Source organism: Annulohypoxylon maeteangense (genome assembly GCF_022496945.1).
Source record: "Annulohypoxylon maeteangense strain CBS 123835 unplaced genomic scaffold GGS22scaffold_1, whole genome shotgun sequence".
Lineage (NCBI taxonomy): Eukaryota > Fungi > Ascomycota > Sordariomycetes > Xylariales > Hypoxylaceae > Annulohypoxylon > Annulohypoxylon maeteangense.
The window spans coordinates 301127-842813 of NW_025953248.1; the positions used below are offsets into that span (position 1 = coordinate 301127).

General features: G+C 40.6%; 136 protein-coding genes and 1 non-coding gene across 137 annotated transcripts in view; 71 read left to right on the plus strand and 66 right to left on the minus strand.

Moving 5' to 3' along the window:
• Positions 1–899: 899 nt before the first annotated feature.
• On the minus strand, positions 900–2492 carry GGS22DRAFT_182911 (uncharacterized protein; the record flags this gene model as incomplete). The annotated part of the gene is made up of 3 exons (XM_047964023.1): positions 900–1501; positions 1560–2293; positions 2356–2492. 3 exons carry the CDS (start codon positions 2490–2492, stop codon positions 900–902), a joined length of 1473 nt encoding a protein of 490 aa, XP_047823402.1.
• Positions 2493–28437: 25945 nt separating this feature from the next.
• Positions 28438–30408, minus strand: GGS22DRAFT_194012 (uncharacterized protein; the record flags this gene model as incomplete). The annotated part of the gene is made up of 5 exons (XM_047965439.1): positions 28438–29339; positions 29400–29483; positions 29536–29621; positions 29676–29843; positions 29899–30408. 5 exons carry the CDS (start codon positions 30406–30408, stop codon positions 28475–28477), a joined length of 1713 nt encoding a protein of 570 aa, XP_047823403.1. The 3' UTR covers positions 28438–28474.
• A 1730-nt stretch (positions 30409–32138) lies between these two features.
• On the minus strand, positions 32139–36553 carry GGS22DRAFT_148622 (glycosyltransferase family 2 protein). Its single transcript, XM_047959017.1, has 3 exons — positions 36091–36553; positions 33959–35646; positions 32139–33904 (listed from the first exon to the last, which is right to left on the minus strand). Exons 1-3 carry the CDS (start codon positions 36252–36254, stop codon positions 32733–32735), a joined length of 3024 nt encoding a protein of 1007 aa, XP_047823404.1. The 5' UTR covers positions 36255–36553; the 3' UTR covers positions 32139–32732.
• Positions 36554–36635: 82 nt separating this feature from the next.
• GGS22DRAFT_148625 (P-loop containing nucleoside triphosphate hydrolase protein) lies at positions 36636–39089 on the minus strand. The gene has a single exon (XM_047959018.1). It carries the CDS (start codon positions 38962–38964, stop codon positions 36991–36993), a length of 1974 nt encoding a protein of 657 aa, XP_047823405.1. The 5' UTR covers positions 38965–39089; the 3' UTR covers positions 36636–36990.
• A 93-nt stretch (positions 39090–39182) lies between these two features.
• Positions 39183–40193, plus strand: GGS22DRAFT_1360 (proteasome maturation factor UMP1). The gene is made up of 2 exons (XM_047958589.1): positions 39183–39455; positions 39533–40193. Exons 1-2 carry the CDS (start codon positions 39453–39455, stop codon positions 39992–39994), a joined length of 465 nt encoding a protein of 154 aa, XP_047823406.1. The 5' UTR covers positions 39183–39452; the 3' UTR covers positions 39995–40193.
• Positions 40194–40555: 362 nt separating this feature from the next.
• GGS22DRAFT_1374 (uncharacterized protein) lies at positions 40556–41925 on the minus strand. The gene is made up of 2 exons (XM_047958627.1): positions 40965–41925; positions 40556–40893 (listed from the first exon to the last, which is right to left on the minus strand). Exons 1-2 carry the CDS (start codon positions 41563–41565, stop codon positions 40754–40756), a joined length of 741 nt encoding a protein of 246 aa, XP_047823407.1. The 5' UTR covers positions 41566–41925; the 3' UTR covers positions 40556–40753.
• Positions 41926–44805: 2880 nt separating this feature from the next.
• Positions 44806–47146, plus strand: GGS22DRAFT_148631 (major facilitator superfamily-domain-containing protein). The gene is made up of 4 exons (XM_047959019.1): positions 44806–45603; positions 45674–45699; positions 45756–46690; positions 46810–47146. The coding sequence occupies exons 1-4, from the start codon at positions 44897–44899 to the stop codon at positions 46924–46926; spliced, it is 1785 nt and encodes a 594-aa protein (XP_047823408.1). The 5' UTR covers positions 44806–44896; the 3' UTR covers positions 46927–47146.
• A 421-nt stretch (positions 47147–47567) lies between these two features.
• GGS22DRAFT_194015 (uncharacterized protein) lies at positions 47568–48817 on the plus strand (the record flags this gene model as incomplete). The annotated part of the gene is made up of 1 exon (XM_047965440.1): positions 47568–48817. The coding sequence occupies one exon, from the start codon at positions 47568–47570 to the stop codon at positions 48756–48758; it is 1191 nt and encodes a 396-aa protein (XP_047823409.1). The 3' UTR covers positions 48759–48817.
• Positions 48818–49208: 391 nt separating this feature from the next.
• Positions 49209–52434, minus strand: GGS22DRAFT_148635 (Adaptor protein complex beta subunit). The gene is made up of 5 exons (XM_047959020.1): positions 52203–52434; positions 51688–51872; positions 51546–51621; positions 51126–51490; positions 49209–51074 (listed from the first exon to the last, which is right to left on the minus strand). The coding sequence occupies exons 1-5, from the start codon at positions 52245–52247 to the stop codon at positions 49583–49585; spliced, it is 2163 nt and encodes a 720-aa protein (XP_047823410.1). The 5' UTR covers positions 52248–52434; the 3' UTR covers positions 49209–49582.
• Positions 52435–52904: 470 nt separating this feature from the next.
• Positions 52905–53824, plus strand: GGS22DRAFT_1422 (uncharacterized protein). The gene is made up of 3 exons (XM_047958759.1): positions 52905–53190; positions 53251–53606; positions 53655–53824. The coding sequence occupies exons 1-3, from the start codon at positions 53071–53073 to the stop codon at positions 53725–53727; spliced, it is 549 nt and encodes a 182-aa protein (XP_047823411.1). The 5' UTR covers positions 52905–53070; the 3' UTR covers positions 53728–53824.
• GGS22DRAFT_1438 (uncharacterized protein) lies at positions 53659–54741 on the minus strand. The gene is made up of 2 exons (XM_047958809.1): positions 54246–54741; positions 53659–54193 (listed from the first exon to the last, which is right to left on the minus strand). The coding sequence occupies exons 1-2, from the start codon at positions 54270–54272 to the stop codon at positions 53810–53812; spliced, it is 411 nt and encodes a 136-aa protein (XP_047823412.1). The 5' UTR covers positions 54273–54741; the 3' UTR covers positions 53659–53809.
• Positions 54742–57158: 2417 nt separating this feature from the next.
• GGS22DRAFT_1452 (SacI homology domain-containing protein) lies at positions 57159–60507 on the plus strand. The gene has a single exon (XM_047958859.1). The coding sequence runs from the start codon at positions 57280–57282 to the stop codon at positions 60244–60246; it is 2967 nt and encodes a 988-aa protein (XP_047823413.1). The 5' UTR covers positions 57159–57279; the 3' UTR covers positions 60247–60507.
• Positions 60329–62350, minus strand: GGS22DRAFT_182924 (uncharacterized protein; the record flags this gene model as incomplete). The annotated part of the gene is made up of 6 exons (XM_047964024.1): positions 60329–60691; positions 60793–61293; positions 61388–61830; positions 61887–62067; positions 62141–62205; positions 62266–62350. The coding sequence occupies 6 exons, from the start codon at positions 62348–62350 to the stop codon at positions 60329–60331; spliced, it is 1638 nt and encodes a 545-aa protein (XP_047823414.1).
• A 265-nt stretch (positions 62351–62615) lies between these two features.
• On the plus strand, positions 62616–65434 carry GGS22DRAFT_148645 (alpha/beta-hydrolase). The gene is made up of 6 exons (XM_047959021.1): positions 62616–63527; positions 63640–63756; positions 63812–63895; positions 63956–64000; positions 64066–64159; positions 64218–65434. Exons 1-6 carry the CDS (start codon positions 63038–63040, stop codon positions 65278–65280), a joined length of 1893 nt encoding a protein of 630 aa, XP_047823415.1. The 5' UTR covers positions 62616–63037; the 3' UTR covers positions 65281–65434.
• Positions 65435–65450: 16 nt separating this feature from the next.
• Positions 65451–67308, minus strand: GGS22DRAFT_148648 (uncharacterized protein). The gene is made up of 5 exons (XM_047959022.1): positions 66667–67308; positions 66509–66604; positions 66402–66442; positions 66220–66356; positions 65451–66169 (listed from the first exon to the last, which is right to left on the minus strand). Exons 1-5 carry the CDS (start codon positions 67220–67222, stop codon positions 65836–65838), a joined length of 1164 nt encoding a protein of 387 aa, XP_047823416.1. The 5' UTR covers positions 67223–67308; the 3' UTR covers positions 65451–65835.
• GGS22DRAFT_1477 (uncharacterized protein) lies at positions 66748–69602 on the minus strand. Its single transcript, XM_047958958.1, has 3 exons — positions 68861–69602; positions 67597–68770; positions 66748–67539 (listed from the first exon to the last, which is right to left on the minus strand). Exons 1-3 carry the CDS (start codon positions 69475–69477, stop codon positions 67282–67284), a joined length of 2049 nt encoding a protein of 682 aa, XP_047823417.1. The 5' UTR covers positions 69478–69602; the 3' UTR covers positions 66748–67281.
• Positions 69603–70068: 466 nt separating this feature from the next.
• On the minus strand, positions 70069–71641 carry GGS22DRAFT_148652 (uncharacterized protein). The gene is made up of 4 exons (XM_047959023.1): positions 71375–71641; positions 70948–71315; positions 70367–70865; positions 70069–70318 (listed from the first exon to the last, which is right to left on the minus strand). Exons 1-4 carry the CDS (start codon positions 71452–71454, stop codon positions 70276–70278), a joined length of 990 nt encoding a protein of 329 aa, XP_047823418.1. The 5' UTR covers positions 71455–71641; the 3' UTR covers positions 70069–70275.
• A 22-nt stretch (positions 71642–71663) lies between these two features.
• On the plus strand, positions 71664–72399 carry GGS22DRAFT_148656 (uncharacterized protein). Its single transcript, XM_047959024.1, has 2 exons — positions 71664–71839; positions 71907–72399. Exon 2 carries the CDS (start codon positions 71918–71920, stop codon positions 72188–72190), a length of 273 nt encoding a protein of 90 aa, XP_047823419.1. The 5' UTR covers positions 71664–71839; positions 71907–71917; the 3' UTR covers positions 72191–72399.
• A 1335-nt stretch (positions 72400–73734) lies between these two features.
• Positions 73735–76725, minus strand: GGS22DRAFT_1508 (TRP-domain-containing protein). Its single transcript, XM_047959370.1, has 5 exons — positions 75644–76725; positions 75148–75561; positions 74817–75071; positions 73965–74727; positions 73735–73905 (listed from the first exon to the last, which is right to left on the minus strand). Exons 1-5 carry the CDS (start codon positions 76386–76388, stop codon positions 73872–73874), a joined length of 2211 nt encoding a protein of 736 aa, XP_047823420.1. The 5' UTR covers positions 76389–76725; the 3' UTR covers positions 73735–73871.
• Positions 76726–77931: 1206 nt separating this feature from the next.
• On the minus strand, positions 77932–79601 carry GGS22DRAFT_148661 (uncharacterized protein). Its single transcript, XM_047959025.1, has one exon. It carries the CDS (start codon positions 79452–79454, stop codon positions 78372–78374), a length of 1083 nt encoding a protein of 360 aa, XP_047823421.1. The 5' UTR covers positions 79455–79601; the 3' UTR covers positions 77932–78371.
• A 95-nt stretch (positions 79602–79696) lies between these two features.
• On the minus strand, positions 79697–80715 carry GGS22DRAFT_1532 (uncharacterized protein). The gene is made up of 2 exons (XM_047959811.1): positions 80386–80715; positions 79697–80335 (listed from the first exon to the last, which is right to left on the minus strand). Exons 1-2 carry the CDS (start codon positions 80667–80669, stop codon positions 79981–79983), a joined length of 639 nt encoding a protein of 212 aa, XP_047823422.1. The 5' UTR covers positions 80670–80715; the 3' UTR covers positions 79697–79980.
• Positions 80716–81683: 968 nt separating this feature from the next.
• Positions 81684–83934, minus strand: GGS22DRAFT_1537 (BcABA1, cytochrome P450 monooxygenase). The gene is made up of 6 exons (XM_047959901.1): positions 83442–83934; positions 82850–83316; positions 82728–82791; positions 82422–82655; positions 82045–82365; positions 81684–81973 (listed from the first exon to the last, which is right to left on the minus strand). Exons 1-6 carry the CDS (start codon positions 83754–83756, stop codon positions 81854–81856), a joined length of 1521 nt encoding a protein of 506 aa, XP_047823423.1. The 5' UTR covers positions 83757–83934; the 3' UTR covers positions 81684–81853.
• Positions 83935–84773: 839 nt separating this feature from the next.
• Positions 84774–87104, minus strand: GGS22DRAFT_148668 (uncharacterized protein). Its single transcript, XM_047959026.1, has 3 exons — positions 85984–87104; positions 85381–85932; positions 84774–85322 (listed from the first exon to the last, which is right to left on the minus strand). The coding sequence occupies exons 1-3, from the start codon at positions 86900–86902 to the stop codon at positions 85057–85059; spliced, it is 1737 nt and encodes a 578-aa protein (XP_047823424.1). The 5' UTR covers positions 86903–87104; the 3' UTR covers positions 84774–85056.
• Positions 87105–88188: 1084 nt separating this feature from the next.
• On the plus strand, positions 88189–89453 carry GGS22DRAFT_1570 (uncharacterized protein). Its single transcript, XM_047960443.1, has 3 exons — positions 88189–88536; positions 88599–89090; positions 89151–89453. Exons 1-3 carry the CDS (start codon positions 88428–88430, stop codon positions 89243–89245), a joined length of 696 nt encoding a protein of 231 aa, XP_047823425.1. The 5' UTR covers positions 88189–88427; the 3' UTR covers positions 89246–89453.
• Positions 89454–89472: 19 nt separating this feature from the next.
• GGS22DRAFT_148671 (major facilitator superfamily domain-containing protein) lies at positions 89473–91373 on the plus strand. The gene has a single exon (XM_047959027.1). It carries the CDS (start codon positions 90098–90100, stop codon positions 91124–91126), a length of 1029 nt encoding a protein of 342 aa, XP_047823426.1. The 5' UTR covers positions 89473–90097; the 3' UTR covers positions 91127–91373.
• Positions 91374–92535: 1162 nt separating this feature from the next.
• On the plus strand, positions 92536–94166 carry GGS22DRAFT_148674 (uncharacterized protein). Its single transcript, XM_047959028.1, has 4 exons — positions 92536–92933; positions 93020–93204; positions 93262–93395; positions 93579–94166. The coding sequence occupies exons 2-4, from the start codon at positions 93090–93092 to the stop codon at positions 93681–93683; spliced, it is 354 nt and encodes a 117-aa protein (XP_047823427.1). The 5' UTR covers positions 92536–92933; positions 93020–93089; the 3' UTR covers positions 93684–94166.
• Positions 94167–94982: 816 nt separating this feature from the next.
• On the minus strand, positions 94983–97641 carry GGS22DRAFT_182937 (TPR-like protein; the record flags this gene model as incomplete). The annotated part of the gene is made up of 3 exons (XM_047964025.1): positions 94983–97244; positions 97321–97491; positions 97579–97641. 3 exons carry the CDS (start codon positions 97639–97641, stop codon positions 94983–94985), a joined length of 2496 nt encoding a protein of 831 aa, XP_047823428.1.
• Positions 97642–98082: 441 nt separating this feature from the next.
• GGS22DRAFT_1626 (vacuolar ATP synthase subunit D) lies at positions 98083–99563 on the plus strand. The gene is made up of 6 exons (XM_047961241.1): positions 98083–98299; positions 98368–98480; positions 98539–98924; positions 98982–98991; positions 99051–99091; positions 99152–99563. The coding sequence occupies exons 1-6, from the start codon at positions 98285–98287 to the stop codon at positions 99367–99369; spliced, it is 783 nt and encodes a 260-aa protein (XP_047823429.1). The 5' UTR covers positions 98083–98284; the 3' UTR covers positions 99370–99563.
• A 7-nt stretch (positions 99564–99570) lies between these two features.
• On the minus strand, positions 99571–100741 carry GGS22DRAFT_148680 (RNA-binding domain-containing protein). The gene is made up of 3 exons (XM_047959029.1): positions 100621–100741; positions 100200–100513; positions 99571–100128 (listed from the first exon to the last, which is right to left on the minus strand). Exons 1-3 carry the CDS (start codon positions 100644–100646, stop codon positions 99728–99730), a joined length of 741 nt encoding a protein of 246 aa, XP_047823430.1. The 5' UTR covers positions 100647–100741; the 3' UTR covers positions 99571–99727.
• A 136-nt stretch (positions 100742–100877) lies between these two features.
• GGS22DRAFT_148681 (uncharacterized protein) lies at positions 100878–106572 on the minus strand. The gene is made up of 7 exons (XM_047959030.1): positions 105793–106572; positions 103220–105735; positions 102884–103170; positions 102489–102834; positions 101944–102436; positions 101511–101893; positions 100878–101455 (listed from the first exon to the last, which is right to left on the minus strand). The coding sequence occupies exons 1-7, from the start codon at positions 106268–106270 to the stop codon at positions 101177–101179; spliced, it is 4782 nt and encodes a 1593-aa protein (XP_047823431.1). The 5' UTR covers positions 106271–106572; the 3' UTR covers positions 100878–101176.
• Positions 106573–107193: 621 nt separating this feature from the next.
• On the minus strand, positions 107194–109084 carry GGS22DRAFT_1646 (glycosyltransferase family 62 protein). The gene is made up of 5 exons (XM_047961555.1): positions 108876–109084; positions 108090–108772; positions 107714–108033; positions 107566–107661; positions 107194–107510 (listed from the first exon to the last, which is right to left on the minus strand). Exons 1-5 carry the CDS (start codon positions 108986–108988, stop codon positions 107235–107237), a joined length of 1488 nt encoding a protein of 495 aa, XP_047823432.1. The 5' UTR covers positions 108989–109084; the 3' UTR covers positions 107194–107234.
• A 968-nt stretch (positions 109085–110052) lies between these two features.
• Positions 110053–111952, minus strand: GGS22DRAFT_176880 (major facilitator superfamily transporter; the record flags this gene model as incomplete). Its single annotated transcript, XM_047963469.1, has 5 exons — positions 110053–110435; positions 110490–111196; positions 111249–111417; positions 111466–111761; positions 111816–111952. The coding sequence occupies 5 exons, from the start codon at positions 111950–111952 to the stop codon at positions 110053–110055; spliced, it is 1692 nt and encodes a 563-aa protein (XP_047823433.1).
• Positions 111953–114427: 2475 nt separating this feature from the next.
• Positions 114428–117073, plus strand: GGS22DRAFT_1678 (uncharacterized protein). The gene is made up of 5 exons (XM_047962034.1): positions 114428–114827; positions 114881–115050; positions 115105–115677; positions 115731–116037; positions 116096–117073. The coding sequence occupies exons 1-5, from the start codon at positions 114635–114637 to the stop codon at positions 116467–116469; spliced, it is 1617 nt and encodes a 538-aa protein (XP_047823434.1). The 5' UTR covers positions 114428–114634; the 3' UTR covers positions 116470–117073.
• Positions 117074–121270: 4197 nt separating this feature from the next.
• GGS22DRAFT_1685 (fungal-specific transcription factor domain-containing protein) lies at positions 121271–123960 on the plus strand. Its single transcript, XM_047962162.1, has 3 exons — positions 121271–121413; positions 121469–121592; positions 121650–123960. Exons 1-3 carry the CDS (start codon positions 121365–121367, stop codon positions 123805–123807), a joined length of 2331 nt encoding a protein of 776 aa, XP_047823435.1. The 5' UTR covers positions 121271–121364; the 3' UTR covers positions 123808–123960.
• An 8451-nt stretch (positions 123961–132411) lies between these two features.
• Positions 132412–133728, plus strand: GGS22DRAFT_176883 (uncharacterized protein; the record flags this gene model as incomplete). The annotated part of the gene is made up of 4 exons (XM_047963470.1): positions 132412–132728; positions 132820–132945; positions 133001–133359; positions 133421–133728. The coding sequence occupies 4 exons, from the start codon at positions 132412–132414 to the stop codon at positions 133726–133728; spliced, it is 1110 nt and encodes a 369-aa protein (XP_047823436.1).
• Positions 133729–134303: 575 nt separating this feature from the next.
• On the plus strand, positions 134304–135545 carry GGS22DRAFT_182946 (uncharacterized protein; the record flags this gene model as incomplete). The annotated part of the gene is made up of 1 exon (XM_047964026.1): positions 134304–135545. One exon carries the CDS (start codon positions 134304–134306, stop codon positions 135543–135545), a length of 1242 nt encoding a protein of 413 aa, XP_047823437.1.
• Positions 135546–136499: 954 nt separating this feature from the next.
• On the minus strand, positions 136500–138049 carry GGS22DRAFT_1745 (uncharacterized protein). The gene is made up of 2 exons (XM_047963099.1): positions 137364–138049; positions 136500–137301 (listed from the first exon to the last, which is right to left on the minus strand). The coding sequence occupies exons 1-2, from the start codon at positions 137850–137852 to the stop codon at positions 136642–136644; spliced, it is 1149 nt and encodes a 382-aa protein (XP_047823438.1). The 5' UTR covers positions 137853–138049; the 3' UTR covers positions 136500–136641.
• A 7457-nt stretch (positions 138050–145506) lies between these two features.
• On the plus strand, positions 145507–147392 carry GGS22DRAFT_148710 (NAD(P)-binding protein). The gene has a single exon (XM_047959031.1). It carries the CDS (start codon positions 145852–145854, stop codon positions 147259–147261), a length of 1410 nt encoding a protein of 469 aa, XP_047823439.1. The 5' UTR covers positions 145507–145851; the 3' UTR covers positions 147262–147392.
• A 626-nt stretch (positions 147393–148018) lies between these two features.
• Positions 148019–149761, plus strand: GGS22DRAFT_148712 (uncharacterized protein). Its single transcript, XM_047959032.1, has one exon. It carries the CDS (start codon positions 148093–148095, stop codon positions 149560–149562), a length of 1470 nt encoding a protein of 489 aa, XP_047823440.1. The 5' UTR covers positions 148019–148092; the 3' UTR covers positions 149563–149761.
• Positions 149762–150724: 963 nt separating this feature from the next.
• GGS22DRAFT_148716 (uncharacterized protein) lies at positions 150725–151948 on the plus strand. The gene is made up of 2 exons (XM_047959033.1): positions 150725–151849; positions 151911–151948. The coding sequence occupies exon 1, from the start codon at positions 151079–151081 to the stop codon at positions 151646–151648; it is 570 nt and encodes a 189-aa protein (XP_047823441.1). The 5' UTR covers positions 150725–151078; the 3' UTR covers positions 151649–151849; positions 151911–151948.
• Positions 151949–152129: 181 nt separating this feature from the next.
• GGS22DRAFT_148717 (ankyrin repeat-containing domain protein) lies at positions 152130–154434 on the plus strand. The gene has a single exon (XM_047959034.1). The coding sequence runs from the start codon at positions 152163–152165 to the stop codon at positions 154170–154172; it is 2010 nt and encodes a 669-aa protein (XP_047823442.1). The 5' UTR covers positions 152130–152162; the 3' UTR covers positions 154173–154434.
• A 212-nt stretch (positions 154435–154646) lies between these two features.
• GGS22DRAFT_1773 (dipeptidyl peptidase IV N-terminal region-domain-containing protein) lies at positions 154647–157820 on the plus strand. Its single transcript, XM_047963505.1, has 3 exons — positions 154647–154778; positions 154840–157407; positions 157504–157820. Exons 1-3 carry the CDS (start codon positions 154775–154777, stop codon positions 157665–157667), a joined length of 2736 nt encoding a protein of 911 aa, XP_047823443.1. The 5' UTR covers positions 154647–154774; the 3' UTR covers positions 157668–157820.
• Positions 157821–158309: 489 nt separating this feature from the next.
• Positions 158310–158802, minus strand: GGS22DRAFT_182953 (DUF74-domain-containing protein; the record flags this gene model as incomplete). The annotated part of the gene is made up of 2 exons (XM_047964027.1): positions 158310–158504; positions 158566–158802. 2 exons carry the CDS (start codon positions 158800–158802, stop codon positions 158310–158312), a joined length of 432 nt encoding a protein of 143 aa, XP_047823444.1.
• Positions 158803–159628: 826 nt separating this feature from the next.
• GGS22DRAFT_148721 (alpha/beta-hydrolase) lies at positions 159629–161670 on the plus strand. Its single transcript, XM_047959035.1, has one exon. It carries the CDS (start codon positions 159856–159858, stop codon positions 161581–161583), a length of 1728 nt encoding a protein of 575 aa, XP_047823445.1. The 5' UTR covers positions 159629–159855; the 3' UTR covers positions 161584–161670.
• Positions 161671–161708: 38 nt separating this feature from the next.
• GGS22DRAFT_1778 (uncharacterized protein) lies at positions 161709–162868 on the minus strand. The gene is made up of 2 exons (XM_047963540.1): positions 162533–162868; positions 161709–162473 (listed from the first exon to the last, which is right to left on the minus strand). Exons 1-2 carry the CDS (start codon positions 162800–162802, stop codon positions 161853–161855), a joined length of 891 nt encoding a protein of 296 aa, XP_047823446.1. The 5' UTR covers positions 162803–162868; the 3' UTR covers positions 161709–161852.
• Positions 162869–163776: 908 nt separating this feature from the next.
• On the minus strand, positions 163777–172717 carry GGS22DRAFT_182956 (polyketide synthase; the record flags this gene model as incomplete). The annotated part of the gene is made up of 5 exons (XM_047964028.1): positions 163777–165895; positions 165956–168427; positions 168476–171862; positions 171952–172439; positions 172496–172717. 5 exons carry the CDS (start codon positions 172715–172717, stop codon positions 163777–163779), a joined length of 8688 nt encoding a protein of 2895 aa, XP_047823447.1.
• Positions 172718–174138: 1421 nt separating this feature from the next.
• On the plus strand, positions 174139–175305 carry GGS22DRAFT_182957 (GroES-like protein; the record flags this gene model as incomplete). Its single annotated transcript, XM_047964029.1, has 2 exons — positions 174139–174692; positions 174768–175305. The coding sequence occupies 2 exons, from the start codon at positions 174139–174141 to the stop codon at positions 175303–175305; spliced, it is 1092 nt and encodes a 363-aa protein (XP_047823448.1).
• Positions 175306–178513: 3208 nt separating this feature from the next.
• On the plus strand, positions 178514–180605 carry GGS22DRAFT_182958 (uncharacterized protein; the record flags this gene model as incomplete). Its single annotated transcript, XM_047964030.1, has 4 exons — positions 178514–178744; positions 178798–179116; positions 179201–180140; positions 180233–180605. 4 exons carry the CDS (start codon positions 178514–178516, stop codon positions 180603–180605), a joined length of 1863 nt encoding a protein of 620 aa, XP_047823449.1.
• Positions 180606–181113: 508 nt separating this feature from the next.
• GGS22DRAFT_194025 (uncharacterized protein) lies at positions 181114–182280 on the plus strand (the record flags this gene model as incomplete). The annotated part of the gene is made up of 3 exons (XM_047965441.1): positions 181114–181704; positions 181796–181986; positions 182051–182280. Exons 1-3 carry the CDS (start codon positions 181267–181269, stop codon positions 182277–182279), a joined length of 858 nt encoding a protein of 285 aa, XP_047823450.1. The 5' UTR covers positions 181114–181266.
• A 193-nt stretch (positions 182281–182473) lies between these two features.
• On the minus strand, positions 182474–184553 carry GGS22DRAFT_194027 (uncharacterized protein; the record flags this gene model as incomplete). The annotated part of the gene is made up of 1 exon (XM_047965442.1): positions 182474–184553. One exon carries the CDS (start codon positions 184551–184553, stop codon positions 182619–182621), a length of 1935 nt encoding a protein of 644 aa, XP_047823451.1. The 3' UTR covers positions 182474–182618.
• A 924-nt stretch (positions 184554–185477) lies between these two features.
• GGS22DRAFT_148737 (putative cullulin 3) lies at positions 185478–189097 on the minus strand. Its single transcript, XM_047959036.1, has 3 exons — positions 188706–189097; positions 186109–188402; positions 185478–186051 (listed from the first exon to the last, which is right to left on the minus strand). The coding sequence occupies exons 1-3, from the start codon at positions 188763–188765 to the stop codon at positions 185874–185876; spliced, it is 2532 nt and encodes an 843-aa protein (XP_047823452.1). The 5' UTR covers positions 188766–189097; the 3' UTR covers positions 185478–185873.
• Positions 189098–189300: 203 nt separating this feature from the next.
• Positions 189301–191080, plus strand: GGS22DRAFT_148739 (DNL zinc finger-domain-containing protein). Its single transcript, XM_047959037.1, has 2 exons — positions 189301–190277; positions 190339–191080. The coding sequence occupies exons 1-2, from the start codon at positions 189348–189350 to the stop codon at positions 190357–190359; spliced, it is 951 nt and encodes a 316-aa protein (XP_047823453.1). The 5' UTR covers positions 189301–189347; the 3' UTR covers positions 190360–191080.
• A 166-nt stretch (positions 191081–191246) lies between these two features.
• On the minus strand, positions 191247–199469 carry GGS22DRAFT_194031 (armadillo-type protein). The gene is made up of 2 exons (XM_047965443.1): positions 198017–199469; positions 191247–197965 (listed from the first exon to the last, which is right to left on the minus strand). Exons 1-2 carry the CDS (start codon positions 199384–199386, stop codon positions 191359–191361), a joined length of 7977 nt encoding a protein of 2658 aa, XP_047823454.1. The 5' UTR covers positions 199387–199469; the 3' UTR covers positions 191247–191358.
• A 190-nt stretch (positions 199470–199659) lies between these two features.
• Positions 199660–201863, plus strand: GGS22DRAFT_148746 (CwfJ C-terminus 2-domain-containing protein-like protein). The gene is made up of 3 exons (XM_047959038.1): positions 199660–199763; positions 199822–200065; positions 200128–201863. Exons 1-3 carry the CDS (start codon positions 199750–199752, stop codon positions 201478–201480), a joined length of 1611 nt encoding a protein of 536 aa, XP_047823455.1. The 5' UTR covers positions 199660–199749; the 3' UTR covers positions 201481–201863.
• Positions 201786–204254, minus strand: GGS22DRAFT_1858 (uncharacterized protein). Its single transcript, XM_047964374.1, has 3 exons — positions 203085–204254; positions 202986–203017; positions 201786–202845 (listed from the first exon to the last, which is right to left on the minus strand). The coding sequence occupies exons 1-3, from the start codon at positions 204157–204159 to the stop codon at positions 201904–201906; spliced, it is 2049 nt and encodes a 682-aa protein (XP_047823456.1). The 5' UTR covers positions 204160–204254; the 3' UTR covers positions 201786–201903.
• A 3327-nt stretch (positions 204255–207581) lies between these two features.
• GGS22DRAFT_1875 (DNA polymerase phi-domain-containing protein) lies at positions 207582–211057 on the minus strand. The gene is made up of 3 exons (XM_047964598.1): positions 210007–211057; positions 209561–209957; positions 207582–209498 (listed from the first exon to the last, which is right to left on the minus strand). The coding sequence occupies exons 1-3, from the start codon at positions 211031–211033 to the stop codon at positions 207806–207808; spliced, it is 3117 nt and encodes a 1038-aa protein (XP_047823457.1). The 5' UTR covers positions 211034–211057; the 3' UTR covers positions 207582–207805.
• Positions 211058–223026: 11969 nt separating this feature from the next.
• On the plus strand, positions 223027–225512 carry GGS22DRAFT_1913 (Rhodanese-like protein). Its single transcript, XM_047965098.1, has 4 exons — positions 223027–223565; positions 223618–223685; positions 223745–223973; positions 224025–225512. Exons 1-4 carry the CDS (start codon positions 223327–223329, stop codon positions 225172–225174), a joined length of 1686 nt encoding a protein of 561 aa, XP_047823458.1. The 5' UTR covers positions 223027–223326; the 3' UTR covers positions 225175–225512.
• A 3820-nt stretch (positions 225513–229332) lies between these two features.
• Positions 229333–230474, plus strand: GGS22DRAFT_194035 (uncharacterized protein). Its single transcript, XM_047965444.1, has one exon. The coding sequence runs from the start codon at positions 229403–229405 to the stop codon at positions 230261–230263; it is 861 nt and encodes a 286-aa protein (XP_047823459.1). The 5' UTR covers positions 229333–229402; the 3' UTR covers positions 230264–230474.
• Positions 230475–230644: 170 nt separating this feature from the next.
• GGS22DRAFT_148764 (nucleophile aminohydrolase) lies at positions 230645–232124 on the minus strand. The gene is made up of 3 exons (XM_047959039.1): positions 231942–232124; positions 231660–231884; positions 230645–231553 (listed from the first exon to the last, which is right to left on the minus strand). Exons 1-3 carry the CDS (start codon positions 231942–231944, stop codon positions 230909–230911), a joined length of 873 nt encoding a protein of 290 aa, XP_047823460.1. The 5' UTR covers positions 231945–232124; the 3' UTR covers positions 230645–230908.
• A 3305-nt stretch (positions 232125–235429) lies between these two features.
• On the plus strand, positions 235430–237678 carry GGS22DRAFT_1954 (cyclopentanone 1,2-monooxygenase). Its single transcript, XM_047965661.1, has 3 exons — positions 235430–236729; positions 236795–237147; positions 237220–237678. Exons 1-3 carry the CDS (start codon positions 235589–235591, stop codon positions 237358–237360), a joined length of 1635 nt encoding a protein of 544 aa, XP_047823461.1. The 5' UTR covers positions 235430–235588; the 3' UTR covers positions 237361–237678.
• A 925-nt stretch (positions 237679–238603) lies between these two features.
• On the minus strand, positions 238604–241751 carry GGS22DRAFT_182973 (uncharacterized protein; the record flags this gene model as incomplete). Its single annotated transcript, XM_047964031.1, has 8 exons — positions 238604–238773; positions 238842–238991; positions 239050–239665; positions 239724–240075; positions 240138–240250; positions 240392–240817; positions 240872–241337; positions 241393–241751. The coding sequence occupies 8 exons, from the start codon at positions 241749–241751 to the stop codon at positions 238604–238606; spliced, it is 2652 nt and encodes an 883-aa protein (XP_047823462.1).
• Positions 241752–243245: 1494 nt separating this feature from the next.
• Positions 243246–244857, plus strand: GGS22DRAFT_1979 (carbohydrate-binding module family 1 protein). The gene is made up of 2 exons (XM_047966055.1): positions 243246–244547; positions 244607–244857. The coding sequence occupies exons 1-2, from the start codon at positions 243482–243484 to the stop codon at positions 244759–244761; spliced, it is 1221 nt and encodes a 406-aa protein (XP_047823463.1). The 5' UTR covers positions 243246–243481; the 3' UTR covers positions 244762–244857.
• A 1472-nt stretch (positions 244858–246329) lies between these two features.
• On the plus strand, positions 246330–246716 carry GGS22DRAFT_182975 (uncharacterized protein; the record flags this gene model as incomplete). Its single annotated transcript, XM_047964032.1, has 1 exon — positions 246330–246716. The coding sequence occupies one exon, from the start codon at positions 246330–246332 to the stop codon at positions 246714–246716; it is 387 nt and encodes a 128-aa protein (XP_047823464.1).
• A 2660-nt stretch (positions 246717–249376) lies between these two features.
• Positions 249377–250877, minus strand: GGS22DRAFT_2003 (dihydrodipicolinate synthetase family protein). The gene has a single exon (XM_047966416.1). It carries the CDS (start codon positions 250446–250448, stop codon positions 249510–249512), a length of 939 nt encoding a protein of 312 aa, XP_047823465.1. The 5' UTR covers positions 250449–250877; the 3' UTR covers positions 249377–249509.
• Positions 250878–255768: 4891 nt separating this feature from the next.
• GGS22DRAFT_2020 (uncharacterized protein) lies at positions 255769–258801 on the plus strand. The gene has a single exon (XM_047966459.1). The coding sequence runs from the start codon at positions 255885–255887 to the stop codon at positions 258534–258536; it is 2652 nt and encodes an 883-aa protein (XP_047823466.1). The 5' UTR covers positions 255769–255884; the 3' UTR covers positions 258537–258801.
• Positions 258802–259099: 298 nt separating this feature from the next.
• Positions 259100–262104, minus strand: GGS22DRAFT_148783 (uncharacterized protein). Its single transcript, XM_047959040.1, has one exon. The coding sequence runs from the start codon at positions 261822–261824 to the stop codon at positions 259740–259742; it is 2085 nt and encodes a 694-aa protein (XP_047823467.1). The 5' UTR covers positions 261825–262104; the 3' UTR covers positions 259100–259739.
• Positions 262105–262699: 595 nt separating this feature from the next.
• GGS22DRAFT_148785 (methionyl-tRNA synthetase) lies at positions 262700–265442 on the plus strand. The gene is made up of 6 exons (XM_047959041.1): positions 262700–262887; positions 262954–263337; positions 263388–263778; positions 263834–263960; positions 264013–264480; positions 264545–265442. Exons 1-6 carry the CDS (start codon positions 262762–262764, stop codon positions 265080–265082), a joined length of 2034 nt encoding a protein of 677 aa, XP_047823468.1. The 5' UTR covers positions 262700–262761; the 3' UTR covers positions 265083–265442.
• A 313-nt stretch (positions 265443–265755) lies between these two features.
• GGS22DRAFT_182980 (uncharacterized protein) lies at positions 265756–266268 on the minus strand (the record flags this gene model as incomplete). The annotated part of the gene is made up of 1 exon (XM_047964033.1): positions 265756–266268. The coding sequence occupies one exon, from the start codon at positions 266266–266268 to the stop codon at positions 265756–265758; it is 513 nt and encodes a 170-aa protein (XP_047823469.1).
• Positions 266269–267670: 1402 nt separating this feature from the next.
• On the plus strand, positions 267671–269167 carry GGS22DRAFT_194037 (uncharacterized protein; the record flags this gene model as incomplete). Its single annotated transcript, XM_047965445.1, has 1 exon — positions 267671–269167. Exon 1 carries the CDS (start codon positions 267860–267862, stop codon positions 269165–269167), a length of 1308 nt encoding a protein of 435 aa, XP_047823470.1. The 5' UTR covers positions 267671–267859.
• A 1453-nt stretch (positions 269168–270620) lies between these two features.
• On the minus strand, positions 270621–273057 carry GGS22DRAFT_148788 (uncharacterized protein). The gene is made up of 3 exons (XM_047959042.1): positions 272397–273057; positions 271909–272303; positions 270621–271791 (listed from the first exon to the last, which is right to left on the minus strand). The coding sequence occupies exons 1-3, from the start codon at positions 272434–272436 to the stop codon at positions 271105–271107; spliced, it is 1122 nt and encodes a 373-aa protein (XP_047823471.1). The 5' UTR covers positions 272437–273057; the 3' UTR covers positions 270621–271104.
• Positions 273058–274257: 1200 nt separating this feature from the next.
• GGS22DRAFT_194039 (RNA-binding domain-containing protein) lies at positions 274258–276204 on the minus strand (the record flags this gene model as incomplete). The annotated part of the gene is made up of 4 exons (XM_047965446.1): positions 274258–275225; positions 275278–275685; positions 275845–275952; positions 276011–276204. 4 exons carry the CDS (start codon positions 276202–276204, stop codon positions 274646–274648), a joined length of 1290 nt encoding a protein of 429 aa, XP_047823472.1. The 3' UTR covers positions 274258–274645.
• An 8595-nt stretch (positions 276205–284799) lies between these two features.
• On the plus strand, positions 284800–290953 carry GGS22DRAFT_2191 (proteasome component). The gene is made up of 3 exons (XM_047966509.1): positions 284800–285351; positions 285407–285453; positions 285511–290953. Exons 1-3 carry the CDS (start codon positions 285187–285189, stop codon positions 290762–290764), a joined length of 5466 nt encoding a protein of 1821 aa, XP_047823473.1. The 5' UTR covers positions 284800–285186; the 3' UTR covers positions 290765–290953.
• Positions 290954–291211: 258 nt separating this feature from the next.
• On the plus strand, positions 291212–293474 carry GGS22DRAFT_2192 (uncharacterized protein). Its single transcript, XM_047966510.1, has 2 exons — positions 291212–292145; positions 292203–293474. Exons 1-2 carry the CDS (start codon positions 291590–291592, stop codon positions 293285–293287), a joined length of 1641 nt encoding a protein of 546 aa, XP_047823474.1. The 5' UTR covers positions 291212–291589; the 3' UTR covers positions 293288–293474.
• Positions 293475–293654: 180 nt separating this feature from the next.
• On the minus strand, positions 293655–294878 carry GGS22DRAFT_176903 (uncharacterized protein; the record flags this gene model as incomplete). The annotated part of the gene is made up of 1 exon (XM_047963471.1): positions 293655–294878. One exon carries the CDS (start codon positions 294876–294878, stop codon positions 293655–293657), a length of 1224 nt encoding a protein of 407 aa, XP_047823475.1.
• An 893-nt stretch (positions 294879–295771) lies between these two features.
• Positions 295772–297128, plus strand: GGS22DRAFT_182986 (alpha/beta-hydrolase; the record flags this gene model as incomplete). Its single annotated transcript, XM_047964034.1, has 6 exons — positions 295772–296120; positions 296180–296273; positions 296322–296379; positions 296431–296508; positions 296566–296827; positions 296911–297128. The coding sequence occupies 6 exons, from the start codon at positions 295772–295774 to the stop codon at positions 297126–297128; spliced, it is 1059 nt and encodes a 352-aa protein (XP_047823476.1).
• A 503-nt stretch (positions 297129–297631) lies between these two features.
• On the minus strand, positions 297632–299698 carry GGS22DRAFT_194043 (uncharacterized protein). Its single transcript, XM_047965447.1, has one exon. The coding sequence runs from the start codon at positions 299550–299552 to the stop codon at positions 297684–297686; it is 1869 nt and encodes a 622-aa protein (XP_047823477.1). The 5' UTR covers positions 299553–299698; the 3' UTR covers positions 297632–297683.
• Positions 299699–300702: 1004 nt separating this feature from the next.
• GGS22DRAFT_2244 (amino acid permease/ SLC12A domain-containing protein) lies at positions 300703–302963 on the minus strand. Its single transcript, XM_047966522.1, has one exon. It carries the CDS (start codon positions 302411–302413, stop codon positions 300878–300880), a length of 1536 nt encoding a protein of 511 aa, XP_047823478.1. The 5' UTR covers positions 302414–302963; the 3' UTR covers positions 300703–300877.
• Positions 302964–305137: 2174 nt separating this feature from the next.
• On the plus strand, positions 305138–307527 carry GGS22DRAFT_148819 (cytochrome P450). The gene is made up of 7 exons (XM_047959043.1): positions 305138–305423; positions 305487–305657; positions 305729–305828; positions 305890–305958; positions 306011–306628; positions 306692–306801; positions 306876–307527. Exons 1-7 carry the CDS (start codon positions 305217–305219, stop codon positions 307206–307208), a joined length of 1608 nt encoding a protein of 535 aa, XP_047823479.1. The 5' UTR covers positions 305138–305216; the 3' UTR covers positions 307209–307527.
• A 606-nt stretch (positions 307528–308133) lies between these two features.
• Positions 308134–311024, plus strand: GGS22DRAFT_2301 (Pkinase-domain-containing protein). Its single transcript, XM_047966543.1, has 4 exons — positions 308134–308709; positions 308774–308804; positions 308861–309177; positions 309240–311024. Exons 1-4 carry the CDS (start codon positions 308634–308636, stop codon positions 310814–310816), a joined length of 2001 nt encoding a protein of 666 aa, XP_047823480.1. The 5' UTR covers positions 308134–308633; the 3' UTR covers positions 310817–311024.
• Positions 311025–311282: 258 nt separating this feature from the next.
• GGS22DRAFT_182991 (uncharacterized protein) lies at positions 311283–312114 on the minus strand (the record flags this gene model as incomplete). Its single annotated transcript, XM_047964035.1, has 2 exons — positions 311283–311783; positions 311869–312114. 2 exons carry the CDS (start codon positions 312112–312114, stop codon positions 311283–311285), a joined length of 747 nt encoding a protein of 248 aa, XP_047823481.1.
• Positions 312115–313335: 1221 nt separating this feature from the next.
• GGS22DRAFT_148823 (isocitrate dehydrogenase subunit 1) lies at positions 313336–315280 on the plus strand. The gene is made up of 3 exons (XM_047959044.1): positions 313336–313570; positions 313681–314717; positions 314799–315280. Exons 1-3 carry the CDS (start codon positions 313538–313540, stop codon positions 314881–314883), a joined length of 1155 nt encoding a protein of 384 aa, XP_047823482.1. The 5' UTR covers positions 313336–313537; the 3' UTR covers positions 314884–315280.
• Positions 315281–315724: 444 nt separating this feature from the next.
• Positions 315725–316954, minus strand: GGS22DRAFT_182993 (uncharacterized protein; the record flags this gene model as incomplete). Its single annotated transcript, XM_047964036.1, has 3 exons — positions 315725–316009; positions 316133–316849; positions 316910–316954. 3 exons carry the CDS (start codon positions 316952–316954, stop codon positions 315725–315727), a joined length of 1047 nt encoding a protein of 348 aa, XP_047823483.1.
• Positions 316955–317998: 1044 nt separating this feature from the next.
• Positions 317999–320750, plus strand: GGS22DRAFT_194047 (ankyrin repeat-containing domain protein). Its single transcript, XM_047965448.1, has one exon. The coding sequence runs from the start codon at positions 318042–318044 to the stop codon at positions 320190–320192; it is 2151 nt and encodes a 716-aa protein (XP_047823484.1). The 5' UTR covers positions 317999–318041; the 3' UTR covers positions 320193–320750.
• Positions 320751–321256: 506 nt separating this feature from the next.
• Positions 321257–322883, plus strand: GGS22DRAFT_176907 (monooxygenase; the record flags this gene model as incomplete). The annotated part of the gene is made up of 2 exons (XM_047963472.1): positions 321257–321264; positions 321383–322883. 2 exons carry the CDS (start codon positions 321257–321259, stop codon positions 322881–322883), a joined length of 1509 nt encoding a protein of 502 aa, XP_047823485.1.
• Positions 322884–323425: 542 nt separating this feature from the next.
• On the plus strand, positions 323426–325480 carry GGS22DRAFT_148829 (uncharacterized protein). The gene is made up of 2 exons (XM_047959045.1): positions 323426–323838; positions 323909–325480. The coding sequence occupies exon 2, from the start codon at positions 324056–324058 to the stop codon at positions 325196–325198; it is 1143 nt and encodes a 380-aa protein (XP_047823486.1). The 5' UTR covers positions 323426–323838; positions 323909–324055; the 3' UTR covers positions 325199–325480.
• Positions 325481–325574: 94 nt separating this feature from the next.
• On the minus strand, positions 325575–326399 carry GGS22DRAFT_182997 (uncharacterized protein; the record flags this gene model as incomplete). The annotated part of the gene is made up of 2 exons (XM_047964037.1): positions 325575–326171; positions 326253–326399. The coding sequence occupies 2 exons, from the start codon at positions 326397–326399 to the stop codon at positions 325575–325577; spliced, it is 744 nt and encodes a 247-aa protein (XP_047823487.1).
• Positions 326400–327340: 941 nt separating this feature from the next.
• On the minus strand, positions 327341–328247 carry GGS22DRAFT_182998 (alpha/beta-hydrolase; the record flags this gene model as incomplete). Its single annotated transcript, XM_047964038.1, has 2 exons — positions 327341–327673; positions 327834–328247. The coding sequence occupies 2 exons, from the start codon at positions 328245–328247 to the stop codon at positions 327341–327343; spliced, it is 747 nt and encodes a 248-aa protein (XP_047823488.1).
• A 1606-nt stretch (positions 328248–329853) lies between these two features.
• GGS22DRAFT_194050 (uncharacterized protein) lies at positions 329854–330356 on the plus strand (the record flags this gene model as incomplete). The annotated part of the gene is made up of 1 exon (XM_047965449.1): positions 329854–330356. One exon carries the CDS (start codon positions 329854–329856, stop codon positions 330349–330351), a length of 498 nt encoding a protein of 165 aa, XP_047823489.1. The 3' UTR covers positions 330352–330356.
• A 2-nt stretch (positions 330357–330358) lies between these two features.
• Positions 330359–331587, minus strand: GGS22DRAFT_194054 (S-adenosyl-L-methionine-dependent methyltransferase). Its single transcript, XM_047965450.1, has 2 exons — positions 331418–331587; positions 330359–331363 (listed from the first exon to the last, which is right to left on the minus strand). Exons 1-2 carry the CDS (start codon positions 331438–331440, stop codon positions 330544–330546), a joined length of 843 nt encoding a protein of 280 aa, XP_047823490.1. The 5' UTR covers positions 331441–331587; the 3' UTR covers positions 330359–330543.
• A 284-nt stretch (positions 331588–331871) lies between these two features.
• On the plus strand, positions 331872–332813 carry GGS22DRAFT_2341 (transmembrane adaptor Erv26). The gene is made up of 3 exons (XM_047966562.1): positions 331872–332074; positions 332169–332402; positions 332465–332813. The coding sequence occupies exons 1-3, from the start codon at positions 332005–332007 to the stop codon at positions 332806–332808; spliced, it is 648 nt and encodes a 215-aa protein (XP_047823491.1). The 5' UTR covers positions 331872–332004; the 3' UTR covers positions 332809–332813.
• A 1925-nt stretch (positions 332814–334738) lies between these two features.
• GGS22DRAFT_2345 (uncharacterized protein) lies at positions 334739–340336 on the plus strand. The gene is made up of 3 exons (XM_047966564.1): positions 334739–335788; positions 335846–338890; positions 339125–340336. The coding sequence occupies exons 1-3, from the start codon at positions 334909–334911 to the stop codon at positions 340069–340071; spliced, it is 4872 nt and encodes a 1623-aa protein (XP_047823492.1). The 5' UTR covers positions 334739–334908; the 3' UTR covers positions 340072–340336.
• A 151-nt stretch (positions 340337–340487) lies between these two features.
• Positions 340488–341501, minus strand: GGS22DRAFT_183003 (NAD(P)-binding protein; the record flags this gene model as incomplete). The annotated part of the gene is made up of 3 exons (XM_047964039.1): positions 340488–340705; positions 340776–341387; positions 341438–341501. 3 exons carry the CDS (start codon positions 341499–341501, stop codon positions 340488–340490), a joined length of 894 nt encoding a protein of 297 aa, XP_047823493.1.
• Positions 341502–345027: 3526 nt separating this feature from the next.
• Positions 345028–346832, plus strand: GGS22DRAFT_194056 (PRA1 family protein-domain-containing protein; the record flags this gene model as incomplete). Its single annotated transcript, XM_047965451.1, has 2 exons — positions 345028–345475; positions 345535–346832. 2 exons carry the CDS (start codon positions 345028–345030, stop codon positions 346692–346694), a joined length of 1608 nt encoding a protein of 535 aa, XP_047823494.1. The 3' UTR covers positions 346695–346832.
• Positions 346833–347294: 462 nt separating this feature from the next.
• GGS22DRAFT_183005 (uncharacterized protein) lies at positions 347295–348353 on the minus strand (the record flags this gene model as incomplete). Its single annotated transcript, XM_047964040.1, has 2 exons — positions 347295–347731; positions 348062–348353. The coding sequence occupies 2 exons, from the start codon at positions 348351–348353 to the stop codon at positions 347295–347297; spliced, it is 729 nt and encodes a 242-aa protein (XP_047823495.1).
• Positions 348354–349056: 703 nt separating this feature from the next.
• GGS22DRAFT_148841 (DnaJ-domain-containing protein) lies at positions 349057–350640 on the plus strand. The gene is made up of 3 exons (XM_047959046.1): positions 349057–349423; positions 349503–349563; positions 349655–350640. Exons 1-3 carry the CDS (start codon positions 349396–349398, stop codon positions 350304–350306), a joined length of 741 nt encoding a protein of 246 aa, XP_047823496.1. The 5' UTR covers positions 349057–349395; the 3' UTR covers positions 350307–350640.
• Positions 350641–355294: 4654 nt separating this feature from the next.
• On the plus strand, positions 355295–356927 carry GGS22DRAFT_148842 (DUF1000-domain-containing protein). The gene is made up of 3 exons (XM_047959047.1): positions 355295–355596; positions 355706–356262; positions 356322–356927. Exons 1-3 carry the CDS (start codon positions 355518–355520, stop codon positions 356670–356672), a joined length of 987 nt encoding a protein of 328 aa, XP_047823497.1. The 5' UTR covers positions 355295–355517; the 3' UTR covers positions 356673–356927.
• A 4263-nt stretch (positions 356928–361190) lies between these two features.
• GGS22DRAFT_2435 (uncharacterized protein) lies at positions 361191–363106 on the plus strand. The gene has a single exon (XM_047966588.1). It carries the CDS (start codon positions 361550–361552, stop codon positions 362660–362662), a length of 1113 nt encoding a protein of 370 aa, XP_047823498.1. The 5' UTR covers positions 361191–361549; the 3' UTR covers positions 362663–363106.
• A 1498-nt stretch (positions 363107–364604) lies between these two features.
• GGS22DRAFT_148848 (uncharacterized protein) lies at positions 364605–366485 on the minus strand. The gene is made up of 2 exons (XM_047959048.1): positions 365957–366485; positions 364605–365834 (listed from the first exon to the last, which is right to left on the minus strand). Exons 1-2 carry the CDS (start codon positions 366168–366170, stop codon positions 364762–364764), a joined length of 1287 nt encoding a protein of 428 aa, XP_047823499.1. The 5' UTR covers positions 366171–366485; the 3' UTR covers positions 364605–364761.
• A 769-nt stretch (positions 366486–367254) lies between these two features.
• Positions 367255–372784, minus strand: GGS22DRAFT_2445 (SNF2 family domain-containing protein). The gene has a single exon (XM_047966593.1). It carries the CDS (start codon positions 372599–372601, stop codon positions 367274–367276), a length of 5328 nt encoding a protein of 1775 aa, XP_047823500.1. The 5' UTR covers positions 372602–372784; the 3' UTR covers positions 367255–367273.
• A 266-nt stretch (positions 372785–373050) lies between these two features.
• On the plus strand, positions 373051–374055 carry GGS22DRAFT_2448 (uncharacterized protein). The gene is made up of 4 exons (XM_047966594.1): positions 373051–373161; positions 373226–373402; positions 373458–373769; positions 373827–374055. The coding sequence occupies exons 2-4, from the start codon at positions 373226–373228 to the stop codon at positions 373881–373883; spliced, it is 546 nt and encodes a 181-aa protein (XP_047823501.1). The 5' UTR covers positions 373051–373161; the 3' UTR covers positions 373884–374055.
• Positions 374056–374665: 610 nt separating this feature from the next.
• Positions 374666–376843, plus strand: GGS22DRAFT_176915 (uncharacterized protein; the record flags this gene model as incomplete). The annotated part of the gene is made up of 6 exons (XM_047963473.1): positions 374666–374762; positions 374874–375072; positions 375131–375186; positions 375233–375436; positions 375511–376167; positions 376266–376843. 6 exons carry the CDS (start codon positions 374666–374668, stop codon positions 376841–376843), a joined length of 1791 nt encoding a protein of 596 aa, XP_047823502.1.
• Positions 376844–377937: 1094 nt separating this feature from the next.
• GGS22DRAFT_148856 (uncharacterized protein) lies at positions 377938–378627 on the plus strand. The gene has a single exon (XM_047959049.1). The coding sequence runs from the start codon at positions 378054–378056 to the stop codon at positions 378510–378512; it is 459 nt and encodes a 152-aa protein (XP_047823503.1). The 5' UTR covers positions 377938–378053; the 3' UTR covers positions 378513–378627.
• Positions 378628–378788: 161 nt separating this feature from the next.
• On the minus strand, positions 378789–381779 carry GGS22DRAFT_2459 (SPX-domain-containing protein). The gene is made up of 4 exons (XM_047966598.1): positions 381722–381779; positions 381092–381651; positions 379392–381008; positions 378789–379325 (listed from the first exon to the last, which is right to left on the minus strand). The coding sequence occupies exons 2-4, from the start codon at positions 381566–381568 to the stop codon at positions 379044–379046; spliced, it is 2376 nt and encodes a 791-aa protein (XP_047823504.1). The 5' UTR covers positions 381569–381651; positions 381722–381779; the 3' UTR covers positions 378789–379043.
• Positions 381780–382503: 724 nt separating this feature from the next.
• Positions 382504–383916, plus strand: GGS22DRAFT_183015 (arginine N-methyltransferase 2; the record flags this gene model as incomplete). Its single annotated transcript, XM_047964041.1, has 2 exons — positions 382504–383182; positions 383270–383916. The coding sequence occupies 2 exons, from the start codon at positions 382504–382506 to the stop codon at positions 383914–383916; spliced, it is 1326 nt and encodes a 441-aa protein (XP_047823505.1).
• Positions 383864–386780, minus strand: GGS22DRAFT_148863 (hexokinase). The gene is made up of 6 exons (XM_047959050.1): positions 386439–386780; positions 385648–385770; positions 385565–385590; positions 385095–385508; positions 384589–385043; positions 383864–384537 (listed from the first exon to the last, which is right to left on the minus strand). The coding sequence occupies exons 1-6, from the start codon at positions 386476–386478 to the stop codon at positions 384114–384116; spliced, it is 1482 nt and encodes a 493-aa protein (XP_047823506.1). The 5' UTR covers positions 386479–386780; the 3' UTR covers positions 383864–384113.
• Positions 386781–387920: 1140 nt separating this feature from the next.
• Positions 387921–389807, plus strand: GGS22DRAFT_148868 (Ribophorin I). The gene is made up of 3 exons (XM_047959051.1): positions 387921–388408; positions 388468–389319; positions 389373–389807. The coding sequence occupies exons 1-3, from the start codon at positions 388059–388061 to the stop codon at positions 389647–389649; spliced, it is 1479 nt and encodes a 492-aa protein (XP_047823507.1). The 5' UTR covers positions 387921–388058; the 3' UTR covers positions 389650–389807.
• A 2470-nt stretch (positions 389808–392277) lies between these two features.
• GGS22DRAFT_2571 (putative sphingolipid long chain base-responsive protein) lies at positions 392278–394101 on the plus strand. Its single transcript, XM_047966615.1, has 5 exons — positions 392278–392521; positions 392729–393254; positions 393363–393666; positions 393737–393752; positions 393810–394101. Coding segments are annotated over exons 1-5 (861 nt in total). The 5' UTR covers positions 392278–392519; the 3' UTR covers positions 393823–394101.
• Positions 394102–394262: 161 nt separating this feature from the next.
• GGS22DRAFT_148880 (ubiquinone biosynthesis hydrox) lies at positions 394263–396026 on the plus strand. Its single transcript, XM_047959052.1, has 2 exons — positions 394263–394472; positions 394544–396026. The coding sequence occupies exons 1-2, from the start codon at positions 394292–394294 to the stop codon at positions 395833–395835; spliced, it is 1473 nt and encodes a 490-aa protein (XP_047823509.1). The 5' UTR covers positions 394263–394291; the 3' UTR covers positions 395836–396026.
• A 480-nt stretch (positions 396027–396506) lies between these two features.
• GGS22DRAFT_2577 (RBP11-like subunits of RNA polymerase) lies at positions 396507–397800 on the plus strand. Its single transcript, XM_047966616.1, has 2 exons — positions 396507–396626; positions 396687–397800. The coding sequence occupies exons 1-2, from the start codon at positions 396567–396569 to the stop codon at positions 397770–397772; spliced, it is 1146 nt and encodes a 381-aa protein (XP_047823510.1). The 5' UTR covers positions 396507–396566; the 3' UTR covers positions 397773–397800.
• Positions 397801–398084: 284 nt separating this feature from the next.
• GGS22DRAFT_148882 (uncharacterized protein) lies at positions 398085–400045 on the minus strand. The gene is made up of 3 exons (XM_047959053.1): positions 398708–400045; positions 398255–398657; positions 398085–398198 (listed from the first exon to the last, which is right to left on the minus strand). The coding sequence occupies exons 1-2, from the start codon at positions 399878–399880 to the stop codon at positions 398394–398396; spliced, it is 1437 nt and encodes a 478-aa protein (XP_047823511.1). The 5' UTR covers positions 399881–400045; the 3' UTR covers positions 398085–398198; positions 398255–398393.
• Positions 400046–432827: 32782 nt separating this feature from the next.
• GGS22DRAFT_148884 (glycosyltransferase family 57 protein) lies at positions 432828–434879 on the plus strand. The gene is made up of 2 exons (XM_047959054.1): positions 432828–433179; positions 433272–434879. Exons 1-2 carry the CDS (start codon positions 432948–432950, stop codon positions 434801–434803), a joined length of 1764 nt encoding a protein of 587 aa, XP_047823512.1. The 5' UTR covers positions 432828–432947; the 3' UTR covers positions 434804–434879.
• A 641-nt stretch (positions 434880–435520) lies between these two features.
• GGS22DRAFT_148885 (SURF4-domain-containing protein) lies at positions 435521–437593 on the minus strand. The gene is made up of 4 exons (XM_047959055.1): positions 437031–437593; positions 436796–436908; positions 436239–436732; positions 435521–436181 (listed from the first exon to the last, which is right to left on the minus strand). The coding sequence occupies exons 1-4, from the start codon at positions 437189–437191 to the stop codon at positions 436044–436046; spliced, it is 906 nt and encodes a 301-aa protein (XP_047823513.1). The 5' UTR covers positions 437192–437593; the 3' UTR covers positions 435521–436043.
• Positions 437594–439034: 1441 nt separating this feature from the next.
• On the minus strand, positions 439035–440717 carry GGS22DRAFT_2615 (uncharacterized protein). The gene is made up of 2 exons (XM_047966627.1): positions 440518–440717; positions 439035–440437 (listed from the first exon to the last, which is right to left on the minus strand). The coding sequence occupies exons 1-2, from the start codon at positions 440588–440590 to the stop codon at positions 439185–439187; spliced, it is 1326 nt and encodes a 441-aa protein (XP_047823514.1). The 5' UTR covers positions 440591–440717; the 3' UTR covers positions 439035–439184.
• A 372-nt stretch (positions 440718–441089) lies between these two features.
• Positions 441090–443352, minus strand: GGS22DRAFT_148890 (uncharacterized protein). Its single transcript, XM_047959056.1, has 2 exons — positions 443001–443352; positions 441090–442844 (listed from the first exon to the last, which is right to left on the minus strand). Exons 1-2 carry the CDS (start codon positions 443279–443281, stop codon positions 441194–441196), a joined length of 1932 nt encoding a protein of 643 aa, XP_047823515.1. The 5' UTR covers positions 443282–443352; the 3' UTR covers positions 441090–441193.
• A 344-nt stretch (positions 443353–443696) lies between these two features.
• Positions 443697–444280, minus strand: GGS22DRAFT_148892 (complex 1 protein-domain-containing protein; the record flags this gene model as incomplete). Its single annotated transcript, XM_047959057.1, has 3 exons — positions 444103–444280; positions 444013–444044; positions 443697–443957 (listed from the first exon to the last, which is right to left on the minus strand). Coding segments are annotated over exons 1-3 (230 nt in total), but the record flags the coding sequence as incomplete, so codon positions are not given.
• Positions 444281–444444: 164 nt separating this feature from the next.
• Positions 444445–445240, minus strand: GGS22DRAFT_148893 (uncharacterized protein). Its single transcript, XM_047959058.1, has 2 exons — positions 445018–445240; positions 444445–444942 (listed from the first exon to the last, which is right to left on the minus strand). The coding sequence occupies exon 2, from the start codon at positions 444935–444937 to the stop codon at positions 444749–444751; it is 189 nt and encodes a 62-aa protein (XP_047823517.1). The 5' UTR covers positions 444938–444942; positions 445018–445240; the 3' UTR covers positions 444445–444748.
• On the minus strand, positions 445241–447767 carry GGS22DRAFT_148896 (general substrate transporter). Its single transcript, XM_047959059.1, has 5 exons — positions 447420–447767; positions 447189–447314; positions 446872–447122; positions 446374–446816; positions 445241–446305 (listed from the first exon to the last, which is right to left on the minus strand). Exons 1-5 carry the CDS (start codon positions 447590–447592, stop codon positions 445715–445717), a joined length of 1584 nt encoding a protein of 527 aa, XP_047823518.1. The 5' UTR covers positions 447593–447767; the 3' UTR covers positions 445241–445714.
• Positions 447768–451875: 4108 nt separating this feature from the next.
• GGS22DRAFT_183028 (cytochrome C oxidase copper chaperone-domain-containing protein) lies at positions 451876–452239 on the minus strand (the record flags this gene model as incomplete). Its single annotated transcript, XM_047964042.1, has 3 exons — positions 451876–452016; positions 452085–452161; positions 452215–452239. The coding sequence occupies 3 exons, from the start codon at positions 452237–452239 to the stop codon at positions 451876–451878; spliced, it is 243 nt and encodes an 80-aa protein (XP_047823519.1).
• A 1231-nt stretch (positions 452240–453470) lies between these two features.
• On the plus strand, positions 453471–455253 carry GGS22DRAFT_176929 (FAD-binding domain-containing protein; the record flags this gene model as incomplete). Its single annotated transcript, XM_047963474.1, has 5 exons — positions 453471–453641; positions 453673–453691; positions 453781–454397; positions 454541–454919; positions 454979–455253. 5 exons carry the CDS (start codon positions 453471–453473, stop codon positions 455251–455253), a joined length of 1461 nt encoding a protein of 486 aa, XP_047823520.1.
• A 393-nt stretch (positions 455254–455646) lies between these two features.
• Positions 455647–457046, plus strand: GGS22DRAFT_2709 (Alpha/Beta hydrolase protein). Its single transcript, XM_047966661.1, has 4 exons — positions 455647–455736; positions 455804–456196; positions 456329–456602; positions 456666–457046. Exons 1-4 carry the CDS (start codon positions 455680–455682, stop codon positions 456944–456946), a joined length of 1005 nt encoding a protein of 334 aa, XP_047823521.1. The 5' UTR covers positions 455647–455679; the 3' UTR covers positions 456947–457046.
• Positions 457047–457460: 414 nt separating this feature from the next.
• On the plus strand, positions 457461–458197 carry GGS22DRAFT_2706 (tubulin binding cofactor A). The gene is made up of 2 exons (XM_047966660.1): positions 457461–457733; positions 457822–458197. The coding sequence occupies exons 1-2, from the start codon at positions 457554–457556 to the stop codon at positions 458005–458007; spliced, it is 366 nt and encodes a 121-aa protein (XP_047823522.1). The 5' UTR covers positions 457461–457553; the 3' UTR covers positions 458008–458197.
• On the minus strand, positions 458125–459598 carry GGS22DRAFT_148911 (Tho complex subunit 7-domain-containing protein). The gene has a single exon (XM_047959060.1). It carries the CDS (start codon positions 459495–459497, stop codon positions 458388–458390), a length of 1110 nt encoding a protein of 369 aa, XP_047823523.1. The 5' UTR covers positions 459498–459598; the 3' UTR covers positions 458125–458387.
• A 293-nt stretch (positions 459599–459891) lies between these two features.
• Positions 459892–462577, minus strand: GGS22DRAFT_148912 (COG4-domain-containing protein). The gene is made up of 2 exons (XM_047959061.1): positions 461259–462577; positions 459892–461199 (listed from the first exon to the last, which is right to left on the minus strand). Exons 1-2 carry the CDS (start codon positions 462498–462500, stop codon positions 460006–460008), a joined length of 2436 nt encoding a protein of 811 aa, XP_047823524.1. The 5' UTR covers positions 462501–462577; the 3' UTR covers positions 459892–460005.
• Positions 462578–462749: 172 nt separating this feature from the next.
• GGS22DRAFT_176932 (translation factor) lies at positions 462750–464462 on the plus strand (the record flags this gene model as incomplete). Its single annotated transcript, XM_047963475.1, has 2 exons — positions 462750–462754; positions 463118–464462. The coding sequence occupies 2 exons, from the start codon at positions 462750–462752 to the stop codon at positions 464460–464462; spliced, it is 1350 nt and encodes a 449-aa protein (XP_047823525.1).
• Positions 464463–464529: 67 nt separating this feature from the next.
• GGS22DRAFT_2736 (snare-like protein) lies at positions 464530–465498 on the minus strand. Its single transcript, XM_047966670.1, has 3 exons — positions 465207–465498; positions 464892–465138; positions 464530–464838 (listed from the first exon to the last, which is right to left on the minus strand). The coding sequence occupies exons 1-3, from the start codon at positions 465319–465321 to the stop codon at positions 464598–464600; spliced, it is 603 nt and encodes a 200-aa protein (XP_047823526.1). The 5' UTR covers positions 465322–465498; the 3' UTR covers positions 464530–464597.
• A 274-nt stretch (positions 465499–465772) lies between these two features.
• GGS22DRAFT_2742 (cell division control protein 54) lies at positions 465773–469219 on the plus strand. The gene is made up of 3 exons (XM_047966672.1): positions 465773–466188; positions 466245–468382; positions 468436–469219. Exons 1-3 carry the CDS (start codon positions 465837–465839, stop codon positions 469015–469017), a joined length of 3072 nt encoding a protein of 1023 aa, XP_047823527.1. The 5' UTR covers positions 465773–465836; the 3' UTR covers positions 469018–469219.
• A 12-nt stretch (positions 469220–469231) lies between these two features.
• On the plus strand, positions 469232–472469 carry GGS22DRAFT_148919 (glycoside hydrolase family 2 protein). Its single transcript, XM_047959062.1, has 5 exons — positions 469232–469426; positions 469492–471254; positions 471377–471448; positions 471508–471915; positions 472009–472469. The coding sequence occupies exons 2-5, from the start codon at positions 469795–469797 to the stop codon at positions 472139–472141; spliced, it is 2073 nt and encodes a 690-aa protein (XP_047823528.1). The 5' UTR covers positions 469232–469426; positions 469492–469794; the 3' UTR covers positions 472142–472469.
• A 352-nt stretch (positions 472470–472821) lies between these two features.
• GGS22DRAFT_2787 (NADH-ubiquinone oxidoreductase 49 kDa subunit) lies at positions 472822–474777 on the plus strand. The gene is made up of 3 exons (XM_047966682.1): positions 472822–473586; positions 473696–474437; positions 474503–474777. Exons 1-3 carry the CDS (start codon positions 472966–472968, stop codon positions 474517–474519), a joined length of 1380 nt encoding a protein of 459 aa, XP_047823529.1. The 5' UTR covers positions 472822–472965; the 3' UTR covers positions 474520–474777.
• A 1-nt stretch (position 474778) lies between these two features.
• On the minus strand, positions 474779–476786 carry GGS22DRAFT_194082 (uncharacterized protein). The gene has a single exon (XM_047965452.1). The coding sequence runs from the start codon at positions 476636–476638 to the stop codon at positions 474941–474943; it is 1698 nt and encodes a 565-aa protein (XP_047823530.1). The 5' UTR covers positions 476639–476786; the 3' UTR covers positions 474779–474940.
• A 3395-nt stretch (positions 476787–480181) lies between these two features.
• On the plus strand, positions 480182–483047 carry GGS22DRAFT_2803 (uncharacterized protein). The gene is made up of 5 exons (XM_047966688.1): positions 480182–480343; positions 480390–481037; positions 481092–481967; positions 482040–482587; positions 482645–483047. The coding sequence occupies exons 1-5, from the start codon at positions 480297–480299 to the stop codon at positions 482905–482907; spliced, it is 2382 nt and encodes a 793-aa protein (XP_047823531.1). The 5' UTR covers positions 480182–480296; the 3' UTR covers positions 482908–483047.
• GGS22DRAFT_2804 (uncharacterized protein) lies at positions 483048–484206 on the minus strand. Its single transcript, XM_047966689.1, has one exon. The coding sequence runs from the start codon at positions 483485–483487 to the stop codon at positions 483188–483190; it is 300 nt and encodes a 99-aa protein (XP_047823532.1). The 5' UTR covers positions 483488–484206; the 3' UTR covers positions 483048–483187.
• Positions 484207–485850: 1644 nt separating this feature from the next.
• GGS22DRAFT_183042 (uncharacterized protein) lies at positions 485851–488166 on the plus strand (the record flags this gene model as incomplete). Its single annotated transcript, XM_047964043.1, has 2 exons — positions 485851–486557; positions 486618–488166. The coding sequence occupies 2 exons, from the start codon at positions 485851–485853 to the stop codon at positions 488164–488166; spliced, it is 2256 nt and encodes a 751-aa protein (XP_047823533.1).
• A 297-nt stretch (positions 488167–488463) lies between these two features.
• GGS22DRAFT_148924 (uncharacterized protein) lies at positions 488464–489280 on the plus strand. Its single transcript, XM_047959063.1, has 2 exons — positions 488464–488748; positions 489003–489280. The coding sequence occupies exons 1-2, from the start codon at positions 488519–488521 to the stop codon at positions 489184–489186; spliced, it is 414 nt and encodes a 137-aa protein (XP_047823534.1). The 5' UTR covers positions 488464–488518; the 3' UTR covers positions 489187–489280.
• A 40888-nt stretch (positions 489281–530168) lies between these two features.
• On the minus strand, positions 530169–532315 carry GGS22DRAFT_148929 (uncharacterized protein). The gene is made up of 2 exons (XM_047959064.1): positions 531035–532315; positions 530169–530849 (listed from the first exon to the last, which is right to left on the minus strand). Exons 1-2 carry the CDS (start codon positions 531769–531771, stop codon positions 530729–530731), a joined length of 858 nt encoding a protein of 285 aa, XP_047823535.1. The 5' UTR covers positions 531772–532315; the 3' UTR covers positions 530169–530728.
• A 498-nt stretch (positions 532316–532813) lies between these two features.
• Positions 532814–538233, plus strand: GGS22DRAFT_148938 (uncharacterized protein). Its single transcript, XM_047959065.1, has 3 exons — positions 532814–535348; positions 535407–536411; positions 536460–538233. Exons 1-3 carry the CDS (start codon positions 533225–533227, stop codon positions 537609–537611), a joined length of 4281 nt encoding a protein of 1426 aa, XP_047823536.1. The 5' UTR covers positions 532814–533224; the 3' UTR covers positions 537612–538233.
• Positions 538234–538830: 597 nt separating this feature from the next.
• Positions 538831–538911, plus strand: GGS22DRAFT_t1. The gene has a single exon. It is a non-coding gene; the product is annotated as a tRNA-Gly (tRNA).
• Positions 538912–540173: 1262 nt separating this feature from the next.
• Positions 540174–541687, minus strand: part of GGS22DRAFT_2931 (adenylate cyclase) — a 6493-nt gene continuing 4979 nt past the window's right edge. Inside the window, exons 1-2 of the mRNA XM_047966727.1 lie at positions 540520–541687; positions 540174–540463 (exon numbers count right to left, since the gene is read on the minus strand). The exon at positions 540520–541687 is cut by the window's right edge and continues 4979 nt beyond it. Coding sequence (XP_047823537.1) covers positions 540257–540463; positions 540520–541687 — 1375 coding nt within the window. The 3' untranslated portion in view covers positions 540174–540256. The remainder of the gene's footprint in view (positions 540464–540519) is intronic.

A 541687-nucleotide genomic window follows, 5' to 3' on the forward strand; every position in this document is an offset into this window, starting at 1 on the left:
CCCGGAGATGAATCATTCACGTGATAGAATAGATAGATGGGCCTCAGTTCGGGGACTCAGATAGAAGGGCTATCATAGCGATGATGTAAGCTAAAGCAAGATTGAGTAATTAAAACTTGGATGGAACGATAATCAACTGTCAGATTGTGCACATTTTTCAATCATTACTTAGTATCAAAGGAATAATTGCAACGGTTCCTCAATATATCAACCCTCCTCCACCGAGATCTCGTCGTAAAACCAAACGAATATTACATTTTCGAATGCTTAGGTAAATACCTACATACCTAATAGTAGGTAGGAATCAAATAATCATTTGTGTCAATGGGGAATATTTAGTGCGCCAGCTATCACCGTTCTAGTTCTTCCCCCTATTTGTATTGCTGACTAAGCCATATCACAACTAAGGATTTATCTACCACGTTATCAATCAATTACTTACAACGTTCAATTCTAAATGTTCCATACCTACCTATCCTCCCATAACTATATATATTCAGGACTTCTGAGAGTATTTATATGTGTATGAAAAGTTAAGTTCAAAATTCATATCAAATTCAATGATTAGGTAAGCAGGTTCTCACGTATACAATTCCGTTGATGATGTTACAATCATGATAAGTCAAAACTTATAATGTTATGTATAAAGCCCAATCACATAGAGTGTCAGCAATTTATGCTTTTCGTATCAGAGTATCTGAAAACTTCGCATTGTGGAAGCCTATAGTTAGGAAAATATTTCCCCAAGTCCTCATACGCCGACATTGCGTATAAGGAAGCATATGATTCTTATGAGCTAAGTACAATATTGCCTGTTGTGGCAGGTTTCTTATGATAGCCAATATCTCAGAAATTATGGCTAGAGTAGCGTCATCGTAGACCTAAACTCAGATTCTCCATTATATTCCTGACTCAGCCTTGACCCTCGTGGACCATGTGCAGTTGGTACAAACCCCCTTCTGGCGTCCCCACTCCGCGCGCCTGAATGTATCATGCTGTAGAACTGCATCTACGGCGACCTTTACCATCTCTTCTCCAGATGGCATGGTGTTCGAGGAATGCCACTCCAACTTGCTTCGGTCCCAGAAAATGTACCCCCACTTAGTCATGCAAGACTCGCATGAAAACTGCTGGAAATATCCAGACCTGAAAATTCGGTGGTAGATTCGGTTCTCGAGTAGCGTGTGTATCCAGGAGTCTCGGGGGCCGATGTCCTCGTCGTCGTAAAAGTTGAGGAGATACGTGGCATCTAGGCTGACTTCGTCCACAACCTCGTCTCTGTCTAACCAATACTCGTCCATGCCCCGCATCGTGATTTCGCCTCTAGGGGGAAGGGTGTTGAAGATGCGATTATCAAGGAAGTCCTTTATCTGAGTCTCGACACGACCAGCGTTGTCCGTCCTGAGCTCCCATAGACCCGGTACCCCCTTGTCAATCACGAACTGCGCTTGTATAAATCCCTCTGTAAGGCTCATGGTATAACCGCCCTGCTGTGCGACACCTAGAATATTGTTAGCATAGTCTTTCATGTAGTATTGATGGTTAAATATTGAACTTACGGTGATCAACCCAGTCCTCCAACATTTGTTGCACACATCGGACTTGCTGTTGTTCCCAAGGGGAGAACTTTTCCCAGAAGTTGTGCCATATTGCATACTGTGGATTGGAGGGCTCAAGAAACTCCACGTAAGGGAGGACGACGCTTGCCACATCGAATATGTATAACGCTTTGATGAAGCGACGCAACTCTCCGGGTGACACTTGCGTTACATGGTGGGGAGCTGTTGGGTCTCCGTTGCTCAACGGGCGTGTTGGTAAGGGGCCCTTGTTAACAGCATTTTCTGCCAGGGTTGAAGCGAAGTAGCGGATTTTGTCGTGGAAAGAGATGATCGTGCGGGCGACTCCTAGCGAGAATTGGAAATTGCCATAAAACGAATGCGGGTTTATGATATCGAAGACCCTGTCGTCGTTTAAGCCGCGAATCAAGAAAGTTTCGGTGAATATGTTCTTTCCGCTGGTACGTCGTTCGCCTGCTTCACCACGAGCGGCCGGGTATCCGAACTTGTCTATCCAATAACGCCCCGCAGCAAGACATCTTAGATCAGGGCTGATATCTCGACAGACTATGTGTCTGCCGATCCGGGCCTCATTGAGCCTCACAAAGCGATACATGATCGGACCCGTGAAGGCAACGTTGAAAGCGGATTGAGGATCGCAGAAGTTGAGGATCATGAGCTTAATCTCGGGAGGTAAGAGCTCCAAAGGGCTGAGGCAATCAAAGCGAATCATGTTGCTACTTATAGTTAGTAAATCTTAAAGCAATAGTCAAGATGACTTAGGATAAGTTTATCTTACCGATGCTCTGAGATCCAACCCGCCATTGAGGAACCCATGTTCGCGACCCACGGCTTCTCCATCGCGACGAGGATATCTCTCTCTGGACGCCGTAGTTCCGGCCAGAAAAATAAATCCAATTCGTGTTGTTGCTGCATATTTAATAGATAGGTCGGGGAAAGTACCTAGGTATGGATGAGATGTAAAAAGTATCGTCGAAGTAGAGCGGCGTTCTGAAGAGCGACGATAATTTGCAGAAGTGTAAACCGGTTGACAAGGAAGGAAACGGAACTGGATAGTTGTCCCTTTTGACTATATGCCAAAGCGTTCTTGAGAGTATGTGATTGCTTTTAGTAAGGCCAAGATGTTGTTAGGTGAAGGGTAAGAAGTAAAACTTCCAAGGTTATGTTATCTTTCTTAGGGTTGAGGGTTGAGAACCAAGAGAAGATAGGTAAGTGGTGAGTAGAAAGAAAGGATTGAAAGGTGCATTTTCCCTGAGTATATATAGTATTTCCCACCTTGCGCATAGATCAAGTGCATCGAGAGATGCCAGCTGGTAGCACAGTCCATATAATAGATCAGAATGAAATACGCAAACCTATAAAAGCTTAAACCAGAATTCTAATTGGCTAGAATTGTGTGGTCTGTGCTCTTATACTTTGATCTCCGAATATAAAATGGAAAGAACGACCAGGTGAAATTATGGTGATCAATCATCCTCAAGTGCTTGGTATTTATCATTGATGTATATTCTAACTGTGTATGTATAATCTCACTATAGTAACTGTAAAAGGGCAGCACAGCCGTTTTGTAATCCGTGCACAGTGTGGGTAGGTATAAACGGCGGGCCAAATCCCTTAAACCGCCAAAGCATCAAAACGTTTCCGCATTTTAAGTTTTTCTTACGTAATCAAATCAACGAATTAATTCATTTTATTAAAAAAAATTTTATTTCAACTTAAAAAACAGTAAAAATTTAAGTATAAAACTTTTAAAAAAAGAAAAATTATAACAATTTTTACCGCCTTAATTTTAATTAATACGTATTCGATAAGATAATATTATTATCTAGCTTAAACTTTACTTTATTCTTTTTACCGTTCGAAATAAACAAGTGGTACTTTTTTATAACTAGGTTAATCGTTACCAACTCTAACAACACTATAATATTAACCTTATATTCATATTAATTATTATTATAAACGCTTTACTTATTTTTATAACCATAATTATCGGGGTTTTTTTTTACGTTAAATAATAAAAAAAAAAATAAATTTAATAAAATTTCTAATAAAATATTATATTTTTTAACATTTTTAATTACCTTAAATAAATCTTAAAAAAGCCCATTAAAAAAATTAAAATTATTCATTTATTTTTTAAGAAATTAATTTAATAATAAATTAACTAAAAATTATTTAATAAAGAATATAATTAATTAAATAAGCTTTTTATTTATATTACTATTTTTATTTAAACTTAATATATCGGGTTTAATAAAATTATTTTTTAAAATTATTATTTTACGATTATTTTTAATATTAATATATTAATTTTTATAATATAATATAATTAAAAATAATATAATATATAAAACGATAAAATACATTACTTTATTTAACGGTAAAATTTAAATTTCGTTTATTAAATAATTATTATTAATAATAACTTAATTAATATTATACGTACTTAAATATTAACTTACGTAATCTTTTTTAAATTATCGGCGATTTACCGAAGTATATTATTACTTAACGGGTTATAATTATTAAATATTAACTAATATAATATTTATTAATTATATAATTACTAACCCGAATTTATAAAAAAAAACAAAATCACATCATTTCTTTATAAAAATAAACTTGCGAAAAACATTTAATTAAAAAGTTAATAAAGTTTAAATAATAATTAAATAATAATTAAACAACGATTAAATAATAATTAAACAACGATTAAATAAAAATTAAATAAAAATTAAATAAAAACTAAACAAAAATTAAACAATAATTTTACTTATAAATTACCCGCTAATTTTTCTTCCAAAATAAACATTTTTAATAATAATAAATTAACTTTTTATGTTAATTACACTAAAATTAAAATATTTACATAAATTATACGTATTAACTTTAATATAAAAATCACATTAATGTCGCTAAATTTATTATTATTAATATATAAAATAAACATAATAAATTAATATATATAATAAATTTATTTTTAAATATAACGCTATATATAATACTAAAACTTAAATTTATTTCGATTATATATTTAATATTAATTAATTATCATTAAACGTTAAATAAATAATAAAATAAATAAATAATAATAAATATAAAAATTATATTTATATTTCATTATAATATTTCTTAATTAAAACGTAAAAGTTTAAAAAAACTATATATATACTTATGTTAATTTTTTTTATAAAAGTTATTTAAAAAATAATTGTTTTTTTTTAATTACTTAAGTTTTAAGCTTTCGTAATCGAACGCAATTTAAAGCCGGTAAAAAAACGCAATTTTTATTTTAATATATATATTAATAAAAATTAAAAAAATAATATCAATATTAATACTTAACGGTTTCTAATTAATTATATTTAAATTTAAAATAAATCTTATTAATAAATTAACATAATATAACCATTAATTAAATAATAATTAAACCTCGATCGAATAATAATTAAACCTTAATCGAATAATAATTAAACCTCGATTAAATAATAAATTTATAATACTTACCGTAAAACCACTTAAAAGTTAAGTATAAATTTTACGCGTTTAAAATTATATTTAATATTTTAATTTATTAATTTAAGTTTTATACATTAAATATCAAAATAAATATATTAAAAATCGCTTCCATTTTATAATATAAACGTAAATTATTTTATAATAAAATATAATATTAAAAAAAAAAATTTATAAGTTGTTTTTTTAATATCCCATTTATAATAAAATATATTATTACTTATATAAATAATACGTTTCGAATAAACCTAAATAATTAAACTATCTCGTTAAACTAAAATAAAATAAGCATTAATTAATCATCGTAAAGTTATTATTTAATCGTTATAAAGTCATTATTTAATTATTATTAAATCATTATTTAATTATTATTAAACCATTATTCATTTATTATATAACTATTAATACGCGTAATAATAATTTACTTTTAATAAATAGTTTTATTTTTAATACTTTTTTCATAATAATAAAATTATAAACTACTTAAAAAATGTTTAAAAATAAAGTTTTATATATTAATTATATAACGTATCACGTATATAATAATTAAATATTTTAACTTTTATTACGATTAATTCATACATATATAATAAACAAAAACTCCGTAACCACATTCGAACTTTTAATAGTTAATTACTTATAAAATATATTAAATTCTTCTTAATTAACAATTTTTTAATTAATGCGTTTATGTTTTAAGTTTTAATCTTTTATAATTAAAATAATTATTATTAAAATTAAAACTCTACTTTATTACACTAAATATCGTACTAATAAATTTAATTACTTTATAAAATATTATTAAAATAATAAATCTTTATATTATAAACATTATTATATTAAAAAAGTTTAATTTAAAATAAATAATACTATATTTTAAAACAATAAAATAAAACAATAATAAACCTTAATATTATTATTTTAAGGTTATAAAATATATATATATTAATATTAATTACATAAACATTCACCCGTATTCCCGAAAAGAATATTACGCTTTAATAAACAAAATAAGCAAAAATTACAATTTAACTCGAAATATACTATAATCAAGTTTAATTATAAATTTAAATATTAATAAAAACATTTTTTAAAAAGTTAAATTAAATAATAATTAAAAAAAAAATAATAAAAATAAAATTAATATATATATATAATTATCGAATACTTATTATTTAATGAAGTTTTAAACTTATATAATTAAATTATTATTAAATAATATCCATAAATCCCCATTAAAAGAAAAAAAAAAACTATAAATAATAAACCTTTAAAATATTAATATTTTATCGTAATTTAATTATATTTTAAAATCGATTAAAATTAATAATAAAGTAAAATTCCGGGAAAAAATGTTAAAACGGAAAAAGTCTTTTATAAATATTTATAATAAAGTATAAAATAGCTTATATTCGCCGTTAACGCTTTAAATATATTAAATTACGGTTAAAAGAAAAATTTTAATTAATCGAAACAAAATAAAAAAAATAAAATAATAAAATAATATTTTTAAAATAAAAAACGATATTATAATAAATTAAAAAATAAAATATTTAACTTATAATTACGTAATTAAAAAATATTATCATGATAATAAACCTAGTAAAATACACATTTTTTATTTTAAAAATATGTTTTATATATTTATAATTAAAAATCTCCGTTAATTAAAAAAATATTAATATAATACGAAATAATTTATTTAATTTAAGGAATTTTTATAATACTTATTTATAAAAAAATTATTATTAATAAGTAATTATATATTATTAAAATACATTTATAATAAACGTCCCTTAAATATAAATATATATAATTATATATTTTTCCATTTAAGCCCGCATCTTTCACTACGTTTTATTATTTAATTTATAATTAAAATTTTAATTCGCGTTAATCGCATTTTTTTTAATCGTTAATATTATTTTTTAATAATTTAATTATCTTTTAATTAACTTTAAAAATCGCATAATTTATAATAATATTAATTATAACATAAAATAAAATAACACGTGATTAATTAATTCTTAATTAAACCTTATAATAATCTTTAAATATAAAGCATTTAATAATTAAATATTATTAAAAGTTAAATTTAATAAAAAAAACATTTTTTTTTATTTATATTTATTTTAAAATAACTTAATTAAAATTAATATAATAAATATATAAAATAAATAACTATTATATTATACTAACTTTCTTTAAATATAAAACATATAATTTTAATGTTAATAATGCGTAATAATACCGGTCGTTTTTAACTATTTTCTTATTTAAGTTACTTACGTATTTAAATAACACGATAAATATATACTTAATTACTTTAAAATATTAAATCGTAATAAAATGTTTCGTTTTTTATAATATAAATTTTATATTATTATATTAATTAATCACTTATAAATAAATTTTATATAAAAGTTTAACATAATTTCTCACTTCGAATTAAATACTTTCCTTTAAATATCTACACGATTACTTTTATACATTTTTTATACTTTCATTTACTAATAATTAATAATTCATTATAATAATGCCTCACTTATAAAAGTCTATAAAAGCGCATTTAAAAATCTCATTATTTATATATAATACTTTTATAATGTAAAACTACCACGCTTTAATTTAATATAATAATTAAAATATAAATAAAAAATAATAAATTAAATAATAAATTTAAAAAACCGTAATAATTTAAGTTAATCCTAAAAATTAGTATAATAACTTCGTTAAATACACTTAACTATAATTTTATAACCTTTAAATTAATTTAATAAATATATATAAATAATAACTTTAAATAATAATTATAATTAAAACCAATTTCCTTATAATTTAATTAATGCATTTTTTTATTTAAAAAACCATAAAATTTCGAGTAATATTATTAAAAACCTTATATATTTAAAGTTCGTTTCTAACTTAATTCCGTTAAAAAATATATTCCCTTATCTTACCTTTACTTAATTTTCCACATATTCATTATTTTCCCCCTAATTTATATCGTTAATAATTTAAATTAAGTTAAAATAATTTATTTTATATTAAAATTCGAAGTATAAGTTTTAATATACCACTAAGCTTTAATAAAATAACAATAATTATTAACCATTTATATAAATAAATATATTATTTAATAACTTTAAAAAAACCGTAAAATTTTTTAAATTTAACCACGTTTTACTTTTAAAACATATAGCTCGCAAATTAAAAATTAAAACAATTAAATTACTATTTTTATAATAAAATATCTAATTATAATTTACCCATTTTAATTATTATAATTTATTAAATAAAAATATATAATTTAATAATAATTAATAAAAAAGCTTTACTTATTTTTTAACCCATTAAAACATATTTTTACTTTTTTACTTTTTTAAAACTAAAGAATTCTCGATCGTTAAATCTTTTATAATCGAGGGCTTTTTATACTCCTTAACTTAAAAGTTATTAAACTTATTATTACGGAATTCGTAGCGATATATTTCGATTAAAAAAACGTACATTTTATAAAATCTTAATAAAACTTTTAATAAAGATTTACACCTAAAAAATAATTATATACCGGCATTTTACTTCGAATTAAAACCTTAAAAACGCTTTATATAATAATAATAAACCATTTCGTTAAAAAACCCGTATATTTAAATAAATAAACCGGTAACGTAATAATTATCATTAATTAATTAATAAAAAAACAAGTTAATTAATCCGCCGTTTTTAATGTTAATAAAAACCGAATTACTTTAACTTAATAATATACGATTAACGCGTAATTAATAATTCTTCGACATTTTAATTACTTATTAAAACGTTTTATGCGTTATAACTTAAAAAATATATCGTTAATTAATTATATTTTTTATAATATAAAAATTAACGTATCGAATTATTTATAATCGGTTAAATAATTAAAAAATAATAAAGTTAAAAATAATAAAACCGTTTATTTATTTATATTTATTAATTATATAAAATTTATTATTTATTATTACATTTTTAAATTATAATATAAATAAATTATTTACATTAAAATTTAATTATAACTTTATTATTAAAATGTTATTAATATAAAGAAAAGGAAGTAAATGCGATATTTTTACCCGAATAAAAAAAATAAAACGAGGTAAAATATTAAAAATTAACGAATTCTTAATACTAAAAATTACTCGATCTAAAATAACTAATTTAATAGTTTTTTTAAATTTTTTAAAACTTGGCATTTACGGTTAAAACGAATTATTAATAATATTTAACGTTCGATTTAATAATTTAAACTTTAAAAACGAATTTAAAATAACTATAAGTTAAATACGATATATTTTACCGAAAATTAACCTTTTATTATTAACTGAAAGTTTCGACTTAAACCGTTTTTTAAAAATAAAATTTTCATAATATTTTATTAACGCTTTAAATTTAATTATAAAATTTTTTTATATTTACTTTTTATTTCTCGTATTATTAATATATTTCGTTATAATATTTATATCCCATTTCGAAGAATTTAAATCGTTAAAATCATTAATAAATTCGAAAAATAAATTAATTACTAAAATATCACGGTAAATTTCTTCGAATAACTCGGCCGCCGTTATAAAAAGCGAATAAAAGTCATTTTTTTTTAACTTTTAAATAACCGATTTAAAATTAATATAATTAATAAAATTAAAAAAGTAAAATTATAACGTTAATAAAATTTTTATTATAATATAAATAAAATATTAAATACGTATATAAAAAAAATGTAATTTATTATAAAAGATTAAAAAAAAAGAAAAAATCTCGCACATAAAATAACAAAAAAACTAATAAAATTATAAAAATAACTTTAACGTTTATTAATATAATATAATCGAAATATATTTTAACTTTTTATAAAGTAAATATAAAATAATATTAATAAAAAATATAATATTAAACATTTAAAACCACGTATTAAAATTATTTAAAAATATACATAAATTAAATAATTATATTAATTAAAATAAACATATAACTTTAATAATAAAACATATAAAAATTAATAAAAAGTTAATAAAATCGTCGGCTTTTTTTAAAAAAACTACGAAACTTATAAAAATTACCGTTACGCCGTTAAACGTTTTATCGGATAATTAATATAATAAAATAACTTTTAAAATCGTTATAACATTTATAAGTTACTTAATTAAAAATATAATTTTATTATTTTTAATAAAAACTTTATAATCTTTAATTATTAAAAATATTCTTTAATCGAAATTAATTTATAAAATCGAAATATCGTAAACGCTTAAAAATTCCTTAACCCAAAAATTTAATGGTAAAATTATTACATTAATTAAAAAATTTAAACCTAAATTCATTTTATTATTAACTTATTATAACTTAAATAATCCGGGGGAATTAAAAGAAAAATACATAATTCCCCACTTTTTCACGGTTTTAATTAATACGAAAAAATAAAAAGTATATATTTTTAACATTTTAAAAAACAGTAAAGTTAAAAACAAAATTAAACGAATAAAAATAAATCTTAATAAAATTTATAACGAATAAAATATTAAATAAATATTAAAACTTCCGAAAACTTTATACTAAATTAAAACGTTATTTTAAAATACTTTATAAACTTATAATTATTAAATTATTTATATCCTATACTTACTTTTTAAAAAACCGAAAACGTTTTTTAAAATAATTTAAAAACATAATATTAATTAAAAAAATACTTTAAATATATTTATGAAAATTACTTTTAATTACGTAAGAATAATAATGTTTTCGAAAAAACGCCTCCTAACGACTTAAAAACTTTTAAAAAAAAACTATTAATAATTCCCCGAAACTTTAATAAAAACTCCCCGGTTATATATTACATAAATTAATAAATTACCACTAAAACTAAATAACTTAAAACCACTTAAAAATAACCCCTTTAAAACAAAAAGAAATAAATTTAAATAAAACTTCATTATTAAACATTTTAAAAATAATATAAACGATTTTATTATAAAATATAATTATTTTCTAAACCTCAATCGTAACTTCGTCTTAATAATCGAACTTATTAAAATAATTCGATATTATTAAAAGTTATTTATAATATTAAATAAATAAATTAAAAATATTTAAAATAATATAATTAATAAATTATAACCAATAATATTATACGAATAATTTAAATAAAACGAATATTCCGCTTTAATTAATAAAGTAAATATAAAAATCGAAACTATAAAACTTAAAACTAAGGAAATTCAATAAACTTTAATTATTAAACGAAAAAAAAGTAATAAATTAACGAAATTAAATAAATTAAACAAAAAAAAATTATAATAATTTTATTAATTAAAAAATTAATATTATAACTTAATAATAACTTATAAAAGTTAAAAAGTTAAAAAATACATTAATATTTCTTATTTAAATAATATTTATTTAAAATATAATATAATTATATAATAACTTTACACTTAAAGTTTTTAATTTTTTAATTTAAAACATAAATTTTAAAATTATTATATATATTAAAAAAGTAAATATAAAATCATTATATAATTTTAAGATTTTTTTAATTTAAAATATCGTTAAATTAAAATAACTTTCTTTATAATTTAATTAATTTTAAATTAAATTTCATATATTTAATTTTAATTAATCGTAAATTATTTAATAAATATTTTACGTAAATTGTTTTAACGTAAAATATTTATTCGTAATGTTATTTAAGTTTAAAATAAAAGATATTATAAAAAAAAATAATACATTATTTTATAATTATTTTATATGTAAAATATTATACCTACATTAATTACATTAACTTATCGATAAAATTATATAATAATTTTTCGATTTAAAGTTTTTAAATCTTTTATAAAAGTATATAATAAATTTTAAATTTATTTAAATAATAAATTATAAAGCTTACTTAAATGTAGTTTATATTAATTAATTTAACTTCGAATAAGTTTTTTAATAAAATTTAATTCATTTTTATTTAACTAAGATTAATCGCCTTATAAAAAGTTAAAATTAAAATATATACTTTAATAAAAAAAAAAATTAATCTTAAAATAAAAAATAACATATAATTAAAATAAACTATAAAAATAAAAATATTATTACTTTAAAAATAATTATTTTATTTATATTAACCGCTTACGTAATAACCTATTTCCAACATATTTCACTTAATTATACATTATATTTATATATTATTTTAAAACATTAATTTTATTATTATTTATTTTATATATTATAACTTTTTATAATTAAAAAAATATAACTAAAACTTTTCTTATCGTTTATGCTATTTTTTATTAATATTATCCGTATAAAATTAATGTTTAAAATTAAAATATATTATTTTAAATATTTATAATTAACTTATTTAATATTATTTAATATATTAAATTTAAATGAATTATATTATTTATTAATATATTAAGTTTATTATATCGTTACAAATAATGTTTAAAAAAATAATAAAAAATTTAAAAAAAATAACGAAATAATTAATCTTTACTTATTTACGTCATTTTCGTTAAATAATCCATTATTATAAATTAAAATATTATTTATTAAAAAATATTATTTCCATATTTTTAAATATATTAATAATTAAATTATAATATATATTTATTTATTTATAATATATTAATTACATTAAATTAATAAACCTACCGTTTCCAATTTATTATAATTTCGATAATTAAAAATTTCCCTATAATTTACCGTTACTTTAAAAAAAACTACGAATTAACATTAACTCACTTATTAACTAAATTAACTTTCATTTTACATACGATTTAAACTTATAACCTTACTACATCACAATAAGCTTAACATCGCTTAAAAAATATTATATTATACTTTTAAGCATAAAACGATAATTAAAAACCAATAACATATATCGTTTTTTAAATACATAAAAAATTAAAACTACTTATAATGCCCTTAATAATAAAATATTTATTCGCAAAAACATTCACTTCTTTTAAAATTAAAACCATTTAACCATGTTACTTAAACTTAATTTAAACCTTAATACTCCCAAGTATTAATTAATTACTCACGTACTTCATCCGCTTAATAAATCCGCCGATTCTAATATAGAAATTCTCACTTTATATTAAAATATACCATACTTACCTTTTCGTAAAATTTTTATCGAGTTTTTTTTCGCTCGTTTTACTTAATTTATTTTTATTAATTTCGTAATCATGTTTTTTAATAACAATAACAACGAAGGAATATATTCCGTTAATTTTAAAACATCGAATAAGTAAATTATTAAATAATTACTTATATATAAAATACTATCATTATTTTCCAAAACGACCGGTACACGAAATAAAAAAAAAAGTTTTAACGAAATAATTTATAATATTTCCATAAATTTATTATATTCATTCCAAATAAGTTAAATAAAATTAATACTTAACGAATATAAACTTAATAATTAATGAAATAATTATTTTTTAAATAACGAATAACTTTATAAACAATTAAAATTATATTATAATAATAATAATAACGATAATATTAACGATAAAACTAAAAATAAAAACGAAAATAATAATAATATTAATAACATTAAAAATCGATTTTCTTTTTTAAATAATAATATAAAAAATAACGTATTTATACACCATAATAATACGCATAATAAATTTTTTTTTAAAATAAGTTTATTAAGTTAATTTTAACTTAATTATATATATCGACATTTTTCATTTATATTAAATAACGCACGTATTAAAAACATATTAACCGATTTTAAGTTATATTAAATTAATTAATATATTATAAATTTTTTATTAAATATTTAATTTAATATAATATTTTATAAATTAATAATTAATAAATAAGTAATGAAATTTTTAATTAAATATATATCGTTATATATTTTCATAATAAAAAATTAAAATTATTTTAAAAATTTATTCGTTAAATTAATAATTATTACGTAATTTTTTATATTTTTTTTATTATTTATACATTATTTTTTCCTTATTTTTTTATCTTTTTTATATAAATAATTAAAAAAATTTAATAATATTATATAATTTTAATTATTTAATAATATTATTTATTAATTAATAAATTTAATTTAAAAGTTTTCGCCTTTTTAAGTTTTCGCTTTATAACTTAAAAGCTTAATTATTTTAAATATAATTTAATTAATTTAAGTATAACGCGATACATTAAAAAGTTTAAAAACGGATTATTAAACTTTAATTAATTAAGAAATTTTCGATTACTATTTTTTTTAAAATAAGTTAATTAAGCTTCGCCACTAAATTTAATTAAAATTAATTTCTTTTTAAACCATATATAATACTTATTTAAATTAAGTTTAATTTTAACTAACCTGGCTTTTTTTATTAATTATTAAAATTAAGTTAATTAAAATAAACGATTTAATTAATAAAAAAAAAGCTTTTAAATTAATAAAAAGTTTTAATTAATTAAAAGATTAAAAAAAAATATATTAAATTTATATTTAAAAAAATAATTCGTAAGAAAATAATTATATTTTATTAATTAATAAAACGTATTATTTTATATTAAACACGTTATTCGTCACTTAAATAAAATTATAATAATTATAATTTTTTACTTAATTATTATATAAATTATAAAACTTTTCACTTTATTAAATCTTTATTCGTAAAATCTTTATTTATAAAGTTATTACGGTTTATTATATTCGTAATTAAACTTTTATTATTATTTTAATTTTCATACGACGAAGTTAATTTCGACTTAATTTCCACGTTTATTTTAATAAAATAAAGTTTCTAAAATTAATTAAAAATTTTATTACTATTATTATGTTCGCGTTTTAAACTTAACGGTTTAATTCGTTTTTTTAAAAGTTTATTATTTAAGTTATATTAATTATAAATATTATCGAACATTACGTCGTAAAATTTAAAATTAAAAAAACTAATAAAAACATCGTTATTATTATTATTATCGTCGTTATCGTTAACATTATTAACATTATTATTAAACCGAAAACGTTTTATGCTTTTTCGGTTCGCACGAGTCCCGGTCCGCGGTTTACTAAGAAAATCACCACGAAATTCTTATTTATACCACTTTAATTTATTAATACCATTATTATTAAAAAATAAAAATATAACAATTTAATAATTTACGTTATCAATATTAAAAAATAATATAATAACGTTATTAAAAAAAAACCATATAAAACGAACGAAAATATACTTAACGAAAACCTCGTAAAGAAAATTACACTTAACATTTTAAAATTAAACGATTATTTAAAAGTTACTTTCGTTCGATTTTCCCGGAAAACGAATTATATAAATTAATAATAAATATAATTCGGGTATTAATATTTAAAATTATTCGATTTAAAATAAAAACATTTAAAACTCCGCGGTTTAATAATAAAATTAACGATTAATTACTTATTAATTTTAATAACGGTTAACTCCTTATAATTTCATCGTTTAACGGCGAAAAATTTACTTAATAACTTTATTTCCGATAATTTAATAATAATCGAAAGTTTAATAACGGTTAATAGTTTAATAATAAAAAACCGAAATATTAAATTTTACGACGAAAATAATATTACTTTAATTAAAATTACGATATAAATCCGTATAAAAAAATATTAAATTAAAAATATCGTTAAATAAATCATTATATTATATATCGAAAAAAAAATATTCTTTTATAAAGTTAAAATTAAACTAAACCGTTACTATAAAAAAAATAATATAAATAAAATTAAACTTAATTAAAACGTTAATAATATAATAAAACTCGTTATAATAAAAAATAATAAAGAAATTTTTTTCGTCACTTTCGTCGTTATCAATATTCTCATCGTCATCGCTTTCTTCGTATTTAAACTTTATATTACGTTAAAATAACGGCATTTAATTAAGGAATATTTAATATTCGAAAAATAATATAATAAAATATAAATTTACATACATATAAGAAACTTATCTCGATTAAAAATAAACAAAAATACTCACTATTCGTATAACTTAAAACATAAAAATAATAACAATTTTCGCATAATATACCATTAAAAAATATATTAATAAAAATTAATTAAAAAAACTTAAATAAAAAAAATTCGTCCGTAACTTTAATTTTCTTTTTATTTAACGTTTAATAATTCCCAGCTATAATATAACAAGAATAATATACTATAAAATAATCGACGTTATTATTATTAAAAATATATAAATTAAATAATAGTTTAAACCTAAAATAACTTAAGTAATAAATATTAACACGTTTTAAAAAAACTTTACGTATTTTACCCTTAAAAAGTTTTATAATTTTATATTTACGTTTCGTTAACATAATTACGCTTCGTATATATATATATAATATTAAAATAATTAAAAAACTTAATAATTATTATAAAAGTTTAAGTTTATAATAATAAAATGCACGGAAAATAACGTTATTTTAATAAAATTTAAAAACATGTAAATATAAAACCGCATTAATTAAATTTAACGTAATTTAAATATTATTAAATAAACTAAAAAATATTATTTAATTACTTAAACGTTAAATACGTTTTTTTAAATAAGTAATTAAAAAAATAATTAATTAATTAACCACGGCACCGCGATAAACAAGTATAAAAATAATAACCACTTATTAATTAATATTAAAATATTAATATAATATAACTATTTCTTTTTTACTCGAATAATTTCCTTATTTTAAGTTTAATAATAAAATTATATATATAACGCATTAAATAAATATTAACATTTAACTTAAATTCAAGTTTTTTTACGTTAATTTAAACTTTAATTTTTATAAACATTTAAACGCTTATTTTTTCGAAAACTTAAACGAATTACCGGTTTATTAAAACTATATTCGTTAAAAACATTTATTAAAAATTAATTAACTTTCCGCTTTCGGGTATTAACTTTTATTAAACTTCGAAGTTTAAAATTAATTATAATTTCGTTTTTAACGTTATATATTATAATAAATTCGTCGTTAAATACCCGGCTCGTTATTTTATAACCATTTTATACGGTTAATTTTTAATAAACTCGTACCTTTTATATAATTAACCTTACATTAAATAATAAGTCGAATAAATTAAATAAGTCGAGTTTTATAAATAAAACGTTATATTATAATCGACGGGGAACTAAATTAATTAATTTTTACTTTATTACCGTTTCATCGCGTTATTATATACTTAATTAATTTACGATTAAATAAAACTCGTTTAAAAATCGGTTAATTTACCGTCCGTTTTACTTTTCGTAATTTTAATATCGCCGAAATATAATACTTTTATTCTTTCATTATTTTATTAAATTATAATTTATATATTAATTAACATTTAAATAAATTTTATTAAAAAAATAATTAACTTATTATTCGTTTTCTTATTTAAATCCTTAATGGTAAAGTTTTTAATTTAAAAAATTTTCCTCGCAATCTACCTTTAATTGTTCGTTAAAACGTTAATATAAATAAAATTAAAGAAAATTAACTCGGCGTGAATAATACGCGTTTCCAAGGGGTACTCGGTGGTAATACCTTTTTTAAAAATATTAATATATAAGTAGTATATAATAGTTTTTTAATATAATTATTATTCCTTTTTTATAACATAATACTTTCGTTTATAATTATAAATAATGTTATAATATTATATTCGATAAACTTTATCACCGTTATTTTCGAGCTTAATAATAACTTTAATTAAATATACTTTACAAATCATATCTTTTTTTTATAAAAAACATTTCATATAATAAATGAAAAAATAAAATACACATTTTCCATTAAAAAATTTTAAAAAAATATATTATTAAAACTTATATCCCGTTTAAGAATAATATTAATTCAATTAACTATTTTACATATATTAATTTTATTTTAAATAGGAATTTTATAAAATACTTACGTTATTTTTTTAAATAAACTAATATAAGAATCGAAAAACTTATAAAATCATTAATAAAATATTAATAAATATATGCCGTTACTTTTAAAACGATATCCCGTTTCATTTAATCCATTACAAAGATAATTAAATTTATCCTTTATTTATATTTTTTCTTAACTACATTAAACCTATTTTAAATATTATTAATTATAATATTATTAAACTTAAAAAAACACTCACTATCTTTAAACGAATTCAAATTATATTAATAATTACCATAATTAAAATTATCTAAACGTAAGTATTATCACTTTCCACTAATTATAATCTTCTTTCCTTATAAAAAATTAATAAACTTATAACGTTTACTCGCACTTACTAACTCGACTTTTATAATATAAATTATAATATTATTATTAATAATAAAATTCTTTTTAAAAGTAATTTTTTAATTTAAATTTATAAACTTTTTCATGGTAATTAATAAATAAAATAAAAAATTATAACTATAATATTACTTTTTATTAAATTCGAAGTTAATATTAAAAACATATTAATAATTAATCCTAAAAAACTTCGAATATTTACTAAATAATATATAAATAAAATCCTCCTTATATTAATTTTAATAACTTATAATTAACGTAATAAATTAAAAAAATAATTTAAATTAATATAAATAATAATAAGTAAAAATATAAAATAAACTTTAATCGCCGATATAAAAACGTGAAAATTTATAAAATAATTAATTACTAAAAACCTTATAATTAAATTAATATATAATTTAAACGATTTTATTATAATCGTTTACTTCTTTACATTATTTTTTTCTTAAATTAAATAATAACTTTATTTTACCTTACCGCCACTTTATTCCTTTTAAAATAAATCTATACGACACTACTTAAAATATAATTTATTATATAATATGTAATAAATTATAATATATATATTTATAAAAGCTTTTAATTTAACCTTATAATAATTACTTAAATATTTAAATACTTAAATATTTACCTAATATAATTTCGGCGTTAAAGTACTTAAATATATAAATATATATATATTTAAATAAATAAAATTTAACTTAATTATATAAATATTTAATTTTATAATATAAATTACACATTATTTTATATATTAATAATAAAATAACAACCGTTTTACTTATATGCTTATTAAAACGTATTTATTATATAATTAATATTACTATACAAATTAAAAATCGAAAAAAATATCTTATATACATATATTCGTAAATTATTTTAAAACGAAACTAATACTAAACTTTATCTTAAATCGCTTATTATTCGTTATTAACGAAAATCCCCACTCTTAAAATATAAAACCTTCCTTTAACCACTTAAAAACGGACTTAATGTCGTACCCGGTGTAATAATAAAAAATCTTAAAGTTAAAAACATTTTCCGTAATCTCGTTTACCTTTTTTAAACTATAAAACTTAGCTTTTTTTAATAAATATTTAAGAAATTTACGTTATATTTTAAAAAGTAAACGACAAAAATGTTTAACGTAATCCTTATTAAAAACTTAATATTCTTTTAAAAAATTAATAAACTACTTTAAGCATTTCGAAATCGTAATCCTACGGTAAAACTCAATAACTTTATTACACTAAAAGTTTAATAATAATCTTAAACGAATAAAATTATCGTAAATATTATTAATCGTATAAATCGAAAAAAAAACGTTTTCTAAAATACTTAATAAAATGGAAAATTTTTAAAAAATTCGTTTAAACTTTTATTAAACATTATTTATATATTCTAATTAATTTTAAAGATTTTAATTTTTTAACCACTTCTTAAATAATACTAAATTAACACGTTTAACGTATTTTTTTAAATTCTCGTTTAAATTTTTAACATCTTTAATTTATCGAAATATAAATATCGAAATAACGTAATAATCGTCGAATATGCTTTTAATAATTAACTTAACTCGTTTATTTATATATTTAATGTTTTTTACGTTTAAAGAAAATCTTTTTCGAAAAAAAAAAAAATTTAATAATAAAAAACATTTATTATTACTTATAATAATTATAAATTTCGAAAATAACGTTTAAAAATATTAAAAAAAGGTTAAATTAATTATTTAACCGTATTTTTATAATTTTCTTAAACATAAAATCGTTATTAAAAAAAATGTAAAAATAATATTTATTATTTTATAAATAAACTATCGTTTTTAATCAAAAATTAAAAAACATAACACGCTTATTTACTTACTTACTTACTTAAATACTTAAATACTTAAAATAACATTAATTAAAAATTAAATCATACTTAAATAAATAATATTATTTAATATTATTAATATAAAAAAAAATAAATATAAAAAGATATATTATTTATACTTTATATAATATTTAAGGTTTAATCGTAATTAAAATTAATTTAAATTTTATGGTTACACCCGAATAACATTTTCCCGTTTTATTAAATATAATATTTATTAAAACATATATAAATGTTTTACTTAATTAAGTTTATTTATATATTATAAGGTTAAAAAAGGTTAAATATACTAAATATAATTACAATAAATATTTCGACATTTCGAAAATTATAATTACTTTTAAAAATGACATTATTTATAATAATAATTAATTAAATTAATAATTATTAATTAATAATTACTTAAATATTACTTATATTTACCCTTAAAAATCATCTTTATAACTAAGACTTTTATAAAAGTTATAATCGTATAATTTTAAACGTTTTCGCATCGTATAATACCCTTTCTTAATAATTTAACCTTTAAAATTTAATAAATATTCGTTATATTTTAATGGGTTTATAAATAAATAAATTATTATTAAGCTTAAGTTTTAATCTAATTTAATATAATATTTAATAATTATTTATTTTTAATATAAATAAATATATTTAAATTCTTTATATTTTTATATTAAAAGTTTTAATCAAATCCTTAAATTTCATATAAAAGTTTTAATATTAATTTTTATCTTAATATAACATAATAATAAGTTAATTTAAACTTATATAAAAAGTAAATTACGTATTAATTTTTAAAATTAAATATTACTTAAAAGTAAATTTTTAAAAATTTTCGCGATAAACATAAATTAAATATTAATTAATTAACGTTTTAACGAAACCTAAAAACTTAAGATATTTAAAAAAATAATACAAATATTAATTATTTATAAAACGATTTATATAAATTATTTAAAATGGGTTTAATATACGAATAAATTTTAATACGAATTTAAAATAAATAATTTAATATTTAAATATTATTACGAACCTTATAACGACGATTTAAAGAATAAAAAGTTATTCGTTATAAGCGTATCGCGTATACCTCAAAAATAATATAATATATGTAATATTACTTCTTTACTTAAAATAATAAAAATTACGAGATTTTTATAAATTTAATATATCTTCATAATATTCATATATTTTATGTTACTTTAATTCGCCTTTAAGTCGAAAATAATATAAAAAAAAAAATTACTAATAAAAATAAATGGTAATATTTAATAAAAATATTAAAAAACTTCTTCGATAAATATTAACGTTATTTAAATACTTTAAATAATTACGATAAATAATATTTTTATTCATTTATTTATAAATAATTTACGTTTTCGTTTTTTAAAAAAATAATTTAAAATGTATATCGCCGGCGTTATTTAAAAGTTATATAATAACGTTTAAAAATTAATATATTTTTATTAAAACCACGGAAAAATATTATCTTTAATTTTAATTATATATAAAATATAAATGGTTATTTAAAACTTCGTTTTATCGGGATAAAAATCTACGGCGTTATTAACGTATATTTTCGTAAATTATTATAGTGTAAAATTTATAAAAGCATTTTATTTTTAAATGTCGTTATAATTATATACTTTAATACTATTATAACACTAAAGCTTCGTCCCTAATTTACTCGGTTTAACTATAATAACAAAACCTTTCTTTTAACTTTAACTTAATATAAATTAATAAACTTTACCTAACTTAAAGTATATAAACTTAATTTAAATAATAACCCCTTAAGAATTTATAAATAAAGTTATAAAATTAACGATTTTTATTATTAAGAATTAAGTAAAGGTTAAAAAATTAAGTAAATATAAAAAAAATTACGAAAAAGTGTAATAAATTATTAAATAATACGTATAAAAAGTCCTAAAGATTCGTGAACGTTCATTAATATAACTTAAAAATACTTTTTATAAATGTAAAAAGTTTATTTTTTCAATAAAAGCTAAATTATTAACTTAATTACTTTATATGTTATTTATATACTTATTATTACACGAAACATTAATAAATTTATAAAATAATAAAATAATTATTACATTAAATACCAACCCAAAAAAAATCATATAATATTTAACTATGTTAATTAATTATAATTAAATTTTAATAATTTCGATATATAAAATTAAAATATAAATATAAAAATAAATCTTAATATTATAACATTCGCGAATCGATTACTTAAATTATTAAGCGATTACGATTTTAATAATTTTTTAACCCTAAAAACATAATAATTATGCAATGAATAATTAAAATAAAATCCGCTCTTAAATATTAATAATCCGGCACGTTCGTACTATACTCGATACATAAAATTAAAAGAATTTCTTTAATAATATATAAAAAAAAAAAGAAAACCTAAATTAACTTTTAATAAAATACTTTAAAATAATATTAAATAATTTTAAAAAAAGTTACGGTAATACGAAAAAACATTAATTATTACGTAAAGAAAATAAAAAATAAAATAAAATAAAAAAAACTTTTAAAAAACGCAAGTTTATTAAAATATATTTAAAATACGTAAGTTTAAATTAATTTATTAATAAATTTCATTATTATCGATTAATACATGAAGATTTATATATATTATTTTTTTCATATTCGGTTTATTATAATAATATTTTTATTAACTTTTTACTTAATACTTAAATAAAGTTTTAATATTAAAAATAACTACATAATTATCGAAAATTAATATACCTTAATTAATAATTATTAACTTTTATTTTTAAACTTTAAATCCGATAATAAATTCGAATTAAATTAAACTTTATAATAATTATTAAAATTCGTTTAATTAAAAAGTTCCGTTAATTTTTAAATATAACCTTATAATATGTTTAAAAAAAAAACTAACTTAAAACTATCGTGGCATTATAAAAAAAAATTACTTAAAAAGCATATTATATAAATATTAACGCCGAGCTTTTATTAATATTTATTTAAAAATTATTAAACGAAAAAATATATTATTAACGAAATACGCCTTAATTAATCATTAATAATAATATAAACGAAAATAATTTTTCATTTTATTTAACTTTTAAACTTATTATCTTTATTATTTTTTTAAAACTTTTTCTTTAAAATTCATTTTTACCTCGATAAATAACTACTTAAATAATGTAACGAAATAAAATCCTAATATTAATAAAACTATATTTTAAGTAATAATGCCGTTTAAATTAAATAAAAAGTTTATATTATAAAAAATTATATTAATTATATAGTTTTAAACTAAATAATCAAATAAAAATATTTATAAATAATAATTTACTTAAAATCATAAAAAGTAAATAATTAATAACCGTAAGTTACTAATTAATATAAATCGTATAAAAACTAAATTACGTGACTTATTTATAACTATAAAGCCTTAACTTTATAATATTAAGTAAACTAAAAATGTTTTATTAAATGTAAAACTTAAATATTTTATAAAAATAATTAAAAATGTTTTATATATTATTAAAATCGAAAGTTATAAATTATATTAACTTTATTTTTATATAATATAAATAAATTAATCGTTTAAAATATATATTCTTATAAGCGTAAAATTTAAGTTACGTTAATATACTTTTTTAAACTTTAAATGATAAAATAACGGTTAAAACTTTAATTAACTTAATATTAATTTATTAGTTTATATTAATTATTAAAAAGCTTAATTTAGTTTAATTTTATTAAAATTATCGTAAGTTAAATTAATAAATTAATATAATTAATTAATTATAAACATAATTAAAGTATCGCCCCGTTATTAATATTTACTAATAAATTCAATAATAACATTAATAAAATAACGATATAATAAAAGTTATAACGAGTAATATATATAACGTTAATAAAAATATTTATTTAAAAACGATAAATATTACGACTACGCACTTAATTAAATATTTAAAATTAATTAAAATATACCATTATAATGGTTATAATTTTCTTATTATTTTAATATATATAATAACTAATGAAAACGTTTTTATTAATACTAAATATAATTAAAAAAAAAAGTATATTTATTTTATATGTTTTTAAATATAAACATTAAAATAAACTAAATTTTAAAGTTTCGAATAATAAATATAATCGTATATTTAATAATACTTATATTAAAATAAAACTTTTAAAAAAACTAATCTTTTCGTAAAAATTACTTTATATTAAACATTATATTCGTATCGTAATAATAAAAAGTTAAAATTATTATTATATTTAATTTTATTAACTTTATTAACCTTATAAACTCACATCGCGAAAACGTTTTTTTATTATATATTAAATATTTAATAAAAATAATACTTTAAATTATTAAATATATATTTACTTAAATAATAGCTTTTTATTTTTTTTCATTTTTATTTCCTAATATTTACATTTTTATGCAATTAAAATAAGTCCGTTTTATTAAAGCTTAAATTCCGTTAAAACGTAATTTTAAATTCGGATTAATATAATAATAACGCCATGGTCCCGGTTTTTTTTAATTAAATATTTTTATATTAAATAATTTTATTAAACTTTTATTAATTTTTAAAAATTTAATTTATTTTAATTAATTACGCTATGCGCCTTTTAATAAACCAGGTTATATTTCTTTAAAATTTTATTATAAAAAAGTATTTAAAAATATTTTCAATTTGTAAAGTATATCCTTAGTTTATGATTATTAAAGCGTATTAAATAATTCGCAAAAACCAAGCAATTTATTTTTATTACTACAATTCCATAAAAAAAGCTTTAAATTTAATGCAACCAATTTTATTAAAATCTTTAAATAAAAAATTATATTTAAATATAATAATTACATTATTTAGTTTATAAATAAAAAGTTATATCCGTATATAATTAAAAAATAATTAATAATCGTTAAGTAATAAAATATTCGAGTATATAATTAATTAATCTTATTATATTTATATATAATATAACGCTTTAACGAAACTTAAACTTTAATAAATTAAATTTTTATAAAATAATTATAATATTTACTTACTTATTAAAACGAAATAAATAAAATAAGTAATATTTCATTTATAAATTACATACATTAAATTAACACGTAGTTTTAAAATATTTAATAATATACTTAAAAATAACTTCATTAAATAAATTAAAAAAATAAATTTATATTCATTTTAATATATATTTATTAATTAATATTTAATAAAAACTTTTAATATACATTATAATTTATTTCACGAAAAAGTTCGATATATTAAAATTAATCTACTTAATATATTGTCTTAATATAATTAATATAATTAATTCGAACTTTAAAAGCCATTCGCTTATTCTTATATACCTAAATTACTTATTATATATACTTTTTATTTTCATTCTTAACTTATAACCACCTAACTAATAACTTATTATAATAATATTTTATTATTAATATTTACTAAAAAGTTAAATAAAAAAGGTATTATAAATAAAAAAAACATTATAAATAAAAAAAACATTATAAATAAAAGGGACATTATAAATAAAAAAAACATTATAAATAAAAAAAATATTATAAATAAAAAAAACATTATAAATAAAAAAGGTAAAAACGCATTAAAAATAAGCGAAGTTTCGGTTTTAAAAATAATTAAAGCTTAAAAATAAATATAATAAATAATATAACTTATATATTAGTAAAAATAAAATAAATAAAAAACTTTATTTATATATATATTATATTTTTTATAATAAGAATATTTAAAAACTCCTCGCGTAATAATATTATTATTTCTTAATTTTTAAGTTTCGTTTTATAATAAAAAATAAAAATAATTATTAATAATAAAAAAAGCAATTTATAAAAACATAAGCTTTTTTAATAATAATAATATTATATAACATCCTTAAATATTTATTATATAGGAATTAATGTTAAATATTATTAATATTAAAATATTTAAGTATTATTAAATGGTTATATATTATATTATTAAAAATATAATTAATTAAAAAAACATATTAATATATAAAAAAATCATATATAAGAATTAATATAATATTATCGAACATTTAAAACTTAATATAACTTTAACGTTTAATAAATAAATTATTATTAAATAAAAACGTAAAAACTTTTTCGAAAAAAGAAAAAAAAAACCATAAACTTTACGACTTTAAATGTTAAAATATTAAGTAGTTAAAAATTTACGTTTTATACTTAAAGAATATATATATATTATTTATAAACCATTACTTAAAATTAATAATTTAACTAATTAATTATTTAAGTATATACTTAATATAATATTTATAATTTATATTTATTTTAATATTAAAAAATTATTACATTAAATTAAAATTAAATAACTTTACTTTATTAAAAGTTAAGCTATAAGGTAAAACTAAAAAATTAAAAAACAACGGTTTATAAAATTAAACGAACCTTCATATAATTATATTTAATCGAGAAAAATCGCGCTAATATATATTTCGAATATAATTATTTATATAAAATAAAGTATTTTTTAAACTTATTACCGTTAAAGTAATATTTATTTTCGTTAATATTATACTTATATAATATATATATATCGATTAAACCTTATTACGTTTATATAAAAATAAAAACATAAAAAAAAAAACATAATCGATAATTAATTTTAATAAAAATTTAAAATTAAAATGTAGTAATTATTTATAAATTATTATATTAAAATAAAACTATTTACTTAAATACGTAACGCCGTTTATTATTAATAACAACGTTAATTTAAATAAGTATATTTAATATTAAGCTTAATAACTTTACTATTTTCTTTTTAAAACTTTTTAATAACTTTATTTAAACCCTCGAAAAAAAATTTTAAAAACGATAATAAAGTTCGTAATAATAAAAAGCTTCGATTATAAAACGTTTAAAAAATACATAAATTTATATAAGAAATTATATTTTAAAATATATATTTAAATAATTAATTTAAGTAAATATATTTAAATAAAAATGCATTTAATATTAATAAAAAGTTCGTTTAATTTTACGTTTCGAAAAACCCGGAAAATAATAACGTTATTATGCGAAGAATTTTTAAGTTTTAATTACTTTCGTTATAAAAAACATAATATATATATAAATAAAACTTTTTATCCATTTTATTCTTAAAACTAGCAATTAATAAAACCCTTAAAGACTTAACGGGCTAAGTTTCGATTTTATAAATTTTTAATTATTAACCTGGAAAAAAACTAAATACTTAATAAGTTATCCAAAAAAACTAACCTTAAAAATAAACTTAAAATAAACGTATAAAATAATATATATAAAAATAAGAAATATAAAGTTTAATAAATATGTAAGTATAAAATCGAAGCTAAATAAAACTTTTAATACTTATTAAGTAAATAAATAAATAATTAAAAAGGTATATAATATATTACGCCGCGATTTAACATTTTCATAATAAATTAAAAGCTTTAATTCATTTATATTTACATTTTTAATTAAATTATACTTACATTTAAACCTTTTAATAATTTAACCTTAATTATCACGAAACGAAACTAAAAAACTAAGAAATAATAACGTTATTACGCGAAAAGCTTTTAACATTTTCGTTATAAAAAACACGATATATATATAAATAAAGTTTTTTATTTATCTTACTTTTAAAATTAACGGTTAATAAAACCTTTAAAAACTTAACAAACTAAATCTTAATTTTATAAACCTTTAATTATTAACTTAAAAAAAAACCGATGTTTAATATTAATAAACTAAATATTATAAAATTCTTTTAAATTTCTTTTTTTCTTACCGCTTATTAATTTATTAACCTCTAATAACAAATTTCCTTAATAATAATATTATTATTTAAAATTTTAAAAGTATTTATTAATTATAATAATTACGAAAAAACGTATAATAATAATTATAAATTTTAAAGTTATTTATCGTAAAATATTAATATAAAAAAACACGTAATTAATTAGTTAAAAAAGTTTAATACATTTAATACTTTAGCGGTTTAAGGTATTTCGCGCACCATCGGACACCCCGGCAAGTATATGTGTATTCTATACTATGTAAGATGTTTATTTAAAGTTTATACTATCAGAGAGTTTGGGTATATGTGAACAAAGAAAACCACCCACCTATTAATACCCTAAACTATCTTTTAACAAAATCATAACATAGATCGTGCAATATTTGATATTCGGCTCACAATTGTCAAGTTGGACCTCCCGGTATTGCCGCTCCTTTCAGTTTCTCCAGAACGTCTCTGTTCTTGTATCTCCGTCACAAATTTCGGCCATGTGTTTGTCAACACTAGATATTTGATATGCGCCTGTGCACGATCAAATACACCGAAATCGAATTCTTCCGATATCTCACCAACGTATTGAATTCTACCTGCAACTTCCCCAAGCTCAATCCAATCCCGGTCAGAGTCTGATTCATTATCGGCACCCGGAGAGGGCCCATCAGCTGTGAATGGCGTAGCCGTGTCCACTCGTGCTTCTCCGCATACAATTCGCGCCGGTCGCTCGAAAATGGCCTCGAGTTGTTTCAAGTCTTTCGAGGGAATGTTGATTGGAAATTCAGCATCCCGGGGACTGATGAAGCTAGTGTATATAACTAGTCCACGAGTGAATGTATCGCGGATCTGATCTTCAGTAGCGCCGCCTGGCCATGAAGACTTCCAGGAAGCAACGTTAGTAAGAAAAGCGATGTTTTCCCCTGAGAAATCTCTCAACGCCGAGAATTCTTGCAACGGGCCTGGGTTCTCGCTCAGCACGTGGTCCAGCGCACTCATAGTGAATAAGCGGTCGCCCATATCCCTGTCCAAGAAGTCTATCGTGAGACCCTTCTCCATCACAGATGCCGTTTTCCATTCTACCGTACTCGATTTTCTCAACGTCGACTGCGATGCTGTTTCCCACTTGGCGTTCGAATCTGCTGCTCTCTTGCGTAGACGGTAATGTCTCACAACTAACCAGCAGGGGACGAATACAGTAAAGATTTCGAAGAACATGACAGATAAGTGAATCCTACGTTTGTTAGCACTCATGGTTTCAACCCATCCCAGCTCAGCATTTCAGGCTGCTTACCATTCACTTGGCGCGAAGTATACGTTGACCTTCGTGAAGGCTGGCACATACATGGATACCAACCACATTGGTGTTGCGTGGAGGCTGTAAGAGCGTTAGTTAACGAAGGAATTGTTTACGTAGTTCAGAACCCTACTTCGAGATACAGCAACCGAGAGTCTGGAAACGCCAGCCTAATGTATCATGAATACCCCAGGCTTTCCAGATCAAAATAGGCGCAATCTACACAAATTAGTATCAAAATTCGAATTTTAGCTGTGCGCGGTATGGACTCACTATCCATGTCCAGATCGACTGCCATAGCGCAGATGGCCACCACTCCCATCCACGGCTCATCTCGATCATTTGCTCGGCAATCGTTCCAGATGGGAGCTCTGTACCAGCGATACCAAAGGTAGGATGGTACTTACGAGACATGAGCCACATTCCAACAGTGAGAAGGACCTAGTTAGTTGTTTAGAACCTAAATACCTGAAATCTTGACGGGAGAAGGATATACCTGAAGTATCATGCCTAAGCCGATATAGATCAATATTCTAGTCGGATAATCCAGATTTCTCAACCGACAAAGCCAAGAAGTCGCTGCTCCATTACACCCATGCTTCTTCGTTCGAAGATTAGAAGACTGGGCATATCTCTTCTGCAGCTTGGCGATATAGAGGAAGCGAGTGTTGGAGGCATGGAATAGTGCAACGCCCAAAGGAAACCAAAGGCCCATGAAGAAGTATTGAACATCATAGGCCAAAATTACAGGAAGCGTTAGTCCGACTGGATATGTGATCTGAGCAAGGATCCAATATAGATGAAGGAAGAAGATGGATGTGAGCGACAACGCCAGACCACGGATCTTAATAATCGGATTTTTACGATTGGCGATTAGAAATATCATGCCAAGGATTAAGAGGAACGTCCATGTTGCGCAAAAGGCAATATAAAAAGTCCCCACCTTGTCGTAGTTGGGTGGGCTCTGCGGAAGATCGTATAAGCTTGGTTGGATCTGGTCTGCCATGGTGTTGTATGCTGACTTTATCTTAGTATCACCAACCAACTGACAAGCAAAAGAGCAGACCAGCAACCCGGGATATGGTGAGGAGGTCCATGGTTCTTGAAGTTATGTAATTGATCGCTTGGTAACTTCATAACTCCCTGGCACTTGGGTAAGAATGCCAAGGGAGAATAAGTTCGGCTTCATTTTTTGCTTGCCAAGTGTATCTCGATTTTGAGTGTATACCCATGTGGGCGTGGATTTGTGTCGATCATTTGACTATTGTCAATATCACTGTCGATTGTGAGTGGCGGGAGGGAACTTGCCGAGACAGGAATTGGCTGGTCCCTGTACAGAAAAAGCAGCCGCGTCGTTCCCGTCCCTCGTCTAGACCCTAGATGAACCCTTGAAAAGCAAAAAGGGGGGGCAACAGACAGATCTACGATTTCACGTTCCATCCTGTTGATTCTCAGATCGATATAGAGATCTCCGGGAAATCTTAGACACGGTACTACTGGGTACTTGCGCGGCGTTACCTCGTAGCTTAATAATGAGGGCTATTAGATCTCCCCAATATTGGAGGTTGGGAACTAGATATCAAACAGAGGGAAGCCCAGGGGCTCAAGTTATAACTAACCGCCCCCGACGCTCATTATATATCTCAATGATGTAGATTGAACAATTCTATTGATAAAGCTAATGCTGTCAGAACTTAAAAATTTTCTTACTGAGGTTCTATTGGCCACCGTCCCAGTAATTCAGAGACATGGGGTAAACGCCATCGCTCTATCGCCATGAGCGTCAGCTACAGGAACGACGAGACTCGGCACGCCGCCACTGATTCACAAGTCACATGAATTAGGGCAAAGAAAAAATATCTAGACCGGGCAACCACGAAAACGAGGGAAAACCGATGAACCACTTTGAGACGACCCAATCATGGCCGATCTCATCCAAGACATTCACTCCGCCAACGCGTAGCATGATTGGTAGGTAGATAACGCTCTGAGTATATAAAAGCAACGTACTAAGGATGATTCGGACCCTAGATACATAATTTCCACGCGGAGAGATGAGAAGAGAAGTGCGATCAGTCTGTAGGTAGGTAAGACAAAAATATAAAAAATGGAAAAAGCGATCTATCAAAACCTGACAACTACCTAGGTATCAATCGCAGTGGCAAAGTCATATTCAAAAACGAACGTTTCATGTCTCAAGACATATTTATCCAATCGAATTCTGAATTGTTATCAACGAATTACCAGTAACGAGCCAGCAGATGGCGAATATGTAGCCCCTATATTGTGCCCTTCAGTGCGTGAGACGTACCGAGTAGCGCTGCAGCAAGCCGTGTGGATGACGGCATATGCGAAACTCACTTGCTTATCACCCTATATCTAGGTAGTTAGAAGAGATACAGTACACACTTAAGTCGAGGCCTCCCCATCAGCGACCAATCCTAGACATACGATTTATACGCATCGATCCCAGATACGTAGAAACATGAGGGTTGAAATGGATAGTTAGATGCCAAACTTCCGGTTTAGAAAGGTGCTACTAGATATAATGGGTGATAGCTGTGTAACACACAAGATAAGTCTGATTACGACACGATGTAATAGAATTAGCAGACGCCTCCTAGGTCATACATACCAGCCTCTTACGATAACGAACAGGGCGTCTGCTACTACACACACGCACTAAATCGCCACCACACAGCAGCTATAGCACACCGGAACAGTCGAAAAGACAAGTCAATAAAAAAGAATATCAGGGTATCATCCCCCATTTTGCCATCTCTACCTAGGCAAAACATAACATCCAACAACATTATCTCAAACAAACATGATCAACTCCTGGTCTAATTAAGCAGCATCGTAAAAAAAACCACGATCGTAACCGCGACTCCCAGATGAGAAAAAACGCAGCAGCGATTAACACTAAAGTTACAATACATCAAAGTAGGTAGCCTGTGCCTTCGTCACCGTAAAAGCCTACTCCCACTCCTACTCCACACCCACTCCCATCCCCCTCCCCACTCCGAGATTTGCCATCCGTGAGTATATTTACCTATGCCGTTTCCCTTTTCCCCCTTAATCGTCAATTCAACTCAACTCCGAAACGAGGCGGGGGGCGTCGCATCATACGAGCATTAAAAAACCCCCATAAACATCCCAAATCAAGAATCCTTAATGCCCAAATTTTCGTCAATCCCGTGTCGTCCATCTGCAAATGTGGCGTAAAGAAGAAGTAACTTCCAGAAGAAAATGTCATTAATCGGAACACATTGCCAGGCCACCCAAATATTCCTTTTTAGGTGGCCATGATGAGATAGTAAGAAAAGCAACTCAGGAACGGACGCTGCTCCCGATACTACTTATCGTATCGCTGACCTTACTACTGACGCCACCCATCCAATCGTGGAACCACTCTGGTACTTTCAGACTAAGTCGTACTCTGCCCTCGACGACCATATTGATCGCGTTCAGGATGGCGAACGTGGAACTCCCCAAAGCTCTGAAAAGCGCCAGCGCCGCCACAGACCACAGGATGAACGTGAGGTAGAAGTTGCTGCCAACTTCCTTGTATCCATAGGCTTCGGAGACGGCCATGGCTAGGATAGCATTAGCTACCATCCATATGACAACCATGTACGTTCGCACGCTCTTATAGTAGTCCTCCTGCATCTGGGCTTCGCTTATTTCCGACTTCGGTACCTCGACGCGATCTCTTAGGTTCCTTAGCGCCTCGTCGTACCCGCTGTCGATATCCAACTGTTCGGAAGGCATCTCGAGCTCGACCGTATTGCCCTGTCCAGTGGCGCCTCCTAGGTCCGTCTTCATGACGTTGTCACCCTTTGTACCCCATGTGACGTCGTGTGTATTGCAGAAGGCGTACACCTGTAGTGTGCAGATATAGCTGGGAAGCAGAGCGAAATATTGTGCCGAACTTGTGAACATGTGCCATGGATCTAGATACAAGAAGCTCATGAGGAAATATAGCCCCACCGTTGACGCCGTCGAGACAATCAGATTCGTGAACGTATTATTGCCGAGTTTAAGCTGATCGCCCTTGATTGTGTGGATCACAATGAAGACTGTCGCGAAGGTGTTATATACCATGATTATACCATATATAATCATACTAGCCAAGTAAAGCTTCTTCGCGCCTTGCGGTCGGTTGCCTAGAGAGATGATGAATTGCATACTGATAAGTAGTACACACGTGTAGCGGAGTACAGTAAACATATATAGCGCGATATTATGCCCAAAGGGGTCGACAGAAGGATCCGTAAGCCCACCGCCGATGAAGTAGAAGGCAAGATAGAAGTTGGCGAGCGAGAAGTAGGTAAATAGAAGTTGGAGGAATTGATACACAAATTCGATGTGTAGAAGTATCTTGCGGGCGATTGTGTGATCCGTCGTCCAGATCTGTTTGAAGTGAACGAGGGAATACACAGCAGCGAAGAACGCGCCGTTGAGCCATCGACGTCGCTGAGAGATGAATTCGGGAACAGTATCTATCGCATATGTCAGCTACATTTTCAACCTTCAAAAGAGCCAAAGAAACTTACCAGGCACATCTGTTTCGCCTGTACAACCCTTGACATATTTCAAGACCCATCTCTCGTTCCTCTTAGCGACTAGTTCCCAACATAGGATACGATCCTCAGCAAGATACATATTTGCAGTAAATACGTCGGCGTGCTGGCCGTGTAAGGTCTCCCCTTTGAAGTACTGACTAAGCGGTCCGTGGCCCGTCTCATCATTCTGCAAAGCGTGATAACGATAGGCACTCAGAGCGCCGGGTAACACCGTTATGTAACCAAAGACAGACTCTAGAGGCTTGTCTAGGATGTTCGACATCTTATACTCAAAGTTTTGCGACGCCACGAGCGGGTTTAGGAGATTGCTTCCGAATTTGCCCTTCATCGCCTTAATCTCCCCACAAGCTCCCGCGACATTAGAATCGGTATCGAAAGCCTTCCATAGATGGTATAGGGAATTATTTCCAGGCTTTGTACCGACATCTAACAAGATACAGACATTGGGGTTTAGGGCCTTGCCGAAGGCATTGAAAAACCAACGATGCGAGTTGAGCTTTCGCTGGTTCCTCTCCTTGAGACAGAATATCATCTGGCAAGGGACGATACCCTTCTCAGCGCCCTTGAACTTCAGGTCTGCGTCAAGTGAGACTTGTGTTGTGTATTCGTATACGTGAGCCTGTACAGCCTTCTGGTTGACGAAGTTCTTGGCGATGCCGTGCTGATAGACGCCCATTGCGGCCAGCGCATCGAGCGTTCTCGGATGAACCTTCTCTCGACCGTCGGATACGATACAGACGACAATCTTCTGCCATCCAGTCTCGCCCCACGTACGGGACCTGTTGCGTCCGCAGAAGTGGCTCACGTTCTTCATAATCGCATGCATAGTGCGAGTAAAATCGATCTCGTCTTCGTTGTACATGGTGACGCAGATGAACAACTCCGTCTCTCGTGCCGTCCGTCCGATATTCTGTCTCAGCTTATATCCCTTGTCCACGAAGTCATCCGGGTCACACGTCACGGCCGTGTACCGCATGTGAGTAAATTCAACCTCGTCGCGGCGCGGCAAGAAGCTGTACAGAATGGTCGGGATTTTACACTCCAAGATGAGTTCACCGTTGATTAGTTGTACCTCCTTCTTGGAGGTGAGTGGCGCTCGAACACCACGGCGTTCTTGTTTGCCTTCTGGAGCAGCGCCGTAATATTCTACCTTCTCGTCCATAGGCGCTTGCGAGTCCTCCTCACTAAGGGTGACTTGTGATTGCGCACCGTACATGTCGTGGTATGGTCTTCCACCACTAATATCTGATTCTCCGGGTCCGAATACGTCATCGCTACCATCGTCTAGAGGGATGCTTACTGTTGCGTCGTCGGCTGTGTACTGTGAATCTCTCGCGGACGCAGTGAAATGTGGAGCAGGAGGCAACGGTCTTCGAGGACTACCTCCATATCTTGAAGAGGGCGTTCCGGGTCTAGGGCTGCCGTTGATATCTGCTGGCTCGTACTGCGCACCAGAATGCGGCGGCCGCGAATAATCTGATATTCCGGACATTCTCGAAGATGGTGTCCACGGTCGAGGAGAACTAGTGTCTCGTGATCGGTACTGCTCGTAGGCGGAGTTTATCGGCGTGATATGTGGGGGATCGAGAATAGAGGATGTTCGTGAACGTGTGGATCTAATTGATGGTTGGTATGTTCGACGAGGTGATGGTCGGATACTATCAGGTTCAGTTGGTGAGTCATTGCTGTCAGGGTTGTTGGGTTTGGTTGGGGAGTTGCCGTCGCCTCCGGGTGAATTCTTCTTAAGAATAGACTTCTTTCTCGGTGACGGACCCTCAGGTATTGTGGGCAGGCTCTGTTTGAGCTCTGCTTGAACAATATGGGGAGGTTTGTTCTTCTTCTGTAACTTTACAGTACCACTGCGTTTTAGGATAGGCTTGCGCTTAGGCGATTTGTCGCCCGCTGGCGGAGATGACTACTCTCCATCAGGAGGGGACGTCGACTTTTGCGCTTCCTCTTGCTGCTTAAGCGACTCCAAATGCTCTGGCGTTGAGATCTTAACAGTCTTCTTCTCTTCCTTCGCTTCCTTCTTTAGGGCGAGGGGAGGGGGAACAAGATCTGGGTGTTTAAATTCTGGAGGTGGCGTCTTTGGGGCTACATACGGTCGAGGATCTGATAATGGTTCTTCCATAGATGTCAATAACCTCACTGCTGCTGGGTTTCCGCCTGGTCCAGTTGTCATGTGGTCAAGGTGATCGAGGTGATCATCATCGTCGCCATATCCTGGAAGAGCGTATCCAGGTGGTCGTGAATGAGAACCGTCCATCGTATATTATTATCGGCCAAGATGCCGATTGAATCGATTGTGAGACACTCCGTTGGTATTGTTGATATGATGGAATGCCAGCGCAAACGCCTAATATCGTTTGATTAGGTCAATCGATCTCGATCGACGCAAGTCTCCAATCGCAAAATGGTTAAATGGTATACGGTATAAACAGGGTATCTCTAGAATTAGTATAGTACGAAGTGGTAAGAATCAATGAAAGAAGAAATCTTTAACGTTCATGAATTGAGTTTCAACGGTAACACAACGTTTGAAAAATAGAGTTGACACAGTTGATCCTCAGTGGGGAGCTTAAGTCAAGACTCCAAGCCTCGAAGCAGGTGCTAACGAGGAGCTTTGTTGTATTTAGAAATGCAGGTACCTAATGATCCACCGTTGCCCAGCAACTGTGCACGCTACCCCCACATAAAACTACATAACAGCGGCAGTATAATCTTGGCAGCGCATAATTCTGCATTAATATCCCGACCATCCACGCGTTCTTCATCCACCATTCTCTTTTTCTCTCCATTTCGTATTCGGTGAATTTATTGCTCGCACTGAATATGGATTACATAGTATTTCTTGCGTAACTCGCTTAACTCTCTCCGCCAATGCAGGTAATATCAGGCAGATATACACAGTTTACCACCTGACCGTATAACCTATCAAGTGTGTATCCGGAATGCTATATAATTCGGGTCTAAATATTTATAGTAGCGCCGTAGATCAAGACTTACATACCCCATATGCGTCTCCAGCTTTTTTCGTCCCGCCCGAGAGGCGCTTTAGATACACCAAATCTGGCCGGTAGTCCTGAATTGGCTTCAGGCAGACATATCCACTCTCTAATGCAATCCGGTATTTCCTCTCTAATGTGGCTAATACATATCAAAGCCTGGTTCTCATTGAGGCCTCCTACCTTGACGTTGTTTGATTTTGATGCATCGCTTTCAACAATAGTTTCCGATCCGTCGTCGTTCTTCGAATACGATTTTGTCTCTCCATGCTCGAGGAAGAGAAGACAGCGATTCCGAACACCATCATCCATACCGCTGCACGCTTCATCCAAAACAACGATATCTGGATTCTTAATGATTGCTCGCAGGAACAGTGCGACCCGCTGTGCGGAGAAGGACAGTTCTCCGAACATATAGTGGTCTGCCCACTGTAGGTCTGAGCTCTCTTGTGCATCGGATCCAAGCTTTGACGTTTTTATGAATTCCGGGTTCAACTCAGCCTCGAACCATCGCAGACAGGCCTTGATTTTTTCTCTTGCTTGTTCGTCAAGTACAGCCTTCGAACGGAACGTGTCGGCCCATGCATTCGCAACGACTTCTTTCACCGTAAGATTTCGGGGCATGTGTTGATGAATTTCGGGACTAGAGTGCCCGATTCGAGCTTGAATATCCCAGAACGTTAAAGGCAGCTGGTCCGAACCAACTTCCGGCAATCTGCTTCGCCCAAACAACTTCATGGGTAGTGAATAGGTCTGAGGGTGGTCCGAACAGATGAGAGATACGATGGTTGTCTTGCCGGAGCCGTTGGGTCCAAAGATGCCCCATCGCTCTCCTCGCCGCACAGTCCATGAGAGACCCTCTTGTTTTTTCCCATCGATTTCTTGTACCCAGTTTCCAAGTGCGATCTTACCACGATATTGTACTTTGCACCCATTCATCTCCACAATGGGCTCCCCAATATTTCTGGATACGCCTGCATCTTGAGCAATTGGCGACTCACTAGCTTTCAAAGCCTTTTCGCCCATTAGTGGTTCTCCATCTATCCCATCAGCAGTCAGCGTTCTGCCGACGTGCACTAAGTTATGCACCGGTAGGCTTTCGTCTTCCTTTGATTTCCCATTCCACACCTCTCGAACATATTGTCTTAATTTTTCCAAGACAACTTGTTTCTCTCCAATTGCCCCTATTTGACAGTCTCCCCTGAGGTAGGCCAGGTGTGTAATCCAATCGGGAATAGGATCCTGCGGCCTTGCACTTAATATCAACCTCGGGCTAGCTCTACTTGCCAGCCCATGTAAAAGCGGACTCAGCCCAGCTACTGTAGGCGGATCAAGTCCCATGAATGGCTCATCAAGTAATAAAACCTCCGGAGTAGAGAGAAGAGCTCTCGCAATTCTAGCTCTTCGTCCCTGGCCATTGCTTAAAAATGTGACGGGAAGATCCAGTAACTCGGCAAGCTTTAGATCTCTCACTACCCTATCAAATAATTTTGGATTGAAACCGCCCTCGGGTGGACGTTTTAGAGGATTAAGTTCTGTATTGCCCAAGAGGAAGTCTCTTAAGGAGAAATCGGTGTCCTCGCGCTTCGACTCATATCGAGCAGACAAATATGCCGAAGTCGTCACGCTAGATGCCAATCCATCGTTATTAAATCCTACATATTGAATCGCTTTATGCGGAACCCTTAATCTATGAGGCACCTCATCCATAGACAGATAAGGATAACTTCGTGCAGACGGGGGGAAGCAAAGGTGACTCCCGCTCAAAATCTGTAAAAATGTTGTCTTTCCGCTAAGAGACGGTCCAATGATATACCAATGTGTCGGTGATTCGGTAGTAGAAGGTAGTGTGAAGTTCAGGTTTTTAAAGAGAGCCGGGTTCGGGTGGATAGAGCTTCCACCGGGATGATGACGGTAAAAAGTACCGAAGACGATATTTATCACCGGTGGGCGAAATGTGGTAAACCGCATGATATCGATTGAACCATGGCAAATTCTCTTTAATAGATATTATATGTTGAAGATATGCATTTTAGAGGGTCACATGAATAGGACATGAATGAGTCAACTTATTCTGATATTTAACATATGAGAACTGTTGAAGTTAGATATCCGAGATATCGGGGTTAACGAGGCTCACGCTAAATCCAGCCCCTGCCAGCCTTACGTAACGTATCCGTTAGGTGCAGGGACCACCTGTGGGCTACTTCCCACCTCCGTCCTTGGCAAGGCTCCAGCTGCGAAGTACAAACACGAAAGCTCCTGGCAGCCTACTCCAGCTTCCCTTCACAAAAGCCCAGCCGAAGCTCAAACCACGACCACAACCGAACAACATCATCCCAGTTCGTCACATCATAAATCCGCCAATATCACGGCCTGACGGATTCAACAACCTAAATATTTCAAAAATCACAAAATCATAAACGAAAAATAGTACCAATCCCCCCACAACCGCCAAGATGGTAAGCTTCACCTACCGACCTACACCACCTCTATCCCCCATCCAGTCCAAAAACACTAACTAACCACCTCCCCAAAGTCAATGCGCATAGTCCCCCCCGCCACCCACAGCAGCACCTTCAAAGCCGTGAACACCTCCGCGCCCTCCGCCCCGGGCGTCCACGACACCCTCCGCCACGGCGTCGGGCCATCACCCACCATTCCCACGTCCACCTCTCTCGTAGAAGCCCCGTCCTCACGCCACCCACTCGAATCCCGCCTGAAGGCCTGGGAATCCACGCAAGAGGGCCTACGCATGGAGACTCTGCGCCGCACCTACGGCATCGCGGAGCCGATCCGTCGGGGCATGGAGCTGAAGATCGCGCGGGACGGGGAATGGCGACCTCTTGCGCTGGGAGGCGGAGCGGGAGTCCGAAGCGTGCATGAGGATATCTTGCTTGGTCGTGAGGCTAGGATGGATTGGGAGGATGTGTTTACGGGCGAGGAGCAGCGGGGTGCTGTCAGTGTGCACGATGAGATGGAGCGGAAGTTGAAGATTTAAGGGCTGATAGATGATCCATTCGTCTTTCGATCGTGATAGTGCAGATGGGAATAGTGGATGGTTACCAGTCTGTCAGTTATTCGGACAGTTGGCTGGGTAACTATATCACCTTCATCGTTTGAGTGTCTTACACTCGGAGTTTGGCAGCTATGAACACAAGAGTCTGTCTTCGCATGTATACGACACAGACATGAATTAAGAATAGACAGGTTATGGACTTCAATCCATAATAGCAATCACGATTCTCAATACTCGTCTCGAAGTGAAAGTAATAACAATCATATATATGGACAGTGGCTACAATATACCACATTACTCGTTTATATGGTCGGTATGACCGGTATAGTGCAAATACTATAAACACAAAATAGTACGCCAGATATCGGCTACTTTCTCCGATGCTGTATGAAAAAGAGCAAACGAGAAGCAGTCGCTATCCCTCCCGACCTTATCCCCTCTTGAGCTGTCGGTGTATACTCCGGGGGTACATTTGGGAAAGAATTCTTACCTTACATGACTGTAGCAATAGCTTCGTCTTAATCGCCTGCTTCAATTTCTGCTGCTTAAAGGAAAAAAATCAAGACCTATCACGCCGCCCTATGCCCAGAATCCGCAATCATTTCCACACATAGATGCCAATTGCCCGTCTTGCCTATATTTCCCCCAAGTCATTCGGGCGGTTCTAGAACAGGATGTGATGCCGCCGCATCGAAAAATAGTTCGCTTGTCAAGTAGCAGGAGATGCTAAAGAGGACCAGATCATAAGATAACGCAGCATCCGCTACGGCCACGATGACTCCCGGCATCCTTGACCTTCTTGGCTGCCTCTTCCTCGTCTATCAGGTCCTGGGGTTTGATAGTCATATGGACGACGTTTCGTTGGACACTGAAATGGTAATCTACAGAAACATCATGTTAGTATTCCATACTCTTAAAACATAAAATATGTGGAAGGGAATCGTCGACTCACGATTAAGTTGATTGCGATCTTCAAGCATTTTGCCAAAGTGAATGAGTCTTATGGCACTAGGTTCCCTCGGTGGATGGTCCCATTCTTTCCTCCAATCTCTTAGTATCAATTCTTTAAGTGTGTAGACTGTGATGCTGAATGGATCCATCTTGCCATCCTCCGTCTTGCCCGTCACAGTCACATTGCGTTTCGATAAATATTTTTCGTCGATCCGAAATGGATGGCGCGCACCGGAGGTTAAGAGAAGCATAATATCAACTGCGAGATCACCGCTTTCAGCAGGATTGCTTGCAGGATCGACGGGATCTATCGTGAGCTCATGGTCGTCATCACCGCTAGCGGGAGCCTTGCCACGGGCTTTTGATGTAGCTGACTCCCCGACTGGAGGGTCCTTGTCTGGTACAGGTATTGGAGTGAGCGCAGCTTCGGTGTCTTGATCTTCGGTATTTGAGACGTCTGCATTGACCTCTGTGTTGGTAGGTTTGGGTTCGGTCTTGGATAAATCTTCCATCTCGACGTCGCTGACAGGCTGAGTTGCTGGCACCGCCTCTTCCCTAGCTCCTTGATCTCCGCTGGTAGAAAGGGACTTCACGTCCGGCATGATTGATTGCAACAAAAAGAAGGGTGATCGATCGCGACACCTCGAGTCGTACGGATTGCTGACGGGTGCGCGCAATCAACAAGACGGGTACACTGGTCGGAAAATAAATGGTCGATTTTTCTTCGGTTCGAGAGATGCACTCGGATTTTAGGATTGCCGAATTATTAAACACGAATTTGTTGAATACAGACGTGCAATTGAGAAAGACTTGATTATGATTTGTCGCCTTCGCCGGTCCCTGCCATGGAAAGCACGCAAGATGAAACGAATGCGGTGGCTCGAACGATGCGTGAATGGTGTAAGGGAATTGTCGAATTAGTTCAAGGTTCTGGTAATCATGTAGCAAAATTGGAAAAGTTGAGAAACAATGATGACGAGTGACCAAAGCTTCAAGTTAATGCAGGAAATGCAGTGCAGCAGCCAGTCGCCGCTAGTAATACAATCGTAAAAGATGGTGTCGATGTTATTATTCGGATTTGGCGGATTAGATTGGTAGGATTGACAGGATTTTAGGCCAGTAGCAGAGTACCGACAGTAGTTGGAAGAAAGAAGAACAATCGAACAATGTCCCAAAGTCCAACCAACGAACAATAAAATCGAGTCCGAAGTTTCCAGTTTCTAGTTCCAGTTCCAGTTTCCAATCTTACGGATAACGACACGACATAGCAACTACTCGATTATTCGCTTTTCGAGAAAGAAGCCCTGGAAAGCACGAATGAAATGGATGATCTACCTGGGCTGTCGCCAGCTGGGTCCTGGGGTTGCTGGGCGTTGCTGGGTTGTTCTTGCACTTTAGGTGGTTTTAGATGCCCCTTATTTCAGGTTGCTATTACCTTTCCTAGCGACAATGGTCCTACACTGACCCCTTCGTGGCCTATGCGGGAAACCTAGCCCCTAACCTTAGTAAAAATAGAGATACGCGTACCAAAGTACTTCGTATAATCAATCATCTTAAAACTTGCATCAATAACATTTCAAGTTACAAACCTTGATGACACTTCCTAGTTTGTTAACGACACCACAAAAACATTACACAGTAATTTATTCCCCCGAACTCTTCACCTTTTATAAATCATGCAAACTGACAAGGCAGCAAGGTGAAGATAATGCTAATATCACAGCTACCAGGTAGTTACCTAAACCCCGGATTGTGGTAATGGTAATAATATGGAGATAACCAATTCTCGGATCTTACTACCTTAGAGGGAAAGCGGCGAAATCCAGACGCCTCTATCGACCATAAACTCGCCTGCTCCTCAAAAGTCGAGTTTCATTCAAGATAGGGTTGTATCCGTCCGAATAAATCGCAAACATGACTGAATTTAGAGACACACCTCGCGGTTCACTGCAGCTTGCTAAATTCGAATAACCGGTCGAGAAAACACACCTCGTCAGGACAATCACTATCGGGGAGTTACAGAGAGTTGCAGATAGTCGCATCCAAGTATTTGAGTTTTACGTACGATCATTATCTCGAAATGGACATTCGAGCTGAAGATAGATTGGATCTCTCTCTCCCCTCTCGGCAAGGTATCCGTATCCTCCCCCGCCTTGGCGCCATCGCCTGGGCATTGGAGTATTTCTCTTCCCCACACTCCACTCTCTCCCCTCCCGCTCTATCTCGCTCGCTGGCTGGTCGATTGGAAGCACATGCACGTGTGATGGTGAACCGATGGTGAGCTATCAACTTCTAAATTGTACTTTGAGGTTTCAAGGTGAACAAGCCGTTTTCAGCAATGTCACTTTTCGGTCCGTGTGTTTTTGTTTTGATATTATCTTCTACCTTTCCCCGCGGAATGTGACATGGCAAGCGTGGAAATGAGTTGGATTCAATTCCCTTCCTCAACGACGTCACAGAAACCCAATGAACCCTCTACCCCCTGCTTTAATCCCGATGCATGCATAGAGATCATCCGTCATAAGAACTTTCAATATTTTTCTTTCGCTACTTACCTAGGCAGGTTGTTAAGTAGGCGTTTATTCGAATACCTGAGCCCCAGCCACCTTCTTACACCGCTTATTCGTTGTTAGCGAGGCACTTCCCTAACCCAAACTGCCAGACTGCAGTAATACTCATCGAAATGGAATTCTCCGCAATTGCTTCTACGCTCTAAAATCTTTCTAATACATGAAACTATTTCAATGGATTCCACTAAAGAATGGGGGCTGGCAAAGCTTGACAGAATGAAGACGTCTTCGCTTTGTTTGTCACATGTCCTAATCGACGATTAGTTCTATGCAGGACCCAAGCTAAACCGATATACATAATGCGGAACTACAAGCTCTGTCTAGTTATGCCTCGACTCAACTAGATGGATGCAGAAATTAACATTTTTCTGTACACGTGAGTTCATGACATACAATCAGGCCATTATCTACGTCCCTTCGGGCGGCAAGCCTAGCATCCCCGCAAGCTGCCGGTTTTCTACCGAGGCCGATTTCGCATCCTTCCCGTTCGTCCTCCCGAAAATCGTTCCGCATCTCCCGGCCTAGCTTCACATTATGATCTCGAGATTTTAATACAAACATGTACTAAAATTAAGATTCTAATATTTACTTTAACTACACCATTGTCTGTTCTCGCGAAACTCCTCCGTTCCTTTGTTGTCGCCTTCAGTTCTTCTAGGTTGTGGAAGAAATGCTTGCAATCTCTAAAATTACTCGCTGTCAGACTGGAACCACTCACTTGGTCTACACGAGCAAAATGATTCAAACTTATGGATCCCTAGGTTAAGAAGAGGAGATATCTAGACCATATTATTATCTCCTATCATACTTCAACTTTATAAGCAGGTGTTTAATTCACCAATACGCGACAACAGATTTATCGAGGCGTTCTACTTTTAAACCTTCACGCTTCCGTGCCTGAATCTCGCTATGCGGTGTAGGTATCGCATTTGGGATACATAGGTTCGATGAAGAAGGCCAGCCAAGAGCCCTTGGGTGTCGCTCCCTTGTGAGAGAAATCAATTATGAGAATTCACACACGCAACGTTCCCAAGACTAGATGGTCTATATTGAGTCGACATAATAGCGACCATGATTGCAATCCCATTTTCATATAGAGGTGCGCTATAACTACAGGACTATAGCACTGAATTCCATTGTAATTACAGTGGCATTGCTGCTTATGATGAACGAGCCAATCGAAGGATTGCATGGTGCTGATTGCCCATTTTACGTGGTTCCTGATGTGTAAGCAGTAACGAAATACGAACATCCAAGATAAAAACACGCGAAATTTATCATTTCTCTTAGATATACCAACTCAAAAGTATTCTCATCGAAAAGTCGACTAATTTAAAAGTGGTCTGGATGTGCTTGTTTTGCCATGGCTGTGTTACGCCGGTCTAATTCTCTTCGCGCCTCTACCTCAGTCGCGGTCGCAACCACTACCGCCCCCAGAAACACAAACGGCAAACCTAGAGAGGAAGATCAGGATGTTATTCAAGCCGAAGCAACCGAAAATCGTATATTGACCGATGAGTTGGTGATTGATGAGCATGGCTCCGCGAACAGCCAGTTAGCTACGTCCCGGGAGCATTCAGTCAGTCAGCAGAAGCTCTCACCAACATCAATCGCCTTAATCATGTTACCGCTTTGCCTGTCGGTCCTGCTATCAGCGTTAGATCTAACGATTGTGACCCCGGCTATCCCATCCATTGTCGCGTCTTTCCAGTCCTCGGTGGGTTATGTCTGGATCGGCAGCGCCTTCGTCTTGGCAAATACCGCCTTCACGCCGGTCTGGGGCTCCGTTGCTGACATCTGGGGACGCAAACCGATTATGCTCATCGCGATTCTCCTCTTCCTGGCTGGTAGCCTGCTATGCGCCCTCTCACCGCATATGGATGCTTTGATTGCCGGTCGTGCTGTTCAGGGTGTCGGCGCATCGGGTATGGGTACTATGGTTAACGTTATTATCTGCGATACCTTCTCATTGAGAGACCGTGGTCTGTATCTGGCCATCACATCCATGTTCTGGGCTGTTGGAAGTGCTGTTGGCCCAATTCTAGGCGGCGTTTTTACTACACGGCTTACGTAAGTTTCAAGCTGGCTCATCTTCTTAATTACTTCCCCAGAGTAAACCCGCTGTGCTGATACTCCCCAGGTGGCGTTGGTGCTTCTGGATCAATTGTAAGTTACCCTAGTCTAAAGCGGCATGAATATTTGGTGGCTAACATTGTATCGAGTGCCTATCGGTGCCGTCGTGTTCTTCGTACTACTCTTCTTCTTGAACATCACAACTCCTCATACTCCTGTCCTGGCCGGTCTGAAGGCTATTGATTGGCCTGGCAGCCTCCTTATCATAGGCGGTGCTTTGATGATACTTTTTGGGCTCGAATCTGGCGGAGTTTCTTACCCGTGGTCGTCTACTACAATAATTTGCCTTATTGTCTTTGGCGCCGTAGCTGTTGGAATTTTCCTGGTCAACGAGTGGAAGTTTGCTGCCAACCCTATCATTCCACTCCGGCTTTTCTCATCAATATCTGCAGCAGCTGCATATGGCGTATTTACATCCATTTTCTATGTTTATATCGGCCTTGCGTACTATTTGCCCCTCTACTCCCAGGCTGTGTTAGGTGCTAACGCGCTAACCTCTGGTGTCTATCTCCTGCCTCTCATTGTATCCTGTTCTTTGGCAGCTGCTTTTGGAGGAGTGTTCATTCAAAGGACAGGTAAGTATGTACCGCTCATGTATGCAGCAGAAGTGACGCTTGTTCTTGGCGCTGGATTGTTTCTTGATCTCAAGTTTGAGCAAAACCTATCCAAACTGTTCGTATTCGAAATCATCGCAGGCGTCGGTGTCGGTCTTAATATCGAGGCACCCATCCTTGCTGCCCAAGCCGCAACAACAGTTCGAGATACGGCAGCTGTCATCTCAACGATGGGCTTCCTCCGATCCCTTGGGACAGCCATATCTATCGTGGTCAGCGGTGTCATCTTTCAAAATGAAATGACTGCGGCAAATCCTCACCTGGTTGAGCAGATTGGCCCTGAGTTGGCCAAACAGTTCAACGGCGACCAGGCATCTGCCAACGTTGAGCTAATTGGAGCATTAAACTCCGAGCAGCAGGCGATCGTTAGGAAGGTATACTTCGAGTCGATGAGAGCAGTCTGGATTATGGTATGTGGAGGTTCATTTAACTTTCTCGCCTAGTGACAATTTAAACCCATTCCATCCATCCATCCATAGATTCCATTAAACCCATGATGTTTCTTTACTAACACGACTTTCTTTCATAGTATGTGGCGTTTGCCGGGGTTTCGGCGGTGTTGAGTCTTTTTGTTCGGGCGCACTTCTTAAATACCAAGGCAGAGAGCGCCGTATTGGGGGCAAATAGGAAGCAAACCGCTACGTAATACGTATCTATATGAGGCATCTAATTCTAAAAGAATTTACTATCATCGTGTGAGTCGACTCAAGATGCTGATCAGGTATAATGAAAACTCACCTTGCAGTTACCCCGATGGTGACCCTTACGAAAAGGGGCTTTCGCGCTTGCTGCAAATACATATAACACGCAGGACTTCAATTAAATCATTGTTGAACTTTGAAAAGCTATTGCGCTCCAATATTTAGGCAACTGGGATATTACTATACGGTAATAGCGGGTTGCGGTTACCCTATTCGTGATACCTGTGTACTTCGTCAGGTACCTCTTTCCCAAGTATCCAGCTAATTACGGTGGGAGCGTGCAGTAACTGCCGTCCATGATCCATTGTGATTTCCCTACACGCTCCTGGTGGTGTACTGACCCAATTCTTTCCTGTGTATTTTAGAAGTGATATTGGTAGGAGCGAAATTTTGTCATCTGCCACGAAACAAAATTGAGACTCAATTTCTCACTTGACACGTCGCACTCATACTTACTCGTCTCGATATCTTCTCCTCTTCATCTCTTCATTTCTTCGTCACTCATTTCATTCATTTCCTGGTAATTTCTTGAAGACCGCATCATTAAATACCCGTACTGATCAATCAGGAGAGAAAAAAAACAACCATGAGTATCTTGGCAAGAACCTTCGTGGTGTGCCTCATGGCATCGTGCCATGGAATTGCCAACTGTGCTGTCGTCCAGACCGCCAACAAGCAAGAAATTGGAGCAGGTTCATCTATCGTGGCCCAACATGCACCTATCACCACTGCTGGCAGCCTTTCCGAGAGTATTGTGCCTGGATCACTTCACACAGTGTCCACAGTCACCAAGATTCGCCAGGTTCCATTCCAACAACTTCGTGTCCTCCAGGATACCAGTCTAGTCAACACGACTTCTTCCCAGTCTTCCTCAATTCGCCCAACTCGTACCGGCGAGGACACTAGTCGTCCACCCACCTCATATATCCACAGCCCTATCATGACCACAATCCCTGAGCATGACCTAGCTCCCTTGTATCTCGACTGGCCTGGAGATGTAGACCCCGAGGATCTTATTCCATTGTTCCAGAGTCTCGCTGATGATGACAACGCCGATGTGATTCCACGCGATAACTACGACGACGGATATGGCTTTGGATATGGCTCCAGCACTGCCGGCCCTGTCAATGGCGGCTATGGTAACCCATCTGGAACAACGACTCCACCTGCTGGTGGCTATGGTAACCCCCCCGAGACAACGGACCTGCCGTCTGGTGGTTATGGAAACCCGCCGCTACCTCCCGCCGTCGTCGACCCAAGCATTGTCACGCTGCCAGACCCACCAACTGTGACTATTTCCCTGGAAATGTGGTCATCATCTTTTGACCCAAGCACATCTACAGATGGTGCAACAGTCGTTGTCGTCGTGCCTGCCCCGAGCACAGAAGCACCGGAGCCCGACGTTACAGTAACTGTCGCTCCGCCCCAGGCAACCTTACCCCTTCCATTATCTACTGGTGGTCCAACCTTTACGACTATTATTGTTCCAGGTGAGACTCCGCACAGTACGCCAGGCTATGTCTACACGACAGTTACTCCATCGCACACGGGACCACATGCCGTCACCAGCACCTTCGTGGTAGTGAATACACCTACGGCGCATCCATCTCCGGTCCCTATCGGTACAAGTACCGGCCGTCGTGTTCAGCCGAGTCTACGTTTCACATGGGCCATTACGATTGTTGCACTTGCAACTATTGCGGCGACTGGCATCATCAACGGACCGAAGCGAGCCAATGATCTGAAGACTACTCGACCTAAGCATTGTGAGCACTAAGTCTCGATATGACCTAGAATATAATTCGAACAAGGTTCTAAGGTCCAACGACCGCTTTCACCAACTTAATACGGAGGCATATGAATAGGGGGGTGGTAATGGTTGATATTTGATTTCGGAAAGGAAACTAGCTCCCCGATGTTTAAGGGAGAAAAGAGGAAAAATGCTATGTTTCGGGATTTCTTGGGAGCTGAGGACTGCAAAATTGTAAGGCGGTGTTCCGTCTTCTGCAGATTAATGATTCGCTTGTCACTTATCACTCGCTGAAAAATGCAGATGGCCTTTAATAATTCCCCAAGTTAGATTATGCGAGATCTTTATGATGTGCATATGCAAGGCGCTGCACTGCAACGAGATTACATATCCGATCCGAGTGGCCCTGATGAATGTGCCTGGGTGATATGATCTGATTCTTTGCCGAACATGACTCGGACTACCGAAGCCGAGAAGTTGAAAGTACGTGAAGATTGATATACATACCTACATACAATGGATAGTATCATCATTAATGTCCTATTTCTTTCTCTCCTTTTCCCTTACCAATAGGTAAGGTATTCTAGTCTGACAATTGCCATATCGGCGGCTTATCTACATACACTGAGCAATCTTCCACTTCCAACCGCTCGCCTCCCCGCGCCCTTTATCTGGGCTTATTTGAACTATCGTGTCGTATCGTGCTTCTCGCCTCCTCGTATCTTCTTCTACTCCTTAGATGGTAGTTTATGACTAAATATTTACTCTTCACTAAGTACCTATGCAAGGTGAGCTAAATACTTAGTATGGATGCAAGGCATATGGTCCTTGTCCTTGTTACAAGTAGGTCGCTACAAAAGTAGCAGATCGCCGTTACTTCCGACCCCCTGAGCCGGCTGCAGGACCTGCTGTGGCGCGTATTGATTAACCACATACGAAGCTTCGGTGCCGGTGCCGCCGAACGAGCTGTCGCCCGCCTCGTGGATGCCCATAGCGGCCATTTGCTGGATTCCGATGCCGGCGAAGTACGCGTCCGCGTCGTTAACGGCGTTGGCCATACTGCCGCTGTTCTCCTGGCCGAATACGTTCTGAGGGTTCCCGGTATTAGGGATGGAGACGGGTTGTCCGCCCATGCCAAAGGCGCTGAGGCTCTTCTGCGCGTCAAAGGCGGGAAGGTTGGTCGCTGTTGGTAGTGCATGTCTTTGGAGCGCGGGGGAGTCGGGGAGGCGTCGGGGACGTGCGCTGCGGAAGACGGTTTGTACCGGCTTAAGGTAGATGGTGGCTAGCGTGCCGACGTTGAGACACATCTCCTCGAGGGTCTGGGCGTCAAGCTTCTCGGATTCAGCCGTGATGGGCGGTTTCTCGCCCATGACCATTTGTTTCGCGACGTTCATGTCTGTGCTGAGGAGACGCCAGTACATATACGCGCGGTCCCGGAGGTCCGGGTTGTCAGTTTCTTCGGTGGCCCACTTGAGGACCTTGGGGACGAGGTCCTGGCCCTTGGTGGGGCGTTGTATGAATAGCTTGACGGTGGCCGTGAGGAGCGCTAATTGCACTTCTACCGGTTCCTCCGCGAATGAGTATAGGAAATCCTCAAGCAGGACGTCACTGTTTTCGATTCTCGCTGCGTATTGCCCGATGACCCACACCATTGCTGCTTTAGCTTCTGGTTCATCTAGAGAGTCGAGATGTTCGCATAACGTGCCGATTATTGATTCGTACTGGTTAGGGTATTTCCGGAAGATATTGCGGATAACCACAGTAGCCTCTTGGACAATATACGGGACCTTAGTCGCCACAAGTTCGAGGAGCAAATTTATGCATGATCTTGCCGCTGGCTCAATCTTAATGGCCAGCTTTCCGATGGCGCGAACTGCTTTCCGAACGAAATGAACGTCGACTTCCGTTGCATACTCCCTAAGTTCGGTTAATACTTCGTCGATGTTCTTCTCGTTGGCGAGCATAAATATCAGTTCAAGCTTCGTAACCTTGACATAGATCGGGTCGTTATATTTGCAGAAGAATACGCGGATATCGTTGCGAAGAACATCCGGTCTCCTTTGGAGTATGAGTAGCGCATTCCTAAGAGCAAGATATTGTACTTCTGGTCCCTTCGCAAGCAACGTCACTAGTGGCGGGGATAGTTTTCGACATAGTGCCGAAACTTGTTTCTCGTCTGCGATATAGTTCATCAGATACAAAATCACTCGAATACAGGTCAACACAACAGCCGAATTCGAATGAGATAAGCGCGGCGCAATACGTTCGGCTAGCAGGGTGGCTTCCCCTGATTCTTGAGGCACATAGGACATCAAGGCTTCGAGGATATATGTTTGGCCCCACCTATTTTCATGTTAGACAGAGTATAAACGATGATTATAGAGCGGTACGAACTCGGAACAGTCTGGTAAGATTGCTACCATCTTCGATGCATTGCTATAGTCGATAGTGAGCTTAATAGAATCACTACGTTCCCATATATCCATCAATCCGGCCAACGCGCTCGCAACAACTGTAGGGTTGTCGTCTCTTAGAAGCTGATTAAGCCTATCTATCAGATCGGACTGTTCGACCATGAACTTATCGTGATCGTACAATTTCGCGACGCAGAAGGCGGCCGTCTTTCGCACGTAAGGATCGGAGTCCCGAAGTAGGTGCTTGACGATGGGGACTGTAGCTTCGACGAATTCTTTGACGTGAACGTAGGACATAGTTCGAAGAGCCAAAGCTCGGACTAGCGGGTTCGTATCTTCCATATCCTATAAAGTATTAATTACTTATGACATATCATGGCATGTTTGTTGTAGCACATACATGCTGTAGGAATGGGATTGCTTTGATCGCAATCTCGGGGCGCATCCTCGCATAGTTAACTAGGAACAAGAAACACCTGCACATCTCTTTTTATAAGTGTCATCCTTAGACCGAGTGGTTTTTCGAATTGGCGTAGACGTACATCTTCTTGATCTCCAAGCTCTGTATGTGCATGCAACCTATTATATCGGGAAAGAGGGAGACCATCTCATTGTTGCTCATAGTCATGTTGGCGACGATCTTCTTCAGAGCAATCTTTTTCTGGGTGAAGTTTTTATCCTTCTTTCCGCCGCTGTTCAACTCGAGTCGCAGCTCGGCGACTTTCCCCTGTATAGTCATCGGTCGTAAGCCATAGTCCGGAGGTATGTACGATAAAAACATGGCCATTATGCGCGACGGGGGAGGTGGGTAGGATCATAGTGTGTTTTGATGACCCCGAAGGGACGTTGGGTTGGAGGGCGGCTCGAAAGGTTTGCCTTTATGAGATAACGGTCAAGACAGAATCGCTTTGGCGAACTGTGATAAATGTATAATATAATCAAATTGGGAATGGAAATGTTAAACCGGACTGGGATACAATAGAAGAGATACGACTGGTACAGGAAGGTCAAAGGTAAGATGTAATATGTATAAAGAAATAAAGAATAATGCGCCTACCCGAGCGAACAGCTTCGAGTCCCCTCCACCTTGGGCGCTCGACATGGTGGTTTAACGTTGGTTCCTGTCTTTGTCGGAATTGCCTCTTTGGTGTCTCTCGATATGTCGGCTGGTTGGCTGAATACCTAATAGGATCGGTCGAGATCGATAAAGCACCTAGCAATAGCAGCAACAGGGCGTAAGCAAGAAAGCAAACAGCTGTGGTTACCCCTCACGTAAAGCGTAGAGAGAGAGCTAAGGATTGCTAAGACTGGAACAGAATGGATTGACTAAAAGCGTACAATATCCTTTTAAGACACCTATTAATGCAACCATCCAATCGCATGGATTCACGGCGAGGCGGTATTGCGGTATTGGATGAGCGGTCGAACGCGATGCGCGCCGGGTTTTGATCCCGGCTCTTCGTAGAATGAGCGTATGATCAATTCACCGTCGATCTAGGTGGAAATGGAGAAAATGAATAGAATCGTATGGCGACATTATCGAAGTCAGGAAGACATTCGGGTACGGAGGAAGTTGTCGGCCCCTCCGTTCAATTCCATCAACGCAAGAAATAATGTTCGAAACCCCTGAAGGCGGAAAGTTGGACCTTCCGTTGCGACTAACAGGGATATAACCTTCGGGCAACAGGGGGCACATGGGGCACACGGACCATGTGCATGTGGATCGGCTACTTTTGACATAGCAACTAAAGCTTTGTCAGCTATCCCGATATGGCGGTTGTTGTGGATCATCAATTGTACACTCATCAACTTCGGCGTAACATCACCATCGAAAAGATAGAAGCTCATACAGCGACATATTACGTATTATTTTATTTATTTGACCACCGACGTACTACTAACGAGACTAGAATTCGCCGGTCGACATGTCTTCTGGCGACCTTTCCGTCCCTAAATGGGTTGTCGACCTTAAAAGTCCGCCTGCGCCTAGGCCGAACGCCGGCAGCATACCCGATCCGCCTGGCTACCCGACTACAGTATCAAGGGTATGGATGTATCAGAAATGTACTTGCTTGGAATGGTGGTTATTAATGATACATATACAGAAACAAGCGAAAGAAACCAAAGCTCAACCGCGAAAACAACCCACCCCCGAAGAAATGGACACGTTGAAGCTGAAGAAGGCTTGGGAAGTGGCACTCGCCCCCGTCAAGAATCTGCCCATGACTGCCATCATGATGTACATGTCGGGAAACTCGCTGCAGATTTTCAGCATAATGATGGTTTTCATGGCTTTTAAGAACCCCATCATGGGCATCATCACGACGAATCAGGCATTCGAAAGATTTGAGAGCGATAGTAACAAGACGAAGATAATACAGGCGAAGCTAGCCTATGTCGCTATGCAGATGGTGGCTTTGGCTGTTGGAGTGTGGAAAGTTAATGCGATGGGGCTGTTGCCGTAAGTTTGTTAACATTTAGTTGAGTGGATTATGCTAATTAGTTATAGAACTACCAGATCTGACTGGCTGGCTTGGGAAGCCCAACGAGAACCTCTAGAACTCGCAGTCTCTGCATTATAAAATTACAATCATTAATTAATATATCCCTTATTAGACCATTTCTTCTATTTCTCGCCAACTCCTGCCCCTTATTTTGTCTTCTCTATCCCGATCCCGATGTTGCTGCTGTCTCACTTATGGGCGCCACCTTTCTCGGTAACTGATCGCCGTGGGCGTTGGGTTGTCTGGCTTGCGTTTCGGTGACGACCGACTTCATGTTATGGTATGGGCCATCTGATATTGACTGTGCGTACCAACGTTCTAGGGGGTCCCCCTTATCTAGCTCTGCTTTCCACCACTGCTCCCTTTTAAGGGTATCTTCAATTGTGCATCGGCGATCTTTCCATGGGCGATTTAAAGGTATGTGCCTGGTATCTTTAGAGGCGTGGTCCACTGACGCTGGCTGCTGACTTGTCGGTGGTGTATTATCCGCATGTGAGGTTGTGTTCTTTCCATCTTGGCTTTCAGGGACTTGCCTTTTCTCATCCTACCAACACCATGAGCAACCCATTCACGGATTACTAAAGGGAATGTCATACCTTAGAATGTGATGCCTTGTGTTCCATAATGTGGTAACTTGTAACTAATCGTTTGATAGGTAACAAGTATACGATTTCTGCGTGTTCAGAGAGGTTATGCTACTTTTCTCGCGCTCTAGTTGGTTGAAACCAAATATATGGATATGTCGTGCCCATACCAGTGGTGGTTGCGCAGCCGTTATTCGCCGTTTGGGCTCGCACGAGGACAGGCAATCTCATGGGCCCTTAAATAGCATTCTTAATATCTAACTAGGCCCATGATGCTTTATATTGTCCATGAAGGTTGCGAACTACGGCAACCCCGCTTCAAAGTACAGATAAAAACCTTCAGCTGTCGGTCCTCCCGTCCGTTCTGGCTCTAGTACGTCTTGCATCCTCTTGCGTCTTCTGAGGGACAATATCAAGTTGTCTTCGTCGAGGTGTGGTAAACCCCCACGAGTCTCGCTTCGGCACAACCAACAACGTCGAATGGGGTGTTGCCCTTCTGGTCCTACCCAACAAGCCCAGAGAGGAAAAGACTAGGCTGTAGTCGGACAACCTTAGTCGGAAGTGTAATATCGAAGCCGCGGTGAAGAATTGTGTACATCATCTACCCCAGAGTTGTTGCCGGCTGCTCCAGGAGCAAAAAGACACGTCAAGCAGCCATATGAAGACACCTCTACTTTCAATCAAACGACCAATGAGAGACAGATTCCAAACCGTCGGGTCAGAGTTTGAATGAAGTGCATTTAACATTTTAACCAAGATTGATATCTGGGGAGCAGCTTAATTGCCGTTGTGGTGCATGGCGTGCAGCATATTGTGAACAGGTAACCCGGTTTTAAGTAGCGGTCAAATATGCTATAGCGGTCAGCCATTGACGAATGGTACTCAGTATATAAGAGTGGATACTTCGACGCATAAAATAGAATGGAGAGTTGGTGGGTGGCATACCACCTCGATGGGGGCAGTGTGGTTGTGCGGTTATGTGTGATAGTCAATATCACCTACGAACTTTCCGTACTAAGTACCTATTTCGGGGTTTATTAGGTAGTCAAGGACGTCTACGTGGCTTCGGCTACAGCGATTCTTTGGCTCGAAGTGTAGCATTGACAACGAATGGCTCTAATCTCGGCACTTTCTTGCTTGCAAATTACATACATACATACATACATACATGGATACACACAAACATACAGCCAGCACCGGCTTCATCTGGCATTAGTCTGTTACATCGCATTTCCATCAGCCCATAACACCACAACACTAACGCGAATTTCTAATTCCGGAAGGAAATTCTGCAACGAATTGTTTTATGTTCACCGCTTTGATTGCTTGCGCTTATAGTAGCTAAATCGAGTTTGGACTAGGTACCTGTAAGCATGATATCTCATCCTTCGATTGGGCAAGTTTGAGACATGGACGCATTCCCCACGTCACTCGATGCACGCCGCGGACTTGTGAATGAATGCGGCTCTGTACCTGGTAGCAGGGCTGCTTATTCACCCCACCATCTTTACTCGGAAGTATGATACTATTGTCATCTCCCGGGATATCTTCCGTAAATTGCGGTCTTCGATAGAACAATCCAGCCCGCAAAGGATATCCGATGTACAGATTACTCGAACAAACCAGATGCCATTCTTTCGATGATAGAGCGGGATGTTGCAGACTGGGCATTGATACCCCGACCGCTACTTTGCGGCTATGATCCTTACCGGCATTTCGTCTTTGAAGCTGAAATTTAGACCATGACGGGCTTAAGGTGGCTTCATGGCTTCTCCGGTACCCCCATCCAAATCCAGCCATATGGCTTAAGCCACCATCTTGTTTCGATCGCTGCAAAAGCACCCTGCAACTTGCCGTTTCGATATACAACTTCTGACGGGTTTTCATGCCAGCGAACTCGTCTTGGTTGATCACGCGCATGGTAATCGCTAATGGCGGGATCTAGAATCAGATATTTGAAAAGGTCTCGGTATCGGGGTTTGGAGCGCCCTTGTGCGCCTGCGTTCGACCACGGCTATTTAGAGCCCTAGTACATACCTACCCATTATCAAGAATGACCTTATGTGGCTAAAGCGTCCGTCTTCTACACCACAGTGTACGATGTACTTCGCAGATTATTACCTGAAGAATCGAGAATTCACAGAACTTGATAATATCCCGTGTCCGTGCAATTGAGGCGTGTCGTATACAGGAGTACCTGATAATTAATGATGTGAGTTATCACCCTGTGAAACCTTGGACAAGCTTACGGTAGTCCGGCATGCATGGCAACGATCCAAGCGCCGCGGACGTTTGACAACTAGAGTCTAGAGTTCATTTAGCTATGATGCGAAGTTACCGGAGTTATATTCCCTAATTCCTAAGCTTATCCCCTACTCCCGTTGTAGGAATTGAAGGAATATGCTCATCTATCACCTTACACCGACGATTGATTCGAGTACGATTCGAGTACGAGTATCCGAGCGACGCTGTTTGACGGTTGGGGGCGGAATTTGTTGTCTGTCCAGCTCCGGTTGATATGCTCGAAGGATCATTAGTGTCAATGAGCGAAAAAAAAACATACTTCAATTACTTTTGTCGGGAATAATTCGCTTCGCCTCCAGTGGCAATTCAAATATCGAGATGTTTAATACACCTTTGTAATGAGGTTGATGTGTGATAGCATTTCTTTCAACGCTCTTTCACATGTGCGATGTAGTGTAGAATGAGAATGTCTTAATTCAAGCTATGATGTAATAGTCTAACCTTAATATATGGGTTTGCTCCGCACAAGCTCCATCATATGGATACCAGAACGGTTGCGACAGTCCCCTATCGGCTTATCTTTCTATCGATAAACATCTAAGCGTGATACTCGTGACAATGCTTGGTCCTGTGATCATTGGAGTTTCGACTTTAAGTTCCTAGCAATTAATCGTTAACAACCTCTTTCTCTGATAGCAATTTTAGCCCGATAATCTCTGAGCCCTCATACCTTTCCTATTTAGGTTGCAAATAAGGGCTCCCATATAGAACATGCTCCATTGGAGCGCCTCTATAGGTCCCAATGGCTGACGCGACCGATCAGGATGATGTCAAGGCTAGCAACGGCCAGCCTTCTCAACCGCCAAGCCAACCTCCTCACGATACCAACCACGAGGCCACCGAAAATGGATCCCAGGAACCAAAACCATTAGAGCCTGCATTTCCTTTGTTACAAAATAATGCTAGTAGTGAAACACTGCTGCAAACTGTCCAGACGCAGAAACGGACCACGGCCGAGGACGACAATGAGGAGGAACCAGCCGTAGCTAGACCTTTCGTCCGGACAAACAGTCCCGATTTATCTTCCAGAGTAGCCACACCGCCCGAAGAGGAGAGAGCGCCCATACGATCAGCCTACAAGATGCACAAATTCACACTGTACGAGACGGCAAGCCGATATTACATCGTGGGGGGAGACGTTACCGAAAAGCGCTATCGCATCTTAAAGATCGATCGCAATACTCACGATTCCGATTTGAGTATAACTGACGATAAAATCATATACACCCAGAAGGAGATGAATTCGTTGCTTAATACTATAGACGACGGGAATAAAGGCACTGGTGGTATCAAGCAGAGATGTACGACATGGGGCATTCTAGGTTTTATCAAGTTCACAGGGCCATACTATATGCTGCTGATTACCAAGAAGAGCACGGTTGCGATGATTGGAGGTCATTACGTGTACCAGATCGATGGCACTGAACTCATCCCTTTAACGCCAGCAAAATACAAGACTGATGCTCGTCATGTTGAGGAGCAGCGCTTCCTGAACATCCTCACCAATCTGGATCTGACGAGGTCGTTCTACTATAGCTACTCCTACGACATCACTAGGACATTGCAGCATAATATCACCAGGGAGAGAATCGCTTTACTAGATGGTATGCCGGGCACTACATACGACGATTATAACTCGATGTTTATCTGGAATAGCCACCTTTTGCGACCCGCCGAAGAGGCTATTCATGACCCCTTCGACTGGTGTCGTCCAATTATTCATGGCTACATCGACCAAGCTGCGATATCCATATACGGCAGAACAGCGCATATCACCATAATTGCGCGACGGTCGCGATACTTCGCAGGTGCAAGATTCTTGAAGCGCGGTGCCAATGATTTAGGTTACGTTGCAAATGATGTTGAAACTGAACAGATCGTCGCTGAAGCCTTAACGACTTCGTTTCACTCGCCTGGCCCTAAATTGTTCGCTAATCCCCAGTACACTTCCTATGTGCAGCATCGAGGAAGCATTCCTCTTCATTGGACGCAGGATAATATGGGTGTCACCCCAAAGCCCCCAATCGAGTTAAATCTCATCGATCCGTTCTACACAGCAGCAGCACTCCATTTCGATAACTTATTCGAGCGATACGGATCTCCTGTATATGCGCTGAACCTCATCAAAGCGAGAGAGCGGACCCCAAGAGAATCAAAGTTGCTGGATGAATATACTAACGCCATCAACTACCTAAATCAATTCTTACCTCAGGGTCACAAAATCATTCATAAAGCCTGGGACATGAGTCGCGCTGCGAAGAGTAAAGACCAAGACGTAATCGGTACACTTGAAAACATTGCGGAGTCTGTTGTCACTACAACCGGCATTTTCCATAATGGCGATGGAGAGATCACTCCAACCAGGGTGCAGAACGGTGTCGCGAGAACAAACTGCATCGATTGCTTGGATCGTACGAACGCAGCTCAATTCGTCATCGGAAAGCGAGCGCTCGGACATCAGCTTCATGCTCTAGGCATTCTTGAAAACACAACCATCGACTATGATACAGACGCAGTGAACCTCTTCACTCATATGTATCACGATCACGGTGACACGATCGCAGTTCAATATGGTGGGTCCCAGCTAGTGAATACTATGGAGACGTATCGCAAGATCAACCAGTGGACGAGCCATTCTCGGGATATGATTGAGAGCTTCAAACGATATTACAACAATTCATTCATGGACAGCCAAAGACAAGAAGCCTACAATCTCTTCCTCGGCAATTATATCTTCGCTCAGGGACAGCCTATGCTGTGGGACCTTTCCACAGATTATTACCTCCATCACGCGGATCCACGAACATGGTCACAAAAAGAGAAGCATGACTACATTCACTGGTATACGCCCGCTTATCTCGAGAAGCGAACCATACCAGCTTTTGTACCACCGAAAGGGGAAATGGGCAACAAGCCTGTTTCGTTTTTCGATGACTACTGGCTCGAATATTATCGCCCATCAACCTTGTCTTCATTCCCGAAGATGTTTCCGTACAAGATGAATTCAACTATCAAGTACATACCCTTCAAATCAACGCAGGAAGGCAAATATGACTTGAGTCCCTTCCGCGTTCGCACTGAAGGTGACGGGGAGACGCACGAGAAGAAGAAATCCACGACAAAGAAGGAGGTGATTATTGTTGATCCATCGGAATCCCACAGATCAACAGCAGATGATGACTCCGAGTCCGTGATGACAGAGAAGGCCAGCGTCAGAGGGATTTCCATCCAACGCTGGCTACAGCCCATGCAGCCGGAAAAAGGTCCTACAATCCCTCATAGTATCATGAAAGATTCGGCGGAGAATCGTGATAGGCCGAAACAAACACAGCAAGAGAAAACCAAGGCCGCGCAATGGACCTTCGCAAACATCGTCCAAGAATCGCTCAACCCAACCGTCAGCGCGCAGGAAACGGAGGATTACACACGTTACATCAGCCACCCGCAGAGCCTGCCGTTGGTAATCTCGAACGACGCGCCGCCCGATGTCGATTCTTCTGAATACCAGGAGTATCTCAACGGAAGTTGGCATACGGAAGGCCTAGCCCCTAGCGGCGCCGAAGAGGATATCGACGGGTATAACAATTTGCTGAAGGTGGGAGAGAACCCGTTGACGGTGACGGACGAGGACTTGCCCAAGAAGAGATACAAGGCTTATAGGAAGTGGCTTAGAGGTAAATCGCTCTTCAAGCAGCAACCTCTCGATTAGGAATCGTCGGCTCAGACTACCCCGATGAGCGACACTTTTCATCTGGGGTCGCTAGACTTGGGCTCCCCTTGACAGCTCAAAGCTACTCTGGGTTTATATCCCTGAAAAGCTTGCTTAGCTGTGGCTCTTTCTCGATAAGCACACCCACTCGTTCGTGAAAGTCTACTTTGGATGCTTTCATTACTGCCGATAGGATGTCTGCGGTCTTGGTCAATTCGACTTTTAGGTCGTTTGCAATCGGGCTAGTGGATGAAAATGAGTCCTCGTCCTCGATGTTCAGCCAGCAGAGCATAAGAATCTTAACGACCTCATTGCAGTAGTGCGGGATCCGCGGCCAGCAATTACGCAAGATGGTCTGGAGGAGTTGGGTGGCTGAGGCGAGAGTCGGTGGGTGCTTGGTTCCGAAGGGATCGGTCATGATCTCAGAGACCATGGGGATGAAGTCCTGTTTTGAGCACGGTTCGTTAGCAGATCAATGAGAAACGGGCGTTACGGTATAGGCGTAGTGTGGTTTGTATTTGATCACGGGCAGGGGTTGGGCGGTACCTTGAGGTGTTTCACGGCTAGTATACCCATCCCGTTTATAATACACACGAGTACGTCGCAGAACAAGCCGACGAGTCGCACGTGCTCTTTCGCGTGATGGTATCCTACCATTACGCCCTCTCTGATTATCTTGTCTAGTAGTCTCCGTTGTGTTTCCGTGATTTGCTGTTTCCCATTTGTGCTTAATCCTGGACCGGGGTCGGAGCCGGGGTTGGGATACTTGAGCCCGGACATCTCGATTAGAGCGGGGTATGCCGCGTTTAGGATCTCTATAGATTCGTCTTCCGGGGTGAGGGTAGGGAGGAGTAGGACTGCTGGAAACACGGCATCTTCGAAGACTGAGGCGAGACCTGTGGTGTGCATCAGGTTAGGCGGACAGCGCGACCAGAATGAGCGGAATATCTGGAGGCCGCGCACTTTGAGGCCGGCGTGTGAGGGCTCGTCTAGGAGAGTTAGGAGCGCGGGGGTGAAGGATGGCCAGTGTGTTTGGAGGAGGGTGGACTGGATGGGGTTAGTTCTGGTGTATTCAATTGCTTTTGTGATTTACTCTAATATCTTCAGAAGATTAGGTATAGAAATAGAGCAAGCCACTTACATCTGAATGCTCCACCGCCCAAGAGAAGACAGTGATGGCATACCGATGGGTATACTTCCACGGCTTCGTCTCGGGAGTCTCCCGGTCTACGGTATCGTAGCGCGACTGTTCGACGAACTCGGCCTTCCGCCCGGATGCCGTCACGGCTGTGGACCGAGACTTGGAGAATAGCGGCCGTAGGAAAGTGGTGAGGATCTCCTCAACAATTAGGGACTTTGTCTGAGACTCGTCTAGGATCTGTAGTTGAGCCTCTAGAAGTTTGCGGGCTAGGGCGGATGATTCCGCTGTCGCCCAGGGGTCCGCGACATCTGTGAATGCGGTCAAGCGGAGTAATACCGAGGGTCGGAGTTGAAGTGGTGCTTTGAGGGGTGTGTTGATGAGTTGTTCTATGGCTAGGAGGCCAACTTCGCCCTTGCGCCGGAGTTGTGTGTAGTCGGTTGTGTCTATGCAGAGTTGGTGAGTGATCATGTCGCTCCGTACTGAATGAGAGGACTCATACCTTCGTCCAGTGAGGCGCCAGAACAGATAGGTAGGATGATGGAGCTGAGATGATCGGCAATGCCATGAAGCATATCATTCAAATCATCTTCATCGTTGCCATCTTTGCCATCTTGTTTTTTTGAGTTCTTGCCGATCTTTATGAGGGTGGCGTATGCGACCAAAAGCATGGGGACGTGATCCTGCAAATGCCCGCTTAGCTCAAAGCCACATGTAGTAAAGACGTATGGTAGACCATGAGAACCATGTGCATACCGATTTATCTATCACATTTGATAAAAACTCATTTAATGCCTGGACTATCGTTTTATCGGGAATTACTAAGATTGAAAATTAGCTAATTGTCTATGAGATGAGTTTTATGTGAACGAAGAACCCACATTTGAGAATGTCTTCACTTATCTCCCATGATGGCGTTTTGATTTCCTCTAGCCGTTTGCAAGCTTCTAGAAGTTCTTCAAACATGTTTATCCCTTCTTTTGGCATAGGGTGTAGTCGGTTGATGTCTCTAAACCATGAGTTGAGATTTAATTGAATGTTTAAATGCCGAAGTGCCGGACCGTCGCCAGGTGATTCGAAGCTGAGGCACTAGGCAGATTACCTAAGGCGACTTATCTAATGAACGCTGACTCAGCTGTTTTGCTTACCTAAGTAACCAAATTCAAGTTGAGTCCGGATTCTTCAATTGGAATGTTCGACTTGAACCAATCTTTAAATTTCACCTCAACAACTTCAAATGTTATTCAAACTAAAACTTGGGTTTTTTCATACCAAGGTATCTACATATCAAAATGTCAATCTTCGGACATTCCAATGCTTTAACAGACCCCATATTTTATGATCCTCTTTTCACAGTTGTTCGAAGTCACTAAAACATGCCACTAGCTTTAGAAGCCCAACACGCTGAAGCTGCAAGTTCGCGGCACATCGTGGGTATATCCATGGATATGTCTCAGCGTCAGCACACGTAACCACGTAAGGGATCCAGGGTACAGATTTCTTTATTTCATTGACTATTTTCTACTAAACGCCGTAGCTTCCGGCTACTATTGTTAATTTTAATTGCTAGCTATTTGAAGCTGAAGTTTCAATTTATTGAATTTAAATGAATCTATCAACGATATGCATCTTTAACTCACTCAGAATATAAAAATGGCTAGAGGTACTATAACATGGCTCCTTGGCCTTGGAGCTTTGATATTCGGTCTCCTTGCTGTATACCTCGAACCATTCCGAGAACTCTTGCTTCAAAATGCCGAGTACTATGAGATTAAGCTCCCTTTTTCAACCCGGGTTGATAGGGTTGACAGGGTCGACCCACCCGTCGTCTTTGACTTTGCCCGAGAACTCGCATATATGGGAAGCCGCTCAGATGGCGTGGAACACTTTCAAAATATCTTTTATGCTGAGGACACCTCTGGAAAGAATCGTTTCGCACCTCCAGTTCGCCTCAATCATGCGAAGGGAACTGTTATTAATGCTACTCAGTCTGGTGCCTGGTGTCCGCAAGGGACTGGTGATATACTGCCTTTCACTAGTCAAGTACTGAATATCAGTGAAAATTGCTTGAGTTTGAGGATTGCCCGACCAAAAAATACGGCCCCGGATGCGAAGTTGCCAGTGATGGTATGGTTACACGGGGGTATGATGCCCCTTTTCACGAACTGGCATCGATATTCTCAACCCAAAAAGCTGAGACAGCTTATGCGCCTAGTCTAGTATGAGGTAGCCTTAACTGACACTCCTCAACATAGGTGGTCATGCACTAGGATCTGCTTCAGATATCCTGTACCAACCCGATGGACTTGTCAAACAAGCTGTTACAGATGGCCAGCCATTACTTTTTGTCGGAATTAATTACCGCCTGGGTTGTAGGTTACCCCCCTCAACGCCACATTTAATGAACCTACTAACAGACCCTGATAGTCTTCAGTTTCGCGACAAGTAAGGCACTCATGGAAGCTAAGCATACGAACGTTGGCCTACGTGACCAGCGCGCTGCTCTTGGATGTATGTTTTTGACATAAGCTTAATTCCCTCGACCAATTATGCTGATATGCCTTGCTACAGGGGTACGTGATAATATCGAAAATTTCGGCGGCGATCCACAGCGTGGTAAATACTCCTTTCAATGAAATCGCCTCGTAACACTAGTTGACTAACCCTTGAGCCTATGAAAGTGACTGCAATCGGGCAGAGTGTTGGTGCTAGTGATATTAGTTTGCAGTTGATTGCGTACGAAGGAAAATACGATGTGCCTTTCCAGCAAGCTATGTGAGTGGCGTCCCGCGTCGAAATTGTCCACCTCCATATTGACTTATACAATCGTTAGAATGATGTCCGGCGCCTCAGGGCTCAATTTTAATACCATGTCGGACCTAGTAGTTAATAACAGCGCCGCGGTAGCTCATGGAGTAGGATGCATCAAGAACGGCGATAGCCAATCTGCTGAAACTCTTCAATGTCTACGAGAAACCCCTTTTGAACTTCTAACCAACCTCTCCGTTACGGCCTCCCGTACCGCGCGCCCACCATTCGGAGAGGCATTTTTCTATCCCACATATGACGGAGACTTCATTACCGATCGACCGACTGAATTGATGCGCGCCGGGAAATTCTCCAAAGGCGTGCCAGTCATCGCCTCTTGGGTAGCGAACGAGGGGGCATGGTACGCTCCTCCAACCACCTCAACTGATGAAGACGTGTTGTCCACTTTCGGACTCTGGCTAACCGGACACTCTGAATCCACGAAAGCTAAGCTGCTGGAACTGTATCCGCTAGCAGATTTCGAGGGGATGGTGAGACCGGATTATGATGGGCCAATCTCGGCTCAGTATTACCGCGCCGCGCAGCTGAGTAAAGACATCTGGTTCACATGCCCCATCCTCGATTTCGCATGGCAGTATGTCAAGAATGGTGGTGTGGAACCCGAGAAAATGCGCCTTTACAATTTCAATGCGACGCGGTATACCCCGGTTTTCGAGAACATGGGGGTCCCCTTTTGGCGCGTCGCGCACTTGAGCGACATCCCGTATGTGCTGAATAATCAAGGTCTAGGCGGAGGGGCTGATAACTCAGCCCCGCAATTGGAGTTGTCGAAGGTGGTGAGCCGGAACATCGTGAAGTTCGTGACTTCTGGGATTCCTGAAGGAGGCGATAAAGCGTGGCCATCGGCGTTTGATGGTGTTACGAAGGATGAATTAAAGAAGGAATTCCCAAGCAAGGTTGCGCTGAAGTTGTTTGGAGGGCCGTATGGGAACACGGCTGTTTCCGTTAGTAAGGGAGGAGATGAGGCGGTTACGACGGAGGCGGAGCGGGCTTTAAGCTGGGAGAGAATGTTTGAGAGGTGTGAGTTTATAAGTAGTGAGAAGGTTAGGGAGGAGTCTGGGGTATGAAAGGGTTAGCTGCGAGGTTTGGATGGGAGTTGGAAAGACAGTGGGGCGCTGGCTGGGTTGACGTAACGATCTGTTTTAGAACATGAATAAAAGTCATTGGGATTTGCCTAAGGTATGAAGATATTAGGCTTCATGATTTACGATGAGGTTGTGTACGTATTTTAATGGTAGTCAATTGGTCCAAATAACCCCTTTATAATATCTTCGCAACATAGCGACCTTGAACTTGCAGCTTTACTTCAATTAGCGTACGAAGGTCCCGGCGAAATTTTGTGACCCCGCGCTGCGGGTGCTGATGGGTACGGAGTAGCGTTTTTTAGTAGCTAAGCTCCCTAAGAAAGCTTGAATTATAGCGGATACCCACTAAAGCTTAGCGTGTAGATCAGTACTAAGTCTCAGTACCCACCCAATACAGCATGAAATAATTGCTTATTTCATCACGTACAGGGCAACGGAGGTCCGAAATTTTGGGTCGAACCTTCGTACTGGGTATAAGTCTATCAATATAGGAGTATGCATGAATGTATATACCACAATCCCATACGTATATCCCGATCATCTTCTTCCCCGCATGTTATTTACCCAACACTCATTAGTAGCACGTATTACCTTATCGAAATCCAACTTTGGAATGAATCCTATGAAGAAGACTTTCACGTTGTGCTCGATCGTGATGAGCTTGGCGTAATTCACTCTGCTTTCTTTGGGTAGGGGCTCGTCGTCTTTATAGCCGTCCACTTTGATCGGCGGGAATCCTAGTTCGGGCTCGCCTTTCAGTAGCCTAGGCTCTCTCTCCCCTGGGTTACCTGATACGCTGTATACTATCCCATGGGTCTTTGGGTTCACGCCGGTTTTAGTGCAGCCTCGTCTTTCGTAAGTGAGGATCGGGCTGGAATGAGTTAGCTAGGGTGGTAGATGTAATCTTGGGCATGTCCTTACACGCAGGTGGAATGTCCTTCTTTCTCGGTTGCGACGATTATAAATCTCCGGAATCCAACATAAAACTTGCTAGCGCTTCTGTATTTGACGCCTAACGTTTTGGCATCTGTTTTTTCCGACCATAAGATTTTGAAGACCTACGTTTATTAGCATGGTCAACGTGGTGAAAATGATTTCCTTACCCTTCCAAATTGGAATTCTGATTGCTTATGTACTTGATACCCTGTTATGTAGCGAGTGAGCTATGATATTCTTGTATTCCTATTCAATAAATGATAGATGGACTCACGAGCGTCTAAGAATGACCTGGGGTCCCCAACATCAACTCGCTCAGTCGGTATGGCCGGATATGCGAAAGACTTTACTGAAGCGGTTTCCGTGAGATCTAATTAACAGTTAGGTAACTTCAATTTATTGTGCATTTGGGTGGCAGTAAGGTTTTCATACCATCGATAGCAGCATGCCTAGATTTAATCGTAGGGTAGTTGACTTCCGATTCGGCACCATCATGAATCTCATATCCCGAGACGGACGGAGTCGAGCCGGAGAGGACTGAAGATTCGGATTCGGATTCGGATTCGGAATCCTCTGGCAGGTATTGAGGTTGTGTGTCAAATGACACCACTTTATCCCTAGTCGCAATCGGTAGTGATTGTTCGCTCTCTGAACGGGTTACTAGAGCTGTGGAAGTATCTTGTGTAAGATATTCATCTTCCAGGGATTGGTAAGGCGTACTTTGTAATGTATCGTCAATCTCCGGTATTTTCTGTGTTGTTGTTCCGATATCACTGTTTTGTACCCCAGGTTTAGAAGTTTCTGTTGTGCGTGAGTGAGCAATCCAATTATCTAGATTTTCCTCAAGATTCGGGGCCTCGTTTGAAGAAGTCTTCACTTGATCTTCCCCTTTGTCTTTCACGCTCCAAGCGGCTGGTTCACCCACGTTATCTAATGGCTTGTTTTGGGGAGAAGGCGCCATTGAGATATCCGGGGTAGACTCTTGCATCGAGGAAACTATTTCCGAGTTGATGTGAGTGGCTATTTTCTATCTAGGATTATCGTTTTTTACTCACGAATTGCTGAACTCCTTCCACCTATGCTTGGATTACTCCAGAGCTTGCTGTGGTTAGTAGATGGCTCGGAAGATGTCTCATTTTCCCCTATCTCTGGTATTTCTGGGATGGATGCTGAGCCTGCCCTGATGTCGTCGTTGTACCAATCATATAGACGAGCCATAGGTCCTGTCAATCGATTCTCAACATTCAGCCACGGTGGTCCATATCTAATTAGATGCTTCGCGCTAACATATTGGAAGAGAAAAGCCTGTATAGGTAGTTTAGTACCTTTAACTCATGGAAATGTAAAGAAAGCTTTACCCACCTCGTATCGTAATATATCATCTCTAGACATTATCTCCTCTTCACCCGGCACTTCGAGTTTAACCAAGTTTTCCAAAACTTGATCAAAGAGAATTTTTAGTTGTAATCCATTTTGCTTGGCACTCTTTTCGAGGTCAGTGAAGGTTTTTGGGAGAATCTGGTCGACAGCACCGAGAACTGTATTAAGGCCTCGGTGTTCTTTTCTTTCCGAATGATACATATGAGAGTCAGGACGATCTACTAGATTAATTAACTGAGTTCCCGCAAAAGTCTGATGTGCCATTTGATTGTCGCTTTGTGGTTGTGTTTCTACGCTTGAATCCTCCCCGAGGCTTTCGAATTTGTGAGAGACTATGACTGGGTTGCCTATCGCAGCTGGTGTACCATCGACATTCGTCGTAAGCATTTCGATGGGCTTTTCACCCTTGGTAAATCCAATGAAGGTGACGGCAGGGTTTCGGGGTAACAAGTCCCATACCTGGAGGGGCATTTCGACTAATAACAGCTCCGAATAGCTTTGATATAACTTTTCAAACTTGACAACACACTGGGGGGCATCAAGGATCCACTTCTTGAAGCTCTTTAGAGCCTCAGAATTACAGTCGTTTTCAACTAACCGAATGGCTAGTAAAACCCTAGGCAGTTCATCTTCGCCATTCTTGCTATCATCGTCGTTGGGGGTTTCCGGTCTTTGTTGCTTATTTGGGGCTAGGAAGATAGTCCTCGGCTCTTCATTCTCGGAGAGAAACATATGAATAGGGGTTGTTCGTACTGGCTGGGTTATAACTGGTTCCTTGGTTTTGTTATCCCTTAAGATTGTACCATCCCTGTTAAACACGCCGTGAGGTATCCAATTCTGAAGTCTATCTATGATTTTTCGGTGGAGATCAGTTACCGATAAAGGCATAGAAGATTTACTAGCTATAAAAAGCTCATCATAGAGAGCATGCGTAAAAGAATCGAGGCCGGCGATGGGCACTTTGGTTTCGAAGCCCCCAGCAAATAGGCACTCAACAATAGCCCTGCTCGGTTCGTCGTTGATTGAATGAGAAGATAGAGAATGGCAGCAATCATAGATCAACAAGACATCTGGTGAATCATCTTGGGCGCGAGCAAGGATAGGAAGTATGTTGTTCGTATCGAAACTGGCCCCCGGCTCCCCTGCCGTAGGTTTCCTGAATTATTTTTAGCGTTGTAGCATTAAATGTGTATATGTATTATAGGATGGTAAAAAAGGGGGTATGTAGGGGGTAGTCAAAACTTACTTAGGGTACCATATTGGCGGAGAACCGGTGCGCAAACCAGGTCTAGCATGACCAGCGTAGTACACAATCAGCAAGTTCTCCTGCTGGCCATATTCCTCAATAAAACTGTCAACTTCTCTTCGTACCCTTAGGTCTGCCTTGGAGGTGGGAATTATCAGTCGATGGATATTGTAACCGAACACATCTGAGAATACACTACTCAGTCGCTTAATTTCATTTTCCATGCCACGCATATCAGTCTCTTCCCAGGTAATAATCAGTACATGGACATCAGAGTAGGTGATATGCCGTTTAGGCCATGCGGCATCTATGGCCTTAGTAAGGTCACATAGCCACTCGCCAAGTTCGAGGTGATATCCCGAATTTGAAATATCATGTGATGGTATGGTTCCGCGAGATATAAGGTCATCGTAACTGATCAGTGCTCCGCATTTACATCTTAGAGACGTAGTGCCTAGATTAAACGAATCTGGTGTGGAGAGGGCTGTCTCGGTAGCCGCAGTAAAATTTGGAGTGAAGGTCGAAGTGGACTCCAATTGGGGGCTATAGTACTCGCTTGACGATTCATCCTGTCCTTGATCGTCTAAATCCTCTAAGCTGTCTATTTCTATAGACATACCTGTCAACGATAAACCGTTGAACTGGTTAAATTCTCCGTTTTCGATAAGGATATGAGATCAGCTCAAGGATGCTTAAGAGTGGCATTCTTGTCTTTGCCATGAGTGGAACAGAATGAAAGCGAGTGGCTTGATAAACTATACAGGTGTGCTTTCCAACACTAGCCCATCTTGGAATACCATGCATATCAGAGCCTTGTCCGCCCCCTGGTCAGTAACGGAATAAGTTGATATATGACCAATGGATTCGAATGACGATAAAAAAACATAAAAGTTCGAAGATAGGTAATTTCTTCCCGTTAGATAGTTTAAGAATGACGGAGATACGCATATCTCTACGGAGAAGTAAAGGCAACAGAAACTGGGTATGAGATGTGAGACACGAAGTCACCGAGATTACGGCAACTTGTGATGGGGATGAATGGGCGAACATTCAGCTGTAAAGTTAGCCAATAACAAGTCGACAACAACCTTACTTTGCCACCATCTCTCGCTTATAAGGGGCTAAGCAGTTTGGCGTCTTACCTGCATGAATGCAAAAGCCCAAGCAGGGATAACTCCTATACATCCATTGATAAACGTACTTATACCTGGGCAACGGACGCAATCTATTAGGTACCTATGCACTTCTAATATCTCGTCGAACCGGAGTTCGGCCAATGGGGATCCCGATGGCAGCTGGTCACCTGGCATCGGAATGGTATAGATGAAGAGCATACCGACCGCGATCCTACCCAAAATTCACCGCTTTCTCATCTGCCAAGTCCATGTTGTACCAATCTCGTCACAGTTAGAAATTTACTTTCCTAACTGTAGAAAGACAACTAATACAGCCGAATATCTGCATCCCGTTAGAGAATTCCGAATAAACTCAGACGTAGTTTCATACCCTGCAGTGGCTGCTAGCGTTTCGAATGGTCTCCCAAGAGTAGCGAACGACAGGAAAAACACGCAAACGATGATGAAAGAGGTGATGACAGCCAACTTGGAAAATATATCATCAAGTCGCTGAAGAATCCATAGTGGGGCTATTAGCATTATCAAGGCAATAATCAAAGTTGCAAGCGATCCAAAGGCATCTATAGCCCTGTCGCTAAAATGAAATATCTCGTTTCGGTCACGCAGGCTCAGACTGGGCGGCGGATTCTTCCTGAAGAGGCCCATAAATATTTTAGTCCGCCGTATGATCTCGTCCTCGAAGAATAATCGAAGAATGGCTTTCTTCTCCCCGCATCCAGATATAAGATCATCTCGATGCTTGATGAAGTCTGTCTCTTCTTCCATAATCGCGCCCTTATTACATTCAAACCAAGTTTCGATGTTTTGAATATTTCTCTTTGGTGCTGCTGACATATTCATTAACGAGCAATGATCTAGTAATAATCCGTCTAGATATGATACGTTAGCAATCAAAGCCCAACCCCAACCGTTAGGTTGATTGGCCATACGTGTGAAATCAGCAAGACATACCATACTCCTTCAGCTTAGCAATTATCTGGGAGATAAGTTCAGCTCTTTCCAATACGTCATCTCTGATTGTACCGTTATTGATATCTCGAGCTTCTGGCGGTTCTCGCCCGGTGCTAACACATACGCTTGGATGCGGATATTTTCCAAGCAAAGTCGAGTCAACGACAACAGGAGGATTTGATCCAACAAGCTTCGTCGTCTTTAAACTGAACAACTCATCCATTGCATCAAGCCTTTTCTCTAGTTCAACTATTTGATCTTGGAGTGTTAGTAATGCCCGTGAATGAAGTCGTCCAAATCTTCGAACTGCGAAAAAGTCCGCATCGGCCGCAACGCATGCGGTAAAATCTTTATAGCCTCTATATTTCCTGATATCGATGATGTGAATGAGTACCTATATCGCGATTCTCTGGGGAGTAAGACATACCATGGGAGCTCTTCAACTTCGCGTTGCGTTGGGATTGAGGAAGCTGGTATCCCTATCGAAATCCCTGTCAATCCAGCCATGATATCTTCCTGCTTAGGTAGGTTTCTACAGTAATTAACTACCTACGTAAAGGTATTTCATACAGGCCATAGTTTCTGGAGGATAACTTATAGGTATATGCATCTGATGCACTTTACTAGGTAGAAATGGAAGTACTAAGCCCCTCAGACTCCGCGTATGGAATAGTGGCTTCGGAGCCTCACTGGCTGGCAGAATTTCGAAGGAGTCATATGCAGTCTAGAAGCAGGCTGAGGCACCAAAAAGTGCCTACCTTCTACTATACCCCGCTTATAATCGCCCTTCAAATATCCAAGCCTGCCGCTGATTTAGGGAGGAATTATTCGAATACTAATAAGTTTCTCGCCCAAAAAGCCTGACGTGCGCCTAGAAAATACCTAAAACATAGTATGTCCCCTTAGTAGCCAAATTATTACCAATGTCATGGAATAGCACCGATTGACTCTAGTGGTAGTACAGTTGAAAATGTCCGATTCTGCAGATCCTAAGACCAACAACAACACCAAGCCATGCGATGAGGCGGACTTGACCAGCGATAAGCCTGAAACGACCGAGAACGAGCAAGAAGAAACTGACCCTCAGACTGCATATGCTGAACAATTTGATGAAGAGGAGGAAGAGCATTGGGCTGATTCATATGGGGATGGGGATGAACAGCCACCAAGCCGAGGCGCACTACACATGGGAACGGTCAAGACCACTGTTCCGCCGAAGCCGCCCCCAAAGAATAACCCTTAAAGGAAGGAAAAGACTACACACACCGCGAATATTACTCTGGGAGCTAGGAGCGTTGAGTTGAATCAGTTGTGAATACAAGTCTAGTCTTAACTCCTTTCTCGAGCTTGGAGAAGTAAACCTGTGATATAAAACGTTCAATGTGCATCCCTAAGAGCTCTGCAAATCGTAGGTTATATCAGGGTAGGTAGGTAGTCATAGGTATCCAATCATATAATTTACTATTCTACCTACCTAGTACCTAAGACCTTTGACAGTCAAGGTAGTTTATGAGAATTTACCCCTGAGCCCCTTAACTGCCAGGTAGTAAAAGGGGTTATATATGGATCCAGTGACCCACTATACAAATATCAGGAGTAGGTAATAGTACCTACCTACATTTGCATGCTTAACTTGAATACCTACCTACCTACCTATCTTAGCTAAACTTGATAACGATTAGGGGTAGGTGCTGTCTAGGAATTATTATATTTTTATGTGAAGCTGTGTCACGAGGCGGAACCAGAAGGCATGGAAACCACAACGTTGTCGCGCCAGGAGCTCCTAACTACTCTCGCTACGAAGAACACGGTATGCATACAGATAAAGCTCTTGGTCTGTTCTATACCCAGGACTAGCGGCCCACCGGACCCTACGGGCTCAATGGGGACCCCACGGGCTGAGCACCGATCCCATAGACCCCCCTAGCTACTGGTCTGGAGGAAGACTAGACGTCTGATATAAAGATTATGTAATGTCAGATGTTTAAGAAGGTAATACCTAGACAGAAGTATTCAACCCGAATCGGGAAGAGTCCTCTTGAAAAGAAATTTCCCATCCGAAAGAGACCAAGAGGCCATTTTCGCTAAAAACTCCAAGGGTCCTAGTTCGAAATTCCATGATCGAGGTAAAGATATACCTAGTGCTTGAAATACGGATAGTTACAAGATCATAGCAGAGGTTTAGCCGCTAACGGAATGATGGCGTCATCACCGAGTGTTATGGGGGGCGATTATACGGAAACTTCGCGCTTAGGTACCTGATATAGTAGGTAGTACTTTGAGGCTGTGATTCCGTGCTGACGCTGACCATCCCTATCAATCCACATCCTTTGAAAAGGGGTTACATTACATAAGCAAATCGATTACCGAGTTCGTTCACTACGACATCTATGTTTATGTAACACGAAACTCCACAACCACGTATTTCTTCAATAATTAATTCATGATGTCCTCGAACACAAAGATATGCGAGAGGATTGATGAGGCATACAGGATAGCAGTATAATTCATGGGATACCGCACGTCGTATGGCACGCCGTGAATGAAGGTGGGAACTTAACACATGTACAGAAGATAAAATTGGTCGCCGAAAACCGAAGACTGCGGTGCTATGTAGCTCGAATAACCTCCATCCCCCGCCCAACGCCATTGATGCCAAAAATAACTGCTCATACCAACACACTAGGCTACCAGCACACGCAGAACGGGAGACCTCGTGTTTCGGGTAAAACGATTGGAAGGTAAGAATCCTTTCAATACTATTTCACCCTATTTGAGGTAGTAAATCGTGGCCTGAGCTAGCGGCGCGTCGGTATATGCACAAAAACAAGAACCTATCTCACAAAGGGATTTTTGGGGGTATCTGGTTGCTCGTCTAAAACTAGACCATACCCAAACGTCATATTCATTATTGATTAATGTCTTCAGTGCTCGTAACCGGCTCCACGTTGCCAAGGGCTATATAGTGTTAATAAATACTGGCTATCAAAAAAAGAAGTCAGGGCAGGATCTCTTACCTTGGACTAGTGGGCGGTTTGAAACCTGCCGGGCTGGCATTGTTTTGTGCTCGTCCAACCGACGATACTGAGCCGTTATATGGGCTGGCAGTTCTGTTGATTGGGTCGACAGGCGAGCGGGGTGGAGCGTAGTGAGATGGGGCGTGGTGTGAGTTGTTAATCGACTCAATCGCAGACCCTTCGCTTCGGTATACAGAGCCACGGTTGTGGGAGGATGAGTCGTCCTCCAGATCGAGAACGGATGAATATCCTGGCTTCTCGCCACGTGCAGTTATAGCCAAAGCATCGAGTTCGGTGGTAGTGGCAAGCTGACTCTGGGACTTCATGAAAGAGGTCCGGTCATCGGCCATAAACTTATAGCGTCCGTCAGGGTTACCATTGAAGATTACTAGGCCTGTGGTGACAATCAACATAAGCAGGAGAACCAGTGTGCAAGCCGCATTCAGAATCCATAACACCACACCCACAACACCAGTGACGAGAGGTGGCTGATCGAAAACCTTGGTGAAAATTAACAGGAAAATGGCGTTGATGAAATTGACGGCGCAGATGGTGATGTTGAAAGAGTTCGTCTTCTTGTCCATCCAAGGTCGTAGAACAGCGGCAGCAATAAGAGCTGCGGCCTCGATGAGAATGAATCCGATGGCTTGAGCGATGCCAGAGTTCTGGCCAAATGCGATGAAAAATGATTTCACGATAGTGTACCCAAGGACCGGAACGATGAAGTAATAAGCAGAGGCACGGAATTGGATGTAGAGGAAACCTAAGAAATATCAAGTTAGTAAACGCGTGATACTTCGGCACATGAATTAAGCCATCATTGACGGAAATTCATGAAGTATAGACACTTACCCCATTTGTTAAGGGTTTGAGGATCAGAGAATAGGATATAGGCCGGGTTTCTATGCAGTGTAACTGATCGACGCGCAACACGGATGACCTTATATGCTGCCCAGCCAAGGACGGCGTTAAGAGCAAGCAAGAAGAATACAGCCATAACCATCAACGCAGGTGAGTCATTCTGGGTGAATTCCCACAAGCAGAGGATGGTCACCGGAGGATGCCCGACGAGGGCCATTCGGAAGAGAATGCCTTTTAGAACAGTACCTACAACCCACATAAGTCAGTATTCAGCTACTATGAAAAGACGGATATAAAGTAATATCAGCTTGGGAGCACTCACGCCAACCGTTGCGGAACTCTAGGAAGGTATCACCCTTCATCCATTTTTGTTTCGCAGCCAATTCGCAACCGCCCTTAAAGGCAACCACGAAAAAGGTGGTCAGAGCCATGATGATGTAGAAAAAGACGATTCCAGTGAGGAAGAGATTTGTGCTCTCAATTCCCGCTCGAAAGGCGACACGTTGGATGCCATACACGATATAACTACCAAAGCTGGTCTGGACATTCCCACGCTTCATAAGATTCGAGCCATGTTCCACCACGCTACGAGGAAGCATTGACGCTCCACGTTCAAAAAGATCGAGGGCACGTTTTTGGACCTGAACGGATACCGTCGCTAGAGAGTCTACCTGTGTGATTAGCGTGGATGCAACACCCCCTGTCGATCGCTGATACCAGGTGAAAATGCGTTGCACTAGAACATTAGAAGTTAGCAAGAATTCTCACGATACCATCGAAATCACCCCATAGTGGTGGGGGATCATAGATTGACATACTCCACCCGACACTAATAATACCCATGCTCCACTGGAAATCTTGAGTCCAAGACTGCACGACGGGGGGCAGTGGGATTCCGACAAGGCCAACCATAGCCTGAGCTTGGAAGTAGCTCATCAGCGACAATGCGCTCGCAGCCACATGGGAAGCGGCATTCGTGTGTCCCAAACCAGATAAAAATGCGGAAGAAGCAAGGGCCAAACCAGCGACAACGGCAGAGGCCCATTTTACACCTATCAGATTGACAGTTTGTCCGTTCGAGATCAAGGCTTCGACGCAAGCGACGCTTTGGCCTGCTCGGTCGCCATCAGTGGCATTGATAAAAACCTTAACTTTAGCGTCGAGATCGGGAAAGTCGTAGGCGATGGAAGGGATATTGCCAGTAGCATCTTTGCCAACCGGAAGCACAAAAGGATCTCCCAACTTTCCAGATATCATGGGGCAGAAACCTGCTAGACCGACATCACAAGGATCAATAGTCCTGTGAAGAAAAGAGTATCCATAGGCGCTGATATCGATATCGAAGACAACCTTCGCTTCAATGGTTGAGATAGCGGAGATGTTGACATGGGCGACACCTTCACTAGGGTTATAGACAACGTTAAATAAACTGGCGGTAAATCCGGAGTTTTCTTGGCAGATGTTAAGGGAGGTTGATTGTAATATTCGTTCGGCCGTCGCGGGAAGGATGACCGAAGCAAAGGAGATAGCCGCCAACAGCGGCGCTCCCATCGAGAACTTCATTTCCTAGAGAATTCTTCAAATCCGACCAGCGTTCATTTAGCTTCCCCTGTCCACCTAAAATAATTTTGCGATCAAGTCCAGATTGATGCGATCATGAAAACGGTATGCTGTTTGTATGATCTCCTTCCGCTAACCACAACGCGCGCGACACTAATTGTTGTCTCAGATTGATTCGGGTCGTAGTCTGGAGAAATGCCCAGAAAATGGTTGTATAAACGTTGGCTTCGTGAGGGTTAGACAGATAGTGTTCAAATGGTGGCGAAGCGAGCGAAATGTACCACCTAAAATTTTTAAGGCGACGGAAGCGGAAATAATGAGGTTAGAAGAAACAAATACAGAATACGGGGAAAAAACGAATGAATGAACGAACGAAGGGAGAAAAAAGGTGTGAGATGCGAAATGCAAGGTGATGGAAGAATTAGTTGTTGGCAATATTGACCAGTTGGTAAACCCGGGGGGGTCGCAGTACTAGTAATACAGCGTAATACTGCACAGATTTAACGATCCCTCTCGCTCTGTTGTGCCACAAATGTCCACAATGTCCACAATGTGACGGTCCAATTCTGGTTCTTTGCCTTCCCTAAGCTTCCCTAAGTCGACCTTTGGCTGCTTTGGTTCCCAGTGCGTCGACGGATCTGACACCCCTGGGGCAGTGCATGTGTATGTGCAGACTGTTATGACATGGGGTACACAGCCTCGGTGACTTGCCGGGTACTAACAAACATGTCCACATTCAATACGAGACTCGCATTTATTGGTAAGAAAATGGTGGTCTTGGCACGCGAGATAGCGTAGGTAGTATAGGATGATGGCGAACGTTGAAAGATGTAACTAGATGATGATGGATTATGTTTGAAAAGTTTTGGAGTTTGATAAAGTTAAAGTTAATTTCAATAATGTCGCTGTGATTTATTCAATTAATTCAAGGTTACTACTAGGTAGACATTTATTGCACAAAAGATACTTCATACCTAGTACTTTCTACTATTCATTAACGAAGGTGCACTACATATTACATACTAGGTACCTACCCAGCTGCCCAGGTATTTGTGCCTCTTTACTAAATTTAAATGTAGAGGTGATGTACCTTCAACCTTCCTATCCCAGATTTTAAATATGGGGAAGTACGAAATACTTCAGTAATTTCTTCAGTTAATCCTTCTGCCTGCCCGATTCGTTAGATCAATTTCCGTGCCGCACTCTCCAATGAATTCCAAGCGTGTCAATTGCCGATAACCGTCTTATGCGTAGAATTACAGTTTCAGAGTCAAATAACTTCAGACAAATAGAAACAAGAGAATCGGTTGTGAAGGAAGGCTCCGTTCAACCCATCTGATGCAGGAACAAAAGGTTAAATTCAAGAATGACGGAGATAATGGAGATATCCAGTTTGCTAGCGTGAACCGGAGCCCCGGCCCCCACCTCCCTCCCTAACAACTGACTAAGGCTGCAAGGGTTGCACTTCGAATCGGCGCTTGCCGATAGGGCGAAACGCCTAAGACTTTTTGATCAAAAGCTTCAATACGGTAGTTCCAAACGTTATCTTAACCTCTATCACCATCTACACTATCATCACTTTGTAAGCCAAGACAATTCTCAATTCTGCAGGTACTAATAGTACCAATTGTTGTTTTACGCTTCATCGCACGACCGTCAATACTGCTAGGCACCTATATTCGTCTAAGGTAAACGAGCTAAGGCGAAAGACCCGCATTCATCTCCAAATGGTGTCCGGCACATCGCGGTTCGTGTCACCGTCAAGGTCAAGGTATCCCCATCTCAGAGCGGATAAACTAGACAATCAATCCCTGCCCCAAGTAATGACACAGCCCAAATCTGTTTCATCGTACCCGACTATTAATTATACAACAACCAAATCCGTGAAATACATACGACTTGACAAATAGTTCGGGATGGAGCCCTGGAACACACATCACTCGACCTCAAAATCGGGATAGTTTCCCTTCCTACTAAAAAAACTCATCATTCTCCGTAATTGCCGAAGTGTCTCTCCCACAAGCGAAAATATCTAACGCTCAAGCTTGAGCCAACCGCGAATGGATGAAACGCAGAGACCGTAAGCTCATCTTGTCCGTTACCTTTATCACCTGTGTACTGAGCTCTCCACTTCGTATGACAAGACCGGCACTGGAAAAGAAGGTTATTGTTGTTGTCGATGAAGGTCATCCGCTCCAACTCCTCCGCTGACGGTTTCCGAAACACACCGGATTTGTGGGCTTTCGTCCTCTGGGTCACGGGGAAGGCGGACACGATGGAGTGAGTGAAAATAGGGCTGTTCAGGGTCGCATATTCAGCTGCGTTTTTCATAATTAGTTTATTTGCCGGAGGATTATGATGAGGGCAGATCCTTAACGGGATGCGAAGGATATCATCAGGTCTCAATGGCCGCTCAGGAGAAGATAAGCTGATACAGTGGTCATGCCGGATAACCAAACTGCCCCGGGTACGGTCTCTATCGCGGCCTCTGACGCGACGCGCGGAAGACGAAACCGTGTATTTGAGGTAGGGATGCGGGACCCGGAACGAGCCGGAGAGATACTCGATCGGCGAGTCCGAATCAACGGGCGAAGATTTCATTCCATGCAGAAGATGCTCCCAGGCAAAATTGTAACCAAATCCGGCGTCGTCCAGAGGCAGGAATTCCATAACCGGGCGCTGAGACGGGCAGTACAGCTTGAACTTGAATTTCCGATATTCACTAGGCCTTGCCAGAAATGGGTACTGTCGATGTAGTATCATACAGGCCCTGCAAGCTGCGAAACCCGGCTCCCTTATGTCGTGAGTTAGGAGCCTCATCAATCTCCATCGTGGCGGTAACCGCATCTCAGTCTCTACGATACTTTTATATTTCCATGACGATGTACCTAGGGTATGCAGGGCGAGCTTACAGGTGAGCGTGAAACAGACGGCTGATTTCTGTGGGAGAAATGATGAGATTTCCCACAGGATCTCGAGGGGAATCTTAAAAAGCCAAGAATTCAGATTTGGGTCCGAAGCTGCGTCGACATCGGATCGCTGGAGATATGACGGTAAAAGCTTCTCCATCCTCGCTTTTGATTCTAGTTGCTCTTCTTAACCAATTACTTGGTAGGTTACTCGATATACTAAAGCTTATGTGTGAAGTCTCAACTCTAGTCTCTAAATGTAGTCGATCACAGAACTCGTTTGGTCTAGAGTTTCGCTTCTCTGTCCATCAGATTTTACAAGTTTACTGTGGATATGTTTACGATATATGGTTTTTTTATCTGGCATAAGTAATCAAGAATCCTCAGCATCCCAGCGGGTCCCATAAGTTAGGCTGCAAGCCCATTTGGTGTTAGCGTCCAACTGGTGCCTGAACATTCTGTTATGCACCCGAATTTCATTGCTATCAGATAATTTGCCTAGGTAAGAAAGAACTCGTATATTCGCCCCCAATGAGTTAGAAACACTTTGTTTTTTTCTGCATTTCAAGAGTCGTAACATCGTAAATCGTTTACATCCAATAAAACCAGAGAATCGCGCGCCCTCACTCATAAGCCTTCGATCTCCACACTAGCCCCTTGGGAATATATCAAATGCGGCAACATTCTTAGTCGTATCGTTGTCGATCTCTATCTCTTTCTTCGCGGCGACGGCGGCGCCTTTCCGAGCTTTCGGATACGATTATCTGGTTTGCACGTTCTCGCTCCGCGCGTCTCTCGGGCGGGACGTAACCAGGTGGAAGGAGGACCACTGGCTCTTGGCCCGGGTGTCTTTGCATCACAGGGGGTGGATGCACGGGAGACGTCGGTCTACTCGGTAGACTGTCATCACTGAAATGGCTCCCAACTATGCTCGGGGCTAGCGTGTCCGGGTCTACCACTCCGACAGCGAATGGGTAAGTCCCTACAGTTGCGTAGGTAGTTTCTTTGGTATGTTCCGTACCGGCTTCTTGGCCATGAACACTATGTTATATTAATCACCATAAATTAGAAAATAAGGGTAGCTGACGAACTTCATTCTCTCCATCCATTCTTCTATGCGGTCATCAGTTTGTTTTTGGGATAGGCTGTCTGAAGGCTCCGGGTCTGGAGCGGAAGATGAATCATCACTCTGTTCCCATACGAATGGAGCACTGGCACTGTCGTAATAGTTACTTGGAATAGATCCCGAAAGCCGGGTGTATACCTGATGAGTGACCTGACGTCGCAGAGGTCGGGCTGCGATATGCACTCTTTTAAAATCCTCATTTCGACTACATCCCTCTCGTTGAAGTTCCCCTGTGGAGAGATTACTCATTGTGGCGCTAAATTCTTATGCCCAGGTAGATGTGGAAAAAAAAGAGGAAATATGGTAAATATAAGTAAATTGGAGGAAATACAAGATAGAAAGCTCTCTCCAACATTCTATCAAATAGAAATCTTCTCGTCAAATAGGCATGGCGGTCATGTGAGTCATGAGGCTGGGAGCCCAACTACTAGGTAGACAACCAATAGTTGCCTAGGTTGTAGCCTGCCTCTTAGTTCCGCAATGATTTTCTCAACATTTCGAATGAGAGCTGTATAAATAGGCCATAGCTCGATAAATGAGGTATATCTTGTCATCGTTTCACACAATTTCTGCTAATTGTCACACGGGCGGACCTGACCAAAATTCGAGATTCTGCTCAGGAGATGTGTAAGCATAAAGGGGTGGACTGTGCCGCAATATCACCGTGAGGAACAAATAAGAATCCATCTCCTAAAAGCTCATAGAATCATCTCAGAAGCCTTGATCCTGACTACGAACCGCTCTACCATAGCGACCTCTGTAAATATGATCCAACTCTTTTAATTTTAGATGTACAGGTTGGCGCGTAAAGTTACCTATGAAATAAAAGAAGATCGTATGTATAGAAAACCTGGAATAGGGGCTATATTCAGCCACATATGACAATATTAAATACTCGCACAAAGATTATTTGATCTTGTGTCTCATGCTTCCGAGGCCACTTTAATCTGTTTTGGAGTCTGGGATAGGTAAATTGTGAAGCTTTTTTGTTAAAGAGAAAAGACAGGAGTGCTGGGGCTCTCAGTCTTATCTTATAAGACTTCACCCATAGACCTCTTACACGACATTATGGAACAGAATGGAACTTCGTCATGATAAGACTTTGTTTTGCCTCGATAGTCTTGGTCCAAGGAGCACGAGACATCTAGCATCACACTTTTAAGACTTGCGCAAGGCCATGTCGGAACGGATTGACTAATACTTTTATATACACCTATTATGCCTAGGTACTGATGAGTTTTTTCTCTTTACGAAACGGATCTTTCGCGCCGATTATATATCTTATTGTTAGATATAGGCATATGACCTCCCCTTTCAGACTAGCTAATTTCAGTCTAGAAACATCCAAACATGAAAGGGTATTTCCAACACAAATCCATTCGAACAGGCGGTGCATTTTGTCTACCCTAGTAGAAGTGACCTCAATCCGTAAATTACGTCGTTTCTGGTTTCGTCACCCGCACCCACATGTTCTCCTCGATGAATTGGCTGTAACTCAGGGAATCCCATGGTTTCATTGGGTTAACCAACTGGAAATCAAATTCTCGAAACAGCTGCATTTGAGGATTTTGTTAGCATAATATCCCCTTACGATGATCCCAACCCCATGGCTCAATTAACTCACCTCAAAGAATATCTTATTGAGCTCCATAAACGCAACCGGTTTCCCGGCACACATCCATCGGCCATACCCAAACACAAGTTCGACGTTGCGTTCCATCTCAGCACGTGTAGCTTCATCTACTTCCATAAATCGTTCCGGGCGGAAGACATCTGCGTCGGCGCCGAAAAGCTCTGTTGAACGCATCACCGCCGAGGTGTTCATTCCGATGGCTGTTCCGCCTGGGATAAATTTGCCGTGGATCACGTCGCCTTCCGGGGGTACCGACTTCGGATAGAGACCTGGGGCTGGTGGGCGCATGCGGATGCCCTCGTAGATTACGGCCTAGCCCAAAGCATGGTCAATAAAATCCCCGATATATCATAATAGATTAAACATACCTGCAAGTACGGTATCCTTTTCGCCTCCTCATATGTGATCGGGCTGGATACTTTGCCGTCTTGAACGGTCTGCAACACCACATTCTTGAATTTTTGATATACCCGCGGGCAAGCCATCAAGTACAGAAAAGCCGTGCGAATTACGGATGCTGTATTCTCAAACCCGGCAATAATCATAAAGAGAGCTTCCGTCTCGCATTCTTGTCGGTTGAGTCCGTGACTTATGAACGCCCCCTATTTCCGGGGGTGATGTGTCAGTGCCCCACAAAATAACGCCCCTTTTCCCCTTGATGATAGGAGACTCACAAGCATGTCTTTTTGTTTTTCCTCATCACCGGCAAATCGCTTAGAGACGACCTCCTTCGCTATTCTACTCGAAGTTAATAAGACCAATCCTGTTGTAATTCCAGTTTATCAACTTCACTTACCCCATAAGTTTCCCCATCCCCGCCGAATCCGTCGGTTTCGGTCCAAAGAACTTCAGAAACAGCTGCGAAAACAGTATATTTCTGAAGTAAGGTACATCCAGAGCTATCGCTATGCTAGCCCAGCTGTCCTTCACACTGGCAAGGAATCCATGCACATCGGAGTCCGTCTTCAAGCATCCAAACTCTTCTCCGAACGCAGATCGTGTGATCACATCTACCGTGTAGAAAGATATAAGCTCTGCGAAGTCCACTGGATGGAATTCTCCCGACTCGTCGTTTGATATATATTTGCGTCTAAGTAGGTCGAGAAGCGAGTTGATTTGATCGTTAATTCCGGGTTCTAGAGCAGGTGTCTCACGGCCTCCATATGCGCCAGCTATCTTCGCCTTGAATTTATCGTGGGGTCCAGCTTCGAGAAGGGTGAAGACGTTATCATGATATGGATCGAACCTCGCAGCCACATACCACTTTAATATCAGGGGTCAGCTAATTCACATATGTAACGTGAAAATGAAAGAGTCATCCATGTATTCACCAGGTTGCTTTGGTGTATCGTTCACTAGATCTGACATAAGCGATGAATCTAACTCACAGGGTCTCTCCCGTACGAACTCCGAGCCGCATTTATCTTCCTAATAACTTCCGGGTCTTCCGTGGAAAGTTCATTTGGTCCAACTCTAAACAAAGGCCCGTACTTCCTGTACATGTCCCGATACACCCAGAACTGCTTCCCGCTCTTCGCAACATTTGCCAGCCACAGGTACGAAAAGGAAGCGAGAAACGGACCAGGGACATCTCGGAGGCGGTACCAGGTCGCAAACGCCGAAATCACGTAATATGCCACTGCGACCACGCCGGCCACGATCCAAACCCCTCCAGCGGACCATTCCCAATTGAATAAAGCCATACTAGGCTCAGCGGATTAACGGGTCGTTCCCAGAGCGATTCGAATACATCGAAAAGAAAGGAAAAAGGAAAAAACGTAAAAGTACAGATAGGCGTACGAGCCAGGCAATTTAAAATTCGAGAAACGTGGAGGGATGCCCTACCCGCCCTAGCCTCCCAGTCTATATATCCTTCTATATACATATAACCAGCACGCAGATCATCCGGTCGAACTCACCACCCTTCCCCGACACCGACACCGTACTATCTATCTCTAAGCCGGGAAGAGAAGAGACGGGTACGAAAATCTGACAAAGCCCTCACCCACGCCAACGTACCTATCTCATGCAACCAACCAACCCACCATCCGTCCGTCCAATCACGCGCGATCGATATAGACATAAGCCCGCGATGATCGTTTCAAGTTGGTGCTGCTATGCAATAAACGGCATGAGCTAAGAAAGAATTGCGCTGCGGCCGGGTTCAGTAGCGCAATTAATACCAAGTGCAGTGGACGTCTTCGAAAGCATTTTCGCGTAGGGGTCTCGCTAATACTAGGTACTATATCCATGTGCGGTATGTATAGGTAGGACCTAGGTATGTAGGTAAGTACTAGATAAGAGCCTAAGCTAGCCTCGCACCACGTCGAATGCTGTCATCATGATCTCTGCACCCGCGTTCTAGAACGGACGACGCCCGACGCCCCCCACCTAGTCGGGAAGATCGCTGTTCGATTCGGGCAAGCGCAGACCGCATAAGACGTAAAGGGATTTCGGTCGACCGGCCAATTAGGTTAGCGCCCGTTGTGTTAGCATGCTGCTGTGGAGTACGGCGGGCTTGTGCTATGCGTAATTACCTGTATATCACGCGTCGAGCAGCTAGTATAGCGCCCGTAGGAGCCCGGCTTCCTGGTTAGGTGACATCGTCGCTAGAAAGCACGCTATCCTGCATGTCTTAGCCCCTACTTACAGCGCACCCCTACTCTTGGATAGTGCTGATTACCACACTGCTTTCCACATGAAATTTATTGACAGGTGGATTTAATCCTTCAACTTTGCCTTTGCATTTGCATCATTCGGTGCTAAGGGTCCTTTTCGCATGATATGAATTGAATTTTTCGCCTACGGCGGCTTAGGGTTTCTTTCATTAGGTATCTAATATGTCGATCATAACCATATGGGAGAACTGCTCACGATGTTAACGATCGGTTTTCGGAAATTCATAAAAATCTCTGTGGTTCTCATGTCTCATTCATTTTATTGATACATCACCTTGGTGCTACCTCCTCAAATCTAAGGGTATCATTCATCGAAACCAGACCGCTATTTCCCCGGAATTCCCAATTCAGCTCTTTGGCTCCGGACATCTTCGACGGCGCCCGCTGGGTCGGTCGCTTCGGGGTGGCGCAACTGCCATTTGATGCAAACATTCAGTGCTTCCGCCATCCATTTACCAGGCTTGACACCCAAGGCCTTAGCGAGTTGGTTACCGTCAATAAGTCGCTTCAACGATGGGGCTTCCATGACATCGAGTTCTTGAAGGTGGTCTAAGAAGAGTTGCCACTTGTGTAGAAAGTCGTCTTTACTGACTGGTGGCTTGTTAATGTCGGTGAAACACGTAAAAAAGTTGTCGGTACCGATGCTTACCTGACTTCGCAGAGTCTGGAGCCAGAACTTCCATGGCCTCAATTAAAAGGGCATACATGACCTGTACTCTCCAGTGACCAGCTTTTGCCTCCCAATTCCGAATAGCCATACCGAATCTATCCCTCTCGGAGATGAAGGGCGCATTTTCTGAGACTGCCATCATCAAGGACATTATTTCCGCTCTGTTATTGTGTGCAGCGGTTGCAAGGTCGCTGATCTTGTTGGAGGCCTTGATACCTTCTCTCGCAGCCAATGTCACGAAAGGGGGCGGCTGTTTGCCTTTCCCACTGACATGAGGAGGATCTTCAACACTCTCCCAGGGGCAGATGGCCACTAGGATCCAAGCGTAGTAGTCAGCCTCATCTGATCGCACGAGAGCATCATAGATAGATCCAGGGGTTTTATTTTGGCGAAGAGAATCAAAAAGCTCGTATGCTATCTTCCAATTAGAGATATCAGGGACTGGAATATTTGAATGAGTCGGGTCCGTAAAAACTGTATGGTAGAGTCCAAGTTTCTCAAAGTATTCTAAAGACTTGCGAGGGTGGTTTCCTATATCGCATTAATAACTTGGGGTCACGGTTTTACCTCATACAAACTTACCTTTGAGCATTTTCTCAACTTCAACGCCGACTCTCTCGCGACTAATCTTCAATCGGAGAGCGTCTAGGACGCGACGATCACCCATGACCTCTTCGGCAGCAGGGTCAATAGTAAACTCTAGGCGACTAGCGAATCTGACTAATCGAAGCACGCGGAGAGGATCGTCCATAAATGTTTGGAATGGTTCTAACGGTGTTCTGATCAACCGCGACTTCATATCCTTCAGTCCAGTAGTGAAGTCCTCAACTTTACCAGTGTTGAGGTTGTAGAAAAGAGCATTGACAGTCGCATCTCTTCGTAGTGCATCCTCTTCGGCAGTGCCAAACTCCATCTGCGGATTGCGACTATCTTCAGTATAAGTCTCCTTGCGGAGATTGACGAAGTCGACATCATATCCGAAAAGTTTGATGGTCGTGGTCTCGAGATGCTTGGACTTTTCTGGATTTCGGGCAATCTTGTGAAGATTACCAACATCAGACTCTGCGAGAACATGCTTTTTAATGGTGGCGGGCTGTTGACATAACTCGCATAGTTTTAATGCAAACGCCTCACCCGTCATCACGTTGATGGCTGTATCGATATCATGTGACGGGATTCCGAGGAGTTTGTCCCGAACCCATCCACCAGCCCAGCGTAATACAACCGGCTCTTCTAAACTGCCTGACCCATTTATGAATTTCGCAACATCTAGAAGCAAGTCTTTGAGCTGAGCCTCCTTGGAGGTGAGCTCAATAGTGGTGGTTATTGGTTGTGCTTCCATCTTTCTTATTCGAGAAGGTGGTTGAATATTGAAGCTGTCGCCTAGCACCTCCGACTTTCTCTTTACCATGAGGGAATGTGAAAAAGAACGAAGGCTAATTCTAGGTATGGTGTAGAAGCTTGTAATAGAGTGAAGAGGGAGGCGGAGCAGGGGTCTCATTGAGTTGGGGATGAGTCAACCGGGGACTGTGATTCAGGGAGCACCCAAGGCGGAACCAGACATTAGGTCATTCCATCGATCATGTATGATTCCTAGCGTGTACGGGCGCAAGCATAGAAAGGTAGGGTAATTTGTTGCGCGTTTCTTTACAATTCATGAGTCCGCATGTCTTGCGTTTCGACCTAAGAAAATTGAAGAGTTGATGCCGATGCCAGTTGGTTTTCAGTTGAAAATTAGCGTTCACAAGTGATAGCTAATAGGAGGTGGGTCTTTACAAAGAATCCGATTGGTCCGTCAGATCAAAGCATTGACCACTTGAAACCCCACCTATACCGGGGTAGAACCAACATTTACCTTAACCAGCTAATCTCACCTGTTTGCATACAAGACCAAGAAGACCTTCTATAGGCGACCAATTAGAACACTGAGGCCTCTGCTAATGGAGTATTACTCCTAGTTTTGATATCGAAACAGAATACCAAAATCAACGAAATGAACCCGGAATACTTTCGGCAACGCACCGAATGAAACGACCAAGATCCGTCTGTGCAATAATCTTCGTACCCGCTTAACCTAGATAGATCTGAGCTTTGAGGATCCACAGATCACCTGGATTTTCGTTTGGACGTCGATATTTCAGAGTGACATCCTGCTGGCATATTTCAAGTTGATCGGTTCGTTAGATACTTCGAGTATGAGATGTGCAGTATGTCGATGATATGTAAGTAGCATCACCAAGTGTTGATTGATGATAGATTTCAACATAGAATAAACCATTCCGAAATATCACACAAACTAGACCGATATCTCCTAGAGCATTCAACATGAACACTCTCAATGATCGCTCATTTAGGAAACATGTCTTCCCAAATAGGCAGTCCTTGCGAATCATACTGCCTTTCCTAAACAAACACGATCTGACCAGGTCTCGAAACGATCTCCTTGCTCGGGCCAATCCGCGACAGGAAATCCGGGGCTCTGCGAATCGAAAGCTTAACCGAATCCTCGATTGCGATTGGCTCTCCAACCAGGTGTCAACTCCTTAGCTACTCTATCCGGCAGCCATATTCCCGCTCAAACTACTGAGCTCAGCCACAATACCTCCATTCTATTATACCGTGATAAGTCTCATTCATGGCGGTTGGACTTCACTTTGGCCAGATTAGGAATGGTCGAAGTCCTGTTTCCCATACCAACCAGTGAGGAACGGCACTGGAAGCCGTCTTGGCAGAAACAGCTTGGTTCAGGTAGGTAGAACTAGGAAACAGGAGACGGAGAAGGGGGCATGAGCGGAGGCAAAAGATTCATGAATCTTCATCAACGAAAATGTGTATAAGAACACCGCTTCGCGCCGAAGACAATGTAATCTTCTCTCATCATCGCATCATCAGTTCACTTCCAGCTTCTCAACTCCTCAAGATCCTTCTTCTTTCACTTCTTCCCTGCCGGTCAGGTATTTTCAAGCATATAATCCTAGGCCTTCTTTACCTACCTAGTCCATACCGACCTTCATACATAAACAATAATGTCTTCATTCAAAGCCATCGTCGCCTTCGGCCTCATCGCCACCGCCCAGCTAGCTGCTAGCCACGGCGTGATCACCAATGCCACTGGAAACGCCGGCGGGTCTGGTAGTAAGTAGCTCTCCTACCACGAAAACATACCTCTACCTCTACCTCTAACTAACACAACCTAGTGGCTCTAGGCGTCGACCCAGACACCCCCCGCGACGGAACCCGACGCAACCCCTTCCAGCAAGACAGCACGCGTTTCCGCGGCGCCTCAGCCGACACCTTCGGCGAGACCATCGGCGCCGGAGCCAACGACCTCGAAGCCGGAACGCAAGCGATCATGGCCATGACCGGCGACTCCCTTCCCCAAGTCACCGCAGGCGGGCAGGTGAAGATGACGCTTCATCAAGTAAACGCCGACGGCGCGGGCCCGTACACATGCATGATCAGCGCGGACGCAAGCGGCCAGGACTGGACCGATATCAAAGTCACGCAGTCTCCCCCCGGAAAGAACTCCCGTGATCGGGATGGCAATGAGACGGATTTCCCGCTGACGGCTGCCATTCCGGCGGGTCAGACGTGCACTGGTACCGTGGCTGGTCAGGACAACGCGTGTCTTGTGCGATGCCAGAACGGTGCTAGAGCGGGTCCGTTTGGAGGTGTTGTTCCTGTTCAGAGTAAGTTGCTTTCATTTCTATATACTTCAAAGTGTCCATTAGTTAACGACGAGACATCAGTGGCCAGCGGCAACGCAACCTCCGCCGCGACAACGCGCCGGAATCTAGCCCGAGCCATCAGGAGGAACGCAGCTCGCGCCATGCAAAAGGAGTAATTGACATCCACGACCACCCAACCTCCCGGCCCCACCTGACGCCCTTCTCATGTTCCCGGGATCGGAGCGGAGCGACGATATCCGGAGACTTATCTCTTCACATGCCTCGATATATGTATGAACATTGGAGCATTCGGTGGGCGAGGACAGTGAAAAGCCTTATTTCGTTCTAGAATTTGTAGTTTGGAGGATTTTATATAATTAGATAGATGAATTTATCGAGATATCACCAAGATCCGATTACTTGAGCGAGGTCCATCTAATTTGTCAATTGCGCCCGACACCGCAACTACACCGCTTGTAGCCGTCCATCTCAACCATGGAATGCACCAACGTACTGACGCACGTGATATGACGATATACTCACAGATAACCATATAATCCAAAGGTTGAGCAATGGTCGATTAAAAGATTGGGTATTTCCAATCACTAAGGTTCAATACCTTACCTTACCTTGTCATATCCTTGGCTAGACAAGATGTCGTCCGCTGAGGGTCATGGTGCCGATTTAGAGCTTCAAGAACGACCGCATATCTTTACGAGCCATAACGATGTAATCGAAGAAAGGGGTCCGCCTCAGGAACTTAAACCCGTCGACGGGGGTCGGGACGCCTGGACCGTCCTCATAGCCGGCCTAGTCTTCGAAGCCTTTTTCTGGGGTATGTCCTAAGCTCACCTACACACTACTTACCAGATAACGGACTGACGAGAAAAATAGGGTATCCGGCCTGCTTCGGTGTCTTCCAGAACTACTACACGAACCAGCCCGAATTCCGGGACTCGAGTTCCGACATCGCGCTCATCGGCACACTCGCACAGAGTCTCGCTCATCTCGGCGCCCCATTCTCCGCCATGCTCACCAAGCGGTTCCCCAAATACCAGCGACATCAGATATGGATCGGGTGGCCGTTTTGCATCTGCGGGCTCGTCGTAGCCTCTTTCTCGAGGACGGTAGGTGGGCTCATCGGCACCCAAGGCGTCATGTACGGTTTCGGGTTCGTAGTCCTTACCTATCCTATCATCAACATGATCAACGAGTGGTGGGTAGCTCGCAAGGGCATGGCCTTCGGGCTGATCTCCGCCTCGTCGGGCGTCACGGGGGCTTTTCTACCCTTCGTCATGGAGTATCTGCTTAATAGATACGGATGGAGAACCACGCTGCGCATCTACGCTGTGGCGCTGGCCGCGCTTACGGCCCCACTGGTCCCGCTCTTTAAACCCAGACTCCCCGCGTCTGAGAGCGCCGCGCTGGCGAAGACCGACTGGGCGTTTCTCAAGCGCCCTCTTTTCTGGATCTATGCGCTTGCTATCCTTGTCCAGGGCATCGGCTTTTACTTTCCATCCGTGTTCTTGCCATCTTACGCGGCCTCAATTGGCATCTCGCCAGTAAGCGGCGCGCTGCTCCTGGCTCTCATGTCCGTCGCGCAAGTTCTCGGACAATTCGCTTTTGGGTACCTGTCGGACAAGTCTCTTCCGGTCAGCTTTCTGGCTATTGTATGCTGCGTCACGGCGTCGCTGGCCTCCTTGACGTTTTGGGGATTAGGCAAGTCGGTAGCTCTGCTGGCTGTATTCAGTCTCGTGTACGGGTTTTTCGGGTATGGCTTCGGCACGATGCGGGTTGCGATGGGGCGCGCAGTCAGCGACGACCCGTCCATCGTGGTATCGACATATTCGATATTTATCTTTTTACAGGGTATCGGGAATGTCCTCGTCGGTCCTATTAGCGCAGCGTTGATGACTCCGTCGACGGAGCGAGGGCATTTCGGGGCGGGAAAATACGGCGGCGTGGTTATATTAACGAGTTCGTCGTACATCTTGGCTGCGATGGTTATTGGAGGATGGCATGGTTATCAGCGCTTATTCAGTACGATAACTCGTTAGCATAACGTGGTTTAGTCGACTTATTTGGTTATTCACATGTGCCGCATGTATGTCGAGGCAGGTCGAACAGATCGAGGTTACAACGCGGACCTGCAAGAGTTGGAGCCATACCTACTATGCGTATTGGAGCTACACAGCTGCGCAGCTGTACAAGTTTCTCGATAGTTGCTGACTGCGCCTCTACCCCCGCCTCCCCCCGCGTTCCGCGGACAATTAGTCTAGAGAGGAGTCTAGACCTAAATGAGACCACAAACGTAGGATGTTAAAACTGTCGATCATCTGCATTAGTTAAACAATTATCACGTCTCTTCCCGGTGACCAACCACGATGGACATCATAAGGACCGTCTATCTCCATGTTGGTTACGGAGGATCTTTCGGTAATGCAAGATAATTAAAGGGAAGTTATCGGCGATCTAATCTCGCCTATGGTGTCGTTTCCAATAGATTACCTGACTGTCAGGGTAATATATCATATATCTGAATTGATATCATATATTTTCGTGTATTGATATGGAAAGGTGCAAGTTGGACAGGGTTGATTATTCAACTCCTAATTACATCTCGGGAATTTATGGAACTCTATTGAATTACCCCATTCTGATTGGTGCCCACACTTCCATTAAAAACGGTCGGGGAATACTTTTCGACTGCCGTTACCCTCGATGACGTCATGGGCTAACTTACGACTACTATACGATTATATAGAATAAACAGCTACGGGAATCTCACGGGTATCTTTTCAATATCTCACATGAAGGTATTCTGGATTTCATTTCAATTCGGTTTATGTCACACCACCTGCAGGTCAGATGGCTCGGACTTACACAGCCACGGTGATAGAGCTTAGAGCTTGGCAAGAGACTACTGGGGGAGCTCTTTGTGTTATCATAGCTGCATCGCAGATCGAGACTCATCTAGGCCGATTTACATCATGATAAGATAGGATACCCTTACCTAGGTATGTATCATAGAAGCGAGGAGGGGGGCAAGAAGTAGGGAAGAAGCGAGGCATTGGCATACATAATCAGAGCTAAATGATCTAGGTGGTCTGGGTGGTTATGACGAATACAGAGCAACACAAGCGTAGGACCATTTTGTGACTCGTGAAGGGAGCTAAAGCTATCATATGCAAGTTTAAAAAAAGGACGGGCTGCCATTGGATCAGCTCGGATGTCTAGGCAACACGCTAGTTACCCTGGCCGTCATCTTGGCTTTGGAGCTTGGTATTTCTTATATCGATTATGCCGTATGCGACTGAGTCGTGATGCTGCCCCAAACCAGGACAGATACGGGAGATGACTGCAGTGTAACCAATGAGAATCCGGGGTCTCACGACATAATACCCGGGAGGCAACCCATTTACCACTTCCGGGTGGTGCTCCTTTGTTACTCTAGTAGATCATCCACTCTCTAGTTAATTCTTAGACAATCGTCCGGGTATGTAGAGAGTAAAGGAGCTCGTGGAGAGATGGACAGATGGAGCAGGAGACGGAGAGAAGTTGCCTTTTGCTCCGCCACATGTCTTGCAAGGTTGCAATTGCTTTCTCGAGCTTGAGAGATTCGAGGAAAGATCGGGTGGAATTACGTACGTGGGGCCATGGAAGGCGAGGTACTTGTAAACTCTATCTATCTGGTTCGATAATAAGCACTTGAGGTAGTTTGCACCTTCCCGTCGTATAAAGGGGTCCAAACCCAGATATCTGGGTCAAAGAGAGAAAAATAGTCTTGTACAGATCTCGATCCTTTCAACTTCACACCTTATTAAACCAGAATACATTCTTATTATTACACACTTCTTACCTAAGGTATTTCAATTCTATTATCTTCTTTGAAAGAATATTAGACGAATTATAATCCCGGGACCTTGAAGCTAATCCATAACTTCACCTAGACGTTTATTATACCTGTAGCTTATACCATACCATACCATACCATACCTACTCAACCCAGACACAACCACGATGGCAACGGGATACCAAGGACAGGCACCCCAATACACGAATGGCTTCGCCGGTGAGCAGCCGCCAGCCAGGGAACGAACTGTGTCGCGAGACTACTCCAACACAGACGAATGGGGTGAGTCTCCCTTTTCATGATAGTCCTATCTATGTATTAACGAGAGATTTCATATAGATGCATCCAAAACACCCCCCTCACGCTTCCAAAAGCGCAAGGGCAGCATCTACGCCACGCCCTCATCCCGAGACGGCCACGTCGAACGTAACCGCGATGCCGTCGAGGAGTTCCACAAGGCGCACTCGAAACGTGTATGTAATCCTGTGGTCCTCTTTCTACCCCTATCCCCTTCCCACTTTTCGTGTCTCAAACATCGGAGGTTATTCAATTCACCTACCGATGTACTCACCCCCTGAGACATGTCTTACGCCCTGAACCCTTCAACCCTGTGATAAAACAGTAACATAAAAGTAATACTAACACCCAACCCGCAGTGGTCCGTATCAAGCTCCGGCTCCAGCCGCCGCGGCAGCGTCGGCAACACCCTCAAAGACCAACACCACGGGAGCACCACCGAGCAGCGCAAGGGCAGCCAATAGGTACGGACCGTGTGGCTGCCGCTGATGGAGTAGGGCCGGGGTCGCGAGGGCCGTAACCGACGCACGCGCTCGCGCCCATACTCCTGCCCTCACGAACACATCCGCGAACTCGAACTCGTACATGTACGCACACACGCCCGTCGAGTCCACTCAGACGAGGTCTCGGTGGGAAGGGAGAAGAAAGTATTGATGGGTCCGCGGCTCCTGTGCTTGAAGGGGCTGGTTGATTCGTTCGCCTGTATTACATACATAGGGTATCGCGGAAGTTGATGTTAATGTCGATGTTCGGCATTGATGCTGATGATGACGATGAGGAGGATGTATAGGTAACCTAGCGTGATTTGCCTTGCTTTTTCTTGCCTTCGGAAAAAAACTCAATTCTTACGTTTCGCTTGCTACGGAAAAGGATAAATCAATCAATCAATAAATACACACAATTCATCTCCAGGTCGTTTTTTTGGATTTACCGAGTGACCATTGTGCTTCTGAATGTTGATGAGAAATGAAGTCTACTAAGGTAGACCTGAACCCGCAACGACTAGGTACCTATGCAAGCCATGTCTCTCAGCCAGCCTTGCCCCTCAATTTGGTTGATCGCGGATTACGTACTACGTTAGCAAGTATAAAGATCTCGTAGTCCTAGACAAGAGCCAATTTGCATGAATCATTGCTAAGTTTAGTTGGTGAGGCTGGTGAATACCCGTCTCACCCTAACAGGAACCAAACTTCCCTATCCATTTTCGATGTGGGGGGTATATGGTTCGATCCATCATACAACGCAGGTCGCGAGACATACATACATACTAGGCGACGCGCGCATTCACTCAATCGGTTAAAAAAAAGAAAGAAGCAGTTAGATACCCAGATAACACCCAGATGCCTAAATAAGCAGGTAAGGTTTCGCGTTGGATCGGATAGTAGTTTATGTAGGTATGGAAGGTATGGAAGGTAAGGTAGTAAGGTAGTAAGGTAGTAAAGGTAATGTTAGCATATGTAGTAGGTATCAGCGGAATCTGCACCGCCGTGAAGTGTGCTGTTTTGTTATGCATGCACCGGTAACAGTGAAAACAAATAAAGGAGGACAGAAAACAGGAAAGAAACCTCGGAAGTTTAGAGAGGAAGTGGATGGAAGGAAATAAACAAGAACACGTTGACAAACGGAAAATATGCTGCCCGTTGATGATGATTGGATTTGCTATCCCGTCCCTTTCCCTAAGCTCCCTTCAACCCTATGCCAAATGAACATGAACATGAACCAGTATAAAAAAGCCACCTGTGGGATCAGAAACTAATGTCGTCTCATTCGTCATCCATGTCATCGATATCGATGGCGTCTGGATTCGCCGGCGCCGCGGGCTGCTGCTCCTTTTGCATCGTCCCCGCGAGTCCTGTACTCGCTGCCACAAACCCTACTGGCGCTCGGGCCTGCCGTTCGAGTTGTTCCATGGCGTCGGCGACCTCGGGGTCTCCTGTTCCATTGGTACCTTCACCCGCCCCTCGTTGGTTGGCGCGTGCGATGGCTTGAGATGCTATGAAGTTGACATCCGTATTGTACTGTGCCTGTACGCTACGCTTGATACGTAACATCTCCTTGTATGTATCTTCGTTACCGTGCTGCACCTCAAATTGCTCCCACTTAGTCCAGAATGCAGGGTTGGTACGCGGGTCGCAGAATTGCGATGCATGGCCATAAATGGCACGGGCACGATCGATTTCGCCTAGACGTTTCTCCATGTCGGCGAACTTGAGACACATATCTCGAGCCTCTTCGTCGGGAAGGGCAGCGATAGCCCTTTCGTAGATTGGTCTCGTAGACTGGACTCCGAAGTTCGATGCCGACTTGGTGATATAGAAGTTGAACATATCTGCACGGTCTTCGTCTGACACGGCTCGAGTTGCTCTTTCATAAATGCGCATAGCATGCCTTGCCAGACCTCTTTCTTCTTCTAGGTTGCCATACATAAGATAGAGTACCTTAGCAAATTTGGGAGGACAGTCTTCAACTGCTTGTTCAAAGAGGTCACGGAGCCGTTCGATACCGATCTTCCTATCTACTGCCTTGGTCAAGTAGAGGTTCCATAATTCAAAAGCGACTGGGTAACTAAAGAGGTCCAGCCCTCTCTCGTAGATCTTGAAGGATTCTTCGTAGTACTTGTTTTCTTCCAGCAAGTTGGCGTAGTTGACAACGGTCTGTGGTGTAGCAATACGAAGTTCGAATATTCGTTCGTAGACCTTCTTTGTCTCTTCGAGGGTGCCGACGCCTTCTACAAGGTCGACATAGAAACTCCATAGCTTCCAACTCTTATGAACCCTCTGTTGTGGTGATAGGGTCTCATCGAAATAGTCCACAGTTGATCTCTTCGGAGCTTGCACGGCCTTAGTCATGATCTTGACTGCCTCATCCAAATTCTCGTTGCGAAGTTCCATCTCAGCCCATTCGATCCACATATCGGCCAGCTCCGCAACTGATTTGAAAGGGACTTTGACAGCCTTCTCCATAATGACTCGCGCGCTTCGTAGATCGCCCCCCTTCTCGTAGAACTTGGCGTAGTTCGCCCATAGTTGATGAAAGGGACCAACTGCTTTCTTGGGACTGATCGCAGCAATGGCGTCCGTGTATGTCTGCACAACCTCAACCTTATTCTCCCCCCAAAGTGCCACACGCTTTTCCCACTCCAAGACGCTGTTAGGGTTTTGCCGTAGCAACACATCGTTTAGGAGGAATGGTCGACGGTCCATAAGCTGCTCGAATCGCATCATGCGTATATCCAGATCAAAGTCGGCATCTTCATCAAGTTTTCCTCCTTCGGCTCGTTCGGATGCTAATTCCATTAGCGCACCAATGATAGATTCCTCAAATTCGGCATAGCTGTCGAAGATGAGAGTAAAGTCTCGAACAGTCATGACTGTTGTTATCCCCTCCTCAAATATGTCCCTAGCGCGTTCGAAGCTCCCCCTCTTTGCCCAATACGTCGCTAGACCGCACCAGAGCTTTCCTCTTTGATCGGCAAATCTGTCGATACCACTCCTAATAATTCGCTCGACGTCAATGCCAGTTTCATGCCCAGTTTCGACTTCGTTGGCATGCTCTACGAGTAGATCAACCATCTCGCTCCATAGCTCGTAATGTCCTTTGCTCTGCTTGCTGTTGAATCGCGGGTTGTTCAAGATGTCGATGTATTTCTTCACAGCCTCAGTGTAAAGACCGACCTGGATTAGAAGCTCGATGAAATCTTCGGCATCTTCGGGATGAACCTGCATATATCTCCGCCAAATCTTGACTGCCGTTACGCCAGAGGCGGAGTTGGCGAACGGTCTGTAGAGTGCCCATATTCTATTGTGTTGGGTTATAGGAAGCGCCCGTAGTGCTCGATCGAAGGTGCGCCGGGTAAGGGTAACGAGTGGCTGCTTCAGTAAGAACTTCAAGTACAATTCCCATATCCTAGGCATTTTGTTGAGCAGGATTAGTGCTCGTTCGAATAGGGCGTTGACTTTCTTGTACTCGGAAGCGAAGACGGCAGCATTCAGCTTTAAGACATGTTTCGTGCGGAATTGCAAATACTACCCAACGTTAGCATTTTTACATTAGTATGATACGAAGGTATCGCGAGGTGAAACGGAATCAAGATTTGCTTACCATCTTCCAAAGCTTGTACGACCTCGGTAGTTGTTGACAAGCCCGCTCGAGAACAAAGGCCTGCTCTTGTTGTGTGCCATGCTGGAGCTTGAACTGGATGTAAGCTAGCCATGGCTTTGTGCTGCCTGGATCCCGTAGAATATCCTGTTCGTATACGGCATCTTCATCTGTCTAAAGTGGTGTTAGCTAGAGAAAAGGACAGATAATAATTATTAATATAATTGCTATCGAACATGGGTAGATAAAAAATATACTTACGACAAGGTGAAGGTCTGGTTGTCGGGCACTTCGGATGCCATTGGTCAGGCCATTTGGCGACATTTTCAAGAGAAATATGCCAGCGATTGTGGTCGTGCGCGATCGCTCGCAGATAATGTCTGCAGGTCGACGGTGCAAACGAGATAGTCAGGGCATCGTCGAAAAAGGGATTGGGTTGGCGACTGATTTCGACCTCAGGCGTCGAAGTGCGTCGAAGTGGGAGGCGACCGACCGTGAACGCGCGACAGGTTCCAGCTAGGTAGGTATTTTAAAGATCACGTAGGATTGGTTAGGATTTTTTTCTGAATTCCAGGACCATGGCAATCGTTCAACCTGTAAGATTCCGAGTTTTCATAATTCAATCGTAGGAGTTTAAATCCATATACAAGGATCATGTGTTCATTTATTTACCAAAGCGCAACGGTGTGTGCCCCACTTGTACATGTGTACCTGGTACTTTCGTCATGTACATGTACCTAGTATCACTGCTGCTAGCAACTGCACCTCAATCGTTGATGCTCTATTTGATAAAGTCATCACGAGTACCTAGCAACTGCCTTCAACCCTCTTCCAATCAGCTTTCATCCTCCATCTCCCTTCGCTCTAGAACTCTCGAATTGTATATACAACCACCACTGGGCTAGAACCTATTGAATATCCCGAAATATTACGGATACAAACGATCGAAGACAACGGATAATACACAATGTCGGGAGCTGGAGTATGTCAACAATCACTACCATATTGGACCTGCTGCATAGCTATGCACGATTCTAATATACTATATAGGACCGAGAAGCTGTCTTCCCGACGAGACAGTCGTTGGGTATCATGAAGTCGAAGCTCAAGGGAGCCGAGACGGGCCATAATTTACTGAAGAGGAAGAGCGAAGCCCTAACCAAGTACGTTCCCCAATCTCTCTAACTTCACCACTCTCCCACCACTAACTCCTAAACCTAGACGTTTCCGAGAAATCACACGCCGAATCGACGAAGCGAAGCGCAAGATGGGACGTGTCATGCAAATCGCCGCCTTCTCTCTCGCAGAAGTTTCGTATGCTGTAGGAGGCGATATTGGCTACCAAGTGCAAGAATCCGCCCGATCGGCGCGCTTCCGACTTCGCACCAAGCAAGACAACGTCTCCGGTGTGCTTCTTCCCGCCTTCGAGAGCTACCTGACAGAGGGGAACAACGACTTCGGCCTTACTGGTCTAGGCAAGGGTGGACAGCAGGTCCAGCGGTGCAGAGAGACTTATGCCCGTGCAGTCGAGACGCTGGTTGAGCTAGCTAGTCTGCAGACTGCCTTCGTGATTTTAGATGAGGTTATTAAGGTTGTGAACCGAAGAGGTATGTGTTTCGCAAGTATTGAGTAATGACTGGACTAAGCTAATCATGCGACTATAGTAAACGCAATGTAAAACAACCCGATGCCCCAATCTAATACCTCGTGCATAGAGACTAACTCAGCTACAGCGAACACGTCATTATCCCCCGAACAGAGAACACCATCAAATGTAACCCCACCTCCTTAATTATCCCGGCCAAACTGTCTTAGTAGCTAACCGTACCTCAAGACATCAACTCAGAGCTCGACGAGCTAGACCGAGAAGAATTCTACAGACTGAAGAAGGTAGCAGGCAAAAAGCAACGCGACACCGCAGCAGCAGATGCCGAGATGAAGGCGAAGAAAGAGGCGCAAGAAGCAAAGGAAGGACAGGAGAACGTCAAACCCGACGACTCGGCGCCGACTGATATGCTGGCCACCGGCGAGGACGACGATGTGATTTTCTAGAATGAAGTATGGTTTGTTGAGATGATGAAATGATGGAAGGAGGGGAGTTAGCCGGGACCTGAACTATGTTATCCGTTGGGTTCGTCGGCTTGTCGTTAGTGTATCTGTACTCCTATTGTGATACCAAGAAGTTGAAATGACTTTGGATTCCTCTATTTTATAATCCGCACCAGAGCAAATTAAGAGAACATGAATATATGTATGTCATAAGCAAATCTCGCAATCTGTCTTTTCGCTTCACTTTGCTACTAATGGTTACCTACTTGCCATTTACGATATCCACATTAAGCCAAGTGCAAAAGGGGGTATAAGCAGACTATCTATCATACAAGCCATCCCACTAGCACCAGGACCGAATCTACTGTCTCTGGTACGTGACCTTAATGAATTTCTCACCAAGCGACATACCCGCCGTATTCTCCTTCGCGGTGATAGCCCCAGCCTCGGCCTCGTATTCAATAAACGCGATGCCCTTGCGACCAGGAACCAACCGCACCTCTCTGAAGCCCTCGAAGCGTCCGAAGATACCGGTAAGCGCTTCGATGTCGTGGTAGTCGTCCGGCAAATTCTGCACGAAGAGAATCTTGTTCGGGGGCAGGTATTCGTCGGGCACGACGGCGTTGGGACCTGCGGAGGGACCCGTTGGCTTGAGGCCGCGCGCTGTCTTTGCGGGACGCGAGGCTTCGCCTGGAGCGGGGACGGCGCCGGGACGCTTGAGGCGTTTTTGCTCTTCCGCTGCTTCGAAGGCTTTCTTTTTGTCTGTTTGGAAGGATGGGGTGTTAGCATTGCTTCTTCTTCTCCGAATTTGCTGAAGGGGCAAATTGAAGTACCTTTCTCAGCCAACCGTCTTCGCTGGTGCAGCTCGAACTCGTCTTTATTACCAGAGCTTAGAACAGTTGCATCGCTCCTAGTACGCGCGAGCGCGACTTGCATCGGCTTCTCGAACAGCTCGAAGCCCTGGATCTCCTCAACGGCCTGGGCAGCTGATTCCGGGCGGTCAAACACGACGAAGGCCTGTCCTTTGGCTTTCAGGTTGCGCTTCGCGACGATGTCGATGACATTTCCATATTCGGAGAATACGGCTGATAAGGCCTGTTTGAGGGGCTCGGGCTTGACGCGCTCCTCGAGGTTCTTCACGTAAACGCTGCGAAACGGGAAAAAAGATCGGGTTAGCTTATACTTAGACGAGACGAGAATGATACGAAACACATAGCCAGGGAATTGTATGTGTCGGAGTGCAATGACACATACGTGGCAACGGGTGGGCCTGAAGCCATCTTGCTAGATATTCTCTCGTCGTAATATCTTGGGTACTGCTATCACTTCAAATTGAACGATGGCGTTCAGGTGGGTTTGAAGTTTGAAGTTGCGAATGTTTGAATCTGGAATAAGACAAAGCGCTACTTCGTAGAGCTCTATAAATGAGATGCCTTATCGATAAAGACAAACTATTGTGGTAATTGCATAGATTGATAAATGCATATCCAAATTCTCTTAGTAAGAATTTAGTAAGAATTTTCCATTAGGAAAACAAGAAACGTTAGGTAAGCAATTATTAATCCCTACTTTTACGCCGTTTTCCCTATTTTCGCATAATGTCGTCGCCATTTTATTAGGGAATAAGTTAGGTATATAGGTATTTTGCACTCCAGGGGCCGCCCCTCTTCAACTCTCTCTATTATACAATCCACACAACTAAGGCAGCCCCATCTCTATTCGCACTGCACGTACTGTCTATGATATCGTAAAACTTGTAATAGCTCCCATCCACAAAGGGTACACACATACCACGTCTCCTTGTCGACTATCAAGTTGCTGCAACCTCCTCCTGAACAATGCTTTTCTTATCTACTTGCTGCTCAACTGGCTCAACTGGTTGTTCCACTTGTGGCGGTTGCTCTTCCTGCACCGCCTCCGGCTCTTCTAATGCTAATTCGGTACGCAAATCAGGTAGAAAACGATCAATGCGTTTCCATGTTTCTACCCACAGTTTCTCCTGCGAGGGATCTTTGCTCGGCGGAACAAGGTACCCACTGCTAGCCATAAATAGGAGTACGTTTTTCAGATTCTCGGGGACAGCCTCCTCCTAGATATGACATTAGTTATTGGCTATTGATTAACGGAGATTTAAGAAGACTCACAAGACTATCACCTTGTCCGCTATTCATCAACCTATCCATGATGTCGATGATTTTGAGCCATAGATCTAGCATACCATCCCATTTGGAGAGAAGCACAAGGTATTGCAGGAATGTCTTGCATAGAAGCGAGGCTGCCTGTACTCTCGTTTCACTCATGCCATCCCGATCTGATGAGTATACTTCTGGTTTTAGGAGTCGTAAGATTAGAGGGAACAGGACCTCTCCGAAAATAGCAGTCCATTCCTTGTGGTCGCTACAGGTTAACTCGGGAGACAAAAGTGACCTCTGAAGAGACGAGAATGCCAAGGATCGCACTTCGCGGCACGGGTTGGTACACTGTGCCGTTAAAGCTTGAAAAATAGGTAACCAATATGCCGACCAGGCTACAGAATGATTAGTACAGTAATGCAGAGTCGTACGACAGCGGACTTACCCTCACTATTCTCAAGGTGTGACTGTTTCATCAAATGAGGAATACGAGCTGTCATGCTAGAAATGAGATTGATAGCTTTCACGCCTCGTGAGACTACAGCATTATCACTGGCCTCTTTCTTAGGTGGCCGAGCGTTTCTCTGCCTTTTCTCACCCTTCTGCTCAACAGCAGCGCCGATTTTAGCGGCGTTGGCGTACTCATTTAGCAAGGCGATAGCAGCTTCATAGTTATCCGCGATTATTGCAGACGGCGAGCCCGATACTCCTCCCTCAAGTATCTCGAAGACGGTCGGAGAAGCATTAGAGCTGCTAGCAAGAGTGCGTAGAATAACCCAAAAATCAGGTGATGTCATGATTTCGCTCCGTAGAGGACCTGGTTGTTCGATACAGATTTTCAATCCTTGCAGAACTAACTGCGAAGTTTTTGAGAGAGTTTCCGGTGGGAAGCTGGATATAGCGTGTAGAAGGACCGGTGCTCGTACAAAGTCATGATCCTATCCAGTTAGTACAGACCAACCCATAAGCGGTTGTTGTGGCGTTGCTTACATAACTAGCCTTTAATATGCTAAACTGATAGAAAACCGCCCGCGAAACAAGGATGGGGTGGTGTTGAGGAGAATCGCGCAGAATCATCTGAAGAGCTTCTGCAACTGCTTTGCCGAGCAGTCCAACGGTTTCGTCGTCCCTCAATGCAAGAACCGAGCAGAATTCAAGGATATATACGACCGCGGGGTCATAGGTTCGTCTCCCAGACGCAGGTTTAGAGGTAGAAGGCGATGACGGCAAGCTCTCTTGCTTAACTGTGATAACGGGAACAGTTGAGCTTTCATCATCAGGTAGTTCGTTTAATAAGGCTTCGACGAGTGGAGCTAGGGAGTTGGCTGGAAGAGCCCTGAACTACGTTTAGTAATGTTTAGCTAATTAACTGATAGACGACTCACGCAATATTTGAAAAGACGCTTTCTAGGTCACAGGCTTTGATACAATCGGCTGTACTCAATGAACTCTCAACCTCTTCGGATGATGGTTCTGGTGGGTCGTCGGCTGCATAACTGGAGATATACGAGGTTAATGCTGAAAATAAACTCGCGTCGGTGGTTTTCGTCGCTCTGTCGATGACCTGAGATGGTGTATGGAGAGGAATTTTGGGAAAGTTCAATGCTTCGTCGCCATTAAAGAACGATGGAATGAGGGCGTTAACGAATAGTTTCAACCAGATACGGATAATCTACATAAGTTAGTTAGGGAAGAACCAATACAGACCAAGATACACTTACATATTCCCATCCATGATGAATAACATGTTCACTGCCCTTCACAACACGGAAGAGGACGAGAGTAGCGAGCTGCGCTTTGAAGTCTCTGCCGAGCTTAACGGCGAGTTGGCTAACCATAACGGTGTCACTATCATCTGATACCTTAACTTCCGTGTTCAGACCAGTCTTTGCCAACTCATCCTCATCTAAGGCAGTCATGTAGCTGAGGTTCTGAATGATACGGTCTAGCGCATCCGCAACGCCATATCTGGAAGCAATCTGAGCACACTGATCGAATCCAGTGACAACCCGGGAAAACACCGCATCGTCGGTGGCCGACATGAACACATAAGACAATGTCGAGACGATTGGCTTCCAGGTAGCGGCAAACATATCTGCGTCGTAGATATTGGTATCGCAAAGGACTAACGGCCCTGCAGATTCAGTCTTGAGCAAAAGCTCCCTCCATGCGTAATCAAACGCATGTCTATTATCATGCTCATCGGGGAGAATGATCTCATTGACTTTAATTGCTTCGAAAGTGGCGGCAAGGAAATCAGGGGGGAAGTCTTCCGAAGCATTGACGCCCCGTAAATTGCGCGCGAAGTCTTCTAGTTCCATACGCTGTTTGCCTTTGAGCTTCGGGCTGTGTTGATCAACATTGAGCATAATGATTGCATATGTAAGAATGAACACTGCATCTTCGCTTTTTACAATATCACAGCCCGAAGATGCGAAATACTTCCCCGCGAAGGTAGTCACTATTCGCTCGATAAGCGGCGACTCGCCTGGAAGCCGGAAGCTCTCGAGAAGAAGTCGAACTGCTTCATCGACCCGCTTACCAGAAAAGTCGAATAGATCCAAAAACGCCTCTAGGTACTCATCGTTACCCCTTTTCGCGAGGAATTCACCAAGAACAGCCTTGGAGATTCGTGATGTACTTCTGAGAAATTTCGCGACCGACGCAGCGTCATCACCGATGATTCCCTGTTCCTTGAGATATCCTAATCCCTCTTTCGGTTTCTCATTAAACTTAGTGGCGCCCTTGACAATTATCTTCTTCCTTCGTCTTGCATCTCGTAACGTCGTTTGATCAGGCAATCCATCAGAAAATGGCTCATCGTCTAGACGCTCAGCTATGGATTGGACAAACCCAAGAAGAGCATCCAAACACAGTGGAGGGACGCTAGTTGTACTCCAGGTCGCAGAATCGGGTAAGGCGCTCCTCGAAAGTAACCCGATCATATCTTCACATAAGTTACCACGGTTTGCGTCCGAATCGTAGTTCACAAATAACTCAACTAGGAAAGCCGGCATTCGAGTCAGAGCGCCGACACTTTCAACCATTGCTTGTCGAGCATCCGGTTTGCGAGCACCACCTTCCATGCCCAGCTTCTGCCGGTCTTTCACCGGAACTGGTGTTGATCGCCCACTACCTGCTTGAGATGGGGGAGGTTTTACACCGCTCGGCCTTTGAGGGATACCATCATAAAGTGAAGGGTCGATATTAGGTTCACGTGGTATTTCAACTGGTGGATGTAAACATGCGATGAGGTAGGATAGGAAAAGCTCCTGCTGAAGTTTCAAAACACCTCTACATGTCTCAAGTAGTGTCCCGGCCACGATAAGTGATTCTTGGAGAATAGCCATGTTATCAGATCGGACGAGCTGAAACAGATGTCGGCATAAACGATCTTCAGCGACCAAAGCTAAGGCTGGATGTCTTGCTATGGAAGGTCCAGCAACTTCCAATGCAACATGAATAATGCGCAATGCCATGACCCTCATCGTGTCGCCTTGCTGTTTGTCGTGAGGATCCAAGAGATCTACGAGAACCCTAAAGAGTTCTTTCATAGACGGCAATGAATAAGGTTTAATTTCCGTGTCATCATCAGATTCCTCGGACTCCCTCCTCGATCTATCCTCCACTTCATGAGCGGTATTCTCGGATCCAGATGATGATTCTCGTGGCTCATTAGTCGTGGGGGCGTCTGAAGACGCAATAACATCGTTACCATTGGTGGACGGAATCATTTTAACGCCTTCCATGTCCCCATTGGCCTGGTTATCCAGGGCCTGTAAGTCGTCGCCAGCTTCAACTTCCAGATGTTTGAGGTGTTCAAAGATGATCTGACACATACGGACCATAGCCGCTTCGGCTGTCCTACGGAGAAGCTCGGATAGACGTGACTGGCAGCACATAGTTAGGCCAGTCTCCATCATTTCACAAACGCTTTCATCGCTTAGTAATGCGCCGCCCGGACCAGAGAGCATATCCTCCATGAGGTGCAAGATCATAAGCAGTACAACCTCATCTTGGGCAGAATCGCTGGCCTCGAAGCGACAGTGTGTTATTGCCGTCGACAACGATTGCATGGCAAGAGGGAATCGTGGCGAGCCGGGGCTAATGAACCCGTAGGAGAGGAACTTTCGGATCGCTTTTAGTGCAAGTATGGTTATGGGGGCGGAGGTCGAGGAAGCCTGGATCACTTGGAGGAATGGGTTTAGGAGTGCGGGGGCATCGAAGTCGTGTATATCTAGAGCTTCGATCAATATTCCTTCCATAGATTAAATACTAGGTTCCTGAGATTTACCTTTACAACTCGATAATTCATGGCGCAGACGACCAAAGCCAGCCATCAGAGGATTGTCCTGAAAGCTCTTCCCTTTCTTCCCACGCAAGCCCCACCTATTCGCGACTCCAAAGTCCTGGGCACTATCTGCTCCGAAGCTAGCTGTAGAGCTTTTACTACCCGGCCGTAGGAGAGGACTAGGCGGACCTAGCTGGACGGGATTCGGATTGCCTCCGAGGATGGAAGATACCGATGAGCCCGCCCACCGAGCATGCTTTCGCATAGCAGAGGTAACCGAAATGCATTCTGATATAACTAGGGATACGGGATCAACAGCTACTGTGACCGGTCGGCTTCGATATTGCGTATTGGGCGACTGAGCATTGGCGTTTACGATCGCGTTCCCTATTGCGCTTTGGCGATGTTGAAGACCCGAACTATTCGGCTCGGGCGCAAGTTCTTGTTCCATTGTATTATTTCCGTGTTCATCTCGACTCATCGTCACCTACAAAGGCGCCACTGGATCTAAAGAGAGAGGGGTCGCGACTCGATATCGTTGTCGCACGCTCGAAGATCCCGAAGATATAAATCGACAAGGCTGAGAGTTAGAGAAATTGGCGTACGGAATGCGGAATGTGGAAACTGGATTTTGAGAGGTTCGTGTATGCGTCGTTAAGGTTTAAATGATCCAAGACCCTTTTGTACTGTCCAATGACGTTTAATATGTAGGTACGGACAAGCTGTCGTGAATAGTAGTATCGTACCTAGTAGATCTTATCCTATCGCCGTGGTGTTGGGTCCTTAGAAATCTTGCACGTGCCAGGAAACCGTTGCCAGCTGCCCGAATTTTAATCGGCAAGTGTTGATCCGATTATAACAGCGTGGCGGCAACCCCTACCACACTAAGAATTACCTAAGCCTCTTACCTCATCATTACGATAAAGGGGAAATTGACTTCAGAAAAAGGTTATTTAAGTCTTATATAATCCATAAGTATTAAGTGAGGTACATACCATCTATCACTTCATAAAGTCGTTTACTAGAAATATCAAGTCAACTCGAAGATATTGGTGATACATCTAGGTAGCTAGCTAGCTCATCAAGAAACGAAATCGCCAGGATATAGCTGGAACAAAATATCTACTAGTAATATAGCCTCGAGGCCGGTCTATACAATTAATAACGCAGCTCCGTTGCTTGCGTTCAGTTCAAAAGAAAAACTTCCATGCTTCATAATCATGCGTCGACACTACCAAAACGCCGTGCCATGATCCTCACCATGGTCCTCGTATTGTACACGACCATATCTGATCAAACGTGTGCGCGCCTACCCTCCCCCTTAGCCCAATCCGATTTTTTTTATATCTTCCTGTGCTCATGATGCAAGGTAAGTCCGGCACTGCGGTGAAGAGCCTGAATACAACCGAAGGCCATGCCTGTAATTTTATCGTAGTGATTGAACTCTAGGCCGCTACCCTAAATTGGTTGTTCTTGGGTTGCTCTTCGACCTTATCAGCTGCCTTTTTTGAATCTTGACCCGACTCTTCCTTTTTGGCCTCGACTTTTTGTTCTTTCTGCTCTTTCTGTTCTTTCTGGGCCTCCTTAGCCAGGTTTTGTATTCCTGATTTGTCTTGTTCCCACTGAGCGTTGGCGTCACCAAACTGCTCCTTTACCTGCTTCTCGCGGTCTTGCTTGGCCTTTTCTTCAGCCTCTTTAGCCTGACGCTCAGCCTCCATCTCCTAATTCAAGTTAGCATATTTCCATATATATAGAAAACGTGGGGTGCTAACGTACCTCCATATGTTTAATATCATCCACGCTAGGCTCGTACAAATGCCAGATTGTATAATGGGGAAGTCCAACAACAGAGAATTGCATGCGTTTAGCCATCTGCATATACTGTTAATATTAAGTGGAGTTGTGGGATCATGAAAGACGTTACCTTGCCAAAGCCTTCGGTTTCAGCATGTTTTTCAAAGCTAAAAGCCGGGAAATGGACACCAGATCTAAATACTCTTGCCTTGGCTAGAATACTAACACCTCCGACGCCATCGATTTCCATTTCCATATCTGGATCACCGTACGGGTCACGGAGGTAGGCAAGATGGGGCCGCCAAGTAGCGTACTCAGCATAACCCTCTACAATCACGGCATCTTCGTCCAAGGTGTCTGCAAGTGCCAAAGCAGTTTCCGACTCCTGCCATGAGTTCAGATCGTATGGTTGTTCGCCTCCAAGCCAGTCGGGAAGTGGTCGCCAAACATCTATAGTATTGTCAGCAACACAGTAAACAGCCGCAGCAAATCTTAAGGGGACTCACTTGGTACAATGACATCCTTGTTGTGACGCATCAAGTCCTCTAGAATGGTAAATGGCGCTGTCTCAACATCGACATCTCTCCAATAAACCCAGGAATGATACGGCCGAAGAGTAGCACTTAATAGCCAATTACGCGCTTGGGCCATCAGCTTCCGGCGACTTGCCTGTGCCGCAAATCCGTGACGACTCTCCACATCTTGGTTGACCTTCTGACCAAAATCTTTTTCGATGATCGATATTTCTCCATAAGGTTGTTTCGGGTCTTCAGCAGCTTGTAATTCCTCGAGCTTCTCGATTAGCACTTCTAACGTTCTGTCTTTCGAGTCGGAGACGAGGAAAGCGAGGTCGACAAGATGGTGGGGGTAGGTAAAGTTTCGAAGATGTGAGAACATCATATTGAGATGTGGTTCGGCATCTCTTAAAGGGACACACATGAGAATGCGTTCCTCTCTTTCCCAGCCGCGAGCGGTTCCCTGAACATTCGAAAGATCGTAATATCGGACAGTATCCATCAAAACATCGCTATTCGTACTTATAAGGCCCAAGGAAAAAATCGACGTAAATACACCGCTTCCCGATGAGATGAACAGCCAAATCAGAACGACGACGACTACGATTATACCTAGTCGTGTTAATAGGCTTTTCCGTCGACGAGCTGCGGGTGTTGCGGCGCGAGGCTGGAATCTGATTTACTACCAGTCAGTACCTATGTCATTTTTCATAAGGCTAACCATATAAACCATGTCAAGCTTGATTGACGCGCTAGAGACGAAGGGGGTCAACGAACCTGTGAGGGGAGATATCAAATGTGTTATTTCGCGGGTAGCCATTGGAAACTCCGGCGGAATGATGCCGGGACATCATCTTAGAACCGGCCGAAGATGCATATGAAGGTAACATTCGGAGTGTGAGGGGGCGACACGCTGATGAGAGCGCGCGCAAGAGATTTCGAGATCGCTACGGGCGTAAGACCCTTTTTTTAAGGAAGACCGCCGTTTGGGCTGAAGTCTATAGGCGCGAGATGCGTTTACGGATTCATGAGCGAGAATACGAGAACGAATCCCTTAAGTCGAAAAGAAATAGGTCGGTACTATGAGGATTATGGAATTTGAAACTAAATTTTCAATTGCGCGCCGTTGTCGTCGCCGTCGTGGAATACATTACAATCAATACGAGGTACAGGGACGGAATAATCAAAAAGGTGTCGACTTCAGAAACGTGCCAATCACGCTAACTTCTATCGCTCAAATTAGAACATCGATAAGCATTTAACGAGAATAAGCCATCCTCTGCCAAGCCGCGCTAGCAATTATTGAAGCCGTTTCAAGTTGGAATGGTAGCGAATTCTGGGTCTGATTGGTCGACATATCATTTCTATGGAGAGTGCCGACGCACAGACCAGATTGCAAAGTTCAGCCGGCATTTCTATTAATTTATTTCCACATGATTCAATGCTCTATGCTCTCTTATTAATATCCATGGATGTATTCGATGTCGACGACGATGCATGATATACTTATCGAGTATAACCCAACCAATACATTATTCATCGATCGATCAATCATGAGCAAGTATCTAGACGATCAAGTAATATCTTTCAAGTTTTTAGAGGTTGATTAATTATCATTTTACCTTAACAACCTCAAGGCTGTCGTCCAGCCAGGGACATTCTAGTTCTTGCCAGGGCTCTCTCTTTTCCCCTTTTCCTCTCCCCTTTCCATAACCCCTGTTACTTCTGACGCTTGCATGCTCCGAATGATCGCCGTCTAGGTTCATAAAGCCTAGAACACATCACATCTTCTATATGACGAAATGCAACAAATATCCGACGCCATCTCAACATCTTGAGAATATCGCTCAGATTTGCTTCTAACTTCCCGTTTTAGACGCAACTAAGCGTCAAGGTCTCTTTCTAAATTCCATCAGTATTTCCTTATCCCTTTTACAATCGCTGAGCGTGCAGCTTAGAGAAATGTCCCATTAGTGGGAACTGTCGAAATTCGAGCAGATTTTCTTTTTTCCGCCCTCTCTTTTGTGTGTTGCTCGCTATGCTCCGGTATAATCAACCGTCTTCGACTGAACATACCAAAACTGACAAGTATTGCAAACGCTCCAATGATTGCACATACACGCATATCCTCGTTGAATGCGTCGGAATATGCTTGTTGGACAGCGATCTGTTGAGTATGAGTTAGACCATCTCCGGCACCTTCAGGTGAAGGAAGCCAGCTAGTTTCCAAACTTCCAACCTGGTCTTTGATTCTGGTTCCCACAATAGCAGACGATGCAGCAATACCTATACTGCCGCCTAAAACCCGAACTTGAGCCATCACACCCTGCGCAACGGCTATTATAGAGTTAGAATGGGGAATCAATCATACTTCAATGGCTGAAGACTAACCATGATCCCCAGTTGATGATTCCACCGTCGCTGCGATAGTTGCTGTGGACACAATTATGCCAAATCCAAGACCGACAAAAACTAAAAATCCCAACGCTTTCGGTTCAAGCGTAAATGAGCTAGAAAGGGTCGATAATAGTCCGCAACCAAGGACTACGAAACAAGAAGCCACAATTTGCAATTCGAATGTTCTGTTTCCTTTCGAATTGAAAGCTCCCGAAATAACGGAGCCGACGGCGCTAGATCCTAGCATTGGAAGTAGCATGACACCGGCCAGTAGTGAGTCCTTGCCGTTCACTATCTGCAGCCTAAGAGGAAATGCATAGATGATAAGCAAGTAGGGGAATCCGATGAGCAGTGTGTTGAGAACTGCAGCAGCGTACACGCGGTTCCGCAGTAGGCGCATGGGGAGTGCCGGTACTATTTTATGGACCCAGCGTTTCTCGATGAAGATAGACCATGCGAACAAAGTCAGCCACAGGATTACACCGATGATGAGTGGGATAATGAATACGGCCTGTGACCACCGATCTGTCAAGGTGCCGACATTCTGAAATGGGAACACAACTAATACAGCTGCTCCAATGAGAAGGATCGAGCCGAGGTAGTCGAGTTCCCTCCAAGTTCGTCTTTCGGTATTTGGCAGATACTGAGGCTTCGGCCACATCAGGAAGAAGAGAAGCATCGACGCTCCACCTATAGGTCCACTGAATATATGTAAGTATATCGTTGATCTCTCACGCCTAATAAAAAACACACTTGATCCAGAATATCCATCGCCACGATGTATACTCTGTTAATAACCCACCAAGGACCGGTCCTAGCACACCTGCCATGGCTACCACAATCCCAATCATACCTCCGAGGAACTTCTGTGCTTTTCGTGGCGAGATCTCGGGGAGGATTATCATCGTAATAGAGTACAAGCCTTTCAACAGTCAGTCGTCCTGTGCTGACAAGCGGAATATTTACTAACCAGAACCACCGAGTCCTTGCGCAGTCCTGAAAGCTATCAGCTGGGTTAAGCTTTTAGCAAATCCGCATGCAAGTGAAAATGCAATGAAGATGATATATGATACGAGGAACGCATCGCGCCGACCAATAATGTCGGATATCCGAGCGAATAGTACAGCACATCCAAGGTATGCTAGAGAGTAGGCTAAGGCTACCCAGCTGATTGTCGTCAAAGCCTTGAATTCAATTCCTATTGCGAAGAGACTAGTGGCGACAATCGAAGTATCGAGGAACGACAGCAGCAAACCCACTTGAATTCTATTCTCACGTTAACCGGTGATGCTCAAAAGTGTCGAAGAGGTTTCAGCTTACCCGACACTTAGAATACAGTAGCGAAGCAGAGGCAATTCCGGAGGGGCAAGTTCGAGTCGTAAACTTGAATCGCTAGAACCGACAGCAATAGTTTCAGCATCCTCGCTCCTATTGGCATTTTCTGAGTGCGGCTCCATGACTAATCACTTGAAGAGCGCCAGAATGCGTTTGAGTAATTAAGAGGAATTTCATTTTTTATGAAGAATCTCGAAACAAGGATGACTCGACCCGAAATCCATGGTGTCACAATCCTTCACTATCCTTAGATACACGTGTGATACGCATATATGTCATCTACAAAGACCCTACTAGCATGCCGCTAGATGGACGTACAGGGCATACTTATCTCGAGCAACTATCTACAAACCTACTATCGAATCCAATCAGACGAAAGCGAACAAAGGATTTTTGTCACTCAATGTGATTCTTACCGTTACCTCGGTTGTTGGCCAAAGGCTACTCACACGCTATTTGAGACTACGACCCGATAGAATTTCGGAATCAGTGGCTCGCTTTTGCTTGCTGAGGTGTACGACTCTAACCCCACCCCGACCCCTTTCGAGTTGTCCTGGGGTGACTAGCTCCCATTTGGTCGGTAACATCGTATCCCTTAGATAACATTCACGGCCGTATGAGCACCGGTGCCAATTGTTTTTGGATATTTCGCTTGCTCAGACTGGTACCAACTCCTTCGACTATGATTATGGCCAACGGGCTTCAGCCGCTTCATCAATCTGCAACCTCTTGCCGAGGCGGCTTCCGGAGATTATATAGAGAACCACTTATATCCGCGAAAGCATGCATATAATCCACCGCCCAGGAAGCGACAAACACCGATTCTATGCAGCTGGGAATCTGATACAGGATTATTAATCCTTGTTCCCCAGATAACAGCAATCCGCCCTCATCGTCATGATATAGTAAGCTCAGCAGCGATTGGAACTATGGCCAAGCTCACACAACATATTAGTCACGCGCCGCCACTAAGTACAACAGCACCGATGTTTCCCATCTAACGTGGAGAATATACTTATTTTACTTATTCTAGCAGGTATCACTCGTTTCACTCGGGCTCGGTATTTAGCCCTGTCCGATATATCTGGATTCTGGTTGCGCGATTAGATTATGCCGCTAGTAGAACTTGTAAAAACCTCAGATTGGGAATGTCTCATAAGTAAGCCCTAATGAGAGACCGTCATTTCCGTCAACCTCATAACTGGTAGATATGTGAGTTATGTAAGCTACAATATAAACCGACAGTGTGGCTCGTTAAAAGGAACCATACATAATGATGTTCGCTTTTTTCTTTTATCGCAGTTCGCCGTTTTTAATATGTAACAACCGAAGCCATATAAGCAAATCGCTTGGGAACTTTCGGTCCCGAATGAAAGTTTGCCACGAGGAACCATCGCTCAATGGCGGCCGTAGTTTAATATATCTCTTGATTCTAGGAGTCCTTTGCCGCTGCTACTACTCGACGGTATACATACTAGTAGCTAGTATTTACGGCCGACAACAGAAAGGTTCACGAGTCTAATTACTTCACGCTTCTTGGCGTCTACCTATATATCAAAGATATTTCAATCATGAAAATTTCCTAGCTATTTGTCAAAGCAAAGCTTTATTCGGTGCTCTGGTAGTATCCGTTGAGCTAGCATCATCAACAGTATCTATGTAACGTCTCATTTTGTAATGCAAGGTGTCTACACACTACATTGTTGATACTCTCAAGTTAGGTATGTTTCTATTCTATGTAATACTTTAGTGTGATACTATGGCACTCGCGGTATAACTATATTCATTTTCTTAGAGTTGTGGAAGGATCTGGTATGACAGTCATTGGTTCTATCACAATACATACCTCAACATGGCGTAACCAATGGAGTGTTTGTTGAAATTACTATCAAGAACGTTGAAATCGTTACCTTTTAATGTCTGATATGCATAATCTTTATCTAACGGTTCAGATAGTATTATGTATGTCTTGCTCAGTGATCGTTTGGATAATAAAATGCATTACCTACACTACACTACCTACCTAGTTTGAGTCAAGTTCTGGTTTGTCAACTCCCAACAGGTATAAAACATCATAGTTGTAACATCGATGATAGGCTCCAGAGACTTTCCGCAGCATGATACTGGTGAATGAAATATCATTAAAGGTATGAGTTACATAGACATTTATGCTCTAATATGTGTGTACTTTTCCCTTCCATAGCATCGGTTACTAGAGGATTTGGTGTCACGATGTTTACTACTATTTTTCAAGCCGGTCTTCTTGGTTCCAGAGCAAAGTACTCTACTGAAAAGAAAAAAGTAAATAGAAGGCTATGGTACTTATTTCTAAAGGTTAGTCACATTATTTGTATTCTACAAGAGGTCACCCCTTTCTTACATGATGATATGTCTTCTGCATCCTAGCATAAATATTTCATAATTAGTAATGTGCATATTTAATTCATAAACATAGATATGTATTATGGGGCAACTTTCGATGTTCCACCAGATCGATTGGTGCCTGCCATTTCCATCTGATGGCAGCTGGTAGGCGCGATTACAAACATATTGCGGCTCAGCCCCACTACCTGTGCCACGCCCCGTTCCCATCCGAAGTGTCACGGATTCATCGTGGTTTGTATTTATCAAACTATCACCAAGAAGTCATCTATCATATTATATGGGAGCAACTCATTTGCCTTCGCCAAAAAGTAAAAGAATAAAATTTGCGACCACAGAAATCCCTCGATTTCCGATCTATTGGTAATAGCAATTGGTTGGGTGGTTCTGACATCGGTGGATCCTCTTGGATTTCAGCCAAGATGACTGAGATCGTGATGAGCCAAACGCCTCCTATCCTGCACGGGCCGACGGAGAAAGAGAAGAAGTATGACAGACAACTTAGACTCTGGGCTGCCAGCGGCCAAGCAGCTCTCGAGTCAGCAAACATCCTTCTTGTGAACTCTGGTGCCGGTACCGTCGGAGTGGAGACATTGAAGAACCTCGTGCTGCCAGGTAGGGTTATTATCGGCTCACCTTGCCCGACTTATGCTTACACATTAAGATAGGGATAGGAAATTTCACAATAGCGGATGATGCTATCGTGAACGAAGCCGACTTAGGTGTCAACTTCTTTCTTGACGAGAGTTGCCTAGGAAAGCTAAGGTCGGAATGTTGTACCAAGCTTCTCCAAGAACTCAATCCAGAGGTTCGAGGCGAATGGTTTCCAAAGGAACAGGTCCGTAAGGTACCTTTTCAGTGATCAAATGAATATAACGTTAATAATCCATAGGGTATTCTGGATCTAGGTAGCGCTCTAGAAGCATCGCCTATTTTCACCATGATTATGTACACTCATCCTATCAAGGAGGAAATTCTTTCAGTTCTCGAATCCTATGCAAGTCAGCACAAGACTCCCCTATTGGGGATCCATTCCGCCGGATTTTATTCGTACTTTCGCATCAACCTCCCAGGGACGTTTCCCATAGTCGACACCCACCCGGAAGTGGAGAAGACAACAGACCTTCGCCTCCTAAACCCCTGGCCTGAGCTTGTCGACTTTTCGCGAGATATGACGAAGAATATTGATGCTTTAGATGACCATGAACATGGGCATTTACCATATGTCGTCATACTACTCCATTACCTCGAGGAATGGAGACGGTCGCACAACGGCCAAAATCCCATTAGCTACAGTGACAAGACGGCATTTAGTAAATTCGTATCAAGCAAGGCAAGGACCACAAACCCGGAGGGTGGGGAAGAGAATTTCCAAGAAGCTGCAATTGCCATCAACAAGAATATCAAGGCTCCCGAATTAGAACCCGGAGTACAGGAACTTTTCGATCATAAAGTCTCGGATGAGGTATGCGATGATAGGTGGCATTTATGAGGAAGTGTCCAGACTGACGTTGATAGATTGAGCTCCAGTCCACCTTCTGGGTTGTTGCGAAGGCCATCGAGACATTCTACCGCAAGCATAATTGCCTCCCTTTGCCTGGGGCCTTACCCGATATGAAGGCCCAGTCAAGTGTCTACGTCAAATTGCAGAGTATATACAAGGAAAAAGCTCGGAAAGACGCGCATGAAGTTTTAGAGACGGCCAGGGCCATATCAGGTGGCAAGGACGTTGATCCTGCCGAGGTAGACCTCTTCTGCAAGAATGCTCGATTTGTGAAGCTCATCAATGCAACACCAACGAGGGCAGATCTCGATGAGGTTTACGGTTAGTCACATCTGTGTCATGATTTGCCCTCGAGAGTGTACTGACCCCCTGTTAATAGAAACTGAAGTAGCTAACGATGAGGCGGCCGAGGCTATGAAGGTCGAGACCGACGGTGCATTTACGCTACCAATGTCGAACCTCTTCATCTATCTCGCCCTCGTGGCGACTAGTCATCGTATTACTTACAGCGCCGACGAAATAATGAGCTCCATCACCAGCACCGTACCAAAAGCAGCCGAGAATGAGCGAGCCCTCCAGGCTGCTCAGGAGGTAGCTCGAGCTGGCGGCGGCGAACTTCACAACATCTCTGCACTCACTGGCGGCATGGTGGCTCAAGAAATCATCAAAATCATCACGAAGCAGTACATCCCAATCGAAAATACCTGCATATTTGACGGCATCAGTAGCCGGTGCCAGGTACTTCGGCTATAGTAGGTGGATCCCGGAAAGGGTAACAGCCAGCACTAGAGGATATTCCCATAGGCATATCATCCGCAGATCCGGGTTATTCATGGGGAAGTTGGAGAACTAGTGGAGAAATTTGAAAAGCCTGGAAGCTTGGCGCACCTGACGATACTACACATTCACACCATTCACACCATCCCTCCATCTAGCTGGAGAGGGCGGGGGATACACGTCGGACCGCAGACCCTCTGCACCAACCTCGATGATGGTATTCGAAAGCTGCGTCTGGTAACCTCCTGAGCCGACGATGAAGCATCTCTAGTTTTGCTGACTACTGCTACTCGAGAAATCTACCCAGTCGGGTGAAATGAGAATGAGTTACTCTAAATCTGGAGTGCATGCGTACGTGCGGTGTTACCGTTCGCAAGTAGCTGAAGTGACAAGGTGGCTGCCACATGCTTGATATTGTGCATGGAGTTCTTGGGCTGTGTTAGCCCACTTTCCAATACGACTCTCCAGACAAAAATTCCACTGGGTGAGATCTAAGTGGATGTAACTTTCAGGTACGGGAAAACACTGAAACGCCTATTTTCTTCTCTACCGGACTCTCGCCTATAATGATTTTGTTGCCTTCGTCGAGTACGACTCTATTTTCGTCAGTAGAGAGCATTGTGGTTGGCGCTTGGTAGTATGCAATATGCGCTGTTCGAGACGATGGTCTCGTTACGGGCGGGTAAGTGCTTCACTGAAAACAGATCGACGCCAGTATCATAGACCAAGTGGCTCGACCCCGAACTTGTAAATCAAGGCTTTGGTAAGCGAGTGGTCAACCGGATCGAGCACGATAGTAGGAGGGGAAAAGGGTTACCAAATTTCTATACGACTTTCGATGATTGGCTCCAAGTTAACTAGAAGACTCGTGATAGGCCCCTCAGTTATCTTTTTTTGATTGGAGATGGCCGCTCTCGGTCAAACAAACAGTCCACCATGGATTGGGGGTTGGAGGCTATCACGCAACATATTAAAAGAGTCCGGTCAGGTGCTGATCCCCCCTTTATGGAAGCCCTAGTCTCAACTTTCACAATCTGATATGTAGGGTTACTCAACTCTAATGAGGTCGAGAATCTTCGGGAACGAGCTTCGAGGCCTTACGATGTTCTTCGATGGACCAAAAAAGGCTCTGATGGGCAGATTGAGGCGTAACGACTTCCCCAGACGTTTATAGTGCCACTCCATGGCCTCTAAATGGACGGCGATATTTAATTTATTGGCCAATGAGACCGAGCCTTTCTACTACGTTGATTGGCCTCTGGTTATTTATGTGCTGTCAGGGAAACACTCGGTTGGTCATCTTATTAAAGAACGCGGGCACACCAGCGTGGCCTTACGCGAACGATGCATGGCTTGATTAGGCCTAACACGCGTTATCTATCCTGCACGCCCAAGCTTGTCCGCTCGATTTGGACAGTGAGGCACGTGGATTTTTCTAAATCTCGTCTCCCTTAGTTAATATCTGCATGTGTTAATCAAGTCATACATGGACTTGCTCTTGGCCACTCACATGGCACGATTCCGACCCCAACGATGAAAACCCATCATGAGTAATAAAGCTTCGGGGAGGAGTTCACACCAAATACTGGGGGACATTGATAAACATGGCACGCCAGAGCCGAATCTAACCAGATCGCGATGCCCCTTCACTAGCCTTAAGCTGTTATTGCCCACATTTGCTAGCTATAGATACGCTACGCTTCCCCTTCGGCGTCGCCGCCTCTATAAACGTTACGAGACTTGAATCTAGACGATATGTATATAAGCCTGGAGGTGAATGTCCAAATACGGCAAGGCAACATCGCCGACGAACTCTTTCATCCTCTACTATTCATACCTCGGCTTTGGCGTACCTAGTAAGTAGACTGATCCTCTCAAAGTTACGGGGCAGTCCCAAGAAGATTCCGACTACGGCAATGTGGGGACGGGAATAAACAAGCTTAATATGTCGCGGCCTCTAAGAAAGCAGCATCTTGTCTTGACAGTCTGCGCCAAGAGCACCAACGAGGAGATGTCTATCGCTTTCACTCGGTTTTGCCTCACTACTTGCATCACTCGATGTTTAGTAGTATCTCAATATGTCGACTAGGCGCTTAAGCGAGTGGCGTTTCAATATAACCATCAATGTCAGCTGTTACTTTCCAGTTCACTGCACTCCACACTTCTGCTGTACGACGATGAAAAGAGTTGCAGCTATCCAACCGACAAGAGTGTGGGGTAAAGAAATCGACGAGAGCTTGGCAGGCAGACGCCATGCCAGGAACTGGTCCTGATTAGGGTAAAGAGAAGCTTGGAGGGGAGCATTGTCAACGGCGATCCGGAGAGAATCGTGCAGGGTCCCGGGACTTGAGCAAAGCTTGCACAAGCCTCTAAGACCATTGGCGCGACCCTGAGCAGGCACATATCGAAGATACACAGTTAAGTCGTCGTCGATCGCACCGCATCGTACCTAATAGCTGCATCTGAGTCGGGCTGACCCGGATTGGAGTAAAGATCTCGATAAATGGTGGTTCGTGGATGGGACGATATGTCTACTCTACTACCTACCTAATAGTTATTCTATGTCATGATCGTAGGATTCGATCAAGCCCTGAGTAAAATCTGCAAAAAAAAATCGCAAAAACTTGCAAGTTGAGCCCGGGGGGTCATTGAAAGCCGGCCAACTTCACGATGGGCGTTTCTTGGAAGCGGGATCATGATGTACATACTCCAAGATTCCGCCAAGATGGGAGGAATCGTAACTGCGTACCGCTCTGCCGAAGACTAACTACCTTACGTTAGCAGAGTGTGCTCGAGGGGACTGGCCAATCCCATGCCCGCTTCAACTTCTCCGCCCCGGCATCGCGGATCTTTTTTCTCATCGTCTTTTCCGCCCCTAATCTCTTCTTACCCTGGAATTTCGTCAAATAAGATGTGACGACCTCGAAACTTATCAATCTCTTGTTAAGAGAATTCATGATGTAATAATATCGAGGTGGCCGACGAGGAAGTTTTCCTCTCCCGGTTAACGAGTCGCTTACTTCGTTACCTATTCTAAGATCCGAGCGCACATAGTCGAGAGCGCTTCGCAGCTAAAAATTGTATGCGTAGCGCAGCTCTATACGCACTATTGTTATTCATGGTACGAATTATGGGGTTCATCATGGGGTGCACGAATATTATAGCATATACGTGCCTGGCGTTGAGACACTAAGTCAGCGCTTGCTACGTTCTGTATATTAAGTCGAGGTCATGAGTGGCTTCGCGAGTTCTTGTTCATCATAGTCCCGGCCCGCGTGTCTAGGTTCCAAGACTCACAGCCATCGTCCACTAACATAGAATCAAGTCAGTAACCTGCACCCCCTGCTCGTTGTACGGCTCGCTTGCCGGTAAAGCCCTTTTCTACATAGCTAAAAAGGCCGACGAACCCCTGCTTCGCATCTCCCCTGCCCTGACAGCCTGAAGGGTTACGAGGTATCGATAACTGGCAAGTGCTAAAGCAGATCTGGCAGACTGGCTTACAATCTTTCGTTGCAACCCTATCACGGATACACACAAAATTCTGGCCGCTGATCCCGTTCGGAATCTTGAGAGAAAGGCAGTGATCGCGGGGCCGCACCCCTCGATAGAACCCGTGGCTAAGTGGCAGGGGGTCAGGGGTTGTGTTCATGGGAGTCTTGCTGCAACCAGTGAAAATCGAATCTGGCTTTCCCCAAATCTGACCCAGTCGCCGTCAAAGGTGTCAGGACCGGAGATTTCATACGCCAGGAATTTCACGCGAATCAAACTGACTGCCAAAAGACATGCCAAAACATCAGATTCTGGGCGGCGCTATGAAAAAAAAAAATTAGAAGAAAAAAAAGAACCCTTGCCCAAAATCTTATTTGGACTTTTCCTGCATGAAACTTCTTACCCTAGTCCCATCCTTTAGGCGGGAGGCTATTCCACGCCTTTAGAAGCCGTCCGAAGCCTGCACGTCATCTTGTCGCCCACATGGGAAGTCTTCGGATTATATCTCAGCATGCCGAACGGCGTCAGTAACCTGGCCCTGGTATGAAGAGGCGGTCATTTACCTAGCAAGGGCTGAAACACCAAGGTATTTCTACTATGTTCATCTTCTATTGGTTCAACTTCCCGTAGCTCGAGTCATTGCCGCTGACAAAGGGCATGATGCTTCTTTTATGAGCGTTGCATACGAGTTACTTGGCTTAACTCAGATAAATCATGCTATATACTAGACTTGACATGACAAGATATCATACGTCTACCCCCTGTTTAAGCCAGATCTAGTATATACACACCAAACACACCAAGTACACCATACAATATCATCCATCTATCGAAGAGCATTGCCTCTTGTGGCGAACCTGCTAATCGTTTCTCAACAAGACGGCATTGATCTCCAGATGCGCGTTTCCCTACTTGACCAGACCGTGTCTTTTTCTGGTTCGAAAGGCACGTTCCTTGACTACCCTAACTTTAGTGTACAGGTCTGGGTCTAGCCTGATCGACTCGTCACATCTTATAGGATGTATGGAGGTGTGGAGGTATACCCGATACGCTATAGTCTCTCGGTTCCTGATCAGACTAACACCTAGAGTTACTTTACTCCACACAATTTATTTGCCAGCCCTTCATCCCCAGAATCTCCAGGTCCCCCGCCAAAATGGGTTGCAAGGCAATATCGTATATAAATCTTCTTAGAGTCCGTGTTGTCGGTCCTGGGTCCAAGACGGTCTCCCCACATCCCCCGGATTGCTTATATCTATTTTGAAACTTTTCTATATCACTTTACTCAACCTTACTCTCACATCACATCACATCACTTCACACCACATCGCCAACTGCTTGCATAGACTTCGAGTAGAGCACTCGGGAGTACCTGAGCCAACATGGCGCCAAGTATACCAATTCCCACCCAAGGTGGCATGTTTCATACCTGTAAGCTATCTTCATCTTACGGTGTCTTAGTTGGATCATTCTGACTTGAATTCAGTCCAAGGAGTTACTCCTAGGAAGCAGTCTACTGATTCTACAGAGAGCGCCAAGACGAATGGCAACGGCACAGCCAAGCGTATCACCACACCTCATGCATGCGCAGAATGCAAACGCAGGAAAATGTAGGCCTTGTGCAACACCCTAGATTTACTGCCGGGAATTGCTCACAATAACTGCAGTCGATGTGATGGCCAACAGCCATGCGGCCAATGTCTCTCCAGTAGAGCTCCTAAGCGATGTTTCTATGACAAGCACCGCCAAAGAGTGATTCCGTCGAGAAAAACTCTCGAGGCTTTATCGCAGTCTCTTGAGGAGTGTAGATCGATCCTTAAGAGGTTATTCCCTAACCACGAGGTTCAGTCTTTGCTCCCATTACCTCGCCATGAGCTTCTCAACCTCCTCGATCGACCTCAAATCGACACTACGACGGCACTACCATCACCGCCGTTACATACATCCCCCATGTCTGGCGATATGGGCTCACCTTCTCTATCTGGATCGGACCAAGGTCTTTCCAGCTTAGAGCAAATACCGTCCAGAGATATCGAATGGGACGAAGAGCGCCGAGGACGCGACCCTATTCCGGTTGAAGCAGACGACGTAAACGCGCTATCCCTCTCAGTCGACCGCCAAGCATCGTATCTGGGTGCTTCATCCATCAAAGCCGCACTTATGGTAATGCTAAAGGTCCAACCCGGCCTTAGGAATTCTCTCACTCCCCCACTTAATAGTGTAGAAATGGCCCACAATCTCCCCATCATGAGACAAAAAGTTACAAACCCCAAGGAGCCATCACGGGTACCCTGGTCGTGGAAGGGACAGACATTAATCGACGCGTACTTCAAGCGCATCCACGTATTCATCCCAATGCTAGACGAGGCCTCTTTCCGCGCAGACTACCTCGAGGGCCAGCGATACGACGCCCCCTGGCTCGCGCTGCTCAATATGGTTTTCGCCATGGGCTGCATCGCGGCGCTTAAATCCGACGACTACAACCACCTAAACTATTATAGCCGAGCTATGGAGTACCTACCCATGGACTCCTTCGGCAGTAGCCACATTGAAACCGTGCAAGCGTTAGCGTTAATCGGGGGTTACTACCTGCACTACATCAACCGCCCGAACATGGCCAACGCCGTCGTCGGCGCCGCTATCAGAATGGCCAGCGCCCTCGGCCTGCACCGCGAGAGCCTAGCCCACGGCCCCGCCGGCACCAGTAAGGAGATCGCCGCGGCAGAGACCAGGCGACGCACTTGGTGGAGCTTATTCTGCCTCGATACCTGGGCCACGACAACCATGGGCCGCCCCTCCTTCGGCCGCTGGGGTCCTGCAATTAACATCCGCCCTCCTGAGACAGGCGTCAGCACAGGTCGCGACTCCGCACAACACGCCGGCATCCTACCCCTAGTCGAAAACATCAAGTTCTGCAAGATCGCCACCGCGATCCAGGATATGCTCGCCATCTCCCCGCTTCTCCGCGCCGAGGACCGCTGTAATCTCGACGGCCAACTCGTAAACTGGTTCAGCAGTTTGCCTTGGTTACTACGCACCAGCGACCCCTGCGCCGAACCGCTGTACATCGCGCGCTGCATCATGAAATGGCGGTACCAAAACCTGCGGATGCTCCTGCACCGTCCGGTCCTGCTGAACCTCGCCTCCAGCGGCGCCAGCCACGCCGCCGAGCACGACATCGCGGCCATCGAAGCGTGTCGGGACCTCGCGAAGCAGACGATCGAGGATATCTCGCGCGAGTGGTCGCGCAACCAGATGTCCGGGTGGAACGCGGTCTGGTTCCTCTACCAAGCCGCCATGATCCCGCTCGTCTCCATCTTCTGGCAGTGGGACAGTCCCAGAGTCCAGGATTGGCAGAAGCAGATCGAGACCATCCTCGAACTGCTCGAGGCCATGGAGGATTGGAGCTTGGCGGCCAGACGCTCGAGGGAGGTCGTCTGGCGCATGTATGAGGCATCGAGACAGCTTGAGCCCGCGCTGCTACGACAGTCCCAGCAGAGCCCGATGTCCCGCCTGCAGGTCGTTACGGATCCCACGGGTGTGAGTATGGGGTCTCTTAGCGCGGACGGCGCGGATCTGCATATGAGTCCTATCGGGCTTGAGCCCGAGGGGTTCGGGGGCATGATGGGTATGCTGGACCAGCATGGCTTATGGGATCTCGACGGCATGCTTTGGGGCGCGCCGGACGAGATGGAGTGGGCGCAGCAGCATTTCGGCGCCGGAACCGGGTCCTTGCATGATGGCGCGCCGGCGGGTGGCTGCGGGCTTATGGGCCAGCTTGGCGCTTACGGCATTGATGGCTCGGCGTTTTCTTTCGTTCACTGATTTTACGTACGTGGTACATACCGACTTACTATTCGTCCATCCATTTGCTGGGCGGACGTGTACGATGGGGAAGAGATACTTGGCTACGCAGCTGCGACTACTGGTGCTGTTGTTACGATGATTGGGTGGATGTTTGTTTGTTGTATATCGGATTGGACGGGCTGGTCAATTGAAGAAAAAAAACCTTTTCCGCTCTTCGATACCTCTATTTCTTTTTGGCTTGTCCTGTTTTGGTTTTTTAGGGGTCCATGATCGTCGTTCGCGATATGCATGTACGTTTCAGCGATGATACCTCTTGACGTTGGATGCGTCCGTGGTTGGGTTACAACAGATTCAAAAGGGTAAAAGGGGGGGATATTGGACACCGGGCCGGCGGACAACGTTTGTTCTTTTTTGGCTTGTTCACTGTCTGTTCGATACGTTCGAAGGTTACATATCAACCACGTTGGGATGGTTTGATGGAGTCTGGGGAATCGCTGCTACATCATCACATTACACTACATCACTTACTGTTATTGCTGCTGCTGCTGCTGCTGCTGCTAATGCTGCTGTTACTACTACTACGTAATGGGGAATTGAGATACCGAAAAGTTTTAACGAGATGATGTGTCATAAACGTGACGAGGGAGAGGTGTATGAGACTCACATACCTGCACTTTCTATACCATCTTATCTAAGTAGATGCATCACTATACTATTATTAGGCGAGTGTCAATTTATCGTGCACTACATAATACTTAAAGCGACCGAAATAGCTCCAAATGTCTAGCTTGACGTCTTCTGGAGAAAAGGAAGACTCGATGCGGTTGGTATGACATATGTAGCTGGCTTGGCATTTTCAGTAGGTACCTAGGTAGGTAGGTAAGATGTCTAAGGGACTGAGATCCGAAGGATGAGAGTCCCGTCGGCGGTAGGCCGGCAAGTAAAACAGGAAATCTGGGGTAGATGGATAGTATGCTTAACCTGCTTGAAGCTTATTCATCTATGTTCGGATACTATATAATTACCACATACTTGGTGGGTGGTTCGTATTGGTTTACGGAGATAGTGGGCTACACATTGCGAAAGGGGTGGTGAAACAAGAATCGTCTCGATGAATCTTGATCTTGGAAGTTGGTGTTGTGAGTTTAGTTCCTGCGCTCGATCTTGTCGGGTTCACAACTGGGTCTTCATTTCGCTAAATTTATAAGGGTGTATGAATCCTAGGGCAAACCGGATGGTTTTCTGAGCCTTGCTAATACACTATGTCATGGAATTTCGAGTTTCCTAGGAAGAAGAATGCAGAAGCATGTCACAAAGTTGAAAGGGGTAACTTGATACCCACCAACGTCAGTATGGTGGAGATTTTTTTATCTTAAGATTGATAGAACAAGCATTGGACACCGTCATGATCTCTTGGTTTTCTCAAGTTACATGAATCAGTCTCGACGACATCTTTGACATAGAATATCCTTTTCCTTTCGAATTTTTTAATTATCTGTAATACTATTGGTCACATTATAATAAGACATTCTAGGGTACACAATGTCTTGCATGTGCAAGGGGGTTCAAACGACTATTAATAATCAGAAAAAAAGGTATGATTGGATGGTCGGCTTGTCGACCGTAGGATGACGAGACTGGGGAAAGGATAGGGTATTATGATTGGTCGACTTCTGGGCAAGGGTTTTTAATCCCGGCACAATATGGTATTTCGGGCCGTGACGGATGGCTTGGTGATGTCCTCCTAGTAGCTCTCAAGGCTTCTAATGAGGGAGAGTACCTGGTACCAAGCCTCTGCCGCCCGGTAACAATTCCCGACGTGCTGTGTTACAATGTCACCTAAGTACCGCTACTCCATGCAGCCACCCATGCAGCCATGTCAGACCCCAGCCATGGCGTATCTGGGGTCTGTTTGCTGAATGGACGACGGAAAGTCCCGTGCGGGGAAGAGGAGAAAAGTTCTTTAACAATATTTCCGCGATTGGAGAGATCTAATACTGACAAGTGAAAATGTTGCTGAAGAAGCGAACTACTATGAGCACTTCGCTACAGAGACTTCGTGTGGTTTCTTATGGTACTCGTGATCAGGAGGCCGCTCGCTTGTTAAGTGAGGAAACTTGGCGACAGTGCCGATGTAGGTTAGGTGAGTAGGTCTACACCGGCAACGTCTAAGAGCACACGCCCGTTACGTTGTGTGTCGTGCATCGTTGGAGAATATCACGATGTTTCAATGGAGGGTCGATAACAGAGTGAAGATCACTAGGAGATGAGATGGAGAGATGCGGGGTAAGAGAGGGTCAGAGAGAGTGTTTGAGAGATCTTCGATGATGGTAATCTATGATCTCCATGATCCTATCATTTTTCTCGATTCATATCTTCCCTCCTTCATCTCTCATTTCCTCCACCAGATTATTGATGGTGAGGAGATATCGCACCTTATGGCAGTTGCTTCCACTCCTCTCACCTTTATCTGCCTTACCACGTTTCGCAGCTGTTATCATTAGGTTGGGTATCTACCGACTGTTGTGTCGCACGAGACTGCAGCGGCAGTCAACGCAATGCCAAGTTTCTCGAGAAGCGAAGAGGTCTCAATGCCGCAGGTTCCCGTACGACGAAGGCACTCGATGATGAGGGGCTACGTACTATGAACTTCCGATAGTGCGTCACTACATCAGAGAACTACGCTTGGTAGAAGTATCTAGTTGGTCTGATCGGCTTCTCTCGTCTTTCAGGCCTGATCTAACCGCTTGCGATCGATTCGCCGCCGCCACGAGTTTGATTACATGCGTTTAATTTTTCACTCGTGACGCGTCTTATTTCTAACAACGCCTCTGGCATCGACGAGCCCTGGGATATATCTAGGGGTTTATAACGATCTTACTCATCTAAGACCCCTGTGGTGGCGTTGGAAAGATTCATCAAGAACTCATACGATCATCAACGCTCGCTGGAACTGTCCTTATTAACAAGGGAGCCTGTCACCGGTGTACGTAGAGAAGGCCACGTCTCATGCGATGCCAAGACCGGTCGATTCCTGTAGCATTGGCTAGCGGGAGGTTTTATTGCATGGTATTACGACTCCCCTCTCTTATGATGGTCAGTAATCAACTCTGAGGCTTATGAAGTGGAGCTGGTGAGGTTGGAGATTGGAAATCTATTCTTCTCCACTTGGTCTCTTTCAACAAGCGTTTAGTCTAGAAAGGGATAAGTGAACTAAATCAACTGACTAGAAGGTAGCTTAGTTTGACTACATATAGTTGACTGGAGTAGTAAGCTGCGTTCACAGATGGATAGTAGTACTGCGAGTCTGCGACCTGTCTTACACACGCAGCCGATATGCCGTGTACTAGGTATGTAGTAGCATAGGCCACATGGCAACATGCCTCGCTTAAGTACCCCATGTCAATAGTTCTTGTGCGGTTCTGTGTTGCTACCACCTACATATAACGGTCTTGACCAACCATGAGCGCAGTCGTATTATTCTTAATGGTTCTAACTGACAACTGGTGGTTTAGGTAAGTCGCGCTACCTCACCGAGATTCGAGGAGGCGGCCAAGAGGTCCGATAGCGATGGGGATGGGATGATTTTAGGACTTTGGTGTTGAGACGCCAAGAAACTAGGCCCGTAGTCGAGCGACTCGAGCCGTGTTTTATTACGACGTTGAGTCGCAGCGTAAAGGTTTTCAAGCGAAATCCTGCCTCGACTAACAACAAGCTTTCGTGACATCTGGGGTACTAAGGGTTTGATCGTACGCTACGATAACCGCACTATGAACAAGCATTTTTGACTTCTCGTTGCCCTTGTCATAGTGGTATTCCAAGCCGACTCTCTCAGCACGTTCTTACCAGCCGTTTTACCGCTGCGCGAACGCGCGTCGATGGCTGGTTGCGAAGAAAATTTTTGTAAATATCTGACTTTTGATGGGTTGGGTTTGCTGTAATGCATGTAAGAAGGCTCTTTCGTGATCTGGATGCGCATGACATCGTCGTCTAGAAGCTTAGGTAGATGTTGGGGTCAAGAATATTCTATTCGAGGTATGATCTTCAAGATCTCCCTAGATCTCCAGGATATCTTCCTTTTCACCGGGTACGACACAGATTTTGCGCCTCCTCCCCAATTCATCATATTAGTGGTTCCGGCCTATGAGATGACAAGGCGACGGTGGAAGTGGCGATCATGATCTCAGGGTATTTTCGTACTCGTACGGTATACGAACGCTGATGTCTACGACCTCAGGAAAGGATAATTTACCCCAAGACAACCCAAGATTGAGAGCGTCAGTTCGTTTCACTGATTCAATGTTAGCTTCATTTCCGGTGGGATTCTCGAGCAATCCGAAGTTGTCTCCAGGCCCCAAGCAACCAACCTGTCATCATCCCTGCAGTGTCGATACGTGTAGGGCTTGACAACCTGCGAATCCTCCCCGAATGGCGTCTTGGCAGCTTTTATATCTATTCGTATGGGTGTTGAGCTAAGTCAACGATATGCCAACCTCTCCGGCCTCACCGGCATTCTTGCCTCCACTGCCGCCGGCTGGTATGTTGGAGTACCACATCGCCTACTGCACGTCCGGCGTACCTGCGTCGCCGATCCCGGACCACCTAGTCTTAGGCGAGATCAAGTATAAGGGGAGGCCTTCAGGGAACACACCGTAGGTCCTCCCGCATCAATTATGCACGAGACTCCTCACAATCGCACAGGCAATAGGTAGGGCAGGAACATGCATGAGGTCGTACTGGTCCGCTAGCGCGGGTTGCCTCCACCACCACCAGCGCGGCGTCGTTGTCCGCTTTGGGAAATTTACCCCGGCCGGGATATCGGGATCGCGAATGAGCTCCTTGCCGCGCTGCGCTGCTCCGGCTGAGTTGATTAGGACCGCCGGCGAGCTTATCCCACGTTGCCGCCGGCTCTAAGAAAAGAAAAAGAAGCCTGCCTGCCCCCCGGCTGACGAGACCCGGGGTTCTGGTCCTAGGCTATTAATGGTTTCAGGGTGAATACCCCATGCATGGCGCTTGCCGCACGTGTATCAGATCGACGTTAGGGGCGCGGGAACATGGCTTAGCTTTTGAACTAATCTAGTAACACGTGGTTGATATGAGAGAAAAGATGGAGATGCGTGGAGTTTCTGGGCGTTGAGATGAACGGCGTTCTCTCGAGTCGGGGTATCGTGTGTTTTTGCGGATCCCTAAATGGATATGGGGTCATGGATAAAAGAGGTAAAGATGGATCCGCAGCGTTTCTAGATTTTCAGGAACCTATTCGCTGTTAATATGCCACATTAGAATTGTAGGACTCCACGGGTTTAGTTGAGGACTACATGAGTCAGATTATTCAGGGGAATAAGACCGATTCTAGGTTGAAATTTGCCTTACATGCCATAACTGTAATTAGGTTACCTAGGCATGTAATAGGTTGGAACATCCATAAGTGCCCTTACCTAGTATTTATGGGTTCAGTCTACATACAGGTAGATACCTATTCGTTGAAGCTCGTTACATACCAGGTAGATACCTATACATTGATAGTAGACCTCACCCTAACCCTAACCCTAACCTCAGCTTTAACCCGAAGTCAACCCCAACCACACGGTAGTTGTGTAACAATACTCAGATGGGAGAAAAAATTTGAGAACACTCAATGAACTAACCTAGGATGTTTAATCTAGACCATTCAGGCACACAGAAAGTAGTCCTAGGTTGTGGAATACATGGTGGAAAGGGAAATTGCATGACTGTATCACGTTATTCTAACTTCACTTCAAAATGGGGACTTGTTTTCTGACGGAATGACCACCTGCCTGACTGATAGTCACTATAGTGTCATTGATTATTCACTTTAGACAGTCACAGTCAATATTAACCTTGGAATATGAAATCTTTTCTCGAAAAGATAGATAGGAGGTACCTTCCTGATATTTATTTCAATCTACAAATTAATCTTCGAAGGGGCCCAAATTTCTTCACCTCTACATATCTCTTTCATGCTTCCGTAATACCTATCAAACAGATACAAAAACATAGACACCTACCTAAAGAAATAAAATCAACATATCTATCAAAACATATCGCCAATCCTTCGACATTACCCATATATTCCCGTCCGACGATCACCATGCACGGCTTGCAGAAGGCTAGACTGAGGAAGATAGCCTGGAATACATTTTGCGTCCAAGGATATTGGCCTGTACAAGAAGTCGTATACGAGGCAGAGTCAGACGGAACACCCTGCCTTGTTATCGTATTCAAATCTATAGTTTCTTTATCCCTCAACGAAGAACTGGGATACATGCAAAGGTCCATTCGCAGCGACACGAGGTTCGGATTGAGGGACTTTCACATCGACATCATGGCCCGTGGCCGCCCGGAAACGAGAACGTGCCTCGTTGAGCGTTCTGGCGAAGATACCGAAGGCCCCCTCAGACATCGAGGCATACTTTAATGGCGAAGATGATGAATGTAATAGGAAACACATAGGGGTTGTGACGGCAGGATAGAGGTGGCTTGCAAGGAGATAATGGATCTTATGAGATACGGGTTTTATAGGTATTCTACCATGACGATTTTTGATGAAAGTAAAGCTAATTATCCCAAGATTCCCTCATGGGCTAAGGGAGAATATCGCTTCGATTACAATATTGAGATTACGGTGTTGGTGTCTACCTAGGTATTGTTTTCCGTAGCTTATCACTGTCTAGGTACCTACACGTTAATAGACACTGTGTTCGTCTAATGCAAAGCAATCTTAATTGAGAACTTGTTTGTAAAGGGAGTTTTATTAATCGTATTTAGAAAGTTTGTCTTAATGTAATGTGATGTTGCTATCCTAGCTCTCGGATCAGCTCAATTAATCCATGTGTTGGGGTTAGGGTTAGGGTTAAGGCAAGCTAGAAGTCTTCACCCCTCGTCCTGTCTAGCAATCATAACAAAGGTCGCACTGTTGATAGATGAAGACAGCAAACTGGATAGCTGAAACAAAGTAAATATTTGCTCCTATCCCTAAACTGAAGGACTCGGACTAAAAGGAGGTCGAACCGCCACATATCCGATTACTTAGGTAATCAAACTCTTGTACCTCATGAAGGATAATTACTAATTGCTGATTAATGCCCAGTGCCTATATGGTCAACTACCTACCTAGCCTAGTTACCATACCTCAGTTTAAAATGATATAGCTGAATGGAAATTCTTGGAGTAGCCGGGGGAAACCGTATCTAAGTTGGGTTATTATAGAGAATTAAACGGAGTATTCAAAAGATGTAAATTTAACATGTCGAGGATTCGAACTCTACGGATATGTGGTTTCGGTTCAACTCGAAGTTTTTATTTTACGAAAAATTAAAAGCAAGCAACGAAAACGTACTAAAACGATAGACGGGAACATATCTACAAGGTCAATTACATAAATCGTTTGAGTTGTCCTTCGTACAGTAATTATGTGATCCAGTAATTTGGACTTAGTCATCTACATCCTAGTTACCCTAGTACCGACCAAAATTGAGAGTTTGTCGCAGTCCTGACGTAGGGACTCACAAAATTTGACTTGGTCAAAGTTGAAGACATGCAACACATTCATACTGTGACGTGGAAAACTTTTTTCTTTTTTTCTCTCCCATCTTGAATGGAAACATCGAATAAATATTCAAATTCCCCATCCACCTCCTCAGCACCCATATGAGAAGTTCCGTATTTTCATTCATCCCTTCCTACACTTAATATCACTGGTACACTTTATTCCACAACAGCAACATCACCTCCACCTCCCATAATGTCTTTTACCTGGGGCAATCTTAAATCCATCCCGCAGAAGTTTAGAATCGAAGGGCACGTCAGCAATGCCTTCCGTATGTACTCAATAAATCTCTTGCAAGAAGTGAGATACGACGAGGACAAGGATGACGGCACACCTTGCATACTTATTATCTTCTCATCTGTTCAAGCGCTTTACTGTGTGGGACAGCTGGAACTCGTCCGACGAATGATCGAAAAAGATCATGGAAATGGCCTAGATAAGTTTCGCATTGATAGTAAGTACCTACTATACGTACCCATTTATATCTTTTACTATCGATGATGGCTTATTTTGAGGTATGATAGTCATGGCAGCTTGCGATAAAGGTTCGCGAAAGTGTCTAGTAAGACGTGCGTCGAAGCATCGGGAACCTCACCAGAAGCCATGATAGAAAATCCAGAAAAATCAGAAACACGAGACGGTGTATACCTGAATAATAGGAGCGTCGATTAATAAGCGAATTTAGTACTGGAATTACATGGAATGAGAGATGGATCAACGAATGAGTTACGCCTAGGAGAAAAAGCGAAGGAATTTACTCGACATTGATTTAAGGGGTAAGGGGGAACGGATAGCGGCGGGTTTAGACCACATTTTTCATGGGCGCTGTTTCCATTTCATTAAGGTCTAGAAAGCATACGATGGAATATATACGAGCGCTTGCAGGGAAAGAGCGATTGATATTTATTTATAGCCCGTCAAAGCTTTGAGCGTGGAATTTAATGTCGCATTTAATTTTACATCTTTTCCTTTCCCTCGAGATTGATATCCTGCAGATGTACCTCGACCTACGAAGCAACCACAATCCCATCGCTAATTGCTTTCCTTTAATAATGGAGCACGTACTACGATGCAATGCTCTTAAATGTCGGAAGGAGCTTGGCGATAGGGCGCTGGTGACCACCTGTAGCCATATTTTTTGTTTGGATTGCGCTGCTCGTCTAGGATTGACAGTACAAGGGCATGATTCTCGTAACTCATGCCCGGCGTGTGGTTCCCATCTAACAAACCCTGATGACGCCGTTATTTCCAACCTTAATCCAAGTGAGGATTATAAAACGAGTGTCCTAAGTGGCCTTAGTCCCAATATTATCATCGAGTGCGCGAGCAGAGCTCTCAGCTTTTGGGCCTATCAGGCTACTCAGGAAGTGTAAGCGACATGATTTCCTCCGATAACGAGCCGTAGCTCCCTCAGAACAAATCAATAAGCCCCAGAACAGTCGCTAACACAATCGTTGTAGCGTTTACCAGGAGCACCTCAGCAAGGCTCTTACCGAGAAATACTCGAACCTCAGTGTTCATCTCGACAAGGTTATCAACGAGGCTAACATAGAAATCACCAATCTCCAAAATAAGCTCACCGGAAAGTCTCTTCCCGTTTCATATCCAGCTACACTGTTACTGACCATTTATAGGCATGAGGATGGACCAGGATAGCCTCCGTAGAAAGAATGATGAATTAACCCAGGCATATAAAGAGAAAAACCGAAAACTGCTCCAAATCCAAGAGTTGTACGATAAACTCAAGCGAAAGGCGATGCTTGGTCAAATACAAGATGCGGCAGAAGATGCAATTGATTCAACGCTTCATGGGTCACCCTCAGCTCGTGCACTGTTCGAGAGTGGGAGTCAAAATCTTACGGGTTACGAAGAGACAGAGACACCCTACGGGCAACAGCAATATCCGGCATTTCACGAACAAAGGATGCCAGTGGGATATCAACATCAAACTACGACCAAAGACTACGGTAGCACATGGCCTAGGACTACGGGATCTCAATGTAAGTCACCATGCCCCTTTACTTGACGAGAAGTGCAAGATAGGAGGCTGATAGCGAATAGCGAATGTACCGGTCACACCGTCAAGTCACCGTCAACGTGTTGTTGAACCAAGTGGTATGGGTCTATCAACGATTCCAGGCCTTGTCGCAGGTACGCCTCAAACACACCACAACCACATAAATATGCGACCACCACAAGCATCTCAGGGTGAGATATTGTCTGGTCTCCAAGGAAATCCGAGGTTTCCGGCAGTGGGATTAAGCTCTGGATTGAAAGTCAGTCATGGTGGAGGAAACCCAGACAGGCTTGCCGGTTCCTCAACAAGACCACGAGGTTATTCTCCAAAATCAAGGACATATACAAGCTAGACGGACTGGCTAACTTGGAAGTAGTAACTCAAAGACCAACACCGGTTCCTTCGAATTTTAGCAGAAGACCGGTAGGTGGACAACCAGAAAACATTCTCGGTGGAATTAGAGGGGGTTTTACCAATATTTAAGTGTCTGCTAAGGTCGCAGATGAAACAATGCATTGTTGTAGCAAGAAAGAGTAGGTATGTATCTGGCGAGACAATATTCTTTAATATTTGGGCCAGTTGTTATCTAGGTAGGTACCCGTGGTAGCTATGTCAACAATGGATTATAAAGGGAGCGGGTTATGTGGGCAGGTTACTAAGGATTCGTTCTTTGTTGTTTACTTATATCATAAGGGGATTGTTCTTTCAGGTTCGCATCTTACTGAAACAACCCACAGTTCTAAACAATAGCATTATCCTAGCATTGTACGCGATTGTTTTCGTTGCCCTATATATACAGTGGCGCCAGGCGCTTAGTGTTTTTTGGAATTTTTCTTATGCACTAGGTCTTCTCCAAGAAGCAAAGCATTCAAAATACTCCTACCCAACGAAAGAAATCGATATCATCCCAGAATTAGTTTCGACGAAATGGCATCGCGACAACCCCAATACCGACAATATGGCGGCTCAGTAGAGCGCTTACCCCTTCACAATGGGTCTACGCTGGCGTATGACTCAAATAGTAGTGTGAAGGATGTCAGACTACATGAATCAGCGTCGAATAAAGGGGTTGACCGAACGCTACGACGTGTTCCTAAGGACGCGAAGTTATCGAGCTCTTTCGGCAATTGGCTAGGACGATACAAGGCCAAGAAAGGAGAGAACCTGGATCGGATCCGTATTAGTGACCCAATGCCAATACAACAAACACCGTCACGCCCTAAACGTTCATCTTATACACCTGAGTTGGGTAACGGGTCCCACGAGCTCCTCAGATCAGCAGCACCGAAGCCTCCACCAAGAGATGTAGAGATTAAACGAGAGAATCTTGGCGGCTGCCACGAAGCATTGAGGTCTCACCCTATTGCTCCACAACCCTCGCCTAAAGAACGAAATGTTGCTACTCGACAGACGCCCCTTAAGCATACAGCTAAGAGCGGAAACTCGAAAGCCGTAGCACACGATGAACCTCGGACTAAGGGGACCACTATGGAGCCCCGGCAGAAGACAGATGTTAAAACTGAGCGGCGAAAGGGCCGGATTTTCTTAGATACAACAGACATGTACGAATTTCCCAACCCAGACACCTTTGAAAGTAGCGAGGAGAATGACGACGACGGTCATATTTGGGAAGATGCTGGTTTTGACGATCCCCAACCAGTTACCAAAAATGAATCTGCACCGAAGATTACTATTACGCAACCAAGCGATGACGGATACAGCTCGATGAAGAGCGAAGAAACCCCTCAGCGACTACTTGGTGTTGATGATTGTTATAAAGTCCTTTACGAAGGGCAAACCAAGGAGATGCGTGGACTACGTAATACTCTGCGCTACTTGGTGCCGTTGGCATGGCTTATTGCAGATGCGGAAGGCGTTGATCCGAATGATATAGATGCGTTGGAGGGCGCACTCAAGACCATCATCGCAGATCGAGAGAAACTTTTTGATCTCTTTCCCCTGGCTCAGGTATTGGCTGAAGACCAGAAGGTGGATATTGACGACTTCAAGGCACTTCCCAGAGCTCTCCAGAATGTTATGGCAGACCGCGATAATGCAAGGCGGATGGCCGACTACCACAGGATGGCTAGTCGGAGACTCGAGGGGAGGATTGCAAAATTGGAGAGAGAAAGAGATAGCGAGGACAATGAAGAATACCAGTGGTTGTAAGAGGACCATGACGAAGACGGAGTACATCTAGAGTCATTGCACCCTGCTATCTAATTCTATGAAGCGGCGGGCAACGACTAATCTCGACTGAAGGGGAGTGCAATCCGGAGCACCCCCCTCTTCACGGGTACTCCTTAACCTGAGTCTTCTTTTCCTATGCTCCTACATCTACTACTTATTCAACTACACTACATCACTACTACATCTACTACTTAACTATATCTACTGCATATACCATATCTACTACTCAACTTCTACACTACTACACTACTACATATAGGGCTATGCCTAAGGACACCTATATAACATCTACTAAGTAAGTCCAGCAACCCTCTTTAACCTACCTACTTATCTGTACATTTGGAAAGTCGGAACCTGATTACAGGAATTATATAACGGCAAAAAGCGGCACCTCTTACTAGTACCAGAGGCGCTGCGCCGAATCGATCGATTGATACTACTACCTACTTATTCGACAATACCTACCCACACCTTGGCTAAACAAGGTTATATACTATACATCTACTATTAGACGTTGAAGAACGTCAATAAGACCTAGGCACCTCTCTAGGTAGGTAAATATATCATACCTCCTTACCTACACCTATCCTTATCCTCCAATTACATACCTCTAGCGGTACATATATCGGGGGTTCCAATGGAAGCCCCCATTAACTAACTCCATATTTTCCCCTATTGTCTTGTTCAACACTAAGACAAGGGGAAACGTACTTATCTCAGTACACGATTACTTACCTATGTAGAATTGGGATAGAATACCCAAGATAGCGTACCTTAAGTACTAGGTACATGATAATAAGACGAGCGCATCCATTCATCCTGGCCAGGTGAATGGACAAGCGAACACTGCGAACACGATTTTCCTTTATCTTTCTTTTGTCTACCTATTTGGGAATCTCTTATGTCTTTATAGTGATGCGCTAAATGGTTTGTCACGTAATGAGTAATAATTAATAAATAACGCTTTGCCGGCATACTTCTTCTGCTGATCGTGACCTCGTCTATAACCTCGTAACTGTAAACATCGTACTCATAAAAATGCTAGATGTAATTATACTAACTAAAAACTTCATGTCTAACTCCAAGCGTAGTACTCATTAGGGTAAACCGTAGTTCTCCTCTTTTCATCACCTCGCCACCTCAAACACGGTATACTATCGCCCCGTTTCTCATCCTCAACCCCTATCCCAAACTCTTCCGCAAGATACTTCGTCGCATTCCTTACCTCCGGGCCAGGACTCCAAATGATGACCTTCGTTGTCTTCCACCGCGCTGCCTCTTCAACAGCGGAGAGTAGAAGCGCCGCTAAGGCCTTGGTGGCGTTCTCATCGCTCTGGCCCTGGGGTAGTTTGATGCGCTGAATCGTCATTTTATGTGCATGCAAGTCGTGGAACCAATATACCCACGATCCCGCGCTCTCGCAGATACTCCCTTTGGCCTCGGGGATCTTGCCCGCTAGCTTCGTGTTCATGAAATTCGCCCGCGTCTGTAGCCAGCTAATCATATCCGGAGTGGGGACAACGGTTAGCAGGGTTTCGTCGGCGGCGGGGTCGTGGTTGCGGAACTCGTTTTCTAGATCATGTACGTCGCGTTCGGCGAGCGCGGGGATTTCGTCGGCGGTTAGGAGCCGGGTTTTGGGGAGCTTTGCGGCCTTCTCGCTAGAGGGGAGAGAGACGGGGACGGTTAGAGTTGATTGGGATGCATCTAGGATATCCCAGCCTTTGCTAACGTAGAACTGTAGAACTTGATTAACACGGTGAATTAAGGGGTAGCTCTTGTTAATAAATGTGTCCTTACATCGCCAACATCCGAATACAGCATACTCGCCGCCGCGCCTCCTTCCCCATCCATCCACTCCGCAACTTTCTTCAATAATGCGGATGCGAGTCCGCACCCTCGGTACTCCTTGTCCGTTACCACGCTGCATATGCAGTACCCCTGCTCCCGCCGCGTCCCGTCCCCGTCCCGGATAAGCAGGTCCCGGTGCAGCGTTTTAATCAGCGCCCCTATTTTCGCCTCCTTTTCATCTTCAACATCGGCGCTCGCATCCGCGAGGGTAAAGTTCCAGAACCGCCATCTGGCCCCGGCGGCTAGGGGATGCGCGCCAAGTAAGGCCTCGCGCTCAAGAAATTCGGACTTCGAGATCGATTTGCCGAATGCGGTGTTGGATAGCTTGGAGCATTGGATGCGGGAGCTAGGAGTCACGGCTTCGGAGAATAGGACGGAGAGGGGGCCGTGGCGGGTTGGGATGTCGATAGGGATGGTGGGGTAAGGGTTAGCGGCCATGGTGATTTCTTCATACAGGGATTTTTTACTGAGACCAGGAAGAGACAAAGAAACCTTGAAATGATTATCTACCTAGTAGGGGGCGGGGGGTATAGTTATGATTCGGATACGGGAATCACGATAGCATTAATCACTCGGAAGCTGCAACGGATGCCGTACACCATCAAGCTAACCCCTCCGTTATCGTTCCGGTGAGGTGCCCCACTATCGGGAGGAGGGGGAGGTCGATCCATTAGCGGTTCTTTGGCTATCCCCAACTTCCCTTACTTCGCTCCTTATTTATAAACACGTTAATTATATATGTATTACATAGTATATATATTATTAAGTAAAATAACGAAAAACTATTTACTAAGCTTAAGTAAAGTTTATATAACTTGTACGTATATTTTTATAAAATAACGGTTAATATTAAAAATTTATTATTATTTTATATATTTTTACGATATTAAAAAACCGTTTAACGCTTAAAACCGTTTTAATTTTAAAAGTTTTATAAATTAATAATATTTAATAAGTTTTAACGACTTTATAAAACCGTTCGTAAAGTTTTCGCCGGTTAAAACGTATTTAATTATTAAATACTTTTTTTTAATTTTTTAACGTATGTAATAATAATTTTTTTAAATATAACGTTTTTATTTATTTATTATTATATTTTCGTATTATTTTTTTATTATATTATTATTCGATTATAAAATAATCGATTTTTTTAATATAATACGTAATTCGGTTAAAAAGTTATAAATTTAAACTTCGTTAATTACCGTTATAATTAAAGTAATATATTTAATTTTATTTAAATTTCGTATTATTATTTTTTATAATTTTAAAAATTATAAAATTAAGGTTTTAATTATAAAATATACGATTTTTAATATAAATTTTTCGATAATTAAATTCACCGCGTAATTAACGTTAATTATTTTATATAATTTTAAATTATTATATTTAATATAAACGTATTTTTTCGTAAATTTTTAATATTTTAATGTTTTTTAAAGTTTATTTCGTAAATATTTTATTACTTATTTAATTTCGGTTAAATATTTATTTATAAAGTTATTTATAAATTTAATTTAAATAAAAGTTAAAAAATTTATATTTAATTTAATAAAATAAATTAAAAAGTTTATTTTATTTACGAAAGAAATATATTAATATATATCGCGATTATTTATATAATTTTTTTTATTTTAAAAATAAATATATTTTTAACTTTAAAAGTCGAATAATAAATTAACGTTTTTATTAATATTAAATTTTATTTTTATTAATATTTTCTTAATATATTATTTTTAATTTAACCTTATATTTTTAATTAATAATAATTTAAATATTTTAACTTTTAAAAATTAATTAATATTTTTTAAATTAATTATAAGGACGTATTTTTTTAAATTTTTTATTACGCGTTTTAATTTTTTAAAAACCGAGCCGAAAAAAAAGAAATTATTAACATAAAAAATTATAACGTTTTTCGTTTTTTCGTTATAATAAACGGCATTATTTAATTATAAATATTTAAATCTTTATTTACGTAATAAACTTTTAACTTTTTTTTATTAAATTATATTAAATTATTTTAATTCGTATAAAAAATTTATTAACTTAATAATTTTATTAACGTTATATTTATATTAAATAAATTTATTAAAATATCGTTTAAAATATTTTTTTAATATCGAAAAAAATTTTATAAAAATTTATTTTTTTAATTTTTCGTTTAAATATATTATAATAAAATTTATTTAAATTATATATTATTTATAAATAATTATTAAAGTTATTAACATTTTTTATATTATCGTTTTTACGATTATAATAAAAATTTCGTTATAATTTATTTTTTTTCATTAAGTAAATTTTCGTATATATATTAAATTAAAGTAAAGTAACTTTACTTTATAAAAGGTCATTTAACGGGATTAGCTTTATAAAATTAACTTAATATAAACGGATAAATAAAAAAATAAAAGTATTACAAATAATTAATTAAGTAATTTAAACGTTAATCTTAAGTAATAAATATATAAATAAAAATAAGTAATATAAAGCTTAGTAAATTATATACAATTAAACTTAAATAAGGATTATAAATAATTAAAAAAGCGTATAAAACACTACGTTTCGATTTAACTCTTTAAAGTTTAAGCTAGTTATCTTTAATAAATAAACACGATATTTAAATTTATTAATTAAATATTTTAAATAACTTAAATAACCTAAATAATTTTAAATAATAAATAACTCATTAACAAGCTTAATAATTAATTAAATAACTAATCGATCAACTAATTTCTAAACAAGTAACCTAACTACGAATTTCCTTAAATATTAAATATCTTCGAATCTTAAATCTCTTCAAATATTAAATCTTTTCAAATATTAAATCCTTCGTATAAAATAACCTAATAATCATATAACCATAAATCGTCTTATCGTAAAATATACCAAATAATTAATTAATTAATTAATTAACTAATTTCCGTATTTAAAACATATACTAAATATCGAATAAATCTTAAATTTTCAATCGTTAAATATACTAAATAAATAACGGTAATTTTACCAACTCATCGTAAATCCTACAACTTTAACCTTAAAAATTATTCCTAAAACTAAAATATTTCTTAATTATTTATTATAAATTTAACCAACGAAATCACGCCATAACCCACGCTTTAAATCGATATTTTTTTCTTTAAATTTTTATATTATAATTTTATACGATATATATATATATATATATATATATAAAAAATCATATACGTATATCGATTATATTAATTAATAAAATAAGTATTAATAAATATATCAGTAAATATTTTAATAAATATATCAAGTACGTTAAGTATTAATTAAAAATTTATCGAAAAGTAAAAAGTATCGTAAGTTAAAATCTTCGAAAAAATGGTCAAAAAAATGGTTAAAAATCGATCGAAAAATAATTAAAAACATATTATTATACTAATCGTATTAAAAGGGGTTTTTAAGGGTTATAAGCATACCCCAAGGTTTTTATATTATTATTATTATTGTTATTACATTTTCGATTTTAATTATTTTTATAAATTTCCTCCTTAAGTTTAAAAATAAGTTATTTTCAACGAATTAATTAATTAAATAATTAACTAAATAACTAACTAAATAATAAATTAAATATATAATTATTTTATAAGATAATTAAAAAAAAACGGTCTTTTTAAGATTAATATCTTTTAAGATTAAAGTTATTTTAAGATCGAATAGTAATAGTCGATAATAAATTAAAATAAAATAACTCTACTTTATAAAAAATTATTTAACGAGATTAACCTTATAAAATTAACTTAATATAAACGGGTAAATAAAAGAATAAAAATATCACGAATAACTAATCAAATAATTCAAACGTTAATCTTAAGTAATAAATATATAAATAAAAATAAGTAATATAAAACTTAATAAACTATATATAATTAAACCTAAACAAAAATTATAAATAGTTAAAAAAGCGTACAAAATACTACGCTTCGATTTAATATACGTGTTTTAAATTTATATAAAACGCTTATTAATAAATACTTTTTTTTTAATATTTATTTAAAATTAATAAAATAATTTAAAATAACTTTAAATTAATTTATAAACTTAAAAGTCCCACGTTTTAAATTTTTTTTAATTTTAATAAAAATTATTTTCTTTTATTTATTTTTTTTAAAGTTATTTATAATTTTAATAAAAATAAATTCGTTCGCATTAATTTTATATAAATAACGCTTTTCGGAAAAATGCGCGATTAAGTATAAAAAATTATCTTTTTTATCGAAAATATAATCTTTTTTTATTATTATAAATTTATTTATTAATAATTATAAATCGTTATTAAAAAATTTTTTAAAGTTTACACTTTTTAACTCGTTATATACGTTTTTTTAAATATAATTTATTAAAATTATATAAATATCGTAATATTTATTTAAAGCTTTATATAAATAAAAGTTTAGTTTTTTTTTTTTTTAATTTACTTCGTTTTAAACGAACGCGGTTTTTACCGTTATTTATAATATTTTTATTTATAATATTATCGTTTTTATTTTATATATTAACGTTTTTTTTTAACTTTTAATAATAAAATTAACGTTATACGTATTAAAGTAAAAATTTAATAATATTTTTTAAGTTTAATATTTACGTTTTATTTTTAAAATATTTATAAAAAATAATATAAAACGTTTTTAAAAAATAACCGCTTTTTATTAATTATATAAAAAAGTTATATTTTTCGATATATTTTAAAAAAAAAACTTTAATTTTTTAAGCTTTAAGTTTTTTTATTTTAATATAATAATTTTCATTAATAAAAATAACGTAATATATACTTAAAATTTATAAATATAAATTATTTAATTTATAATCGGTATTTTTTTTAAAACCGTTTTAATAATTTTCGAATAAAATAACGTTATTTATTATTATTATTTTTATTTTATTCGTAATATAAATTATTATTTTTATAACGTAATTTTAAAAATAAGTAAAGATTTTTATAATTAAAATTATAACTTAATTAACATTTTATAAAGTTTAAATATCGCATTTAACTTTATTATTTTAATATTAATTATATACGATTAATATAATTAATTATATATTTATTTTTTCGCACGTTTTTTATATTTTACTTATTTCGAACTTTTTTTTACCGTTTAATTTTAATATATTTATTCGTTTATAAACGTTATTATTAACCGGAAATAAAACGAGGAATTTTTTAAATATTTAAATAAAATAAATAATAAATATTTAACTTATTTCGTTTTTTAATTTATAAACGGTAAATTATTTATATTTATTATAATTTTTAATAATTAATATAAAATATCGATTATTTTTAATAAAAATTAACTTTAATTTATCGAAATTATATTAAACGATTTCGTTAATATATTTCGTTCGTTTTTAAGGATTTTTTAATAAAGTTTTCGTGATTTTCGCTCGATTATATATAAAACATAATAAGTTTAAAATGTCGAATATTTTTAAATTTATTTTTATTATACGTTTAACGATTTATTTTAATTTTTTAATATTAAAATAATATAAATAATAATATTAAAAAATTAATTTATTTTTTATTTCGTTTAATAAATTATTAAATATAATTTTTATTAAAAACTTTTTCACGTTTTTTATTTTACCGATTATTAATTTTAATTTATAATTTTATTAATTAAAAAAAAAATTATTTCGGGTTTTTTTTTTTTATATTATTAAAAAAAAAAACCACGTTTTTTAACGTTAAATATTATTAATATTATATTATTAAAATTAATAATAAAATTTCGATTTATTTAACCGTTAACTTTATAAAAAAGCTCGTTAAAAAAAATCTTTAAAAAAAAGTTAATTATATATAATATATAATATAAATATAAAATATTATATTCATTATCGCGTTTTTTAAGCTTAAAAATACTCGTTTTTATTTTTATAATAAATATTAAACTTTTATTAATATTAATTACTTAATTTTTATTTTTTATATTAATAATTATATTATTAATAAAATCGTTTATATCGTTCGTAATATAAACGTTCGCGCCGATATTATATAAAAATTCGCTTTTTATATTAAAACGTTTATTATTTTTTATATTATTTAATATGTAAATAATAAATAAATCGTTAAATATTAAAGCTTTTTCGAAAATTTATTAAATTAATAAATTATAATTTAAATCCCGGTTAAATCGAACCGTATCGTAATATTAAATTATTATATTTAAATTAATTTAATTTATTTTTATATTATATATTACGTTATTTTTTTAAATATATTATATAAATTTTTTCGAAAATTAAAAAATGTATATTAATTTTTAAGTTATATTTATTAAATTATTAACGTTATTTTTACTTTTTTAATTATAATTATTTTATTTCGAATAATTCTTTTAAAAATAATTATATTTTTCGTATTTATAATAAAACGGTTTTTTTTTTATATTTTAAAATAGTTTATCGGCAAGTTTTTTTAGTTTTTTATTAAATTTATTTTTACTTTAAATAAAATTAACGTTTTTTTTTTTATTATAATTATTATAATTATTATTTTTATTAATTTTATTTTTAAATTTATTAATAAAATTATTTATAATTTCGAAAATTGTTATATATTTTTTATTTCGAAATAACTTTTAAATTATTTATATTTAATTTTTAACTTTTTTATCGTAATTAATAAAAAATATAATAATTTTTTATTTATTTTTTAATTTTATTCCCGCATTTTTAACCGTTCGTGTAATTAATCGTTATTTCGATAAATATTTAATAAAATTTTTATTATTATATTTATATTTAAAAAATATATTTTATAAGTTTTATTAATAAACTTTTCCGATAAAAGCATAAATTCGTTTAAAAATTTTTAACATTTTTATATTTTTTTTTATTTTAATAACGAAGTTTAACGAAACTTATCGATAAATACGTATTAAAACTTTAATAATTTTTAATTTATTAAATATTATAAAGTTTATATAATTTTAAAAATTAATTTCTTTTAGCGTTAATATTAATATTTTATAATATATTTATTAATTATTTTAATTTTTTAAATAATTTTCTTTATTAATAAAAAAGTTAAAATGTTTTTAATCGAGTTTATATTTTATTTAATTTTTTTTTTATAATTTTTTCGTAAATTTATATTTACGACGTTTTTTAATATTATTATTAAAATTTAATAAATTATCATTAAGTAAATTTAAATTTAAATCGAATAAAAAATTAAATAATAAATCGAAATTTTTATTATTAATTTTTAATTTATTATTCGTTATTAATAATAATTAATTTAACTCGTTTTTTTTAATAAACTTTAATTAATTAATTTCGATTTTTTACTTATATTTTAAATTTATAATATATAAATTTAATAAATAATTATTTTTTTTATATATAATTATTATTTCCGTTCGTTATAAATTAAAAACGAAACTTTATAATATAAATTTTTAATTTATAAATCGTTTAAATTATATTAAATTTTCATTTTATACTTCGTAAATTTCTTTAATTTTAATTATAAAAATTTCTTTTATTAAATTAATTTAATTTTTTATTACTTAAAAATAATTATTATATAACACGTGGTTATTAAATTCGGTATTTATATTATAAATTATTTTATAAATCGTTATATAAAAATTTAATTTAAATAAATAAAAAATTTTAAATACGTAATAAAACTTAATATTTTCGGTAATTAATTAATTTATTAACTTTTTTTAATTTATAATAACTTTTTATAAATTATTTATTATTATTTTTTATAATTTTTTAAAAAATATTCTTTAATTATTTTTTTTTAAATTTTTAAAATTTAAAAATCTTATTTAATTTAAAAAATTTAATTTTAAATAATAAAATAATTTAAAAAAGAATAATATTACGTTTTAATCGATATAATAAAGCTATTATATAAACACGTTAATTATATATGTGTTACATAATATATATATTACTAAATAAAGTAACGAAAAACTATCTACCAAGCTTAAGTAAGGCCCATGTGGCCCGTGCGTACACTTTTGTGGAACAACGGTCAGTATTAAGGACCCGTTATTATCCCACACTACTTAATAATCTTCCAACAACAAAACATTCATTTTACTTTGATTAACGTCGTCCAAGATTCCGTTGTACCTCCTACGCTCGTGCTTATTGTTTCCAATTTTCGCCAAGTCAATTTCCGCTATCGAATCCTTACAATGTTAGAAGCGAAGCGGTCCCACATCGGAAGCGAAATGCCGCGGTTTTTGCTTCGTATTCGTATCGTCACCGCATCGTCGCATCCTTCAAACGCTGAGACCAGCTCTAGGTAATAGCACCGAAGCGAAGCTATGGATACACTTTATTTCCATTCTTTGTATTAAAATAGGCTGAGGTTTCACTACGTTGATCAATTCCGCACTCTTTAACTCTAAAAACAAAGGGCCAAAATTTTGGGATGGAAGCTACGTCAAACCAAATACTCCTCACCACGCTCGCGACAGCTGTTGCGCTAGGCGTAGCATGGGTGTGGAAGCTGAACACGGCGCTCAAGCAGACGCCGCCGGAAGTGCTGGCAGAATCACCGCACCGATGGACTGAAAAGGAGATCAAGGAAACTTACAAGCGCATCGAAGCTAACCCCATAAACTGGGCAAAGCACCTACCACCAAAACTAGACCGGCGTTACATCGTCACCGGCGGAAGTGGTGGCGTAGGCGGGACAATCGTACTGCATTTACTCGCGCGAGGGCAATCCCCTGAAAGCATCCGAATCGTAGACTTTCGCAAACCGGAGCGTCCGGACATGACCTTCGGCCCAGCATCACTAGTTGATTTTGCGCAAACGGACATCTCATCAGCAGAAGCGACATTCGCCGCATTTTCCAAACCATGGCCCGCTAGCGTCAAGGACTTGCCTCTTACCGTCTTCCACACTGCAGCCATAATTGTACCTTCTGAACGGTCAATGATCAGCTACGAGCGCGTAAAGCGCGTGAACATCGACGGCGTGCGCCACGTTCTGTCCGCATCGGAAAAAGCAGGCGCTTCGGTCTTCGTCTCCACGTCCTCGGCCTCCGTAGCATACAAGCCCGTGCAGTACTGGGGCAACCCCTTCCGGCAATACCCCAAGCACTTCTGGCAATACATCGACGACTCTGACTTCGACCTGCCCTTACGCCCACACGCAGAGTTCTTCGGCAACTACGCACACGCAAAAGGTGTCTCCGAACGCCTCATCTCCGAAGCCAACAAAGACAGCTTCCGCACCGGCATCATCCGCCCCGCGAACGGGATCTACGGCAGCAGTTATGGCGACCAGGTCGTCGGCATGTGTCTGCGCGCCGGGACCGTACCCAGCTGGATGTGCAACGTCGTGCAGAACTTCGTCACGGCGGGCCATGTTTCGCTCGGACACCTGCTTTTCGAAGTCGCGCTTATCCAAGGCAAAGATGGCAAGGGGAAAATGCCTGGGTGTGCGGGTCGCCCGTTTACGGTTACGGATGGTGGCGCGCCGCCGCTTTTTGAGGATTTTTATAGGCTGCTGAAGACGACGGCGGTGACGCCGAAGATTGAGATCGTGTACCTCCAGCCGGCGGTTATGTTGTGCCTTGCGCATGTGGTTGAGTTGATTGATCTGGCGAGCCGGTTGCCGGTGCTGGGGTGGGTGGTGCCCCGGCCGAAGGGGGATTTGGCGTTCTTGCAGCCGGCGGTGTTTAGTGCGAGTACGCATTTTCTGGCGACGGATGCGGGGGCGCGGAGGAGTGTGCGGGAGGGCGGGATTAGGTATGCGCCGGTGCATGATACGATGGAGGGGTTATGTCAGCAGGTTTTGGATTGGAATGTTGAGCATAAAGGTTCGGGATAGATTTGGGAAGAGTAGGTCTTTGTGAGATGTGTATATAGGTACATACTTTGGATGTACCCGAGGCTAGAAATATATATACTTATAGGTATAAGAGCAGCATGATTTCTGCCTATAGAGTTCAAAAAAACCTCCTTACAATCGCCTACACGTTAGCCGACACTAGTACTAAACCCACTGTGAATTATAGGAGTTTTAGGGGCAATTGGGTGCTAAAGTTATAGGGATTTTAGAGAATACCTAGGTGGATGTAAGCCGGAATACCAAGCGTTCAACCTATTCAACTCTGCTAACAGTACGTATCAGTAACCATTAAATTACATTATATCAATTAACCAATTAGGAGTTTTATTAAACTTCTACTATACCTCGTTTCTAAGGTTTTTCCAATTATATACCTAGGTATTCATTGGTACGTAACTTTAGGTATATATAGAGCACCTATTAGTGCAAAATTCATCGCTATAATAATGCGCTAAAGTCCTATAACGATCAGCACTCGGTATCCCCTAGGTGCCCTGTACCTAAACCCTAATATTAAATCGGTACAAGTGTTAAGGATTTAACACAGTAAGGAATCGTCGTTAATCTACAATCCGATTGACTTTTAACCTTAGAACAAAGAGTAGGTTTTCGTACAATAAAAAACAACCCGATTGTTACTACGATTATCGTGTTATAAATAAGTTATCAATAAGCCAAAGGAAATCTACAAAGCATGCCAGCTCACCTAGGTAGGTTAGGCTAGACAACTCGTACGTACATCTCATTACCAGCGGATATCATACAGTAATAAAGGCCGATCTATTATTATTACAAAGAACTTGATACACCATGGCAGCCAACACAGCTCACTTGGATGCACCGCCGGACCGTCTGACGTTCGGTGTAGAATTAGAGTTCCTAGTCCCATGGCTTTATGATGACCAAAACGACCCCCTAGGTCAAGCCAACGGTTTATCTCCTCTCTTCAGGGTAAGTAGAAATACCACTGACGCCGACATTGAAATTAGGGACACATTACGGAATCTCTTTTGGACGCACGGCCTCGAAACCAGTGTTCAAACGTATAAATATAAAAGCGAATACGCCAAGGGTACTCTCGATCGATACTCCGCTTGGAACATCACGGGTGATCCATCGGTAATAGAAGAAGACCCTTCGTTCCTGAAATACCAATGGACAGATGTTGAAATCACGAGTCCCGTCGAACCCGACATCCCAATCGCTTATGAGATTCTTAACTATGCTCGGCAGTTGCTAACAAAATCATATAGGTGCCGTGTCAACTCGTCTTGTGGACTTCACGTGCACGTCGGTAAGGGCGCCGAGAGATTTGATCTTACCAATATGAGACGCATAGCCGCGTTGATTTGGAGTTCTGAGCATCTAGTTGCGAACCTCAATCACCCTTCGCGACAGTCAAATTTCATGCTCCCAACACTCCGTACGAGGTCTGTGATTGCGCTTGGAAGAAGCGACGGCACCCATGACAAGATAGTACCGGGAGCTCAACTTAGTCGATGCATGGATTATCTCGCTAAAGAAGTTAGGCACGGGGAAGATCCATTCTCATTTAGAGACAGGAATAGGGGTGAGGATATTCGGGCAGCCTTCGCAAAAACGCGAGAGAATGGTCATTATGAACCCTTCCAATGGTCGCCTAACGGACAATCTAACGATGCGTTCATACCAATAGAGAAAAACCAGAAGAGCGTCGACGAAGAAATTTTGGAGAGTGCTGAAAAGATGGCTTCTCAGCCGAACTTTCAGCGTTCGGTCAAGCCGAAAGAGCCTTCCCGCATACGAACATTGGCGAAGATGGTAAATAAGAAGCATACCTATATAGATCCGCTCAATCCCGATGTCAAAGAAGACCCGGGTGTGTTTGAAGGAGTGAAGCAGCTGTACGAATCACCCAGCAGCTGCGATCTCGCATGGCTTATGTATCCCAAGGGTCGTGGATCTGTAAACTTCAGTCTATACAACTGTGGCGAATTCTGTTGGGCGGATCGAGGTAAAAGGACGATAGAATTCCGAGTGGCAGAAGGTACCCTCGATAGTTGGGTGGTTACCTGGACAAAGATCTGCGTCGGTATGATTCGGTTCGCCCTCTATTCTCCCGTCGACGAGTTTCTGAGTGTATTGATGAAGTGTGATGCATCTGATAGGGAAGGCGGGAATTTCGATTGTATCGACTTTCTCGACGAGATCGGGCTTCCGGCCGAGGCGGTGCTAGCTGAAAGGCATCTTAAGGAGAACGAGAAGGAATTCGGTATCAAGTATGTGAATGGATCTTCGTAACAGTAGGGAATCGATTAGGGGTGTCCTGGTTTTAGGTAAGTACCTGTCTACTATATTTTCTCTTCTCATTTCCTTTTTCTGACTTAGAGGGCGCCTCATCGTAAGTAATATTTCCCGCTTCACGTACGAGAGGTAGGCATTTAGGTAATCGAGTAGGTAAGTGTACGCTTCATTAGGAATAATATGATACAATGTACTGACATATCGAATGGTCTCTTTCTTGAATTGTTCTGGGGTTTTTAATGACTACCCCTATCCCGATTGCATCGTACCGTGCTTCAATAGGAACCATCCCCTATGGATGTTACACAACTGGCATCCACCAGAGGCAGAAGTAACCTGTTTACTTATTTGGTCACAATAGGGGAATATGTCCTAACGCCGTTTTTATAGGGGTAATGTGGCTACCATGGGTGTGTGTCAGGTCTTCACTCAGTAAAACCATGTCATACCGAACCGAGGCCTAGATAGTTGTCAACAATGTTATAATAGGCACCTGCCTAGTAGTTAAGGCAGAATATCCACTGAATTCCAGCATCTGCCTGTAATGACTCGAAAATGGGTGAATTACATGCACAGTACCAGATAGAAAGGAGTATCAACGCACATACCTACGAGGTAGTATTCTAAGGCATATGACCCGTACCTACCTATTTCGAGGTTGTGTCGTTGGTTGTGGTCCGAAAAGCGGTCGAAAGCCGGCCGAATTCTGGGGTTGTGAAATTGGTAGGTAATGACAGAGGTGGTTTACAGGGCAGAACAATGCGATCGAAGTGACCAAAATCAGATCTTGTAACTAAACACAGCCACAATCACCTACCTAGCACTCAATCATTAGAAAATAGAAAAAGAGAGCGGTCAAAGGCTTATATAATTATGCTAAGACTTCTTGGCGATATGAAGATATGGATGTGATTTTGTAGATCAGGTTATAAAAATAAAATATTTGAAGCGCTGAAGAATAGCGTCCCGCGTCCCACCCGATTGACTTTTTTAGGGTTCTTAGTAGCTCCGGTACCCCGGTCCAAGTAAAGAATCCTTCGGAGATGATTGGGTAAGGCCGCTGCAGTCAAGGCTACAGGGCTGACTTGTCAGATTTAAAATGACCAACTGCCTTTATCGGTGGGGGCGGGTGCCTGGAAGACTTGCTAAACCTTGACCTAACACTTTAATTCAGCGGCACAGCTGGATCACAGCCAGTCACAAGACCGTAAATTTCCAGCTTACAGAGCTCGGTATCCATAAGGCAAGGTTATAGCTGAAGGAAGTGGCTGTCCCGTCCTGTCCTATTCCTTAATTCTACTCCATAGGCACGATGCGCCAACATTCAAGGTTGCATTTGCAATGGATCTGTGTATTAGGTATCATGTCTCTTCTAGTATTTATAAGTCAGATTCACCCATCGACTTTTCACCATAAGCTTCCTTCAGCCCTACCACACACACTTACCTTGAGCCGCTCCCGTGTCACTTAAAACTTCATCTTCAACAAGATACATCCACGCACCAATATCAAAATGGTCTCTCAAAACGTCGTCGCTCTCCTAGGCCTCGCCTCTACCGCAGCGGCAACCTACAGGCCCCAAGCCCTCGGCAGCCTAAACAACCTGCGTGCGGAGCGCATCGTCATCGAGGTGCGCGAGGCGCAAACCAGCAGCCCCAGCAACGCCCTCAGCAGCGCGTGCGCGTCGTCGGCCGATGCCCTAATCACAGACGTGCCGATCCCGCCCTCCAGCCTGGAGTCATACTTCGCGTCGTTCGCGCGGACGGCCAACTTCTCCGACGACGTCAGCTACCTGTGCTCCATCACCGCCTCCGTCCCTGCTTCCTTGACCGCTGCGTACAGCTCCTACGACCAGCAGGCTAGCAGCTGGTTCGTCAAACACAGCAGCGATCTCACGGCCATCGTGTCCCAGTGCGGCACCCAGGAAGACGTCAATTCCATCGCCCAGGTCGTCACCGCGCTCGATATATACCTTGCTAGCGGCTGCGGCACTAGGTCCACGGGTCTGGCTGCGCGGCCGACTGGGGCGATTGCTGGTGCTGTTGCTGCGGCGGGTGTTTTGGGCGCTGCGGTGGTGTTGTAGGTGGTGGAAGGTGGGACGGGAATGGGAACGGGAAGGAGATGTTAAGCGGGATATGGATGGGGGAGCGGGAGGTTTAATTGGCATTGAGTTAGGGTTGGAAAACTTAAAATATTTATCATATATAGCACCTACCTATTCTCGATTTTTTAGTAAAAATACCCAATTGATTTATTTCTCCCAGTTTACTTACCACCTTTCAAAGTAAGTATTTCATTTCTGATCTCATCTAACTGATTGGTTGCGCTCAGTTGATTGTTTGAAGTGTTATAGGCGCTTGCTCAATTTAAATGGTGATTTTCAGGCATAGTTATTACAGGGGTTTTTAGGGACCTTACCTGACCTGACCATTGCTGAAGCGACCATCGAAGCTATGTATGGTCAGTTGAGCTATTCCGAGCACCGTGCTTCCTTCTAATAAAGATAAAGTGTCTGCGGTCCCCGCTCCACAATTCCATCAATTCTCTCTTCACGTACTAAAATGGCAACTTTCAACTCACTACCTAACGAGGTTCTGATGACAATCGCCGAATTTACTTCCTACCAATCAACTCGTACAGAGTATCACCAACATTTGGCAGCGCTAGCTCTCACAAATCGACGCCTACACCAAGTTTGCAATCCAATTTTATATCGTACCGAGAGAGATCTGGACCAGCCAAGCGTGGTGGTATGGGCGGCTGCAAACGATCGGATCGAGACGCTCGAGAAGGCCGTTTTCTTTCGGTTGGATCTTAATGCTCGGAAGCCTGGCTTATATTCAAGCCTCTATATTGCGGTTAAATATCGGAATGAATTGATTGTAGCTTGGCTCCTAGACCATGGGGCTGCTGTCGATATTGAGCCAGTGATAGAATCTCCCTGCGCTGTTGACTCGAACTTCTCTCCATTATTTCTAGCCCTTAATCAAGGTCAATCTTCTGTGGCTAATCTGTTAATCGAGAGAGGTGCATGCCTTACGTTCTCTGTACCTGAGTTTAGAACCAATAACACGAGTTACGAATGGGGTGATGTCCGGTATTCTCCCTCGGACAGGTATCGCGAATTGAACTCAGCCATCTCTACTGCCTCTTCTTTCGGTCTAATCTCTGTCATAAGATATTTGATACAGTACAAGGCTATGGATATAAACACGCCCGAGAGCAACGGACGCATATGCTTGCATCATGCAATCATGGCCAAACAAGACTGGGCGATGATCAAGGAATTAATCCAGCTTGGTGCTGATATAAATTGGAACACCGCGGACGGATTATGTAGTCCCCTAAGTTGCGCCATCCAGATGGGAAATTTCACAATTGCGCATGGATTGATCGATGCCGGATCTCGCATCAACACCTCATTTGTTCCTCGTCTAGGACTGTTACATATATGCACCTGGGATACATGCAGATTTTTTGACCAGGAACTCGCCCAGCAGCAGGAGTCAGACAAGGACACATTATTAAAGAAGCTCATCGACCTTGGAGCGGATGTGAATGGGTTAGATGTGGAAAACCAAGCCAACACACCATTAAAAGAGGCATTTGTTAACGGCACTTTGGACGCAATGCTCATACTTATCCAAGCAGGCGCAGAAGTGGACATGGAAATAGTCCTGGAGTGGATAGATGGAGATAGAGTGTGGGTGACGGATGAGTATGTGAAAAAGGCAATTATGCTGATGGACCATTGCCCTCGACTTGACTTGCGTTGCCAGCAGAATATAACTATTCTTGAGAATACACTCACGCGATGTATAGCTGTTAACCAGTTTATCATACTAGACATCATGTTGGGCTACGCGACGAAACAGAATTTATCAACCGAATATCTCGATAATTTGCTAGAAGCTGCGATTGAGAGCAGATTTTTTAAATGCTGCATGTTACTCCTGGAGCATGGTGCAAGAGGGAAGAATGGCGACTCAATGGTTTCTTGGCTTGAATATGAAATTGACTTGCGAAGGGAGATCAAAGATTACGACTCTTCCTCGGACGACTCAGATTTTCAATCGCTTATGGTCATGTTCATGGACTTGAACTTGGGGTTCGAGATTGAAAGCAGGGTGCTTATGAAGGCCTTAGAGTATCGGGATAGGGATGCGGTTTACGTTCCCCTAAGCCGCGGCATGACCGGACGGTGTCAAGGTCGCTGCGATCCAAACAAATGGCTCCAAGAAGCCGCCTCTTGGGGTCATGTAGGCGTTATGCGTAGGCTGTTACGAGGCTCACCAGATGTTAATGGATTTGACGATGAAAATGAGCTACCTCTATCGCGGGCCATTAGAGGTGGGCATCGGGAATCGGCCCTGTTGCTAATGGGATACGGGGCGGATGCGTACCTTTGTAAAACGATCCACATTGGTGAAAAGACGGACCAAACCCTGAAACCTATACAGCATGCAGTCCGGTATGGGGATGTTAGGATGCTCAATGCTATAATAGACGAACAGGCAGGGTCACTTTCGGAAGAAGAGGCTTGGGTTCCTGCCGTGTTGGCATCTGCTCCAGAGATTGCTCAAGTTGTTAGCGCAAGGCTTCTTTGACTACCTAGGTCCTAGGTACTACCTTGGCATATCGGATGCAAGATGCTTGGAGTTATTTTCGATGCTTTTATCTTGGGTAGTTAAATCTTCTCTTTTGTAGAGTGGTTCATTTATCCTCTTTATAATTATCGTTCACAAGAGTCAAGACCAAGACCAATTTGACATCTCAACTTTTCAATACATTCGTTTGGTAGTCCTGCACAAGATTTGATGATGTGGTAGAAGCTGCTTGAAGTATAATAAATATAGATGTAGCCCTGATGATATTGATTAAATAGAGGAGTTCATCGAAACAAACTATGACGAAATATTAATATTAGTGAGTGTTTCATTGAAAGTTCGGAAGTGGCTAATATGTGGCTTGTGTATCTGCAAGCTGTATAAGCTGCCAAGGCATGCACAGCCACATATTAATCTGACGCGTCAGGAGGTTACGCCACATCTCAGGAACAAGAGGCGATCAACACTTTCGATGCTACCTATTTCCTAAAAATATACTTTTCATTTACCGCCTTTAATCAGTAGAGCGACAGCGCCGAGAGTAATTTGGTTATACGCATTACGAATGGCCTCTTTCTCGGATCGGGAATAAATACGCGACAATGGGTATGCGAATTGGTAATTCGGATGGAAGAAGCTCGACTTAGCTAACTTGCTTACCTGCCAGGTACTGCGTCCCCGAGATCATCGCACGACTCGCTATCCTCCGTCTCCACCACGAGTCTGGTATTCGAACGGCTGAGCGAAAGAGAGAAGCTCAATGGCGAACTTGCCGGCTTGGAAGATGAAGACCCGCTACGCCACGACTCCGATGATGAAGAGGATTCCTTCCTACCGCTGCCTCCGAAGAGGGTCATCGGGGTCGATAAGGGCTTCAAGAGATTTATGCTAGTTTTGGTGGGAATATTTCTTTCTGCTTGGGTGGTTGGCCTGTTTACATACCTATCTACGAAATCATATCAGCATTCGTCACAGAAGGAGCATGATCCGACGGCCACGGCAACTCGCGGATCTGGAAAGAAAGTTACGTTGGATCAGGTGATGGAGGGGTACTGGCGACCCCAGAGCCATAGTATAAGCTGGATTGCGGGCGCAAATGGGGAAGATGGATTGCTTTTAGAAAAAGGCGCTGCTGGCAAGGACTATCTCGTGGTCGAGGACGTTCGAAGTCAGAATGAAGAACATACTGCAAATGGTGGAAAGATTACGTCTGCGCAAACGCTTATGAAGGAACGAATTGTCGACGCTAGCGGCCGTAAACTGTACCCAGATCGGGTCTGGCCAAGTCCCGATCTGAAGAAGGTGCTCATCGCTACCGACACGAGAGATGTTTGGAGACATTCCTTCACCGGAGTATACTGGATCTTCGACGTGGATACCCAAAAGGCAGAGCCCCTGAACCCCAAAGACCCTGGGCTACGGGTACAGCTTGCCCAGTGGAGTCCAAAGAGCAATGCAGTCACCTATACGAGTGCCAACAACCTTTACGTACGTAAATTGGGAGGCGACAATGTTACACAAATTACCAAAGATGGCGGACCGGAGTATTTCTATGGTATCCCGGATTGGGTGTATGAAGAAGAGGTCTTTGGAGAGAACAGCGCAACTTGGTGGTCTGAGAATGGAGATTTCGTGGCATTCTTAAGGACAAACGAGACCCTTGTGCCCGAGTACCCGGTTCAATTCTTCATCGACAGGCCGAGCGGCAAAACCCCTCCTGCCGGAAAGGAGAGCTACCCAGAGGTGCAACAGCTTAAATACCCCAAGGCAGGCGCGCCGAATCCTTTTGTCGACCTTCTGTTTTACGACATGGCTCGAGGCGATATGTTTTCAGTCGAGATTAAGGGAGGATTTGCGGCTGATGATCTTTTGATAACTGATATTACGTGGGCTGGTAATAAGGTGCTCGTTAAGGAGACGAACCGCGTTAGCGACATCATGCGTGTTATCTTGATAGATGTTACTGCTCGAACAGGCAAGACAGTTAGAACAGTCGATGTGGGAAAGATTGATGGTGGCTGGTTCGAGATTTCTCATGATACCACCTATATCCCCGCCGACCCCGCGAACGGCAGACCTGAAGATGGTTATATCGATACCGTCATTCATGACAATGGGGACCACATGGCCTACTTCAGTCCTTTGGACACTGACACGCCCGTTATGCTGACTTCAGGCAAATGGGAAGTTGTTGCAGCTCCTTCTGCTGTTGACTTGAAGAATAACGTCGCATACTTTGTCGCTACGAAAGAGTCTTCCATTCAGCGACATATATACAGCGTGAAGTTTGACGGGTCGCATTTGAAAGAATTAACCGATATTAGTAAGGAGGCTTATTATGAAGTTTCGTTTTCTGCCAAAGCTGGATATGCCCTCCTAACCAACAGGGGACCAAACGTGCCGACGCAAAAGGTCATCAGCACACCGAGCAACCCGGAGGTTTATGAACACGTTATCGAGGAGAATAAGGACCTGGCAGATAAAGCGAAGAAACACGAACTGCCGCTCTTGGACTATGGCACGATAACCGTCGATGACGTCGAGTTGAACTACGTCGAGCGCCGGCCGCCCCACTTCGATCCTAAGAAGCAGTACCCCGTGCTCTTCCATCAGTACTCCGGTCCGGGCTCACAGACAGTAGACAAGCAGTTCAGCGTCAACTTCCAGACCTACGTGGCCTCCAACTTAGGATACATCGTAGTCACAGTCGATGGGCGCGGTACCGGATTCATCGGTCGCAAGGCGCGCGTCGTCGTACGCAAGAACCTAGGCCATTACGAAGCCCACGACCAAATCGCCGCGGCCAAGATCTGGGCCGCAAAACCATATGTGGATGAGGCGCGTGTCGCAATCTGGGGTTGGTCGTACGGTGGATTCCAGACACTGAAGACGCTAGAGCAAGATGGGGGACAGACTTTCAAGTACGGGATGGCAGTCGCACCCGTTACGGATTGGCGGTTCTACGACAGCATCTACACGGAGCGATATATGCTTACACCACAACTCAACGCTGACGGGTACGATGGCACGGCCGTGAGCAATGTCACTGCGCTAGGCCAGAACGTGCGGTTTTTAGTCATGCATGGCGTGGCGGATGATAATGTGCACATGCAGAATACGCTCACGCTGTTGGATAAGCTGGACGTGGCCGGCGTGGAGAATTACGATTTGCATATGTTCCCGGATTCGAATCATGGGATTTACTTCCATAATGCGAATCGCATCGTTTATGATAGTAAGTTTTTTATTTCCTGCCTCCTTCCCCCACTCTACCTTTTCTTTCCTGCGTGGGGGCGCAGATTTGAATATTCTTACTAATACGATTATTCAGAATTGACTAATTGGCTTGTCAACGCCTTCAATGGCGAGTGGCTGAAGGTCGCGAGCGCGAAACCCGCGCCGAATAAGGCGAAGAGAGATATGGAGATGGTGAGGAGAGCGGGACCTGAAACCGATGTTTCTGTGTTAGAACGCGAGGTTCGGGGTAGTTCATGATAGAATGTAGAAAGACTGCATGCATGGCACATGGCGTATAGGTGTTGATCTTTGTAATCTGTACATTTGTCTCTCCTGCTATCTGACTTATTCAAGTAACGTATATAGTAGAACTTGATGTATGGTATCCATAGATTTGAAGCTTGTCGAGCTTATTACATTGTCCTTGCTATATTCATGTGAGCTCATATCTCTTGTTATATATGCCTTGCTTTCGTATTCACTATAGAGGACGAAGTAGGTATATTTCATATGGCCCCTAACTTCCTGCGTTGATGAGGGTGTCAGGCCATTCTATGCTTAAGTAAGTCATTATGTAAGTATTTACATAATCTCTTAGGTAATCCATTAGGTAAGCAATGCCTTGATGTTCGTCCATGCGATGTATGCGCGTTGTGTAAGAGAGAACATTGAAAAAGAGTTCCTGAATTAGATAATAGGTGTTTTATAAATGAAACCGTATCTCATTCAATATACTACGTAATCATTGGCAAATTGGAAATGGTAGATGTTTTGAGAATGTCCAAGTCCATCATATCCTAGATTATGTAAGCCGATCCACATTGCATTCTAACATAGTTGGCTCAGCATTTTTGCCTCTGACAAATAAGAAGAATGGGAGTCGATGTGATTATATCTTAATCAGTTGGAAAGCTGAGGGGCCGCCTGTGTGGTAGGATCGATTTTCTCGACGATAGCAGCGGTACCGTAGGCAGAGCATTGAGCAAATCCACCCATATCTCCGGATTCAAAGCGGAGGGTTATGATGGCATTTCCGCCCCGCGCCTTTGTCTCAGCTACCACGCGACTAATAGCATCGTTCCTTGCCGAATAGAGCTGTTTTATCATTAATACATAACCTTGAAAGCAGATACCTAGATTTGAGAAATGTATGTACCATGTTTGTGAACCATTGAAGCTCTCCACCTGCGATGCTCTTAATCACCATTCCCATACTGGCGGCCCAGTTGCGAGAGCGGACTGTTAGGCCGTATACGGCACCGAGGACTTTGACTACTCGGTACCCGGGGATGTCGAACATGGTGGTTGTGATAACTCCGTCGGTCTCTGTGAAACAGTGTAGATCTGATAGTTGCGGCGGGATGTTGGCCGGTTGGTTAGTGTGTGATGCCATTTTTCCGATTTTTGTTAAATGTATTTGAAGGATAACTATAATATTATTTCCACTAAACTCTTCAATTAGCATTCCCAAATCCGACGACCAAAGGATTTCTCAGCTCTTTTATGTCTTGACTCTTAAAACAAGTCGGGTCATCATTCTCTTCATGTGAAGAATGCCTAACAAAACTTTGGCATTTGATTGGCTAGTTTGACTCTTAAGTTGCCTAAAACGGACGGTGAATATGTACGCCGTATTTCGCGTTGAGTTTAAAGTGCCCAGGTGCTAGTACGCCCTACCTGAGCCATGAATCGGGGCGCAGCAGCGCTATAATTCAGAGGAGGGTATGATCTTTACGGGGCAGTGAGGGGTACTGCCATAGGCGCCCCTAAGAGATTGTTAGTGATGTACTTTGTAACCACATCGTATTCATCGTATACGCTCGTTGAAATCATTTTTACGACTCTGATCAATAATATTTAGATTCGTCAGTAAATTTCGTTATTTCCCCAATCATTTAAGCATGATCCAATTCTTACGTCTCCGTGTTGTTTATTTGTTCCGTGGCACTTTTCGACAAATGCTCGATTGCTTAGGTAAGTTGACACTTAGATGCATTTCAGTGGTTAGGTAATGATTACATAACATTAATATTTATGTAAACATGGTAAGATTGGTTGCTTAGTCATTGAATGATTACCTAATGTCACGTAGACGCATATATCATATTAAACACTTCGCTATCGCTTTACTTCAGAGTTATTTATGAGTGTCATTTCTCGATATTCTTTGAGATGATGAATATCAATTGCAATTAATCCAATCGCTCACCTAACGCACGCTATAACGGGTTATAACGTCGAATTTAATCTCAATGATATTATATAATCATTCATTAGTAATCACAAGCTAATCTTTTTGTGTAGTAATTCCTTATGTATGAGTCAGGGGGTTGTGCTGATTGAAGTTACAGTGCATCCTCATAGAAATATTTTGAGTAAGATTTCTCTTATCAACTATTCCCCTACATACTAGGACAACACATCATACCTCTTGGCAGAATTGAGAATGGAGAAGAGCAAGTATTTGATTGAGGAAGGCAGTCCTCCACAGGTACAACGGCGCCGTCCAGCCGCATGGAAATGGGTCGTCACGGCGACGTTGTTAGTTTCAATTCCGCTTTTCAAGGCTAAATTGCCCCTCCCGTCGCGGTGTTCTCATCACGACAACCACCCGACGCGCCTCACCTATCCCGGCGAGCGCATCACATGGGAACGATGCGGTGACTTAGGAAACCGGCCGCTTGAATGCAGCAGCATCGATGTGCCGATGGATCAATTCAGCCCGTCTAACTCTGGTAACAAGACCTTCAGCATCCCGCTGATTCGCTTACGCGGCGCCAATGCGACTCAGAATTTATTCCTCAATCCCGGCGGCCCGGGCGGCAGCGGAATTGAGTTTTTGTATCGCAAAGGTGCGCAGTTGCACGACATCGTCGGCGAAGGCTTCCATTTGTTGAGTTTCGACCCTAGGGGTATTAATAGCTCACAGCCGTTGGCTCGGTGCTACCCCGATGCTGAAACACAGCGAGAGCGGTCAAGTGTGCGCGACACCAAGATTATTGAAGATAGCATCGAGGCGTATACTTGGTCCCACAACTTTGTGAGAGCGTGTGCTGATACTATGGGGGAGCATGGGCTGTATCTCAATACGCCGCAGACGGCTGCCGACATGAACAGCATTCTCGATGCTTTGGGGCAGGATAATATGGTGTACTGGGGTTTCAGTTATGGTTCACTTTTAGGTCAGACATACGCTACAATGTTTCCCGATCGTTCCGAACGCGTCATAATTGACGGCGTCGCAAACCAATTCGATTGGTACGAGGGACTACTAGATACTGAGACCTTCGTCGACACTGAAAATGTCTGGGAGGGCTTCTTGGAGGAGTGCATCAAGGCCGGCAAGGACTGCGCACTTTCGTCATTGGCAGAGTCCAAGGATTCGCTGAAAGCGAAGTTCTACTCGTTGGCCCAGCAACTAAAAGACAGCCCGCTTAGTGTTTACGTCAACAACACCATCTACGGCACCATTGACTACGAGACAATTTGGTACAACGCCATTTTCCCTGCGCTTTATAAACCGGCTAATTGGTATCCGCTGGCTGAGCGGTTAGCTCAATTACTCGAGGGCAATGCGACAGAGGCATTGATCTCGTATGGATTAGGTGATCCCTGGGGTATTGCAGGCCAAGCCAACGAATTCATCACGTACAACGACGGTGCTTCTGGTGCATCGTTCTGGCCACAAGACAGAGAGTCGACACTTGATGTTCTTATCCCGTACATGAATTCAAGTATTTTCGCTCCTACGGAGTACGGGGGTTACTACATCAAGCAGCAGTGGCAAGTCCCGAAGACCCATGAGTACGTCCCGCGCGTGGGTGTCGAAACCGCGCATCCCGTGCTCATCCTCTCGACAACTTACGACCCTGTATGCCCGCTGCAATCCGCCCGTTCCGCAAATGCCGCGTTTAAGGACTCCCAAATTGTTGAAGTGCTCGGTTATGGGCATTGCTCTGTTGCTATTCCTTCCACCTGTCTCGCTAAGCATGTGAGAGCATTCTTGTATGATGGGACAGTGCCGGATAGCTACACGCAATGTGAGGTTGATGGGAAGTACTTCATCAACCCAGATGAGGGAGGTAAGGTTACGGCTCAGAAGCACTTTGACGATTTGGAGGAGCAAAAGATTCATCTAGCGCAGATTGAACTTGCTAGAAATTGGGATTGGTAACCGTTGCGAAATCGATTTTCGCTTGACGTTAGAATCTCACTACCTGCTGTATAATCCACATATTATTATCATACTAACATATTGACCAAAATTTTACTATATATACTCAACTCATCTATGTTTTACTGCAATTACCCTTTGACTTTCCGCCTGAGCAGATATCGATTCCCAACCAAATCTACGAATTTTCATGTCATTTCTATCCCAACCCATTCCAAATAACCTTTCACCAAATCTATACGCCCAACACCCAATCCAATCCTCATCAATTAATACCATCCCTCCGTAAACTCACGAGGCCGCCTCGGAAGCGCCGGCCGCGGAATCTTCTTAATCTCCGCCAACAACCCAATACTCTCCCGAAAATAATGCGTCCCAATCCCATACTCATCAATCCTCCCCCCCGTCTCCAACAGATCATTCAACGCATTCCCCACCCAATCCACCGCCTCCTCCCTCCTAACCCTCCTCTTCTCAAACAGCGCCTTCAGATCCTCCCGCCGCGCTTTGTCAATCCATCCCCATTCCTGCTTATTCGGCCGTCTCTTCCGCGCCGACATCCCCTTCTTCAACGCCGCGCTTAACGCCCGTTGCCCTTCCCCTACCTCCCTGTGCGGCGGCTCCACTTTATACACCTCTCCCGGAATCAACCCTTTGTTCTCGTCGAGCTCCACGCGCGCGTTTATCAGCGTCACGAGAACTGCGTCGAGTTTGCCGTATGGCTCGTCCGTCTCCCCGAACCCGCTGGCTTTCACGGTGGCGTCGAGGTCGCCGTACGCGTGCTCCCCGAGGTCCAGGACGAGGTTGAAGGCGAGGATCGGGGAGGTTAGGGCTAGTTTTTGGGCTTGTGGGATGAAGCTGCTCATTACGGCCGCGAAGTCGTCGGATGTCTGTTTAGGGGTGAGTTGTCATGCTTATTACCTAGATATATATGGCGGGGGTGGCTTACTATGCCCGAGAATGGGGTTGGGTTGGGCTTGTACCGCTTCAGCATACCGGCGAATTTCTTGTCGATTTGCTTCAAGGTGTCTTTGTATAGCTTGTTTGGCGTGGGATCTTTCTTCGACATGGGTTTTTGGGATTTGGCCTTCTTGGCGGGTCGAGGGATTGCGACATCATCTTCAGAGGCGGAGGGTGGGTTGGCTTGCTGCGGGGTGGTTGCCCGCGTTTCTTCAGGCTTTGAGGCGTTTGTCTGGCTGCGGGTTCGTTTGACGCCCATTTTGAGGATAGTTTATGGTGTTGAAAGTGTAGATTGAACGATCAGAAACAGGATATGAAAGAAAGCTTTGGAGTTACCCGATTTCTTGTCCTTCCATCGTTTTAATATGGGTGAACCGAACGCGTCCTCGCGTCCAGATAGTAGACGCGTTCGTTTTCGTCAGTGCTTTAACTACCGGGATGGCAATGACATTAATTTTAAGGAGGTTGAAAACTTTTTGTATTAATTATTCTCAAATATGATATATCTAAATTCTTTCCAAGGATTACCTGACTTTAAACTGAACTTACATAGATACTAATATTATTCTAGGTCTGATCTCGTTTATTTGCGACTGCATATTCTGCAGGATACTTCGTAGGGGAATCCATCGAATGGCAAACATAAAGACCTAAAGCTTCTAGTACCTACGCTTCTTCACAACTGACTACTAGGTGCTTAGGTAGGCAAAGGAAGAAGTCGCTCATGTGTCATAAGTAAAGATCAAAAGTCGTGGAAATTTGAAGATTCAAATCGTAGACTCTATATTCAGATACGACACCAACTACATATATCATTAAAACGCGACTTTTAGAAAGGGATGCATTTTTAAAATACAGTACCTATTTTATATCAAATACGTATTTTTCGGGATCTAGATTAACTTTTTAGTACTTAGAGAAGATGCTAAACTTAGGTGTAGTCTCCATATTTATAAAGTGCCCCCCTCTAACTTAAAACGTACAGTTCCATGTATTTCAACCAATTGAAATCTGGCCCGAACCTGGTATGTTCTAATCGTTATTGTATTGCTGCTGGTCTTTTTCTTCTTTTATTATTCTTTAGCAGGTTTATTCTATTGCGCGATGAAAATATCGAAGCTATTCAGAATACTACTAGTACTGGAGTGACTGCTTGTGTACATTTTATACGTATTTTACAGGGGTATCATATCGTTCGTGTATTTTATTTTCAAATACGTATTTTATGCATCCCTATTTGGAATCCCTTAGAAGTTTTGGATAAGCAGGTCTCCCAGGACCATCCATGTCTTGAATAAGCAAAGCAACGGCCGGATGCAGACCCGCGGCCGTGGCTTCACTAATCCATTCATGCAGAGGTAACACAGCATACGATCCCCTCTCCTTAGCGTCAATATCCTGCAAGCCATCTAGTGAGATGACGGCGTCACCGACTTGATTGACATATTCGATTCCCCCGCCTGCTCTGCTTGCTGAGACACGGCTGAGTATGCCGTCGCAGCAGCTATCGATACGCACCAAATCTAACACCCCGTGGTTATTTTCAACCTGAGGCGCGATCTTCAACTTGCGTATATAGCGGAGCAGCGAATTCACCCAGTCTAACTCTGCCTGCGCTGTGACGTCATCGACGCCCTCGCGGATGATGGTTGAGGGCCGGTATATGTAAACGGGGAAGTCCGGGTACTGCTCATGTACGCGCTCGAGGAGGCGCTCATTAACCCATTTCGAGCAAGCATACCCGAAAGAGCCGTCCGTCGGGGGATGCTTAGATCCCGGTCCTGATATGGAGATCGGGGGAAAGGTTTCAAGATTGGTGTAGATAGAGATGCCAGCGGTGGAGATATAGTGGAATGGTATTCGGCGTGGGAGACAGAAGCGAGCTAAGGCGATTGTGGATCCGACGTTGGCGGCTCGTAGGTCTGTGAAATATTTGATGTGCGAGGTGTCTGCTCCGTTGTGAATTATCGCGTCGGTTTCGGCGAAGATGGAATCGGCTTGCTGTTTAGAAAGTCCGAAGAGTGGCTCCGAAAGGTTGCCTTGGTAGTACTTGACTCGGGGATCCGTCAGGAGTTCGTTGTTCTGGAGACGGGTTTCAAGTTTCCGCACCGCTAGGCAGTGTATCATCTCGACACTTGGACTCTTCAGAATATGGTTGATGAGATGTGTGCCTAAATACCCTGTGGCACCGGTAATAACGACAACTCTAGGTGGTAGAGCGGGTGGTGCATCGGATATAAGGGGTATATTGACTAGGTCAGACGGTAGGGATGACTCGGCTTCCCAATCAATAGGTACGAAACTTATATCAGATGCCGACTCTTGTCCATCTACGGAGAAGGCAGACCCGCTATCGGTGCTCGAGATTAAGTGCTCCTCAATCTTCTCGGTCGCGGGTTTATCCATCTGGGGTGTTAATTCGGCCGGGATGGACTCGAGAGAACTCCGGACAAGATCTGACATGGTCTCATTGCTCATTATCTTGAGAACGGGGACGCTAACCTGGAAGTTCTTCGAAAACCAGGATCGTATGTCAACTGAGACGAGGGAGTCAAGCCCAAGTTCTTTACCGCTCTTAGAAAGGATCTCGTCGTTAAGTATGCCGGCAGGTGTCTGTAAAATCTTACGCAGTTGGTCCCCGAATCTTTCCCTTACGAGTAGACTCAAGTCACTCTCTGTCTTACAGGCATAAAGCTGATCTTGAATCGATGCTGTGGCGATTTCCTCCTTTTTATCCTCCGCGCTAGCAGTCTGGTGGACGAGAAAGCGGGAGAACCTGGGATTCGAGTACCACTTTGGGATATTAGGAGAATCAGGAGAGATATCAAGTAGCCCAGTCGTAATCTCTGGTCCACTTGGCGAGTCGGGATAGCCCGCCTCTATTGCTTCAGCGATGATCTGATGAAAATCATCCTCCGAAAGATGCATTAAGGCATTTTTCTCTACCGTATTATCGAGCCCCCGATCGGTTTCTCTCGTGATATAGCCAGCTCCTATCACTGCCCCAATATTTACGGCGGCAGCATTAAGGCCTCGCTTTCTCCGTTTCGCTGCTAGGCTACATACGTACATGTTAGCCGCTGCGTAGTTGGCTTGGCCAACATTTCCAACGATACAATTGATGGACGAGACTAGAATGAAGAAGTCAAGATTGACATCATAGAATAGTTGGTCCAAGTTGGAACTTCCTAGGACCTTCGGTCTGACCACATCCATAACCTGATCATATTGCATGTTCGGGATAGACGAATCACTTAAGACCATCGCACCATTCAGAGCTCCTGCGATCGGCGGCATTGTCCGGACGATTTCGTCGTGGACCGCTTTCAGAGCGATTTCATCAGTTACATCACTAACGAAATATGTTAGTCACACGAAAGGATTTGAGTTAAAGGGCACTCTCAATACGAACCATGGCATGATGTTCACATTGACTCCTTTCCGCCTATGATCCTCTACCCATGAAACGTCTATCTTCGGGTTCCTACTCGTTATGACGAGATACGTAACACCCCGGTCGATCATCCAGTCGCATAGCGAGATACCCAAGGAGCCAGACATACCACAGAGCCAATATGTTCTGTTATTTTTAAACATTGGTATGCTATCAAGCCTCGCAACTTGAGTTCGGAGCGGGCTCGGAGATGTCCAGTTAACAATCGCGATAGGATTTCTGGGACGCGGTTTCGTTATTACACTTTCAAGACTAACTGTCTCTTCGCTGGCGTCTAGAGCTCGGGTCGCATTATTCTGTGCGAATTGAATTGCCGTTTTCAAGTTTCCAGTAAGAATGCTTCCAGATGTCGTGTTGGTATCGATATCGTCCGGAGAATACATAAAAAGGTTGTTCGCCGTCTGCTTGATACAGTGGCTTGGGAGAAGGGCAATAATAGAGCGCTCGTTATCGGAATTTTCTAGTGAAAGGCCAACAAAAGAGGCTAGACTCTTAGGAAGAAGGCAAAAGAGCTCCGAGCTAGAAATATACGGAGGTAGTCGAATCCAGGTTTCTGGTATTGATTCGTCATTTTCTGCGTCGGTTGTACAGAGCATTGATATGTTCTTGAGGGAAGCCTGGATCTCGACAGCATCTGCAATCACCAACGGAGCATTATGCAGCATGACCGTTCGTCCGGGCAAAACCGGTGCTATGATAACCATAGCAATCAAGTGTGCGGCTACAGCTGTCAAGAAACTAGCCTCCGTAAGGCCTAGGATATCAATGTCAAAAGCAACAGCACACTCTCTGGGGATTTCAAGTATAGACGTTGGCCTTGAAAGAAGAGACATGTAGCGACATCCAAGAGAATCAATGCCCGAAGAAAGAAAGTGATGACCAGCATCAGTCTTGAGAGTGGATAGGACAGTATACGACGTTCTCAACTTCATGCTCGCCGCCCTCTTATCTCCAATGGTATCGTACCTAGATATCTCTGTTATGCTGCAATCATAAGTTGAGTGCAATTCTACGGGTGACTTGCTCACATCAACATCGTGGAATAAGGGACGTTGAATAGAATTATACCGTTCGTTGGCAGCAGTAATAGGGTTTATTCGCGGTACCAAATAGCGTCCTTTCTCGTCAATCACAAGCTCCGGCTCAACTGTCCAAAGGAGATCGTCGCCGTGTAGATCCTTGGCATGGAGACGAAGAAGACTTTCAGCAATTACGGAAGCTTTGACATCACCAAGTGCGGGAAAGTCAAGAAATTGAGCGTGTAAGTCCGGTGTCTCGTTTAATGCTGAACGGCCGAAGCCGACAGGCATGTTGGCTAAGGGCTCGTCGGCAAGACGACCAGTGCTAATCCATAGCAACGTCTTGCCAGTCTCGAATAGCTTTTTGAAGCCAAGCCACCTCTCAGGTGTCATCGCATTGAATGTAGGCGCATCCAAGTCAACCAGGCTAATGACAGTTGAGTTCTCATCGACGATGTCATGGTCAATCTCCTCTAAAGTCAGGTAGAAAAATAGCTGATCCATGAGACTTTCGAGAATCGTCCCTATTTGGCGAGCCAGCGTGGACACTGGTTCAGTAATGCCTCCTATGATAACCAACTTGGAAATCTTTCGGTTTGGTAGAGAAGGTGGACCATTAATTGCGAGCGGCTCGCGTAGAAATGAGATCTGCTCATCGACGGCCTGCGATACAAACAGCACAAGACCAAAGGTCTCCAAGAACTCAGGTGGTGCCAACCCATCAATACCCGAGAAACCCGTGCGCTTGAGCAAGGCATCCCACTTCTCGGTATTTATGAACGGTGAAAGCACTCGTCCTTCTTTCACCCCAAGCCACCATCCCGGTAGGCCACCGAAGATAAACCCATCGCCGGATTGTAGGGGTCCGTCACTGCTACCCTCGGCAACGACTAAGTACCCCCCAGGCTTCAGAAGCTTACGCAAGTTTCTCATAGTCTTGTCAAGTTCTGCGGTGGCGTGGATGACAAGCGATGCGACTATCACATCATATTTAGTCTTTTCATCGAATCCCTGGACGGCAGGGTCACTTTCGACATCATAGACCTTGAAAACCATGCGATCTCCCCAGGAAGAGAACAAGTCGGCGGCGTTCTCAAAGAAGCTGGAGGATATATCGGTGAAGGTATAGCTGTCAAAACTACGTCCGATGGATTTTAGGATACTCTTCGTCGCCCCGCCTGTCCCTGCGCCGATCTCGAGGATGTTGAGATGAGGATGGCGGTCTGTTATCTGCTTTACCGTATTACCGAGCCACGACACGGATTGCTTGGTTCCAAAGCCATCGGCATAGTACTCGTCGAGTAGGCCAGATGCTCTCATATGCTCTATCATGGTAGTTTCTTGCGCAAACACTCGTGGCATAGTCTCCCCAACGAGGAGCATGATCTTTACGTCGGCATTATCGGAAAACCTGCACGAAGGTTAGCTTAGTTAACAAAAGTCGTGAGAAGTAACATACCCATGCTGATTCACATCCTCCATAACATCGTCAAGAGTATCCGCAATCCACTCGGTCTTGGCATACTTATGGTTGCTGCTCCTCAATAGCTTAGTCATATGGCGAGCATAATTCAAGAAATGACAAAGAGGCTCGGCAGTCCTCGAGGGCGAATCAACCGGGACTTCCTCATCAAATTTCCGGAGATAAAAGCAAGCGATCCGGCTTAACACCCGAAAACGTTCCTGATCAACTGACATATCCGGGGCACCACCCGCCGGGAAATCCCCATTAGGTGCGGCGAGCACCCAATCTATTTTGTGGAATACATTCCGGTCCTTATTCGTTACCCCGGCAAAACTCATGAATCGCACTTCATCAACTTGCAGCGCTGCGCTGGGGTGGTCGGAGATATACAAGTCGAAGTGTCCGGTAAAGCCTAATACAGGCTTCCCACGGTCCGCGCGATGGCATTTCGAATCGACGATAAGCTTTTGCTCTGGTTTGACAGCACGTAAAGCGCACAGCGCAGGATTGACCCTGATCTTGCTGATATTCGTTGGCAGGTGTAAAGACCGAAGTTTATCATCTCCGGGATAGCTGTAGGCTAGGATTATGGACTGAAACGCGGCGTCGAATTCGGTTGGGTGGATGAGCAGTGGTGTCTCCCCGTCGTCGCCGGTACCGAAAATTTGCACGGGAAATTCACAAGAGGATCTACCTAGTTTTCGCTTTAGTGATTTTAGCGCACGAAACGAACCGCTGAAATTGTATCCCAGACTTTCCATGAATCCGTATAGGCGTTGTGGTTCGACATTGATGAGGTGGGGAGTTGGCGGTCCTCGTTTGGGGAGGCTTGTGAGTGATTCTGAACCTAAAATGAGACGTACGTCTGCACTCGCTACTAATGTAAGTTCGGTGGCCTGGGTGCCGAGGGCAGCTGAGTAAGTGAATTTGGCGCGAAGGTTATCAATTTCCGATTCATCGACATCCGAAAGCTGGATAAGAACCTCAATGGCAGAATTATTCTCCTCGAAAGTGATGGCTTGCTGGATGAAGAAATTACTAAGTTCGATAAGTCGAACCTCTTGTCCGGAGGCTAAGAACTTCCCAGCCTCGGTCGCCGTACTCACATAGCCAGCGGCAGGAAACACGATCTGTCCCTCTACCTGATGCCCCTCAAGCCAAGGGATTTCACTCGGTTTCAGGACGTTTTTCCAAATAAAGTGATGAGGGCTGCTGTCAGGGGATTCGTCTCCTAGCAATTGGTGGAACGTCTGCTTAGATAATCGCATTTTCCGCGATTTTCGAGACTCTTGCCAGTGTATCGTCCCGTGATCCCATTGGTATGAGGGCAATCCCTTGACAAGAGTGCGTCGAACCTCTCCTGTCCCAGAAACTGCAGTCTCGTAGGCAAGTAGATCTAGCGAGCTATTGCCTAGATTCGACCATAGGAATCCTAGACACTTTGACATTGCTTGAATAGAATCCATATTCCGGTCAAGACAGCCGTGATACGGAACATCGTGTTTCAAAAGTTCGGAAATGGATTGAGAAGCCGGTCCTTTAAGAGCCGGGTGGGGGCCAACTTCAAGAACAGCGTCGATATCTACATGGTCTGTGAGAGCAGCTGTGAGTGCTTGATTGAATAAAACTGGCTTTATCATATTTTCAGCCCAGTATTCAAGACCTGGACCAACATCAGGCTTCATGAGGTTTCCATTATACACGCTTGAGTACCATAGGCATTTATTCGATTCTGGAGGGATCTGAGATTTTACCCCGGCGCGAAGTAGGGACTCGATATAAGGCGGGGCACATGGCAGCATGTGTAAAGAGTGGTAGGCTTGATCAACTCTAAGACGGCGATGGAATTTCCCTTCATCTTGCAGTACGGCTTCCAATTCATCAATTGCATCCTCATCTCCTGAGATTGTGATGCTACTTGATGAGTTACAAGCCGCGACGCTGATGCGACCTGCGAATAGATCGTCTTCGCACAATTCAGTTGCATCTTCTAGAGATGTCCCAACGGCAAGCATCGCACCTTTCGCATCTTTATTGGGGCTTGAAGCATGCTTACAGTGTAGCCCACGATAATATGCGATAAGTATGGCATCGCGCGCAGTGAGATAGCCAGCAGAATATGCTGCGGCGATTTCTCCAGAAGAATGGCCAACAACAATATCAAATTTTACGCCGGCCGTTCGTAAGAGATCGACTAATAAAATCTGAATGGCTGTGCATAGCGGCTGAGAAATCGCGGCTTCGTGAACACGAGATGTTGGGGTAAGTAGTTCAGATCGAAGAGACCATGAAGGTCGGTCTGGTTCTGGGAGCGCCAAGAGATGCGACTCTAGGTCTTTGATTATTCGGGATGCGGTTGGAGACTTTTCGATGAGGCTCTTTCCCATTTGAGGATACTGAGCGCCCTGGCCGGTAAAAACGCCCAGAATCTTTGGAGGACTTCCATCTGTGGACTTTGATGCCTTTACTCCAATCGGGGTATCCTTATCCTCAAGGCTCGACAATATTTGACTTCTGAGATCATCCAGGGATAATGACGGGTATGCTACCCGACGCGAAAACGCTGAACGACGCTGGCTTAACGTGTAGGAGATATCTTGGGCGTTGTATGAAGTATGTTCCCCGAGATGAGTCGCAAAGGCCTGTAAATTGGCTCTCAGTGATCTCTCGGACGTCGCAGAAAACAAAAAGGGGCTGAAAAGTGGGCCTGCATGCGCTGAAGATTCCATTTCAGCACGATGGGAATCCGCCTCATAACTTTCAAGGATAGCATGGGCATTGGTACCACCGAAGCCAAATGAGTTTACACTTGCGCGTCTAGGCGCCTTGGGAGATTTGGGCCAAGGTCGAGCTAATTTGGGAATTTGGAGGTTATCGTAGAATGGAGCTACCGTAGGGCTGATGGTTTCAAAATGGAGGTTTGGGGTGATTTGACCATGCTGGATTTCCAACGAGGCTTTGAGAATTGCTGCAATCCCCGCTGTACCTTCTGTGTGTCCAAGGATGGTCTTAAAAGACCCGACGAACAGAGGATCATCCGGGGACCGCGCTGGTTTACCATGTCCAAGAAACGCTCTGCTGATCGCCTCTGCTTCTATAGGATCACCCGCTGGCGTTCCTGTCCCGTGAGCTTCAAACAACTGGGGTTGATCATTTACAGTATGTAGGTTAAGACCAGCGTTGGCGTATGTGCGTTCGATCAAAGCTTGTTGGGCAGTGACACTGGGCATGGTAATTCCTGTAGTGGTACCATCTTGATTAACCCCAGTCTCCCTAATGACACACTCAATATGGTCACCATCGGCAATAGCCGAGCTCAAAGTTTTCAATACGATAGATGCCACGCCATCGCCCCTCGCGTACCCGTTAGCATCTTTATCCCTGCAGTAATTCGTACTGTTAGCGATCTCTATTATAAATGATGTGGATTTACTGAAGTCTCAGGCGAAAACACAGATTATAAGACTTACCACATTCTTCCAATACCGTCGGGAGACAGCATCTTCAATTTGCTCTCCATTATATAACTTTCTGGACCTAGAATCAGATTTGAACCCCCAACAACAGCCATTTTCGATTCGCCAGTCCGTAATGCCTTGACTGCAAGATGAACAGCTACAAGACTCGACGAGCATGCTGTATCGATTGTCATGCTTGGTCCATGCCAATCAAAGAAATAGGAGATCCTATTTGAGAGAATACTTCTCGCTGATCCAGTGGCCAGGTAAGTTGGTATGGCATCAAGATCACGAAACTGCATGGCCTCGAAGTCGGCGCACATCGCCCCAACGAAGACACCTGTATCGCTATGTTTGAGGTTCTCCAAAGTCATCCCTGCCGCTTCTATCGATTCATAGACCGTCTCCATCAGCACTCGTTGCTGTGGGTCCATGACCGCAGCTTCAACGGGCTTGATGCCAAAGAATTCGGCGTCAAAAGCACGCACATCACCCTCAATCTATTGTTCATTAAAATTTAGTAAGTTATTATGAGCTGGGAACTAAAAATACTTACAAGGTAAGAATGCATGACATTACTATGGCCATGGTGTGCGTGGTTAGGGTGGTAGAACCGTTTCGCATTGAACCTATCATCAGGAATCTCACTGCGGACATCTCGTGGATTTCGAAGAAGATCCCAGAGTTCTGATTGATTGTTGACCCCACCGGCAAAGTGGCAAGCACTGCCAATGATAGCGATGGGCTCATGAAGCGGCAACTTAGGTATCGAAGACATTGTATATGCCTAAGTAGGCAAAGACCACCGGAAAGTAAGGGCTATAGCAATAAAGCTTGAAATTGATTAGTATAACCGATGTTCTTCAAGATAATCTGAACTCGGTAAGGTAACGAGGCGCCCCAGGAAGAGTGTAAGCATCTAGGAAGAATATTATATTCCACCAAGTGTTGCTCGAGGGGGGGTATATGGATTGAAACTATTAAATATACTTACACTTTCAGTTTCTTCAATCCATCATAGCGTGGAATATACTGTTACTAAACTATCATGTCCCAACAATGGTACAGAATATCAATCTTCAGCCAACTTACAACATCATCGATGTGGGTGGTATTGTCGGGCATGATAGTTCCAACAGATTTCCCTACCCGGTTAGTGGACAAATAGGGGGGGACCTTGACCGGGGGTTTGTTAGTGGGTGTAAGCACTTAGATACTTACCGAAAACCCTCATAGTAAATTATGTAGATAACATGGTCTTTTTCTGCTGATCCCTAGGTAGAAATGATCAATTCTGGTAATAGTAGGCGAGTTTTTGAGAAGGCTGAAGAGTTCATGCGGTATCGGCTCGGCCCGTTGTTGATTTTCTAAGACGTGCTAACCTTGGAGATATGAAGCTAACATCGTATGAGCCCTCGTCGAGTCTGATCATGGGACCCTTATCAAGCATAAATGCTAACCTGACTTATTAAATGAGTATTCAAAACATGGTGTTCAGCTCAGTTTGGATTCTGGGCTAATTGAATAAGACATTTCCGCGGCCGCAAAATCATGACTATATCTGTCGATCTCTTCGATTATATAGAGACTAATAGTCAGGTCTATGCGACATAGGCTACCTCCGGTGTTTTCAGTCTAGGGGAATGTGCTAGCAGACATAGCCAAAGATTGAATACAGGAGGTAGTATACCAAAGTCTGGCAAAATCTGTCATGGTCAATCAGAATATAAGTCACGATATAGAGAGAGGAGATGTACTGTATATACTGCTAGGCTGAGTTTCAACCTAAGACTTAGCCAGTTACCGATTTCGGGGTCTTCTAACGTTATAGTCGGTCGTTGTCGTGTATAGGATAAGCGTAGGACCAAATGTGGTACCAACAACAGTTTTGAGAAGAGCTGAATCTAACGAAGCGGGGTCTATCATGAGCCCTACTCTTCTCACCCACGCTCTGAACCCTTGTTGCAGCGTACGCACATCTCTTCATGCCTACTCGTTTTCTATTGGACCATCCTTCGGACGTGTAGGCGCAATTTGGAAATTCTGTTGGTGTCTAGATATATTCACTTGTTGTGGCTAGGTGCTTGCTAAGATCGACTCAACTACATAAGAAAGTTAGTGAAATGAGTCGATCCGGCGATGAGTGCAACATCTTTTCTTATACTATTCTTACCTACTAAGTATTTAGTTTGAACTATCATGTCATCCGCGGTCCAAACAGCCGTCATCCAGTCTGTCTCGGCGACAAAAGCGGTCCTTCCACTTGCTGTTTCCCATACAGTTCCCATCCCGTGTATCACATCTCCTTATCATGTACTGGTTCGCATTAGAACTGTAGGTCTTAATCCTACAGACCATAAGATGGTAACCTATTTCTACAATGAAGGTAGCGGGATGGGCTGCGACTTTTGCGGCATAGTGGAGCAAACAGGACCATCCGCTTTAATTCCTAAGGGGACGAGAGTATGTGGTGCTGTGTTTCCATATGGCACTATCGATGCGCATAATGGCGCGTTTTCGCAATGGGTGGTGGCAGATTCGCGTCATTTACTGCAGGTACCGGAGGACTGGACGGATGCGCAAGGTGCGGCACTCGGATCGGTCGGTTGGGCAACGTCATGTTTATCCATGTCGGACCCGGAGGCACTCGGTTTGTCGGGTCTTCCTTCCAAGCCTGTAGAGAAGCGGGAACCTATTCTTGTGTACGGAGGTGCAACTGCGACCGGGTTAATTACGATCCAGATACTGAAGAGGTAAGCCCTTATAAATATAGTGGAGATAGGTACCTATCGGAACCTTCGAAGGAACTAACTAAAATAACGGCGTAGATCAGGTTATGCTCCTATCGCTGTCTGCTCATCAACATCTGCGCCATTAGTGATGAAGTACGGAGCAGTAGGCACGGCGGAATACGGATCAAAAGATTGTGTTGAAAAGATCAAGTTAATTGCGGGCGGGGTCCCTATAAGACACGCAATTGATTGCATAACGACTGCCGAATCTGCTGCTGTATGTTTCGGGGCTCTGGGGCGGACCGGCGGGCGATACGTTTGCCTCGAGCAATTTCAAAATACGTGGCAGACAAGACGAGCTGTACGGACTAAAGTCGTGATGGGATATGAAATGCAAGGGATGGATGTTAATCTTGGGCACGATGTCTACGATCGAAAAGCCAAACCGGAACTATATGAAATGGGTACGACTTGGGTGAAAGAGATGCAGGTGCTGCTTGACGCCAAAGCTATTATGACGCCACCACTGAGAGAATTACAGGGTGGCTTTGAGGGGATCATCGACGGTCTCCACATCCTCAAATCTGGCGAGGCTCGCGGACGGAAATTGGTAGTGAGAGTTTTAGATTCTTGATATGTTTATTCCGAATATCGCATTTGGATGCTCCCACGATTGATATTTCTTGAAAAGACTGCAAAGACCTGATCTTGATGCAAATAGCTACAGGCATGTAATCGTAGATCCTAAATCTCTAATCGAGACATTCGAATATGGAAAGGATCTACACAATGCCCTGGATTATGCCATGCCGCAGCTCCAAACACGCTGTAAGAGTCTCACTGGCTGCGGTTTAGCATGTGTTATCCAATTGATAGGTACAAATTTTCACCTATCACGTCTACGCCATGCTAGGCATGTTTAACATCCATGGATGCATCATATGCGGTTGGTAATACCTCGCATTCCACTTAGGGAATTTAATCCCATTGCCCAAAAGAACCGCTTTCTCTTCGGAGACCATTGCCTTTGTCAGACCTAATGGTAGCTTTGAAGAAACCGACAGTACGGTTCGCCCCACTAGGTTCAATGCGAGGCACTTTTAGTGAGAGCACAGCCAACAGTTCGGAGTAACCATAAGGCAACTCCCTGCAATAGAACCCTCCAGTTGCGGGGCAATGCAACGCAGTACAGCCCTACGGCGCCTGGAGCCAACGCCCAGACTACCTCTGTATTAGCACCTGTAGTAGTAACTAACGGAATCCATTAGTGACCTGTTGGCTGCATGTAGTGATGGAAGTGACTGATGCGAGTAAGACACTAGCGTTCGGAGCGGAGTCATGGGGGTATTCCCATTCTACCTGGCCGGAAGCAAAGAGCGGAATCCATAGGCATCTTACTAGGTACTAGGTATTAATAACCAGATAGATCTAATAGGAGACATGAGTGCATTCCTATAGGCGACTTTGGACCTAGTAAGTAGAATTATTCCCTTATATTATCCACTAAATACGCCGCTTCACGCCCGCGCCAGTACTCAGGCACTGACCAAGTTTCGTTACAATAACCACCTGGGCAGTCTTAGAATTCTGCTTTCCTGGAATACAACTACCAACAGCTCTATAAAAGGTATTGTATACAAAATTCAGGTGTAATTCATCAAACTGATGAGATTAGCTATTATAACTATTACATTGTACTCAAAGGTTATGGTGAAGGTTATCAGTTACAGTACAAAAAACTGAGTTGTAAGAGAGATCCCTGAAACTAAACCTTGGAAGTTATAATGAATAAAAGTCACTATAACATAGTGCTATCCAGGGATCACGGTGAGTGCAGTCTATGAAGGTAACTCAATCAATTAAAATAACTAAAATAACGAGCATTCAACAAGCTATGTATACCTATGATCAACTGTCAATAGTAGACGATACCACTCGACTAATAGGTTTTTGAAAACAGATGGTTATCGAAGCAAAAGCTTTTAGTACCTACACGAAAATGGACAATAGTGTCTAGGTGGTTTTCATTGTTCTAGGTTGCATGGTAGTGAACTAAATACAAGGCTTAAGCTCTGCAATTCAAAATTCCCTCTCACCATCACCATCTTGAAGAGATTCGGTCCATAAGATGAACCCTATCATCACCTAGAAGCTTAGTTGTTTACCTACCCACTAGGATTCTCGAATCCATCTATTTACGATTAGCAATTACCCATAATCTCATCCCAAGACGATTAGATTCGTAAGTACTTACGAGAATCTGGGTTAAATATTTTACCGAAGAGAGGACATCTCCCCCGGGTGTCTGGGTATGATAATGGCCCGGGATGCTGTTGGACTGTTGGTGGGGTGGAAAAGGCGCTGTAATACTAATCCCTACAGGTTCCAGATTGCTGGGCAGCTGGGATCCCGACAGCATGGGGTATCGCCTAAGTTCATTCAGCGTCTCCACTAAACGCGGCGTACTACAGCACCAAACGGCGTAGCACCAGACAACACCAAAGAACAACCCTAGAGCATAGAAAGGGCAACATATTCGATTTGAAATCTCATTCTTGCTTCCATATTAATAACAATCACCACGAGGAAATATTGCTCCCTCATACACCGCCGCCTACTTTTTCAGAGCGCCATAATGTAGGCTATTTTCTTGGCATGGGTCTTAGTAACATGATATTCCGCTAAATCATCGCAAATCCCCAATTATCGGGCTCAAAGTAAACTCCTCGTTCCCGACGTCTATGAGCCCGATATCCCGATTAAGCATCTAGATTAGAGCAATGACTCCAAGAATCAGGACAGCGTCATAAGCGTCGTGACAGAAAGGACTACTGTGATGATACCGAGACTGCTCCGAGAAGAATGACGACGAGCGCGGATCCTAGAAATGAGGGTATTGCGGATCCGGATACACCATTGATACATCTCTTACTATCCAGCATATTAATTAATGATGCCGAATATTGTTGTATAAGAGGCCATCGGGGATTCGGGACCAAGGCTTGGCTAGCTTCCTCAAAATCAGCAACTTTCACATATTAAGTCCCCTCGGTTGCGTCAAGATCTTTCGGTATACGGAGCGTAGATACGTAGGTAAGTAATGATAAGCAAGCCAGTCAATGATCCAGCTAAAATATCGAGGAAATTCTCAAGTTGGCATGAGACTCTTCAATGTATGAATTCTAAGCTGACCGTCCTCAGATTTTTTAGGTATGCCCTAAGTCATAAAACGTATAGCAATCAACCTCAGATTATCCCATCATAAATATTCAAATTAAATTATATATTTGGATAAATATTTTAACGTTGTTTATCTCATGTGTAACCTAGAAGGGTACCTAGCAGGCTTTGTAAGCACCGTAGTTAATCTGATTAGTCATTCGCGTTGTTGATAGCATCTTTACCCCTTTCCATGATATTTTGGGAATAAGAGTCAATAAAGTTTTACGGCTCGGTATCATGGAATAATTGCTTCTTAACCATTATCAGTCAATACTAGGATCATTTCTTAAGATCTCTATATCCACCATCATACCGACACGAATGCTTAGGACCCGTAGGATCTACGGTCCCTTGCTTAATTCACTAGTCTATAACTGATCCATGGGAGCCGATTGGTATATAGAATGAAGAAATCCGCAAGGGAGCTTCGTAAATTGCGAGAACGTAATAGTACAGGAACCATTCATGTAGTGGCTGAGGCGTGCCAAGCGGTGAGTACTGAATAGAAATGGTTGTAATTGTCGATATGGCTCAGGCGAAGGGAATTATAAATCACTGAGTATGTCTACATCTTTAAGAAATATCTGTAGTCGTGAAGGGTAAGAAACCTCATCGGCGCCATGGGCATATCTTGGAGTAGCACGAGACGAACCGCACCGCCAACCGTGCCCTCGGATACCATCATTCCAGTTCATTACTGGGACATCTCGTCCCCGGGCCGTTCAGCAGCTATATTCTATCTATTACAATTTGACGATGTCCTTGATGCGGAAAAGCTTAAGGGATCTCTGAGAAAACTTCTTGGTCTAAAAGGGTGGCGTAAGCTAGGAGCTCGCATAAGGATAAATGTTGTACTTTCATCAACCCCCCTATTTATTTTTGCCTACTAATACATGGATGCCAGGACAACGGAAAACTCGACTACCATATTCCCGCCTATTTCGACGAAAAACGTGTACCATTCTCATTCCATCACGAAAACTTCGACATTAGTGTAAATGAACACCCTCGAGCATCGCGTTTTCGACTAGATCCCAATGCTAGGACACCGCATATACAGTGCCGGGAAGCAGATTGGATAGACTTCATGTGGCAGTCAGGAGACCCGAAAAGAATAGAAGATTACCTCTACTCCGATAAACCTATATTAGGGTTCCGCATGACTACGTTCCTTGATGCAACATTATTAGCCTTCTCGTGGCCTCATTTGTCATTTGACGCAAGTAAGCAGCTGTTTCTTCGTAATAAACCTCTTGTCTATCGGGGATATAGTCCACTGTGCTAATACTTGAGGCTCATCATGGAAGTGGGTCATGCATTATTCCTACAAGCTTGGTCACTGATTCTCAATGGCCGTGACGATGAAGTACCGCAATTTCTTGGTTTCGAGAAGGACCCTTTGGCCACACTTGGCACGCAGCCCGTAGAAAAATACAAGCACGCCGACAACCAATTCGGTATTCCGCAAGCGGTCATCTTAGGCCTGCGCTATGTTTATGATAGATTCCGAAATCGAAGACTAGAGGAAGATGGACGAACGATTTGTCTGCCGGCAGCGTACGTTCGGCATCTGTGTGAGACAGCCAGATCAGAATTGAAAGCTACGCAACCCGATGGCCCGGTGTCTTTTCTCAGCGAAGGAGATATCATATGTGCGTGGTGGGCAAGACAACTTGCCCAGATTCAGATTTCCGAGCCATCGAGTCGGGAAGTCGCTATATACAACATATTTGGACTCAGGGGGCGTTTGGAGCAAGAACTTCTCCCGCCAGGCCATGCTTACGTCGGCAACAATTTTTGCACTCTCCCCGCATTCATGACGGCTAGTGATATCCTAACAAAGCCCCTGGGTTTTGTCGCAGCAGCTATCCGTAAGGCATACATGGATTTGGGTACAAGGGGCCAAATAGAAGCACTAATGAGCCTCAACCGAGCTGCTAAAGCTAAGGGTGGTGTCGCTTTCTTCGGCGACCCGTGGATGAAATTGACCATGTGTACCAACTGGACTAAAGCGGACCTTTTCAACGTCGACTTTTCAGGGGCTCTACCTCAACGCCTACCCAAGGGTGAACGTACGTCCGGCAAGCCATCGTTTGTCCAAGCCCATGTTTTCCTAAAAGGTCTCACAGCGATGAATTGCTTCATAATTCTCGGGAAAGACATAGAAGGAAACATTTGTTTGTACGGTTACATGAAGGAAAAAGACTGGGTCGCTGTAAATAAAAGGCTAGAAGATACTATCAAGAGGTAACGCATAGTCCACCTCGTAGATACTAAATAGTCAATGCATCGCGATTGCGGTTTGATATAACTTGCCATTCTTACAGCGACTAAATAAGAGTCGTCGGCAGACGAGCCAACACTCTACAATCTGTGCCGAATGAAAAAATAACAGTTGCCAAAGCGAAGCAAGATTATGAACCCTGTGATCCACAAAACACCGAGGGTGTCTTTTCTCCACCTTCGGTATACCGAAAAATGACCCCCGAAGAACGGGTGAAGGCATTGGAATGGCAGCCGGCGCCACGGCCAGGGACATCGGAGCCGGGCGCGAAGAATACCAAACAGTCGCCGAAGACTTATAAGACTCGAATGGGAAATTGGTTGGCCGGTCTTTTTAGTAACCGGGGTACCTGGGCGGGACTAATGGGAAGATCCGACACGCTCGGATTGTTCGGGAGATCAAGAATGAGGTCTAGGCCTGGCCATTGAGCATTGGTGGTTTGGCCATAGAAAAATAAAACACCTAAAAAGCTGGCTAGGATCTGCCTTGTAATGAGCATATTTCACTCATCACCTTCGTCTTGGGATCTTTAGACCACGATGACTAAGATTAGAATAGCGGGTGAATTAGTTCGCCCCTTGATATAGCCTCAAACAACAAGCCTCATGCGCACGCAAACTATTTCGCAGAGAGCATCACTGCTGTCGTGATGATACATCTTCGAGGTAATTAATAGCTTCGCAGCGCCAAGCCAGGGGTCTCGTTTTAGCCAGGGGCACCATTACCGGATTTGGACGGTTCTTAGTCCCCGGCGAGATCTCTGGGTCGTTTCCGAATGGCGTCACTGGTTCTCTCCATATATTCCCTATGGAATTCTCCGGCTCTTAATAGATTTCTCGGAACATGCTTCTCCATTCTGGGGAAGATCTTCATGCGACTTCATCCCAAGTTTCCAACCCACCGCGAACCCTTCGTATTTGCACCTTGAGCGCTAACTTTAGCAATTGATGCCCGGGCCATCTGGTTACATCGTCCCATGTGGTCTCAGATCAACCAAGCGGTCATGTATATAAAGGCTTTGATTCCCATCGTTCGATATGTTGGATATTAGAACTTCTGTGTAATTGTAAACAGTAATTTAATACGAAAATGGTGTCTTCAACCCTCATCGTCTCCCTCCTCGCCTCCGCGGCATCCGCGCGTTCAGTGAAGCGTGGTACAGGTGAAATCAAATGCCCTGTGGTACTTAGTGGGTTCGTTCTGGCAGACAAGACGCCGACAGACTTTGATGCGTACGCGACGAGCCCGTTCAACCCCGACTACATCCGGGGCAGCGAGAAGTTCTCGCAAATCTTACAATTCCCGGATGTCGGCAGCTCGCGTTTCGATAACGCATCTACCAAGTCCGTCGAGGTTACCATCAACGATAAATCCATCTTCCAGACTCAAAATGGGTTCCGCCGCGCCGGTTTACAGATACAGGGCGACACGAATGAGGGTGGTCCAGGAAGTAAGGGAGTTAGAACGCTGCATTTTAGCGTTAAGCAAGATCCCGAGCGGACCCTGAACTTAACGCATGAGTATCTGGTATGAATATAATTTCATGGAGTGGATATGGCTACGTGGAAGTGGACAAGGATATATGACCAGAGGACTAACCACGAGACTAAAATTCTAGAACGTCTGGCACGAAGCCTCCGATTTCAGCGCCAACCAGTTCAACTTCCAAACTGGTACCCTCATTGGCAAGACTGGCGGTAACGCAAACACCTTCAAGGTTCTAAACCGACAGAACACCCAAGTGTGGGAGACCCCTACCGATCCTACTGCTTGGCAGAACTTTGCCATTACTCTTGACTTTGTGAAGAAGTGAGCCTACTCCTGTTCCCCTTGTAGTCTAGAAAAGGCATCATACTAAACTAGACCTTCATAGCACCCTCCAAGTATACTACTCCAAAGACGACGAGCCCCTAGAGGCTGTCACCGCTGCGCTTTCCAACGACAACAGCGGCGAAGGACAATACCAAATCGGCATCTTGAAGAAACCGACGGGCACCTCCGATGTCGTAAACTCAGGCTTCCAAGAGACCGGTATTGATGAGGGTCAGATCTACGGTGGACTTTTCATCGAGGACAGTGCTAACGGCTGCATATCGTTGTAAACTGAGGCAATGAACACCATTCTCAAAAAGAATACCGAAGTTGAACCTCTAAAAATTGTATATATTTCGACTTTATCTAAATTAGACGCATGTTATTGAGACTACTCCATGAGACACTTTTACTGACTCCTATTCACACAATGCGCATTATACAAGGGGCAATAACAAAGGCGTAGGGCATTTGATTCTTAGGTAGGTATTAAACAATTTTGAAATTACTATTTGATGGAAATTTATGTAGGTATGGCAATAACCTAGTTGCCATTAACGATGGTCACATCCAATGATACAGCCTAATCAATAGACCATCGGCATCATCGAACCCCTCTACTCCTACAATCACGACAACGCGTGACGCCTCGATATCGTCGGTCTAACAAGTCTAGGAATCCTCGAATCTCTATGATCTTGACTCGGCAACCGTCCACGATCATCCGCCGAGGTCCCTAACCCTCGACCTAACGATCTAGCCCGCCTAGAATCAACACCAACCTTCCGATATCTCCACGCAACATCACCAATCCTCTCCCCAAACGGGCCTTTATGAAAAGACGACGAAGCAGGCAACTGAGCCACCATCTCCCTCGCCTGATCAATAACCCTCTGCTGCGACCACTCCGACGCAAAGAAAGTCTCTGAGTCTGGTCTCGCCGCAGCCCCAAGAAACAAAGAATCAGCGCGCGTGGGACCCGTAGCATGGGCATCAAACGAAAGCCCTCGAGCCCTCTGCTTACCCGACTTACCTCTCCGCACCTCCTCCTCCCCTTCTTCGCGCTGACTCTCCCTCAACTGAAATCTCCGAACCCTTCCCTCCAACCCCTCAAACTCACCTCTCCTACCTCTCCCATCCTCACTCCTCCCTCTTCTCCTTTCCACCCCAAAACCCACATCCACATTCACATCCACCCCCACCTCCAAATCTAACTCCACCCTCCCCCCCTCCAAACCCGGACTTTCCAATCCCCCCATCCACTCACTCGCCACATCCTTCACAACCCCCTTCCTCACCAACCCCACCTCAAACGTACTCAGCGGTCGTACCCCCGCCTTCTGCATATTCAGATGCCAGCTAGCTTTCATCCGATCCCGAGCGCGGTCTACGAACGAAGACCGCTTTTGCCGTGGACGGTCGCAGGTCCAGGAGCCGCGGGCTGGGCTTGGTGAGCGGGGGATCGGGGTTGAGGGACGAGGGGAGGGGAGAGGGGATGGGGACTGCGAGCGGGTGAGAAGGGGGGTTGTGGAGTAGGACGGGGAGACGGGGGTACGGGAGGAGGGTGAGCGCGGTGGAGTGACCATGCGGCGGACTTGGGAGGGGAATGTGGTGGTTGATGGGGATGGCGTAGGCGTGTAAGCCTTGTAGATGGACTTTCTGACGCTTGTGGGGATTGTAGTCTGGCTGTTACGAGGGTGGTTCACTTCGTATGGCTTGATCTTATCCCAAGGCATGACATCGCTTCGTGGGCTTGGATTCGGGGTTTTAGGTTGAGCCGAGGACGTACTATTGTGACTAGCCTCTCCGCTATTGCCACTCTGTGTTGCAGCTTCTTGGAGATTTAACGGTAGAGGTCGACGCTTTACGCCATTTATACCGCTGGGCTTAGGCTTAAGTTGTAGCGGTTTGTCCTTTGGTGGTACCGGCGGCGCGGGTCTATATGGCGTATATTTCGAATGCCGTATTGTCGACTTCTCGTTATCAACCTTTTCCGCCTCCTTTCCAGGAATGACCTGCGTATAAACTGGCTTTCGAGGTACCCAGGAGGTACCGTTCGCCGTCGCACTAGGAGCCACCGTTTCGTTATCCTCGTGCGCCGCTCCCGATGAAGTAGAACCCTGTGCGGTCCATCCTGGATACATAGAGGCCGGGTGCAATCGTGGCGAGTTGGAATCCTCATCTTTACTGGGTGGTGTTGGCGGCTCCTCCGAGACATTCTCCGCTTTGCATAGAGCTTCGTATGCACGAGCACGATTGATGATACGATCTCGTGCCTCGTTCTCAGACTCAATACGCTTGCGTGTAGAGTTCGAGATTGTAGGGGCTTTCGTGCCAGTAGAATGAGAATTGGCCCTGTCACTAGAAGCTGACCTAGTATCACTCTTTTGCCGTGATGGGTTAGTAGAAACAGCTGTTCTAGGGCGGTTGCAGTTCGACTTACCGCTCTTATTGCGGTGACTATCGCCAACAGAGCTTGATCGGGTGCTGCTAGCGTTGCTGCGATAGTCTTCGAGCCCTCCGAGGGCATCGAACCAGGATTGGCTTTCACCTCTTTGACTCATGATTTTTGAAAAAAACAAACGCAACGGATAACAAAAACAAGTGGAGATTTATGTTAGAGACCAAGTAGGAAAAACTCGGCCGCTTTTATAGATAGGGGGGTGGGAACGAGAGTTTTTCTTGTTAGAATCCCACCAAAGAGTATGTTTGAGAACAGGAGGGTAATCTGCTCACAACTCATAAAACATAAAACCTATGTCTACCCAGGTACAGATGCGAGGCGACATGGCCTCTATTAAGATATATCTCTTGCTATGTGCTTTCTCAGCCGCAAGAGTCTTTACCTAGGAATAGGTGCTTAGTTAGTAACAATGGGAATTGTGTCAATGTCTTTGTGGAGAGCGTAGTCTCTATGTTCTGTTTGATGAAAATGTCCATGGCCTTGCGCGTGTTGAGACAAAGGCAAAAAGTTGAACTAGACAAGGACATTGTCGGAATGAACACAAGGAACGATGTATCTGTTCATAGGGTTCATAGTCGTTTAAAACAGTCCTCTGCGAAGGTCTGAGCTGCAAGTTTCGCACATTTCGCACATTCGCCCAGGGACTAAACCCGTGTAATTTGAGACATCCCTCGACCTATGTGGCGTCGTTCTTCAGTGGATGAGCTCCCTGGGATATAGCGATCGTACCCTAAAATTTAGCGGATAGATCACCAAGTCTTAGCCTATCCATATCTCGCGGGATGCACGCGCCGAATAAGAAGCCTGACCAATATGCGAAACCTTCACCTAAACTTAGAAGTCAAATTATCAAGTCTGCAGAATGTTAGCTAGCTTATAAACACGAATGAATTTTAGAAAAGGAAAAGAAGCCAATTGTAAGGCGCATTGGTTACGGTTTAACAGTATCCATGGATGTCGTAGTGGGCAGTCAATCATAAATATCTAGTCGTCAAGGTCCCCGAAAAGGTAGCCAGGCAAAAGAAAAGAGAAAAGATTTCAGTTGTACATTCATTTGTGTGATAATTTCTTAGGTAGACACTATGCATTTGCAACCCATTCTCCCAGCTATTGAAAATGGACTGCCATTTCAACCCACCGTTTCGCCGTTGCTATGCGTTGAGATGGAATATAATTCCTAGTAGCACGATGCATTATCCCCGAACTAGAAAAAGGGTTTGCCCTAATTTAAATCATGGGATAACTAAACCAACTGTCCGTAGAGGCTATACGAATGTTGCCTTAAATTATACGGAACAAATGTCCCGTACCCTGAATAGTGTACGACATATGCCGTCGCATCAACTTATGGCACCCAGAAAAGACGACTGGCTTCCGAGTTCCGTAGGGCTGAACTCCACAAGACGATGAAATAGAGAAGTTAGGCGACATATTGATAGGCCGGAGAGCCATCGGCTAGTTCGGATCGTTCGAGGTAATCACGACCTATCAGTGCTTCAATCCGACGTTTAATAAGCGACACATCGGGCTTAAATCGATTAGCCAAGACTTGAATAACTTCCGTAATGAGCGAAGAATGACCGAGTTCCTTGCGTTGCCTAGTGTACCTGTTAGCAATTTTCGAAATGAGATAATGCGATCGAATCACAACGTACTTCATGATTCGGACGATAGCAGCGTCGGTAATGTACATTCTCGTCTCTTCATTCTTCTTGTCGGTCTCTTGGCGTTCCTCCTCATTTTCGACTCTGTTACTGGCGTTGATTGAAGGAACTTTAATCTTGATAGCCTTGCTCACAAATTCGCGATTGAATGTGAATCTGTCGCCTGGTTTGGCGGCTGCTTTCGTCTGCGACTCTTTCAAAAGAACACGATATAGTTTAATCACGGAGAGTGATGTTAGCGCATTGATCAAGTCAATCTGTGGAATGTTGGTTTTCTCCTCGATCTCCTCAAATGACAGCCATTCGCCCTCTGCAATTTCATTAAATAGCATCAGGACGATCATGCCATAGGTAGACACGTTGATCTCGTAGCGGCGATCCTTACTAAGAGGACCAGAGGTCTTGCCGGGCACCTTGGGGAATATGCATTTTATATCCGCAGTTCCGGCACCTCCGAGCCAAGTGAGTATGCGACCATTGCGGTTGATACCATAGAACTTGAAGAAACTATCTTGAAGTCCTTGAATCTGACGCGGATAGATGACCGTTGCTCTTGGTCCATCGGCAAGACCAGTACGACCCATGACTTCCTTAGGCCAATTGTTGCCGGCAAGAACAGAAATGCTGAGCTCAATTCGTTTCTCGTCTGCATCACCAAGTCCACGGATATGATCTCGATATTGTTCTGTCGTCTCCTTGGATATTCGCATATCTCTGAACATGCCCTCGAACTTGTGCGTAAAAGAATTGCCTAGTTCGCGTTTCATGCGTGATATCATCTCTTGCTCCACCTCTTGGCTCTCTGTCTTAGAATGCAATAGACGGCGAGCAAGATGCTTCTGATAGTACTGCTCGAACTTGTCTTTCTCGCCAAGGTAGCGGAGGAGAGTTATCGCTTTGTCGAGAACGATGTCAACCTCTGCCTCTGTCTTGCCCTTGATACCTCGCTTCAGGCTATCGTCAATAAAGAGCGAAACGTACTCCGAGCTGCGATCATAGGAATTGATGAAATCCGAGAAACTCTTAGTTAATGCCGTCTGTAAAATAAGATCCTCGCCAAAGCAGGTTGACCATAGCCTGTCGAATTTGTCCTTGAGGCCCAGCACATCGTCAACCCATTTGACGGCTGCAGCTGTCTGTTGGGCTGCAGCGTTCAACGTCTTCGGCTTAGATTTCTCTGCCCCGCCCGTGGGCTCTTCCCCGTCCGCCTGCTGTGCTATGCTAAAATCAGTACTTCTGAGTACTTGCTCAATTTCCATACCAAGCTCAACAACTCGACTCGCCAGAGCTTTACGTAGGACTGCCTTCTTAGGGTCAACCCTAGCAATAAGCTGGTAGAGGATGGTGAGATCCTCAATTCGATCGTTGTCAATCATAGCCTTGATACCGCTACCTTCGAGGGAGAGAAAGTCCTCTATATGCTTCACAATAAGCTCTTGCTCAACCACATTGTTGATCTTCGGAAGCGTTAACTGAGAAAGAGTTGTTTGGCATCGCTCTGCCTCTTCGGCAAGTCGTCGTTGCGTGTATCGGAGCCATGCGCTGGCGTCAGCCTCGCGAATCAATTTATCGCACTCGGACTTGTAGAAGGCACCGCTATTTTGGAGATAGATAGGTTCAAAGGTAGTCAAATAGAGCTGCTCCAGCGAATTCTCTTCATCTGTCTCAAAAAGATCCTCTAACATGGAGGTACAACTGCGTAATAAAGCCTTGTCGATGACGTCGCCTTCCCTTTCCATATTGATCTGATCAATGATAGTGGCGTTTAGAATGTCGAATACTTGACAGGTAGATCCATTCTCTTTCAGGTCAGATCTTAGGATATGGTCTCGGAATAGACCAATTGTTGTAGCGTAGATGAGAGGATGGTGATGACCGCGGTCGAATCCTCGCTCGAGGTACATCAATATATCGGCAATCATGTTCATCGACATGTTATGGTTTTCCCATGATGTCCGAACCCCCTTCAGAAATTTCTCACCCGTGGCACGTCGCTCGACTACGCTAGTACCACGGGCTTCATCGAGTGTGATACTAACGAGATTCGTAGTTATGAGAGCTCGGATAGGTGGTATGATTTCGTCGGCAAACCACTGTTCCTCGAACTTCTTGACTCTCTCATATAGCTTCGCGCCAGACTTCTTCAATACGATCTTATACGAATATCGGTATAGCTGCTCGAACGAAAGTTTTCCAGCGTTGCGTGTGTGTATGTCATGAAATGCTTCCTGGAGCTTCTCCCAGCATTGTTCGAATTCGTCGAGAGGGCCAGAGGAGGTCGTAGCCTGATCCATGATCGTTAGTAGGTCATTTAGATAAATATGGACGACGGGATAGCGCGGGAGCCGTAAAGAAAAGTGGTGATAATGGGAAGTTAAAGACGAATGATGCGATCGACTATAAAACAAACGCTTTGCGAGACTCAAGAGACATCACAGACCAATGGTGCGATTGCGTGGACCGAAGAGACCGCGAGACCTCATACAAGTAGCTAGAAACTTATATCATGCTCTCAGAACGGCATCACGAGAAGAGTAGTAAGGTTATGGTACAGGATAGGATAGAATAAAGTAGGATATTTTACTTACCCGTCGAGGAGGCCGAATGCGACCACCTCGCATTATGGAACCTCCTCCTCTACTAATCATTTTGGCATGCTCTCGATTCTCTCGGATGGTGTTGTTGGTGTTTGATGTTTGGTACAATCATATGTTGTGTTTGTGAGATTAAAATTGCATCAAATGGCCGAATCCCAAGGCTGAACCGATAACCCGACAGCCTGGAGTTACGAAATGATCATAAATTAAGTCCATACATGCTTAAGACGAAGCAGAATGAATATCCTAACTGGTTAAATGGAAACAACGACGCTAATAAAGCATATCTGTTAAGATTTAGATAGAAAAATCATAAGGAAGGAAGAGATACCGTCTTTGTCGCGAATCTGGAATCGTAGTTGCTGTTCTTGCATAAGTTAAGCTTTTGTCGAGAAGGTGTGAAGCTCGCGCAATACCTAACCGGAACGTGACGGTGGGATAAGAATTGCCCCTCCAAAGATTATATAATCCACGTTAACCCACTTTGGTAAGGCGCCGATTCATGTCTCCATTTTTCTACCAATGCTATGAAAAAAATCGATTACGTAGCCAGAGATTAACGGATAATCTTCAAATCTTCAAATCTTCATGATCAAATGTTGTTCGACACGTAATTGATTGAGTGTACAGAATATGGCCTCCAAACCAGTCGCCAACTTCTTACTACGTCCAATAATCCGTTCTTCGAAAATAATATCACCTTCTATTCTCCGCCCCGATCCTCTTCTCCCTCGAACTTTACAACCAGCAGCCCGTCGCTTCGCCCACACCATCCCCAAACCTCCGGGCCATCCAACAACACCAGAGGAGCAGCAGCAGGCGCGAAGACGAGCCCAGCCTCATTACAAAATAACCTTTACCTGCAAACCCTGCGGACATCGCTCCGAGCATGAGGTGTCTAAGACAGGCTATTATCATGGCTCCGTGCTCATCACCTGCCCGTCCTGCCGAAATCGCCACATCATCAGCGACCACCTAGGCATATTCGGCGACCGCAAGATCACCGTCGAAGATCTCATGCGGGAGAAGGGACAGCTAGTAAAACGAGGCACCCTTGGCGAGTATGGCGATATTGAGTTCTGGCAGGATAAGGAACACTTCGAAAGCGACGACGACTATTATAAGATTAAAGACAAGCCAGAAAATCCATTAGAGGAGGCAGACCCGGACGTCGTATCAGAGGAACAAGAAGCAGCAAAGTCGCAGGAAACACGAAATCCATCTTCACAATCGACAGACCGAAAACCCGCATCCTCGGCATTATTAGGGGACTCCGGTACTCGCCCATCGATAGGCGATTCACAACATAAAGACCCTGTGCCATCAACACGGCGTCAATTATCAACAGTAATACAGCCAACTCCTTGCAAACCCGGTGTTAGTGGCCGCGACTTTCTCAGAGCGTCAATGACGGACGGAAAATCCTACTCCGAGCTCCATCAATTACTACAAGAATACCTCACCGGACCCAGGTCCCGTCGAGTGGAGAGAGGACTGCGCCGAGCCCTAGCCGAGCGTCGCAGCATGCTGAATCGAGTCCCGAAGGAGGAGATGCTATCAAAGGTGAATCAAGTCTACGCCGAACAGCAGGGCGGCGATGCTAACGCGGGTTCCCCGGCCCAAGGCACCCCGGGGGAAGCAGTAGACCAGACCCCGGAGAAAACTACCTCCTCCTCCATCCCCAGATACCTCTCATCGCGGAAACGGATGACATCAAGGGAATTCCTCCGCGTTCGCTATCACAGGGTATATCCGCCAAGGTACATTACCCGGATAAAACAATACCCCAAATCCACAATTATGGAGCCACCTACCGTCCGTCGGCCGCTGTTCCAGAGCAAATACGACGGCGTCCGCTTATACGATTTCCCCACCGTAGACAGCCGGCCGCAATACATCCGAACGGGACCCGGCCCATTATACAAGAGGAGACGACCAACACCCTGGACAGGGCGGCTCCTAGAAGAAGAAAAAGCATCAATAGCAGACCAGGACGACGACATGCTCGATCCAGAAATACCGTTCCAATGGGAAATGCCGGCAGATGTATCCGACGGACCCAAACCAACGGTATACCCCACAACAGCGCGACGCTGGCCCAAGCCACGTGCGCCATCATATACATCAGTGTATCAAAAGAGCGAGGAGAGATACCACTTCTACAAAGCGGTAGCGGTGCGGCGCGCGGAGAAGCAGTCGAGGGTGGAGAAAACGCCTGTACCGATCGCGGTGGTGCCGAGGCCGTCGTCGCAGGACGAGGGGGAGACGAAACAAGTAATACGGGCGAGCTATTATAAATTTAAATATTTACGTGATGATATGATATTTTAGGCTATAATACCCCAATCCAAAACAGTTAAATTTTATTTCGCTTTGGAGTTGTGATGTACATGTTGTGAAATGTATTGTTGAAACACGATTACTTTGAGAGGGCATTGGAATGACTTAGATGTAAGTCGACATATTTCCATCCGATCAAAAACAAGTGAGTTTCAATCACATAACGGACGGATATAACTAGGTAATTACTACTTTATATCTTAAAATCAACGAGATAGGTATCATTAAATCATCTTATATTTCCATTCTATTTTCCATTACGCCAACCCACCTAGGTAGGCACTTATGCGTCTCATAACTCGCCCTAGTACTCCCTCCTCCTATTCCGATTCTGCTGTCCCTTCTCCTTCCTACGCTTAACCTTCTTCTCCAGCTTCCCTTGCTTCCACTTGCCCCACCTCTCCGGCTGCGTGACGGCCTCGATCTTCCTCTTCCTCGACCTGCTCTCACGGCGGTTTCTGGCGCGCTCCCGCACCGCGAGGAGTTCTTGCGTGTACACCGTGGTACCGAACTTCTTTTGGAGGATGTCCATGGCTTCGCCGGCCTTTGTCTTGAGCCCCTCGTATCGCGTATTGAACACCTCGTCTATTGAGTACGGAGTTGGGACTAGAGGGTCCAGACGATGGTGAAGTGGCGTGAGGAGAATATTGAGCGAAGGTTTTAGAGACGCTTCGGGTAGAGTAGAGATAAGGATAGATAAGATATCCAGTGCCGCCACTTTCGGTACGAGCGCACGGGCGTTGGGTCGCGTTTCCTCAACGAGGATTTCGGAGAGCCAGACAAATAAAGTGTGGAGGGTGGTCTTATGGGTAGTTTCTGCTTCCGTATCAAGGCCACCCCATTCCTCTTCATCATCACCAGACTCTTCTGCGTCGCTACCATTGGATTCAGTATCTGGTGAACCAATATCCATAAATTTGCTTAGCATCAGAATAACTCTGCCAACTTCGGCTGCGAGGGTCTCATCAAGTTCCGTTGTATTATCAATGGGAAATGCACCATCATCGTCCGTACTAAAGGAGGCAGCACTGTTTTTCTTTTGCATTCTTCTCTTCCATCTCCTTACAGTTGCAGGGCTGAGAACACCAACTGCATAAAGGGTCAAATGCCCAACCATTTGTGGTTGCAATTGGATGCCGTGTGACCCCGTAAGAGTCTGTGCATTACTGGCATCTTGATTATTCTCGTAGAAGTCAGTTAGATAAATCCGCAACAAGCGTATGCTTGAAAGCTTGACGGCAGGATCTGGGTGCGAAAGAGGAATTGATATGGATTGCCACACTCTGTCGTGTGACAATGCCGTTGATGGGTGCTTCTCTATAAGGATTGGCGTCATGCGCATAACCGTATCAATCAATTCCGAATCCTTCGAAAAAGTGGAGTAATTGTTTAAGACATTAGCGGCCGCCTCAAGTAAAAGATTCGCATCTTTGCGGTCTCTCGATGCAGGTTCCCTAGCTTCGAAGTAGAGTGAGAATGCTTGGAATGCCAATTGCAGCACTGAAGAGTTGTCATCCTGCTCTATCCAAGAACGCATGAGCGTCAAGAATTTTGAAGTTTGCTCTTTGTCAGCTTTGCGAAAGATTTCCTTGATTAATTCGCCAGCTGCCAATCGACACTTCTCACTATCATCGTTGACCAAAACGAAGACCAGAGGGATGAAACAAGTTGCAGCGACTTCTTGAACAAAGTCATCGGCTGATTTCATGAGTAGAAGATGCACAACCTCCATAACCGAAAGCCGACCGCCCTCCCTTTCGTATTTCAAGTTCGCCACGATGAAGCTCAGTTGTTTAGCCCATCTACTCTTCTTTTGCGGATAGTCGCGAAGGAATTGGAAGAAAGCACCTCGAGCCAGGTCTCGCGTATCTTTATCGTCATTGGTGATCATGACAGTTCCTACATAGTCTAGAATGTCGTAGACTGTAGCAGTCTCAGTTTTGCGGTCAAGGATCGATCGTAGGAAGCTGAAGGTGACGTGACGATAGAGTGGCTCCGTTAGGTCATCTTTGACCTTGTTGAGTAACATATCAACTGCTGCATCTTTTACCACGACGTCGCGGCGGTCTCTGATGATGACAGACATAAGCTTGAGAGCACTCTGTGCGAGATCTGTTTCAGTTGACGTAGACATCGAGATGCATTTTGATGCTTCTTTAGATGCCACTTTATAAAGCTTCGTAGCATCATCAGTTTTAAAGGGAACCTTGACAAGAACAGTTAGAAGTTTGAAGGTCGCAATCTTGACTTCCTCTTCGCCTCCGACCAGAGCGTCACCAAGTATCGGAATGAACCCAATAATATTAGTAGCATTTCGAATATTGTCATGTTTCTTCAGTACAGATCGAAGAACGTCGACGGCAAATCGTACAAGCTTGAAAGTGTACTTGCTAGTTGTGCTGCGATCGCCGCTTTTATTAGCGCCCTTCTGAATTAGGTACCGACGAAGCTTTGGGTCTAATCTCGACTCTGATCGGGGCTTCTGGCTCTCGTATACTTCTTGGATTACCTCGTAACAAAACACCAAGGTATCCCGGGTGCCGGCCGCGGAATTGCTGAAAAGGCCAGAGGCTATCCTAGACAGCAGATCGTCTATTTTTCGCACCATACGGATATCAAGTTTCTCGAGCAGTAGTGCCTTCAGAGGTCGCACAAGATCAACAAGATGGCTGACAGAAGCAGTTCGAGCGACGAGTTCCATTGAGTCCTGACTCTTCCTGCTCTTTACCTCTTTGGTCTGACTGGTATACTCCTCTGCATCCTTTTCTTGACCTACGACTCCAAAGATATCGTCCATGATGACGCTCACAATTTTATCAAGACAATAGTCAAGATCTCCGGGTTGAAATTGAGGCGTGACGTTGACCAAAATGGTATGCATCGTGTAAGACAATATGTGAAGTTGGTATCCCTTTGTGAGAGCACCTCTCAATTCATTGAGGACGAATCCGAAATAAGATGATCCAAGAAGAGATGTCATAGTTGAGAGGGTACTACGTGCCATTTCTCGGGATTCCCACGCCTTACTTCGCAAGATATGACAGATATCTGTAAGGACACCAGGAAGTTTCTGGTCCAGTGTTTCTTTTGGGAGTACCTGGAGAATCTTGACGACAATGATACCGACAGGAACACGAGAGCTGACCGTGGTTTCATCTTTCTCATGGAGATACTCTACGAGTGATGGCAAGATATTGGTCAGAACGTCTTCATTCAACTTCTCGTGAGCTGGCATCGTCGTCGCCAGCCTACATTTCTCTGACGGTCCCACAGTAGCTGCCGAGTCTATATCCATCGCATCCGAATTATTCTTTGAGGCTACCGCCGCGAGGGTATCAACAAACTTTCCGAGAAGTCTAATCAGCTGCTTTTGAAGTTCCGGTTTCGACTCGATGTAGCTGATATACCTGCGAAGTATAGCACGGTATTGAGGCCATTCCAAAGAGGAGGCTATATCGGCAATTGTCGATGCGGCTTGAGCGCCTACGCCATGATCATCATTTCCTTCCTCTCGGTTGAAAATGAATTGTTCGAGAAGTGGTATAAAGAAGTGAGTTAGGTTTTTGCTACCCAAAGGCGTATGGTAATTGACCTTTGATAATAATTGAAGCGCTCGCATTTGTCTTGCTGTGGCAGGGCTTAGGATATTGTTGAAGAAGCTGGGGTCGGGGTCGTCTTCGCTTGGCTGAGGATTGATTGCCACAAGATCGGCAACCGGAGGCCAAGATGGCATTCGGGACACCAAGGACCCAAATACCTTCACAGCCTCCCTTCTCACCGTCTCCGATGGTTCTCGCGCATTAGAGTACAGGGCTGGTATTAGAATTTCCGAGAGCATGTCATAAAATTTACTTTGCTCTTCGCCCTCTGAACACGCGGCGGCTTCAATAAATTTGCATAAGCCATCAGCCGAGTTCGCAGACAAAATCCCGTACTCTTCGTCATGTTTGATGTAAAATGTCATATTATATACCAACGGCCTCCAGTCTCGTGGCGTGAATGGGACGTCTCTTGGTCGTAAGATAACATTGAAGGCTTGTAGTCGTTTCTCGTAGTTTGGCTCATCGACACGGCTGCTGTCATGGGAATTGAGATCTGCGCAGAGCGTAGACAATTCAAGGGATACTGGGTCATTTTCGTACAATACGGCCAGGACATTTGATAATGCCTGTCGATTGACACGGTCCTTGAAAAATCCGAATAGCGACGATATCGTCGAATAGATCCGATCTCTCAACTCGGCCGAGAGATCAGCTCCCGCAAGCTTGATGAAATTTTCAAGCATTGAAAGAAGAAGCCCCTTAGCTTTAGGATTAACACGTCGTGAAGGTTGATTAAGAAGGGTCACCGAAATATCAACAAGATCTGTGAGATAAACCGACTTTTGAATGATCGGAGACAATTCTACCACAGACTCAACACATGCCATGAGTAGATCTCTTCCCACTTCTCCTTTCGATTTGAGCACAGCACCAATGCTCTCCAAGATGAAATTGATATTTGGGTCCAAGATCTCTTCCTGTATCAATTCGTTGAATTCGGATTGCTCGGCCGGTTGTTGAGATAGATTTGCTAGACTGCGCACGATACTGAGAGCAAAGATTTTGACCTCGTCTTTGGTCTTCTCGAGTTTCAGACATTCCATCAACTGTTGAATAATCCGATTATCGACAGAGAGAAAATATGCAGTCTTCGGAATTTGCGATAGTGTAGAAATGAACTGAAGAGTGCCAGATATGCCCTGGGTTGTCTCGGCCGGAAGTTTGTCCAGGCGCGGGCTCACAATCTCCTTGATGAATACATCTTTGTAAGGAGTCCAGTCAAAGCTGGTGGCGTTCCGTAGAAGCGAAATCACGCATTTCAATGATGTAGTTCTGACGACTCGGTGTAGAGAACTTTGGGCGGGTTGATCTTCTTCCGTGTCCTCGTTGCTTTGGTTTATCTTCCTTGAGGAGAGCACGAGACAGTAGAGGACTGCATTGAGGATCTTGTCGGCAAAAGAGAGAACGTCAGTGCCCATCTCGTTAATCATGGCTTCCATCATGTTCAGAAATCCAACTTGCTTTCGGACAGTCAGCACTTCCCGATCGAAAATATTTTCGCGCAATTGGGTATTTTCAATGATCGTAACCCCCCGAAGATCACCTAGAGCGATATCGAGAAATTCCCCCATGTCATCAACTGTAAGCTGCCGTAGAACAGCAAGCCTAGTAGCATGAAGACCATGGCGCCCGCTTGCGGCGCCCTTTTTGGAAATCGACCTTCCATAAAGCAGCCTGAGCAGTACAGGCATTATTTCAGGCCGCTGCTCCGGTTTAATCTGCTGGTCTCCTTGGAATAACACAGTAAGCTCGTTCTTGAATCTAGCTTCGTCAAGAAGATATTCCAGATTTTCTTGAAAAGGCTTAACACCCTCCTGCTTCCAGGCGAGAATTGCCTTCAGAGCAGATTTTTGGACTTCCACGTCGCCATTGGCAAGCATTCCGAGAAGAGCGTCGTAAACTTGCTGGCTCTGGTACAAGACCTTGGGATTTGTGAATTGCGCAAACACCCCAAGTAGGGTTTTCTTGTCGAAAAGTGACCATGATCCATCAGGAAGCTGTTCAGACCCCATTTCATTGTCATCTTGCTCATCCGAATCTCTTGTCCATGACAGCAGATGAGGAACTAACTTTCGGGATCTTCTTTCCGCTATACCCGGTGCAGCCAAGAAGACTTTCAATGCTTGAGATCTCGCATTAGAGGTTATTAGAGGAACTAAATCCTGGTTTCCCTGGAAGATATCTAGCATAACCTCCGAGGAGCATTTAAGCACATGCTCTGCCTCGTCTGCTCGTCTGTGCAAATTCGACAAATTCGAACATTCGAAATCTGTGAGACCAGCATTCGACGAAGCTGTGATTTCCTTCGGTGGACCGTCCCAACGCTTGGATGGAGCATCGATCCAGTCGAAAGCAAGCTCACATATAACATCTTCTCCAGACTTATCTTGGCTAATTTGCTGTAACGCATCAACCGCAGAATCCCAAATTGGAGCTAGGCGAACCGTCATCTGCCCAAAGAGAAACGCGGGAATAGCTCGACGAAGCCACGAATCCTTGCTGAGTTGAGGATAGTTCGCAGCCAGCTTTCGAATATGAAGAGAAATAAATCGAGTGTTTTGTAACTCGAGTGGCATCTGCTCGGCTTGAATCATGGTAGCTAATGAATCCAATTCATCAGGGGCCGCACTAAGTCGGCTTAGTAGTTTTAAAGAGGCAGATCGGTGTTGATGTGACGAGCTAGATAAGTTATCAACAAGGCTCTTCATGAATGGATCTTCGTCGCATTCACTATTAGAACTGCTCTCGCTCTGGGGACTCCTCCTAGGATTAAGTTGGTCCTCATAGGCAATCATAGCTTCCAGGAAGCCGGTGAGTCGTCGATATCGAGGGGTGGCTGCTTTGAGCAAAGGTTCAAGAGAGCTATCGATCTGCCCTGTAATCTTGCATATGCGCAAGTATGAGGAAAAACCCTGGCTAACTATGAAGTGTGCTTCCTCGCTAGCTAAGGACTGAGAAGGCTTCAACGCAAGCTTAAGTTTTCTCAGCAACAACTCGGCGATGGGTCCGTTAGTTGAAGGCCGAACAGCGGCCGCCTCCAAGACTCGGAGAAGAGCGGAATATTTTGGTAAGCATTTTCCGCGCCACGTTTTAGGATCTTTATCATATCCTCCAGAAGTGACTTGCTCTGGAAAGGGGGAAACCTCCAGACGTTCGAACTTAGTGACAATTTGGTCTTGCCAAGATTGTGGTAACGAAAAATTGTCACTGTCCGTAGGAGAGGGTAATGCGTAGGATTTTGCCATTCGGGGCAAAAATACACATAACATATCTTCGTTAGAACCCTCGGACCAATGCGTCACGATAAATCTAGAGTCAAGATTAATAATTAAATCTATTAGGTAATTCGGAATAGCTTACTTTTGAAATGGTTTTAATAAGAGACTGCGAAATCTCGTAGAATCCAAGTCTGAAAAATAAGAACAGAATGGAATGAACCATCTCATTAAAGGGTCCCGTGTCGTGACGGCCGTGAATTCGGTAATGTATGGAATAATTGAGTCCATCGGAGCTTGCTCCCACACAATAGCTATATTTACCATCAGCTGTTGCCAGACAGTGGATAAGTCGACATTATCGAGGCCGTCCGGCTTTTTGGAGAGAGCCTTTAGAGATTCCAATAGGCAATTAAGAATCGGCGGCCAGTTCACAATACGGTCGCCTCTTCGGACCCCAGATATTGTTCCTAAGAGTCTGACGTAAAGGCAGTTACGCAATGCATATACTGCACACTCTTCATCTTTGGTGGCCGTTTCGATAATTAATTCTGGGATAGGCTCGAACGTTTCCGCTGTTGTATGGTGCACGGTACTGACTAGTACACCACATACTAAATCGGCCCATGTTACAGGATCCGAGGAAAGGCATTCGTCATTAGGAACAGATGCGATTAGCGATTTGATAACTCCGGTTCCGCTTGTGTGTATATTATGCCCTTGACCTTTGATTGCCTCCGCGAACATAGTCATCAGTCCATGGTGGTACAGGCCAAATTGCCGACTGTCTCTATTGGCCTCAAGATCTTGTCTGACATGCTCTATTAGCATGGGTAGGGCCTTTTCTCGATTCGCTGGCGCTGCAGCTTTCTTGACCAGAAAGCTCAATGCCTCGGCAGCAAATCGAGCGATATGTGGAGGATTCCGAGCCTTCCCTAGCAGCGGAGCTAGGGCATCGAATGTCGGCCGAATGTCTGAAACCAGGAGTTTCGATAAATACTTGAATAGAAAAGCCAAGCAACCAAAAGTCCATTCGACGACCGCTGCATCTTGAGGCCGACTCGCAATTCCAGTAATCAAGGATAAAGCAGTAGGGTAATGCTTCTCAAAACGTAAGCCCAAGTCATGGGCCAATGCAGTGAGAAGATCTAGTAGAGGTTCGAGAGACTCCTTCTCGTGTACGGAGATATATTTGGCCAGTAGTTCCATAATCTTGTCCTGGGAGTGTAGGATTTGAGGTAGACTATCGTAGTAGGGTCGCACATCTCTCCGAAATAAAGTAAATTGTTTGGATATATTCATATCCGCCCATTTCTCCATGCCATTTCGGAAATATGAGGTCGTCGTTTCGAGGTTTTCGACTTCGAGATCATGTCGCCGTACTCTTCGTAGAGGGTCGAGGGAATGAAGCTTGGAGATCTTAGTCGTGAAAGACTCCCATCTATGATTTTTCTGGTGAGGCGTCCCATTTCCCTTACGGGACTTGACTATTCGACCCGATTGCGTAGAGCGCATCTTGATTGTTGTATCCCCCGTTAGGTTGTGATTGGGGAAGGTTGATTGCTGCTCTTGCAGTTGAATGAGATTTTACATGTTTCCTCTTGCCCCACTGAAGAACAAGAAATCGCATCGCAAAAAGAGCATCGCAACCTCTAACTTTTTTTTCCCTAAAATGAGGCGCTAAGGTGCTAGATAAGATTATCGATAAACTTATCGGGCAGCCTATCAGGCTTATCTAAACACTAAGCTCCTACACCTATCCCTGCTCATCCAAACTTTAGTATCTTCAGCTTACAGCCAATTAGGAGCCCTAAGCTTTAAACTTCCAACCTTCATCTTCAAGCTTCCGCGTTCCGAGCGCGTTCTAACAACTTCACGATGGCGGCAAAAATGTAAGTGAATTCATTCAATCGATCCTATTGAGAGTAATAATTAACCAACATTTATAAGTTTCGTCCTCGGTAGCGTTAACGGCAAATTCGAGTCCGCTTTCCAGAAGCTCACAGCTTTGCACCAGAAGCAGAACTTTGCCTTCGCCATAGTTACTGGAGATCTCTTTACGTTCGACCAAGACGAAGGTTCCTTGTCGCGGCTCCTTAATGGGGATATCCAAATACCAATCTCAACCTATTTCACTACAGGCACCATTCCCTTGCCTGATCAAGTAGTCAAGCGCGTTGAGAAAGGCGAAGATGTACGTCTAAGTGCTTTCCCAACTATGCATCTCTGCTAGTTCTAATCTCACCACGTATGCAGGTCTGCGAAAACCTCCATTTCCTTGGTAAACGAAGCATTACGAAAACTTCAGATGGGGTCCGAATCGTGGTACTAGGCGGCGCTCTTGACAAGTCTATTGTGGGTGGTCAATCGAATGAACAACACCTTCCGCTGCATACAGCCGATGATGCGAAGATACTGCGCGGCGCTAACACCGCCGACATCTTATTAACAACGTGCTGGCCCTCCGGAATCTGGGCAAATTCGAGCAAGCCGCCCACCTTAGAGCAACAAACCTCTATCGCAAGCAGCGACGAGATAGCCGAATTATGTACTACCCTTAAGCCTCGCTACCATTTCGCAGCCTCATCTGGAGATTTTTTCTACGAACGGGAGCCCTTTTTCCACCCGCCTAGTAACCCCGAATCCGACCAGATACCTATTACTCGGTTCATCTCACTTGCTCCTTATGGCAACGAAGTTAAAGCGAAGGCCATGTATGCCTTCAATCTTGTCCCTGGAGAAGCGCCTTCTTCTACCATACCTCCTGGCAGCACATCTTCTCCGTTCCTTCCTAAACCCAACCCACGGAAACGACCAGCTCCCAGTGGGGATGCTACTGGTCATCGCGGAGGGGGCCGTCATGTACGCCGTCGGAAGGAACGATCGCCTCCTCCCGGCCCTGATCGGTGTTTCTTCTGCCTGAGCAACACGCAAATAGACACCCATATGATCTGCTGCATAGGAGACGATTCTTATGTCACTACTTCCAAGGGTCCACTACCTGATTCAGACACATTCGCCTCATCCGGCCTCTCTTTTCCAGGACATCAAATCATCATACCCCTTCCTCATGAGCCCACTATTCGCGCTATGGGACAAGATGCGGACAAAACGTACAAGGAGATGGCGCGCTTCAAGGAGTCTATGCAAGCTATGATTGCGACGGAGTCAAAGTTCAAGTTGGGCGCAGTGACTTTCGAGATCAGTCGGCAACATGGAATTCACGTTCATTGGCAATTCATCCCGGTCCCTACGGATCTCATTCGCAAGGGCCTAGTTGAAGCTGGTTTCAAAGTAGAAGCCGAGAACCGCCAGTTCCCGGCTTTTGAAGAAGTGACCATAGAGTCCGGTATCGATGAGACGTCCGACTATTTCCGTGTCTGGATCTGGGCCGATGATAGCGACACCGGCATCCAAAGCAAGGAGTTGGTGATGCGTTTTGACAGTAAAATTCGCTTCGATCTTCAATTTGGTCGTCGGGTGATCGCTAAGCTTCTCGGACTTGAGAGCCGAATCAACTGGAGAGACGTCACTCAGCCTATCGCTGAGGAGACTGAAGACGTCGAGAAATTCAAGGAAGCTTTCAAGCCTTGGGATTTCACTGCTTAATTGAGCAGAAACAATAGCATTTTCGGGACCGGCGTTAGTAGTTCGCAAAAGTTATGATACCCGCGTTTGAGTTTGCGGTATTTGCCATGGCGTTCGGGTGGCATCTTACTTGATCAAAGAGTTTAGCAGTCAAAATAACAGTTAGCAAGAATCTGCATGATAGTGTACAGCATCTGGGCCAGCAGCTGATTTGATTTCGCATCACAAGAATGATGGAAGAGGCGGATGCATATGAGATTACATTGAGAGCATATCATCGGCGCAACATTACAGAGCATTTAAATCGGATAGTTGAGGTCATATTCGGCCTTGCGAATGGAACGGTGGATTATGATTTATTGAAATTTGAAGAAAATTGTGTTGACTTCTCAGGATAGCGGACTAAATGTGACTACAAAAAGCCATTAGTAAAACGCAGGGAATTCACCACCTTGGACGTTGCATCATAGGCTCATTCATCACTTCATCGCCATCCAATTTTTCCGCTACATCTCGAAACACCTTTCGGAGCCGCCGCTGATGCCACCATGCAAGCGCGCAAACGAACCCGATAATGCCCACAGCCGTACTCCCCGTAACCGTCCACCAGCGTCGAGCAGCCTCGATATCTTCTGCAGTGTTGTCGCTGAGCACGATATACGCATTCGGGTCGTTCAGTCGTGGCCAATACCTCACAGGTACCTTACAAGCGCAGCTGCGATACACGCCTAAAAGCTGCATAGATGTGCCTCCCACCGCCGCGAATATCGAGAAGAACCCCACGAACACTTGTCCCCACCAACATACTCTTTTCACCGTGGGATTCGTCTCGGACCACCTCGTACCGTACCGTATCCTTAACCTCGCAGCGCACGTCCACAACGCCATCTCGCATACTTGGCTTATGGCGTAGACGAGATACGTCATACTGCGACACGAGAGTCCAGCTTGTGGCGTATTATACGACGTCAGGAACGCGAGGACGCAGGGAACCAGCACCGCGAAAAGGGCACTGATGAAGACGTAGAGACAGTCTTGCGGGTTCAGCGTAAGGGACTTGCGTAAATCGTCGGGCTGGATACGGTTGTCTCTGCGGTATGCCGAGGAAGCGATGTATTCGCCAATGGCCTCCTGAACCCATTCACGCTTGTTCAAACCGCGCTTCCAGAGCTTAACGGTTCGAAACCGGCCCTCGAATGCCGTTTCGACTGGGTTGTAGCCTTCGATCTGCCGTATCATGAAACCGATCCCGCTGTAGTTCTTGGCCTTTTTGAGATATTGCTTCCAGATGCCTTCGGCGTATTCGTCTTTTGGGGCGGTGATACCGCCGTCGTATACGATACCGTCGAGTGTACTGGGACTGTTGGATGCTAACATCGCGCAGGACTGGAACATATTATGTTAGTATTTCCTGATTGTCCAGGGTCTATGCTGGAAATGTTTCAAACTTAGCGTTCGCATGTCGCTTGGCGGAGTTATGCCTAGGAAATGGATAGGGGTAGTTGACGATTTTGAGAGATACACACAATTATAGCGAGGTAAGGAATCACCATCCACCCTATAATCAGCTGTTAGCAATTAAACGTCGCCAATGAATGTGAGATATTTTCAAGGCAATAACTCACACAATCCAAAAGCTAGAGCATGCGCAGTGTCATTATCCCCCAGATTATTATCCGAGTCTAAGACGGTATAGACGAAACTTCCGAGGAAAAATAAGACCGGCGCTCCAACTGTCGATCCGAAGCTCGCCTGCGCGTTGAGGAGGGCCTTCAGTTTAGTCGGCAGAGTCACAACCGCCTCGTTAGCTCGGCACGCCAACTTCAACGCCTCGTGCTCGTCAACCATCACCATGACCCTCTTCCAGACGCTATTATGCACCAACCTACTCATCGTCCGACTCGGAGCTATCGGGATTTTCCCCTCCAAATCAGTCGAAACAGCGCTGTGATGACGACTCTCACCCCCAAACTCCTCATTCTCAAGCGTAGCCATGCGAATATTCCCCACAACAACAGCCAGGAGCAACTGAGCTCTCATGCGCGGCGGAATATTCGGTACTTCCCCATTCGGCGCCAAAAACTCCAACACCTTCCGATCCAGCGCATACTCATACATCGCACTAAGCAACATAGGTCCCGCAAACGCGAAGCAAATCGCAAGCCAAACGACCGTGTCTAGCGTCATAAGCACGACAGCGCCCAGCAACCTAATCCAATACGTCATGAGCCCGACGATTGTCCTTGGGTGGGCCTTGAACACGATCTCAGGGATCGCCAACTTATGGGTCCGCGGGACGTTCGTGCAGAAAGCGAGACTCGGGACGATGAACTGGACCAGTGGGCCGACCCACTGCTGCATGACGGACGAGTGCGAGATCTCCCACCCGGGACACCGGTTCTCGCACCAGTGGTACGGCACCTGTACGACGGGAGCCCCCGCCGTGTCACCGTTCCAGGCTGCGCCGCACGGGAACTCGTCGCCGTGGATCGCGGTTTCGAGGGAGCTGAGCGAGACTCCGGGCGCGACGAACGACGTCGTTGAGTATGAGAGGTTTCCGTCGGGGCGGACGGTTAGCGAGTCTTTGAGCGCGAGGAGGCAGCAGTGCGTGAAGTTCTGCCCCCCAAGACCCGGCGCACGAGAGTTCGGCGGGTTGTAGGAGAGGCCCGCTAGTTGCGGGATTAGGGATCCTATACTCATTTTGCTAATCTTTTCGCGAAATCAAGTCTGTGCGATAGAATGTCTAGATCAACTGGCCAGCAGGATATCGAGAGAAGATGATTTCCGAGAACCATTCGAAGATCTATTAGGAGTGCGAAAACGAGGAGGGTTTGGGACATTTCTCCCCGCCCCGAGGAGGCAGGTATATACCAACGGAGTTTCACCACGGATTACCTATATGTGCCAGGTAAGACAATTATCACAAGCGGTGTATACCTGATATCTTGAGAATTCCATAACGAGACGGACACATGCGTCGGTGGCGTTACGCATGTTTCACAATACACCAACCTTGATAGGACGGCGGGAATGAAAAAGCAGATAGGGCAGGAAGCAAGGCCATATATCACCATATCACCTTCCAATGAAATTTACTCAGAGACGCCTGCTGTACTATTCGGGTTCCCAAGTGGGAAAATCAATTATGATTTCTCAGCCACAAATCTGAGGCTGCTGCCGGTGAGCTTGACCCCAGCCTCCTAAAAACGATTCAAGGTGCGTATTGGCGGCGAATATGTAAAGTCTTGTATATTAAGCATTGGTCATTCATTGGTTTGCACCAGAGTTATAGCATAGTTATAGTAAGAAAGAATCAATGAAATTTTTATCATATTTTGTTATCGTGTGTATTGCTGTTAGCTGTTGGCGACGCAGTTGAATACCTAGGTACAGAGGTGCCTTTCAAAAGATTTTACCATACATCAATACCTATCAGTTAGTCAACCAGCTGCAAGCCCTATTCTACCAGCTGGCGGAACAGATCGCCGATTTGTCTCAAGGCACCTCTGTAATCATCGAAAGATATGTGTTTAGGTACCTACTAGGTAGGCTAGGTATGTATTGTACATAGCTACTTAGTTTCGCAATTTAATGAAACACTGCCTACCTACATAGTAGGTAGGTACATAAATGGGGTAGGTGGGGAGGTGGGGGAATTAATTTAGGTACTAGGTAATCAGCAAGCTGGCAGGCGACAAAGAAACTTCCAAGCTGTGTGCGCTAAAAAATTAGTAGGGTACTATGCCTTAAAACTCGCATGACGATATAGGAGGTAGTTACATAGTACCTAAGACCCCTAAGTTACGTCAATGGAATACCCACCGACGTAGGTAAGCAGTAGGCAGTAGCTTTCAATTCAAGTTCTCTGGAACTACCTTCGCATTTAAATAAGTAGGTACATGGCAATATATAAGATAAGAATATCCATTACGTAAAAAAAATGCATTCATCTTTTCATGACATTCATTTCACCGAAAATGGAACTCAAACGTTACCACGGACTTGCAAAGAAGCGGTACTATCATTGCCTCGAGACGAGGATAGCTCTTTTCCGCCTTTAGTCCCAAGATTTACATGTACAGTGATATTTGCAGGGGTTATGCCGAATGTACCTACCAATCATAATTGAATCCTTCTAAGTGCTCTTCCCTTTTAGGAGCTATCGTCATTACAGTTTGTACCAAATAGTCACATTATTGCAGTAGTTTAACAAGATGCTTTTGTATGATATACATACAACAGTGATTTATCAGCGAAATTTCTGTCCCCTAACCCCTGCCTGCTAACTTGTGCCAGCTAAGACGATAAAGCTGACACCAGTACTTGAATATAATTAGAAGAACCGAGAAATAGCACAATAATACTAGGTAGTCGTCGCTAGAAATGTAGGTAGGTATGCTCCTCAAGTTGATCTGAAGCTTCCAAGGTTATATGTGGAAGCTTATCCCCTAAGACACAACGAACAGCGCAGTTTTCAACTCGTCATCTAACCCAATCAAAAGACAGAGGTAGTAAGCTGTTCTCTTTAATTGGCCAATCTACCCAAGCCTTGGTTACGATTGTACATACCTATTCAATTACCTATGTGCATCGAAGTGGATATCGAGCGGCACTCGAGATGTACCTAGGTAGGTTACCTGCTGTGTAACGGGAGGGATCCATCATAGCTGTTATTGCAGTGCGATATCGTATCTTATTCATGCTTAAGCACTAAGAGTACTAGGTACTCGTGCGCTTTTCTATGGCAGATACAGCCGGATACCCACTCAGCATTCCAAGTTCACACGAGTTTAGGCATTGGAAGAACTTTGGACATCAGAAAAATTTCTATCCCCTGTCTCCTCATCCCCTCTCGAACTCCTATTTAGTTAGCCTGCTTCCCCTGACTGGAGATGGGAGTCCAGCAAAGAGCTACCGTTAGATCCATATTTACGTAGGTAAATAATCGCCAAATCTCCCTCAACATTACCAGCTCTCTATTGCTTCACCCAACCCTCACCCAACGTTCAACATCGTTACTTCCTTTATCGCCAAGCCAATACATACCCAACTTCGTTATGGAGCAAAATCGCTTGTCTGAGAACCACTCACCAGATGAACATCAGCAGGGTCCCAACGGCACACAGATGCCCTCGGTGGCTCAGGAACAGGTTCATTCGCCAACCTTTGGCTCTCGCAACCTTGACGTGTCTCAACAGCGTGAGCAGAGAGTAGCTCCCAGTTCTGCCGGTGCCGGCAACAACGGGCCTGCTGATGCGTCTACTGCTGCATCCACTGCTACATCCAACCCGACTCCAGGTGAGGTTGTCCTAAATGGACCGAACATGCTTCAGGAGGAAGGATACGTAGCCCCTTCTCAGCATGGATCACCATCGGCCGAGTCAGCTTCTACTGCGACCATAACGGACCAAACCCCTCACCTCATCGCCAGAGGTTTATTCTTTGCCTATAGCGATAGCACCCTGTTTTTCTTTCGTGACAACGGCTCCAGAGCTTATATTGCCCCCGATGGCCGCTATTACGAAGCTGTCGACGGGGAGAACTACCAGCATATAAACACTGTCAACGAGCCTGGAGTACCATCAGCAGGCCGTTTCTTTACGGGATGATCGGGGTAGTTACCTGTGATTGCGCCCACGGTACCTTTCAGGTAAGAATAATATCTCCTAGCCCAGCCCTCACCGGCTATCAAATGCTAACGGTTTCTAGTTCGCGTTCAACTTGTGGGATGAGCGGTCGTTGGCAACAGACTCGGTGCGTCGGATTGTCGAGCGGAAGCAGCGAAAAAAAAAAAATAAATAAATAGAGGTTGTCATATTGTGGCTTACGAATGAGTGGTTGGGGGGTAAGCCGCCTACCTAGATAGATTACTACCTGGATAGATAAAAAAAGCAACATTGAATGCTTATTGGACACCGTACATTTCGTCCACACCTAATAGTAGTAGTTAGAATTAAACTCATGAACTCCCCAACCTATTCTTGCTCCTATAGAGATTAGCATCATTCAGAAGCTTTGGTGAGCATCTCGAGATAATCTCCGAGATCATTCCAGTTCGTATTAGCCAAGACAAGATGAGTCGGCGAGCGTCTTTGTGCCGCGTGTCGGGACCTCCGAGAGAGGCTGAAGTGCGGGGAAAGCACAAGAGCAGTGATTCCTACCTAAAAGAAGGTCACGTACAAATCAACTTTCTCCCTATTCTCCGACGGGTCCTACCTCCTAGATAGAGACCAAGAACTCATGCGACCGGTAGAATCTAGTAAAGACAGCACTCGAATTACGTTCCACTACATACCTCGAACCTCCGACCGCCGAATCACCCGTCCTTGCGACACCTCCACGACCCCTATACCTGTCCTCCGGCTTCTCCGGTACCTCCGACACCACCAGAACCCGCACCCGCGTTCGCGTTCGCCGCCCGTCCCATCCCCCAATTAATCCAATCCGTGAAAAAGAGTCCGGGGATCTTCGCCTCGCCTCTTTGACACCTCGCAAACGTCGTCGCATATCCTTGATTAACATAGTCCACAAGATCCTCATCGTCATCAGCGACCAAGCTCGAAGCGACGAGCAGAGAAGCCGCAGACGCGGCCCTGACGAACGCGTGGGACGGATCTTTCGCGGCCTCCGCGTGGATGTCGTCCATAAGGGCGAGCATAGCGGTAGGGTCGTAATCGTCCGAGTCGTCTTTGCTAATAGTGGAGGTAGAGCGCGCTTTCTTAGCCGCCTTAGCAAAACTATCGATGACTGCAGCGGCCTTGTTGACGAGGGGTTTGGCGGTGGTAGTGCGTGCGAGTTCGAGTAGGGGGGGGAGGAGGAGGAAGGACTGGAGGCCCGTGACCTCGTGCTTAAGGTACAGGGCGATGAGGTCGAGGACGCGGTGCTTAAACATGATAACAGATTCCTTAGCGTCTTTTTTCTCCTTTTTCTTCCCAGTTTTCTTAACGCGCTGCTTGAAGACCTCGACGAGCTTCTCGTCTAGCGCTATCATCTCCGAGTCTGTCATGTCGGAGTCATTGTCTGACGATTCGGCTTCTTTGTCTTTGTCTAGACGATGGCTCCCTAGAACTTTAGCGAGGGCGTCGTCAAGGTCTGCGAGCTCCTTGGCATTAGCATCGTCTTGCTCGTTATCCTCGTCCTCGTCACTATCTTCGTCTTCGTTTTCGTCCTCATCATCCGCAGCCTCTTCGCCGTTCAAAGTAACGAATTCAACATCAGAGCCAATTTCCGACATTTCGTCTTCTTCCACATCATCAACTTCCTCATCCGAACCCGAATCCTCGGCATCATCCATTTCCACGTCCTCATCGTCAAGATTCTCAAATAGAGCTTGGTACCCCTTTTCGTTTTCCTCTGCAACAAGTGGCTCTATTAGAAGATTAAGAGCCTCGGCCGATATTTGCGAAGTAAATATCTCGAAGACCCGCTCGCCGATCCGTCTCATCATAGGTGACTGCCGAGAGACTAACGATAGCAATATTTCCACCAAGAGCTCCGAGCTCCCGCTCTCCTTGCTTTTCATCTTTTCCGAGCATCGCTCTAGATCTTGGAGGATGCTGATTGCATCCGGTGCCCCATCATATAGTTGTAGGATAGCGATGGCGTATAGTAGAGCAAGGCCAGTAGATGCCCCTGACTTATCATCTGATTTTTTCCCAGCTTTAAGCCATTTCCGCATAGCTTTTAATGCGCTCGCTTGCTCAGCGTTTATTTCTTCGCTCATGCTCACTGCCGTAGGTTCGACTGAGATTACGACGTTGCATAAGTACTCGGCGTCGTCTCGCCGCTGCATAACCTTTCCAATCGTATGTGCAAGTAATCTGCGGAAAGCCTCCCTTGACTTATCTGAAAGATCAGGTTTGAATTGTGGCTGTGTCGAATACGCGCATGCTGCCAGTTCTTTTACACTAAGCTCCGCAATGTTGATAGCATCGTCGTCATTATCAGAGGCTTCAGGAACCTGTTTAGCCTGTGTTGCTAATTTTGACACATAACCGGCGTAGACTTGTCTGAATTTCTCGATGTCGGAGGATTCATTGCTAGTAGTATGTTAGTAAATCAATTGGATTATAGGGGATTATAGGGGAGTTGAAGATCTTACTCCTTTGCGATGATGACAGAATCTCGAAGAAGCTTGAGAACCGTCTTCGCATCGTCCGGTGTAACCCATTGTAGCAGATTCTCGATTGTCTTGGTATTGGTTCGCTGGTCAAAGTCATAAACTCCGTGTTTTCCAAGAACCTCCTTGAGGACTGGCAATAGGAGTTCGGGAGAAGCCTGCACAGCTTTCTCCATCGATTGAAGGCTTTTCAGCGCAGCTCGATGAAGATACCGGTCTTCTTTCGCAGCTTGGTTCATCAAACACTTCATCAAATTTCGAGTGAACAATTCTCTGGCCAACTTAGGGTTGTCTGTTGCGAATCCCTGAAGGAATTTCTGGAATATGACGAATCCGCGGAATTTCTGTGCGTCAGAAGCATTTTTAGAGAAGAGCCCATCTAAACAACTAATTAGAATGTTCAACAACTCCATCCCAAATAAACTTACCATCAATAACAGTCGTCCAGAAAAGCTTCAACTGATCTTTTCTCCCCTTTTCACCAGCATCTTGTCCGACGAAGGTCGCAAGTATGAGATCCCAGACAAAGTGCAACTGTGCAGTCCACCCCCCTTGCTTGGCTTTTGTGATCGCAGCATCATCTCCGTTATCTTGGGCCACATTATCCTTCAGCACTCGGGCAACTTCGGGTAGAACGCCGGGACTCATAGGATCGTTCCAAGGCTTTGCGGGTGTCTTCAAGCCGGGATAGCAACTTCGCGCCTTCATCCAGATACCGATACCCTCTGCAGTCTTGCCAAGACCAATATCGGACAGTTGCTGGAGCGTTTCCTCCGCTCTATCCTGTCCCATCTGGGGTAGCGACTCGACAATAACCCATGCAGAATGCGATCGTATCCAGACCTTCTTATCTGCCATCTCTAAAAGCAATTCTAGGACCTTCGGCCATCTTGTCTCATCATCAAAGAGAACTTTAGATTCCACGAAGCATTGAAGACCAAACAGGCGACCAAAATAGCAGTCCCTTTCCTCCTGGCCGGGAACATGGCCACTGGATGTAGTCTTCTCCACTAAAATGTTCAAGACTTTGTCGAATGTCAAGCCAGGATATTTTGACTTGGCCAGGTCCTTGGATCCGAATAATTGATTCAGTAACTCGGTTATAACAAGACTGAAACCTACTCGCGACGCATTCCGCGAGCTAGCCAACCCACGGAACAGGCGGTGGTCGAGATGTCTCTCAAGGGCTGTCTCCGACGAGGCCAGTAGTCCGGTGATAAGAGCATCGGCGGAAGCAATTCGTTCATCGCTGTCAGCACTGCCAAGTAGTTCATATACTTTCGCTTCCCGTCTTCGAGCCTCTCCATCTAAAGTCTCGGTAAACGGCGACTTTTCAAGATCAAGAGATGTTGCTTCGGTACCATTCTGAAGAGGTTGATCAATCTTCGCCCGTTTTTGAGTAGGATGACTGCCATTTGTGCCAGCCTTATTAGTGCCACGCTTTCGTTTACCCATCGTAAAGGAGCTTTTAGAATTGCTCTAGGAATTACCTTAGAACTTGAAAATGATAGAGGCTGAATTATTACTGAATTTTTTTCTACCAATAGCAGTTGAAAAAAGGTTTTGCCGCTGCAGTGTAACCCCACGTCTAAATATGGTAGGCGGTCGAATTTTAGCGTGCCCCACTACCCCAAGTCGCGTCGCGTTGAACACAATAAGGGAAATCTCGAAAACACGTGATCATGAACGACTACATAGAGGCAATTGAGCAAAAGGCATTTTCACGATGCAAACTTAATAAGGAGGCGGCAACCTTGTTACGCTAGAAGCTCTAGACCTGTCCGCTAAGGATCGCGGTGTAAATAAAAGCCATTCCTCATTAAATACTCTTTCTCAGGACCAGTCATCAACATGTCTACTCTAAACAGAAAAACCCCCAACAGATCAAAGTCCAATCCTACCAGATCTACAGTTGCTCAGGCTCCCAATAGTCTACTCCTCCAACAATACCTAGTCAAATAACCCCGAAAGCCATGCGCAGCCCCTTAGCTAGAGATCTCCACACAGACACCTATATCCACATATCCATGACGCTTCCATCCTCGATATACTCGTCAGTATACCAAGAAACAATGACATTGTCAAACTAATGATTGAACTCGGATATCTCGGCCCGCTTCTCTACCAGGAACAAAGCCTCTCTCTGCCCTTTAGAAGCAAGAAATCACCCCCATGTTGTTGCTCCGTCATTAAGTGGTGCCCTAGTGGCCGCTACTCATTACCTGGGAGCGATGCGAAAGATGGGAATCCAGAGAAAGTAAGGAACACGGAACCATATCGTTTTCTGTGATGTTCGTCATACCGGAAAGGGGATGGGAAGATGAGCTGTCAGGGCGTATTCCTTAGGACAGGAAGAGTAGTGGTAATAGCCATTCAAGACCAATGATGCCAGCTGACAGAACCTAGTTTATGATGAGGTGATAGGTAAACAATCATAAAGCTGGAAAATTCGGGTTGTATTTCGTAGTCATACGCAGCTTAGCGTCATCCGCGTGCAGGTCCAGAACTCCTGAAATAATTCGCGAAGGGCATACGTGTTGTCGGTGAGACAGCGATATTTCTCGTCCTGGCCTAATATGCTCGACCACCAACATTAGATCCGTCCGCGGAGTAACGGGGGGGACTTCTTTGTGCTCTGCTCGGTGCAGGTAGTGTTCGACTTCTGGGCGTACATGTTCCAGGAACAGGTACACGCTGCGCCAAGGCGTCTTTTTTCCCAGTATCACAACCTCACTCAAGCCAACTGCAGTGTTGTCGAGGTCAGGATGGAAGGTGCCCACATCTAATATTCCATCCATCCAAGTCCGCGCGGCGATTAACGACGAATCTTGCTGGAATATTAGGTGGCTGGGAGTCTACACCCTGTACTTAAGGGGTATATATGTACTATCTGCGAACCACTACTGTGAGACATCGGTCTTCCTCCAGGTTGGCAGCTAGAGGTCTATGGGATCGGGATTCAGCCTGTATAGTCCCCGTGAGGGTTCTGTTGGCCGCTCATGTCGAACCATGGTCTAATCGTTCCCAAATATGCCATGTTGGCATAATACGTTGTAGGGTCTGTCAGTTCGGATAGTTTGGCCTTCTCGTTGATCTTGAAAAAGTTCTTGTCAAGCAATTGTCGTTGTTCTTTTAATTCTTGAACGTTCTCGAAGCTATACGTGTCATGGGAGATGCTAAGAAAGGAATAGGATGCATGCCAGCCAGAGTAGAAAAACTCCTCAAGACAACTGGTCTAATATGGGTACTACAGCCAGAGAGCCACCTGACTCAACCGAGATTCTGGCGAGACTTGCTAAACCGAACCCCCACCTCGGAAACAACGATGTTCTCTATAGCGAGGGTAGTTAGGAGCTCCTCGCGCAACAACGTCGTTGTTTCCTAGTCTTTTGGTTCCGCCTCGTGACAACTACCTAGAACTAGCAACTTAACCAACTAATCAACCAATATGATACTCATAACCGGCATCTATTTCAACAAATCTGTGCGACTGGCAGTCTAAGACAGCCATAGCCATTCAGTCGATTTTCTGAGTATCTCCTTAGCACTCAAAATCCTGCCAGTTACGAAATACCATCGAGTGTCTCTAGTGATGAGTTCAAGGTAAGAAAAAGGTCTTCAAGACGCAAGGTCAATGGTGTCCCAGCATAAGGTGTTCTCTGTTGATAAGGGTGCTCTAGAGGAAGGAGAACATGTGAGTCATGCAATTACAAAGGTCTCGAAATCTCAGCACAGTTTCTGATCCATCTTCGCACAGGACCCAGAGCACCCAAAAACTGTCTCACACCTGTCTGATCCTTCGGAACCGGCCAACACTTCAACTTCTCGGATCTAGAAGGTTTAACAGCAACTCGTCCATGAACTTTGTGAATTGTGCCAAGAGCAAGCAGTTCTTCGCAACCAATAAGGACTTTTTTAAACGACAACTTCAGCTTCGACCATACGATTCTCGGGAGAAAATGGTTCTCGATCCATTCAAGCTGTTCCTCCACGGTAACATGCGTGGCGAAAATATCGTCGATATATTCAATAGCCTCAGTCAGACTCCCCGGAGTCTTAGGAGCTATAAGAGATGGTTCAGGATCCGGTGCAGGAATAGGCCCCAGAACAATTCTCGTGTGTGTGATAATCTCCCTCAGGCTATCAAGTCCGGTAAAGGATCGGCTCTTGAATTTAAACGCGCTTGTCCACGACTGTGCAGTAGTCGCTTAAGTAAGGAATGTTTATCAAGGTTAACCAGAACCACATCGGGATAATCGACGCTGGAGGCGAACACTTTGGGGTAGGAATCTATGCCCTTGCCCTTGTTATTGGCCGCTTCAGAAATGGTCAGTCATTCGTCTAGATCTAACGCATATCCGCGCTCTCTTGCCTATAAGCTTGGTAGGTATAGCACCATGTAATCACCTCAGCTTTAGCCAACTGCGCTGAAATTCTTGCTCATTGGGCCTGAGTTAGAGGCTCTCCTTGTCAAGTTGCTGAGTGACGAAGGTTACTGTAAGAAGATAGTGTAAGATCATGAGATAGTGTGCAAGGTCGGTCATCGCCTTATGATGAACATTTGTTCAGGATCTAGTAAGACCAAGTCAGTTTGGAGGATAGGTGGAGGATAGGCAAGTATGTTAATACTTGAAGAACTTACCGAAGACTCTTCTTGAAAGGGAAGGTCGGGGTTGTGGAGATAGGACATTCCTCGACGATGCCGATCCAGTGGTTGTAAAGTGATTGTATGAAGAAGTCGTTCAAGGGAACCCTGTTGTCACCGAAGGCGTGGACGTGCTCTCACGTATTACCCAACGTCGACCCGAACCCCCGCTATGAGGGTACTCGCGATCGGTGTTTCAAGTGTGAAAGAACCATGGACAAGCTAATTATGTAGGATCATCAGGTGGGCGCGCAGTTATAAGAAAGGATACGATGTATCCATTAATAGAGAAGGGGTATGTTGTAGTGGAATTCGAAGGACCCATCACTCATGAAGGGAAGACAGAACCTATCATAAACATGATAGTGGTTCACACATACTTGATAGGCTTGAGATATAACAGTGAGCCCCATCCTAATTGTTAGAGGTCTGGTCCGTTAGGGCTACTGGTCTGGAAGAAATTGGGTTCAGCCCGTTCGAGTGCGTGGGAGGTCCTAGGTAGGACGTGTTGTTTATTAACCCTAGAGCAGAGTAGACAAAGGAAATTCCCCATATTTATTTTGTGTTATTCGGCGGGAGCAGGTCGGAGTTCCGCTCACAATAGCTTCGTTGTTTCCATGCTCGTTGGTTCCGCCTCCTGACAGCAATGTAAGGCAAGTAAGGAGGGGATCATGATGAGGAAGGTGAAACGAGAGTTACGTCGTTGGGTTGGATAGGAGAAAGTTTTGACAGGGGAAATTGTAGGAGGATATATCAACTGGAATAATCAAATTGCAGTTAGGGAAGGCTCATCTGTCGAAATCACCTCGTTAGTGTCGCTATTGGTAAATAGACCACCTCAAGGCCAACCGATGTAGACATATTGAGATGACACATAATAAATGACGCGAATGGATGATAGGTAGCTTAGAGGGGGAGAAAAGGTAGGTAGGTACGGGCAAGGACACTTTATCAGTCGTGTGTCATAATCAGAATAAAAAGCGTAAATGACTTAAACACGCGATCAAAAGCGTGTATAAAATATAGAAACAATAAAAACGCGACTGTGACATGTTCTCCTAAGGATAGGTAGGAAATAATGCATAATAAAGTCTCGAGAGTCTTCAATGGAAATGTAAGATAACACGATGAATTGAGTCGGAGAGAGAGATAAGTAGGTTCAAGGATCGGTTGACGTATAATCAAAACAAGCAAGCAGATGGAGAAATTACCTACTTACCAAGCAGTCCTAAGGCAGATATTGCCTCCAAGGTGATATGCTATGAGTTAACAAGCTAATGGTAATGATGAATATAAAAGATGATGATACAGTGTAAAATAGGCGCAAAGTGAAGAATACTACTACGAATGATGGAAATTAAAAGTTAAATGGGGGAAATAGTAGAACTTGGATTATAGGGAGTTAAGAAATGAAGATGAAAGATGAAAGATGAAAGCTTGTAGAATTAAGATTGGGGAGGAGTAGACAAGTATTTATAGACAAGGTTTGGCTGAAAAGGAATCCATGGAATGATCCTGACAGCTAATAGCGACGAGGGTTTACTTCTGTCATACGGCGCGCCTGTTTGAGTGGTTATTCATGTCGATAAACGTTGTACATGATACTATTCTGTCTAGTGTGAAGTCTATACGTGATGGTATCGGATTATACAAAGGGAGTACCTGGCAACACTTAAAGTTAAACGGCATCCCCTAGAGGTCGTAAAAAAGGACCTGATAGTCTTGATGGGGAACGGCAGAAATGAGAATAAACGCTTTTAGACTTCGTCAATGTTATCCGACGAAGCATGTAACTATACACACATATATCGTGTTATATGGCAGAAGGCACAAGTATAGTCCTGTAAGTTCCTTGACGTAAACAGGGTCGCACCTGTCGTATAACGTGTTTAATCTTAAATATAAACGCAACTCTAATGTCTTAGCGCCTATATATAGTTACATAGGTATATAATCTAATACCCATGGGTCTTTTTTTATAGGAGATAATTACGAGACTGACATGAGAAGTTATCAAGTTGTATACGTCATAATCGAAGTTTAAACGAGTATAACTGAGATTCGCTGAGGCTTTTATAACGTCATAAGTCATAGGGATATGTTCATCCAGAAAGAACCAATTCTTGTCGGTTGGGAGTTATGAGGGATCATGAGTCCCTTTTATTCCACCCTTTTCTGTGATGACGTACGAACGACTCAATTTCAGATTTACGTGAGTCAGCTTTGGATACAACTGATAGATTTATTGTAGAAGAAGGATCGATTATGATATGATATTATCGTTTGGCATAGGTCTTAGGTTAACAGTGTATGATTGGGACATTCATTCTTTTGATAATATCATACTAATAGCGACAAACTAAAGTCATATTATGAAGTTATACCAAACATGAAATCTTATGTCTGTTTGGACTTAAGGAAGTACCAGGTAAGTACTAGGTAGTTATTAATATGACTAAATTTTAATGTAGCGAATAAATTTAATTTGATCAGAATTCCCAAGATGTACCGAACCATAGCGACAAACTCTTCTTTAAGCCGTATGATAACAAGAACTCACATATTTCTACAGAAGAAAGTCTCAATCCAATTGTCGGATGTTAAAATTAGTTAGAGATGACAGTTGCTGTTTAACCATCGTCTGTGTCACTGTTGAATTGAGTTCCACTTTTCTAACAGACGACTAACCTGATTGGCCAATTGGCAATTGAAATAACTGGAACCCTCACAGGTGTAAGCAGAACATGAAGAATCAATGCTAGTACTTCCAATAATTTCAATCTGGCGTATGTTTCAATTGAAATTAATATAAAAACATATCGCCTTTATATTTTACATCATTATACAAGTCAAAATGCGATGAGTGTTTGAACAAGTTGGAAATGAGGCCTCTATTCGGCAGTGTTACTACTTTGATTGAGCCAATGAGGTTAAACTAAACTAGCGGTTCCAAGCCTTCGCGCAGCCCTCAGATGGGCGTGGCTATAGAGATCGTAATCGCGCCATCAGGGCTGAACCCCGCCGACATGCATCTGTGCCTCACGACGAGCACTAGCACGACTAGCCTCTTCTCTTAAAGTGGATCGAATCCTATCCCACCTGCCCACAAGGCCGATCACGAATTCTATTGGTGTTGAAGTCCTAGGGCAATTCGAATCAGCTGAGGGCATCGCACCGGGCTAGCCTTCCTGGTTGCTTGATCGAAGCTGCATCTGCGAGTGACTACCTAGCTCATCAACTAACGACATCCTTCCCTCTTTCATCAATCGCGATGATCCTTCGACGACAGGATTTTGGGTGAGGCCGGCGCTGGATGTATCAACCAAGCCGGCCGGTGCCGCAGACATACGGACTTAGCTACCGGCTTCGGAAAAAGGAGGACAGTGCACTATAAGCATTATAAGACATACAGATGGTTGTTTGCGGCTTAAACGGAATGAATTTGCGTGCGTGGTTTTCGTTTTGGATGGTTCCCAGATCAGGATTTTCCGACGATCTAAGATCCAATTTGCATGGACTGGTTCGTTTCAGACGTCGGTGGTAGTAAGCAGTCTAGCATTGTGATCAGGTGAGCTAGGCCGGCTGTGTGAATTTAAGGTCCGTTAAGTCGGGCCAATTGGCCAATCGACGACCCTTGATGGAGCTATCGTTGGTTTAGAGAGAAACGCAATGGACGATCCCGTCTAGCTGGTCCTGCTGGTCAAGGACTACAGTTACATAAGTACTATGTAGGATTCTGAAAAATGTAACGCTGGAGATCCGAGCTTCCCCAAAGCTCCCCTACCTCTCTTACGGCGTTAAACTATTTTGAGTTTAGCCGTCTCTCGTGATATCGTGATGGCGGGGGTGAATGTTTACAGTGACACGCGCTCAGGCGCGGGATTAGTTGTTTACTTTTGTACCTTTTAAACAGCACTTGAGCTCCCCCTCACTTTCCCACTTCCCACTTCTTCCCAACTCCGCATCTCGGCGGCCGCTTACGGACCCCTTGCTAAACATCAAACATGCCCGTGCGATCTGAATCACACTCAATTATTTGATCACAGTCGTATTTTATCGTCGGATGTATCAAACGAATGGATAATGGCGTTACGTGTTGGTCCTTTTCAAAATACCTAGCCGCTTACTCTCCTACATTCGGGAATCGCTAGTGGCTTGGGATTTAAGGTACCGTACCTACAGCGTACACAGCCGTATATACACAGCCAGACTGCTGTACTATGCGTATATTGACGACTCAGCCGACAGAAGGGCTTTTTATCCAGGGCGAGTAGCCAGGGATTACTCGGTCCGGAAGTCAGATTTCTTTCGGGACAGCTGAAGGTCTCACAGATTGGCGCCATGAATCCGGGCGACGATAAGCGCGAGGTTGGGAAATGCCGTCCTAGCGATCTTATTGGCCAATGGGGGCTTGCTGGCTTTTATTCAGGCGGCTTGTGACTCGCCCTATCATGCAGGTCATTCATTAGAGGCGGTCAGTACGATAGCAGCCCGACCACGCAGCCACGTTCAAAATGTAAACAATCAACAGCAATCGAGATCTTTGAAACTCCTAAAAATGTCCTGCAGCGAAAGGGCTGAAAGGGCTATTCCCGTACTATGAAGTGTCCCCTTACCTGGCCTACATACTAGCATACTAGGGGTATATAGTAGGTAGGTATCGTAGCATGCATATGTCTCCGGTCGGGATTTCTTGATTCCTTGATTCCCTTGAGGGGTTTCGGTGGTGGTGCGAAACCATTTACAGACTATGACGATAGTGTGTCGCGTGTAAGCAAGGAGAGCGCGAAGATCCCACCTTTATCCATAGCAACGTGAAGATGACGTCTGCCACGGACTAAAAAATACCGGAGTTCCTCATCTGCGATCGAAAACGGTCCACATACTATCGAAATATATTATCTATTGCTGTTCCAAGGTTGTCTAACACGCCGTTGAGGGAGTTGTTAGTTCGCAAGTCAATTCTGAATTATCCCTGACTTAGACGCTTTTAGGTCTAGGATCGTAGGACTGGCGCTTCAATTCATTTATCTTCGTATGACAAACGAAGCTTCGTAAGGCCGATCCGACATTTGGATCTCATTTCGCTGCTTGGCTGTTTGAAGATCGGATAGAAAAATGAATTTTTAGAAATTCGTGAGTTAAGGTTTTATTAAAATGAAGATACGAAACAAATATCTCCGAATGAGGCTCATGGTCCAGTCTTTGAAGACCATCAAAGGGTTGTCAGGTCAATCAGGGCGGTCCAGGTCTAGATAAAGGCCTAGAGCTTTAGCTCATCCTACCTGTAAATATTTGTGCGTACAGTATGACCGAGTGGGGGACTGCGACTGCAAAGCATCGGTGAGATGTCAAGTAGTTTTTTTTTCCTCTGCAAAATAAAATGACTGATGGGGCAAGCGCCTGTAGAGTCCAATCACCACAGGACACGCCAATCAATGATTTCGATATTGGTAATGGATGTCATTTCAGTGCCGAGAAAAAGTCTACTAAGGATAGCTGCCCGATGTCATTATTACATATTACCAGGTGGTTTAAAAAAAGAAGTCCAGGGCCGACATGCAAAAAATTCCGATAACCCGTTCATACATAGGGGGAAAGCACCTATCGGCGAGTGTCGGGAATAAGTTCCTGTAAATAATCTCATTCAAATAGTCCTAACTGGTCCCAACGTGTGAAGTTTTGTGCAGTTTAGTAATTGAAGATAATGGTCATCCATGCTCATAAGTGCTAGGGTGGTGCTTATTATTGCAGCACCACAGCAACGCCGGACATGAGGGTGGACTCGATCCATTAGATGGGTAACAAAGCAAAAAAACCACCAGAGAATCCTACGACACACTGTAGCAACCAGTGGGTAACCCTAGTAATCATTCATAGCTTCGATGCATGCACGTCCCATGGAAGCAATAAACGAAATCATCCTTATTCGAGACCAGTATCCGTCGAAACATGCGTCAAGTTGTTTTTTGCGGGATGGTTCTTCGAACGGCCTATGGGATCCGGGGAAGCAAGTTATGGAGCGTTATGGAGGGCTAATCGCGGTTCGGGAACCTTGGTGATTCGGGACCAACTGCCGACGAAGTTGTCGCAGTTGTCGCGGAATTTCTAAAGAATCAGCCTCGTGCAAAATAGGGATTGTATGTAGCGATGTACATACAATACCTACCTACATGTAGTTACCGTAGAGGCAGGGTTCGTAGATGAGGCAAAACAAGTTATTTTGCCGTGTTATTGAAAGAGCCTCGATTAGCCCCGGCACCTATCCAGCAATTTCGTAAAATGACTGAAACCTCGAGGAATAATAAGACATGAATACACGTGGGTATGGAGAGAGTAATAATCGTCTAATCTTGGGTTAAGACAGCTCGTTCCCTTTGCTAATTGACTTATTACGGGCAGTCCGGGCAAATATCGCTTCCATTGCTACGACCGAAGCTTACCTAGAACTGACGGACCGGGACAACGGAAATCGACGACCGAAGCAACGCGAAAAGCTTCAACGCATAGTCCGGTATTCCGTGAAAGGCTGACTACCACGCCATGCTTGGGAGACTTTCGAAACTTCCGTTCAAGTAGCTCGTCTCAGCCTCTAGAACCTTGCTATCGTACCGGGGCTGACAGCCAAACACTGACAACGAGTTGGTGGATCCTGGACGACGGATTCGCCTATTCTAGCTGGGGTATTTCCTAAAGCGGACGACGAACGCGTTCCTCGGCGTTTGAGAGGTTGTGTAGAGCTTGTGCTATGCGATATGTACGATATATGCGATCCATGTATACCTAGCTATGCAAGATGATCGTGTAATCGGCTGCAAGGCAGGATTCAGGCTATGAAATGCATGAATAACAGCGACGAATACAGCACTTGGCGATAGAGTTCGTAGAGTTGATAGATGCTAGTCTGATTCTTATGCCGCAAGCTAAGATGATGTGTGACAAGGTGGTTGTGGTTGAAAGGTGTAGGTTTGTATGTAGGTCGGGAAGTCATGATATGTAGTTAATAAGATATTATCTATGAGAAGAATGGTTATGACGGTATAAAATCTCGCCTAGCTCATGGAATTATTCGAATATTCGGTCCTTAGTCTTCAGCGCAGGCCATGGATATGATTACTTAATTCCAGGTTCTCTACTCGCTTGGCTGAACATGTCTCTGAAGGACGGGTCCCATACGGAAAAATTGTCTCACTCGACCTGGATTCGGCCTCTTCGCTGTCGGATCCTGATTATTAGAACATACCTAGATAGGATACCTAGTCCAATGTTAGCTAGCTGACTAGCTGTACATACATAGTAAGAGAAGAACTTCATATTGTTTCTTCTTCTTTTCGCAGCTTCTGCTGCTGAATAGCTAGGTAATGAGTATGCACTATGTAATCTGGATCGTGGACCATGAACGGTGATCTTGTAATTGTCAGTGGATTTCATCTCGTGTTGGATAGTAACAATTCGTCCGTGACCTGTTCATGAATGCGTTGTGAACTATTATTTGTGAACTTTTTCTCCGCGATCAGCGTATGGGTTCGGATGGAATAGGTAATAAGATAGCTGCATAGGTGTGTCTAGGTGTCAAGGTGTAGGGTTCTTGAACAAATTTAACAAAGTCCAAACGTAAGTTGCAGCACCCGAGTAACAAAATCCAGGCTTTCACCGCTAAATATTGAAGGGTGATGATGTAACTAACGGGCACTTTTCCCACTAAGAAAAGTCAAAAAAGTACCTAGGTAACCTTTAGCGTAATATTGGCGCCCCGCAGACCCACTTAACCCACCAATTTGATCAATTTGACCAATTCTACCAATCCTTTCCAGGGCCCTGGCGCCTTGGCGGGTAAAACAGTGAGAAACTACGCTAACGACATGGTAGCTTCCATTTTCAGCTTCACGGCACCCCAGGCAACGGAAGGCGCCCACTGAATTGCCCTGACGACGAACAGTTAGTGGGCACTGGATAGGCTGTTCCTGCCATTGTATTGGACGTTAATGCTAGCACAGGCTGCGTTACCTCGCAACCACCGTTGTAACTGAAACTCCACACTGCTTGATTTCCGCAAAACTGTCAGCTAGAGAGCTTTTAGCTTTTTAGTTTTTAGTACAGAACAAAAAGCATCAAAACCCTCCATTCTCGCTTGGTGCTTTACCTCCTCACCTTTCCCTCCCAGCAGCCGGCCTCTAAAAGTCGACAACCCTCTCCTACAACTACGTGCCGCTTTCTCGGACAAGATTAACAACACGTCTTTTTTAGGGGAATAGACGCTGTTACGGCATAACGAAGTGTTCAATTGCGGTTTTACGGTTTTTTCGGTTTTTCGTGGTTCAAGGTCCGTTGCCACCATCCGACCCGATCTTCTGTGACTGGCTGGATTTTGGGATTATTCCAACATCTGTACCATCTGTACCGACGATTCGAGTCAAACGGTCAGCAAGAACAATCCACAACCACGATCACCGACAGAGACAATTGGCCTTCGAATGTTCAATAGGAGAGCGGTACACTTTTTAGCTTTAGCTTTAGCTTCTTACCCGACCTATACCACGGCTTTCCTGCAACTTTTACCTTCCTATTTAGGTAATCATAGCTTCATTATTCTACTGCAAGAGGTATGTATGAGAGGGGTTATGGGTAGCTCGCGACGCCTACCACGCCTACCTATCCTGCTTAACCACCAATTCATCACCAATCCACCGCTAGTCACCATAACCATAGTGATTGCCAATGGCCATCATGTCTTATAAAGGTTCAGAACTAAATTTTGGGAATTACAGTTGTAAATAAAATTCCGGCATTGAATTCTATAATCCGACTAATTACGCGAACTCTTTAATCCTTCAGCCAACCGAGTATTTCGCATTCACGATACTATTTTTCCCTAGATCCGGACGACCATTGAGCAGTGTTATATGCGGCCTGCATTTAGTTGAACGATTAGGAAACTCGAACGATAGTTACAAGTTCCGCCTAGAACTTTTACACCACGCGATCAACGGATATACTCGTCAGTGGTGGCGTTAAGCAATCGTATAATACAGTCGATTGTATGCACAAATATCGAGGAATAGGTCTATTATCCTCTTGTCATATACGCTATCGTCATTAAGTCATGGATTCTTCATCTCCTTTAGCTGCTATGCGTCCTGCCCCGGCTCCGGCTTGGGGTCAGTCTTCTCATCATTGCTTGCCATCTCGAAACCCCTTCGCATCTGGCAACATGGGTATTCGTGAGCAATTACACCGGACTAGACCTGACTACTTCAGCTTTGGCTCTGTCCGTGGCTCTTCACCTGGTGCTAGTCTTGCTGCGGACCTTTCCCAGAATTTCCGACTTGACAGCGAGGACAGGTATGTTTAGACCAAGTTGTATGGATAAATATGTATTAACTCGTTTAACTAGCCCTCGGTTTCCCACTCCTCGTCGTGCTCTCTTTACTTCCAAGATGATGGAAGCTATTGAGAAAGATGGTACGCTTACGAAGATCTAGATAGCAGGAAATGAATATTGATAACTGATAATTCTATAGCTCAAGTTAAGACTCCTCCTTTGCCCGCCACGTCTTCTCCCGTACCGATGGACGACTCCATGGACATGGATATGTCCCCCTTACCGCAGAAGGAGTCTTTCTTTAGCTCATTCGAGATTGCTTCGCCTACCCCCCAAGTCGACGATGAAGATGATATGATGATAATGGATTCTCCTCTTCTCACACGTCAGCCTTCTGGGGGCCTGGAGCCGTCGAAGGTGTTGTTTGAGTAAGCTATTATGGCAACCCTGAAGAATATGAGTGCTAATTATTATGATAGCAGCCGCAAGCGAGCAGGAATCCGTCGCCCGTCTCTGACTCGAACCAAGGTTCACACAACAAGTTCCCTTCTAACGACTCGGCTGCACCCGGAAAGCCAGATTTCATCTTTCCGCTTTGGCTCTGAGACACGTTTTGGCGCTTCGACGTCCTCTGGAATGTCCCCTGGTGATTGCTTCGAGGACTCTCCCCTGCAAGATCGAGACCGGAGGCCGCAGACTGCAAACAGTCCATCCCCTACCAGTGGCGTGTCCCGCCCAAAGCCTCGATTTTCGGGCCTGAATGCGACTCAGGATATTCGCAACGGCTCTCCGATTCCTAGTCACGTTCGTCGGCTTTCAAACCCTTTTGCCCGATCCCGTCGGCCTTATCGCCGGTCGCTCAGCATGTTCGACAGCCCAGACGATGTCATCAAGGCCAGTTCCGAAGAGCCTGTGCCTCAGAGCACCTTGCAGGCTGTCATGGATGTAGAAGAGCCGCAAGATCCTATGTTACCTCATTTCTTCCCTGATGGTGAGAGTGACAACATTCCCAGAATCTCGAAGGCTACCTTCCTCGATGTAATGGACGGCAAGTTCAACGAGTGCTACACTCAGAAGATGATCATCGATTGTCGTTTCGAGTACGAATACGATGGTGGTCACATCGAGACGGCTGTCAACTATAATGACAAAGAGTTGCTTACACGACAGCTGTTCGAGAATCCTATGGGTGGCAAGACTCTTCTCATCTTCCACTGCGAATATTCTGCTTGCCGCGCGCCTATGATGGCCCGCCACGTTCGCGCTTCCGATCGCATGGCCAACGCTGAATGCTACCCGCGCCTTACTTACCCCGAAGTATATATCCTCGACGGTGGATATAGCGAGTTCTTCATTGAGCATCGTGATCGGTGCTATCCTCAGGCATATGTCGCCATGGGTGCTGAGGAGCATGCTAACACGTGCGAGCGTGAGATGGGCAAGCTCCAGCAGAAGCGCAAGGGATTAGGCAGAGCTAAGACGTTCGCATTTGGCCACCGAGATTCGATGGTTGATGCTTCTCCTACTGCCCCAACAAGACGCTATGAGCATGATTCGCCTATCATGATGATTGGCAACTCCCCGATTCTGGGACACAGCCGATCGCCTCGACGTATGGCTTCCTATTAAAAAAACCCGACAGTTCCTAGAGAGCTGACTAGAGAATGGCATCTCCGAGTTATGCCGTCTCCCACATTACTCATCATACCCCTCGTTCTTTGATTTTACGGTCTCATAGACTATGTGTTGATTATACCCAATTTTCTTTTCTTTTCACTTCAGCATTAGACAGGCATTTGCATAGTAAACCGGTTGGTTGCATTGCCCTGAGCTATGTTGGATCCGGCATCTGATTGCTCAATGGCCGGTGGTTATTCCATTCTCATTCTCCCTTTGTTTTATAAAAGCATGGCGTACGGTTAGGAAATAGGGGTTCACTGTGCTCTTTTCTCTTTTTCTTAGATTATTTCGCGACCTATTCTATGAGCAATTATTGAAGCCCAAGCTTCTGCTCCCTCTCATCGATGAGAGATACAATTCTACGCCTCTACTATGTGGAGCACTACCTTACGAGCTACATTTCTTTACGAGTCTGACTACAACAATTTTCACGAGTTCGACGTACTCTCGAGGCCACACGAGAGGCTCTACGATACGATCGCGATCTATCATGATCCGAGATACTTGCTACTACGATTTTTTCTTTAACATTCGACATGAACACCGAATCCTCGACCGAAAATCCGCATTACTTGTCTGATGGGACTACACAGGCTGCGTACCTCAACAAGAAACAACTACGTTGATGAGATGCACTATGGATGAGTCGAGGAGGAAGGGGTTCGGAGGGGGAGAGTTATGCGTCGCGTCGCAGACGTTTTTAAGAGATCAGATTGACCGCAGATATGGGGGGGTTGTGCTACGGGGCCGGATTCGAGTAGACGTTATATCCAGGTGCTAGGTCTAGGTAATGAGGGACTGGTAACTGGCGTCTAGGCTCGTGGTCTCTGGCAGGATTCCTACCTTCCTGTTACTCTTGTGTCTGGGTACGTGGAGTCATTTACTTGATCATCCTACTCCCAATCTGTACATTAGTTCCGACTACTGCCGCTCCTGGTCTCGGGAGTCTGCCGCATTGGCTGACGCAATGCCTGCGTTTGCGCTCCGGAGATGATCATAGGGTGATACCTATTCGATCCTCTGGGCTAAGTTAGCTGAGATAGCTGCTTGGTAATGTTAAGTGCGACTTGCCAATGAATTTAATGTTTACTGATGCTTGTGATGTCTTGGCGCAATGTGTAAACCTTTCGGCCTTTCGTGATGTAAATAATCGCGCTTTCGCGACGTAACTAATGCCGACTTCTCGCAACACATAGTCGGCTTTGACATGTCATTTCATTGAGGATTTAGGTACTATTCAATCAACGTGCCTTCTCGGGAATAGCTACAAAATCTAACGACAAAAGTTTCTACCTGATTTAGGGTATCTTGCTCGTCCAATGCCAACGTAACATTTAGAATTACGAAGTAACCCCCAGCTCCTCAACATAGCCAACGCATACTAATTGAACCCTTAGTCGGTGAACATACCCGGCGCATTATCCTACTAACAAAGTGCCCCTGACAGGTGGATGTCTTCGAAATAGTCGGTCAGAAGCATTACCTAATAAGCGGTGGAGAAGAGGATGGATAACCGAAATTTCGGTGAAGACACCCGGAGACCGATTAAACGGGGCCGGCGACGAAATCCGGACCGGACCAAACGGCTGTTCAATTCAAAACTGGATTGCCACGGTTGCTGTCTCTTCCCGCAGGTGCATGGTGCATTATGCAGGTGATTCGACGCTTGTTCGTACGTGCATGTGCGTCGTGCATATGCAGTGGCCCGGTGCGTTAAGGTTGAACCTTACATACGTGTCGCCACTGCGGGTCTGGCGGGCGAGCGATTGGGCGGTGTAGGAGATATATGTATTTACAACGTCATTCGTCTGATTGGTGGGAGCGAACTGTATGAAGATTCTAGGTTCGTAGAACTTATTATAGATCATACATTGAAATTAAGCTTCATCGTAGTTTCCATCCGGTATTCATTCGTGCTGTCCTGGTGAAGCCGGGGAAGGTACGATAGCGAATTTATGTGGGTCGCCGGAGCCCCGTGCGCCACGCCGTAAGCCACCCCCTGATCTCAAGCAAAATTGGAGGTATCGTAGGAATCTCCTTGGAGTTTGATTTTCCCATATCATAGCTGATATTGGAGTTAGCCGAAGGTAAAAGATTTGGCTAAATATTTGGATATGATTGGGCAAATTCTATTATTTATAAATCTTGAAAAAATTCCAAGCATCGGTTGTTAGGTGGCGTCTTTTAAGTACTTACCTATAATATTAGCTTCGGCGGCCAATTTCCACCTGAGATGATGCAGTAAAAAACATCAAATAACTCGTACATAGTTTCTTTTACGTCATTGATAGATATCATATCTTTAGTATGATAAAAGTGGAAATGAATATATTTGAAGTACTTAGGATCTGTGTACATGGTGCAATTAGCTAACACTACTGTACGAAATTTAGTCTACGACAACCAGAGAGATAACGACGATCTATAAGGGCATGAAAGGGAACTTCAAGTCGTTACATAGATGTTAGAAGCATGCATCACTCTACCATGTAGCAATTGCTTAATGAGATGTCTATTTTTATATCCCCAGAAGGGCTATTATATCTCGAGCATTTTATTGACTTCTATACTTTTATCTCTAGATCAAAGTGATCAATATTGAAGGAAAGGTCGATGCGAAATACAGTAGACTACCTATGTAACTATGTAGAACGCGACTCATATAAATGGAACGCAACTGCACTGGCTTCAACAATGGGCGCAGCTACCCGCAACTCACCAATATCTCTAAAGGCAATAGCGATTCTGCACTTGCTCTTCTTTTAGACCCCCTAGCATCGTTGTTACCTTATAGAACCGAAAATGCCTCGATCTCCACCGGTACTTGAGTACTCGATATGGACAACCCGTCTAGATTCAGTTCATCGGAAGTCGTAGCTGCTAATAGCTAATATCGAGGTATGCTGACTCATAAGGCAGTTGTTATGACTTGGCACTGGTTTAGAGGCCACGCTCCAGCCACCATGACACTTACTTATATATAGCCTACCATAACGATAGATCTAAGTATAAGATGCAGAAGCGATAGTAAAACCGTGTATCAGTCTCCGAAAAACGTAAGTGCTTGCCTCAAATCATATGTTGTTGCTGAACCTGTGGTATGAGCCTTGACCTATTATTCATTCTTTCTACGACTATGTGGTTAGTATATAGCGTATCATAGTCGAGTATTCAAAGAATAAAGGTTCTAATTGGAGTTTGGTAATGTTTGCTATGGGACTTATGTGTCAAACGACCTCTGTTGACTAAGCATTGCTCTTCTCATTTGTATTTGAAGATTCAATCCATCCCTATAAATGCGCTAGATGGAAATAGCGCCTTTTATTATCTGTTCGTAGTTTCCAAAACGGCGAGTATTATATATCATGTTGGCTACCTAGGTAAGTAACGAATCATGGAATAGTAGAGATAAGATGAAGCCCACACGGTAGAGGAAGGCACGTACAATTCTTGACCATATATAATCTAGACATTGAACGAATTTAAATATCTTTTCTTTCCCTCCTCATGTTCATCCAGAGCGTCGCTACCGTTTTCTATTTTATCTTCGGCTGCGGTGATTATTATCTCTTAGATATTATCACTTAATTTACCAGAATCGCTACTTGGAATCATCTACATAGTCGCTCAGAGCTCTCATTTTAGCCACTCAGATCTTACAGAGCTGTGTCTAAACTTCGACTACCGCCTTCCTCCTACTATCTGACTGGTAAGTTCCCGTAACCTCAAAAGTTCCACCTCTCTGGCTTCCTACCTATGAATGCCTCTCACATAATGTCTCTTATATCTTGACCTTTGCATCATACAATTCTTGGCGTCTATATCTATACTGACCGCCCTCTAGAAATATTTGCATGGAATCCCTTAACCTGTCCCTCTAGATAGAGTCGAGTTGAAACCTGGATACTTAGGCCAACCATTACTTCTATTCGCCACAAGCATTCTGCTATTCGATATGGCGGACGGACTACCCGGCTTTTCTGTGCTATCATGCTATTGTACGTGTGAGAATTGCTTACACGGTTATCAAGAAAATTGCATAATTGCTCGTAAGCAGCATCGGCATTCTCAAACAGTGGCGACAATGTGAGTAACAGATACTTCTCTCCCTATAAGTAAGTAGGGCATAAAGAACTGACTGGAAGGGAACTATAGCTTGACAAACAGTGACCATAAGATGCTGGAGATAGGCTATACCGCTTACCAGCAGAAGCACTATGTCACCTGCCATTCCAGCCTACTCTGCTATTGGTCTGCCACCATTCGAGATGCCGTCTACGCCCAAGCAAACCCCGTGCGTTGCATCTGGATCGAGTTCGAGCACAAAGATGAACAAATAACCGCTCTTTGGAAGCAGGTCGTCCAGTGGTGCTACACCGGAAGGCTCTTCGACCCGACAAGCGGCAGCGACGCCTCAATCGGCACGGCTGACGACATCGAGTTGATCTGGAACGTAGCTGTCAGTCTCGAGATGAACGAACTTGCTAACTATTGCATGCATCTCATCATCGTCAAGTACTCCTGGGGCATCACGAGTCGCGACACACTAAACAAGAAGATCCATCCTCGCGACAGCCCCTATGACGCCTGGGGCCCCTACCACGTGTTCATCAATTGCTACAAGCTGGGTGTTAGACATCGCAAGCTGCTTGAGTTCATGGAAGAGTTCATCGGCGCGTGTGGACCGCTGGCGCCGCGTAAACGCGCACGCGCTAGCCCGGCGACTCAACAGAGCTGGCAAACCACGTGCGGGGACAATGAAGACTTCCGCGACTGGATCGAACAATTGGGTGGTCTTGAGCATGAGCGAGTTGAGGCCGTGCTGCCAACACACTCCAATCAGTGGGATACGTACATGATACCAGCCCATCCTAGAGTCCCGGATAATATCCACCAATGGTCAGAGGCGCACGATGCGAATACCCAGTGGGACAGTAATCCTGTGGATCTTATGGGAGCCTATGGGAATGCAGGTGACGCACAGGGTCCTGATTTCCAATGGACGTTCTATACTGTAGCTGCTGGCTGGATTTTTTAGATAGGGCCGAGAACGAGATATTTCCGAAGGGTTTCGCGTATGATTCAAGGGATGCGGAATGACCTGGTTTACTGAAGGGGGGGGAGTTTGGGGGATATACCCCCCAAAAATTATTGCCAATATGTTGTAGGTAGAAATACCTTAGATATCACAGAAAAACATCGCTGTTTTCCCATCCTATAAATTCACACCGTGACACTTTCAATAGAGGCCGACTGTTTGTAAGCTAAGATTCTTTAGCAAGTTTCCTGAGGGGGTTACTTGGTGAATATGTACCTATTACCCCGCCGTCATCAACGCCACACTGATTTCTGATTAAGTCAGCACTGGTCCATCAATTCCACAACTCTCGGGCTCTGGCATAAAAAAGTCAAGAAAATCATGTATCGTAGTTTTTGATGCTGTAAGGAATATTAGACTTAAGTGCGAGAGGAAAGAAGCAAGGCGTGTCATCAAAATTTCATTTCATCAACTCAGCTGGTCTCATAGAACAGGATGCAATAAGCCAGGACCATCACACACAGCTTCCAGTTTAGAACCATGGCTCGTAGATGGAATTACTCTATAACCATCGCCCAATCACGAGCGCCTCGCCACGCCATCGTAAAAGTACAAGCCCAATTTTCGTTCGGCCAGACAGTCCATCTATCCCTCCATCTTATCATCCTCGTCCTCATCCTCATCGTCTTCGGAAATAGCCTTCTTAGCCAGACGCTCGGCCTCTTCCAGCAGCTCCTTCGGCACGTCCTGGTGCCGGCCCTTGGTGGGGCCGTCGACGCCGCTGATCCAGCTCATCTCGAGCTCGAACTCCTTGTCCTTGTTGTCCTGCTGCGCCACGTAGATGATGCGCGCGGCCTCCTTGACGGCTTGCTTGAGGTCCAGCGTGCCCTCGGCTAGGTTCAGCTTCTCTAGTTCCGCTTTCGCCGCCTGTCGCCCCTTCCCCGTGGCCGCGCCGTAGTACCCCCAGTACATCCCGCTCGGCTCGATCATGTACAGGCCCGGCCCGCCGTGCCGCTTGCCCTCGACCTTGCCGCCGGCGCCGACGGACGGACCTGATCCTACTTCCCCGTCGACCGGAGCCTCGAGCTCGGAGTCGAAGCCGCCAATGATGGCGGTGATGCCGAAGGGTCGGACGGATTGGTACAGCGTGTACGCTTGTAGGTATCCCCCCATACGGCTAGCGAGGTCGGATGTCGAGATCGGCGTCTTGAAGGTATCACGCCAGGATCGGGCCTCGTCCCGGGCGCGGTCGACGAAGTGCTGGCCGTCGGGTACCATGCCGGAGAAGACCTATATAGGCAAAACACGAATAATTAGCCATGCCAATCTTTAATGCAAGCTTGCATGACATAGGAAAGGGAATGGGAAAAGAGAAAGCGGGGAGAATGCAACATACAACTCCTAGATGTCGGTCGACGGTCCCGATCCGCTTGTTTGCGCCGGGCTTTAGTAGCTTGGATGTGACGACCTTCTCGACGGCCAGGACCACGCCGTCCTTGCATCGGATGCCGACGGAGGTTCCGCCGTTCTCTACCGCCTTCACCGCATATTCGACCTGGAAGTTACGTCCGTCCGGCGAGAAGATGGAGTTGGCGAGATCGTAGCCCGTTCCTATCGACGTCTATTTCGAAAGAAGGATTAGCTCCGGTGGGGTAAAGTTTGGGGGAATTGGACTCACCATGTTGTATCTTATGTGGGTGGCGGACTAAGTGTGTGTGTTCTGTAAGTTTGGAGGGTGAATTGCGGTGGAATGAAGCTCGACGGATTTTGGTGATGTTTGACGAGGGAGCTTCATTCGTTAGGCAACTCGAAGCTGCGCGTTGCAGTTGGAGCTTGCCTAAGCCAAGGTTCAACAACCGCTAAGCTGTGGCTGAACCTTAGCCTTGTGGATACCTAGCAGCCACATGAGGCGTATACCATTGATTACATAATTATATAATTGCCTAACAGCCTGGAGGTAGGGATGTGGGTATCGAATGATCTGCTAACCAATATGAGTAAGAAATTGAAGGTTAAACTGACGACAATTTATCTTCCGAACATCACACCATGTAAAGTGCCCCTTTCTTATATCTTCTCATGTGTTTTGTGTCTAGAGCTAAATCAGTATTATTACGGTACTCGTTAAGAACTTGGAAATGTTGATATTCTTTGCTGATTCTATTCCCCACTTCCCTTATGTACCTAGGTACCTATGTACATGTTATTTCTACTTCTCCCTTTCTTTGTAATATCTCTAAACTTGCATACGTCATACTATGTTGAAACATAACTACGTTTACTTAAACCTTGAGGCCGTGAGGATTTGCTCAAGATACAGTCCAGTCGTCTCACCTGTGACCTCACTGATATGTCACTTAGATTCGATCTACTTGGCGCTAGACGCTGGAAGAAGTGATATCAGAAAATGTAATATCACCAGTATGCGAGTTACTCTCATCCAAGACCTGTTAGGAACAAGGCGACGAAGAAATGTCTAGCTAGGCCTTAAGAAACTTGAGAGGCTACCTATTGCAAATTGCATCGGGTTCAAAAAGAAGAGCTCAACAGGGTCCTCCACGAGATACTAGACTCTAAGAAATCGACGGCTTCTGCGCCACATAGTCTGATATGCAAAAGCGCCACCCGCAGTTTCGTCATCGTTGTTTAGGGCTGGCAGTGCAAGACTTGAACTATCGCTTCAACGATTTCGGCTGTCATCCAGAACGTATCACAATGGGTGGATCTTCGCGATATCATTGTCAGCATTTCAGCTACCCCAATGCTAGAACCATTCATGCTGCGGGATACCACATTATGATTTAATTCCAACCGTAAACATAAGCAAATGCCTTGTGCCGAGATTCTGCAGCGATGGGTGGGCACTGTTGGCACGGTTGGCGTTTGGATCGGGATCTATTCCAAAGTAGCAAGCCACCAGGTACTTGCTAGACAATGAACGAGCGGTCACGACGAGAGCTGGAAACTCGGCCGAAAGTACCCGAAAACTTCCCGTTTACGGCTGAGACCGCAGCCAAAAATCTCATGCTGTCTAACTTGACGAGAAGCTAAAAGCATATGCGTGGGTGTGCTTCGTTGGTCAGTGCGGTATTAATCACTTCGTGGATGGGTGGGATGAGGAGCATGTCGACAATAAAATTTTCCACGTAGAAACTCTTCTGCTTTTTAAAGGCTGCTCAGCTCTGATGGAGTGGGTGGGAAAACGGGCAAATGAAGCACCATAGGTCGCTTACCTTAGTAATTGGGTGGATTTTCGATTACTACTATTAGTGAAATTGTTCAAGATTCTGTGTGACGAGGGGCAACTTTCTGCCGCGTAAGATCGGCAAAAATAATTGCTTTCTAACCACATGTATCTGGGAGACTCTTCATTCTATAATCTGACATTTTTGCTTTTGTCGCTGGGATGTGTATCTCGAGGCGTTGTGTGTAACCCAATATGTGGCAGTGTGGTAGACCGATATGCGCGGCTCCTTGGCGCCCATGATTACCTGCCTACATTCGGCATAATAGCTTGGTTTTGTCAAGGTCCAGATCGTGAATTCTATATCATCAAAAAGCAGAGTCTTCTATGTAACTGTCATAATCTATATATTTGTCCAAGTGTTTATTCCCCTTTAACAAAGCAATTCCGTGTATGATACCTTGGTACCTATAGAAATTAGCCCGAACTCCGCACTAATCTCATTTATTGAAGAATCTTTATGATATAAGTGGCTTTAATATTGTGGATAGCGGGGTATGGGAATAGACATGGTTCTATACTTTCATTGTCGTAATCCCCGATGTCTACATCTTGAAGCTGTAATATTCGCTATTGTATTGAGTTTCCTACCTATTTACTATACCTATGTAAATGGACAAATTTATGATATTTCCGGTAAATATGTGGCGATTTCCGTGGATGTGCTATTGCCATATGTTACATTTGGAGAATCGTGTGATATTGACAAGTCAACTACATCTTCGGTAATAAGCACTGATGCTAATAGCATTAGGTTAAGAATTATCCGGATTTCATAGCTTCTCTTCATTCGGAAAGGGCACAATTATGTCAGTTTACCTTGAGGTGTAAATGTGTAACATATATTACCTATATCAAGAGCCGTTGTAATCATGTCATCACTCTGGCGTTACCAACATAACCATCAGATTTTAGCTCTTGTCAAGTTACACAATTGGAACCCTATACCAACTGAACATGTTGCCGCATGATCCCATTGGAAACAAAGGTCTTTTCAATGTAGTGCTTGGATAAAAGCATTCGCGGTTTAGCCCCCAAAGGCTGGTCACCGCAAATAGCGCCGGGTACTATGACTATGTCCAGAAACTGCAGAAAACTACCAGAGAGAATGTCCTGTTGGTACGCCAAGAAACCTGAGTTATCCATAAGCCCGAATCGCATCAAGTTGCCAAAATTTTATATTCTCTGTAAGCTGATAAAGTGATATCTCCTACACCAACAAGAGGTTATAGGCGGATAAAATGGTAGTTGCAAATGTGCAATATGCCACACACGTGTAATAATCGAAGAGGACTTCTTTGAGGCGAGTCGTCCTAAGTATCGGGGAAAACGAAAAGGAATTATTCGCCTTTTAGATTGATTTTCATATGGTCGTTGGAGGCTTTGTTCCTCCTTGTCGAGTCCCTGAGACGATATGGTGGCCGCTTTCGGTAATTCTACCAACTACCGATGTAAAAGAAATAGGACCCGGTCATAGGGGCCATGAAAGAGCGTATTGATATGTTACACGAAAGAAGAACCTAAGGCGCGTGTTAAAATCGTGCTGCCCGTGGTATTCCATGTGGAGAAACTGGGGATAAAGAACTTGTAATGCATGGCTAGAACCATACTATTGAGTAACATGGTCAGCAGTCGTATACAAGCCAACCTCTACTCGGTTCTTGCCTTGATCTAACATGAAAAGATAGCGCGAACCGAACCCCATTCTATGCTTTCGCATCTTTGTCGGCACTCCGAGGCCGTACTTGCTTGAGACAAACATGGATGTGGCGGCCCCGAGAATATCAGTGGCAACTTCCTTGTGACCATATCCCTAACTAACAATGCAGGTGCTTTTGCGAGTTTAGCTCGAGAGCTTAGATTAAGCTTTCAACATGTGTGACAAGAGATATATAAGCATATGCTGCGAATCCGCCACCATGTGAGTCGTGATTTCAATCCTTGTACTGGACTTACACGACAAGGCTCCTTTTCTAAAGAACCCTAACGTCTGTATCCGGATATCGGTAGTTCTCTTGGCTCTCACCTGCGAACTATTGCTATAGTACCACGCGTTGTGATAAACCGAAACCAAGATCGAAATGGGTTCCATCGAAATGACCAATGTCGAAGAGCTGGACGCCCTTATCATTGGGGCGGGTTTTAGCGGTGTATACCAACTCAAAAAGTTGCGTGATGAAGGCTACAAAGCCAAAATAGTCGAGGCCGGCGATGGCTATGGCGGCATATGGTACTGGAACCGCTACCCAGGTGCTCGTGTCGACAGCCACGCACCTCACTACCAGTTCTCCGACCCCGAACTCTGGAAGAACTGGCATTGGAAGCAACGATTTCCCGGCCACGCAGAGCTACGGGAATACTTCGACTTCGTGGCAAAGAAGTGGGACTTAAGAAAAGACACATACTTCAATACTTATATCACTTCAGCCCATTGGGATGAGACCGAGTATAAGTGGATCATCAAGGCTAAGGATGGTCGAACCTTCAAGACAACATTCTTCTTACCACATACTGGAATCGCTGCAAGTAGAGCAGTCCCTGACTGGAAAGGAATATCCTCTTTCAAGGGCTTGATTGTTCATTCATCGTATTGGCCACACGATGAGCCCGAGCTAAAAGGCAAGAAGATTGCCACCGTTGGGACTGGCTCCACTGGCGTCCAGATGTCCCATGCCATTAGCAAGGTGGCAGATGAGCTCGTCGTCTTCCAACGCACACCCGCCATGCCATTGCGCATGAGGCAGATCGACTATGCCGATGACGAGGAATCTATTCCCAAGTCGGAGCATGAGGACTTCTTTAAGACTCGTTCCGTTGGATATTGGGGATTCGACTTCAACCCCATGCCAAAGAATACCTTTGACGACGACGAAGCTTCACGAAAAGCCACATATGAGTCTCTGTGGAAAGAAGGCGATTTTACGTATTGGCTCGGCAACTACGCAGACACGCTATTTAGCACCGAGGCCAACCACGAGGTCTACAAGTTCTGGCGAGAGAAGACCCGGGCTCGAATCAACGACCCGAGACTCAAGGAGCTCCTCGCCCCCACAGAGCAGCCGTATCCATTTGGCTGTAAGCGAGTTCCTCTCGAGCAAGGTTACTTCGAGATGTTCAACAAGCCCAACGTACATCTAGTCGATGTAAACGATACCCCCGTCGTCGAGGTAACCGAGAAGGGCATCCGAACAACAGAGAAGGAGTTTGACTTTGATGTAATCAGTGAGTTTATCCAGATCACAACTGCATCATCACCACTATCAACACATACTAACCCCCACCCTCAGTCCTCGCGACAGGCTTCGACGCCGTCACTGGCGGTCTAACCACGATCGATATCCGCGGCATCGGCAACCAAAGCCTAAAAGAGAAATTCTCACAACACGGCCCCACAACCTACTGCGGGATCTGCGTCTCCGGCTTCCCGAACATGTTCTTCTCGTACGGGCCACAGGCGCCGACGGCGTTCTGCAACGGACCCACATGCGCGGAGCTGCAGGGAGACTGGATCGCCGACGTGATGAACAGCCTGCGCCGCGCTGGAATCAGCAGCATCGTCGCCGATGAGGCTAGCGAGAAAGCCTGGGTCGACCATGTTGAGAGCGTGGCGTATGCGTCGCTGCTGCCGCAGGCTAAGTCTGTAAGTCATACTATATAACCCGTCGTCACTATACGTGAAGGTAGAACGAAGCTAACGTTATGGGCTCGGTAGTGGTACATGGGCGACGGCATCCCCGGGAAGCCAAGAGCGTCGCAGATGTACCTGGGCGGCGTGCCGAATTACCACGCGAAGCTGAAGAGCTGCGCGTCGAGCGGGTATAAAGGGTTCCGATTCGAGGGCTTGAAGGTATGATGTGATGTGTATATATATGATGGTCTTAGCTTAGGACAGCGCCGTATTTATAAATATAAACACGATTATATCTCTGCTAAGCAGTCTGAATTGTTACCTAGGATTTGAGAGATTAGTGACTTTTACACATAGTAGGCAATAAGAAACCTAGTTGCGAATATGTTTCTCTTTGTTCAAATAGATAGGTAACGTTTGGTCGGAGTTTGGTGTTATTGTTGTTTGCTCGAATCCAGCGATAGCAATCTCTAGATAGAAGGGTTAGCTACTAAATCCCCTGTAATCACAGGGACTTAGATACTGCACCGCGCTAAATATACGGGGGATTTAGCGATTTATCATAGCGAGTGGCTTTCGGCCAATCAAAGCGCGATGTAAGCTACAATCAAGTAGGTGCTTCATACCTGAGCTTTATTCAGTTGCGCTCGCATCGAAACTGCTTCAATTTATCCCTTTTAAGGTTTATCCAAGCTCATTTTCAAAGCGCCTTTAATTGATGCTATAGAAGAAGCTTCCATTTGAATTTTGAGGCCGTTATTTAGGTTTAAACGCGCTCCTATGTTAATTGATCGAAGAATAGATGAAAAAACTAAAAATGGTCGCGTGGCCTGTGCTCAAGACGTCATGTGACCCTTAATTTAAACCTTGATCTCAAGGCGCAATATGATTGGTCGGGAGATTATGCGCTATAAAAGTTCACTGAGCCCCCTTATAAATTTAGCGCCTAATAGCTTCTAAATTCCCTGTAATTACAGGGGGTTTAGTAGCTAAATACGGTATATTACAGTTACAATACGTGCTGTGGATAAACTGATATAGGGGGATGCCTCTGTTTGATGTTTAATTACCTGTCTTACAGCATCTAGCCCCCTAGCGAATTGGGAGACGTTATATGATTCCTTACCTTAGGTCTATTATTTGAAATGTTATACCTTATGGTTTGGAACCGGGTGTTTACTCTTATTCAGGCATTCACTAATAGAAGTAGTTTACTTCTAGTAAGTCCGCATATGTGTTTTACCCCTTTTATTATGAAATAAGCAATTGTTTGCCTGCGTATTCAGCGATTCCTTTTTTGCAAGTAAGCTCATACATACGAGCTAGGTCTTGAATCCATACCCAGTATCCCGATCAATATAGTACTGTCACTTATTGTCGTTATACTAACACCGGTGATAGTTCCAATCTTCATGCGACGATGATCCATGGATCTAACACCCAATGTTTGATTTTTGCCGTAATAGCTTCAATCGTTTCTTCCCGATTGTGGGTTCAGATCTGAACCGTCCGTTTCCATGGGTTCCTCAAATGCGAGTGCGAACATCGAGTCGCACTGATGTACGACGGCGTCAATATTTATTCGCATGATAAGCTCGTCAATTGGTAGGTCCTCGTAGTTGGGAGCATTGCTCCCGACTACGTAATTGTCAGCTAATTCTCTGTTTATAGGTAGGTACCTAAACTTGGAGTTGGATAAAACTTACGGAGAGCCTCCTGGAACTCTTTGGAGATCTTGGTGACCATGTCTTCTGTTGTACGGCCTATATCATCTATGGCTTTACGGCATATACCTCGCAGTGTGTTCTTCACTATCGAGGCAGCGTAATGGAACATGTTGTTACGATGAAACATAACTACAACAACAGGGGTTAGTAATTCCCTTTTTGAGAATGAGTTGTCCATGTTACGTACCGTGACGATCCATTACTACTTTCATACGATCGAGACAACCTGGGCCTTGTTCAACAGCACAAATCTGGTAAGCAGGTAGCATGGCAGTGCGGATGGCAGGGATGAACTGTCGATTGGCATCTCTTTGAACCATAGTAATTTGCTTACGCCAGTGTATGGACAGCTGATGCACCGAACGCTTATAGGTTGATACCTGACCAAGCAACGCGGTAAACTTGGCTATATCCGTACGTTTTTGGAATTGTGCATTGAGAGCCACGTGAAATCGGTCTAACTCGTTCTTGTTCCTGGCCACAAATTCTCGAAAAGTATTCGGCACTCTGTTTTGGAATGTATTGTCCCAACGCTGTATTATCGTCCGAGACATCGGCCGGAAGAGATCTTGGTTGAAGTTGTTGATTCCGGTGGCACCTTCAAAATATCCATTTCTTCGACATACTGCTCTGTATGTCGACCAGGTCACACCGCCTTGACTCTTAGGCACACCCCAACTTGTTGCGACAGCAGGGGCTGCCCTCCTGGCTCTGATGACACCCGCATCGACACCGCGGTAAATGTCGATTTCGAAATCTAAATTAAGTGTGTTCCCGAACTTGCGCGTAGACGCCTTGAATCCCTTCCCAAAGTGTTAATAATAGCTAATCTTCTTAATGTAAACGAAATTTTAAGCATACCTCAACGAGCTCTGTCAGATACTTTCTGAGATACAATTCATCGAGCTGTATCTTATCTTCTGTAAGCGCGTTCCTACTCTCGCTGCCAAGCTTCCATAGTCTTATCGAGTTGATTAGGCGAGCCAAGTCGTTCAGAATCTCCTGGCAGTTGATAACACGATCAGCTTCCGTTATCTTCTTGGTGTACTGTTGGAGTTGTGGAATTTCGGTGTCTTCAGCAGACATAAATCCGCGGTTGCCAATATGGCTATTGGCAGATTCACTTCTAAATTTCCCATAGACTTTGCTGCTTGTGCAAAAAATCTTGGGAGGGTCGATCTTTGTATAGTCGGAAACGTGATCTTTGTTAAACCTAGATTTTCTCAGCAGAAGAATATAGATAGAAATATATTAGACGTATCAAGATATACTTACTCTTCGGTTTCGGCTTTGAACTTTTGCAAGAGTGTGTCTCGTAGGAGACCCTTCAACTTATCTATGTCTCCTTGGGCAAGTTTTCGGCGATTCCTAGCCGACTGCGAATTTTCCTAGTTCTTCGAGTCAATCTTAGACGTAGCGTTAGCTTGGTCTTTGCTTCTAGACGAATCGTTGATCTTGCGGTGTTTGCGACTCTTTCCCGGGCTTTCCGAACGCCCTCTCTTCTTGTCACCATTAGAGTCGTGATGAACTGTTTCGCCGTTCAATTGTTGATTGCGATAACCGTTCCATATCCCCTTGTTAAAGTCAACTTCGTTGGCTTTTTCTCTCGATGCTCTTCTCTCCGTTCTCGATTTTCCAAGAGGCGACTCAACCCTCTTCTCGGAGATCTCTAGATCTTGTACTCCGCTCCTTAACTTAGAAAATTCTTTTTCGGTGAAACCAGGAAACTTATCGAGACGTGTGGCATCTGTATCTGAGACAATGAGAGTAGTGGCGGATTGTATACCATCGTATGTTAGCTGCTGCTTGAAAGCTTTGCTGAGCAGAGGTTTATCTCGGCCGGTTTCAAGATCGGGTGATGCCGGTACTACGACCCATATACCAGCACATGACTTCATATACTCTTCTGCTGCAGCTACTTGAGCAGAATTGGAATCTGATTCTTGTGTGTTGGGCTAATCTGTTAGCACGGAACGGTACTCAGAATAACCGGAAATGAAAGGACCTACTATATCTATGAGCTTTACCCCTGTCGAGAGCGCATCTGCCTTGGTATAAATTCGGATACTTTTTACCAGAGGGGCATATGAGATCTTTCCGTGCTCCGCAAAATGGAAAGTCGGTTTGGCATCAACGTATAGACGTAGTTCATTAGAGAATGATTTCACAGAATCTGCTCCGAGATGAACGACTTTTCCGAGTCTTTCTCTGATGGGCAACGAATCAGCGACTTTACTCGGGCTACGTCCAATCATCGTTTCCTTAGTCTCATTCGGAAAGAAAGCCTTAAGCTTTTCCTCAGCAGACTCGGCTTCATCTTCATATCGTAGGTTCGTTAGCAAAGTCTCCAGCACATCAATCAACTCTGTTCTGTTAAGGAATTCCACATCAGCTCGGTACATCTTCTTAGAGTCAGCTGAGTCATTGTAGGTGAACTCGATCGGCATGGAAGGATCCTTGTTAACCGTGATTAATCTGAATAGATAATTGTTAGTATAAACCTCAGGCACAATAAACGAAAATACATTACCCTTCTTCATCGAGAACAGCATTAATTAGAGAACGTTTTCCAGAACCGGAACCGGGACCGGATATGACACCTATGGTTGCGCGAGCAGCTATACTGCGTTGTGTTAACTCGTCAATTGACTTGAGCCAATCCTTGACTTCGGGTATTTCTGTAGCAGTCATCGTAGACTTCAGTTGGTTTAGAAGGGCGTAACCAATGTTTACACCGCGTTCGAGAATCTCGGGATTAGTATTATCCACCAACTTCTCAAGATGGCTTCGTGTGTTCCTTGCGTTTTCATCCTGTTGCATTGTGCGAATAGAACGACCTGGTGGGGCATTGGAGACCGAAGTCTTGCCACCACTCACGTTCAAATCCATGGTTTTAATCGAGACTATAGTATCGTGTCCGAGTTAGCGGTGCTTGAACTTCATATGCGAGTGGTTGTGAGATGGTATGAAGGAAAATACAAGGGGTTTTAATTGAGGGATTTATTCGAATATTGATGAAAGTCAATATGAAAGTTAAAAAAAGGTAGATGTCAAAAGTTTAAGGAAGGGGGTAAGTCACGTCCATCCTCATGGATATGGAGAGTATAGCAGGAGCTATAGCAGGTGTTATAGTAGGTAAAGGTTGGGTAGGGTACTAACCTATGGTAATCGAAGTCTGATCAAGAGTAACCTTGGAAATGTAAGAAAACACAAAAAGATGTATGTAGAGAAGAGAAAATAAAATAAAAGGACTAGGTAATGAAATGTAGGTATTTATTATTTACCTCTATGAAGTATCTTGAGAATTTACAATTGATACGAAAGATGCTAGCCTTCTAGGAAACGTTCTTGATTTCGTGTTTCTCACGCTACTCACTACGGAGGACTCAATAAGAGCTCTGTAATCATGTACCTAACCTAGTAGTATAAAGGATGCTTTGAAGCTATACGCCGACTTGGAATTTCAAGTGTCTTGCAATCAATATCTCTGGTACAATGCTTGTATCATTGATCGAATATCAACTTTACACAAACATTCTAACAAGGTAGGTACTATAGGTCTCTCATCTTGGATCTCTTATGTATTACTAATTGCCCAGAATAGAGCGGGCCCATTTACCATGGTGGGCCGTCAAATATAGTAAAGTGACCGAAATGTCGTAGTCATATATACTTGGTCAAGTTTTACGTAACAGATAAAAATTCTATATTAATACTGGTAGCTAAGCACGGGGAAGCGTAAAATTTATAAGCTCGAATATCGGCTGTTACATGGCCGGCACGTCATGTAGTAGTAGCATCGCACCACCTCACCTAGGTAGTCTTCAAAGAAGAAGGGGTCCTCCCGGCACTCGCATCTGACAGATTCTCCTTGGTTTTGTTGGTGGTAACATCGTAGAGTGGTAGTATTTAAGATGCCATCGTCTACGCGGTGTTGCACGAGTTTGCCGAGAGGCAGGATTCGTCATATTTATATTAACTTCTCTGCAGAGAAATTTTCGACAGGGCTTTCCTTCGGCAATCCTGTCCCATTGTTACGAATTATGCAAGATTTCTGTTCTAAGACAAGGAGAAATGCCGTCCGTATAATCAATATCAACACGTTGGCGAACAAGCCTCCTAGTTAGATGCAATTTATCCGGTCCACTCTGCTTCTTCCCCTTCCCCTGACTACGATCCGGATCTAGCTATTCCCCGCATATTATCCCCTGCAGAAAAAGCTTATTTTATCACTAAATGTATTGTGCATTTCTATCGCCCTATAGCCGCGCGGTGTTATATGGCTGAACCTTTTTTCCCGACTGGTTCTAGATTCCCCTGAGCCGTGATGTTGGTCGTCGGCCTCATATCGAACGTTCGACCGAGAGGTGAGATATAGCTGAGCACGGCACGAAGATCTTTGACATGGATTCCTTTTCTTTCTACTCTGTTGCCATGGTCTATTTTAGTCCTAGGGGTATTGCGTTATCCCTGGGTCTATATTTCACTAGCCTGTAGCCCCATCCACTTGCATCTTTTTGTGAGGTGCTTATTCAAGTAAGATTTAGAAGTCAGCGCCTTTCATAGAAACAAGTATTTGCTATCTGAATAAGAAGGCCTGTTGGCTTCGAGCCTCAAGTATGGCAAAAATTTGGGGATTTGCGGCTACGTTGGTAGTCCTCTCATCGGTAGTGTCAGTTGTCCAGGCGCAGAACTATCCCTTAGTTACAGATTCAAGATGCAACTGCTACAGGACCAACACGACGACTTCTCACTACTTCACTCACCACCGCTTCTTCGATTTCAGAGATATGTCCCAGTATGTGCGTATACCAGCACCCATCAATGATCCTCAAGCCGCCACTGCCGCCCCGGTAACGAACAATTACTTCAACGACCCGGCATGGACGAGCGTGTGGTCTATCCAGAACTGGAACAATAGTCTTCTCATGAACGGGAGCTCGGACGTGACCGGAAGCGACGCCACGGTCCTTATGGTGAACTCAGCAAACAACATCTACTTCGACAAGAACCAAGATAAGGGAGCGGAATCTAAGACATATATGGTGATGCGGACGATGCGCCACGACAAATTCCAATCGGCTTCCGAGATAGAGTCTATCTCCCTAGGTTACCGGTACATTTCAATTCGCATGTACGCTCGGACGAAGGGCGCACCCGGGGCCGTGACGGCTATGTTTACGTTCCGCGAGGCGGCGCAGCTTTCGCTGGTACAGGAAGCCGATCTTGAAATCAGGACGGTGGACCCGACGAACTCGATCCAGTACACGAACCAGCCGTCGTGGAACGAGACCGGGGACATTCCCCAAGCCACACGCAACGTCTCAATGCCGAACCACGGGGATTGGTCGGATTGGCAATACCATCGAATGGATTGGACGCCGGGATCCACTAGTTGGTTCGTTGATGGACAACTGATGTCATCAATTCAATTCCAAGCGCCTCGGGACGCAAGTCGTATCATGTTCAACAGTTGGAGCGATGGCGGTAGCTGGAGCGGTAACATGAGTGTTAACGCTTCGGCGGAGATGCAGATCCAATGGATTGATATCGTTTACAACAGTACGGACCCGGTTCCCGGAAACCCGTTTTTGAACCCGGGTGCTGGAGGAGCATGTGCGAACACGTGCAGTATCGACCTTACTTCAAAGACCGGTACACCGGTGTTGATTTCTGGACCTTCAGGTATGAGATACGTCCTCTAATATCAGGTTGGAATGATACTAACATTTTTTAACTCATAGGCAACAATCCTGCCCCTGGAAACGGTAATTCCCCAGGGGCTTGCACTGCGGCTAAGTGGGGGCAATGCGCTGGGAAGACGTGGAGTGGATGTACGGCCTGTGCCGCGGGGACATCGTGCAAATTCCAGAATGATTATTACTCCCAATGCCTTTGAAGGATGGAATTCTATTATATTAGCGTTGATTTACAGTTGTTTTTTCTTACCCAGTTGATACCAGTAATAAATACTTACCTGCGCGGATTCGAATTCAATGATGAGACTATGATTTCAAAAAGAAAAAAAAGAAACGGAAAAAGGAATTGAGGACGAAAATTTAGGATAAAGGTTTCACTCAGCCACATTCCTTGCTCAGTGCGTGATTAAATACACAATTGGTGAATACTGTATTAAATTGAAGCTAGGTAACCTTAGAAGATTTACCTAGTAGACCTAAGGGTGACCTATCCGCTAAGATTTAGTGGATAGCCGCTATAGCCCAGGGAACTGAGCCACTGAAGAAGAACAACACACAGTATAAATCCTTTTATATTACACGGCTTTTTCCCATGCCAAAGCTTAATAGGGGAAATGTCCCCTCCATATATGGAGACAAACGCAACGGAATATTAAACCACCTTGCATTCTCTACTTCACCGAGACGTGATATTCAATCTTAATTTTACCTAGATTCAGAATAATCAGCATATTATGATACGTCCTCCCATATCAACCCGCGGGCGATCTCGCATAGACGAAGCCACGATGATACATTGGAGACAATCGGCGAGCATCACCACAAAGCCAAATTCTTGCGAACGATAACCTGTTTTCCATCAATATGGCTTCCCTCGCCCGGTTAGCTAGACGTTTCGATAATCCCGCTGACAGGCTAATAATCAACAGCTCTCGTTGGTTTGGCTCATTTCGTGGCTTGAGTCCGTGCAGAGATCTCTTCCCGGTCTGGATCTCGCATGCATACAATCGAGCCAGATCAGCAGATATCGCGGGCGATCCTTCTATATAAAGCCCTTTTTCTTGACCACGGGGTTAGAAAAACGTCGATGTGGTTCGAGGCGCTATGATGATTTACGACCGGCGAGCGTAGCTGCATACCTACCTAATACCTCGCGCGAATTGCCTAGGTGGGTAGGTATCTGCTTCTCCCGTCTTTCGTGGCGGTAGATCTAGGCGGTGTGGTGACGATGGCCTGAGATTGGCTATCTCTCTGCAGAGCCTCAGGTCTACGATAGGTGCCGCCAATATAGATAGGGCTTAGACGAGTCTGCTATAGCACACCCCACGGAATTGAAACCAGTAACGAGGGGACACGGTGTTCGTTACCCAATTGTTTCGCGAGGAAGCGACCCCGCCAGCACGGACGACGAAAATTGTGGCGTTCGTGCGAGCTCGATAAGTAAGAGCCGGTATCATTCAAGGTTGCAGATTCGATCTGACCTTAGTCAGACAGGGCGACACAAGGGCGTGGGGGTTTTCGTCTCTTTCGCAATCTCTGCGCGCGGGAGACGAATCCCACGCGAGCACGAAAAGCCCAAGAAAAAAAAAGAAAACCACATGGAACCCCGGTTTCAGAAACGTAGGTGTTGCGGGGAGTTGCGAATATGCCTTTTCTTTTCCTATTATCTACCTACCTACGTAGGTACACGGTAAATTTGCCCATGACGAGGTAGCCGTGATCGCTGTTGTGATTTGTTGGCACGAGAACTGTCAGACTGATATATCCAATGGCCATTGTCGACGGTGCTGCAGCTCGCGACCTGCGGTCTCAGAGGCTTACGTATGCGCGAGCCCTTCGTGCTTCTCGAAACACGCGACGGGAGCATCCGCTACCCAAGCCCTACAAACCCAGGCCTCGACCGGCCGGATTCCCATTCCGGTATCAGGGGTCGCCAATCCCAGCAGGCTCTGCCAATCCTCGTCGGCGCCGGTGGCATGGTACGAGATACGGGATCCATGCCGTTATAACCGAGCATGTAAATGGATTGGTGGTTAATCTGTTGGGTTATTTCTGGAATGATGACGCAAGTCGTGATAGCGACTTTTTACCCTCGATAACGAAAATGCTGTATTACTTAAGCAGTCTTGATCAGCGCCTCGACAACAAGCGATAGGAGCTGAAGGATTGCGCGGCCTCCAACCAGCCGCTATCGACGGAAAAGCAAAAACATTTCCAACCAACTCCATCTAAGCGAGAGATAAGAAGACGGGTGATTGAAGCAATCTATTGGTATTGTGCACCGTCTTACCGTCGACAAAATCGGGCAAAGTAAGTGATGCCATAAGTTTGCTTCGGCTCATTAGCGAGATACATATCTCTTCTTCGTTTCACTCATATGAAACTAAACCCGAACCTAAGTGGAACAGATTATTAGCTAACCGCAGTTCGCCTCGTGGGATAAAAAGGCATTCTGGGTCCCCCTCCTCTCGTTAGTGCTGACTGCATATTCCAGCGCATCTTTTCCCAGGTTTCTTCGCCACGCAGCGCAGCGCAGCCGAGGAAAACGCGGTGCGAACCCCACGCTATTTCCTATGCACACCTAGGTAGCTCAGCAGCTCGTTTGCCGGGTGCCGACATGGTTCTGCGTTGCATCCAACGCTCGCCCCCAACGTGCAGCGTGCGATCCAAAGTAACGCAACGTGTTTCGTTACTGTGTATCAGACATTTCTCTCGTGTTCGCATGTGAGAACGTTTTGAGCAGGTGGTAAAGACGTAGAAGAGGGGGAAATGTTTGACTAGAGGGGGGCCAATTTGTCATTTATAATTAGATAATCTACCGTACATGTCTAGGAACGGTTCCAGTCCATTTGAGGGAAACGTGGGGAAAGAAGGTAACAAACCTCCGAAGAAATAGACGTCCTGATTGGTCGTGGGGGTCACGAAATCCTGTCCATTTATTCGGGTTCGGGGGGGTAGATCGCTTGGTTTCTGCATTATTACCTGACCGTGGCAGCGTGGTAGTCTGGAGAAACTAGAAACTACGTTCCCGTGTTGTGAGTTGTGAGGAACACCGTCTTCCTAAGGGAATCCGATGATGTGAAGACTTTGTTTGCTTAATACTCACCGGCGTAAGCCCTAAGCACCTCTAGTTACCCGATGCGGACTCATCGGCCCTCTTGTCCAATAAACATCGCGAGACCAACCCGAGAACTGTGCCGTATGATATACCTATTCCCTCAGCATCACATAATCCGTGTCATCAATAACACGGCCACTTATGCCCCCTCCGAACGGCCTTTGGAGACCTCTTTCGGACGGGAAGCCTGAAACCGAACTAGCCAGAGCAGGACAGAAGAGGGGGTCAAATGCCCGACGTTGGATTCCCTTACCTACAAGTCTCTTGCCACTCTCTGTTTTTGCTATAGTACCTCCGCGATCGCAACATGCGGCCGCAGCTGAGTTGGGTTTCAGGGCCATAGGACGTCCTCCTATTACTAAAATTACGTTGCAGTCATGTCATGCCAGGCTCGTAAGATTGGAGCTTAGACCGATTTAACGGGAAGTTGGATCAGCAAACAAATGGTAGTTAAAGGGTTTCTTTGAATGGGTCGGAAAACCAGGTCGCGGAGAATAGCAACCGAAAGATCCTCCTACCCGCATTTACGTATGTGGTGGTTCTTTTGCGATGGTGGCGGTGGGCGGTGTTTTTTTTTGGGTTCGGGGGTGCCGTCGTTGGTGAAAATAGGTAAAATACCTAGGTAGGTATGTGGTACTTTGACATTACATACATACCCGACGTAGACTTACAGGATGCTACCTCTTGATGCATAACATTCACCAGCTCGGGTAAATATCCATACGTTGTGGGTTGGTAGTCAAAGTAGGTAGTTAAGGTGATTATAGCGCGACAGACGCTGACGAGAGGGAGGATCGTATCGTGCGTTATTCTTTGCATTCGCCCTCCCTGGCTCCCTACCTCCCTGGCTCCGTAACCAAGCTAACCCCCAACACTATCCCCCAACTATTCCAAGGTTGCCAGACCATGCCCGATTTACAGAATTAGCGCGGCATAGCCTGCAGGTCCGAGACTCGAGACTGCGGGGTACAGGGTTGCGATAGACAGACTTCGGGTTGATCTGCAACGACCGACATTTTATGACAGACCGACTGGCGATCGACTGTGGATTGACTTGAATACATGATGCAGAAGGGTCTTGTGTTCCTGTCCTCCATGCGAGTGTCTCGGGTGATGGACGTGTTTCCACTGGATGGGTGCTGCGAAGATCGGCTACGTAGTACGCGGCATGCGATGTGCCGTCATGATGTGAAGCTGGGTTGGGGTAATGGTGGCAGCATGGATCATGCGTGCTGCTGTGGCATAGAAGAATTGGTGGCGTTGCTGCTCCTCGGGAGTAGGGGGGTAATCATAACCGACGCTCTAACCGCCATAGTAGCCGTCGTCCGAACTTCGCGATGCTCTAGTCGTGCAAAGCATAGAGAACTTGGAAGTATGCCCGTAAATATACTATATGTATTAGTATATGTAGGTATGTTCAAATTCAGCTTTCGTCACCTACTTGCTGCAGCTGCCGGCTCCTGCAGCTCGTAACGTTTCTCCTAGTGTCATGTGAAGGTTGTATAGGTACTGTATCAAATAAGCGACATGTGAGATTGGAAAATGCTCGAGCATCATATTCATAGGTACTGAAGGTCTACCTGCGGTCTAACCTTCCGATGTTGACGTTAGCTGATAGCAATAGAAACATCCATTTTAGAGCCTTCCAGCAAAATGCATCCTGCACTAATAATCGAGGTAGCTTGTAAGCCCAGCTATTTCCATTATTTTTCTTTTCATTACTCCGTCCTGTTAACGCCGTTTAATCTCGTAACGCCAAGCTCGTGGTCCACACAATCGTGTCCCATTGAGCCCATGATCCTTACTATAACCTGATCCCCTGATTTTCTTCTAGACTAAGCTCTGCTCTAAAGCTATCACGTCTGCGAACCCATTGGTAATCATGTCCATGTGTTCGCTGCTTGGCAATCCACAGGGCTTCCTGGGTTCTCCACCGTAGCCCTCAAAGTGCTGCAGGGCAGCCTTCACGCCGGCAAAGCCCGTCTGAATTGCGATCCAATCCGCCTTGGCAACGATTGCCTGCAGCCTTCTAGCCTCCTTCAGCTCGCCAGCATGGTATAGTTCGCAGATGCGGACGCACGCTCGAGGCACTAGGTTGGCAGTACCCGCGATGGTGCCGTTTCCACCAACTACAAGGCCTTGCAGGATAAAGTCTGCGCTGCCACCAGCGACAAAGAAATCGGGTTTGGCCCCATCGACGATGCGAGCTAGTTTCCCGGTGTTACCACAAGTGAGCTTGACACCAGCAACGTTGGGGTGTTTTGAAATCTGAAGGATTGCGTCGGAAGAGAGGTCTAGACCGGAGCAAGCCCCAGGGTAGTTGTAGATCATGACTGGAATGGGGCTAGAATCAGCAACATCGCAGAAATGCTGAACGATCTTTGATGTGTTAAGAAGACCGCCATAGTACGCGGGAGGGAGTACGATGACATAGTTAGCACCAGCATTGGCTGCATCCTGGCATAACTGGATCGTCTCGCGGGTAGATTGTGCTCCACACCCAGCGATGAGAGGCATAAGGTGGTGGTCCGCCTGGTCTAGAGCGGCTCGTGTAGTCTTAATAACGAGGCTGCGCTCATCTCGGCTTAAATGAACCGCCTCTCCGTTCGAGCCGTGTACAACAAGGCCGGCAACGCCAGCCTCGGCAAGGTGAACGGCATGGCGTTGGGTTGCTTCTAAGTCGATGTCATCGTTCTCTTTGAAAAAAGCAACGGTAGGAACATAGACCCCGTCGGGCAGAGGGCGAGATTGGCCTAGAGATTCCGTCATCGAGACTATTTTAGGTAGACTTTGGTAGAGTGAGTTGTTTGGATGTGATTGTGTGAGTGGAAAAAAAAACTTGATGAAGATGAGAAGAGGTAAAGTAAAGTATCTTTGAGTGAGTTTTTAAAGTGATTTAAGTACGGAGGAACTAGTCCGGCCTACGCGAGGTACGTGGATTTATATAATGTAAACTAGATGTGACGGGGAAAGGAACTTTGGAAGGGGTTGAAGCAGGTGTAAGGGGCAGAAACAATGGGAAGTACTTGTGAACCCTCTTGTGGCAGGGGGTAACAACGGTTTAAATACCTATATTTTAAGTTTATGTCCTTTTTTTCTTCGTTAGCAAGAAGGCGCGCATCTAGGTTGTTTGTTACGGCTCATAGCCGATGAGACTACTAAAGCTAGGTGGGCTAAGTAGGTAGGCTAGGTAGACTAGGTAGGCGTAAGGCGAAGACGACTAAGCACGGGACTCAACTGGCTAGCTATCGGATCCTACTCATGTTGAGGCAATCCAATGAGCATGAAGAGGATTCGGGATTTGCCCGACAGAGCCTCTAGTCACTTGTACGACTCTTGATGGGAACTGGTAGGCGTGTTTTGACTGGACAATGACGAAGAGGCTACTGACAAAGGCAAGTAGACGTGTGGCCGTGAGGTAGCCCAATTATAATGGACAAGGATGTATTTTGGTCCGTGGGGGGATCATGTGGCAGTTGAGGTTTTTCCCCTGGCAAGGAACAACGAAGAATGATTGATTGTACCACCAGGGACTCGTAGGTGGCTTGGATATGTGCTTCTGACGTTCAAATCCCCAGGGTCCTTTTTCAATACATTGCTTCCAGAAAATATGATTGGCTCTTCTGGTCTATTTCGGGCAGAAAAACATGAGAATTGACATGCGGGGATGTAGACGCGGGCTTCGTGCTCCAGCCCCTACTCTTGTTGCGGTAGGACTAGCCATTCTTTCAGGTCCACAGCCAATCCGAAGCTGGTGAATGGATAGACAGGCTGTCTTGTTGGATGAGTTATGGGGCGAAGAATCCATCAGTGCAGTCTAATGTCGAACGAAATGCGGTGAAGCTTTTTTTGGTTGAGAAAGAGAGATTGGGAAGGAGGGGCATATTCTAGGCAGTCCAGGGTAAAGAAAAGGTTTAATGGGTCGGGCTCGTGGGGGAACGGGGAAGTTACATTTTACAAGACCTGGAGTACCTGGAGAATCGCCTCCCATTATGGGCTAGTCCAGGCATGTAAGCCCTGTACTACGCCCACTACGTCGTAGCGTCACCACCCCCACGACCGTTAATTTCATTGGATTTTCCATTCCCAGGCTCCTAGGTCGAACTTAAAACACGCAAACGTTCTAGCGTATCCCGGCTCCATTTTTATTCCGATCATTTCGATGTCCGAACTAGAACTAGAACTAGAACATCTTTCTATCGATTCATCGGCTCATATCTCTTCCATTAGTATTATCTAGTGCTGCTAGTATTAAACGGGGCTAGCAGGACTAACAGTCTAGTCCGTACAGCCCTCTCTGCCAAGCCAACTCCCCGATGCTCTGCGGGATATGCCCCAGTGTCCTGGTCGATAGCTTCACCGCGGACCCATTTACGTGGGAGGCAAAAAAGGAGGGGGTAACACCTCGTGCCCTGCTCCCACATATTCAACCTACATACGATCCATACGCGAGGACCTATTCTATTAGCAACGCACATATCAACGACAAACACGACCGCCACAAATCTCACCATCCACCGAGCAACGCACACGTCCAAACTGCATCGTGCAGTAGGACCACGCAAGCCGCTCAAGCAGGCTACAGTTTAGTTGACTGCGTGATCACAACTCATGAACACCTCTCACAGGATTTTCAGGATTCCGGGGTAGGCAACGTGGATGTCACCTCCAGAAGTTAGCTCAGCCAAGAAATTCGCCGTTTAGTACTAGTGTCTGTACCCCCATCATATGTTCACAACACCAACTACCTAGGCATGTATCTAATACTACAATCATTGCTGACTACCTAGTAGGTAAGTACCTAGATCATGCTTGTGTTTCGGTCGACATTTGTCGTTGTTTTCAGTGTTCCATTACCCCAGTCATGTTTGAGGAGGTCGAACAACCCAACCTAAACTCAAGCGAAGCTACCTATGAACTTCGCCATTCCACAACGCTGCGATGAAACCCGATGGCCTGGCTCAAGGTTATCCGTCCTTTGGGGTATGGGCGCGTGCTACTCATTCTTGGCGATCTATTCGTCAATGTCTATTCTCGGACCCGTGGATGGTCTACTCCAACAGCCGGGTCTCATTTCGCCCGTCCTTAAATCGGCGTCGATTATTCATTTATAGTACAACGACAGCTCCCTGCAGGAAAAAAGCTTTCCTCGTATCGTATCGTAAGACATAATCGACCAGGAACAAATTCCTAAGTAACAATTCTCACGTGAGAACTTCTAGGGTGTCTTAAGGTGGGGGTCAGAAGCCAATATCGGTACGATCGACGCAGGGGGTTGAATGGTTTATTCCCGGGATCCCGTCCCTCGGGAGAATACGGTCATTGGCTCTTATGGTTCTTCTCGTGACATTTCGAATCTTGGATCACTACTTCGCTGCCGGGCGATTGGGACCGCCCGAAGTTGATATCGATATTCTCAATGAGTAGGTACATTGCGATTGGCTTACAATGTTATAGTAGGACATCGATATGACATACCGTCATAGATGCAGCAGATTGATTATACATCGAGAAATGACCCAATTTCAACCCAATATTCAAGTTCTAGCGCATGCGTTGTAAGAGGCCTTAGCGTAATCCGGAAACCCCGGAAAGACTTCCAACGCGCGAAGTCGCAGCCTGAGTGAGAACTTTAGAATCGGACTCTCAAAATACGCGAGCTAGCAGCTCTAAGAGCGCATGGCATAGTCAAGCAAGGAAGTGGAGTAAGGAATTTAAGAGGCCATTTCAACATAAGCTACTGCCAAGGGCATGGTTCCCTATTCAAAAGGCAACAAGACGCGCAGTCTCGGGATAGGAATACATACGATGCAGTTAGCCAGGAAAGATAAAAACGAGACACCATGAGGACGATACTAATAACTACCTAACTACCCGGACATTAATTTACCTAAATAATCCGGGCAAAAATCCCCAACCTACAAGGATTGTGGTAACGAATATCGGTCAGGGATATGTTTGTGATACTTCTGCAGTGGCATCGGCTATCGCGTAAGTCCTGTTGATCATTGCAGACTGGAGCTTTATGAAATCCCTCATGGGTACCACGAGATGATGGATAGATGACTCGAATAGATAAGGCGCCATATTACACTCCAAACGAGCCCTTGTGTCATTTGGCGACGAAAATGCACAAACCATTGGTGTACTAAATATGTGAAGCTTGGGAGCATCAGTCAACAGTCTGATATTTGCTTATACGCCCTACCACATACTAGTAATAACTACAGTTACTGAGTATTATCCTTTACAATGAGAATGAGCCTCATGTAGGTACTACGTACCCAATTACTCGACCAAGTCAAAGCCAATAGGAACTCAGCTTAGGTTTAATACCCTATATGGTTTTAATTGGCGAGCATATCCATGCGGTAATTATGTGAAGTAAAGTACCTGTAGATGAACAATGGAGGGTGTATTTGACCCTCCAACTTGGATTCCTGTTGTAAGTCGGTTCACATCTCCCAAATTTTCATCCAGATCAGAATCTCCTTCCCCCTTCCCGAACACACTCTATAACAGCCCAACAACCTAATACTTAATTGCCTACCTACTCAGTATTCTAGCATCAGTCCAGTATATCTCGTTCATCTCTCTTCCGCTTATAATGTTCCCAAATTGAGTCGTAGCCTCATTATAAATGTATGGGGTTGATCCGCTTACATCATTCCTAACGACAATCCTCCGCACAGAAGTCGGGCTCTCGCGTGTTTTAACTAGCAAATTCCGATTGGCTTATTTCCAATCACGCACTTTGGTAGGTATTTAATTGCCAAAGGGGAAATAGCAAGCAATTTATAGGCACTAGGTACTGTCGATCAGTTGAAGTTCTCTCTGTCCACCCTGTTTGAGCATGGCGGTTTCGTGTTTGTAAGACTTAGACGAAATACCTGTATCGAAATATATAAAGTTTCTCGCGAACAACTGAGGATGCCCATCTTCAATATTTCAAATCATATTGAAAAGAAGAGATTCACAGGTAGGTATCTATTATCGAATTGATGGCTTTATTCAAGAAACTTGATGGACAGAAATACAAGACCTCCCTTTTTAATTTCATTTCATCTCTTTTTGTGTATATCGGGATCCGTGAAATATTTACGGTAATGGAATTACAACCACAACATTTGATGAAGATGGTGTCTCAGATATAGATAGTTCACATGGCTTCTTTTTTAGCAATACAACAAGTCCTGAAGCGTGATTTCCTTCTAGATGGCTCGAGGTAGAGAAGGTTCAATTCTAACTTTGCTGTCAAAACTTTCATCCCATCCTGACTTACCAAGTATCCAGATCTATATGGGTAAGTGCTACACTGGAATTTACCTATGTACTAATTCGTTCCTACCACTGAAAGGCAATGAAGCTTTCCGAATGAAGGGACAAGCGCCTTATCTCAAAATGACGCTAATGAGATGTCAATGACCACATATCTCTATGACAATCATGATTACAATAATTATGCGAAAAACATAGAGATAATAAGGGGGTCAAACCCAGTTATCGAAATCGGCAGTTCTGTTCTATTAAACTACGTTGACTTGGATGTCGTGGCAATACGATATACCTTTCACATCTATTAACTCATAGTTATCGTTAACTAGAATATATTTACGATCCACCATAAATCCCCGATTATATTGTTTTCTCATAATTGTGACCTAGTTAGAAAATCAGTTAAGACGGCTAAGATGAACTCCAAAGACTTGACCGACTATAGCGGGTGTACGCAAGATCCTTCTCATCACCGTCGAAGCCGAATCCGAATCTTCACCACCTTCCCTTTATTTCTGCTGGATCTTATTTTTCCCACACAACTTCATTTACATTTCCCACTTACTCTCATTTATTTCTACCTACTCTCAAAAATACCACTTCTTCCTTACCACTCCGAATCGCACAACAAACCCGACCTTTCCCATAACACCCAACTCTCATCCAACCCACTTCCAATATTCACAGAATTCCTTTCATCACTATTATTTACTACTATCTTACATTCTAATCGCCACTTGCCTCTTTGAAATCGATGAATCACGTAAAAAAATCGATTTCTTACGTGGTATTGTCGATATTACATCTTTTAAGCCTGTGGTCTTATTATTATTGACCATCATCACATCCATTATCATTCATTAAATAGTATCTTCAGTCTTCACGTCTTTCCCCATACGTGTGCTACGTACACGTATTGCGGATTGAAAGATGGCATCCTCAATTTCTCCCCTCAGCAGCGAACCTCTCAAGGTTCGCAACACCATGGTACAGTCTTCGCTACACCCTGAAAGTAACCAACACTCATCTAATAAACAGGTCTGCATTTTGTCACCATGTACCCGAGATGTTTGCGTCATCCATGGTCGACCTAAGTCCGCTGAGCTCTCTGCCCAAACTCCCCACCGCGTTGGCGGTTACTACCCTGAGAATCCAACGAAGTTATGCGAGCTCGATAACTGTGAGATTCACCGCCCATCAGTCACAGTCTCTTCAATCAACTCTGCCGGAATCAATCGAATCAGCCACAATGAAGAAATCCTCTACCTTCCTGGCAGTGATAAGCTAGGGATGAAGAAGGATGTGGCTCCCGAAGAAGGCAACGCCATCGCCTCTGAAACATCTCACGTTCCTTCCACGCCGGACCTTTCTGGCCAGCCTTGGTGGGTCAAGATGGGCGACAAGTTAATCAAGCCAGCTAAATGGTATGTCTTGTCAGTTGTGGAGAAGAGCGATGATCCCTACATTCCACCTAGCCACGACTTCGTGAGTAAAATCTTCGCGAGCGAAGAAGAACGATCGCTGGCTTTCGAAGCCCACCGACGCGAGACTTTCACGCGCTACGATGAAACGCCTCCCCTGATGCTTACTTATGGCATTCAATACGCCCCCAAGCCAGGTAGTCACCTCGGCGCTACATCTCGCAAGGTTTTCATCACTGGCTTGGACCTCGATATGCCTATGTACGACATCTTGGCACGAGTGCGAGGAGGAAAGATCCTCAAGGTGACTGCGGCTAACAGCCCATGGCCTATAGGCTACACTGTGATCGTTGAGTTCATCAATGCGCAGGATGCTAAGGCTTATGTGGACTACATGGAGGACAAGGCTTGTGATGTGTTTCATGAAGACGTCGAGATCACTCTCTTCAAGTCCCACAGCTATCCCATTTCTATGGAGATAGAGAATGATCTCCGACAGAAGTTCACTCGACAGGTTGTGTACCTCGACTTCTCCGGCCATTCTCCTGAAGAATTCTTGCAAGACTTCGAGGCTCGATTCAGAAAGCCGGAAGATGTTCTCGAGGATATCTGGCTGGATGAGAATGAAGCTCTGTGGATTCTCTTCACCAGCGTTAAGCACGCCGGTCGTTTCTACAAGCAGACTACCAGAGAGCTGGAACGAGAGCGTCCCGGCGCATTTGACGACGATCTGTACCGCTTTGCTCCGGACCCATGCGACGAACCCCTTGACAAGATGGAGGGGTCTGTGAAGTTGGCACGCGGATCTAATCGAAGCTTATTGGATGCTTGGATTACAGGAAAGTGGGATGAAGAAGAAGAGGAGGAATATGAAGAAGAATATGACGAGGAGGATTATGAAGAAGAATATGAAGAGGATTATGATGAGGATGAACATGAAGAGGGCGGTGAGGTCGGCCGGGCTACTTCGCATTCATGGGACATTCCTGCTATGATTAGTCCTCCTAGCCTGCCCATTCCTTCTGTTCCCGGTGGTTCATCTAATCTGCCTATTTCTTCGGGTCCCGGCGGTCCGTCTAGCAACCCCCCGGCTCCTTCCACCCCGGAGCAACCCCTCCACATTTATGGACTGGGAACTGGAATGTGGTCTCGTCCGTGGTTTCTCGACACGCTGCGTAAGATGGATGAGCCCGGCTGGGAGACCTACCCCGGGGGCGACGAATTCCAACGACATCGAGGTCAGTCAAGACTCATGCACCGACGCCACCGACGGGATCCTAGCATGGCACGCTCTTGGTACCCTTATGTACCTCTAGGTGAACCAAATCACGACCGAGGCTTCAACCTTACGCAGTTCTCTGAGGAACTGCACGCCAGATCGAGTCAGGCCAGCGGAGCCGCTGCTCCTATGAATTCCCTCCCGACTAACGATGGAGACCATGCCAAGCCATCATCATCAGCACCTGAGGACACAGTCCTTAAAGATGAGGATAAAGTAGAGGACAAGGCGGGGGAGAAGGTAGAGGATAAGCCGACTGATGCTAGCCTTGACGAGACTGAAGATACTACTCCTCGAAACTCCCTCGAGGTCTCCGATCCTAAGGCGAGTGTCTTTAAATATCAAGGTACCGTTACTCCAACACAAGCAGCGTCGGTGAACGACTATGGAGAAGACGTTCCCGCGGTGGAAGATGAGGCGATGGAAGACGAGACGGTGCAAGATGACACGGCGGCAGATGACACGGCGGCAGATGACACGGTGGAAGGTGATCTGATCGGAGGCGACGCGATGGAAGACAACGCAACGGAAGACACCATTACAGAAGACAACGCGACGATGGCCATGCACATGCTTCCGCAGAATGATCCCGCTTTTATCAACCCCTTGATCCGCGAACCTGGTGATTTCATCTCAAAGACCGAGACCCATCCTGCCACACCAAAGCGAGAGTCCCACTCGCATCCCCAGGAAGAGGTGCGCACTCTTCCCGGCAGCCTCTCCGCTGTTAACGCAGCCCTGCAAGCATGGCAACGTGGCGAGAAATATAATCTGAAGGCCGTGTTCGATGCTCAACGTGCAGATCGCGAGAACAAGGAACGTGAGCAGAAGGAGAAGGAGAAGCGCGAACAGCAAGAGCGCGAGAAAGGTGGTAAGCAGTAATCTGTCTGACTGACAGATGAATCATACCCCTTCTCTGAATTGATCTCGAATGTTTCGTCTCTGGTTTCGGCTTTCGGTACGACGGTTTATCATACTCTCCTCAAATTCCCGTGGAGCACGCGTATGCTATCGAATTTGAGTAACACCACCCCTTATTGAGCTTAACTTCCGACCTATTCTCCCGACGACGAAAGCATATATGCTTCGTCAATAAGTACTATTACATAACAAGTCCTGCGGTTTATCAGCACTGGACGGATTTTCGGGACGAACGTCGTATAACATACCATTATTATCTACCCACATGAACAATCATCCACGCTTATATCTTAACGCGGAAGGGGAACTCGTTTGGTACGATCCCTTTCATCAAGGCCAAAGCTCTACCCCTATTTACGACAGTAGAGCACTTTCGCCTTTATTTTTCCCCTCGATACCCCTTAACGGACCCACTGGGTCTCTACATATCCGATCTTACGACATAACGCCACATCAGATCGAGATACATATTACCCCTCAACCCAATTTCGCTTCTTTTAAACCCCTTTTCGACATACGAATTAGGGGATACATAACCTTGACATACTTAGGTACCAAGTCTTGCATTTTCGCGGAGTTGCGCCGGTGGAAAAACTGGATCTTGAATCTTTTTTTTTTCGCGCGGGCGGCGGTTTTAGTGAGGGCTGGCTAGGAACTTCGAGTTTGCTTGTACGTACGGAAGGACATATGGAGAGGTTCTCTGCGTGTCTTATGCGAGACACGGGACCTCGATCAATTGACATCTGTCGTTGATCCCAACTTTGACTCGTGTTATACGTGATGTGATGCGATCGAGAATTAATTAAATGCCATCGTAGGTGTCCGGCGAGTTATTATGGTTAAAGGGGAGGGGGGAAAGTAAAGAGGAGTAGGATTCATGACAATTTTTATTAGTATCGGTAGCACGAGACGTCTGCTAATTAATTAGGAATCTTCGTAGCTTCAGCATCTGCGAATAGGATGGTAGGTAGGGTATTATGCATGCCAATGGTCACTCATACTCATGGTCATGCCTCCTCTCCGCGAAGCATACAAATCTCCCTCCACCGCTTATATCTCCAGCACTCCGGTTCCAAGCAACACCTACTGCAATGCGATGGAATGCACTCCTGAAGCCATGCCAAGAAGTCAAAAACTGGCCTAGATAAGTTAGGTCATTAATAATTAACTCCCACTTCCCTTCTCAGCACCACTTCCGCGCTGGATGGCGGCGGCGAGGTCTCTCATAAAAGCCGCGCCTAGCTCGTCCATCCTCTCCTTGGGTTTGGTTTCCCGTCTCTTGAAGCTTGATTCCTGATCTGCCGTGACAACTAGGATCTCGTCCTCCCCATCTTCATCTTCGTAGTAATTGTATCGTGCTATTTCCCTCCTCTTACCCCTTCCGCCGCTGCCGTTAACAGTAGCGTTTTCTTCCCCGCCACTGTCCGCGCTATTTCGTAGCTCGTCCAGATCATCCGCGTCCCCCGCGAAGGCTTCCGCGACACTGGAGTACTTTCTCTTCAGCGTTAGGGGACTGGAGCGGAGGTTCCGACTCGGTGAGTCGAATCCATTAGTCAGCGAGCCGGTGGTCCTGCGACGGCCCGTTGCAGCCTTGGCCTTGCCCTTGAGGTATGCCTTAATTAATTCCGGGGGAATATTGTCTTCCGGCTCCCAGGTGGGGTTCTGGTCCGGGGGCCATTCGCCGGCCCACCGTACTTTGAAGAAACGGGTGCGCAAGCCATGCGCGTGGACTAGTTTATCGCCTTCGAGACGCGATACTACCCACATCTTCCCGTTGCCAGTGGTGGACTTGGTTTTCGATTTAGGTGTACACTTCTTTGGGGGCGGAGAGGTATTGGTTTGACCTTTAAAGGGCGGATTTACGGCTAACTCGCCGGAGGATTGGGGTATTTCAGAGGGCCAGCGGCCGGAGCTTCGGCCGGCGGGGGTAAAGCCATGGTGCTGCGAGTTAGGTTTGGGTGGTTGGGGAGGCGGGGCTGATGAAGAAGGCTCGCATTTTTTATTTGTGAAGCGTGGGTATTGAGGTACTGGGACAGGTGTTGTAGATTGCTTGTTTTCGGGTGGTTTGGGTACTGATGGTTCTGGCTTCGGTTGGAATTGCAATTGAAATTGCTGGGGATATTGTCGCGGAATCTTCTTGTCTGATTTCAATGGTGTGGGGACTGGAACAGGAGTTGTGGATTGCTTCCTGCCAGGTGGAATAGGTATTTTGCGTGGTTGGCTATTTACTGGTTGAATTGGTTTGCGTGGCTTGGGCATGGGTGGTGGGAGAGGTGTTATTGCTGGAAGCTCCCAAGGTCGCTTGTTGGATCGAAGTACTTCGGGTACGGGGACGTGACTCGTAGATGACTTCAGTGCAAGATTGCCGTTAGCGCTCTTGATCAATGTCGTGTCCTTATGAAGCCATAAATTTCTAGCATACGAGCTGATTTCGAGACCCGAGGACGTGGCCTCGGGAACTCTGTCCAGTGACATAGTCTCTTCACCCTTATCATCCTCATCCTCATCTCCATCCAGCTCTATATCCATATCTTCAGCGGCATCGTCACTCTCTCTGCGTAATTGTTGTTGTATCGCGTCATCCGCATCTGCCTCGTCCATTTCCTCCATATCGGTCACAATCTCTCTAACGCGCTTCTTTTGCGGCGTCGATAATGACGGGCCTGATGTGTTCGTAGGTGGTAGCGTTACTTCGATACTCTCAGAATCGTTGACGCTCGCCTGCTTAGAGAGTTCGCGCGCCTGAAGCTCCGCTTTACTCGGTCGACCTCGACGCCTCCGACCAGAAGGGGTTGGTGGATCCGGTGTTGTCGGAGTTCCCATCGCGCTTGTAGGTTTCACTGCTTTCTTCTTTTTCGCAATGGTTAATAAGTCTAAATCTAACTCCTCTTTTTTCAATGCTCCTCGCCTGTCGGTTTCCTTGCCGGTATCTCTTTCTAATTGTTTCTGGTACTCGAAGTTCTCTAGCTCGCCGGGTGAAACGTAATCGAGTATATTTGTCGCAAGGATAGCTACTCTCGCAGCCGGTAGATCTTTCCATCCAACTACGTAGCACATCTGCAGCTGCAATTCACCATTACGAGCTTTACCAGGTATTACGCGCTTGTCGATTAAATGCGCGGTCGAGTGGTCTCGTTCGGGTCTGAGTCTCAGAGGCGCTAAAGGGGGACCGTCGCCGGGTCTATATGGACGAGGTTTCGAGGGTAGTGGTATTTGAATTGATGATCTTCGCGTTTCTTCTCCATCCATGGGAGCGGATTAAACGTGTTCCGCTTGGGAACAATTCCAAGGGTGAAAGGAGAGGGCTGTCACCTGTGATGTTGCTGTTGGATCGCGCGCGTTGTCCAGGGTAGCTTAAACCACAAATGGCTCTGCGCAGCCAGCGCAAATGGAGACACTAGCATACGCACACGATTTCCATTAGGCTCTTGTGATATCGCGAATAAACAATGCAATTGGCCTTTGGATTCTTTGGCTGAACCAAAAGATTAAAGGCTTTTTTTGGTTTGCGTTGAAAAGTCTTGTTCTCAATTGCATTGTTGTTAACATTAGAAAGGACACTAACCTAACAGTGGCCAGTACCTAACCTAGTAGCCAGTGGCACCTAACTTGACGAATTCGGTAGGCTTAACCTGGATCTGCTTGGGTTCAAACCTTACTGCGCTTAGTACGCTAAAACACGCAACCTTAAACCGGAACTCATTAATAAATGTTCGACATTCGAAACACAACCTTGGAACTATTCCGATTTAAATTTCCACATCCTGAAAAGAGGCTTACGCTTGTAAATAAAACTTCAATAAATAAAACATTATTATTAAACACCAAGATATTCAAAGGTATATAAGTCGGCAGGTAGCCAGCTTTTGTAGTATTGTAATTGAATCAAGACATTTATTTTCGCTCACATTGAACTTGCAGCCCTAGGTTCCTACTTAAGTACGGACCCTGAGTAAACAATTCGAAGTCCCCACATACCGCCTTCCCTTTCCGTCAATTCTTGGCCGATCAACATTCTGCCCTTCTTGTGTCATTTTTGTGACTCAGTGCCCCTCCCCCTCTATTTCCATCAATACGCCTAATCCTATTCAAAACTTCCTATCTTCTCAAACTTTCCCTTAGCACGCCCGCGATCCACCTTCCAATAAAAAATAGTCACGAACAAGATCACAACACGATCGCGACAATGAGCGAGTCGAATACAAAGCCGTCACTGCTCCCCCAACCGGGCAAGCAAAATATTCTAATCACGAGCGCCTTGCCTTATGCGAACAACGTTCCACATCTTGGCAATATCATCGGTAGTGTCCTGGTAAGCTAAGTCTAATTGCGATTTGGGACGAAATGAATGCGCTGGCTAACGCATGAATCTCAACAGTCCGCAGATGTATTTGCTCGTTTCTCTAGAGCACGCGGCTTCCCGACATTGTACATTTGCGGCACAGACGAATATGGCACGGCCACCGAGACCCAGGCCCTTGCTGAAGGTGTAGATCCTGCCACTCTCTGCACCAAGTACAACGCCATTCATCGCGATATCTACTCTTGGTTTAAGATCGATTTCGATATCTTTGGCCGCACCCCAACTGCCCAGCACACAGAAATTGTCCAACAGATCTTTACTCGTCTGTGGGAGAATGGCTTTATCGAAGAACGAGAAACCGAACAAGCCTACTGTCCTGCGCATAACTCTTTCTTAGCCGATCGTTTTGTGGAGGGTGAATGCAGTCTGTGCCATGCAGCGGGGGCCCGTGGAGACCAGGTATATAATCCTTCCTCTATTCCGATTTCTACTGCTAATGCGATTGATAGTGCGACGCATGTGGAAATCTTCTTGACCCCTTAGAGCCGACCGAGGACACCAAGGCAGAGTCCGGCGAAGACCGAAAAGCCACTGGCTGGCTAGTGAATCCTCACTGCAAACTCGACGGCGCAACCCCAGAACGACGAACAACAAAGCATCTCTACCTCAAGTTAGATGCACTACAACCCGAAGTCAAATCTTGGCTCGACAACGCTGGTGATATCAAAGATTGGAGCTCTAATGCTATAGCTATCACACAATCGTGGCTCAACGACGGACTGAAGCCACGGAGTATCACAAGAGATCTTAAATGGGGTGTACCAGTCCCCACAGGTCTCCCCGGCTTATCAGGGGGCGATTACGATGGAAAGGTTTTCTATGTTTGGTTCGATGCATGCAGTATGCCGTACCCCGCAGATTTCTATTATACATGGACACGTGCTAATTGTAATAGTTGGCTATCCCTCGATCACCAAATGTTATACCGACAGAGACGACACGACAGGAAAGAATTGGGAAAAATGGTGGAAGAACCCGGATAATGTTTCCTTATACCAGTTCATGGGCAAGGATAATGTCCCGTGAGTAATTGCAAACCAAACAAATTGGATAACAACTAATCGTCAAAATTAGATTCCACAGCATTATTTTCCCAGCTTCTCAGCTCGGTACCCAAGAAAAGTGGACCCAGGTTCACAAATTGTCCACCACGGAGTATCTTAACTACGAAGGCGGCAAATTCAGCAAATCAAAGAGCGTTGGAGTATTCGGAAACAGCGCAAAGGATACCGGTGTACCTGTTGACGTGTGGAGATACTACTTGCTCTCAAGACGTCCGGAAACCAGCGATTCCGAGTTTAGTTGGCGAGAGTTTGTCGATGCCAACAACAACGATCTACTCAAGAATCTTGGCAACTTCTGCAACCGTGTTGTCAAGTTTGCTCATGCGAAGTTGAATGCTGTGGTACCCGACTATACCAAGTACCAGGATTCGGACGGCTCGATAAAACAATTCACAGAAGAGGTCAATGGATTGCTTCAAACCTATATTTCAAACCTCAATGCCACCAAGCTACGAGCTGGTCTTTCTACGGCTCTCAGGTACGTATTCCGAATCATCTTTCAACTTATTATTTAATAGACTAACATGATGATTCTTTTATAGTATCTCGGCTGTAGGTAACAAGCTATTGCAAGACAATAAGCTTAGCAACCAGCTACTCACTGAAGATCCGGAACGATGTAACGCCGTTGTCGGTGTTGCCCTCAACCATCTTCACCTTCTCGCAAATATCCTGTTCCCATACCTTCCAGAGACCGCCGATGGGATCCTCCGCCAAATCGGCGTTCAAGGTTCCGGTAATAGCCGCTTTGCCATTCCGGATACTTGGACACCCAACACCATTCCACCCGGACAGGCTCTCGGAGAACCCAAACTATTATTCTCTCTCATCCCCACGGAGAAGGCTGATGAATGGCGTGAGGCCTTTGGAGGAGAAGAGTTGCGAAAGCAGAAGGCTATTGAGATGGAAAAGGCAGCAGCGAAGAAAGCCGCAAAGGAGAAGGAGAAGGAGCGCAAGAAACTCAAGAAGCAAGCCCTCGCCGCTGGTGGCGACTCGACAAAGGTGCCTACGGAAAAGCTACAGAGTCTGAACATCACAGACGCTGCGGGCAGCAAGCCGCCCCAGGAACCAGCAAAATAAGGGACAAATCAGGCTTCCCGCAAATTTCATGCATGGATATGATGTCGTTAGTAGGGCGCTGGTATAGAGGTTTCTGCAGAGACACCTTCATTTGAATTGGGGTGTAGTTAGCGTCTAGAGGTTGCGGATGATCTAAACAGCTACGGATGGAATTGGGATTTGCAAAATAAAATGGAGGATATTGTTCAATCTTCTGATTCAATGGCGTTTTGATATCACGCCGCTGTTCTTCTTACACAGGAAGGCTTAGAAGATATTGGTATTAGGTGTTTCCGCGTTTCATATCATTCTACCAACATAGCGAAATGATACTACACCCTTACCATCACATATGGATTGACTTTCACCTGCTTGCCCAGGAACAGTTTACCAGATTACTACTCAGGTACGAAATTTCAATGAAGACTTCTTGGCAAAGGCACTAGTATGCTCCACCAGAAATAACCAATGAGACTCTAGCTTATGCCTAGCATATACTCTTTCCAGTATGTGACACTGCTATTCAGCCAATCAGACTCAAGTAGGCTATATTCCATACTGCCACTAGTTCATGGGCATCTGTTCAGGGGCTAACCCAATAGTATAGATATACAAGTATAAAGATGAAAGGACAACAAAAAGAACCTCGTAACATTCCCACTCTATCAACAGAACTAACCATCATGACGAAACCCTACTTCTGCCCATGAAGCGGAAAAGCACATTTACAAGCCTGCTCCCCCTCCAACCCATGCGAGACATTCTTACACGCGCAGCCATTCTCGCCAATCGAGTACTCCCCATCCGCATACGCGAACTTGAACCTCGGGCTCCCCACATCGAAGTCCACAGACTTAATCGTCAACACGTACGGCAGGAAGTTCTCCTCGATAACGTACGGGCTGCCGCAATGGTTGCTCTGCGATTGCGGCGCGTAGACACCCTTGATATTACACGCGTTATCATACAGCATGAATGAGTTGCCCGATACGAGACCTGCCCATGGCGCGCTGGAGTCGAAGGTCGGGACGTCGATTTCGTGCACGTCCATTGCGAGGGTCCAGGACCCGGCGCCTTGCGGGACGCAGAGGTGCGTGCTGGGTTCTTTGCCGGTTTTGGATTTGAGTTGGTTTTGGAGCTGGCAGGAGGCGCTGGTTAGGGTGGATAGGCTGAGGGCGGCGAGGGCGAGGGAGATTATGGGGGACATTGTGGTTGTGGGTTTGTTGTTTCTGGGTTTGGGTTTGGGTTTGGGGTTTGATGGTGAGGAATTTGCTGTCTGGATGAAAGAGGAGGGTGAACGAGAGACATTTATATCACAATTTCTGAGCGGAAGAATTGATAGAGATGAATCAACGGACTCTAGTGAGGCCATAGAAGAGAATTTGCTGGTTTTCCTAAACTATCTACGCCGTGGGTGAAAATCATTACGACGCCTTGTCAGGCAGCAGCTATTGTCAATTGTCTATCTATAGAGTTGGAGATGTCGATCAGGAATCCTTATAATAAACATTGACGTCACATATAACTTTTTCAAGGGATAGAGGTTTCCATTTCGGTTAGATTACCCGAGAAAGATTCCTACGATGGTTCAGCTGGTCTAAACAACGTGATGTTCGTTTCCTGTTAATTTTTCTAGGGGTTGGATTTTATGCTCGCAATTGAATTCTGTAGAGATTGCTTTCGTAGGAATACCATCTTGATTGGATACTATTCACTTAATATGATTGTAGGAATACAGCATCGCCGCCGCCACTTCGTCACAGTTACCTTTTCCTAATCCTCCTGGTTATGGGTTGTGGATCTAGTTTATACGTAAGACAGAGCACGCATGTTGCACAATTCCGTTTCCCATCAATTAGGGAACTAAACACGTGAATTGGTAGATATCAGAAATACGTTGCGAGAGTTAATCCTCAGCGATCGCTGGGCAATTTAACCTTAAGTCCTAGAGCTTCGCATCATCCCACATACTAGGTACACAAGCTGACAAGGTCTTCTAGTAGTGGCCTGGATAGCAGTCCTCTCCATACGAACTATTTCTATTGAGTGATCATTTGGTTCGCATCCTCATATCTATAACACAGTTCCAATTTAAACTTTTAGGTTTCTTTAGGTCAAGAGTTCTTTCTTGTGTTAGTTCCTTTTAACCTAGGTTACTCGATAATCATTCACTTAGAGTTGATGGTATTGAATATAAATAAAAGTTTTAATTTACAAATGAAAATCGGCAAGAAAAGCCAAATGATTAAGGTTACACCTCTTTCGAACTTAGGTATAAACGTTGAGGTATCGTGTAGAACTTACTGGGCTGAGTAAGCATGCGTGTTGACTCCAAAGGGTATCACGTGGTGCAACAAAGTTTTATCTATCTCCTTTAACATACCAACTAAAGGTTAGGTAAATTTAAGTTGTAATTATATCAATAAATTGGTTAAGTGAAGAGCCTCGTAATGATACGGCTTATATCATTATCTTTGCTATTTATATGAAAGAAGAAGGTTTGATATCCATGATTAGTAATTGAATTATGTAATACAATTATGTCGAGCACTTCGGGCTGCCAGGTGCTGAGTCATTGCTGACTGTGAAGCTTACATAAAGGTAATTCCGTTAGTAAGAAATTATCTAATACTTAAAGTTCACCTATTTGATCAAAGTTGCTGAATCTCCTCGCCACAATAACCTTAAACCCCTCGAGATTTCAGGCAAAGTTATAATGAGAAACATATTTAAATGTTGTCACCCACCACATATCGTGGATCGCGTGTTGCGACTACACAGCACATCACTGAAACACGATGGATTCTCACGAGCTGCAAACCACATCTGAGACCCAGAATGTATATATCGAACGCTACTCTCCGTTCTCGCCCTACGTACTACCTCAGGACTCGTATCCAGGCCCAAAATACACGGACGACGCATGCTTCAACCAGAAATATGTCGCTCGCGCCGCATCCACGCCTCTCACCTCCGAAGAGCTAGGATTGGTTCGGTCCCACCTCGAAGACATGTTCTACGAAGAAACATGTAATTCGCTGCGCTACCACCCGACATTTCTGAGGGGCTGGGCGCGCAATCTTGAAATGGCGTCGGCGCCCCGGCATCAGGACTGCGACAGCGGCATAATGCACTGGTCCCCTGACATCCGCGATTACGCGAACAAGCAGACAGCCGTCTACTTCGTGGGCAGCGGTTCCGAGCCCGATAGCGTTGGACACCGCCACGGCTGCACGGACCGACGGCTGGGCTGTTACATCTACCGCACATGGTACGCGCTGCATGGCGGGCGACCAAACCTCCAGCGACAGCACTTCTTCGCCAAGGCGCTGCGCGTACCTAAGAGCGAGGCCGCGAGCTGGAGTATCTCCGGCCTCGTTGCTACCCACCGCCGGCTATGCGACGTAACAGCAGCGCGTTTCGGGGCCGAGGTAGTGAGTCTGCGATGCGAAGACCCTACTAGTAATTATTTCCCACCACCGGTTAAGACGGCGCAGACGTGGTGCGAGCACGGCTTGTCCTTGGGTCATTTATTCCGCGCCGTGATCCTTGTGGCTGACGAGAACGTGTTGCCCGTGGAGTGTCCGGTACAGCCAGTTCCGGATATCAGGGGCCATAACCAGCACTGGAAAGTCGCTGCGTGGCTGGAGCGGCTTATGCCCGAGTGTAGTGTGTTGATGGTGCGGACTGGGGACGATGCACATCTCAGTCAGCCCATCTCGTTCGAGAGACTGGTTAGAAAAGGGGAGACAATTCCACTGGGTTTAGAAGAGGAGAAGCTAGCTACAGAGTTCGGCGTTGTGCGGGTAAAGATTGGCGTGGCGATGCGCTACCTGTTCGACCTGCAGGTCGAAGAGGAGGCCGCCATTCCAAGTCTGCGACAGACATCAGCCATGCTCACAGAGGAGCGCGAGAGAGCTTGCCATGCTTGGGTGGAAAGCGTGCTGCAACATGCCTCTCTCGGAGAAGTTGGGGTCGACGGGAACTGGTTTACATGGGACGCGGTACGGCGGATGTGGGCTGAAAGAAATGGAGATATCTTTAATCATGTCTTCCAGGATGAGACAGAATTGATGCCGCTATATTCATGGTACGGGCTTAGGTGAATTCCAGGAAAATAAACTAACCCGATAGCAATGGTATCATGCTATAGCGAGTAAGGCCGCTTTTGAGGCGGTCGCAACGCAGGCAACACTCGAAAACTGGACTGTTCTGACGTTCTTCTCATCGGTTTTGCAAAGCCTAGCACGGTATACTCTCGCCACTACAACGGTCCGGTCCCGTTGCAAAGCTAGACCGTACCTGATGGACACCATTTCTGCAACGTCTACATCAATCCTTTGTTTGGGCGACCCGGATTAGTGTTGTTCAGCTCGCAGCCTACGTCCTTGCTTATGATGGACCGTAGCTCTGAGTGTAACGATGAATAAGAGGCTTGAAGAATGTCTGTGGGGATGCTCTCCGTATAGGGGAGATAACTGGGACCAGAGAAGCCAGGACCAATCACGGCCCAGCTCGGAATAGTTCGTCCTTGTTACTTAGGTAAGCAATCCTTAGGTAATCGATAATTATTAGTAAGCTAATTGTGTTGGAACAACAGCGCATAGTACGAGTTGGTTTTTATAAGAGGGAAACATACCATTTATAATTAGTATAAAGTTTGTGAAACGGAATACTGTGTTAAATGAGTGATCAAATACCTACGATCTTTGTAGTCATTTAGAGAATGCTTATGTAATCGTATTGGCATGTAATTACGTAATCACCAGCTCTATGTTTTTCAAACGACTTTTTTGCATTTTACGTATTGTTCAATCGGAATGATAGTCGGCTGAAATGTGCCTGCCTGGATTTGGCCAATATAGGAGTACATATTCCCCCATTATTAGGAACCTGCCAATACAATTCTACAAAGGTAGGCCTAAGTGAATCAGCTCTGGGCGAGGGGCCCTGGGTAGGTTTAGTTAGATAGTATGAGGGACGAATACAAAATTACGGAGGAGTTGTGCATGCTAAATTTTGTCACGGCATAGACATTAGCAATAGTTATCGTGTATTCCGTTGATGAAGGCGGCGTAGAGAAGATGAATAATGCCCAACAGGTCGAGGGGAGGATGTCAGCAACGGCGAGGGTGAGGATTTGACATGAAAAGTATCTACAAGGTAGGTCATAAAAAGAATCGAATTAATTCTTTTACAGGCAGGCTAGTCACATTTGTGGTAAAAGCAAAAAAAAAAAGAAAATCGAAAAAAAAGGATCGAAAAAAAGGGCTTTAGGTCTGAATCGAACCTGCGGGTTTTAAATAATAAAAAGGTCGGCGCACCAAGATCCGTTTTTGGGGATGATCAACCATACCATTAATGCCCGGTCCTTAGACCATCGGATATAGATGTCATCCAACTTCCTCCTTGGTGCGCCTGGAACTCCGGCCATTTATTAATACTTATAAACCTTTCCCAGTGAATTATGTGATAGGCTGGCGTCGTAGCAACCAGCGGGAGAACTACGGTGAAAGCGGTGGAGCATCACCGAGGTAACGTATGAGGGAAGAGATTACTGTGCATCTGACTTGATACTCTTAGCTAGGTCGTCAAGATCCCCCCGCCACGAGTGTCAGTGGGGCTTGACCTGAACATACAGACAGGTATTGTATGTATCCAACCCTATATAATGTCTCGTGATGGAAAATACCGACATTCCCTACACCGGCCATGTCATATATGATGACTTTTCACCTATGAAAACATCGACACGTACCTAGAGGAGAAAACAGAATCGTTAAAATATATGAGTAAACCACATTTTCGACATCTAATCTTCTCCGTTAATAAAATACCACCGAGGCAACATTATATATATCCCCATCTACCTGGAAAATATACCAAGTTCATTCATCCAATTGATACCTCCCAGGGCACCAAGTTGTCGAAGTCGTCGGTAAACCTTCCTCAACTGTTACAACCCCTCTACCTCGCCCCCTTTTCGGACCCACTACCCCTTTTCCCATCATCCCCACACCCAATCAATCCCTTCTCATCGTTCTCAAACCCTATAATCCTCATCCCTTGGCACCCCCGACGAAAACGAGGACATCGACCCGCTCCCCCTCGTCGAATTCTTCACCGGCCTCATCTCCACACCCTCAACCGCACCCGTATACCCGGGCGGCACGGTATGCAACGGGCCGGGGGTATACGGGGGACTCGGATCGTCTGAGCTCCCGTTCTGGCGATGGCTATACCGATTATAATCATAGCCCGCCGCACCATCATACCCACCATCACGATTCCTTCTCCTCGTCTCCCTAGCTGACGGAATCGCCTGCGGTACCCCCATACCACCACGCGGTGGTGGCAGATCCGCCACATAAGCGCGCGTCTCAACACTCGAACCCCTCCCGCGGTTCTGTCCACGACTCACGCTGCGTCGACGGTACTCGCCTAGCACGGCAACGAGGAGCCATAGCAGCCAGATGAGCCCCGCGACAACGGAGTACGCGATGATGACGCCCTTCTCTGCATGCGCGAGTCGAAGGCCTAGACCGCCGTTTATTATGCCCAGGGTTAGGGTCAGTCGGCCGATCCATAGGTGGAGGTGGGAGTATGCGGTGCGGCGGCCTAGACGTTTGAATTTCGAGTGGTGGATTACGCCGAGGGGTGGTTGGAGGGCGAGGACGGCGAGGATGACGATGCCGATTATGGGGTGTGCGTTCGTTGAGGACATTTCTAACTATATTTCACGAGTTGGTTAGGGGTTGAAATGCAAGGGGATGGGGTTGAGGAGAATCGCCGACGGGGGCAAACAGAACCCGGGCGCAAAGGGAGGAGTTGTAAAAGGGGTACTCACCAAGCTGGACCCGTTTGGGATCTTTATCATCTGTACAAGCTGGATTCCGAGACCCGCGGCGGCGATGTATAGGAAGTAGGCGATGACCTGAAATACCCCGTGTATCCACCAAGCGTGGCGGCCTGAGATGATGCGCATGAGGATTGCGCCGGCTGGGAATAATACCGCGAAGCATAGGGCTGCCATCACGCCGTGGGCTGTTCCATAATTCACCACCTTCTCGACGTCGAAGTCTGGGTACACATCGAAGCCGCTATCTGTGCCGGACGAGGAGCCGTATCCCCCTGAAGAATCGCCGCCATCACTTCCGCCTCCACTACCCCAGCCTCCCCATGTGATGCCTTCACCATCGTCACCAGCCTCGAAGTACGGGAATTGAGCATTTGCTTGAACCGCTGTAAGGATGTGGTCAACACTCCGCTATTCGGTCTGCATTGAAATTGGTGACAGATGCTAAGTGATGCTGACATTAGGCTGTTTGTGCTTACCTAAAGCGAGACATAAGCCCAAAACATCTGACACCTTCATAGCGACGTGCGACTCCCGGCAATAACCCAATATTAAATCGATCAATCAATCAATCAATCCAGCCAAATCTTAATAATATGGTCTGATCTTATCAGATCATTCATACGAGCATCGATACGAGACCACATCAAGCAACACACGAAGCCCTGTCATGTGTGTATGTATGTCAATCTCAACCTCGAAGATTTCAATTCGAAAGCAATTAGGGCGAAAGCAGCGACACGCAAGAGCAAAAGCAAGACAAGAAACCTCAACCGAAAGAAAAACGAGCGACCCTCCATCTTCTTTTACAGCAAGCAAGGACCAGCATCTCTGCCACCGACGCCATACCTCTACCCAAACCCAGCAGCACTCCAAAACCCCGACAAGAAAAGTCCATCCTCAGTGCTCCGTCACACCCTCCGCTCTTAGAAAAACCCCCCTCAACCCCGACCCGCAGCATTCCTTGTTTGCCCATGTACCATACCTCATGTCTCGGATCTCAAGCTGGGGACGTGCCGTCCGCCCGCCGCGGACCAAACCCAAACAACTTACATTAGGTAGGTACATACGCACGACAAAGGCTCTCGGGACCGAGCCCGCAAGCAGCCAACCAGGAGCCGCATAGTTCCCACCTCCCCCAGCAGCGTACCTCCCCACCCATGCCGCGCGCAGGAGTACATAGCACAGGACATAATATCCATCAATCACCATCAACACCTAAGCACATTCCCCGGCACATACCTCCCCGCAAGCCGGTCCATCACATAGAATTACGTCAGTGCCATATCGAGGTGACGCGTAAAACGGGCGAGTTTCGTGCGACCGTGCCACGGTATCACCACCAGCTTAGAAGGCGCCGACTATACATACATACCTACATACATACCTCAACACCTAGCCCTAGTCTATACGTGATAGGTCCGCGTATGATAAAAAGATCTCTTGGCAGGCTTCTTGCGTAACTATCCGACTTCTTGCTACTAACTCTAACATACATACACAGGTACGTAGGCGAATAGACGTTGTTGGTGCCGTGTGTTGGATATATATGAGAGCGCATTGGCGGTGAACAGACGATTCTTAAACGTATTCGACTTTTATTCGTGGCATGTATGTCGGGGCGGAATCGATGCGTAGCGTGCGGTAAAGCTAGTGGCGTCGCTAGGAGAGGCACTTACAGCGATTGTATGAATACGCTCGAATCCCATCTACTTGATGTGCACATTTTATACATGCTTCACAATTACACACGACACGATATATGGAAATCAATGTATTGACTTAAGGAAAAACTGACCGACTATGAAATTTGTTTTGGTGAGTGCAAAGTGATGAGGGAACGCCACCATGGCGAGTCCAAGTAGAAATCCGATCCACCACTCCTGAACCTGTGGAAGGTTGACCATGACGCAGAGGACCTCTTTTTTGTGAATTGTTGAGATGAGTATCATGATCAGACCAAAGCTGTATCGTTATCTGGTTCCTTAGGACGACGTGGATGCGAGTCTATCTTGTCCAGTGCTTGAAAGACTTAGACGAACAGGGGTATCCGGCGTGGAAGACATTGCCAAGGTGAACGGAGCTGTTTGCGCAGTTTGCGAACAGGGCACATGTGTTTAAAATGTCAAGGCATTAGGACGGAAAGCATCTGCAGAAAACACAATGCGATCGCCAAGCATCGAGGCATCATGAAAACGTATATGCCATGAAATCGCGAGAAGGTAGGAAGCGTTTGTCGGTCAGGCCAGGCGAAGCCCGAAGCATAGAAATCGTAAAAGAAATCGACGTCGTAGCAAATAATGCAAATCGTACACCGCTGCCCTCATCGAGGCATTGACTTTACGGATTCATCATAAAGTCAACGCTAGACACGAGGGCCAATTGCATGTGAACCCCAACGCCCAATGCGCACCGTCCATTCGTCGTATCGAGTTCACACTAACGCCAGATGTGTCATAACGCGGAGAAGTGTCATCGAATAGCCATGACTGAATAGTACCGCACGAGGAAGGGAAACGGATCGAGAAGACCAAATAGCCGAAACCAGAGACTGATAGACTGATAGACTGATGCAGAAGACGGAGAAGCATGCCGAAACGCCAGAAACGCGGGACGCCGGTTATGCTAAATCATGCCGGGTATGCTGAATCGTGTTGCGAGCCGGTTCCGGTTTACTAGAGTCCCGATTAGACTATTCGAATGACGGGCGTGCAGGGGTTAACATGAACTATACCTGAGGACCCAAGCCGCTAGGAGGAGGACCTTGGTGACCACTACCACCACCAAAGCCAGGGCCACCGAAAGGAGCAGCACCAGGGCCGGGTGGACCCGGGGGGCCTGGAGGGAAATAATGTGGAGGGGGAGGTGCGGGTCGATAGGGGGTACCTACACCAGAATTGTTTTGAGAACGACCCCAAGACAGACGAACTCGAGAGTTTCCAATAGGATATCCCTGCATCTGGTTGATGGCCATCTCCGCCGCGTGGCGATGGACGAACTGAACAAAGCCACATCCCTTTCCGGGAGGGATCTTAACGTAGGTGATTTCCCCAAAACCTTGAAAGAATGATCGGAGTTCGTCTTCGGTTACGTAACCCGAGAGACCTCCTACAAATACAGTCGTGTTGTTGGGGTCGGTGAACTGGTTCATCGTAAGGGGGTTGAACGTGCCGGGCTGCTGTTGGTAACCGTAGTTCGGAGGCTGCTGTTGCATCCATTGGCCTCCCATGGCGTTGCCATGGTGGGCTACCTGGGCAGGCGGCATCATCTGATGGCCGAATTGGTTGTACTGAGGGGCTTGGTGACCACTACTTATACTGTTAGTGAGGAATCGTATCTAAGAAAGCCGCTTATACCTACCGGTTCTTAGGGGTGGCGGGCGAGACTCTCATGGGTCTGTTGCCGCAATACACACCCTGCATTTCGACCAAAGCACGCTGTTGGTCCTGTTCATCAGAAAATCGTACGAAGCCATATCCGCGCGACTGCCCAGTCTGTTGATCTGTCATGATCTTAGCTGACTTGCAGCTGGGGAATCGAGCTTGGAATAGGGCGACTAGAACGAATTCGTTGACTTCGTGTCCGAGATCTCCAACGAAGATGGAGTACTCGGGAGTTCGGTCATCGCGACGATCAATGAGGCCTCCTCCAGAAGCCCAGTTGAGGCGGAACACGCGGTCAGTGTTCGGGATAGGGGTTCCGTTGAGTTGGAGGGCCTTCTGAGCCGCATCTGGGGATCCGAACTCAACAAAACAATACCCGGCACTTCTATGCCTCCCGTATTAGTAATTAATCATCTTCAGTTTTTGCGGGATACGTAGAAATTTAAGAGTTAAGGACTGCTGCAAATCTTCGGGACCATAAACCGCGCTTGCGGAATAATGAAGATCACCAGTAGTGTCAGGATTGCGCGAGGGTTCTTCTTACCCGGAGTGGCGATCTCGGATGATCTTAACTTGTACGTTTTCAGTAAGGGTGGATTGGAAAAGCGTGCGGATGAAGCCTTCATCCATCCAGCCAGCAAGTTCGCCCATCCTACAATTATTCAATTAATATTACATCATCGCAATGGCTATATGTGGATATTTCATACCAAAGAGTCTGACGAGCAGAGTCGGATGAGAAGTTCTGGGTCATATCGCCGCCTGCCTGACCGTTGGTCGGAGCCATGGGGAGACCGGGCTGGGGTACGCCGGGGGCAACGCCTGCGCCTTGAGAGCCAGCATCTCCCTGGGAGCCGGATCCGTTCGACGGGGGCTTGCCGTTGTATGGATTGAAAGTGTCCATGGTTATCTACAGCGTGTTAGATAAAATAGAGAAGCATATATGAATTGTTGTTTGCGACAGAGGAGTGTGGTATCTGAGTGATCTGCAGGGTGTATGGCAGCAGGAGGGGAGCATAAGCATAGGAACTAAACGTACAAAGTTCAGGTAGTAATTGATTTCAATCAAAGTCTCAAGGTCAACTGAATAATTGATTGGTGATTAGCAACTGCCTTTAGCGATAAGTGATTGAAGATTCCTAGGGCATAGACGAACTATCGGGGGAAAATAAATTTGCTAGAAAGGAACGGATGGAAGGGGGAAATAATCAACCAACTGTTATGAAAAGCGCTCAGAGCTCGGAAATCTTAGCATGAAAAAGTTGAACGGCGATTAAATCAGAATGAAAAAAAAAACATTAAAAAGATAGAAGTTCTTCAAGTGAAAACTTTTTTGGTAGAATGCTTGGTAGGTGTGAGGGCTGTGGCAGATAGTGGGCAATGCTCAGTGGATCACAATAGTCGTCGAAAAGAATGACAACATGAGTGAAAACAACTCACTTAATGACAGCTAAGAACCTTATTCGGTGGACACTGCGTGACCAAGCGTAGATATTCTAACTGTATAGTCAGAATATGTAACTTAAAATGACACAGACCGATTTCGAGGGTTCAGAACAGGAGCAGAACAGGAGCATTTGTGCATATTATTGTGCACAGCTCTGCTAGTGCGAATTTGTGATCAAACTTGAACTGAGTGGCAAGGGTAGATTATGTAATATGGTCTTAGTAGCGCTGGGAAGCAATTCATATTCGAATGGTTGCTTGCCATTCCAATAAATTTCTAGTGTGAACTGTGATGTGTTGGGGAGAAGGGGAGGGGGGTAAAACAGGGATGTTCATTAGGTGTTTTGCACAGCAGTTATGCGAATAACTTACCGATTAAGGTGAGAATTTGGATAATAGATATACAAGCAGGTAGAGGATGAGATCGAGGTTAAGGAGTTGTCGGATGTTAGAAGTTCTGAGAAAAGATTAGATAAAGGTCAGATGAAAGGCAATCAAAGTTTGAAGTTCAATGAGATGAAAAAGGAAGCCGACAGAAACCAAGGCCACCAGCAAATGGAAAAGTAACCTGTGCATAGAAGGATGACTCAAAAGATAAATGAAGACGTTTGCTTTTGTGATGAATACCCAAGTAGCTGTCGTTCAGCTTTGTAAACCACCAGAACGAATCCAGGCTTGGTGACAGTTTCATAGGCTAGGTTTGCGGATATGATCTGTCTGGATTCGATAAACGAATAAGCTCAAGGCACTTGCCCTTGAGCAACATATTCCCAAACACAACGCAACAATATTGAATACATAGATCCTGTCCGCAACCGCGACATGACGAGAAACTTCTAACGAGGAGGCTGTCATGATAGAATCTTAACCCAGTATCGGCGTGTATAGCTTTAGGCAGCCATCTCTTAACAGCCACTAGAGCATCGCGGCGAGAGAAGCATCGAGTAGATTATGACGCATCATTTCATTCTCGCAGCTTGTTGTATCGACGCCCCAGTTTTGCTGTCGGTCAAGCCCTTCACTAGCAATGCCAATCAGGCATAGAAACTCGGCCATATTTAGAAATTAGAAGGATGATGGCAATCATATTCATGAAGCTATCCACTGGATAACATCATGCTATGAGGCCATTTCTCGCTGGCAACAAATTACGACGTAACAGAGAATGTGGCGCTTTGGCGAAAAGGAGATTTCAGGGTATAGATAATAAGAGAAAGGAACAACCAACCTTTAGAAAACACCAACCCAATATCTAGATCCTGTAAGTCAGAGACCAGGGACCAAACGCCAACGCCTCGGACGTGTCCGGATGAAGGTGCGAATGCAAACGTCGAAATCTGAAGTCGTGTCCCTAAATCCCCTTTTTGCCGGCCGTGATATTAATGGACGCTTGATCAACAGGTATGATGAAATCAAGCCTCAAAGTCGTGTGACAGGGTCTAATGATGATACGGTCAAGACTTTGGAAAACCTGTAATTTTATGTTAGCTTTTTGCGATAAAACATCGAGAATGACCGCAGTCAGCAAAGAGTATCTTCAGCATTCGGACTCCAAGTTGTCATAGCGCCCAGAACGTTAAATCGAATTGCCGATTCCGAATGAAACCCTGAACTCGGAATATGATATTTAGTCTCCAGACATAGAGGTCAGTGAAAATAGATAAGCCGTTCCGGACCAGAATAAATGAAGTAGCATAGCATCAATTGAGAAAGATCCCGTGAATTATGCAAGAGGCGAGGTAATTCGGTTTAGTAGGATGGAAGCGCCACCGATAACTTTAATCAAGCGGGAAAGCCGCATTCAGTGATATATTGCGGCAGACTTAGGTCTACTAGAATAGTCAGATATAAGGGATACATTATCGTATTATGGTGAATGATGAGTGTAACGTACAAGTTCAAGACAGATGGTATCTGTTAGAGGCTTGTCGAACTAGGTAGCAAGACGGTTCCGCACAATTTGGAAAATATTCAGTGACAACCTATCCAAAGGAGACAGATGCTGATAATAGCAAAGCCGTTTCAACAAGCTTCCGGGTGTCTGTGAAATGACAACGATCACCTCCCCTCGCAGTGAATGGAGTGACCACACCATCTCCAGGAATCCTCATGCGTTCCGGTGTCGGCCAACCGTGGATAATCCATAATTCCCAGGCTTCAAATCGCCACAGTTGACACTGCCCAAGCTAAGAGACCTTATGCCCACAGGGTACCTAGTCGATATGTCCGGAAACGCGATATCCCCCATGTGAATGCTCCTCTAAAATGTATCCTAGGATTCGCACCCCAGATTGCAACGAGCGCAAAACGTTCTTAAGAATAACTTGAGATTCGAATTCGGATGGCCCTAGAAAGTCTGCTTACAGCAGTCACTCTCAATATGAGCATCGAGCGTCGAGCACCCTCATGTAACATGCTCACATTCGAGACAGCAAGCATCAGTCTCAGTCGTATCCTCCAGCTGGCCACCCCGCATCCTTATGCCCCTTATGGTTTGCGAAGTTTCTTCAATGATGTATATTGATAAGGATGAATCGACGATGCGGTAGGTAGGAATAAGTTGTTTATTTAAGCTATCGATACTCCGCGATTAAGTGCGAGGAGACTCCAAGTTGCGTTGGGATGACGCGAGATAACTAGGCGCAGACTGGAATTCGAAAAAAATGATGACCAGAACCATAGCATACGGACAACTTGATTCTACGCAATCGCAATAGGGTCGCAAGCGCTTTCTGTCCTTGATAATATTATCACATGAAGACTTTGTCCAAGCGAGGTTGTATTCGTCGTTGAAAGGTAGCCTGGTGTCTGGCGGGATAGGTGGGGCTGATCGCCGAGGATTTTCTAGAGCTCAAGTCGATCGAGGCTTTGCGCGCAGAGCTAGATGCTGTGCAATGCGGGGCATTGGGCACTTAAAACCCGTACCGCGATACTCAACGGTTTCCGCGATGACACTAGCAATCTTTTCGTTGTCACGAAGATCTGATTTGGTGTTTCCCGTTTGTATAGGAGAAAGTTTGGGCTCGATGACGCAGCTTCGGTTCGGGGGCGAAGGATCCGAGGGTCAATCGAGTCGCTGTAGCGAAAGTGTGCAGTACGGACCCATCTATTCATTTCTCACGGCCGAACAGCCCACCAAGGAGTGGCATCTCCAGGCTGCAGACCCTGTACATCGACTACATCTTCCGGAATATCCATAGGCTCGGGAGGAGTTCGAATGCTGAAGAGCACTAAAGTGCAAGAAGATACAAAGAAGAAAAGATGAACTTACTTTTAGACACCGAACGAGACTTTTTGGTTCCGAGTAAAGCAGTAGATATGTAGCGCCTTCGCGAACTCCAGCAAGATCCGAGGGCACCGGGGAATGTCTTTTTCTCGTAAAAAAATGACAGGACAGATTTCCTTTTTTTAGACTCCTAGAGCTCGAATTGCGCCGCAACAAGAATTGGGGGAACCGTGATAATTGGGAAATAAAACCCGCACTTGGACCGTTGCGACGATGCGATAGACGAAGAAGTGTATGATGGGATACCGAGCAGGCCGCGCGCACACAGAAAACGCTTTTTTGGGTAAAACGCACGCAACCAACAAATTCGCGTAGCAGGCAAGATGAAGGATTGAGCTCGCGACGTTAATTAGGGTTTGGAGAGAAGAGAGGAAGAGAAGGAAAAAAGAGAGTGTAAGTGTGGAGAGTGAGAGATAGAGCGAGAGAGAGAGAAGAGAGAAGGAGAATTAAAACAGCAAGCAAGAAACACAAAAGCAGACAACGATAGTGCTGGTTTGGTTTGCGCGTAGTGTGGATATGTGTGTGAGTGGGAAAAGGTGGAATTTGGGACTTGGTGCTTAGGTTGGGGCCCTTGGGGTGGAGGAAGGAAGAGTCTCCAACGAAATCAGCGTGCCCAGAGTGGAGCTGACAAGAACCCAGGCCGCACCTGCGATTTCAAACTTTAAAAAAAAAATTGGAAAAAAAGCCCTCTTCTGTGGGTGCCGCTAATAACGTGAACGGGCTACTAATATTTAGTAGATGCAACTAAAAAATTACTTAGAGACGGCGCCACGAACTCATCTACCCAGTCACCCAGTCAGGTCAGTCAGGCCAGTTTAACCAGTAAGATCTAGGACGTACTGTACGGCATCCGTGAGCCACCTATGTACGTAATTGCTCCTCAGCATTGAATTATTTTTTCTCACCATGACATGCAACCTACGTATATGCAATACAATTAGTTCTACTGGTTGAAAGTATATAGGTAAGTGATGAAACTACAGGCGTGTGCGCTTCGATGTTCCCGTCGCTTCAGTTGGTATACTAAAGTTTTCCATGTCACGGGTTGCTTCAATGTTCTATGGATGGATGTAAAAAATTCTAGGCAGGTGTGAGCCGAGGGATTCATCCTTGTACCGTGCCTGGCTGTTTAGTCTGGAGGTATGACCTCAAGCTTCCGATCAAAATGTATCGCAAATGTACATGCAGGTGAAGCCAGTGCCCCACCACTCAGGGAAAGCCCTACTCGCATACGTAATAGTACAGCGAAGTACTTCGAAGGCGACGGAACGGAATCTGGCATGTAGGAAATGGCAAGTACCGTTGTATCTAATATAACATTGAATAAAAGTCGTCTACATGTAACCATTTTGACTTTACAGTCTTCATTCGAAATACTTCTATATATTAAGAACAAAAATTGCGCTTCAGGTAGTTGTCGCCAGGTATGTATGTTCGATGAATTAGAAGGGAAGTTATTAGATTGAAAGCAATGGCATTGCTGAGATCTTACCTAAAGCGACCTAACTTGAAGCCGGATCTAGGTATCTACTTCAAGTTACGAATGTACGACTGGCTCGATCCAAGTCACAAGCGTTACTTACAATTCAACGTAAGATGTCAGCTCATCGCAATTAGAAAGAAAAATCAAAACATCAAAACTCAATATCGAGCATCGAGCATCGTTTAACGTTTATCGACAAGGTCAACGCAAGCAAGAAATAACCCTCATGCTCGCAAAAATCTTGCTATTTCGTACCATGTCGTCTAATGTTGTAAGGTAATAAGATGTATACCTAGGTACCTAGTAGGTAACTATAGGCAACATTTTCGCTTTCAGGTTTTGTCTTATTGTTTCTTAATAAAGAAAAAGAAGCTTTGATCACTTTGGACTTACAAGGATTGCCACGTCGAATATCGATCCTAAACAATGCATAGCTCCAATGCCGTTGAGGAATACGACATCCTATCCTGTTTGCTTCTTGGAGGTTTCTCCATGTTTATTCATGAAGAAAAAGCTTGCTGCAACCACCCCGTCCGTCAGGGATCGATAATTCGAGGTTGTTCCGCAGGTCTTGTTTTGAAACGCGTTTCTTTAGATCTAAACAACGCCTAATTTCTCTTCTAGCTACTATGCAGCTATGTAACCAGCTAGATGTCTTAATTCGGATCTTGTACGTTCGTCAGTCGCACCCGATGTATTCTTGAGTAACCGTTTTGACTGACGAGATCATTGGCTGATAGTAAGCATTCTTTACACAGCATAAAACTTTCAACCACTCATGATCAGATCCTAGGTAGTTATGGAAATTTGGGAAATGTTCTAACTAGGAGATAGAACATGGCAGCATGGCACTTTTCTTCCATCCATGACACCTGCTAGTGACAACTTAATTGGAGTCTGAAAACCAGCCTCTAAACAACCATGTATGTATCAGCGTTCGGGCACTACCGCAAACGAGGTGAGATTGGTTGTGAGACGGCGTAACAGCACGTGTGTACGAGGGGGGAAGGCCAAAAAATCTGGGACCCGATCTCGAATCAGAAAATAGCTCCCACCCCGGGAAATGCGACGATCTGCACGACCCCTGTCTGGTTGGTGGCCTATTTGCAGATTGCAAAATGACAAGCATCAAATGACGGAGGCTATGTGCGTACAGTATTTCTCGTACGGTGAATACCACACTTGGCAGCGCTTCAAATATGATATTTATCGGTATTCCGTGCTTAGCTGCTTAGGTGCGCTTCGAACGTCGAGTACTTGACACGTATAAGAATTAGATATGTAGAGCATGCATTGTCCAATCTTCCCAGTCTTCTCAATAATAACGTACCTGATATATGTCTGAGATCGATGGCGCAGAAAAATGACCGGGAGTGTCTTAGGTCGCGTCGTCTTGGTGTCAAAGTTGTACTATGTACGCGACCCATCCGACAGTGACCAGTGACCAGTCACCAGTCAATTACCAACTACCAAGTTACATGTAAGCAAGGGGGTTTCCCTATCTATCCGTTTCGTTTACTAGCAAACTTTTTCTTTCTTTCTTTCTATAACCTCCTTGTTGATTCTATGGCCTGCCAGCAATTACGCGCATGCGACTAACTATTTGGCCCCCAGTCCGGATCAAGAATGGATTTTTATAAGAAAAAAAACTTTAGTGCAGGATCCATCATACATATATACATGGATCCCCTCTGTTTTGACCATGCTAGGTAAATACTTACCTGTCAGCCTGCTTGCCTGTGTACATATACACACAGTACAAGATACTGCTGCAAGGCACAAGATCTGAATTTTTATTGGTGTTCCCGACCTCATATCTGAAAACTGAGAAGTTCAGGTTTTCTCGAACACGAGGTGCTTAACAATGCAAGTCTCACTGCATTATTTGACTATCAAGAATTCAGGTACGGTACGAGCCTCGAGGCATAACCTTGGAATGCACCTATGCACCTGAACATGGCCTAAAACTTTCATATGCCGACAATATATCCGGGTTGCTCAAAAGCATAGTTGTGCGTGTGGTGAATGTCGTTGCGCTAAGATCAAAATTGGTGGGACCTAACTGGTTCGTGTTTGATGGATCTTCCGGCCTTCCGAGCTTTGTTTTTGCTATCCAGGCAGCCAGGAAATAGCTCCTAATGCACCAGTTTACTGAATCGTGTTAGAGGATTAGCAAATCATCTAGCCGGGTTCGAGCCCCTGCAACTGTATCCCGCGTATCGGACTAGACACTTTGACAATAGCTAGACTCTATCTCGATCATGAGAATCGCACCCAATCCTAGTAAGCTATGTAGGTATTACTCGCGTTTGAGGATCGTCACTAACTCTGTTGGTTAGTAGAGTTTATCTCGCGCATGGCCTGCAGAAGGAGTATATACTGTCTGATTGGTTGGCTGTTAATGCGCGGTTTCGACGAAGGATGGAGGCCTATCAATCGGTCGACTCGGCAGGATAGGCTCTTCCAGAACACGGGACCGCGATCACTAGGTTCTGTCATCAAGTGTGATGCATACCCGACAAAGGTTCAAGCCGAGCTCGGTACCGTTCTTGCTTTATAACCTTAATGGCCGCATGTGTGACCGCATTTATTAATAGATTCGGGTTCCGTCAAGTCAACCTCGCCATGAAGATGCCGAGGGAGGAAAAAGATGCAGGTTGGGGACAATATAAACCAACTAGTTGTAGACGTAGGGGTTGTTGTACACGCCTAAACCCTTGACATGTATCGATAGAATTAGTTCTAGCACCGTCACGAGTTCCTTTGCCTGGCAACTTGGTAACTCAAGGTATGAGTAAGTTCCGTGGCCACATGAGTAGGAGCAGCCACTAAGTTTTGATATGTCGAAGGCGACTTGTTGCTCAAGAGCAACCAGCTTCGGGCTTCATTGTCTTTAACGTTAGATGCTCCCTCCCATAAATGCGGCACTCTTGAGATAACGGCTGGTATTTTTGTAGGAGCGCATCTCTTAGGAATTTTATGTACCAGCTTACGTGCCTAGTAGTTAGGTACCGATTGAGTATTTTAAATAATACAGCGAACCAAGCACACGCATTAATATATGTATTGTATTACTATAGGTAGTACCTACCAACAGCAATACTAAATTAAAATCGTTTTGATGAGAGTGAGGAATCGCGTACGTAAGCAAAGTAACCTCGCAGCTGCCTTGTTAGGCGACGAGTCTGACGTATAATGAGCCACATGTGGCTGTGCGTAATAATTGTTAGGTGGGTTGGATTTGTACCTACCGACCGCCACCTTCTTCATGTTTCTACTCGTTGCCAGGTGATTGATGTGTTGACGTGCGCATCTCGCTGGCTAAAAACACGGATATGGGAAAAGGGTTACGTTAAAAAGTCACAAGCTTAGCGGTCGTCAGTGTCTTCAATGCAATCATTTCATTTCGTACGTCCACAGAAGTCTAGAGGAAATTGAGGGTATGAATCTGTGCCCTTCCCGGCGTTTATTTCTCACTTAAAAAGACCATTCGGAATATCTACCTACGAACAACACCCCTAGCTGCTTAGCTAATAATCGATTATTTACGAATATACTATTGGATTCGTCAACTTCGAGTTACGTGCGACATCAATTTTGCATTAACGTGGCACATATTCTGTGCTTTCTTGAGTGCTTTCTCTCGCCCCTGGCGGGCTTCCATATCACACATGGCTTCATCTACTGAAGGAGCCGAGCTTAAGTTCGTATCATCAATACGGTACAAATTCGCCGGTGCATCCGGAGACGATAAGAAACTGAGCGATGCACTGAATTCTCATCTTGTTCCCCTTGTCGGTAAAGCTGGTAGTCAGTATAAGGCTGTCCGAGACGCTGTATGAAACCCATCCTGGTGTGTGGCCTGGGGGTAATACTAAATTGTATATACAGACCTTCCAAGCATTCATCAGTGTCAACAACTTTGTTAAACCAACAGGGTACGTGTCTCTTCTCAAGATCGAAGCAAATCCTTTGCTTGCTAACCTTAAAACTAGCGTCATATTACCCGTTGCTGCTCTCGTAGACCAGTACAAAAAGACTAGTTCGCCTATGGTAAAGCAATTAGACCTGAATCTCATCAAGCAAGGAATCACAAGGCTCGACCAATCCAAACGACGGGAACTTCTCCCGATCGTTCTTCGAGGAATCTCAAAGGAAACCAACCCGATTAGCGCGGCCGGATTCTTTAATATTTTCCTGCGCTTGCTTCTGGATATTAAGATACCTGGTCGAGGAAGTAACGAGGATATTGCTCTGCGGGAGCAAACGGGCCTATCGGATCCGGTAGATGCTGGCTATATATCACAATGGCTTGGCAAGCTCTTCCTTCTGAGGCAGGATTTGGCCCTTGCAAAAGAAGAAGACCTTGATATAAAGCTACGGGATTCGCCATCCGGCCTCTCCTTGGAAGATGTTGCTTTTCTGAGGAACAAAAACCCCCTATCCTGGCATCCAAGTAACCCATCCAGCCTAAGTTTATCGGAATGCAAGATCAAGGCCGTCAGTTTCTTGGCTAGCGGGGCTTTCACGGACTCTGAACGTCATATCCCAACAATATGCGCTGCCGGTTCGGCTGATTCACGAATCACATCGATCGCCGACGATATCCTCAAACGGTCAAGTGTTGATCTTGAAAATAAAATCGTGGTTAAAGCTCTTTATGACGCACATAAGAAGCTTCCACCTGCTCAACGGACACAAATTCTCAAACTACTCTCGAAATCAGTCATTGCCTGCAGTTTCAACGACGATGCAGTAGAGACCGCCAAGCAAGATTTCAATCTTGGGCCTGGCCGTAATGCCTCTGTTCTTGGCCTGGAAGCTTCTCGCTTAAACAAGGCATTGCTGGCATTTTTGGGATGGATTGCGAGGAACAGTTCTAGTTCTACTGACCGTAGTAATACCATGGGCCCTTCTCTCGTTCTTATCTTGAAGGACTACATTCTAGGACAAGGATGGCCGGAACCTGCAGTCCCAGGAAATATACACCAGATCCAGGATGAGTTGAAGCTACGAGCTAATGCGTACGAAACTATTGGTGTCTTAGCTAGGGGTAGTCTGTTCGAATACAAGGCGAAAGACTCACTCCTGAAATGGCTTTTCGACTCCCTCGTTTCTGATCCAAGCCCTGATATTGTAGTCTACATCGAGAGCGCTTTGTCGAGCATGATGGGCCTTTTCAAGCCGACTAATCCAGCGGAAACCCGCGACCTAGAAATATTGCTTCTAGAGTATATGGCTCTGTCAGGTGGGCAAGGCGGAAGGACGGCACGGCATATAGCGGCACGCTTCGCGAATAATAGCCTTCCTTACAGTAACGTTAAAGCTCGATGGATCGATATTCTTGCACTAGGTGGTGGGTCCACTGAACGACGTGATGTGTTGGAAGAGGGGCAACGAGGACTTGACCCTTGGTGGGCTACTAAGCTAAATCCCGACGATGCGCTGGTCTTACCTGACTGGGAAAAACTGGCAGAGATGTTCTTCAATATGAGCCGCAAAGAAGACGAGAATCGCATGGATGTTGATCAGACATCCAAGTACACTCTATTCCCAAACAACTGTCTTCAAGCTTTCCCGGTAGCGATACACTTCATTAAGAAAATTCTGTTTCTTACTGCATTAGGTGAGGACAAATTCGAAGTGGACTGGGAATCCCAACTAGAACGAAACATCGAAAACGACCTAGCAACCCGTGATAGTATCAGACAATATTTCGCTACCTCGAAGCCAGATTCCCTTTTGAAAATCCTTAACGCAGCACTTGATGGGATTAGAGATCACCCTGATGTCGGTGCCGAAGAGTGTATTAGCTGTGTTGCAGAGATATTATCATTCGCCCCTTCGAAAACCGTCATATCACCCTTATCTGCGAGAACACGAGAATTGATTCCTTTGATCAAATCAAATAACCAAAAGGTTAGGCAATTGGCGTCAAAAACATTTGGTATACTTGCACCATGGAGCAACGAGTCTGCCATTCTTATTTCTCAGTTGCGAAACTTCGTTGAGTCAAATATGGATCCGTCTGCTTCTCAATCTGCAGAATATCAAGGCTCTCTCGCTTGCTTAGGCAGTTACTTTTCTCGAGCTGCGTACTACGGAAAATTTAAGCCTCAAGATGTATCCGAACATGCCCAATTTCTCTACGAGAGTGCTACCTCTACGTTGGAAAAGGCAAGCGCGGATATCAAGGCCACCGCTCTAGACTCCATCTCTCAGCTATGGACTGCAAACGTTCATTTCCCTGTTAATGATGACGAATTGACTAAAATTATAGACTCATTGGCAAAGCTTGCGGCCTCAGGCAACGAAAAAGCAATCACCGCACTGGGAAGGTTAGCGATTCCTTCTTTGGCTGATGTGTCAGGAAACGATACGGAACCCGTAGCGAAGATTTTGGACAAGCTATTTGGACTGTCGGAAATCAAGAGGACAGAAATTCACTTCGCTATTGGTGAAGCAATTGCCTGTGCGATTTCTCGTTGGGATTCCGAAGCCGTACAACTCTCTTTAGACGTGGAACCCTCGGGTACTGGTAAATCCGACATTATCGAGGCTCTTGGGAATCGACCCTCTAGAATTGATACCACAATCAACAAACTCATTACCGACTGCAAGACTACTAAGCCTTCGCTTTTGAAGGCTTCTGGTATATGGCTGTTCTGTGTCATTCAATACTGCTCAAATCTACCTCAGATTCAATCCCGTTTACGCGAGTGTCAAGTTGCTTTTATGCGACTTCTCACTGCTCGCGACGAGCTCGTCCAGGAAACTGCATCCCGTGGCCTAGCTTTGGTGTACGAAAAGGGCGACGAGTCTCTGAAGGGTGATCTTGTTAAGGACCTGGTGGCAAGCTTCACCGGAACCAAGACACAACTTAAAGTCGACGAGGATACGGAGCTCTTTGATGCCGGTGCACTGCCAACGGGCGAGGGCAAATCTATCACGTCATACAAAGATATCATTAGTCTCGCCAACGAAGTCGGTGACCAAAGTCTCATCTACAAGTTCATGGCACTAGCTACGAATGCCGCAACATGGACTGCTCGCTCAGCATTCGGTCGGTTCGGTTTGAGCAACATCCTATCCGATGCGGAACTGGATCCTAAAATCTACCCGAAGCTATATCGATATCGATTTGATCCGAATTCGAATGTGCGACGATCGATGGACGACATATGGAAGGCTGTCGTAAAGGATCAAACTGTTGTGATCGATACACACTTCGATGCCATCATGAACGATCTTCTGAAAAGTATCTTGGACGGAAAAGAATGGCGGGTGCGAGAGGCGAGCTGCGCGGCGATTGCTGAACTCATCTATGGTCAAAAGTTTCCCAAGTACGAAAAGTACTACACGGACATCTGGAAAGCAACGTTGAGAGTCCTAGATGACCAAAAAACTTCGGTCCGAGAGGCTGCGCTCAAGTTGTGTATGGGCTTGTCGAAGACACTAGTTACCCAACTTCAGGAAAACAACTCTTCCTCTTCCGCCAAGGCAATGATTACCCAAGTTGTCCCATTCCTGTTATCTGACAAGGGAATCGAAAATTCAGCAAAGGAGGTGAAGAGTATGTCTATTATTACAGTTCTTGATGTCGTCAAGAACGGTGGTGATGCGTTGAAGCCGTTCATTGCAACTATCATTACGCATTGCCTTGGGCTACTTAGCACTGTGGAGCACGAAGCCGTCAATTATTACTATCAACGAGTAAGCGAGGAAGACCGCGAGGGCCTTGACAAATTACGAAGTACTTTTGCTACACGATCGCCTATTTTCGAATGCGTCGTCGACTGTTTGCGATTTGTTGATGAAGACGTCATGAAAGAACTGGCTCCGCAATTGATATCGACCATAAAATCTGCGATTGGAATGCAGACGAAGATCGGCTGTGGCGAAGTTCTTAATACTCTGGCCTTACGGCATAGCATTCTTCTGCCACCGTACAATGCAACATTTCTCAAGGCGATGGAGACGCAGATCCTGGATCGGAACCACGAAACGAGTAAGGCTTATGCTAGAAGCGCCGCATATTTATTGAGATCTGCGAGCATAGAGGTCCGAGATCGATTTACCTCTAGACTCCTAGAGTTGTACTTTGGCGCCGAGGATGATACCAGGCGCCAGAAAGTTGCGGATGCTGTCTTGGCCATCGCTAAAATTTCACCAGATGCATTTACTGACCTAGAGGCTCGTCTCTTGCCATTCGCATACTTTGCAAAGCACGATACCGACGAATACGTCTCTGAGGAGTTTGCGGCTGCCTGGAATCAGCACGCGGGTGGAAGCCATAGCGTAAAGCGCTTCGTTGACGAAATCACGCAGATTGTGTCCCGAGGCTTGGATACGTCGAAGTGGGCTCTCCAACATGGTGCCGCTTTGACAACTGCATCCATGGTCACGGCGCTCAGCAGCGCTGCTGGGAAAGATGGTCAATTCGCCGATACGGAGCTGCAAAAGATTTGGCCTGTATTAGACAAGGCCTTGGCGCTCAAGACATTCAAAGGGAAGGAGAAACTAGTGACAGCGTATCCCCTCTTTGTGCTCCACGGCAAGAAGCTTTGGAACGATGATTCCGCTTTCGCTGCCCAGTTGAAGAAGATAGCTATACGCGAAGCAAAGCGGAATAATGACGAATACCGACCCCATGCCATTGCAGCACTCGCGGAGTTCGCTAGCGCCCGCGAGGACTTAGACATGTACGCGGAGGTAGTCAGTCTGGTGTCACAATACTTGAAACCTGATGACGAAACACATAAAGTCACTGAGTTGGAGCGAAGAACGGCGGAAGCAGCACTCAAAGCTGACATGACAGCTTACAATCGCCAGAAGATGCAAGCTACCCCAGTTTCAGTACTAGGCGAGGTAATTACCACCATGGAAGGGGCAAAACAAGCGATTTTGATGGCAAAGGACACGTGGTTTACCAGCACAACTGAGATCATGAACCAAGCAAGTAAATCAGAAGGTTCACCTGACCCGACAGCTGCAACTGTGGCTACCCGCTGGTTTCGACTACTTGTCGCAAACGAAAACGACATTGCTCTTGAGAGCCAGCGCACAAGCAGGGCTAAATCTCTAGATGCGTTCGTGAAGGCATGGAAGAAGGGCGTCTTTGGTTCGATTAGCGAACAGGGCTCGCTGCGTGAAGAGATGGAACAGAAGCTGAAGGCCATGGCGGAAGCAGATCGGTCTATAGACGTGCAGAAGCTTTTGGGCCAGGTCGCCCAACAGTTGGTTGCGTGATTTGGTGAAGGGGGTATTGCGAAGAATGGCGTTAGGGAGTGGGTGTTTTATTTCGTAGACATCAATCATAGATTATGTTGATGATGAATGGAATAACGATATGTTATCCGGGGATGATGGAGGTCTCTTATGTACAAACTTCGTGTTTGCTGTCATAGATCTCCATTTGTAGTCAGTCATCAATACAAGTAACTGATTACTTAATATCTACCTATATATAGCAATTGTGAAGCTATATTTTGTAAAACATTCCCCTTTCTTTTTTACAACTGTAAAGAGCTGCCAGGTGATGCCAGCTGCTGGCAACAGAGACGGAGATTTACCGGTAAAAATATAAGAAGGCACCCACTATTTCGCTCCTTATCAGCCCTATCTACCTATCGGTGCTCGGCCCCACAAGATTATGTTGCGTCACAATAGCCGCCTTTGAACCATTTCCAAACTCATCCAACGTTATCCAGCAGCTTTCAATCTGCATGAACAAACGATCGTAACAACTTTATTCTTCCATTTGCCTCGACGGCCATAGGTCCTTTGGCGTTTTTTTCGAACAAAATTAGACTGCTCTACTGGTTTCGCATTTATTACAGGCAGACATCGGGCGAGTTACTTAGGCCGGGCCATCGTGAACTTTGAATTCATTCGTCTAATTCCATTCAATACTACCCGCGACCTTTACAATTTAATAGTAAACCGACACCACGACCTCACTGCGTGTTGGCTCATTCTCTACCGGACGAAGAATCAAACCATATCGATTGACTCCCCTCTCCATAACCAACTTCTATTTATCTAGACTGGGTCGACATTCGCTACTTTTCCAAGATGGATGAAGAGGTAGACCAGTTCATGAGCATAACCGGCGTCGCAGCCGAGCGTGTAGCTCGCGGCTACCTCGAGATATCCGGTGGCGACCCGATGCAGGCTATCCAGCTTTATTTCGAAAATCCCGAATTAGAGGCAAGCTTCAACGCACCTGCTGCTTCCACCTCCGCTTCAACCTCGGCGCGACAACCTCCCACGGCCGCAACTGGAAGTCAAAACTTTACCGGTCGCGAAGATTCTCGAGGCTTCATTGTGATAGACTCTGATGACGACGACGATGATGTTCAGATGGATGATAACGACTTCGCGGTACCCGATGACGGTGATGATAATGTTGCGGCGATAGCGAGAAACGCTCAGGAGGAAGAGGATGCGGCTATGGCTAGACGATTGCAGGAAGAGATGTATTCAGAGAACCATGCGTCCGGAGATGGAGTGCGGGCCCCAATAGCACAAACAACGGAGACCCTCGCAGCGCCTAACCCGTCGTGGGGCATGGATGACGACCGAGACGCTGCTGTCATGGAACAACTACGACGACAGCGCAGAGCTGACGGTAAATAACAATGATTATATTATTCATTATATATGCATCACTAACTTTATTCCCTAGGTTCGAGTACAAATCCCTTTAACCAATCATCGGTTGACTGGTCCGACACCGACGACCGCACAGTCCCAGGCGCAAGATCATCGCGATTCCCACCAACCATGGGCGCTCCAGACAGCACAACGAGAAGATTACGAGATCTATTCTCACCCCCAACTAGCCTAATCAACCGTCTTCCCCTAGAATCCGCGAGAGACCTTGGAAAGAATGAGAAGAAGTGGATACTCGTGAACCTTCAAAAACTCGACGACTTTCGATGTCAAGTTCTTAACCGAGACCACTGGAAGAACGAGAACATCGTTTCCTTAGTGCGCGAGCACTTCATCTTCCTACAATACACCTTAGACGACCCTCTATCACGCTCTTACACGCAATTCTATTTCCACAACGGCAGCCATGAAGACGAGAATAACTATCCTCATGTTTCGATTATCGATCCCCGCACCGGAGAACAGGTCAAGGTGTGGTCGGGAGAGTCGTTCCCTTCCCCAGAAGAATTCAACCAAGATTTAGTTGAATTTCTAGACCGTTACAGCTTAGCAGCCAACAGCAAGAATCCTGTGGTAAAGACGAAACCGAAATCGAAGCCTAAGGATATTGGCCGTATGACGGAAGAGGAGATGCTTGAGATGGCTCTAAAAAACAGTCTTGACGAAGACGGTGGCCCATCCGAACCCAGCGTTTTGGACCCAGACGCTCTTACTAAATCAAACCCAGATATTGGAAAGGGCAAGGGCAAGGAGCTTGCTGATCCGGATAGTGATGCGGCAGAAGAGGCATCTGGAGCAGCGTTCGCCCAAATATCATCCTCTAACCCTCACGTAGAGCCCGACAACAACCCGGCGACTACGACCAGGATACAATTCCGACACGCAGGCGGTCGCATTATTCGACGATTCCTTATCACAGACACCATTCGTCGTATCTACGAGTGGCTCAAGGCCGAGCCTCTCGAGGGCAAGGAGGGCGTCACGTTCGAGCTCAAGGCTATACCAGGCGGAGACCTAATCGGAGAGCTCGAAAAGAGTATCCAGGAAGCTGGTTTGAAGCAGGGTACGGTTATGATCGAGTTCATCGAGGACTCGTAGGAAACCGAAGCATAATGAAGGGATTCGGCCGCGTAAGGGGATACTAGGAGACAAGGGAACATAAGGATTGTCTGCATCATCTTTCACGGCTCGCGTAATGCGTTATAGACCATGTCATAGTTAAATTTGCAACAGCTCAGGTTCGCTGTTGCCCCGATTCTGCTTTAGAACTAATTAAACAAGTTCTCGTGACGTTGAATTTATTTTTGAGGTGTTAATGATATGGTCAATTTGTGAGGTTGGTTGCTTGTGAGGATATCCTATATGGTGCAAGTTATGATAATGGCAAGTATAACTCTAAATTCCACACCCCTTTCCCTGTACATATTATCTTACAAATTCCCTTCAATATATAGTCCCTCGGCCCTCAATCCACCACACGAACCGCCGGCATCGTAGGCGTAGCATAAATCATCTCCTCATCCGTCTCCTCCGGAAGCATCCGCTCCACCTCGCGCATCGACTCCCAATGCACCGTCCCATACCGATACATCTCCCCAAACGTCCCCGGCCTATGATCCACATCCCTAAACCCATCCCTCTTCACCAAATCCCCCAACGCCGGCGTCCCCCCCGCTGAGTTATGGTACACCTTATACATATGACTCCGCTCCAACATCTCAACCACAAACTCCTCCGCCTCCTTCCTCTTCCCCACATCCGCCTCATCGAGTCGCGTGCCGAATAGCGCCGCTTGCTTGTACCCGTCGTAATCCGTCTTAATCGCCCCTAGAATCCCGTTCTCTATCCCCTCGACATGGAAAACCTTCCTCTCGTAAAACTCCCGCCCGTCCCACCCCGTCTCCACATCCACCAGCTTCCGCGTGCGATCCCCCATCAACATGTGCGCCACGTAATCGCTCATCTCCCGCACTCGGTCCCCGAACCGCCAGTCCGCCATCCCCTCCGCCAGCCCGATCTCCCGCATCAGCGGCTCCGTGTGCATCCCCGATGCGTTCGTGCGGTTGGTCCATAGGGCTTGGTACCCGGCGTGCCAGTGCTTGATGAAGAGGCAGTGTTTGCGTGCCGCGAGCATGTAGTTCCCGAAACTTCCCCATTGTTTGCGGATTTGCCCTGTTATCACCCATACTGCCATCTCGTACGGGGAGGTGGGGGAGGTGAGATGGTTCCAGAAGAGGCGGTCGAGGTGTGTGTGGAGCATGTTTCCGACATCCATCCATACGCCGCCGTGCTCGTAGAGCAAGGGCAGACGAACTAGGTCTGCGGCGTGTTGCGCGGCGTGTCGGCCATTCATGGTGTGGTTTTGGAAACACGCCGGGAACCAGGTCTTGTCGACGTAGTTGTATATATGGTTCGGCGAGCCGTCTTGCAGGTCGACGATCCGGATTGTCCAGGAGGGACCGAGCTTGCGCACCCAGTTTGTTACGGTGTGTTGGTAGCTTGGGTACATTGCCGACAGGCCTTTGTCCCAGAATGCCCAGACGTTTTTCTCGGAGGTGATGGGGCGGAAGGTGTGCAGTTCTGCGATTATCTCGGGTGTGGGCCGGAGGTCCAGTTGTGCGTCGGGTACGACGCGGAGGTTGGTCGCGGATTTGGGGAGAGGGAATTTGGCTGCTTGGGTTGGAGGCATTGTTGAGGTTGTTGTGATGCCTCCCATGGTTATTCTCATTGGGGATTTTATGAGTTACTTCGTGCTTTACATATCGTCTTCTATCCCCGAGTCGAAGACTTCAAGAATATATATGCCATTTCAAATATTGCGCGCTGATGGGAAAGGAGCATGGCGGGACCATCCGACAGCGACAGTAAGATTGAGCCCCCATGCTCGTTCCTATCGTAAATTCCAACTACGACACGCCGAATGATTCATAATGGTAGATTCAAGGTTCTCAAGACCATGTCGGCGCTAAGGGTACCGATGAACATGGGGCTTGACTTCCATCGGCGCTATCTAGCATCTGGTGATCCTGCTCCTGCCTTTGCTCCCTGTCTGTTACTGCGGGTCGGTCCGTAGCTTAACTCCGTAGCTCAACTCGATCGCCGCGCCAAGACGGGAAGGTCCTGCAGTTCGACCGAAGCGGTTAGCGCGATCATGATTCATAATGACGGGGAAGGACCCGGGATCATTTCTCAGCTCAGGGGGCTAAGCAAATCTCAATCGCCGACGATTCGATACACGGGACGTACCTAGCAGTCTAGTAGGTAAGTACAGGAATTGCTTTTCATACCCTACCATCTACCTAACCACTAACCTAACTCAGACTTATCTGAGGTGGCTTTGGAATACAGGCAGCCAGGTAAAATGATTCAGGATGAGATCTGGGAGGGACAGGGGCATTGCGGGCTGAGGAGATAGCATCGCCTCAAGCTAAGCGCATGCTCGCAATTGCTTTTCATCACATAGTGATTAAGAGGAATACCAACTATAAGAAGTCTCATCGAGCCTATTGTGCTCGAGAGAAGCTCACAGAGATTAATATACTCTACAACGAGCATCTTCAGGCGGAATATCCATAAGTTGCAATGGTTGCTCTCAAAGACAAGCCCGAATACGTCGATCTCGATGTCGATTTCACGCCTCTACCAAAACATGGCCATCTATCGGAGAAAACGCCGGAGTTCATAGAGGCCGAGCCCGCGATTGCAGCCGCCTATGACCAATTATGGGCGTTACCAGATTTCGCGGCGTTTCGCCAAGCTGCGGGTGACCCTGACGCCCCTATGCCACATGGTGGACCCGATCGGTATTGCGACGTTGTGACCGAACTGCTACAAGTTCCTGCGCGTGACGGGCACTTGATTGAGTTGAAGATTTATAAATCTCCAAAGGTTTTGCCGGGCGCTACGTTGGTTTATCGCATGCATGGTGGTGGTATGGAACATCAAGCACGACCCCTTTTCCGTGACTGCAGCTCGCTGACCTCTATCTAGGCTGGGCTGTCGGGCGACACGAGGTAGATGGTGCCGAGAACGTTTATGCAGCCACGAACCCTAACATAGTCGTTGCGAGCGTCGAATATCGATTGTGAGTAATTGGAAGTCGGTATAATGCGACCTAGCTAATATTAATAAGAGCCCCTGAGTTCCCCCTTCCAATTGGGAGCAATGATTGCTATGATGGTCTATTATGGGTATGTTCACCAATCGCTGGCTTATGTCCAATATAGACTAACTAGCTTTAGTGTAAGAAGAATGCCACAACCCTTGGAATTGATCCAGAGAAGATTATCGTTGCCGGAAGTAGTGCCGGAGCCAATCTTGTAAGCTTCCAATGGGGGTTGGTTATACAGAGTATGCTTCGCTAACATTGCAAACAGGCTGCAAGTCTAGCCATCATGGCTAGAGATAGCGGTATCACTGGCATCATCGCCCAGATTCTTCATTTCCCAGCAGTTTGCCATCCCAAATTCTTTCCCCGAGACAAGTATGAGTTTGGCAGCTACAATCAGAACGCCTTTAATTGCGTCCTCAATGTCCTCATAAACGAAGCTTTTCTCGACGCATACAATCCTGATGTCAAGCCCGACACCAGACACTCGCCTCTGCTTGCGGCGTCGCATGCGAATCTTCCTCCAGCCTGTAAGAAGCATTTGCCGACCCCTTTTCTCCGTTTCATGTTGTATGTTCCATCTATACGTGACTAATTGTTAGCCCTCTTCTAGTAATACAATGCGCAGGTGTTGATATATATCGGGATGACGCTTTCGCATACGCCGAGGCCCTCGAAGCTGCTGGCGTTGAAGTCGAGATATATGGCTACAAAGGCGTGCCCCATTGCTTTCCTGCGGTTATCATAACCCATCCTAGCACGCCGGTCTTTTACGAGAGGTACAATGCCTTCTTGAAGAAACACGCGACTAGTTCTAATGAGGAGAAATAATGATTCTCAAAAAAGGCGCGTGGTGGATGGAAGATGGTGACTATACCACTCAAATGGAATTGCCTTTTCAGGATATTTGATGCTAGCAGTTTAAATGGGGCCGTTCCCCGGTCACCGGTCCGGATCCGACTATGACCTCCCAACCAAGGTAGATGCTGTGTAAGTCTTTATTACAATGTCAATTGTCGAGTATATGACATGTCAAATTATTTACTCCAGCTGATACCTATGAATTTACATGCTTATTACTGCCCTCGGAGATTGTAGATGTCTTGAGAGTCAGAAAAGTTCGTCCGCATGGTTGGTCCTTCAGGGGATCGAGTCCTACGATTAGATGGCATATCACATAGCACGTATCAAATGTATAGAGGACTGCAATTGATTCCCTATCTGTGGTCTGCCTAATCCATTGCCAGCATGCAAAACTCCAGTCGAAACGCAAAAGTCTCATACAGCAATAGCAATCGAAGCATCAATCATCCTTCCATTGCCCAAGTACCATCTCCATTCCTCTGCCATACTTCCGCGGTAAGGGTTCTGTAACCGTAGAACAACTTACTCCGGTGCGTATTTTGCCGTCTCGAAGAGGTTAGAGATTGTCAGGTTGCCGTGGTTTTGAGTCTGTTCGGCAGGACCCGTGTTGGTGGCCATGTTGTTCTCGCCACCAAGTCCAGCACCGGAGCCACCGGCACCAGAGTCAACAGCACCGGGGTCAACAGCACCGGAACCACCAGGACCACCAGAACCACCATCGCCAATACCCTCACCACCGCCATTCTGGGGTCCACCTCCATTCTGAGATCCACCTTCAGCTCCAGCGCCGGCACTACTACCAACACCAGCATCATAACCACCACCACCACCACCGAATCCCACGTTACTACCAGCAGCTCCATCCTCCAGCGCATAATTCGCTCTCTCTTTTCCCTTCCCCTTATAACTCTCCCCCTCTTCCTCGCGATTCTTCACACTATCAACCCCATAATGCAAATACATCAACCCCGTATCCTCACGTTTCGGAAGCATCGTCTTAGTAAAGTGCTGCACTCCAAACCCCGTACCTTTGCAGAAAAGACACACCGACACCACGGGATCAATAAACCCACCAACATACTCCCTATCCTCCCCCGCACGTCCGGCATTCACACAATCGTTCATCTCATCAATCAAATGGTGGAACTTCACCGGGCCGGGATTCATGCCCGTCCAGCCGTACACGGAGATCTCCGTGCAGCGCACCCCGTTCGCGGTCCCCGTGGGCGGGTGGTTGAGGAACGAGTGGTACCAAGTGCGCACCTGGGAGGCTTCCTCTGGGTCGAGGTGGTTGATCAGGTCGTGTGAGTGCGGGGATGCGGTGAATGTGGTTGCGGTGGACTCGTGGAAGCAGAACTCGGCGAATGTCCACCACGAGCGCGAGAGGATGTTCTTGGCGCCGGCGGCGCGGAAGTTCTTGTTCACGTGGAATCGCATCGCGGCGCAGTCCGCGTGGTCGCAGTGTTCGGGGCCAGAGAAGAACGTGATTGTGCGGCTGCTGAAGTCGTTGACGAAGTTTTCGGCTTCGTAGGCTGTGACGAGGAGGTCGAAGTATATTAGCATTGTGCCCGGGTCGTTGACGTTGAGGGCGACGTTCTTCTGGTGCAGAAGGATCTCGTCCTTTTCTGTCAGACGTCGGGCTTTCTGCCCTCGTTCAGTTTCCTTGGACACGAATAAGTTAATCGCGACAACTTTATCACAATCCTTGGGTCTTTCACGCGCATAGAGGAAGTTTCGGTCTACAACGAAGATGTCCGTTTCGAAGTTACAGACTAGTTCCCCTTGTAATCTCACGCTAGGGCCGATCTTGACTTTCGAGGCATCTCGGTTGTCGTGGTTTAGGTACGGCTGTCCGTTCTGGGTGATCGGTACCCACTCCATGTTTTCGCCGACGCTGATTCTTGGTGTCCCGGCGCTGACTTTTGGTACCTTCCTTGATGGACCTGATTTCTTGCTACCGCCGGAGGTGGAAGCAGTTGCGTTCATGAGGACAGGTCTAGAAGAACTACTGGCGTTACGGATAGTGTGGCCTGTAGAATCGACGTAATCTACATCGACACGGGCTTGAACACCAAGACTGATGCCGAAACTGGTAGCTCCGGGTTGCAAAGTGAATTCTTGTGGGGGTATCTTATCGAACCGAATCTTTACGCGGGCTTGTATTGCTGGTGGAGCTTCTTCTTCATCTTCATCGGAGGCTGGTTGGGCTGCTTTACCAGCGGGTTCTTTCTCCCTCACAGGGCCACTCGCTCGAAGTACATTCTTGAAGGATTGCTTGTATACGAGACCCCAGATAACAGTCTTGATGCCAGAAGTAGGATCTGATGGTTCGGTCGAAGCCATAACGGCGGATGTCGTGGCAGTATTTGCCGTGGGGTTCGTACTCATCATTGTAGCTGATGATTAGAAAAGGGATGAACGGAAGTGAATGTAGGCTGAACTTGTATTTAGAATAATTTTATGTGAAAAAAAAAGAATTGATAGTGTGTAAATGGGTTGATGAGGAGAGTGTCCTAATAGAAGCGTAATTAAATCTTGATAATTCGATAACTTCGAATTTCAAGAATTTGCTTGTTAGGTTTGGAATGTGCCAAAGGCACCTAGAGGTGGTGGGGTTCAGGATATATCACTAGGAAACAAGTAGAGGAGTAGGAGGATCGAAGAAATCTAATTAGTAGGAAAGAAGTTGAAGAGGAGAAAAAAATTAATTTACCTAGGGTTTCCAGGGCAAGTGTCTAGATATATAGCTTGGCGGGTATGTCTAATCAGTAAAGTCGGTGGATTTTATAGTTGGCGTATTACATTGACGTTATATAGTCATTGTATCGTATACTCGGTGTGGTCGACTTTTCGTATAGTATAGTCTACATGGTACGGTTGACGTGGTTTGGGGTTGAAGTGCAATAAAATCGACGACTATAGCGCGGGACAGGTTACCAGAGAAACTTGGTTCACGGTCATCAGATTAATGAGATCAAAGAGGAGCTTTCTATCTGTAACTAACTGATATTATAAGAAGTTCAGAATTCACATGAAGTTGCCATATGTTACGTAGGTAACGATACAAATTATTATTCTACTGTTTAGTTAGCTTCAGGTGACTATATTGATTCAGCCAGAACTTGAGATATAAGTTAATGAATATTCGTTATTGATAAGTTGAGCTTTTCCTTCAATTTTAATATTCACGATTGTTTATATGATATTATTTAACACGGTCGTCTTGTAATGTATCGCCAGTTGTCTCTAAGACTTCAAGATCTTAAAAATGCCCTGTAGAAAAAAGCTCACAGTTGATGAGCAAGCTCCTTAAAGAAAAGAGAAAGGGAAAATAAAAGGAAAAAGACGACGATTGAAACGATATACATGCTTTGAGATCGCCTCATATAAAAGACAAATTACAAGCATTAAGTATTGTGGATATTGAATGTCCTCGTAAGAGCGGTTATAATGCCAGTTGTCGTATTTTAAAGTGTACGCTTAGTCGTAAAGATAATTTAACAGAAGTCACGCTCCTCCAATCCATATACATCCCCATTTCATTTTCTAGGCAAATCTCTCCCCCGGTAGCAATAAATCATGAATCAATAAACATAAACACTAAGCGACGCTGGACGAGGCAGACTAGCAATATGCTCGAAATGATCAATATTTGGGGTATCAAAAAGGGAGAATATCCCAATCATCTATCTATATACATGATTTAAGGGGAATAATTAGTTGACCCTATCGCGGTCCAGATCTATGTCGGCTACCTTTACAGGCTTCGTCCTGTAAATCAACTTGTGCCCCACAAAGAGCACAACAAACAAGATGATGCTAACATATGCGGCGAAGAAGTTGCCGGTATTCCACTTGATGAAGACGGTAAATCCGTTGGTCAGGATAATTAGGATGCAGAAGAAGAGCCCGAACCACGTTAGGTATGGTTGTAGGGGGGCCGAGTATGGCAAATCCTGTCGAGAAATGCCCCGAGCCTTTAACGTCTTCATGAATCGCAAGTGGCAGATGCTAATACAGGTCCAGGTAATAAAACCAGCAATAGCAGTGATATTGAGTAGCCAGTCGAAAACATTACCGCCATTCTCCGACAGGTTAAGGAAAGCGAGAAGACCCATAACCGAAGTGAGAGCGACGGCGTAGTAAGGGGTTCCGTGCTGGTTGGTGCGGGCTAAGAAAGCCGGAGCATTGTTTTCCGTTGCTAGACCGACGAGAATTCGACTTCCGGAATACACATTAGAATTCGCAGCGGAGAGAACAGCAGTCAGAAGAACACCGTTGATGATATGAGGAAGGACGGGAACGCCTGCTAGGTTGGCTGCGATAACAAGCGGTGATGCGGAGGCGTCTGTCGTGCCGATCGAAAGGTTTGGGTTATCGTATGGCACAAGCAAGCCGGAGAAGAAGATCGTGCCAACAAATAGCGAAACAATAGCCCAGAATGTGAATCGAACGGCCTTTGGCACGTTCTTTGCCGGATCGTGAGTTTCTCCTGCGCCCACACCAACGAGCTCTGCACCTTGGTAAGCAAACCCGGCGGTAACGAGAACGGACCAGAATCCGATAAACTTTCCGGAGGCACCAGTGGTAATTGATTCAGCAAAAGCACCAGGTGTTACCCAGGTGTGAAATCCGAGATATCCATTCTGACCTGCTCCGGCATCGATGCAAATACCGAAGATGATGAAGCCAACGATTGTTACAACTTTAATGCTAGAAAACCACATCTCGAACGCTCCGAAGTACCGAATCGGTAGGAAGTTGACGGCAGTGAAAACAGCCCAGAAGATGGCGATGAAGATTCCGATATTAAGGCTCGCGTCCCAGTACTGGATAATGAGACCGGATCCTACGAGCTCGAGAGCGAATGTTATCGACCAGCTAAACCAGTAAATCCAACCCATGGCGAAACCAAGCGACCGATCGACGAACCGAGATGCGTATACGGTGAAACTACCGGCTACAGGTATGTAACTAGCCAGCTCACCCAAACTCGTCATGATTGAGAAGACAATTAATCCGACGAACAAGAAGGCGATGAGACATCCTGCTGGACCAGCGGTCGCCAAAGCATTTCCGCTTCCGAGGAACATTCCGGTTCCTATGGTTCCTCCGATGGCGATGAATTGCAGGTGGTAGCTGTGCATACCACGATGCAGCTGGTCCTCACCGGTTTCGACATCTTTCTGTTCGTTAGATGGCAATGAAGCCTCCTTCGACGGGGTCTTCTCCGCTTCGTTAATAGTGTCCATCTCGACAATTGGAAACCGAGTTTAACGAAAGACCCACGGGGAACGACGACACGCTAAAATGAAGGTAACTATTATGTAATGAACAGTTTTGAAGATGGATGGGAATTGAAGAGGAGCTCAGACGGATCGCTCAGGAGATGAAGGGATATATAAATAAGGTTCTCGGTGCCGGTTAGCGGCGTGACTCTGTGATGGAGCTGATGGAGAATGGAGAAGCCATGCGTGTGTGTATGGTAACATTCCTTCTAGAAAAAGTTTTCGAATGGCTCTAAGCAAGGTTCGAGACTTGACTACCAGCGGCTTAACGGGTTTGCCGAAAATATCTCATGATTTGAACGGGCTCTTTCGCAGTCTTGCCCATAATACGCTCGGCGGAAAATCTACCTAATTTGTCCTATCGGTGGCGGATCGTGAGGATAGATCCACTGAAAGGTTTTCACTTTCCCCCATTCAATTGACAAATGGGACTCTAAGCGCATTTATAATAACACTATAACGGGAAAGTGGGCCAAATTACGTACAGAAAATTTTCCTCTTTCGCGCCATCCCGACGCGAGAGTCTGGGGAGAGAGAGAGGAGAGGATCTCATTAACATCACGTGGTGCATCTGAGGCTCTCGTCAGCTCTCGCTCTCTTTAATCGTGATGAATAAGTAATGTTCCTGTGGCGGAAAAGAACTCGCATCTTGAATTTGCAAGGAAGAAAAGAGAGAGAGAAAATTACTAGTTGCCAATGCAGAGACCTCGACTTCAATTGAGTTTTCAACGTTGAGATGTGTTGAGTTGAGTTGAGTTAAGTCGAGTCGAGTCTTTTAAAGTTCGGTTTTCGACGGTTAGATGTCTAACTCGTTACCAGTAGTTATTAGCCAATACTTCCAAACTAGGCGTGATAAGCTACCCATTAAGCTCTATAGACTAACGTAACCCCGTGGGTCAACGCGTCTAAGCTAACGGTTAGATGTTAGATGTTGGACCCAGCCAGATCCCCTAATCTTGGCTTCTTCTCAGGTCTCGAGCAGAAGATGAGTAATTGACCATCGGTTTAGCAACTTTAGCTAGGTAACTAACGTCTCTTTATATAAGACTAGGTGGTCTTTCCTTATGAGATACGACGCAGTTTCTGGCTTCTCATTCGCTAATGGTGTTGATTTGTGCAAATGTGTCATACTAACATGTCTTTCAGCTTTTCAGCTCATTGAAACTTCGACGGATCTTGAGAGGTTGATCGAATACCTAGTAATAATAGTAACGACAGTAGCAAATGCCCAGATAGGTATGTGTGTTTCCGACACTAACCGAGCAGGTCTACATGGGTATTGTGCTTTAGTCCCATAAGAATCATGTACGAATGCAGCGTACATAACCGCATACATACCCCTAGGTAGGTAACCGTTGAAATACGATTATTAACACGGCACGCCGGGGCGGCATCTGATCAACGTCCGAGGTACGATGGCGATCTTAACGCTTGGATAAATTGTGTCATGTACATATGTAAGGGCGCGACTAGGAGGAAGTACTTGCCTACGAGGCATTCGTATGCCGTTGCGAAATCTCCAGTCTCCAGCATATCCCCTCACTCTTGTGTGCGTGAAAGCGCTGCGTTCACCCAGAGGGAGACAGACAGACAGGTAGACTGACGAGAACATAGCTAGGTGCTCAATGAATCGGTGGCTCACCGTACGTCGCGTACAGTATGATCTCGAGACAATAATGGTTACGCGTTCTTTGAAAATAAACTCCAAGTCCGAGACCTCGGGTACATCGGAGAGAGTCTCTTATACAGCCCGATATCCGCGTCATGCGATGAATATGCATGGCAGGTAGACCGGTATAACTACCTACCTACTTACTGGGTACCTCCATAATATGGGTATCTCCATTTCCCCGCAAGAACAAATCGTGTTTGGGACCTGTACGGCATGGGTACAACATACCAGGTAGGCATGTTTGACATCTAGCGCATCTTTCATCTTGAATGCTGGATGAATAGAGGAGACTTTACGTAAGTGTTGAAATGAAATTGAACTAGCCCTGGAAGTCCTTTGACTGACACATACTAGGTACTGGGCAGGTGGGTAGTAGAAGTGGTGGCTGGTTGAAAGATATAGGAATGACGTTTGTTGATGAGAAACCCTGAATCACCCATGTGAGGATCGTGAAATACACAGAGACAAAATTTCTTTGTCAACGCCTTTCGTGGGTCGGGTATTCGGATCTTTAAAAGATGTCGGACCCCGATCCTTCCTAGGTACCGGACCTTGCAGCAAGAGATAAAAACTTTATTAATTTATCAGCCGGCAGTGCTTGTGTGAACGTCATCGGTTACACAACCGGGACGGGCGCTTGTGGCTTACATCAAGTACGTACTGGTTGGTCGAACCGTTAACTGCCTGTTAAATTGGTTGGCTGGTAATCGTTTCACCAAAAGCATTCGCAATTTTACAATGCAGCCATTCCGGTCTTCTCGGCACTTGACATGATTAAGCCAAACAGAAAGCAACTATGGCCGGTGTGGCTTTTGCTACATTCATCTTTATGCAGACCATCACACGCCAAAAAGCCAGTCAGGGGGCATGTGAGACATTGGATATGAATTACATTACATGCTCGATGTAGAGTACCTCTCATGATCACCGACTCTTTGTTTCTATGTACTATTAAGTACCTTAGGTAGTTTATTAAAAGGGAGGTTGTCACCCTTATTATTTTGTATTTAATTGGTAATATGTAAATGCTAAGCAGTTTTCGTTTCTAGAAAATTTTAGACAAGATACGTAATTCAAGAAAATCAGTTATCCTTCATGACCATGAATTCACCTTCACATTCGCCATCGGCAATACAAGATGGGTTACAGTGGGAGCTTCCCACTGTCCAGCTACCCTCATATTTCCCTGTTATTTGCATTATGCTTGTGGTGGTTGTCTACAGATTCGCATCATCCGATAAAACCGTTAAAGCTCTCCCCTCCATCAACACCAGAGGATTATTCTCCAGTACTGTTGCTAGAGTAAGTAAAAAGTCCAACATGACCGAAGTCAACAAGTGCCTAGCTAACGAGTTACGTTGAAAGAAAACATTTACAGCATCCGCCGAGAGCTTCTTGAACGAAGCCAAAGAAAAACACCCTCGCAAACCATGGCGTGTCATGACGGACTTGGGAGAGAGAGTTGTCTTGACTCCAGAACTTATGGAAGAAATTCGAAATGAACCCAACATGAGCTTTCAGGGAGCTTTTCACGAGGTATGTTGGAACATCATCCACTTACCTAGCTCACGTCGAACTTAACTAACAGCTATGGTGTTTCCAATTAGGATTTCCATGGCAGTCTTCCCGGATTTGATGCCATCCAATTCTTCGTCCGAAGTGATATATTGATAGCTGTTGTCAGGAACAACCTCCTAAGGCCTACCCGTACGTCTATGAACTCCGTATGTAGGCTATTCTATCATAATACTAACTATTAGCCTCCCAGTCAGCATGACAGAACGAATGTCCGACGAAACAAACTACGCTCTGTCTAAAACCGTCGGTAATACTTCAGGTGAGTCCACAAGTGTCGAACCAATCAACAGACCAATAACTAACGAAGAAAGACTGGACTGAATTGAACTTGTGCCAAACTCTGACTGATATGGTCAGCCGGGTCTCGGCGCGCTTGTTCGTGGGCGAGGAATTATGCCGGAATGAGGAATGGATCCAATCGTCCCAGCACTTCCATCACACTTGGTTCGCAGGCGCAATGAAACTACATGATTGGCCATGGCCTCTTCGACATCTCGTGCATTGGTTCATACCTGAATGTCAGGAGATGAAGAAGTATCTCGGCAAGCAAAAGAAAATACTAGCGGACTTTGTAGCCAAACGTGAGAACATGAAAAAGGACGCCGCCGCTGCCGGTCAAGAAGCCCCCAAGTTTGATGATGGATTCACATGGTTGGAGCAGGAGGCAAAGGCTAGAGGACTAGTCTACGACACGACTATGGCAACGGGCTTGCAATTGATGATAGCTCTCGTTTCGGCCCATGCGACAACTGATCTACTCCAAAAGACCATGTTCCATCTTCTTCAGCACCCTGGAGCCACGGAACAGATTCGCGAGGAAGTTCTTGGCCAGCTTCGAACCGAAGGCATGACTACCGCGTCGTTCTACAATATGCACCTCCTTGACAGCGCTCTCAAGGAATCACAGCGAGTGACACCCTCAGAAATGTGTGAGTAATATCCGATCCCATGATCTGTCAAACGAAACTGTAGCTGACTTGACCTCATTGAAGTATTGATACGCCGCCGCGTGATGGGAGACGTACAACTTTCTAACGGTCTTTTCTTGAAGGAGGGCACAAGAACCTGGATGGATGTATCACACATGAAAGACCCAGCCATAGTACGTCTATTTCATGTTCTTTACCCCCTACACCACTTACTTACGAGAGTATTTACTGACTTTCATTTTTGCAGTACGAGAACCCGGAACAGTGGGATATGACTCGATTTGCTAAGCTCCGTACACAACCGGGAGGAGCTAGCTCGGCTCAATTGGTGAGCTCGACTCGCAACCACGTTGGTTTCGGATATGGCAAACATGTTTGCACCGGAAGATTTTTTGCGACGAACCTTCTCAAAGTGGTTCTATGCCATCTATTGGCAAACTATGAGTGGAAGCTAGCACCCGGACTAGAAGCGGATTTCTTGGACTTCGGCATTTCGCGCATGGTGAACCCTCAAGCCAAGCTATTGATCCGGCGGAGAGAAAAAGTCGAGATCGATTTCGACTCGATCTTCGATTCTTGAATGTGGCTGGCGACGGAGCGATGAGACCTGCTTGGATCTGCGTCGACGATCCGGACTTCGGAGTTAAAATTTAGGGGTGGGCGGCTAAGTGATCCGGGACGGCACGATAAGACACAAAATTCCTCTCTTTGGCTTTTCTTCTCACACGGGGAACCATTGATTGAATGATGACACGATGGCACTTAGCGTTGTGATGGATACCATGGAACTTGAGAAGTCTAGGACTTTGCTGTGGCAACCAGATTGATCGGCTATTTGCTTATTATAGAGATAGATCTAATATAGCAGGAAAACCAACGAGGATTTTAGTATCATAAAACTTGCGATATATGTTTCCCTTGAATGGTATTATTGAGACAACAATTTGTTTCCGACATCTCGATTTAGGTGTCTCGGCTTAAGAAAAGAAAAACGAAAAGAAAATAGGGAAATGTTTACAGTGGCTTACATCATATGTAAACAACCGGTCCCCACTTCGTATCTAGGTACGTACCTTTATCGTGGCTTAATAGTAGCTGATAAGACTCAAGGGTCCAGGATCTAGCGCTGTGGCGTTGTCGACACGGGCAGGTACGCGGGTAAAAACCAACGTGACGACGTGACGAAGAAACCGCGAAGTAACATATGGTAACAAGGATTCTCAGCCCAGGTATTGCGTACCGTTCAGGGGGTACAGGGTGGGGGATAAACTCACCGTATCGCTCTCGTCCAATCGATCGACGTCCCTCCTTTTAACCCCACGGTGGAGCAAACCTTGCACACCTTGTACGATCCAAATGTAGCTGTAACGCGGTTTTTTGCCCGTATTTTTTTTGTATTTTGTATTTTTGTATCTTACGTATCCCAGCTTCTACTGTTACCAGAGAACCATATCAACAAATCATCTGTCTCTCTTTCTTTACTCTGTTTCTAACTTGCCTATTCCCAGATCTCCATGTCCATTTTCACCACATCAACTTTTTTCTAGGCATGCATTGATTGCCCATTGCCGCGTTTGTTGACATTGCCATTACCCTCTGTCGCATTTATGCATGCACGCTACCGAATCACCGGTAGTTTCGCCGTCTTTAGTCTCTCCTTGAAGCTTGGATTTTTGTATTAGACGCTTTAGACATTCATTCTCACAATTGATCGTATCTACATTCATTTTCTCCCCTCTTGTTGGCTAATACTGCCCGTCTTATGGTTACTTGGACTTTTGAATTGTTACGAACCTTGGAACCAGGTAATTGGCTTTTGTTTCGGTGGAAATTCAGTAGCGGGAGAATTGGAATTCCCTTCACCTACTTTCTACAATCCGCCAATCCTGGCTTACCACGACTTGACTTCTCGCACACTTTTACCCGACTGCTTTAAAGTACACAACTTCGCTCTATTACGCTTCACGAAATAATCTATTACGAGTAACGGGAATTACATGCCAAGATGGCGGAACGCGACTATGATGAGAATAACGAAGCCTTAGACCCAGAGCTCCTATATACCAAGGAATTCTGCATTGGTTAGCAATCTTTCCGTGGTGGGATGTTGTAGGTGGAGACCAATGCTGACTAGTTGCGCTTTAGGAGGAGGTAGTTTTGGTAAGGTCTTCAAAGGGTACGTGCTCACCATCCTAATATTATTGGTATGCCAATGGCTAATCCTAAGATAAGCGTCGAAAAGCGAAGTGGACAGGCCGTAGCGATCAAGGTCATCGACATCGAGAGCGCCGAAGATGAGGTTGAAGATATCATACAAGAGATAGCAATTCTGTCCGAACTTCAATCACCCTACGTCACCAAATACTACGGTTCTTATGCGAAGGGCGCCGAATTATGGATTGTGATGGAGTTCTGTTCCGGTGGAAGTTGCGCCGACCTGATGAAGCCCGGCATGATTGGAGAAGACTACATCGCGATCATCGTAAGAGAGTTGCTTTTGGGTTTGGACTACTTGCATGCCGACAAGAAGCTCCATCGGGATATCAAGGGTATGGAGCATGCATCTGACCAACGTTACAATCCCCTATTTACTAATGACGCATTGTTATAGCTGCGAACATCCTTCTTAGTTCCAATGGTCAAGTCAAGCTCGCCGATTTTGGTGTATCTGGCCAGCTCTCGGCGACTATGACCAAGAAGAACACATTTGTTGGTACCCCGTTTTGGATGGCTCCGGAGGTCATTAAACAATCTGGATATGACCACAAGGCAGATATTTGGTCATTGGGAATCACTGCGCTTGAACTTGCAAACGGCGAACCGCCGTATGCTGACATTCATCCAATGAAGGTCTTATTTCTAATCCCGAAAAACCCCGCGCCCAGACTAGAGGGCAACTTCACCAAGGCGTTCAAAGATTTCATCGAATTATGTCTGCAAAGAGACCCGAAGGAACGGCCTGCAGCTAGGGATCTGCTGAAGCACCCTTTCATCCGAAAGGCTAAGAAGACTAGCTGCTTAACAGAGTTGATCGAACGCTATCATCGATGGAGCGCAACACACAAGTCAGAAGACGAGGAACACATAGACGAAGGAGAAGACTTCACCGAACCACAACACGTTAACGAAGATGTATGGGATTTTGGCACCGTCCGACTGGTTAGTGACCGAGGAGGAGTTGTGAATCGGCCTGGATTGAACGCTATGGATGACTCCGCTAGAAACGCGAGGGCATCAAGACAACTAGACGCCGACTATGGTGAGAGTCCCAGAGCGATCTCACCGAACAAGATCCAAGCTCAAGACTTTGCGGATACATCCGTCTCGAACACTCTCAAAGCCCCCAACCCCCCAGGATTCGCAACACCGCGACAAGCATCGCCTCAGCGACGGCCAGTTCCCAACCTTGGAGCTTTATCGCCTTCGAAGATTGCGCTACCTCCCTCGCCACCGAAGCACGCACAAGATTATCATACTCCGCGACCGATCTCGAAGAATGCTCCCGTAATTCCTACTATGACATCTACGGACTATGACCGAGCAGCGAAAGACCAGTTACAACAAGACATGGGAGCTCTCAATATTAGCCACACTCCTCAATCCCAATATCCTCACTCGCCGCAAAATATGACACCCCGAAACCCGCAGGCCCAACTCCAGCAACAACGAGGTATCCCTCGAGCAAACCCGTTCAATCTACCAGAAATCCCTCCTTACCGTGGGCCTAGCTCGCAACATAACCAACAAGCACTTCAGCAAAAAGCCACTCCCCAACCGTCTCCCAACTTAGGTTCCGGAGCATTCACATCCAAAGCGCAGCCCAAGCAGCAGACCCCAGCACCTGATTCATTCCCGCCTCCCGGCCCCGCAAACCCCAACGGCGAGCTCGACGCATTGAACGACGTCATCTTCCCGGCTCTCGAGGAGGCGTTGAAGCGACGACAGATCCGATTACAGCAGATCTACCGCAACGAGAAGGTCATCACACCTCAACGTCAACGCGCCGAAGCCGCGCACGATCGCATCCGTAAACATGTTTACAAGCTAGCAAATGTGTGTAAAGAGATCGATCGTCTCGACAAGAGCGAGCCTGTAGGCATGGGCAAAGACGTCGGCACGTTTCTCGAAGGCTTGCTCGAGGAGATACTAGTCCGTGTCGAACCATTAGACGAAGACGAAGGAATGTAAATGAATGGATGAGCCAACTAGATGAACTAATGATGAAGCACGGAGTCACTTTGTTACCAAGAGCAATACAATACAAGGCAAACAAAACACATACGTCGCGGAAGGATAACCTGATTGTGTAATATATATCTAATAAGGAGTCTAAGGGATGGAGAAAGGTTCCTTCTGCTTTTGTACTTAAAATACCACTGCCCATCCTAACCCTTACCACGTCACCCGGGGCGACGTACAGCGAGCCGAGGCACGTTGCGTTCGCTTCGCTCTTAGGTTTTTCTTCTTCTTCTGGAATTTACCAGTCCCATACCCTATCTGGATGCCCAGACTTGGCATTGCTTTTCGGTGTATTCCCAGGAGGGCGTTTAATGCTACCGTCGCGGAAAAAGAATATAAGGGATGATACCAAAATTACGTATGTATGTATGCCCGTTCGTCCCTTTTGCCTCGTTTATCGGTGAGCTCGTCTGCGTCAATCTGTCGAGCCGCTCTTCGTCTTGGATCGGATCTTCCTCCTAATTCCCCTACTGACTCGGTGTACGCCCTTCCCTCCTTCCTTGCTATCTTTACTCTCCTTCCTCTCCCGTCCCTCCTCACAATCCGTCCCCTCCTCCCTCCCCTCCTCAATCACAGACGTCCCACGAATGATCTCCCGCACCCCGACCCCGTTCCCGGTCCCGGGACTCCCCATCCGCGACCGCACCTGCAGCTGCGCTGGGTCCTCGCGCTCCGGCGCTGCCCAGCAGAGGTAGTCTTGTCCGAATAAGCGCCGGTGGTCCCGTCGGTGCTCTTCGAATACGGAACGCACGCGTGAGACGTAGTATGTGTATAATCGCTCGGCTTCGACGCTCTTGTCCTGGGTAGACTTTTGCGGCTGGGCGGCGTGGATGTGCGAGAGTTCGCGCAGGTTCCAGATGTAGGTTTGGCGCAGGGCGCGCCGGGATTCGTTGTATCGCTGGATGGAGTCGGTAAGCTGCGAGGTGCGTTAGTTTTCTAGTTTTTTTTTTTAAAAAAAAAAGAATTGGTGAAGGGGGTGAGAGAAGGGGGGAGGGGCATACGAAAGATCGGTAGTGGCATTGAGCGCCTGGACATTCGACATGGTGGATGTAGTGCTCGTGCAGGCTGGGAGGCGGCTGGCCGTAGTACCCGTACGTGTGGCGAGAGCGGGAGCTCGAGAATGGGGGACGCTCTCGAGGACGCCATGGCTGCCATGGCGAGTCTTCGTCTGAGCCCCAGCTCCGGTGTATCCGTTCCTGTTGCCGGTACGCCCCCGCGCTGCCGACGATGGCGGCGGTCGCTGTCATTGCCGTTATCGCCGCGGCTGCGTACTCGGCCATTGGGTATGCTATTTGTTGTACGGGTGGACCGGCTGTTGGTGACGGGTTGTGGGTTTTTGTTAGTGGGATTGGGGGGATCCCATTACGGGTGAAGGTGAGACAATAAGAGTTTGTTGATTGGTGAGGGTCAATAGCAATTTAGGGGTTTCCCTCTTTTTTGGTCTCTATTCGTATAGTCTACCTAACCCTACTAATAGTGGTATTTTCCTTGGCCAGTTGTGTTTCTTTAGGGGGAAGCCGAGGATTTTCGTTTATGTATGCTGATCCTAGAGAAGTCGTTGAAGGTAGTAATGCAGAAGGGAACAAGGTGGGTTGAAACTGGTCGAGTTGGTTGTTTGATGAAGAAACTGATTAAACTTGTGTGGGTTTTGACGAACTTGGGTCTTGCCCGTGGCAAGGTTTCGAGATCGGTAGCCATCTAGGTAAGATAAAGCATTATGGGTTACAGGATCAAGACACGAGGCATATGGATGGTGGAGATGGTAGGTAATGCCTACTCGCGATGGAAGGTATCTGTTTAAAGCTATTTGGTTTCTAACACCTCTTAAGATGGTAGGGAAATACCGACCTAAGTAGCATGCCAAACAAACCATATTAAGAGGCAACTTGAACCAGTATCTAGATATCATCCAAGTTATGCAGGTAGTTTCTGTATGTCTAACAAGGGCCATTGCAGTATGTATGTATTCTGTTAGTAAACTCTTAAAGGGGGAAAGTGCTACTACTTTGGATTGCTATAATTATCCCCTCTTCTTCCTCTATGGGAAGCTAACACGTACCATAATGAGCAGCAAATCCTTGCCGTGTAACATATGGGATAGATTGAAGAACAGTGCAATACAGTAGTATTAACACATGAGCGACTTTTGTATTTCACATTTTATATACTTCCCTAAAGATCCCAAATATAGGCAATTATATCTATAATAAGCCGAGAAACAAATTGATTTCATCATTAATATTGAAGCAATGAAGTTGAAGTTGGAACTACCCAGCTTCGTCCGATCTAATCCATGCCAGTGATGACGTTACATTATGCGCCTCAATCTGTAAGATCTGATAAGATACACAGCCACATCTAGATGCATATCTGCACATCTATGGCTGAACAAGTTTTACTAGCGTATCAAGGCTAACCCGGATCTAGTTTAGCAAGGTAGCATAACTGGGGCTGGGTTTTCACGAACCGTGCTTTTGCCCGTTCACCCGATCGGAATACCACGGCTTGCCTCTAATCCTCCACCAACCATCCTAGGGTCGCTATCCACCAAAGCCTTTTTATGTTTGCGCCATTTGCAAGTTCTTGCATCGTTGAATTTCCACCCCTAAGAGAACCCTCCGACGCATCATTCCCCCTTTTAGTACCCTATATACCCGACTGAACACCACGATGCTGTCGCGAAACTCTACCAGAGCCGCTCAGGTACTTATCCCTCGCTTTTGCCGAGCCCAATGGCTCGAGCTCCGGCAATCACATGCTGCTTTTGCCGAAGATACGTTTCAAGATTCGCTAACTCAATTCTCCTCATATAGCGCCTGGCGCGGACCGCTGCTCGCCAACAATCCCACATTCACAATGCCACCCGATCCTTTGCGACAGTTCAGTCAGACATTTTCAAGCCTACGAAGTATGGCGGCAAGTACACCGTTACCCTCATCCCCGGTGACGGTATCGGTGCCGAGGTAGCGGAGAGCGTCAAGACCGTTTTCAAGGCCGATAGCGTACCCATTGATTGGGAACAAGTCGACGTCTCGGGTGTAGAGAGTGGCTCGCCTGGCAGCCTCGAGGACATGTTCCGGGAGTCTGTTGCCTCTCTGAAGAGGAACAAGCTCGCATTGAAGGGTATCCTACACACCCCCATCAGCAGATCGGGACACCAGAGCTTCAACGTCGCCATGCGACAAGAGCTCGACATCTACGCCTCCATCTCCCTCATCAAGAACATCCCCGGCTACAACACCCGCCACAAGGACGTCGATCTATGCATCATCCGAGAAAACACCGAGGGAGAGTACAGCGGCCTCGAGCACCAGAGCGTACCGGGTGTCGTTGAGTCCCTCAAGATCATCACCCGCGCTAAGTCGGAACGCATTGCCAAGTTCGCCTTCTCCTTCGCGCTGGCCAACAACCGCAAGAAGGTTACTTGTATCCACAAGGCCAACATCATGAAGCTGGCCGACGGTCTCTTCCGAAGCACCTTCCAGAAGACCGCCGCCGAGTACCCCACCCTCGAGACCAACGACATGATCGTCGACAACGCTAGCATGCAGTGCGTCTCAAGACCCCAGCAATTCGACGTCATGGTCATGCCCAACTTGTACGGTGGTATCCTATCCAACATCGGCGCTGCTCTCGTCGGTGGTCCCGGTATCGTCCCTGGCTGCAACATGGGTCGTGATGTCGCCGTTTTCGAGCCCGGTTGCCGACACGTCGGTCTTGATATTAAGGGCAAGGACCAGGCCAACCCTACCGCTCTCCTCCTTTCCGGCTCTATGCTGCTCCGTCACCTCGGCCTCGACGAGCACGCTAACCGTATCTCCAAGGCCGTATATGGCGTGATCTCCGAAGGGTAAGTTATTCTCTCGATCCCTATTTCCGTCCCTGTATTGGTATCTACCAATATATTTCTCAATACTAACACCCCCTATAGCAAGTACCGCACCCGCGACATGGGCGGCGACGCCACCACGCACGAATTCACGCGAGCCATCCTCGACAAGATGGAGACCTTGTAAACAGATCCTCTTTCCCACAACTTTTTTATTTAAACCCGACCCTGAGACCACACGGCCCGCTTCCTACGTGTTACTCCAATAGATACCTAGAGGAATGGAGGAAAGATAGCATGACTACATGGAGTCACGGAAGGCGAAGTTACGAGGGGATTCCTAGACGTGTGTACTGTACGTAGAAAGGATATATGTATGCTCGCATTGCATAAATTTCATCAATTCAATTTAAAGCATTATGTGAACTACCTCATACCTTGATGTGTGTATCCGGGTTTATACAATCAAGGTCTTCATCGTTTCCCCTTCCCTACGCAGCTAGTCTACCTCGCTAATTGTGCCCTTGTCTATGATTCGGAACTCGGGAGGTGGTGGTGTATTCCGTTACTGTAATAACTCAACATAATAGATACCGTATGATTATCTGACTTTCTACAAAATCTTATCAGCGACACGGAGTTAAGATTCATGGTGCATACTTCCAACGTTGTTCCTGCACACGAGAATCAGAGGCTTGAAATGTGTACGGGTATTGTGGCTAAAACGTGGCTAATATGTGGCTTGCTAAGGTCAGGTACATCTAATCACGTGGAGCACATGACGTCCCTCTCATCAGCCTCGTTGGCAACACAGAATCAAATTTTCGTAGAAAGAAATACGCGATATCGTCAAACCCTCGAGACTTAAGGCCGATCATAGGTTTCACAATCCTCCGAGCTCCGACCCCTCACCAAAGGCCCTAATTAACGTCGAATAGGGTATAATTCTTCGTGCAACCGGGCTTCCGTTAAATCCGATGGGAGCAAGTTTGTGAGAACAAACTGCTTAGGTGGGTAGAGCTTCATTATCAATGCTTCATCTCGGCGTCCAAGTCGGTATGCAGATGATAAAAGTCTTCTAAGACGCCCTCGCTAACCCAGAACACCAGGTCGTGGTCGGAGATGTCGCCGGACTTGATCTTTCTGCCAGACAAAGGACACCAGATATCTTCCTCCCAATCCGGTCCGATACCGCGGAAGAAGATTCTACCCCGACCTTTCTCTAGCTTCGTCCCTCCAACATGAACAACTCTGAGCGACAGATCCTTTTTCTTGCTCACAACACTTCCGCTAGGACCGCGTGGAAGATTCTCCTAAGCCTCCCGTTTATAATGTCTCAGCGATAGTTTCTCGGAGTCGGCTAGCTTTTCAATAAGGGCATCTTTGTGTTCTATCAAATAGCCCCACACTTGGCGCCAAATCGCACGGTTGTGTACTGTTGCCAAGATGACATAGACCTTCACCTTGGACCCCCCACGTTTGGGTTCCCAATTAGCTGCGCACCATTGGTTGGTTTTGCGGTCCCATCGCCCGAGGTACACCTCAGGATTCACGTAGCCATAGGGCTTCGTAGGAGAGAGAGTGAATCGGAGTGCTCCACTGAGATCCCAAAAACGTGAGATCTTGTTGCGTATTGAGATTGCTTCTGGCTCCGGGGAATTATACTCCACCTTCGGCGGGGTGTATCTGGGATACGGCTCTACATCCTGATCATTAATAGAGCTAGGCGCATTAGGATCCGAGATATCATCAGGAAATACAGCCTTGCTACATACGTAGTCCCGTTGAACTCGTAGAGCATATTGCCAAGCTCCTTGCTTATTTTTATCCGCAGGTTGTCCATCTGGTTTATTTGGGGATGCTTTACTGGATGAGTGCGGCACTGAGAGCTCCAGAGCTTCCTGCACGGCGTTTCGGCCCTGGTCTTGATGAACGTTTAAGTACTCGAAATCAACAAGGTAACGCTGCAGCGTCAGGCGGCGCTTCCGTAGCCAGGTCTCGTCTCCAGTGGCTTGGTAGGTTTGCAAAAGGCTATTGCAGTAAGTGAGAGTGTCATTGGTATTTTGAGTACTAATGGTCTGGATGTTGAAGACGAAGTCTCGGTTTAGCTCCCGTAACTGTGGCTGTAGCGGTGGTCGTGGCTCTGCATTGTCCTAGTCAATGGTCATTAATATTATCATTTCTCATGGGATTGATGGTACTCAATTGCTTACCCGGCTTGCAGTTTGCAGGAGTTCTTGGGTATCTTGAGCATCCATCGTGTTGGTACATCTACGCGATGATTGAGTTGCGCGAACATGAACTTTTTGATGATGAAAGGTCAAAGGTCAACAACTGAACCAGTTGGTATAAGGAAACTTTCCTCTGGAGAGGTGTGCGGGGGTTTTTATTCCTAGGTAGGCATTACCTAGCAATATCTATCCATGGATGTTTTTAGCAATAGCAACTGCCTTGTAGTTCAGGCCGATTATTTGGGAAGTCGCGTTGCTCACCTACCAAGTACCCAGGTACCCAAGTAGTGCGAGTGTTCTAACCTACCGTACATCAATAGGAATTTAGCATTCCTATCTATAGCTTCTACATATGCACCCGAAGCACTGCGCATAAATGGACGTCTCCTTGCGCACCCCCTAACTAAGACAGCGCCCTATCTTGTCTTATTGAGACATTGCTTAATCTTTAAAGAGCCTTCTCGGTGTAATGCTGCAAATTACAAGCCACTAGTCAACTCTTGGATGAGGCTTACCGGTGTTAGCAAGCACGTTAATGAACCAGCCACATTATTCTGCTTTCATAGCCCTCTTTAACCAAGGGAGTACTTGTCTCCGTTGTTGGATAAGCTGCATGTTACATGCCGAAGGATCCCGGAGCATGGATATTCGGTGTCATCAAGATTATGATTGGTGATTAGGGGTAGCATATTAGGTATATTAGGGGTGGTAAGCTATGGACTGTGGAATGATGGATAAGCCGACATAGGCACACAAGGTTAGTATTTCTAAACTTACACACAGCCTCTATCTATCCAGAATTCTGACAGTAGCCAGAGCCTTCCCCGCAAGATGTTGGCAGGAAATTCATTAAACATGATGGGGGGAAGTTGTAAAGCGGATGATTCAATTCAACCCAACGAATACCACGAACCGTTCCACCGTCGCTACGATCGTCCGCTATTAACTATCTACACATATAGATAGAGGCAACCAACAATAATATACCTCACTCAATTCATACTGATGATCCGTCCGAGATGGTTTAATCCCATCACTCTTTCATAAAATGGAGAACTTCAAATACGACCAATTAGATCTCGACCAGCTTTCGTTTCGCCTAGTTCGTCTAGAAATGGGACTTTGGGGCGAAATTAAATGCGAAATTATTCATACAGCACTAGATGAGAATGTCATTCCTTACGAGGCAGTTTCATACAGATGGGGCTCGTCCATGAAAAGGGAATCAATACTTGTGCAAGGACAGAGGCTGAACGTGACTTCAAACCTCTATCGTATCCTTCACGACTTGCGGTATTCGAACGCAGATCGCTATCTATGGATCGACGCCATTTGCATCAACCAAGAAGATGTAAGTGAGCGAGGACACCAAGTCGTCAGAATGAGGGACATATATAGTAGGGCCGTACGGGTTATTTTTTTCGTTGGTCGGTCAACAATGTATACGGATAATCTTCTAGCTGCCTTAGCGGAACTACAAAGCAAGACATATGGTAATAGCTGGGGCCGTGAAGATGAGCGATGGGATGAAGCTTGGGTCCCTATCGAAAGTGGGATGGAGAAGCAGTTCCCCAATACCCGAAGATTATTTCGCCGGGCTCTGATTTACATCATGGAACAATCATGGTTCCGCAGAGTGTGGGTTCTTCAAGAAGTCGGCAATGCTAAATCCGCCATCGTGTATTGCGGCAGAGCATCCGTTCTAGCACGCGTGTTTGCAGTCGCCCCCCGCTTACTTGGGATCAATCTCAATTCGCACCATAAAGCCGTCTTTGAACTAATGCCTGGGCCCTCGAGACAACTATCTAAAATTGATAGAGACTTTTATTCACTACTCCAAAGATTTTCTATGGCGGAAGCACAGGATGAACGGGATAAAGTATATGCCTTACTAGGAATGTGTACATGTGCTGAAGCCGATAAGCTTATCCCGAATTACTCGAATTCTGTTGAAGAAGTCATTCGCGACACGATCTTATGTATATGGCACTACGACATACGCAACTTGCCCAGATATCCCTATACGAGAATGGATCGATTTCTAGCAGATTTGAATAAACTTGATGGATTGGTGCTTGCATGGTTCATAAAGTCGGGAGATATAGACGGCATACTATATCATATACATTACAGAGGACATCGAATCAGTATCACGGGTGATGCCGTCACAGATATACTTGAGAGCGAATGCCTCCGAGAACAAATAATCGAAGCATTACTGCAGCAACGCAATAATCGATCAGCAATCGCAATTGGCGCGAAAAGTCTACTCAACTGGATAAAGTTAGAAGGATTTGATAATATGTGTGGTCGGTTTTTCCTGAATTATGCTATAGATATTGATATGAGAGGCGATAATGGTCAAACTCCATTATTAGTTGCGACTAAGTATGGACAAAGCAGCGCCATCCGACTTTTGATACGGCGCGGCGCGGATATCGAAGCTAGAGACGGCAATGAAAACACTCCGTTACTATTAGCTTCAAAACAGGGATACATAGAAATCATGCAGGTACTACTGAACAGCGGTGCCAATATTGGAGCCAAGGACTACGATGGGAACACACCATTGTTATTAGCGTCAATGCACGGAGACGTTGAAATCATCCGATTACTCCTGAGTTGCGGAGCAAAATTCGAAGCCGACGATAACAATAAGAGTACACGGCGATTATACAACTTGCTACAAAGAAACAGCGAAACCTCCTTGATAGGATTGAGCTGTGGTGCATATGTGGGGATAGGGGGTACTTATGGGAGGGCACCCCTGATATCGGCCATAAAGCAGGGATGTATCGAAGCCATCAAATTACTCTTAAGGCACTGCCCAAATACTAGGACGATGATTATGACCAAGGACATCTATGGAAAGACGCCACTATTATTGGCAGCGGAAGTTGGAGCCCTAGAGATCGTCCGGTTGCTTATCAACTATGGTTCAGACATCGAGGCAAAAGACCAGTCTGGGATAACACCTCTAGGACTGGCGGTATCCCATGGACACACCGCGAAAGTTCGACTTCTTCTAGATGAGGGGGCTGATATAGACGCCAAAGATAGCTACGACCGCACGCCATTTTTATTAGCCGTGAAACGCGGCCTCCCTTCTGTGACTGCCATGTTCCTAGAGAGATATAGCGATATTGAAGCTAAAGAGAGATGCGACGAAGCGGAGAAGGAGATCAAGGGTATCGAAACCCGATTTTCTCAAAATGACTGGCCTTGGTATCGTACATACCTCATGAGGCCGTCTGTATACTATTGACAGGCCCAAGTAGAATGGTTTCTTGCCGGCTCATCAGTCAATATCGAAATAAAGCGTAAAAATATCACGGCTTCATGCCCACCTGGGCATATACACCTAGCTGTTAGCCTTTGTGGGTGGTTCTACTTCATCATCTATAGTAATTAATGCCTTCCGAGCTTTAATACTCGGCTAGGACTGTCATCGTCGTGCATGGTCCAACTACAAGACGTCTCCTTTATGTCCCTCTCTATACCAGACCTCTTGACCCATTATGCTCTCCTTTATTATCCGAGACCCCTGATAGATAGCATGGGCACCTCAATGAAAGTTGGTATCATGTCCTCGGGGGCTACGCCGAAGCCCGAGAGATTGGTGGAAATGTTGTCGTCGCTCCTGTTCGTGGGGCTTCTGAGGCATAACTGCTGCATAGTGGATGTCATAATCCCCCTCCCTCACAACAGCGAGAGAAATTCAGGATATGGTTGCATCGCTTGTCGTGAGCCAATTCAAGGTTGGATTTGGACGTTTCAATGATGCTGCCTAATACAACCTCAGCTCGCCGTCGAATGCCCAATTACATGAAGCTACAATCTGTCTGGACACAACCGTGTGACAGATTATACGGGGCGAACCGCGAGCTGATGGACGGGATAGGGGTAAAGTGGAACCCGGCGTTCGGACTGTTGCCAAGATAAAAAGTCCGAGCAGCGAGATCTCGGTCCCCGTTCCCGCGTTCGGTCCCGGATTCTAAGGGAATGCTCCGACTGGATAGAAGATGAGTCAATAAGGATAGGTTTGGACATATATTGTCACCGTCGGTTGCGCTTTCTGGGGTTTCATGGGTCATAATGCGTGACTCATGCGATACGGCAAGCACATGGATCTCCCCGTCATTTCATTCATCCTGGAAAATTTGACGAGAGTACCTCACCTTCAGATGTGCTAGCAACTGCGGTCTTTCGATCCACGTTAGTGTCCGAATTTTACCGCCTATTCTATAGCGAGGCCTAAGCGAGACCTTGGAAATGGGACCTCAAAAAGTAGGACTTTCGAGGAGAGGACTGCTTGCTGAGAATACAAATATGGCGAGGTGTGCAGAGCATCTCGGTGTGTTGGACATTCAATCTTCACACCTCATCACCACAACATATCAAACCTATTAAACTCACCACCACAGTAGTAAGCGATACTGAAACGCCCATCATGAGCACTTACGACGTTATCATCGCAGGCGCAGGACCCATCGGGCTCTTCCTAGCCTGCGAGCTCGGGATGAGAGGCACTTCCGTTCTAATACTAGAACGCGATACCTCTCCTGACTCGCCCTTCAAGAGCGCGCCTCTGGGTCTACGAGGCTTGAACACGATCTCCCTGGAGTCCCTCTACCGCCGCGACATAATGCACCTCGTCACGAAAAGCGAACGACCGAAGTTCTTCACTCCAAAGGCGGGTTACACATTCGGCGGCCACTTCGCCGGCATGCTCCTAAACGCCGAGCTACTCGACATGAAGAAGCACAAGTATCGTCTCAACGGTCCAGCTTTGTGCCCCAACGGTACCATTCTAGAAACCTTCGAGAAGGTATTAACCGAAAGAGCCGAGAGCCTAGGTGTCAAGATCCTCAGGGGCAAGGGCGTCACAGCCCTAACACAAGACGACAACAGTGTCACCGTAGAAGCAGGCGGCGAGACCTTCACAGGGAAATGGCTCGTAGGCTGCGACGGCGGGCGCAGCACCGTGCGTAAGATCGGCGGATTCGAATTCGTCGGGACAAAGCCGGAATGCACGGGGTACGCCGTCCTCGGCGACCTCGAGAACCGGGGAAGCCTGAAACTCGGATTCAACCCGAGCCAAGGCGGGATGTCGATCATCGGCCACGCAGGAAACCTGTTCCTCCTGGACTTCGATGGCGGCGCCTACGACCGCATGAAGGAGATCACGCCGGAGCACATCAACACCGTGATCGCGCGCGTCACGGGCACCGAAGCCAAGATCACTACCCTCAAGTACGCGTCCTCGTTCACGGACCGCTCGATGCAAGTAACCCAGTACCGCCGCGGCCGGGTCCTCCTCGCCGGCGACGCAGCTCACATCCACTCCCCGCTCGGCGCACAAGGGCTGAATCTCGGGCTCGGTGACGCTATGAATCTCGGCTGGAAGCTCTCCGCAACAGTGAAATCGGGAACCACGGACTTCGCGCTAGTCGATTCGTACGAAAAGGAGCGTCTGCCGATCGGGGCGTGGGTGTTGGAGTGGACGCGGGCACAGGTGTCGACGTTACGACCGGATTTATACGGCAAGGCGTTGCGGAAGATTATTTCAGATCTGATACAGACGACGGATGGGAATAACCTGTTCATGGACCGCGTGTGGGGCCTTTCGATGCGGTATGAGCTCGGTGACGAACACCCCCTCGTCGGATCCAGTGTTCCGGATTTCGAGCTGGTTGATGGGGATAGGTTAGGTCCGAGGCTGAAGAGTGGGAAAGGCCTGCTTTTGGATTTCGGCGCGGATGAGAGGTTGGAGGGGCTGGTGGGGAAGTACGCCGGTGAGGTCGATTACCTCAGCACGTCGGCGAAGGAGCAGTTGGGGCTTTCGGCTATGCTGGTTCGTCCTGATGGTGTTGTTGCTTGGGCTGCGGAGGGGAATACTGATGTTGATGCGGCTAAGGCCGCTTTTGAGCGGTGGTTTGGGAAGGGTGCGGAGTAGGGCGCTGTGCATGAGCTGCGTTGCCTTGGTGTATTCGCGTATACCCATTTTGGATCTGGCGTTTGAGCATCTCCCCTTTTCAGCGTATTAGCTGTCACTTGATTTGAATAGTTTGAAATACAAATATAGTGAAAGATTGTTAAGCAGTTGTTCGACTTAGTGAGCGCGATTTCGTGTCTTGTGATTCTGAGGGTTTTCGACTTGAGTGCTGATTCGCCTCTGCAAGCGAAGATGCCTAATCCCAGCCAAAAAAGAAAGGGGAGATGGTGTACCTAGTAGTCTGTGCGGCTTACATCGGACTTACATTCCGGACGCCACCACCCAGTTACTTGAGATACCGGAATTCCCCCTAGTCTTCCGGAGTGCCAGGTAATTTCTGGTGTCGGTAGCCTGCAGTTGAAGAAACAAGGATAAGGGGTGGGGGAGAATTGCCCCTCAAGCCATAATAATGATGCACTGTGTGATGGCTGGGATGAGTGACATATTTTCGATGAGGGGGATAGCTGTTATCACAGTTCTGCCTGGCTAAAATTCTTGATCACGCCGTTTCTGACGATTCCCTCGGAGTGAATCCCACGCTCAAGTCATGAGACCTCAAGCACTTATACACATGTCAAGCACATAAAAAGCAAGTAGCGAGAAAGGTCAATACGATATCATTTTTCTTAAGCGATATGATAGCAATCCTAGTAATTATTACATAGTCGCATTTTTTCACGTTGAGTTATTACGCTTCGACCTGCAGGAATAACCTCAGAGTTCATGTATCGATCACACCGAAATCATAACTATCCCTTGTGGCACATTACTGGTATTCATGACACCTACGAGTTACCTATTCAAGCAGAGCAAGGGATATATAAGCAAACAGTGTAATACTGTGCTATTAACACATAGATCATCCTATCCTCTCTTAAGCGTCACAATATGTGAATTCTTTTCACAGACCTTGCAGGTAAGTGAAGCATCTATCTTCTTGGAATAGCTATTGGCTGTGTTGATATAATATTCTCGTATCTACCTAGGTAATTTGGTTTATATAACCTAGTAACGCCATCATAGTCGACTACTCTCCTCGCCAACATCACTTCTATCACTTATATTGATTTATCAAAGTGACACTCAATTATTTCGAGACAGCCATTCAGTCTTCCTTGCCGGATTCCCTCACAATGTCAGAATCCAGTGCTACCCTAATTTCTTCACGTCAACCCGAGCATCCACAGTGTATCCCCAGTTGCTCCGATGTCAAGGCTGTAAAGGCGATCATCGAAATACTCCTTGAGCGGAAAGTTACATACGATGATGACGATCCTTGCCTTGAAGACCTTCCACAGTCTAAATTGCAACGAGGCCAATGCGAGTTCCAAGTCACAGATTCGATTTGGGATCTCTTCGTTCAACTCTTAAAGCTTCGCCCCTGGATTGATCATGTACCCCAGTTATGTAATCTCCCGGATGATCTGGCTCTATTCAAAGACCAGATGGTCGACCTGAATTACTGGTTGGAGTTCTCCTGTTTCCTGGAATTCAACCTTGATCGACACTGGCTCGGCATACACATAATTGACCATTCCGGTTTCAACGGAACGCTGGAACATTTATTGGCGGAGTACATTGTCACAAAGATGGAACGCTTTTTCGATGAGAGTACGATGGCTTTTATTATAAGGACAGAGGAAGCAGGCCCCATGATGTCCGCCACAAAGTATCTTTACCCAGGAACTCCCGTATATTGCGATCTCCTACTTGATCAGCATATGAGACAGCCTCCCCTTGTCATGATTGAGGTCGGGTTCTCCATTCCCGTCAAGCCAGAAAGAGTTCAGGACTGTGTAAGTATAACGGAAGGCCGCACCCAGTTTATTCTATGCTTGAACATAGAGTATGTGCCTCCAACTAGACGAAAGTTCAAATCACCCTCGAATCCCCCCAAATCTATCCATTTACAGATTTGGAGTTCACGATTCGATGATAGTCTGGACGAATGGAAAGCCTATTTGGTAGCAGACATCACGGATCTCCGCACCAAGGTTGATTGCGATCCAGACGCCGGATTCGATTTGAGCCCCGAGATTGCAGCTAGGCACTTTGACGACCATGTACCCGCGCCGAAGATGCCTATCTTCATTTCGTACAAGTTCTTGCTATGCTTTATCAGCAAGGCATGGGTAGAAACATGTTGCGGTTACGTGTCTGAGGAGGAATGCGAAGAGAAGACTCGGAAACGATCCTTCTCGCTTGTTAGAGCAGAAGAGTTCAATAAGAAACGGAGGAGATGCGATGACAATGATGATGAAGGTCTGCCAAACTGATGAGTATTCCTGTTTGTTTCGAGGGGGGTATAGCAAGGCCGAACTGTAACACTCAAGACCTTGATGGAAGGCTTCTCGCCTAGTTTTCTATATTCACGGGACGTTGTTTCATACCTACGTATCATTACGATCAACAGGTAATACATCAAAACATTCGTTGCAATCATGTTTCAGGGCAAAGCATCAACTTTCATTATTTATCTCGTGTCAGAGAAATGTTTCCCGTTGCTGTAAACAAACAGAAAATCATCCTAGACCGAAGCACCTATCAATGAAACAATAGTCATGACAAGCCAACTACCAGCAAGCCCCTCTTATCTGCCCTATTCCTTGCTTTAACCCTCTCGCAACCACGTAAACTTCCCCAGTTGGGAAATCACCAGCTGAACTTGTTGGGGTCATCGCCCTGGTTGACACCGTTCCACTCCTGGGGACCCGGCGACCAAACGTCTTCGAAAGGCTTCGTCGAACTTCCGCGTTGCTGTTCCAGACGCTGGGTGGAGGTGGGAGATGGGATGTTACGCTGCGGCATAGTAACACCCCATTTATCACCTACATAATTGATGTTCGGCACAGTGATGTCCCATGCAGCCATCTTGGTCTTGCCACACACCTCGTCCAGGAACTTCTTGCGTCGAAGAGCGTGCTCCTGCTCCTTGTCAGACTTCTGGAAAGTGGAATAACCACCGGGCGAGGCGCGTTGTGACTGCTCCTTCTTGGCAGGGCGGGTCTGCGTGGAGATCTCACGCTTGGGTCCCTTGGGTCCCTTGGGGGCCTTGGGGGTAGCAGAGCGGTAGGTCTGTGCAACTTCATGTCCTCCGGCCTCGTGAATCACCTGCGGGCGCTGGACAGTGGCGGGGGCAGCATGGCCACCAGCTCCATGAGTTCCATTACCCAACACGGTGATCAAGTTGGTCAAGACGTGGCGATGGAGATCCGTGACAGAATCGTCGGCACTGATGTGGGTGAGAACCTTGGCAAGTTAGAACATGTTCATATCACATGACCTTTTTTTTTTTTTAAAAAAAAAAAAGAAAAAAAAGGTAATACTTACAGTGGCAAGCACCTGCGATGCGAGAACTCGGCCGTTCTGGCCTTCAAAGTGCTGCTCAAAGAAATCTCGAAGAATGGCCTTGTCAGTCTCTTGAGCGCGGGCGACGAACAGAAGTCCATCAACCAGCTGGAGTCCGAGATCAGACATGGTGATGATCTTTGAAAAGACAAAGTGTTAGTATATCACAAAATAAATGATGAATTGATTATTCATATAAAAGGGATGGTGTAACGGGTTGGAGTTTAATCAAGATTGAGTTTTATACAAACAAAACACTCATATACCTGATACGCGTGGGAATTGGGAAGTCGCGGTCAACGAGTATCAAGGTATACTCACGAAATAATTTGGGAAAGGGTAGCGACGTGTTGATGACGTCAAATGATAGATGAAAAATGGAATAAGCAGCGGGAAATGATAATAAAACAAGTTTATTTACGCGTACTAGGTACACCTTGGTGATGGAGGTAGGTATGGTAGAGATATAGTGAAATAATGAGAATAGAGACTTACCAGATTACTTGAGATTTGATTGCTAGAATGAAGTAAACACGAGCTTGATCTCGCGATGATAGGATTGAGGAAAGTAATTGAGTAGGAAAAAAAGCTTGCAAGTGGTCGACTTAGCTGGTAGGAGAAAAGAGCTGATCTCACTACCTGATCCCACAGGCAAGGAAATTTGTTTTTGTTTAGGGAAGAAACCAAATCCTGATTTAGAGGAGGAGGATTGTAGGTTTTATGGATTGGTTCCTCAGATTTCGGTGGGTGCTGATTACAAGCTCGTCCGGAATATTCCAAAGTATTCTTCAAGTTATTCTTCCCTCTCCCTCAGGAATATCACCAGAGATTATCGTGGTTGTTATGGTCATTGTTCGGCGGTGAATCTTGTGAGTGCCCCTTGAGGGGCGTCTAACTCGCGTCAAAGAGTCGATGTCGTATAGGTGGGAGAGATAACTACAAACTGGACGCAAAAGGAGCACTTAGCCCATTAAGTAGGCAGTATCGAAAGATAAGTTCACAAATAGAGACAGTATTCACTAGGTAATATTCTGATATTTATTACAGTAAAATTCTCATATCAAAGGATTCTATACTTGAGTCGCCTTAGTTATGACATCCAATAGTACCTCAGTCTCCTTGTCGAGCAAAAATGGACTGTGAGCGCAGTTAAGTTCCACAATTGTAGCACCTGCAGCTGCAGCACGCTGGTACTGTTTCTCAGGCGGAACAATCTTATCCTTTTTGCACACAACATACGTCTTATGAGCCCGGACATCAGATGCTGTTGTCAATCTATCGGTGTCACTAGACTTTTCACTCTGCCATACAACCATCTGGAGAGCCTGCTTTTGCCTCGACTCTTCTATATCATCGTAGAAGAGCATCCGAGCTAGATCCTCGGGAACAGGCCGCTTTTTGAACTGCAGAAAGAGTCAGTAAACTGATTTATAATATTTCAAAGGCATTATCTTCCAGTATCCAGGGCAGGGGGCACAAAAAGGGGTAGCTCGAACCGATCCTAACCGAGCCTAGCCGCAGCCAAAAAGAGAGGGAATAATAGGGGCAGAGAAAAGTTCTTACATCTGTCCAACCTGGCGGGAACGGAATCGGCTCATCCGGTCGGCCATGCTGCGGTTCGACGAGCGCGGCGATATACACAATGCTGATGATACCGCCTTGGAGCCCCCGAGCCGCGCGGTCTTCGAGCGTCAAGCCGACAGCAGCCCCTGTTGCGACGATCCCACCGGCACTATGCGCAACTACCACTATCTTCCGACCCTGGTCCAGGAGCGGGCGAAGGTACTCGCGGATCTGGTTAGTGGCATCGATGTGCGTTTTGTCGTCTATAGAGTCATCGTAACCAGTCGTGACCTGATACGGCGCCAGGACCGTGTACCCACTATTCCGGAGTGGGTCGATTAGGGAGCGGTAGTGTAACGGAAGATGCCATGCTCCGTGGAGAAGGAGAATCGTCGGTTTCTCTTGCGATGCCATTGCCGATCGGAGAGATTATATATCGCCTCTATACAAAGCTTCTCTGATTGGTCTAGTCGTGTAATATCGTTCAAGGTTACTATGCGGAGAGAGTTGGTGTAACACGGAAGGCGAAACGTGATTGGCTGAAGACCGAAATATTCACCCAAAACGGCAACTAGGACTATCGGCGATTATTTTCGTTCACTCCGCGCTCGAGATTCAGTATGCGTACAGCCAGACTAATCGACTAGAATTCTTTTGGGGTCCGAAGAGAATTTATAGATCCAGGTCCGCGCCCCATGGCTCCATGTAGTTTTGCAGTCTGTCGGCAGTGGAGCAGTCGCCAAGTAGACTATCATGAAATCGACGTCGATTTGCACCAACAACAATGGGTCTCAGGTGACATAACTTGGAAAAAAGAGGCACAGTAAAATCGTGGCATTTTATTGGCGCTATCATTGTCAATATAGAGATGCTCCATATAAAGTCGGTAACTAATCGTCATGGCTCATGCGATCGATGCCAGCTCAGATTTTAACCCATTGGTCCGCTAACCTTTTATATCAGAGCATGCTGTAGAAATTTTCGGTGTTTTGGTTTTGCCGCAATTACTTCCGATGATGCCGGAAGTTTAGATTCCCGGAGTCGAGATGTCCCACTTACTTTTCTCTAAATGCTGACACCAGGTAATCAAGAAGGGACTGGGAGAGACCTTGCCTAAAGCGTTCTAATCAATATTTTCCCTTTCAAAACTAACTCTGCAGTCATCTCGACATGATAAGCTATCTCGAGGGTAACATATATACATATTACTGTGAACAGGAAGATTGGTACCGTAATAAACATGATTGGAAGCTTAAGGTACTGTGTGTGCTTTTTATCTCGATCGGGAGCTCTGCTGATGTTTTATTTAGGTTTGAGTTAAGTAAATATGAATGTCTTTTATTCTAATTTAGATCGAGTTACTATTGAAGGAGATATGTGTAGGGAATGATAAACGCTAAATGATAAGGGAACATGAAATATTTATAATCGAGGGTGATTTGTATGGTTCGCAAATCCCATTGTTCCTATGTAATGATAGAAGAGCAATCTGAAACTACGCGCTTCGAAACAATACCAAGGTGTTCTAGAAGGAACGGGACAGCTTAATATAGATTCCACACGTTCTCACATAATACCCATCTACCTAAATATCAATCTTGAAACTATTATTTACCTACCTTTCCTAGGTAAGTAAGGTGCAATTCGGGACCTGTCGTAGTATAAATCTTCTGTGCTATATTTTTTATAAAACCATAATTCTAGAAAACACTACAAGATTTATGTCAGATTGGAATTTCACTACAAATATGACGACTTTTACCAAGTTTAATCATTCAAAGTAACATAATATCACTAGTGTTGTAAGCAAGACTTATGATAAAGTTTGTCGAGGTCTTCTGATTCAAGTGAGGCGCTTCAAGGTGTAAACTTAGATACCAAGCTTGTGATTAGGAGCTAGAAATTTTGTCTTATAAGTATTAGGTGGGATAGATATTGTAGACCGCAACTTACAAACCATAGAAGTCTCGTCGTGTACTGTCTTGTTTACTCGACTTCCAAAATCATCACCATAGACAAGATGAATCGACTTCTTCGCTTCGGGTTGGTTATCAAAAACCTAGTTACACTCTCCACACCAAACAATCTGAACCGTATAAACAAAGTCAGTCGATTCTCTACCACTACAATATACAGGCAACCAACTCCTCCTTCCTCGTTCACCGCAAAAGGGTCTATTCCAGCGTGGGACGAACACGATCATCCAACGGTAGAACGCCCCAAAGATGGCATATCCCTAGAAAACTGGCACAAAGGCATCTACAGTCGGTATATCGACTCCAAGCTTGGAGATGGAGGACCAGCGGAGCACTTGAAGCATCTTCAGAAAATGCACAAGCGGCTGCTTCTCATATGCGAAACACTCGACCAAGAGATTGCGGCCTGTAAGAAAGAAGGAGACAAGGATCACGAAGCTATAGTTCAGAATTATAACAAGTATGCGAAGTGGAGTGAGGAGGTGATATCGGATCGCCTTGCTGAGGTTAAGAAGTATGTGGACGGATTGAAGGGGCGTTGATATTGGTGGACCATAGCGCACTCCTTCTACTAAAGGCATCTTCAATATCGAACGAATATCGAAATAGCAATGGAGGATACCAGCGGGAAGACATCTCTTGATATCTGTCAGAAAAGTCAATGTATTTCCTAATACACCTCAAACCTAGAACTCCACGGCGCCGTGCAATGCAACAAGGGTATCGCCTCAAGTCTAGAAAGCAATCCGTCTCTTGCGTCCGGTGTACTTAGACGTAGCCTTAACAACCTTACCCTTCCGTTCCATCTGCTCCTTCTTCTTCACAATCCACGCCTTACTCCCCTTCTTAATCTCCCCCTTCCCACTCTTATTCCCATGTCTTGAATCCAGCACATCCACGCCATCCATCCCCCTAACCACACCCGTAATATCGCCCCCATTCCCCTCCAAATTCCCCCCACCAACCGTCAGAACCAGATACACCTTCACATTCTTCGTCTCGGGATCATCCTCCAGCAGCCCCGCCCCGAACCCCGCCTTCACCGCCGCCCCGGTGATCATGCGCTTCTGCTCGTCGTTCTTCGGGTAGAACTGACAAACCGCTCTCCCGCCCCTCTTCAAACTCGCATACAGCCCGTTGAAAAACCGCGACAGTCGGCCCTGCGGCGACACGTCGCTCGTCTCCGCATTGCACAGCCACTGGATCGCGCTGATGCTGATCGCGGCGTCGAACGTGCCCGCCCGGAACGGCACGCCCTGTCCGATGTCCGCGAGCATCAGGTCGCCTTCGACGTCGCGCTGTAGTGCGACGTCGAGCATTGAGGCTGACACGTCCATGCCGATCCAGACGTGTGGACCGCCTTCGTCGGCGGGTGTTGAGGAGAGGATTTCGCCGGAGAGACCGCTGCCGCAGCCGACGTCGAGGATTAGGGAGGGCGTGGAGAGGTCGAGGAGCTCGAGGGCGCGCTGGGTCATTGAGGCTTGGATGTTTTGGATTCGTGAGGAGGTGGTGTATTTGCGCGCTTCGGAGTCATTGTAGTGGACGTCCGCGGACCTTGGGGGTGGTGGTTAGATAGATTTCGATGGTGGGGGTTAGAGGGGTACGTACAGTGTGTCCTCTGGCCGCGACATGATGAAGTTGTTGGATTGTCAATTGAAGAGTGTTCAGTCTGATCTTATATAGATATCATGGGAGACTAAATTGTGCTTTTGGGATGTGATATCTGATTTGTACTTATTTGGTGGTTTAGTAGTGTCGGTATTGGATAATGGAATCGCATTTTCCAATTGCTTGTGATGCGATAATGAGCTTTTCTGTGGGGACATATATTCTTATCGTTATCACTGTGTTGCTATGGGAAATCTTCGGCTTTTGGAGGGTCAAAAGTATTTGTGTACCTAGTACCTGAGTACCTAAGTACATGTGTACATACTAGACCTAGATCGATTTGACGAATCGAGCCAATAGGAGAAATAGGGTAATCTAATTACCGTTCCCGCCGTCAAATGCGGAAGGCCACGCTTTCAGTCGCGTCGCTTGGGTCGATGCAATTTCGATCAAAGGGCAAAACTCAGCTTATCGAAAAATGCTACCCTTAAACAGCAACCACATTCATTTCTCATTTCGCATTTCCCATACTGTACATATGATGAGATCATCAGGATCATCATAGTTGCTGCGTTGTCATTGTCAACATGTGGATTTTACCTCTTGTCGGTTACCTCGGCTCCATCGTGGGCTTTTGCTTCTTGACCTTGGCTATAGGTACATACTCTTATTATACTCTATAAGCCTTTAACTTCCTATTCGGGGATATAGGAATTTGGAAACTCGAATTGCTAACATACGACTTCTACAGCTTCCGGTCTATACTATCTCTCAGAACTCGTCGAGGAACATACCGTCATCGCGAAACGACTTCTTACGAAACTCATCTACTCCGTCATTGCTCTTCAAATCATACTATGTGTTATCGATGGCTTCCCATTTATTTTTACCTTGATGGGCGTCGCATCACATTTGATATATCTGGGTAATATGCGACGCTTCCCGTTTGTGAAGCTATCAGATCCCTTGTTTATTGCTTCTTGTGGTATGTTGCTAGCATTGATTCGATCGTGGCGAATGGACAAAGTTGCTGACAATATCAAATAGTTTTGGTCCTTGTCAACCATTACTTTTGGTTTCAACACTTTTCCGATGCGCAACACAAGTCCTATTCGCGGATGTCATCCGTCTACGATCAGCCGGATATACCAAGCTTTACTGAAATAGCCTCCTATTTCGGGTTGTGCGTATGGCTTATACCCTTTGCCTTATTTGTCAGTCTCTCGGCTAGCGATAATGTGTTACCTACTATCGGTTCCGAACAATCCTCTCGTGACGATGGGAAGAATAAACGTCAGGGCATGGTAAAATTAATAGTTGATAATGTACTCACGGTCATCGGAGAAGTTTCCCGAATGGCAGGGTGGAAGAAACCTGAAGATCGATTCTAAGACTGTAGGGTCAATGTTCAAATAAGTAATAATATGTGTACACTACAACACAATCACTTATCAAGCGCGATGCCATAGAAATGGTGAGTAGGCTACTGTGCAACCCACAATTCCACCCATCGGCGAAGACTAACAGCATAAGGACGTCACCAATTCCAAGCGCGTCTTCGTATGGACACCAATGCTCTCGTACTGAGGATCAAAAGCGTGCTCTGAATCGAGCTGACCTACAATGGATATTGTCGGATCGTTGTGCTTGAAGCACATCAACTAGTTGGTAAGTTCATGATTTCTTCTATATATGAGTATGGAATATCTTGTTATGATGACAACACCAATTTTTTATGCTAGATTGTATTTGAGTCAATTGACTTTGATTTGAACGATTGGATTTACCTGAACACATTCCAATTTTTTTTTTAATTTGCGAAGCATTTTGTTCATACATCGATCAATTACTAACTTCAGTCTTAGGTCCACGTAAACATACGAGTAGTACATGTACTCACATAGAGTGGCTGAGGCCAAGTCCGTTTGCGGATCTTGGATTGGCTGTAGCGTATTTCCATAGAGTGTAGGTACATATGTAGGTATGCTCAAGCGTTATAAGCACGAAGTTTGTGGGCATTCTGACAGGATCAGCATTTCTGGATCCCTACCTCGAGGTCAACCATCTCCGAATTTGTTCGGAGGCGGCCAACATTGGATCTGTTGACAAAGATCGTATCATGGTATCGTTAGATGCAATCGATATGAACGACGAAAGAAATATACTATTTTTAAAAGTTCAAGTTTCAGATCAACTCCTATGATTGACATAAATCAAGCTATCGGTTATATACCGTGGACTTATAGTTCACATCAAACTGCGATGGAACGATATATCTTGAAAAGCTCAATAGGCAATAGCCTGGTTCAGCCCAATATTAACCTACATATGAAAATTGCTTCTTATGTGAGTAGCGCTTACGGTCCCGGTTCTTTACCATGTATATCCCTACAGCATTGCTACTTTTAACTTGCTATATGTAGGACAGATTTTAATCCATGTGGCTGGCTCCCTTGGCTCATTTGTCCCATGTTTTCGAAATTAGTATTACGCAAGAGTCGCTAACTCTTGAATAGACGAGAAGTATAATCCAACTTGGACTGAGGCTTAGTAAGGTATCAAAAAAGAACCAGGCAGCATCTCATTCTCCCCGCCTTGCTCTATTGCAAAATGGGTATGAAGTGCTTGCTTTTGAAGCCGGCAGGATCCTGCAGACTTTAAGCTATCACACGGGGGATCGTCAAAATAGACTACCGGTTTCGACTACCTCACCCGACGCCCGCTAGTAGCAATTGGGATCGATCAACGCCCTCTCAACTCTCCTCCGCCATCAGTTATTGGTCCAAAATTTCCTGCTCCAATTGTGGTAGCAGGGGGCCATTAAGCTTATGTGCACGCATCCTGGTTTTCTTAGTATTACGACAATAGCCGAATCCCCAGGTTCCATGTGATGTCGTTCTATAAAAAATTCTGCTACCTGGTACCACACCAAGATGCTGAGGTCGTCCAACCCCATAGCGTCTTCCATCCCCGGGTCCCACTCACACCATATCGAATATTTACCGAATCCGTCCATCTACGCTGTTTCACTCGACCCCTGTTCATTACCCGATTAGGAAACATTTCCTATACTGGAATAGCGTCTTATGGTCTTCCAAGACCTGCGCCGCTGATGAGGAATGGCGGTCTTCTCGAAGGCGTAAAAGAATGATATTATTGTAGACGGGGGATTGGACAAGGCTCATTTGTCCGCTCTGTATAGCTGCAACATGCAATCATCGAGCATGGGTAATATTCCCGTAGAGATACCGTGTGGCCATGGTATGATAGATCATCGTAGGGACAGTTACCATACTTAGGTAACGGCATGGCCGATCTTATATTACGATCTCAGTCGCATCTTCAAGATCCAATTATCTACTCTTCCTGGGTACTGAATATCATAGTCAATCATAGTCATAGTCAACGACAAAGAGTGACTCGTGCTGTGGTATCGGTAGTCTAGGTATCTCTCATATGGCATAGACATAGGTCTATCTCAAGTCGCCATCATGAGGTCCCTCACTGACATGGAAATTCCGTCCTTCTGGCGCCAAACCTGGGCCTTAACGAAGAAGAACATCATCATAGCCGTTTATCGAAAATGGTTCTCGACTATCCTGCGATCTCTCGTCTTCCCCCTGATTCTTCAGGTACTCTTACTCGAAATCCAAAACTTCGTCAAAGACGATAACAGATATGGAGTTGGCGACCCTCACCCTATCCCCACTCTCGCCGACAGCATGGCGGCGAGCTCGAAACCTCTCGTCTTGGTTCAGGGGCCTGGCCTTGGATCCGACTTTCAGTCTACTCTCGACAAGATCACCAGTCCTCTCGATTCGAATAAGTTAATTCATCTCACCGACCCGAACGACATCGACATGACTTGCCCGGTTGACTACCACGGAAACTCTCCTTGCTTTGCCGTTGTCGTCTTCAACGACTCTCCTTTCAGTGGGCGTGAAAACGCAGCATGGAACTACACCATCAGGACGGATCCAGCTCTCGACTCCGTGGCTTTCAACGTATTTGACAGCAAGAGTTCTACGGATCAAGTTTACTTACCTCTTCAATCTGCCGTCGAGAACGCGATGCTTAACTTGACAGTCAGCCCGGCGTTCTTGCCGTACACGTACGTGACACAGGAGCAGAAAGATGAGTACTCGAGGAAGACTTACATCGCCCTATCGTTGTATCTCCTATCCTTCATCTACTATGTGACATACATTCCGGTTTGCCAGCACCTTACTAGCATGATCGCTTCTGAGCGTGAAACTGGTATGTCGGCTCTGATTGACGCTATGGGCGGTGGAGTCGCCGGGCCGAGAGTTCTCAGTTATGTGCTCTTCTTTTACGTCCTGTACTTGCCACTCTGGATTATTATGGGAGTCCGTAAGTTATACCCGCATGATATTGATTTTTCCTGATTTTATCGCTGACATTTATTAGTGTACTGGTACCTCCTTTTCCCTGGCCAGAGTGTAGCCGTTACGATTTGGTGGCAGATCTTAACTGGTTGGGCGACGATTAGTACTACAGCGTACAACACAGCGTATTTCAAGCATTCGAACGTCGCCAGTCTTTACAATTCTTTGATGCCTTGGCTGTTGGCAATCTTGGCCGCCTTCTCGGAAAACTCCGCGGCAAACCCTCCCCCTCTAGCTCAGGTCGTTTCCTGCTCTCTCTTCTTCCCTAGCATGAACTTCATCTACTTCTTCGATTTCATCGCTAAGGCCGAAGTTGCTGGAATTCGAATCAACTTTATGGAGGCAATTCCGAAAGCTCTCTTGGATACCGGTAACGGAAAGGGAACGAACTGGACCAACATCGTCGGACCCTACTGGCTCTGGATTCTCTTGGCTGCTCAGATCGTCGTGTACACAGGCTGCACCGTTCTTCTCGAGCGCTTCAAGCATGGCAACAACCGCAAGCGCCGCACATTTAGCACGGATCAAGATGCAGTAGACTCCCACATCGCTATCGAGGCCACGGGTTTAGAAAAGCTTTACAAGCCTCACTGGTTCAAGAAGCTCTTCTGCTTTGCCCGCGACCCGAAGACTAAGGCAGTTGATGGTTTGGATCTCATTTCTCAGAAGCATCAGATCACCTGTTTGTTGGGACCCAACGGTTCTGGAAAGACTACAACTTTGGACATGCTTGCTGGATTCGAAAGGCCAACCGGTGGCTCTGTGAACTTTAACGCATTGCCTTCGCAAATCGGTATTTGCCCGCAACGCAATGTGTTATGGGATGAGTTGACCGTCTACGAACATCTTCAAATCTGGAACACTCTTAAGGGAAAAGATGACGATTTGGCTGTTCTCGACCAGCTAATTGAGAAATGCGATCTTGCGGCCAAGAAGCACAGTCTTGCGAAGAACCTCAGCGGCGGTATGAAGCGAAAGCTTCAGCTAGCCTGTATGTTGATCGGTGACTCTACTGTCTGCTTGATGGATGAAGTTACTTCTGGCCTTGATCCTCTCTCTCGCCGCTCTATCTGGAACGTGATTCTCAGCGAGAGAGCCCGAAGAACAATGATCTTAACTACTCATTTCCTTGATGAGTGTGAAGTCCTATCAGACCACATTGTCATTGTCACACTTGGAAAGGTAAAATGCCAAGGAACTCCTACGTTGCTGAAGAACCAATACGGAGGCGGTTACCGTGTTCATATCCCAAAGACGGAAGATATCTCCAGAATCGAATACCCAGTAAAGGAACACCACGATAGGTTTATCTGCCAAACACCAGATTCAAGGTCCGCTGCGAACGTATTGTCTTCTCTTAAGAATGAGAGCGACTCTGAATTATACATCACCGGCCCAACAATCGAGGATGTATTCTTGACTGTCTCGGAGGAACCTCACACTCTTATCGGTGAGACACTTGAGATTCTACCCACCGAATCTGAGCGAAGCAGAGTAAAGGCACCGCAAGGTGAACTGCCTCTGTGGAAATCATACTCGCAACAAATCAACGCTCTCTTCATCAAGCGAATTCAGATCCTGAAGAACAATTGGTGGGCGTATTTGTTCTGCCTTGCGATTCCTCTCGTCGCGACTCATTTCATCAACGATTTCCTAAAGGGTTACCAGACCCCCGACTGCAACAGCTTAATCTCATTTAATTCATTCGACAGCCGAATGAGGGTTAGCAACGAGGGTGTCCTCGCAGTTGGTCCTCCAGGTATCAACAGCACTATCATGAAGGTGATCGATGAGACGAACCCGTACCACTACGATGTCGGTAAAGGACCTTTCATCATCGATACTGAGGTGAATCTTGTGAAATTCATTCACTACTACGCCTACAATATCTCGAATGGTGGTGGAATTTGGCTCAGCAACGACACGGTCCCGCTTATCGCCCACGATGCTATGACCGGTCAGTCAGGCGCCACCAGTCTCCTGAATCTCGTCAACCAGGTCCGAAGCAATACCACTATCGCAGGATATACATCAAATCTCAAATCCTATCACCAGGCCGAAGGTGGTGACAGTGTATTCTATGTCACTGTTTTCTGTCTGCTGCAAGCTCTCTACCCGGCTTTCTTCTCCCTATACCCGACGTACGAGCGACGATCACAAGTACGAGCTCTCCAATACTCCAACGGTATCCGACCATTCCCTCTGCTATTTTCGTACTGGATGTTCGATTTCATGTTCGTCCTAGTAATCAGCGCTGGCTGCACCGCCTTAATCGCCAACGCAGCTCCCTGGTTCGGAATCGGCTACGTCTGGTTCATCCAAGTACTCTACGGACTCGCTGCCATTCTCTTCGCCTACCTAATCGCTCTACTAGCTCGGTCGCAACCCGCGGCTTATGCTTATAACGTCCTATTCCAGGGCATCATGTACGCGCTCTCGATCGTCACACTCCTGATCGTCCAGCGAACAGACGGTGCCAACCAGCGGACCAACGACGGTACCGCCTTTGGTCTCGGCCTCATTTTCCCGATCCAGAACCTGATGCGTGGCATGGCTATCAGCCTGAACATGTACATCGTGCGATGCCGCGGGCAAACCATGGTTACGAACGCAGGTTCAATCTATGCGTTCGGTGGCCCGATTATGCTTCTCATATTACAAATCATCGGCTTATTCTCGCTTCTGCTCTGGATTGAAGGCGGCAGCTTCGCCTGGGTCAAGAAACCCAAGCCCACACCACCCCCCTCGCGCGCCGGTGACATCGAGAAGACCCTAGCCGGCGGCCGCGAAGACGTCAACGCCGAAACAGCGCGCGTCACAGCCTCGGAGACCGATCTCCTACGCGCACTCCACGTATCCAAGAGCTTCGGACACAAGCCAGCTGTAGAAGACGTATCTCTCGGACTGAGGGAAGGCGAGATCTTAGCTCTACTCGGCCCCAACGGCGCAGGAAAGACGACGATGATCAACATGATCCGCGGAGATCTCACACCCGACACCGGCAGGATCTACCTCGAAGGCGTCGACGTGCTGCACCACAAGCGCCTCGCGCAACGCCACCTCGGAGGTAAGTTTCGATCTACACTTTCCCCTACCCAATACAGCTTCACGCTACACGCACAATATTGCTTTTCCTCCTTCCTTTATCGTCACCCCCCAATCTCGCTACCAGATCCTACATCCACCACACCGCGGTCTTGCCGAGATCTACCTACCCCCCTCCCCCTTTGTCTAGGGCTTACACGCCCGCCTATCTGCCTGCCTGTGCCGACATGAGCTAATTAATGTAATGCGCAAACAGTCTGCCCCCAATTCGACGCCCTAGACCTTCTCACCGTGCGGGAACACCTAACCTTCTACGCGCGGTGCAAAGGCGTCGAAGACGCCCACCGGGCCGTCAGTTACGTCATGTCTCGCGTCGGCATAACCGCGCACGCGCACAAACCCGCATCCAAGCTCTCCGGAGGCAACATGCGGAAACTGAGTCTCGCAATCGCTCTCCTCGGTGATCCTCCAGTCCTTCTCCTCGACGAGCCCTCGTCCGCAATGGACGCCGCGTCAAAGCGTGTCCTCTGGCGGACCCTCGAAGCCGTGGCGCCGGGCCGCTCGGTGCTGATCACGACGCACTCGATGGAAGAGGCGGATGCGCTGGCGACGCGGGCGGCGATTGTGGCGAGGAAAGTGCTGGCGGTGGGGACGACGCAGGCTTTGAGGAAGACGCACTCGAATGAGTATCATGTGCACCTGATCTTGCGCAGCGCGCCGCTTTCGAGGGTGGAGGAGATGGGCGCGTTGGAGGATTGGGCGAGAAGGACTTTCGGGGGCGCGGTGAGGTTTGAGGGGGAGAGTTTGGGGGGACAGGTTAGGTTTATTGTGCCGACTGATGTTGCGGTGCCGGGACGGCGGATGTCGGGTGGTGGGGAGAGTAGTAGTGGGGGGAGTGAGGGGGGGGAGGAGGAGGATAGGATTGAGGAGGTTCATGCTGTGAGCGATTATGGCGATGAGGAGGAGAGTGAGAAGATGAGGAAGAGTGAGACGGTGGTGCGGGTTTCGTCGAAGCGCGAGCATGCGACGCAGAATTTCACGAGGTTCTTGATTGAGACGCTGGAGAAGCAGAAGGAGGCGTTGGGCGTGGAGAGTTATTCGATCTCTGCGGCGACGATGGAGTCTGTTTTTATGAAGGTTGTTAAGGAGAGCGATGCGGTTGAGCATGAGGAGTTGGTACGGCGGAAGTGGTGGCAGTGGTGAGTGAGGTTGGTGACGTATTACCTACTTGCTCGAGTATATAAAGACCTACTACATAAGGGTTCGGGGCGAGTTCGCCAGGTATATAAGCATTGCATTTGGGGGCTTGTATATATGCCCGAAAAAAGGGGGCCAAGGCAGCTGGTCGGGACGCTGTTACTGTTTATTCCTGTTGTCTTTTAGGGGTCGTTAGTTTTTTCTTTCGTTTTTGATACCACATACATATGAAGTAGCTAGTTAGGTCTTATAATTGAACTCCATGTTGAGGGAATATAATGGTTTTCTTGTGTGAGGATGTTGGATACTTGTATTGCTTGTCGAAGTGGGGTGGTCGACTCTGTTTGCCCCTTTTCTCTTCTCTGTTGTTTTCGCCTAGGAGCCCTTTTAATGTATTCACTGGCTACATTCTCGCTGTACATCTAATATTCTGAATTGGTAACTGATAGCCTCCCCCCATCATTGAGAAGAACTACACCATTGCAGTATGAACCCGCCCTGCTTGCGAGATACAACACTGTACCCCCCATCTCTTCCTCACCCCCAAATCGCCTCGACGGTATATATCGCATATTTTCGAGTGTTTCTTTACTAGGATCCCTCCCCGCAAGTAGACCTTGAGCTAGCTCGGATGGGAATACTAAATAGTCAAACAAATCAGATTTTTCACTTCTCACAGCATTTTCGTAGGTGTTGGTAACGGTACTTACTTCCAGGTGCCATTGCATTTACCCTAATCTCATATTTGGCAAGATTGGTGCTTGCATGTTTGACCAGATGGGTTATGGCCGATTTGCTCCCAGAATAAGCGGGCGGAGAGATTCTATCCCGACTATAGGCGGATACGCTGCTCGTGATGATGACCTGACTTGGGACAGAGGGTACATTGCTACCTTCTTCAATTGGCGCTCCAAACCCTCCTTTCAAGGCATTCTTGTTGCCGGCATCAAGCAGCTCTAGAAAAGCCAGCATCGTAAAATACGTCGCGGTGACATTGGTATGGAAGGTTTCGGTGAATTCACCCATGGACACTCCCTCAAACAGATGCTTACGAAGTTCCTGTATCGTGAGATCCGGGTTGAAAGACTTTGTAGGGCCGATTGTGCCTGAATTGGCTACGAGTAGGTTGACGTAGCCCACATCATTTGTGATCAAGTCAACGGCGGACTGTAAGGACTCCTTAGAAGTAATGTCACACACTATGGGGGTGAAGATGGGATTTTGAGCTGCTGCGCTCTCCACGACGGCCTTTCGTCTTCCAAGAAGATAAACCTTCTTCGCCCCGGCCCCCGCAAGGGCCTTAGCCATCATAAACCCAATGCCTTGATATTATTAGTGTTAGTGGTCTATGAATATGTCTGAGACCCCTTACCTGTAGCGCCACCAGTCACAACAGCTACCATACCATCAACTCGAAAAAAGGTAGAGGTTTCCATGTTGAAGTGGTTATATATCGCAATAGTCTTGGTTCGAACCTTGGAATATACCGGTATTCAACTCATAGTCATCAGAGACGACAAGTCTCTGAGTTTTTAATGCAGAGAAAGAAGAGGATAGAAACGTAGGCCATTTTTCTAACTCCCTAAAGTCCGACCATATTCTACAGTGAACTATGAAGATCCTCTCTGGTTTTTTGATAGGTATGGAATTACGAACACTACTAAATCCGTGACATACATATGTTGTTATGCCAGATAGCTACGAGGGTATGGTGGAAGGTAGGCATAATTGCAACTACTACCTCCAAACATAGGCCCAACATCGCCAGTGTATAGATTAACATATCTTGAATAAGGTAGAGATCGGATAAGAATTAAGCCGATTTTAGTCAATTTATTTCGCCTTTCGGAGATAAACAGTATGCCCCCTTACTGCCGAAACTATGTCTCGAACGTATTCGCGATAAGATGCGAACCGAATTCTTTTGGAATATGGATTGTGTATCCCTGAGAAGGCTCTGAGATGTAATGTTAGTGATATATGATACTCATAAGAGAGGAGTAAAGTCTCCTAAGCCCCCGTTTTTCCTCTACTCTGAGCATGTGAGCGATGCTGCGGGCTAAGAGAACTCGAACGATATGGTTCAGTAGAGATGCGCAATAAGTTGGTAAATCAACTGATTTGAATAGTTACCTAACCACCGGAAACTAGGTACGTTAGGAGTATTCCGTGATAGAGCAAAGATGAAGTAGAGAAATTACTCGAAAATCGAGACTTCAATGGGTCATGAATACCCAGAGAGTGACTCGCTCTTAATTCAACAACCCATCGTTTTATATTCTCATAATGACGGGCTTCATCTTAGCTCTAGGCTATTTCGAAGAAAGGGGGCGCAGTGTAGTGTTACTGTTGCACCTCACGTGCTCACCCAATTCCACATCCGAATACACCGTTTCTATGTGTGTCTCGATAATGTCTCTTTCGGGCTGAGACTCCGAGCCCGGATCTCATAGTTTCTTCTTAATCTACCGAGTGAAGCTCTGTATCACGATTGGTTTTGGATGCCGTCTTGTTACTCCACCATACGAGTTGATACTTGCGAATGGCGTACGGTTTCATCTCTTGGCACATGTGGGTGAGCACCGGAACCAGCAGGTTTGCTTGATTACCTACCTACACGCATAGGTGAATAGTTCAGCAGATACTGGTTCAAAGCAAAATATCACATGTATTTGCTTGAGCATTATCTGAAGACTCCTGTCAGAGATGTTGACATTTGGATGATGAGATAGGCTATAAGGTAGGATTATCTCCACAAACCCAGCAAATTTTCGCTATGGGTCAAAATTGGCGTGCACACAATTAGTCAAACCTGTAGTTTATGACCAGTTTCTACTCCAACTAAACTTGGAGTCTGATATATGTTGGCTGCTCCTAAGCAGCGATATTTGCATTGGTATACTGGGAGTCGGACCTTACTAGATATGACTAAAGTCTGGTTAGTGATGCTTATACTATGTGTCCGAAACATGTCCGCACTTGCTCGGGTCGGATCCGAGACAGGGACTCAACGTAGTGGTAGCTAGCCGTTTTTATTGGTGAAAAACTGCCGATGAATCCACTACACTTCAAAAACGTCGAAGTGCAGACGATGCAGGGAGAGAATCTCTAAGTATCATCGTGGAAATATCCGATCTGGGCATTATTCGTGCTACGTTGTAGCAAACCTGAACTGCCTGACTTCTCGATCCTCTTCCATGTGAAGACAGAAGCTACTTAAGGGAAGCACGAATAGCACGCTGACGTAGCTAGTAGGATGGCCACGTTTTCGCGTGGAACTTAGCGTTAGATGAAAATAGCATATTCGGAGCGATCCCAGTTAGGGCGTGGCACCCGTGTACCAAATCATCACGGCAACCGTTCGTTCATGATGTGATGATCGCAGTTGTACCGAACATCTCGAATTCATGAAAAACTGCGGATCAAGTCTGCGAGTATTGAGATTGGTGTATCAGTGTAAGTCGAGGTAAAATAGGCGCAGAGCGCGCTACGATATGAATACAATTGGAGTTATATTCGTTCTTGATTCTTGCTAGTTTGTTTGATGGTGTTGCGAGTGCATATATGTATCGCTGAGGGACCAAAGCTCTTTCTTCATGTGATAATAGTTGAAGTTGTCACGGTCGTGCTTGTTCGAATAATATGTCGTACAACTCTCTAGCTCGAAGTAAGGTTTATTAATTGGGAGGAGAAAACGAAGAGAAGTGACGTCTTACAGAGCTGATAGAAGATGAGGAAGTCCTGCCCAAGGTATTTCTGCAGATTTGATCCATATGGTCCGTGCATAAGATCGCTTAACCGGGATCAACTTGTCCGGGGCAGGTAAGCTTGTAGCATTCCCCCCACTTTTCCCACAATCCATGAATCCACACCAAGATCTACCGCCAGTTAGCTGCCGCCAGATTTCACACCGCATCGATGTTGTCTTGCCGTTGTGCACAGTGGCGCCTTAGATAGAATACTTACGGATCTGTAATAAGAGCAGCCATTGCCAGCCCTAGTTTTCTTACCTCTTCCTTCCGCTTCCTCTTTCTCTTTTTCTCTTCTCTTCTTCTTTTCTTTTCTACCTACCCTCAACACCATCTTCCTTCAATCCCGATGGAGGTATGGTGAAGGTTTCTACGTTTTCCGTCGTGCGTACTCAAGTAGAGTTTCACGACACTCCTAGGGCGTCATTGGGAGTGTCGTTCTAAAACGAGAAACTCTCAAAGACCAGGGGGGAATAGTGCAGTTCGGCATTACCCCTGGGCTTTGACCGCAAAGAGGATCGTCATTCTTTTTTTTTTTTTTACTCCGGGCGACCAGGGAAGAAGACGAAGAAGCAGAAAAGAAGAATTCTTTACAAAGGCCTTTTACTTTACCAATTACTATACGAAATATTCACTTCCTTTGGCCTTTTCGGACGTGTTTTTTTATTGGACTTTCCTGGATCCTCTAGATTCTCTAGAAATCCTGTTACCTGAGGGTTTCCAAGCTTTTTCCTCGATACGAGCATTTAGGTAACTACCTACTTGCTAGGTATCGCCTAAAATCTCAGCTAGCCAATTGGTGGTGGAAAAAGCCAGATACGTAAGCTGCTAGCTCTGCCCCCTATTTGTGGGTGCATCCATGGACTTGGGCATCTAATTTTAAAAATTACTTGTCAAGTTCTAACCTTCAGCCTTTTTTAACAGATCTTCCTTACGCAGCACACAATTATCCAGTCATCATCGCCACAACGACATTTATACAAGCCTATACCAAGAGAATCCATTCGCGACTTTTTCGGCACTTATACGCGTCCAGTCCGAAATACATCAAGCTTAAATAGCTCATTCTACCTATCCTTTGGGATACAACCATCATCACCATTGGCATCACTAAGCCACAAGCCACGATTCTTATCCCTTATCAATCAACAAAAACAATTCCATTTTCACAACACAGCAACATTGAGTCTTACTACTCTCCTCATCCGACACAATGGCCCGTATCCAGATCCCTCTCGACGTCCTGACGTCGCGTCTGAACATTTCGGACCGCTTCGCAGGTTTTCGTAACACCTCCCTCTCAAGCCGATTCGCCAATATGCGCCCCGTCAGCGAATTCCTCGATTTTAAGCGTCTGTCCAAACCAGCCAACTTCGGAGAAGTCCAGTCGCGTGTTAATTACAACCTGGGCACCTTCTCGAGTAACTATGCTTTGGTATTTGTGCTCCTCAGTGTCTATGCACTGATCACAAATCCTCTGCTACTCTTTGATATCATACTTCTGGTTGGTGGCATGTGGTTACTTGGCCGACTCAACGGACAAGATCTCACCATTGGCACTTTCCAAGCTACATCTTCGCAGCTGTACACCGGCTTGCTTGTTACCTGCGGTCTTCTATTTCTAATTGCATCACCTTTCTCCACTGTCCTATGGTTGATTGGTGCAAGTGGCGTGGTCATCATTGGCCACGCTTCTTTGATGGATAAGCCTATCGATGAGGCTTTTTCCGGGGAGGCGGTCTAGGTGGTCGGCCGCGAGCTCCCAAATTTGCGCCCCAATGGGGAAGACCATCGAGGCGTCCGAGGAGGGGTTATGAAGAGGAGGAGGATGATATATGGGGGACCGGGCGCAGGGTTGTCGAGGAGTTGTTGGATAGTGAGGGTGCGGACGCACAAGGCGCTGAAAATGGTGGGAGACGGTTTGCTAGTGACCCGCTTAGGTTCACCGGCATAGATTTGGGTGGTGGTGGTGGTCAGGCACGGAATGGTTACGCTTATCAACATTCGGATGAAGAGGACGAGGACGATGACGGCAATTCAACAGAGGAGGGTACACAAGCTACATCAGAAGAGGAAGAGGATACCGACGATGAAAATCAGGTTGTTAGGAGAGAACTTGAAGAAGCCTTAGTACAATCGGCTCTTTCAAGGATACGGAAAGCTCAAAGCAAGGGCAGGCAAGACGTCAAGCTTAACAAGGAGGAGCTTGCTGCTCTTGACCGTAGACGGAAACGCTTACAAGCTGAAGCTGAGGCAGCGAAACGAGGTGGAGGCAGTCGAAAACAACGCAAAGAAAAGGAACAGCGATACGCCGTCCCCCTTTCTCAATTAGATGCTCCTTCACGTGGCCCCTCTGGCTCCAATGAGTCCTTGGCCCGCAAAGCTTTACCATCGACAGAGCAGGGACCGCCGATGGGACGTTTTCATCCGCCAAATTCAAGCCGTTCCCGTCCTCGCTCCGGTACTTCATCATCATCTACACAACGTCCTCAATCCCGCATAAGAGATTCTCCACCTTTCGATTATCAATACGTGAACGCACCTCCTAACCAGCGACACGCCTCCGATCCTTCGGGAAGACCTCCGTCTTCCGCGTCATCCCAAAATCCCTTCCAATATCAGACTGCCGGTCCGCGCGTGCCGTACGCCGAGGGGGCTGCGGCCGTTAGGAGCAGTCCGAGGAGACATAGAAGCCGAGCAAGAAGGGACGAAGAACAAGAGGACGAGACAACAAGTGACGATGGAGGGAATAGAGAGATTGTGGTAGCCTCGCCTTCGCCGGAATCTGAGCGACCCAGGGCCAAGAAGTCTTCACCTGGTCAACCGACCGCAAAGAAGAAGGCAACTAGTGGTACTGGTAAAAAGCGAAAAGGGAAATAAGCCGAGCAGAGTCGTCCCCATCATCCTAGTGGGAAAAGCAATACACCTATGTAATACCTGAACATTGATAGACTGGTTTTTAATAATGCACTCGCGCGCTCCTCTTCCTTCAATTAAAACCGCGTACGCTTCTCACCTCTCACGCATCTTTCAAGATATTTCTAGTAAAAAAATCTTTTCATATGAAATGAGACTTCTAAATCTAAGTCTAACATAACATTAGGGTATCGTATCGATTCTTCTTCAACTCGCTCCTCCTTTTCGCAAAAAGACATCAATCGTAACCCGGCTTTTTCTTAACACAAAGAAAGAGAGAGAAGAGAAGCGAAAATTCGTGTCGTTAATATAAAAAAGACCGCCCCTCAGACGCCATCCGTTAATTCATACCTAGGTATTCATCCATCCATCCATCCAATCCATTCCATTCCATCCGCATTACCCCTTCATCCGGCACGTCACGAGTTCATTCGTAACTTCCCGGGAGTTCCTAGCTATATACGAGAACCCCTGGTTTTACCCAGGAAAGTAGATATGTAAATAGACAGGCAAGCGAGATAAGGTAAGGCGAGGTAAAGTAGGGGTTAGGGAGAGGAGGGTCATTCAAGAGAAGAAATCCCGTATCCCGTCGAAGAAACCCCCGCCACTGCCGCCACGCCGTCCTTCATCGTAGGACTCGTGCCGTCGCTCCCACTGGTACTCGCCATGGTGGCCGCGGCCGACGGACACACTGTCCGAGCGGCCTAAACCACCAGCCATACGCACCGCTTCGCCGACCAAGCCGACGCTAGAGCCGCCTCCCGCACGCGCGGCCATGCCGAGCATCCGCTCGATGCTAGGCGGTAGCCGTAGGCCGAAGCGGGCTAGGAGCGCGGTGAGGGCGCCGCCGGTGATGAGGGGCATGATCACGAGCATGAAGACCTTGATCGGGTGGCGCTTGGCATAGTACATGAGGTCGCGCAAGAGACGCTTGAGCTTCTTGAGGGTGCGCTGCAGGAAGGAGGAGCGCGGCTGCCGCTTGTAGTAGGAGTTGGAACGGCCTGGGGATCGCATGGTTAGCTATGGATATATACATGGATAGATAGGTGCTAATGCTATAACATGGGGATATATTGATTGTAGCGTATAGTCTAGTGTATGTGATGGTATGTATGGTATGATATGTAGGGGAAAGGGGGGAAAGATGGAGTGGAAGCGTGGAATTGTGTATGCGGGAACTGCTACGTGTGAAGATAGGTGAATGCAATGGGTTCTAGATTCGAGGCCTCCACACGTGCGCGCGTTTGATTCGGTGCTTAAACGGGGCTGGTCTGACGAGGTGACCGTACGGGATGAATGGAGATGGATGGAGGGGATTGAGGTGAGCTCACCTAGGCTGAAGAAACTCCGGGTGCTGCCGTTGCCCAGGCCGAAGAACGAACCCCGAGAGCTGTTGTTCTTGCTGTAGTGGCTGCCACCGATGCCGCGGTCGCCATGGCTGCTGCTGTGGTGGCCGCCGTCGACGCCGAAGAAGCCAGCGAGTCCTGAGTGTCGCTTGCTCTTGCTGCTCTTGTGAGAGCGCGACGAGTCTCGCGATTTGGAGGTCTTGTGGTGGTGGGAGCGCGAGCGGCGGGTCGAGTTTGAGATGACGGACTCGCCGTCCCAGTCGCCGAGGAGACCCATGATGGAATTGGTTGTATGAGGTAAATATATAAACTATGGGTAGATAGATAGATATGTGAAATAGATATATAAACTGTGTTGCTCAAGCTTGTTTAAGCTTGTAACAATTGTTCTGAAGTTCAAGTCTCACAGCTTTTCTCAATCGGCCTAGCGGGGCAGATTGACGAGAAGTGAAGCTAAGAAAAGGAACAAGAGAATCTCACAGCAAAAAAGCTGGCCGGTAGATCAAATCGTGGGAGGATCAACGCGATCTTTTGTTATATTCTCTGTGGTATGATCGATTTCTCGTTCGCTGCAAACGCACCAGCCAGTCTGCGAACACTAGAATGGATCTCAGGCACGACTAATCCACAGGAGAGACGGGTCTGGATGTGTGAAAGTGAAGATATTGCAGCTGACGAAGACTCGAAGACATCGCGAAAGATTGGAACTGCGAATGAGAAGAGAGGGATCGACCGTTCACCGACAATTGAAGTGGCTGGGCTCACCCCTGGCCGCCCTGGCCGCCGCTGGAGGATCGCCGTAGTCTAAAACTGCCCTAAGGCTTAGGGCTAGTCTCCATTTGATTAGTTTGGTTCCGAGGTGAGCCTGCGGGTCAAGTCAATTAAAGGCGGGTCTCTGGGTCTTGCCAAGACTTAAAAATCTTGACTAGCAGGCAGCCAGGCTAGACCGTTTACGAAGTTAGGCAAGTTGCAGTTCAACAGCTGCAACCTGCAAGCGTGTGCTGTGTTTGCTGTTTGTGGAACCGAACTGATCAAGCCACCGTGGCTTATCAAATCTTCAAAGCTTAAGGGAAGTGACTTACCCCAAAAAGGAAACGCTAGCCAGCTAAACACCTAGAACGCCACATCTATGACGTTCCCTATTGGATATACACCATCCACCTATCCAATTCATGAGCTCCCAATGAAGCCCGATTAAAGACGATGCTTTGACTTGCAGACCGACTCGTGCTCCTAGAATTTCTTTTCTCTTTACCTTCACCTTACACTGCCGGCTCAGTACCTTTACCTACCTGCTATTACGACTTTGAACGATTAAAATGGCCAATAGATCCCCCCCAGACTATTGTTAGTCACCTTAGACTTTTCCTAGCTCTTATGACTCTCCCTCTATAAAGAACCCCACTAACATAAGATGAAACTACAGACAGGATCCTCGAGGTCTCTGAAAATGCAACTACCCAACAGATCCGCGATGCCTATAAACGGTAAGTTAATCTACCAGAACCATTCCCATATATACGAATACCTAGTCGTGTCAGCATTTCCACCATACTAACAGCCTTCCCCCACAACCAGAGCGGCCCTCAAAACCCACCCGGACAGAGTGTCCGCCAACTCTCCCGACCGCGCGGCCCGGACCCGCAAGTTCCAACTCGTGAACGACGCCTACTACACGCTGTCAGACCCGACCCGGCGGCGAGAGTACGACTACACACGGAAAGCGGACCGAGGCCGACGAGGCGGGCGGGGATCCTACACAGACCCGTTCGACGACCCCGCCGAATCAGTCCCGCCCACCAACGGTAACGGCAACGGCAACGGCGGGGGCCAGAACGCATACTCCTGGGCATGGAACTTCTTCACGGGAGGCAACACGAACACACAGCCGCAAGCGCGCGCAGAGCGGCAGCAGGCGGAGGACGCGCAGTTCGGGGACGTGTTCGAGGAGATGTTGCGGGAGGAGGGGATGGCGGGCGATGACGCCACGCGTCGGGATACCACGTTCTGGAGCATGCTGGGCACGGCGAGTGGTAGCGTCATTGGTTTCATCGTGGGTAATATGCCTGGAGCCGTGGCGGGCGCCGTGGCGGGCAATAGGCTTGGTGCGGTGCGTGATGCGAAGGGGAAGAGCGTGTATGCGGTTTTTCAGGATCTGCCGGCGGATGATCGCACGAGGTTGCTGGCGCAGCTTGCTACGAGGGTGTTTAGTCATGCTGTGGGGATTTGATGTGTGAGGGAATGGAGGGGGGTATGGGGTTATGATACATGTTTATGAGGGGAATGGGGGATGGGAGGGATGAGGGAATATGAATAGACTGCATTCTTAGGGGGATCGTGCGTGGAGTTCAGGCTTCGTTTTTTGAGGGGGCGATGGATAGGGGTGGGCTTGATAGAGGTCTGGGAGAGCTGGCGACTGCTGACTGGTTTAGTCGGGGGTTGAGGTTCTTCCTACTTCGTACTTGATAATTACCTACTTCTTAAATAAACATGATGTTACCTACTGATACTTCCTGCGTCGTTACCTAGTAGTTCTTGTCTCATGATACATACCTAGTTCTAGTTCTAATGGCTTAAGCTTATGCAAATATTCGCGGAAATTTTAGCTACAAACCAAGCAGCCAGGCTGTTATGAAGTAACCCGGCTAAAATCTTGCAAATGATTTACATATGTAAATATTTTTATAATCGTATTTTCCATTTTTTAAAATAACAAGTTTCGTTTATAATAAAATTTTTTTAAAAATAAAAATAATAACGATTAAATAAGAGCAACACTAAATCTGCAGTGCAGTTTGGCTATATCTGCAGTGCTGAGCCACTTTGGAGAGCCGAAGTTCTCCCGAAGGTCCGAGCTCAAAAGGTACACGTTTCGCCATATAATTCCACATACAAATCTAAGTATCTTTTAAGCCTCAAAACCTTATTTCCCACACCTAACATGATACATGAGTCTCCATCTTCAATCAATTATTTCAGCTTGAAAAGACCTTCAATTCAATCGAAACCAGAAACATTTACTTATTACTCAATTCTGCATTGAATGAAAGCGGTTGCACCTCTTCAAAGTCCGAATCGAAGGGTCTACAGCTCTTTGAATTCAAGAAGCTTTGTACTGGTCTGGTTTTGCGACCGCTGTTCTGAGAGCCGCCACGCAAAAATACATCGCATCTTAGTTCAAACTGCTGTAGCTCAATTTAATTCGATTCAAATACGATGCAACCTGGATCAATCAATTCTCCTTTGAATGCGCTTTTATTTGATTTACTTTGCAAAAGATTTGGACGTGTATTGATAGAGATAAAATAGGTTAAAGATTGAATCTTTTTGGTGTTCTTGTACTATGGCGGGGTTTCTGGAGATACTTTGATTTGTATGGGGATTTGTATGGCAAAATAGGTACCGTTCGAAAGCGCGCCTTCGCCACAATGTGGCTGACACTGCAGATATAGCCAAAGTATACTGCAGATTTAGTGTTGCTCTTAAATAATAACGTTAAGTTATAATAATTTTAACGATATAATATTTTTTATTTAACGGTATAATATTTTTTTAATTAAAATTAATTAATGTTACGATATTTTATTATTTAATTTCGTAACGTTTTTATCGTATATTTTATTTAAATTTAATTTTATTAATTTTATTAATTTTATATTTTATAATTATTTTTAATTTAATTATATTTAATTATTAAATATATATAATTACGTTAATTAAATTTAATCGATTTATTTATTATATTAATTTATAATACGAAATTATATCGATTTATTTTAATTTAAATTTATTTTATATAAATTTAAATATTAAAATAATAAAATAATTTTTAAAATTTATTATATTATTTTTATAATAATTTTAAATTTTAATATTTTTTTTCGAATTATAATATTTACGATTTTTATTATTTTTATTCGATTAATAATAATATATCGTATTTTTTTTTAAATATTAATTCGATATTATTTTATTACGTTATTTAAATTTAATAAAATTATTTTATTTACGAAAATATTTATTATATTATTTAATCGAAAATAAATTATTAAATAATAAAAAAACGTAATTTTATACGATATTAATTAATTATTTAATTTTTACGAAATTACTTTTAATACGTATATTAAATATATTTACGAATTAAAATTTACGATAATTATTTTAAATTTAATTAAAAATATAAAAATAAAAAAAAATAATTAATTATATATAAAATATATTAATTTAATATATAATCGTTATAATAAATCGAAAATAATTAAAATATTTTTTAAACGTTAATAATTTTCGCGTAAATATAATTACATTTATAAAAATGCGATTTTATATTAAATTAAAACGAAAAAATAATTTATTATAATTAAAAATTTAAATTATAATTATAATAATAATATAATTAAAATTAATATAATATATCGTTAATAATAACGTAAATTTATAAATATAAAAATTATAATATTAAAATTATTATAAATTAATTCGTTAATTAATAATTAAATAATTTTATATTTATTTAATAAATTTTAAAAAATAAAAAAAATGTCGATATAATATATAATATAAATTATAATATTAAAAATTTATTTAATTTCGATTTTATTAATAATAAATTTATTTAAATTATACGTATAAACGAAATAATAATTATTTTTAAAAACGTATAAAATATTAATAATTTATATAAATAACGTATATAAAAAAATTATTTAATATTTAAATATTATTTAAAAAATTATAAAAATATAAAAATATATATAATATTAATTATTTTTATAATATTAATAAAAAAATTAATAAAATAACGAAATTATTTTAAACTTTTAAATAATATATTAAAATATAATAATAATATTTTAACGTATTATTATTTAATAATATATATCGTATAAATCGATATATACGTTATTAAATTTATATACGTTTTATATATTAATATTATAATATTTAAATTAATAAATTTAATATATTATTTTTTAATATTATAAATATTATTTTTTTATATACGAATTTTTACGTAATTTTTAAATTATTTTTTAACGAATTAAAATTCGATTTTTTATAATATTTAAAATATTTAAATAATTTACGATAATAATATTAAATTTAATTTTTAACGATTATATTAAATAATTTCGTTAAAAAATTTAAATTTATAATTAATTAAATTTTCGAAAATACGTTTTAATAATTATATAAATAATATATATTTAAAAACGTTATTTATTACGTAAAATAAAAATAAATTAATTTAAATAAAAATTTTATTATTAAATTACGAAATATTAACGAAATATAATTTTACGATATTTTTAAATATAATAAACCCGGGTTAAATTTATTTATATATAAATTAATTAATTTAAAAAATAATAACGAAAATAACGATTTAAATAAAATAAAAAATAATTAATAAATTACGTAATTATTCGAAATAATAAAAATTTAAATTAAATTTTAATATTAAAATTTAAATATTAAAAAATAATTAAACTTTTATAATAATTTTATACGAATTTAACGAAATTATATATACGTTAATAATAAAAATACGTTTTACGTATTTAAAATTTATTAAAAAAAAATTTTTAAAAATAAAAACGTACGTAATTTATTTTTTTAATTCGTAATTTTTTTTTTTTTTAAATTAATTAAATTTTTTATACGTTAAAATAAAATTTTATAATTTAAATTTATTTATAATACGTAATATTTTTTTTTAATTATTTTATTAATTTTTTTATTTATAACGTTTTTAAATTATATAATTATTATTTTTTTTTAATAAATTAAATATTATTAATATATAATATTTTATATACGTAATTATAAAATAATTATAATTAATTAAATTAAAACGATTTATAAATATTTAAAACGTTATTTAAAAAATAAATATTATAATTTAAATTTATTATATAATTAAATTTATAAAATATATATAAATAATAAAATTAATTATAAATAAATTATTAAAAAAATTAAATTTAATTTTTTATTTAAATATAATTAAATCGGTTTATTTAAATTAATAAAGTTTAAAATAATTTTAATTTTATTATAATAAATATAAAAATAATATTAATTCGCGTATTAAAATTATATAATTTAAAAAAATTAAAATATAAATTAATTATTTTATAAAAAATTATTTATTAAATAATAAAATTTATTTTATAAATACGTGTTTTTCGAATTTTTACGAATTAATTTTAATTAAAATTAATTTATTAAAATTTAAACTTTAAAAATAAAAAATATTAATTATTATTAATAATTTATTAAAAATAACGGCTCGATTTTAATTAATTAAAAAATTTAAAAAAAAGTTATATTAAATTTTTTTCGTTTTTTTAAAAATCGCCGGCGTCGTATAATTTATATAATAATATTTTTATTAATTTTATAATAAAATAAAAAAAAATTAAATTTTTTAAATTTTAAAACGTACGAATTAAATCGTACGAAATTAATTAATTAATTTTCGAAAAATAATAATTATAATAATTATAAAATTCCGTTATATAATAAATTTTTTTAATTATTTTTTTAATAATAATAAAATTATAAATTTAAAATTTAAATTAATAAAAAAAAAATTAATTAATTTTTTAAAAAATTAAAAAAACGTATATAAAATTTTTAAAATTAATAAAATTAATAAATATTTTAATTTAAACCGTATTTTAAATTATATTTTATATTTATTATATTATTTTTTATTAATTTTATATAATTATTTTTATTATAAATATATATTTTTATTATATTTTTAATTTATATAAAACTTTTATTAAAATTAAATAATATAAATAATATATAAAATTATTAATAATTTTAATAATTTTAATAATCGTTAATATTACGTTTATAAAACTTAATAAATTAATTATATATAAATTAATTAAAATAATATTAAAATAATTAATTTAATTAATATAATTAACGTTTTAATTTTTAATATTATATAATATAAAATATATATTATTAAATTTTTTATCGTAAATTATTTAATTAAAATAAATCGATAAAATTTAATTAACGTAATTATATATATTAAATAATTAAATTAAAAATAATTATAAAATATAAAATTAATAAAATTAAATTTAAATAAAATATATAATAAAAACGTTACGAAATTAAATAATAAAATATCGTAACATTAATTAATCTTAATTAAAAAAGTATTATGCCGTTAAATAAAAAGTGTTATATCGTTAAAGTTACTAGTTAAGTTACGCTTAACTAATTGACGCTATCCTGTTTATGGGACAGTGTGACTCCCATCATACCGGGCTACTGGTCGTACCTGACAGGGATTATTACCACCGGCCCCCCACCATAAATGCTCCTCGTTACTTCTTTAACTTTCTAAACTTACAACTTCTTAACACCGACCACGAATTCTGAATACCGTCATCATCACTTAGTCATAAAAATGGATGTGCCCCTAGAGCTTACGTCGAAGGCGCAGCTCAGTGAATTGCTGGCGGACTCGCGTATTGTGGTGGCAGATTGTAAGTACATCTTCGAGTACCGCTGCACATATCCCGTCCACTTGGCCCCGCCATCGTCGTGGTGACACTCTTTTGCGACGCGAAGCTGACAAATCGTTCTAACGCGCAGTCTACGCAACATGGTGTGCACCATGCAACCAGATGGCGCCTTTCTACGCAAAGTTCTCTCAAAAAAACTCGCGTCCTCAAGTTGCCACATTTGTGAAGGTAAACGTCGAGAGTGACGCAGGTAAACTCGTCGCGAGCGAATATGCCGTCACAGCTCTTCCTACCCTCATCGTCTTCGAAAACGGCTCTGTTGTTGAAAAAATTAAGGGGGGCGATCTACAGCGGCTGAAAGTGGTCTTTCAGAAGTTAACCGATGGTATCCAGAATGCGAATTCTTCGGCAGGAGGTAGCAATTCTGGCGGCATCTCCTGGAAGGGAGCCGATCTCCCTCGAGGCTACGTTGATGTGTCGGACTCCATCGACTTACGCGGACTGGAACTCTTGAATGCCGACGAATCTCACTTTCCCGTTCGAAACCTCTTCGAAAAGAACAGGCCTTCAGCGTTATCAAAGGAGACAGTTACAAGTGATAAAAAGGACTGGGTGGAGAGTGATACTGATGAGCAACTGCTACTCTTCACGCCTTTCAACTCAGCGATCAAGCTCCACACTATACAGGTATGTGCATGCTTAGACCACCAATAGGGTGTTGTTCGAAGCTAACGTGTACTTACCAGATCACTTCTCTGCCTCCCAAAGACGATGAAGATGACGATGAAGTACCGATGAGACCAAAGACACTTAAAATCTTCACGAACCGACCGCATAACCTAGGTTTTGACGAGGCTGAGGACATTGACTCGACCCAGACGATCGAGATCGGCGAGAACGACTGGAACGACAAAGGTACCGCAAGCTTAGGTCTGCGATTTGTCCGATTCCAGAATGTCACAAGCCTTGTCATTTTTGTTGTAGATGGCGACGGTGACGGCGAAAAGGTTCGAATAGACCGAATAAGATTTATTGGCGAGCCTGGCGAGAGAAGAGAAATGGGTAAGCTTGAGAAGGTTGACGACGACGCTGATTGAGCATAACTTTGTTGGGAAGAGAAAATCGGATGCATACAGGCAAGCGTCATTCACGGTTATGATCGCGGACGAGGACAACGAATGGAATGCGGTTATAGAATGGGGATGCCCTGGGATCGCATCTATGTTCTATATAGATGATATCAATTGATGGTCGCAATGATTTAAGTAGTGAGCATGATTCTATTGTCAACAATTACAATAATTGCAGACTATACAGACAGCTGTCAGGTAGGCAATGCGTAGCATGCATGCATTTACGTGTCTAATCTGTCTAAATGCAGGTTGAACTTGACTCTTGCATCGGATGACACGCTTCATTGGATTTGATCTATCTGCACATGCAGTTGGTAATTGAATATTAAGCTGACCTCATCATTACTACCTCGCCGATTACTCCCTTCGTTACCGACGTTGACAATATCAAATTAGGATCATATTGGATAATGACTGTGTCACAGCATTGAGCAAGGACCCAAGTTGCCAATTCACATGGATCGGATAACATCCTAAGGGAGCACCACCTAGACATTGTCTCAGTAGACACACTCTCTATTATACCTGCCCATCGATCGATATAGCTATAGCTATGATAGGTCGCGGAGACCCAAAGGAGGGGATTTTCAAGGTTATGTCCAGCATCCTCACTGCGGTTCGAAGAAGCAATCAAAGGCTTCGGATTTCGAACCGACGTTAGAAGTGAGGTCGCCAGCTTGCAATTTTAATTACTCTGTGGCATGATTGACGCTTTGTATCCATGAGAAATTCCACTGAAGGAAGAAGGGATCGGAGCAACACGGGAAATGTGAGATCATGCCAGCCGCACGAAGAAGAAAAGAAGAAGAAATTTTTAAAATTTGTCGCGATCGCGTTCGACTTTTTTATGTGTTCTGCTAGCGTCCTTGGCAGCTGATAGATAAGATTTGCAGGTGGCAGAATTACCTATCCGGGTGGGGGGGGTTTTTAGAAATTATTACCTTTGAATTACATATTTTACAATTATCGTAACGCTTAGTAATAACCTCATTAATTTTACATTAAAATAAATTTTAAATATTATAACGTATTTAATAATTATTTATTTAAAATAATTAATATATTATAATTATAATAATTAATTAAAATTAAAATAATTTTATTAATATATTAATTTTTCGAAATATTTTTTTAAATAAATAAATATTATTTATAAATATTTATTATATATATAATATTATTATATTAAAAAAAAATTTTTTTTTATTATAATAATTTTTTTTTATTATAATAATTTTTTTTAATTATAATAATTTTTTCGTTATAATAATAAGTTTTTATTTATTTATTAAATATTTTTATTAATTAAAAATTAAAATTAAAATTAAATATATAAATTTTAAAAATTAAAGATTTTTATATACGCGTAAATTCGTAAAAATTAATTAATTAAATAATTAAATAATAAATTTATAAACTTTATAAATTTAAATAATTCGTAATAATATCGTAATATTTATAATTTAATTTTTAATATAAATAAAAAAAAACATTTAAATATTATAACGTTTTTTTAAATATAAAAAACGTAAATAATACGTTTTTTTTTCTTTTTTTTTTTTAAATTAACTTTATTATTATAAAATAAAAATCATTATAAATTAAAATTTATTTTAATTTAATTATTTTTATAATTAAATATAATATATTTTTTTATATAATAATTATTATTTAATTATATATATTATTATAATATTTTATTTATATTTAATATTTTTTTTTTAATAATTATTATATATTTATTTATTTAATTAACCGAAAACATTATATAATTTCGTTATAATTATATATAAATTATATATTAAATTAAAACGTGGTAATTTTATATTATAAAAATATAAATTATAAATCGTGAAATTTTTAAATACGTTTTCGTAAATTTTAAAAGTAAAATATTATTATAATAAATTATTAATTATAAGTAATTATAAATATAAAAAATATATATAATAATATAAATGTTAAAAAAAATAATAAAGTTTAAAGTAAAAAACTTAACGAATTTTTATAAAAAATTTATCGATAAATAATTAATTAACATAATAACGTAAAATTTATATTAAAAAAATAAAACATTATACTACAATTTAATATCCTTATTAATATTATGGAAATATATTTTTTTACATTTTTTATATTAAAAAAAATTTACGATATTCGGATTATTACATAAGAATTTCAAAAAACCCCCCCTACCCGGGTAGGTAGTGAGGGCACTGCCCACCTGGAAGTCAGCTCGGCGATTACCTAAGATTCCGGACATGGAATGGTGTCTCGTGGGTTTATCCGGACCCGCTTTATGAAAGAAGGTTTTGAAATATTCCGGTTGTTTCATTGCCGGCTCCAGTCACACAACAGAAAATTGAAACGAACAGAAAATCAAGACATCCACATCCACCATCTTTTTCTTCCTAGTCTCCCAGGTTCTGCCAGGTCTCTACCCTGATGAAACCGCCACTCGCGCAGTCGCGGACACACACTCTAAATTCACAGTTCCCACCCAACTCATTAAGTGTCGAATCCTTGGAATAGTTAGCCTCGGAAAAGACATGCTTTTAATATACCCGTCCACTTGGATTCCTTCCATCCCATACACCCCTCCCAACCCGTTTCTGTCTCTCATCCCGTCCTACTACGCACCTGGATACCTGAGCCGGGCTGCTAGGCTGCTAGGCTGCCTGTCAGGATACTAGGTAGCCAGTCTGCCAGGATGTTGTCGCCCAATCCAAGTGAGAGGGGGTTTACGTACGCACATCATATCCCGTCCTAGTCGAACGGTGGCGGCTTAGAAATATACTTCGCGATGTTGCTAACTGGCAACTAATCAACTAATACCGGCTAGTCTAATCCATTGGCAACCATTGGCAACCATTGAGTCTTGACAACCATTGGTAAGCCTTACCTAGGTACGGATCAACAGATTTACAGGTTTACTGGTTTACGGGTTTGCAGGTCTACAGCCCGACTCTCCGACTTTCGCCCTTCTCCTCTTTCTTTCTCTTGTCCTTGGAGTCTTGGAGTCCCTTAAGTATTTGTCCCTTGTTGTAATCTCTTCTCATATTGACCCTGACCCCTCATGCAACGTCACGCAACTGGTCTATCCCATCAGCACGGGGCCTATATTAAAAAAATCGTCAGAAGCCGCACACGCAAAGTAGCAGCGCTAATGAACCCCCTAAGACGACGTCAGCTGCTACTAGCCTTCGGTCTGTGATATCTGCACGTGTGCCACGGTAGCAGGGTTCCAAGGTCGTTCCAAGCTTGCAGTGCAGGCTTTTGTTAGGCCGTTACAATGACAATGTACCTAGTACGCATCTACGCAGCCTACGGTAGCAACCAAGCGAGTTAAAGCGCAACCAAGGCAACCCAGAGCAAGCCAGGAGCATCCAAGAGCAACCAAGCAAAGGCGAACAGGCGAACCAGCATTCGAAGAGCGTCGAACGTGGTATGCAGCATTAATATACAACTTAATTGTTCCATTTATAGACCAAATTCCGACCGTCGCATGCCACGACTCCCTATTCGCCCTATTCGTCTCGTCTATTCGTTTATACAGTTTGTACTATGCGTGCAAAGTGTAATATGTAAGCTGCTCTCTATCTATTTGCCTCGAAACTAATCCATGAAGATAGCTACCTAGTAGGTAGCTATCGTAGCAGTCTTATTAACCCCGGGGGGGGCCATCTCATAGGATTCTCTAGCAGCTCTGCACGCTTCAGCTTCCCTTTTCAGGAGTTGCTTCGCTACGTTGGTTGTACGTCAGCGACCCGACTTATGGCTGATTGTACCACAACTCTCACCCCTAATGTCTGATTCTGGAAGGTTTCCGCCGCTCGAGTGTGCTTTTTTGCAAACACGAGGCGTTAGGTCATCGCTCATCGCTTCAATACCTTAAGACCTTAGGACCCTTTTGCTCACAAGTCCGTTGCATACCCGCGCATGACTGGCACTTGGGTCAATAACTATCTGCGGTTGCCCCCAACCTTTCCCTTACAAGTAAAGAAGCAAATGCTTTGCAAGCCACTCTTTTCCCTTATGCGGATTTATTGTCTCTCATATTCTGGAGACACCGATCCATGTGATCAACCTTGGAAGCATTTCTACATTTTTCTAGGTACCTAGCCTACATGCTGCATCCGTAACCTTACTATTAGTCTATTTCTTAATGTCATGAACATCTTACATCATTCCCCTGGCCTTAAAACTCCTACTTGATTTTTCCCTGCGTTCCCTGCGTGTGAATCTGCTCTGCTCCGCTCCTTATTTTTTTTCTTCCATTCCTCTTGGATCAGGTTGCTTACCCTTCTTCATCCTTGGAAGAAAAAAAAAGAAAAAAAAACTATCGCCAAGTCCATTCATATCGCATTAAGTGGAAGAATGAAAAAAAAGGCGTAGCTATTTGAAGAAGTGGCGTATTACTTGAAAGGTTCTCCCAACATTAAGTTGATTATTGATCTGTCGATAACTTACACAACGATCCGGACCACCGCCGCTTCCTACCGGGAATCGCGACATATAATACAGGGCGACTCCTAGCTAGCTAATTTATTTATTTTGGTCGAAGGATCTTCGGGCTGAGAAGAGGAGGCCTCGCAACCCAAAGCTAACATAACTTAGGGCTGCAAGCTCCCAGGCTATGACTGGGAGGAGTCTTTGTTAGCTTCTGCCAGCAAGGCACATTCATAACAACTATCGGCCTTTGCGGTTTCTAAACTAACTCGGTCGATTGACGGATCTACTATTAAGAGGCGGATCACTAAAAAATAAAAATCTCTGGATGAATTCTACACATTCTACGCATCGAGGCTGCTAGCAAAAATCTACGACTTGTGCAGCTGACGATGGCTTCTCAGCCGGCGAGCTTTCCGCAATTCTCCAAATTGCCATTGGAGTTGCGGGATATGATATGGGGTTATGCTCTTCCTGAACCAAGAGTATTCGAGGTCCTCGATTCTCCGTCTTCGCAGCAGTCCCAATCCTCGCCCTCGGGTCGTTTAATGTTTGCGGATGTCCGCAACGAACCACCGCCTTCGATAGCGCGAGTCTGCCGCGATGCTCGACAAGCCGTCCTGCGCCGTTACAAACCGATTGCTTTCTCCGGAACGGTCAAGCACCTGGATCTCCGGCGAGACATTATCCTCCTCGATTCCTATTTGCAAGTGAAGAGGCTGCTCAAGGTGATACGACTCTTGAGTCAGATCGAGCCCATCCGCCGCAGCGCGACCAGGTTGGCCCTAGGTACGAGTTGGGGTCTACATACGGGACTGCACCTGCGCATGTTTCACCGGAGCGTCCAGACGAAACGAAACATGGCGAGATTCCTGGAGTACGTATCGAAGTTTCGGCTCCTTGAAACGATTATCTTGGTAGTGTACCAGCGCTCGGCCTTCGGACTCCGGCTCAAGTGTTGCAGCCCCGCTCCGGTTGGACCGGTGCCGGATCACCGCTATCACCAACCTCACCAACATCATTATCATAATCAACATCAACATCACTCACATTACCAGCAGTATCAACAACATCAACACCAGATTCAGGCTCAGAGTCAGGGCCAAAGGAATGCGAATATGCTTCCATGGCGTCACTACGATCTATACGAGTCATACCACTTTAACTTCAACGTCAACTTTAACTTCGAAAATTACTGGCTGCGTCGTCCGTATCAGAGCAGGCTCGTGCGGTACGAACCAGAAGATGACAGGGAAAAGGCACAGTCTTCACAATCGGCGCAATCCTCGCACCCACTGTCAGCGTTTGCGAGACATTCAAAACAGTGCGCACCCGATCCTCAGCCGAGGGGTTACCAAGTGCATGATCTGAAGGGCACGTTTGAGGGTTGGCTGAAGAAGCTTCAGGACGACGAGACGATAGGCCCCGGGCTCAGGGTGCCAGGGCTCGAGACAGCGACGCTAACGTGGATTTACACGGGCGTGAGGAATGGTAGATTTTGCTAAGCAGTAGAACATAGACGAGACGATACGGTACATATGGGACAGGGCGGGCATTTGGTATATACCTTGATACACGATGGAATATATTATCATTATCTGTTACGGCCTGTCTTTTGCACTGCACTACTCAATTCGGAGCTACCGGACTTGTGGTTTTAGTCGGAATTAGGAGGACGAAGTCTAGTGCTTGAGTCTATATTTCTCGCGCGCTTTGATGTCGCTACATCCGTCGACAACTGTCTTACCGACTTTTAACGAATGCGCAGACAGCACTTGTGCGATATCCCTCTTGGTGTTATTTGAGTTTAATGGGCCTTAATTGAGCCTCGTTCTCATTGTATCTTACGCCATACGAAAGTGGTAGTACGAGTGCTCGTAAACCTTCCTCCGGGTAAGACGGCGCGTAGAGTTATATATCAATTCAATCAAACTTAATATCACACTTCATGATATTTTTACTTTTTTAATGATTACCTAGTTAGCTTCGCGCCAGTTTTCATACGACAACTCGTATTCCGTCAGGAACGTTTAATTACCTGGCACAAATTAAAGCCAGCGCAAAATGAAAAAAGTATGTGTAGATACGAAAAGTATTGGCATCCCTTCGGGACTGGGTAGGTAGGTAGGTAGGTTAGGTAGGCTAGGTTACTAGGCAAGGATAGAGTAAGGGAACAGTAAGGGTAGGTATTAGAGCAGACCCCGTCTGGTGGCCCGTATATGCGCGGTAACGGTTTAGGACACAAAGTACAGCTGTTCGAAGCGGCGTAGGTCCACATTAACGGCCCCGAAATAGCCACCTACTTTATTGGTACATAAAACGCTTATTGTAACCGGAAAGACGAGAGTTGGGTAACTGATGCTTTGCTGGGAAGGTAAGGGCTGGGGATGTGGGAATTGTGGGATTAACTACATATATGTAGCGAGAGGTTAGTTGCTTGTGGTATTGACCTTGGGTACGGGGCGTTTAGTCTCGTCAAATACGAACGTATCCGCACATGTACAATAGACACAATACAATGCATACCCAAGGTACTAGGCAGATTCTTCAGCGCCCCGTTACAGCCACCGACTCCTGATCGTACCGAATCCAGATTCGCACGCAGATGCGCAGGCAAATCATCCATACCTACCTACCTATGACAACAGAAATCTGGGTTCCTAGGTATCCATATGTGAAAGTCATGCAAAAGCCTTGGGAAGCGCAGAAAGTCGATAAACTTGCTTGGAGGCGCGTGTAACCATGGTCCGGAGCGAAGTCGCGGGCGCCGGGGACGGTACGGGACGTCCGGTATGCCGGCATTTACCCACTGTTTTGCATGCATGCGCGCGACCGGGTTGTGTGTGTGTAGGTAGGTCTGTATGTAGGTAGGTAGGTATGTGTGTGTATGTGTATGCGATGCGAGGTAGGTAAGGACAGCGCAGCGTTGTCGGTGCCTGACTGACCTAGGTCTGGGTTTCTTTGGGTTGGGGGAGTGTGGTTAGATATGTGTATGTATGTAAATGTAGGTGTATGTATGTCGATTGATGCATCCACCGATTAGGTATTTCCATGCGTTGGGGTGGAGGGGAAAAGGGGGAGGGGTTGAGGGTTGGGTTTTTGGCTTGTGATTGTGGGTTTGATGTTGGAGATGTTGATGGTTGATTTGTGGATGATCATTGACATTGTTTGAAATTGATAATAGGGGAAATCGGCGATGCGTTGTTGAGTGGCATGTCTTCGTTAGTTGCCGTTGAGTTAAGGAGAAGAGTTAAGAATATGTTGACATTTATGAATAGGATCATGATAGAGACACGGGAAGTTTACGTGAAACTATGTCGATATAACATATCATGAAATGGTGATGTATGATCATAAAACCTACGACCATAAGTGTATAACATGGATCTCATATTGGGCGACGATGTTGGGTTTCTTGAAGATTCAACTGAGCTACTAGTGAACCAGCCAGCGAGAATAGATATACAATTCCTATACTATGATTTATACATCGCCAACACTACCGCGACAATGTGAAGTATGCATACATGTTGAAGTGAAGCGCATACAATATAAACACATCTTTTTCACACCCATCCGCTACCAATAGACATATACACACAGATTAGCCCTCCCAGACATATTCCTGCTCAACACCACCCCCTATCTGTTTCCTCAACGCAAACCCGTAATCGCCCGCATTCGGCGTTCTCAGCAAGGTATGTATATGAAACTTCGCCGGCTCCGAATTCGCCAGAAACACGCCGGAGTGGTGATCGAACTCGACGATAACAACCGGGCTCTGTATCCTATAGTAAAACGGATCCTCATCGCCATACCCACCAATCCAACTAAAATACGTCTCCCCAAACCAGTCCTCACAGTCCTTCAACTTCAGCTCGCGCGCCTTCTCCGGCAGATACAACAAATACTGCCCCAGAATCCCCCTCACCAACTCCTTCTGCTCGTCTCCAAGCGTCGCCACAACGATACCCTCATACGGCACAACACGATTATCGCGATACGCACCACAAAGATGTCTCTGATCATCATGATTCCACCGTCCCTTCTCCATCCTCCCATCCTTCATCTCCTCAAAAACCCTCGCCTTCACCTTCTCCTCCTCACTCAACCCCTGCATAAGACACAACCCCAACCTCTCCTCAACATGCAAAATCCTCGTCCCCTTCCACACCCCCTGATCCACAAAATTCGGCTCCGCGCCCGTAAACCACGGACTGACCACAATCTGCGTCCTGTACAAAAAAACACTCAAACAAAGATGGTGCCCATAAAAACTAAACCCCCACCCCCGCTCCACCGCCGGCGCGCCGAAGAACACGAAGTTATAGCTATGTTCATTCATAACCTTCGATGCGTCCACGAGCTCGCCGAGGAAATGGTTAATCCGCATCGCGGCAACGGCCTTTGCGTAGCCCTCTGGACTGAGCGTTGTTTCGAGGAGCGCTAGAACGGAGGACCGCAGCGCGGGAGTTATGGTGTCGAGACGGATGCCTTTGTCGCTGAGCAGGAACTCGGGGTTCGACCAGGAGCGCCATTCGGGGGAGTCGATGTGGAGCGTTGTTTTGGCGGCTTGGGAGGGCGTTAGTTGTGATGTGATGCTTTCGGCGGCGGCGACGATGGCGGTGATTGGGATGCCTTCGTCCCGGATGGGGAAGAGGTTTGGGCGGATGGTTCCTGGGGTGGGTTAGTGTGAGGTTCCTGTTGTGGAAATACTCGGCCTCTCACTCTCACTTCTTACTTGAGAGAGGGTGAGAGTAGAAGTGAGTATGAGGGTGAGGATAGATGAGAACACATACCATCATTCGTCACGCCCTTGAACGGCTCTTCGAACAACTTTCGCCAGTGTACGTATAGGCCATACAACCACGGCGGCCTGTGATGCTCTAGCAGTTCCTTAGCATGGCCGTACGCATCGTTCTTCGCGATGGCGTGGAACCGTGGCGTATCCAGGTCCGGGAGGAATTTCCGGAACTCCCCATGCTGGGCGTCCTGTTTCTCCGTCGACGTCATTTTTGGCGTTAATACAGCTACCAATTCAGGTACGTATACCTCAACGAGTACCCTTTTCCAAAAATCTCAAAATATTTCAAATACAAAATTTAAGAGTCGATGAGCTTAGCTTAGCTAACCAATGCCAAGTCCTCTCTCTCAGCCAAGAGTTTTCGGAAATAGGTTACCTCTCCAAGCTACCAATTCATATATCTCAACCCGACTTCACATAAATCGATCGTAATTAATATGACCCGAGAGCGCGGTAAACGGTATGTATATCTAGATTAGAACATCCATCTGAAATCAGGACCCATCCGTTCTTAACGAGCATCGAACGGCTCGACGATTTCCTTAGTGGATCCCGACGCGAAGCCCCAACGCGGGGAAATGTATCGGCTCTTACCTAGGTAGATATAGCGGGAGCGGCAGCGCTCTACCGGCCTCATTTACTCCCATCATGCTGGTGGTTTCGTTACTACTAGACGTTAACAACATCTACTCTATGTATATACTTGGACAGTCTACTGTAAGTTAGTAGACTAGGTAAATCAACCACATCCCAAACATAAGAATCCCAAAGCTGTCTGTTAAAAAAGTGGCGAATCCCGCCCTGAGCGGTCATCATCTCTCGTCTTTTCGTCGTTAATTATCTAGATACCACCGAACGTCTGCATCCGGTATTTTGTTTCGTACACGTACAAGAGGGCATTTTTCTAGTCTCTCCCCCTTTCTTTCGGGTTTTTATTTCCATGAACGCGCGACATTGACTCCGACTCGCGAGCACCATTCATCCCCGGGACGTCATTCCTAACGAATCGATGCAAAAAAAAACTACCTTCGATACGCCGCCGTCTTTCATCACCTGAATTTCAGTTCATCGCTCACAAGAACACCGAATATGCAATGCAAACCCCCTCTTTATTTCCATCCCTCAAGATTCGTCATCGACTTGTTTTTTATGGGTGCGCCTAAGCAAGTATGTATAGCGATCTGGTTTCCAGTTTCCCAGCCGACATCAAAACTCGTAGTTGTAGGTTGTGGACGACGTATACAGTTAAGGTGCCTTAACCAAGGCTTTAAGTAGAGCGAAGCGTACGGTTTCGAAGGCCATGCGTACATTACTAGCGCTTTCGCGTGTCCTTTCCTTTCGTCTTGCTCTTCTTCTTGTCCTTAGGTAATTCCAACGCCGTGCCCTCGAGCTGCTTGTGCATCATAGTGAGCATGTAGTCGTCGATAGTCTGTATCTTGTCGCCCCAAGCATTGTGCTCGATCTCCTCCAGCGCATGATCCACATCTGCCGACTCAGAGAATAGTCCGAGATTTGATCTTCCTATGCCTGGTGCGAGTGAACCGTCCCGCGTTACGGGTGTGCCTACTCTTGCACTAGATGTTCCAGACGCACTCGCTGTCGCCGGTTTCTCAGCAAAGTCGGCTTCATCCTCTTGGATTTCTCTTTCCGCAACATGTGCGGCGTCGACGTCTTCACGATCTTCAGCCTGCTCGAGGACTCGGCCGACGGCTCGCTGGTCGCTATTCTCCACGCCACCGAGAACACGATCCATCGCATTGCCGACTACATCAGCTTCATCTTGAGTGGCGCCAATAACGTCACGCACAGAGAGCTTGTTGAAGTAGTCGGTTGTGAAACCACCTTCCTGGATCACGACGTCGTCTAGCATTTGCTTTTGACTTGCTTTGCGCAGGATATTTGCCTCGATAGTGTGTTCGCTAACGAGTCGGTAGATGTGGACGTCTCTTGTTTGACCAATGCGATGACATCTATCTTGGCATTGCTTGTCCATCGCAGGGTTCCAGTCTTGGTCATAGAAGATGACAGTATCGGCACCAGTAAGGTTGATACCAAGACCACCCGATCGCGTAGACAAAATGAAGCATAAAATCCTATCGTCGTGATTGAAGCGGTCTGTGAGGATTTGCCGTTGTTCTACTTTCGTAGCACCGTCGAGCCGTAGATATTTATGTCCGTGAATGTTGAGAAACTGTTCGAGAATGTCAAGCACTTTGGTCATCTGTGTGAAAATTAAGGCACGATGACCACCAGATTGCAGCTTTCGTAAGAGACGGTCGAGAGCCTGAAGTTTACCACAGTCATATTGAAGAAGTCTCTTATCCGGGAATTGAATACTAAGTCTCATGCGAGCTTCATGCCACGGGTCGAGTGGAGCTTCTTTCTGCATGAATGGGGCATACCGTATTGGAGCCGCCAACCTTAGATTTGTCTCGTCAAAAGCTTCCACCCCTTTCGTGCCAAGGACGATCTGGTCAAAATCCCGAGTGACAACCGCCGGTGTGACGCATGCGAACTTAGCGATTGCAGTCTTCATCGACGCAGCCCGTTGATCGAGAGTTGGGATCATTGACCGTAGCACCGGGGAATCTTCTTCAAACCAACTCATGATCTTCTGCGGAACCTTTGGACGAGCTTTATGTGGCCTATCGTTTGTACCGAGAGTCAGGAAGTCCGTGAGTTGTTTGCCGTAAATTGGGCGCTGTTGCCTTCTTATTGCATTGACGTAGACACAATGTCGCAACTCCTCAAAACGATCCCATCGTTTCGCACTTTCTAACCATACTAGAACGGACTCCACGGTTGAAAGGTCTAGGTGGACGCGGGCGTTTTGTGCTCTTATTTCCTGAGCTGTCCGGCGGTCAATTAGTTGACGATGGGCGTTCAATTGAGAAACTCGTTCGCACACCGTTTTCGACTGATTCTCGTGTAGTGTAGGGATGAAGTTAAGGAAGTCAAAGCTGACAGAACTCATAGGTTTTGCAGCAAGCAACTTGCCCCGAATTATACCCTCGGTTGCAATATAGTTAGACAGGACGGATCTGCGTTGTCGAAAGGATGTCATGATTGGGCGTTCAACGAAAAGGTCGGGATGATTGCAGACCTTGCGCAACTGCATCAGGCAATTGATTACCGATATATAATTGCCGGAGGATAGCGCTTCTCTAGTATCTGTACGCGCTAAAAATCCATCGTATAACTCACGTTGTCGGCGCGACAGTCGACAAAATTCGACGTGCTCGTACTTGGCCGGCATTTGCTTTTCGACGTCTGCTTTTAGTCGCCGCAGGAGATATGGCCTAAGGACCTTATGTAATTTGGCTATGATTGCACGAGCCTCATCGTCCATCTGTTCTCGGCCGCTCTCCAAGATTTGGGACTCAGGTTTGTGAAACCAATCCTGGAATTCTGCCAGGTCGGCAAATCCGCCAACCCCATTTTCAGATGGCATTAAGAAGAATAGTAGAGACCATAATTCGGTCAAATTGTTCTGTAAGGGCGTGCCAGTGAGCAATAGTCGCGCTCGCGTGTTGAAGGTGAGTAACGTTTGCCATCGTTTCGACTTGAAATTTTTAATGTTATGGGCTTCATCCAGAATCATATAATGCCATTGTCTACGCTTGAAAACCTGTTGATCTTGCAAGACGATCTGGTACGATGTAATACACACGTTCCACATATCATTCGTCTTCCATCCTTGACGTTTTCGTTTTCGTTCATCGATACTCCCATAGTACGATAATACCTTGAATCCAGGACACCACTTCTTGAACTCCATTTCCCAATTCAGCATTACGCTGGTTGGGACGATGACCAGATGGGGTCCCCACACTTCGTGATGGCAGGCAAGATGAGCCAATAGGGCAATTGTTTGAATGGTCTTGCCAAGACCCATCTCATCCGCAAGGATACCATTCGTCTGATTTCTGTATAAACCAGCAAGCCAATCCAAGCCATAGTGTTGATATTCACGTAACGTTCCTCGTAGTAAAAAGGGAACTTCAGTCCTAGGCACTTGGTATTGAGGTGAACTAGACCTGCTCGCGCCAGATTTAACTACAGAGGTGGTGTCCACCTCCGAGGGCTTAGTATCGGATGTTCGGGGTGTGTGGCTCCTATCACGACTAGGAGGGTTTGTGATCGCTTCCGTATCTGGGCTTGTCTGAGGCTGGTCTGTTGGCGCAATTGCAACCTCCACGCTTGGCATTGCTGTAGCTGTTTTCTCAGCTCCACTGATCGACGCGTTCGCTTTGACATCTTTAACATGCTCAACGGCTTCAATGATTTCCATTTCAACATCTTGAGCCTGCAGGGGTTCTGGTACTGGAGCGGGACCATCAGGGTTATTAGCCTCATGAGGGTTCTTCGGTGCAGCCGTTGCGGATATGGTGCCAGATGGATGTGTGGGCGCACGATCTTGATTAAATGTGGACGATAGGGAAAGACCTTTATCTCCATTCATTGTTGGAGATGGAGGTTTATCTTGTAAATCTGTTGCCTTTGCCACTGCGCTATCTTCAACATCCGTCTCAATTGTCGTCTCATTGAGGAGAGGCGCTCCGTCAGCAGATGTAGTATCCGGGATGTCTATCATCTCAACATCGCATTGAGGTGACAACGGTTCGTCGGCCGCTGTCTCTTGCTTCATTTTCTTCAGCTCAGATTTACCAAAGAAGAGGCCCAGTAATCCCGAAGGCTCCTCTTCGTCTTCGGAATTTTCGTCCTGATCCTCAGATTGGCCATCATCCTCGTCGTCACTTTCCATGTTTTCGTCACTTGACCCTAAATCGTCGTCCATGTCGATTGATTCATCGGTAGTTTCGCCTTGATCATCCAGTTCTGTTGCAGGTTGGTCACCGTTGAGACTAGTTGCCGGTCGACCTACAGAGAGATCTGGAATGTTCGCATATTTCTTCCTTAACTGTTCTTGCGTAAGGGCTTCGTCTGAAACGTCCGACTTTGCATCGTCGTCATCATCAGATGAAGACATGTTATCCTCGTTCTCGTCTTCGTCGGAGCCTTGGTCCGAAGAGACTTCTTCGAGAGAAGCCAAGTCTTCATCTTCGTCATCAGCCTCTTCATCAGACTCGCCCGACTCTTCATCCTCATCCGAGACAAGCTCCGAATCGAAGTGAGCTCTGCGGGCTTGCAACTTTAACTCGGACATATTAACGGCCTCGTTCAATGCAGCCTTTACACGCTTTTGTTCGGCAGCCTCCCATTCCTCTAGACGACGACGATTAACCTCGGTTCTGACATTCTCCCATGTTCCGCCAATGGCCTTGATAACAGATTTATACCGACTTATCCATGCAGCTCTGGCCTCGGCTTCGATTTGCTCGGCGGTCTTTGGTTGTCGGCGTATCCATTCGTCCCGGCATGCTTCAGCCAATCGTTTCGCGGTAGTCTTGTGTCTTTGGTGTTCCATCAACATTAACCTCCGGAAATTCGCCATCTGCTTCACCAGGTGATCCATGTGCGCCCATTGTCGCGGTGGCTCCTCGGCGGGTTCTGGAACAAATAGTGTAGAACGTTCCTCGCTTAGCAGTCCACCAGGTTCGACTTCGGCCTCGATTCGCATAATAACACTGGCATCTCTAGCAGCGGCCTCTTCCGTATATGGGTCTCCCTCATCGGCGATATCAAGCCAACCGCCATCTTTGACGTCTACTGTTGGCGCACGTTCAACAAAGTCTTGGAAATTAGACGATATCTTGGCACGTGCGACGGTCTGGCCAGGGAATACATTGACTTGGGCTGGATGGACGGTAGGGATAGTAGGGGCCTTTAGCCGTAACCGAATCTTAGTCGGACGTAGGTTGGGACTATCATTGGTAGGATGTTTGGAGTCGCGAGAGGGAGTATCGACAGTATCTCGAAGGGATCCGGAATTACGTCTAATCCTTGTAGAGCGTCTAGGCGGGGTTATCTGGGCTGGCGGAGTAGCTGAACGTCGTCGAGTTTTCGAAGATTTAGAGGCTTGAGCAGAGCCGTTGACAGTGACGGCAGCTAAAGATTTCCGCGTATTCGGCTTGGCAATGGGTGTGGAAGTTTTTGAGGCAGTTCCCTTCCCCGTCGACGCGTGCTTTTGTGATCCATTTACGTGACTGTTAGATGCAGATCGTTTGTCTTTGGCGGGAGTATGGGGTTGAAGATTATGGAGAGCGCCTCTGGTGACTCTCCGATTGCCCAGAGGCTGCAACTCCAAAGGCACCTGATTTGTGCGTCCGGATCTGCGTTTGCCATTTTCAGTAAAAGATGTGGGCCCTTCGGCCTCTATTCTCTTCCAAGGAGGGGATTCTAGTTTGGGTTTACGAGATGCGCTATTGGGTGTCGAATCGCGGACACGGCGTCGTTTGGTAGGTCTGTCGTCAATATCGCCACCGCCATCTTTTACGGGGGATTCAATAATAGAGTCTTCCGCGTCGTTTCCATTGGTGTTGGACTTGGTTGAGAACAATTGGGGTAGAGTAGAATTATCCGTCTCGGGTTTAATTTGATGTTGAGATGTTGTATCTAAGGATGGGTCGGGAATATTTGGATTCTGTTGTTCTGATGTTTGATCGTTTGTTTCGTTTAAATCGGAGGGATTTGCGGTGTCGTGTGAAGGCGCAGACTCGAGCGACGCGGTAGCCGTCATAGCTGTCCAGGGGTGTTGAGATAAGAAAAAGACGCGGGTCTCGATGAAATGGACATTTGGGATGATGAAAAGTATGTCTACAGATAGAGATTTATTGGTAGATTATCATGACGAAGTTTGAGCATGCACACGGCCATAAAAAGACAATTGTGATGGATTTTTATCGAGAATTGCCATTTCATCAGCAGTTTGATGATGATTCAAAAATTTCGTCGGGTCTCCGCCTCGTCTTAGACAGGAATAGCAAGCTTGGTCCGAGTGCCCCCCTGTACTGCCCCAACCTAAGGGAAATACCATGGTCAGTGCGCTCGCTAGGCACCCTTGCAATTCCCCCATCTTCTTGTTTTACGTAATCAATATGAGGTCAATCCCTCGCCAATCTCACTAAAGTGTGTAACAGTTGCCTTAGAATTCAGGCTGATAAAATTACTAAGCCTGAATTGTAAATGGTCAACTGCTGTCGGTCATCCTAGCTCTCAAGTCAATGAGGTAAATGGTGCATGATCCTTCACGACGCAATTGCGACAATATCGAAGTAGGGTCTAACCGAGGGGCCTACAGTATGTTCCAATTGATTCCGAGATTCCTGTAAAGGTTTAGATGTATCTAACATAGATCGTCCAGATGCTTCCCCAACGAATCGCGAGAGCTTCGGCTCTCCGATCAGCATCTCTCGCAGCGCGAAGACTACCCATCGTTCAACAACGCACATTTGTTCCGCGATCATACTCTGACCCCGCCGTCATCGAAGAGAAATTTCCCGATAATCCAAAACTTACCGAAGCGGAAGACCCGGGTCAGGTCAGTGGGCTTCTAACGATCATTTGCCAACGTACCGACAGACTAACCGATGCAGAACGGCGGCTACATCAACCCTCCGGCAATCAAGAGACAGTTCCGAGATCCTCACGGTGATTGGTGGGATAAGCAAGAGAGGCGTAACTATGGCGAACCTGTTCACGAGGACAACGATCTCCTAGGCATATTCTCCCCTTACGAATACACTTGGATCTCACCGGGCAAGGGATTATTGCAGGTTGGCGCATTTATTGCTACTGTCGTAGGAGTATGCTGGGTTGTTGGAAGATTATATCCTGACAAGCCGTCTTACCCGCGGGAGTTCGAGGGTGGTCTAGATCGAGAATTGGGTGGTGCCGGTGCTTGGAGGGTAAGTTGAACTTAACCGACCTGTTGAACAGATCCGTGATGTTGATAATGATTATAGGCAAGAGCTCCTGGCGACCCAGAGCCATACCAAGTTGAGGAAGCAGAGGAAGAATAAAATACTTGTACATACACTTGGCCTTTTATCGCAAATATACAATACGAACTTGACCACGAGTGTTGGTCTTACTAAAGAAGCTAATATCATATAGCCAATAGCTCGACTTGTCCCGTGTATTGACCTAGGGCTACAGTGTTCTCCTAGTAGCTCTTATTTCAACATCGAAGTCGCCCCCTTCCTCGCTCTGTGGTCAAGATACAGTAAGGTTCTGCACATCATCTACCTGAGATCGTAGATGGAAGGAATTGCTTATCTTATTCTAGCGAATGCGGCTTTCAAAAGTCAGGCCATAGAAGATAACACAGTACAATGAATGACACACTTTTACTAAAGCCTCAACTTATCCCTTTCTCTTCTGGGCCAATAATTGCGTTATTTCAAGATACGTATCCCCATTATACTCCCCAGGTGAAAGCTTAAGGTCCACTACGGCCAATGGGATGGACATGAGCAGTTTAACGAGCCAGGTACCTTCACTGTTTGGACTTGGATATCAATGAAGACAGGAAGCTACGGCTCTACGTCTCATTACGTTATGGGAAGGCCGAGACCAAAAGCATATCTTTAACAATATTCACATGAAATTAGATAAATCCATCTCTTCAATCTCTACGACTTTACGATATTCAACCACTACAACTCACATCACCAACATCATATTCCTTGAAAAGACCGCTTTGACAGGAATTGGCTCTACTCCAGTTTGTTCGTTGTATCAACCTGTTATTCTTTTTGATCTTTCCCTACTTCTCTGTTTAATATCATCACTGCTAGTGAAGATGCGTTTTGAGGACTGGGATGTCTTATTATTTCCTAGGGATTCCAAGATCCCATTGAAAGAGTTCAGGACTAACTGTCATGTTGTTCATGATAATGGTAAGCCAATTTTGCTTAATGAACCTCCCCCAACTCTTCTCGATATGAGGATATACCTGCTCCACACCGTACCTTTTCATATATATCAAATTCTAACCCGATCCTCCTCAGAGTTCGCCTACAGTCATGGATCTTACGGTTTGCCGACTATGACTTGTTTTATGCCAGGCCTATCCCCGGGCACTCAGTTCAACATCTCGCTTCATTCCTGGAAGACGCCTGATATCAGCCAGTTCACTAGAAATTACAGCAAGCATCCTGAATTAGTCAAGTTCGAGGCACGAGTCTTGATCGATGGCCGTATGGTTGCGTATGTTCTCATTTCGGTATCTCGGGTCTAAGCTAGCTCTAACCAGCACATCTCTTAGTTCATCCTCATTTAGCCGGATCGGACCATGGCCTCAACTGATCAATCATAGTTTCGGTAAGTCCTCCGTATTAAGGAGAGATTCAAAATCTAACTGTAGTAGAGTTCACGAAGAACGGAGATCTCGAAACACTTAGGTTCCCTCAGTTTCGTAGCGAAGTGCTTCGGCAAAGCTACTGGAGCCCCGCAGATGAAGTCGGACGGATCAAAATCGTCATCAGCGAAGGCTTCCCGAGGGATTCTTTGACTGTACCCATCGAACGGGTCAAGAATGTCGTTGCATTCTCATTCCAACATGCACCACTTGGTATGGATCTTACAGCTTCTCCTTCGGATCTAGCACGATACAGACAAGACTAACACATAGGTACCGCATTATAGATATTCTCGAATCTTCCGCGATTGCCTGGCCAAATCCTAGCATGTGGCGCCGCACTCCGTTCAACCCTACGATGCCTGCCCCAGCACGTCACCATGAAGACGGCGCGGAAGCTCACCTCCACTCCCCTCGCCGTCGAACAACGAGCTATATGAAAAATTCATCCAGTTCATCCACGTACAACACCTGTCCCCCAGGGTTCACGCAGGAAAACTTACTTGGCACTATGCCAAACACCGAGGGATTATTGCAACGTAACGGTGCTGAGTCTAGCTCGGCCTGGCCAGACCCTTTCAGTTCTCAGAAGTCTGAAACTGCTTGCTTTGACTGGTCGAACACCAACTTCGGCCCCATTGGATACAATCAGGCCACCGACAGCAACAAGTCCAGTTACAATTCTGTTGCCAGTCGAAGAGCCAGAGGTGCAAGCAAAGTGTCACGCTCCGATGTTAGCATGTCTGATTTTGGCTTGGGTAATCCAAGCAACACCCAAGGCCTGTCAGATAATCACTTCTTAAATCTCACAACAGCACATCTAGGAGATATAGATGCCAGTGCTCATGATCCGAAGGTGCCGACAAACACGCCAACGACGACAGGTGGCTCGAACTTCGTTGACGATCTCAGCTTTGACGTGAACAAGATCGGTACTCCTGGAAGTAAGCTATCCTGCACTACTCTAGCAATTTCATATTCCATCAAAATATCTGATGACACTTCGATATTACACTTAATACTAACTTTTTGACTATTATAGGCACGTCAATAAACGAGTTCTTCAACTCCACGAACGCGAATTTCTCTTCTGAACTTGCAACGTCTCTTACGCACTCGTTGCTGAATCAACCACACCCGCTCCCAGTGCATACCGGAAACATTGCCCCTCCCGCCCCTGAAGTTAAGTCGCGTAAAGAAAATCGCCTTCAAGATTCCCCAAGTGAAGATTCTCCAGTCATCAACCATATCGACATGCGCAAGGTATCACAGTCGTCGTTTAGTAACCTCTGCAAAGACAGCCAAGACGCTAGCGCAAACAACTCACCTCCCAGCCAGAGCGCATTCTCGGGGGTGTTCTCACATCGATCTACTTCAGGCGGAGACTTTGGCAACGACCTTGCTAATGTTCCCAGCGTCTTTACAGCATCGACTGTGGACTCACGTGCACGCGGTGACGCAACCCCGGATGCTTGTCTAATACGACCTGAGAAGAGTATGAAGCGCACCCGCCATTTCACGCCTGGCAGTGGAAGAGTGTTCGACGATGATATCGAGGCACTGACCAACAGCCCTCGGGTCCAAGTAGAGCTTGAAGATCACCTTGCGGAGCATATCTGATTAATGCGGCGACATGTCGCAGAGCAGTACACTCTAATAGCAGCTTATCTACCTACTTTTTTGCGGGATCATTGAATATCCATCGGATTATTGGAGGTATCGGAATGGAGGGTTATGTGGTATCCCTTTTATAGATTAGTATTGGAACGGACATATCGGTCTCGCCCGGAAGAGCAGGTCGCCGGCTCCTTGCGTTCGAGATACAATCCAGGTGTGGTTTGTCATACTAACAGCATCCTGCTATTGGTTTGCGGAATATTCTTGGCCTGACTGAATGGGTTTGAACCATGATTCGTATAAGGGCTTTAATGTCTTCCAGGGGAAACCGAACAGACGTTGGAATGTGGTTGTGAGGAGTATAGATAGGTAGATTAAGCTGACTTGACCAGTACATAACACAGAGACCAATACAAGAAAATAGTATTAGTTCTAAGTCTGAGCACGCACTTGGTACCAAGCATATTCAACAGTTGTCAAACTTGGCTCTAACAGAGATGGCCGTATTTAGGATATGATCAAGACCTAGACAATCGCATGAAGCCTAGACCATAATGTCTAAGTTGACAGCTCTTCTATCATGTAACATGGTAACCTGAAAGGCGCTTTCAAGATACTATTTACATTCAAAATGAGGTATTGATCTACATTATTAACACACGAATTTTGGGACGACACAATACTCTCAGACTTATGAGACGGCTTGGCGCTAAAGTCAAGACCTATATTTGCTCGCCGTCCATAATATTCAATATCAACGTAATCTTGGTACGAATTTGTCGGAATGCGATTCTGAAACCCATCTTAGTTTGATGCCGAAGATCCGGTTCTTGGCTAAGTTGACTTGACGCTATTTACATCTACCATGAGCCGAGCATCATCGCTTTGTCGGGTGTTCGTCCCGTCTAGACCAGGATCATTGTATGATCAGCAACAAATGCAACGAAGCGCCGCCAGATGCCTTCGTCTCGATCTACGGCATTCATCTCAACCCAAACCCAGCATGAGATCTTATGATATGCCTCTAGGTATATAAGTGAGCCTTGCCACCTGCTTCCTAAGCTTATTACGAGTCCTATCTCATCCTATCTTGTTCATTTTAACCTTCGTTACGAGTTGATCTCAACCTTCATTTACAAGTTCTGCGAACTTCTTCCGCTCTCTTATACACAACACTCATTCCACCTATCCAGCCAAACAACCAATAGCCAAAATGCAGACCAAAACCCTCCTCATCGCCTTCCTGGCAGCCACCTCCGCCTCAGCCGCGGCCATCAACGGGCGCCAAAACAACCAGAACAAAAACAACCAAAACCAGAACAACAACAACAACAAAAACGCCGCCGCCGGCGCAGCAGCCGGCAACGCCAACGCCAACGCAGCCGCGGACTTCGGGCAATGCACACCCACAATGTCCTTCGAGCTCGGGCGAGCGGGGCGCAAAGCGGACGAAGGGACGTTTCTCCCGACCGACGCGTTGGTAGCGAAGGGACAGCAAGACGCGCTGAACCCGAGCATAATCATGAACCGGATCTGCGACCAGCTGACGAACGTGTGCGAAGCGAACGACGCGGCGGTGGCGGCGTGCGAGGCCGCGCAGGCTAGTACCGAGGCGCTGGGGACTAAGGATGCGACGACGGCGGATGCTTTTAATGCCGCTTTGGGGTTCTAGGTTGATTAAGACTTTGGTCTTGATGAGTTATGATTTGTTAAAGGGGGAGGGGATGTAGGGGGCTTGGCTGGTTGCTGTTGCTTCTGGGTATCAAGATGGTGTTATGAGGATGAGGATTGGGTGGGTGTACTTTAAGTGTATCAGTATCTAGACAAATACTTGACGACATCACGCAGAAACGCGAAATAGAAAAAAATGGTATGGAATACACTTACAACTTAATTACTCATCTGTGAATTCCCAAACGATTCTCACTTCGATGCAACACGCCATCGATACATGCAATCTTCAATACCCATTAACTACCTACCTATCTACATACCATCCATCATTCTTCAGCCATTCTCATCGCCCAAATCAGGCTTTTTACCTAGCTTCGCTATATATACAGCTACATGCTCCTTGGTACATCTGACAAAATACAGTATTTGCGGTCGCTCATATACAAACTAAACAATTCCGAAACTCTCACATGCGGTTAGATGCTCTGTACACCATTTTACACTTAACACTTACCAGTAGACGTTCGGTCTACCAGAACTCCTTATCTCTCCCCTCGAACGCAAAGTTTAGCACGACGCCCACGAAGAGGGCGCTGCACAGAACCGTCGGCCCCAACCTGTCGTAAAACTTAATGACCCTGCGTTCGCGGATACCCTTGCTTCGGTACAGGTAGATACCGACCGAGTAGCAAAGCGACATAATAGCCAAGAGAGTAAACAATCCCGACACCAGGAATGAAAGCTTTGTCGGCTGGGGGCCAAAGTTGAGCAACGTGACGGCGATAGTTCCGATGTAGATCGAGAATTCGAGCTAAGTAACGGTCATTGTCAGCAAGAGCCCTAATGAAATACAGGAAATTAAGAAAAAAAAACATACCCAGCTCAGATAGGTCCTTTCCGCCGCGAAGTAGACCTTAGGCTCGACTCTAACCGGCACGTAGATCCTCTTACCCTTCGGGGCCTTGAACTTCTTCGTCTGGATTTCTTGGTTGCCAAAGAACATCTGGTTTCGGTTGCTACGAGGAACCGTCGTGGCACGAGGGCGTGGTATAACGCTCATTAAGACGTTAAATGCACCATGTCCGACAGCGTTTCCATACTTCTTCCCCAGAGCAGAGTAGTATGTCCAGCCGCCGACTCTCCGTGCCTCCTCAAGTGCATCTTCCTCGTCCACTTCGTCATCCGAGTCATAGAGCGGGTAATCTTGGTTAGTTACCGTACCCTCTACAGTTTGCCCTTCAATATCCCCTAATATAAGCGCCTGTGCACCCCGCGACAAGCCGTTTCCATTGCCAGAGCGACCCCCGGATTCGTCATCAGTTTCATCGTCGGCATCCGAGTCAATGTCATCATCGTCATCATCATCTCCATCTGATGTTGTGCCACTAGTATGTGATTGGGTCGGGCGGTGAATGCCAAAATTATGTGTTATCGGTTTTCGGATGTCCACGTCCATCTGGGGCATCCAGTAAGGCAGCAAATTAATTCTGCTGGGGAAAAGAGAAGCAGTGCCGTGAATAAACTTAGAGAACTTGGGAACAGCCTCCACGAGATGACTGGAGATGAGTTGGCGAACCCACTCCGGAGGTTCTTGGCCATGTTGAGTCTGGAGCTTTACTTCCAAAACTGCATATGGAAAGCGGAGAACGTCCCCAGGAGGCAATTGCGAGAACGGATAATCAATACCAATATCCATTCGTCGCCAATTGTCACCGCATCGCTTAGTAGCATCCAAGTTGTCCTCTCGAACCATCGTAAGCTCGGTATCGAGGGAAATTCGAACACGCGCATCGGCTGGCAGCTGGAACGCAGTTCGGTTGTAGAAAGATCTGCAGACGGGTTTATATCCGTTCTTCAATACCGAGTATTGGACCTCTTTTGCAAGCGTCTCGTCCTCAGCAATAGCCTTCTCGGATTTTTTACCATCTTTGCGAGCCTTTTCGAAGAGAGCTGTTGGTAGCAAGTCGCCCCTCAGATATGCGTTGACGTTCTTCTCCTTCATAGCAAAACGAGCTTTGACGGATTTCTCTCCTGTCCAATCTTCCCGATGCGTTTTTCGCTCCACGAAAATGGTGTCGTTTTGCATACCACCATACCATCTTAGACGGATGGCTTCAGCTCCCTCGGTTTTCTTTAATCGGCCCTCGTAGAGATCCCATTTCTCAGGGTTGTCGTAGTAGATGGAAGAGATTGCAGAATCTGCTATTTCAAATTCCTTGCTGGCATTGAAAACCAAGACGGGAAGATGCTTTAAGATGATGAGTTTTAATTCGGTGACATTGTCTGGATGCACCCAGTATTTCGTTGTCTGGCGAACGAAACTGCCTTGAGTACCACCAGCAGAGCTATCACCCTTGACCGGATTTCCGCGTGTTCTAACATTGTTGTACATGTTAGATAGCTTCACAACCTCGGCATCGAAATCTTCGTTGTAGAATGGCTTGTTCTTGAGCGCGGTGTCGAACGAGGGTCGGAGGTGCCAGTTGGTCATTTTCTGTTATATAAAGTTAGATTTTGTACAATATAGTAAATATGTCTTGGTATATGTTGGTAAATATCATGATATGGGTCACAAACATCGTGCTTCTTAATTATCTTGTAAAAGCCAGTATAGTTCAACTGGACATATTTGGCAAGATCGTGAACGTCGGCAATGATGTCGCTAAGGTCTTCTTCGAGTAGTATAAACTCTTCTTCAGAAGGACCCTGCTCTGTCAAGCCTCTCTCCGTAACCTTAGCAACAACCTCTTTGACTTCTCGCTCGCTAACAGCTATACGGCGTTGGATCTCGGATTGTTTGACCTTGGTTTTGGTGTAGACCTTGTCAAGCTCTGCATAGAGCCTGGCAATGAATCGCTGCTCATCCTCTTCGGTCCACCTGTTTTTCTGTTGGCCATTGGCCTTGGCCTTTCCCTTCTTATTCTTCGAGTTATCATCGACATCTATGGGCGGTCCCGAGGCGGTCTTCAACTCGGACTTGAGTCCATCGTAGTCGATATAGTACCATTGGTACTCGCGGATGATGCTCGATCGCAATTGTTCTCCGAACTTCATGACGATTAACCCGGGCTTCGCGCGCCAATTCTTGGTACCGCCGCGTCTTGTAGAAATCCAAGAGGTCCTCCTTGTATTCAGGTCTTCAATAATTAGCATGGGGAGACATACACACGGGCAAGGTTCGATCTTGGTAACATAATATTAACATACGAAATGAGTAACAGTTGGATAGATAAGAGAGGGGGCGTTTCTAACCGTCCAATGCCCGCAGCGAGTCGACTATAGTTATATCGTGTACCCCGTACAGTTACAACCAGTCAGGACCAAAATAGAAAGAAAAACGGGAAAAAATTAATAATAAATTGGAAAGAAAAACAACGCTTGGGGAGACGGTACGAGGAACTTGGAGCTAATCAAACACTATATTTACGAGGTGTGGCACGTAATAGAATACAGAGTACCTAGTAGTGTAAGTAGGTAATAGAGTAGTAGTACATATGCGCAGTAATTGAAAAGCTGCACGATCGATTGTGTATGTAGGATCTGGAAGTAAAAGAGTTAAGTGAAGTGAAGCTTGGAAAATCCCGACCAACCTCGCGTCATGATACATCCATTTAGCGGTACGAAGTACACGCTGAAACCCCACGGTCCTCCACAGTAAAAGCTTTTCAGCTGCCATTGGCCAATCAATTACTGCTTGAATAGCACGTGTCAGTCCAGACTCAAGCTTGAATCTTAGCGGCTCCAGCGACGACCTTTAGCGGCCTCAATCGCTGTAGGAACTGGAATGACCGATGAAATACAGTCTTTTTATCACATGCACACTGTACGAACTGGAATTGGTTCCGCTACCCCACCATCAAATTACCGTTCAACCTTCGATTTTCTTTACTACCCCACCATCGACAGCTACCTACACACCTCCATAAGGAGTATACGGTGAGAGCTTCACAATTAGACCATTATCCAAATCCCGGCGGGAAACAACCATCATGGCAACCACCCGCCCCAGCGACAGCATCGACACCCGCATCCCAGCCTCCTGCCCAGCACCGATATCCCAAATCCTCTACCACTCCTGGCACCACGACCTAACAGGTCTCAAGCCTCTCCTCACGGTCCCCGAAAGCGCACGTGTCCAAGAACCGACCACGGGCGAATCACCGCTACACGCCGCAATCCGAGCATGTGCGCCGGCGAACCAGGGGGAGCTCGGCGGGGACGCGGCGGACGTAGAGGAGCACGCGAAAGCGGTTGTGCACGAGCTGTTCATGAGTGGCGGTATATGGAACGGGCTCGACGACAACGACGAGACGCCGGGGTGTGTGGCGGAGCGGCTTGGACTGAAGGGGTTGTATACACTATGCGTTGAGGCGGGTGTGAGAGCGGAGTTGCTGTTTGGGCTGTTAGACGGGTATGAGGAACTTGAGTCTGATGATGGGGAGGATGAGGAGGAAGATGGGTCTAATAAGGAAGATGACGGTGAGGAAGAGGTGGATACTACGGGTAGTGATGCTGAAGCAGTTTCTGGGGATGGGGTTGAGGCGGAGCAGCATGTCTTTGTGTCGAAGCGTGCTCAGGGGCCGAATGTCAACAGTGAGGATTATCTACGTTCGAACTTGACGTATAGCGATGGCAAGCTAGTGGACTCTGCCCAAAACGGCGTAATGAGTACGTGCTTATCAGCTCATTCCCTTAGATTTTCAGGACTGTTGCTTTCCTAGAGGTGCTTATTTACTAACCCCTATTTCCAATTAGTGGCCTGGGAAACATCCATCATGCGCGCTTCCGTCGATTCTCTGCTGCCTGAACTTCCGGCTGGTCGCAAGGTCCTAAACATTGGATTCGGCATGGGCATCATCGATTCTATGTTCGCTGAAACGAAACCCTCCAAACACCACATTATTGAAGCGCATCCAGCCGTGCTCGAGCATATCAACGGCTCTGACTCCAAGTTCGGAAAGGATTGGGAAGCTAGCGGTGCGAGTGATGGAGCTTACAAGGTTCACGCTGGAAAGTGGCAGGATGTGCTTCCTAAGTTACTAGAACAGGGTGAGACATATGATGCTATTTACTTCGATACGTTTGGTGAGGATTACAACCAACTCCGTTTATTCTTTACCGAGTATGTTCCTGGTCTACTCGAGGACGAAGGCCGATTCGGCTTCTTCAATGGCTTAGGCGCCGACCGCAAGATCTGTTACGATGTCTACACGCAAGTTGTCGAGATGCATCTCAGTGATGCGGGCATGGACGTCGAATGGCAAGTGTTAGACGTTGACATGAAGGATCTCGAGAAAGAAGGTGAGGGGGAATGGAAGGACGTTAAGAGACGTTACTGGACTCTAGACAGTAAGCCAACCGACGCTTTTTTCTTGACTTCCACCATTTTAATAGCAAGCTAACTCGCGACAGAATACCGACTTCCGACCTGCACTCTTATGGGATAACTCCGTATCACATCTTATTTCTAGCCCCGTAGCCAGACACCAATCGTTTTTCTGTTGTCCTTGGACAGCCCTCTCTATGTCTAACCCTCTAGGGGACGCCCCGTTATTTTTCTGTAAATAAGCTACGCTGTCTCTTCGAATAATCCTGTTGCTTATTTGAAGTTCTCGGGGTGCAGGATACCGGCAACGTTACCCTTTTGCACTCTCTTCAGTGTGAGAGCAGCAATAACGGCAGCACCAACACCACTTCCGTCTTCGGCAGCGAGGATTTCCACTGGGTCTTCCTCCCTCGAGTTCTTCTTAGCTGGCCAGTCAAGAATCTCTCGGAGAGCCTGCGCGCCTCGAGCCTTGAAATGCGGGTATTTGTTGAACACAGAGCCGTCTGCGCCTACATGGCAGGGTTGGAGGTTCTTCTTGGTGCAGATAGCGGCAACACCACAGGCCGATAATCGAGCGGCACGAGTACCAATAAGTTCAGCAGCTCGGCGAATCAGCTCAAGTTCGGGGCGAGTAGTGGCTAAGTGGAGCTTCTCCTGGAATAGATCTGCAGTCTCCTGCAAGTTCTCGAATGGGTCACTACCGAGGGTCAGCTAAACAAGATCAAATAAAATTCATGTGATAACTTACTCCTCAATGGCCGAGAGGAAGGATGAATCAAGAGTGTACGGCTTTCGGAGGTACTTGATGTCTTGTCCCTCGAAAATGTGAACCTCCTTGTTGTCATGCAAATCGACCAAAATCAGTCGGAAGATTTCTCCGAGATAGAGACCAGCTATACATTTCTCGAAGGCCTGCTGTCCCGGTCGGGGAGATTCCTTGTCGATAATGATATCGTAAGGAGTCCGTGGAAGGACCTTGTGCTCGTTGTCGAAAGCGCCCCACTCACAGTTAATAGCCATCGGCAAGCTCGGGTCCAGGTTCAAGTGAGCTAGCTTAGGAATAGAACCGCAGTTCTCCATGTATGCGGCATTGCATCCGGTTCCGAAAATACATCCGATGGCCATCTTTGGGTCAGTGTAGGCCGAAGCAATGAGAGTACCCGTAGTATCATTGATCAAGGCCGACACTTTGATAGGAACTTCCTATGATTTCGTCAATACTGTCTTTAGATATCCTGTATTCACATGACATACCTGCGCATCTAAGGCAGCTTCTAGAAGCGGCACAACATTACGGCCCTCGACGCCGTTGATATCGAAACCCTTCGTCCATCGTTGTAAAACACCCTCATCAATGTAGTTCTGAGTGGCAGGGTACGAGAATGTGAAACCAAGGGGAATCTTTCCCTGTGATGCAGGAATTTCACCGTGGTGGGTTTCGATGAATTGCTTCAGACAATCGGCGATATACTCCCAAAGTTCCTCACATTCGCCAGTCTTCAGCTCCTCGGGCATGCGGTATTTGGACTGGATAATATCGAACTCCGACTTGTTATCCGTTAGGGTAATCTCACAAACACGCAGGTTTGTACCACCCATATCTAAAGCCAAGTAGGTTCCAGTCTCGGATCCATCTGGGAAATCCATAACCCATGTTGGGTTCATTGGCTACGTAGCGCGTTAGTTGATCATGCGTGCATATGTATGTCGAGTCTAGAACTCACGATACTGCCACCTTCTACGCTCAAGCCTACGAATCTGTTAGTTCTAGTTCTAGTTTGTACCTAAAATAGGCATATTAAATTACCTTTCTCGAGCTCTGAAACGAAGTGTGTGGTGATTTCCTTGAGCTTAGTTTTATCAACGGTGAATAGATCTTCTAGCTTCTTAATCTCGGTAAGAAGATCTTTTGGCACATCGGCCATCGACCCTGTGATACTAAATATCAGCATACTAGCTCATTTTTAATTATGAGAAGTGAATAACCATTTAGTCCATCTTGAGAGTTTCCATGATGGTGATGGTGGTATGAACCGAGCTTCGTCGCAAGACCAAGCGCAGTTGGTCTTTGTCCAGCCTCCATAATGAATTTTCAAGTAACAATAATAAACAGTATAATAGTTGATAAGATAAAGAGAGGTTGAATGGTAATATTTTAGGAGAGAGAGTAAAGCATTATGAAAAGATGGGGGTTAAGAGAAAAGGTTTGGTGAGATATAACTTCTAAATTGGTAACCTCAAATGAACTAGACTGAAGCTCATACAACACACGTAGATAGTAGATCTGATGAGCTCAAATTGCCTTAGTCCATTCTGGTGTAAAATACCAATGTTTGCATGACGTGGAAGGAGCAACTGTACTCATAGATGCTTGGTGTTATGTGTAACAGTACAACTGCCTGAATCGAATCTCATTCATCTGATTACTCAGGGAAAGAAGGTACAATGAGTAACAAAATGGGTATATCCCAGCTGAGCAACTCAAGTACCAAAGTGCCTAAAGTCTAACTTCCGCACTTGCATGTGGTTTCAAAAGTCCACGAACGTAAAACTAAACTCGAAGCTGAAATCAAACATTGAAAACAATACTATACATACCCTTTCGGGAGGGCGGCTTTCGAGGACCAAGACCGACCATTTTGATTTTAATAATAAATATCTAATAACGTCCAAGAAGTTGTGATAGCAAGAAATAATATCTGAAACAACCTAAATTTCTAAAACCGCGGTGTTAGTATAATCGATGATATAGCAAATAGAAGAGTGAAAAAAATGAAGGTCAGAAGAAAAGATGTTGAGCAAACAATCCCGGTCATGCCATGTGCTAGGTAATAAATAGTGAGAGTTTTCAGGGCAGCCAAGGTTAACTCGGATCTTAGACAAATAGGAGAGAGTCATTTCCGAATCAAGGAGATAAAAACTTACTCAGCTCAGCAAGATCTTGACATACAAGAGAAAAGGAAGGACGTCGTAGTAGATTGCTACTGGAGCTTCAGGTCTTTTCAATGGTGAGGGGAATTTAAGCTTGACAAGAAGTGCCCCTCCATCATCGACCCACCAACTTAGGTTTCCATAGATTGATTGGTTTATTGCCAATTTTGGTAACCTTTATTGGCTTGAATGTTGTGCTTGGCTTGGGTTGGTTGAGTGGACCTAAACTCCACCAAGTTACCTCACTTGGGGCAATTACTGTACCTGGTACATGCGGATCTGTGAGTACATGCGTATCTCCGTAGTTTCTCTGCTTGGCTTGTTGTACCTGATTCGAACGCCTTCCAACGATTTCGTATCATTACACAGATGAGACTTCCTTCATTTGATCTTCCTATCAAAAGAGGCTCTCTTAAAACTGGTCCATAAAAGCGGTGTGATCACTTTTAAAGTTTGTAACCTTGCTGCCTTAGAAGTATATAACGCCATCCATCCGTTCGGGAAGATGGGCAATTCAAGGTTCCAGAAGGCTTACAGATGTACATGTGTAAGTGATTTACGCAGCTGCGGACATCCATGGGTGCTGTCAAGAATGAGGATGGAACTCCGTAAGAGGTACCAAACCCCGTGTAAGCTGAGATTATTCGGATCTGAAGCCTGTTACCTTGTCACCCCGCATTCCAACATCGAAAGTTTGTCACGTCTCCTTCAATCCTTTAGGACTGTGCCGTCGTGGGGTAATGCTAGAAACAGATAAGGCTTTAGAGGAATTTGAGCGATTTATTTGTTATATTCATGAGATTTCAGATGATGTGGTTTCGTATAAGTAATTAGCAACAACTATCATATGTGATGATTCGATAGTAATGGGATGTTGAGTCTTTTTAATACACTTGATGAAAGTTCAATATTCTGAAGTATCAAGGATCCCAAAGCTTTAATTTATCAAAACGTGACAGGTCCGGACAATTGGTTCCATACAAAATATGGGGTTACATACCCTGTCGTATCTTGCCGTGTAGCTCTAACTAAAAGCGGTCTAGCGTCATCTCTGGTTACACACGGAATAACGTACATCCTCAATCCCGGTTTGGTCGGGACAGACGCGCATTGGCAACGTAAGCTGTAACTTTTTGAAAGGTGTACCTTAGCTTTTTGAACCTTGGAAGCTTTACGTAGAAAAGCCACATGTAGCTGTCTAAGTCAAAACTACAACGCCGTTGATCATTAACATCCATTGGCGCTACTCATTCTTTTCATGAGTAGCCCATTCGGTCTTTATTCGTCATGAAGTTCTCTGCGGTTGCAGCTACCTGCCTAACTTTCTTTTCCCAGGTCCTCGGCGAAACTAACACAGCCGGACCGTCGTCGTCGAAAGTCGTCCTCCCAGCTACCTTCAAACCACCCCAGGTTTTCAAGAATGCCAATCTAGTGCATGTCATCTCCCTAGAAAAGAATTATGCGAAGGAGGCAATTAATGTTTTAATTGAGAACATATCGTCGGAACCTCAAGATGAATACTTCCTACCATTTACGAGTGCGCAGATGGCGCGGGCTGGCGGCCTTGAGGTGAAAGATAGAAAAGATTCTAGCATATCAGGCTTTGTCGCAGAGGTTGTCGAATTCGATCCGACAAGGTAAGGGGATATGGATTTTCTATTAGATCGCCATATTCAAGTTGCTAATTAAATGCCAGTGATGTTCAATACTATCGCATTCGACTACCCGCACCCTTGCCGGCCAAGGGTCAACAGACCCTGGGTATCTCGTTCTACTACCTCGACGCACTCTCCCCGTTACCGGCTGCGATCGAACAATCCGATAAGCAATACCTCGTCTACCAATTCTCGGCATATGCCCCGTCAGCCTACCCTACTTCAAAGCAGAAGACTGAAATCAAGCTTCCATCTTCTGATATTCCCGATTACACCAAGATTGTTGGTAGCGGCGATGTCAAAGAATTCCCCCAGAAGCAAGGCTCAAAGCTTACCTATGGTCCCTTCCCCGAGGTCCCAGCCTTCGCAATGTCTCCAGCGAAGGTGAGGTTCGAGTTTACGAAACCCGTTACTCACGTTTCGCTTTATGAGCGAGACATCGAGGTCAGCCATTGGGGAGGAAACGTCGCGTTCGAAGATCGATACACTCTTTACAACCACGGCGCAAACCTCTCATCTCAGTTTAACAGGGTTAAATTTGCGCAATCCCAGTATTTCAACCCCCAGTCGTACGCCTTAAAGGACATCAAGGTTCCTCTTCGAGTTGGAAGCAAGGACGCTTACTTCACGGATGTTATTGGCAACGTGTCGACTTCGCGCTTCCGGTCTAACCGACGAGAGGCCTTACTCGAATTGAAACCCCGTTACCCCATTTTTGGTGGTTGGAAGTATCCATTCACAATTGGCTGGAACGCAGATGCTAAGAGCTTTTTGCGAAAGAAGTCCGGTGATAGCTACCTATTAAATGTGCCTTTCATTGAGGGGCCTAAGCAACCTGAAGGTACCGCGTATGAACAGATCCAAGTCCGCGTGCTTCTTCCTGAGGGTGCTAGGTGAGTGTCTCTTGATAAATTTCCCCATTAGATATTTTCTGACCATTTTGCAGTAACGTTCGTTTCTATACGACGGTCCCCGAGTCTTCCATCACCGATTTCACGGTGGATCAGCAAAAGACGTATTTGGATACCATTGGTCGCACTGTGTTAACAATCAATGCGAGGAACTTGGTAGATGACTTCCGAGGCCGCGATCTCATTGTATCTTACGATTATTCGCTGGCAGCTAGTCTACGCAAGCCGGTGATCGTCTTCTCAAGCATGGTGGCGTTATTTGTTGGCATCTGGGCGATCTCCAAGGTGGATGTGAAGTTCTCGACGAAATAAGGGGCGTTTGGTTCGTTTTGGGACTAGGTGGTACATATGCGCGTGTGTACATTACAGGTTTTCCAAAAGGATTTTATGGTGGCCTAGGAAAACTTTAGAGTAGCTCAGGGCATAGCTCCGGCACGAATGAATACTGAAATGAAATGTTTCAATTTGACCTCATCTTTTGGTTTCATACCGACGTACTTACGTACGTAAGTCAAGAGAAATGAGACAAGATATCTTCGAATTCACCAAGGTGAGCTCATTGCTCCATTTCGGCAGATACCTACCTTCAATGTTCACCTAGAACAAGGCATTATCAACAAATATCTGGATTTTACAGGGTCCAAGGGTCCTAAGTTGAGGTGGTAGCACTATACGACGGAGCTAAATTAGCTCGATGAGGCTTGTGATTAAAGCTGCAAGCTGACGTAGGCGCAACATCATAGGTTGTACCCCTAAGACATCTCGGAACGGGAATGCAAAAAAATGCAGAACCGGAATTTCGGTAGAGTTGTAAAAATAAAAAGTTCAATAAAATTCATCATAGCAGCTAGTATAGGCAGGTATGTATGAGATTAGACTAGTGGACAAGAGATCGCAATCCGCTATATATGGGGACTGCATCTGCAAGGATTTATTGAGGCGGAATTAAACGATGTGCTATAGGTGGACTTGGTGGGTATTTGTTAAGCACGGCATCGCGATGGATATGTCCCTGTGGACACGAAATAAGGCACAGCATAACGTCAAAACCCCCAGTTGTGGACACGAAAGGTCTAGATACGTCGGATGAGATATCTTGTTCGCCCGGCTGCATGGTATGCAACGTTCTATTTCGTGTTATAGGTCGCCACAACCGGGTCCAACCTGTTCGTGTCGAGGTCGAGAAGCAGTGCGAGTCCAAGTCGCAGAACCAGAGCGACGGTGTCCTTGGCAATATTTTCCGTGCTTCCGCCCGTCGGTAGTGACGCTTCTAGACCCCGTGATAGGCTGGGTGTGTGGCGCAGAAAAAGATGTCAAGGCTACTACTGTATTCCTCGTACGATCAAGTTCTTTTTTTTGTCCTGCTTGTGATACATGCCAGCTTCGATATTGTTAGCCATGGCGCATATCGAATATCGGCTGCAGGGATTACAACATGGAAAGTTGGGATGTGTGCGAGGATCTTCTGGAGGATCTTGAGAACTGGGAACCCGGCGCCGATGATCTAGGACGCACGCCAAGATGCCATCTTCAGTGTGTAAGCGTATGACGGTTACACCGACGCTACCTCCTCGTGACGCTTCTGGGTCAGCAAGGCTGAGTTGGGTCATAGGTCATCTGAAGATGAATACATAAATACTTGACTGGCTTCCGGTCTCTTCATTCTCAGAACTAGTTCTCTATTCCATTCGATCTATCAGCATTTACACTCATAAACTCGGTTCGATCAAATTATATAGGCCCGGCCCCCTTTACCCGAAAATTTCAACTATAATACTCACTCACCTCCCTAATCTGATCCAACATATTATTATATCAAGACTTCCAACAAGATCCAGTCTTGTATATAATTCCAACAATATACACCTCAGACAAAAGAACTTATGACCCTCCACGTCTCCGTCCATACCGAGAGAGACAGGATGTGTTTCCGAGCCGAACCTTCGCGGAAGTACTACTACCACGAGGAGTACGTCCCTGTGAGACAAGCCCACCTCCATCATCACCGCTCTTCGACGCCAAGGGTTAGCTACCACTCGCACCACACACACCACAGCCCGCGTGTGAGTACGACTAGCTACCGGCGCAGTGCTCCGGTGGTCTACGAGAGGACCAGCCAGACAAGATACCACTAAGCGAGTTTACCGCCATCCGACTGACTTATCAAACCAAACAATCAAACAACCAACCAACCAATTCAACCACTTCAACGCATAAAACATAAAACATAATACATTACGCACATGATAATATTTAAAAGTTCGGGCCGGGGATATATATTTCGAAGTATGGATATTTAATATTGGACACATGTAATATTCGTTTCTTGAACGAGCACTTGAACGATTAATGAGTTTCTTAATCATGGAGTTTTCGAATAGAGAATGATTGGAAAGCATTGGAAGGGATAGGAGCACGATTAGGGGGGGAAAGCGAACATAGGCGCTCGGACCAAGCGGGGTGTCGGTTTACAGCTCCAAAGCACATTCTAGAGAAATGCAAAAAAAATATGACATCATGATGGTTCTTTAGCTTCCCTTCGTCGTCATCTCCCGTATTGCGTACTCGAGGCTTTGCACTATTCTTCTATTCTCTCTAGACGCATCCATGTCCCTTTTTGCAAGTGTGATGTGATGTAGTTGAGTCGGTTAGAAGAGGGGTTGATAAGTCTTTTCTTGAAATATACAATCGTGTTGTTGTTGGTGAACAGTTCAATGTACAACTCGAATAAGTGAATACTATTAGTTGGCTCCTTGTTTGCTCTTTTAATAAACCCCTGCTTAGCTATACCAATCGATCTACACGATACATACCACTATTCCGCCCCACTCCTATAGGTAACGCCAGATATTGACAACAGCGATTAGGAAATATTCCGTAAGTTTCGTGGGTTACTTCCCTATAATTACCTTTGATATATTACTAGGTACTTTGTAATCTAGATGATAGACATCAATGAGGAACCTCGCACCTTACACATGCTTATTCACTTTGTGTTACTGCGCTATAAAACAATGGGAAGCTCTTGCGATGACAAGGAAACCCGAAATAGGAAATCACCTACCTGGAAAACATGAAAGCATGAAAAGAATGGAAGCAACAACACAGCTAACAGCCTGCAGCTGTCATAACCAAAAAACGAACCCAGCCGATCCTCTTAACTCTTCTACTTGGAAGACATCATGTAAGCCACAATGGATTTCGCATTCTTCAACGGCAATTCGAAAGGCGTCTCCGAGCTGGAGAGGAAATCCCAGCTCAGCCGTCAGGGGAGCACTCGATCCCTAGGGTCAACATGCTTGTAAACCTTTCACCGACCCAATCCCCTAACCAAATGACCCAATTGCAATCACAAAGGCCGAGCAAAACTAACACCCAACCCTCTTCTTAGGAACCGCTCCCTCTCCATCCGCTCCACCAAAGCCGGCACACCAAGCTCGCCCGGCCCGTCCAAACGCAAGGGCTTCTCCTTCGCCTCCCTCCGCGGCTCAATCCAACCCGAGCTCTCGCGCCGCCTATACCAGCTCATCAAATCCTCCAACAACCTCGTGTCCGCGCACGAGACCGCCGGGCGTGAGCGAGAGTCGATCGCAAAACAACTATCCGAGTGGGGCGAGCAGACCGGCGACGAGGGGGTATCGGACATCAGCGACAAAGTCGGGGTCGTGCTATCGGAGCTAGGCGCGCAGGAGGACGCGTACGCGCATGGCCTCGACGACGCGCGGGGGCTGCTTAAGACGGTCCGCAACACGGAGAAGAGCGTCCAGCCGAGCCGCGATGCGAAGGCGAAGATCGCGGATGATATCCAGCGCCTTAAGTTGAAGGAGCCGCAGAGCCCGAGGCTGGTTATTTTGGAGCAGGAGCTTGTTAGGGCGGAGGCGGAGAACTTGGTTGCGGAGGCTCAGTTGACGAATATTGTATGTTTTTGCCTATCGCTTTTTTGTCTTATCGATTTTTCCTTTTCCTTTTTTGCATTTTTATGACTAAGATAGGTAAGTCGGCGGACACTACTAAAAGTGATATAGACTCGCAACAAGCTAAAGGAAGCCTACGACGCCGAATTCGCCGCCGTTATCGAGAGGGCTGAGAAGCAGATCATCCTCGCCAAGCACGGTCGACGGCTCCTCGAACTCCTGGATGACTCACCTGTCACGCCTGGCGACGCCCGCCGTGCCTACCAGAACGGGGCTGCGGCGCGCCAGGTCCTGAATGATGCCGAGGATGACCTCAAGGCCTGGGATAAGAATGTAGATGATCAGTACTCCCTTGTCGGAGAGGAGATGACGGGTGCTGGAGCCGGCGTTGCTGCTAGTGAAACAGGAGATGGAGGTGAGTTGCCATCCATGATTTAATATTTGTGATATCGACCGTTTAACTAATGATGATGACGATGAAGTAGTTGCCGCAGAGACGGCGTATGTGAGCCCCACGCCAACTTCGAATTATGATACTCACGATCATACATCAAGAAGCCCGATGCCCTAAGATTTGGCACGACGGTAGTCTTATCTACCTATAATCGAGCATATCGTAGATGTGCAAAGGGAGGCCTGGTCGATTTTCTTACCTAGAATATATGTATAATCCTGCTCGGGCTGGTTTGGAATCAGGGAGTTTACTATTTTGTATCCGCGTGTAACATGCTTACCTACATTAAGGCTACAATAAATTGGGAATTGGACTCTTATTTGAGGTGTACGAAATGGCATTTGTTAGGATAATTATAAGACTGCTTTGAATGTATTGTCTTGCACTTGTGTGATTTTACATGAATTATTGTAGTGAAGAAGTTCTCGTAGCAAGGGCGTTTGCACTTATACTTATACGGCGAAACTCCGGGTAATACCAACCCTTGCTCCCCATGCCCCCCCCCCCTGCTGATAAGACTCCTCCAAAAAGTGACGATTATCGTTCCATCCAGAACAGCTTTTGCGCACGGCGGACCTCCGACAAAATGGATTTCGTCGTCCTATCCGGTCGCCGACTCCGCCCGAACCTATGTAGAACCTGCATCCGTCGACTTGCACCGCGAACGTCCCGATCATACGCCAGCACCAGTTCCAAGCAACCTGATATCTACGATGTCGTCTGCGTCGGCGGCGGTCCCGCCGGTCTCAGTCTTCTTACCGCGCTGAGTAAGTCCACCACCCGCACTACACTCTCGGCTACGCCAATGCCACCACGTATACTAACCTAAGGTGCATAGGAGCGAATCCAGTAACGGCCGGTCTAAAAGTCGCTCTCGTTGAAGCCCAGGACCTGCGCAAAGTGCGCGGGTGGAAGATGCCGCCCGATCGCTTCTCGAACCGATGCAGTTCGCTCACCCCGGCCTCGGCGAAGTTCCTCGACGGGATCGGGGCGTGGAGATATGTGAAGAGGGAGCGCGTGCAGGGGTACCATGAGATGCAGGTTTGGGACGGGGTCACGGATGCGAGGATCGAGTTTGAGTGGGCGAAGGGTAGGCGTGGTGGGACGATCGCGTATATGACTGAGAACCTGAACTTGACGTCGGGGCTGCTGGGACGGTTGGAGGAGTTGGGGGGTGTGCAGGTGTTTGATGGGGCGAAGGTTGAGGGGATTGGGTTTGGAGACGAGACGGAGGATTTGGATTTGAGGGAGTGGCCGGTGGTTCATCTAGCGGGTGGGAAGCAGTTGGCGGCGCGGTTGCTGGTGGGTGCGGATGGGGCGAATAGTCCTGTGAGAGCGTTCGCGGGGATTGAGAGTAGGGGGTGGGATTACGAGCGGCATGGTGTTGTGGCGACGTTGGAGCTGGAGGGCGAGGGTTGGGGAGGAGACGATATGAAAATCGCTTACCAGCGATTCTTACCCACCGGCCCCGTCGCTATGCTTCCTCTTCCGGGCAATCTCTCAACGCTCGTCTGGTCTACCACGCCCTCGAACGCCGCCCTTCTCAAGTCCCTCTCGACGAAAGACTTCATCGCCCTCGTCAACGCCGCCTTCCGCCTCCGTCCTGTGGACCTCGAGTTCATGCACACGCTTTCTTCCGGTCAAGTCGACGAGCTGGCCTGGAGATTACAACACACGCAATTCAATTACCAGGCTATACCACAAACCGTCGTCGGGGTCCAAGAAGGCACTATAGCCTCGTTCCCGTTGAAGCTACGACATGCGGATACGTATATCGGGGAGCGCGTGGCGCTAGTCGGCGACGCGGCACACTCGATCCATCCGCTTGCGGGACAAGGGCTCAATCAAGGGCAGGGCGATGTCGAATCGCTGACCCGAACGATCGAGTACGCGGTCTCGCACGGCCAGGACATCGGAGCGCGAATGTCGCTCGAGCCGTATAACGCGGAGAGGTACGGTCCGAACCATGTGCTACTAGGCGTGTGCGATAAGCTGCATAAGCTGTATTCTGTGGGTAGCGGACCGTTGGTGCCGTTGCGGTCGTTGGGGTTGAACGCGATTAACGCGTTGGGACCGGTCAAGAATTTCTTCATGGATCAGGCGGCTGGGAATGGGATTAAACTATTTTAGATGGATGGGCGTGTTTGATGTATGAGCTTCAAATTGCTCGGCGTGTATTTTATGTAGAATATGACCTCGTGGCTTATGATAGACGATGCGAAGAGTGCGTCTGAGACGAAGAAAATATGTCCAGAATCCAGTATCATGACGTTGTCCTAATACCTAGATGAGACTTGGAGTGCGATCGAGCTTGATTGATGGTCGTACGTCATTGCGAGCCTAGCATCTAGAGGCGAAATTTCGGTCTCGCCACAATCGAGCTCGAGTGGTAGTAAATAAGGCATCTTCCTCATGGCGATGCATCAAGCATCGATCATAATGAAAATGAAGAGATCAAAAATTGCGCTCCCTACGATCCACGAGGGATAATAGAAAAGGGTCGACTCCGCGATGTGCAATGCAGGTCTTCCCTCATGCTAACCCTGATGCTTGAGCCAAGGTTAGCGGAACAAGGTAAGTATGAAGAAGAAAGGAAGAGAAAGGAAAAAAGAAGAGAGGAGAGCTGGGTATTTATGTTCTTTACAAGTGGGGCAAACCCGGACGCACCTGCCAGGCAACAGAGCTAGAGGGGTGCATTCCGAAATTAGTGGTGTAAATTTAGCATTAACTGATAAGCATCGATAAGATTAGATAAATATTTTTCTTTTGGTTGCTTTTTTTTTTTTTTGAGACAGACAATCAATCGGCTTCTACTATTCGTTCACCCCGCCTATACCTATCCAATCTACAAATCACACATCATGGCACCTTCTTCAGGACGGCGAGCACCGCCTACAGCGGAAGAATTGGAGGAACGAGACGTATGTTGCCAATTACCCTTCAAATCAAGTGTCACCTAAGTAATCTAACAAACGAACTAGATCGTAGGCATAAACAAGGAAACAGTAACCAACACCGTCTCGAACGACTACCCCGACAACTACGCAAACGAAGAGCAAGCGTGGGACAAGGACGTCTTCCGACAGAACTTCAGAGTCCAATGGCACGAGAACAAGCAATTCGAAGCGCAATTCTCGCTAATCGGCGTCGACGCCTCCATCGCCAATGCCTTCCGCCGCATCCTCATCGCCGAGATCCCCACCCTCGCCATCGACACCGTCTTCATGCACAACAACACCTCCGTAATCCAAGACGAAGTCCTCTCCCACCGCCTCGGACTTATCCCTTTCACAGGCGGTAAAAAGGGACTGCGTGAATGGATGGGGTTCTGGCGCAAGCCCGCCGACGGCGAGGGCACCTACGACACGACCTTCGACAACAACACCATCAGCCTGAAGCTCAAAGCCAAATGCACACACAACCCGTCCGCGCCGCCGAACTCCAAGGACCCGCGCGAGTTATTCCACAACGCGCATTTATACGCCCGGGATATCACGTGCGAGATGCTAGGCGGCCAGCCGAAATACTTCTCCGGCGCGGACCGCATCCGCCCGTGCAACCCGGACATACTGATCACGAAGATGCGGCCGGGACAGGAGGTCGACATCGAGATGCACATGCACAAGGGCTTCGGGTGGGACCACGCCAAGTGGTCGCCCGTCGCGACCGCGAGCTACAGGCTCATGCCTACGATCACGATCACGAAACCCATCGTCGGCGAAGACGCGGAGAAGTTCGCCGGCTGCTTTATGCCGGGTGTTGTTGCGCTGGAGCCGGTCACACGGCAGGAGGCGAGGGTTAAGGGGAGTGGCTTTGAGGGCCACGAGGGGGAGTTGAAGGCTGTGGTTAAGGACCCGATGCGCGATACCGTGAGTAGGGAGGTGTTGAGACATGATGAGTTTGAGGGGAAGGTGAAGTTGGGGAGACGGAGGGATCATTTTATTTTTTCGATTGAGAGTACCGGACAGTGGGATAGTGATGAGTTGTTTGTCGAGGCGGTGAAGACGCTGAAGAAGAAGTGTCAGGTGCTGAGGCCGCAGGTTACGAATATGGTCTATACTTATTGAGGGCCTAGTAATGCTGCGTGCTTGGGGGGAGGGGAGGGGAGGGGAGATAGGGGGTTTTGCTTCGCGTTTAGAGGTGCATGTGCATGCTAGATGGGAGGGCTATTCATGACACCTCCGACGAATGGCGTTTGGTGGAAAATGTATCGGGATGGGTAGTTTACTCGGGTTAATAGAGTAATCAAAATTTCAAGAAATCTTTTGAGGGCATTATAAATGTGATTGCGTGTTCTTGGGTTTGGGGAGTCGGGTTTTTTGTGAATTATCTAATTTTCAGCTTCGAAGTCTATGGATTTTCCTTGGTAGAAGGGTTATCGCTAGAAAATGGGCTGGGAAGCCTAAAGCAGGCAATGACAAGGCTTTACCAATGTCTATATTCTATTTAAGACTGCATCTGCCTAAAGGCTTGTGTATTATAGTTCCTATATACTAGGGTTCTCCGTTAGAAGGCGAACGGAAGGGACATCGTGGATGGAGATACTCGCCTGTTAAGCTATTTACACAAACGCCTACGCTAATATGAATTAACATAGCGATGTGACGGACCTCAAACCCTACCTTCGTGACAAAAGTGGCATGATGCAGTCATTTCCCTCTCCGCTTCATTTGAAGATATAGGTACCTCTAATAATATGACCTCGTGCTGGCGCTTCGGTACTCGTCTGACGTGCCAGGGAATGCGCCTACCGGCGTCTCGACAACGGTATCTTCGTCCGAGCTAAATTGTTCGTCTCCGAAATCGTCTGACCGATCTGGAGGAGCACGCATCGCCTCGAGAGATTCCCTTCCGAGATCTGGGAGTTGGTAAGGTTTAACGGCGTGTATCTCTCTTCCGGACGGAAGACTAGCCAGTAATGTGCCAGGTGGTGGGACAGTCTGGGTCATCATCTATTTTGAATCAGCCTTACCCGCATTAACTCTCGTTCAGCTAGACTTACCGTATCATTGATCTTCGTCCACTTTGCCTCCAACATCTCGATGACTCTCGTCTCCTCCACCCTACCTGCGTCAGCGCCCCAATTGGTGCCCCTTTCGACTTTCTTGTCTTCCCTCCTCTCTGACCAATCCTTCTTCATTCGGGTAAGACTGATACCCTTTTTAGTCTCTTTTGACTCGACCCCGAGCTCTTGAAGACCACATCGTAGCCAACCCAGAGCATTTCCAGTCTGGCCCCCTAACTCAGCGTCTATTCCAAAGAAACGACATGCTTTTGCCCGGCTCGTCTTCCTGAAGTCCTCTAGATAACGCAGCAATCCTTCGTTAAGCTTTGAGGGTCCTCTTCCTTGAGATTGGCATAGAGAAGATGCTTGACCTGCATGATCTGCGGCTGCAAGACAAAGTCGAGCAAATAAATGGGCTCGGACCTTGGGGATCTCCGGTGCCTTGTACATCCACTCCCGGTCGTTGTCGTTGCGGTCTTGTGCTACAACTGCCGGGTACGGATCGTCTTTGAGGACGGCAAGTAGAGTTGCTTCGGCCAGAGCGAGTGAAGACATGGCTCGGGCGATAGATTGCGAAATATCAGCGCATGGAGGTGTTGTAACCCAACCTTCTGCTCGACGGGCGAGGTAGTCATGTACCGAAGCTGCATCTAGCAAGTGTTTTGTTGCTGTTGTTATAGCTGTAGTCCGTTCTTGTGTGCTGAGTGGCACGCCTGACGTAACGTAAAGCGGGTGCAGAGAAGCGCGAGCAAGCAGAGTATGGGTATAGCCCACAGCGGAGAGAGCAAAGAACAATTCATATTCTATAGACTGGACTTTGACCCTGGCTATTTCCTTGCCCGGCACCGCATGGTCTGATAAAGTAGGTCGCCATTCGATAGTGGGATTAGAAGTTAGAACGACACTGACTTCTTCTCCTGAGATTGCTTTATTACTTAAGCCAGCATCGATAGCGAGGAGATATGGAAGATAGTTATTCAAGTTGGAGAGTATAGATGGCAAGTTGGGATTCTGAGATGTTGCAGGGAGCCGCTTATGTTTTTTCAATGAGTCCTTCACAACCCCTCGATGAGTACTTGTGTTCAGGGGTAGTGAGGGGTGAGACTCGCAGGTGAAGCTTGAGGAGAATGAGAATGACGACGTAGTGGGTAATATGAATGGAAAAGGCATCTTGGACTCTGGATAATCCTCTATGACAGTTGTATGATTCAAAATCCCAACACCTTAAATGAAATGAATTGGAATCAACACACTCCTCTTCTCATATAGAAAGGACTTTTGGTTTTGTTACGAAAGATCACCGTAGCCAAGTCACTTGGCTTGCCTGAAGTTGTTCATGCCATGCTTTTGTGATAATAAGAGATATAGGTGACAAACAAGAAATAGCAGCTGTTATCAAACCGAGGTATGCTGGAAACGGGACGCTTGTGAGGTCACACAGTTTATCTTCAATAAATTGGTCCGTACCTGTACCGTGCAATTCACCGTGCCTAGCCGTGTCAGCCACAACCTCATTCTCCCCATTCATTCTAGAAGGAAATCCCTGCCGACGAGCTAATAAAACGATCCCTGTTTAAAAAGTACTCAGGTACGAAATGAAGATAATGTGGACTATACTAAATTCTAAGGTGGACCATAAGCCCGTATCCGCTAACCCGTTAATTTAATTAATGTATTAAAATGTATATAGTATAAATAAGTAATATATATGAAACTTATATTATGTTTTATAATTTATAAAACGTTGTTAATATTTAATAATAATATTTTTAATATTTAAATAAATATATATTTATTATAAATAAAAATATTTTTTATTTTATAAAGTTTTTAATTTAATAAATTAAAACGGGAAAATAACGTTAATTTTTATTATTAAATTTTATAATTTATTAATAAAAAAAAAATAAAATAAAAGTTATATAAGTAAATATTTATTAAATTTAAAAAAAAATATAGTTTATTTTTATTTTTTATTAAATATATATTATATGTTATTTATTTTTTATTTTATTTTTTAATTTTACGTTAATATTTAAATTTTATAATTTATTTATTTAATTAATTTTTTTATTTTAACGTTATATTTAAGTAATTATTCGAAGCTTAACGCGAATTAACGTTAATAAAATTAATTATTTCGTTATAAAAAAAAATATAAGTTTTTAAAAAAAAAATAAATTATTTAATTATTTATATTCGAATTTTTTTTCTTTTTTTAAATAAATATTATTAAATATTAAAGTTATAAAACTTTTTATTTTAAACATTTAATCCGTAAAAAGTAATTAAAAAAAATCGATATTTATTATATTAAATTTTTAATTTATTTTAAAGTAAATATATTTTATTTTAATAATGAGTTTTATTTAAATGTAAAATACGATAATATTTAAAAAAATTTATAAGTATAATAATATTTAAATAAAAATCGAACGATTTTTATTAATTATTATTTATATTTTTATTTATTATTTAAATTTTCGATATTAATTTTTTTACGGTTAATATTTAATTTTTAAGAAAAGTTATTTATTAATTTAACGTATTTAATTTAATTTTTTTTTTTATTAAACGAAATAATAATAATAATAATAATTAATATTAACGCCGAGGGATTATTATTTATATAATTATTTTAAAATTTTATTAAAAATATATTAAACGTATTAAGTTAAGTTTTATATTTTATATTTAAATATAAAATTTTTATAACTTATTTAATAATTTATATTTTTAAACGTGCGTTATAACGGTTTATGTTATATTTTTTTTATTAAAAAACGAAAAAAAAAAAACGTAAAAAAAACGGTATTATTAATAAAATTAAATACGTATTTATTTAATAAAAGTTACGTTAAATATAAATTTAATTATTTTAAAATATTATTATTAATATATAATATTATTTTTTAAGTTTATTAAAAATATTATTTTTTATATTTTTATAATTTTTTTATAATAATAATAATAACGATAATAAAAATTATAATAATTAATTTTATTACGAAGTGGAATTAAAAAATTAAAAAATAATAACGTTATTACGCGAAAAATTTTTAATTATTTTTTTTATAAAAAATACGGTATATATATAAATGAAATTTTTTATTTATTTTATTTTTAAGATTAATTATAAATAAAATCCTTACGAGGATTTTACGGGCTTAATTTCGATTTTATAAATTTTTAATTATTAATTTAAAAAAAAATCGATATTTAATAAACTTTTTTTACGTTTAAAATTTTATTTTTAAATAATAATTTAAGTTTACGTTTTTTTAATTTTAAATATTTTTTAATAAAATAAATAATTTTTAAATATATAATTATTTAATAAATAAATTATTATAAATGAATATTATAACTTATTTTTTTAAATGATAATTATTTATCGTTATATATTAAAATTATATATATACGTTTATTTAATAAATAAACCGAACTTAATATAAATATTAAAGAATTAATTATATTAAAAGTATACGTATTATTTATTATACGAAAATTAATGTTAAATATTATTAATATTAAAATAAATATTATTAAATAATTATATATTATATTATTAAAAATATAATTAATTAAAAAAATATATTAATATATAAAAAAGTTATATATTAAAATTAATATAAGATTATTAAGCGTTTAAAACTTAATGTAATTTTAACGTTTATTAAATAAATTATTATTAAATAAAAACGTAGTTTTTTTTTCGAAAAAAAAAAAAGGAAATTACGGATTTTAAAACTTTAAAAAATTATTATATTAATTTTAAAATATTATTTTAAGTTTTTATATTAATTTTTATTACATTATTATTTATTTTATTTTATATTATTTAAGTTACAAAGTAAAATTAAAAAATTTAAAAATAATAACGTTATTACGCGAAAAGTTTTTAATTATTTTTATTACGAAAAATATAATATATATATAAACGAAGTTTTTTATTTATTTTATTTTTAAAATTAAAAGTTAACGGAATTTTTACGAACTTAACGAGAATTTTATAAGTTAAATTTTAATTTTATAAATATTTAATTATTAGTTTTTTTTTAATTAAATGTAAAATAATTTTTATAAATAAAAATATAGTAAAAAAAGTAATAAAATAAATAAATATTTAATAAATATACGGTTTTTATAACCGTGTTTAATAATGTAAAGTTATAATATTTTTTTAATTAATTAAAATCGAGTTTTTATAAAAGTTTTATTATTTTAATAATGTAGTTTAAATTCGAATGTATATTTTTTAATTAATCGAAATATTTATCGATAAATTCTCGCATTTTCGAAATTAAGCTTAAATAATTAAATATATAAATATTATTTACGTTATATAAAATTAAAAAAATGCTAATAAAACGTATATATATTATTTTATATATATTAAGTAAAAAATTAAATATCGTAATTTAAGCTTTTAAACTTAATTTTAAAATTTATATTTTTTTATAATGTTAAATTTTTAATTAATTATTTTATATTTAAAATATTTTTAAAAGTTTAATAATTAAAATAATTTAATTATTTTTATAACGCGTTTTCGAATAAATTTAATTATATTAAAATTAATAAAAAATTAAATTAAAATTTTATAATTAAAGTTAAATTAAATTAAAATTAATTCGAATTAATCGAAATAATAATTAATTTTTAATTTTAAATATTATAATTAAATAAAAGTTTAAAAGTTAAAAAAAAAAATAACATATAATTTAAATTAAATGTTTTCGATTAAATTAAATTAAAAAAATTAAAACGTCGAATTAATTAAGTTATAAATAATTAAAGTTAATTAAATATATAATAAAATTTTAATATAATTTAAAACGCGTTTAAATTAACGTTAAGCTTTTTTTCGATATAACGCGCGTATTAATTAAAATTATATAATGCGAGTAATATTAATTATAAATGTTTTAATATTTAGTTATTTATTTTTTTTAATTCTTAACGAATATATAAAATTTACATTATTTTTAAGAAAAAAAAAAAAACCTTACATTATATAAAATGATTTATTTAATTTAATTTAATTTAACTTATAATAATATGTTTTATTATATTATTATTAATTTATAACGTTATTTATAATGTTTAAAATAAAAGTTAAAAATGTTTATATAATAATTATAATTATATATATAATTTTAAATTTAATTTAGTTTAATTTTAAACGGTATAACTTTTATTTATATAAGATTTTTTTTATTATATATATATTAAAAAGTTTTAATTTAAATATTTAAAAATTTATTTAGTAATAATTTTTAAAATTATTTTTATTATAAAAATATTATTTATATAATAATTATTTTAAATTTATATATATTTTATATATTTTTTTAAATATATTAATTATATTAAATTTAAGTTATTTTTTTTTATAAGTTAAAAATATAAGGATAAGTATTTAAGTATAATTAACACGATATAACGTGTGGAACTTTTATTATTTATTTTTATAAAAATATTTTTTTAAATAATTTTTTTTAAAACTTTATTTATTTAAGTTATTAACTTAAATATTATTTTTTTAAATTTTCATTTTATATTTATTATATATATTATAAAATTAAGATTTTAATTTAATTTTTTAATTATAATGAAATATATATCCCGAATTATAAATAAATTATCGTTATATAATAATTTATTTATAATTAATTATAATTAATAAATTATAATTATTTTTTAAAAAATGGAAATAAATATTAATATTATTAAAAGTAATATTTACACGTTTAATATTAATTACCACGTTTAAAATTAACGTGGTAAAACTTAAAATTAACGTTATATTTTTAAAAATTAATGTCGTAATTTTAAAAAAAAATGTCGTAATTTTAAAAAAAAATGTTATTATTTTTAAAGTAAATATTATTATTTTTAAAGTAAATATTACCATTTTTAAAATAAATATTATTATTTTTAAAGTTAATGTTATTATTTTTAAAATAAATATTATTATTTTTAAAATTAATATTATTATTTTTAAAATAAATGTTATTAATATTAATATTTAACTTAATATTTTTAAGTTTCGTTTTATTATTTTGTAAGTTTTTTTTTTTAATTATTATTTTTATATATTAAAATATTAATTATACGTTTATTATAAAAACGAAAATATAATTTTACGCTTTATTAATAATAATATTAAAAGTTATATAATTACGTTACGATTTTTTAAAAATTCGAATAATATAATTATTAATAAACTTAAAATAACGGTTAAAAAAATTAAAAATATGTTAAATAAAAGTTTATATATTAATTAATAATTAACATTAATTATTTTTTTAAGTTATAAGTTAAATATAATTTTTCGTAAATTAAATATAAATAATAATAAAATTTATAATAATAAATTATAAAATTTTTTATATATATATAATATTATTTTATTACGTAATTAATGTTTTAATGAAATTTAATAAAAAATAAATTTCGGGTTTAATAAAAAATAAATTTCGGGTTTAATAAAAAATAATTTTAATTTTAAATAATTTATAAATATTTAAATAAATTATAATTAAATATATTAATTAAATATTATTTTTTTTTTTTTATATATTTAAATAATGTAAAATAATTAGTTTATAAAATTAAAGGTTATTTTTTTAAAATATAATAATAATTTAATTATAAAAGTTATTTTATTATAATAATTAATTAAAATTTATAATAAATGTTTTATTATATAAGTCGATTAATTACGAAAATAAAACGGGATTTTTATATAATGTTTTATTTTTTAATAAATTAATTTTATTAATATATTTATTTTAATTTTTTTTTATTTAAATAATATTTTTTTAAAATATAATGTATTTATAAAATTACTTTATAATTAAAGTTTTTAATTTCGCGATTTCGGATATTTAACTTTTAAATTATTATAAGTTTTAAAAAAATAAACGGGAAATTAAAAAAATTTTAACTTATAAAATATAAATATATATAAAAATTATTATATAATTTTTAAAATTTTTTTAATTTAAAATATTATTAAATTAAAACGTTTTAAATTAAGTTATAACGTTATTTATTTAACCCGGGTATTTTATTTTAATTTATAATTATTATTTATTACTTTTTTATTATTTAACGTTTTTAACGTTTTATTATAATTAATTAATTTATTTATTTTAAATATACGTAATAAAATTTAAAAAATTATTTTTAATTATAATTATTTTTTTTATTTTTTTTTACTTTATAAATATAAGCATTACGGTATAAATTACGGTTTTAAGTATTAATATTTTTTATTTCGAATATTTTTAAAGTTATTTTTCATTATTATATTTTTTTATTTTAAATAATAATAACATTAATTATAATTTAATATATTTCGCATGTTATATATTAGTTAAGAATATATGGCTTTATAATGAAAATGATAAAAATTATTTATATTTAATTAAAAAGTTTAATTTAAATGCGCGTTACGTTATTTATTTTTTTAATAATATTTTACGTAAGAATTTTTATTATTTTTTTATTTTTACGTGTTTAAAAAATAAATTTAATATAATTTATAAAGTTAAATAATCGTTAATTTATTATAACTTAATATTTTATTACGTTAAATTTTAATAATTAAATATTTTTTTATAATAATTTATTTAAAATTTAAAGTAATATTAAAATTTTTTTCGTTTTTTAATATAAAGTTTAAATTTTACTACGGGTAAACGTTAACGTTATTATTATACGCGATAAATGTTACCGTATTATATAAGTATTTTACGGAAATTAATACGTTTATATTATTTTTTAATTCGTGAAAAATTAATATTTTATAAATAATATAACGTAATATTTTTACAATTTATTTACTTAAATATTATTAAACGATTTAATTAATAATTTATTATTTTATTTTAACGTTTATTATATATTTAATTAAATGAAATTATTTATATTTTTAAAATATATTAATAATAAATATAAGTTAATATTATATATTTTATATTTATAATTTTATTATTTTTTCGAATAACGAACGTTATATTATAATTATAAATTATATATTTTTTACGGTATTTCCCGCGAATTTTTATTTACTTATTTTATTTAATTTATATTTTAAAATAATATTTTTTATATTTTTTAAATTTAATAAAACTCGTTTAAGCTTTTAATACGGGATTTATCGGCTTTTAATACCGATTCGAAAATTATAATAAAACATATTAACTTAATAAATTAAGTTATAAAATTATTATTATTATTTACCGAAGTTAATAATAAAAAGTGTTTTTAAAATAAGATTAACGAAAAAAGATATTATTAAATATATTTCGTTAAAAAAAAACGAATAATATATTTAATTAATAAAAAAAAAAAAAAAGAAAAAAGAAAAAAAAAAACGATAATATCGATATTAACGAGGAAAAATTTAAGCTTTTTAAATTTACTTAACTTAATAACTTAAATGCGTATATATTATTATTATTATTTTTTTTTTAATTTTAATTTTAACGATAATAACGTAAATAATAAACATTTAAATAAATTTCTTTTAATAAAAATTTCGAAATTTTATTATAATGTTTTTATAAAACGTTTTTTTCTTTTATAATATAAACGTTAATTATTAAATGATAATAATTATAATAAATATTTTTTATAAATTATAAAAATAAATATAAAAATTTATATATTAAATTATTTAATTAATTTAATATTTAATTAATATATTAATTTTAATTATTTATTTAAATAAATAAGTAATATATATATATTTTAATATAATTTTAATAATAATGTTTAATTTAATATTTAATTTTTTAAATAAATATTATTTTTTTTTTTAATTTTTTATATTTTTTAAAACTTACGTAATATTTTATTAAAATTAAATATACCTTTCCCCGTATATAAATTACGGTATAAATATATATATTAATAATAATTTAATTAATAATTTTCGAAATTTTAATTATATTTTATTATATTTATATATTTTTAATTTTAACTTATTTTTATTTAATAAAATAAATTAATAAAAATATAAACTTTATATTAATCGTAAAAGTTTTTAAAAAAAATTCGATTAATATAAATTATAATTATTAAAATCGAAAGTTAATTAAATTAAAAGTAATTAAAAATAAAATTATATATTAATTATTTAATAAGTTTTTAATTAAAAGTTTTTTAATTTTTTATATAAAATATATTAATAATTTTAAGCTTAAATAATTAATTAATAAAAAGGTTTAATAATATATAATTAATATTACTCGATTTAATTTTTAACGGTTTTTTATATTAATTTAATTATAAATATTTAAGATTTAAATTAATTACGAAATAATAAATTAAATTAAAACGTATATTTTAATAATGGATTTAATAACTTTTAATTTTAAAGGAAATATTAATTTTATTATCGAAATATGTTTTTTACTTTAATTATTTATATATTTATTAATTTATAAATAATATAAATATATTTTATATTAATCGAAAAATAATTAATTAAGTTTTTAATTAAATTAAGTTTTATATTTTTATTAATTTATTTTATCGAATTAAAATAAATTAAAATTAAAAGTATATAAGTAAAATAAAGTTTTAATTTTATATTAATTAAGTTATCGCGAATATAAGTAATTATACGGCGATTTATATGTAAAAAAAAATATTTTTAATTTTTAACGAAATATTACGTAAAAAAATCCATATTTTATATTACGTAAATAATATTACTTAAAATTATCTTTATAATATTATTAAATAATTATATTATAATTATTTAAAATTTTATATATAATAAAATATTATTTAATAAAAAATTATAAATATTTATTTTTTAAGTATTATTATTTTATAACGATATTTTTTTTAACGAAACGTTATAAAAAGTTTTATAATATATTTTTTATACTTTATTATTATTTTAAAATTAACTTTTAATATAAATATATAATTACTTAACCGGTAATTTTATATTTCTTCTTTTTAATTTAATAATCGATTTAATCGAAAATATTTTATAATTTATATTAATAAATAATTACATAAAAATTCGTTATCGGTTTTATATTAATAATTATTTCATATATATTCCCGTTAATTATTATTTAATACGAAGGTATATTATTTATGGTCGTTTTATAAATTAATAATTTATTTATTATAATAATTAAAAAAATATTATTTTTTTTTTTTTTATATTTAAATTTTTTATATATTTTTTTTAATATATATTTTCGGTATTTAAAATATATATACATATATATATATATATATATAAATTAATTAAATATAATAAATAACGTTTTTATTATTAATATTTTAAATTTATTAACGTTAAGTTTTTATATAATAAATAATTTATATTAATTATATATATTTACGTTTTTCGTATTAAATAACTTTTTTTTTTCGTTAATAAAAAAACATCGAGCCTTAAAATTAAAAAAAGAAAAGAAATTAATTAAATGTTTTAAAAAAATAATAAATAATTTATTAAAAAATTTTCGTATATTTATTAATTTTTATATTAAAATAATTAATATTATTATTTAATTAAAATTTAATTTTATTTTTTTTTAAAAACGTTTTATATAAATGTTTCCCGAAAATTCTTTTATAATTTATAACTTAAAAATTTATATTAATTAACGTATAAAGTTAATAATTTACGTTAACGTTTTTTTTTAAGATTTTATTAAATTTATATATAATTTTTTTAACTTAATTAAAATTTAAAATAATTTCGTTAATTATTTAAAATATTTATATTTATTTATAAAATTTTAAGTTAATAAAGTAATAAATTTACGTAATTAAATTTATATTTTCGATTTTTTAATAATTTTAATTAAAATATTTAAAGAAATATAATTATTTAACGATATATATTTAAAGCATTTTTATCGTTTATTATTAAAGAGTTATAACCGATTTTTAAAATTTTTATTCGTTAATATTATTAATTATAATTATTAAAATTAATTAATATAAATTAAATAATTATATTATATTAAAGTTTATAATTATATTATTAAGTATAATATTTAATTAATTTTCGTTTAAACGATCGAGAAATTCGATTTTTAAAAGTTATTTAATGATAAGTTTAATAATAATAAATCCGATTAATTTTTTAATAAAAAATTTATTATTACGGTTTAATTAAACGAAGTATAACGGTGTTAATGTAATTATATTAAATATATATTTCTTTTTAATTATTTTTTTTTTTCGAATGTTTTTTTATTACGTAGAAATTATACGAATATTTTTACGTAATAAAAAAATATTTAAAAAAAAGAAATATTTAAAAAGAAATATTAATTAATATATTTAATATAATTAATATATAAGGTTTTTTAAATAAAAAAAGCTTTACGAAAAAAAGCTAAGCTTAAATTAATATATTTATTTTTATAAAAATGTTTATATAAATTTAAGTATTTTTTTTTAAAAAAAAGAAATTATTAACTTTTTATTTCCCCGTTTTTATTAAAAAAAACATTTTTAACGTTTTTACGAAATTTACATAGTTTATATTTATTTAATCTTTTAAAATATAATTATAATATTATAAAATAAATTAATGAAATTATTTTAATTATAAAATTATTAATTTAATTAACGAAATTATAAAAAGTAGTAATTATTTAATAAATTAAAATAATATTAATTATATTATACGTAAATATAAATTTTCTTTATAATATATTTTAAATATAACGATTAAATAAAACACGTAAAATTATTCGATAAAATTATTAATAAAAATTAATTATTATATTAATTTATTTTTAAATTATTAAAAACGATAAATCGAACTTAAAAACGGTTTAATGTTTAAACGTCGAAAAAAGTAATAATTTTTTATTCGAATTTTAACGTTAATAAAATGACGCTTTTTTATTAACTTATAAAACGGTAAGCTTATTATTATAATCGTTAAAATTAATAAAGTTTTTAAATTAAAACATGTTTTCGAAAAAATTAAGTTAAAACCGAATAAATTAATTAAAAATATTATTTATTTAATAATTAATAAACTTATTTTTATATTTAAATAATAATTAATAAAAGTATTTTATTTATATTTTATTAATTACGAAAATATTATTAAATATATCGAATATAATATTTAATATTTCGGGAATGTTTTTATAACGAAAGAATTTTCGCGTTTTAATTTTTTAAAAATTAATAAATAAATAAAATCGATTAAACCGTTTAAATAATTCGTTTTAAATTTCGGTAATACCGAAGAATAATTATAACTTAATTACGGTAAATAATAAATTAATAAAAAGCTTTTCGACGTAATATAAAAATTCGTTAAAACGTTAAAAGTAATTTTTTAAATTATTTTCGTTAATAAATTCGCGTTTTAACATTTCTTTTACCCGTTTTAAAAAAGTCCTCGTTATATATTATAAATTTTAAATTATATTATTAAATTTTTTTAAGTTTAAAATAAAAATTAATAAATTATTAAATAAATTAATCGTATTTAATTTTACGCGTTTAATTATTATAATTTTTATAACTTCGTTTAAAATTCGTCGTTTTTTTCCGGTTATATAAGTTAACTTTTTTTTAATAATTTTTATTAAAAAACCCGATAAAGAAAGAAATAATAACGTTAAAAACAAACGGTTATCGTTATTATTAAATTTAAGTATAATTATTTTAAGTTTTTAAATAATTAATTATAAATATTTATAATAATAATATATTTTTATTAAATAAATACGAAGAATAATTTTATTTTATAAACGAATTATAAATTATTATATTAATATATTTAAAAACGTTTATATTTATTAAAAGTTAAATAAAATCGAAGTTTAATTCGTATAAAATTTATTAACGGTTAATATTTAAATAACCCGGAAAACCGTTTAAAATTTTCGCATAATAACTTTAATATTTATTTTTTATATTTTTTCGTTTTACTTTATAATAATATACGGCGATGCGGTTATTTTTAATAATTTACGTATAATTATATTTAACGTTATTTTTTAAATTAAACGTAGTAATAACCGGTTACGTTTATTAATTTAATATAATAATTAAAATTTAATAAAAAGTTTCGTAATAACGTTAAATTATAAGTTTTAATTAAAAACCGTACGAAAAAAAATATAATTAAACTTCGATAAATATACGGCGTAATTTAAAATAAACGTATATAATATAAAATAATTATACGTAAATTTATAATACGAAGTGAATATAATTTAATGTAATATTATTTTTAAATACGGGGATTTTTAATAAAAAGTATTTAATATTAATATTACGAGTAAATAAAATTTTATTAAACATTTTTTTAAAATATTTATTTATTTATTATTTATATATTTATTTAAATATTAAATAAATAATAAAATAAATATTCGTATATTTTTTTATAGTTTACACGAAAAAGTAATATTTAAAAAAAAAAAAAATTAATTATTATTATTTATTAATATTTATTTAAAAGTTTTTTATATTATTAACCGTTTTAACTTTAAATATAATTTAATAAAAAAAATAATATAAATTTTATAATAAAAGCTTTAAGAAATTTTTATTAATTTTTAACGTTTATATTTTTCGATTTCGTTAATAATATTACGTAATTTAATTTTAACGTTTTTTATTATTTTAAAAGTTATATCGATAATTAATTAAAATTTATCGGCGGTAATAATACGCGTTAATAACGAAAAAAAAATATACGTAAATACGTTAATTACTTAAAAACGTTTATTTTTATTTATTATAATTAAAATAATTAATTAAGTTATAAAGTTTAATTTTAATAAAAAAAAAACGTATTAAATTAATGTAAATATTTATTATTATTATTATTATAATAATATTTAATATAAACGTTTCGAAAATAATTTAATATAATAATATAATTTTAAAAAAAGTTTTAATTTATTTTATAATTTTTATAAACGCGTTTTAAAAGTAAAACGATATCGATTATTACCGCGTACGTAATTAAAATTTATTAAAAGCCGTAATTATAATTAAAAATAAAAATGTAAAAATGTATTTTTATAATTAATAAAAAATAATTAAAATTAAACTAGTTTTAATTTTTAATAATAACGTATTTAATAAAAATGGTAGTTATTTAAAAATATAGTTTATTTAATTTTAAATTATAATAATAATTAATTAATTTTTTAAAATAATTATAATATAATAAATTTAATTATATATTTAAATTTTTTATTATCGAAACGACGGTTTTATTTATAACCGTTTTTTTTACTTTCGTTAACATTTAAAAAATATATTCGATTAAATTAATATTATTAATAATTTCCGGTTAATTATTATCGTCACCGGTAAAAAAATTATTAATAAACGGCGTAAATTAAATAAGAAAATAACTTTTTTTTTTTAAATTTTAATCGAGAGTTTTTATTTAATTTTAATTAAAGTTTATGTTATTATTAATAAAGTTAATAAACTTTAAATCCTTTTTTAAAATATAAACGGGTTCGTTTTTTTCGTTAAAAATATTAATATTTTATTTTTAAAAACGAATGTTTTATATTAAGTTAATTTACCGTTAGTTTAATTTTTTCGAGGAAGTTTTATTAATTAATATAATAAAATATTCGCATGTTTTTTATCGTTAAAAATTAAAAATACGATTATAATATATTAAATTTAAAAACTTTAAAAGTTATTAAATAAATTAATATTTAATATTAAATAATAAATTAAACGTAAATATTTACGTATTAAGTATTTAATTATTTTATTAAAAGTTAATAGTAATTATTTATTTATTTATTTAGTTTTTATTAATTACGTTTAATTCGAAATAATAATAATAATAATAATAATTTTTTATTTTTTTAATTAAATAAAATATAATTAAATTTTATTTTATTATTACGTATTTCGAAAAAGTTATTTCTTTAATATAAATAACTTTATTAAAATTAATTAAAGTAAAATTCGAGCTTAAGGTAGAAAAGTTTTTAAAACGGGTATATATTTATAATATAGCGTAAAAATAAAACTAATAACGGTTTAATTTTAAATTACACGTTAAACCGGTAAAAACGTAATTAACGGTAATAAATATTAATTTATTTAAATATTAAAGTATATATTATTTAAGTAAATATTTATTAAGTAAGTAAATAATTTAATAATAATATTTTTAAAATAAAATGTTTTTTTTTAATAATTATTAAAAATTTTTATGGAAAATATTTATATGTTTAAAAATATTATAAATATTAAATTAATATTAATTAATATATAATATTTATAAATAAATAAAAAGGTTTTTTTAATGAAAAAAGAAAAGTAAGTATTTAATAAATGTTTATTAAATATTAATTTATTAATAAGTAAATAAATAAATAAATAAGTATTTAATAAATATTTAAATTACGTATACGTGTAACGTAGGTAATATGCGATTTCGTTAAAGGGAAAAAATGAAATATGATAGTTTTATTTAAGAAAAAAATGAAAAAAAAGGATATAACTTTTTTCCGGTTTCGTTAACGATTATTTTTTCATTTTTTTATTTTTTATCGTTTTTTTAACGATATAAATATTATTATTATTATTTATTTATATTTTTACCCGTTTTTATATTTAAAAAATATTATATATTTATACGGTTTATTTTTTTAATTAAGAAAATATTTATTAATTTAATTTAACTGCGAAAATATTCGATTTCGTTTAATTTAATAATAACATTTTTTTTTATAAACGGTTTAAATACTTTTCGTTTTAAATATTTATTTATTAATTTAAGTAAATATATTTAATATTTATATCGTTAATAATATAAATAACGTAAAAAAAAATAATATAATTATTAATAATATATTAAAAAAGTTTAATACTTAAAAAGTAATATATTTAAGTAATTAATTAAAAAAAGTTAAATTAAAAAAGTAACGTCGTTATTTATATTATTTATTTAATTAATAAATTATTATTATAAAATATATTATTTTTTTAATTTTTAATTTAATTTAAATATTTTTAAATAACGGTATTATATTAATAATATTAATATATGTTAATTAATTTATTTTAAAATTATTATTTTTACTCGTTTAAAGCTTTATATATTTCATTTAAATATAATATAAAAACTTTTTTTTACCGATTATTTTTTTTTTTAATAACGTTCGAAAATAATTTTTAATTACGGGGCTTTTTCAACGTTAAAAAGCGAAATTATTAACTTATTTAAATACTTAAGTAAATATTTATTATTAACGGATTATATATTTCGTATTTAATATATTTAATTAACGATTTAATTTAAACTTTTTTAATAAAAATTATTAATATTTATTTAAATAAATATATATTTAATATAAAAGTTACGTTTTTTTTTAATACGAAATTTAATTAAATATTTAATATAAGTAATTATTAATTACTTTTATTATAAATTTATAAAAGATATTATATTATTTAAAAATCATTTTTAAAATAATAACGTTATTTTATTAAAGTATTTAAGTAAATAATAAATACGGTTTTTATTAAATTTTTATAACATTTTATAAAATTATATAATATTATTATTAATATTTTTTATAAGTAAAATAAAATTTATTAATTATTTAATTTAAATTTATTTACGATAAGAGATTTTTTTTTTCTTTTTTTATTTATTTACTTTTTTTAATAAAAATATAATAATATTAAATATATTAATAAAAATAATTAAATGGGTATTTAAGTAAAATAATATTATTAATAATATTACGGTATAATTATAATATAATAATAATATAATAATAATGTAACGTTATTATTTTACATTTTTAATAAATATTTATAATTTAAATATTTAAATAAATAAATATATTTAATATTATCGTTATTTTACCGTAATAAGTTATTATTAAAAATAACGTATAATAATATTAATTAACTTAAAAATTATAATTATAATTTATTATATTTATTAAAAATATTCGTTTATTTAAGTAAATATATATTTAAGTGATTATAATTATAACATATATAATAACGAAATGTTTTAAACTTTTAAATATTTTAAAAAGCTTTTTAATCGATAAATTAATTAAGTAAAAAATTAATAACTTATTTTTTAACGAATTTAAAATAAATACTTATATTTTTTATAAGTATTTTCGATATTTCGAGGTTAATATTTACTTAAATATTTATATATAATATTATCGAATTTTTTTTACGTATTATTTTTTTTATTTTTTATTATATAATAAGTTAATAACGTTTAATTTTTAACTTATATATAATTATTTTTATAAAAAACTAAACGGTATATCGCCGTTAATTTTAAAGGGGGAAAGGGGGGGTTTTTTTATAATAATTATTATTATAATTTTATAATAAAGAAAAGTTATATATAAAAAAACATGTAAAAAATAAGAAAATTTTTTAATAACGATAAATATTAATAAAATTATTAATGTAAATTATTAAGTCGTTTTAAATAATAAAAAAGATTAATAAAAATAAAAAAAGAAAATAACGAACGATTATCGTATATTTTTATAAATAAAACTTTTTAAATATAAAATATAATTTTAATAAAAATACGTATATTATTAAACTTATATTATATAAACCCGAGTTTAAGTTTTAAGTATTAATTTTATAAAAAAGCGTATTCGTTTTTAATTTATTTTTATTAATATTTTTAAATTTACGTTAATTTTAATATTTTTTTTTAATTTAATATTTATTTTTATTAAAAATTATATTAAATATATAAGTTAAATTAAATTTTACTTTATAATTTAAAGTTCGAAAAAAATTATTTTTATTAAGTTTTAAAAAATTTAAGTTTTTTTATTTTTATTTTATCGGTTAATATTTTTTTTTCGTAAGTTAGTTTTTTATGAACTTGTTTTTTATAACGCGGATAACCCGCGGGGGTATAAAAACCGGTTTTCGAATACCATAATTTTAAAAAAAAAAGTGAGGATTATTTACGCATACGTATATTTAATAAGTTTAAATAATAATAATTAATAAATAATGTTAATTTTATTAAATAAAAACTTAATAACGGTAATAAAATAAAATATTATTATTTTTATATATTTTTTTAACCGAATTATTTAATAATAATTATAACGAAAATAAAATTCGAAAATTCGGGTTTTATATACGTTCGTATATTATTATTAATATATTAAAAAGTATTTTTATATTACTTTTAAATTTTATAAAAAAAAATTAAGTTTTAATATTAAGTAAAAGTTAAAAAAAACGATAATCGAAAAAATCTTACGATTTTTAAAACTTTAATATTCTTTTAAAAGCTTTATAAAAAATAATAAAAATTAATAATAATAAAGAAAATAATTAATAATTAACATTATAATTTTATAAATTTCCGTTATTATTATTATTATTATTATCGTTATTTTTTTCGTTTAATTTTTCTTAAGGAATGTTTTTTATTTCTTTTTTTATTTAATAAATTATACTTTTTTAAATTTTCGGGTTTATTTTTAAATATTAATAATATACCATAATAAATATTAAGTAAATAATAAAATAAAAATATTAATAATAAATCGATAAAAAGGAAATTTAAGTTAAAAATATAATATATAATATTATATAATACGTTTATAAATTTTACGTATTTAAAATTAACCGAATAAAATATAAAATATTTAAAAATATAAAAGTTCGAATTAAAAGTTTAAGTTATTAATTACATTTTTTATTTAACATTTAATTTAATAAATATTTATAATATTTAAATAATTATTTTATATTATATTTTATTAAAATTAAAATAAAAACTTAATAATAATTTATTTATTAAATTTTAACGGATAATTATTATAATTTAAATTTATTTAAAAAGTTAAATTATTAAAAAATAACGTTATATAATTATAAAATATTTTAATTTATATAATTTTAAATAAAAATAATATTAATTACGTAATATCGAACCGAAAAAATGCCGAAAAGTTAAAGTATTTTTTATTTTATTTAAGTTAAGTAAAAAGTCGTAAATAATTTTCGGATTTAATGATAATACGTAGTTAAAAAGTCGAATTTCGTATTATATATTTAATATTATTTTTAAATAAAAACATAAAAACTTAAATTTTTAATATATTAAATATATTATATTATAAATAATAAAAAATTATTAAAATGCGAAAAAGTTAAATTTATATATAATAATTTTTTTTTTAATAATTATAATAAGTAATATTATTTACGTTATATAAATTACGTTAATAATTACGTTAAAAAAGCCCGGAAAAATAATAGTAAAAAATATATATATTATTTTATATAAATTATATTAAAATTTAAATACCGTAATTTAAACTTTTAAGCTTTATTTTATTATTTATATTTTTTTATAATATTAAATTTTTAATTAATTATTTTAAAATTAAAATATTTTTAAAAGTTTAATAATTATAATTATTTAATTATTTTTATAAAACGTTTTTAAATAAATTAATTTATATCGAAATTTACTTAAGTTCGAATCGAAAAAATGCGATTAAACTTAAAAAAAATTAAAATTAATTTAAATTAATTAAAATAAAAGTTTTTTTTTAACGTTAAGTTTTATAATTAAATTTAAACTTATAAATCGATAAAATTAATTAAAAATAATTTAAATTAAGCGTTTTTAATTAAGCTTAATTATAAAAATTAAAACGTTAAATTAAAAAAATTAAAAAAAGTTAAAATTAATTAAATATAAAATAAAATTTTAATAGTTTTTTTTTAATATAATATATAAATTAACGTTAATTATATAATATAAATAATATTACTTATTATAATATTATTAATAGAATTTTTTACATTATTAAAATGTAATAAAATAAATAAGTAAATATAATAAAATTTTTATTTATATTACGGGGAATTTTTATTTTTTTAATTTAATTATAATTATTTTTTTTTATTATATAAATATTTATTTATTAAAAAATTTTAAACTTATTTTAATTTAATTATAAAATTTAAAATTATATATTTAAAAAATAATTTAATTTAATAATATATAATTAAAAGCTTAAAAATTATATAATTAATTATAAATTTATATTATTATAATAAATAATTTATTATATATTTTTTTAAAAAAAACGCATATTATTTTTTAAATTTTATATATTATTATTATAAAATTTTTCCCGACGGTTACTTGTTAATTAATAATAATTTAATGTGAAAGTTTAAAATAAAAATACGTATATTAAGTTATATAAATGTTAATTTTATTATAATAAAAGTTAAAAGTAAAAATATATTAAATATATTAATAAAAATATACTTAAAAATAATATTTAACGCGTTTATATTAAAAAATGTATCGTTATATTTTTTAATAATTATAAGCGGTTTATTTTCGATTAATGATTTTATTTTAAAATAAAACGAAATGGTATATTTTTAAAAAAAATTAATTATAATATACTTAATTATAAAATTTAAAAAAATATATTTCGAATTTAAAATAATAATCGAATGTAAAAACGAATTATAATATGTGATAAAATGCGATGAATTTTTTCGTAAAATTTAATTTAATTATTTATTAATGTTTAAATTAAATCCTTTTTTTTTCGACCGTTATTACGAAATTAACGGAATTATTTTTTACGAGTTTTTATTTAAAAACGTTTTATTAAATTATATTTATTTTAATATAAAAAAAACGAGTAATAAATTAATAATTATTAAACGATTCGAAATTTTTAAATATAAAAATAATAAAAAACGAAAAGTTTTATTAATACGTAATAAAATCGAAATGTTAATAAAAATTCGTTATTTTAATATTATATTAATTAATTATATATAATATATATACGGTGAATTAATTTATTTTAAATTAATTTAAAATTTATGTTTTTTCGTTATAAAAAAAACCGACTTTAATATTTTATTTTTTTTTAATTTAAAATAATCGAAAAAGAAAATAAATTATATTAAATTTAAATATTAAATATTATTAATAATAATTAATCTTTATAAAAGTAATATTTTTTATCGTAATATTTTTTTTAAAAATATTTTTATTTATTATAAAAAAAATTTAAATAAAAAAATAACGTATTATTTAATGTTTAATAATTTTAATTAAACGATTAAATCGGTAATTAATAATAATTAAAATTTTAAACTTAATTATATAATTACTTTAAAAGTTAAGTTTTTATTTAATAAATATAATTATATTTATTTTTTTATCGATATATAAAACTTTATAATATTATATATTTTTTTATCGAAAATTTTATATTAAAAAATAATAATAATATAATTAATACCGTTGAAAATGCCGTTAATAAATTAACCTATTTTTATATATTCGATAAAATTCGTAATAATAAATATAATTTTTTATTATTAACATTAATAAAAAAACCCGATAAGAAAATATTAATTTTTATTACGTTAAATTATAAATTTTAAATAATAAATAATTAAAATATATTTATTTTAATATTAAAAAAATCGAAACATAAAAAAAACATAATATTTAAATAATAACCGATTAAAGTATATTTATTTTAATATTAAAAAAATTAAAAAAATCGAAATATATTAAAAAGAAATTATTTTAATTAAATATATTATAAATAAATTATTAATTAAAATAATTAATTAATTATAATAATTTAATAAAATAATAAATATTATAATTATTGTTTATAAATAATAAATATTAATATTTTCCGGATTTTTTTTTACTTTTTTATTAAGTTAATTTAAAAAACGCTTTAATTATTTAAAATAACGTTAAATTTTTTTAATATTATTTTAATTTTAATTTTTAAAACTTTTTATTAAATGTATTTTTTAATTTAACGAGTTCGTTTAATTTTTAATTAAATAAATATTTACTTACTTAAGTAATTAAATTTTAAAATAAGTAAAAAATCTTTTAACGTATTAATTATTTTTTTAAATTTAAGTTTAAATTATATATTTTATAATTATTTTAACTTTTTTTCGATTTTTCTTTTTTTAAACGTATTATTTCGTAATTAATAATTAATAATAATATAAATTAATATTTTTATTTATATATGTAAAAAAAAATAAAGAAAAAATTATACGTAAATTATAAAAAAAAAAATTAAAATTATATAAAAATAATTAAAATATAAAATTAAAATAAATTATATAACGTATAACGTGGTTTAATAATTTAAACGTAACTTTATTTATAAAGTTATTTATTTATTATTTCGTTATATATATTTATTTAAAAATAATAATATTATTACGTTTTTTTATTAATTTATTTTATTATTTTAAAATATAATATTAATATTATAACTTAGCTTTTTTAATAATAACGATTAATTATAACGAATAATATTAAATTAATATTTCGAAAATTTATTATAATATATATTTATTTAAAAATTATTTTTAATTTATTAAATATTTCGAATCGAATATTTTATAAAAAATCGATGCTAAATTAACTTAATATAATTTAAAATTTATTTATACGTTTTTAATACGCGCGTTATTTAATATAAATAAAAAGTATCGAAATATATAATTAAGTTAAAACTTACCCGGCGAATTTATTTTAAAAAAAAACCGATTATTATACGTGTTATTATAATATATATATACGTTATTTTTTACGTTTTTATTTAAAAGTAACGAAAAAAATTAACTTATAATATCGTTATTATTATTTTTATTTTTACTTTTATTTTTATTTTTATTTTTATTTTTATCGTTTATATTATTAATTTTATTATTAATATTATTAAAATATAACCGTAACCGTTTATAAAATTATTTATCGTTTAAAAAATAATCGTTTTATCGGTTATTAAGTTTATATTTATTAAATATTAACTTTATTTAATTAATTTAAAATAAATATAATAAGTTTATAATATTATTATAAATTATTTCGTTAAAACTTTTTTTTTAATTTATTTAAGTAAACGTAAAAACTTTTTATATACCGGTTATTTTAAAAAATAATAATAATATTTTATATATAAATAATTACTTAATAATTTATTTATTAAATATTTTAAAATTAATGAAATATACGTTTTCGTTATTATCGTCGTTAAAAAACATAATAACGAAATTAATGAAAATAAATTAAGTAAAACGAACGAAAAAAAACTCGATAAAAACTTTACGAAAAAATAAATATAATATATTTTAATATAACGTAAAAATTTTTATATCGGAATTAACGGATTTATTAAACGAATAAAATATATACGTAATTAATTAATACTTGGAAATATTAAAACTTAAATTAAGTTTAAATAATATAATAAAATAGTTTTAATTTTAAAAAAAATGAATATTTTTTTAAATAAATATTTTATTATTAAAAGTATTATAAATAGTTTTAACTTTTTATATATTTAAAAATTAACGTATATTATTATTTTTTAATTATCGTTTTATATTTAAAAATATAATATAACATTTTTTAAATAATATTAAACCGGTTATAATGTAATAAAATTATAAGTTTAAATCGTATATAAAATAAAAGTTATTTTAATTAATAAATAAATCGATATTAATTTTTAATTATTTTTAAAGTAACGGTAATTTATTAGGAAATTTTTAATTATCGAAATTATAAAAAATAAAAAACAACGAGTTTATTAAATTAATATAATTAATACGATATATAAAAACGTTTTATAATAATAAAAATATAATTTAATCGTTTATATATTTAAAAATATAAAAGTAATATTTCTTAATAAATAATAATTTAATTCGTAATAATAAATTATTTAATAAAAATGATTTTAATAAATAAAGTTTTATTATTTTACCGTTTTTTTTAAACTTTTTATTATTTTTTTAAATATTATTTATAATAATATAATAAATTTAATATATTAATAAATAATATAAATTATTTAAATTTAACGCATTAAAAAATATTAAATACGTTAATTATAAATATTAATTTTATTTAAGTTATTTCGATTAAAAAAAACACGAATAATAACGAAAGTTTTAATAACATTATTTTAATTATAATAAAAATTTAATATATAAAATAAATAATAAAATAATAATAAAAAAATTAACGTTAAAATAATATAATATATATTATATTAAATAAAATATATTATAAATATTAAATATTTAAATAAATAATTATATATATAATTAAAATAAATTAAATAATTATTTTTTAATTATATAATTATATTTTATTTTATATAGTTATAAAAAATTACTTATTTTCGTTATATTTTTTATTTTATTATATTTTTTTAATTAAATATTTACTTAAATATTAAATATTATTTTTTTTTATTTCCGATTTAATATAATAATTTTTTTAAAATTAATTATAAATTATTATTTATTTAAAAAATAAATAACTTTTATAATTATTAATTATATTAAATACGTAATTTAAAAAAAATAAAAGTAAGTTTTTTTTTTTCGGTTATTATAAGAAAAAAAAAAGTATTAATTTATTTTAAATTATTTTATAAGTTTTTTATTTTTATAAAAAGAAATTTAATTAATTAAAAATTAATATAAATAAAAAAAACTTAATTTAAGTTAATTAAAATAATATTATACGATAAAAATATTTTTTTAAATTAATTAATAAATTCGTTAATTTCGCGTTTTTTAAGTTATATTTTTTTTTAAATTATTTTTATATGTTTTTTATAAATATTTAATTAATTTTTATATTATTTTAATTTATTATAAAAAAACTTATTAAACGTTAATCGTAATTTTTTATTATTAATTATATATTATTTAAAATAAACTTTTAAATTAAAATAATTTTTAATATATAAATATTTTCGATTTTTTATATATTTTAACGGGTATTTTATTAATTATTTATCGTAAATACGTTACGTTTTTAACGCGAGAAAATTATCGAAATTATATTTATATAACGAAACGTTTAATTATTTTATTAATTTTTTTAATTTTAAATTATTTTTAATATTTTATTTATAATTAAATACGTTAATATTTTCGAAATTATTTTATATTTTATTTATTTAACCGGTGATAATATAATTTATATTTAAATAATATTAAATTCGATAAATATTTTAATTTTTAATAAACTTAACGATTTTTCGTTATAAAATATTTTTATATATAATATATAAAATAATTTAATTTAATATTAAATTTTTATTAAATTTATTCGTGTTAATAAAAAATTCGAAATATATTTAATAACGTTAATATAAATTTATAAAATATAAATTTTAATTTATTTATAATTTAACGACGTATAATTTTTTAAAAAAATTATTTTTATTATTATTTAATTTTTTTATTTTATTTATTAATATTTTATTTATAAAAATTTTAAAATATATAACTTTATGTTTATTCGTAATTTATACCGTTCGCGTTTTTTATAATTATAATAAGTTTATTATATATAATTAATTAAAAATACGTTATTATTATAAATAACGTTTTAATTTTATAATTTATTTAAATAAATTATAATCGAAATTTTAACATTTTAATAAAAAGTAAATATTAATTTAACACGTTTATCGGAAAAAAGTTAAATTTATTAACGTTATATTAAAAAATTTTACGTAAATACGTATCGATATAAACGTAAATTTTAAATCCGGTAAAATAAAACTTTATATAACCGTTTATAAATTATATATAATTTAATTTCGAAATTATAAACTTTTTATTTTTTCGTTTTTTATTATTTAATTTATTATTATAACGTTATTATATAATTTTAAAATATCGTTAATAATATACGTTATATAATTTATTTTTTATAATAAAAATATAAATATATTTACGAATATATTTTTAAACGTTATTTTTTTTTAACTTTTTAAAAACATTTAACGTTTATTTATAATTATTAATAAATCGGTTTATTTTTATTATATTACGTAATCGTTAATATAAGTTATTAATTCGTTTTTTTATATTATTTTTTATTTAAATTTAAATAAAAAAAATATAATTAATTATTATTTTATATTAATATTATAAATAAATTAAAATTAAATCGTTATAATAATTTTTTTTATAAAAATAATTTCGTATAATATTTATAAGTTTTAAATTATAATCGAGTTTTTTATAACGAATTATTTTTTATTTTTTTAATTTATATTTTAAAAATTATTTTAATATATTAATTTTTAATTATTTTTCGTTTAAATAATTAATAATAAAAATATATAATAATTTTACTTTAAAAAGTTAATAAATTTTCGTTTTAATAAAATCGATATTTAACTTATTTTTACGAAAGTTTTATCGTTAAAATTATCGTTAAAAAATATATAAATTAATATTAAAATTATATTTATTTCGAAAAAAATATAAGATTTTTTTTTATAAATTATTTTTTTTTAATTATAATTAAAAAATTCGATTTTTAAAAACTTAAAAATTAATTTAAACTTATAATATATTAATTTTAATAAAAAATAATAATTATTAACTTTTTTTTATTATTTAAATTAATTATTAATATTAATTTATAAATATAAAATTTTCGCGTAATACGAATATAATATTATTTAATTAAAACCCCCGAAATTTTTAAATTATTATTTCGTAATTTCGAACTTTCGATATTATACTTTTTTTTTTAATTTTTTTCCACTTTTTTTTTTTTTTTTTAAATTTTTTTTTTAATATATATAATAAATTTTTTTAATTTATTTATTTTTTTTTTTTTTTTTCGTTATAATTTAATTAAATTAAATTTTAAATTATTATAAAATATATAAAAATATATTAATTATAATTATAATTATTAATAAAACCTTTTAATTAATTTTAATTATTATTTATAAAAAATTAAATTTTTTAATTAAATTTATTTTTTTTATATTATAATTAATTATAATTTTTTTTTTTATTATATATATTTTTTATATTTATTTTATATATTAATATAATATAATTATTTTTATTAATTTATTTAAATTAAACTTAATTAAAAATATATATTTTTATTATTAAGAGGACCAGGATTGATGAAGCTACGCTCTAAAGCGATAAAACAAAACGACGATAGAAACTGGTGTTGTAAAGCTTAAGTTCGGAAGTGTGTGTGGGAGTAGCGGGGTAATAGCCTTGTCTGCAAGGCTACGCATGGGCCACCCCACGTTACGTAATCTACCTGACTAATATTCCAACACTGGCAAATTTTCTCTTTTTCCCTTATGTTTTGCCATGACGTACTTGATCCCAGTACTAATCCTTTTTGCTCCTGATCTCCTGATCTTCTAATCTTTTAACTTGATTATCTAATCCGATTTTCAGTTGTAATCCTGTAGCTTGAAATCCCATCTAATCCCACTGGCAGACTTCTTTGTTCTGTTGACTGTATCGTACGATCAAAGTGAGGGGTCAACCTTGTACGTAGGTTTGTTGGTCTGTACGAGGGTTTGGTGGTTCGTACGAGTCTGGTGGATCGTATGTATGTAGGATTTTCGGATCGTGTGTATGTAGGATTTCGGATCTTTGGATCGTATGTAGGAGGTTTTGTCGAATTCGTTCAATTGTCAGGATTTTCTTAGGTTCGTCTCTTGTCTTCTTACGCGTGATGGACGCGGCTGAGTGTATTCGCACTCTCGTTGTCGGTAGATCGGTCGAAGTGAATCGTGATCATCTTGTCACAGCGAAACTTGGTTGATGTATCGCGAACCGTACAATTCCGTTGCTTTGCTGTATCACAGGAGACTTCGGTTCATGTATCGCGGACCAGTACAATTCCGTAGTCTGCTGTCTCTTCCAGTCGAAAAGATTTCAGCTATCTTTGTTCAGATCGAAGAACGATGCACTCCCAGCGAAGATCGACAGGATCGTACAACCTCAAGAACGATGCACTCCCAGCGAAAGTCGTTAGGATCGTACAAGTTCAGGATCATTGCAGTCTCAGCGAAAATGGTTAGGATCGTACAAGTTCAATCTTTCCTCCCATCGCTACCACTGAGATCTTCTCCCTTGCTGTCTGTGATTTGACTGACGTGGTCCAGTCAATCACTGATCAGTGTTGGGAGGACCAGGATTGATGAAGCTACGCTCTAGAGCGATAAAACAAAACGACGATAGAAACTGGTGTTGTAAAGCTTAAGTTCGGAAGTGTGTGTGGGAGTAGCGGGGTAATAGCCTTGTCTGCAAGGCTACGCATGGGCCACCCCACGTTACGTAATCTACCTGACTAATATTCCAACATTTATATTAAATATAAATCGTTATATAATTAAATTAATAGTAAATAATTTTATTCGTTATATAATAACGCGCGATAAATAATTATATAATAATATTAATATAATTATAAAACGAAACGAACGTAATATAAAATAATTTATTTTTTTTATAATAAAATTTAAATTAATAATTTTAAAATAAAAATCGAATTTTCCTCGTTTTTTAATATTTATAAAATATTTTTATATATAATATTAATCGTTTATATAAATTTATTTTATATTATAAATAATTTATTTATTTATTTAAATATTATTTAAATAATATAATTAATTATAAAAATAATATTATTTATTATAAATTTTTTAAACGTATATAAAAAAAATTATTAATATATATTATTAAAAGTTTATAAAAATAATTTTAATTTATTATATAACATTTTTTATTTATAATTATTAAAATAAAACCGTTTAATTTATTTTTTTTATTATTATTTTTATTATTTTTTCGTTAAAAATAAATATAAAAACGAAAAAAAAACGTAATAAACTCGTTAATTTATTAATTTTATAACTTGTTTTTTTTTTATTAAATTTATTATATATTATTTAATTTATTACGTATTATAATTTTAATATATTTTTTATAACGAAACACGAACCGGTTAATTTTTTTTAATATATATAATTTTAAATTAATTTTATCGGTAACGAACGAAACGAATATAAATTAAATAAATAAAATAATAACATTTTAATTTATATAAATAATATTTATACGTAAATATTAAATAAATAATACGTTATTAAAAAAAAATATATTAAAAATATCGTAATAAACGAATTAATACCGTAACGAGAAAAAAAGGGTTTTAAAAATTATTCTTCGTATAAAAATATTATTATAAATAAAATATTTTTACCCGGCGTAAATACTTTTTTATATAAATTTAATAAAAAAATATATTAATGGAATAATTTATTTTTTAAAATTATTTTTTTTTATTATTATACTTTTAAAATAATTTTACTTTTATTAAATTATTTCGATAATTATTTTTTATTATTAAATTATTTTTATAAATTATTATTATTTTATTAAATAATATTAAAATTATTTTTTACATTAAAATGAAATTAATAAATAAAGAAAAATTATTCCTTAAATTATAATTATTTTAATTTCGTATTTAATTACTTTTTAAATAACTTTACTTTTATTAAATTATTTTAATAATTATTTTTTATTATTAAATTATTATAATAAATCGTTATTATTTTATTAAATAATATTATTAATATTAAAATTATTTTTTAAATTATAATGAAATTAATAAATAATAACGAATTATTTTTTAAATTATAATTAATTTAATTAATTTAATTAATTTAACTTATTTAATTAATTTAATTAATTTAATCGATTTATTTTAATACGTACGTATTTAATTTATTTAATTTATTTAATTTATTTAATTTATTTAATTTATTTAATTTTTTTATTTTAATAAATACGTATGCGATTAATTAAATTAATTAAATTAATTCGATTAATTCGATTAATTTAATTTAAATTAATTTAATTAATTTAATAAGTTAATTCGATTAATTTAATTAATTTAATTAATTCGATTTATTTTAATAAGTGATTAAAATTTAAACTTTATATTTAACTTTTTTACTTTTATTTTAACGATATTTTTATTACTTTTAATATTTAATAAAATACTTACCGCTTTCGTTACTTTTTTTTTATTTTTTATTTTTTACTTATTTATTTACTTATTTTTTTTTATTAATTTTTTTACTTTTTCATTTTTATATTTTTTTATTTTTTCATTTTTATATTTTTTTATTTTTTTATTTTTTAATTATATAATTATATAATTTATTTATTTATTTATTTATTTACTTATTTATTTATATATATATTTATATATATATATATATACGTACGTATTTATTTATTTATTTATTTATTTATTTATTTATTTATTTATTTAATAATTAATTAAATAATTAACTTTTAAATTATTTAATTAAAATACGTATTTAAATAATTACTTAATTATTTATTTATAAATCGATTTATTTAATTATAAATTAACTTATTTTTAAATCGATTTAATTATTTTTAAATCGATTTAAATACGTACGTATAAATTTATTTATTAAATAATTTTAAAATTAAATTATTAATTTAATTATTTTAAATTAATTTATTTAAAATCGATTTATTTTAAATCGTAAAAATAATTTTAAACTTTATAAAAATATTATATATATAAAATCGATAAAAATTAAAAAAAATTATTCTTTATATTAAAATTATATATTTAATAAAATAATTTTAAACTTTATAAAAACATTATATATATAAAATCGATAAAAATTAAAAAAAAAAACCATTTTTTATATTAAAAACATTTAACTTAATAAAATAATTTTATATTTTATAAAATAATTACATGTATAAAATCGATAAAAATTAAAAAAAATCATTTTACGATCGAGAATAATTTCTTTTAATTTTTATCGATTTTATGCATGTAATGCTTTTATAAAGTTTAAAATCATTCTCGCGATCCGGGGGTTCCCGTTATAATATACGATAAAAAAAAAAAAAATAATTTTAAAAATTATTTTATACGTTTACGAATATTATATTTACGAATATAAAATAAAAGTAATATTCGTGGTAATTAAATATTTTAAAATATATAAATTAAATTTAAGTTTATTTAATTAAAATTATTTTTATAAATATTATTTAAAAAAAAACGATATTTTAATTTTTTTTTTAAAATAATATTTAACTTTATAAATTTAATTTAATATTAATATTATAAATTAATTTTAAATTAATTAATAAAAAACTTTTAAATATAATTATTACGTTAAATTTATTAAAAAATTTTAATCGATAAAAAAATATTATATTATTATTTCGTTAATAAATATTATTAAATATAAATAAATAATTATTAATAATTTATTTAAAAAAAATAAAAATTCTTAAAATAAATTAAAGTTTTATATTAAAAATAATATTTTTAAAACTTTCGTAATTATATATAAAAAACGAATTAATATATTTTTACACGTATAATTCGCGATAAATTTTCGTAATTTTTATATTTTTCGTATTTTAATTTTTATTATATTTTTATTTATAAAATAAATGGAAAATTTAAATAATTTATTTTTTAAAAACGATGAAAAAAGTTAATTTATACGACGTTAATTAATATATTCGTATATAAATTTTAACTTTATTTTATCGTTAATAAAAAATTAAATATTACGAAAGGAAATTTTAAATTAATTTAACTTATTATTATTAATTTTTAAAATAATACGATAATAAAATTCGAAAAGTTTTATTTTAAAACGTTTTAAAATTATAAGTTTTATTAAATTATTTTTATTATTAATTTATTATTAACGTTTTTTAAAAAAATTTTATATTAACCGGGCGTTTCGTAATTTATATAATACGTTAATAAATTAATTTTATTAACGAATCGTTTATTATAAATTATAAATTTTTAAGCTTTTATATTTTTAATTTACGGTAAAAATAATTTAATTTTTTTTTAAAACCGAAAGTAAATAATATAAACGAAAAAAATTTAAAAAAATTTATACGAAAAAAACTAATTACGTTTAATAAAAAAAACTTATTTATTTTTATAAATATAATATAAACCGTTAATATAAAAGTATTATTCGTTTTTTACGAAACGTAAAATATTTTTAATAAAATTACTCGTTAATTTTAATTTTTTTAAAACGTTATTTTATTAAAATCGTAATAAAGTTTAATTATTTAAAATAAAACTTTTTTAAATAATTAAAATTTAATTATTAATATAAACTTTATTATTATAATTACCGTTTTAAAATATAATGGTAATTATAATTACGTATTTACCGGAAATTTTTTTATATTTTTTTATAAAAACCACTCGTTAAAATTTAAAATAAATATTAAAAAACGAAAAGTTAATTAACTTTTTATTAATATTATTAATTTTAAAAACGGAAAAAGCGGTTTAATAACGCGTTGAAAAAATAAAATCGTTTAATTAATAAACGTAAAAAAAAATTAAAATAACGAACCACGTAAAAACCGTAATGCTTTAAATTTTTAAATTAATAAAAAATCATCGACTTTTAAATATAATATTCGTAAATAATTAAAATTATTAAAACTTAAATATTACGAAAAACTTATTAATAAATAATAAAATATTATATAAATAAATAAATTTAATATATTATTTTAATTATTTTAAAAAATAATAAATATTATATAAATAAATATTTTATTTTTAAAAATTTTTTATAATATTAATATTATATTAATTAATATTTTAAATATTAAAATTATATAAATATATTAATTTTCATAAATTTATTTATTTATAATTTTATATAATATATTTAAAATATTTTTTTTAATAATACGTTATTACGTAACATTATTAAACTTTAATAAAACTTAATATAAATTATATTATTTAATTACGTTTTTTATAAAATATTAATATTTTTAATTATAAATAAATTTAATATATATAAATAAATAAAATTATTTAAATATAAAACGAAAAAATTAAAACTTATTTAAATATAATAATATATTAAATTATAATTTTTTTTATATAAACTTAAATTAATTAAATATAATTAATTAAAAATAACGCTTTTTAATTTAATATAAAATTATATATATTATTTCGTATATTTTAAATTTTAAAAAAATTTAATTAATTATAATAATTATTTTTTAAATTTTATATATTTTAATTTAAACGCGTTTTTTTTACATTATAATAATAATAATAATAATAATATTATAAGTAATAATATTAATTTTATTTAATAAATTTTTATTAACGTTAAAAATATATCGTAATTTAATTTTTTAATTATTATTTTAAATTATAAAAATGAAAAAAAACCGTATTTTTTACCGAAAACGTATTTAAATTACATTTAATAACGTTCGAAAAGTTTTTAATAATATATAAAAACATATAAATATTTTAAACCGAAATAAATCGAAATTATATTATTATTTACGTAAAACGAATAATAAAAAAATTAAAAATACACGAATAATCGTTTATTATTTATTTAAATAAATATAAAATAAAATAAAAAATTATAATTACTTATTAAAAAATTAAATTAAAAATAAAAGTATAATTATAAAAAATAAAAATAAAAATAAATAAAAATTACGTTAATAAAAAAAAATATTAAAACCGGGTTCGAAAAAACCTTATTAAATAAAGTTTTATTTTTTAAAAAAAACATTAAATAATTAATAAATATTTTATTTATTAATTATAAAATTATTTTTTTTATTATTAAAAAATTATTATTAAAATTTTTTATTTTTATATTTAATATATTTTTTATTTATTTATTTATTTTCGAAAAATTATTTAATTAATCGTTAAATCGATAATAATTTAAAATTTAAATTAATAATATATTAAATTATTTTTTTTTTACGTTCGAATATAAAAATTTTCGCTTATTTTAATATAATTAAATTAATTTATTTTTATTATTATAACTTTTAATATTATAATAAATAATAATTATATATTTATTTATTTATTAAATATTTAAATATAATAAAGTTTAATTTAATTAATAATTATTATAATATTATTAAATAAATATTTATTTTTTTAATATTTTTATAAAAATAAAAAACTTATTATATTTATTTAATAAATATTTACTTATATATATTATAATTTATAAACCTTTCAATCCTTAAATTATAAAACATAATGTATTTTCGTTGTATACTATATTTATACAGTATACCTTTCAATACATTAATTGAATTAGCGGGTTGGCGGATTTATCCTTATGGTCCGCCGTTAATTTAGCTTTACCTTGACAACATTCAATGCCACCTGGTCAGATTTAGAAGAGAAAGCTCGTCTAAGTGACCAGATGACTTTGACAACGATACGACACATACTAATACAACGGTGACGACTATGGTTTCCGCTTCGCCATCGCCGCACAAACCGCGGCGCAAGAATAAGAAGACGGCGCATTTCGACGATTCCGTCAATGTTAAACCCGAAGCTCTCATCCGAACTCCCTCCTTCCCTCTAGCAGCTTTTCTCTGGCCTGCACGGGGCTCTCTATCACAATGGGAAGTTCTTCCCCTCATACTTATGGTTGTCGGACTGTTTAGATGGGCTGCCGGGCTCTGGGGATATTCAGGTAAGGCACCAGGACTATCACAACCTCGCTCAATGCGCTGCGCCTCTAGCTATGTCTGTGTCAGATTCAAGCTAACACTTTCCTAACCACAGGCTTCCAGAAACCACCAATGTTTGGAGACTACGAAGCGCAAAGACACTGGATGGAGATTACAACACATCTACCAATATCACAATGGTATTTTCACGATTTACAATGGTGGGGTCTCGATTACCCTCCCTTGACAGCATACCACAGCTTGCTACTCGGCAAGGTCGGGTCTCTTATCGATCCGTCGTGGTTCGCACTCTATTCGTCTCGAGGTTTACAAGATCCGACGCTCAAGGTTTTCATGAGAGCTACCGTCATCGTGTCCGAATACCTCATTTATATACCTGCCGCGGTAATCTTCGTTAGGAGGTATAGCCGGCTCTTTGGAGTTGCTCAATGGACAGCTTCAGTAGCTCTTGTCGCTATACTTATGCAGCCGGCTACTATCCTCATCGACCACGTCCACTTCCAGTACAACACCGTGATGCTCGGGTTCGTCTTGGCAAGCATGTCAAGTATGGTGGCAGGTCGATATATGTGGGCGTCTGTCTTCTTCGTTGCAGCTCTAGGTTTTAAGCAGATGGCGCTATACTATGCGCCAGCTGTGTTTGCCTTCCTATTAGGAAGCTGTACATTTCCCCGGATCAACATTGCACGACTTACAGGAATCGCAGCCGTAACTCTTGCCTCCTTCGCGGTACTCGTACTGCCGATAATTCTAGGTGCATTATATGATGCCAGCCGAGGTATCGATTCGAGACCTACTTTTGATGGACCTCGGCCCCCACTCCCTATCTTCACATTTCTTTCGGACTACCTAGACACAAAAGCAGCATATTATCCAGTGGTTGAGCAGGTAGTCCAAATGGTTCACCGAATCTTCCCCTTCGCGAGAGGACTATTTGAAGACAAGGTCGCCAACTTCTGGTGCACAGCTAACGTGCTTATTAAATTGCGAAAATACCCAACTGAACTTCTACAAAGAGTTTCACTTTTAGCTACTCTCGCCTCTATCACCCCGCCTTGTGCAGTCATATTCTTCAAGCCGCGCAAGGAGCTTCTCCCATACGCCTTTAGCGCCACTGCCTGGGGCTTTTTCTTATTTAGCTACCAAGTCCACGAGAAGAGCGCTCTTCTTCCTCTCCTCCCTATGACTTTACTCCTTGCCGGAAAACAGGGGCTAGGAAAGGACATCAGGTCCTGGGTTGGTTTTGGTAACCTCGTTGGCGTGTGGACAATGTTCCCGCTATTACAAAGAGTCGACCTACGCGTACCATACGCGGTCCTAACACTCTTATGGGCATATCTATTAGGTCTTCCGCCTGTATCGATTAGCGCCTATTTCGAGGAAGGACAGAATATCTGGGTTCAATGGCTAACAGCCATCACTCACGGTATTTTCTACGTCTCCATGGCTGCTTGGCACGTACTAGAAGCGACGGCCATTCCACCTCCCGACAAACCCGATCTCTGGGTTGTTGCCAACGTTGGTGTCGGCGCAGCCGGCTTTTCGCTTTGCTACTTGTGGTGCCTATGGAAGTTGGTCCAAGAGAGCGGACTTATCTCCCCGGTGTCTAAGGTCAAAACGACATGAGTCGACTGGAAGCCCGTGGCCGCGCCACTAGCTTGTATCATAGATAGAAATCATAAATAAAACCAGGTTCTCCACAGCTCGCCTTGCGAAGATATCGCCATAGACTGTTTTTGTGGGACGCAATTGGGTGGTTATCTGTAGCCTTGTACAGCATCTTCATAACCAACCATGGTAGCAACAATCTGTGTGACAGCAACATATCACCACCTACAACGGTAACTATCATGACCATTACATCCATCCAAGCTTCTATCTAGTCCTACATACATAATGTAGGAGGTTACACACGATCTAACATAGCTGATATTTGATAGGGAGATTTTAGTTCATGTATATTCTGCATTTAACCTCGCATCACCCAGGAAGCCGCATTTCTCCAACGGGATCTTGCTTGTGAGATATACTCATGACGGCATCTGCACCTACCCAAGATTTCGATCTCGTACGTTTTCAATACCCATAATATGTAGACATTTCCTCATAACCACGACACGTGCCTAATATAAATTTACGATATTAATATACGAATTATACCAAGACGAACTTCTCAAAGTATATAAACCCCAACAGATCGAAAAGGCAGAAATGAAGCCCTCACTCTCTCAAAGTCGTGCTCGTCGATCCCCAAAAAGGGGTAAAATCCGATTTGAAAGGTGGTTCCGCTACAAACCTAGCCGCGATTTCAATCTACAGCAGCAACACAGCATAAACGCATATACCAAATCGAACAATCCCATTATATTCCAATACCTCGCGGCGTTTATCTTCAATATAATACAAGCCCAACTACTCCGTACCTATCTTCAAGCGCGCATGAGATAAACAGGCAGTAGCATCAATCAATCAAGCAAAGTCATGCGAGGGAATCAACGACATCAAAACCTACACATTACAAAAGCACGCGCACACACATATCAATAATCCTAGTAGTGTCATTTCCTTGAGTAGTATAGACTTCTTTTTCACCCCTTTCGCAGCCAAGACCTCTTCATGATGATGGTAAGTTAGGTGAAAGCAATATATTTGGTGCCGCACCCAAATCCAGCGTAGTGTGTCTTTTCCGGCTGTAAATCAACTTTTCTTTTTTAATAAAACCTCGCTTTCTGCGCCCGTTACGCCACAAAATGTGTTGCCCCAATCGGCATCGGCACACGGCGGAAGATAACCCGGCCAAAGCTCATGTGTGATCGCGATGCGGAATGCTATCGGTAGAGTTTCTCCTCGGGCAAACTCTACTCGCCTAATACACCTTCTTCTTCTCGTCGATACTGAACTGTCCCGGGCCGCTGTTAACGAGCAAAAGGAGACCACCAACGATGGACAAGATCTGGAAGAAATCGTATTTGGCAAAATCCTTGTGGGGGTGGTGTTCGTGGAGCTATACAGTGTTAGTTTATTTAATTGACAACCATTGCTTGTCGGCGTAGAAACTTACAGTCCAGAAGTTGTTCACCAAAACGTTGAAGACACTTAGGATGACCACCAAAAGAGTGGCGCTGAACTTAGCCTTAAATCCAACAACGACCATGACACAAGCCATCAAACCAATGACGGAGACACCAATTCTCCAGATAGACCACTCTCCGCTGAAAACAAACCCGATGAAGAGGAAGATTAGCAAAACACGACCAGCCAATTGGAAGTACATCTTCCGGTCCTTCTCGTCTAGCTGAGGAAGGCCCGCGAACGCCTTGGTCTTCCTAACCCAAGAGTCAGACAACACCATAATCAGTCCACCAACGACGGAGAGATTTCGGAGGAAGAAGTTGAGGTCGAAGATTAAGCCGTATCCGAGCGCCTGGGTAATGACGACGCCCACGAGACCACCAACGGCGTAGTCGGAGTGCTTTCGGATGATGACCATGGTAGAGCAGGCGAACATTGTTAATACGTTCACAATGAGGAATAAATGTGTCAGGCCGTTAGGGACTGGCAATTCGGGTAAGCTTAACAAGAGTGATCTATTATTGATGAGATTGATGTACCACGTACTATGCCTATACGAATTCAAGTATACGAGTTGGTCGTTCCATTGTGTTATAATTCTTAGAGCATCCTCGAGGAATGTGACGACGATTAGGAATCGCCCAATTGCTGGTAGATATCTGTGGTAAAATAGCGCGTTAGCTTTGCCTCGGATCCGCGTGGGTCCTAGTAGCTAAACACATGAGAGTATATAGCTCTTGTAAAGCAACTGCTTGCGGAGGCGAAAAACGTATTGACATACGGCTTAATGGGTTCGCTGATGGTATCCAAAATATCCTCGATCTTACTAGTTTGTTCCCTAATTGCGTCCAGAGGACTCGGGTCGGCGACGTCGCTTTTGGGACCGCCAAAGGGGTTCGGACCACCGAGGTGGTAGCCGGCTGTACCTCTGATCTGGGCCATTTTGGTTGATCGCGGTTCTATGTCGCCCAGGCCAGCTGTTTATGCGCGAAACGGCGAGAATGTGGACGTTGGTTGCGCGAAGAATGTACACGTAAATACAGATTTAGGAGACCGAGGTAATGTTTGGTGGTCAGACGTAAGAACAGGGAAGGGGTATCAGCGAGTAGAGAGAAATAGAGAGAGGGAGAGAGACAAGTCGGAGATAGGTGTCGACTTGAGTTTGGTGGCGATAGTTAGTAGGTGTTTGAAGAAATGAGTCGAGGTCGAGTAATAAAAAAAGAGAGGGAAAGCTGGAAAGCTAGCGATTCACTTCGCCTTTCGTATGATGTGATTATAATTCGATGTCCCGGATCGGTTTCTTCGCTTTTAATGTGTGCTAGACAACCGTGTCCTCAATTGAATAAGTACTTGAAAAGTACATAAAAGTGATGCAAGGCCAAACTTCCGACATGCCAGATTGGTTCATTGGTTCATTTGCTTCGCTGACTTTGACTCAGCTAACACCATTTGTGGTATGGCTCATGCGCACTGACCATAAACAGTTCTCCTAGAGCTCCCTTGAGTTAAGAAGGAACTTGACCTGTAACTCAAACCTTCTAGCAAATCGAAGTATTGTTTCATCCTACAACCCCACTTAGGTACATTAGCATTTCATGGGATGAGGCTTGTATTAGCGGATCCCTTGAAGCTTAAATACGTCGGCAAGAGGTATATCCGCAGCCGACTGTTACTTGCTTTAGCTAGCGCGGCTTTAACGGACTTCCCGTGGTACGCAAGTTTAACCTAATAGAACCTTGAAATCCACGCTACTTGGTACGCTTCGCCGCAGCATGCCAAAAATAAACCTCCATTTTGACGTAAGCGCACCTTTCACCATTCCCATTCCTGGTAAATAGCCTAGGTACGCTGAAGACTCGGGAACACAAAGCCTTAGCCGTGCCATGACATATATCGAATATGCCGTTTCCAATTTTGATTGGATATCGAAGAGATGTTAGCTAGAAATATTAGAAGACGAAGCGGGGAAATAAATCTGATTGCTCCTGTCGATCGGCGGCGTTACCATTTCATCAGTACCCAAGATAGATTACCAGGTACTGCGCCCTACAGTACCTAGTAGGAACTTAGGAAGACGTCTAGAAACTCCTAAATCCCACAAGCATCCCAAAATGGATACACAATTGTTGTCTAACTGATTTATGAACATTGTGTATCTCCTCAAGTGGTACGGGAGACTCAAGCCCCTTTAACTTTGATTTAACTCAACCCACTATAATATAAGTCTTCCATGGGCGATATACTTATACTAGACCAAAGCTATTAATTAATTGATATACCTATTCAAGCTTCTTTGCCGCTTTAGCAAACACGGAGAAGTGTACATGGTCGTCCAACAAATATATTCGTATAGCATAGTAGAGTGATCTTGCTTATACGTCACGTAATATCGTTAACCTAACCGTAGCATTAAGCTGTCCATTTCCAGGCCTAACGCCACATTACTCTGTTGCTTTTGTACCATAGGCTCTTACATATCCCTAACCGCCACATGCCGTCCCCGTACCGAATGAACACGTATATGCGTGTGGTACAAGGGAAATACGAGTAGTAGCTCGACAACTAAAGCGCCTCCTCTTTCGCCGGCCAGCCTTCCTTGGCGCGGGTATTGACGGCGTTACGCATCCCATCGTCATTTAAGTTGACCTTAGCTAAGCGCACTACCAGAACCTCGACAGCGAGGGTAAGCGGTATGTATAGCTGCTTATTTTCGACTCGACGCTGTCATCCGGATCGCCTAGCGGATCTTTCATGGGTAAGAGGCGGTTGGAAGGGTTGAAGGACGGGGACATCTCCAGAACATCTTCTAGATGCCGTGTCGCTTGATCCAATATGACTCGGACCATTCCCTGCGCATCAAAGCCCCAAAAGCCGAATAAATCGCCTATACCGCGAAGCCGTCGCGTAACCCACCACCACACAACCAACTAACCCCTCACGCAATGATCAAAGAATCAATACTAGCCTTAGCAATAGCAATAACCCTCAAACAAGTCGGCGTCTCCCCGGGCTCATGCATCCGAATACCCATACCACACGCCCTCGGGTCCCACGCCCCGCTCGCCATCAACGCATCCATGACCGCGTGCCGCGCCTTACTCTTCTGCTCCATCTGCATCACGATATCCTTCAGCCCAATATGCAGCGGCAAAGCCTGCGCCTCCATCCCGCCCCTCGACTCCGTGAGCCCATACACATCGACTTTCAGCAGCGCCCGCACCGTAAGCCGCCACATCGCGGGCTCCATCTCCCGGTAATCCAACGTCGCGGCTGACGCGCACTCCTCCGCCTCCGCGTCCGCCCACAGGATGCCCCCGAACCCCGCGAGCTTGAACACCAGTCTCCGCCGCTCCGCGGTCGCGCGCGCGGTCTCTACGTCTACGGCGTGCAGGATCCGTTCGTAGGCGTGGACGATGGACGGGATGAGAGCCGCGAGCAGCATCAGGTTCTGGAAGTTGCGCATGATGTCCGCGGCGTGGTCCGGTGGCTGCACGTTGAACGAGCACACGGGGCAGAACACGACGTCGTACGCTGTCCGCGTCGCGCGCCGCGCGTGTCGGATCGCGGCTTCGACGCCTTCGGGCGCGCTTTGCATCGAGTCTAGGGCTAGGTACAGCGCTGCTGTGTGCGCGCATGTTCCGGGTGTTGCGGTGGTTGCGGGAGCGGCGGGGGTGCGGCTACATTTGTGACTGTGGCTGCTGTTGCTGCTTACGCTTTCCGGCGTGCTGGCTGTGTTGGGGGTTAGGGTTGGGACTTGGTCTGCGGGAGGGGGATCGAGGGAGAAGAGGGAGGGGTCGATATTCGTGTTCGAGAACGACGGCGTGTCCGGGTCGAAGCCGATGTCGCCTAGACTATCCCCCGTGTACCCGAACGAGAACTGGTAGCCCTTGTCCTGCATGACATGGCTTTCCGCGGTATCCTCCTGCATGTTGTCGTAATTAAGAAAGTTGAGGTCCCCGGCTAGCAGGTTGATGAACGCGAGCCCGGGGTCCGGGGTATCGTTCGGAAGCTCCGTCATCGTGTTTTTGGTCGCGGGCTCGGCGTCCGATTTCTCGGTGCTCGTCTCGTCGCGGGTCCGTTTCCGCGGCCGACCCATGGGCTTCTGCGGGGAGTAGTGGCAGGCGATGCCCTCTCGCTTGCATCGGGAGCAGCCATCGGATTCCTTAGTGCAAGCTAGCTTACGTGTGCCTGTGGCGATTGTAAGTCCGAATGAAAGATTCGAGACGTTTGTGAATAAGGTAAGTAAGGTAAGTAGGTGCCTAACGTACGACATTCATCGCAGGCCCTATGTTTAGGACCACAATCGGCGACGGCCCTTGTCGTTATCGTCGTCGACATCATGAAAATCGGAAACCACCCCACGAATCTTCGCTACACTTCACTCTCAAACGTGTATATACGTAACTATGTTCTGTGTATTGTTTCTTTATTGGATTATAACTAAGATAAATGTTTTATAGTTGGAAGAATCGATCTAAGTTGAGGCATGCGGTGAAACCAATGGAGTTGTATTTTAGTCTCTTGGGCTTTGACTTCTAGGGTCTTATTTCCATTCTTCTGATTCGTAAGCCCCGGTTGTGCCTTGTCTCCATTTCTCACTTTCCTGCTTTCGGCAAGTGGGCTAGCTGAGATAAGGTCAGGTACTTCGAAACTTGCTCAAAATACTTGGAAATCCCCTAAATATAGTAAGTGGATAATGTGTCTTAGATCATCTCGAACGTACAGAGTACATACATACCAAGTCGCTACATGTATACATGTATGTACCATGTAGTAGTTTGTGTAACGAAGGTGACGCTACGGACTCTTTCACGTCTTCAAGTTATGAACATTGCAGATTGCAACATATCTCGATTTGAGGTAACATTGGTTAATCATAACTATTTGCGCATACTAAGAGCCACTGGAAAGCCGTCAGAGTCGGATTGGTGCCTGGTTCCTTGATCACCTTTTCATTGGACTCTTTCGGAGTCCTCTGTTACGTTGATCCTTTGGACTTTCCTGATGCATCTCACCAACCGCTCTTAGGTCAGCCAAGAACCGACGAATCCTCAGCCCAGTCTTATCCCGTATTAAAGCATCATACACGTTGTCTGCTGCCGCGTATATAGCGACTTGAAGCCCCTTGATGACATCTCTATCGTTGATGTCTGCGTCGTCGTAATCGAAGAAGACGTCCAAGTCGTTCAAGAGATCCTCAGTTTTGGGTAATCTGGGCAACGTCTTGTCTACTGGGGGACTGGGTAGCGGCTGTTTATGAGGCGGGCTTGGAGAATTTTGAGTAGGTTTAGGCGGAAGCGGTAAGGGTTTCTTCAGCTTCCGACCAGGAGACTTAGTTGGCAGCGGTTTCCCATTCATAAATATGACCTCTTCTGTTGACTTAAGCCGATGTGAAGGAGTAATGACAGATGGTTGCTGCTGGTGAGACTCGGGAGGGAAAGAATGCGTCTCCTTCTGGTTCGTCTTTTCTAACAAAGTCGCTGGGCGACTGCATAACTGACCCATGGTGTCCGCTTGCCGTTCCATCTTGTTAAGCTGTTCAGAAACTTCATCCAATGCCCGTTCCAATGATGATGGCCGGCGACTGGCATGTCGTGCTGGGTATGGCAATGAAGGGACCGAGGAGGGTGTTGTTTGAGACGACATAGCCCGCAACTGTTGATCAATTGTAGTACTTAGAGCCGGTGTGCCTTTTGGTTCGGGTAGGGGGGAGAGCCGAGCCGTTGTTCGGACAGGACGAACTGGCGAATTCTCTTTCTCTTCTTCGATAGTTTCAGGTCGAGGTACACGAGGGGCGGCCCCATCCCGCCTGCGCAAGCCTGTATGCAGTGTTGATTGTCTGGGCCCTGGTCCCGAGCCAGCATGCGAATTTGCCAATTCCGGACGTGGTGCATTCTGGTTTTGCTTAACATCAACGAATTGGTGTGTTCTTAATGATGACCTTTTGGGAGCAGGAGCAGTAACAGGCGGTCGAGTCGGTCTCAAGGAAGGCTTTGTAGGTGTAGCAGGGACAGGAGGTAAGCTTGGTAAGTCTTTAAAGGCGTGAGATTTCCGAAGGCCACGCACATTGTGTGGATCTGTGGTTCTCACTCGACTTTGAATTTGGACATTCCTAGCGGGTGGTCGAGGTGGTTGCGGTGCAGGTTGCTCAGGGGGCATTTCTCTAGCTGGTGATTTTCTTTTCAACCACGGAAAGATTCCCTTTTTACCCTGGGATGGTGGCTGCTGCTTCGGCACAAAATGTGTATTTGGCAATGCCTCTATCAGAGACCCACCAGGACTAAATTCGACAAACGATCCAGAACTCGAGCATGAGTCTTCGCTCTTAGTCTCGTCTTGCTCATCGGAGTCGGAACTCGTTCCTACAGATTCTACCACGACCTTCAGTGAATGTTTCATAGGCTTTCGTCTGCCGCTAGGCTTGACCGGAGACTCCCGTCTTTGTTCCGAAGATGTCACCGCGAGCCCAGCTTTTTGGAACTCCCTTCGATATGGTAATAATTGTTGGACTGTATGATATGACACTTTCGACTCAGACTCGGTCGGCGTCATGGCTGGAGCCGTTCCAGCTACTGCCGCGGCGTCCGCATACTTCGTAAGTTGTCTCGTGAAGCGATTCAGAGTTTTTCGTTGGCTAGATGTTCGAGACGGCATATCTGATGGGTGATTTAAGTCTTCCATCGTATCCTCTGGCATGACCATTGTAGATAGCCGTCGTTGTTGATCGAGCGTCCTATTGATTGCATCCTAGACAACAGGGTCTGCAAGACCAAACCGCTTTTCTCGAGCCGGTCCTCGATTCCGTCCCGAAGCACTCATACCTTTTAGCCGTCGACCTCCAACCGTTTGCCCAGTCTGCTGTGGTTTCGAGGGGTATTGCTCATGGTTGGTAATGGGTTGAGCAGGACCATCTAGCCCGTACATAGGCGTGTCTTCGATGGGGTTAATCATGCCGGGATTAATATTTGGAGTTTGAGATTGGCGCAATGTGCCCCAGTACGGATGATCTTCAGTAAATTCGGATACCTGCATCAGCGAATATGGGTTGTCATCGGCCAACGACGGCCTCGTCCCTCGTGAAGGGAGGCGTCGGCTGACTCGGACACCATTTTTCTTTCGGCTGATCCTGCGTTGTCTCTGGAATTCTCGCTCTCTTACTAGATGCTCTGGTAATGGGGTACGAAATACTTCTTCGGCGGCCCGATGTGAAAGATTTTCGCCTAATTGCGCTGCCGACGGGTGTGTGATCTTCGGTCGACAATTTGGACTTCCCTTCTAAGGTAAACTGAGTTTAGGCATCGTCTGTATACCAAAAAGTTTTCCCAAAAAATCCCAAAAGAAAAATCTATGTTGTGAATAGTCGTACTGATGGTCGTGTGCTGCATGTAGGGTCTTAAGGAAGTTGATGTTCTTTCCTGACTGTAGAATGTAGAGTGTGGTCTAAGGTCTTATAGACTTCGCCATGGTTCAGATGACGACTGTTCATCATAGTAGTGACTCGGTAAGCCAATATTGAGATTGGTAGTTATGACCCGCCTCTGCTGTGGGCTGTAGTTTCTCATTCTCCGATATTATTAGGCAGTATCACCTAACATCTTTAACACCAGGTGATGAATATAGTTCTAACTGGCGTCTCCCCTTCCGTAATAGAAACTCGATAGCAGAAAAGTCTCTTTTGTCTAGTTTGATATGTTTATGAAATTCAGATCTAAATCTAGAATAAGCTCATGGTAAACAGTAAATTTATCTTATAGTAGAAATACCTAGCAAATGATTCAAAGTGCGGTCGCGTAGCCTATGGTTATTTATTAGCTCGGATAACTTATTTGATATTGAAGGATGAGGTCACGAACCACGGGTTTCTTGCGGCTTTCCCGGAGGCAATTCCGGTAAAGAGACAAGACCTCTTTTTGCAGACCTGATAAGCGCATCTTAAATAGTATATAATTTATAAGACGAATATTAACTGTTCATGTGGACATACGATTGTGCGATTCAATGAAAAGACTCAAAAAAGATGAAGCTTGTTCCTACCTCGGTACGAAAATGTCACGACGGCGATTCGATGTGGGTCATTTAAGTCTGTATCCATTGTTACATAATCATCTATTGGTACCTACATACATAACGCATATATCCTATTCAAAAGCGAGGTTATTCAAAAAGTAAATATCGAAATGGAAATATTGAGATGTGTTGTTTATTAACATCTATAAACATCTAGACGTTATTTTGGGTGGTCTATGAGGTTCATAATCTATCTAGCCATACCGTAACCATTCCCATGATTTAGAGTGAGTAGAGACTCCCCAAACTCATACAGTAGTAGTACACAGGTACTGGACAGGTACTGTAGCCACCAACATGCAGTGCGTTTGTCAGACCTCACCGGCCAGCCTTTTTCATATAAATGTCGTCATGGATCTTCGAGAAGCAGTTCAAACTTCGCAGAGGTGGGGATGTCCGGGTTTCAATGAGCGGACTAGAAAGTCCGATGTCTCATTTCTTTTGAAAATATGAGCTGGCTTGAAGGGCCTTCAACCCCTGAAAGGCAACCCAGCCCGCAACAAGAACCGTCACCATGATGCGTATCTCACGCACTGTAGCCGCAGTTGCAGGATCGAGACGGATGATATGCACATGTTCGATAGCGCCTCCGTGCTGTGCTGCGAGGGAAAAGGACTCCATCCAATGTACGTTTTCCGAGTCTCTCGTCGTGTTTTGGCGGTGGCCGTAGTGACTTATTTCTAATAAAAAACTTCGAATAGTAGGTTTCGTATATGTCTTGTGTCAGGTAGTTATTCTCGAAATCGATTGTTGTTGATTGGACGTTAAGTATGGTACGGCCAAGTTGAAAAAGTTGGCCGACCGAGAGTGAAAATTATTCCGCTGAATTTTTGTGGATTCTCTCTTAACCCTTCAACTCTCATCGAGAAATCTAAGCATCATGGAAAGAGTCGAGCACATATTCTCTCTCCAGCACAATATCCTGTTGAGGGAATGCAATAAGAAAATAAACCTGCGTAAAATCCATGAATGCTATCATACAAAGTTATCATTCCTCATATGAAAATATGAGAGCCTAGATGAAAAGCCACTGACGTAAATGAGAACTCAAGCGAAGACCACACACAGGTAAATAACCAAAATTCATGTCAAAAATATCACGATCTTAGAACTCGGGTGTATTATTTGTGATAGCATCATTCATTTTAACCACCGAAGAAACCACGCACCAGACACGGATGCCACGAAGGGCACATCCATACCATGTATAGAAACATCAAACGATCCAACCCAGATGCCCCGAAAACCCAGCCCAAAATGACGGAGGGGAGGTAATACCAAAAAGTGAGGGTATCGAGCAATGCAAACAGCAGCGTCGTCTCGCCCATGCAAACAACAATTTAAACATCGCGAACAACATTCATCCAACATCATTAAAGACAATCCCACCCGTCCTCATTATACCTTATGCGGCACATGATCATGCGTCTCAATCGCGACCTCCTTCTCAACCTGCTCCAGATCCAAATGCGCAACGGGCGCATCCTCGCCATCAATAACCTTCGCGAGCTCCTCCAGCGTCGGGCCTTTCGTCTCGACATACATGAAGTACACGAACACCAACTCGCAGAGGATCCAGCACGTGTAAATCAGATACAGCTTCCAGCTATGGCTCTCGCCAAACGCGTCGAAAGCAACGGGGTTCGCGTAGGCGTTGAGGCACAGCGCGGCTTGCACCATGACGTTGAGGATCATGAGACCCTTGGCGCGCAGCTTGTACGGCAGGATCTCGATGGCGTAGCCGATGAGCAGACCGGACCAGGCGATTGAGTAGAAGAACCCGAAGAGCCAGATGAAGAAGATCATGGCGTAGTTTGCCCCTGGAGACCCGTGTTCCCCGTATAAACCCGCGGATAGCGTCCAGAAGATGAAGACGACGAACATGCCCGCTGTGGACGTCAGGAACATTGGGCGTCGGCCCCATCGGTCGACTAGGGTGGCCATTGTTACGGAGACGATTAGGGAGAGGATTGTTTGGCCGCCGGAGAGCTGGTCATTGTTAGCATGTCGAATATCGTAGAACAGATTGTCTAAGTGTATGGGGAGGGAAAACTCACGCCGAATTTCGAGTTCGAGTCCGTGACGCCGGCCTGGTCATACAACTTGCTAGCGAAGTTGGAAATGATCGCATTGCCAGACCACTGTGAGAACAGACCCAAAGAGAGCAGGACTATCAACCGGTACCTGTTTCCCTTCGTCCTGAAAAAATCGATGTAGCTGCTGTTCGCCTGGCTCTCCATCTCGAGCCGGATCGTCTCCTTGATCTCGCGGAACTCGAACTGCACGGTCGGGTGCTGGGTGTTTCCGTTGGCGTGGTAGCGCGCGAGGATTTCGAGGGCTTGGTCGTGCTTGTCCTTTGCCATCAGGAATCGAGGTGACTCGGGAACCCACCAGATGAAGATGAGCTGGATGACGGATGGTAGGGCTTGCAGGATGGCGGGGATACGCCATGACCAGTCGCTCTGGATGTAGTTCGTGCCGAAGGAAAGCCATGTGACGACTATCTCAAGTCAGCAAATCTCGCTCAGTTTAATGTGTCGGGGAGTAGCTCGTACTAATAGCGCCGGCATTCCACAAGCAGTTATACACAGCAGTAAGACGACCACGATGTTGGGGGTGCGCGATCTCGGTCAGCAACATGGGCGAAGCGATCTGGGCCAAGCTGTTTCCGAACCCCATCATCACACGGCCTCCCATGAACGTATTGATATTGCTGGCGACGCCCTGGAGAATAGCACCAACGGTCATGATGACACATCCCACGATAATAGGTACTTTTCGGCCCCAGTTATCGGCGAGCAGAGGCCTACGAATTGTCAGCCTGTTCACTTTCACATTATTTCAATGGAAAAAAGGAAGTAATGCCACTCACACCAGGGGAATCGAGCCCAAGCTACCAATCTGGTATAACGCGGCTAAAAGACCGAGTTGTGATCCTTGCGGGTTGTTGAAGAAAGCCTTCCACGTCTCGAAAACCTGCACCGAGTTGAAGAACATGCTGCAAACCACCAAGTTAGCACATTTCCCTATTCACCCCATCCCTCGAATACCCAGATAGGTACACTAGGGCCTTGGTAGGTTGGTAGGAGGTAGGTGTTTGTACCCATCGTAACCCGTAGTCGCGGCGGCAACACACAGCACCAAGCAGTAGAAGTACAGCTTCCTTAGACCGGGATCCCGCTTCCAGTCGACCTTCTCGAAGGCCGGCGCCTCCTCCTGCGCGTGCGCTATCTCCTCCTTCCGGGGCGCCTTCGCTGCGATCGCGCCGATCGCCATTGTGATCGGTGTTGTCTAGTCGCGGCTTTCGAACTGTGTGAGTGTAGGTAGCTACCTATTTAGCGACTATGTCGAACTCCAAGCTAGAGAGACACTACTTGTGAACTCTCCGTACGGATTGCTTGTTGGGAAGCTTAGTCTCCGAGGTCGAGAGGGTAGAGACGTGAACTACGTACGTATAGCGAGAGCTCAGAACCAGATTGTAGGATGGGAGCAGCTGCCCTGATATATGAAGGAGGCCAAGGCCCGTAGCAAGGGTGCCATTGCGGGCGAGCGGACCGGTACAGGATGGGTTCACTCGAACAGAAATTTGCACCGAGCCCACAGCTTGATCCCCAAGCTGGCCATCTCACATCCCAGACGCGAGATCTGGAATTGGGGGACCCGTTCTCGTGGTGAGATGCTTAGGTATAGCGTACATACATACGTGTGTGAGTGGGTTGTGGGTCCCTGCCTTACCCCATTAACCCCATGTCTAGTCCCCTGTGGTGCCATGGGGAAGGAGAGCAAGGTCAAGGGGGCAAGGGGAGACGGAGGGGGGTAGAAGCTAGGTTTGGTAGGGGATATGTCCGTGGATGTCTAGGTACCGTTCAAGGAATTTGGGATCCGAAAAAAAAAAAAAAGAAAAAAAAAAGTGAGAGAGAGAAGGAAAATTGCATTTCGGTTAATGAACCAAATTCTGGATTCCGCCGAGCCACGAGCGATCTAACTGGAACCCGGCCGAGTAGTAACGCCACCCGTAGTATTCAGGTCGAGCAACATCCCGTTTGGTATGTCTCGCAGCAAGGTACTCGTTTCTCGATATTGCTCGGTAGTGCATTTGATTTCGGGAAGGGTATTTTCTTTGTCATAGACTCACATTCTACATACCGTCGAGGTAGTTCGAGGTAGCAGTAGATCTTCTACCGTGGCCGGGGTAATTCTGCAGAAGGGTAGCCATCGCCGGATTATCGACCGGCCGTCCATGTCACGATTTGATATGATAGACAGACGGGTTTACTAGGTCCCATAAACATTGGAACTCTTCCAGAACGCATAGCAATCTGCTCTGGATATACATAGATAGTACCGTAGTAGGTGCCGTGTGTGACGAGTCGTTCTCGTCGAGTACGATGCGAGTTATCTTTGGTTGGATATAATGGATTTGCGGGGAAATACTCGACCAGTAACACCGATATCCTGGATCTGATCCCACCGCGGGACGAGAACGACGAACTTGTAAGTTTACCTATTTCAAGCAAGTCCGCTCTTTCTATTGGTGGCGACGAAGTGGTGCTATACTATTCTAGAGACGAAAACGCGTAGTATAGCGTCGTCGTTTCAAGATGATCGATCATGATTTTCTTAAATTGACCCTACAACAATTCTATTAACGACTTGTGTTCCGAATTCCGTAAGACTATACGATCGTCTATTCTCGTTCCAGCCTAGACTACACGGTTCCGCGGTATCGGTGACGGCCTAGAATATACTACCTTGACTAAGATATTAGGCAAAATGAATCGCATGCACGTCAAAATCGTTAGAGGGTTTCCTCTTGTCTAGGCGAGATGTATCTGTATAGTTCCAAAGGGTCGCAAGTCGAATCCCCTGTTAGCAAAATAGGAATCTAGGTAATAGTCGGTTCAGCTGTTACCAAAATGGAACCCGCCAGTCACACCTTGGCTAGAGCATATCGATCTACCGCTTATAGAAGTAGGTTGCAGTGCATCGAAATGCAGCGAAAGTAACGTGGAATGGCCGCAGGAGAGTAGCTCTATTACCGGACCATGTTCATGTGGTTAACAGATCTAACCACTAAGATCGATGATACTTAAAAAAGAAAAGGAAAACTCTTCACGAGAAGAATCCATTATTCAAAACTTCTGTTCAATTACACAGAATAATATGCTATTGTTGGGGTGGTGCTATATCTGATCCGGACTCTTCTGCGGCGGTAGTAGCAGAGTTAAATTAATACGGCTTGGCGTTTGCCTCCTTCGATCTCCAATGACTCTCGTCTTGTCGATAGCTTACGACATGCCCTATCGGGTAGATTGTTGATGAATAACTAATCACACCGTCTTCTGCAGCAGTTGATTCTTTACATGTAGGGGCCGTATGGTATGCAGACTATGATACACAACCTGACGAGTAGGTAGCCTACCTAGTAAGAAATCCAAATGAGCGAGGAAGGAGTTTAGATGGAACCAGGCACATGGAAGGGATTCTCGATTCGGAAATCAGCTTGGTGCATTGGCAACGATTTTACGAACGCAGCTGTCAGCCAGCAGATAACTCACCCCCGGAGTCACGCCCCGCAAAGCCGGATAATGAGAGATGTCGAGTGAAGCGAGCGAGGCAAGAATCGATCATTCTTGACGAGCCTCAACACGATGGGATCGTGATAGCTGACGCCTCTAGTAAGCCATATGTCACTTCCATAACGGCTCATTATCCTAGTTGGGTGATGGTGAGGTGCTGGTCGAGTTGTCTAAACAAGTAGACCCATTCTAAGAAACGACTAAACTCCTGATTCCATTCTCGCTATTGAATTATACCGAAACATCATCGTATCGCTTAAAGATGCTGGGCAGGTACTGATGTCTTACTACCTACGCGTAGTAAACCTCGGCATGCTGGTTTTATCAACAATGCTAAGGACCTGGTCAGACTGGCCAGACTGGATCAGACATCTTTCTCCGGGGGAATTGCAGATCCTCGTGAGTTTTTGCCAACCGTAGTGTAGTTGGGCAATTTTAGCTTGCCCCAGATCTGGGGAATTGGGGGCTAATTTGAGAGTTAGTTAGTTGACCTTACGGGTCCTAAGACCCGAAGGATTTGCAAATTTTGGGTTCCTCGGACCGCCATTTGAGAATCTCAGAAGAAACCATTAGTTGTGCTCGCTTCCATATCATCTTACAGTTAGTAAGTCGCCGAATTGACGCCTCAAAACACGCCGCATCCATACCATATTTCGAAAAGGATTAATCATTCGACACGATGCTAGGTATGTACGCTAATACTGGGTAAACATTGTTAGGTCCTCAGCTTGCCCAGGTCGATCAGGTGCAAGTTCTAGGCCGGTGGATCGTGGTGGGTTATTTAGCAATGTAGCCATTTAGCCTAAATGCGGCAAAAATGCCTGGTCAGAAATTGACTAGGGACCCCATGCAGAAGTTTGCAGGAGGGGTGGGATATTTTGGGGCGGATGCTTCCGAGGCAACGTGTGCTTGGCCATGTGCGTGGGATCGTGCAGTTCTCAGAACTGTGTCTCATCCTGACTTCTCCTGACTTTTTGTCAGTTCTATCATCCAGTCCGATGGGCGCATTGAACATGATTAAAATGTCTCACGGATGAGGATGCCGTAGGAACAACTAGACGACCGTTGACAAGCTTCGACTCGGTCTTAAGTTTCTAATAGACGTATTCGCTACCGAGTATCGTAGAGTCCTAAGCTAACATCTACGTCAGAGCCGCCACGATGCAAGGGAAATGCTACCAGAATATCATATGTTGGCTGTCATTACGAACCCACCAGTATTCCGACCATCGAAAGCGTTATAAACAGCAACCCGTAGCCAGTGTCCAGAAAATGGGTTGCCACGTAGTTCATCCTACTTTATAGGTATTTCATGGATTTCGACATTGCGCGATGCGGAAACCCGGGTGAACCTGCCAGACACATCGGCCGTATCGAAGAGGCTCTGTACGATGCCAAACACAACACACCAACCGTCCAATAAATACCTGGTAAGTACTCTGCCAGGGACGGATATTTAGATGGTCGCGGCGAGACAGAGCTGAACTAAGCCAATATGGCTGATTGGACGCCTTGCCAAGCAGCATATGCAATGACCTTGTTCCAATACTCTGATGAGGCTATTTCGTAGATTGATTGCATCGATCGAGCCGCGTAAGTTCCTCGGTTATGAGATCGAAGCGCATTCAGCCTGACCAACGACATATATCCGCCGAGAGTCTACCGCCCACTGTACGCGTTGCCTAACGATGGAAATCTGCTGACCACATAATTCTCTCACTCTCACTCTCACGGTTCGCACGATTGCGAAATTTAAATAGACCGAGAAATTATACCGAGGAGTGGATTCTTGTTTATTCCTATCTTCGTAACGCCGTCCAATGCATCAAATGCATCATGCCTTCAGAGGGTATTTTCATCCTCTATCCGATCCTGAACGCCGGTTTGCTATAATTCAGTCGAGCCCTTATATACAAACCCGTGAATTTTCCCGAGAGGGATTATCCACGAATATGTCTCCCACGTGTTCTACCTCTATCCTTAAACCTGAAATCCGAATCCGGCCATGCATGTTCGATACTCATCGATGGTCGTCTTGCAATCGGAGGTGGGATCGGCTGCTTTCGAGAAAAGCATGCATTCGTCGCGCTTAGACTTCTCGTCCTTGCAAACACAGCAAGGCTGTTCATGAGCATGAGTTAGCAATAAACGCTACTAGATATCGATATTGGAATGTATTATATATATACCTTAGGCTTTGTCACAGCGCGCGCATCGGAGCCGGAACTCGCGGCAGATTTGGCCTCGGGCTTCGTGGAAATCCAGGCTACATTGATTTAGTAAAGACGAGACAAAAATACGACTTGAATGTTGTCTCACGTATAGAAACACCTAGCCAAGCCATTTCAATAGCGTTGAAGGTTTGGGCGGATGTATTGCGATATATGTAAAGTGGTGAAGTTTTTTGTCGCAACTCAGGAATCTGTTCGTAGAATTATTAATCGACAAAATGATCATCAAAAAAAGATCGGACGAGGGACCTTAGTATGACGTGATTTGTCAGTAACAGTGCATTTGCCTAGGTTACGATAAGCTACCGCCTGCACGGCCACACGTGTTATCTAAAGACCGAAACCATGTGGCGCCCCGCAAGCTCCGAACTTTCAAGGTTGTACGCTGTAGAGCCACACAAACAAGGTTTGTTTCCAAAGGTCCCGGCAACACGGGTGACTGCTTAGATAATAATTTTAACCATTTTTAGTTCGATTTTCTATCGCAAACAAACGACCAAAAGTTCCATGATTCCTATTTTGGACAAAACAAAAAGGAACTTGAGCCCTGGATTGGCTAAAACGCCGTCTCTCATTACCGAGAATCAAGCAAATTGATCTAAATTGACCTACTATATTAATGACTAATTGGGTCTATTTCAAACGCCATGCTCATCCATACGGATTATTTCCAACTCATTATCGTCATCCTCTGCTAAGACCACCCATAGCATCATCGGTTCCGATGGTGTTGGTTTCGAAGCTTGGCTGATGCCAATCGCGTCTAAGTCAATATATGTCGAGAAGTTTCGTTGTGATTAAATCAAGGCACCTCGGTTGTCCTTTTGAAACAACAAGCGAGAATACCTAACAAGTGGTTTGACTGATGACTCTGATAGGTCCTGTTCATAATAGATTCATCAAGTTTGGCCCTTAAGAATTCTTAGCGTCAACTACAATCTTAATCTACGTGTTAGCTGGAATAGCTGAATCAGCCTCAATGGCTAACACTGACATAGTTGGGATCCGCATGAAGCGTTGTGGGGACGGTGACAGGGCATGCGATAGTCGAATCCAAAGAACATTGCATCCACATCAGACTACCGTCTACCGTCTTTTTCACTTCAAAAGACCATTCCTTCTAACTTCTAGAAGTTATGGGTCGTTCTTTCTTAGTTTCCGTACCATGTTCGTATATAAACTGTCGAGGTTGCTCGAGTAGTAGCGAAGTAACCTTGGAATTGTCGTTGGTATCAATTCTACATTTCTCCTATACTTCTAATATCTAATACATACCTTCAACTGTCCCCCTTTACTGCTTTGTCAACGACAGTGTCTAGAAATCACTTATACGACGAATCGAACATGCCTACGAGCATTCGCAATGCGGTACTAACCGCACTCTCAGTGTTACCAGCGGTCCGATCCGCTGCGCATATTCCTGTAAGGGGCGGTGATACGGCAGCTCCTGTGTTACGTTCTCAGCAAGATACTTGCAACCAACTCAAACAGGCCTTGACTGGCGCCAACGCTACCGTATTCCCCTCGGATGGAGCAACATATGAAGATTTCGAAGACGAGAACTAGTGAGTTGTCCTGTATAGGTACAAATAGACTTGCAAAGTTTACAATTAACCATATTCCACTTCAAGTTCCGCGGCATGTAGACTACCAGCTGCTTGTATTGTCAGCCCCAAGAACACACAAGAGGTCTCTACGGTGGTAAAGATCCTTTCTCAGACGCAGACAAAGTTCGCTATCAGAAGCGGTGGCCACAATTACATACCAGGCTTCGCCAGTGTTAACGAATCGGGAGTGTTGGTTTCTCTCTCGAATTTGAACACCACCGTTTTATCAACAGACAAGAAAAGCGCCAAAATTGGCCCCGGAAATAGATGGCTGGCTGTCTACCAAGCTTTGGTACCCCAAGGGGTAACCGTCGTCGGAGGGCGTGTCGGCCCTGTCGGAGTTGGCGGATTGATGCTTGGGGGTGGACTAAGTTACTTCGCAACCCAACGGGGTCTTGCCCTCGACAATGTCAAATCGTATGAGGTAGTCCTCGCCAATGGCTCAATCGTCACTGCAACCGCCACCAATCAGTACTCGGACCTGTATAAGGGACTACGAGGTGGCGGTTCCAACTTCGGTATTGTCACCAACTACGAACTCTACACATATCCTGTTGGACAATTTTCCGTCGATGCTCGAGCGTACAGTACGAACCAGACCGATGCTTTCCTACGCGCCGTGGCTGAATATCAGCAAGAGGGACAATTGGATCCCTTATCAAGCGTTAGTGGTATGTATACCCGTGAAAATCATTATTTTTGCTATCAATGGAAGCTAACATAATTGTAGTATGTCGCATCATACTTTATATTACAACCCCCTTTTAGAGTTCGAAAAAAAATACTTGAAATACTAACATATATCAGATCCAATTACTTGCGACCGGCCCGACGATTATGCTTCTATATAACGAAGCGGTACAATCGGCCAAGGCATTTGATGCCTTTTATAACCTCGGATCATACACACCAATCGCGGCATTCAACGGCTCACTTCTAGATATCATGGCTCTGACTGGATCCCGATTTTCGACCGGAAATATCAGCACTTACGGCGAGACATTCACCCACAAAGTCGACGCCGACCTAAACATCGACTTGTATAACATCTTCGTCGAAGAGATTGCCAACCTCCCCACCGGTGCTTCAGGGGTCTGGGTACCAAACCCAATTGCTGCCAGTGTAGCTACTGTTGGGAAACAGTACGGAGGAAACTTGCTTGGTCTGCAGGAGGTCCCGCAACAATGTTCGTTTATCCTTTGACATGCCTATTAAGTATTATTACTAACAATTTGCTCTTCATAGGGTACGAATGGTTCATTACATGGACAGATTCAACCCAAGAACAGACTATCCGTGATATATCCCAACGAATCACTCAGCGATGCACCGCTGCCACCGAAGCGAAAGACGCTGACTTGCCATACCTATTCACGAACACAGCTGGCATAAAACAGAACGTGCTCAGTAGCTTCGGTGCGGATAACGTCAACACCATAAAAGCGATAGCGGCGAAATACGACCCGGGTCAGGTGTTCCAGAAACTACAGAACGACGGATTCCTCATCCGAAAGTTATAAGAGACGGATCGGATATTTTTCTTATTTATTTTTGCTTTGTTTTACGTACCCGGGTATTATAAGGGCGGCAGGTATAGACTGAAGGGCTTCAGTGCGGATGATACCCAAGGGAGAGTTACTGTAATAAATAATTACCAACCTACCTATTTATAAAGATTAGGTATAACTCAATATTGAACCCTTTTTATTATATGATCGTCAGACCTGTGAAGGCTGTGGTAAGAAGAATGGGTCTTATATGCCGTCAGATCTTCGCAGACAGATCGCAACAAGACGCCTAAAGGGGCAATTACCTATGCTTCCAGTAGCTGTGATTTGATAGTTGATTCAACCAGCCTTATTTAAAAGAAATTGCAGGTCTTGAAGACTACTTAAGCACCTACCCTCTCCCATGTTTTATACTACTAGTTATACAATTACGATAGAATGAGGTCGATTGAAGAAATTCGGGCTCTTTCGACGATCGATCCTGAATTAGATCAGGTAGGTTTATAATCATAGCCTAAGTATTCACTCGTACATACAATAACAATTCACCCTGTATGACCAGTTACTCAGAAACGGTCTTGTACTGCCCCCATCATGGAATAAAGACACGGACATATACGAAATCCGCGCTCTGCTATCCCAAATAGCAGAAACAGAGAAAGGTCAACTAGACACTCGTATCGAGGAGAAAGACCTACAAGTCCCTACAAGGGATAATGGGTGTATTAAGGTTCGAGTGTATCGTCTGAAAGAATGGGCTGCGGATTGGGGCGGTCGTCCGGGAATATTGATGCTTCACGGCGGCGGGTATAGCGTTGGCGATTTGAATACCGGTGCTCGGCTAAGCCGCGCGTTCGCAGACCTAGGTGGTATTTCCGTGAACGTCGAGTTTCGGCTGGCGCCCGAACATCCGTTCCCGGGGCCGGTTGAGGATGCGTATGATGCTCTGGCTTGGGTGAGTGTCCTTTTTTTCTGGGATAAGCACCTACATAGATTTCGATATATTGGAAGACGAATGTGGAATAAGACCGGAAGAATGGTAACGGATAGACAACATGAGACAATTAACGAGTATTTCATACAACAGGTTTCAGAGAATCTCGAAAGCCTTAGAATCGACCCAGCAAAAGGGTTTATAGTTGCAGGCGAGAGCTCTGGAGCGAGCATGGCCCTCGCAGTGGCGTATCTCTGGGTAACGCAAAAAAAGGGCGCCACCTTGCAAATCACAGGCATATACAGCAGTGCTAACTCAGCAGCGAGCGCAGAGACGGTGCCTGAAAAGTACAGGTCCTTTTTCTTGAGTATGGAACAGAATGCCCACGCTCCTGTGTTGGATATTGCCGCCATTGAGCGTATCAACGGTAGGGACACCGTACTATAAAATCTCTACCAAGTAGGATTCCTATGCTAAACGAAGTTTGTAGAGCTCTACAAGCCGGTCCCAAACAACCCCATCGCATATCCGATAGCCATTGCCGATCCCTCAATCATGCCTCGGACTTACTTCCAGGCGTGTGGCTTAGACCCTACGAGGGACTGTACTTTGGTTATGGAGCAAGTCTGGAAGGACTCCGGTGTCCAGACGAAAATCGATATTTACCCAGGCATGCCTCATATATTCTGGGCCTTGGGACTTCCTATGCTGGAACAGATCAAGAAGCATGAGGCGGATACTCGGGATGGGCTCTTGTGGCTGCTGAGTTGAAAGGCGAAATGATGGCCCGGTAGATTGACAGACTTGTCAAAGCTGAATAATCTAGTCCCCATTCTATTAATTGGTCGCAAGCCATTCTTTTTCTATTTGATTTCTTTGATATTTGCCCCATCTGACAGTTGTAGTAGGCAGCCATATGTCGGGGCGATCCATGGATGTCATTGCTTCACTCACTAAGAAATCCTAACCCTCATCCAACTCTCTCAGAATGAGATGGACGACTCTGCTCTCTTTCACATAACAATATTATAGTCTTCGAATAGAGGGAAATGAAAAAGACGACAAGAGAAAATAATATAAAGCTTCTTATTTCTTTACTTGAGTTATAACTTCCAATAAAGCAATTGTATACCATGTTTAATCGCATATTAATACCGTTTCCCCTCCTACCCCGCCAACCCCACCAAAACATTATTCATACCGCGATTTGGACGATTGCATTACCTAAATAAATATGAATTAGCAGCTTCGATCTAGGCAACGAAATAACGAATCCTCTATAAGACCAAGAGAAGTTCGTCTGTTAACTCTCAAACCTTCTTGTCATACTCCCATCGCCGTCAAAAGAATACCAACACACACAGGATACACAGCAACGATGCCGGCCCCATCCCCCCTTACCATCGCGACGCAATCCGTCCAACGCCTCGTCAAGGAGGAAAAGTACTACCGAAAGGAACTCGAGCAGCAGAACGAGCGTCTCAAGAGGCTCGAGACAGAGCTTAAAGCTGCGGGCGAAGGCGCGGACGGTAATGCCGGGTTCGTGCTAAAGCAAGAGGTGTGTTAATTTCTCCTCCCCCTTCTCTTTCCTATCACCCCCTTTTCATATAACCATATAAAATCATACTAACTTTACTCCACTACAGCAAAAAGCCAGAGATGAAACCAAAGCCGTATTCGCGCCTCTAAACGAGCGTATCGTCGAAGCCGTCCAACGACTCGAGGAGCAGATCGCAGCAGCCGAGAGCGAGGAGGGATCTCCCGAGGAAATCAAGAAGGCGAACGAAGCTTTGGAGCTAGGGAAATCCGTAGAAGAGCCTCCTGCCGCATAAGTTGCCCATCTACCTAGTAACTAAGGCTAGGTAGGGGGTGTTCGTGTAGGATTACGAAGAGGAGTCTTATGAGTTAATACAATGATACCACATTTACCACAACCCGAAAATTAAAGCATTGATTTTAAGAAAAGACGTTTACTAGGTAGAAGAACCATGGCAGAGATTCGTGAATGAGCCTTTCCTCGTTATTACCGTGCCTATCTGTGTAGACGACTTCGTTCTGCTGCTATGTTGGGTATAACAATTCCTATCCGCATGCTAGACTCTGTAGCTCAGTGGCAACGAATCTCTAAAGCAAATCCTGCGATCTTCGCCATGAACAAAGACCCCATAGAACCCACGCCTAGACTCCCTTCACCACCCCTTCCGCGTATCCCTCACGAGGTATCCATACCATCAGGCGCCTCCACCGTAATCTGCGGCGTCTCCTGGGACTCGTTCTCCGCCATCGGCGTATCGCCCTGTAACTGGTTCTGCTGCGTGCCAGACTCACTCATCTCGATATCCTCGCCCTCCTCAGGCTCATCGTCTCTCGGCTGCTGGCTACCCGCGCGTAGACTCGGAGCCTGGCTTCCAGCTCGTGAAAAGTCTCCACTATCGCCCAATCTCGGCTTCAAGCCACTCCCAGCACCCACCGCAGCCGACGCGCCACCCGGGCTATCAGGTCTCGGCGTTCTGCCATCGCGACTACTCAGAAGAGGCGTAGCACCGCCCGCGTCGCCCTTAGCAGACACAGCACCGCTATCCGGCCTCGGCGTCGCATTCCCACTAACCAACCCCGCCTTGCCCGGCGTAACCGCGGCCTCCCCATCCTCCGCATCCGAATCCATGCCCTCCCTACGTTCCACCTCCTCCTTCTCATCGCGAATCAGCGCGCGTAACCTCTTCCCCTCCTCCACCAGCCTCTCAAACTGCTCTCGTCTCTCCCGCCACGTATGTCCGTAATTCTCGCTCTCGCGGTACAGCTCATCGCACTCCTCGGCCAGCTTGGCCAGGTTGACAGCCTGTTCCGCGCGCGGGCGCAGCATGCGGTTACTCGTGATTTTGTCGGCCAGCTCGTCGAATTTCCGGCGCTGGGCGAGCGTCGCCCGCGCTTCTTCGAGCTGCGTTTTCAGCCGCGCGTTGCCGTCCCGCACGGACTCCATCGTCGACATGATGCGCACCCGGTCCGCGGCGTACCGCTCGCGCTCTTGCGTGTTGGCTGTGTCGAGGAATTGCAGGCGTAGGATTTGCGCGTCGAAGGCTTCGAAGTCGAGGGTTATGTCTTCTTTGAGCGAGGTGATGTCGATTGCGGGAGTGGCTTCGGCGTCGGGGTTGGTGCTGTCCGGGGGAGGAGTGAGGAGTTTGGCTGGGCTGGTGAAGGCGCTGGGGTGCACGAGGCGGCGGATGAGCCGTTTGAATGATTTCTCCTCGACGTTAAGGAGGCGGGTTTTGTGCAGCTCGTTTTCCTCTCGCTCCTCTAGGAGCCCGAAATGTTGGGACGCCATGGATTGATGAGGTTATATTGCTACGTTTTTAGAGATAAAAAGGTGTGGAAATGGTGGATGTTGTTTGGAATTTAGAAGTTGAGTAGCTGTGTTTGTACGAAGTTTGAGATTGAACTGTGCAGCTGTTGAGGTTGGAAATGGAAATTGGTTAAACGCGGTTGGCTTATCGATAATATTTTTATCGATAGTCCTCTCAATGGAAAAGCCGCAGTAAATGCATAACTTCATTTTTTGTATATCTATACTCATTATGCCAATATCATCCTATCCGTCAAAACCCATCTCTCCTTTAATCATTCTCCTATCTATAGATGTATTTGTTATTGAGCAGATTCCTTCATGAAACATTACTATGCTTCTTAGTACATGATCATGTTTGCTGTTAAGAAGAATATGACTCACAAACAGCCCCTTATTTTGAATTGTCTATCATAACTTTGTACAGCCAAGACACATCCTGCGCTTGCTATATACCATAGATCTAAAGCGTACAACTAATGATCATTAATCATGCCTTAACTAAATTCCTCGCTCTCCGCCTTTCATCCTCGTTGAGTACCCATTGGATACTGTCTTCCCCATCGTCACTGCTTAATTCTTCCCATTCCTCTTCCTCCATGTTGGCGACCATAAGAATTTGGGTCACCTTCGCAAACATTTCCCTAACAGACCAGTTCCCTCTAGAGACGGTACTGATGATACCCGAGAAATCCCGGTCCATGCGTATTGCACCATACGCGCTCGTTTTCCCACTGTAACTCCAAACCCTTTTCTCGAGCGTCTTAGCCAGATCTGTAGCCGTGAGGTCCACAAGCGCAGTAAACGTTTTAGGAGTCATTAGTCGTGCGATAGGTTTCATTAGAGCATCCCATCCACGTTCGAATCTCCGTTGGACGCGATCTATCATCTCGTCTTCGTCTTCATCATTCTGGCGGGCGATTTCGGCCAGTTCGTCTTCGGAGCGCCAATAATCCGCATCGCGGAAGGCTTCCACGAGAACAGGCTTTAGCCTTTGCTTGACAACAAAGGTAAAAAGAACCTTCAAGGCATCGGATATCAATTCGCTAGTCTTAATAGCAAATGTGGAATTTAATGCGTTGAGGGTTGAGGTTACAAATGTGACGTCGTGTTCGAATGGAAATTTTGTTGCTAAGGGGTTAGAGTGGGATGTCCCATCCGGTTGATCGGGAGAAGTGCCCAGTTGTGATGCGATGATGCGAGCTAGGTAATCTTTTGCCACATCCAAGCTATTGATGAGCACAATAAAAGCAATAATTTTGTTCTCAGGTGGAAGACCTCCTTGGACTGTGGGCTGGGGATAGGATTCATCCCGCATCCTCCGCTGTACCATTCCAATAAAATCAGACCCTAATACTCTTCCGACATCCGGAATAACCGAGGCTGCTACGTCGCGTTGCGATGTTGATATGGCCTTTTGGGTTATGGTACTGACGATATACATGATATCATCAACAGCTGAGATTATGTAAGGGGCATTTCCGTCAATAGACTTGTTGATGTTGAGTGACAGGCCGCTGGGTGATTCGTCGAGTTGGAACGCTTTTTCGACGGATCTTCTGAAAAAGAACATGGCCAAAGAATTGTATGGTGATGTTAGCTTCCCTGAAATCTTCCGACCAAGATTGGATTTTGTGACGACTTCTGGAATTGACAGAGGAGCATCATCAGGGGTATCTGGGTCCTAAAAGAATGTTGAAAATTAGTGGGTGGCGTTTCGAAAAAGACCCGAAGGTAAATTACCTTGCATTTCCCAGCAAGGAATCTCGAGTACAATGCCCAACGGCCAAGCATGACAGAGATCTCGCTAAGTAGACTGTCCACTTCTTTCATATCAACACCTTCGTCTTCGCTATTCCGTGCGTTGGTTCCACCACCTAGCGCTGGCGAATTCACACGTGGTGTACCTGTAAGTGTCCTCTGCGGTGGGAGGAAGCTCTGTACTAAGAAAGAGAACGGGTAACTCTTTGCATCAGTAAGTTTCCTGTCGATGCCTCTCTCGTCACTCCATGAATCCAAAATGATGCCGCCTTGTACATCAGCCTCCATCTGGAGTCTCTCTATGACCTTGACCATCTTTCCCTCGCCATAATGCCTCTCTACAAGACCGCCGTGGCTCTCAACGATCTGGGCAATATGCTCAAATAGCTTGGTGAGCGCGTTGGCGTAGAAGAACCCATCTTTCTTTCCAGCATCTCCAGGTGCTGCCCGGAGAGTCGCCCTAGCCGTACCAGCAACGCCCTGACATACATATCGCCCATATACATCTAAACCAACATCACCTCTCCCTATCAAAGGAAACAGTTTGAAAAATCTTGTAACCTTAGCGCCGTCGCCGTCTTTAGCAGCCTTTTCGAATTCCCGTAGAAACAATCCGCATAAGCTTTCTTTCGCATTCTCAAGCGTTACCCAGGGCGCATCTGGCACTTCGACACTCGGGACCATAGAGGCCGCAAAACCACCGCGTATGATTGGTTCAGGCACCTTGCTTGCGCGAGAAATATACCCAGCCGCTGCCTCCCAATCCTGCGGCGCACCCATGCTGCCAACAACGCCATGGACACAAGCTTTGAGCTCTGCAACTTGCTCGACAACTCTCAAAGTTTGCTGCACTCTGTCCTTTTCCAAATCGAGATCCTTGACCCGGCTAGAAAGTCGGCCTGCAGTGTCGGCAGCTGAGGACAGCATGCCATTGCTGATAGATCTTGTTGCAATAACTTGGGAGCCGAGGTTCGCACGAAGTAGATCGAGCCGTCCTAACTCTCGAGATAGGTCTGCTTGGGAGGAGAGGAGCGCATTGAGACGATTTGTTACGCTGGTCTCTCGGACGTGTAGGGCAGCCAATGCGGCGCGGACGTCGGAAAGCGTTGAGGCATCGTGAATGGAGGGACCTGAACCAGATGTCGAGTTGGGGTTCAGCTTATTAGAGGGTTTCTGCGTTGTTGGCCCCGAGGAGTTGCCATTGGGGATATTGTTGGCGGACATTGGGACATCGATTGTGGGAGGCGCATAGCGAGCGACGTATGTAAGATGTCGAGCCTAGCCTGAAGTTGTAAAGTGTGGGCTGAAGTTGGTCAGTTCGTCCAACCAACAGCGATCCATCGATCATTTTACACCCCGCTAAACGGTACAAAATTGATAGGGCTTAGCGATGTAGTAGCAGAGTTTAACCACTAAATTTAAGCCAGTTAGGTCCTAAATCCCCTGAACTAAGGTTAATTACAGCGATCTGCTATGCAGTATTTAAGGTTCGGAATATGGATATTAGGTACATCAACCTTAATCGATAAGCTTGCTGTAATTTTTAGTTTGCGACCTATATCGTCATCGCTGTCGCCCGTAGATTCTTCCAACATTATGAGTCACTTTTCAATGTCGATTTTTATACTCATACCTGACCAATAGGTCTATAGAAAAATTTAGAATATTTTGAGATCTTTCAATAAATCCACTCAAGCAGTCGTATCTAGCACCAGCAAAATCTTATACGATCTTATACAAACAAGCAAATTGGCGCCTAAGATCTCGGGTCTAAGATTGAAAACTGTTCGAGCTGCTTTTCACTCTTACAGCACGATGTCTCAGGATCTCCCAAGAGTGAGCACCCGTGTCCTTAAGATACCAGAAAGGGATTTGGGAAAATTTAAGGAAAATGAGGGCTATGAAAAATTAAAATCATGGGAAGTCTCTCAAACCCAATCATCCAGTCTGGAAATTCTTCATGAGGCTGCGGAATATCTTAGGACCAAGGATACGCCCGTTGCGTTCCCAACTGAAACCGTCTATGGACTTGGAGCTGATGCAACGCGAAGTTGTGCGGTTAGGGGTATATATACTGCGAAGAGAAGACCAGCAGATAACCCCCTAATTATTCACATCTCGGATCTGGACATGCTTCGAAATGTTCTAGTTCCTGTGAATACAACTAATGGTACAACCAACGGAACAGCGAATGGCACAATAAAGGGTACAACAGATACCGTTCATGACAGAATACCCGAGATATACAAACCTCTCATAGAAAGATTCTGGCCAGGACCCCTGACGATATTACTTCCCAATCCAACTCCATCCAAATTAGCCCCTGAAGTAACGGCTGGGCTCAAGACCTTTGGTGTTCGAATGCCAAAGTCACCTCTTGCTCTCTCACTTATCAAATTAACAGGCGCACCCCTGGCAGCACCATCAGCGAACGCCTCGACGAAGCCTTCGCCAACTACTGCTGAACATGTACTCGAGGATCTAGATGGTCGCATTGAACTAATACTCGATGGCGGTTCCTGCCATGTCGGAGTTGAGAGCACAGTAGTAGACGGTTTATGCGATCCCCCTTTAATCCTAAGACCGGGCGGAGTAAGCATAGATGAGTTACGCAGCTGTGCTGGATGGGAGAAAATCGAAAAGGGGTATAAAGACCAGAGCGAGCTAGGCAAGGCTGCGCCAAGAGCCCCAGGAATGAAATACAAACATTACAGTCCTAAGGCAAAGGTGGTTCTGTACGAGGCGACTTTCGCTGCAGCTAAGGACGGTGTTCAGGCCGAGGATTTCGAAGCGTTCGTACAGGATCGACAATCACAACAAGACTTACGTGTCGGCATAATACGAACTCGATATTGGAAGCCTGCTGCCGGACTGCGTTGCGGCGACTTTGAAAAGCGGGAGACGGTGAAGACGGAGACTACTCAAGAGAGTCAAGACACATCTGAGCTTGATGTTCAAGAAACAGCACTTTATGATACCACGAGTGGAGCTTCTATCGGAAAGCTCATGGATATAAGCATTGGGGCGGACACTAGAAGCATAGCGCAAGGACTCTTTTCGGCGCTACGGGAACTGGATAGACGGGGTGCGGATATCATATTTGTAGAGGGTACAGTAGACGACGAAGATATCGGCGCGGCGGTCATGAACCGGCTGCGCAAGGCAGCTACTCGGATTAGGTCGTAGATCATAGCCGATATGACCACGCCGCCCATCTCAATGCCAACAATTCGTTAAGAATAGAATAACGACTTTTTACCAACGCCATGCCAGAGTCTACGTTTAAGGCCATCTCATAATCTTCATATGAACTGCGGTGTCTCACAATCCTTGTCTCAACCAATCTGTCAACTTCGCCTTTCCTAATTGCGCCAGGTTGTTCACTCCTTGTTCGCTAAGGTCGATGCGGCTGAGGTTAACATCTTGCGTCGGCGCCTTGCTGACTCTTTGTACGATGATTGTCGGGTCGGTCTCTAAGATGATGCCATCGTCTACAATCTCGTCGATAGCCAATGAAACCAAGTCATAGTTTTCGATAATCGTTCGCTTATCAACCGATTGCCTTGCGCTTAGTTAGCTTTACGTCCGATTGAATCACTCGACTAGTCAACGTACTTAAATAGTAGGTGTAGCGAGTCTCGTAGTGCTAGAATGACGTTGTATAGGAGGACCTCGTTCTCGTCCACGCCACCCACGACGTACATCATCACGTCGGACTCCATCTTGTACAGAACGATCCGGTTGTCATAGAGGATGATGTCACCGGTCTGCTTTGCCGTCTTCTCGAGTAGACCCTTCTCGAACGTCTTCTGCGACTTCACATCTGCGAACGGCCCGCTAGGTTGGTGGTGAGGAGTTGAAGCTATAGTAGGTACTTGTCAGCGGCTGCCACACTACGATTTCACAACGTTGAGAAGGGATCGAGCATACAAGCTGTGGGCGCATGGTGGGGAGAGTTGTAGTATTTCGCGAATATCCGGGAACCATCATCGACGTTGAGAATGATGATGGCATTCACCGAGGATAAGGACATCCCGGGTGCCATTTTGAAGGTCTAGATACGTAATAGGTTATAGGTAGAGAATAGCTGTGGTAATGCGGATTTCAGGGACGTTGTCTAGTAATTGTCTATAATACCAAAGTTAATTTCAAGCACCAATGCTAGCATAGAAGTTCAAGGTGTAAGGTACATCGAGTTCATGTGGCATTTGGCCAGAGTGGGTCCACGGATCCAGATGAGATGGATAAATTGTTTTAGCGGAACCGTTGCTGCATGGTTAAGGGTCCCGCGCTAGCTGTGCACTAATCAGCATAATATTATGCTATGTGCACAAAGGTAAATAAAGCAATTAAGTGGTTGCATAATTTCCACTTTACGCGAAAAGACGCGCTAACCCCCTTTCGACGCGTCCCCGTTTTACGCGATTTCCTCTAGGGCGGTATATCGGTATCCCACTTTCCTGGCTTGATCTTCCCCGTCACCCACTTTCTTTTCAAGTCAACTCCCATTCCGTAACCAGAATTAATCTCGACATCGCATTTGACCATATCATAGTCAAGATGTCGTCGCCTTCTTCTCGCCGTACGCGAGGGTCGCAAGCCGGTACTCCACGTCGGAGTGCACGAAATTCTCAAGTCCCCCAAAGCAGTCCCGCCAACGGGGGGGCGTCACAAAATGGATCGCAGAGTGGGAATAATCTACAACCCAATCCTCCGTCTCAATTAGCATCAAGCCCTCTGTTTTACCAGTCGTCCCCGGCTCCTAGAAATGACAGGAGTTCGCCTGCCATACGCCATAACACGAACAGCCAGAGCACAAACGCCAACTCCGGCGCAGCGCCTAGTTCGCCGCTACGCCGCATGGACAGCGATGGTGAACGTACACCAAGAGCAGCTAGATCACTTATGGGTGGTGAGAGCAGATTCACCAAAGAGAAGATATTACGTATATACTAACCAATGCCTCAGAATCCTCGCCCATTCGATACGAACCAAGTTCGAGTCCTGGACCTGGACGTAATTTGCACCCACAATCCGATCTTCGAAGCGAGAGCAGTAACTTATTCGTTGGGCCGTCTGACACCCCAAGGGCCAACAGGGTTAATCGAAGAGGTGACATCAACTCCGAGCTTTTCAGTAGTGCTGGTCGAGGAGGTAGCCGTGTCATTTTGGATGATGCTGGGCGCGTAGTCCGAGAGATCCATTCCGATGCAGCAACCTTTTCCAATTTAGACCCTAACACCTCCGATGCCAATGCTCTTGGTGGCCAGGATAATGCGACAATCTGGGGTACTACGGTCTCCATTGATGATACATACGCCGCTTTCAAGGATTTCTTACGGAATTTCACCAAGAAGTATCGCATGTGGGGTGAGGGAATGACTACGGAGCAGACCGATGCTGAACCTGACTCTACAGCCAAACCATACTGGGAAGAACTGAATAACATGCTCATACTTGGCCAACGAATTCTCTACGTTAATATCCAGGATTTCAAGCTATACCCGCCTACCAGGAAGATGTGGCACCAAATTCAACACTACCCCCAGGAAATTGTGCCGCTTATGGACCAGTCTGTCCATGATATTATGATAGAGCTTGCACAGGCTGAAATGTCTAGGCAAAGAAGTCAGAGTACCGCGACAGCTGCAACCCCGCGTAATGGTGCTCCAAGCTCTGACATGCACTTCCCGAGCTCAGAGCGTGGCGATGAGCCTCAACCTTCGCAACAACGACCCCCACAAGGCCCTACTCTAGAAGAAAAGGTTATGGATCAGACTTATATGACTCGACCATATGGTCTCGATGAGGTCATAAATCTACGTGACCTTAACCCATCTGATATGGACAAGCTCATCTGTATCAAGGGTCTCGTCATCCGGACAACACCCGTTATCCCCGATATGAAGCAGGCTTTTTTCCGATGCAGTGTCTGCAGCCACTCTCTTCTAGTTGGCCTTGATAGAGGCAAGATTCGTGAGCCCACCGAATGTCCGCGCTATCTATGCGACTCCAAGAACTCCATGCAAATCATTCATAATAGGTGTGAGTTCGAGGACAAGCAAGTCATCAAATTACAGGAAACGCCTGATGCCGTACCCGCTGGTCAAACACCACACTCAGTGTCGGTCTGTGTCTATAATGAGCTGGTGGACTTCTGCAAAGCTGGTGATCGCATCAAGATTACAGGTATCTACCGTGTCAGTCCAGTTAGGGTCAATCCGCGTCAACGCTCAGTCAAGAGCGTATTCAAGACTTTCGTCGACGTTGTTCACGTCGCCAAAGTCGATAATAAACGAATGGATATGGATCCTTCCACTCTCGAGATTGAAATCGACGATGCGGAAAACAATATCGAAGAGACACGAAAGATTAGCCCCGAGGATGAAGAGAAGATCAAGGCTACCGCTGCTCGCCCAGATATTTATGAACTTCTTGCCCGATCACTAGCTCCATCTGTTTACGAGATGGACGACGTGAAGAAAGGCATACTTCTTCAAATGTTCGGAGGAACGAATAAGACCTTCGAGAAAGGTGGTAGCCCGAAATATCGAGGTGATATAAACGTCTTGCTCTGCGGTGATCCGTCGACATCGAAGTCTCAATTGCTCAAATATATTCACAAGATTGCCCCTCGTGGTGTATACACCAGTGGTAAAGGATCTTCTGCCGTTGGTCTTACTGCGTACGTCACTCGCGATCCCGAGACTCGACAACTAGTACTCGAGTCTGGTGCTTTGGTCTTGTCCGATGGTGGTATATGTTGCATTGACGAGTTCGACAAGATGTCTGACTCCACCCGCTCTGTTCTTCACGAAGTCATGGAACAGCAGACCGTTTCAGTAGCTAAAGCTGGTATTATCACGACGTTGAACGCCAGAACCAGCATTTTGGCATCAGCCAACCCAATTGGGTCTCGATACAACCCGGACCTACCCGTTCCACAAAACATTGATCTACCACCTACACTATTATCACGATTTGATCTCGTTTACTTAATCCTCGACCGCGTTAATGAGTCGATGGATCGCAAATTGGCTCGCCATCTACTTTCTATGTATCTTGAAGACAAGCCTCAATCCGCCCCGACCAACAACGAGATATTGGTAAGTTCATGAAACAAAACTTCTTTAAAATATTTCACTAACATAATTTTCAGCCCGTAGAATTTTTGACGTTGTATATCTCATATGCCCGTAATCACGTTCATCCAACCCTTTCTCAAGATGCCTCGCAAGCACTTGTTGAGGCATACGTCAAGATGCGCAAATTAGGACAAGATGTCCGCTCAGCTGAGAAACGTATTACCGCCACAACTCGTCAACTTGAGTCAATGATTCGTCTTGCTGAAGCACATGCTAAGATGAGACTATCCACGACAGTCACCAAAGGTGATGTTCTGGAGGCTGAACGACTTATTCAGTCGGCATTGAAGACTGCGGCTACAGACTCACAGGGCCGCATCGATATGAGTCTTCTCACAGAAGGTACTAGTGCCGCAGAAAGGAAACGCAAGACTGAGCTCAAGGAAGCCGTCTTGCAACTACTCAACGAGTTGACCAGCGGTGGACAGAATGTGCGATGGAGCGAGATCAGCAGGAAGCTAAACGAAGGTTCAAGTGTTCCAGTCGAGCCAGCGGACTTTGCCGAGGCAATGAGGGCTCTCGAGATGGAGGGTTCTGTTATGATCACTGGTGAGGGTGCCAGAAAGAGCGTGAGACGTGTTACGGGCGTCGCGTAATAGGACGAGAAGTTTACGAGAATCAGGTTTGGTTCCTGGACTAATGTATGGATTGTGGGGTTAACGTCATCGGGCAGATCGTCTATGCTGGCTGGCGTCTGAGATATGATGAAACGTTAAACTGGACATGAGCTACGGATGTGGGATGAGTTAACGATGGAGTGAATTAATAAAATGTTGAACATCTTTTCAAAATGAGTATCTCGTGGTGATTTGTATTACATACCATTTAGACATGGAGGCTGAGTTGCCTCATTTTTCCTTGGCAAGTTAACTCCCGAAGAGGTATATGCAACGACGCTCCTAAAAATATCAAACTCTACGTAACGTCACACGATCTTTAAACTCCAAGACTACACGAAGCGACCTAGTTTTTTTTCTGTTTATAGAAACCCAAAAAACAGCGTTTGTAAGAGCTCTCCAAATATTACACTATGCAAGACTCGCAGGCCGAGTCCAGTTTTGTCGACCTAGAGCAGCTGTCATTGGTGCGCAGTGACGTCAACCCTTCTCCTCACGTTTCAAAGAAATGGACCACGATACGCCGATATCGAAAGCGGGCGGTTCGTATACTGCAAGGTTTTGGCGATGATCTTCATAGATAGGGCGCTTGCTTTTTCTTTTTCCTCTCCTCTCCGCCATAGTCTACTTGCCAGGTACTCCAGGTAGGGTAGAGAGTATACACTCGTTTTTACCCGTCCCCTCCCTTTTTTTTCATAGGCTGCACGCTTAGGAGATACAGGAGATATATGTACATGATCGATTTGGTGTGCCACAATGGCGTACAACTCCAAAGACAACTACCCGCGCCCGGACTTCGTCCACGCGAATCATAGGTGGACGCCCATAAACGACGGCTGGTCCATCCTCTTCGACGACGCGGATGTCGGGCTAAGGGATCACTGGCACATCACCGGAGTCCCGGACAAAGTGTCCGTGGCGCCCAACGCCACTGACGCGGAGGCGCTCGCGCAGAAATTAGCTGCGTTTCCCGAACTCAAGGAGAAGGGCTTCCACACCGCCCCTAAACCCCGCGAGTACGCTAAGGCCCCTATCAACGTTCCCTTCACCTTCCAGACCCCCGCCTCAGGCATCAACGACAACGACGCCCACGAGGTCCTCTGGTACGAGCGCGGCGTCACGGACCCCCGCTCCGCCGCAGAGAAAGGGGCCGGAGACCGCGTGATCCTCCGGTTCGGCGCCGTCGACTACGACGTCACGCTCTGGACCGACGGGTACCCCATCGCGGCGCACCGCGGCGGCCACGTCCCGTTCGACGTAGATGTCTCGGATGCCCTGGTCAGGGGCGATGGCAAGTTCCGGCTTACGCTCAGAATCCGCGATTCCCCGCACGACCTCGCGCAGCCCCGCGGCAAACAGTACTGGGCCCCGCACCCCGAAAGCATCTTCTACACCCCGTCCAGCGGCATCTGGCAGCCCGTGTGGCTGGAGGTCCTGCCCGCGACGCGCATCGGGGATAGTTCGTCTGGCACGGTGTTGCGCGCGAATAATATCAAAGACGGGTTGCTGGAGGCACGGGTTATGGTGTTGGGACGACGCGCGGGGGGGAGGTATGCGGTTGAGATTGAGGGGAGCTTGCATGGGGTTAGGGTTGCGTGTAAGAGGGAGACGTTGCCCGGGGATAAGGATTATGTCTTTGTGAACTTGGGCTTGGAGCTGAGCGATGAGCAGAAGTCGAAGGCGGACCCGACGCTCGCGGAGGTCGCGCCGTATTATGATACCCATAGCTGGAGGGGAAATCTCGCGCTTTGGAGCCCTGATCATCCGACTTTGTATGATCTCTCGCTTAGACTGTTTGATGAGGAGGGGGCGCTGGTGGATGAGGTTAAGACGTATACCGGGTTTAGGAATCTGGACTGGAATAGGGGCGATCGGACGTTCCGGCTTAATGGTCGCCCGTTGTTCCAGGCGTTGGTTCTGGATCAGGGGTATTGGCCGGAAACCGGGATCACGCCGCCGTCGCCGGAGAGTTTGAAGAAGGATATAGAGCTCTCGAAGAAAATGGGGTTTAATGGATGTCGCAAGCACCAGAAGGTCGAGGATCCGGTGTTCTTGTATTGGGCTGATAGGTTGGGGTACCTGGTCTGGGGTGAGATTGCGAACGCGTATGAGTTTAATGAGGATTACGCGGAGAGGTTCACTCAGGAGTGGTTGGAGGCTGTGAAGAGGGATATCAATCACCCTTCGATCGTCACTTGGACGCCTGTTAATGGTATGTGAAATACGCTTGGTCTACGAGTAGGGATAGGGGCTAACTTGTTTACAGTACGTCGGCGAGTTTCCCGCCTCATACCCTGCTCCATCGAATCAGCATAGCAGCTAACGAGTAACAGGAGAGCTGGGCTTACCCTAACCTGAAAGACAACGTAGACCAGCGAAACCACATCCGCTCACTCTACTACCTTACCAAGTAAGAGCCAACCCACCGCTCATCATACCAAGAAATATACCCCTAACCCCTAATCACAGAACCCTAGACCCCACCCGCCCCGTCAGCGACAACTGCGGCTGGGAGCACGTCATCACAGACCTAAGCACCTTCCACGACTACTCCGACGCCCCGGACCTCTCCAAAACATGCTCCTCCCTCGAAGGCATCCTCGGCAAGAAACTCGGCGACCGCGATTTCTTCGTCGGTCCCACATCCACGCCGGACGGGAGGAAAGACGAGGGCACGAAGCACAGGGAAGGCGCGCCGGTGATCTGTTCCGAATTCGGCGGTGTGAACATCGCGCCGGCGAAGAAGGAGGAGGGCAGTGAGCGGGATTGGGGATACACGACTGCGAGCGATCCGAGGGATCTGCTGAAGCGGTTTGATAGGTTGCTTAGGGCGGTGGTGGAGGGGGGCCATATTTGTGGGATTGTTTATACGCAGTTGTGAGTTTTTGGTACTTTCTATTTTAAGGGGGTGGGGGTGAGGAATAGGGGTTAGTTGAGTGCTATGTGCTGATTACTAATATGTGGTTCCAGGTCCGACGTCGAGCAGGAAGTCAACGGCCTGTATTCATTCGATAGGAGGGAGAAAATCCCTGCTACGGAAGTTAGCAAGATCGTTGAGGAGGTGATCAAGGTGTACTATAATAGTCTGTCGAAGGGCGCGTGAGATATTCAAATACCCAGGATATATGCAGGTCTGGAGGCCAGGCTTTGTGGAGGGACATTCTCAAGGTTATTATGCAGGTAGGTAGGTTCGGGTTAGGTAGGTATTTCGGAGGATAACCGTATTTTATAAATTCTAGGAACATATTATTGGTTTGGCATCGAATTGGTGGTTATACGTGATGTTGTTGCGTGGTTAGCCCCTGGTAGTTGATACTTGGGTTTTGTATATCTAAAGCTCATGATTATAGTCGAATCTATCGTAGGGTTCAAGAGGAGTTCATAGTCCGGGTTTGTTCGGTTCTTGTTAATAGTAACTACCCTTATTTCAACGCTCAGATAGTGAGCACACTATGCCTTGAGTAAGACTGCATGTTCGTGATGCGACAATGAAGGCTGAATTTAAGTGTACAAAATCAGTATTAAATTAATATCAGACAAACGCCATAACTATTAACAACAGGAATTATCAAGGCGCTGTTCATATCACTTTATTTGTATATAATAAATCGCCTCCATGTATGCCATGTAAGTGTAGGTTGTCAATGACCGAAGTACAGTCCGAGCTTCTATTAACTGATTTATTTACACTGTCATCGGTTTACAGATAAGCAGATAACCGTTAAGTGGGGGCACAAGCTTAAATATGATGTGCAGGGATTCCTAGAGAATCTAGGTGGGGCGGAAAAATAACGCAGCGATCCAATGACGAGGACATTAATTGTAAGGTGCTATCCCAGAGTCCAGGGTATCATCGATTGATTAACCTCAAGTCTCTCAATCGCCACTCCAGACACCAATTTCCCAATTGGACTGAACACAACGGATATGGCGTCGCTATATCGCATTGCCGGCTGCGGCGCCAGGCGTCTGCGGCTCCCGAAGTCTGCGATACCAGCCATACGCGCATTTTCACAGTCCTCTCTGCGCAACGCCGAAGTTCCGGAATATCAACCTACCATTCTCAAGCCCATCGATCCCAACACCATCCAAGGTCTACCGAGAACAGAGGCCGAACGTGAGCCAGACGTCACACAGCGAAAGATGCGCCACTACACAGTCAACTTCGGTCCCCAGCATCCCGCCGCCCACGGCGTGTTGCGGTTGATTCTCGAGCTGAACGGAGAGGAGATCCTTCGAGCCGATCCCCACGTCGGCTTGTTACACAGAGGAACGGAGAAGTTGATCGAATACAAGACATATCTACAAGCACTACCTTACTTCGACCGATTAGACTACGTCTCCATGATGACGAACGAACAATGCTTCTCCCTCGCCGTCGAGAAGCTACTCAACGTAGAGATCCCCGAGCGGGCTAAGTGGATTCGAACATTGTTTGGAGAAATTACGCGAATTCTAAATCACCTTATGTCCGTCTTATCACACGCCATGGACGTCGGTGCTTTAACACCTTTCTTATGGGGTTTCGAGGAACGAGAGAAGTTGATGGTAAGTTAAATTCATCGATTAAACAGCGATTAGTAGCTACATGTCTATGTAATCCGCCATACACCATCATAAAAAAGCTAAAGCTAACATGGTCACCCCCCTTTGCTAGGAATTCTATGAACGTGTATCTGGTGCCCGTCTCCATTCAGCTTATGTTAGACCTGGTGGTGTTCACCAAGATATCCCGCTTGGTCTACTTGACGATATCTACCAATGGGCTACACAATTTGGCGACCGAATTGACGAAACCGAGGAGATGTTAACAGATAACCGTATCTGGCATCAAAGATTAAGGGGTATTGGTGTTGTTTCAGCTGAGGATGCCCTGAACCTTTCCTTCTCTGGTGTTATGTTAAGAGGATCCGGTATTCCTTGGGATATTCGTAAGAGTCAACCGTACGATGCGTATGACCAGGTTGAATTTGATGTCCCCGTGGGAATCAGGGGTGATTGCTACGACCGATACCTATGCCGAATGGAAGAGTTCCGTCAGTCTCTCCGAATTATCCACCAATGCCTCAACAAGATGCCAGCTGGTCCGGTCCGAGTTGAGGATTACAAGGTATCGCCACCTCCGCGAGCAGCCATGAAGGAGAATATGGAGGCTCTGATCCACCATTTCCTCCTGTACACCAAGGGTTATTCTGTGCCTCCCGGCGAGACTTATTCGGTAATTGAAGCACCAAAAGGAGAGATGGGTGTGTATTTGGTGAGCGACGGAAGCGAGAGACCATACCGTTGCTCGATCCGTGCCCCTGGTTTCGCGCACTTGGGTGGTTTCGACCACGTTTCCAGAGGACATTTACTTGCGGACGCGGTGGCGGTTATCGGTACAATGGATCTGGTGTTCGGTAAGTGAAATGCCTCTTAAATGTTCAAAGGGTGGAAATGAATACTAACCAATATGCGAATCTAGGCGAGGTAGACAGGTGATAGCCTTTCATAGGAGGCTAGGGTCCAAAAAGGGAATTGCTCGGTGCGAACCTTAGAATTCACTTTCATAAGCATCATGTATGATAGTCGTCGTTAAGGGGACAACGTACCTAAGGTAATGCATCGAGGCGCCATGGCGCCTTCAGTAAATATGATGAACATTGAAAATGCCGTGAGATATTTTTTTTCTTTCTTTTTTATGTCCTTTTGTGTGTTTTCGTGATGATTTCATTTTGCTCTCGGTATCTCTTTTTCATATTCGTCATTACAGGCTTGTTGCTGATCAAATGAGTAACGGTGCTAAATTCCTTTTTTCTCCTTTTTCTTTCCCCCTTTTATGGTAAGCTAGATGAGTGTTCACACTTTATCGTCTCCTTTTTCTATCGCCACCTATGTGTATTTATGACGTGAAAGTGCCTCCTTAGAAGGTGGCATGTCGATGATGACTGTGACGGATCTTCGGGTAGTGTAGCTCGCACGCTTCGAATGGGGGCATGTGGCTGTCGCCCTCGGGACCTGCGCCGATTGGTAGACCTACGATGGGGATGTCGTTCACGTCGTACGCGATTACTTGCATGTCGATTGGACGCGGAACAGACGTTCCGCCGCCCCGCATGTCGCCGTTGTTCTCGGGAGGGGCACAGGCCCAGCGTGCGGGCTCACCGAACGATGTCGGTTGGTGGCCGCGAGGGAGCATTGCTCTGTTGGGGTCAGGGGGCATGCTCCATTTCCACACGTCGACGTCGTAGGGGCTCTGTGTTGGAGCTGGGGCTGGGGGTAGGTGTGCAGGGGGAGGCATGGATGGGCTTGGCATGGGTGGGAAATGGTGGCTTATAGCCTGAGCCAGCTCCTCGTCGAAGTTCGCGTGGTAGGGGAATGAGGGTTGGTCGGTCACTTCGGCCGGGGTGGTGGTGGGCGCGGGGACGTAGCCGTCGCTGTGGAAGCCCGGTGTGCCGTAGTGTAGGTCATCACGACGGTGGGAGCTGCGGTCGCTGAAGAGAGGATCGGGGACCTCGTTGTACGGAGCGTTGAATTCGCTGGCGAAGGAAAAGCCGGGGAAAGTCTTGCTCAGATCGTCTTTAAGTTCCTCGGTTGTCGCTTCCTCGAGCAGGGGAATGTACTGCCCGGGGTACTTGGTGAAGGAGCAGCGGCAGTCGCATGTGCCGTTTTGGTGGCGCTCGCGGTGCTCCGTGATCCATTCTGAGCCGTATTGGCTCATCATGCGGGTCGCGATTTCTATCTTGTGGTCCGGTCCCTCTCTAGTTTCGTACATGGGAGGCACGCTCTGGTCGCTCGACGCTAGCGTTGTTGAGGAGGTAGCTGACCCGTCCCCGGCGTGGTGCTGGGGGTGGAAGTCGCTGTCGCTGTAATTCTGGGCGTGGTAGTTGCGATCGTCGCGCTCTTTCTGGCCGGTGACATCCTTTTCCTTTGCCTTGCCCTTTCCTTTGTCGGTCGTGGCGTGTCCGCGCGGCTCACGGTTAACGACACCACCGCCAGAACGGCCGACAGGAGGGATGCTAAGGTCGAGGTTACCCATGCCGAAGTCGAAGTCAGGAGGCATGTCGAAGATCTCGTTGAGAGGTGGTAGAGAGGAGGGTTGTAGGGATGGAGTGAATACCTCCGCTGATGGCGAGAAGTGGAAGGGTTCGCTAGCTGGTGGAGGAGACTCTCGCTTCAAGATGGGTGCGAGAATGATAGTGGGTGAAGATGATGCCGTGTCGATGGATCGCATGGTGTGGGTAGATGCTATGCTGTTGGCACGGGTGTGGTGGGGAGCTGCGAAAGCCTCCCGACCGGCACCTTCCACATCCTCGCTGCAGTCTATGCTGTAGTCTGTACTGTGGTCGACTACGCGAGGCTGTTGTAGGTACGGGAACCGCACTGGGCAATGGCATGCTCCACGAGCGTGCATGAACTCGTGTTCGTGGATTACAATGTCCACCCAGCGACCGTGGACAATGCGTGCGCAGGGTGGGCACATTGTGAATGCTAGGAGGGGGCGACACGCTGGGAAGGGACAGATTGGGTTAACATGACTCTGGGTAGTCATCGGGCAGGGTCGCTTCACCGGGAGGGATGTGTGGCCACAGGTGTAGCCGAGGAACTCAGTGAAGCACATGGTGGCTAGATTGATTGAGCGCTCGGTGATGTACAGTGGTGGTTATTTCTTCTGTGGGTGAAGCTGAAGCTGGTCAAACTGACGTTCGTCGGTTTCTGTGTGTAGATGGCTATGTGCTGAGATACTTGAAGAAGTATGATGTGCAAGATCAAGCTGGGGTACAGTTATGTCTGGCAGTGTTGTCGTTGCTTGGACACCTGAAGGGCAGACTGTCTGGTAATCTTGATGTTCTTAGACGATATTCATAAGAATATTTGGCAGACTGTTAAGTGTTGGAAGAACAATACTGGAAGATGTCAGAGGAAATAGGAATGTTGAAAGTGTGTAGGTGGGAGAGTTAGGAAAGTTGTCTGAGGACTGGTTAAATAGTAGGGGCGTTGGGTGCAGTTTGGCTGGGAGGGGGGACGGTTGGTCAGTGGCAAAACTAGGGCTATTCTCACCTTTACCAACCAGAGAAGGAAGTTGCTATTCCTGAGGATGGAAGACGAGGTATGGGATGAAGCAATATCGCACCTGATACTGTTGAGGAGGGTGTGACGGGAAAGGGGGGGAAGGAACGAAAGTTGAGATGGCTGCGATTTTTCCTCTAGACGCAGGTACTGATCAACAAACTCCAGAACAATAACTACGTTCCACATTTATTTCATTGAATCAAGATAGATCATAGCTTGCCCTCCTGTACCGGCCCTCTACGATTAAATAACGAAATTCTTTCACACCCCGAGGTGTGCTGTAGGCGATATTTATTCACTAATGGAGTCAGCGAGTCAATTCTTTTTTTTTTTAGCTAACGCAATAGGCGGATAGTTCAAGAGAGCAACTAAGTAGAATTACCAGGGAACCTGCGGCAGACCTACGGCAGACCTCCAGTACTCACAGCCAGGGTACAAGAAGATCTTTTGATGGCAGAGTCCAAATTCGAATGAGCGGTAGGAGATGTCGTCAACTGATACAAAGAAATATCAAGTGAGACGATAGAGATCTTGGTATGGGGAAGCACAAGCATAGTGTTGAATTAATTACCTAGATACAAGGCCAAGGTTACATAGACAGAGATCCGATTCTAGATAGTCTCTCCACTGCCGACTCTAGTCATTGGTTCATTTGACAGATCTGGGGGATCTGGTCACAACTAAGACTGTTAGGATGACAATATACGCCTCTTTCCACGGTACTGGGTACCTGTCAAGCACAGACCCTAGGGGGACGGTTAGGGGGAGGGGGATGCTGATTGCGTGCTAGAAACAAACTCATAGCCCTTGTTGCATACACTATTCGTCTTTCTACGGCAAGGCCCGAGACGAATTAGGTAAGCTTCGGTTATTATTCCGATATTAGCGCCTTCTATTTCGCCATGGTAGTTTCCTTACATGTGGAGAGAGGAGACGCCTATTGGTATTTGGGTCTTTAACCTTTCAGGGGCGGGGTCTCGTGGTTTCCGTACTGGCCGCAAATTTTTACAGGTGTCTTTAGGTATCAAGTAGGACATGAATAGAAATTATTTCGTCTCATTTATAATTGCTAGGTTAATAAAGTCTTGGGGAGAATGTCAGTTGCCTTGAGATCAGTAGTTTTATGTACTTAAGATGATAGGCTACTGGTTACCTACCTACCGTAGGTACCTACCTAGACATTAGGTACCTGTAGTGAGGAATTAGATACCTAAAGCGTAGAGATTTTGTTGGGAAAATGGGATTCAATCAATGATACTAGGTATGTGTGGATTTGTGCGAATGTGTTCTTTAGTACGTGGCCTTAGGAGTACCTGCCTCTGAATACATTTGGGAGGGGGATAGTGCGAAGATGGCATTTTGTGCTGATTTTCAGGTTTGTTTCCACTAGAAACTGATTTTTTGAAATCAGACACCGCGTTTGTTTCTGCGAATTTCTAGTTATGGGAGACTCTCCGTGTGTAGCTTTTATTCTGTGGTGATTATGACTACCTAAACACTAATGAGAGTCCATACCGAAACTGTGAACCTGCCTAGTTACACGAGGCTTTATTGTAAACTTTGAAAAAATACTCACATTGAATGAGAGGCTAGTTAAAATTATATGATGACTTATAGATGCGACAGACTGGCTTTATTACCTGCAAGATCTTCATGATGTCTGACTTTACAGAGTGAGTATTGGGAGCGGGTAGCTTGTTGTAGGCTCGCCTTATGGTATCCAGTAATTCATGGCCATTAACGCCTACTTCTTTTGAAAGATCTATTGGGGTCTTCAGCGCTTTGTACATAAGATACAGTGAAGGCGCTGTTATATTACCTCTCACTCAGTCACATAGCACATTCATAGATAGATGCATCCTTAAACTATCATGAGTCTTAATGAAGTAAAAGCATAACGGATATGAACACACATATGGACATGTTTCAGTAGTTCTTCATAACCCAAAAATATTCTAATTTTTACTCAAAAATAAATTTTGTAACGAACCTAGGTTCCTGTGTCTTGGTTTGAAGGTAACAATAGGGAATTATTCGCTGGAGAGGCTTCAAAGACTTTTCACATATATAATACTTTGAGCTTCAACTAATTTATAGGGTGGTGATTGTATCTGAAAATGTTTATGTCTTGTTGCTAATTAATGTGGCAATAAGGACTCCCTATTCTCCCAGGACTTGTGGGGCGTTCGAGATCCGGGATCCACGTGACATCGGAATAAGCATTCTCCTATTCCGGGTAGACCCACTTGACTTGCGAAACATCTTAGGTAATCATTGAGGGTCACAGGTGAAGATCAAATTGGAAGTTCCAAGCCAAACCTACCTACGTTTAACATTATTGTCGGCAACTAATTATACACTCTCAAATTCTCATCGCATCCGTGTTTTTAGTCAAGTAATTGAATCGGTGTCAATTGAAAGGTTTCTGACGTAAGAGCCTAACAAACACCATATCCTCGAAGCTTACGGACTAGATGAACCCCGTACCTAGTAACGGATCAATCTGCAGCGTCTTCTTCTAGCCGACCTTAATACTGACTACAACCTTACAAATAATGATAACTCAACAAAACCTCTAGTCCAGTCAGTCTAGCGGCGATATACTTATTAATAGATCAAAATATAGAAGGCAGCTTTGTAATACTCTCACGAGGCTCTAAACGATGAGTAATTCTTAATGGCCCCCAACTAACACATCCTACCCAAACCTCTTTTTGGAGTGGTGTCCGAGCTCGTCTACGAGGGGGTGTAATGAGGGGAATTTTTCTCAATCTCGCCATGTCAACGAGGATCCGTTTTGCAAGATGATATACATATTTAATACATGTCGATTATTTACGGCGTCTATTTATCCATGTCCGCGGACCTTCTCTGCGGCTGAACCATCCAAAATAAGATCGTGGTGGGGGAGCACTAAGACGAATATTGCAAAGTCGACATCAGACCCGCGGAACTATCATATACTGGATGTGTGATAGATCCTGTGGTTGGTCATCTGTTAGGCAAGGTCTTTCAGCTCTTGCTCTGAGCGCCCTACCTAGGATGTACCAGCCTCTTCAGCATTGACATATGTGATATATGGCATCCCGTTTCATAATGCTCTCGTTTTATGGAATATCTCCCCTACATCGTACCAATAGTGTAAACAAAATAATGTCCGGTTTCATGTTATATGTCTCTTGCTATCAAGGTCAAGTATTCAACAAATGAACGGATTGCGAATAATGACAGGCGAGCCACCTATGGAAACTAAGTAAGTTGTCTCTTCTCTTTGTAAGTGTGAAAACTAATAGGGGAAGTGTTATTGAAGGCCTACCACCATCAAGAGGCGAGTCCGTAGTATTTACGGAGACTACCGACCTCAGTTCTTTGCCCGAGGGAACCGATGGCGCTCACAGCGAAAATAGTGAGCAACTAACAGGAGAAGAGAACTTTCGTGCTAGTCGGTTTGCAAAGAAGAGCGCCCTCTCTCAGTGGTTCCCGCAAATCAAAGATGACGAGAATAACAGCAGGCGCATATACTTCTCGCGGAGAAGCCGTGCTCTTCTGTTACAAATCCTGCTCATCGGTCTCATATTTACGGCTAATCTTGGCTTGACAATATTCGCGATTGTTCATTACGAGAGCCAAAATGGAGTAGGAACTATCTACGAGGGCGATTGTAAAAAGGTCAAAACCCTTGACCAATGGTTACATCTTTTGATCAACTTCCTTGGAACCGGCATGCTGTCAGCGTCGAATTATTGCATGCAACTTCAAGCTGCCCCTACTCGAGAAGATATCGATCGCGCTCACGAAGCCAAAGCACATGAGCAAAATCCCGAACATCCAGAGGGTCGATGGCTAGACATTGGTGTACCAAGTTTACGAAATCTCCGATATATCAGCAATTGGAGACGGGCTGGCTGGGTTCTCCTGGCTCTTAGCTCCATACCCATCCACCTAATGTAAGTCGACTATTACTTGGAAGGACTGTTCAAGGTTGACTTTGAAGCCGACAGGTATAATTCTGCTGTATTTCAGTCTCTCGCATCAAATGATTATACGATTGCAGTAGTGAAGGATTCATTTGTCAATGGAAGTTCCTGGAACCTCACCACGGCCCAAGATAACCGACGGGGAGATTATGGTTGGGACGAAAGCCGGGTCAATCCGTCTAATCGCAACTACACGGAAATTATTCAGGATATGCAGAAAAATGTGATGGGTATTGGATGGGAGGAGTTGAATGTGTCCGCCTGTTACGCACTGTACAACGACTATTTCGCGGCTCAAGGCAACGGTGTCATATTCGTAAAGAATGACACTGGTTCAGAGGATGACAGTCTGTTGATGTATGTATCCATCATACCACGGTCCGACGACTGGGCGAAGAATATGTGGGCGGCTATGAATGGGTCGTCGAATTTTATAGCCAGAGGCACCGACGATACGGTAACCACCTGGTTCCTCGGACCGAAACAATACGAAGTAGCCTCTTGTCGAGTCCAATCTCCCGATACGATCACTAACCACTGTCGATTCGAGTTTTCGCCAGGAATAATGCTTACTGTCTGCGTACTGAACTTCACTAAGGGCTTCGTGATGTTATTCATCTGGACGCTGAGGAAATGGCAGGAAACTGAGCGCGGTGAAGAGGATAAGGTAATCCTATATACGCTCGGTGACGCTATTGCCTCTTTTATGAGGAAACCGGACCCGACCACGGCCAATATGTGTCTCGCTACTAAGGATGAATTCATACGTCGACGTCCATGGAAATCCCATCTCGTAAAGCAACCCCTCCAACTGAACCGGAACCCTAGAGAATGGGAGAAGAAAGACAAATACTGGTTTACCGCTGCCAGCATCCGACGATGGTTCATATTGCTATTTTTGTAAGTTGACGGGAATTCATACATTGTGTCCTCGGGTATTGTCACGCTATTATAATTCTAACATTCTTCCAGGTGCTGTCTTACCATTCTAGTAGCAGCAATCCTACTCGGTGTATCTTTCACGAGCCTACATCATCGAAACTTCTCCACATCTATACCGGCACTCTACGATCTAGGGTTTGGTCAATTGACGCCATATACTTATCTCGTTGTCGGGCTTCCGCGAGAGGATCCAAAGGGCCTCATCTTGAATGTGCTCTTGGCGAATCTACCTCAGTTAATCGTATCCATCCTCTACATATTCTATAACGCTATGTTGAGCACATTCTTGGTCCAACGAGAGTTTAGTCGGATGTATCTGAACCAACGAAAACCACTTCGCGTGTCGGAACCAATAGGGATTCAGCGGTCCAGCTACTTCATCTCTCTGCCGCTCCGCTATGGGATACCCCTTTATGCGACATCCGGTCTCATGCATTGGCTGATCTCGCAGAGCTTGTTCTTAGCTCGAATAACAGCCATATGCGCAGATGGGGACCCGGAAGTGTGTCCTGGTGGTCAAGTCGACCTTGCTAACTCCTTCTCAACTTGTGGCTATAGCCCGTTTGCTGTTTTCATTAGTAAGTCTAGATCTATATCATACGTCGCACCTGGTCTGTGTATCTAACGGGTAGTAGCATTGCTCGTCGGAGCCTTCATCGTCTTATCAATCGTAGGAATAGGGTTTCGCAAATACGATGGAACTATGAGCATGGTCTCGACCAACAGTATGGCCATTAGCGCCGCTTGTCACGTCCTCGAAGAAGATCAAAAAGACGGTTACCTTCTCCCAATCCAATGGGGAGTTGTGGAAATCAACGATAAAATTGGGAAGTGCGCATTCACGACAGCTCCATCAGACAGGATAAAAATGCCGGAAGCCGGATTGAAGTATAAGTGATTATATCCAGGGCGACGCTTCTCGATAACTCGTAATAAAACAATGGCCTCGAAGCTCAAGACGATTACAAGTTAATTTATAATAACCCTAACCAACTCCGCACCCATAAGTTTGCTTTATACCGTTGCCCATGTGTATCCGGTACAGTACCATAAGACCGTCTAAGGTGAATATGATAGATCGCCACCATAATTCCAAAATCCTAACGAAGGCGTTCCCAATAGAACCTCATAAAATGTCGAAATAAATCAATCCTAAGAAACACCGGAATACGTTGCATTTAAATCCTCTTAGCCCGACTCCCCTTCCCATCTGTCCCGCGCATCTGCCGCGTCCCAGCGGCTTTCTTGCCCGGGCGGCGCGTCAGCGTGCCGTTTAGCTTCTTGGCGGCGCCTTGGATCTTGTCTTTGAGGTGCGGCTTGCGGTGGTGGTGGGTTGCTGGTTGTGCGGTCATGTGGCCGTGCCGTCGTGATGTGGTTGTGGTTGTGGTTTTGGCGGTGCGCCGGCGCTCGGGCTCCGTGGAGATGTTCAGTTGGATGCGTGGCTTGGAGTGTCCGGTTGAGGAGCGGGTGAATGCCATGGTTGTTTGGTGTGTGATTGGACTGGTTTGCAGCTGGAAAAGGGGTGTTGTAGGGGGTAGAGTTGGATTATTCTAGGTTTGAGAATGTATAGGAGTTAGATAGATATCTAATGTCTCGTGGTATTCGAGTCTGTTTTAAAGGGCATCAAATGCTGTTCCCCGAGTCCGTGGTTCTTTGAACAATGAGACACGTACGGAGGATACTGTCATCTCATTAGCTGTCGCGTGGTGGAGGTGACGTCATGCTAGTTGTCAAGCAGGTTTGTCCTTTTACGTCGATCTAGTCCCGTGGAATGACGTGGCGAATTGTTTCTATGGCTCTATTTGGACCTACGATTCATCGATATTCATGCAAGGGATCTTAAAGGCGTGCTTCTGAAATTCTTAAGGCTTGGGGTTATTATGGCGATTGATAAGGGTTGTTGGGGGCTATTGGCGTGATTATCTCCGATGGATAGGAATGACGAGAAGAACCGTTGGATGGGATAGGGAATATACTTGTCTCATCTCGATTCCGCCGGAGTTAAATGGGCTATGTCGAATTGTCAAGGCATTGCGATCATCTTACCTTCTAACAACTACCTACAGTCTATAGAGAGGCGAATACAGTATGCCTAAATGCGCTGTTTCAAAGAAACCCCTATCTAAGTCATGGAGACCTAGATGTGGAAATGAACAAAGGCTATCTGACAGTCGCCCCCGAATTATAAACATCAAGGCGAAATTGATTAAGGTCTGGTGTTGTTATTGGTAGAGGTCTATACCGCCGACCATAATTCGAATATCCGAACTGCGCATGCGCAGTTGGCTGATCTTATGTGGATGTCATGAATTTCTCAAAGATTCATGACTCTATGGTGTTACAAGACGATATCGGCTTATTATACCTTAGAGCTTAGTCGACTTCGCTGTAATTCGGTACCGAATCTGTGCATTGAGTTGGTCAACGTCGCAGCCGACGACGCCCGGCTTTGGTGGTGATGCGTTTGAGTGTCAGATCAGGAGGAATTAACGGAATTGACAACTTGTGACAACTTATGACCCGGATCGGATCAACTTCTTATCTTCCCGTTAGAAGTCGAACACGACATTTCGGGATCCTTCCCGCGTAATCTTGCTCGATTGACTTAGTTTCTCTTGATCCTAAAATGTTTGGGTAGCCTCTCGGTGTCGTAGTTGGAAGGTTCTCCACCACGTATAATGTCTTTTGACAGTTGATGGCTACGGCCCCTATCTATTGCAGATGGGAATCCTCGTGGTCTTGTTGAGCTAAATTAGCTTCTAATTTAGTTGTTTGAAGTGACGAAATGTCTACAGGTAGGTTCCTTGTAGGTACAGGTACCTATACCTACCTATGCAAACGGCCTCGAGTCTTCGGACTTTGTAAACTTCGATGTTCGAATACTTACATCTATTACCTTCTTGTATTTTATCCAATTTTGTCTCTATCAACTCTCAGCTTACCCCTTCTTTGAGGACCTTAAAGTAACGAGATTCCAACCCTCGTCAGCATCCCTTAAAGATCGAGATGACAGCGTCAATCGTGTTAGATCCGGACTGAACATTCCTTTCCCCCACATCACGGAACGCCTCGAGCTAGAATTAGCTCATTTAGCACGAGGCGTTCTGCACGGACACCGGATGGAATCATTGGAGTGCCTAAGCGAATGAAATTGACCCCTGGGGGCCGCCGAAGCTATTGGCCGTCACGCTAAACTGCGCCCCAGTCCAGCTCTTCTGGTGTACAGCGTAAGACATCCTCCTGAAACCCGCCAATCAGCTTCTAGTTGTGGCACACGCAGATATCCTACATGTAGCTAGGTAGCTACAGTGAAGTTGCTGTCAAATATTAATTGCATTTGCTTACCTAGTGGTAACCATGTTATCCATATTTCTCGCAAAAAAGACGTCTATATGGCCCACGTTCGGTGATCGGGGCTGAAGCAAACAGCTAGGTACTAACCTACCAGCCTACATATCCATAGGTAAGAAAAGCCTAGCTTCAGCCCTACATGATTCCTAAGATAGATGGGGTCCTTCTAGGCGAAGTTTGCCGTTCGATCATGATGCAAGGCATCCTTTGCCTTGCTCACCCCTTTCTCTACCTACATATATTGTTTTCCTGATGCAGGATATGTACCTACTTGCCGTCTTGCTTTCCATGCATATCGGCTTAAGGTCGTGTTACTCAGCCTGCATGAAGGGTTGCCAATCAAGCTCTAGGACATACAAACCAGACGAAACGTGGGGAATCCTACGGCTGAGGCAAGCTCATTGAAGAGCTTCATATGTTCTTTGAAGATAATCTGTTTATTGTTCTCCTGGTAGCTATAATAGCTTACCAGGTCCACTCTCGTTTTCGTATGCTGCTCCCCGAGTCGACTTCCTCCGCTGCGGAGGGAGTTTCTGATGCACCTAGCATCGCGATCCATAATCCCGAAGAATATGAAGAGGAACGTTCGAGATGGAAGGGCAAAGGAAAGGCTACCGCGCCAAGGATAGATCCTGGGTCCGTATCAAACGGCCTGTCTGATAGTGAGATACCCGTCGACTGGACCCAATACGATCCCCCGGAAGGCCTGAAGGATCCAGCTGGTTGTAGCACAGATATCGTTATCCAAATCATACAGGAATCCATTGATAGAGTTAAGGCGCGAATAGTCGAGGAAGCGGAGAGACGAGAGACAGAGGATGAAGTTAAGAAATTAAGACAGGAGGAGAGACTTAGGCAAGAAAACGAAGACGCAAAATATGCCGAAACTTTGAATTCATCCCTGGATGAAATGCTGGGGGAACATGGCGTATCACTCGACATCCCGGCCGAAGCTAGCTTACCAGAACGACCAGCGAAGTCGAAGAAGCGAAAATTAATGAATCTTCTCCGTCGACTGAATAATATTGGGGAGAAAGGCGAGTCGAGCGCAACCGGAGCAACTCTTCATAGACGCGACGTATCTTGGAGTAGCATTGAACAAAGCACCCAGACAGCGAAAAGGAAGATCGTATCTGAGGTGTTGAAGAGGACGACAACAAATAGCAGTGGAGGCGCTTCGGTCCGTAGCACAGAACTGTAAGCGACTAAACCATGAGCAAGACATTTAACTTCTAGGTATAACTAACACCAATATAGGGAATGCGTTTCCTGTCTAGATGACTTCAGTCCCAAGGAGATGGTCAAGGCTCCATGTCACAGCTATTGCAAACCCTGCTTTCTACGTCTCATATCGACGGCCTGCCAAAACGAACAGCAGTGGCCTCCCAAATGCTGCTTAAATATTATACCTACTAAAACCATAAATGCCAACATAAACGACGACCTAAAACAGACATATCGCAACAGAGCAGCCGAGTGGAATATACCGGTGAGCGAGCGGATTTACTGCAACCACGCCAATTGCAGCGTCTGGATTCGGCCGAACCAAATTAACCGCGCCCAAAATACGGCAACATGCTCAGCAGGTCACAGGTCTTGTATCATCTGTCGCGGTCCGCGACACGAGGGAAATGAATGTCCGCAAGATAGAGATATGATGAGAACCGACGAGCTTGCGGAAGTAGAGGGGTGGAAGCGTTGCTATGGCTGCCACGCGTATGTCGAGCATAGAGAGGCATGTCAACACATGACCTGTCGATGCGGCGCCGAATTCTGCTACGTATGCGGGGCACGCTGGCGAACATGTGGTTGCGGAATGGAGGAATTAGCCGCCGTCAAAAGAAGAGCGGAAGAGCGACGCCAAGCTCGTCGGGATATCGAAGCTTTAGAAGAGGCAGATATTCAGGAAGCTCTACGTCTAGTAGCAGAATTCGAACGCGAAGAGGCGCTTAAAGCTGAGTTGCTACAACGGGAACGGGAACGAATAGCCGCCGAGCGCCGGGCGAAGAAAATTGAAGAACGGATCAAACACGAAGGCGAGAGACGGCGACTTGTGGGGTTGAAATTCCAGGAACTCCGGGAGGTATTCGCGAATCTACACGATCTCCAACGGATCGACGTGCAGCGCACGCACAGCGAAGAACAAGTCAGCCTCGAAATGACAACCGCTGCGACATTAGTGGAATTTCAGGAAAGTTGGAAGGAAGAACACGAGAAACTAAAAATGACTGCTAAGGCTAAGCTGGCTAAGAAAGAGGAGGCGCTCAAAAAGGAGTACGTGGCGCGCGTGATCGCGGAACATCGTATCGAGGAGCAGTATCAGGCGGAATTGAAGACGTACTGGTCTCGCTCTCGCAAAGAAGATCGGGAGGAACGGGCTGAGGCTGCGATGAAGGAGCTTAGACGTAAAATGGACGATGGCTTTAAGAGCTGGGAGAAATGGCGGGATAACGAACTAGCGACTTATAGCTGGGATGTTAAAGAAGAGCTGGGTATCCGGGAGGAGCGTATGGAGGTGGAGGAGCGGAGGTTGGTGGAGAATACGCGGGAACAGCAGGACGAATTCGGGAGGCGCAAGGCTGCGGAGTTACGGTGGGTAGATGTTGTTGTTGAGGAACGCGATCGCATGCTTAATGATATGGAGATCGATGAGATTGAGAGGGGCGAGGATGTTGATGCTTGGTTTGAGGATGATGGGTTTGATGATGGGTCTATTGAGGATATTGATATTGAGATACCGCGGGAGATGATATGGCGACCTCCTATGCTAGGGATAATGCCTAGTCTCATTTGGTCGAAGTCATAGAATAGCGAGTATGCCTCTGGTGTATCATATTTTGCACATGTCGGAGCGTTATTTAGATAAATACAAAAAATATACTCGTACGTCTCGATTCACTATAGTAGGTAGCTATCGCTAGGAATAGGGGTAAAACACCTACCCCTTATGCATTGAACACGGGGTAGGAGCGACGAAATCTATACGGAGGGAAATCACGATCGAAAGGTTAAGTTTATTTCTACATCATGGAAATCTAGATTAGGAATGATTATTCTATCTTCCGACTTCAAAATGAGAAAAGTCTCACAACATCAGATATCCAATACAAGTCACTCGTTGAAGTCATTCTAGATAGATTCATCATCAATACAGAACAATGGATCCCACAGCACGCTTCGAATCATTCAGCCACTTCCTCCAACAACAACCCACACCACACATACGACCATCATCCTCTCGCCGCCCCTCTTTCCAGCACGCCACCACGTCGAAGCCATCCACTTCTTCGTTTGACCACGGGCAACGCGGTGGACAGCAGCAGCAGCAGAACGAGCAGCAGAGGCAGCAGCAGAGGATGGCGGCCGACCAGGCATACAGAGCTACGTTGTGAGTCTGCTCCATCGACACGATATCTATCTATGTACGAGATGGCATCTGGGTATACCGAAATTCGGTATTACCGATATACATTGCATTACATACGCACCACAAGTCATACATACCTACCGAGTACTATTCCAAATCGAACGCATTCTACACCCGCCCCTTCACCTACATCCCATCCCCACCAAGATAACAAAGTCACATCGTCTATCTCAACTCCCCAACTCCCATACCCACCGTCAAATTAACCAAAACAGCGCCTCCCACGAACGATCCGTCTTCCAAGACGAAGCGCGGACGAGGGCGCGCCGGCGCGACGCGGCTCGGAACCGGGCGCTGTTCCGCGGGCCCTTCTACAAGCGCCCCGAGTTCTACGCCGTCACCCTCGGCTTCCTCGGCCTGCTGTACCCGATCCTGAACGAGTACGTCATCGAGCCGTAGTGGGACAGCGTTAGGCATGAGGAGGGGTGATATACTATACCTACCTAGGTACATACATAGATGGGTAGGTAGGTGTCTATATCATTGTGCTGAGCGAGTGTCTGTGTGGAGGAGGGGAAGGGAGAGGGGAAGGGGGATATCGGTAAGGAAGAGGATGGATGGATGGATGGACGGGTATGGAAAGATACGAGGCTGGATGGATGGCTAGGTGTGACGCCACGGTTGGGTGGGGTGAGGCTTGTGATGAGGTGTCTGGATGCGCGGGCGTGGGGGCTGAGGGCGCCGGTGTAGTTACGGCGAAGGGGGCGGGTTCATCGACTATTAGGTATCTCTTAAGCACTTCGTGCCTAGGTATATGGCTATGCAATGCGAGGACACCGATTAATCACCTGGGTTCTGTCTCGACACACACCCGGCCTGCTTTGCTGTCGAGTCTACGTCGCACTTGGGCCGAAATCAAGGCGAGGCGGAGGGCGGTCAAGGCTCAGCGCCTCACCTAGGTACACAGGATGTTGTCCTGCTCGACCGGACGAGTCTTCCGTCGAGCCTGTTCTAGATTGTTACGGAGCGGCTGTCCGCATAAGCAGACAGCCCGTGGCAATATATTTGAAATGAAGAGTTTCATCGTCAGCCCTATTGGTATATATCCTTTTGATGTGTGTGGTCGAGGGAGTTTTTATGCCGAGCCCGATTGGAAGGTACCTGGTATTGAGGTTACACCGTGGCGTTATGTGGGAACACGACTTGAATTGTCAATTTACTTCACCATAGAGTAGTAGCTTGCTTCGATTGTCCTTCAGCTTGGTAACGGGTAGCTTTCATTCATACTGTAACCTAGGTGTGTAGATATGCAGTATTGGCTTGATTCCAGGACCACTCCTAGATTCTTCTACATACATAGTATGGAGAGCCTGGGAAGCATCATGCTCCTTGTACGAGCTATTATGTCAACAAACATCCCATGACTACCAGCTCATACTTACATGTGACTTTTTTTCGTTAGAATACGGTGTCGTGGGCTATTGTCAGGCGAGACAACTTGTAACACGTCTGAGTATCGATTCATAGTTCAGAACGGTCCTCGGCGGAAGGCGACGTGGTTGATTATACATACATGATATGTACGGTTCTGAACCCATCTCAATCTACAGTAACTTGTTTAAGAGAACCCACTTCCTGTCAATAACAACACAAAGTTCCGAACCGTAGGCAATAGTCTTTGGCGCCGATGCACATGACATGCATATACTAGATGTTATGTGTACGAGATCACGTGCAATGGTGCTGGACCTCAGTGTGAAATTAGCTGGATCAGGGAAGGGAGCGCTGCATATCCGCTTGGATATTGCGGTGAAGGGTGGCAAAATAACCGCGTAGGGTAGGTAGATATGACGATGATGGGAAGACGACGCGAAAACGCGGACACGCTTGTCTGTGGTTTATGCAGAGTTCGACAGTCGTGTCGACTACTGTATGTATGTATGTACGTCCGATCCGTTGCAGACGCGACGAGGAACCTTGGAATTGATACCTGCCTAGGTACGCACGTATGGGGTTGACCCATCTTCCCCAACAAAGAAAAGATTGGTACAGACTCGTACCATGAGGGTCATAAATGCGATCTATGGTTTGCCGCCTTGTCGTCGATGGAATGTCCTCGAAAGAGTCTAGAGTTAATTCCAAAGCCAGGTGATTCATGAGACAGTCCGTTGGTCAATTGGAGAAAATTTTCTCTGCAAAGAACCAGTCAAGAACCAGTCAAGTCGGGTCCTGTTGCTTTCTGCAAATCGCTTCCACTTTTTGGTGTCCGTAAAGCCCCGTTGGCATAAAGATGAGTGATATGAACTTCAAGCGGTGAAGAGGTCGCGATGCCGCTTTCGGTGGATAATCTGTGGGATGATGCATGGGAGGATCCGCCCCGGCGAGCTAGGACTGGACAGCGAACAACCACTACCCATTTTGATGGGGCAGTGTCGCGTAGAAAACGTGCATCAACCCAAAACGGACTTGGGAGTGGCGATAGTACATTAGTTGCCGATTTGATTTGACTGGGCCAGCAGCGGGTGTTGCGGGAAGCCAGGATTAGACGGCAGGATACAGTAGTGATACCGTAGCAAAGGCTGCAAAAGCTTCTCGCGGTCATCATGGATGTTATATGTAGGTGTGCATTTTCATAATCAGTGTATTTCCATAGCAACCACAACACACTGATGACTGAACACCCAGGTGATAAAAATGGTAAGCATGGGTTGTAAGATGCAGTACGCTGTACTTCGTAGATGCATCTGGCATGCCTTAGCCTTAGTAGCGTCCACTTTCAGATGGGTCCTCGACGACGTGGAAGAACGGCGACGCGCCGGACAAGGAGTAGATACAAGCTAATAGGTGCATGGCTGCCCATCCGTCATGTATCAATACCTGGACACTCTTCCCATTGCAGCCGAGAGGTGCAAAATTCGGAGGATTCCCTCGATTCCATTGAACCATTGATCGTTCCGCTTTACTGCGCGTGAGTGAATGCTTCGGTCATTGGACGCTTGTCCGCGCATCTTATTTAGATATTTGGATACTGTACGAAGTACATAAACAAGTATGTGTCTCCAGCAGTTCAAGCAAACGGGCAGACGGGATAATCACTCGCTGCCGTAACTGTTGCGCAAAAAGGAACGGAAATACTCTTATGCAAGTCAAGTGCAAATTTTCCAAATTGGAGATGCGACTTGCACATCTACCCATCCATCATACGCGTCCTTAACATTGATGGATGGCTCAGCCGTCGCACTGGAACTCATCCAATTCGAAGAATAGATAAGGGCATAATACGTAAGCTGCAGGGGCTGGATACACAAATATATATTTTGAGACTGGATTGGTTAGGCGATGGAAAAGCTGAGAGGGAAAAATTGATGAGGGGTCCAAACAGAAAATGGAAAAGGAGAGGGGGGGGCTGCGGGCTGTAAGCTGTAGGGGCGGGAAATGGGAAAAGGGAAAAACGAAAAATGAGAATGAGAGGAGAAATCCAGATTTCATGTGGCGGGGTTTCATCGAGGCGCGAATGGTGAAGATCGTTCGCGGTTTTACTGCAATGGAAGCACCGAACGCAGGGACCAGACGGCATGTACATGCAATCAAGTTGATAAGTCAATTTTAATGTATTATTCGTTTGTTCGATTTTAATGTTTGTATACGCCTACGTATATGAATAATAATAGGTACCTGGTATCTAAATAACTGAAGTTTATTCGGTCATACCTCCACTTAGATTCGAGACCGAGAAACTTTTAACTTTTAACGGAAAGAGAATAAACTCGGGGAATCAATTGATGTCACCTGAGTGTCTCGCGGCCTAAAGTGGATAGGAGGAGAGGAGGTAAGAGCCGGGGAGTTTCATGGTTGTCAAGGTTCCGTCATCAAGTGACACATTGGAGTAAAATGGCAGGCACTGTAGCAAATCTATAGCAAGGTTAGTAAACACTCTAGGTTATACCTAGCACCTGGCAGAAGGTTAATAGCAAGAGGGAAGAATATGGATGGATGGCAGGCAGGAACATCGAAGATATTGAAGGGGTACAGTTCCCATCGTTCACAACTTTACATCCATGTAATTGTTCATAGCATGGGGTGAGGTAAAATAATTGTGGACACATCACATCAGCGGCTGTCCAATGATAATGATAACCAGCCATCCCACAAACGGCTAACTTCCCCTCTATCGCCTATCGTCTCCCAAATCTAACACTTTTTTTCCCCCTTCGTCCACTAAGCTGCATCATGCTACTACATTATTCCTTCATTGCTGGGTTGCATCCGTACATGCATATGGATACATAATAGGTTCAGCACGTCCAATCTATTTGTTCTCTTGGTGTCCTTTTGCCCCTTTTGTACTTTTTGCTACGAGTAGAGAGGGGAGGAACTTTGGAACTTCGCATTGTATTTGCATCGCTATTTCGGGGCGAGCTACATACGACGTCTCCGGATACTTTGCTCTCTCGTCTCGCATCTGTGCATTCTCGGTATTCCATACGGGGCCACAACTCACCTACCAGCTCTCTGGTCTCTCTTAACTGATAGGGAGTCCTTATATCAGAAAAAAGGATAGTTAGAGGTATCTGAATTGGCCCGGGTGTATGTCCTGTGTATGTCCTGCCACAGACTCACCGCGAAATAAACTAATCAATCCTCGGCATCGTTTTCTTACACACCTTAACATCTACATTACGACGGAGGTCGATAGTTCGAAAATCCGCCATCCCGCTAAATCATTTTAACTTATACATGTAACCGGTTTTATAATATAAATATATAAAAAAGAAATATAATTCATATTATAAATAATATTATTTATAATAATTTATCGGTAAAAACGTAAATTTTATTTAATAAATATTAATTATTAGATTCGGTTTAATATTATTTTTTATTTTTCGTTATTTATTTATTTATTTAAATATTTAAATAATTTTAATTATTTTTAATTTTAAATTTTATAATAATATTATTATAAAATATTATTATTAAATTATTAAGAAAATATTATTATTAAATTAAAAAAAATAAACGTTTATAATTTTTTTATACTTTAATTATTTTTATAAAACGATAAAATTAAAAATTTATTTTAATATATTAATATTTATTACCCGGGTTATTTATATTTAAACTTATTAATAAATTTATAAATTATTAATAAAAAACTTTATTATTTTTTTTTATATTATATTTATTATATTATAATTTATAACGTATAAATTAAAAATAAAAAATAAAATCGAAAAAATAAATTATTTATATCGAAATTTATAAACGTAAATAAATTTACCGTGAAAATATTTAATAACGATATATTACGAAATAATAAATATTATTTTTATATTTTAAATTAAATTAAAAATACATTATATTTAATAATAAATATATTAATATTTTTATTATTTTTTATATTAATATTTTATTATAAAACGATATTTTTTTTATTTAAATTTTACGAATTAACCGTTTTTTAAAAAAATATTTAAAATATTCGTCGAAGTTTTTTTTTTTAATGTTAATAAATCGAACGAAATAAAAGTAAAATAATTCGAATTATATACGTTTTTTTTTATCGTAACATTATATAATAAATATTATCGTTTTAATAAAATAATTTATAAGTTAAAATTTTATTATATTATTTTAAAATTAACTTCGAATAAAATATAATTTAAAAAAAATTATATACGCGATTACGTTACGGTCGAAAAATTTTTACGAAATAATCCATTTAATAATTATTTTAATTTTTTACTTTTTCGTAAAAATATTTATTAATTTTTTAATTATAATAGTTTTATTTTTTTTTTAAATTAAATATTTAAAATAATCGTTAATTTCGTTTACGTTTTTATACGTTTATAATTCCAGGTAAATTAATTAATAATAATTTAAAATTAATTATATATTATTATAATAAATTATTTTTTTCATTTAAAAAATTATTTCGAAAATATTTTTTCGTTCGATTTACGTAATTAATTTTTATTAAATAAATTATATTAATTTTTAAAAAACCGAACGTAAATAAAATAATATATTTTAATACGTTTAAAATTTAAAAAAATAATAAAATTAAAAAAGTTTAAAAAAATTTTATAAGTAATTATTTTTAACCATAAAATAAAAACCACATTAATAAATTAATTAAAATAAAACGTTTTTATTTAAACGAATAAAATAATAACGAAAATAAATATAATATTAATACTTTTTAAAATATATTTAATTTTACTTATTATAATAATTATTTTAATAATATATATAATTAAAATAACTTTAATAATAATATTAATAATTATAAAAATGTTTCAATTCGGCCGTATAAACGTCCACGTTTTTTATTAAAAATAAATATTAAAAATAAAAAATTAAAAAATATAAATAAAAAATTAATTATAAATAATAAATCGAATATAATTAATAATTCGAATTAAATAAATAATTTACCATACGTTAAAAATATTTAAAATTAAATAATTAAAAATAAAGTAAATAAAATTAATAAAAATAAAAAATTTCGCATATTTAAACTTAAAAATATTAATAAAAAAACTTAAAAAAAAATAATTAATAAATTATTTTTAATTTAATAATATTTAATTATACGGGGTAAAATTATTAATTAAAAAAAAAAGGTAATTTATTAAGTATAAAGTTAATTTACGTATAATAACGCGTGCGAAAGTTCGAATATTATTATTTATATAATATTATTTTTCGTATTTAAAAAAAATTATTAATTTAATATTTTTATTATTAAAATTTAACTTAATTTTCGTTTTAATATTTTCTAGTTTATTAAAACGATTATTATTAATAATATTAATAATTAATAATAATAAATTAAAAATAAAATTTTAATATAATAAATCGATAATACGTTTTAATTTACGTTTTTTATAAAATTTTTCATCGTTATTATTATTATTTTCGTTATATAAATCGTTTTTAACTTTTAAAATACGTAAATTATATTTTCCATTATCGAAAAAATTTATTATACGTTTTTTAAAAATAAAGTAAAATTAATAAACATTTTTATTACGAGTAAATTTTAAACGTTTTTTACTTAAAAAATTAGCCGTTTCGTTATTTTTAATAAATTTTTAAACATTATTTTAAAAGGTACGAAATTAAATTAAAATCCCGTTATTTTAAATAACCAAGTTTAATTAATTAAAAATCCTTAATTAACGAATAAAAATTTTAATATACGAACGGTTAAATTTAAAAATTTTTAATGTTATATTATTAAATAATAACCATGTAAATTAAACGAAAAAAAACTCGGGCTTAATATTAATAATTAATTATAATAATTAATTATAATATAAGTTATTTTATTCGAAAAAATATTAAAATTATAAGTAAAATACGTATAATAATAATTTATAATTATTTTTTTACTTTTTAAAAATAATAATAAGTTTTTTTAAATTAAATATTTTATAAATATTAAAACGAAGAAATAACGTATTATTAATATTATTTATTTTAGGAAAATTCTTTAAATTTAATAAATATTAATTTATTCGATTATTAATAAATTAATTTAATTCGGTTTTAAAAATAATATAAACACGTTCGTTATAATAACGTATTTAAATAATTCGATAAAACTTATTTTAAATATAAATAACATTAATAAAATTTTTCGTTAATAAAAGTATTTTTAATATTAAAACGGAAAAAATATTTAAAGTTTATAAAAGTAATATATAATTATAAAAAAAAACTTAATGCCGAAATTTAATAATAATAAAATATAAATTTATACGTAATATATTAATATTAATAATATATAATAAAAAATAATAAATAAATAACTTATTAAACGAGTTCGTACGAATATAAAAATAATACGTTTTTTTACGTAATATACCGTTTTTAAATATATTAATTAAAAGGGTTAAAAAGTTTCGTAACGTAAATAAATAACCATAAAATAAAATATTATTTTTTAATTAAATATTTTTAATTATAATATAATAAACGTTATAAATAAAAACATAATAATAACCCCCGTTATTTAAAATAAAAAAACGTAATAATATTTTATATAAATCGAAATATAAAAAATAATAAACATTAAAAATAAAAAAAGTATTAATATCACGTACATTAATTAAAAAAAATACGAACGGATTAAAAGTAAATTTTAACTTTATTTCGATAAAATAAATAATAAAATTAATAATCGAATTAATAATAATTATATAAAAAAAACATAATAAATTAATATTTACATTATAAAATATAATACGGAAAAAAATAATAATATTTCGAATTAAAATTAATTAAAATGTAAAGTTTTTTTTATATAAATATATAAAATTATAAAAAAAATGTATGTTATAAAAGTTATAAAATAAGAATAAAAAGCTTTAATTAATTAAAAAAAATGTGTAAAAAAGAAAGTATAATAATTTTTATAATATATATAAATTAAAATCATTTAAAATAATTAATAATACCACGTTTTATTATTATATTCGTATTTCGTTTTAAAATATAACATTAATTAAATTTTATTTAATTAATAATAATTATTATTAATATTAAACTACGTTAAATATAATTAAATATACGTATAATTATAACTTAAATAATAATTACTTACACGTAATAACATTTAAATTAAGCTAAATATTTTTTTAAATATAAATATTAAGTATTTATTTATAATTTTAAAAAATTATTATAATACATGTAAAAAAATAACTTAAATTAAACTAAAACGCGTATTTTACACGATATTAAACTTTTATTAAAGTAAATAACGTATAATTTTTTAAGTAAAATATTTTTTTTTAAGGTTTATTTTAAATAACTTTAAAATATAATCCGATTTTTATTTATAAATTTTTTTTTTATTTTTAACTTTTTCTTTTACGAATTTTTTTATATTTAAAATATAAGCATTAATTATTTAAATTAACGAACTTTAACTTTTATATTATATTTTATTTAAAAAATATATATATAAAATTTTTAAGAATTATATATTAATTTTTTTATTATATTATTCACCGTTTTTAACTTTAAAAGCGATTAAATAATAAAAATTAAAGGCTTTTTCGAATAATATTTCCTTTATATATTTCGTAACTTTTTCGAAATTATTAATTAACGTTTTTTAAAAATAACGGTTCTTTAAATTTAAAAAAATTATAACATTTTTTTTAATAATATTTTTATAAACATAACTTTTTAAATGTAAGTTATTAATTTTACGTAACGCGTTATAAAAAAACTTTAATTATAATTTATTATTATTATAATATTTTTCCACTTACATGAAATAAAAAAAATTTAAATAAATTAATAATATAATTATTTAAATTATACCGCGTTATAATTTATTATAATTATTATATATTATAAAATTATTATAAAAACATTACGAGTTTAATATAAAAATAATATTAAATAAATATTTTACGTTAATATTAATATTTAACTTATTTTTTACGATAAAAATTAAATTTCGTTTTTTATTTATAACTATTATTTTAATAACGATAAGTTTTTTAATTAAAACGCATATTTTTATAATAATTATGTTAAATAAACTTAACGTAAATATCGTATTATAATAATGTATATACGTGAATTTATACCGATTTATTACGTAAAAAAAACATATTAAATATAAATTAATTAATATGTTATTATAATTTTTTACTTCCTAAATAATTTCGATAAACGCGTAAATAAATTTTTTTTTATTTTTATTTTTCATAATAAAATTAAAAATAAATTATAAATTAAGCTTAAAACGTATATAATTACGAAAGTTTTAAACCGCATGTTATTTACTTTTATAAAAAATTATATTTTTATTAAAAAAACCGGCTTTTAAATACGTAATAAGGTAATTTTTTAACTCGTATCGTAACATTAAAATCCCCGAACTTTTTATAATATATATGGAAAATATTTTATTTATTAATAAAACGCTTTTATCGATATTAAAAATAATATTAATAAGTTTATTATTAATCGATTATTTATATTAATTTATTAATTAAAAAAGTTTTTTAAGTTTTTATTTTAAGTTAAAAAAATAATTATTTATATAATTATTAAGCATGGAATTTATTATATTTTAAAAGAATTAATATTATTATATATATATAATAAAATTTAATATAAATTAATTCTTTATTATTATAAAATAATGGTTTTTTTACGCTTAATAAGTTAAATTCATTAAAATTTATATAAAGAAAATTTTCCGTTCGTATAATTTTAATAATATTTTAATTTTTAAGTAAAATATATAAAAAAATTATATTAAGTTTTTAAACTTATATATTAAAAAATAAATTTAACGATTAAACGTTTTAATTTTTTATAATATGTTTTTAAGTTTATATTTAATAATTAAAGTATAAATATTTAAATTATTAAAAATTCACGTTTAAATGAAATTTTTATTATTATAAAAAGTAATTTTCGAAATTATATATAAAAAAATATTATATAATTTTTTATTATTAAACGTATTAAATTAATAAACGAAATAAACGGTATAATTATTAAAAAAATACTTTTTTTTATACTTAAATTTTTATATAAAAATATGTATTTTTAATATTTTTATATTTAATTTTATTATATATATATATTCCCGTTTTATTTTAATTTCGCGTAATTTATAAAATTAAATATTTAAAATATACGATATATTATGTTAATTAATAATTATTAATTTATAATTATTAATTCGATTAATTATTAATTAAATCGTATCATTTAATAATTAAAACTTTTAAATAAAAATTACATTAAAAAAAATAATTACTTTAAAAATAATTTTACTTTTTATTATAACGTTTAAGCGAAATATTAAAAAATTTCTTTAATTTAAATTAATATATTTACGATATTATATAATCTTTTAAAATTAAATTTTTTTTAAATATTATATTTTTTTTTATATTTTTATTAAATAAACGTTAATTTTTATATATTTTATTTTATTTAATTATAAAGCTTTTAATTAACTTATTTAATAAATTACATTAAGTTTAAAAAAAAATAAAAAAAATTATTTAAATTAAAAAATAAAAAAAAAACTAAAAAAAACTAATATATCGATTTACGATTATTTTATATATAAAGTTTTATATTTACGTTAATTATTTAAACTTATCGATAAACTTTTAATTAATTAAATAACGAACGTTCGAATTTAAGTTACATTATTAAAATACGATATTATTAAAATAATAAAATAAAATTATTTATAATTTCATTTATTATTATAATAAAAATAATAAATAAAAAAAGTTTAAAAATTAATAAGCTTTTTATTAATTTTTATATATTAATAAAATCATTATTTTTTTAAAATAAACCGTTATTATAAAAATGTATAAATAAAATAAAATAACTTATATATATCGAATATTATTTTTTAAAAAATTATAATTAACTTTTATTATTTAAAATTTTTAATTTTATTTATAATAATATTTAATTAAGCTTTTAAATTAATAATTTCTTTATAAATAACATTAAATAAACGTTATTATTATTAAATATTTTTAATGTTATTATTAAATACCGGTTAAAATAAAGATAAAATAAAAATAAATTTAAATACGCCGGTTATTCGAATTCGTTTATTCGAATTTATTATTATTAAAATAATTATTATATTATTAAAAAAATTAACGCGTATTAAATTAATGTAAATATTTATTACCATTATTATTATAATAACATCCCGCGTAAATATTATTTAAATAATTAAGTAAAACGATATAATGTTAAAAAAAGCTTTAATTTATTTTATAATTCGTATAAACACGTTCCGAAAATAAAACGATGTTAATTATTATAACGTAAATAATTAAAATTTATTAAAAAATATATTTATAATTATAAAAAATTAATATAAATTTACTTTCGTAATTATTAATTAACGATTAATATTATAATAATTTTAACTTTTAATATTAACGTTTTTAATTATAAATTTAATTATTTAAAAAAAAAATCCATTTAATTTTAAATTATAATTATAATTAATTTCGATATATTAATAATATTAAATAAAAAAGATTTATACGTACGTTTAAGTTTTAAACTATTAATATAATAATTTTATTAATAAGTATTTTTTTAATTTTTATTAAAGTTTAAATAATATAATCGGTTAAGTCGGCGTTAATTATCATTTTTAATTAATTATTATTATCGTTAACGAATATATCGTAAATAAACGGCGTAAATGAAATAAAAAAATAATTTTTTTTCGTTAAGTTTTAATTAAAAAATTTTACTTAATATTAATTAAAATTCGAACGATTATCGATTAAAATTTTTAATTCGTTTTTTAAGTTAATAAATTCGTCGTATCGTTTAATAACATCGACTTTTCGTTTTTAAAAACGAATGTTTAATATTAAATTAACTTAACTTTAATTTATTATTTTTAAAAACGATTTAATAATAAATATAATGAAAATTTCGGGTATTTTTAACTTTATTAAAAAAAAATAAAAAATACACGTAATATAATAAATTTAAAATCTTTCGATATATTTATTTAAAGGTAAGTATTTAATTAATAAATAAAAAAAATAAAAAATCACATTTATAAATATATTTAAATAAACATATAAACCGGTACGTTTTTAATTTAATTTTTTTTTTAATTCGGTTAAATATTAATAATAAACGATATTAAATATTTATTTAATAAAATAATATAATAAAAAAAATCGATTTAATTAAGTAACGAACGCGGGCGATTAAATATAATAATAAATTTAAAACCGTAAAGTCCCGCGTAAATATTTTAATATTACATAAAAGTTTTAATTATAACGTATAAAAATAAAATTAATGAAACGTTTAAATTACGTTATAAATAAAAATAACTTATAATAATATTAATTTTATACGAAACGTTTTTTAATTAAATTTATATTTTAAACTCGAATATTAATATAAAATTAAAAATAAAAATATTATTTATATTATATATAAAATTTAATTAAAAAAGTTAATTTCACCGGTTAAAATATTAAAAACTTAAAAATATTAAATAAATATTTATTTACTTATTTAAATAAGTAAATAAATAATTATTTATATAATATTTTTATATAAATAATATTTATTTATATAAAAAAAACGAATATATATAAAATTAATAAACCCGAAATAAGAAATAATAACTTATTTATTAAAAAAAATAAAAAATAATAAAATATATACTTTATTTTAATATTAAATAAAGTTTTTAACATTTATTTATCTCGTTATTATTTAAATATTTATTAAATAAATATAATAAATATTTAATTATATATAATATCGGCTTTATTAGTTTTTTCGGTACTTACGTCGTAATTTTAAAAGGTTTTTTAACATTTTTTTCTTATAATTAATTTTTTTCGAAATTTAAACTTTTTAAAATTAAATAACATATTACACTCGTAAAACTCGATTTTTCGTCCATAAATTAAAAATACTTAATATTCGAAACTATTTAATAAAAATATTTCGTTATTTAAATGTTTTAAATATTAATTTTATTTTAAATGTATAATTTATTTATTATTAGTTATAAAAAAAATATAAAAAATAATATTTTATTAATATTATTAAATATATATTATATAATTTATTTAAAAAATACTTTTAAGCCATTTACTTAATTAATTAAATATAATAACCGTTATATTAAACTTGAAATAAAAAATCGTGGCGTTTCGATTATTTTTTTCGTTTATTTTTTTTAATATTTATTTACCGGTAAATACTTATTTAAATAAATAAATATAAGTAATTTTTTTTTAATATTAAAAAAAACTTAAAACTTATTAACACTTTACTTTATAATATTATTTTAAATATTTTATATTTTATTTTTTTATTTTATTTATTATTATAAAGTTATATTTCCTTAAAACGGCTTTTTTATAATTTACGCGCGTTTTATTAACATTATAATTAAAATTTTTTTTAACGTTTTTAATAAAATGTATTTTATAATATAACTTTATTAAATTAACATGTAAAAAATCGCCGTTATTATTAACTTAAAATAAACGTATAAAAAATGCGATTTAAATATTATAAAAAAAAAGCCGATTATTATTTATTTTATATTTTATTAAATAATAATATTCGAATTTTATAATTTTAATAAAAATATATTAATAAACTTTATTTAAAGATAAATAATTAAAATAAATTATATTTAAAATAATACTTATAAATTTATATAAATAATAAATATAACTTTTTTAATTTTAAAAATATTTAATAATTATAATTTACACGATAAATATATAAATATATTAATTTAATATTTTAAAAATTAAAAAGCCATTTAATTAACGTTTATTTTAAAAAAAAAATTAATCGTTAATTTTTTAATAACCCGTAAATATATTTACGTGTTTTTTAAAAATAAACGCGTTATTCGAAAAAGTTAAATAATTTAAAACTTTATTAAGTTTATATTATTATCCGCTTTTTTTTTTTATATAATATATTAATTAATAGCGATTTTTTAACGTTAATAAATTCTTTAATAAAAAATTCGATAATATATTAATATTAATTTTTTATAACGGCTGTTATTAATTTATATAAAAATAATTTATTATTTTATATTATAAAAACGTTATAAATTAAAGTTTATATAAAATAAACCGGTTAACGAATAATATTTACATTATTCTTTTAAAAAATAATTTATAACGGTAATATTAATAAAGTAAATAAAAAAATTCGATATAAATTTATTATTATATTTAAACGTTTAAAAAGTAATAATTTAACCCGTTTAATAATATAAAAGTACGAATTTAAAAATCGTAAATAAAAAAGTATTATTTTAAAAAATAAAAAATAAATTAATTATATTTTTAATTTTAATATTATATTAATTAAGTACGTAAATTAATAATACGTTTACGAATATTAAAACGTATAATAAAATAAATTATTATTATTTTTTATTTAAAAAAACATTTAAATAATAAACTTTATTAAGATTTTTAATTTAATTAAATTATATTATTAATTATATTTTTTTAAATATATATACTATTAAAAAACGTGATATATTCGATTAAAAAACATAAGGAAAGTTTTTAAATATCACGGCGAAATAAACACCCGAAATTAAATTCGTAATTTATTTATATAAAACTTTTTAAAGTTATTAATTAACGGGATTTTAATTAATATTATTTATTATTAAAATCGTTAAAATAATTTATAATTAACGTAAAAAAAGTTATAAATTATAAGTTTAAATTAAATAAATTATTTATAATTATTAAATTATTTAATAATAAAATTAATAATTTTAATTAATAAAAAAAAATATTATAAACGAAAAAAAGAAATAATAAATAAGCGATTACCGTATATATTTACGAGTATAATTATTATATAAAATATAACTTAATAAAAAAAAACTTTATTATTTTAAAATGCGCGATATAAACTTTAAAAAGTTAAAATATTTAAATTCCCGTTAAAAGTTTTAAAAATATTATTAAATTCGAATTTAATATTCGATATAAATGTTACTTATTTTACTTTTACGGTTAAAAAATAACGAAAATAAATTTAATATAAATAATTTTTAATTTTCATTTAAATTTATAAAATAATAATTAATCCGGTTTTATTAATATTACTTAAATAATTCCGATCTTAAAATTATTTAATTAAAAAAATATTCGGTTTATTATTTTTATCGCCCGCGTTAATTTAAATAAGGTATTTTTAATAATTCGAAACTTTTCGTTATTTCGCGCTTATTTTTATTTTATTATTCGATAAAAATAATTTAAATATTATTAATAAATTAAATATTAATAATAAATTATATATATTAAAAAACGTATCGTTTTAATTAAGTTTTTAAAAATTTTTATTTTTATTTTTTTAACTTTTTAATTAACGTGTTTATTTTATAACCCGGCGTTTTATATAACGAATTATTTAAAAAAAGTTCGATTATTAAAAATATTTTTATATTTTATAATAATATTAATAACGAAATAATAAAAAAGTAAAACTCGATATTATACGTTATTATTTTTCGAAAATTTAAAGCATAATATACGATTTACCGGGAATATATAATTACGATAAATTTACGTTTAAGGTAAAATCTTTTTATATTATAGTATATTTACGCGATTATTTCATTTAATAAAGTTTATTTATATCGAAAATAATAAATTTATTAATTAATACGCGCCGGCATTTAATTAAATTAAAAATATAACTTAATTAATTTAAATATTAAAATCCTTCGAAATTTAACAACGTTAAAATATTTAATAATTCGGTAAACGTTTTTTTAATATTAATAAAAAACGTTATTAATAATGGTAATTATAATAATAATAATAAATAATTAAATTAACCGTTAATTTTTAACTATTTCGATAATATTTATCGTATTTTAAATAATTATTATATTTTTTTTTTTTAATAATATAAGTTATTTAAAATTTTAAACTTATTTTTAAAAACGGTATAAATATTATAATAAATTTATTTTAAAATAATAATAATATAAAATAAATATTTTAATTATAATTAAAACTTATTTATTAAATTATATAAGATTTTTATTTCGGGACCGATATAAAAAGTTAAGTTTTACGTTTATAATTATTATAATAATATTATAATATTATATTTTAATAAAAATTATATAAAAATAAAACGTACGAATTATATTATAAAAGTATATATTACTTTATTTCGATTTAAAATCTAAATAACATAATTTTATTTTTATTTTTTTAATTTATTTTTAATGTTTTTATATTAAATACCGGATAATTTTAAAATATCGCATATTAAATATAATTATAATATAAATATAATATATAAAAATAAAAAATACGAATTATATAATAAAAATATATTATAAAAAATTAAATTAATTTAAACCATTTAAAAATAACCGTTTTATTAAAGTTTAAATTATTAATAATCGTTTATTAAAAATAAACTTTAATAATTAAAAACACCGTTAAATATTTTTTTATTAAAAAAATTTTAATAAATATAACTTAATTTATTAAAAAGTAAATTTAATAATTAATTAAAATACGTTAAATTTTTAATAATTCATAAAATTTTAATAAAATTATTAAATATTTTTATTTTAAGTGGTTTTAATTTATATACGTTGTAAAAGTTATTATATTTTCCTTTATATTATTTTTTCGATTAATTAAAACCTTTTATTTTTATTTTATAACTTTTATAACATATATAAATTAAAGCCATTTAAAATAATTTAAAAAATTTAATATATAATATTTAATAAACTTAAATATCGTAATAATTTTAAAATGTTTATATTATAATATTTAAATAATATTATAAAACTTATTAATTATAAAAAAATATATAATAATTATTATATTAAAGAAAATTTAAAACTAAATTATAATAAAAAAAAAATCTTTTAAGTTATATAAAAATTATATAAAATATTTTTTTTTTTTTTATATTTTTTATTAAATGTTATTAATTTTAAAATTAACTTATTATTTATTAAATATTTAATTAAGTAATTAATACGTTTTTTAATATTTTAACTTTTTCTTTTATACTTATATTTATACTTATATTTATACTTTTTTTTATATTAAATTAATATATCGAAATTAATAATATTTAAATATTTCATTAATTATATATATTAAAATTAACACCGGTATTAAATATTTAAAAATTACGGTTTTTTAAAAATAATATAATAAATTTTAAAAAGTTTCGTTATAAAATTATTATTTAAATGTTTATTATTTACGTTATTATCGTTAAAATTAAAGTTCGAAAACGATAACGTTAAAAGTATAAATTTATTTAAATTATACGTTCGCGTAAATTTATAACGTTAAGAATATTTTTCGTTAACGTTTTCGATATTATTATTATTATTAATATTATTTTTATTATAATATTTATTTAAATTTTTTTTTTATTAATTAAATATATTATATTTTTTTTTTAATTAAATAAACTTAATAATAATTTTTATTATATAATTTATTACGAAAACGTTTATTTAAACGTTTAAAAAAAACTAGCGTTAATTTATTAATTTCGAATAATAATTTAATAATTTTAAATATAATATTAAGAAAAAATTTAAAAATTATAAACTTTCGTACGTAAAATTAAAAATTATCGCGCTCGTTTAAAAAAAACCGTAAAATGTACTTTTAAAAAATAAATTAAACGAAATAAACGAATAAAAACTTATAAAATACGTTATATAAATTTTAACATTTACGGTTTTAATATAAAACATTTTACTTAAAAAAATAATAAGTTTATAAATGTAATAAATATAATATTATTTCGTATTATTTATTAATATATTTTAAAATTATAACAAGTTTTACTTAATTTAATATATAATAAATATTTTTTTAAATTAAAATATTATTATTTAAATCGTCCATTAGTTTTATAATTTCGTTTACGATATTTAATAAATATTAAAACATTTTATTTATAATAAATTATTAATTAATAACGATGAAAATTATATATAAATGTTTAATTACGGTAAATAATTATGTAATTTAATAACACTTATTACGAAAAATAATAACGTTTTAAGGAATTTTCGGCATTATTAATAATTTATATAATAAAATGTTACGAATATTAAACTTACGTTATATTTTAAATAAATTATTATAAAAAAAAACTTAATAATCGAAATTAAACGTAATAAAATATTCATTTATAAATATAAATAAATATATTAATAATTATTATAATAATAATCGTTAAATAATTAAATAAAAACGTAATAATATTAACTTTCGAAATAATTAAAAACGAATAAATAATACTCTTTTTTCCGTAAAATACCATCGGTAAAATAAATAATATATATCGCATTTTTAAAAATAAATTTAACTAAATAAAAATATAAAAAATTATTATTTTTATCACGAAATTATAAGTTATTAATTAATATATAATAAATAATATACGTTAAATTATAATTAATGTCGTTATTATTTATCGTTAAGAAAATTAATAATAAAAAAAAACTTTTAAAATAAACGGGATAATATATTCGAATTACCGATACGGTAATTTATATTACATTATTAATATTTACGACGTAAAACGGTATTAAAAACGGTATAAAAAAGTTTAAAAAATTTTTAAATTATATTACGAATTAATTTAATAATGTTAATTATTTAAAAACGATATAATTAACGAATATAATAAGGTTAAATTAAATTAAAATTACGTATATCGAAAAAATATATATTCCGTTCCGATTTTAAGTTAAAACTTTTTTAAATAATTAAAAAAGTTTTACGAAAAAATTTTACGTAAATATTTATATACTTATATATTTATGTATATAAATATATAACCCCGTTTTTTATTTAATTTTTAACTTTTTTTTTTAAAATATTTTTTCTTAAACTTAAATAAATACCCGTTTATTATTTATTTAAATTATCGGTTTTTATTATGAAAATTCTTCGTTTTTAAAATATTAATCTTTAACCGGATTTTATAAAAATATTAAATAAAATATTTAATATATTTTAAAAATTTATTAAATTTCTTAATATATTTTTCATTAATTAAAGTTAATAACTTTTAAAAATTTTTTAAAATATTAAAAATAATTTTATTTTATTTTATTTTATATAATAATATTAATTTTTTTATAAATAAATTTCGCCGCATTTTAAATCGTTTTAACGTTATTAAAAATCGATTTAACGTTATTAAAAATCGTTTCGATAATATCGAAACTCGTTTTATTAATATTAAAACTTATTTTATTAATATCGAAACTCGTTTCGATAATTTTAAAACTCGTATAATTTCTTCGTAAATAAATAATATATTTATATTTTATTATTAATTTATTTATTTATTTATATTTTTATATAAAAATTATAATTTAATTACGCGATTATTTAATAATATCATTCGAATAAACGAAATTCCATTTTAATTTTTTCGATTTATATTTACGAATAAACTTATTTTTAACTTTATAAAATAAATTATTATAACTTTTTAAACTTATAATCGTAAGTTATAATATTTTAAAATATAATAAATTTTTTTAATCGATTTTTTTATTAAAAAAAAAAATTAATTAAATTATAATTAAATTAAGTTAAAAAATTATAAGAAACTTATAAAAAAAACGGCGGCAATTATTATAAATATATAAAATTATAATTTTATAATAATAATAGTTACGTTTAATAATATAAAAAAATAATATAATACGAATAAAATATATTAATATTAATAAAAAAATAATAATACGGTAATATAAAATTAAATTTAAATGGTAATATTAAATAAAATAATAAATAAATTTAAGTAAATATTTTTTTACGAATAAATATTTATTTAAATAAAAGTTAAATAAGTTTTTAATATTTATTAATTAAAAAAAAAAAGTTAAATAATTTATAATAAATTAATAATTAATTAAAAATTATTTTATTTACTTTTTTTTCTTTTTACGTAATATTTTATTAACATTTTTAATATTTTTCCCCGTTTTAAAGTTATTATATTACTCGCGCGAAATATACGAAAAGTGGTTTTTCGCGCGTAATATTATATAATAATATTCGCGGTATTTTTTATTAAATACGTATAACTTATCGTATAATTATATATATTAACGATAATAATTTAAATAACTTTAATTAATTATATAATAATTTATATACGAGGAAAAATATCGAAAATACCGGTAATATATTATATTAATTTTTATACGAAACGAATAATATTATTTTTTTATAATTAAGTTTAAAAGTTTTTTTAAGTTATAACTTTTTAATATATTAATATTTAAAACTTTAAAGCCGAAATTATAAAATTTCCTTTTTATAAAAAAAAATAAAAATTTTTTAAACGTTTATTATTAAATTTCGTGTTATTTTAAAAAGTTATAAAATTATTTTAAATATTATTAATTTTTAATTTTAATTAAACTTAATAATCTTTTTAAAATGCCGTTTATTATTAAAAAATATAATAAACCGGGGAAAAAATTATAACTTTTTATAATATTCCGGTTTCGTTTTATTTATATATTAAGTTTATAATAAAATTTTTTATTATTAAGTAAATTTTAATATTATAAAATTTAAATAATTTCGTTAAAATTTATTTACGTTTTAATATAATTTTTTTTAATCGAATCGAACTTTTTAATTATAAAAACTAAGTTTAATTTTTTAAATAACGTTAAAACGTTCGTATAATAATTATATTAATTATTTAATTAATTAAATTTAATAATTTTAATAAATTTATTTATATTATTAATTTAAAAAAATTCTTTATAATTAACGTTTATTTTAATTATTTATACGAGTTTAAAAAATTTAAAAAAAGTATTTTTATTAATTATTTTTTTTATAAAATTAATTATATAAATAAAATAAACGATTTTACGAATTTTTATTTTACGTAAAATTTCCCGAAAAAAAAGCGAAATATCGGTTTTTTTTTTCGCATTAAATTTTTTTATTAAAATTAAGTTTATTTACCGTAATTCGTTAATATTTTTTTTTTATATTACTTTTATTTTAAGTAAATGTTTTTCGTTATTACGGTTAAGTGAAGCCGTTTTTTTTTTAAAGCGTGTTTTATTATAAAATGCGTTATTTTTTATATTATTTAATTTCGTTATAATATGGTAATTATTTCCCGTTTTTTTTAATATATTTAATGTTTTTTAACTTTCGTTTAAAGTTTTATAAAGTTTATTATTATTAATTTTATTTTATTATATACGAAAAATAAAAGCTTTTAATAAAATTATAAACTTATTAAAAAATTATTAAAAACGTCGTTTAAAAAGTCGTTTAATTAAATCGAATGAAAATATAAAAAATAATAATAATAATAATTATTAAAAAACATTAAAATTATAACTTTTATAAATATAATTTAATAATTTTATTAATAAAAATAACTTTAAATTTAATGAAATTAAAAATACGATAATAATTATAAAACTTTATAATTTAAATATTAATTTAAGTTATAAAATTATAATATATATTAATTAAAAGTATCGGTTATATTTACGTAAGTATAAAATAAATAAAATTTTTAAAAATATTATTCGTAAAAATAAAATAAAAACGCGTTTTTTATTTATAACTTTTTATAAACCGTGTATAATTTAAAATTATTATAATTTTCACGTAAATATTATTTAAAAATATAAATTAAATTAATAACATTATAAAAAAAATATTTTTTATATTTATAATATTAAAAAACGTACACGTAATAATTTTTAATTAAAATTTATTTTTAACACTTAAAATATTACGGATAATTTTTTATATGTTTTTTAAACGATTTATTAAACGATTTCGCATTTTCGTAAACGTTATATTTTTACCATGAATATTACGAGTAAAAATAAGTTATTAACCGTTTAATTAATAATAATAACGTATTATAATGTTAATATTATTTCCATTAATATTAATAAATATAATTTTAATTAATTTCGATTTTTAATAAATATTTTAAACATTTTTAAAAATTATAATTTTTAAAAATATATAAAATTATTTAACTTATTTCGATTTTATTATTATATATATAACATTACGTAAAATCGTAATATTAAAAAACGTAATCGAATTAATTTTCATTTTTTTTAAAATCGTAATTAATATATATTTATTAATAATATTATATAAAAAAATATATATAAATAAAATTTACATTTATTCGTAACGAATAAAAAAAATAAATTACTTAAAAGTATATCGATATAATATATCGAATTAAATTATGTTATTTATAATTATCGTATAATTTAAAAAAATAAAAATATTATAAATGTTAAAAAATATTACTACATTTCGTTTTATAAAAAAAATAATTATATTAAATAATATAATAAAATATAAATATATTTTAATATATATATTTATTATAATGCGAATATTACTTATAATTATAAATTAAATAATAATTTTTTTTATTATTAATATAAATTAAATTATTATAAATTATATAACGTTTTTAATCGTAATTAAAAAAAAAATATTTATAAAAATTATTTATATAAAAAACCATATAATATATTAAGCATTTTTAAAATTTATTTAATAAAATTTTTAAAGTTTAAAAAAAAAAAACTTCGTTTAAAAAAAAAGTTAAAAAAAAATTTCGAAAGTTTTTTAATATTTATTAATAATCGATTAAAAAAGTTTTTTTTACGTTAATAAAATATTTTTATTATAATTAACGATTATTAAATATATTCCGTTATTTACGTTTATTAAAATAATATAAAAAAAAAACTTTTTTAAAAATCGAAAAAATTTATTAAAAATTATAAATTTTAAACACGAAATTAAACGTATTAAACGGGTTATAAATTATTTTCGTTTTTATAAAATAAAAGTTTAAATAAAAATAAAAAAAAAATTTTTATTTTTTATTACGAATAACACGGATTATAATACGAGATTTTAAATTATAACTTATACGTAAAAATAAACTTAAATTATATAAATAAAAACTTTAAAATTTTATTATTAATATTATTATAACTTTTATATATATAAAACCATTTAATTTTATTATTAAATATTTAAATAATTAATTAACATGTAATTATTTAATATTCGAATAAATTATTTATTCGTTTTATTTAATATTATTAATAATTTTCATTTATTTTTATTTAAATATTTTTTTTATTTTTATATTACGTTTATTATTAATATAAAATTATTATAATGTAATTTAAAAAACGTTTTTTATTTACGATTTTATTTTTAATTATATTATAATTTTTTAAGAGAAACCCTGGCCGCGCAGTATGGGTACATGCTCCGATTCGCGCAGTAACGCTAAAATCTACGCTAGCGCATTCGAAAGGTACCCAGAACGCCCTCAAACGTCGCACTCGCGTTGAATCAATTGTTTCTCCTTCATCAACGCTTCAAATCTAATATAATTACCATCAATCTATTGCGCTCGCAAAGCGCTTTCGAATGAACCAGGTTGCAGCCTTTTACTTCCCCTGTTGAAGGGGATATCCTGGATTGAAAGAATTCGGGCAGAGGGATGGAATTCTATGACCTCCGGTCGCAGTTTTGTAGCGCCTCCAGGTTCAAACTGACTTCCTGTGACGTCACAGTTCTTTGAAGACATGCAAATAATTCTCCTGATAGATCAGACTGAGAGCTTTCAATTGATCCTAATTATAAAACTTTTGACGCAGGATTGAAGGAGAAACAATTGATTGAAGCTGGTGGGGGACTTAGGTGTTCCAAAAAGGTACATTGGTGAAAAAGATACATTCTGCCACATACTAGTTTATATGGCGCTCAAGGTACCACAAGCTATACCTCTTTCGAATTAGCTCTACTGCGCGGATCTAACGATGTACCTATACTGCGCGGCCAGGGTTTCTCTTTTTTAATTTTATTATTATTATTTTAATTAATCTTTTTACGGTTAAAATTTATTATTTTAAATATTCGAAAAATTATATATTATTATTATATTTTTTTATTATAAATAATAATAATATTAATTATAATTTAATTTATTTTTTATATTATATATTAATTAATAATAAATAGTTTTATAACGACGATAATTTTAATGTTTCGTATTTAATTAAAATTACCGATAAAAATACGCTTTATATATTTCGTTTTTTTAACGAAATTTTTCGAAAAAATATTTATTATTTTTTCGTTTTAAATTATTTTAAAAATAATAAATTTATATTATATTATTAAATAATTTATAAATAATTATTAATTAATTATATTATTTAATAAACGAATATCCCGTTATATTTAATTTTAATTATTAAATATTTTTTTACGATAATTTTCTTAATATTTAACGTGAATTTGAAATTTTTTTTATTTTTACATATAAAATTAATTTAATATTTAAAATAATTACGAATGTAATTAATTTTCGTGATAAATATTATTAAATAATTTAAACATTTTATAAAAATTAATACGTTTATATTATTTTTAAGTTTATTCGAAATTAATTTTTAATAAATAATATAAATAAATATTCGTTTAAAAATTCTTTAATATAATTATTAAACGATTTATATAATGGTATATATTTTTAATTTAACGTACGTTATATATTTAATATAATCGAATTATTTATTTTTTTAAAAAACATTAACGATAAATACGAATTAATATTACACGTTTTATATTTCCGCGTTTAATATTTTTATAAAATGCGGGAATTATATTATAATTGAAAATTATAAAATATATATAATATTTCCCGCGAATTTTTATTTATTTATTTTATTTAAATAATTTTTTATTATAACACGTTTTAAATATTTTAAACTTAACGAAATTTATTTATAATTAAAATATTCGAATTAACCGCGGAAAAAAATAACGTTTTTAATATTATTATAAAACGTGTTAATTTTATAAATTAATTAAGCGAAGTTATATTAATTATTAACGAAATAAACGTTACGAAATAATTTCGCGATAAAAAAAAAAATAAAAAATGCCGTTAAATATATTTCGTTCGAAAAAAACGAATAATTTACTTAATAAATAAAGAAAAAAAAGATTTTTAAAACGAAAAAAATAATAACGATAACGATACGAACGAAAAGTTTAAATTATTAAAAATCGCGCGGTCGGATAATTTTAACATTAAAATCCCATTTTTTTTATTTTTTTTTAATATTAATTATAATAATAATATTACAAGTTATAAATACCGTTAAAACCCGGTTATAATATTTTAACGAAGTAAAAATAATTATTTAAATAAAAAAAATAAAAATAAAAAAATAAGTAAAATATTATAAAGTAATTTAATTAAACGTATATTTTTCGTAATTACGAATAATATTAATATAATTTTTAAAAAACTTAAAAATAAAAATATTTATATTAATATAATAAATTAAAATTTTAACGTTTTAAAATAAATTTTTTCGTAATATATTAAATATTATTAATTTTAATAAATATTAAATATTTATAATGTAAATTTCGAATATAACTTTTAATTATTTATATTTATATAAATACGTTCGTACGATAATTATAAATTTATTTTATATTATATACGTTTAATTTAAATCACGCCGCGTATTTATTAAAATTTATTTATGTTTTTTTTCGCGTAATTTTTAACGCGTTAATATTTTTTTATAATTAATTAAAGGTATATTAAAACTTTCGTAATTTATTAATATATTATTTTACGTTATCGTAAAACATTTCGTTTAATATTAATTTTAAATTTTTATTTTTAATTTTATATTATTTTAAATAATTTTTTAAAATAAAATAATAATTTTTATATAATTTAATTATATTATAATAAATTAATTTTAAAAGGTTTTATATAAATTATTTATTATATATTTATTACGTTTTTAACGTTAAAAAATTATTAAAATTATATTTAATTAATAATTTTTTTAATTTTTAAATTAATTATATTAATTTAAGGTTTATTTTTTTTCGAATTTTTATAATAAAATTATTAACGTTAAAATTATCGATATTAAGTTATATATAATAAATATGATCGGTTATAATATGGTTTTTTCCCGATTAAAATTTAATTTAATAATTATTTTATTATTTTATAAATTTAACGTATTTTTCCCGTATAATATCGTTATAAATAATATAAAACGCGATTTAATTAAAAATTTTATTTTTATTAAAATCGCCATTTAAATATAAAAACTTAAAGTAATTTTATTTAAAATTAATTATAATTAATATAATAAAAAATAAAAACTTAATTTACGATTTAACGTTTCGTTACGTTTTTAAATAATTACGTTTATTATTATTTAATTTTTTTATTTTATTTATTATTCTTTTATTTATATAAATTCGTGATAATATAACTTTATTATTAAATAATTTTTATATTATTTAAATTAATTATTATTATATTTAATTTAAAAAACGATATTAAATAAAATTATATATAAATTATAAAAAATATTTTAATTTTATAATTCGTTTAAATTAATTAAAAACGAAACTTTAATTTAATTACGATAAAAAAATATTAATTTAAAACGTTTATAAGTAAAAAATTAAATTAATTAACGTTAATTTATAATATTTTACGAAAATACGTATCGATGTTTACGTATATTTCGAATCCGGTAAAACGAAACTTTTAATATTCGTTTATAAATTATATATAATTAAAACCCGGAATTATAAACATTATTTCCCGTCGTTTTTTTCGAAATTATTACTTTTTTTTACGTTATTAAATAACGATTAAATATTATTAATAATATATTTTAAAAATTATATTTTTTAAAACGTTAAATTTTATATGTTTTCGTATAATTTTATAAATTTAATTTTTATTTAAGTTTTTTAAAAAATTTAATTTATATTAATAACGTTTAAAAAATTAATAAAATTACGTTTTTATACGTAATCGTTTAACCGGGTTATTTATTTTTTTACGTATATTATTTTTTAAACGAATTTAAATAAAAAAGGTTATATTAATATTAATATTTTACATACCGTATAATTTTTTAATAATTTTTTTATCGTAAATATTTTAATAATAAATAAAATATTTAATATATTTTATAAATTTAAACGAATAAATAATTAATTTATAACGAATTAATTTCCATTTTTAAAACTTACGTTTTAATAAACGTTTTAATAATTTAACTTCGAATTATTTTTCTTTTAAATATATAACGATTTTATTATACGATAATTTTATTCGAAAAAGTTATAAAATTTCGTTTTTAATAAAAATAATATCCCGTTTTTATTAATAAAAACCCCATTTTTATAAATATTTTTAAAAAGTCCATTCGCTCGTAAAAAAATCATATTAATTTCGAAATTTTTAAAAAAATTTTTCTTAAAAAATCTCGTTATTTAAATATTAACGAACGATTTAATTTTTATATAATTTAAAATTAACCCGTTTTAACGTTATATTATTAATTTACATTTTACGAACTTAAAATATTTAATAATTAATATTATCGTCGAAAAAATCGACGGCCGGATAAAAAAAATCGCGATTATAATTAATAATTATTATAATAAATTACCGCGTTATTAAATATTAACATTAAAAAAATTAAAAAAACGAATTAACGAAAAAATATTAAAATTATTTTTACGAAAAATTTTAAGTTATTTTTATTTAAAAAATACGATATTAAAAAAGCTTTTTATTTAATTTATTTTAAATTTAATTATTAATAAATTTTTTATAAATTAAACTTTAATTTTTTACTTAATTTTAAATATATATTAATGTTTTTCGATATAATATTATAAACCGTATATTTTATTATAATAGTTTTTATTTCGTTTATAAATAAAAGTTTTTTTCCGTATATTTTTATTAAAAACGTAATAATATTATAAACGTTATTAATTCGTAAAATTTTATAAAAATAATAACCGAACTTTATAATAATAATAATAATTATTTATTTTTAACGTCGTAATTTTTTTTTTTATTAAAATTTTTAATAAAATTTATTAAAAAAAAGTTTACGTATATAATCGAAAAAAAACGATAAATCTTAAATAAAAAAACGGAAATAATAATAATTAAACGCGTAAAAATAAACACGGTTAATTTATTTAATATTTTATTAATTTTTATATTAAATTTAAAATAAATTAACGGCATAATTTAAAATATATAATTTATAATAAATATTTTTTTTAAATAAGTAAAAATAATATTACGACGCGAATTTATTAAAAATAATAATGTAATAATATATTTAAAACGTTTCGAAAAATTTTTATATTACGTCGAAAAGTTTTTTAATAATTTTTTAATTATTATAATTAAAATGCGGTCGTTTTTCAGCATTATTAAAATTTAAATCGAATTATTTAAAAAATTCGATTAATTTTACATGTTAAATAATTTTTAAAAAAATTAAACTTAAAAATTATTTTATTATATACGTATTTTTAATATATTAAACGTTATATTTAATACTTTTAAAAATATTTTTAAAATTAATAAAATATAAATAAAACATTTTTATCGTTTATTATTTAAATTTAAACGTAAATTTATTAAATATTAAATAAATAATATTTTCGGTTAATTTATTTAATTTTAATTTAACTTTTTCGAACGTATATTTTAATTTAAAAACTTTTTTAATTTTAATAATTATAATAAAAAATTAATCGTTATATAAGTTAAAAAAAAAACGTTATATTATTAATAACGGGATAAAAATAAAAATAAAAATAAGGAATCATTTAATATTATAAAAAAATCGCTATTTTTAATGTTTATTAAAATATTTTCGGATATAATTAAAAAAGAAGCGTTATTTTAAACGTTTAAATATTACGTTTTTCGTAATTTTCCGCATTTATATTAAGCGTTTATTTTATTTCTTTCGGTAATAAAAACGTATATTTAATATAACGATTAATTTTTATCGATTATTTTATTTTATATTTTAATTTTAATTTAATAATAAAGTTTACGCGTTTAATTTAATCGTTATAATTTTATATTAAGTTACGTAAAAAAACTTTTATTTTTACCTTTTTTTATAACATATAAAGCATTTATTAATTATATATATAATTAAAACGGGGTAATTTTATTTATTTATAATTATAACTTTTTTTTTTTTTTTTTTTTTTTTTTTTTTAATATCGTAATAATTAAACTTTTTTAAATAATAATATTTTACATTAAATTAATTACCGGTTATATTAATTTAAAAAAACGTTTTAAAACGGTATTTTATTAAAAATTTATTTATAAAATTTTTAAAAACGTTTTTACGCGCGGGAAAATAAAAAAAAAAATAACGATATTATATAAATATAAAATTACTTAAAATTAATTAATAAATAATAAATATTAAATATATTTTTTATATCGAATAATTTTATTTTATATATAAATTATTTTAATTTAAATAAGTTTTTACTTTTTATTAATTTTTTAATTATTTTATACTTTTTTAAACTTTTTTATTATTATATTAATTAATTTTTATTATTTATTTCCGTTACGATAAATCGCTTTAATATATATAAAGAAAATATTAAATAAGTATTATTTAACGTATATAATAAAAAAAAAAAAATTATTTCACGAAAAAATCATTTAAAATTTCGATCCCGATTTCGTCGATTTTTATTTTATTTATAAATTATTTTTTCATTAAATTATTATTAATAAATAAAAATAAAAATTAAAAACGGGAGTGTAGTTTTATTTTAAATTTCGATTAATTATATATTATAACCCGGGTAATATTTTTTATATACGTTAAAACGAATTTTAATATAAATAATTTTATATTAATTTAATTTTTTTTATACTTAATAACGTTTTATTAACCGGTATTAATATAATTATTATAAATATTTTAAATGGTTATAACGACGCGAAAAAAATATACGTTAATGAAAAAAGAAATAAAAACATTTATTACGTGCGATAAAAAGTAATATTTAAATTATAAATTATTACGCACGTTTATTAATATTATATTAACGGAAAAAGTGGGAAAATTATACTTATATTAATAATTAAAACGGGGAAATGTAAATATTATTTAAGTTAAATTTAAAATTAATTTAATATATCGATAATTTTTTTTAAAAGTAATTAATATTATAATTTTTTTTTTCGATAAAAAAATTAATTAAATTTTATATTATTAATTTATTAATAATATTATTAAAAAATATAAAATAAATAAAAAACACGTTTATAATTAAATTAAAAAACGTATAAAATTTATTTTTTACGTAAAAATAACGATATATTTTAAAATTAAAGTAATATAATTTAAAAATTATTAAAACTTAATAATTAAAATATTATTTAACGATAATATAACGTTTTAAAAGTTTAATAAAGTTATAATTAAAAATAAAACGTATAATATTTATATAATTATATATCGATAAAAAACCGTTTTTTTTTAAGAAAATTAAAAGTAATATTACTTTTTTTTTTTTTTTTTTTATTTAAACGAGTAATAATTAAACTTTTTATTTTTTTTTTAATTTATTTACGCCGGCGCGTAATAAATTTATTTTTTCTTTTTTTAACTTGTTTACGTTAATAAATAAAACATTTCTTTTTTTTTTTCCCGCTTTATTTATAATAAAAAAAAGAAATACGGTTTTATATTTCGTTTCGTATATATAATTAAATAAAAATTATTTTTAAAATAAAAACCCCGATAAATATTAATTTTTTATCGAAAAAAAATAAAGCTATACGTCGTTAAATTAATTTATACGTTTAAACTTTAATTATAAATCGGAAAAATTCGTTTAAAATAACGTAATGGTAAATTATATAAAAATATTTAATATATTTTTTTTAATATTAATATATATCGGTAAAATATTAAAATTATTATACTTACGGCGATTTTTTTAACGCGTATTATTATTAAGATTAATTTTAATACGAACGAAAACAAGTTAAAAAATATTAAAACCGTTACGAAAAAAAAAGGATAATTTTCCTTATTACGAAAATTTAATAAATTAAATAAATGCGATTTATCGATATTAGTTAAAAAAAAGTAATAAACGTTTTTTATTAAAAAAAAACCGCGTTTTTTTAATAATATATTACCGATTTTAAAAAAATAATTACTTATTATTTTTTATTATAAAATTAAATTTTCGGTAAATAAAAGTTATTTTTTTTTATAAAAGTTTAAATTACTAAACACGAAAAAAAGCTTTTTAAATAATTTATTTTCGTATATTAATATTATTAAACTTTTAATTCGTATCCCGCGAAATTTTAAAAATAATTAACTTAATATATTAATTAAATTATATTCCACGTTTTTTTTTATTAATTATTTATTATTTAAAAACGCGTTCGTAATAAATTCGAAAATTATTTAAATTTTAATTAATATGGTTAATTTAAAAAATAAAAAAGAATTTATAACCCGTTATTACGTATAAAATTCTTAAATAATTAACGAAATAATCTTTAAAAAATTTCGTAATATTATTTAAAAATACCGGCGGGTTTTAAAACTTTAAAATTTAAAAAAACTTTCACGTAATATATATAAAACTTTTTTTTATTTTAATTCGCGCGGAAAATAAATTAATTTATTAATTTTTAATTATAATATAATATTAAAAAACGGAAATAAAATTAATTAACGGATAATATTATAATATAAATTAAAATATTTTCATTTATATATTATTATTATTATTATTTTAATAAAAATAAATAATTAATTTTTCTTATTTTAATATAATATATAAATTTATTTTTAATTTTATTCTTTTTATTTTCCCTTTTTCTTTACTTAATTTCTTTTTTTTTAATAATAAAAAAAAAATAATAAAGTCGTGAAAGTTTAAATTTCATAAATATATTCATTATATTATTTTTATAAATAATTAATTAATTTAATATTTTATTTAATTAAAATAAAATTAAAATTATTTTATACCGAAATATTATTAATATTAATAATTATATTATATATTAAATTCGTTTAATATTTTAAAACTTTTTTTATTATAAAAATTAATTAAAACTTATAAAGTTATTTTTTTAACCGTTAAATATAAGTTAATTTTTACCGCGTTAAACTTTATAAATATTCGATTTATTATTAAAAAATAAATCGAAATAAAAATATAATTAATTAACTAATTAAATAATAAAATTTAACTTTTTTTAAATTATTTTATAAAACGTTTTATATTTATAATTAAATAAAATAAATTATATTAAAATTAATATATTATTAATAAAAGAAAATAATTATAACGAAAGAAATTATTTTAAATAACTTTAATTTACGTTATTATAAAAATTATTATATATACCGTCCTTTACACTTTTTTTTAAATTAATTAAAACCTTTTATTTTTATTTTATAATATTTATAATACGTAGTTTAAAACATAATTAAATTAAAACCTTTTCGATTTTTTATTTATTTAATAATAATAATAATAATAATAATAATAATAATAATAATAATAATAATAATTTATTCGCGATTAAATTAATTACGTAATGACTTGTAAATGTTTTAATATATAAATATAAATCGTAATATATTAATTTTAATAATAATACTTTTTTTTAATAAAAAAACGCAACGTATAACCCGAAATAATGAAAATAATAAAAATATATAAAAATATAAAATAATTTACTTAATAATAAAAAACTCGACCTTTTTTTTTAAAACGTTTTTACATTTAAAAAAAATAAGTTTTAAAAGTTAAAAAATTAATTATAAAAAATAATTAAATTAAGTTTTACGTTTAAAATATATTTTTAAAATTATATTAATATGTTTTTATTATAATATTAATAATTTTAAAAAAATTTATATTATTATTATTATAATAAAATTATATTTAACTTTTTATAATTTTAATAAAGTTTTAAATTAAAACGTTTAACGTTTAAAAACTCGAATTATTAAGCCATTAAAAAATAAGCGTAACTCGTTTAAACGTAACGTTTTTAATTTAAAATTACTTAAAATAAAGTTTAAATTAAAATTATAACTTAATAATAATTTATTTATTAAATTTTAATAAATAACCGTTATAATTTAAATTTATTTAAAAAATTTAATCATTAAATAAAAACGTTATATAATAAGTTAAAATTTTAATTTATATAACTTTTAATTATTAACGTTCGTTATATATAATTTAAACTTTTAACTTAAACTTTTATAATAATATTATAAATAACTTTAAAAATTTTTTTTAAATAAATAAATAATTTACTTTATAAATATAAAAAAACTTATTAATAAAAATTCTTATTAATTAATAAATTATAATAAATTTAATTTATAATTTAAATTAATTTTAATAAATTTATATATTAAAATAAAAAAAAATTCATTTTATAAATTCACTATTTTATATATAATATAAAAATAAAAAAAAATAATAATAAATATTTAATATATTTTAATTTTAATTTTAATTTTAATTTTAATTTTAATTTTAATTTTAATTTTAATTTTAATCTTAATTTTATAACATTTAAATATAAATAACATTATTAAATTATATTTAAATTAATAACATTTTTAATTATTTTAATTATATAATATTTTATAAACATTATATTAATATTAATCGTAACATTAATTACGCGAATTAATCACGTTATAAACATATAATAAACGTTAACGTTTTTTATTTAAAATACCGTTATCACTTATTATAAATTTATAAAAAATCATGCTTATTTAATAATTTAATAATAATTAATATTAATTATAATTAAATAATTATAACTTTTTATTTATTATTTTTTTAATTAATATTATTATTATTATTAATTTATTAATAACGACATTATTAAAGTTTTAAAAAAGGTATAATACGATATAAAATTTAATAACGTTATTATTAATTAAACGTATAATTAAATTAATATTTTTAAAAAAAACATAAAATTAATATATTAAAATAAAATAAATAAAAATTAAAGAAAAAACTTATAATATATTAAAACGATTATCGAAATTATTTAAACGGGTATTAATATTCGTAACATTAATTTTCATAATATTTATATTAATTTTTAAAATATAAATATTACTTTTTAATACGTTAACGTCGTTTTTTAACGTATACACGTCGTTTTTTAATATATTTACGTCGTTTTTCAACGTATATACGTTATTTTTTAACGTATTAACGTTAATTTTAAACATAAAAAATTTTTAAAAATACTTTACCTTAAATAATAATAATATTACTTTTAATTTTTTTAAAAATAACGAAAATATTTTAACCTTAACGAATAAAAAACAAGTTAAAATATAACGATAACCTTTTTACGACGTAAAACATATATTATATTATTATTAAAAAATTTAATTAAAGTTTTAATTTTATAATATAAAAAGTACGAAAAAAATAATTTTAAAAAAAAGTAATATTTAAATTATTTAATTAAGTGAGTAAAGTTTTAGAAAAAATATAATTAAAAAAATTTAAATCGATAAAATAATAACGAATATTCCACGCGTTTTATGTTTTTTTTATACTTAAATATTTTCGCGTTTTAATTTATAATTTATATTAATAAAATAATAATATTTAAAATAAAATTAAACTTTATAAATAATTATAAATTCGTTAATATATTTAAAAAAATTTATTATATATAAATAAGTTTTTTTATTTAATAAAAAAATATATAAATTTTTAATATAAAAATATTATATATATATAATAAATATTATTATAATAAATGTAAATTTTAAAAATTATTACTTAAAATATTATATAAAAAATATAATATTACATTAAAATATAACGTAAAAGTTAAAGTAATAATAATTTTTTTAAGGATTAATTTATTTATTTAAGTATATGTATATATATAATTAATATATTAATTTTTATACGAAAAATAATATATTAAATTTATTAACCCTTTATAATTTAATTAAATAAAAAGGAAAAAAACTTTACTTTTATTTTTTTATTAATTTATTTTAATTTTATAACTCCGGAAAAATTTATAAAACGTATTATATAATTAATATATTTAAGTGTTTATATAATTAAATAACCGAATAAAAATATCCGGTTTAAATAAAAAAACTTTAACCGTATAATAACGTTAAAACCCGCGTAACCGCGTAAATATATTTAATTAATATTTAAAACATTTTATAACGTTATACCCGCGTTAAATTAATTATTTTTTTCTTAATTTTTTCTTAAATCGTATATAATTATAATCGTTTAAAAGCATTTATTAAAATAATAATATATTTATAATTATAAATTTTTAAAAAAAGTAATTATTAATATATTTAATATTATAGTTTAATTATAAATAATTTAATAAAACGTAATTAAAAATATATTTAAAATTACATATATAAAAAAATAATAAAAAAAATAAGTTAAAATTAATTTAATTTAAATTAACGTTAAATTTTATTAATATAAATAGTAAAAAAATATATTTAACGCCGATTTTAACGCGTTACTTTTTTAAACACGATTAATAAATTATTTAATATTATATTAACTTCGAACTTTAAAAAAATACTTAAATTTATTTTAACACTTATTTTAACGTGTATTTAATTTTATTAATATAAAATTTTCGGTAATTTTAAGTATTAAAACTTTAATTTAATTAAAAAAAACGGCTTATTACGTTAAATTTTACATTATTAAAAAAGGGAAATATTTAAATATAATTATAATTAACGTTTTAATATTTTAACTTAATTATTACTTTTTATAAATTTTATTAAAAATTAATAATATTATAATTATAATTTTTAAATTAATATTATTATATATTAATATAATTATTATATAATTAAAAACGTTATAAAATAAATATAATTATTATAATAATTTAAAATTAAATTTATTTTTAATTTTAATAATAATGTTAAAACTTAATAATAATGTTAAAATTTAATATAATGTTAAATTAACGTATTTAAAATACGTATTTTACGTATATTTAATTTTTTTAAATAAGTTATATATTAAAGTTCGAAAAAATTAAAATTAATAATTATATAAATTATAATCGTAATTTCGTAATATAATAATAAATTTCGTAAATTAATAATAATTTAAATAATTTAAATGATTTTAACTGTAAAAAAAAACTTAATTTTTAAAATAATAAAATATATTTTTAAGTTTTAAAGTAATACTTAATATTTAATTAATTGCGATAATTTTTTTTTTCCTTTTTTTTTTTTAAAAAATATAAATAAATTCCGTAACGATTATTAATTTAATGACGATTATTAATTTAACATTTATTAAATTAATAAATATTATAATAAAAAGTAAAATTATTTTTAAAATGGTTATTTTTTTCGATATAATTTTTATTAAAAAGTTATAATTATTTTTAAAAATAATATTATTTTATTAATAATTAATTAAATTAATAATTATAAGTTAATAATTATTAATTAATATTATATTTACATTTAATAATTATTTTTATAATTATATTTAAACACTCCTTTTTTTTAATAATGTAATAAATTATATAAAAAATCGTTATATTTTAATTTTATTACCGAATAAAAGGAAAATATAATAATATAATTATAAAGATATTTAAATAAATATAATTATAAAAATAATTATTAAAAATAAACATAATATTAATTAATAATTATTAATTTACAGTTATTTTTTTAATTAATTATTAGTTAAATAATATTATTTTTAAAAGTAATTATAACTTTTATATAAAAGTTATATTAAAAGAAATAACCATTTTAAAAATAATTTTACTTTTTATTATAACGGTTATTAATTAAATAAATATTAAGTTAATAATTATTACCACGTTAATAATCGTTATTAAATTTATATTAAAAAAAGGAAAAAAAAAAAAACTATCGTAATTTATTAAATATTATTTTAAAGTTTTTAATATTCGTTAATTAAAGTTAATTAAATAATAAAAAATTAAATATAAAACGTATATTTAAATAATGAATTTAATTTTTAAAGAAAAACTAGCTTTATTTTTAAAATATAGTTTTAATTTTAACATTTTATAATTTAATTAATTTACGATTAAAATTATTATAATTTATATTGTTTAATAAACTTTTCGAATATATTTTAATTAATATTTCGTTTAAATTTTTATTAATTTAATTTATCGTAAAAAAACAGGTTAAAATTAAAAACGTATAAATTTAATAAAGTTTTTATTATATGTTTATTAAGTTATCGTTTATATATATAATTATACGGCGATTTATACGCGGGGTAAAATACTAAAAATGCGTCACGTAATTTTACGCGCGAAAAAATAAATTTTATATTACGCGGGTAATATTACTTATAATAAATGTTATAATTACGCGTTTAATTAAATAATTAAAATTAATTTATATATATTAATATAATATTTAAAATTTCCTTATCGTTTTAATATATATAATATTATATAAAACGTTATATTTATATTATAATAATAAAAAATTATGTTTATTATTTTATTTAACTTTATTAACTTTATTAACCTTATAAATTAAAGTTATAAAAATGTTTATTAAGTAAATATTTACGTAATAAAAATAATATTTATACATTTTAAATTTTAAATATTTATTTAAATAATATTATTTATTTTTTTTTAAATTTTATTTTTCCATTTAATTTTAAAATTTAAATAATATCGAACTTATTTATTATAAAAATATATTAAATTTATCGAGTTTATAATTAAGCATAATTTTAAAACTTTTTATTTTCGATTAAATTATATATAAAAACCGCTTTTTTAAAGAATAAATTTTTACTAAAAAAATACGATATTAAAGTAACATTAACGACGAAATATTTAAAATGAAATAAATAATAATATATTCACGAAATAATTTATTAAATTAAAGCGTAACTTTAAAATATTTAACGATATATTTAAAAATAACTTTATAAAATAAAATATTTAAAAATAAATTTATTTTTTTTAATATTTATTTAATAAATATATATTAATAAATTAACGTTTATTAAAAGCTTTTAATATATATTATAATTTATTTTACGAAAAAATTTAATAAATAAGGATAAATTTACTTAATATATTTTTTTAATTAAATTAATATAATTAATTTAAGTTTTAAATATTATTAAAATAAATATAAACGTAATTATTATTTATTATTTAATAATGTTTTAACTTAAATATTTATTTACGGCATTTATAATGTAATTATTTCAAGTTTAAATTTAATTAAATTTAAAAATAATTACCGTTTTATGTAAAAAAAGTATAAAAAACGTTTATTCCGCCACGTATAATAATATAATAAAACTAAAAAAATTAACCGTTCGTATAAAAGTTAATTAAATATATAAAGAATATATAAAAAATATATATTTAAATATAATATTAATTTACATATAAAAAAAGTAAAAACATTTTATAACATTTAAAAAATAAAGTAAATTTTATTAAAAAAGTTTTTAAATTTTATAATAAAATAAATAAATTAAATTCGTAATTATATATTAATTATATTTATTAATTAACTTATAAATATACTTTAATATAAAAAAATATTATTATTCGTATATTCGAGTTAAATTAAAAATATTTTTCGTTATTATTATACTTATTTTAATAATTAATTAAATAATTTTAATTAAATTATTTAAAAAAAAACTTAAAATTAATATAAAACGAAAAGAAATTTAAAATACTATTATTACGATTTATTAAATTATATTTATATTTTATAATTAAATAATTACGGTTTAAATTATTATCGGTTTTTTAATTAATTATAATTATAAAAATTAATATTTTCGTTATTACTTAAAAACTTTTAACCGTTATTTATTTATTCGAAAAAAGTGTTTTAATTTAACTTTTTATTAAAATTATTTATATTATTATTAAAAAAGTTATTACTAAAAATTATACGGTTATTTTTATCATTTTAAAACATATTTAATTTAACTTTATTTATATAAAATTTTTAAAAAACTTTAATTTTTTTTCTTTTTTTTTTATAAATAAAAATGTATTTTTTTTTTTAAAACCGCCCTTTTATAACCGAAAATAATCTTTAATATTTAACATTTTATTTTTTATTTTTTACTTTTTATTTATTAAAGTTAAAACGATATAAATTATTATTATTTATTTTTACGTAATATTAAAAAAATAAAAAGAATTTAACGCGTTTAAATAAAAAAATATTTAATTAAAAAAAAAACTAAATAAAAAAAGTAAAAATAAACTTACGAGAAACGGTATATATTAAAATATATTATATATTATAATATCGTGTTATTATTTAAATAATTATTAAAATACTTTTCCCGTTTAATTTTAAAATATAATAAAGTAATTAAAAAAATTCGTTATTTTAAAAAATGAAGTTATTACATTTTTATTAAATACGTAACGAATTTATTTTAATATAAATATAATATTATAAAAGTTTAATTTATAAAAAAAAACGTTATTAATTATAATAATAAATCTTTTTATATTTTTTAATTTTATTTAATTTTTATTAATTTTCGAAATTACATGCTTCGTTTTTAACCGGCGAAGCGATACGATTTTATATAACGATATAAATTATTTTTAATATTATTACCATATTTAAATTATTTTTTAAAATTTTCTTATAATTTTAATAATTTTAACGAAAATTTTTAATGAAAAAAGTTTAAGTAAATAAAGTATCGATTTATTAAAATATATATTATTAAATTTTATTAAATAAAAAAATTAAAATTTAATGTTAATAAATATATTTTTTTTATCCCGATATTTTAACACGATAAAATAATACGTTTTATTTATTAAAATATTATTTTTTAATATTTAAATAAATTTAACGTTATTATCGTAAATTAAATTTAAATAAAAACTTAAATATTCGTTAATAATTTTCGAAAATTATTTAATTAATAAGTTATTAATTAACGAAATATTAATTAATAAATTATTTCGAAATATACGAGTTTTATTAATATTTTTTTTTCGTTAAATATTTTTAATTACGATATATATTAAATTAATTAAGTTATAATAATAATGTTACGTTTTAAAACGATTAAATTAAACGAAAATAAAAATTAATATTATTATTTTTACGTTTAAAAAGTATATATATAACGAAATAAACGTAATTTTATAAATAAAATTATATATAAATTATACACGTTACGTAATTTATTTATAATTAATATTTTAATAATATAATAAAAATAATAAACGATATTATATTAAATACGTTTATAATTAATAATTATAAATTTTAATATTTCGTTTTAATTATAATAACTTAAATAATAAATAAGTAAAAATATTTTATTTTATTTTATTTATAAAATTATTATCGGGAAAAAAAAAAGTTATTAATTTTTTTATTATACGTTAAATATTCGAAATTACTCGTAACGTATTACTATTAATAAAAAAACGATATATTTAATAAAATAAAACGAAAATAAAAAACATAAAATGTTATTATTAATAATATTTAAATAATAAAAATAATTAAGAAATTATTTTATTATAAAAATTAAAATTAAATATATTTATAACTTGTATTATTTTAAAATATAAGTTTATTAAATTCGATTAAATTATATTATAAATATAAATAAATTTATTTAAATATATATAATTTTTTAATTTATTAATAAGAAATATTCATAAATATATATGCATATAAAAATAATATACTGTTTTTATATGTATAAAGTAAAATGATTTAGCGGGATGGCGGATCTTACGGTTATCGTCCAACGTAATTACCGCACTTCAACATCATTGGTGCTTATCACCACTCAACCTCCCTGCTTCTTGTACTACCTATTGTACCTACCCCTTGCTTTTTTTATATCCATCATTGTGTTGCACAAGAACACAGTCTTTTTTCTTTCTCCCCCGGCACAGACAAGAGGGCTGAACGGGGTAGGAGACGAAGATACCCAATTACTTAGATTGCAACCTTCTGCACCAAGTTGGAAGCTCGGGACTTCTAACCATATGGACCCTCTAATTGCGCTTTGTCAACCGACAACGATTTAACGATTGCAACGTCTTCGAAACCCCCAATTCGACTTATCACCACCACCATCTTTCTTCCGGCTAGATACTAATAAAATCCCTAAACCTAGGGCTGTAGGAATAGACAGGTTATCGATTTCACCTTTTACCTTTTCGCTCCTAAAATATCCCCCCCCTCTCCCCCAAACTGTTGAACTAACAACACAGCTTAAATCAACTTCTGTTATTTGTCCAGTCCGTCGAAGACGATATCTTAGCGTCCATGAGTCTCTTATCCTATTGCGACCAGTCGAGTTTTCAATCTCAATATGGCTGCGGCCGTAGTTACGGAATTCTGCGCAGGCGTGACAAGAAACGCCTGTGGTCAGCCACATATCCAACCTTCCACGGCGATAGCCGTTCCTCTGTGGGATGAATTAGAATTACAAACTCGATTGGAAGTTATCGCAAGAGCGTGGATTTTAGCAGCACCTGCACTATCATTGGTATGTATTCACGCTTCGATATTCCCATTTATCAGAGTGTCGTAACCGCGATGTTATGAATATACCGACAAGCCATCCGGCTTCGTAGCGCGATCTGTCGTTGGTGTAAACTGTGAACGCGCTTAGTCTTGAACCGGCTACAACACCAGTCGAAACTCTAAACTGACTGATGCGGTCCGGCACAGGAACAGAACTGGGAATCTAGTCGCCTCTTTAAGCCACTAGTATTACCCGATCCAACTCCGAAACGATCACGACGACTATCGAAACATCGCGATGAAGATTCTCTACCCCCTGAAAACCTGGTCGATCCAACTCGAAGTGGTGATGCTGCTTGCCAGCGAAACCCATCCCACTCAACGAACTGCTCTCCTCCGTCATTGGATGATTCACGCCGACGTCGCGAGCAACGCAAAGGCTCATTGATTGACGACCCGACAACTGAGTCATACTTGGACTTCTTTTCCGAGGCTGGCATTATCCAACACGCTAAAAAGAAGAAGAAGACCGCGCCTGCGTTCAATTGGGCAGAACAGTCACAAAACAACGACGGTACCAGTGCCGGTGCCGGTGGAGGTGGTGATGGAGATAAAAACGGCGATGCGGCAAAGTCTGGCGGAGATGCAGGTGGTGATGGCGATGGTAATGGGGATGGTAATAAAAAAGGTAGCGATAAGGATAAGAAAGATGAAGAAAAAAAGAAAGAAATAGAGAAGGAAAAAGAGAAGGAGAAGGAAAGGGAGAAGGAAAAAGAAATGGAGAAGGAGAGGGAAAGAGAGAAGGAAAAGGAGAAGGAGAAGGAGAAGGAAAAAGAAACCAAGAAGGATGAACCAGGTGATGCCTTGGGTGGCTTCGAGACTGCCGGGAAGAAAAAGAAGAAAGACAAGAAAATTGTTGAGAAGGGGGCAGAACCTATAGACATTGCTCCCAAGCCTGATACATTCCACGAGATCAAGCTAGATGACCATGGACCATCGCTAGATATCAATTCTGGCGGCAGTACGCCGGAACCCAAGTCGAATCTTCTCAGTACGTGGGGTAGTCGATTGGCTACTGGCGCATGGAGCAGCTGGATTGCACCTAAAGACGCCGATAAATCTAAAGAAGACAAGAAAAATGAAATCGACAGCGGCAGTGCTTGGAGTCTCAGCAAGCCTAGTTCTACCAAGAAGGACAAGGCGGGGTTCAGCTTTGGCGGATCTGATGAAACTAGAGCAGATTCCAAGGCTGAAGAGCCAATAATCTCCGTTGAGAAGCCTGGGGAAAAGAAAGACGAAGCTTTCGACTTCGGCTTCGGCAATGAGAAGAAGGAGAAAAAGAAGAAAAAGCTTAGTATCTGGGAAGAAATGGAGGCTGAGAAGAAGGCTGAGAAGAAGGACGAGTTTCTCGTCGAAAGTCATGATCTGGGGTCAAATGCGCTGAAAAAGGGGAAAAAAGGCACTGCAACAATAATACCCGAACCTGTGGCTCAGACCCCTTCCGCTCCGCCAAATGGCTCGCCCACGGCGACCAAGAAGAAGAAAAAGAAGGGTGTTTCGGAGGAAGTGAAGGAACCAAAAGCTCCCGCACCTGATCCAGAGCTTGACCCTGTCAATGAAGACCCCTGGAATGAACCCTGGAGCTCGGCCGATAAAAGCACCAAGACGAAGAAGAGTGCTCTAGAAGGCAAAGGGCCCGAGGCGCCTGAATTAGGAGCTGATGTAGAACCTGCTGTCGATGACACCTGGGGCTGGGGCGCCGTAGCGCAGGACAAAAAGAAAGGTAAAGGTGCAGAGAAGAAAATCGAAGAAGTATCGCTACCTGAGACCGAGAACAAGAAGGAAGTAATCGACACATGGGGCACTTTTGATACTATAAAGAAGGATAAGAAAGATAAGAAGAAGAGCAAGGCCGTTATTGCTGATCCTGAGCCTGCGGCCGAACCTGAACCTGAACCTGAACCTGAACCTGAGAAGAAGCCAGAAATCGACTGGGCTAACTGGACGGCACCTACCAACAAGAAGAAGAGCAAGAAGGGGAAAAATGTCGAGGAATCCAAAGGACCGGACCCAATACCTGATCCAGTACCCGAGCCCCCATCCGAGCCTGAAAAGAAGGATGGTGATTTGGGCGGTGGTGCTTGGGGTATAACCGCGACATCCACCAAAAAGAAAGACAAGAAAGGTAAAGTCAAAGAACTAGATCCCATACCAGAACCTGCCCCCATCCCCGAGAAGGAAGATGACCTCGCTACTTGGAACGCCCCCGTCTCTAAGAAGGAGAAGGAGAAGAAAAAGAAAAAGAATCTCGTTGAAGAGGACCCCCCCAAAGAACCCGAGCCTGAGCATGAACCTGAACCCGAACCCGAGCCTGCGAAAGATGAAGCGGAGGATTTCATGTCCTTCACAATTACATCGAAGGGAAAGAAGAAGAAAAATAAGGCCATTATTGAGCCCGATCCAGAACCGGCACCACAACAGGAACCTATCAAGGAAGAAAAACCTGCAGAAGAGGAGTTCTCTACAGTACTCGGCACTTCCTTGAAGAAAGATAAGAAAAAGCAGAAAAAAGGTGCTGCTGAAGAGATTCCCCTTAAACTGGAACCATTACCCGAGCAGAAGATAGATGACTGGGCGACCACTTGGGATACCTCTACTGCTAAAAACGGGAAAAAGAAGAGTATTTTAGATGAGCTGTCTCTAAAAGAATCGGAGCCACCTTCCACCCTCGATGATGATCCGTGGGGTTCAAGCCTCCCAAAGAAAGAGAAAGAAAAGGAGAAAAAGAAGAAGGTTAAAACCACTACTCCTATCGATGAAATTGCCGAGGAAAAAGGACAGGAATCATCAGCCCCGGAACCAGAACAGGAGTCGGCTCGTCGACCCGCTACTGAGGAACATAGTTCTAGTGTATGGAGCTTCTGGGGGGCAACTAAGAAACCTGTTAAGAAGACGAAGGAGGAGTCTCCACCTCCGCCGACTGAAGAGGGTGATGGTTGGCTGAACTGGAGCAAGAAGAAATTGAAGGCTTCGACCGCTCTAGTTGAACTCGACAAAGAATCGGATGACCACGAAGATCTACTACCCGCTGTACCGGAAGCACCTAATGCTGTGGAAGGGGACGATTTTTGGAATAGTTTTGGTACTGACAAGAACAAGTCCCAAAATAATATTATGCCTGATTCAATCGAGGAACCCAAGAATGATGACATCTGGGGTCTTGCTCCTAGCTCAAAAAGGGACAAAAAGAAAAAAGGAAGCAAGAATGTTCCAGTCGAGATTGAGAACGGCTCTCATCTAAATGGCGTCAAACCAGACTCTGTCGAAGAAGGCAAAGGGCTCGACGACGATTGGGGTTGGGGGAGCTTAAAAAAGGGCAATAAGACATCTCCACCTCCAGCGCCTACTCCACCTTCATTAGCGATGAGCCTATCCGGCCAAGAACTCGAAGAAAACGTCTGGGATGATACGAAGGCCGAGGATGATGAGAAGGCAGCAGCTGAAGCAGCAGCATTAGCGGCTGAGGTTGCTGCTGAAGAGGAGGAGCTTGCTGCGCTAACGGCTAAAGCCACGAAGAAGAGGAAGAAATTCTCAAAGAGCGACCAAAAGAGATTCGACGAGCTTACCGAGAACGCCAAACGTCGCGCAGGAGAGAAGGCTGCTAAGGAAGCGGAAGAAGCGGAAGAAGCGGCGCGACACGAAGCCGAGGAGAAAGCGGCAGCCGAGGCCTTGGAGGCGGAAGAGAAGGCCGCCGCAGAAGCTCGTGAGGCTGAAATGAATGCTGCGGCAGAGGCACTTGAAGCTGAGATTGCTGCCGAAGAAGAGGAAATCGCTACGCTAACGGCGGCCAAAAATGAGAAAAAGAAGAAATTTAGCAAGAGAAACCAGAAGAGACTCGACGAACTTCTTGAGAAAGCCCAGGCCCGTGCTGATGAGAAGGCCGCTCTTGAGGCGGACAAAGCCACACAGGAAGATGAGGAGGAAGAGGGAGACGAAGAAGCGGATGAATTAGCAGCACAGGAAGCTGAGGAAGAGGCGGCACGAGCGGCCGAAGAGGAGGCGGCGCGCGAAGCAGAGGAACAAGCTGCTCAGGCAGCCGCAGAGGCAGCTCGCGAAGCTGAAGAACAAGCTAAGCGTGAACGTGAAGAGGCCGAGGCCGCTGCCAAGAAGAAGTCGAAGAAGAGTTCTAAGACGGAAGAGAAGAAGTCCAAGTCCAGTAGTAAAGATAAACTTTCCAAGAGAGAGCAGAGGGAGAAGGAGCAGAGAGAGAGGGAGGAGAAAGAGAGAGAAGAGAGAGAGAAGGAAGAAAAGGAAAGGGAAGAGAAAGAAAAGGAGAATCGCAGGAGCTTTGACGACGACGACGACCTCGATCTTGACAATATCGACCTAGCTCCCGAACAAGTAGATGAGCTCTTATCGGGCTTCGCATCGCCTCCTAAGCCGTCACCCCCACCCGTCAAATCGGACGCATTTTCTTTCTGGGGTTCTAGGGCTAAGGCTAAGAGCCCGTTACCCGATCAGGTAAGTAGTACAAAAGAGATCTGGAGGAAGCGAGATTAGATGTGCTGAGTCATCATAGTTTCTCGAAGATGCGACGGCCGAGGACGCGCCATCATCCTACAAAGCTACCACAACTGACGACGATTGGATGAAACCTAAAAAGACCAGGACTAAAGGTAGTAAACTTTCCGAGAAGCTAAAGAAATTCGAGCCAGCCAAAGAAAACGAAGACGATGATCTGATTGATGCGCTGGCTGCTCCGCCGCCAAAACCACGTGTTCCTGTCGCGCCATCTTCCGAAGAAAGGTCCTCCAAAGATCTGTTTCCCGGAGCTTTCCCAGATGAACAAGACGAGAACGAAATTGTCGAAATTGTTGATATGGCGCCGGTAGAGAAGAAAAAGAAGAGCAAGAAGAACAAGTCTAAGGCTGTAGAGATACCCCCGCCTCCCGAAGTACCCATTCCACCACCGGCAGCGCCCGAAGAGGAGCCTGAGGAGCCCGAAGCGCCCCCAACGCCTCCTCCGGAGAATAGATCGTCTAAGAAAGAGCGACCAAAGATAAGTCGCGATGCGGGCGCGTCGTGGGGTGTATGGTCAGCGACACCTCGTAAGGAGGAGAAGAAGCCCAAGCCAAGGTTTGAAGAGAAGAGACCTAGGAGAGAGAAAGAGAAAGACAAGTCATCTTCTTCGAAGGGCTCATCATCCGATAGGGATAATAGGGCAGAAGAGCGCCCAGAAAAGAAGTCTGCGTCAATTTCTAAGCATCAGCGCACAAACAGCCTATTTCAAAGCACCCCGCCTATTTCTCGCTCCATGTCAACCCGGGAGAAGCGCCCCCCCATGAGCAAATCAAGTTCACGTCGTCAATCAGTCGAGATGACAAGTGGTCTAGCGTCGCCTCCGCCCGAAGAAATGCCCGCGATGTCCTCTAAGGCTGCGAAAATCTTTGGCATTGACAAGAGCCAAAAGACTCGCACCCGCAAGATCTCTAATCCGCGCTCCCCGGACGAGGAAGATATCGTTATGGTCGGAGCTGCCGAACCGCCTTCAAGCCCCGAAAAGCCAACTCGTAGGCGAACAAGGGTAAATATACTCCTCCTTACGAAATGCAACATCGCTAATTTTATGTAGATAAAGACAGAGGATGAAGTTATCATGACCGATGGATACCCTGCCGAACCAACACCTCTCAAACGATCGAACTCGAGCGCTAAAAAAGGCTTTGCGGGCCTATTCGGAGGACTTAAGGCTCCGCGCTCCGAAGCACGACCCGAAGCACCACGTCGCCGCAGCACATATTATACTACAGATGACGACGTTAGGCCTGATAAGAGGCCTCGGCGATCTGTGCGTGATGCGCGGGATTATCATACTGTGGAGGTTGACGCGGCAGATGAGGAAAGGGAAGCTCGCCGTGCGGCTCGTCGCCAAAGGAGGGCCGAAGAAAAGGCCGCCGAGGAGGCACGTCTCGCAAAAGAGGAAGAGAGGCGCGAAAGGCGTAGGAGACAAGAAGACGAAGCTGAAGCACGCAAGCAGGCTGAGCGCGAGGTTCGACGAGCCGAACGTAGAGCTGCCCGAGAACGTGAGGCGGAGCGCGTTGCAGCCGAAGCTAAAGAGGTTGAGAGAGCCGAAAGGCGTCGACAACGCAGGCTTGAGAAAGAAGCTGCTGCCGCCGAAGAAGCGGAAGCTGAAGCTCGACGCGCAGCTCGATCCGAACGACGGCGAGCGCGGCATGTCGAGGCCTCCGAAGATGAGGAGGAGCGTAGACGGAGAAGACACGAAGCCAGACGCGCCGAGGAAAAGGCCAGCCGGAGACGCACGATGCCGGCTGACGAGTATGTCTACCCCCCGGAAAGAACTTCACGATTCGCGGTCGACGAACGTAGGCGAAGCAAACCTGCCGCTTGGCCGCATTCAGGTACGGATTCTTGGGTGAAGGAGCATTCTGATGCTGGACCACCCCCTGAAGACGGTGGCCCTGTCAACGACCCACCTCCGATGGAAGATGACGAAGAGGCCCGCCGGGCTGCTCGCCGAGCTGCTCGTCGCCGCGCAAAGTATGGTGATGTCGAGGCTGAGGTGGACGATGACCGAAGGCGTCGTCGCGCACGCCGCGAGGAACGGGACCGTCGCGAAGAACGAGACCGCCGCGAGGAGCGAGACCGCCGAGATCGTCGCGTAGGTGGCTCGGATGGTAGCGGTGGAGCTGGAGGACCGCGTGAGGCCGTGTTCACCGACTCCACGCCTCGAAGCAGCTGGTGGAAGAAGCTCACTGGTGCTTAAAGGTTCGAAATTTTGGTTAGCGGGGCGTGGCCTCCTAATTGGCCGTTGGAGTAATATGTCAGATGTGTCTCTGCTCAATTCGTTGCTCGAAAGCATTATTCGGGCTTGTAACATTCTTCGGATTGGCTTTCATGCCATCTTCGTATATCCTCAGGGATACTAACTCCCTATCGTTGCCCTTGTTTTTGTCTCAACTATGGGGTTCACGAGTTTTGAGGGTTTTTTTCGATTGTATTGTATAACGTGGGATGTATAGTGTTTGGTTATGCTCAGTGTGTACGAGTGACGTGGCAAGGCTGAGCGGGATGGGGGAAGCAACATAGATTGGGGATTGGACGAAGCCGGTTCCATTCTACCCCAGACGACACCCCGACCCTACCCGATTGGATGACATTTATATGATTTTACATATCTATCATGTACGTTGGGAATGACATAAAGCAGGAGTTTTTTTGATTGATACACATGTGGTTTGAGCGATACAAAATCGATATACCCCCCCACACCTAACCTACAGCCTCGCGATCTATATCGGGTACGGATTAATTTAAGTCAGCATAGCGTAGCATAGCATCACTCGTTATATACCTAGGGATCAGGAATAATGAATGGATTTCAATCACTTGCGTTTGTTGATTCGTGCTATAATTTTGTCTGTGTCCACTAATGTGGTGTTGTCTGCATATATGTATGTGATACCCCTTGCCCCTTAAGCAGGTAGCCGCAATTCCATACCTAGGTAGTTATTGTGGGTAGTTCTGTTTGCAGAGACATCTATAGGGACCTCAACGTTTTTACAACCTAGAATGACATTGTAAGATGGTGACAGTAGACAAGTAGGGGGGATAGTCCACCGTAGATAGAAACGAGCTGAGTGCTTAGGTAGATAGGTACCATATTGATGATCTAGGAGTCACCACCAATGCAATAAAATTACCTACCCAGTACTCACAAGGCTAGATAGGTAGCCTCGCGTTTACACACCATCTCAGCCCCTAAACCCGGATAGCTACCTTAGTAAAAGAAGGAAGGCACATGTCTCAGACGCACCACGAACGCTCCTTCCACCAACCGTCATCCCGTTCCTTCCTCCGGAAGATTGCCCGCCCGGTATCTAGCCGGACAAGAAACCTAGCTAGCTAGGTAGCTTATAAGGCATAATTGTCGACAGTTTGAGTAGGTAGACATGAGATTGGTACATGGTTGCGACATGTGTGAGGCACCTATGGAGCAGTAGTTTAGCTCATTCCTCTCCCATCGTGGTTAGGGAAAGACCCGGGTGCGAATCCCGGTGGGTGCAATTGTTTTTTTTTAACCTTTTTTTTGATATTATTATTTCGCTATTCGTAGATGTCTCAAAACATGACTTTCAGGAAGCACGCAATTTCATTCTGTATTCTGATAGTTGGTTTTTCCCATCGCCGTTTGCTTCGCGTCTTTTCTAACATAATGGGCATAATGTAATCGACATGTACTAGTGAAAAAGGGGTTATCCCTACCATGTATCCAAAGATATAATTAGGAGCACTCTATACTAGGTATATATAGATGCAAGTATATATGATCATATATTCATAAATATTACCATATCACCTCCACCAGAATCGATCATCGATGAATCAGCCGAGCCGTCTTCTCACATGTAACATTCTTGCCTGCATAGTACATACACATCAGATATCAACTAGTATATCCCTCTCATATCACTCACTCACTCACACGCACTCATATCTGAAGACACAAAATAGTAGTAGGTAAATCAACGCGATCATTCCTTCGACAAGGCCTAACCGCCCGCGCTTCGCGGGACTATGTTTCGGGTTTGTCTTAGGAGCTACCTAGTGAGGCAGCCTCGTTCATTGTACGTAAGCATACTGTATCAGCGACAGGACAGACAAAGAGCCAGCCAGCCAGCCGGCCGTAAACAACGTCATATCGTGTCGAGCAGAGACGTTAATGTCGATGTCAGCGATCCTGTTACCGGATAAAAAAACAGAAGACAGAGGGCATGAAAATTTTAGAACAAAAAAAGCGAGGAAAAAATATCAACCCGCCCTCCCGTTTCTTTCCCATATTTCCAGTTTCGCAGTATTCCAACTGCCCTCCCGAGATAAGATGATGATAACGCCAACTCGCGACCGTCTGTGCGGATTTAAGACAGATGACGGCGCGGCTAATTATGCCTAGTAAAGACCCCTCTCCAACAAATGCCATACCTAGCTAACAGTAACAGGAAGGGCTTTCATGTCTAACAAAAACCACACCATTTTCGGATATTTCGAAGCACACAGAACGTAGCAGGGTTTCCCGTGGACTCTAAGGCGTCGCCGTTGAGGTACTTCGCTATATGAAACTTTGGTTGCTCGCGGGACGTCGTTATCGACGTTTATCCAACCGCCTGGCTCGTACTTGGAAAAGCAGAAAAGAAAAGCAAATAACCTCGCAACCCCCGGAAGTAGTCGTAGCGATATCTTCGTCATAGCACATTAAAAGCGGTTTATTGTATATAGGATGGGTGTTATAGTCCCGTTCGAATACGTGAGTAAAGACGTAGGTGATAATGATGTTAGAACTGAAAAGCAAATTTAGGAGTAATATAATACAGGGGAATAGATGTATGCGAGGAGCATCGGGTGTGTGGCTAATTAGATTTGGTCCTCATAGACACCGCTTTCGTCGTCTTCGCTGTCGGTGGGGAGGTCTCCAAATTTGGCTTTATATCGCTCGAGCTCAGCCATCTGAATGGCAAGATTGTCGAGTATGACGGCCATTGGTGTTCGTAGATCTTCTAGTGAGTGGATAGGACCACTGCCCATGGCGATGTGTCGCATCGTCAGTGTGGATATACAAGTCTTCAGGAACTGAGTTAGTAAATACGAACAAAATGTCATAGGTTGAGAATTCATACCTCTATACGGCTCACTTGGTGCTCCATGAAGTTAAATAGGAACCGTTCAGTAACCTCGCCACCACGTTGTCGCATGCGCTCCAAGAGTTCGGTCTCGGGAGGTTGTAAGCCTCTACCGGACATTTCTTCTAGAGTGCTGCAAAGCATTTCCAACCGCAAACTGACTTTCCAAAGAGCCCAAATGATCTCCGGATCGAATCCAAGATCACTTCCAGCCTGAAGTGTGGCAGGTTTCTCAGCGACCTCAGCCGTTGTCGCAGCGCTGTGATGTTCAATGCGGCCGGCGAGAACATGCGGATATAGAGAGTATATGTACTCGGGGTTTTCGAGACCCTTGAGTTTTCGTTCACCAATGTCCTTCACTTCGAATCCTTGTGAGCTTAGGGATTTCAATTCCCTTCTAATTGACCCAGATGTTACATCGTCATCGAACGTATCGTCGGAACCCGCAGACCCAATTCGTTCGTTTTCTTGATATGTCTCAAGGCAACGCTGGATTTCGGAAATGAAATCCGCCGACACCGTTATCTGACCTCCGTCGGCCACGGAAGATATACGAGACGCTTTGTTCACCATCGGGCCAAAGTAGTCCATACGCCGTGTCACGGGATCAATTTCAGCCACTGGTTCACCGAAGTGGATACCCATCCTGACCGACAAACCTCTGAATATGAGATTGTTGTCTTTGTCGTACGTTTCTTGGCAGGAAACAGAGTTGAGAATTTCCGAGGGCCAATCCACATTGAGTAAATGAGTCTGGACGGAGAAGCACCACAACAAGGCCGAGGTGGCAGTAGGGAAGGAGACCATAAAAGCATCTCCTTCAGTCTTAACTTCGTATCCGCCGATTCTCCGCAGTTGGCGTCGCATCACCTCGTTGTGAAGTTTGATCGCAGATCTCATAGCAGATGGATACATCTCCCACAGATTAGTTGAGTTCTTGATATCGGTAAATACGATAGAAGGCTTTTCAGTCGGGGCAGGGACTTCAGCTTCAAGTCTGTGTAATGTGGAGTCTTGAACTTCGCCCTTCGCCTTCCTGCCTCGCTTGGCTGGAAATTGAAAATCGTCTGGAACTCCGGAAGGGTATAGCGACATGCTCTGCCCTCTATGCAGACGCGCTGACCGTTCCTGGCGCCGCTTGAGATCGGCGACACTGATCATCATA

Coding starts and splice junctions, on each gene's coding strand:
- GGS22DRAFT_148622 (XM_047959017.1), bottom strand. CDS start 36,254: ATGGACGGTTCTCATTCACGACCACCTGGATACGCTCTTCCAGGATAT. Junction 35,647..36,090: donor CCATTATCAGATCCTCGACC/GTATGTAGCCCC, acceptor TGAACCTGATAG/TATCCGACCATCACCTCGTC. Junction 33,905..33,958: donor AGGCGAAACAGATGTGCCTG/GTAAGTTTCTTT, acceptor CATATGCGATAG/ATACTGTTCCCGAATTCATC.
- GGS22DRAFT_148625 (XM_047959018.1), bottom strand. CDS start 38,964: ATGCGGTTTACCACATTTCGCCCACCGGTGATAAATATCGTCTTCGGT.
- GGS22DRAFT_1374 (XM_047958627.1), bottom strand. CDS start 41,565: ATGCCGGACGTGAAGTCCCTTTCTACCAGCGGAGATCAAGGAGCTAGG. Junction 40,894..40,964: donor AGATCGCAATCAACTTAATC/GTGAGTCGACGA, acceptor ATGTTTCTGTAG/ATTACCATTTCAGTGTCCAA.
- GGS22DRAFT_148631 (XM_047959019.1), top strand. CDS start 44,897: ATGGCTGTGTTACGCCGGTCTAATTCTCTTCGCGCCTCTACCTCAGTC. Junction 45,604..45,673: donor GTTTTTACTACACGGCTTAC/GTAAGTTTCAAG, acceptor GATACTCCCCAG/GTGGCGTTGGTGCTTCTGGA. Junction 45,700..45,755: donor TTGGTGCTTCTGGATCAATT/GTAAGTTACCCT, acceptor CATTGTATCGAG/TGCCTATCGGTGCCGTCGTG.
- GGS22DRAFT_148635 (XM_047959020.1), bottom strand. CDS start 52,247: ATGTCGAGCGCCCAAGGTGGAGGGGACTCGAAGCTGTTCGCTCGG. Junction 51,873..52,202: donor ACTCGAAGCTGTTCGCTCGG/GTAGGCGCATTA, acceptor ATGACTATACAG/GGGAAAGTCGCCGAGCTGCG. Junction 51,491..51,545: donor CAATCCCATTCCTACAGCAT/GTATGTGCTACA, acceptor AATACTTTATAG/GATATGGAAGATACGAACCC.
- GGS22DRAFT_1422 (XM_047958759.1), top strand. CDS start 53,071: ATGTCTTCTGGCGACCTTTCCGTCCCTAAATGGGTTGTCGACCTTAAA. Junction 53,191..53,250: donor ACCCGACTACAGTATCAAGG/GTATGGATGTAT, acceptor ATACATATACAG/AAACAAGCGAAAGAAACCAA. Junction 53,607..53,654: donor AATGCGATGGGGCTGTTGCC/GTAAGTTTGTTA, acceptor AATTAGTTATAG/AACTACCAGATCTGACTGGC.
- GGS22DRAFT_1438 (XM_047958809.1), bottom strand. CDS start 54,272: ATGGAACACAAGGCATCACATTCTAAG. Junction 54,194..54,245: donor ACAAGGCATCACATTCTAAG/GTATGACATTCC, acceptor TGGTGTTGGTAG/GATGAGAAAAGGCAAGTCCC.
- GGS22DRAFT_1452 (XM_047958859.1), top strand. CDS start 57,280: ATGGCTGACGCGACCGATCAGGATGATGTCAAGGCTAGCAACGGCCAG.
- GGS22DRAFT_148645 (XM_047959021.1), top strand. CDS start 63,038: ATGGCTAGAGGTACTATAACATGGCTCCTTGGCCTTGGAGCTTTGATA. Junction 63,757..63,811: donor AATTAATTACCGCCTGGGTT/GTAGGTTACCCC, acceptor AGACCCTGATAG/TCTTCAGTTTCGCGACAAGT. Junction 63,896..63,955: donor CCAGCGCGCTGCTCTTGGAT/GTATGTTTTTGA, acceptor GCCTTGCTACAG/GGGTACGTGATAATATCGAA.
- GGS22DRAFT_148648 (XM_047959022.1), bottom strand. CDS start 67,222: ATGCAAGAGTCTACCCCGGATATCTCAATGGCGCCTTCTCCCCAAAAC. Junction 66,605..66,666: donor TAGGCATGCTGCTATCGATG/GTATGAAAACCT, acceptor ACTGTTAATTAG/ATCTCACGGAAACCGCTTCA. Junction 66,357..66,401: donor CAGAATTCCAATTTGGAAGG/GTAAGGAAATCA, acceptor TAATAAACGTAG/GTCTTCAAAATCTTATGGTC.
- GGS22DRAFT_1477 (XM_047958958.1), bottom strand. CDS start 69,477: ATGTCTATAGAAATAGACAGCTTAGAGGATTTAGACGATCAAGGACAG. Junction 68,771..68,860: donor CCGCCAATATGGTACCCTAA/GTAAGTTTTGAC, acceptor AAAATAATTCAG/GAAACCTACGGCAGGGGAGC. Junction 67,540..67,596: donor ATGATATATTACGATACGAG/GTGGGTAAAGCT, acceptor CTACCTATACAG/GCTTTTCTCTTCCAATATGT.
- GGS22DRAFT_148652 (XM_047959023.1), bottom strand. CDS start 71,454: ATGGCTGGATTGACAGGGATTTCGATAGGGATACCAGCTTCCTCAATC. Junction 71,316..71,374: donor GAAGTTGAAGAGCTCCCATG/GTATGTCTTACT, acceptor CATCGATATCAG/GAAATATAGAGGCTATAAAG. Junction 70,866..70,947: donor TGCTAAGCTGAAGGAGTATG/GTATGTCTTGCT, acceptor TATCATATCTAG/ACGGATTATTACTAGATCAT.
- GGS22DRAFT_148656 (XM_047959024.1), top strand. CDS start 71,918: ATGTCCGATTCTGCAGATCCTAAGACCAACAACAACACCAAGCCATGC.
- GGS22DRAFT_1508 (XM_047959370.1), bottom strand. CDS start 76,388: ATGAAGTTCTCGATGGGAGCGCCGCTGTTGGCGGCTATCTCCTTTGCT. Junction 75,562..75,643: donor TATTATTAGTGTCGGGTGGA/GTATGTCAATCT, acceptor CTAATGTTCTAG/TGCAACGCATTTTCACCTGG. Junction 75,072..75,147: donor AGAGTTCCGCAACGGTTGGC/GTGAGTGCTCCC, acceptor TGTGGGTTGTAG/GTACTGTTCTAAAAGGCATT.
- GGS22DRAFT_148661 (XM_047959025.1), bottom strand. CDS start 79,454: ATGGAGAAGCTTTTACCGTCATATCTCCAGCGATCCGATGTCGACGCA.
- GGS22DRAFT_1532 (XM_047959811.1), bottom strand. CDS start 80,669: ATGAGTAATCTCTCCACAGGGGAACTTCAACGAGAGGGATGTAGTCGA. Junction 80,336..80,385: donor GAATGGATGGAGAGAATGAA/GTTCGTCAGCTA, acceptor AATATAACATAG/TGTTCATGGCCAAGAAGCCG.
- GGS22DRAFT_1537 (XM_047959901.1), bottom strand. CDS start 83,756: ATGGCTTTATTCAATTGGGAATGGTCCGCTGGAGGGGTTTGGATCGTG. Junction 82,366..82,421: donor AAAGGATACCGTACTTGCAG/GTATGTTTAATC, acceptor GCTTTGGGCTAG/GCCGTAATCTACGAGGGCAT. Junction 81,974..82,044: donor TCAATAAGATATTCTTTGAG/GTGAGTTAATTG, acceptor CCTCAAATGCAG/CTGTTTCGAGAATTTGATTT.
- GGS22DRAFT_148668 (XM_047959026.1), bottom strand. CDS start 86,902: ATGAGACCCCTGCTCCGCCTCCCTCTTCACTCTATTACAAGCTTCTAC. Junction 85,933..85,983: donor AGTTGAGAAAATGCTCAAAG/GTAAGTTTGTAT, acceptor AATGCGATATAG/GAAACCACCCTCGCAAGTCT. Junction 85,323..85,380: donor TCCAGACTCTGCGAAGTCAG/GTAAGCATCGGT, acceptor ACAAGCCACCAG/TCAGTAAAGACGACTTTCTA.
- GGS22DRAFT_1570 (XM_047960443.1), top strand. CDS start 88,428: ATGTCTTCATTCAAAGCCATCGTCGCCTTCGGCCTCATCGCCACCGCC. Junction 88,537..88,598: donor AAACGCCGGCGGGTCTGGTA/GTAAGTAGCTCT, acceptor AACACAACCTAG/TGGCTCTAGGCGTCGACCCA. Junction 89,091..89,150: donor AGGTGTTGTTCCTGTTCAGA/GTAAGTTGCTTT, acceptor ACGAGACATCAG/TGGCCAGCGGCAACGCAACC.
- GGS22DRAFT_148671 (XM_047959027.1), top strand. CDS start 90,098: ATGCTCACCAAGCGGTTCCCCAAATACCAGCGACATCAGATATGGATC.
- GGS22DRAFT_148674 (XM_047959028.1), top strand. CDS start 93,090: ATGGCAACGGGATACCAAGGACAGGCACCCCAATACACGAATGGCTTC. Junction 93,205..93,261: donor CTCCAACACAGACGAATGGG/GTGAGTCTCCCT, acceptor GATTTCATATAG/ATGCATCCAAAACACCCCCC. Junction 93,396..93,578: donor ACAAGGCGCACTCGAAACGT/GTATGTAATCCT, acceptor CCCAACCCGCAG/TGGTCCGTATCAAGCTCCGG.
- GGS22DRAFT_1626 (XM_047961241.1), top strand. Junction 98,481..98,538: donor AAGAGCGAAGCCCTAACCAA/GTACGTTCCCCA, acceptor TCCTAAACCTAG/ACGTTTCCGAGAAATCACAC. Junction 99,092..99,151: donor AACAGAGAACACCATCAAAT/GTAACCCCACCT, acceptor CCGTACCTCAAG/ACATCAACTCAGAGCTCGAC.
- GGS22DRAFT_148680 (XM_047959029.1), bottom strand. CDS start 100,646: ATGGCTTCAGGCCCACCCGTTGCCAC. Junction 100,514..100,620: donor TCAGGCCCACCCGTTGCCAC/GTATGTGTCATT, acceptor CCCGTTTCGCAG/CGTTTACGTGAAGAACCTCG. Junction 100,129..100,199: donor AAGACGGTTGGCTGAGAAAG/GTACTTCAATTT, acceptor CCTTCCAAACAG/ACAAAAAGAAAGCCTTCGAA.
- GGS22DRAFT_148681 (XM_047959030.1), bottom strand. CDS start 106,270: ATGAGTCGAGATGAACACGGAAATAATACAATGGAACAAGAACTTGCG. Junction 103,171..103,219: donor TTCATCATGGATGGGAATAT/GTAAGTGTATCT, acceptor TAACTTATGTAG/ATTATCCGTATCTGGTTGAA. Junction 101,894..101,943: donor ACACCTTGAGAATAGTGAGG/GTAAGTCCGCTG, acceptor ATCATTCTGTAG/CCTGGTCGGCATATTGGTTA.
- GGS22DRAFT_1646 (XM_047961555.1), bottom strand. CDS start 108,988: ATGTTACCTTCATATGCATCTTCGGCCGGTTCTAAGATGATGTCCCGG. Junction 108,034..108,089: donor CAAGGATGTCATTGTACCAA/GTGAGTCCCCTT, acceptor ACAATACTATAG/ATGTTTGGCGACCACTTCCC. Junction 107,662..107,713: donor AAACCGAAGGCTTTGGCAAG/GTAACGTCTTTC, acceptor CAGTATATGCAG/ATGGCTAAACGCATGCAATT.
- GGS22DRAFT_1678 (XM_047962034.1), top strand. CDS start 114,635: ATGACTGAGATCGTGATGAGCCAAACGCCTCCTATCCTGCACGGGCCG. Junction 115,051..115,104: donor AATGGTTTCCAAAGGAACAG/GTCCGTAAGGTA, acceptor AATAATCCATAG/GGTATTCTGGATCTAGGTAG. Junction 115,678..115,730: donor ATCATAAAGTCTCGGATGAG/GTATGCGATGAT, acceptor TGACGTTGATAG/ATTGAGCTCCAGTCCACCTT.
- GGS22DRAFT_1685 (XM_047962162.1), top strand. CDS start 121,365: ATGGCGCCAAGTATACCAATTCCCACCCAAGGTGGCATGTTTCATACC. Junction 121,414..121,468: donor AGGTGGCATGTTTCATACCT/GTAAGCTATCTT, acceptor ACTTGAATTCAG/TCCAAGGAGTTACTCCTAGG. Junction 121,593..121,649: donor GAATGCAAACGCAGGAAAAT/GTAGGCCTTGTG, acceptor CAATAACTGCAG/TCGATGTGATGGCCAACAGC.
- GGS22DRAFT_1745 (XM_047963099.1), bottom strand. CDS start 137,852: ATGGCCGCTAACCCTTACCCCACCATCCCTATCGACATCCCAACCCGC. Junction 137,302..137,363: donor TGTATTCGGATGTTGGCGAT/GTAAGGACACAT, acceptor CAAGTTCTACAG/TTCTACGTTAGCAAAGGCTG.
- GGS22DRAFT_148710 (XM_047959031.1), top strand. CDS start 145,852: ATGGAAGCTACGTCAAACCAAATACTCCTCACCACGCTCGCGACAGCT.
- GGS22DRAFT_148712 (XM_047959032.1), top strand. CDS start 148,093: ATGGCAGCCAACACAGCTCACTTGGATGCACCGCCGGACCGTCTGACG.
- GGS22DRAFT_148716 (XM_047959033.1), top strand. CDS start 151,079: ATGGTCTCTCAAAACGTCGTCGCTCTCCTAGGCCTCGCCTCTACCGCA.
- GGS22DRAFT_148717 (XM_047959034.1), top strand. CDS start 152,163: ATGACAATCGCCGAATTTACTTCCTACCAATCAACTCGTACAGAGTAT.
- GGS22DRAFT_1773 (XM_047963505.1), top strand. Junction 157,408..157,503: donor GAATCGCATCGTTTATGATA/GTAAGTTTTTTA, acceptor ACGATTATTCAG/AATTGACTAATTGGCTTGTC.
- GGS22DRAFT_148721 (XM_047959035.1), top strand. CDS start 159,856: ATGGAGAAGAGCAAGTATTTGATTGAGGAAGGCAGTCCTCCACAGGTA.
- GGS22DRAFT_1778 (XM_047963540.1), bottom strand. CDS start 162,802: ATGGGCGTCAAACGAACCCGCAGCCAGACAAACGCCTCAAAGCCTGAA. Junction 162,474..162,532: donor CAACCCCATTCTCGGGCATA/GTAAGCCACCCC, acceptor ACCCCTAAACAG/ACATCCGACGACTTCGCGGC.
- GGS22DRAFT_148737 (XM_047959036.1), bottom strand. CDS start 188,765: ATGATTAGTAGAGGAGGAGGTTCCATAATGCGAGGTGGTCGCATTCGG. Junction 188,403..188,705: donor GCATTCGGCCTCCTCGACGG/GTAAGTAAAATA, acceptor ATCATGGATCAG/GCTACGACCTCCTCTGGCCC. Junction 186,052..186,108: donor GCTATCGTCCGAATCATGAA/GTACGTTGTGAT, acceptor CAGGTACACTAG/GCAACGCAAGGAACTCGGTC.
- GGS22DRAFT_148739 (XM_047959037.1), top strand. CDS start 189,348: ATGGCCTCCAAACCAGTCGCCAACTTCTTACTACGTCCAATAATCCGT. Junction 190,278..190,338: donor AGGAGGAGATGCTATCAAAG/GTGAATCAAGTC, acceptor CCCCGGCCCAAG/GCACCCCGGGGGAAGCAGTA.
- GGS22DRAFT_194031 (XM_047965443.1), bottom strand. CDS start 199,386: ATGCGCTCTACGCAATCGGGTCGAATAGTCAAGTCCCGTAAGGGAAAT. Junction 197,966..198,016: donor TTATTAAAACCATTTCAAAA/GTAAGCTATTCC, acceptor TCTTGACTCTAG/ATTTATCGTGACGCATTGGT.
- GGS22DRAFT_148746 (XM_047959038.1), top strand. Junction 200,066..200,127: donor GCGTTGAGAAAGGCGAAGAT/GTACGTCTAAGT, acceptor CCACGTATGCAG/GTCTGCGAAAACCTCCATTT.
- GGS22DRAFT_1858 (XM_047964374.1), bottom strand. CDS start 204,159: ATGAGTATAGGATCCCTAATCCCGCAACTAGCGGGCCTCTCCTACAAC. Junction 203,018..203,084: donor TGCTCTAGCTTTTGGATTGT/GTGAGTTATTGC, acceptor AGCTGATTATAG/GGTGGATGGTGATTCCTTAC. Junction 202,846..202,985: donor TTCCTTACCTCGCTATAATT/GTGTGTATCTCT, acceptor AATATGTTCCAG/TCCTGCGCGATGTTAGCATC.
- GGS22DRAFT_1875 (XM_047964598.1), bottom strand. CDS start 211,033: ATGGGTAAACGAAAGCGTGGCACTAATAAGGCTGGCACAAATGGCAGT. Junction 209,958..210,006: donor CTGGACGACTGTTATTGATG/GTAAGTTTATTT, acceptor TTAGTTGTTTAG/ATGGGCTCTTCTCTAAAAAT. Junction 209,499..209,560: donor TCTGTCATCATCGCAAAGGA/GTAAGATCTTCA, acceptor ACATACTACTAG/CAATGAATCCTCCGACATCG.
- GGS22DRAFT_1913 (XM_047965098.1), top strand. CDS start 223,327: ATGGATTCTTCATCTCCTTTAGCTGCTATGCGTCCTGCCCCGGCTCCG. Junction 223,566..223,617: donor CGACTTGACAGCGAGGACAG/GTATGTTTAGAC, acceptor TCGTTTAACTAG/CCCTCGGTTTCCCACTCCTC. Junction 223,974..224,024: donor CCGTCGAAGGTGTTGTTTGA/GTAAGCTATTAT, acceptor TTATTATGATAG/CAGCCGCAAGCGAGCAGGAA.
- GGS22DRAFT_194035 (XM_047965444.1), top strand. CDS start 229,403: ATGCTGGAGATAGGCTATACCGCTTACCAGCAGAAGCACTATGTCACC.
- GGS22DRAFT_148764 (XM_047959039.1), bottom strand. Junction 231,554..231,659: donor TCGACCGACATCTAGGAGTT/GTATGTTGCATT, acceptor TTGCCTATATAG/GTCTTCTCCGGCATGGTACC.
- GGS22DRAFT_1954 (XM_047965661.1), top strand. CDS start 235,589: ATGGGTTCCATCGAAATGACCAATGTCGAAGAGCTGGACGCCCTTATC. Junction 236,730..236,794: donor GTTTGACTTTGATGTAATCA/GTGAGTTTATCC, acceptor CCCCACCCTCAG/TCCTCGCGACAGGCTTCGAC. Junction 237,148..237,219: donor TGCTGCCGCAGGCTAAGTCT/GTAAGTCATACT, acceptor TGGGCTCGGTAG/TGGTACATGGGCGACGGCAT.
- GGS22DRAFT_1979 (XM_047966055.1), top strand. CDS start 243,482: ATGGCAAAAATTTGGGGATTTGCGGCTACGTTGGTAGTCCTCTCATCG. Junction 244,548..244,606: donor GTTGATTTCTGGACCTTCAG/GTATGAGATACG, acceptor TTTAACTCATAG/GCAACAATCCTGCCCCTGGA.
- GGS22DRAFT_2003 (XM_047966416.1), bottom strand. CDS start 250,448: ATGACGGAATCTCTAGGCCAATCTCGCCCTCTGCCCGACGGGGTCTAT.
- GGS22DRAFT_2020 (XM_047966459.1), top strand. CDS start 255,885: ATGGCATCCTCAATTTCTCCCCTCAGCAGCGAACCTCTCAAGGTTCGC.
- GGS22DRAFT_148783 (XM_047959040.1), bottom strand. CDS start 261,824: ATGGATGGAGAAGAAACGCGAAGATCATCAATTCAAATACCACTACCC.
- GGS22DRAFT_148785 (XM_047959041.1), top strand. CDS start 262,762: ATGAGCGAGTCGAATACAAAGCCGTCACTGCTCCCCCAACCGGGCAAG. Junction 262,888..262,953: donor ATATCATCGGTAGTGTCCTG/GTAAGCTAAGTC, acceptor GAATCTCAACAG/TCCGCAGATGTATTTGCTCG. Junction 264,481..264,544: donor GGTCTTTCTACGGCTCTCAG/GTACGTATTCCG, acceptor ATTCTTTTATAG/TATCTCGGCTGTAGGTAACA.
- GGS22DRAFT_148788 (XM_047959042.1), bottom strand. CDS start 272,436: ATGAAGGTGTCAGATGTTTTGGGCTTATGTCTCGCTTTAG. Junction 272,304..272,396: donor GGGCTTATGTCTCGCTTTAG/GTAAGCACAAAC, acceptor ACATCCTTACAG/CGGTTCAAGCAAATGCTCAA. Junction 271,792..271,908: donor TCCCAAACGGGTCCAGCTTG/GTGAGTACCCCT, acceptor CGTGAAATATAG/TTAGAAATGTCCTCAACGAA.
- GGS22DRAFT_2191 (XM_047966509.1), top strand. CDS start 285,187: ATGGCTTCATCTACTGAAGGAGCCGAGCTTAAGTTCGTATCATCAATA. Junction 285,352..285,406: donor ATAAGGCTGTCCGAGACGCT/GTATGAAACCCA, acceptor TTGTATATACAG/ACCTTCCAAGCATTCATCAG. Junction 285,454..285,510: donor AACTTTGTTAAACCAACAGG/GTACGTGTCTCT, acceptor CCTTAAAACTAG/CGTCATATTACCCGTTGCTG.
- GGS22DRAFT_2192 (XM_047966510.1), top strand. CDS start 291,590: ATGGATGAAGAGGTAGACCAGTTCATGAGCATAACCGGCGTCGCAGCC. Junction 292,146..292,202: donor ACGACAGCGCAGAGCTGACG/GTAAATAACAAT, acceptor TTTATTCCCTAG/GTTCGAGTACAAATCCCTTT.
- GGS22DRAFT_194043 (XM_047965447.1), bottom strand. CDS start 299,552: ATGATGAGTACGAACCCCACGGCAAATACTGCCACGACATCCGCCGTT.
- GGS22DRAFT_2244 (XM_047966522.1), bottom strand. CDS start 302,413: ATGGACACTATTAACGAAGCGGAGAAGACCCCGTCGAAGGAGGCTTCA.
- GGS22DRAFT_148819 (XM_047959043.1), top strand. CDS start 305,217: ATGACCATGAATTCACCTTCACATTCGCCATCGGCAATACAAGATGGG. Junction 305,424..305,486: donor TCTCCAGTACTGTTGCTAGA/GTAAGTAAAAAG, acceptor TTACGTTGAAAG/AAAACATTTACAGCATCCGC. Junction 306,802..306,875: donor ACATGAAAGACCCAGCCATA/GTACGTCTATTT, acceptor TCATTTTTGCAG/TACGAGAACCCGGAACAGTG.
- GGS22DRAFT_2301 (XM_047966543.1), top strand. CDS start 308,634: ATGGCGGAACGCGACTATGATGAGAATAACGAAGCCTTAGACCCAGAG. Junction 308,805..308,860: donor TTTGGTAAGGTCTTCAAAGG/GTACGTGCTCAC, acceptor TCCTAAGATAAG/CGTCGAAAAGCGAAGTGGAC. Junction 309,178..309,239: donor GCTCCATCGGGATATCAAGG/GTATGGAGCATG, acceptor GCATTGTTATAG/CTGCGAACATCCTTCTTAGT.
- GGS22DRAFT_148823 (XM_047959044.1), top strand. CDS start 313,538: ATGCTGTCGCGAAACTCTACCAGAGCCGCTCAG. Junction 313,571..313,680: donor ACTCTACCAGAGCCGCTCAG/GTACTTATCCCT, acceptor CTCCTCATATAG/CGCCTGGCGCGGACCGCTGC. Junction 314,718..314,798: donor TATGGCGTGATCTCCGAAGG/GTAAGTTATTCT, acceptor CACCCCCTATAG/CAAGTACCGCACCCGCGACA.
- GGS22DRAFT_194047 (XM_047965448.1), top strand. CDS start 318,042: ATGGGACTTTGGGGCGAAATTAAATGCGAAATTATTCATACAGCACTA.
- GGS22DRAFT_148829 (XM_047959045.1), top strand. CDS start 324,056: ATGTCAGAATCCAGTGCTACCCTAATTTCTTCACGTCAACCCGAGCAT.
- GGS22DRAFT_194054 (XM_047965450.1), bottom strand. CDS start 331,440: ATGTCGCGGCCAGAGGACACACT. Junction 331,364..331,417: donor TCGCGGCCAGAGGACACACT/GTACGTACCCCT, acceptor ACCACCCCCAAG/GTCCGCGGACGTCCACTACA.
- GGS22DRAFT_2341 (XM_047966562.1), top strand. CDS start 332,005: ATGTGGATTTTACCTCTTGTCGGTTACCTCGGCTCCATCGTGGGCTTT. Junction 332,075..332,168: donor CTTCTTGACCTTGGCTATAG/GTACATACTCTT, acceptor CGACTTCTACAG/CTTCCGGTCTATACTATCTC. Junction 332,403..332,464: donor CTTGTTTATTGCTTCTTGTG/GTATGTTGCTAG, acceptor AATATCAAATAG/TTTTGGTCCTTGTCAACCAT.
- GGS22DRAFT_2345 (XM_047966564.1), top strand. CDS start 334,909: ATGAGGTCCCTCACTGACATGGAAATTCCGTCCTTCTGGCGCCAAACC. Junction 335,789..335,845: donor CTGGATTATTATGGGAGTCC/GTAAGTTATACC, acceptor GACATTTATTAG/TGTACTGGTACCTCCTTTTC. Junction 338,891..339,124: donor CGCGCAACGCCACCTCGGAG/GTAAGTTTCGAT, acceptor ATGCGCAAACAG/TCTGCCCCCAATTCGACGCC.
- GGS22DRAFT_148841 (XM_047959046.1), top strand. CDS start 349,396: ATGGCCAATAGATCCCCCCCAGACTATT. Junction 349,424..349,502: donor TAGATCCCCCCCAGACTATT/GTTAGTCACCTT, acceptor ATGAAACTACAG/ACAGGATCCTCGAGGTCTCT. Junction 349,564..349,654: donor ATCCGCGATGCCTATAAACG/GTAAGTTAATCT, acceptor CCCCACAACCAG/AGCGGCCCTCAAAACCCACC.
- GGS22DRAFT_148842 (XM_047959047.1), top strand. CDS start 355,518: ATGGATGTGCCCCTAGAGCTTACGTCGAAGGCGCAGCTCAGTGAATTG. Junction 355,597..355,705: donor GCGTATTGTGGTGGCAGATT/GTAAGTACATCT, acceptor TCTAACGCGCAG/TCTACGCAACATGGTGTGCA. Junction 356,263..356,321: donor TCAAGCTCCACACTATACAG/GTATGTGCATGC, acceptor TGTACTTACCAG/ATCACTTCTCTGCCTCCCAA.
- GGS22DRAFT_2435 (XM_047966588.1), top strand. CDS start 361,550: ATGGCTTCTCAGCCGGCGAGCTTTCCGCAATTCTCCAAATTGCCATTG.
- GGS22DRAFT_148848 (XM_047959048.1), bottom strand. CDS start 366,170: ATGACGTCGACGGAGAAACAGGACGCCCAGCATGGGGAGTTCCGGAAA. Junction 365,835..365,956: donor CAAGGGCGTGACGAATGATG/GTATGTGTTCTC, acceptor AACCCACCCCAG/GAACCATCCGCCCAAACCTC.
- GGS22DRAFT_2445 (XM_047966593.1), bottom strand. CDS start 372,601: ATGACGGCTACCGCGTCGCTCGAGTCTGCGCCTTCACACGACACCGCA.
- GGS22DRAFT_2448 (XM_047966594.1), top strand. CDS start 373,226: ATGCTTCCCCAACGAATCGCGAGAGCTTCGGCTCTCCGATCAGCATCT. Junction 373,403..373,457: donor AAGCGGAAGACCCGGGTCAG/GTCAGTGGGCTT, acceptor TAACCGATGCAG/AACGGCGGCTACATCAACCC. Junction 373,770..373,826: donor GTGGTGCCGGTGCTTGGAGG/GTAAGTTGAACT, acceptor TAATGATTATAG/GCAAGAGCTCCTGGCGACCC.
- GGS22DRAFT_148856 (XM_047959049.1), top strand. CDS start 378,054: ATGCAGACCAAAACCCTCCTCATCGCCTTCCTGGCAGCCACCTCCGCC.
- GGS22DRAFT_2459 (XM_047966598.1), bottom strand. CDS start 381,568: ATGAAGTTCGGAGAACAATTGCGATCGAGCATCATCCGCGAGTACCAA. Junction 381,009..381,091: donor AGATAATTAAGAAGCACGAT/GTTTGTGACCCA, acceptor TTTATATAACAG/AAAATGACCAACTGGCACCT. Junction 379,326..379,391: donor AAAGGACCTATCTGAGCTGG/GTATGTTTTTTT, acceptor ACCGTTACTTAG/CTCGAATTCTCGATCTACAT.
- GGS22DRAFT_148863 (XM_047959050.1), bottom strand. CDS start 386,478: ATGGTCGGTCTTGGTCCTCGAAAGCCGCCCTCCCGAAAGG. Junction 385,591..385,647: donor CGTTTCAGAGCTCGAGAAAG/GTAATTTAATAT, acceptor ACAGATTCGTAG/GCTTGAGCGTAGAAGGTGGC. Junction 385,509..385,564: donor GCGTAGAAGGTGGCAGTATC/GTGAGTTCTAGA, acceptor CGCGCTACGTAG/CCAATGAACCCAACATGGGT.
- GGS22DRAFT_148868 (XM_047959051.1), top strand. CDS start 388,059: ATGAAGTTCTCTGCGGTTGCAGCTACCTGCCTAACTTTCTTTTCCCAG. Junction 388,409..388,467: donor GTCGAATTCGATCCGACAAG/GTAAGGGGATAT, acceptor ATTAAATGCCAG/TGATGTTCAATACTATCGCA. Junction 389,320..389,372: donor CTTCTTCCTGAGGGTGCTAG/GTGAGTGTCTCT, acceptor ACCATTTTGCAG/TAACGTTCGTTTCTATACGA.
- GGS22DRAFT_2571 (XM_047966615.1), top strand. Junction 393,255..393,362: donor AGGCTCAGTTGACGAATATT/GTATGTTTTTGC, acceptor AAAGTGATATAG/ACTCGCAACAAGCTAAAGGA.
- GGS22DRAFT_148880 (XM_047959052.1), top strand. CDS start 394,292: ATGGATTTCGTCGTCCTATCCGGTCGCCGACTCCGCCCGAACCTATGT. Junction 394,473..394,543: donor CAGTCTTCTTACCGCGCTGA/GTAAGTCCACCA, acceptor TAAGGTGCATAG/GAGCGAATCCAGTAACGGCC.
- GGS22DRAFT_2577 (XM_047966616.1), top strand. CDS start 396,567: ATGGCACCTTCTTCAGGACGGCGAGCACCGCCTACAGCGGAAGAATTG. Junction 396,627..396,686: donor AAGAATTGGAGGAACGAGAC/GTATGTTGCCAA, acceptor CAAACGAACTAG/ATCGTAGGCATAAACAAGGA.
- GGS22DRAFT_148882 (XM_047959053.1), bottom strand. CDS start 399,880: ATGCCTTTTCCATTCATATTACCCACTACGTCGTCATTCTCATTCTCC. Junction 398,658..398,707: donor GGACGAAGATCAATGATACG/GTAAGTCTAGCT, acceptor GATTCAAAATAG/ATGATGACCCAGACTGTCCC.
- GGS22DRAFT_148884 (XM_047959054.1), top strand. CDS start 432,948: ATGGTTTCCGCTTCGCCATCGCCGCACAAACCGCGGCGCAAGAATAAG. Junction 433,180..433,271: donor CGGGCTCTGGGGATATTCAG/GTAAGGCACCAG, acceptor TCCTAACCACAG/GCTTCCAGAAACCACCAATG.
- GGS22DRAFT_148885 (XM_047959055.1), bottom strand. CDS start 437,191: ATGGCCCAGATCAGAGGTACAGCCGGCTACCACCTCGGTGGTCCGAAC. Junction 436,909..437,030: donor ATCAGCGAACCCATTAAGCC/GTATGTCAATAC, acceptor ATTTTACCACAG/ATATCTACCAGCAATTGGGC. Junction 436,182..436,238: donor TGGTGAACAACTTCTGGACT/GTAAGTTTCTAC, acceptor AACACTGTATAG/CTCCACGAACACCACCCCCA.
- GGS22DRAFT_2615 (XM_047966627.1), bottom strand. CDS start 440,590: ATGATGTCGACGACGATAACGACAAGGGCCGTCGCCGATTGTGGTCCT. Junction 440,438..440,517: donor TAGGGCCTGCGATGAATGTC/GTACGTTAGGCA, acceptor CAATCGCCACAG/GCACACGTAAGCTAGCTTGC.
- GGS22DRAFT_148890 (XM_047959056.1), bottom strand. CDS start 443,281: ATGCAGGTATCCGAATTTACTGAAGATCATCCGTACTGGGGCACATTG. Junction 442,845..443,000: donor GGTCTTGCAGACCCTGTTGT/CTAGGATGCAAT, acceptor GAGACAACTTAC/GAAGTATGCGGACGCCGCGG.
- GGS22DRAFT_148893 (XM_047959058.1), bottom strand. CDS start 444,937: ATGGAGTCCTTTTCCCTCGCAGCACAGCACGGAGGCGCTATCGAACAT.
- GGS22DRAFT_148896 (XM_047959059.1), bottom strand. CDS start 447,592: ATGGCGATCGGCGCGATCGCAGCGAAGGCGCCCCGGAAGGAGGAGATA. Junction 447,315..447,419: donor GCGACTACGGGTTACGATGG/GTACAAACACCT, acceptor GGTGGTTTGCAG/CATGTTCTTCAACTCGGTGC. Junction 446,817..446,871: donor GTGGAATGCCGGCGCTATTA/GTACGAGCTACT, acceptor GACTTGAGATAG/TCGTCACATGGCTTTCCTTC.
- GGS22DRAFT_2709 (XM_047966661.1), top strand. CDS start 455,680: ATGAGGTCGATTGAAGAAATTCGGGCTCTTTCGACGATCGATCCTGAA. Junction 455,737..455,803: donor TCGATCCTGAATTAGATCAG/GTAGGTTTATAA, acceptor CTGTATGACCAG/TTACTCAGAAACGGTCTTGT. Junction 456,603..456,665: donor CGCCATTGAGCGTATCAACG/GTAGGGACACCG, acceptor CGAAGTTTGTAG/AGCTCTACAAGCCGGTCCCA.
- GGS22DRAFT_2706 (XM_047966660.1), top strand. CDS start 457,554: ATGCCGGCCCCATCCCCCCTTACCATCGCGACGCAATCCGTCCAACGC. Junction 457,734..457,821: donor GGTTCGTGCTAAAGCAAGAG/GTGTGTTAATTT, acceptor ACTCCACTACAG/CAAAAAGCCAGAGATGAAAC.
- GGS22DRAFT_148911 (XM_047959060.1), bottom strand. CDS start 459,497: ATGGCGTCCCAACATTTCGGGCTCCTAGAGGAGCGAGAGGAAAACGAG.
- GGS22DRAFT_148912 (XM_047959061.1), bottom strand. CDS start 462,500: ATGTCCGCCAACAATATCCCCAATGGCAACTCCTCGGGGCCAACAACG. Junction 461,200..461,258: donor TCCTTGCTGGGAAATGCAAG/GTAATTTACCTT, acceptor ACATTCTTTTAG/GACCCAGATACCCCTGATGA.
- GGS22DRAFT_2736 (XM_047966670.1), bottom strand. CDS start 465,321: ATGGCACCCGGGATGTCCTTATCCTCGGTGAATGCCATCATCATTCTC. Junction 465,139..465,206: donor CCACCATGCGCCCACAGCTT/GTATGCTCGATC, acceptor TACCTACTATAG/CTTCAACTCCTCACCACCAA. Junction 464,839..464,891: donor TCGCTACACCTACTATTTAA/GTACGTTGACTA, acceptor ACTAAGCGCAAG/GCAATCGGTTGATAAGCGAA.
- GGS22DRAFT_2742 (XM_047966672.1), top strand. CDS start 465,837: ATGTCGTCGCCTTCTTCTCGCCGTACGCGAGGGTCGCAAGCCGGTACT. Junction 466,189..466,244: donor AGCTAGATCACTTATGGGTG/GTGAGAGCAGAT, acceptor CCAATGCCTCAG/AATCCTCGCCCATTCGATAC. Junction 468,383..468,435: donor CGACCAACAACGAGATATTG/GTAAGTTCATGA, acceptor CATAATTTTCAG/CCCGTAGAATTTTTGACGTT.
- GGS22DRAFT_148919 (XM_047959062.1), top strand. CDS start 469,795: ATGGCGTACAACTCCAAAGACAACTACCCGCGCCCGGACTTCGTCCAC. Junction 471,255..471,376: donor TGGACGCCTGTTAATGGTAT/GTGAAATACGCT, acceptor GTAACAGGAGAG/CTGGGCTTACCCTAACCTGA. Junction 471,449..471,507: donor TCACTCTACTACCTTACCAA/GTAAGAGCCAAC, acceptor CCCTAATCACAG/AACCCTAGACCCCACCCGCC.
- GGS22DRAFT_2787 (XM_047966682.1), top strand. CDS start 472,966: ATGGCGTCGCTATATCGCATTGCCGGCTGCGGCGCCAGGCGTCTGCGG. Junction 473,587..473,695: donor AGGAACGAGAGAAGTTGATG/GTAAGTTAAATT, acceptor CCCCTTTGCTAG/GAATTCTATGAACGTGTATC.
- GGS22DRAFT_194082 (XM_047965452.1), bottom strand. CDS start 476,638: ATGTGCTTCACTGAGTTCCTCGGCTACACCTGTGGCCACACATCCCTC.
- GGS22DRAFT_2803 (XM_047966688.1), top strand. CDS start 480,297: ATGAACGGATTGCGAATAATGACAGGCGAGCCACCTATGGAAACTAA. Junction 480,344..480,389: donor GAGCCACCTATGGAAACTAA/GTAAGTTGTCTC, acceptor TAATAGGGGAAG/TGTTATTGAAGGCCTACCAC. Junction 482,588..482,644: donor CCCGTTTGCTGTTTTCATTA/GTAAGTCTAGAT, acceptor AACGGGTAGTAG/CATTGCTCGTCGGAGCCTTC.
- GGS22DRAFT_2804 (XM_047966689.1), bottom strand. CDS start 483,487: ATGGCATTCACCCGCTCCTCAACCGGACACTCCAAGCCACGCATCCAA.
- GGS22DRAFT_148924 (XM_047959063.1), top strand. CDS start 488,519: ATGGATCCCACAGCACGCTTCGAATCATTCAGCCACTTCCTCCAACAA. Junction 488,749..489,002: donor CAGGCATACAGAGCTACGTT/GTGAGTCTGCTC, acceptor TAACCAAAACAG/CGCCTCCCACGAACGATCCG.
- GGS22DRAFT_148929 (XM_047959064.1), bottom strand. CDS start 531,771: ATGTCTATAGGTTCTGCCCCCTTCTCAACAATTTTCTTGTCTTTCTTC. Junction 530,850..531,034: donor CTAGATTCCCAGTTCTGTTC/CTGTGCCGGACC, acceptor GTGAATACATAC/CAATGATAGTGCAGGTGCTG.
- GGS22DRAFT_148938 (XM_047959065.1), top strand. CDS start 533,225: ATGTCCTTCACAATTACATCGAAGGGAAAGAAGAAGAAAAATAAGGCC. Junction 535,349..535,406: donor AGAGCCCGTTACCCGATCAG/GTAAGTAGTACA, acceptor GAGTCATCATAG/TTTCTCGAAGATGCGACGGC. Junction 536,412..536,459: donor CAACTCGTAGGCGAACAAGG/GTAAATATACTC, acceptor AATTTTATGTAG/ATAAAGACAGAGGATGAAGT.